The sequence below is a fragment of the Ovis canadensis genome, chromosome 2 (genome assembly GCF_042477335.2).
Source record: "Ovis canadensis isolate MfBH-ARS-UI-01 breed Bighorn chromosome 2, ARS-UI_OviCan_v2, whole genome shotgun sequence".
Taxonomy (NCBI): Eukaryota; Metazoa; Chordata; class Mammalia; order Artiodactyla; family Bovidae; genus Ovis; species Ovis canadensis.
This window is the reverse complement of record NC_091246.1, coordinates 28,675,244-29,251,959: the sequence shown is the minus strand read 5'-3', so window position 1 is coordinate 29,251,959 and position 576,716 is coordinate 28,675,244. Positions and strand designations below refer to the sequence as shown.

At 40.6% G+C, this 576,716-nt stretch overlaps 10 protein-coding genes, 1 long non-coding RNA gene, 2 other non-coding genes and 1 pseudogene across 31 annotated transcripts; 2 read left to right on the top strand and 12 right to left on the bottom strand.

Annotated features, from left to right (window-relative positions):
* Positions 1 to 4,352: 4,352 nt before the first annotated feature.
* Positions 4,353 to 33,666, bottom strand: ZNF484 (zinc finger protein 484). Of its 9 annotated transcripts, none has more exons than XM_069575691.1 (6): positions 33,243 to 33,592; positions 27,897 to 27,962; positions 26,162 to 26,206; positions 14,787 to 14,815; positions 14,526 to 14,621; positions 4,353 to 7,149 (listed from the first exon to the last, which is right to left on the bottom strand). In XM_069575691.1, the coding sequence occupies exons 5-6, from the start codon at positions 14,560 to 14,562 to the stop codon at positions 4,832 to 4,834; spliced, it is 2,355 nt and encodes a 784-aa protein (XP_069431792.1). In that variant the 5' UTR covers positions 14,563 to 14,621; positions 14,787 to 14,815; positions 26,162 to 26,206; positions 27,897 to 27,962; positions 33,243 to 33,592; the 3' UTR covers positions 4,353 to 4,831. The 9 variants fall into 9 exon arrangements, with proteins under 9 accessions (XP_069431792.1, XP_069431788.1, XP_069431791.1 ...); XM_069575687.1 differs by lacking the exon at positions 14,787 to 14,815 and adding an exon at positions 14,877 to 15,003 and having other exon boundaries at positions 33,243 to 33,586; XM_069575690.1 differs by lacking the exons at positions 14,787 to 14,815; positions 33,243 to 33,592 and adding exons at positions 14,877 to 15,003; positions 29,560 to 29,674.
* Positions 9,690 to 10,389, top strand: LOC138433318 (large ribosomal subunit protein eL13 pseudogene; annotated as a pseudogene).
* A 13,129-nt stretch (positions 33,667 to 46,795) lies between the features above and the next one.
* Positions 46,796 to 125,952, bottom strand: IARS1 (isoleucyl-tRNA synthetase 1). Of its 2 annotated transcripts, none has more exons than XR_011254247.1 (34): positions 125,842 to 125,952; positions 118,925 to 119,051; positions 118,119 to 118,275; positions 117,740 to 117,859; positions 115,347 to 115,429; positions 110,791 to 110,908; positions 104,345 to 104,492; positions 95,761 to 95,848; positions 95,443 to 95,503; positions 92,050 to 92,145; positions 89,122 to 89,244; positions 88,537 to 88,628; positions 87,839 to 87,937; positions 85,610 to 85,736; positions 84,286 to 84,359; positions 83,686 to 83,880; positions 81,073 to 81,159; positions 79,281 to 79,364; positions 78,025 to 78,169; positions 76,274 to 76,394; positions 71,438 to 71,529; positions 70,581 to 70,658; positions 69,705 to 69,826; positions 69,165 to 69,267; positions 68,833 to 68,916; positions 65,337 to 65,511; positions 62,685 to 62,797; positions 57,652 to 57,747; positions 56,680 to 56,856; positions 55,856 to 55,961; positions 53,776 to 53,927; positions 51,264 to 51,407; positions 50,410 to 50,562; positions 46,796 to 47,381 (listed from the first exon to the last, which is right to left on the bottom strand). XR_011254247.1 is itself a non-coding variant. In XM_069575686.1 (34 exons), the coding sequence occupies exons 2-34, from the start codon at positions 119,041 to 119,043 to the stop codon at positions 47,299 to 47,301; spliced, it is 3,789 nt and encodes a 1,262-aa protein (XP_069431787.1). In that variant the 5' UTR covers positions 119,044 to 119,051; positions 125,842 to 125,952; the 3' UTR covers positions 46,796 to 47,298. The 2 variants fall into 2 exon arrangements, 1 of the variants encoding a protein (XP_069431787.1); XM_069575686.1 differs by having other exon boundaries at positions 53,776 to 53,901.
* Positions 122,159 to 122,291, bottom strand: LOC138434939 (small nucleolar RNA SNORA84). The gene has a single exon (XR_011254995.1). It is a non-coding gene; the product is annotated as a small nucleolar RNA SNORA84 (small nucleolar RNA).
* An 8,451-nt stretch (positions 125,953 to 134,403) lies between the features above and the next one.
* On the bottom strand, positions 134,404 to 159,211 carry NOL8 (nucleolar protein 8). 4 transcript variants are annotated; one of them, XM_069575673.1, is made up of 17 exons: positions 159,003 to 159,211; positions 157,449 to 157,656; positions 156,737 to 156,799; positions 155,307 to 155,385; positions 153,358 to 153,493; positions 152,846 to 152,914; positions 149,840 to 151,696; positions 148,524 to 148,637; positions 147,931 to 148,053; positions 147,559 to 147,649; positions 144,689 to 144,827; positions 143,983 to 144,060; positions 138,502 to 138,773; positions 136,872 to 136,998; positions 136,245 to 136,315; positions 135,444 to 135,523; positions 134,404 to 134,794 (listed from the first exon to the last, which is right to left on the bottom strand). In XM_069575673.1, the coding sequence occupies exons 2-17, from the start codon at positions 157,585 to 157,587 to the stop codon at positions 134,744 to 134,746; spliced, it is 3,489 nt and encodes a 1,162-aa protein (XP_069431774.1). In that variant the 5' UTR covers positions 157,588 to 157,656; positions 159,003 to 159,211; the 3' UTR covers positions 134,404 to 134,743. The 4 variants fall into 4 exon arrangements, with proteins under 4 accessions (XP_069431774.1, XP_069431771.1, XP_069431773.1 ...); XM_069575670.1 differs by having other exon boundaries at positions 158,750 to 159,028; XM_069575672.1 differs by having other exon boundaries at positions 157,449 to 157,614; positions 158,750 to 159,018.
* On the top strand, positions 159,047 to 395,389 carry CENPP (centromere protein P). The gene is made up of 8 exons (XM_069575683.1): positions 159,047 to 159,499; positions 182,891 to 183,072; positions 185,562 to 185,650; positions 201,418 to 201,506; positions 229,060 to 229,156; positions 393,414 to 393,493; positions 394,629 to 394,720; positions 395,060 to 395,389. The coding sequence occupies exons 1-8, from the start codon at positions 159,306 to 159,308 to the stop codon at positions 395,188 to 395,190; spliced, it is 954 nt and encodes a 317-aa protein (XP_069431784.1). The 5' UTR covers positions 159,047 to 159,305; the 3' UTR covers positions 395,191 to 395,389.
* Positions 170,357 to 170,463, bottom strand: LOC138434808 (U6 spliceosomal RNA). The gene has a single exon (XR_011254888.1). It is a non-coding gene; the product is annotated as a U6 spliceosomal RNA (small nuclear RNA).
* Positions 232,421 to 247,383, bottom strand: OGN (osteoglycin). The gene is made up of 6 exons (XM_069575685.1): positions 246,929 to 247,383; positions 245,429 to 245,525; positions 238,597 to 238,755; positions 236,634 to 236,836; positions 234,308 to 234,403; positions 232,421 to 233,484 (listed from the first exon to the last, which is right to left on the bottom strand). The coding sequence occupies exons 1-6, from the start codon at positions 247,100 to 247,102 to the stop codon at positions 233,314 to 233,316; spliced, it is 900 nt and encodes a 299-aa protein (XP_069431786.1). The 5' UTR covers positions 247,103 to 247,383; the 3' UTR covers positions 232,421 to 233,313.
* On the bottom strand, positions 249,242 to 265,977 carry OMD (osteomodulin). Of its 2 annotated transcripts, XM_069575681.1 has the most exons (4): positions 265,649 to 265,900; positions 259,461 to 260,408; positions 258,139 to 258,467; positions 249,242 to 249,802 (listed from the first exon to the last, which is right to left on the bottom strand). In XM_069575681.1, the coding sequence occupies exons 2-3, from the start codon at positions 260,392 to 260,394 to the stop codon at positions 258,139 to 258,141; spliced, it is 1,263 nt and encodes a 420-aa protein (XP_069431782.1). In that variant the 5' UTR covers positions 260,395 to 260,408; positions 265,649 to 265,900; the 3' UTR covers positions 249,242 to 249,802. The 2 variants fall into 2 exon arrangements, with proteins under 2 accessions (XP_069431782.1, XP_069431781.1); XM_069575680.1 differs by lacking the exon at positions 249,242 to 249,802 and having other exon boundaries at positions 256,901 to 258,467; positions 265,649 to 265,977.
* On the bottom strand, positions 280,496 to 306,373 carry ASPN (asporin). Its single transcript, XM_069575682.1, has 8 exons — positions 305,782 to 306,373; positions 298,763 to 299,029; positions 296,080 to 296,192; positions 291,699 to 291,912; positions 290,480 to 290,590; positions 284,637 to 284,730; positions 284,118 to 284,256; positions 280,496 to 281,767 (listed from the first exon to the last, which is right to left on the bottom strand). Exons 2-8 carry the CDS (start codon positions 299,004 to 299,006, stop codon positions 281,570 to 281,572), a joined length of 1,113 nt encoding a protein of 370 aa, XP_069431783.1. The 5' UTR covers positions 299,007 to 299,029; positions 305,782 to 306,373; the 3' UTR covers positions 280,496 to 281,569.
* Positions 318,453 to 359,143, bottom strand: ECM2 (extracellular matrix protein 2). 3 transcript variants are annotated; one of them, XM_069575676.1, is made up of 10 exons: positions 358,896 to 359,143; positions 348,834 to 349,146; positions 345,915 to 346,103; positions 342,750 to 343,334; positions 340,396 to 340,511; positions 338,284 to 338,419; positions 332,727 to 332,884; positions 330,323 to 330,462; positions 326,483 to 326,809; positions 318,453 to 321,304 (listed from the first exon to the last, which is right to left on the bottom strand). In XM_069575676.1, the coding sequence occupies exons 2-10, from the start codon at positions 349,120 to 349,122 to the stop codon at positions 321,136 to 321,138; spliced, it is 2,109 nt and encodes a 702-aa protein (XP_069431777.1). In that variant the 5' UTR covers positions 349,123 to 349,146; positions 358,896 to 359,143; the 3' UTR covers positions 318,453 to 321,135. The 3 variants fall into 3 exon arrangements, with proteins under 3 accessions (XP_069431777.1, XP_069431778.1, XP_069431775.1); XM_069575677.1 differs by having other exon boundaries at positions 342,750 to 343,268; positions 358,896 to 359,126; XM_069575674.1 differs by having other exon boundaries at positions 342,750 to 343,337; positions 358,896 to 359,098.
* Positions 379,133 to 381,659, bottom strand: LOC138433312 (uncharacterized). Its single transcript, XR_011254246.1, has 2 exons — positions 381,505 to 381,659; positions 379,133 to 380,408 (listed from the first exon to the last, which is right to left on the bottom strand). It is a non-coding gene; the product is annotated as an uncharacterized lncRNA (long non-coding RNA).
* Positions 395,230 to 455,739, bottom strand: IPPK (inositol-pentakisphosphate 2-kinase). Of its 2 annotated transcripts, none has more exons than XM_069575678.1 (13): positions 455,360 to 455,739; positions 446,871 to 446,918; positions 444,705 to 444,800; positions 440,996 to 441,062; positions 437,780 to 437,901; positions 436,803 to 436,892; positions 431,600 to 431,658; positions 431,127 to 431,199; positions 427,520 to 427,799; positions 425,569 to 425,719; positions 424,731 to 424,833; positions 400,493 to 400,572; positions 395,230 to 397,883 (listed from the first exon to the last, which is right to left on the bottom strand). In XM_069575678.1, exons 1-13 carry the CDS (start codon positions 455,438 to 455,440, stop codon positions 397,658 to 397,660), a joined length of 1,476 nt encoding a protein of 491 aa, XP_069431779.1. In that variant the 5' UTR covers positions 455,441 to 455,739; the 3' UTR covers positions 395,230 to 397,657. The 2 variants fall into 2 exon arrangements, with proteins under 2 accessions (XP_069431779.1, XP_069431780.1); XM_069575679.1 differs by having other exon boundaries at positions 425,569 to 425,657; positions 427,653 to 427,799; positions 455,360 to 455,725.
* A 9,395-nt stretch (positions 455,740 to 465,134) lies between these two features.
* BICD2 (BICD cargo adaptor 2) lies at positions 465,135 to 520,633 on the bottom strand. 3 transcript variants are annotated; one of them, XM_069575667.1, is made up of 8 exons: positions 520,186 to 520,633; positions 488,582 to 488,794; positions 475,019 to 475,171; positions 472,904 to 473,338; positions 471,262 to 472,269; positions 470,863 to 471,014; positions 469,035 to 469,245; positions 465,135 to 467,236 (listed from the first exon to the last, which is right to left on the bottom strand). In XM_069575667.1, exons 1-8 carry the CDS (start codon positions 520,432 to 520,434, stop codon positions 467,231 to 467,233), a joined length of 2,427 nt encoding a protein of 808 aa, XP_069431768.1. In that variant the 5' UTR covers positions 520,435 to 520,633; the 3' UTR covers positions 465,135 to 467,230. The 3 variants fall into 3 exon arrangements, with proteins under 3 accessions (XP_069431768.1, XP_069431770.1, XP_069431767.1); XM_069575669.1 differs by lacking the exons at positions 488,582 to 488,794; positions 520,186 to 520,633 and adding exons at positions 475,260 to 476,544; positions 484,475 to 484,631; XM_069575666.1 differs by lacking the exon at positions 465,135 to 467,236 and having other exon boundaries at positions 468,855 to 469,245; positions 520,186 to 520,589.
* Between the last annotated feature and the right edge of the window lie 56,083 nt (positions 520,634 to 576,716).

Genomic DNA, 576,716 nt, shown 5'->3' with positions numbered 1-576,716 from the left:
CAACCTAGATAGCATATTCAAAAGCAGAGACATTACTTTGCCGACTAAGGGCCGTCTAATCAAGGCTATGGTTTTTCCAGTGGTCATGTATGGATGTGAGAGTTGGACTGTGAAGAAGGCTGAGTGCCAAAGAATTGGTACTTTTGAACTGTGGTGTTGGAGAAGACTCTTGAGAGTCCCTTGGACTGCAAGGAGATCCAACCAGTCCATTCTGAAGGAGATCAGCCCTGGGATTTCTTTGGAAGGAATGATGCTAAAGCTGAAGCTCCAGTACTTTGGCCACCTCATGCGAAGAGTTGACTCACTGGAAAAGACTCTGATGCTGAGAGGGATTGGGGGCAGGAGGAGAAGGGGACGACAGAGGATGAGATGGCTGGATGGCATCACTGACTCGATGGACGTGAGTCTGAGTGAACTCCGGGAGTTGGTGGACATGGAGGCCTGGCGTGCTGCAATTCATGGGGTCACAGAGTAGGACACGACTGAGCGACTGAACTGAACTGAACTGAACTGAACCTAATATATCCCCTTCATGGATCATAGCCTTATCGTGATGACGGGGCTTGCATAACTGAATGAAGCTATGAAACATGCCATGCAGCCACCCAAGATGGATGAGCCATAGTGAAAAGTTCTGACAAAACACGGTCCACTGGAGAAGAAAAGGGCAACTCATTCCAGTATTCTTGCCAGAGAACCCCATGGACAGTATGAAAAGGCAAAAAGGTATGACATGGGAAGATGAGTCCCCCAGGTTAAAAGGTGTTCAATATGCTATAGGGGGAAAGCAGAGGGCAATTACTAATAGCTCCAGAAAGAATAAAATGGCTGGGCCAAAGGACGAACCATGCTTAGCTGTGGATGAGCCTGGTGGTAAAATGAAGTCCAACGCTGTAAGAACAGTAAATATTGCATAGCAACCTGGAGTATTAGGTCCATGAATCAAGATAAATTGGCCATGGTCAGGTAGGTAATGGCAAGAGTGAACACCAACACCTTAGGAATCAGTGAACTAAAATGGACAGGAAGAAGAAATAGAGTGCCTTTCATAGTCAACAGAACAGTCTGAAACAGAACAGTCTGCATTTTGGGTGCAGCCTCAAAAATGACAGAATGATGTCCATTGTGTCCAAGGAAAACCATTCAACATCACAGTAACACAAGGCTATGCCCCAATCACTAATGCCAAAGAAGCTGAGGTTCACTGATTCTATGAAAACCAACAAGACCTTCTAAAACTAATATTAAAAAAGATGTCCTTTTTATCATAGGGCACTGGAATACAAAACTAGGAAGTCAACAGATAACCAGAATAACAGGCAAGTTTGGCCTTGGAGCACAAAAGGAGGCAGGGCAAAACTAACAGAGTTTTATCAAGAGAACATGCTGGTCATAGAAAAGACCCTTCCCCAGCAACCTAAGAGATAGCACTACACATGGACATCACCAGATGATTAATACTGAAATCTGATTGATTATGCAGCCAAAGATGGAGAAACTCTATACAGTCAGCAAAATCAAGACATGGAGCTGACTGTGACTCAGGTCATGAGCTTCTTATTACAAAATTCAGACTTGAAGAAAGTAGGGAAAAACCACTAGACCATTTAAGTAGTTAATCAAATCCCTAAATCAAATCCCTTATGATTATACAATGGAGGAGGCAAAAAAATCCAAGGGATTAGATCTGGTAGACAGAGTGCCTGAAGAACTAAGGATGGAGGTTTCTAACACTGGTCAGGAAGCTGTGATCACATCAATCCCAATGAAAAAGAATGCAAAAGAATGCAAAATGGTTGTCTGATGAGATATTACAAATAGCTGAGGAAAGAAGAGAAGTGAAAGGCAAGAAAGGCAAAGATATACCCAACTCAATGCAGAGAATATCAAAAAGAGATAAGAAGGCTTTCTTAAATGAACAATGCATAGAGGAAAACAATAGAATGGGAAAGACTAGAGACCTCTTCAAGAAAACTGGAGATATCAAGGGAACATTTCATGCAAAGATGGGCACTATAAAGGACAGAAAAGGTAAGGACCTAACAGAAGCAGAAGAGATTGAGAGGTGGCAAGAATGCACAGAATCATGCAAGAAAGGTCTTAATAACCTGGGAAATCACAATGGTGTGGTCACACACCTAGAGCAGGACATCCTGGAGTGTGAAGTCTAGGGGCCTCAGGGAGCATTATTATAAACAAAGCTAGTGGAAATGACAGAATTCCAGCTGAGCTATTTCAAATCCTAAAAGATGATGCTGTTAAAGTGCTGCATTCAATATGTCAGCAAATTCGGAATACTTAGCAGTGGCCATGGGACTGGAAAAGGTCAACTTTTATTCCAATCACAAAGAAAGTGTGTATGAAAGTGTCAGTTGCACAGCTGTGTCTCTTTCCAACGCCATGGCCTATAGTCCACTTCTGTCCATGGAATTCACCAGAGAAGAGTACTGGAGTGGATAGCCCTTCCCTTCTCCAGGGGATCTTCCTGACCCCGGGAAAAAACCCGGGTCTCCTGCATTGCAGGCAGATTCTTTACCGTCTAGCCTAATCACAAAGGGCAATGCCAAACAGTTAAAACTATGATACAATTGCACTCATTTCACATGTTAGTAAGGTTATGTTCAAAATCCTTCAAGCTAGGCTTCAGCAGTGCATGAATTGAGAATTTCCAGATGTCCAAGTTGGGTTTCGAAGAAGTAGAGGACCCAGAGATCAAATTGCCAGCAACCATAGGATCATGGAGAAAGCAAGGGAATTCCAGAAAAACATCTATTTCTCCTTTGTGGATTACACTAAAGCCTTTGTTTGTGTGGATCACAACACAACACACTGTAAACTTCTTAAAGAGACGGGATTTCCTGACCACCTTACCTGTCTCCTGAGAAACCTGTATGTGGGCCAGGAAGCAATAGTTAGAAACAGACATGGAACAACTGGTTCAAAATTCAGAAAAGAGTATGACAAGGTTGTATATTGTCACCCCGCTTATTTAACTCATATGCATGCAGGGTACATGATATGAAATGCCAGATGGGATGAATCACAAGCTGGAATCAAGACTGGCTGGAGAAATACCAACAATCTCAGATATGCAGATGATACCACTCTAATGACAGAAAATGAAGAGAAACTAAAGAGCCTCTTGATGAGGGTGAAAGAGGTTTCAAAGCCAGCCTGAACTCAACATTCAAAAAACTAACATCATGGTATCTTGTCCCATCATTTCATGGCAATTAGAAGGGGATAAAATGGAAGCAATAACAGACTCTATTTTCCTGGGCTCCTAAATAACTGCAGACAGTGACTGTAACCATGAAATTAAAAGACACTTGCTCCTGGAAAGAAAGCTATGACAAACCTAGACAGCATATTAAAAAGCAGAGACATCACTTTGCCAACAAAGGTCTGCTTAGCCAAAGCTATGGTTTTTCTAGCAGTCGTGTACAGATACGAGAGTTGAACCATAAAAAAGGCTGAGCGCCAAAGAATTGATGCTTTTGAACTGTGGTGCTGGAGAAGACTCAATCTTGAGAGTCCCTTGGACAGCAAGGAGATCAAACCAGTCAATCCTAAAGAAAACCAACCCTGAAGATTCATTGGAAGGACTGATGCTGAAGTTGAAGTTCTAGTACTTTGGTCACTTGATATGAAGAGCTGACTCACTGGAAAAGACCCTGATGCTGGAAAGATTGAAGGCAAAAGGAGAATGGGTTGACAGAGATGGTTAGCTAGCATTACCAACTCAATGGACATGAATTTTAGCTAATTCTGGGAGATAATGGGAGAGAGTGGAGCCTGGTGTGCTATAGTCCATAGAGTTGCAGAGAGTGGGACATGACTGAACAACAACCGCAACAAACTTAGTATGTAATAAATAAATAGAGGATGCATTAACAAAATTGGAAGGAAAGAATTCTAGGTTTTAAAACTCACTTTCTTAATTTGTCTCTTTAGAAAAAGAAATCATTCAAAAAGTAGAGGTTTCTGTAAAAGACAATGAGAATCCAGAGTGCCAAATCTGTAACCTGTGGCTAACTTTCATGATCTCAGAACCAGCTATAGTGTAACAGGTAATCTTTGGGGCTGCTGCTTACATCATTGATCACTTTTGAGATATAGTCTGGGAGCACTTTATACCTCTTAGGCATGAGTTACCTGCTGCCATGGTAGGGAATTAATAAACAGGAAACATGTTAGTTACCTAAAGATGCCTGTGAATATTCAAGTAAGCCTGTGGTTTTTGCCAATCTCAAAGTCAAATTATAAATTTTAAACTTATTAATCCAAATTTCCACACACTAATAAACATTGTAAGCTATAAATAATAGTGACATCCCAAAGGAAAAAAAAAGTAGAGTCCATCTTTGTATCTTTAATTTTCACAACAACTTCTAGATTCTTTTTATTATACATCTGAATTGTCTATACTGTTGCCTTGATTTCAGTGTCCATAGAGTGCTTGGACAATGAAAATTTTTCTTGGAAATCTACGCAAGAAATTCCTTTGGTCAACATTGAATATTTTTGCTATACAGGGCATGAACAACTCAACAGCCCTGATTTATAAAGCTGCTTATCCAAAACGTGAAATAAGAACTACTGGCAAGTCATCTCCTTGCACATGTACTATTATTTGCAGGTGCTTAAAAATCCCAGCATCTGTCAAGTAAACAAGCATGCCATTAATCACTGCTTAAACACTTTCTCCAAAGTGTCTGCCCATATGTATAAAACTGGACATAAGCTATGAGATCCAGATATTCATACGTCTGACTAGACAGAGGAAAATAGTCTTGGGTTACCCCTTGCTTCTTAGTCAAGCTATAGCTCCTCACAACTTTGTATCCCTACTCCATGATTGTGGCACTGGGCATTCTACTTCCTCAGTATTAGATTTCTGATGTACACTGAATTGTGCTTTCCAGTTAAAGTCTTTCCTAAAGTCACTAGATTTATAAGGTTTCTGTTTAGTATGAATTTTCTGGTGTTTAATAAGATTTGATCTGATGGAGAAGGCCTTTCCACATTCAGTACACATATAAGGTTTCTCTCCTGTGTGAATTCGGTGATGTTCAAGGAGTTGTGACTTCTTAATAAAAGCCTTCCCACAGTCACTGCATTTATAGGGTTTTTCTCCAGTATGAATTCTCCTATGTCGATTTAAATGTGACTTCTGGATGAACGACTTCCCACATTCAGTACAAATATAAGGTTTCTCTCCTGTATGGATTCTCTGATGCATAATGAGTGTTGATTTTCGTGCAAAGGCTTTCCCACATTCACTACACTCATAATGTCTTTCTCCAGTATGAGACTGTTGATGTATATGGAGGCCTGACTTTCGAGTGAAGGCTTTTCCACAGTCATCACATTTATAGGGTTTCTCGCCAGTATGAATTTTCTGGTGTGTAAAGAGATTTGATCTGTCCGTGAAAGCCTTTCCACATTCAGCACATCTGTAGGGTTTCTCTCCTGTGTGAATTTGCTGATGTACATGAAGTTGTGACTTCTTTGTGAAAGATTTCCCACAGTCACTGCATTCGTAAGGTTTCTCTCCAGTATGAATTCTCTCATGTGTAATAAAATGTGACTTGTGGAAGAAGGCCTTCCCACATTCAGTGCAAACATAGGGCTTTTCTCCTTTATGAATTCTCTGGTGCATACTCAGTGTTGACTTCTGAATAAATGCTTTCCCACATTCATTGCATTCATAATGTCTCTCTCCAGTGTGACATTTCTGATGTATCCTGAGCCGTGACTTCCAGGTGAATGATTTCCCACAGTCACTGCATTTATAGGGTTTCTCTCCAGTATGAATTTTTTGATGTTTAATGAGATTTGACCTGTCAGTAAAGGCCTTCCCACATTCAGTACATACATAGGGTCTCTCACCAGTATGAATTTTCTGGTGTATAATGAGATTTGTCCTGTGAGTGAAGATTTTCCCACATTCTGAACATATGAAGGGATTCTCCCCTGTGTGAATTCGCTGATGCACATGGAGTTGTGACTTCTTTATAAAGGACTTCCCACAGTCATTGCATTCATAAGGTTTCTCTCCAGTATGAATTCTCTCATGTGTAATAAAATGTGACTTTCGGATAAAGGCTTTCCCACATTCAGTACATACATATGGTTTTTCTCCCGTGTGAATTTTCTGATGCATACTTAGTGTTGACTTTCTTGTGAAAGATTTTCCACACTCAATACATTCAAAGTGTTTCTTGCCAGTATGAGCCTTTTTGTGTATACTGAGATTTGAATTGCGAGAGACATTTTTTCCACATTCACTGTAATCATAGGGGTTTTTTCCTCCAGTAGGAATTCTCTGCAGTCTGAACAGATCTAACTTCTTGAAAAAGGCTTTTCCACGTGCACTGCATTTATAGTCAGTCTCCTCAGTATGAGGAGTTTTCTCATGGTTTGAGTTGAGGGAAAATTTCTTCCCATATTCAGTGCTTACATAGGATTTTTCTCTTGTATAAACCTGAGGCACAGCAAATTGGGACTTCTGAGTGAAGATCATGTCACATTTGGTGCACTCATGATGTTTCTCTTCAGTATAAATCCTTTGATGTGCAAAAAGGTGTGTCTTATGGGTAGAGAGTTTTACACAATCAGAAAATAAATGGAAGTCCTCCCTACTATGATGTTTTTGATGCTGAATGAGAGCTTGCTTACTCAGAAGTTTCTTACATTGATTATATTCACAAGCATTCAGTTCTGTATGAGAATTCATACAAGTAAAAGTATTACCATATCCAATAACCTTATCAAAATTTTCTGTTGCATTGTTTCTATTACAATTACATAAGCTTACAACAGGCTTCAAACTCTTTTGAAATGAGTCATAGTTATGGAGTCTTTTTCTTGAAGGAACAAGGTTTGTGTTTACATGAAATTTTTTCCCAGTGTCTTTATTATAGTCACAGTTCCCCTTATTAGCTAGTGTATCCTTGTTGGTGAAGATGATAGGACTTAAATGTTTGTTCTGGTTTTCCTTATCTCTTCCTGTCTGTTTATCATCTTGCCAAAATTCTTCTAAAATGGAATATAGATCATCTCTTGGGAAGAGACAAATTCCCTCAAACCAGACTGAAACATCTTCAGATATTCCCTGTTTTGATGTTTCAAAACCAATATGCTGATCTAGAAAATAAAATACACAAAGAACAGTTAGCAAAACACAGAAGGGATGATAGAGTGGATACAAGGTGAACACAGAGAAATGGGAGAGGTTCTATATAAATGTAATAATAAATATAGATAAATATATAAAATAAGAATATATATAATAATCTCTTTATATGAAATAATATGCAGTAATAAGCCCTTACATTTACTGTCTGATAAACAATAAAATTTAGATGTCTCAGGCATTGTTCTAACTCATTTAAACATCAACATAACTTTTTGCTATTAATGTTATTATTGTCCCTACTTTACAGATGAGGAAACTGAGCCACAGAAGAGTTAAGAAATGTGCCCAAATCATGCTTAGTAATTGGGGAAGATGAGATTCAAACTGAAATATGCTGTTCTGAACATGCAGTAGAACTACATAATAGGTGTTAGAAGAACAAAGTGACAAACCATGTGGCTAAAAAATATTTCTGAGTCTAGATTCTTATTATCCTTCATCTATAAATCTTAATCTCTCTGCTTTCTCTATTCCCTATTAACCACTGTGCCCTAAATATAAATTTATTTATGTACAGAAATATATTGTAGCCTCAGTCATCCTGAATTAGCTTTACCATACAAACAGTAAATATATATCTATGATTCAATTCTTTATGCCTGGTTTTGGGGTGCAGATACACACACTTAATAAGGAAGAATATAACAGCAAAAAGGGCCAACTCTGAAGCAGAGACAGAGGTTGTTCATTAAAAGCTGTCCCCTTCCTTCAACAGTGTTAAGCTTAAGAAAAACACCAATACAGTATACTAATACATATATATCGAATTTAGAAAGATGGTAATGATAACCTTGTATGTGAGACAGCAAAACAGACACAGATGTATAGAACAGACTTTTGGACTCTGAGGGAGAGGGAGAGGGTGGGATGATTTGGGAGATTGGCACTGAAACATGTATACTATCATGCAAGAAATGAATCACCAGTCTATGTTTGATACAGGATACAGGATGCTTGGGGCTGGTGCACGGGGATGATCCAGAGAGATGATATGGGGTGGGATGTGGGAGGGAGGTTCAGGATTGGAAACTCATGTACACCCGTGGCAGATTCATGTCAATGTATGGCAAAACCAATACAGTATTGTAAAGTAAAATAAAGTAAAAAAAAAAGCTGTCCCCTTCCTTCAACAGTGTTAAGCTTGTAGCCAAGCATGTGTCTATCTCAAAACAACAGGCATATACAGCCTCATTTGTAGGTAAATACAGGTAACTCATCTATCACCATTCAAATAAGAGTATGAATTATATTTGTTGTAATCAGGTCAATGTTTTAAGGAAGTAAGTATGTCTCCCATAACTCTTCCCACTGGCTATATTACAGACTTGATAGCTCAGTTCTATGCTGCTGCTGATGCCTGAGACAAGAGATTAGAAAAACTACAGCCCTCAGGCTAAATCCAGGCCAGGTTAATGTTTATGTTCTCTAAGTCACTGTTTCTGGGGGTCTATCAATGACAGGAGGTGGGTTTGACTCCAATATACCATTCTTACCTACAATAAGAATCACTAATATCTCCAACTGTGGAATAGTGTATAAGACATAGCAGAGTCAGTTCTGATGAGGTGGATGAACCTAGAACCTATTATACAGAGTGAAGTGAGTTAGAGAAAGATAAATATCGTATTCTAATGCATATATACAGAATCTAGAAAAATGGTTCTGAAGAATTTATTTACAGGGCAACAATGGAGAAACAGACATAGAGAATAAACTTAATGGACCCAGGGAGAGGGGAGGAAAGGGTGAGATGTATGGAAAGAGTAACACGGAAACTTACATTACCATGTGTAAAATAGATAGCCAATGGGAATTTGCTGTATGGCTCAGGAAACTCAAACAGGGGTTCTGTAACAGGGGTGGGATGGGGAGGGAGATGGGAGGGAGGCTCAAAAGGGAGGGGATATATGTATTCCTATGGCTGATTCATGTTGAGGCTTGACAGAAAACAACAAAATTCTGTAAAGCAATTATCCTTCAATAAAAAAAATTTTTTTAAAGACATAGTAGATTCTCAGTAAATACTTACATAAAAATCAGATTACTCTTTAAGACACAGTCTAACCTTGTATCCATTTCATTCTATCTCCAGGACCATATAATGTTTGTAATATCCCCAAACACATTCTTTTAACTTTTATATTTTTGGGCTAGTGGTAAAGAACCCACCTACCAATGCAGGAGACTTAAGAGACATGGGTTCAATCCTTGGATTGGGAAGAGCCCCTGGAGAAGGAAACAGCAACCCATTGCAGTATTCTTGCCTGGAGAATTCCATGGACAAAGGAGCCTGATGGGCTATACAGTCCATGGGGTTGCACAGAGTCGGACATGACTGAAGTGACTTAGCACATATTACAGTTTTACTCACACATATTAATGTTTTCATCAAGCCTGAGGACCTCTAATACTAGATTCCTAGACATGGCTTTCATCTTTTGCAACTTTTCACTTTCTTTAGCTTATAAACCCACTGCTATGACTTTCCCAGCCGTGAGCCCTCGGAGGAGGCCTTCCGGCCGCAGCCATGGCGCCTAGCCGGAATGGCATGATCCTGAAGCCCCACTTCCACAAGGACTGGCAGCGGCGCGTGGCCACGTGGTTTAACCAGCTGGCTCACAAGATCCGTAGACGCAAGGCCCGGCAGACCAAGGCTCGCCGCATTGCCCCGCGCCCCGCATCCGGTCCTCTCCGGCCGGTGGTGAGATGCCCGACGGTCAGGTACCACACGAAGGTTCGTGCCGGCAGGGGCTTCAGCCTGGAGGAGCTTAGGGTGGCCGGCATCCACAAGAAGGTGGCCCAGACCATTGGGATCTCGGTGGACCCGAGGCGGTGGAACAAGTGCACGGAGTCCCTGCAAGCCAACGTGCAGCGGCTCAAGGAGTACCTCTCCAAACTTATCCTGTTCCCCAGGAAGCCCTTGGCCCCCAAGAAGGGAGACAGCTCTGCTGAAGAGCTCAAACTGGCCACTCAGCTGACTGGACCTGTTATGCCCATACGGAACGTCTATAAGAAGGAGAAAGCCAGAGTCATCACAGAGGAGGAGAAGAACTTTAAGGCATTTGCCAGTCTCCGCATGGCCCGTGCCAACGCCCGGCTCTTCGGCATCCGGGCAAAAAGGGCCAAGGAAGCCGCAGAACAGGATGTTGAAAAGAAAAAATAAAGTGCTATTGGCAGCTTACGATAAACCTGCAGTGTCCATGTGACCTTCGTTGTGTAAGGAGCCAGGGCCTCGGCGGGGGGGCCCTCCTTGAGGGAGACCTGGGGTGTGTCTGACCTTTGTTGCAACAGAGCTGTGAGGGAAGCAGCTTTGGTACCTGGGAGGCTTGTGCTTAGTGTTCTTGTTTGGACCCTCCAGCCCAGGAGGTGCTGTGTGTTCCTATTACTATTAAAATATTATTTTCACATCTAAAAAAAAAAACAAAAAAACAAAACAAAACAAAACAAAATAAACCCACTGCTATGCCTGACAGTATTATCAATGATGTTCAATGTAAAGAATTTGCTCCTGTGGTAAAAAGTTTAATTATTCATAATTCCTCTGTCACAAACTGAATTACCAATTCAGTAAAATACAAAGTCATAATTCAGGCCAATAAAATGAATGTATGTAAGCTATCTTTCCACCAGTCACTAAAGTCTATTTTATTACTGAATCTAAACGTATATTCTTTTCCTTTTCCCCACTAAGCTTCCTTTTCCTGATCCTTTATTCCTTTTCAAAATTCATTTCCTTCATGGATCATTTAGGGTTCTATGCTCTGAAAATGAATCTCAAACCTCAGCAAAACTCTAGGAAGGCTCTCTTTTCTCTTAACTTAAAAATAAACACAGATACTCTGAGCCTTACAAAGTCATATTTAATTGGCATAGATGTACACAAAAATAAATGCTTAATGCTCAAAGGCTTAAATTTTAAACATTCCTTTCAGTTGTCTTCCCTTTCCAATTACAATTATTGGTCCTTTAAATTACTCTTAGCAGAAAAAATTTCAAATCCCTCTGAAATAGAGCAAAATATCACCTAAAGAATTTAATTTCACTAAATATTCTCTAGAGAAACATTTTTGAAATAGATAAAAGACTCAGTTGTCATTCAAATTAATGTCATTTTCTCTGAGTTTTTGTGGGTCAGAGAATCAAAAAAGGGAAAAAGCAATGCCATAACACATCCAATAAAAGAAGTAAGTGAAACATGAGAGCAAAGTGTAAGTATGTAGATTATCTGAATAGGGAGACAGATCAGAAAATAAAGGGTCAGACACAGGGGAATAATTAAAGAAAATGTTAAAATGAAGCAAACATGATTATGGAAACTGAACAAAGATAAATGTGAACTGCAAATATGAGGCATGTTCTTCCTTTAGTTTATTAATCCATTGAGAGAAATTCTCATATGTTAGGTAATATTTTGCATCATATAGCTATGACAAGATAAGTATAATATTTTAACCAGTAGCACCTAGGAAAAACATTTTTTTAAACATCAAAACAGGGTTAGAATAATTCAAGCATAAGTGAACGTAGACATGGTTTTAGGTTTTACTTTTCACTGGAAAGTAAAAGGAGGAGGGCATCTAAATGATACTTTCTAAAAGAGAAAAATTAGTAGAAAGAGCATAAAGAATTGTTTGAGAAGATGAGCCACAGGGAAAAGCAAAAATATGACAACATTGAAACAATAAACAATAAAATATGACAACATTTAGAAAGGTGTGCCACTTGCTTTAGCATGCTACATTGTAACTGCTCTTCCTTCACACAAGTAGCTGCCTGATGGGCCCTTATATGCATAAGGTATCAATTGTTCCCCTGAAAGCTTATACAATGAGAACCAACCTGATCTGTTTCCTTAATTCTGGTGTCATTCATGGCTTATGCCAGAATTGAGACAAATGATTCAATTTGAGACACATACATAGGTCTTAGGCCACTTTAAGGAGGGCCTACTCCTTATATCTGTCCCAGAATACCAACTATAACTTCCAACTTCAATTGGTTAAATATATGACAGTCTTGTGGGAATCAGCAAATGCAGCATAAAGTAGCACAGCTCAAAGTATGTACTCAGCAGCAGGCAGTAAATCCAGAGAACAAGAGAAGAAAGCCCCCTTGGTGGTGGTCATCATCCAAAGATCCTGCTTACTACATCAACTGTTAAGTCACCTGCAGAGAAGCAATGGACCCCCACACCAAATTTGGTTCAGATGTCAAGAGTGATGATTCAACACACAACCAATAAGATATGAAAAAGTTCATTACTCATTTAATGAGGCTTTTGAAGGGAAAGCTCCCAAACAAGTCTGAAAGTGGCTTAACAGTGAGAAGAGGAAACTGGCTTGGGTTTTTTATAGTAGTTGGGGGATGGTACTAAGCTGACTGGTACAGAGCAACTTGCCACTAGCACTAATGGAAAGAGCATCTGGGTTTTCTTGTAGTTTGTCCAGATGTGGGGCAGAAGCTAAAGAGAGAGTGGTGACATTTGGAAGGTGTCAGTATGAAATGAAATCAGAATCTATTACAAGATACATGATAAGATGTTCAAAACATTTTGTTATTAGAGAAACACAAATTAAAACAAATAGAAATTAAAATCCACTAGATTATGAGAAATTATTAGAAATATGGGCAGGGATGTGGAGAAACTGATGCCTTTGTATGTTTAGAGGATTGTAGACCAATACATCCAATCTGAAAAACAATATGGTTATACTTAGTGAAATAAAGCATTAGTATATTCATTAATAAAACACTCCCACTACTCTTCCTCAAGAAATTCTTGCTTCCTAAAAGAATAGTTCTTGAAGAAATTTATTATAGTACTAGCTATAGCAGCTAGAAAGCTGGACAAGTAAATCTGGCATATATATATACTATGGAATGTAAGCATCAATTAGAAGCAATGAGCTAGGAAAACAATGTAACGTGAACCAATTTAGTGCTGAGAGGAAAAAAAATAAACTAAGTAGGATACATAGCGCAGTGGGGCTTCCCTGGTGGTACAGAGGTCAAAGCGTCTGCCTGCAATGTGGGAGACCTGGGTTCAGTCCCTGGGTTGGGAAGATCCCCTGGAGAAGGAAATGGCAACCCACTTCAGTATTCTTGCCTGGAGAATCCCATGGACAGAGGAGCTTGGTGGGCTACAGTCCACGGGTCGCAAAGAGTCAGACACGATGGAGCGACTTCACTTTCACAGCACAGTACCATTTTTAGAAATTAAAATGACCAACAATTTAAATTTTACAAATACCTGACAAATTTAAGAATAAATTGCAAGCAAACATATAAAATACAGTAGAGCAACTGCCTCTGGGAAGAATAAAAATGAAGTAGGGAGTGAGGATTAAAAGGGATAAATAAAAAAATACAACAAAACTTTTTTAAAAATTGTAAAATAGGGGATTCCCTGGCTATCCACTGGTTAGGACTCTGAGTTTCCACTGCAGGGCGTGCAGGTTCAATACCTGGCCAGAGGAACTAAGATCCCACATGCTGTGGAGTGTGGTCCCCCAAAATTATAGACTTAAAATAAGAAGCTATCCCCAAATGTAAGTAATGGAAATCTCAAAGCCAACAGTTGGGGGAGAGGCATGGGAGATGATATAATATGGCCATCTCTAGATGACAATTCTGAAGCACCTTAAGGGAAAAGAAAGAAAATGAAGAGAAATAAGCAGGTGAGTGACCCAAAGTAATTTTTTTTAAAGGCAATTTTATGAGTACCTGAATGTGTAAGGAAAGGATTTAAGACATCGACAGAGATTTTTTTAAAAAAAAATTTTTAATGCTATAAAAAGGGAGAAAAAGCAAAACAGCAGGATCCTACAGCCAATGTACCAGTAACTGTAGCACATTCCTCTTAAAGAGTCAAGCAAAGAAGACACTGATATTGGAAGGGGCCTTAAGTGGGAATGGCTTCCCTGGTGGTTCAGAGGTTAAAGCGTCTGCCTGGAATGCGGGAGACCCGGGTTCAATCCCTGGGTCGGGAAGATCCCCTGGAGAAGGAAATGGCAACCCACTCCAGTACTCTTGCCTGGAAAATCCCACGGACAGAGAAGCTTGGTGGGCTACAGTCCATGGAGTCGCAAAGAGTCGGACACGACTGAGTGACATCACTAAGTGGGAATGGCATTTAGATGTGTAAGAGACCAATATCAGCTCTATCCATGCAGTTTCAAAAGTTCAGAATGTTAGAGAAATATCATATTAAAAGCACTTCAAAAAAAAAAAAGAAAAAGAATAAAAGCACTTCAAAGTTGCCAAACTCTGCCAGTAAAACTGTGATTTGGCTATGCTATCTCCTATGCTTTTGGTTCCTACTCACCTAGACAGCTCTGGCTTGAGATTTTGCCATTCCACATAAATGGTTCTTCTCCCCACTCCAAGTTGAAAATGACTTCTGCTTTGGGAACTTGACACCCTGATGATAGGAAACAACAAAGCCCTCCATTTACTTTTCAGAAAAGTTCATGGGGAACAGAAGTATATTCTTAATGTCCAAAAGAGATTGTTAAGAACATGGAACAAAATAAGGACAAAACTATCGCACTTCAGATGTCCTACAGTCTTTGGAAGTCCCACATACCTTAGAAACACCAAATTTCAGAAATTCCACTATGGAAAAAAAAAGATACACTCAGTTAGGTACAGCCTTACCCAGCAGAGCTGTGCTTACCCACTGAGATCAAGTTGAAATAGTTTTCCAGCATTACATCCCTGTATAGACTTTTCTGAGCAAGGTCCAATTGTTGCCACTCCTCCCTGCTGAAGTCTACAGATATATCTTTGAAAGACACTGATCCCTGGAAAAACACGTTTATTCAATGAAAAGCATCAGGATTGTAGGATAAGAGCAAGATATTTATGAACTTATTTTTAATAATTTTTAACATGATACAACATATAAGATTCTCACTAAATACCTAAATTTGACATTATTATTTCAAGGGAAAAATAAATATTAGGTCATTAGGTCATTCTTTAAATATTAGGTCGTATTAGGTCATTCTTTCTGTGGCTCTAATAACATTCTGAGGTTTTGTTTTTATCTGTGTGCTGGTTACAAAAGAATAAACTGAAAACTCATCAAGCTACAAACCTGATTTCTGCATTATTTTCCATGTATGCCATATTTCATTAACACTTCAGTTAGAAAAGCAATGATTTTTTCAGATATAAAATCAGAAGCACAAACAACCAAAGAAAAAATAGATAAACTGGACTTTATCAAATTAAAACTTTGTGCTAAAAAGGATACCATTAAGAAAGTGATAAGATAAGGGAATTTGCTGGCAGTCCAGTGTTAGGTCTCTGCACCACCACTTCAGGGGGCATGGGTTCAATGCCTGGGAGGGGAACTAAGATCCCCATGCTATACCCAATGGCCCAAAATGAAAAAAAAACAACAATAACAACAACAAACAGAACAAACAAAGTGTTTACTTAGAGTAAAAACAACTCAAAGATTATGGGGAAATGTCTGCAATTATATATTTGATAAAGGACTTGTGTAAAGAATATATAAATAATTCTTACAACTCAATAAAAAGATAAATGATCCAATTAAAAATGGACTAAGGGGACTTCCCTGGTGGTCCAGTGGCTAAAACTCCATGCTCCCAATGCAGGGGGCCTGGGTTTGATCCCTGGTCAGGGAGCTAGATTCCACATGCTATAACAAAAGATCCTGGATTCTGCTACAAAGCTCAAACATCCCTCATGCCACAGCTAACACCTGGCACAGTCAAATAAACAAATGGACCAAGAAGAATATACATATATCCAAGGAAGATATACAAATGGCCAAAAAGCATGAAAGGTTCTCAATACAGGTCAATATAGTCAAAAGGGATATCAAAATTCAAAGAGATACCCCTTCAAATTCACTAAGATGATTATAAAATAAAAAATGCTCTGCTTGTGTATATTTGTATTTTTATTATTTTTGTAGCAAAATAATAAATGCAATTAAATCTTGAATTCTGAAATTTAAAAAATGCTCCAATCATTAGTCATCAGGAAAGTGCACCTACTACGATGGCTATAATAATAAAAAACAAAAGGACACATAATATCAAGTGCCAGTGTGGAAGGGGAGAAATTGGAACCCTCATATAGTAAAGGTGGGAATCTAAAACAGTCTGGCACTTCCTCAAAAGGAGTAATATGAGCTAATGGTTCCACTTCTAGGTATATACCCAAGAGAAATCAAAACATTCATTTACATAAAACTTATATAGCCATGTTCATAGTAGCATTATTCTTAATAGTCAAAAACAGAAACAACCCAGGGTATCAGCCAATGATGAATTTCAAAATGTGGCATATTCATAAAAGAAATGATTCATCCATAGAGAGGAATGAAATACTGATTTATGCTACACTGTGAATGAATTTTGAAAATATTATGCTAAGTGAAATAAGCCAATCACAAAAGACCACATATTATATGATTCCATTTACATGAGATATCCAGGACAGGCAAACCTATTAGGACAGTAAGAAGATTGCTGGTTGCCCAGGAATGGGGTAATGGAAGGATGTGGTGGGGAGGGAGGTAGCAATAGCTAAAAGGTATGACTTTGGATAGGGGAGGGAAAGAAAGTGTCCTAAAATTGGATAAAGACTGCACAACTCCATGACTATACTAAAAATGATTGAATGTACACTTTAAATGGACAGTACATATAATATGTTTAGGTGAACCTTTTGAGGCACTGTCATATCCAGACGGCATACAAGGGTTTGTGACGGTCCAGGGTTTCTTCCAGGACTAAGTACATGCCAGATGAAATACTGAAACTACCTGTTTGAAAATACTGGAAGCAGTTGGGTGCTAAGACTCTACAGGCAACATTTAAGGTTTGAGTTGATGTACGTAACCACTTTTACACTAGGAGTATTTATCAATTCTGGGTGTGGTAAAAGGTGAAAACCCAGGCTTTGAACCAGTAGAAGGCTAAAGTTGGGTGATAGAGAAACCAGAATCCAAACACATGGGCAGTTTTTCCCCTAAGACATCTATCAAATTCTAGGGCTGTATGAGCACAAAACTAAATACTTAAGCAGAGAGCCTCTGAAAAGCAAGGCAAAATGTTAGCAGTCTGATAAGAAAACACTGTTGGCACCTATCAAGAGGAGGGTCCACAGAGGGCAAACTGGCCTCTCAGCTGAAAATCCTGGATGGTTGGAGTGAACCAGAGGTAGACTATTATCAGAGCTTCAACTTAGTCTTGATTCAACATAACACTGTCCCTGACTAGATAAAGGTGATCATCCTCCACTCTATCTGCTAAGGGAAACAAGGATCCTCTCTTGAGAAAGTTTGTTATTGTTCAGTCACTAAGTCATGTCTGACCCTTTGTGACCCCATGGACTGCAGCAAATTAGGCTTCCCTGTTCTTTGCTAACTCCTGGAGTATGCTCAAACTCATGTTCATTGAGTCAGTGATGCCATCCAACCATCTCATCCTCTGTCGTCCCCTTCTCCTCCTGCCCTTAATCTTTCCCAATGAATATTCAGGATTGATTTCCTTTAGGATTGACTGGTTTGATCTCCTTGCAGTGCAAGGGACTCTCGAGAGTCTTCTCTACCACCACCACTCAAAAGCAACATTCTTTGGTGCTCAGCCTTCTTTATGGTCCAACTCTTACATCCATATATGACTAATGGAAAAATCACAGCTTTGACTATTTGGACCTTTGCTGGCAAAATAATGTCTCTGCTTTTTAACACACTGTTTAGGTCTGTCATAGCTTTCCTCCCAAGGAGCAAGTGTCTTTTAATTTCAAGGCTTCAATCACCAGCTGCAGTGATTTTGGAGCCTAAGAAATAAAATCTGTCACTGTATCCATTATTTGCCATGAAGTGATGGAACCACATGCCATGATCTTAGTTTTTTGAATGTTGAGTTTTAAGCCAGCTTTTTCACTCTCCTCTTTCACTCTCCTCTTTTCAAGAGGCTCTTTAGCTCCTCTTTGCTTTCTGCCATTAGGGTGGTGTCATCTGCATAGCTGAGGTTATTGATATTTCTCCCAGTAATCTTGATTCCAGCTTGAGCTTCATCCAGCCCAGCATTTCATATGATGTACTCTGCATATAAGTTAAATAACTGAGAAAGATACCATAATCTAGATCCTTGACAATGCTTTATATGTGTTTTGATACAATAAAAGAAATGCCTATCAAAAAACAGAACAAAATATCTAAAACCACAGGGGAAAAAAATTCAATAGAAACAATCTTACAGGATTTTGGAGTTAGATGAAAAGGTGGAGAATTTCATCAGAGAAATGGAACTTATACTAAAAAAATTAAAATTGAAAAATTCAGTATCTAAAATTAAGAACTGAGAGGGGTTTAATAGCAGAATAACAGAATTACTGAAATGGAAGACAAGCAAACAGAAGATATCCAAACTGAACCACTCAGGTTTTTTAAAATAAAAATAAACACAAGAGCACGTGATGTATCACATGTACAACACTTTGAAAAGGAAAAACATATTGTTATCTGAGACAATAAAGAGGAAGAATATGAGGCAGAAGCAAAATTTGAAAAGGAAAGGTGAATGACATCAACTCAAAGACTCAAAAAGTTTCTCAAATCCCACTTTATAAAACTGTAAATACAGACTATGCAAAAACAATAATAATAATATCTTGTGAAGTTTAAAACATATGTAGAATTCAAATGCATAAAAATAATAATGTAAAAATGAGAAGCAGTCAATGGAATTAAGATGTTTTAGCATCTATTAAGAAGGGGGTAAGATAATAATGAGTTAAAGATGGATATTATAATATATAGGGAAACAAAAGAATGCATCACAAACAAGGTAACAAAATAAAAATTAAAACTTGACTAATCTAAAAGAAAGTCAAGAAAAGAGTGGAAAGATAGTATTAAACAGACAATTCAAATATGAAACTAATAAAACTGGATATAAATTCAAATATATCAGTAATTGCATTAAATGTAAATAAACTAAACAATCAAGTTAACACCAAAGACTGAGACGTCCAGCTAAAAAAATTTAGTAAGGTGCATTCTACCCTGTTCATCTTGCTAAACACCTAAAAACCTAGAAAAATATTCATATATAAAGCATCTATCTACACCCTTGACTTTCTCTCAAGAACATACTTTCCTACAGTGAAACTAATTATGGCATCTTTTGTAATCTTGATAGCCCCCAAATACCCCAAATCATCAAGTCTAGTTCCTTTTTGCTTAACAGTTCTTCCTCCAATCTATCGCTTAATATTCATATTTTATTGTAAGCAGGAAAAAGAAACCATGTCACATCTCCAATCCTTTACTTGAAATCACCTCAGAGAAAAACACAAGTCCATCACTGACAAATCTGCTTTCCATATAACTACAGGACAAAATCCAGCTAAGCTTTCTGCTACTATATACCAGAGATGCTCCCTCCCCTACTTTCTCAGTTCCTTCTTGAGTCTTCACCAGAAGCACCTTTAACACCCGTATTCCTGTCAACAGTCTGTTTAAAATAATGAGATATTCTCTAAAACAATATAGTTTTTTTCCTACTGTGCTCCTCACTTTCTTCTAAGTTCTCTAGCAGAGTTAACAACAATATTGCTATTACCAGTCTGTTCAAGAAAATCTAGGCTCTTGCTATTATATGCTTCAAATTTTTTACAGTTTTTATTCATTATCAAATTCCAAAGCCTTTTGACATTTTGGGGTATTTGTTACAGCATCATTCCATGTCCAGGTACCAAAATTTGTAGTGGTTTCCTATTGCTGCTGCAACAAATTACTGCAAACTTAAAGCAACACAAATTTATTATCTGGATCTTCCTATCACATGCAGTAAGAAAAGGTGGGATGATTAAAGTAGAAAGAATGTCTTACAATTTCTGAGTAAAAATGACTTACAATCTAGAAATAGCTATGAAATTACTGAGGGTCAAATAAAAATACTTTTAGACAGGCAAGGTCTTAAAAAACCTAATTGCCATACAATACTTTCTGGATAATATTTTCTAAAAATGAAAGCATGACTCAAGAAAGAGCCAAAAAACAAGAGATCCAATACTTGAGAGACACGAAAGGAATTCCTAGCAGCCTGCCAAAGGAAGACCCCCAAGTCAGTGCATGAGAATCACATAGAGAACAACTTTGGTAATGTCAAGAACTCCAAGGGAAGTTTCTTTCAACTGCTGAAATAAATAGCCTGTATTCTGGAGCCAGATTGCTTGGGTTTTACTCCTGGTTTCACCACTTACTAGCAGCGCAACCCAGAGCAATTTCCTTAACTTCTCTGTGGGCCTACTTCCTTCTCTGTAAAATGAGGATAATGATTATAGATACCTCAAAGGGGATGTGATTAAATCAGTTGAGAGAGAGAGTGTGTGTGTTTACAATGCCTAGCATACAGTAGGCACTATATTAATATTTATGATTGGTGTTAACTATCATTATGTAATAATTTTAACATATTGTAAAGATATTTATATACATGGGAAGACTGTGGAGTTGATTTAGTGATCCAGATATGGAAAATGAAACAAATGATTAAACCAAACAATAATTAATTCCAAGTAAAATAAAAAACAGTGCATAAAAGATAAAAGAAATGGTTCAACTGTGAATATAATTAAAAGAAACATATTAATAAATACAGTCTATTGATTTACCCCAAATTATGATATACCTGTATTAGAAGGAGGGGAAGAAGAAATGTGCATATAAGTGCTGAAGCCTTAAATGTCTGAGAGTTAAATCCTTATTTTCCATTGTGCTAAGTCAGTAGATACTACCTAAAACTGAAAATCAAGAGGTACCAATGTAAACATGTGATTTAGACATAGGAATGTAAATACCAAAAGAATTAGTTTGATTGAGTTTAGAGTGATTACCTTTGAGAAGCTGGAATCTGAGGGACAAAGCAAAGTAAAAGGCAAGAAACAAAGTGAGAACTATACCCAACTGAATGGAGAGTGCTAGAGAACAGGAAGGAGAGATAAGAAGGCCTTCTTAAATGAACAATGCAACAAAATAGAGGAAAACAATAGAATGGGAAAGACGAGACTTCTTCAAGAAAACTGGCGCTATCAAGGGAATATCTCATGTTAGGATGGGCACAATAAAGGACAGAAGGGAAAGGACCTAACAGAAGCAGAAGAGATAAAGAAGAGGTGGCAAGAAGACACAGAAGACCTATACAAGAAAGGTCTTAATGACCAGGATAACCACAAAGGTGTGGTCATTCTCCTAGAGCCAAACATCGGAGGTGTGAAGTCAAGTGGACCTTAGAAGCATTACTAAGAACAAACCTAGTGGAGGTGATGGAATCCCAACTAAGCTATTTCAAATCCTAAAGGATGATGCTGGTAAAGTGCTGCACTCAATATGTCAGCAAATCTGGAAAACACAGTGGTGACCACAAGACTGGAAAAGGTCAGTTTTCATTCCAATCACAAAGAAGGGCAATGCCAAACTATGTTCAAACTATCACACTATTGCACTCATTTCACGTGCTAGCAAGGTTATGTTCAAAATCCTTCAAGCTAGGTTTCAGCAGTTCATGAACCAAGAACTTCCAGACGTAAAAACTGGGTTTAGAAAAGGCAGGGGAACCAGAGTTCAAATTGCCAGCTTTCAATGGATCATGGAGAAAGCAAGAGAATTCCAAAAAATATCTACTTCTGGTCTACACTAAACCCTTTGATTGTGTAGATCACAACAAACTGTGAAAAATTCTTAAAGACATGGGAATACCAGATCACCTTATCTGTCTCCTGAGAAATCTGTATGTAGATCAGGAAGCAGTCATTAGAACCAGACATAGAACAACTGATTGGTTCACAATTAGGAAAGGAATATGACAAGGCTATGTTCACCCTGTGCGTATAACTTATATGCAGAGTACATTATGTGAAATGCTGGGCTGGATGAATCACAAGCTGGAATCAACACTGCTGGGAGAATTATCAACAACCCCAGATATGCAGATGATACCACTCTAATGGTGGAAAGTAAAGAGGACTAAAGAACCTCTTGATGAACGTGAAAGAGATTGAAAAAGCTGGCTTGAAACTCAATATCAAAAAGCTAAAATCATGGCATCTGGTCCCATCACTTCACAGCAAATAGAAGGGGAAAAAGTGGAAACAAGGACAGATTTTATTTTCTTGGGCTCCAAAATCACTGTGGACAATGACTGCAGCCATGAAATTACAAGATTCTTGCTCCTTGGAAGCAAAGTTATGACCAACCTAGACAGCATATTAAAAAGCAGAGACATCACTTTGCCAACAAAGGTCCTTTAGTCAAAGCTATGATTTTTCCAGTAGTCATGGACAGATGGGAGAGCTGAACCATAAAGAAGAGGGAGTGCCAAGAACCGATGCTTTCGAATTGTAGAGCTGGAGAAGACTCCTGAGAGTCCCTTTGACTGCAAGGTGATCAAACCAGTCAATCCTGCAGGAAATCAACCCTGAATATTCACTGGAAGGACTGATGCTGAAGTTTCAATACTTTGGCCACCTGATGCAAAGTGATGACTCACTGGAAAAGACCCTGATGCTGGAAAGACTGAGGGCAGGAGGAGAAGCAGTCAACAGAAGCTGAGATGATTAGCTAGCATCACCAACTCAATGGACATGAATTTGAGCCAGCTCCAGGAAATAGTGAAGGACAGAGGAGATTGGGTGCTGCAGTCCATGGGGTTACAAAGAGTCGGATATGACCTACTGACTGAAAAACAACAGCAACAAAACACCTAACCTTCTGAAAGTGTTCCACAAAATTACAGCTGTAGGAAAGCTTCCAAACTCATTCTCTGATGCCACCATCACCCTGTGATCAGTATCAGACAAAGATACCACAAAAAAAGAAAAGTACAGGCCAATATCAATGATGAATGTTAGAGGCATAAATCCTCAACACAATACTAACAATCCAAGTCCAACAATACATTAAAAAGATCATTCACTATGATCAAGTGGGACTCGTGTACGGATGCAAGGATTTTTCAATATCTGAAAACCAATCGATGTAACACACAAACTGAAGAATAAAAACCATATGATTATCTCAGGAGATGCAGAAAGACAAAATTCAGCACCCTTTCATGATAAAAACTCTCCAGAAAGTGGGCATGCGGGAATATTCCTCAACATAATAAAAGCCATATATGACAAATCTACTGCTTAACGTCATACTCAATGTTGAAATACTGAAAGCATTTTCTCTAAGATCAGGAATAAGACAAGGATGTTCACTCTCACCACTATTCAGCATAGTTCTGGATGTCCTAGTTACAGCAATCAGAGAAGAAAAAGAAACAAATGGAATCCAAATTGAAAATGAAGAAGTTAAACTGTCACTGTTTGCAAATGACATGATACTATTCATAGAAGACCCTAAAGATGCTACTACAAAACGATTAAATCTCATCAGTGAATCTAGTAAAGTTGCAGGTAACACAATGAATACACACAAAATAACTGTTGCATTTCTACACAATAACATCAAAAGATCAGAAAGAGAAACTCAAGAAACAATTTCATTTACAATCGTATCAAAAGGATAAACTACCTATGAATAAACCTACCTAAGGAGACTAAAGAAAGACCTATACTCTGAAAATTATAAGGTGTCGATGAAGGAAACTGAAGAAGACTCAAACAGATGAAAAGATATATCATGTTCATGGACTGGAAAAATTAATATTGTCAAAATGAATATACTACCCAAAGCAATCTACAGATCTAATGTAATCCTGATCAAATGACCAATGGCATTTTTCACAGAACTACGGCTTTCCTGGTGGCTCAGACAGTAAAGAATCTGCGTGTAATGCGGGAGACCTGGGTTTGATCCCTGGGTTGGGAAGATCCCCAGGTGCAAGGAATGCAACCCTCGCCAGTGTTCTTGCCTGGAGAATCCCTATGGACAGGCGAGCCTGGTGGGTACAGCCATGGTATCACAGAGTCAGACACGACTGAGCAACTAAGCACAGCACAGCACAGAACAAAAAAATCTTAAAATCTGGATGGAGACACAAAAGACCTTGAATAGCCAAAGCAATCTTAAGAAAGGAAAACAAAGCTGGAGGAATCAGACTTCCTGACAAAAGTAGAAATATAGATCAATGGAACTGAATAGAAAGCCCAGAAGTAAATTCATACACCTTTGTTCAGTTAATCTATGACAAAGGAGGCAAGAAAATACAATGTTGGACAGACAGTCTCGTCAACAAATGGTGCTGGGGGAACTAGACAGCTACCTGTAAAAAAAAAAAAAAAGGAAAAAAGATCATTCTTTAATACCATACACAAAAATAACCTCAAAATGGATTAAAGACCTAAATGTGAGACCAGACACTATAACACTCCTAGAAGAAAAAATAAGCACTACAATCTTCAACATAAATGTAGCAATATTTTTTTTATCAGTCTCCCCAAATAATGGAAATAAAAACCAAAATGCACAAATGGGGCCAGCTTAAACTTAAAAGATTTTGCACAACAAAGAAAACAAAAAACAGAATGAAAAGAAAACCCACGATTGGGATAAAATGTTTGCAGATGATGTGACTGACATGGGATTAGTCTCCAAACTTTACAAACAGCTCATGAGGTTTAACATAATCCAAACAAACAAGCCACTCAAAAAATGGGCAGAAGACCTAAATAGACATTACTTCAAAGAAGACATACAGATGACCAAGAGGCACATGAAAATATGCTCAACATCACTAATTAGTATACAAATGTAAATCAAAACTACAATGAGATATCATTCACACCAGTCAACATGGCTATCATCAAAAAAATCCACAAAGAATAAACGCTGGAGAGAGTGTGGAGATAAGGGAACCCTCCTACAGTGTCGGTGGGAATGCAAATTGGCATAGCCACTATGAAGAACAGTATGGTGGCTTCTCTAAAAACCTAAAAATACAGCCGCCATATGACTTTGCAGTCCCATCCCTGGGCATATTCCTGAAGAAAATCATGGTCCAAAAGGATATATGTACCCCAGAGTTTGTTTCAATGATGTTTACAATAGCTAGGATATGGAAGCAACCTAAATGTCCATCTACAGAGGAATGGAGAAAGAAAATATGATGTATATATATACAATGGAATATCACTCAGCCATTAAAAAGAAAGAAATAATGCCACTTGCAGCAGCATGGATGAATCTAGAGATTGTCATACTTAGTGAAGTAAGTTAGACAGAGAAGGATAAATAGTGTATGATACCCCTTCTAAGAATCTAAAAAGAATTGGTACACATGAACTTATTTACAAAACAGAAACAGACTCACAGACTTAGAGAACAAACCTAGATGCCAGGGCAGGGTGGGATGGGGGAAAGAATACGGGGAAGGAACAGTTAGGAAGTTTGTGATTAACATATACACACTGCTATATTTTAAATGGATAACCAACAAGGTCCTACTGTATAGCACAAGGAAGTCTGCTCAATGTTATGTTGCAGCCAGGATGGGAGCAGAGTTTGGGGGAGAATGCATACATGTATATGTACGACTGTGTCCCTTTGCTGTCCACCTGAAACTATCACATCATTGTTAACTGGCTATACTTCAATATAAAGTAAAAAAAATCTATCAAAAATTTTCTCAAACATCAAGAGCCAGGAAGTAGTTATTATAGATGAAATAAATTACTTTTTAACAATATAAAGCATGTATTTCATTTCCATTATTGCTATGTCTTTCATGAAGATCAGAGACAATTTTGTAGTTCAAAGTTCATAACTGTTAAGTCACACAACTCACATATACCTACAATCCAAGTTTGACTTGGAGTTGATAGTCTCTTTTTACTGTCTTTGATCTTAGTTTTTATTTATTTACGCTTGTCCATTCACTATATGGGTTAATAGATACCTTCTAAAACTCACTGAAAAGTAAGGAAAGCAGCAAATAAATAAATGAACAAATAAGAACTTACCAGGGACTTGGTCATTTCTGGCTCTTCTGGGAAAGGGGCAGAGATCTGAGAAAACAGATTGACAGAGGGACATAAGAGAAGGAACTGTGTCAATGTCATTTACTGTCCATGAACCTGACCCCAAAACTTACTTCTAGAACCATATCACAAAAAAAATCATCCTGTACTGTACAAAGATTTAAATGCAGGAGTTTTACCAAAGCATGGCTAATACCAAAAAAAGAAAAAGAAAGTTAGAAACATCTTGATACCCAATAATTATGAACCGCTTAAATACTTTACAGGGCACCCATAGGATACAATATTATGTAAAATTAAAGTACTATAGAAAAATAAAATGGTAAGTAAAAATAAAAAGACGTACCAAACAGTATGAGTCCATTTTCATTGAATAATGTGTGTATGTACACATGAACACATATATGAATGCGTTCATGCACACAGAGAAAATCATCTGGGAGAAATATATTAATATGTTAACAGATATAACATTTGGATGACAGGAAAATTATAGGTAATTTCTGGTATAGACCATCTGGTGATGTCCATGTGTAGTCTTCTCTTGTGTTGTTGGAAAGGGTGTTTGCTAAGACCAGTGTGTTCTCTTGGCAAAATACTATTAGCCTTTGCCCTGCTTCGTTCTGTGCTCCAAGGACAAATTCGCCTGTTACTCGAGGTATTTTTTGACTTCCTTCTTTTGCATTCCAGTCCCCTATAATGAAAAGGGCATCTTTTTTGGCTAGTAGTCCTAGAAGGTCTTGTAGGTCTCCATAGAACCATTCAACTTCAGCTTCTTTAGCATTACTGGTCCGGGCATAGACTTGGATTCCTGTGGTATCGAATGGTTTCCCTTGGAAATGAAGAGAGATCATTCTGTTGTTTTTGAGTTTGCATCCAAGTACTGCATTTCAGACTCTTCTGTTGACTATGATGGCTACTCCATTTCTAAGGGATTCCTGCCCACAGTAGTAGATATAATGGTCATCTGAGTTAAATTCACCCATTCCAGTCCATTTTAGTTTGCTGATTCCTAGAATGTCGACAGTCACTCTTGCCATCTCCTGTTTGACCATTTCCAATTTGCCTTGATTCATGTACCTAACATTCCAGGTGTCTATGCAATATTGCTCTTTACAGCATCAGACTTCACTTCCATCACCAGTCATATCCACAACTGGGTGTTGTTTTTGTTTTGGCTCTGTCTCTTCATTCTTTCTGGAGTTATTTCTCTACTGATCCAGTAGCATATTGGGCACCTACCGACCTGGGGAGTTCATCTTTCAGTTTCATCTTTTTGCCTTTTCATACTGTTCATGGGGTTCTCAAGGCAAGAATACTGAAGTGGTTTGCCATTCCCTTCTCTAGTGGACCACGTTTTGTCAGAACTCTCCTCCATGACTTGTCCATCTTGGGTGGCCCTATATGGCATGCCTCATAGTTTCATTGAGTTAGACAAAGCTGTGGTCCATGTGATCAGATCGGTTAGTTTTCATCCCCATCCCTGGCACTCAATTCCGCACTCCCACTCCTAAATTTTCTTTTCCAATTGCCAATCGTTGCACACTGACCTCACCCCAACAGCCATTACTCACAGATCAGAATCACTGGTTCCCATGTTCTACTGCTCACATGCCCCAACTGAGGCACGAGATAGATGGGCTCCAGGTTAGACATTTACAGCCAGCCTCCTATTTACACTTCCAGATAGAAATAACAATAGGAACAAGTTAAATACCTGCACTTTGCCTCCAGTGGATACTTTAGGATAGCAGTCCTGGCCGTGGCAGAGAGGAGCTGAGTCCTGCTCGGATAAAGAGACCACATATTTCTCATTCTTGAGGTCAAGGACACCTCCCTATCTATACACGCACAGAAAGTTTCCTCAGCAGTCAAAAAGGGAGGGAGCACCACCCCATAAGAGGTGGTGTCAACCTTCCCATAGGTTGCTGCACTGGAACCCACCTTGGCAAAAAAGATGTGCACACATATGAGGGAGGACCTAGGTCAGGTCAGTTATGAGGGAAAAAAAGTGAGATAACTGGCCAAAGACAGACAAAAACCTAGAAGAACTGCCCTATATAAAAGATTTAACTGTCTCTTTATCGTGCTCCTCCTCGCTAGTGGGGATGCCCACACTCTTTCCAGGTATGTATCTCTACCTTGCTATGTCTTAACTAAACAAACTCTACCACATGTTATCCTGTGTCTCTAATAATAAACTTTATACCTGTTTTTGTTTTGCTTTTTACAGTTTTTGCCTCCTTAAAACATTTTTGCTTTCAAATAGGGCAAAAGCCAGAGAAACTCTGCTTCTGCCTCTTGCTGGTGGAGTGGATAGGATTCCTGGTTTTCACCCAGGTTCAATTCTTGGCCAGGGAACAAAGATCTCGCTTCAAGCCACCACTGTTCTCTCTACAAGATCATAATCATTCATTCTATAGTCCCTGATCACAGAGCCTCCAATAACTATACCCCATGGCCCTGACTCTACATCAATCAATCCCATGTGCTGAAAAGGAAAAACTCCTGTGTGTTTTTCTTCTATTCTCACACCATCTACTTACAGTTTTAGCATTATTCACACAGGCTAGGGACTCAGTCCTATAAGACTGTCCCCACCCCAATTTCAGATGCCAACCATAAGTTCAGGCTCTTACTTGTATTTCTGACCAACTGGCTACAATCAGATGGTCCCACAAGGTTCCCTCATATTACACTAATTTTCTAGAGTAGTTCATAGAACTCAAGAAAATATTTTACTTATTAGATTACCAATTTATTATGAGAATATAATTCAGAAAAAGCCAGGTAGAAGAGATGAATATGCAAGATATGTTAGAAGGAGTGCATTGCTCTCCCAGAATCTCCACATGTTCAACCTAGAAACTCTCCAAACTCCATTCTTTCGAGTTTTTATGAAGCCTTCACTATGTACAGAGGACTGATTAAGTAACTAGCCATTGGTGATTCAACTTCCTACTCAACTTCAATCTCTAAAACTTTAAGAACTTGCTTGGTTCCCCTGGCAAACAGCCCCCATTGAGTGATTCACTAGGGGCTTTTCAAACATCATTTCATTAAAATAAACTCAGGGGTGTTTCAAAGGTACTTATTATTTATAACAACAACAAAAACCCCACTAATTTCATCTTTATCTTTCTGGTGCTATGTCAAGAGACAGAAACAAAAGAGGCCCCCTATAACTCTTATCACTTAGGAAATTAGAAAGGTGTTAGGAGCTTTGTGCTGGGAACTGTGGATGAAAATCAAAATACATATTTATTATATCACAATCCCGCCTGCATCAATAACTGGCATCCACACCTTTATTACTACTGTTGACTGAAAAAAAATTCTTACACTGAAAAGTGAGGATTATTTTTATTTAGTAGACTTACTGAGGACTTAAGTCCAGGATACTGCCCCTCAGACAGCTAAAAGGGACTGTTCTGAAGAGATAAGGGAGGAGCCAGAGTAAACGGGAGCTTTTGCAACAAAACAAACACCAAGTATCTGGAATATCAAAAGATTCAGTTCAGTTCAGTTCAGTTGCCCAGTCGTGTCCAAGTCTTTGCGACCCCATGAATCGCAGCACGCCAGGCCTCCCTGTCCATCACCAACTCCCGGAGGTCACTCAGACTCATGTCCATCGAGTCTGTGACGCCATCCAGCCATCTCATCCTCGGTCGTCCCCTTCTCCTCCTGCCCCCAATCCCTCCCAGCATCAGAGTCTTTTCCAATGAGTCAACTCTTCGCATGAGGTGGCCAAAGTACTGGAGTTTCAGCTCAGCATAATTCCTTCCAAAGAAATCCCAGGGCTGATCTCCTTCAGAATGGACTGGTTGGACCTCCTTGTAGTCCAAGGGACTCTCAAGAGTCTTCTCCAACACCACAGTTCAAAAGCATCAATTCTTCAGCACTCAGCTTTCTTCACAGTCCAACTCTCACATCCATACATGACCACTGGAAAAACCATAGCCTTGACTAGATGGACCTTCAGTGGGCCGTGAAAAATCACCCAAGGACTCCTCTCACTATCCACACACAGTAGATCTATACCATTAGTTTTCCTAACAAATTTACACACACACACAAACAATTGGGAACTCAGTGAACAAATCTATGAATATTCCTGAATTTTAAAGATAAATTTTAAAATCTAAAACACATCCAAATCTGAAGTGCAAGGGAATGAACAGATTATTTAAAGAGAAAGAATTTAAAAAATCAAGATGCCTCATCTGCAGTAATGAAAGCTAAGTGACATCAGAAATAGCATCTAAAGGACAACTTCTCTGTTAGGGCCAAAGACACTTCCAAAAATGAAAGCACTTAACAAAGTATCTCTTACCATTATCTGAGAAAAAAAAACCATAAAACTATTCCAAATAAATGTAAAATAAATCAGGTGAGAAGTAGCAAACAGAAATATATTTTTCAGCAATAACTTTTGCAAGATATAGAATTATTGAAAAGGACAATGATGATGATATAAGAATGTAATCAAAGGGAAAAGTAACAACACTATCATATGACAAAACATTTCAGGAAAAAAACAAGTTATCTTGGGGTGTAGAATGGAAACAATGAACAAAAATTTCATCAATCCAATGAAAAAGGAAAAGAAAAGCAGAAAACAGTGAATTAAAATAAATAGTAAACATTAAAATGGAAGGTATAAAATTGGGTAAAAAGGTATAAAATTGGTATTACACCAAACTGAAAAGGTAAAATTATCTATTGACAAAGACTAGATCATAGGCTAGATCTGAAAAAACCAAACTGTATTTATTGCAAGGAGTAGATCTAAACAATGAGAGCAATAGAAATACAAAATAAAGCCCTGGGCAAAGATAAGTCATCCAAATGAAAGTGAAAGCTGGGATAGCAATATAAATATCAAAATAAAATTCAAGGTTGAAACTGCTTTTCACTGAAAAGCGAGATCCTATAATAATAGCATCCAATAAATTTTAAAAAATACAAAATGCATTAACCATTATATTTATGCATGCCTTTCCCCCAAATACATGCAAACAAAACTAGTAAAAAAGCACATAGAACTACAAAGTGAATTACTAGTAAAAAATTATTACTGCAACTCTTTAGAAATATGATGAATCAAGTAGACCAAAAATAAGAAAAGAAAGACTTGAAAAATACCAACAAGCTATATTTAATATATATTAGGAGAGGTTTATACCACACAAACAGAAAATACGCTTTCTCTTATATCCATTGAACAAAGCTCACTGTAACTTGTGTAGCTTGCCTTCAAGTCACAAAGAAAGAGATATATCGTATTCTAACACACAGGGAGGCCTGGCATGCTGCAATTCATGGGGTCGCAAAGAGTTGGACACGACTGAGCAACTGAACTGAACTGAACTGACTGAACACACATATATAGAATCTAGAAAAATGGCTCTGAAGAATTTATTTACAAGGTAGCAATGGAGAAACAGACATAGAGAATAGACTTATGGGCATGGGGAGAGGGGAGGAGAAGGTGAAATGTATGGAAAGAGTAACATGGAAACTTACATTACCATGTTTAAAATAGATAGCCAATAGGAATAGGAATGGCTCAGGAAACTCAAACAGGGGTTCTGTATCAACCTAGAGTGGTGGGATGGGGAGGGAAGAGGGGAGGGAGTTTCAAAAGGGAGGGGATATATGTATACCTATAGCTGATTCATGTTGAGGTGTGGCAGAAAACAACACAATTCTGTAAAACAATTATCCTTCAATAAAAAATAAAATTAAAAAAAAGGAAAAGCTTGATAAATTGTTAAAAGTTGAGACTTTGCAGTCTACAGTCTATGAAAATACAATAAAAATAAAAATAAATGAAACATATCAATAATTCAGGAATAAAGAAACTCAACTCAGGATCAAAGTGGAACATCAAACTGAAATTATACATTTCAAAAATTAAGATGCATATAAAAGAAATATCATACCCCTAAATGTATCCAGTATAAAATTAGGAAAATAAGGAAAAAAATGACAGTTACATAAAATGGGGGGAAATGGGGGAGTGGGGAGAAAACATTTTTTAAAAAGATAAAATTAATATAAATATAGTAGAGAGTATAAACATACTGAATACTTCAAAATGACCAATAAAATAAATCTTGATATTCCTAATAATAAAAAAAAGGAAGAAAAATGATACATAAATAACTAGGAATGACAATGTAGCTCCTAACCGGGATACAAAGCACATGACGATATATTTTTAAATCTCTAGCAAAGTGTACCATGAAGAAAACTTTCACATATTGAGGCATGGAGAAGTTGTTTTAGCTTACACATGGTTCAGACTGAACTTTGTGTGAACATACACAGCACATCTGCTTTAACCATTAAGGTGTTTGGAAGATAAGAATAAGTAACTCCCTTCTTATAGCATCTCCTTAACAGGAATCATGGTCCTGCAGTCTCACTGTATATGTATTAAATCTAGCTGCTTTAAAACGTCGAAGGAATGTATCCCTGTCGTGTTTTATATATGATCTTTGTTCTGATAAATTTATAAGGCTAAGCTGAAAACCATACTCCAACCCAGCAATTCCTCAGAGCCTCCTAGCTGTTTCCTGGGCTACAGTCCTCAGTTTGGCTCAAACAATACTAACAAAACTCTTTTCTACTCCTATTATGATTATTTATTATGTCCATCAATAATTTTTTAAAAATCAGAAATAGAAACAACCTAGTAAGCAGAAAAAAGAAAGGATATTAATGACCATCTACCATCTCTCCCCTTCAGATCCTTCATTTCTCAGGCCCCACAGTTACCCTCCCCCCACAGAATCCAGGAACCTGCCCACCGATCCAACAACAAAGATCCCACAGATTCCATCACTCCGCCTGGAGTTCTACCATCCACTATCACTCCCACCCCATGTCTCCAGGGATTCACCATTCCGACCCCACCAATCCCGCCGGAAGCCACCATCAACACCACACCCCCTATTATTCCATCCACTGGCGGCCTCCATCTCTGACCCCATTGTTCATCACAGACAGCAGCGACACCTCTTAACTAAATCCCCACCGCAATGCTCCCTGCACTCACCAGCCCCTCACCCATGCTCTTTCCAGACAGTGGTCATTTAGATGTCGCAGTGGTAAAGAATCTGCCTGCCAATGCAGAAGGTGCAAGTGGCATTGGTTGGATCCCTGGGTGGCAAAGATCCCCTAGAGAAGGAAATGGCAACCCGCTCCAGAAAATTCCATGGACAGAGGATCCTGGAGGGCTACAATCCATGAGGTCGCAAAGAATCGGACACGACTGAGCGATTGAGCGCACACACACAAACGCACACGCGCGCGCGCGCGCGCACACACACACACACACACACACACACACACACACACACACAGTCACAGGAAATACAACTCCACCTACTTCCTTTTTCTGGATTCCCTCCTTGCCCCTGTGGAATTTCTTAGGCTCCGCCTCCATATGCCCATGCTCAACAGTGGCTTCTCTGCGGAAATTTGCCAGTATTCAACATGGCGCTCTGCTGAACTCTGCCTTTCTCTAAATGATTTAAATTCGATTCAATATGGCGGCGCCCATGTAGTCACTCAGGCCTGTGGGCCGCCATGTTGAAGTGAAGTAGACTTGCGTAGTAAAGAGCTGTCAGGAGGAAAGGGGGAATCGAGGGATGTATCCTGGAATTAAGCCAGGAACAACCAGAGCTGATCACCCAAAGCAGCCCCAGGCATCTTCCCTATTCCTGTGGATTTGAAGCACCTCGAACAATAATATTTAAGCAGCAATTATTAAGCACTCCATCCCCAAGTAACAGAATAAACATTCTATCCAAGCATCCAGGGAGCATTTACCAAGGGATACCATAATCTGTGGGCTTCCCTGGGGGCATCAGTGATAAAGAACCCGCCTGCCAATGCAGGAGACACAATGAGATGTAGGTTTGAAAAGAACATGAATGAGAGACCTGTAACCAAATTGGCTTTGGACTTGAACAGCAATAACAGAACCTAGAAGATAAAAGAGTAATACATTCAAAAATTTGTGGGAAAATTGTTTCCAACTTGGAACTTTTATACTATACAAAATTATTAATTACGTTTTGGTATAGAATACCAACATTTTCAGACATGCATGGTCTCAAAGTAATTGCTCTCCTATTCATACTTTTCTTAGGAAACTACTGGAGAAAGAAACATGAAATCAAAATAGCAGGATCCAGCAAAAAATCACAGCTGTGCAGGAGTTCTAGAGAGCTTTCATTGCAGATCTGAACAGCTCAGAATAAATATCTTCGAGAATATGAAACTGTCAAAATCAGTGTTACTGTGAACGCACTAGGAATTCATGAGGGGAAAAAAGGCCTTTGAAGGTAGTATGAAGAGGTTGGAAAAAAGTATTGTTTCAGAACATGTTACACTAGTTTCTCCCAGATACATATCCTCACACACATACATTTTCAATAAGTAGGCAAGAAGAAAAGCAAGCCAAGAAAAGCAATACAAACAGAGGGGCATGTATATATACACAAACTAGCAATAAACATGTCTTTGTACAGAATGATTAGCATTCTGATCCTACTGGATTTGATTTAGGTCATATCTGAATGGTCTAATGGTTTCCCCCACTTTCTTCAGTTTAAGTCTGATTTTGCAATAAGGATTTCATGATCTGAGCCACAGTGAGCTCCTGGTCTTGTTTTTGCTGACTGTATAGAGTTTCTCTGTCTTTAGCTGCAAACAATACAATCAATTTGATTTCAGTGTTGGCCATCTGGTGATGTCCATGTGTAGAGTCTTCTCTTGTGCTGTTGGAAGAGGATGTTTGCTAAGATCAGTGTGTTCTTTTTGTAAAACTCTATTAGCCTTTCCCCTGCTTCATTCTGTACTCCAAGGACAAATTTGCTTGTTACTTCAGGTACTTCTTGACTTCCTACTTTTGCATCTCAGTCCCCTATAATGAAAAGGACATCTTTTTTGGGTGTTAGGTCTAGAAGGTCTTGTAGGTCTTCATAGCACCATTCAACTTCAGCTTCTGGTCAGGGCATAGACTTGCATTGCTGTGATATTAAATGGTTTGCTTTGGAACTGAACAGAGATCATTCTGTCGTTTTTGAGATTGCATCCAAGTACTGCATTTCAGACTCTTTTGTTGACTATGTTGGCTACTCTATTTCTTCTAAGGGATTCCTGCCCACAGTAGTAGATATAATGGTCATCTGAGTTAAATTCACCCATTCCAGTCCATTTTTAGTTCGCTGAATCCTAGAATGTCGATGTTCCCTCTTGCCATCTCCTGTTTGACCACTTCCAATTTGCCTTGATTCATGGACCTAACATTCCAGGTTCCTACAGGATACTGCTCTTTACAGAATCTGAGCTTCCTTCTATCACATCCACAACTGGGTGTTGTTTTTGCTTTGGCTCCGTCCCTGCATTATTTCTGGAGTTATTTCTCCACTGATCTCCAGTAGCATATTGGGCAACTACCGACCTGGGGAGTTCACTGTGTCCTATTTTTTTGCCTTTTCATACTGTTCATGGGGTTCTAAAGGCAAGAATACTGAAGTGGTTTGCTACTCCCTTCTCCAGTGGGCCACATTTTATCACTGGAAAACCACTAGACCATACAGGTATGACCTAAATCAAATCTCTTATTATTATACAGTGGAAGTGACAAATAGATTTAAGGGACTAGATCTGATAGACAGAATGCCTGATGAACTATGGACAGAGGTTTGTGACATTGTACAGGAGACAAGGATTAAGATCATCCTCAAGAAAAAGAAATGCAAAAAAGCAAAATGGCTGTCTGAGGAGGACTTACAAATAGCTGTGAAAAGAAGAGAAGCCAAAAGTAAAGGATAAAAGATAAGATACAACCATTTGAATGCAGAGTTCCAAAGAATAGCAAAGAGAGATATGAAAGCCGTCGTCAGTGATCAGTGCAAAGAAATAGAAGAAAACAATAGAATGGGAAAGCCTAGAGATCTCTTCAAGAAAACTAGAGATACCAAGGGAACATTTCATGCAAGATGGGCTCAATAAAGGACAGAAGTGATATGGACCTAACAGAAGCAGAAGATATTAAGAAGAGGTGGCAACAATACACAGAAGAACTGTACAAAAAAAAAAAAAAACTTCACGACCCAGATAATCACAATGGTGCGATCACCAACCTAGAGCCAGACATCCTGGAATGTGAAGTCAAGTGGGCCTTAGAAAGCATCACTATGAACCAAGCTAGTGGAGGTGATGGAATTCCAGTTGAGCTATTTCAAATCCTAAAAGATGATGCTGTTCAAGTGCTTCACTCAATATATCAGCAAATTTGGAAAACTCAGCAGTGGCCACAGGACTGGAAAATGTCAGTTTTCATTCCAATCCCAAAGAAAGGCAATGCCAAAGAATTGAGTGCACAATTGCACTCACCTCACATGCTAGTAAAGTAATGCTCAAAATTTTCCAAGCCAGGTTTCAGCAATATGTGAGCTGTGAACTTCCAGATGTTCAAGCTGGTTTTAGAAAAGGCAGAGGAACCAGAGATCAAATTGCCAACATCCGCTGGATCATTGAAAAAGCAAGAGAGTTCCAGAAAAACATCTATTTCTGCTTTATTGACTATGCTAAAGTCTTTGGCTGTGGATCACAAAAAACTGTGGAAAATTCTTCAAGAGATGGGAATACCAGACCACCTGACCTGCCTCTTGAGAAATCTGTATGCAGGTCAGGAAGCAACAGTTAGAACTGGACATGGAACAACAGACTGGTTCCAAATTGGGAAAGGAGTACATCAAGGCTATATATTGTCACCCTGCTTAATTAATTTATATGCAGAGTACATTATGAGAAACGCTGGGCCGGATGAAGCATAAGCTGGAATCAATATTGCTGGGAGAAACATCAATAACTTCAGATATGCAGATGACACCACCCTTATGGCAGAAAGTGAAGAAGAACTAAAGAGCCTCTTGATGAAAGTGAAAGAGGAGAGTGAAAAAGTTGGCTTAAAGTTCAACATTCAGAAAACGAAGATCATGGCATCTGGTCCCATCACTTCATGGGAAATAGATGGGGAAACAGTGGAAACAGTGGCTGACTTTATTTTCCTGGGCTCCAAAATCACTGCAGATGGTGATTGCAGCCATGAAATTAAAAGACGCTCACTCCTTGGAAGGAAAGTTATGACCAAACTAGACAGCATATTAAATAGCAGAGACATTACTTTGCCAATAAAGGTCCATCTAGTCAAGGCTATGGTTTTTCCAGTGGCCATGTAGGGATGTGAGAGTTGGACTATAAAGAAAGCTGAGTGCCAAAGAATTGATGCTTTTAAACTGTGGTTTTGGAGAAGACTCTTGAGAGTCCCTTGGACTGCAACGAGATCCAACCAGTCCATCCTAAAGGAGATCAGTCCTGGGTGTTCATTGGAGGGTCTGATTGGAGGGTCTGATGTTGAAGCTGAAACTCCAATACTTTGGCCACCTGATGCGAAGAGCTGACTTATTTGAAAAGACCCTGATGCTGGGAAAGACTGAGGGCTGGAGTAGAAAGGGACGACAGAGGATGAGATGGTTGGATGGCATCACTGACAGAAAGGATATAGGTTTGGGTGGACTCTGGGAGTTGGTGATGGACAGGGAGGCCTGGTGTGCTGCAGTTCATGGGGTTACAAATAGTTGGACACGACTGAGCAACTGAACTGAACTGAACTGAAAGGGAAGTGTAGTTTCAGTGGCAAGTCAAGAAGTACCTAGGGATGAGTAAAATAGGGGAAGGAAATAATGACCAATACAGATTCAACTAATAGGTGCTTAATAGAATAAGACCCTGATGTTCTTCACAATTGCTTATTAAGCACCAACTATGTGCCAAGCTCTGGACAAGCAGTCAGAGTAGAACATCTCATTGCGGGCTATAGAGCTTGGTTTCTGTCTGATTTTATATGTCCTGTTGAATCAATTTAATCTCCTTTCTTCTTTCAGATGAAGAATTTAGACTTGAAACCACAAAAATGGGAATTTCTGAAGAATATTTCTTCCTTTTTGAGATGTTAGATCAGTGCGTACATGTCCATTTCAAACTCCCTAAATATCCTTCCTCCCATACTTCTCCCAGGCAACTATAAGTTTATTTTCTAAGTTTGTGGTTCTGATTCTGTTTTGTAAGTTCATGTGTATCATTTCTTTTTCCATTCCACATATAAGGGGTGTCACATATTTCTTTTTTATTTTTTATTAATTTATTTTAATTGGAGGAGTCATATGACATTTCTACTTTTCTGACTTACCTCACCTGACACCTGTATTTAGAATATAGGAAAATAAATGAGCATTCAAGATTGCACTCAGGACTATGGAAAAAAGAAGAGAAGGGAACAGAATGGACAGAGCAAGAGTGAGCTTTTGCTTTACAGAGAGTGGCCATGAAGGCCCAGATGGGTGGGTACCATCTGGGCAGAGGCTGGAGGATATCAGCAAAGCAGAGGTGCCAGAAATAGGAACAAAGGCTAAATATATGTTGATTATAAATCATAATATCACGAGACTCAAGTGACAAAATGGTGGTCGGTTCTTTGGGCTTTCTTTCTGTGTTGTACATCCTGCACTTAGAACTGAAGAGGCCAACAACTCAGGGATGCCAGAGAGGGCAGACAAACAAACAAACAAACAAAAAACACAAACGCTCTAGCCAAAGGACCAGAAAAGAGAAAGCCTAGCAAGACAGAGAACTTTTAGAGAAAAACCTCTCTATTCCAGAAAAATACTGTAAAATACCTTTACTAGGGGCTTCCTGGTGGTTCAGATGGTAAAGCGTCTGCCTGCAATGCAGGAGACCTAGGTTCGACCCCTGGGTCAGGAAGACATCCTGGAGAAGGAAATGGCAACTCACTCCAGGACTCTTTTCTGGAAAATCCCATGGATGGAGGAGCCTGGTAGGCTACAGTCCGTGGGGTCGCAAGAGTCGGACTTGGCTGAGCGACTTCACTTTCACTTTCACCGTTACTGTGGCTGCATCCCACCACACCAGCGAAGTCCAGACTTCTACCCTCAAATCATTTTGTTATAACAAAGTATTCCCAATCATCCCCTTTCCCGACTTACGAGGATGGTGTCAGAGAAGGCTGAGTAGGGTTAGGATTTATTTCTTTCAACTCCTTGGTAAAATTTATTCTTTTTTTTCATTCTTCATTTTTATTGGAATATAGTTGCTTGACAATGTTGTGTTAGTTTCTACTGTATAGTAAAGCAAATCAGCTATACATATACATATACTTCCTCGTTTTTGGATTTCCTTCCCTTCTAAGTTACCACAGGGCATTGTATAGATAGAGTTCCTTGTGCTATATAGGTTTTCACTAGTCATCTATTTTATACATAAATTTATTCTTAAATATTTTATTGGTTTTGATACTATTATAAATATGGTCATTTTATTTCTTTTTCATATAATTCACCATCAGCTTATAGAAATGCTAACAATTTGTGTATGTTAATTTTGTATCCTGTAACTTTGCTGAAGTCATTGATTGGATCTAGTAGTGTCTGGGTGGAATCCTTAGGATTTTCTTGTCAGAAATTCCAACATTTGTTTAAATTTGGTCTTGGTGTCAGTGATTCTTTTGTCACAAGTTGTGATTTTCTTAGTTCTTAGAATAAAGATTTTCTGTTGTTAGGAGGCTTAGGCTCCTATTTAAATCTTTTATTTTAGCAGGCAGGTATCCTGTTCTGTTTAGTGTGCAGGTCTTAACCTCCTTTTGTAGACAGTGGTTCCACTGACAGTTTAAATTTTAGCAGTTTTGTGGTTTCATTTTGGTCAGCTTTTGGAAAAGAAAATGGCAACCCACTCCAGTACCCTTGCCTAGAAAATTCCATGGATGGAGGAGGCTGGTGGGCTACAGTCCATGGGGTCGTAAAGAGTCGGACACGGCTGAGCAACTTCACTTTTGGTCTGCTTTAACCGGTGCCACTGGGGCTCTCTGCTAGTGCTGCCTGGGGGGATAAAAGGAGTCTTCCTAGGTTGGGATGCTAGGTCTCTCTCTGGGATGAGAGGTTTTTGGCCTCAAGGAACTAAGAAGCTTCTCTGTTCTAGAGCTGCCTTATCTTTGTGCTACAGGCCACATGCTTATTACCATGAGACATTCCTCTCCCCCCAAACCCTGGCCCTCTCTCCCCTCCCACACATACTAGTTACCCTAGTCACCCTGGTGTCTCTGGCAAGAGATGAGTTATTCAGGCCAATCAAAGCAAGAGGCTGCTTTGTCTGGGTGCTTATGGTAGGATGCCCTCTACTGGTTACCGCTTGTAATACCAGGTCTCTGGGAGTAAGTCGGGCTTGTTGTTTACTGCTTAATGTTCCAGAACTCCCTTGATGGGTTTGTCTCATACACAGTAAGTCCCCTACATACAAATGATTTTCATTCAGAGAACTTGTTCATATGTCCAATTTGTTTTTAAGTGCAACGAAGTTAGACTGGGTACCTAACTAACACAGTAGGCTATATAGTACTATACCATAATAAGTTTATAATACTTTTCACACAAATAATTTGGCTAGTATACACGATCTGTCAACTCATGAAGGGTTACTGACTGGAAGGAGAGGAGGTGGGAAATGGTAGAGCTGAAGGATTGTCAGCAACAGGAGATGGGGGGCAAGCTGCAGTTTCACTCACAGCTGATGTTGCTGGCACAGGTTCTGGTTCCTTGCAGGACTCAATTTTGTCTACTCTCCTGAAAAAATGATGCAGTAATGTCTGGGTGATAGCTCTCTTTTCCTCATCATAGATGGCAAGGTAGCATGGGTTGCATTCCAAATGGCTGCTGCAATTTTCATGTTCCATCCTATGTTCCTGTGTCTCAAAAAGTAACTGCCTCCTCAAGGAATTAGGAAGCTCCTCATGTTGCACAACAGAACTGTAAAGTACAGAAAAGCACAGCCACTCATAGAGCATGCGTGCAAGGGACAATGTACGCCAGACACATGAACTAGCATGGTTGGACATGCAAATACGTGTCATATCTCTGAAAGTTTACAACTCGAAGGTTTGTACATAGGGGACTTATTGTAGTTTGAGGGACTTCTGTTTGATCTGTGAGAGGAATGGACTACTTGACTCTCTTCTATGGCTAGGTTGGATCACCATCTTCTGTTCAATGGGGAAATTAAATCCTACCACTTAGGCTGTCTTTCCAGTCATGAGGTTCCAAATCAATTCACCTCCCTCTTATTTTTGAGAGTTTTCCTTTGGTTGCCTCCTTAGTTATTTCCATAGTTTACAGTTAGAGGAGCAAAAACAAACAGGTCTATGCACTCTTGTACGGACCTGAAGTCTATGTTTCACTTTTAAGAAACTGATATTTTCCAAATTAATGGTATCATTTTATATTCCCAATGACAGTGTATGAGGTCTAGTTTCTTTCACATCCTTGCCAACATAGGATATTGTCAGACTTTTTAGTCATTCTAGTGGGTTTGTAATGATTCCCATTATAGTTTTAATTTCCAATTATCTGATTATTAATGATGCTGAACAATATTCATGTGGTTATTTGCCATTTGTATCCCTTCTACAGTGAAATGCCTATTCATCTTTAGCCAAATTTTAAAAGAACTGAGCAGTTTGTCTTACCGTTGTTTAAGAGATCCTTATATATTCCAGGTTCAAGCCCTTTTCAGATATATTTTGCAAATATTCTCTTAGTCTGTGGTTTGCTTTTTATTATCTATAAAATATCTTTTGGAGAAGTCTTTAGTTTTCTAAGTCCTACTTACTCATATTTCCCTTTATAGTTTGTGCTTTTTGTAACCTATTTAAGAAAACTTTTGCCTTGCTCTAATAAATTATCACAAACTTAGGTCAAAACAACACAAACTTATTATTTCATAAGTTGGTAGGTCAGAAGTCTGGTGGACTTTGATAACTTCTTTGCCTTGAGCCTCACAAAGCCAAAGTGAAGGTGTTGACTGTCTAGGCTCTTATCAGGGCCTTCTGGGAAGAATCTATTTCTAAGGTTGGTCAGGCTACTGGCAGATTCTAGTTCCTTTCTGCTGCAGGACTGAGGTCTCTGATTCCTTGCTATCATCTGGGGCTGACCTTAGCTCTAGAGGCCCTTCTCCAGTTCTTGCACATGGACCCGACATCATTGAGCCAGCAACAGCATAACAAATTCTCATATTTGGATTTTTTTTAATTGGAGGATAATTGCACTGTACAACATGAATCAGCCATAAGCATACATATATTCCCTTCTTTTTGAGCTTCCCTCCCACCCACCTCCATCCCAGCTCAGCATCAGGCCGAGCTCCCTGTTATACAGCAGCTTCCCACTAGCTAGCTATTTTAAACATGGTAATGTGTATTTTTCAATGCTACTCTCTCAATTTGTCCCATCTTCCTGCTATGTCCACAAGTCAGTTCTTTACGTCTGTGTCTCTATTCCTGCCCTGGAAATAGGTTCATCAGTACCATTTTTATAGATTGCATATATATGCTTTGTTTGTTGCTCAGTTGGGTCTGACTCTTTGTGACTCCATAGACTGTAGCTCGCCAGGCTCCTCTGTCCATGGAATTCCCAAGCAATACTGGAGTGGGTAGCCATTCTTTTCTTCAGGCAATCTTCCCAACCCATCAATCAAACCTGGGTCTCCTGCATACCAGATTCTTTACCATCTGACCCACCAGGGAAGCCCCCAATATGCTTAAATATGTTTTTCTCTTTCTTCACTTGTCATGTTTGGAATTTATTACCTCCCCTTCTGTCAATTTCTCTTGCCTCCAGAAAGTTCTATGTTTTTAAAAGCTGTGATTAGACTGGGCCCACTCAGATAAACCAGGATAATCTCTTTAAAGTCTACAACCTTAATCACACCTGCAAAGATGTGACCCTGGGTATTTAATATACTTACAGGTTCCAGAGATTAAGCTGAGGATATCTTTGGGGGATCATTTTACTTACCACACAAAGTCACTAAGGTTTTCTTCTAGGTTTATAATTTTAGCTTTTACTTCTGTTATACATTGTGGTAAACATATATTTTGCCTATTTTATATTTGTTGTATTTATATTTTTTGACTTATGAGTCCTTTTGTAAACAGAGAGGTATAGAACAAGGTTCTGTGGATGTGTGTCTATTACAATCCACTTGTTACAGCACCATTTTGGAGAAAACATTATCCCTTTCCCATTGATGTCCTTGCCATCATTAAAAAAAATTAATTGAAAATATATAGATCTACTTCTGGATTCTGCCCTAATGCTCTATTTCTTATCTTTCTGCCAATTCCAGTCTTAATTATATAGTTTCATAAATCCTATAATTAGATTTAAATCCTCCAAGTTTGTACTTCTCTTTGAAAACTTACGTCTTAAATCCTCTGCATTTCCATATAAAATTTAAAACCAGCTAGTTAAGGTTATAAAAAAATTCTGCTGGGATTTTGATCAGTATTACATTGAATCTTTACATTAACTTGGGATAATTGTCAGCTTAATATTATCTTCAGATCTATGAAAATTATAAACTGAGTTGTTTTCTTGAAATTCAAATGTTGACGTTCTAATGCCCATGTGATTGCATTTATATTGTAAAGTTAATTAAGGTCACAGGTGCCAAGTAGTTTCAGTTGCGTCCGACTCTTTGCAACCCTATGGATTGTAGCCCGCCAGGTTCCTCTGTGTATGGAATTCTCCAGGCAAGAATACGGAGTAGGTTGCCATTTCCTACTCCAGCGGATCTGACTCAGGGGTAGAACTTCATCTCTTACTTTTGTCTCCTGAATTGGCAGTCTGGTTCTTTACCACTAGCAACAATTAGGAAGCCGAGGTCATGGGGGTGGGTCCCTAAATCCCACAGGACTAGTGTCCTAACAAGAGACACCGGGAGTTCACACACACAAAGAGGCCATGTGAGGATGCAGTGAAAACGTAAGAGCTTTCAGGACAGACTAAACCTGCAGCCTTGCTGATATTGGACTTCTAAACTCCAGTACGGTGAGAAAATAACCTCCTGCTGTTTAAGTCACTGGTTTGTGGTATTTTGTTATGGCAGTGCTACCTGACTAATATGAACATGACATATCTCTTTCAATCATACAGGCTTTATTATCTCTAAGCAATATAATTTTCAGGATACAGGTACTACACATCTTTGGTCAAATTTGTCCTTGAAGTATTTCACAGTGTTTGATGCTATCATAAATAATTTTAAATTTCATTTTCTTCCACTTCTTAACAGAGTTTCCATACACTCTACATCCAGTTTACCCTACTGTTAACTTACATCTTACATTTATCATGGTACATTTTCACAGTTATTGAACCAACAATGATACAATACTGTTAACTAAACTCCATACTTTATTTGGATCGCACGAGTCTTCCCCTTCAGATTTTTTTCTGTTCCTGGATCACATCCAGGATGTCACATCATATTTAGCCTTTGTCTGCATTGTCCCCTTTGATCTGTGAATATCTCAGATCTTCCTTGTTTTTGATGACCTTGACAGTTTTGAAGAGCCAGGTCCTGTCAGAATGTCTCTCAGTTTCTGTTTTTCTCATGGTTAGTCTGGGGCTCTAAGTGCTTGGGAAGACAACAGAAGTAAAGTAACAGTCTCATCAAGTCCTATTAGGAGTATATGCCATCAGACTGATGATGCTGACCTGTCTGAGGCTGTCTGTGCCAGTTTTCTAACTGCGAAGTTGCTTTTTGTCCCCTTTCCATACTTTATACTTTTTAGATGTAAATCATGAAGTACAGCCCACTCTCAGGGTATGGGGAGTTAAGGCATACCACCTTGAGAGGGAACATCTATATAAATTATGTGGAATTTTACCAAGATCTGTCTCACCTCTCTCATTTATTTATTTACTCAATCATTTATATCGGCATGTACTCATTGATGTTTATTTTATACTTTGGATTTCAATTCAATCCTAAATTATTTTTGTTCAAACTGTTCCAGCTTTGGCCACGGGAGGCTCTTTCAGGTTGGCTTCTGACACTCTGACATTCAATAAACAACTTAGCTATTTTTAAGGATCAAGCTTAGTATGTTAATTATATTCACATTGTGCAAAAGACCTCTAGAACTTTTCAAAACTTGCAAAACTATTCCCATTTCTCCCTCTCTGTAGCACCTGGTAACCATCACTGTGTTGCATTTCAATGAATTTGACTACTCTAGATATCTCATACAAGTGGAATCACACAGCATTTATCTTTTTCTGACTGGCTTATTTCACTTTGCTTAACGTCCTCAAGGTTCATCCTTCTTTTTCAAGACTGCATAATGTTCAATTGTATGTATACATTACATTTTCTTGCTTCATTCATCCCTTAGTGGACATTTGAGTTGCTCCACCTCTTGGCTACTGTGAATATGTTGCAATGAACCTGGGTATGCAAATCTTTCTTCAAGACCCTGCTTTTAATTCTTTTGGATATATACCCAGAAGTGGATTGCTATAGCATAGAAATCATACCTGTTCTACTTTTAATTTTCGAGGAACCTCTATACTCTTTTCCATAGTGACTGCAACATTTTACATTCCCACCAACAGTGCACAAGGGTGCTAGTTTCTCTGATCCTTGCCAACACTTGTTACCTTGTGTGGTTTCCTCCACCTCTGTGGGTTTGGATTTGAATGCATTTATTCTAGTGGCTAGAGCCACATGATTCAGAGTTCCTTTCAGGAGAATCTGATGTAGGGAGTATAGCTGGCTTATACTATCCAGTATAGCTGGATTTTCAATGGATACATTTGTGCTGAGGCCACAGCCCCCTTCAGCCACTGACTAAGTAAGACATGGTCCAAAGTCAGGTCATTTCTGCCTAACTCTGGACTCCTTCTGAAGGCTCTGCCTTTGTCTTAAACCCTCCCCTTTATCTTTTGTGTATGAGAAAGATACCCTTCCCCCAATAGATTCTTGCACATCTAATTTTGTCTTGGCATCTACTTCTCTGACACAGCCATTTTTGGGAAGAAGTGAAATTAGATATTTAGTTTACTACCATAATTTAACTATTAGGACAATTGCTTCAAATCAGCCTCTTTAGTTTGCTGACGTTAACATGGTCATAGCTCTGGAAATAATTTGGTGCCAAATGTGTTTCAAAAGTAATCTGAAGAGTTTTAGGGATGATTTGGGAGAATGGGAATTCTAACATGTATACTATCATGTAAGAACTGAATCGCCAGTCCATGTCTGACGTAGGGTGCAGCATGCTTGGGGCTGGTGCATGGGGATGACCCAGAGAGATGTTGTGGGGAGGGAGGTGGGAGGGGGGGTCATGTTTGGGAACGCATGTAAGAATTAAAGATTTTAAAATTTAAAAAAATAAATAAATAAATCAACAACAACAATGAAAAAAAAAAAGAAAAACAATGTGAGAAGTCCCGTGGATGTAAGCTTTTTTGTAAGAGCAAGAAGCACATCAACTGGCCATTATAGGGAGAATTCAGAAAGATTTCTTGCTAGATTTAGAAGCTATATTTTTAAAAAAAAAATAAATAAATAAATTTCTTTCAATGAAAAGAAACAAAGATATTTAGTCTAGAGTCTTAATATGGAAGTGACTATTAAGTTTTGAGTTCTTTAAAGATGGAAGAATGAATTACTTCTAACATATTTATCATCTGAGAGAAAGTTTATTGTTCTGATTTACTGAAACTTAAAATATTCCATTAAATTACCCAGGAAAATCCAGGTAGCAAGAAATATATAACACTGTCCATTCCTTTAAGAGATTTCAAACAAGTTTTAAAAGGCCACAGAACTATATATAAATATATGAGTGTGTGTGTGTGTGGACACACACACTATACCATTTAAACTACTTCTATATTCTATACTTAAAATTTCAAGTATAGTAGCCTACTTTTTAGAGCTGAGGTAACACCAACTTTCCCTCAACATAACTGCATAGGTGATTAAGGTTAAGTGTGAATACTACTGTGAAGTCTCAAGTCACCTGATCAATTCCATTTTGATTTTAGGTAAAAACCAGTATATTATACATGCATCTGAACGAAACATCTTCAATATGTCTGTGCCCATGTGTCTGTTTCAGTGGAGGGGGAAGAACAGGTATACGCCAGGGAAACGTTGACTGAACCACAGATAATTGAAATTTAGAAGTCTGCTGTAGTTGGTAACACGGAAACATACACAGTCTTCGTGTTCAAAGTCTTCATAGGGATTTCTTCTGTAATTTCTAGAATGGAAAGAAGAAGTTTTAAGGAAATAATTTTTCTATCTATTTTGGATGAACATTAAAAAAAAAGTTAACTGCCTGGATAGCAAGATATTCGGCCTTACCTTAAGGGAAACCTAAACTCTGTCTCTGCTGCTGGGGGGGTACTTTTTCCTGAATGACAGGAGTATCTTTTGTTATATATTCTGAACACACCTGGTAGTTTATGCTAATGAGATGACAATGATATGACTCAGAGTGGAGCTGGCCACACCAGAAAAAACAATCATATGAGCAATTATACCTATGTAATGAAGTCTTAATATAAACTCTGGACACCAAGGCTCAGGTGAGCTTCTCTGGTTGGTAATACACTGTACATACTACTGTCATGCTCTGGGGCTAGGAGGAGGTAACACTGTCCATGACTCCTTTGGGAGAGATGATCTGAAGTTACATACTTGGACTCCTTTCCAAGTGATGTCACTCAGTCGTGTCCAACTCTTTGCGACTCCATGGACTATAGCCCACCAAGCTCCTCTGTCCATGGAATTTTCCAGGCAAGAGTACTGGAGTGGGCTGCCATTTCCTTCTCCAGGGGATCTTCCCGACCCAGGGATCGAACCTGGGTCTCCCACATTTTAGGCAGACGCTTTTACCGTCTGAGCCACCAGGGAAGTCCCGGGGATCTTCAATAAGATTAAAAGATTAATTTCTAATCTGAAACCATGGGAACAACAAGGCAAAGGAGTAACATATTTAAAGTGCTAAAAGAAAAAGCTATCAAACAAAGAATTCTCCATTTAACAAAACAGAGTTTTTCTTCTTAATTTTTTCTTCAAAAATTAAGGAACAATTAAGACATTTCCAAGTAAACAAAAATTGAGGGAGGAAATCATTACTACCAGCTCTGACCACAAAGAAACTCTACATGGATCGTTCAGGTTGAAATGAAAGGGTGCCAGACAGTGAATCAAAGTCATATTGCTGCTGCTTTTAATTTTCAACCCCCCTTTTTGTTTCCTACATGGTTTAAAAGTAAATACATAAAACACAATTAAGAATTTATGTTTGGGGACACATAATTACAAAGATATAAATCCTGACAAGAATACAAATAGGGACAGAGCTGTATAGAAGCAGAGTTTTTGTATGTTATAAAAGTCAAACTGGCATCAATTCAAACTAGATTGTTACAAATTTAAGATGTTAGTTGTAACCCCCATGGTAAACACTAGCATCTTAACAGAAAAAAAACACAAAAGGAAGTGAGAAAATAGTACAATACAAAAAATAAACTAAACACAAAAGGTGACAACAATGGAGGAAATGAAGATAAAAAAGGTACAAGGCTCCGAGAAAAAATTTCCCAGTAAAATGTGAGAGCTTCTTCCTTATCAGTAACTATTATTTTTCTTTTTAACCAGAGCCTAACTGACCTGGAGAAAGAGAAATACCCATCTCTAGACCCCTTCAGCCTTCCTTTCTCACCTAAAGAGGAAAAACTAAAAAGCTGAGTAAACACTTGTGAAGGTCACAGCTCAGAGGCATAGACTCACTGAAGACTGAAAACTAACTTTAAAATTATAGAACACTTCTCCCCACATACTCTACTACAACATCATAAGGGTTCCTGTATAATAGCGTATTACAGCTGAAAGGATGCGCAAAGCTCTGACCATATTTAAAAAGGAATCTCTAGGGAAACCATAAAACAACAGAAGGAAATTGGAGCCTCTGGAGCCTACAGCAACAATAAACAATTATAGCCTAATTCCTAGAAGATAAACATAAAACTTTACAATGAAGGCCTACCTTACCTCAGCTCCTTCTCCCCAAAACATCATGTACTGCTGTCAACCAAATATCACATTATTCTAAGAGGGAACACAGTAGGAAGAGATGAAGCAAGCCATCACCACGAGACTCAGATGTGGCAGAGATTTTGAAAATATCAGATTGGGAATTGCAAATAACTAGGATTAATGTTAAAGATGCTAACAGAAAGGGTGGACAACGTTGAAGAACAGATGGGTATGTAAGCACAAAGATGGGAATTCTAAGAAAGAATTAAAAGGAAATGTTAGAAATCAAAACACTGTAACAGAAATGAAGAATGCATTATACCAAAAAACTTATACTCAAGAACAGCATATTCAAACTTCAGAAGAATCAAAGATATGACTATTGGGGGAAGACAATGTCTAGTAACTTTCCACCAGAGCTGGGAGATGCAAATCTTGATTTAGAAACTCCAATAAATCCCATGCTATAAGGCTGTAAAAATAAAAGGATGAAATGACAAAAGGTTTTTGGGATGACAAGAAGGATGGCTATTAATCAGAAAAAAACAGATCCCATTAAGGGAAGCTACTTGAGGAAATGATTCCAGTAGCATCAGCATTAAAATGAACACCCATGTGAAACGGGATTATAGAACAGAACACAACGGGAGGGCTAAAAAGTCAACAGAGAAATTGCCAGAACAGCCACAGAAGCTGAAATCACAGAAGCAGATGATCTAAGTGGGAGTAAGAGAAAACCTATCTTTAGAGACACTAGCCTGTGTCTTGTCCTGACTCTCTGTCTTCTCAATTATGGAATGGAGAATGTCAACTAATGGCCTAACTCTTCACATTTTTATGCAGCTCACTGAGAAAAGGCATGCTTTATAAGTTGTAAAGGAGGAGGCACATAAAGTCAGTTATGTTTCCTTCAAGCTGTTATTTTAAGATACAGTGAGCATTTCAATTCTCAGGGAAGAGGACAATTTTGGGATTAGCAAACAAGCTAACTTACCTAGAAGCGTATATTTTTAATAATATACCATTATATATTTTTAGATTATTTCCAAAGCAAAAAGTAATCATCCTTTAAATTATTACTAACATTTACAATATGGCAGATTTCTGGAGACAGCAAAAAAGTAAAAGAAAACAATAGCATCTCTTACACATATAATCTACAAATGATTGACGGCATCAAAATCTATTTTCAAGAAAATAAAAACAAAAATGAAAAAGATTAGCATGTTCTAAAATCTCCTCACCTTCTGTTTGAGTCTCATTCAGAAACAGCTTTAGCTTCCTGCTCCGGAGGCCAAACATCTTGGCCGCTTCATACAGAAGACCTTGGTGGGTGAGCCCATTCTGTCCAAGTGGATTTTCAAGCAGAAGAGTGCCTACTGTTCCCATTAAACACTCTACAGAAAAATAAAAAAAGATTTAAATCCTGAGAGTTCACCCTCTTGCTGGTGGATCCCTACTGGAGGTGGTGACCAGATAGGTCTACTGGGCAGAGCAACAGGCTTGAAAGCCAGAAGTGGGTACAAGAGTGGAATTAATTGTAGAAATAGAAACAATCTTAAATATTCCACTGGGGGAAAGGAGAAAGGGAAGAAAAAAAAATTAGTATAAGAGCCCAGGAGTTTAGGGAAGAGATATTCAGTAAACAGTCAAATGAAGCACGCAAAGACAGTAATAAATGTGCACAATGAGGATCTTAGAATATCAAGGAAAAACAAGTACCAATCTTGTCTGCTGATTATATGCGGATACTTAAAACAGTTCTCAGAACATATTTCAAGAGAAAAGGGGGGAAAATTAAAAATTACAATGGTTTTGCATTTAAACAATTCAGCTTCATTTAGCTGTAATTTTTACCTAACCAATTTATCTTATTTCCTAACCATGTTAGATGGATGGGTGTTCTACATAAACACACCAAAGAAACAAGCCATGAGTGTCCCCCAAAGAAAGGTGGGAGTCTACATTTTAAATTACTAAGTTGAAACTGACTTGAAAAAATCCATATAAATCAGAAAGATTGAACATTAAAGGAAGCTTAACACCTAGCATTCCATTACCTGCCTGGTGAGTGTTCACAACTGGAGGAGGTACGCACCTTGTGGATCTGCATTCAAGAGCTGTAGGTTGATATACTGACAGAGAAGAGTACTAGGACTGTCAGTCACAGACAGCGCTGATCCTGCAGTCACACACAGTGTTTTTCCACTAAGACTCAGTAAGTTGGTTTGGTTTTTTAATTCTAAAAATAACAGCAAAAGTAACAAAAAAAAACTTTTAGGGAGTTCAGAGCTGAAGTCATTCACTTTTTCTTAATTATTAAACTATTATGAACCTTTACAGTGATGCTTTCCACTTAATTTATATTTATTAAAGAACACTGCCTTTTCTATAAAATTAGACATTAATGACATGCACATAGTAGGAAATCTTAATGTTGCAAAATAGCATAATATTCATAACTTATAAATATAGCAAATTAATTTCCCCCTTTAGTATTTTTCCTCCATACTATGCATGGGCTCAGTCGCTCAGTTGGGTCTCTTTGTGACCCCATGGAGTGTAGCCCGCCAGGCTCCTCTGTCCATGGACTTTTCCAGGCAAGAATACGGGAGTGGCTGCTATTTCCTACTCCAGAGGATCTTTCCAATCCAGGGATTAAACCCGAGATTCTTTTGTCTCCTGCACTGGTAGGTGGATTTATCACTGTGCCACCTGGGAAGCCCCATAGTATAGGTTCCTTTTAAAATTTCTTCCTATATAAACTTACCATGAAAAAAAATCTTATGTCAAAAAGATTATGGTTAGAAGGTAAACTGACTAATGAATATAGTCAACTATAGCAAGATACACAGAACAGACATAGTATAATTTCATTTATATACAATTAAATATTGTTTCAATGGTAAAGAAGCTGCCTGCCAATGCAGGAGATGCAAGAGACGTGGGTTCAATCCCTGGGTTGGGAAGATCCCTGGAGAAGGAAAGGGGAATTGGACACAAGGAACTGGACACAACTGAGCACAGCCATGCTAAACACTGCTTAAGGTAGAAGATTAGTTATAGTTACTATGTTCCTAAAGGTCAATGCGGGGCCCAGGCACTCCTCGGCTTTCACAGGCTGTCACTTGCTGGGTCAGAGGGGACAGCAAGCAGCCCACACTAACCTTTCCTGTAACCTCCCAACTTTTGAGCCAGGTACAAGAGCAACTCTCTGGCAAAGCTCTTCTGCAAGTCCACTGACTGTCAGTGTTAGATGTGGCTAGACAGACGTGTTCCAGTCTTTTTCTTTCTTATTCTACAACGACTTGAGACAGAGATCCAAGCTGTCCACTGACTGATTTACCAGCTTCCCTTGGTGGATCTGGGTCAGAGATTTTTTTCCCAGATCCTCCAATGAAACATCTTTCAGACCTTAATTTTCCAAGTTTTTCCCATATCAAGTTTGTGTCCCTTACTCAGCCCTTAAATGATACAACAGCAAATGGTTTTCATGTTGCTTCCATCAATTTATAATCCAACAGTAAATGACAGTTCCTATTACATAATATCCCTGACAACATCTGATATTATGAAATTATTCTCTCTTTTTGCCAATCTAGTTGCATGTAACAGTACCTCATTGTGGTTTCTACTATTGAGGTAGAGCAGTGTTTTCTTTATTGGCCACTTGGATTTCTTCTTTTAAGCTATTTAGACATTTCACAAAATGAACATTCAAATTTGTTAATTGAATGTATTAGTTTCCTATGACTGCTGTAGAAATCACAAACCAAGGAGGGGAGTGGTGGAGGGTGAGGTAAGCAAGACAGCTTAAAACAACAAAAATGTATCGTCTCAGTTTCCTGAAGGTGACACGCTCAAAATCTGTCAGTAAGGCCATGCTCCCTCTGAAGCCTGTAAAGGAATTCTCTTTTCTCTCCCTAACTTCTAGAGGTTCCCAGAAATCTTTGGGGTTTCTTGGCTTGCAGCTTTGCCCAATTCCAGCTGCTGCCTCTGTCACCACACAGCCTTCTCTGTCTTCACATGGCCCTTTTCTTACAAGGACACATACTGGGGTAGTGCCCACCTTTATTCAGTATTATGTTAACTAATTCTAATACATATGCAATGAACCTATTTTTCAAAGGTCACATTTGAGTGCACTGAGGGTAAATAAGAGGACTTCAACATATCTTTTTTTGGGTAGAGATGGTGGGGTGTAGTATCACAGTTAAACGCATGACGGTAGGAAGAAATGTACTTATAATTCTTCACAAATTTATGTAGGCTTGTCTTCTTGAGAATTTGGACTTAAGATGCAGATACTATGTTTAATAAAGTTAAAACTCAAAAGGGAAGTCTCTGAAGCCTAGAATAAATCACATGGCTAACAGGAAAGACAGCAGGATTAGAATCTTCATTTCCTATTAAGTTCAGTGTTCTATCAGCCATATCACACAAAGGAGGCACAAAGAGATACGGCAGGCAGAACTACTGTAGAGGCTAGCCCTGACTCAGAGTTAGGAAAAAGGCAAAGGTTATGTACAATAACTGTTACCAAATTAAGATCTTCACTGATTCACCTCATGTCAAAGGACACAGGTGAATACCTTTGACTTCCCACATACCTGTTTCACCATGGAAGATAGCCAGCTCTGTATTTTTTATACCAAAAATGCTAGTAACAACATTCTTCAGTTTTACAAGGTCCAACCTATTATCTCCTTTTGGATTTTCCAGAAGTAATACTCCACCTAAAAAGCCACAAATATAAGTGAAACTGAAAAAAAAAAAAGTTAAATTTGAATGAAAAGTCAAGGGGAACATCATCTATATATTTTCTTTGGTCAATGTCTATTCATGTCTTCCCATTTTCTAATTAAAGTTTAAAAAACTGCTGAGTTTTGAGAGTTCTTTATATATTCTACATACCTACATCCTTTGTTGTATATGTGGTTTGCAAAGATCTTCTACTAGTCTGCAGCTTTTTTTAAAAAATCATTTTCACAGGATCTTTCACAAAACAGGATTTAAAATTCTGAAGAAGTTCGACTTCCCAGTTTTTCTTTTTATGAATTAGACTAAGTCTTAAAAACTCTTTGCCTAATCCTGAATCCTGAAAATTTTTATTTTCTCCTAAAGGTTTCATAGTATTATACTTATGTCTGTACTCCCTTTTAATTTACTCTCTGGATAAGGTCTAGGACAATTTTTGCATATGGATGTCTAACTGCCCGGTACCACATAATGAAAAGACTAGTCAATTAAATCACTTTTGCTGGCCTATTGAGTGCAGCATTATAATAGCATCATCTTTTTGGATTTCAAACAGCTCAGCTGGAATTCCATCATCTCACTAGCTTTGTTTGTAGTAATGTTTCCTAAGGCCCACTTGACTTCACACTCCAGGATGTCTGGCTCTAGGTGAGTGATCACACTGTTGTGGTTATCTGGGTCATTAAGACATGTTTTGTACAGTTCTTCTGTGTATTCTTGCCATCTCTTCTTAATATCTTCTGCATTGTTAGGTCCATACTGTTTCTGTCCTTTATCATGTCCACTTTTGCATGAAATATTCCATTGGTATCTGTTCACTTAAGAAGGCTTTCTTATTTCTCCTTGTTATTCTTTGGATTTTGGCATTCAGTTGGGTATATCTTTCCTTTTCTCCTTTGCCTTTCACTTCTCTTCTCAGCTATTTGTAAGGCCTCCTCAGAAAAGGATTTTGCCTCTTTGCATTTCTTTTTCTTGGGGATAGCTTTGATCAGCACCTACTGTACAACGTTATGATCCTCTGTCCACAGTTCTTCAGGCACTCTAACAGATCTAATCCCTTGAATCTACCTGTCACTTTCACTGTATAATCATAAGGGATTTAATTTAGGTCATACCCGAATGGTTTAGTGGTTTTCCTTCCTTCAATTTAAGTCTGAATTTTGCAATAAGGAGTGCGTGGTCCTGGAGCCTAGTGTATTCTATTTAATTGGTTGGAGCACAGCAGTTATGGCCTAGAAGTTTTCTTGTCTTGCGAGGTGGCACTCTCCTGGTCGCCCCTGAAGAGAGAGCACGATTTTCTGTGTGTGTGTGTGTGTGCTTAGTCGTTTCAGTCATGTCTGACTCTTTGTGACCTCATGGACTGTACCAGGGAGGCTCTTCTGTCCATGGGATTCTCTAGGCAAGAACTGGAATGGGTTGCCACGCCCTCCTCTAGGGGATCTTTCTGACTCAGGGATCGAACCTGCATCTCTTATGTTTTCTGCATTGTCCACAGGGTTCTTTACCACTAGTGTCACCTGTGAACATTTTGTTGTGTTTATATTCATGCCCGTTGGTCTTTCATGGTTGCCAGCTTCTTCAGCTTCGAGTCTGGGATGCATGAAGCAAAAAGAAAAACCAGGGAATTCTCCATCTTCTTACTTGATCCCAAGATCCTTAGTTGGTCTGCCTTCCTCCCTCCACCATTAAGTCTTCTTATGCTTGCTTTTATGTATCATGTCTAGGGTGTTTAGCTGTACTTTGTAGGAAGAACAGGGAAAAGTATGTCTACTTCATCTTCCTGGAAGTGGAAGTTCAATCATTTACTTTTGTGGATTCATTACATGACAATTTGAAAAAATTACTCAATTTTACCAATTATAATAGCCTTAAAAACATTCGTAGGTTTAACTAAAAAGTAAGATACAAACTATGGAATTCATTTACTCTTACCTTGCTCACTGCCATTTGTACAAATGTTAAGATTGACATATGCACAAGCAGGGCCAGGCGTGGAAGATCCTTTGGTGAGTGTGATTTCCAGGTCAGACCCTTTTAACTAAGCATATGAGAAAATGTGACTGGGTTAACTATAGCATCTGATCACAGTGTCACCAACTAAGATAGCAACTATTCAGCAAGAATAAGAGCTCTACACAATTCTGAGAGCATATTTAATCTAACTACTAAAACAGCCAAGAGCTACATTTTCCCCCACTTTTATCTTGTTCTTTCCCATTGAAAAGACAGTCACATTCAGGGCCTGCTTGTCTGTTCCATTTGTCCCATACAAAACAGGATCAATACCAGGAACCTATGACTGAATAAATGACTAACTGATATAGAAAAGATTTTTTTTCTTTCAGACATATTTCTGAATTACTGGCCAATCTCTTTCATATCTTGGTCAGATTTTCACAGTTATATCTAAAATGTATCAACAAGAAATGAATGTATAACTTACTACCATAAAAGTAAACTGCTTTTCAAGTCAATTGCTATTTATATAATACTAATTTTTATGGTTTTATATAAGACAGCATCATAAAGTCATCTAACAATTCTTATGTATGTCCTGGTTACCTTTTCCAAGAGAACAGCTCTAATTTTCTTTCTTCTCTTTTAGACCTCACCTTCCAATCCTATTCACTATTCTCCAGAGCAATACTTCAAGACTAAGTACTATACTAATTGCTACCAGGGGAGAGAACATCAATATATGACTACAAAAGCTTAACCCTAAATCACTTACTAGCTCAACAGAATTCAGAACGTACCTGCATTTTTTCTTGAATAAGTATTTCATCTGATATAGGAACTGGATATGGTTTCAAAGGAGACTTTATGGTGGCAAATATGAAGTCTGTGTGACTTTCGATAACATTATTCAGATACTTTCCCTCAGAAGTTGCTTTATAATAAACTGTTATTTCATCAGTTGGAACCAGATTGCACTGAAAGCACATGAAGAAAATTTAAAAGGGAAGCACACTTGTCAATTAAAACATAAAACACTGTTAAATAGAGCTGATGATCCCACACTGAATCATTATGGAAGGGTACGATATCCTGACAAATTCTCTGAAAAAAAAGCAAGAATTCACAAAGCTTTTACTTGAGACATAGTTCATAAGCATACCATTATCTGCTGGAGTGGCTTCCTCAGACCCTGAACTCAGTCTCAAAAACCTGACCAGATGAGGACAACATGTGGGGGGCCCTTCCTGAGATGGAAGCTCTCTGGCTCTCTCACCCAGTAAGGAAAGGCAATGGGTTCGTGCACTTGCTCTGGCTCTCAGCTTCTTGAATGAGGAAGAACCACCTCATTCCATCCAGATCCAACAATCTCTCTCTCCCCTGAGCTAAGAACCCTTCCACACTGAGTGCACCTCTACTCTTCTTCAGAGGTGTTTGCTGTCATCTCTGATAACCATATGTGCCAGTCAGGAGGACTATCTATCCAGAAGATGGTTTTGTGGACGCCCTAAGGAACTGAAAAAGGAAGACAAGGAGCACATGTCAACAGAAGCTTCCGCTCAGAGAAACAAGAGTCACAATTAGCTTGGGAGCGAACAAGGAGAGGGAAAAGAGGCCTAAGAAGTATAATCTGAATGGATCATAGATCAGTGACAATCAGTAATAAACTACTGTGGTTTATATTACCTGTGTCTCCTCTCTTTCCCAGAAAGCAAAACAAAAACCAAAACAAAACTCTAAACAGTAGCTTATCTTCAATCTCACAAACTGACCTTTTTGCGAAGTTTCTGGATACGATTGATGACTTCCCGAGCCATTCCTTCATCCACCATTGACTGGTCAGGGGTGACATCTAAAAGAACCAAAACCTGTAGGAATGAACAGTGTACACCATGACAATCAAATATAGAAAAAACAGTTCTTTCAAACTCAGCAAAATGGTGTTTAAATTCTTAGAAGTCTATAATGCAGCACCATTCAATCACAAAACTGAGCCAAAGACATAAAATTAGTCTCTTTATAATTTGAGTCCTCTATTGTAAGCAGTTATTTTCTCATCTGGAGGAAAATGTGCAACTTTTCATTTTTTTTCTGAAGGGTGTTGCTCATAGGAGATGTCCTGAGACCAACTTAAACCATTTCAGTATTCTTGCCTTGAGAACCCCATGGACAGTATGAAAAGGCAAAAAGATGTAACACCGGAAGATAAGCCCCCCAGGTCAGTAGGTGTCCAATATATTAATGGGGAAGAAGAGAGAAATAGCTCTACAAAGAATGAAGAAGCTGTGCCAAAGCAGAAACAATGCTTAGTTGTGAATGTGTCTGATGGTGAAAATAAAGTCTGATGCTGTAAAGAGGAATCTGGAAAATTTGGTCCATAGGTCAAGGTAAACTGGACGTGGTAAAACAGTAGATGGCAAAAGTGAACACTGACATATTAGGAATTGGGGAAGTAAAATGGATGGGAATGGGAGAATTTAATTCAGATGATCATTATATCTATACTGTGGGCAAGAATCCCTTGGAAGAAATGGAGTAGCCCTCATGGTCAATTAGAGTCCAAAATGTACTACTTGGGTGCAATCTCAAAAACAACAGTATGATCTTGGTTCCCTTCTAAGGTAAATCATTCAACATTACAGTAATCCAAGTCTATGCCCTACCACTACTGTCAAAGAAGCTGAAGTTGACCGCTTCTATGAAGACCTATAAAACCTCTAGAACAAACACCAAAAAAAGAGGTCCTTTTCATCACAGGGGGCCAGAAAGCAAAAGTAGGAAGTCAAGAGATACCTGGAGTAACAGGCAAGTTAGGCCTTAGAGTAAAAAATGAAGGAGGGCAAAGGCTAACAGAATTTTGTCAAGAGAACACACTGGTCATAGCAAATACCCTCTTCCAACAACACAAGAGACAACTCTACACATGGATATCAACAAATGGTCAACACTGAAATCAGATTAATCATATTCTTTGTTGCCAAGGATGGAGAAATTCTTTACAGTTAGCAAAAACAAGCCCTGAAGTAAACTGTGGCTCAGATCATGAGCTCCTTATTGCCAAATTCAGACTTAAATTGAAGAAAGTAGGAAAAACCACAAGACCATTCAGGTATGACTTAATCAAATCCCTTATGATTATACAGTGGCAGTGGCAAACAGATTGAAGGGACTAGATCTGGTAGACAGAGTGCCTCATGTACTATGGATGAAGGTTTGTAACACTGTACAGGAGGTGGTAACCAAAACCATCCCCAAGGAAAAGAAATGCAAGAAGGCAAGTGGTTGTCTGAGAAGGACTTACAAATAGCTGAGAAAAAGAGAAGCAAAAGGCAAAGTAGAAAGAGAAAGATATACCCAACTGAATGCAGAATTCCAAAGAATAGCATGGAGATAAGAAAGCCTTTAAAAATGAACAATACCATGAAACAGAAGAAAATAATAGAATGGGAAAGACTAGAGAACTCCAAAAAATTAAGTATCAAGGGAACATTTCATGCAAAGATGGGTACAACAAAGGACAGAAATGGTAAGGACCTAACTGAAACAGAAGAGATTAACAAGTGGCAAGAATGCACAGAAGAACTATAGAAAAAAGATATTAATGACCTGGATAATCAATCACCTCGTATGATCACTCACCTACAGCCAGAAATCCTGGAGTGTGAAGTCAAGTGGGTCTTAGGAAGCATCATTACGAACAAAGCTAGTGGAGGTGATGGAATTCCAGTTGAGCTATTTCAAATCCTAAAAGATGATGCTGTGAAAGTGCTGCACTTAATATGGCAGCAAATTTGGAAAACTCAGCAGTGGCCACAAGACTGGAAAAGGTTGGTTTTCATTCTAATACCAAAGAAGGGCAATGCCAAAGAATGTTCAAACTACTATACAATTGTGCTCATTTCACATGCTGCTGCTGCTGCTGCTGCTAAGTCGCTTCAGTCGTGTCCGACTCTGTGTGACCCCATAGACGGCAGCCCACCGGCTCCCCTGTCCCTGGGATTCTCCAGGTGAGAACACTGGAGTGGGTTGCCATTTCCTTCTCCAGTGCATGAAAGTGAAAAGTGAAGTCGCTCAGTCGTGTCCAACTCTTCTAGCAATGTAATACTCAAAATCCTGCAAGACAGGCTTCCACAGTATGTGAACCGAGAAATTTCAGATGTACAGCCTGGATTTAGAAAAGGCCGAGGAAGCAAGAGATCAAATTGTTGACATATGCTGGATCATAAGGAAAGCAAGGGAATTCCAGGAAACCATCTACTTATGTTTCATTAACTATGCTAAATCCTTTGACTGTGTTTAATCACAACAAACTGTGAGAAATCTTAAATAGATGGGACTACCAGACCATCTTAGCTGCCTCCTGAAAAACCTATATGCAGGTCAAAAAGTAGCAGTTAGAACAGGACATGGAACAGTGGATTGGTTCCAAATTGGGAAAGGAATATGTCAAGGCTATATATTGTCAAACTGTTTATTTAACTTATATGCAGAGTACATCATGTGAAATGCTGGGCCAGATGACTCACAAGCTGGAATCAAGATAGCCAGGAGAAATATCAACAACCTCAGATGACATCACTGTAAAGGCTGAAGAAGAGGAAGTAAAGAACCTCTTAATGATGGAGAAAGAGGGTGAAAAGCTGGCTTAAAACTCAACATTCAAAAAACAAAGATCATGGCATCTAGTCCCATCACTTCCTGGCAAACAGATGAGGAAAAAGTGGAAAGAGTGGCAGATTTTATTTTTTTGAGCTCCAAAATCACTGTGCACGGTGACAGCAGCCACAAAATTAAGAGACACTTGCTCTTTGGAAGAAAAGCTATGACAAACCAAGAGAGCATATTAAAAAGTAGAGACATTACTTGACTGACAAAGTTCTGTATACTCAAAACTATGGTTTTTCTAGCAGTCACATACGGATGTGAGAGCTGGACCATAAAGAAGGCTGAGTGCCAAAGAATTGATGCTTTTGAATTGTGGTGCTGGAGAAGACTCTTGAGAGTCCTTTGGACAGCAAGGAGATCAAACCAGTCAATCCAAAAGGAAATCAACCCTGAATATTCACTGAATGTACTGATGCTGAAGCTCCAGTAATTTGGCCACCTGATAAAGAGCCTACTCATTGGAAAAGATCCTGAATCTGGGAAAGGTTGAGGGCAGGAGGAGAAATCGGCAACAGAGGATGAGATGATTGGATGGCATCATTGACTCAATGGAGATGACTTTGGTCAAATTTCGGGAGACAGTGAAGGACAGGGAAAGCAGGTATGCTGCAGTTCATGGGTTGCAAACAATCAGACATGACTTAGCAACTGAGCAACAATAACAACAACATGTAACTCTGCTTTCTGTCTAATAAGTAATATCAACTCTGCTAATAAAATCACCAATCATGAAGCTATTACAGCAGCATAACTTTTCATAATAGATTCATTACAAACAAGTGAACTGAAGACCTCAAAGCAGCCATCTGTTGTTTTCTTTAACCATGACCTATTCTATCCACTGGTTTGTTTGTGCAATTCAAGATACAATTTCTATAATGGGCCACAATACTTTTAAAAATTGCCACCTTCCTGTCAACTTTATCCACTATTTCATCTTCTCTGTCATAAAGGTTGTCAATGATGATGTGGTAATAATGACAGTATCACTTCTACTATAGAGGGGAATATATGTATATGAATTAGGCACCATCCCCATTTACATTTTTGAGGACACTCAAAGATAACAAACTTGCTCCATTTTATGAAGACGCATAGGAGGTAAACTGAAAACGGATAAGTCACGGCAGGGTAACCATGGCCCACAATACACAAATTACATTAAGAAACTCAGAAGCATCACAAAACATTTCCTTAAGTACAGACAAGCTCTTCAGGCCTCTCATATTTGGCTGTGATCAGAAAAGATTACATCTTCTTGCTGGTTAAAAACCTTCTTCCCTGGCCCCAATTCCTTCTTTTGTAGTTTTCTCACCTTCAGCTCCTTACATTGTCTGCCCTCGTGGAGTTCTGTCTACATCATATTTAAGACTCTGTATGGCAATTCCCCAGCAGTTCAGTGGTTAGAGCTCAGTGCTTTCACTGCTGGGGGCCCAGGTTCAATCCTTCGTTGAGGAATTAAGATCCCATAAGCTGCACAGTGCGGCCAAAAAAAAAGACCTCATGTAAAGGCTGACTAAACTCACACAAGGTATTCTCCATCATCCACCATATGTGGAATATTAAGCACAGAGGAACTCCAGCAGGTCCCTTACTCTCACATTAGACATCTTAAAATCTATCTGTCTGGAGAAGTGAAGAGTGAGAAGTGAGAAGTGATCAAGAGTGAAGAGAGATGCTGTGATCCATCACAACAAAAAAACCCAGATCCCAGAATCCTTAACTGTCTGTGCATCCTCTTCAAGGGATGCTCTCTAACCACTCCCACTTCTACCCCAGACTTAGCCCTTCCCTGTACTTATTTCTACCAGATAACTTACCAAGTAGAATAATAAGAACAGACTTAACTTTTCTATCTCCATGACTGACCCATTCCTTGAAGGGTAGGATTACATCTTCCACATTTTTGTATGACCTGGCACTTATTGGCATGCATAAAGTCACAAAATATCTATTTATATATCCATTAAAGAAATGTATATGTCAAGAAGCTGTAATAGGGAAGTTTAATAAGGCCAATCTAAAATAAAAGCTATTTTACACTGAGACAAGCTGCCAATACTGTCAGGAGGAGCATAGGTGAGTATTTTTTTCCTCTAATTGTATTTTATGGTAAATGTTCTAGGGACTAGAAAAATACCTGGGCATCCGAGTGTGCTTCAAATTGTGTTGTTCCACCTGTTGCCTGATCAAAGGTGTATATGAGACGTATATCTTCTTCATGCAATTCATGGCCTTCCACAACAATGGTCCCTATTGGAAAAGCAACTGTCACTGTTACTCAATCAGTAACCCACTCCTCAGTACCAATATACTGTGCCACTCTAATAAAAACCTCAAACCATCAAGCTACAGTCTTTATGAGATTATGTCTTTCTGACTCATGTCACTGTTGTAGTCAAGGATGAGATAAACTTTCCTTAGATTACACCATGCCATCTTAAGGCCATTTAAATCACCAATATCTACTGCTGTATATAAGCTCCTAGATCCAAAAACATGTGCCAGAGGCAACAAATGAGTCCCGATCATAAACATAAGCAGCAAGCTATAATGAAGAAAGCAGTCTTTAGAGTCAAACTAGACTTAGGCCTTCCACTCAAAGGTGGTAAAACCCTGGTGTTCTTCTATCTGCCTATCCAGGTACAGTCAGGGTGAAGAGAGGCAGACAGTGTGAAGGTCTGAGCATCATACCTATTCATGGTAGGCAGAACCTCTAAACAGCTGAGGACAGCAATTCCCATTTCCCATACCATTTACTATAGAAATTCACAAAACAATCTTCTGGGTCTTTGAGCAATGGGCTGTCATTTTCACTTTATGTCACTGTATTCTAAAAACTGCTTTCCATCAATACGGAACAGTTCACTCAGAAATTACAGTTTAAAAACTACAGGCTTTCAGTTTCAAATAAAGCTTATTTCAGGAATTTTTTAATATTTTGGCTAATTGGTAAAACAACTTGAGATTTATGACCTGAAGGCTGATCAAAGATTTTGTTAATTTAACAAATCAAGCTGAATTAGTACTGATTCAACTTTTAGTTGCTAGTCTCTAATGTTTTGTATATCTAAAAATTTGGGGAATCTTATGGACACTTCCCCCAATTTCCATAACTACTCATCTGAGTTATGAATCCTTAAATCTTTCTTCATGACACTTCCATGCTTATGATTTTCAATTTCAGAGGGAACCCAAACAATCAAACACCTTGTAACCTAGGATTGCTGCAGGAAGTCAAATAGCTGTAATTAGACCATATATGATTCTAATCATGGCAGAGGTCAGAACTCCTGGGCACCTGGAACAGCTTCCTAAAGATTTCCTTCAGCACACTTATCAAAAATATGATTATATCCATACATCTTTAGCATCTACCAGCACCATGAGGGTAAGGACAAATGTCTGTCTTATTCAACTCTATGTTCTCAGTGTCAACAAAACAGAAGGGCTTTAAAAAATATTTGCTGAATGAATGACTCCACTCTTGCTCAACTGAGAACAAAATGTGTAAATATTTTAGAGAAACATTCTAAGTTCTGACACAGTTTTGGAAGAAGCTCCAAACCTCAATGCTAAACCCCTTTCATTAAAAATACTTAAGTATTTAAAAATTAAAATTTTGAATTAAAATTAAAACATAACTTTCTTCTTTGAATATCTTCTGGTCTTCATTCTGGCAACTCAAGTCATCTTTTTCTCTACAAGCAGAATCTGACAGGGGTTAACATTCTATACCACTGGCTGGTGAATCTGAAGGGTTTTGCTCTCTCATTAGGGTAGATTTTTCCAGGCCCATATTAGCACTTACAGAATTTAACGGTAACTTACGATTTACCCATCTGACTCAATGATTTCAAGTAGAAACCTAGCTGAAGGTGAGAGTGAAAGCCACTCACTTGTGTCCGACTCTTGCGACCCCGACTGTATAATCCATGGAATTCTCCAGGCCAGAATACTGGAGTGGGTAGCCTTTTCCTTCTCCAGGGGATTTTTCCAACCCAGGGATCGAACCCAGGTCTCCCGTACTGCAGGCCGATTCTTTACCAGCTGAGCCACAAGGGAAGCCCAAGAATGCTGGAGTGGGTAGCCTATCCCTTCTCCAGTGGATCTTCCCGAACCAGGAATGGAACTGGGGTCCCCTGCACTGCAGGCGGATTCTTTAACAACTGAGCCATGAGGGAAGCCCCTAAACCTAGCTAGAATGAATCAATTCCACAAAACATCTACATGTGAAAACATTCACTGAAATATTAGTTATGCTGTTAAAAGAATGGAAACACTGAAAGCACCAACAACAAAAAGACTGGTTAAAAAAAAGCCAGGTATCCACAGGAAGGAAAATTTCTGCAACACTTATTGAAATGGCATTTTATAGACTGACAAAACACAGAAATGTTTATAATGCAAAGTGAAAATGCAAAATAAAAAGGTAAATGAAAACCAAATAATGTAAATATAAAAAAATGAAAAATGTGAAATAAATTATAGGGTGATTTCCATTTTGTAAAGCTATAATTATATGACTACATATGTATGTAGGATGAACTAAATCAGAATTTTAACAGTGAACTAAATCAGAATTTCAATCTACATTAAAGGGATGGGTGATGGGTTATGGGTCATTTTTAATAAATTAGCAGAATTATTCATAAATATTTTTATGAACAGAAAAAGAAAAGTTCTAATTTAACGGAAGGCAGTAACAGTAGAAATCAAAGAGGAGGCTAAGTACGAGATATCCATCAAGTTGAGAACACAAATGGTGCCCCCCCATGAAACAGATGCCCACCATTTTCCTGGAACCGCTCCAGCTCCTCATTGCTCAGCTGTTTGATGGATGTCATTACCATCTTGAAAGCTCCTTTCAGACGCTTCCCCAGGACCATGTGATCTGGCTCTGCCCTTAGGCGAATGCCATACTTGTTTTTATCTGTAGATAATGTAACTTTTCGAACATTCAACTCCTGTATTTGACAGACATACAAAAACAAAAATGAAACAAATGAAAATATGTCCACAAAAATTTGAATACAAATATTTATAGCAATAACCAAAAACTGGAAACAACCCAAATGCGGACTGACTATGAAAGGATAAATAAAATGTGGTATATCCACCTAGTAGACTATCATTTAGCAATATAAAGGAAAGAAGCATTAATACGTGCTATAACATGAATGACCCTTGGTGCTAACTCACAGAAGCCAGACACAGAAGCCCACATATTGTATGATTTCATCTACAGAAAATGTCCAGAGTGAGCACACCCAGAGACAGAAAACAGTTTTGTATTTGCCAGGGGACTGTAGGATCCTGAGGGGAAATGATGCATGAATGATAATTTGGGGTCTCTATTTGGGGTGATGAAAATTCTACAAGATTGTGGTGATGACTGCACAACCCTAACTCAATTAACAAGGACTGTAGCATTAGAAATAGGGACTTCATGTCTCAGGGGTAACCTTTGCTCGAGAAAATTAACTATCAATTAACCAGAAGAATCAGTTAATCATGGTATTTCATGTCTCCATCATGCTAGCAAGTTAAGGATTACTAATGTAGTAGGAAATGGTGACTACACAGTAGGAAATAAGAAAATGAAGTATCATGGAATTGCCAACTGAAGCAAATTATATGGAAATGTTTTGCCATTATACATTACTATATTATTTGATCTCAGAGTGCTCAAGATATTTAAGTATATTCTATTTTTATTCATATCTTAAGCATTCTTTACATAATTTATATCTCCTTAGTTATAACCTCTTAAATTTCTAAAGAGTTTTATAAACACTATTTATCCAGAATTCTCAGCTAATTCAAAACCAAATATAGAAATTATTTTCTATCCTTAAATATTATCTGTGAAAGGAATAAAAATGAAATTTGAAATACATATTTCATTTAAAAACACCACAGGATAAAGCTTTCTGGGAGGACAACTGACAAGACAGGTTAAACTTCTGATCTCAAAACTCCACTTTTAAGGACCTATCCAACATCCACACTGTCAACTAGCAACTGGCACTTGCCATCTACTTATCTGGGCTTCACAGGTGGTACCAGTGGTAAAGAACCTGCCTGCCAACAAAGAAGATGACCTAAGAGACACAGGTTTGATCCCCTTGGGAAGGCCCTCTGGAGGAGGGCATGGCAACTTACTCCAGTATTCTTGCCTGGAGAACCCCATGGACAGGTGAGCCTGGTGGGCTACAGTCCATAGGGTAGCAAGGAGTGGGACATGACTAAAGTGACTTAGTGACACATGCATCTACCTATACCTGTACAAGGATTAAATCGTGTTGCTGCAGCTGCTGACCTTTAATAGCCTCCTGAAAGGAGTTCAGGGTGAACAGCAGAAATGAGACATTCTGTGCTTGGGGGAAACTGGCTGAATAGGTCTTCACATAGGTATTTTCAGGAGCTGATTTTATGAGCCCAATTCTTGAATCTCCCCATGGAAAGGCCCCAAAATCCTTCATGGTAGTAACTGTTCCTTCTGACTAGCAAAGCTTCACAAGACTAGCAGAAACCTTCTGGAAAAAAATGTACTTGACTGCATGTATTCCCCCTTCATTTTGCCCCAAATAAAACTTAACTCGCAACTCTTATGTTGTGCATTTTTTAAGTCTTCAGTTAATGACATATTTGTACAAGCGCACACACACACACACAAACTTTTATTTATAATCTGAAACATAAATTTCCAACAATACTAGAGTAACTAAATAAATAATGATACAGCCAGAAAGTGAACACTATGAAGCTGGCAAAAAGAATAAATTAGACCGCTAATGTTTTGTTTTTAAAGGAAGAGTTCTTTAAAAATATTTATTTAAAAATTTTATTTATTTATTTGGCTGTGCTGGGTCTTCGTGGCATGCAGGATCATTAATTGCAGCACATGGAATCTAATTCCCTGACTGAACCTGAGCCCCCTGTACTGGGAGTGTGGAGTCGTAGCCACTGGACCACCAGGCAAATTCTAGGTCTCTATGTTTTAACACGGAATGTTGTTTGAGACAGACTGCATTCTAGATACTGCACTCTCAGTTTTCTTGTTGATCAATTCCTCACTGGTTGGGAGAGGTAGGAACATAAAAGATATTAGATTTAAAAAAGAGAAAATCTCAAAGAAGAAACATGCTTAAGTGAGGAAGAAAGTCGGACGAGAGATGTGATGGTGTGGTTAGGCTTCCCAAGGGAGGTTCTTGGGAACACATCATGACTGTTTTGGGGGCTTATAGTGAGAGGCAAGCTTGAGCCTGATGCTCAGTGCATACCAGCTCCCCCAAACGATACCACAGGCCTACCCACACCCTACATGCCATAGCTCTACAGGGGATTCCACCCTCTTATACAATAAGTAAAAAACTACATATATGACCTTTACAATAAGTAAAAAACTACATATATGACCAGTGATGTGTGTATTTGATGTTTAGTTGCTGAGTCATATCTGACTCTTTGTAACCCCATGGACTGTAGCCTGCCAGGCTCCTCTGAACACGGGAGTATCCTGGCATAGGTTGGGAAAACACTGGAGTAGGTTGCCATTTCCTTATCAAGAGGAATCTTCCCGACCCAGGGATCAAACTCAAGTCTCCTACAGTGGCAGGTGGATTCTTTGCCACTGGGCCACCTAGGAAGCCTGCATGGGTGTAGATGTATGTACAAATGTGTCTACATGTATGTAAAATGCTAGGAACAACCCAGTAGGAGATACCATAGTGAACATCCCTGCAAGTGGAAAATGAGACACCACAGAGTGGCCAGGGTGAGAAGAGACTCTGTCTTGTACCCAATGCTAGTGTTTACTTACAACCAGTGTTTACTTGATACTTTGGTAATTTGAAGGAACTAAGCTTTTTCTTTTTATCAAAAATTACTTTGGGGAAGAAAAGTAGATGAAGGAATAAATAATCCAATGAAGGTGAAAAATTCATGGACCTTGAAATCACTGTTAAAGAATTATAATTACAGGGACTTTCTTGGTGGTCAACTGGTTAAGACTCTGTGCTTCCAATGCAGGGGGTGGGGGTTGATCCCTGGTAGGAAGCGCTAAGATGCCACATGCCCCCAGCATGGCCAAAAAATAAATACAAATTCTTAAAAAAAATTTATTTAAATTACATTGCAAAAAATTCATGAAGAATCTAAAAGCAAACCATAAAATTTCACAGATGGTTACATTTATGTATATACTGATGAAGAATACTAATCAAAATAATCTTCCCAAGGACAGAAGCCTGTTTGGTCCAAATCACACAAATCAACTGTCTTACCTCAATGATATACTTCTCCAAAGACTTAACTTCATTAAGAGCTTCCTGATCTTGATGGATAACAACAATTTCTTTCAAAGGATACTAGAAAGAAAAGGGAAGGGAAAGTTCACTAAGCATCCAGTCTTCTACACTGCAGAAATATAAATGTTACATGTTCTATCTGAATTTCAAGCTCTAGACTAAGCAGGCTTAACTAGTATTAAGTCATTCACAGCCTTACTGCAAAAAGAAATTTATGCCACTGCTGGAAGCCCTTTATATTAAGAAAATACTCCAAAGACATAATTCTCTAAGTCTGTGCAATGTAAAATAGAAATAAAATCTCAAACCTTTATTGGAATAGTTTTGCGGTCTCGAATCACTCGGCCAAGTTCAATCACAGACTGCATTCTAGATACTGCACTCTCAGTTTTCTTGTCAATCAATTCCTCACTGGTTGGGAGAGGTAGGAACATAAAAGATATTAGATTTAAAAAGAGAAAATCTCGAAGAAGAAACATGCTTAAGTGAGGAAGAAAGTCGGACAAGAGATGTGATGGTGTGGTTAGGCTTCCCAAGGGAGGCTCTTGGGAACACATCATGACTGTTTTGGGGGCTTATAATGAGAGGCAAGCTTGAGCCTGATGCTCAGTGCATACCAGCTCCCCCAAACGATACCACAGGCCTACCCACACCCTACATGCCATAGCTCTACAGGGGATTCCACCCTCTTATACTCTTATACTCATTCTGTAGCCTGAGGAACAGCTCAACTGGAAGGCATGGCATGGGTGAGCTGGAGCAGGGAGCTGGGGCCCCCACATGAGTGCATCTCTAACAACTCTCCTTCCCATGGCCCAGGTGACACTTAGGTGTAATTTGATTCTTACCGAACATGGGGCAGCATGAGGTAGTGAATACTTAATGTGTCCTTGTCCTGGACAGAAACAGGGTCAATCAGTGTCTTCAGATTCTGATACATCAATTCAGTAAGAAAAGGGGTATAGGGGGCCTGTATAAGGACAGAAAACATTATGTCATTCATACGTAGCCATCATTAACCGATCTCAGAGTTAGAAACTTCTAAAACATTTTAGATAAATGACACGGGAATATGCACAGAACTGGACATGAGGTTAATAAAACATGCCCTAAGAAAATGGCCTCATTTTGAACTTGGTGAGACACACTCACGAAGCAAAGAAGTAGGACTACAGACAGAAGTGTCCAAAACATCCTTGAAGATGTCCATAATAAAAACAGGAGCCAATGACCACATGCCAGTTAAGTCAATTGCAGAGGAATGAATATTCCTAAAATCTCAGAAACCTCATCTGTAAACTGGGGAAACACTACCTGCTTAACAGGAAGAGGAATGAGCTCATACATGAGACACCAGGTAGAGGACCTGGTATAAAGCAGATTATCATTCCATGTATGATTAGGAAATAAATAGAAGGCTTGTAACATTAAACTGAAAGAGCAGAAATAAGGCACAGGAAACTAAAAGCAGAATTTTTACTTATATATCATTTAATGAATATTTCAATTGGTAGGAACATGTCTCAAGTGAAATACTGTTTGCAATATACGTATTTGTTTGGTTAGCTATTAGCTCAAGACCTTCCCTGATACTCATAGATGATTACAGGACTTGAAAATACAGAAAAAAATAGAGAACAGATACAAAGAGAGGACAGTGCAGCAACTGGGCACCACAAGCAGCCCACAGGGCGAGAGTTTTAGAATGGGATCAAGCATCTTACCATAAGTCTGCATAAAGAAAGCAGAACACTAAACAAGGTCTCCAGGGCCATAACACAATCCTCTACCCCATTTTCACCCTAAGAATAAAAAACACACACATTAAACTGTTAAAACCAATAGCTCACTGTAGAGGAAAAAAAAAAAAAAAGAATAAAAAGGAGCAAACTCGGCCATAATTAAGTTATCCAGAGATAACATAACTACTTTAAACATTTTAACGTTCTTTTAAATATACGTGCACATACACACACATACATGCACGCGTAGGTAATATATTTTAACAAAACAAAATTACTGTTTTGTTACAGGATTTTATCATTAACACATTTGAAGGTAGTACTAATAGGCAGTGGTCTGGGTGCACCTCACTCCCTGTTTTGGAGCATTGCTGTTTATGCATAGCTTAAGTTCTGGGACAGGCTCCATGCTTCATTCATCCTATATCCCCAAAGGCTTAATGAAAAGTATCATCAATAAGTAACTGTCCCTGTAGTATCAGAAGCGATGAAGTGCCCATCTGAAGATCACAGCTGTACCGAACAACATTTGCAAAATACCTGCACGAATTATTTGATTTTAACAGGTCTGTTCGGTACAGTCCTAAATGGCCTGAGACTTTCCCTCTAATATGATGTCTATAATTGTGCTTTGAAAACATGTGAGATGACTTTTAAACTTAAGGATTCCCCTATCCAAAAAATGGCAGTACAGTTAATATGCAACGTAAAAGGAAAAAAATAGCTTCAAAAAGTGAGAGCATTTGAAAACGCCCTTTTTCCTTTTGGTTGTTCTCATTTTTCCTCAACTCTCATACTTCCTACACTTTCTGCTCTTCCCAATAGAAGCCTGCACTTACCTTTAATCTTCTACGGTTCATCCGAACATACCAATTGGTCAAAATATCCACAAACTTGACCAGGCGAGGTACCACAGTATAGAGCCTGTAAGCTAAAAGTAAGACAACCAATCAGACAGTGAGAACATACAAAAGTCTTGGGAGCTTAAGACAGGGCTGGATACAAGAAGAGCAAGTAGGCCCTGCCATTCAAGGGCTATCACATCTATTAGGGAGATAGGTGAGTTTTCATTCCAATCCCAAAGAAAGGCAATGCCAAAGAATGCTCAAACTACCACACAATTGCACTCATCTCACATGCTAGTAAAGTAATGCTCAAAATTCTCCAAGCCAGGCTTTAACAGTATGTGAACCGTGAACTTCCAGACATTCAAGCTGGACTTAGAAAAGGCAAAGAAACCCAAGATCAATGCCAACATCCGTTGGATCATCAGAAGAGCAAGACAGTTCCATAAAAACATCTGCTTTATTGACTATGTGGAAGTCTTTGACTGTGTGGACCACAACAAAATCTGGAAAATTCTTAAAGAGATGGGAATACCAGACCACCTGACCTGCCTCTTAAAAAACCTGTATGCCGGTTGGGAATCAAAAATCAGAACTGGACATGGAACAATAGACTGGTTCCAAATAGGGAAAGGAGTACATCAAGGCTGTATATTGTCACCCTGCTTATTTAATTTATCTGCAGAATACATCATGAGAAACACTGGGCTGGATGAAGCACAAGCTGGAATCAAAATTGCCAGGAGAAATATCAATAACCTCAGATATGCAGCAGAGAAGGCAATGGCACCCCACTCCAGTACTCTTGCCTGGAAAATCCATGGATGGAGGAGCCTCGTAGGCTGCAGTCCATGGCGTTGCTAAGAGTTGGACACGACTGAGCAACTTCACTTTCACTTTTCACTTTCATGCACTGGAGTAGGAAATGGCAACCCACTCCAGTGTTCTTGCCTGGAGAATCCCAGGGATGGGGAAGCCTGGTGGGCTGCCGTCTATGGGGTCGCACAGAGTCAGACACGACTGAAGTGACTTAGCAGCAGCAGCAGATATACAGATGACACCACCCTTATGGCAGAAATGGAAGAACTAAAGAGCCTCTTGATGAAAGTGAAAAAGGAAAGTGAAAAAGTTGGCTTAAAGCTCAACATTCAGAAAATGAAGGTCATGGCATCCGGTCCCATCACTTCATGGCAAATAGATGGAGAAACAGTGGAAAGAGTGACAGACTTTATTTTTTGGGGCTCCAAAATCACTGCAGATGGTGATTGCAGCCGTGAAATTAAGACGCTTGCTCCTTGGAAGAAAATCTATGACCAACCTAGACAGCATATTGAAAAGCAGAGACATTACTTTGTCAACAAAGGTCCATCTAGTCGAAGCTATGATTTTTCCAGTAGTCATGTATGGATGTGAGAGTTGGACTATAAAGAAAGCTGAGCGCCAAAGAATTGATGCTTTTGAACTATGGTGTTGGAGAAGACTCTTGAGAGTCCCTGGACTGCAAGGAGATCCAACCAGACCTTCCTAAAGATCAGTCCTGAATATTCATTGGAAGGACTGATGCCGAAGCTGAAATTCCCAATACTTTGGCCACCTGATGCGAAGAACTGACACATTTGAAAAGATCCTGATGCTGGGAAAGATTGAAGGCGGGAAAAGGGGACGACAGAGGATGAGATGGTTGGTTGGCATCACTGACTCAATGGACTTGAGTTTGAGTAAACTCTGGGAGTTGGTGATGGACAGGGAGGCCTGGTGTGCTGCAGTCCATGGGATCGCAAAGAGTTGGACACGACTGAGTAACTGAACTGAATTGAACTGAACTGAACTGCTGCCCAACTTCTAGTTTCCGGGCAGACCAGGACCCAGTCAGAGTATACATTCTCAGGTCATAGCTATTGCTGCCTAAAGATGGCAAGGGTTCCCTGGCAACAGTCCTACTCATTTATATCACTCAGGAGGGAAAAGTGGACATGGTTATTAATACATGTCTCAGGAGTGTGGTAAGTCTGATTCACATACTCATTTCCATTTTCACTTATGCAGGGTGACAATATACAGCCTTGACATACTCCTTTTCCTAGTTGAAATCAGTCTGTTGTTCCATATCCAGCTCTAATTGTTGCTTCCTGACCTGTATACAGATTTCTCAAGAGGCAGGTCAGGTGGTCTGGTATTCCCATCTCTTTAAGAATTTTCCACAGTTTATTGTGATCCACACAGTTAAAGGCTTTGGCATAGTCAATAAACAGAAACAGATGTTTTCTTGGAACTCTCTTGCTTATTATGCATGTTTAAAAGTGGGCATAGTCCTTCAGGATGACTGATAAAACATTCAAAACTTCCTGGACTAACCATCCAGTTATGCCAAGTACAGAGGCATCAACTGTTCCACAAAGAACTATGTACCAGCTGAGGAACTGAAGACCCCTACACGAACCACCTGATTGCTCTGGCCTCTTAAATCCACTGGAGTCCTATAACAGTAGCAGCACCTGCCAACCACAGGATGCTATGGGAGGGTGGTTTATGTTACCAGGGTGCACACAGGGATGCCATTTTTTTCTCCACTGGCCACCGACTTTATCAGACCCATATACACTCAGACCATCTCAGGTATCCTGGTTAATAGTTTCTTGAATTTCTCACCTTGACTTATGGTTGTCTATCTCTGACTTTAAGGAAACCAACATAACCTACCTTTTCAACCTCTGTCTAAAAACAAAATTCATTGTTGTTAGGTAACAGAAATGTGGGGAAATGTCAATTTCCTTACTGTGTTTCTGAATTTCCTAATTTTTTCTAGTCTACTTATTTAACAAAGTAGACTTAAAAATAAATTTAAAACACATTAGTAACAAGTACTACTTATTAAGAACCTGTTATCTGCTAGCTACTGTATGTACACAGTTTCTGTCTAAGTCTTACAAAAACTATTACTAGGCAGTTTTTGGATATAGAAATGGAGGCTCATAGACTAGACGATGCTTCACCCAGGGAACAAGTGGTGTGCAGGTTGGGATCTGAACCCATGGGCATCCACTACTGAAGCCTGTGATTCCGTGGGCCTGTGTGGTGTTGGTGGAGGGCTAAGGCCACTAGAGGGCTTCCCTGGTGGCTCAGAAGTTAAAGCATCTGCCTGGAATGCAGGAGACTCGGGTTCAATCCCTGGGTTGGGAAGATCCCCTGGAGAAGGAAATGGCAACCCACTCCAGTACTCTTGCCTGGAGAATCCCATGGAGGGAGGAGCCTGGTAGGCTACAGTCCATGGGGTTGCAAAGAGTTGGACACGACTGAGCAACTTCAGTAGTAGTAGGCAAGGCCACTAGATACCCCCTCAAGACAATCTCTCAGGCCTTGGAACAATATATTTCCACAACAAACAAGCCTTAAAATTATATTTGAGAGGTAAAAAGAAACATTTATTCATCTAGTATTCTGTCCCTCGAAATTTCTATAAAAGTTCCTCTATGTTTAGAAAACCACACACCTATGGTGAATTACTCTTCCACAAAGGAGGCAAGAATACACAATGGAGAAAAGACAGTCTCTTTAGCAAGCGGTATTGGAAAAGCTGGACAATCACATGTAAATCAATGATATGAGAACACTCATTTACACCATACACAAAAATAAACTCAAAATGGCATAAAGACTTAAATTAAGACATGACACCATAACAAACTCCTCCAAGAGAATACAGAAATGGGAACAAATACAAATGTGATGTAATCAACCATAAGCTTTACACAGCAAAGGAAACTATGAATAAAACAAGACAATCTGCGGACTAGGAGAAAATATTTGTGACAAACAAGGGCTTAATTTCCAAAATATACAAATAGCTCATACAAGAAAAAAAAAGAAAAAAACATGGGCAGAAGACCTAAATAGACATTTTTCCAAAGAAGACATACAGATGGCCAATAGGCACATCAGACGATGTTCAACACTGCCAATTACCATTTATACCAGTCAGAATGGCCATCATTTAAAAAGCCCTCAAATAAGAAATGCTGAAGAGGATGTGGAGAAAGGGAACCTTCCCCTACAATGTTGGTAGGACTGTAAACTGGTATAGCCACAATGGAAACAGTATGGAGGTTCCTTAAAAACCTGAAACTCTAACTTGAAAAGATGCATGCACCCCAGGGGTCACTGCAGCACTATTTACAATAGCCAAGATATGGAAGCAACCTAAAAGGCCATCAACAGAAGAACAGATAAAGAAGATGTGCGTGCGTACACACACACACAGAGGAATGCTACTCAGCAATACAAAGAATGAAATAATATGAAATAAAGCCATTTGCAGCAACATGTATGGACCTAGAGAATATCATACTAAATCAGAAAGAGAAAAACAAATACTGTAAGATATCACTTATACATGAGATCTAAATAAAATATGATACAAATGAACTTATTTACAAAATGAAAGAGACTCACAGACATTTAAAAAAACCAACAAATAAAAAAAACCTTACAGTTACCAAAGGGGAAACAGGATGGGGGAGGGATAAATTAGGAGTTTGGGATTAACAGATACAAACTACTATAAATTAAATGAACAACAAAGTCCTATTGCATAGCACAGGAAACTATATTCAATATCCTATACTAAACCATAATAGAAAAGAATATGAAAAAGAAAAAAAAAATATATATCTGAATCACTTTGCTATACGGCAAAAACTAATGCAACATTGTAAATTGACTATTCTTCAAAAAAAAAATTCTATGTTTATAAAGAAAAACAATTAAATACTAAAAGAGTAATTATAAAGAGAGAATCTTTATTCCTGGGAGGAAGGCCGAAAAGAGACATACCTGCCATTTCAGTCTCAAAGAACCCAACGAGCGACTGCATAAAGGACAGGACCCACCGGTCTGTGATGTTGGTACTTTCTTTAACCATGTTCTCGTTGTAAAGGAATTCCATTTCTTCTTCCTAGGAAGTGACAATTATTGAAACTTTTTGCATGCATGGGAGAAACCACTGTAAGGAAATGAACTCTTTAAATGATTTAAACTGAAAGAACTAGCCAAACCAAAAAAAAAAAAAATCACAAAATACACACTCTATTGGCAATCTAAATTTCTGATTCTTAACAATATTTTCCAAGTAAATGCTAAATTTGGAACATTAAGTCCTCAATTAATGAAATACATTTCTAAATGAACTAAAGAGAATTTAGGAAAACATGATTCCTATCATCAAAGAGTAACTATGAATTCAGAAATATTTCACAATCCTGTCATTAAGTATAGTTAAGTCACTTCAGTCGTGTCCGACTCTGTGCGACCCCATAGATGGCAGCCCACCAGGCTCCCCCGTCCCTGGGATTCTCTAGGCAAGAACACTGGAGTGGGTTGCCATTTTCTTCTCCAATGCAGGAAAGTGAAAAGTGCAAGTGAAGTCGCTCAGTTGTGTCCGACCCTTAGCGACACCATGGACTGCAGCCTACCAGGCTCCTCCGTCCATGGGATTTTCCAGGCAAGAGTACTGGAGTGGGGTGCCATTGCCTTCTCCAAGTACAGTGTTTAGTTACCTTAAATCTGAGGAAGGATGGACAGTAAAACTGGGTAGGAATGGACAACTATCTATAAGCTGAAAATGAATACTAGGAGTTAATGTCTTTGCTTAATTTATTTTACCCAGAATGCTCTATTTACCTGCTGCTTTTTCCTTTGCAAATCCTCCTGATCCTTAAGGCCCACTTCACCTGTCCCTTCTCAACAGCATCACCATCAGGATGGCAAGGGAGCAACCACACTGACTCTTGCCCTGATTTAAGCACCCAGTGCTGTAGTCTGCATCTTCCTGCCAGGCCCAGATGAGCCCCAGGGATGAGTGGTTTAATCCAGTCTGTCTTCTTGAGTTCTACACAGGCAGAGGTCTGCAAAGTAGACCCACTTCATGACTACTGGCCTGAGAGGTGGTGAGATCAAAAAGAAGAACACCACTAGGGCCTGGAAAAGACCCTGTTCTTCCTGGGAGGGGCAGCGGGGGGTGGTGTTCATTAGCAGACAAGATGAACCAGAGGCAGCAAAACATATGGGGGCTTCTCAGAGTATGCTTCTCAAGTCAGCAGGTAACTGCTCTGAGACACCTTGACGTATATCACAACCACTGTTTTTCATCCCAGCAACTCAATGAGGTTTTTCTTGGAGTCTCAGCCCAAATGCACTCATGAAGTGGCTTTCTTGACCACTCATAGGCAGCAGCCTTTACGAGGCACTCACTCTGACATTAGCTGACTCATACTTGCTCATCATGAATTTGGCTGGCTAAATGAATATCCCAATGCAACTCTTCTTAAACAGGTGAAGCATCTGTGTCTTGCAGAGGTGAGCATCTGCCCAAATGGCAAAGCTCCAGTCCTGTTCTCCTTGGCTCAGCAGACCCCAGACAACTATTGCACCTTCATTGATGGCCTCTCCAATGGCTCTGAGCCCCCACCCATGGGGCCTGCTCAGCTGAGTCTCTCATGGAACTCCACCTCACAACTCACCCTGACTATCTTTCGCAAACCCAGCTCAGCAGGGCAGAATCTACTCCACAGCACTGCCACCCATACCTTCTGTAGCCTTAGGACGTTCTGGATGAAGAAGCGATAGGCATTGTACCAAGGGAGCAGAACATCCTTCAGGACATCTCGGACACCCTCTTCCTTAAAGCGAAGGTTTTCTGCTCTCACCACAGGGGAGTTAATCAGATATAATCTGGAAGGAGAAAAAATTACATGGAAATGGAATGAAGACAGTAAACCAAATATTACTGACATGTTGACAGGGTAATACCGATATCAGCACTTTTTCTGCAAAATGGGGACATTATAAATACTTTTCAAACAGTCCACTTAAAACTGACACAGTTCTCACTTTGTGTAAGAGACCTAGAAAATTCTAAAGGGGAAAGCAAGAATGCCACACCAAAATATGGCACTGGACTAACCTAAAATCATGTCCTGGGCTGGTTTTGGCACAGGGCCCAGGAGACATGGCAGCACCAAGAGGACGTAACCAGGCCCTCCTCCCAGGACAGGGAGGATCCACAAGGAACAGCCACACAAGCATTTTGCCAACATAGAGGGACCCAGAGGGCAGAGGCCAGGGACAGTGTTAAACATCCTGCAGGGTAGCCTTCAATACGAAGAATAATTAGGCCAAATTGTCGCCTATGACAAGGTTGAGTCTAACAGATAACTAGGGTTGCAGGACACTGAATAAACTGCTCCCAGACAACATGGGAACCGTGAATATGCTTGCCCAAAGGCCCTGGGTGTGGGTCTCTGTGTCAGTAACAGGAGGATGCAGAACAAGATCTCCGTGGTTCCTTTTAACCTGAGCACTGAAAGTTTACAACTCTATTTCAAGCAGTATCTTTCTCTAGACAATTTTCAGTATTTTTATTTGCTCTAGCATAAATGTAGCTCATATGGCTGTCTGAGGAGTAAGTGCAAAATAGAAATAAATGATATAAGAGAATTTTAATACCAACAAGACAGGGAATCTATAGGAGTAAGGCAGAGGCACCAGCAACTAACTTGGAAGTACCTGTGCTACTCAATAAAATCTAACACAGAGTCTCATCTTCCAAAAGACCTCTAGATTTAGAAACATCTTTACAATTTAGAAAACGATCTTGGGGATTTAAAGTCAATAACATACCAATACAATTCCATGTAATAGACATGCATTTTTCTAAAAAGAGCTAATTATAAACCAAATTAATAGAATGATTAGTATCACTGAAACCATGATTATATCACTGAATGTAAGATGTTTACATAAGAGATGACAAATACACACAAGGCAGAGCACTGGTCTGTACCTGAGGGCATCAGCACCATATTTATGAATTATTGAAAGTGGATCTGGATAATTCTTTTTGCGTTTGCTCATTTTTTGACCATCACTAGAAAAACAAAAGGGAGACATCAATTAAATAAGTCAACATCACAGTTTATATACGGTTATAGATTATCTATAATTTGGAATACATAACTGCAAATGGGACACAAGCTACTATTAAGGCACAACAATAAGGTTGTTTTGTTAATATCTGTGTAAGCTTCTTTCAGACTACTGTAGTGAATAAATGGAGAAGTTTCAGGATAAATGGCAGCAGGAAGATATAAGAGTATAACAATTCAAAAACACAGCTTTTGCATTTATCCCAGAGAAATGAAAACTTCCATTTACACAAAATCTATGAGGAAAAGTTCACAGTTTTATTCATAGTTGGCAAACACTAGAAACAACCCCAATGTCTTTCAGCAGGTGAAAGATCAAACTGTGGGTGATCATGGAACACTGCTCAACAACGAGAAGGAACTATGGATACATACAACCACCTAAGGGATCTCCAGGAATTACACTGAACAGAAAAAGTCAAGCACAGAATTGGATACAAATCCATTTATGTATCATGCTTGAAATGACAAAATTACAGAGATGGGAAAGAGATTAATGGTTACCAGGTGTTGGAGATTAGGGCTGAAGCTGAACTTGGCATATGAAGGGGTAGAGAAGGTATGGTTATGAAAAGGCAATAGAGACATCCTGTGATGCTGAAACAGGCCCAGTATCTTGACTGTGCTGGTGGATAGAGGAACCTATACATGAAATATTGCATGCAATAGCAAATGAGTGTAACTGGGGAAATCTGATTAAGATTGGTGAACTGAATCAACAGCCTGATCTTGATGATGTACTAATGGTTTCAAGAAACATGACCACTGGGGAAACCAGGCAAAGCACATAAGCACTCTCTATTAATTTTAGAGACTACATATATATAAGAGACTATAGAGACAACTATAATTCAGTAAAATTTCTTTCTTTCCTTTTTTTTGAAGCACAGACTGTAGAGCCAGACTGCGTAGGTACAGAACTAGAATTTATCACTCTGTTGCAGTGTAACCTTACTTCTTCTGCACCTCAAATGCCTCAGATGTTAAACTGGACAATTAAAAGACCCATTTCAAATGCCTCTGGGAGTAAATGAGTAAAGATGTATAAATGCTCAAAACAGGGCCTGGAACAGTGCTAAGTGTCATCCCTCACTCTGAAGAGCACATGCAGATATCTATGTATAAATAATTTATTTTCTTCTTTTTGTTTTTACTTGTAATAACTAGAGGCAACAGAAGCAAAGGAAAAAATAGTTCTCTATTATAAGCCTCTAGAACTAATAGCTTCTTCATATATTAAAAAGAGGACAACTAAAAGTACATTAAAAGATCAGTTCATAGATTAAATAAGAGCTATAAGCAAAAATACTTTATAAAATTCTAAATGACAAATGCTACTTTATCATTAGTAGTATAATGGGACACATGTCCCCCCCTTGGTCCGCCTCCATTAGGCTTAGTTCTTAATGCAGTCCTTCTCATAAGATAGAGGGATATGTAGAGACAGAATGCTACAGGTGGAGAAGGACAGAAGTTGGATGAAAACAGAAAACAGAAAGAAGTATAAGAGTAGAAGGAAGGAAAGAACAGGAACAGAACTGGTGCATTCCTAAATTCCTCTATTCACAAAGAACGGTCAGATCCAACCAGAAAATGCTCTAAGAACAGAGAGGAACTGGAACTCATCATTCTACAAGGGAGTGCACCTGCCTTGCCAGGACAAGTCCATTCACTATCACATTTTTGAATGGTGGCCGTCCAAAGAGAGATGTGGCTAGCACCAGCAGGGTGTAAAACCTGGGGGCAAAAAAAAAAACACACAAAGAAACAGTTCAATAAAATAAGAAACAGAATTCAAGCATAGGAAAGAAAACTGTGTTTACTTATTGGACTGAATTTCTATTTTAGGTAAGTTGCATTTCTTGGTAAGCACTTAAAGCAATGGTTCTTAATCCTGGTGATATATCAGGATCATCTAGGGAGCAGTAAAAAATTAAGGACAGGACCCACTGTAGACCAATCATGTTAGAGCTTTTCACTAGGAATAAAATGTACTTTATTTAAAGCAAATAAAACTCTGGAGTGAGGTACTGACTCTCTGCTGGGGACAGTACTATCACCTTCCTTGGGGAGCTAGTTGGACAGCCACAAGGCAGAGGTGGGCAATACTGGGTGTTCTCTCAGGACCTCCCAGAAATGCCAGGCTGAAAATCCAGAGATGTATGTTGCCTTTAGCACAAGGTCATAGGGGACAGCCTGATGACAAAAGACGTAAAAAGCACTCTCATCCAAAAGTCAAAAGGTAGACTGTAGGAACAGAGAAAATGTTTTTATTATATCAGATGTTATGCATGCCATTTATTTGCTAGCTAGATGTTTCCTAAAAGATCCACATCACACCCATGTAAGCTGTCCCAGTGTCATCTAGGACTGGATTTTGCAATAGAAGAATATCACCAGACACAACTGATGAGGATGGGAGACCAGATCCCTTGAATAAATGATCAGATATCCCTTCCTCTGAGGGCAGGTCAGTAGGACCATAGTTCTTAGGAGAGGCAGAGACTATGCCTGACAGAAGAGGGAGGCAGTGTGCACATGTGGACCCATAAGACAGCTTTTAACAGTTGCCAGACCTGGAAATTCCTCAGAGAAACAACTTATTTGTCAATCATCTGGCTCTCTCTTTAAGAATAGGAGCTTGTGCTGGTAGCTGTTCCTACAGAAAAATGGATTGAAAGCTAAAATACATTCCAGAACATTACGGCTGGAATTCCAAAAGTTTGTGAAGACTTCTAGTAGTAAAGACTGAAAATGACACCAGCATTCCTCAAATACTCCTTCAGAAACATTACTAATGAACGTGTAATAAGAACGTGGGGCAGTCCAAAAACATTGTTTTTGTTTCTTTTTTTCTTTTTCTTTTTATAGAATCTGAGCTGGCTGAAGAGCGCCAGGCTTCAGCAACAGCTCGAGAAAGGATGGAATTATCTGCTGGTCCTCACCTCCCCAGGTTAGGGTGAAGGAGATTTCATGCCAACAGCTGTAACTCCTCTCAGCTTCCAATCAACGCCCATGGCTCAAGCAGGGAGATAAGCAGTGGGGAGGGGGAAGCTCCTGAGGCTCACACACTGCTTGCTTCTCCCTCCTCCCCTTTCCCTTTGCTCCCCAGCAGAGCACAGCTGACCTGAGCCAGCAGCTGGAGGGAGGTGGATGGGACAGAGCACCAAGAGGAAGGGGCCCTCAGCCCAAGGAGGAAGGGACCTAGTGCCCCCCAACCCTGCACCTACCCATGGGAGGAGATGATGGGATGACTGATATTACTGTTACTGGTCACAACATTCAGTTCCCACCTGATGTCATGGGGCAAACAGGACTGGTCCAGGTTATACCGAATCACAGCCAGTTTGCAGTCTTTAGATTATGGCTAAAGTCCAAAACGTGTAAGTCAAAATGATCTATGAGGTCAAATCCCAGGCTCTCCGCAGGAGACAGACTGATACCCCCAAAGAGGACAATCTTGTCACCAACAATACAGCACAGTGGGTGGACAGTCCAGCCAGGCCTCAGTCCTCGTGTCAAAGACTAGATAAATCTCACTGCTGGAATGGAATGGCTCCAAATGGTTGGCAGGACCCCTAAAGACATAACATGTAACTATCCAGCACTGTGGCCCAGTAATTCATCTTTTTCTAATAAAAAGGATGAGGGCACCACTTCCAGTAAGGCACCAGATAAAACCAGGGTCCTCCTGACCTGCCCTCAGAGGAAGGGGTATTTGTTTGGTCTTAGCTGTAGCACATGGGATCTTTGATCCTCCTTGCAGCATGTGGGTCCTTCAGTTGTGCAAGCAAACTCTTACTCCCATCATGGGCTTTGCTTTTTTTTTAGATTTTAAATCTGGATTTTTCAAAGTTATGAAGTTAGCCTTAACACCTGAGTACATTTTCAACTATTTCTCAATTTTGTAGGACCCTCCCCAATATCTTGTATTAAATGCCCACTAAATATTTGAGTAAATGATTTGAAGTAAACAAATTAAGAGGGACATATATTGTTTTGTATCACTTAAACTTCCAATATAATAAATCTCTGTATTCAAAAATGTCAAAGAAATAATTCAAACTCTAAAACTACCGCAGTAATGTAGTGAGAGATACCTTCTCAAAAGACACTTTTATGGTATGTGGTGGGAAGGCACAGCGGGCAGGAGCAGAGCCTATCTTGTCTGACACAATCGCCTCAGCACCCAGCTGATTAAAAGTAAAATACCTGCTAAGTCAAATCAAATCAATAAATCACTTTAAAGAACAAGGAACATACCATCCTCTGGTTTGGTCAATGCCTTCAGCAATGAAGTCTGCAGGAAATGCATCCTCAAACTCCCTCTTGTTTTCAAATGGATAATGAATTTGAGCATATGGCATGCTGCCACTCTCAAACCAACAGTCAAACACTTCAGAGACACGATGCAACAATCCCTTTCCACAGCGTGAAGGAATGGTCAGATGGTCAATGCTGGTAAACAAGGGAGTAAATGAAGAAACAGCCGCTTCAAGTAACTTTAAGCGAAACAGAACATACGGTTTAATTGCCAAAAGGAAACACAATGCTCTCACAGCTCTTTCACATGCATCTGTGAACAGAAATACTGGCAATTAACGCAGGCTTTCAGAAAGTGTCATCAGTGCTCATTCTGGAAGGCTATATATCAAAGTCTCCTGACATCTAACTCAAGGACAGAGGCCACCTTTCCTTAAGATGACATGAATCATCAACAGCAAAGTAATTCAGCAAACTAGTGTTTGATCTCTTCATGGAGCTCTATGACCTGCAACGGAGACCATGTCTTAATAGGCTGGGACCTAACCCCATACTCTCTGAATGACAGAACTGAAGTGAATCAAACGTGCAAAAACTGACCTCTCTCTGTGGAGATCTGAGATCTTTGTTCCTGATAGTTCTTCCAGTTCTGCTATTGACCCAATACATACTACCTGTCAAAGATAAAAGGCCTCAGAGTCAAAGATCACATGCAGTTAATTTATGTAACATTTATTTTTAGATTTACAAACCTTTCATCTTCACAACAGTTATCATCAATGTGGCTCCTCATGAAAGACTGTAGGAAACTGTCTGAATAGGTGAGCAGACTTCACTTCTTTGCTACCTATCCCTGTATCAGAGGAATTCCCGACAGAGAGAGAATTTCACAGCCTTCATCTCAACAAGTATTTCTTGAGGATTTACTATGTCCAAATCTCTGCCAAAAATAATAAGCATAACTGAAATGCCTAGACTATTGCTCTAAGGCATCTTAGTTTATTCCTGGCACCTGAATTTGGCTTTTTAATTTGAAATCTTCTCAAATCAAAGCTGGAACTAATTTATTTGTGTATGAACTGGACCAAATAATCAGATTAAAAGATATCAGGATTATGTTCATGCAAGGAGGCTGGGAAAGGACCTGGCAGGGGCTATTCATAATGGGGAGTCATTAACCAGGAGCCAAGTTCCTGACTTACACCAGCAGGAGCTGCTGTAGTTCACACCCAGAGGACATCTGCTATCTAATAAAAATACACAGCCTTCTCTTTCTCTGCCCTTCCTGCTCAGTTCTGAAAAGTCCTCTGATTCAGTTATTTCACTCTTGCCTTTGAGGTCCCTATCAGAGATTTACTGAGGTCCCTGGGCTGCTGCTCCTCATAATCATTCTAATGCTCTTAGCATTCAGCACAGAAAATACATCTATATGTCTGTTATGATTTATTTCACACACACACAAACATTTGACTATATAGATTAAAGGTCTGTAATCCTTTGGTAGTTTTTTTAAGTTGTCCTTTTTATCACTAAAAGGTTGTTTCAATATGCTGCCACTTAGTACAGGGCATGGAGTCTTTTCTGTTCATCACCAACTCAGAGGAAAAAAAGAATCTAAGTAACACAAGATAAACAATGTGAGGATTTCCCGGAGACAAATACAACTTGCATTCTTCACTTTTACACAAAGGGGAATTTAAAACTATATTTAATTAAAGTAAATATAACTGGAAATAAATTAAAAACATATTCTTATTTATGTCATGATTTTAGGAAGGAATAAAGAGAAAAAAAAATCTGATGAAATAAGAAAAGAACGAAGTAATAAAGAAACCATATTCTTTTACCCCATACTGAGATACATGAACGAGGTGCTTCTGCAAAAATCAACACGACGATACACTGCCCTCCTGCCCTGCCTCACCTCCTCGAAGTCACTGCTGACCCACAGTGGGACAGGAGTGCCCCAGTATCTGTTCCTGGAAATTGCCCAGTCACGTGCATCTTTCAGCCAATTTCCAAATCGCTTTTCTCGCACAAACTCTGGGACCCTGCAATAAACAGATCAGATAATCACATCAAAACATTAGTAAGTAAACTTATAAAATTACATCTGCATAAGCCTTTGTATAATCCTTTGTGAAACCAACACTCTGGAATCTGTGCACTCACTTCTAGGAGAATGTTTTCTACAAGGATAGTACCAAAAAACCTACAGTGGTTGTTTCTGCTGTGAATTCATCCCAGGGAAGATGCTCTGTAATATGAAACTCCACAGCACATAAGCTTCCCAGTCCTGCTCTCCAACTGCAGGAATGCTGCAATTCTTTAACTAATCACCCTGATCCTATTCAGACCTAGTCTTCTGGTCAACCACACAATAGTGCTTTTACTGAAAGTCACTAGGTAAGGGCTCTTAATCACCTATAAATAAGAGTGCGAATGAGTGGGGCTATTTGTAGTTGGCGGGTAGCTGCCTCTCTAGGCTCACCTGCAGGCACCCTGCCACTGTACTTCAGGGTCCAGCAATAAGGCAAGTTCCTTAGAACGCAGCTGCTTACCTCACTGCCTTTGCCTGTGCCATCCCTCCACTTTGATAACCTTCAACTTGCCACCCTCCTTTCTTCAGCCACCCCCGTCCCCAAGGTTCCTGCAGCTTCCAACTGGTAAATGACTCCTTATTCTTTAAGGTTCCGCTTTGCAGAAAATCTTGCCAAGCTTCCAGGCTGAGTTAGGGCACCCTTCAGCTCCAAAATACCCTGTACGCTCAGGCACTGCAATTAACATCCTAGGTCAGTTTATAGGCCTGTACCCTCTCCCCACAATTCCCAATGAGGGAGCCACACTGATTATCCATACTGAGCACTCCACTAGGAGACTAAAAGGTATAAAAATGAAAAAAACTACTTTCTCTTGAGAAATCAGGGTCAACTTACTAAGAAATATACAACTTCCTCTTACTGCCCAGAGATTCTCCCCATTCTTCCAAAGTCAAAAGCACTATTTCTTATTTTCCCCAAGAACTTCTTGGGAGAAGTAAAAACTAGTGATTACCCTCAAAACTCTCTGTGAAAAAATGTTCTTCTGGAATACAAAGATTTAGACTTAGACCACCTTTGCACCTACAGTGTACCTGCTCCGTCACCCAGTCATGTCCGACTCTTTGTGGCCCCATGGACTGTAGCCTAGCAGGCTCAGTTACCAAGTCAACTGTTGACTACTTCAGTGCCTGTGTTCAGATAACCCTTATTTTTACTTAATAATGGTCCCAAAGTACAAAAACAGTGATGGATACTCTTACTGTGCCTAATTTATAAATTAAACTTCATCACAGGTGTGTAAATATGTACAGGAAAAGCACCGTATATAAGGCATAGGGTTCAGCTGTTGTTTCGTCACTAAGTTGTGTCCAACTGATGACCTGTAGCCCACCAGGTTCCTCTGTGAATGGATTCTCTAGGCAAGAATACTGGACTGGGTTGCACTTCCTTCTCCAGGGGATCTTCCTGACCCAGGGATCAAACCTGTGTCTCTTGCACTGCAGGCAGATTCTTTACCACTGAGCTACCAGAGAAACACATTTAGGATTCAATACTATCTGTGTTTTCAGACAGCCACTGGAGGGGTCTTGGAACATACCCGCTATGGCAAAGGGGAAGAACTACTTTAACACCTCTCTGCAGTTTAGATATTAGCTGAGAAGAACAAGGAGTCTATCCTTGCAGTGTTTATCTATGAAGCCAGAGTACACAAGGCATCACCATATTTTAAGAACTCAACAAGTGTCAAAAATAAAGTATTAAATGGCTGCTGTAGTACCTCCAAAGATAAATTTTTATCCTGAAAATGACTATCACTTAAAGCTAGGGGACTTTGACAGTTTTCCAAAGCCATTCAGATCAAATGAATGGCAACTTCTCATTTTCACTGGGTTAAGAAAAATATTCCCCTATATGTCTTATCATGAGAGGGATTCTACTTCTGTTATACAAAATTATTTAAATTATTTTGTGTTCCTGAATAAACAAAATAACACATAGCTATTACTATACAATTAAAGATGGCTTTTAAAATGATTATAATTTGGAGGAAGTGTAAACCAATATTAACTACTGACAAAGCACATTATGAAGACACACATTTAACTGCTCACCAGTAACACAGGTCATTGTTCCTCAGCAGCTGATCCACCATGTGCTCCACCCTAACGAACCAGCTAGGCACTGCTTTGTAAATGAGTGGAGTGTCTGACCTGGGAAAGCAAAAGTGCAGAATGTGGCTGGTCAGACTGAGGTATGCAGGGACCGAGGGTAAGACCGATCTTTAGTTTCTTACTCATATTACCATCATGTATTAGGTCTTCTACTGCAAATACTAGTGTCTATGTCATCTCCCTCCACAAATGGTAGAAAATCAAAGTTAACAAGAGAAAAACTGTAGTTCTGCTTGTGTGACAGCTGTCTAAGAAATGATGTCAACCTCAGCAAAGAGGAAACAGGATTGAAACATGATGCCACTGAACATTCCAATTTAACCCACATCTTCAGAGTATGATGTCTTATACCACATGCTATTTCTCACTAAATTCCATCAGAAAATTGTAGAGATATATCTTGTCCTAGAGAAATGTGATCTCAACACAAAAGATACTGGTACAGATCTATTTTTCTAACATCTAAAGATAAAATAACTATATACGTGAATTCATAAAATCATCATTAAAACAAAAATGAAATCTCCACACACTAACTTGAAAGGATACAAATGAGATGGGAAACATGAAATGATGAAATGGGTTTACATATCGAAGTATATTCACAAATCTGAAGCTCTAGCTGTATTTCATCTCACCTCCAACAAAAAGGGTAGCTATGGGTGAAGGTGCTGGCAACAAGAAGTCGACCTTGTTCCTTTAGAGTCTTGATGATATTTTTGTCAGCATCCTATTTTTAAAAAATTAAAATCTAGCCATTAAAATATCCCACAATAATTACTAATACAATATAATTAAGTATATTACTAAAATCTGTTATTTTGTTTCCTTTACTGTGAATAAAACACAGGAATAACAAAAGTATTACAAAAATACTTGGTCCATATCTCAGCTATTGTATAACATTAAGTACTTTTAAAGTATGTTCCAGATCATTTAAGAAATGAAATTTTCAATTAGCAGTGATTACACAAGATCACAAAGCTGCTTCCTGAGTCACAAACCATAGTTCATTTTTTCGGATTCCTACCCTTAAAATTACAGCATGCATCCTCTGAAGATACTAGACCTTGGAAAGCAGCTGATCTGATTTTATATGCTGAAACAAAACAAAACCAACTTCCTGGGGAAAAAAAAATCCCAGATATGAAAGCTATTTAACAAAAACGAATTAATAAAAGTAGGATGAAACTGACACCTTTCTAAGTCACGTAGATACAAACCTTCACATACTGTCCTGCAAAATCTGTCACTTCAGCTGTAAAACAGCCTGAGGCATCCACAGGGCAAATAGGGAGAGAGTCTTTCTGAATGATGTTGAAATCCATACAGACCCGATAATCGTCCTAGGGCAAAGGAGAAAGGAGGAAGGGAAGTACAAAATAGTTAAGTGTGGATATGGCAGGAGAAAAGCATGTCAGGCAACAGATTTATAGAATTTTTCAGTATTCTGACCTATTGCTGTAACCAACTTTTGTTATTCTCTCAACTGAAGTTAACTCAAGGATCATTCAGAGAATTCAGAGCCCTACAGCAGTGTTTTAGATCTATCCGGTAGACAGAGTGCCTGAAGAACTATGGATGGAGGTTTGTGACACTGCACAGGAGACGGGGATCAAGACCACCCCCAGGAAAAAGAAATGCAAAAAGGCAAAATGGCTGTCTGAGGAGGGCTTACAAATAGCTGAGAAAAGAAGAGAAGCAAAAAGCAAAGGAGAAAAGGAAAGATATAAGCGTCTGAATGCAGATTCCAAAGAATAGCAAGGAGAGATAAGAAAGCCTTCCTCATGATCAATGCAAAGAAACAGAGGAAAACAATAGAATGGGAAAGTCTAGAGATCGCTTCAAGAAAATTAGAGATACTAAGGGAACATTTCATGCAAAGATGGGCTGAATAAAAGACAGAAATGTTATGGACCTAACAGAAGTAGAAGGTATTAAGAAGAAGTGGCAAGAATACACAGAAGAACTGTACAAACAAGATCTTCATGACCCAGATAATCACGATGGTGTGATCACTCACACTTATCTAGAGCCAGACATCCTGGAATGTGAAGTCAAGTGGGCCTTAGGAACTATGAATATGAACAAAGCTAGTGGAGGTGATGGAATTCCAGTTGAGCTATTTCAAATCCTGAAAGATGATGCTGTGAAAGTGCTGCACTCAATATGCCAGCAAATTTGGAAAACTCAGCAGTGGCCACAGGACTGGAAAAGGTCCATTTTCATTCCAATCCCAAAGAAAGGCAATGCCAAAGAATGCTCAAACTACCCTACAATTGCACTCATCTTACAAGCTAGTAAAGTAATGCTCAAAATTCTCCAAGCCAGGCTTCAATAGTATGTGAACCATGAACTTCCAGATACTCAAGCTGGTTTTAAAAAAGGGAGAGGAACCAGAGATCAAATTGCCAACATCCGCTGGATCATGGAGAAAGGAAGAGAGTTCCAGAAAAACTTCTATTTCTGCTTTATTGACTATGCCAAAGCCTTTGACTGTGTGGATCACAAACTGTGGAAAATTCTGAAACAGATGGGAATACCAGACCACCTGACCTGACTCTTGAGAAACTTGTATGCAGGTCAGGAAGCGAGAGTTAGAACTGGACATGGAACAACAGACTGGTTCCAAATAGGAAAAGGAATATGTCAAGGCTGTATATTGTCACCCTGCTTAGTTAACTTATATGCAGAGTACATCCTGAGAAACGCTGGGCTGGAAGAAGCACAAGCTGGAATCAAGACTGACGGGAGAAATATCAATAATCTCAGATATGCAGATGACATCACCCTATGGCAGAAAGTAAAGAAGAACTAAAGAGCCTCTTGATGAAAGTCAAAGAGGAGAGCGAAAAAGTTGGCTTAAAGCTCAACATTCAGAAAACGAAGATCGTGACATCTGGTCGTCCCATCACGTCATGGCAAACAGATGGAGAAATAGTGGCTGACTTTATTTTGGGGGGGTCCAAAATCACTGCAGATGGTGACTGCAGCCATGAAATTAAAAGATGCTTACTCCTTGGAAGGAAAGTTATGACCAACCTAGACAGCATATTAAAAAGCAAAGACATTACTTTGCCGACAAGGTTCATCTAGTCAAGGCTATGGTTTTTCCAGCAGTCACGTATGGATGTGAGAGTTGGACTATAAAGAAAGCTGAGTGTAGAAGAATTGATGCTTTTGAACTGTGGTGTTGGAGAAGACTCTTGCGAGTCCCTTGGACTGCAAGGAGATCCAATAAGTCCATCCTAAAGGAGATCAGTCCTGGGTGTTCACTGGAAGGACTGATGTTGAAGCTGAAACTCCAGTATTTTCGCCACATCATGCAGAGAGCTGACTCATTTGAAAAGACCCTGATGCTGGGAAAGGTTGAAGGCGGGAGAAGGGCACAACAGATGAGATGGTTGGATGGCATCACCGACACAATGGACATGGGTTTGGGTAGACTCTGGCAGTAGGTGATGGACAGGGAGGCCTGGCGTGCTGCCATTCATGGAGTCACAAAGAATCGGACATGACTGAGTGACTGAACTGAACTGATCCTGGGAAAAATTTTAAGTTAATCACACTGCATGGCTCTGAAGAAAGAAATCAAAGTCTCTCTTCTGACCATATAGTATTTAGTCAACAACACAGCAGAGGTGATGGAACTTTTCTTCATTTTGATGGCTGTGTTGACTGTATAACTCAATGTGCCCTTGTCGAAACTCCCAGCTGCGTATCATAAAACGCAAAGGATAGTCACTCAGTGGTGTCAGACTCTCTGTGATCCCATGGACTGTATGTAGCTCACCAAGCTCCTCTGTCCATGAAATGCTCCAGGCAAGAATACTGGAGTGGATTGTCATTTCCTTTTCCACATAAAGCACAAAGTGTATAGCAAATATTTAAATAATGAATGGATGAAAACATTGCATGCCTTTTAGAAAAACAAAATGCCTAGCAACGCTCAGGATTTAGCCCACCATTTTCAGAACCAGCTCAGGATGGAAAGGAATTTCAGACGCAAGTTTTTTTTCTTTGGGGGAGGTATCTCCACAGTCTGGACAACAGTGAGAAACATCTTTCTGTGATACACATACACACACACAACTTAGTGGCCAATGACATTTACTTCTCATAAGTACACTTGCAAGATTTATACTACTCACAGCACCGAAGTAAGGAGCTTGGTGTACAATCCCAGTGCCTTCTTCCTCTTTCACATAGTTGTCAACAAGCACAGTAAAAGCACCACTCTCTTTATACTGGAAAAGAAAGGTTATTGGGCTTAAAGAAAATAAAACCATATCATAATATTAATTTAATAATAGTTTTTGGTAAGACCCTGAAAAAATTTTAGCACTTAATTTTTGGAAATAGAATGGACAGAATAATTCAGATTGGGAAGAAATGTGCCAATTCAAATCATTTCCATGAATAACAGGTCACCATTTATAAATGAAATTGTTATCTAAAGACTTACAGATAAAAATTTCTTGCTTAGTCACAAAACTTTTCATCAGTTCTTCTAACCTCACCCCTGCCCCAGTAAGCAGTTTATCTTAAAATGTCTCAGAAGATGTGCTCCCTCAACAATTCCCTTCCTGCTGTATTTCTAATCACTGAAAACACTTTGCGCTGTTCCTTTTCCTTTCAGGTCAGCTCAGGTTTTTCAGTAATAAAAGGCAAACTTTGAAAGAATCAGGATGGGAGCCAAGTTACAAGTTCTAGATTCAGGTACTCCAAGTACTGTAACACCGAGGAGAATTGCTTTCAGTTTGATTTTTTTGCTAACAACTAAAGTCAGGTTTACACATATAAGACTACAGACCTACTTTTTCTACCTTCGTCTCTTAGTATTTCTTTTCACATACCCTTTGTTTCAGTCAAACTGACCCTGTGCTTTCTTATCCCTCTGTCTTTGTAAAATGTACTTTCAGAAATAATTTTCACATTTAATCCTATAATACAGTAAAAAAGGCATTGGCAGTCCCATGTTCAAAAAATATTCTGGTTGTATTTCAATTTCACAGATGAACAAACTCTGAACAAAGATGGAATTGTTTGTCCAGATTATACAACTAAGTAATGATGAAGCCAGGCCTTCAGCGATGAAGGCCTTTGGGTTCCAAACACAATTTTATATTCAACCACATCACAGCTCTTTAATTCTTTGGTATTCACTTAAAATTAAACTTGAAAAATAACTCTGAATTTTTAATTGCTATAACCCAAATCATCTGGAAACATTTTTGGTGTGGTGTGACAGGTGCTTTTCAATAGTTTAAACTCGGAGAAATAATATGTGTATCCTCAGAATCAGACGTAAGAAGAGGGAATACAAAAGATCCTACTGTTTCTAACTGTAGACAAAGAAATGCTGCATTGCGTTCCTATTTCTTGAAGTCCAGTTTAAGGTATTACCCCTGCTGAGTCTTAGGGGGCAGGGTCTGAACTGGGTTAGCATTCACACAGAGAGCTATAGTGTTGCACTTCACAGACAGCATCTATTCTCATAGCTCCCACTTAAAACTTCAGAACATGGGTATTTTACGTATACATCAGATGATTTTTGTTTTAAGTCAAAAGAATCTGCAGCATCGTTCTAAAACTTACCAAATGTTCTAGAAATTTTATGAAGATAACTGAACGCATATGTGTTATTCTTAAAAAACTTAAATCAGTATGAACTGAATGCATATTCCAGAGAGACTCGTGACTTGACCCAAAGTTCCTATCTATTGTGTCCACGTACATTTTCTGAAAGGGCTGAACTTTCCTTAGGGTCTCAATAGGGTCTTCCCAATAGGGTCTATAATTCAGTGCAAGAGTTTTAAGACAAATAAAAACAAGTATTAAAAAAATGTTTAGATACAGAAGAATGGAGTAATGATATTTTTCAGAGGGAGAAATCAAAGAAACGTTTCAGAAAATGCTTTTCCCAAAGGGCATCTGAGTTTACTCTTGAAGAGTGTCAAGTTGATATGACAATAAAGAAAGGTGAAGCTTTTTTAAAAACAGAAGGAAAACTTAATAAAAACAAAGGCAGGGAGAGAGGAAAAGAAAGGACAAGTTTGATGGAAGCAAAAGTGAAAGTGAAGTCGCTCAGTTGTGTCTGACTCTTTGTGACCCCATGGACTGTAGCCTACCAGGCTCCTCCCTCCATGGGATTCTCCAGGCAAGAGTACTGGAGTGGGTTGCCATTTTCTTCTCCAGGGGATCTTCCCGACCCAGGGATCAAACCCGGGTCTCCCGCATTGCAGGCAGACGCTTTACCATCTGAGCCACCACGGAAGCTCGATGGAAGCAAAGGATACGTTTAAATCAACATTAGGAGATATGGTTGGGAGCTGGACTGCCTTGTGTCAAGTGGAGAACGCCTAGTGAAAGACCAGGTAAAGCATTCGGCAATCCATTAGCAACAACATGCAATGAGAAGAATGCCTTTAGTTAGGAGATAAGAAATATACGAAAACACTCAAGTGCACAGAAGTATAGACACAGCTGTTGCTGTGGACAAAGCCCACCTGCATTAGTCAAACTCATTATTATCTCTACACTGAACCAGAACAGAGGTAAGTAAATATTTTATCCCAGGCTGTGATGTAAGGTTTTGCTGGCTAATGCCACGTCCAGCTGAATATGTGTAAATGTATATGTAAATATTTTCCAATGTGTAAAACCAGGTCTGAGGGTGTTGCTCATTATTTTGCTCCAAGACCTATAAATAAGAACCAATATAAGAGGTCTCCCCTGGTGGCTCATATCTGCCAATGCAGGAGACACGGTTTTGATCTCTGGTCCACGAAGATCCCACATGGCTCAGAGCAACTAAGCCACACTACTGAGGCTGTGCTCCAGAGACCAGGAGTGGCAACTACTGAGGCCTGCACACCTAGGGCCCGTGCTCCTCAACAAGAGAGGCCCGTGTGCTCCAACTAGAGAGTGGCCCCAGCTCACCGCAACTAGAGAAAGGCCTGTGCAGCAACGAAGACCCAGGAAAACCACAAATAAACAGATTAAGGAATCAACGGGAAATTCCTATTGTTTTCATTCTTTTGTTGTTGCTGGAGTTTACAACTACAGCCGTGGATTCTGTTGACAGAAAATGAAAAACCACATAAAATAGTTCTGTGATTCTGATGAAAATTAAGTTACTAAATGTCTGAGCTTAAAGAACTTACCTCATAAATTCCTTGAAATGAACTGTTACTTAGACACACAGTTTTATTCTGAGTACTATTTTAAATTCGTAAAAACAAATCCCAAACAACACCTGACCTCAATGACTTTCCTGGGTGATAATAAGCAATAAAAAATATATACATACAAACATAACTGATTTCATACATAATTTGAGAAAACTATTTAAAATTTTATATAGTATTTTAATTATTAAACCAAGAAGGCAATATGGACAGAATTCAATTTTTAAAATATCTAAACAAAATTTTTTTTGATTCAGGCACACTTAAATCAACAATAAGACAACATGAATGTCACTCCAGTTATCAAACACATAGGTTGTGGAGAGTGCCTGGGGTAGAGGTCTCTAAGCTTACCTTTACAAAATAGTCAAACAGGGGCCTGTATTTCTTGCCTTTGAGAGAGGCACCAGGAAATCTAGAAAAAAAGAGAAGCAAACTTACAATTAAAATCATCAAAGAAATGAGGCTGGCTGCAGCCACATCAAATTATCATTTCTTTCTGATTTCCTTGTTCCTAAGTCATTAGTGCTAGAACATGTGACTTGAATATATTTGATTAAACTTGAATAATATATATAGCTCTTGGGCAATAAAGTATCTCACTTTTTAAAGCTAAAGACACACACAGCACACAGATGCACACATGTATACATCAAAGATTCGTATATTCACCTTTCAAGGATCTCATAGTCACTTTCCGATTTATAGAGGGCTGATAATCTGGCTTCCATTAAAATATATAATTTTCCTCTGACAGCATCTATGAGAGCAAGGGAAAATGTGGACTTCAATGACATGCATTGATATTTTCTGAATAAAAAACAGAACACATGGTTCACCAACCAGAAAAGTTGTATACAGGCAGATGAATGACATGACTGAAATCTCAGGTAAAGGGCCTTCAAGGGTGTCACGTTCACTACACCATGGCCATGACCCAGAGGTGACACCAGGACACTTATACAGACAGAAATGCACTTGCCTACAGAAGTAGAAGTAGACACCACAGGTAGGTTCTATGGTGGAAACAGCTCCTTCCTACAGACAGCATTAGAAACCAACTGTTGATTCTTAGATTCTCCTAAGGCATAGCTAAATAAAGGTAAAAGTATCTGTTTTCTGACTACCAATCCTTTTCCATTCCTTTCTCAATATTATTCCCTGATAGTACAAGCTACTGTGAATCAAAGATAAAATTTGTAAGATAAAATTTCTTTCTGGCTATGAGCTTTTCTTTCTTTCCTTAGCTTCCCCCTACTCTCCATAAACTGCTGAAACCTGAAGATACCAATCTCTATGGGAAGGGCCTCATTAGACTATGATTAACATGGTAACAGAATATTCGAAAGGTACAAAGTTTTCAAGTTCTGGTACCAATTCTGTATTATGATATATTTATTGTTCAGTTGCTAAGTCATGTTCAACACTTTGCAACACCATGCTACAGTACACCAGGCTCCCCTGTTCTCCACTATCTTAGAGTTGGCTCAAATTCATGTCCACTGACAAATTTCCAAATTTGCTGGCATATTGAGTGCAGCACTTTAACAGCATCATCTTTTAGGATTTGAAATAGCTCAGCTGGAATTCATCACCTCCACTAGATTCTCCTAAGAATGTTCAAACTATCATACAGTTGCACTCATTTCATATGCTAGTAAGCTACTAGCTTTGTTTGTCGTGATGTGTCCTGAGGCCCATTTGACTTCACACTCCAGTATGTCTGGCTCTAGGTGAGACTATCTTGAGAGGCAGACATCTATAGTAGTAGTATCTGCATATCTAAGGTTGTTGATATTACTTCCAGCAATCTTGATTCCAGCCTGTAATTCATCCAGCCTTGCATCTTGCATGATGTACTCTGTGCTTATAAGTTAAATAAGCAGGGTGACAATTTACTGCCTTGTTCATACTCCTTCCCCAATTTTGAACCAGTCAGTTATTTTATGTTCAGTTCTAACTGTTGCTTCTCGACCCACATACAGGTTTCTCAGGAGAAAGGTATGGTCTGGTACTCCCATGTCTTTAAGAATTCTCCAAAGTTTGTTGTAATCCACATAGTCAAAGGTTTTAGTGCAATCAAGGAAGCAGATGTTTTTCTGGAATTCCCTTGCTTTTCCTATGATCTAGTGAATGTTGGCAATTCAATCTCTGGTTCCTCTGCTTTTTCTAAACTCAGGTTTTATATCTGGAAGCTCTCAGTTCATACATTTCTGAAGCCTAGCTTGAAGGATTTTAAGCATAACCTTACTAGCATATGAAATGAGTGCAACGGTATGGTAGTTTGAACATTGCTTGGCATTGCCCTTCCTTGGGATTGAAATGAAAACTGACTTTTTCCAGTTCTGTGGCCGTTGCTGAGTTTTCCAAATTTGTTGACATTCTGTGTAGCACTTTAACACCATCATCGTTTAAGATTTTAAATAGCTCAGTTGGAATTCCATCATGTCAACTAACTCTATTTGTAGTAATGCTTCCTTTTAAGGCCCACTTGACTTCACACTCCAGGATGAATGGCTCTAGGTGAGTGACCACGCCATTGTGGTTATCTGGGTCATTAAGATCTTTTTTGTATAGTTCTTCTATGTATTCCTGCCACCTCATCTTAGTCTCTTCTGCTTCCATTATGTCCTATGTTCCCTTGATCTTTCCAGTTTTCTTGAAGAGATCTCTAGTCTTTCCCATTCCATTGTTTTCCTCTATTTCTCTGCACTGTTCATTTAAGAAGGCCTTCTTATCTTTCTGTACTATTCTCTCAAATTCTGCATTCAGTTGGCTACATTTTTGTTTCCCTTTCTCCCCTGTCTTTCACTTCTCTACTTTCCTTAGCCATTTGTAAAGGCTTCTCAGACAACCATTTTGCCTTCTTGCATTTCTTTTTCTCTGGATGGTTTTGGTCAGTGCCTCCTGTACTGTGTTACAAACCTTCATCCATTAGTTCTTCAGGCATTGTGTCTACCAGATCTAACAGATCTAATCTCTCGAATCTACTCATCACCTCCAGTGTATAATCATATGAGATTTTATTTAGATCATCCATCAGTTGCTTATTGGTTTTCCCTACAATGTAAGGCTGAATTTTGCAATGAGGAGTTCATAATCTGAGCCACAGGCAGCTCTAGGTCTTGTTTTTGTTAACTGTAGAGAGCTTCTCTAATCTTCAGTTGGAAAGAATGAAATCAATCTGATTTTGGTGTAGACCATTTGTGATGTCCATGTGCAAAGTTGTCTCTTGGGCTGTTGGAATGGGGTGTTTGCTGTGACCAGCATGCTCTCCTGACAAAACTGCTAGCCTTTCCCCAGATTTGTTTTGTACGCCAAGAGCAAACTTGCCTGATACTCCAAGTATCTCCTGACTTTCTGCTTTTGTATTCCAATACCCAATAACGGAAAGGACACCTTTATTTTTTTTTTGGTGTTAGTTCTATAAGATGTTGTAGGTCTTCATACAACCAGTCAACTTCAACTTCTTTGGCATCAGTTGTTGGGGCACAGTTTTGGATTACTGTGATACTGAATGGCTTGTCTTGGAAAGGAAATGAGATCATTCTGTCATTTTTGACAGTGCATCCAAGTACTGCATTTTGGATTCTTTTGTTGACTATGAGAGCTACTCCATTTCTTTTAAGGGATTCTTGCCCACAGCAGTAGATATAATGGTCATCTGAATTAGTCTCCCATTCCTGTTCATTTCAGTTTACTGATAATAAGAAATACAAATATAAGAACTGTCTTAGTCTCTGTTCTGGCATGGATGCCTGCTCAGTCACTTCAGCTGTGTTGGACTCTTCGCGACCCTGAAGACAGTAGCCCACCAGGCCCTTCTGTTCATGAGCTTCTCCAGGCAAGAATACTGGAATGGGTTGCCATTTTCTCCTTGAGGGGATCTTCCGAACCCACAGATCAAACTCATGTCTGCCAGGATCTCTTCCATTGCAGGAGGATTCTTCACCTACCGAGCCACCTATTCTGGGAGAGCTCTTAAATCTCTTGGAATTTCTTAAGTGATGGGAGCCATAAATGTGTCTTTTGTTGATAAAAAAAACACACTATGAGGGTAGTATACCCTAGTTCTGGAGACAGAAACGTGAGACCCTTCCAGATCTCTCTATGCACTTCACTTGGCCATTTGAGTGTATCCTTTATAATCCTCTTTTATACTTAACTGGTAATCTCAAGAGTACAATGTTCTCTGAGTTCTGTGACTTACTCTTCGGACCCAAGGAGGAGGTCATGGGTTGGTTAGAAATCCAGGTGACAACCAGAACTCATGACTGACATCTGAAGTGTGGGTGCAGTAGCAGAGGGTTGTCTTGTAGGACTAAGCTCATAAACTGTGATATCTGACTCTTCTCCAGACAGCTAGTGCTTAAATTGATTTAACTGTTTGGCAGTGTTGAGAAAACACATATTGGAGATTCCTAATAGCAATGATATGCCACTTCATTGAATCTCAGGTTCCTGGGCTGCTGAGTAAAAGTATAATAATCTGAAAATTATAAGAAATTTTTATTTTTCATCTCTCTGTATAATGTTAATTTTTTTGTGTTAATTTCAACTTGTTAATTTTTTAATCAGAAAAATGCTCAAGGTTGTTTTTCCAATTATGTCTAATAGTTTTTCAAAAACGTTATTTTTATTCCAAAAACAAATGTAATTTTTTTTCTTTTTTAACCATTGGGTCAAAAAGAATAAAAAGCTAGGAATAAATCTACGTAAGGATGTAAAACACCTTTACTCCAAAGATTATTTAACTGATGAAAGAAAGGTAACACAAACAGATGGAAAAATATACATTCTGGGACTGGAAGGATCAGTGTGATCAAAATGATTATACAACCCAAAGTAATCTACAGATTCAATGCAATCCCTATCAAATTACTAACAGTATTTTATCAGATCAAAAAAAATTAAGATTTGTATGTAAACAGAAAAGATCTCAAATAACCAAGCAATCTCAAAAAACGGAGCTGGAGGAATCAGGCTCACTGACTTCAAACTCTACTATAAAGCTACAGCAATCAAAACAGTATGGTACTGTTATCCTCTATTTATTTTAGAGTAGGGAAATGATGTTAGACAAAAAGCAAATTTGAGAGATTTTCTCATTCGAGTTCAAAATGAGTTCAACAAGCAGCAGTTCAAATAGCAGCAGAGACAACTTACAACCTCAACAACAAATTTGGCCCAGGAACTGCTAATGAATGTACAGTGCAGTGGCTGTTCAAGAAGTTTTGCAAAGGAGACAAGAGCTTTGAAGATTAGGAGCACAGTGGCCAATCATCGGAAGTTGACAATGACCGACTGAGAGCAATCATCAAAGCTGACCCTCTTACAACTACATGAGAAGCTGTCCAAGAATTCAAAGTTGACCATTCTATGGTCATTCAGCATTTGAAGCAAATCAGAAAAGAGAAAAAGCTCAATCAGTGGGTGCCTCATGAGCTGACGGCAAATAAAATAAAATGTCATTCTGAAGGTCCCTCTGCCCAAGAAAGAGTCAAATTATTTCCAGTTTTAGAAACATACTGGAAGCTAACTGGCTTTGTTGTGCTGTTTGAAACTCATTATCAGATTCTCCTTTCAAAATATATCTTGGTATATAACAACATACCTATGTACGCACCACTAGACAATTATTTCTTACAGGCTTTCTCGGTTTCTAAGAAATTTTATTAATGGGCAAATTTCTCTGGGGTTATTAGCACATACAAGTGATTATGATATACCTAAGTACAGATTCCCAAACAATAAATTATAAGACATGTGACCAGAGAGTTCATGCTACCTCCCAGTCCCAACAACTTTACTGATTCTAGTAAATATTTATTTCTTATATAACATGCAGTATGTTAATTAAGTTATAATTTTAAATTAGCCCTGCTTACTAATATGGACTTCCCTGGTGGCTCAGACGGTAAAGCGTCTGTCTACAATGCGGGAGACCTGGGTTCCATCCCTGGGTAGGAAAGATCTGCTGGAGAAGGAAATGGCAATCCACTCCAGTACTATTGCCTGGAAATCCCATGGACAGAGGAGCCTGGTAGGCTACAGTCCATGGGGTTGCAAAGAGTCGGACAAGACTAAGCTACTTCACTTTCCTTTCACTTTGATTACTAACAGTGATGTCTGTTTAAAAATCAAAGTATATTTTTTAAACTGTAACATATTTAGGCATGACAAGTAAAAAAAATTTTAGACGTTATCTAACATTGTATTTAACTCAGTTTTCTTAATGAATTAACTGTGTGCTGTTTCTAGTGTGACCCATCTACTGTCTATTTATTTACTGAATACTTATCTTGTCCCAGATAATGGGGTATAAGGGCATAGCCGTAAACAATACCCATCCATTTGCTAATAACAACATCCTTGGGAATTCCAGGGCAGTACAGTGATTAGGACATGGTGCTTCCACTGCTAGGGCCCAGGTTTGATCCTTGGGTCTGGGATCATGTAAGCCATGTGGCAGGGCCAAAAAACAAACAAACAAAAAACCTCAACTGTATCTTGATAATCTCTCTCTGTAGCTAAATGAAGTTACTCTAATAAATGCCTTTTAGAGGGAATATACCTCAATATAACAAAGGCCATATATGATAAGTCCACAGCTAACATCATATTTATGGGGAAAAAGCTAGTGTTTCCTCTAATATCAACAAGATAAAGACACCCACTCTCGACATTTTTATTTTAGTACTGAAGTCCTAGCCAGAAGAGTTAAGTAGGAAAAACAAATAAAAGAAATCCACATTGGAAACGAAGAGGTAAAGTTCACTATTTTCAGATGACATGATAGTACATACATAAAACCCAAGATTCTGTCAAAAACTTAGAACTAAAAAATAAATGCAGTAAAGTTGTAGGATACAAAATCAACATACTGAAATTCACTGCATTTCTACACACCAATAATGAACTATCATAAAGAGAGAAAATAACTGCATTTACAATTGTATCACAAAGAATAAAATACCTAGGAATAAGCTAAAGAGTAAATGACAGACCAAGACACTGAAAAGTTTAAAAGTTTAAGACACTGAGGAAAGAAATTGAAGACACAAATAAATGGAAAAGAACTCCGTGTTCAGGGACTCAAAGAATTAACAGTGTTAAAATGTCCATACTACTCAAATAGTTCTAGATTCAGTGCAATTCCTGTCAATATTTCAATGGCGTTTTTCACAGAAATAGAGCCAACATTCTTAAAATCTTGTATCGACCCACAAAAGATCCTGAAAAGTCCATTCACTCTTAAGAAGAACAAAGCTGAAGGCAGAACACTTCTTTATTTCAAACTATAAGACAAAACTCCAGTAATCACAACAGTATGGGACAAAACAGAGAGTCCAGAAATAAACTCACACATATATACACACAATTTATTTACAACAAAGGAGCCAAGAATACACAATAGGGAAAGGAGAGTCTCTTCAATAAATAGTGTTGGGAGAACTAGGTCACTCTCTCATACCATATACAGAAATTAACACAAATGAATTAAAGACTTGGCCATAAGACCTGAAACCCTAAAATTCCTAGATGAAAACATAGCTGACTGGACTTCCCTGGTGGTCCAATGGTAAAGACTCTGCACTTTCACTGCAGGGGGCATGGGTCTGATCACTGTTCCTAATTGGGGAAGTTTCACATGCTGCTCAATGTGGGGGAAAAAAACCAAATCCCCACAAAACATATTTGATAAACTCCCTGACGTTGGTCTTGACAATGTTTTTGTTTGTTTTTGACCTGACAACAAAAGAAATCAAAAGCAAAAAAAAAGGGGGGGACTACATCATACTATAGCTTCTGCATAGCAAAAGTAATCAACAAAATGAAAAGGCAACCATGCGAGAAAATATCTGTATATCAAATATCTGATAAGGGGCTAACATCAAAAATATATACAGAACTCACACAATGCAACAGCAAATGAATAAATAAATGGGTAGAAGATCTGAATAGATATTTTTCCAAAGAAGACATACAGATATCCAACAGGTACATGAAAAGATGCTCAATATCACTAGTCATCGTGGATACGCAAATCAAAACCCTAATAAGTATCACCTCATACCTGATGGAATGCTGTATTCACAAGAGACAAGTGTCGGCAAGGATATGGAGAAGACAGAACCTTTGTACACTGCTGATGGGAATGTAAATTGATGTAGCCACTATGGAAAATAGTATGGCAGTTACTCAACTAAGTTAAAAATACATGTAATCCAGTCATTTTACTTTCGGGTATTTATACAAAGAAAATGAAAACACTAACTTGCAAAGATATCTGCAACCCATGTTCAGTCATGTTCACTGTAGCATTATTTACAACAACCGAGTTTTAGAAACAACCTGTGTCCATCAGTGGATGGATGAAGAAAATCTGGTATGTATATATACAATGAAAAGCTATTTGGCTATAAGAAAGATTTAAATTTTGCTGTTTAAAACATCATGGATAGATCTTAAGGCCATGAGGCTAAGTGAAAGAAGTCAAAAGAAGACACTTATCATCTCACTTTTATGTAGAATAAAAACAAAATCAAAACAACAAAAATAAACCTCATGGATACAGATAACAGACTGGTGGTTACCAGAGGCAGGATATGAGGAAGAGGGGGTGACAAAACGAGTAAAGGCAGTCAAAAGGTATAAACTTCCAATTATAAAATAAGGCATGGGGATAAAATTTATAGCATGGCAACCATAGTTAATAATACTATATTGCATACTTGAAAGTTACTGAGAGAGCAGATTTTAAAAGGTCTCACCACAAGAAAACAAGTCTGTAAGCATGTATGGTGACGGACGTTAACTAGACTTACTATGATGTTTGTTACCCAATGTATACAAACATCTAATTACTTTGCTGTAAACTTGAAACTAATATGTGCTAAGTTGTTTCAGTTGTGTCCGAGTCTTTGCAACCCTATGACAGTAGCCTGCCAGGCTCCTCTGTCCATAGCATTCTCCACGCAAGAATACTGGAGTGGGTTGTCATTTCCTCCTCCAGGGAATCTTCCTGACCTAAGGATCAAACCCAAGTCTCTTGCCTCTCCTGCACTGGTAGGCAGGTTCTTCACCTGGCAGGGGTGTTCCTTACCACTAGTGCAACCTGGGAAGCCTGAAAACTAACATAATGTGTATCAACTATACTTCAATTTTTAAAAATAAAAAAGGAGGGAAATGTCAGCTTTCACTCATTAAAATTATTTTATTCATATCAATCATAAAGAACAAGGTTCACACTTACCTTTAATCTTCACATATTTCAAGTCGGGATTAACACACAGGGCAAGGTTACTAGGAAGAGTCCAGGGAGTAGTTGTCCAGGCAACCAAAGAAATATTTTCATCTTCCTCCAAAGGGAAAGTTACAAATATTGAAGGATCTTGAACATCCTGAAATCAAATGAGATAAAATATTCTTTTATAAAATTCATAATAGTAGACTTGCAAGAAAAAGGAACTGATCCTAAAGAATACAATAATTTGATTTCCAGAAAAAAATCTGCCATATTTGTAAGAAGAAAATACAAAGCAAGAAATTCCAAATACATTTTTATATAAAGAAATGCTTTAATAATTACCTTAGTAGACACAACTAAAATATTTAAAGTTTATCAAGAGGGATACATAATGGAGATTTCACTATTACAATGATCTATTTTATAAAGTCCATAAAGAGTTAGGTCAATAAAACAACTATTTTGGAAAACAGTTATTATTTATTCAAAAATATATTAATAAAAATTTCACTGAAGGGTATATGAGAATTGTGTTTTCAACTTTTCAGGAAATCTGAAATTATGTCAAAAATAATCTTTAGTACACAATTAGAGCACGACCAAAGCAAAAGAAAATACTAAATGTTGGCAAGGATACAGTGTAATCTTACAGTCTACTGGAGGTATAAATCAGTATAACCCCTTTGGAAAAGTCTTTAAGAGTGGGAGACAATGAACCATGGTCCTTGAGTCAAATCTGGCCATTACCAGTTTTTGTATAGCCCAAGAGCTAAGGATGGTTTTGACAGGATGACAGACCATGTGGCTTACAAAGTCTAAAATAATTACTATCGGCCCTTTACATAGTTTGCCAACTCTAGTACTAGAGCTAAATGTAAGTATATCTTATGACACAATAATTCCACTCCTGGGAATGTAAGCAACAGAAATGTCTATACATACTCCCCAAAACTCAAATTCTAGAATATTCATTAACAGCCAATAACTAGATATTACCCAAATGGCAATCAACATTAGAAGGGATAGGGACTTCTCTGGTGGTCCAGTGGCTAAGACTCTGTCATGCAAAGCCAGAGAAGAACGTTCAATCCCTGGTCAGAAACTAAGATCCGACATGTCATGGAACAGCTAAGCCCACTTGGCAACTACTGCAGCCCATGTGCCACAACTAGGTAGTCTGCGAGCCTCAAAAAAAGATCTCACGTGCCATAACTAAGACCTGACACAGCCAAATAAATGAATAAATTTAACCATTAGAGCAGATAAGTTAAATACTTGGCAGTAACTAAAATGATCTACAATTACACACAACATGATGACTTCAGAAACACAATCTTGAGCAAGAGAAGTCAGACAAAAAAGAACAAACTGTACTACTGTATTTATATTTCGTAGAGAATCAGTGACAATGAGGCTGGAATGAGGACAGCAGTAACTATAAAGGAGTAGGGTGATACACACTAAACTGAAAGGCCCATGAGAAGGGAGAGCTCTTGATGGATTAATTGATAAGGTTGCTTTTGTTCTTTATCAGGGTGTTGGCTTCAAATATACATTCATTCTGTACGAGTAGATGAAATAGAGCAAGGAAATGGAAGAGCAAAAAAAAATGCTGTCTTATTAAGTCAGGAAATAGGTACAAAGGTGTAAAAATATTAATTATATATATATATTATATATATAGTAATGAACATAAAAAACTTAAAAAATAAAAAAAGCCACTGAAGGGAAACCTAAAATAAAACATTAATAGTGATTTCCTTTGGGTACTGGGATTATAATTTTCTCCTTCTTCTTAATATCTTCTATGGTTTCTAAATTTTCCACAATGAGCATAAGCTTCATAAATAATCACATCAACTAGACTTCTAGAAACTAACAATTAAGACAATATAAAAAAAAAGTATTTTTCTATACCATCATTTAGTCTGCATGTGTATGCTCAATTATCTTTTGGAAAAGTTTGGAAGGATTTTCTTCGTTAACTCAATTTACTTCCCTACAGCTTGCTCTTTCCCAATAAGAAAATGTTTCTATTTATTTACAGATGAGTATAAACTTTGAAAACTCTAGGACCAAACTACTATAGGAAACAAACATGTAAAAATTTGGTTACCAAAGAAAACTCCAGCACAGTACACAAGGATTTGTATTACAAAATGTTTGAAACAACACTGTTACCATTTGAAGAAAAACACCCCTAGCCCACTGAACAATTCAAATATCTATCAAAAGAATGAATAGATAAATTGTAACCTATTTGTTATAAGAAAGGATTCAGGAGATGTAAGAGATGGGAGTTTGATCCCTGAGTCCGATTTCTGGGTTCATAAGATTCCCTGGAGGAGGAAATGGCAAACTACTCCAGTATTCTCGCCTGAAAAATTCCAGACGGAGGAGCCTGCTGGGCTACATTCCATGGGGTCACAGAGTTGGAAATGAATGAACACACACACATGCAGCAGGGGTCCCCAACCTCTGGGATCTAATCCTTGATGGTCTGAGGTGGAGGTGATGTAATCAGTTCAGTTCAGTTCAGTCGCTCAGTCAGATCCAACTCTCTGCAACCCCATGGACTGAAGCATACCAGGCTTCCCTGTCCATCACCAACTCCTGGAGCCTACTCAAACTCATGTCTATCGCATCAGTGATGCCATCCAACCATATCATCCTCTGTTATCCCTTTCTCCTCCTGCCTTCAGTCTTTCCCAGCACCAGGGTCTTTTCAAATGAGTCAGTTCTTCGTACCAGGTGGCCAAAGTATTGTAGCTTGAGCTTCAGCATCAGTCCTTCCAATGAATATTCAGGACTGATTTCCTTTAGGATGGACTGGTTTGATCTCCTTGCAGCCCAAGAGACTCTCAAGAATCTTCAACATCACAGTTTAAAAGCATCAATTCTTCAGTGCTCAGCTTTCTTTATAGTCCAACTGTCACATCCATACATGACCACTGGAAAAACCATAGCCTTGACTCGACGGACCTTTACTGGAAAGTAATGTCTCTGCATTTTAATATGCTGTCTAGGTTGGTCATAGCTTTTCTTCCAAGGAGCAAGCATCGTTTAATTTCATGGCTGCAGTCACCATTTGCAGTGATTTTGGAGCCCCCAAAACATAAAGTTAGCCACTGTTTCCATTGTTTCTCCAATTATTTGCCATAAAGTGATGGGACCGGATGCCATGATCTTAGTTTTTTGAATGCTGAGTTTTAAGCCAACTTTTTCACTCTTCTCTTTCACTTTCATCAAAATGCTCTTTAGCTCTTCTTCACTTTCTGCCCTAAGGGTGGTGTCATCTGCGTATCTGAGGTTATCGATATTTCCCCTGGCAATCTTGATTCCAGTTTGTTGGTCATCCAGCCTGGCATTTTGCATGATGTACTCTGCATATAAGTTAAATAAGCTAAAAACTAAAGGTGATGTAATAATAACAGAAATAATGTGTACAATAAATGTAATGTGCTTGAATCATCCCCAAACCATTCCCTTACTTGGTCTGTGGAAAAACCATCTTCCAAAAAACCAGTCCCTGGCTCCCAAAAGGCTGGGGATCACTGCTATGTTGTTGCTCATTCGATAACCTGTTTCTGACTCTTTGTGACCCCATGGACTACAGCACGTCAGGCCTCCGTGCCCACTCTATCTATTACAGTTTGCCCAAGCTCACGGCCATTGAGTCAGTGATACTATCCAACCATCTCATCCACTGCTAAACAGCAGTTAAAATTAAACTTAAAGCTACATGTATAAATGAGAAGAAATTTTAAAACATAATGTTTATTTTAAAATGCAAGGTTCAGAAGAATAATGGATGATACTCAGAAATATATATAAAAACAGTATATACTTTTAATGAATTCTTATGTATACAGTAAAAGTATAAAAATAAGCATAATTAAGAAATACCAAATTCAGCATAGTGGTTACCTATCAGGATGTAAAGAAAGAAATGGAAAAGAGAAAGGTGGTGTAAATAAATAAACTGTGGTATATTTACCTACACGGTAATTAGAACAAAAGATCCATAACTCTATAAAACATGGATGACTATCACAAGCAATACTGAGTAAGAAAAGCCAGAAAGAAGACATAGTATTATCTTCCCATTTCTTCAAAGTACAGAACCAGACAAAACTAACCGTTATCTGTGATATCATGTATTTGAAAAAAATAGATGCATTTAGTGAAACCAATTTTATTAATCCTTTTGGCCATGGCACAGGGTTTGCAGGATCTTCGTTGCAAAAACAGGGACAACACCTGTGCCCTCGGCCGTGAAAGCTCAGAGTCCTAACCACTGGATCACCAGGGAATTCCCAATGCAACCCATTACTTGGTATGCTTAAGATCTGTGCATATCCAAATTGAAAAAAAAAATACTGACCTCTATTATATATGGTCAAAGAAAAAACAAACACAGAAACAAAGTACTTATATCTATAAAATGCAGAGGACAGAGAAAATGTTAAATCAGATTATGAAGCTGTAATCATTAAAATTCAGATCATGGGAAACTCTACAAAGCAAAACCTGTTACCTAAACAATGATTTCCAAAGGTGGGGGGTGGGCGGGGGCGAGGGAAGCAAAAGAAGAACACACACACACACAAAATGGAGACCTACACGTTAAAACAGATCTAAGAGACAACTATTACTGAGTATGAACTTTCCTTAGGTCTGGATTAAAAAACAAACAACTAGAAATAACCTTAGGGGAAAAAGATGCTATTTATGAGATAAACAGAAATGTGAACACTGATGATATCCAGCAGTTAAACAATTACAGAATATTTAACATTAAGAATATTAAAAATGATTCATGATGACTTTTTAAGGTGTGACAATAGTACTATGGTAATGTTAAAGAAAGATTAATTTATTAAAGGTACATAATGGATTACTTATCAATAAAATGACATGTCTATTATTTGCTTTTGAAAAGCATCTGGGAGAAATAAATGAAGTGTGTAGATGGGGCAGGACTGGCTATAGAGACTGTTAGGGATACATGAAAGGCACAGGCGAGTCAGTTAATTATTGTCTACTTCTGTGCATGCTTGAAATTCTTCACTTTAAAGTGTTTTTAAGAAGGAAGAAAACACAGCAATATAATCAGATCTGACAAAGTTTAAGCCTTTGGTACGCAACAGTTATTATACTAATCGCCACATTTTTATGTGCTTAATATACTTTATTAAAAAACTACAATCATAGGAGTCCCTATGAACAATCCAATGAGATGTTGAAAGCATTCTCTAAGATGGAAAATACATCTGAAGTGCAAGTTTTAATAATTTCCAAACCTAAGCCATGAAATAAGAATTCTAAACAGATCTAAGTCCTCTAAAAACAGAGGGTTAAATAATATCAGAAATAAAACCACCATTTGAATACAAACACATGAGAACAGATACTTCTTATTTCTAAAGACTTACAGTCTTTACTATCTCTCTGGATAAGGTAAAGCAGTACACTGAGTCCCTTGGACTGCAAGGAGATCAAACCAGTCAATCCTAAAGGAAATCAATCCTGAATATTCACTTGAAGGACTGATGCTGAAGCTGAAGCTCCAATACTTTGGCCACCTGATACAAAGAGCTGACTCAGCAGAAAAGACCCTGATGCTGGGAAAGATTGAAGGTAGGAGGAGCAGGGGACGACAGAGAACAAGATGGCTGGATGACATCATTGACTCAATGGACATGAGTTTGAGCAAGCTCTGGGAAATGGTGAAGGACCGGGAAACCTGGCGTGCTGTAGTCCTTGGTGTCACAAAGAGTTGGACACAACTGAATGACTGAACAAAGAACACTGTGTAAATATCAGACATGTTTAAATTCTTATACCAAACAAGTTATTTCATTCATCAAAGAAAAGATCATAACACAACTGCAAATCAGATTTTCTTCCAAATACTTTTAACAAGTAAATGATATTACAATGTCTGAGACGAGGCATAAAATAATGCTAAGCAATAAGCCTTATGAAACAGTGACTTCAGGAAAATAGAGCAGAGCTGGACTTATTAAATAAAGAGAGGCATAAAAATATGGTTAAAATAAGCAAAATCTATCAATCAAAATCTATCTATTAAGACCAGCCGAGGGCTTCCCCAGTGGCTCAGTTCGTAAAAAACTGCCTGCCAACGCAGGAGAAGCAAGAGATATGGGTTTGATCCCTAAGTGGGAAGATCCCCTGGAGAAGGAAATGGAAACCCACTCCAATATTTTTGCCTGGAAAATTCCATGAACAGAGGAGCCTGGCGGGCCACAGTCCATGAGGTCGCAAAGAGTAAGACAAAACTAAGAGCACACGTGCACACATCACATTAAAATACATTATTTACATCTCTCCCCAGGCTTAATGTTCCACACTGGGACTAGGTTACCATGATCATCACAACCATTTAACTTCTGATTACATAACTTAATGTCCAATGCCATCTCACATACCTTGTAATTCTGGTGAGATTCAAAGTTGGAGAGTGGAGTATTGCATGCAGTGGAAAAGGGCATGACTTTCACACCTCTATAAACAAGCCCTTTATCATAGAGTTGTTTGAAGATCCACCTGGCAAGTAAAGAGAAAGAATTTTTCAAAATCTACATCAAAAAAACCCTGTTTTCCCAAATACAAACATTTATGCCAGTCTAGTTTCCATTTGCAGAGTATCGGACAGGCAAAGACATACAAACACATGTCTCTCAACTGGTGAATAGCTGGTAAATTATAACAGATCAGTATAATGAGATTTTATGTAGACATTAAACCTGGAGAGGGAAATAATAATCCACTCCTGTATTCTTGCCTGGTGAATCCCATGGACATAGGAGCCTGGCAGGCTACAATCAATGGGGTTGCAAAGAGTCAGACACCACTTAGCGACTAAACAACAACAACGTAGACATTCAAAGTGCTAGTATCTGTTGACACAGAAAGATGCTCATGACTTGATGTTGACTGAGAAAAGCAACTGACATCATATTGTACAATGAGGTACCAATTATGTAAAACTATACATATCAGTATACATATTTATATTTTTAGAGATGTTAAAAAAATAGGTTTCCACCAATGTATTAACTTACAGTTGGGATTTTAGGTTTTTTTGTTTTTCTTCATACTTTTCTGGTGTATTGTTTAAATTTCACTATAATGGACAGTTTTACAAAGGCTTAAGTAGAAATAATTGGGATTAGAACCAGATATCTCTCCTATAGTCAGTCAAGAATATTTATTAAACACTTAAACATGTTGCATTATGCTAAGTGCACCAAGACACTGCATACCAGTCATCCCAGGTTCTCCTGTGGTGACCAGTCACCTTTCCCAGATGGATACAAGAATCCATTTGGTGGGAATCCTTACTTAATTCTGCCTTTATTAACCCACTTTTGTAGTTTGAGTCCTAAGTACTCAGAACAATAAATGAATTAAATTCTCTCCCATATGCTAAAATACATTTTTGTGAAAAAACTGTGCACAAATTTTCATGGTAATCCTTGACTTTGAATAAAGTCTGAAAGCCTGGTGTCTTGTAGCAAATTTCCCAAGTTTAAACTTTAAATTAAATTATATATCCTGATTCAAGTACATTCACAGGAGACCAGAGGAACTGTCAGATTTGATATCATTAAGATCCAGATTCAAACCTAAGAGCCATATAACTAACCCGCTGAGTGATCTCAGACAAATCACAATCACTTGCCTTTACCTCCAACAGGGTCTAACCCCAATTCACAAGACTTTCTGAATCACCTGGAAAAACTGATATGGAAGTACTTTATATATACTCAAAAGTACCAACTCAATCTAAATTATCATCATTAATGTTATCATTTTAAATGTATCACCTATTATTATTTTTATATTCACACTAGGTTTATGTGCCTTATTTATATGCCAACACATTCCTCAGGAATAACTAACATTCTAATACTAACAGGCTTTGAATGATTTTCCCCCTGACTGAAATGTTTTAATGTAAGTAAAGAATACGATGTGCCGGGGGCCAGCGTGAGGAATTCCGCCCATGGCAAAGGTCATGAGGAACGAGGCTTGGAATACGCAAAGGCGTGATCAAGCCTCAGGAAACCCCCTGTTCCCGAGCATCTAACCCCAAAGCCAGAGTCTGTTTTATGCTCTCACCTACACCTCTGACTTTATGGGGGACTCTCCCCCATAACCGTTTCTCTCAGAGAAGGAGTAAACGCGCAGCTCCAAGGCAATAAAAATTCCTGGGTATGACAAGAGTGTTTCAGCTTACGGACTCCTCTGAAGGTTATCTAGCCCACCTGTATAGGTTTGTCCGGCCACATGTGATTGCTTACAGCCTCCCAACCTGAGAGGCATGAGATGTTTTAGATTTACTAAAGGCAAATTATTTTGGGGAGTTAAAAATATTAGTATAGTGTGTTGGTTAGGAATTATTTGGTGAAGGGTTCTTCATTTGTTGTGTCAATAATTGTTGCCAATTCCCTGCGCTGGGTGGGACAAGGATGTCTCAGGTCAAACCTCTCTGCTGACAGACTAGCTTGTGTGACAGGATTATCCTTACTGCTGCCACTAGGCACATGATTGTTTACTACCTCTCAACCATAAACAGCACAGAGAGTTTTGGAGTATTTTGAGAGTCTTAATTAGCATAGGACTTTTTCTTCTTGTTGAGTCAATGATTGCCGCCAGGCCTCCATATCCTTAGGCACTTGGGAATATATTAATCAATGTATTTGGAATATAGCAAAGGGAAATATAGTAGTTTTTGATGTTAGCGATACTAGACTTTTTGAGTTAATGGATTTTCTCTTTTGTAATAGATCACTGTAATTATAAATCGCTGTGTCCTTGCTATGTAAAAATGTAACTTTATCATATCTTAAGACTAAATAGATCTTAAGGGGAGCATTGGTGAAAGGATTTTCATTTGTCGGGCTGATGTTTGCTGCTAAATCTCCATGTTCCCTACCCTTATAATGAATATAACTAACATATAGGAGAAATAAGTATTAACCTTTAAGCATATAGGAGAAATAAGTGTTAACCTTTAAGACTAATCATGTTAACCTTGGGTTAAATAAATTCCTTTCTTGCTTGTAACTCACTACACCCTCACCCTATAGGAATGTAACTTTATTTGGAGGGTGGTGCCTGGTTTAAGAAAAAGCACCCTTGGAAGAAATAAGTTTTTTGGTTATCAGAAAGAAAGGATCATAAAATGTCAGCAGGTCTCATTCATGGCCAGAAGATGATGTAATATCCCTAAGACCTTTTTTTTTAATACATTTATGTGAAGCACCTGATTTTGATAAAGGTCAGGACTGCTGACCCCTGCGTGACTCTGTATTCATCCCTATGTGTAACAAAAGGTATATAAGCAAACCCAAAAATAAAGAAATTGGATCAGTTTCCGGAAAGACTGATTCCCCCAGGTCGCTTCTCTCTTGCTCCCGGTTTTTCTGGCTGAATTCCCATCTGGAGCATGGATGCTATTCCACGTAATCCAAGTTATTCAGCCTCCTTTTCTCCACTAATCTTCCTACTACACTATCCATTTCTAATCTCTCTATATCTGTGATTAAATATGTATTTTTCCAAAGACGCCGACTCCGTCCCCCCACCTTCGAATCACCCTGGATCCACCGGGGCTGGACCCCGGCAACGATGTAAAGCTGCGGTAGCACTAGCAGTGTGGTAGCACTAGCCACATGTGCTCATTTAAATTTATTAAAATTAGAAACTCAGTTTCTCAGTCATACTAACCACATTTAAGTGCTAAATACTTAAATGCTGATCTAGAACATAAAGAATACCTTCTTTCTCAGATATTTAACAGAAACCCTGCTTTTTTACAATGCACTAGTCATGAGAACTCCAGCTAGTCAGTGAAATAGGAAGAAAGCTCCTGTCCAAAGTTCCTGCCTTGTCAAGAGTATTTAATCAACTTCTACACTTGGATATATGGGTCTCGAGATGCACTCACAGGGGTACATTAGAGTCAGAGGGTCTGAGAACTACCCTAGATATCTAGCTCCTCAAAGGACATGTGCCAAGCATTTGCAACAGATCTTGACTAATAGAAATGTTATCAGAAAAAAAAAAAAAAGGAAATGTAATCAGGAAGACAGGAAGACAGTAAGAAGCACAAGCACTTCAGTGCAGGGCCAAAAAAAAAAAAAAAAGTATCCTACAAAAGATCTCTGCAACTCACCTGTAATTATACATAACTTAACAAAAGTAGGACTTCCTCAAGGTCTGAGTTATGTACACAGGGCATTGTGTAGCCATAATAACTGTTTGCCAGCTAATGATATGTAATGATTCTCAGACTACTATAGGAAGCTCAAGTTAAATTATCTATCAAAACTGGCATTGCAACAATTCTTATTTACAGGTAAAGGAAACAAAATTAGTTTTGAATCTGTTAGGAAATAGTGACTGCATATATAATTTCTCTCAGTAAAAAATTCAAGTACACATCAAAAATTCAAGTATCATTAATACCTTCTTAGAATCTAAAATATACTGAATTCAAAAATAAATTTAGGGGTAAAAGGAATGAATAGTACTATAGAATTTCAGGGAATATAAATACTCTGCATGATACCAGAATTATGGAAGTATGTCATCACATTATCTGTCCAAATCCAAAGAATGTACAAGAAGAGGGAACCCTAATGGAAACTCTGGACTTCAGTTGATTGTGACCTGTCAATACAGGTTCATCAATTGTAACAAATGTACCACTCTGGTGGGGGATGTTGATAATAGAGGAGGCTCTGTATGTGTGGAGGCACAAAGTATGTAGGAAATGTCTATATCTTCCTCTTTTTATCTTTTTAGAGCATTTTTAGGTTCACAGCAAAATTAAGTCTTTAAAACACAAAGAAAAAACAAATCAATTCCCAAAGATTTCAGGTAACCATGAAACAAGCTGATTCATATTAGAGCATCTCTCTACTAACTAATACAATAAAACAGTTATTATATTTATACCATCAAATAAACTTACCAGACAGATTCCATGAATTGTGGATACAGAGTTTTGTAGTCATTGTCAAAGTCAATCCATCGGCCAAGTCTGGTAATAGTAGACTTAAAACATGTGAATATTAAAAAAATAGGAATATTAGAGTTTTTAGACGACATGTTACTACATAGCAATTATCATCATTATATATGATGATTTTGGAAGAACAATCAATGGTTCAAGTAAATCTATATTGTAAACAACACATTAAAGTCTACCAAAGCTACCAAATGTCAAACACTGCAGATCTAACTGTTGCTGGCATGAAATTAATGAGTCATAGTATGATAAGAAGAGTGGGCCATGGCAACCCACTCCAGTAACTCTTGCCTGGAAAATCCTATGGACGGAGGAGCCTGGTAGGCTGCAGTCCATGGGGTCGCTAAGAGTTGGGCACGACTGAGCGACTTCATTTTCACTTTTCACTTTCATGCATTGGAGAAGGAAATGGCAACCCACTCCAGTGTTCTTGCCTGGAGAATCCCAGGGACGGGGGAGCCTGGTGGGCTGCCGTCTATGGGGTCACACAGAGTCGGACATGACTGAAGCGACTTAGCAGTAGCAGTATGATAAGAAACAGGGTACTTACTAATTACAAAGGAAAACCTGAAACTTGACAATGGAGAAACTTCACAGAATCGCCTTAGTGAACATTAACAATGCCAATGGGACATATCAGCACTGCGTTCCTTCTGGTATGACAGACTAAGAGGGCTTGATGTTACTTCTTAGGCATTTTTGCCAAAACAGTATAACCTAAACTGAATCATGAGGAAATAACAGACATTGAGGGAATTTCTGTATTCTTTAAAAGTGACAAGGTCATGAAGACAAAAGATTGAAGGAATGTTCCAGATTGAAGGAGACTGCAGAAATACAACAACTAAATGAAATCTGTATTCCTAGACTGGATCTTGCATCAGAAATAAGAGTTAGCAGACAACTGGTTAAATCTGAATAGGTGTATAATATTATATCAATGTTAATTTCCTGATTTTGATAATTATACCATAGTCATTAAAGGTGTTAGCTTTTGGGAAGTGGGTGATTGGTATGCTGCTGCTGCTGCTAAGTCGCTTGTAGTGTCTGACTCTGTGCGACCCCATAGACGGCAGCCCACCAGGCTCCGCCATCCCTGGGATTCTCCAGGCAAGAACACTAGAGTGGGTTGCCATTTCCTTCTCCAATGCATGAAAGTGAAAAGTCAAAGTGAAGTCACTCAGTCGTGTCCGACTCTTTGCGACTCCGTGGACTGCAGCCTACCAGGCTCCTCTGTCCATGGGATTTTCCAGGTAAGAGTACTGGAGTGGGGTGCCATTGCCTTCTCTGGGGTGATTGGTATAGATGCTCTTTATACTATTTTTTGGGGGAAAAAGGAAGCCCACATGTATATTACAATCATCAGGACTTTTTCCTATTAGTGACCAGGCAATAAAGGTAGATTCAGGAAAGTTAGGTTAGGAGAAAATTAAGGAGCTTTGATTTTTAGGTTGGTGAAATCAAATTTCATTATAACAATAAAAATAAGTTTTGAGCAGAAAGAGCACAATAGTCTTGAGAGAAATAACTTGGCAAGGTAAGTGGAAAGAACATGAGCAAGAGACCAATTATTAGATTGTTATAGAAATGAAGATAATGGTGGCTGAAAGACGAGGCTGTAGGAATGAAAAGAAATGTCTAGATAAGAGATATTAAGAAAGGTTTGCTTGAATTTGACATTTGAACAGGTCATGATGACTAAAATTTGAAGTCTAGAAGACTGATACCACTGGCAGGAACAGCAAATTTGAAAAAGTGGTAAGATCATGAATATGGGAAAAAATAAAAGCCAGACATGTTTTTGAATTGTACAGGTATCTGTACAGTTGTACAACAATCTGAGAGGCAGGGAGGAAAGGGGAAGTTGAAGACCTTTGTTTCTAAGCCCATCAGAATTAAGAGAAGACAACACTCTGCCAGACTTGATAGTTATACTTAAATGTATCAGCTGTGGGAGGTCTATGACTAGAAAAGCAGTGAGCAAGATGGGCATCAAGCTAATATAAGGAGTCCAAATGTGAATCATTTTTAACATCTAAATTTTAAAATTGCAACATTCAAGTTAATCTGTTTGCTAGGACAGCATGATTCCTGTCATACACTGTGGGTAGGTAGGAGATTAAATTTGGAAGATCAGGAACATAGAAATCAGAAAAGAAAGGGCTCAGCTTAACAGTTTAGGTAATGAAGTTGAAGACGGAAGCTAAACAGTCCTTTAAAGAGGACAGTCAACTTTGGGTGCATGTCATAAAAAGCACAAACGATCATAAAGTATTTCAACTCCCCTTTAAAAACTAGTTTTTTAAAAAAATTCTACTTAAAACAACCAACTATACCTTCCATTCAGCAGAGTATCGCATCACAATTGCTCGGCACTGACTGTTATACTCTGCAATCCCCAATTTGGCTACATCCTCTGGTCCTCTGATTCCCAGGGTCTTATCAATTTCATATTCCTGAAAATTTGCAGTAAGATTGTTAACATCCCTGTCCCATGAAATAAATGCAATTCAACAAAGCAAGAAAATAAAAGGGATTTAAAAAAATTAGTTCTCAGAAAATCTATAGAGAAAATGAACTGTACATAGTATTACAGAAATAAAGTTGAAGAATATCTGATTATAGTAAAAATTCATATTTTAACATATTATATATAGAAATATAATGCTTATTTTAAAATATCAGAACATAACACGGCTGATGACTCAAACATACCACAGGTAAACCATGACAATCCCAACCAAATCTTCTGTCAACGTGAAACCCACTCTGGTGAGCATATCTTGTAACTATATCTTTAATTGTCCCTGCAAGTATATGTCCATAGTGAGGCAGTCCAGTTGCAAAAGGAGGCCCATCGTAGAAGGTAAATCTAAGAGGTAAGAAAAATTTGTTGTTACTTTAAAATAGACAGCAAAAATTAAGACAGAATTTTATTATAGACAGCTCCTGTAACAGTAGAGTCTTTGGGGAGAAGAAAAGCTGCAAGGCTAGGAAACTCAGAAACAACTCATTAGATATCTACTGGAGGCCTTGCATTCAAAAAGGCTAATTATGACCATTTGGAGAGACCTGCATTAGACCATCCATTCTTCATTTATTAGTTCTATGAGCTAAAGGAAATTATTCATCCTGATCATAATTTAGATCATCTGTAAAACTGGGCAAAAAACACCTATTAAAAGGTTTTTTGAGCAGAAGTGATACATGATAAAAACAGTAATTAAAGAAAAGACTAGTTTTTAGGTGAATGAAGAATAGAGGTAGGAAGAACCCCAATAGGAAGCTACTACACTACTTGTCTAAATGCTTAAATGAGAATGGTGATAATAAGAAAAGTGGAAAGGAAGAGACTTGATATATAAACTATCTGGAAGACCTCTTTAAGAAACTGAATCTACCTCTAGTAATTAAGAACTCATTCATTCAACATGTATCTACTACTGAGATATATAAAGAGGTAGGAGATTCTGAGAAATGATTATTTTTAGCCTATACCTTTACCAAAGAAATTCACATACTTTGGCCTATGTTTTGATTGCTTTAAGCATTCTTGGAAACAATTAAAGTCAGACCAAAACTGCAAGATTTTCTCTTCTTCAGCAGGAAAATTGATATTTTCTGGAACTTGTTGAACCATTTTTGTCACTGCAAGAGAAATAAAATTTTTTATTCTCAAAGGAGAAATCTAGGAATAACAGAATACCATACTTTAAAATGAATGTTCCTATCACTAGCCATGATACTACATGGTACTTTAAACTTTTTAAAGGTAAAGTTTATATACCATCAAGTTCACCCTTTTAAAGTGTACAATTCACTTTTACCTTTTTCTTTTTAAAGTATATACACAAGACTGTGTAACCACCACCACTCTCTAATTTCAAAACATTTCATCACTATTCCCTCTTCGGCCTTCAAAAAAAGGCTAATGTACACATTAGCAGTCATTCTCCATCCTTTTCTTCACTAGACTTCTGGTGACTGTTCTGCCTCCTTTCTAGATCTTCCTATTTTGGACATTTCACATAAATGAAATTACGTATACACAGACTACTGGATCTGGCTTCTTTTACTTAGAATTATGTTTTCAAGGTTCATCCATCTTGTAACATATACTCATACTTCATTTTTCATTTATGGCTGAATAATAATTCATTTTACAGATATGACACTTTTTCTTTATTAATTCCTCAGTCCATGGACATTAGCATTGTTTTCACTTTTGGACAGGGCAGTTTTTATGTGGACATAAGTTTTCAGCTCTTAGGTAAATACCTAGGAGTGAAACTGCTGGGTTATGGTAACCACATTCAACTTTTTGAGAAACTGCCAAAATGCGTTCCAAAGCTGCGGTGTCATTTTACATTGTCCTAGAAGAGAGTAAGATTCCAGTTTTTCTACATCTTCACTCCTTATTGTCCATCTTTGGATTATATGAAATCCTAGGTGGTATGAAGTAGTATCTCACTGTGCTTTTGATTTCCATTTCCCTAATGATTAGTGATGCTGAGTTTTTTGGTCATTTTATACCTTCTTTGGAGAAGTGTCTATTCATCTTTTGCCTAATGTTTAATTGGGCTGTCTTTCTACTGCTAAATTGTAAGAATTCTTTTTTTTTTTTAAGAGAAGAAATAGAAGTATTTTCTTTATATTATCGCCTACAAATTGCTCAGGCTTACATTTTATTTTTATATCTGTTATCCATTTGAGTTAATTTGTGAAGTATGTAAAGTATATGTCTAGATTAATTATTTTGTATATGGATGACCAGTTGTTTCAGCACCATTTATTTGTTGAAAACACTGTCCTTCCTTTACTGAATTGTCTTTACTGCTATGTTGTATAGCAGTGGTGAGAGAGAACTGTTTGTGTTCTTCCTGATCTTAGTGGGAAAGTACATAGTTTCTCACCCTAAGTATGATGTTATTTGTAGATTTTTGAGATGTCACTTGTCCAATTCAGGAAATTCCATTCTAGTCCTATTTTTCTGAGTGCTTAAAATCAGTAGGTCAAGTGCATTTCCTGCATCTCTCTGTAGGACTGCATGATTTTCTCGTCTGTTGGCTTGATGGACTATGTTAATTAATTTTTTAATATTGAACCAGCCTTGTATACTTGGAATAAACTCTACTTGATCATGATGTATAATTATTTTTATGGCTTGGTTTTATGATTTGGTTTTTATTCTATTTTATTTGACAGAACTAAAGGACTAACCATGAAATGGCAAATACACAAACTGATTAAAAATAAAATTAGGGAATCTAATTAAAATTATATGGAAATTCAAGACCAGGGAAAATTTAAATCATGCAGATCCTTGGTCTAAATTAGCAACACTGATTCAAAATATGACTATCAGCTTCCTGGCAGCCAGACGATGGATTAAAAAGTCAAAAGGATATTGATTTTGCACATAAGTGAAAATCTATAGAAAATGAGATTTATGCCACAGAGGTCTGAGTCACACACGGAAATCAGTGATCTGTTTAATTAATATTTTTAACATTAGAAAAAGTTGTTTGTAAAGTTTGTTACAAGCAGTATTTCTCCTTTTGTCCCTCCTTCATTCATTTTTGAGATGTGAGAGTGCCTTTGAGTTTTATATAGGAAAAAAAATAAGGAAAGAACATGTGTGCCATTTAACTCAACTATCCATTTTCTGATTAGAGTAAGCCATTCGCATGCGTGTGTGTGTGTGTGCTAAATCGCTTTAGTCACGTCCAACTCTGTGCAACCCTATGGACTGCAGCCTGCCAGGCTCCTCTGTTGATGGGATTCTCCAGGCAAGAATACTGGAGTGGGCTGTCATGCCCTCCTCCAGGGAATCTTCCCAACCCAGAGATTGAACCTGTATCTCTTATGTATCCTGCATTGGCAGGCAGGATACATACTTACTAGTAGTGCCACCTGGGAAGCCCAGAGTGTGCCATTAAATATTATTAAACAGAAGTTGAAAGGTATTTTGGATCTTCAGCTCTTGTCATAATTCACAGACTTTCAGGATGGCTGCTGCTGCTGCTAAGTCCCTTCAATCGTGTCCGACTCTGTGCAACCCCATAGACAGCAGCCCACCAGGTTCCCCTGTCCCTGGGATTCTCCAGGCAAGAACACTGGAGTGGGTTGCCATTCCCTTCTCCAATGCATGAAAGTGAAAAGTGAAAGTGAAGTCGCTCAGTCGTGTCCGACTCTTCGAGACCCCATGAACTGCAGCCCACCAGGCTCCTCCGTCCTTGGGATTTTCCAGGATGGAGAGAGGCATTAAAGTCTGTGCATTTACTGATGTAGGAGTCCTACTGGATCAGTGACAACCTTATTAGAGACAAGTTGAAACTTAAAGACGTTATATCTGAAGACTAACAGATCTTCAGATATCAACACATTTATGTCAGTCACTCTTCATGCTTGTAAGGCTGGTCCTATTATTCTAGCATCTATAAAAGCTGACCGGAGTAGACTCACCAGCCCTTCCTCAGATTAAGGAGTCCAAATCTACATTTTAACAAGATCTGAGTGAATTAGCATGCACATCAAAATTTAAGTCCTTCTCTTAAACTGTTCTGTTATTTTATCTAAACATTTTTCTTTCTTTTTTTTTTTAAAGAAAATGAGAGTTAAGCTTTCTGTGAAGATGGCTTTAAAGTTTTATAAAATTTCCAGTGAGCCTCTGCATCTCCAGAGATTAAGAACCACAGCATTATTAGGCCAAATATAAAGACCCCATGTAATGGCACTGACTATTCCAGGAAGTTTCATGTATCAGTGACCGGGCTATGGCGGCTGCTGAGGAGAAACAGCCCCCATGCATATATCACAGGATTGCTCTAGCCCCTCACATCCACTGGAGAGCTGTACCTGCACAACAGCATCCAGTAACCACAGGGCTTGTGGGTGAAAATGGGAGCAGAAAGAGGAGGGGGATTAACCTTACCAGGTCATGCTCGGGGAAACAATCTCTTCTTCCTTTCAACTATAATTCAAGATCTCCACTATCTTCCCTATTCCATGACTCCTGACCTCTTTAGCCTCAACATCCTGTTCAGTAATTTCTAGATACACTCCTTGACCTTTACTTGTGTTTATCTCAACATACCTTGGAAAAGCACACACAAAAAATTTAAAAATAAATCTCATGATCTTTACCACACTTGCTCCCATTTTTAATATCACTGTTCTAGTAGTTCCACTATTTCTTCCCATTACCTGAAATTTCGGAGTCACCTTTAATACAACCAGATGATCCCCATATCCAACACATCACCAAGTTACATGGGTCTGACTTCTAAGTCTAATTCTCTATTCCATCTTCCTCATTCCCAGATCTTCATAACTTGTTACATTAAGTCAAATTTAACCCCAGTGGCGGGTCCATCACCAGCCTTTTTAAAGACAACTTCTATCTTATTAACATATAAGCCAGAGAGGCAGGCACTGGAGAAGGAAATGGCAACCCACTCCAGTATTCTGGCCTGGAGAAGCCCAGGGACAGAGGAGCCTGATGCGCTGCCATCTATGGGGTCGCACAGAGTCGGACATGACTGAAGTGACTAAGCAGCAGCAGCAGCAGCAAGCCAGAGATATACTTACACAAATGTGTAAAATATGTACAAAGATATCAGCTGAAGCACTTCTATAGACAAATATCAGGAAATAATTTAAATACCCATGAATAGGTAATAGACTAAAATAAATTATGGTACATCAATGCCATGCAGGCAGTAAAAATAATAAACCAAAATATGTAAGCATACATATTACTTAAACATACTGACAAACAGTGAGTCACAGTTGCTGATAGTAATTTATACTATATGCAATATATTATTGTCAAGTGATTAGAAAATCTACATATATATACTAAGTCTATGTTTAAGCAATTCTGTACTTAATTTAGAAGGCTACCCACCCAACTTAACAATGGCTATCACCAGAGAATAGGATACAATGAGGAAAGTGTGAAGGAACATATTTTTATTTACTTCATATTACTCGGTTTTTATTATTTTTGAGTAGGTCATTAACTTTATCAGGTGTCCCTGGTGCCTCAGAAAGTAAAGAATCTGTCTGCAATATGGGAAACCCAGGTTTGATCCCTGGGTAGGGAAGATCCCCTGGAGGAGGAAACGGCTACCCACCCCAGTATTCTTGCCTGGAGAATTCCATGGACAGAGGAGCCTGGCGGGCTACAGTCCATGAGGTCACAAAGAGTCAGACACAACAAGAGAAAAATAAATACTATATATCCTGCACACCACCTTCCTAATGGAAAAGTTCTAGAAGTACCATTTCTGTATTAAATATATATATATATCCAGTGGTTCCTTACTCCCAGCGGTTTCTGTTCAGGCTTTTTTCTGGGGCACCATGATCTTACCTACAATTCCTGCTCCTGACCTTTTCTTTACTCTTAAAAAACTCAAGCTCCAAACTAAATCACATTCTTAGACACTGCTGAAAAACAAGACTTTTGGCTAACATAACTGCTTTCCAGTATCAGGCCCTTTCTCTTAAGTACTCTAGCACTAGTTAGCATAAATGTACTCTGCTCTATGGAATTTACCAATCCAACTTTTTCAAAATTAAATATCCCCCTCCCCAGCATCTGTTCCTCTCCTACACATCAAGGTTTATTTATATCGCATTTCTCTCCAATTCAACTGTAAATTTGTCGCTGGCAAAAGCATTTCACTAACCTCTTACTATTTTATGTCTTACTGTGTGCTTACACAGCATAGGTGCTCAAAAATATGTAAATGAATCCCTTTGTCAGCATCCTTAGTGATACTCCTTCCAACTGATTTTCCAATCTATCCCCACTCCATGGGCTCCTCTTGCCAAGAATGATTAAGAGGGTTGGCTTTGGAATGTGACGGTTTTGATGCCACAACTTAGTATGTGGCTTATAGGAAAAGTTATACAACCTTTAAATTTCAATTATATCATCTGTAAAATAAAGGTTGTAAATACTCGCAATGCTAATTTAAGATTAAGTGAAATCGCAGCAATCACTTGCCATCTATGTAAACTATTACTACTTCTTTGTCCACAAATGCTACTCTTACTGCCTTTGCCCAGTCACTAAATCATCTTCCCAAAAAGAATTAGAGTGCAGTCTACATTGAGCTGCCTCCTGTTCCCTATAATTCACTCTTTAATAATCACTTATGAAAAGGATATTTTATCCACTATTTTACCAATAATTTTTAAAAGCTCATTTTATTTACTAAAATCCCTAAATCAACTGCTTTGCCTCTAGTTTCATCCTGCCTTTCTTCTCTGCAACTCCTGAATGAATGCAAAAACTAATATTGTCCGACCTGAAAACAAAAACAAAAACAAAAACCTCATCTTCCTTCATGTATTCATTTCAAACACCACTTCACTAAAGAAGAAAATCATTCATAAGGCTGGAAGTTAAGCATCGTCTCCCACTTGTTCTTCACACAAAACTACACTGAATACAGCAACTCCTCATCTCCTCAATCACACACAACCTAAAATCCTGCTATACATTACACTACAGTCCTCTGCACCTACTCCTCCAGTTACTATTCATTTTCAGGGCCAAATCCACTGTAGTTCCTGAGAAGCCGCCTTTTCCCAACGAACAACTGATCCTCATCTGGGCCCTTGGATTACTGTATTAAAGACTGTTAGACTGGAGACGCCGCGCTTACTTACGTCCCTCTAATCCCAGACACCCAGCAATACATGCTCATTTATGGGAACCTAAGATGCTAAAGCTGAAACTACAGTACTTTGGCCACCTCACGCGAAGAGCTGACTCACTGGAAAAGACTCTGATGCTGGAGGGATTGCGGGCAGGAGGAGAAGGGGACGACAGAGGATGAGATGGCTGGATGGCATCACTGACTCTATGGACGTGACTCTGAGTGAACTCCGGGAGTTGGGAGTTGGTGATGGACAGGGAGGGCTGGCGTGCTGCGATTCATAGGGTCGCAAAGAGTCAGACACGACTGAGCGACTGAAGACTTGATTTGTTCTTATGAATACCTAGACTTTCAAGTAATTTCGTCCACCTTCTGAACTTCTCCAGTGAGCTCGATCACACCAAATTTTCTGAATCACTCAATGGCTCAAGTGTTAGTTACCAGGATCCCAGGCTGAAGCTGGGTAACCTGCAAGGTTTATAACGCTGGGTCGAACCGCTGAGCCAGGATTGGTACCTAGTTGGATTCTTCAGCCCCATTTAGACCGTCTCCCAGTCTTTTCCTTGGAAACGGATATGCACGTACTAACCCGTGGCCCCCAATAAACATTAAAAATAATTCTTGTAAACCAGAGGGGACCGTGGGTCTCCGTGGGCAGGAAGGGGCGTATCTGAGGGGCCCGTGGGCAGGACAAGGTGACCTGAGGAGCCCCGCGGACAGGACAGGGAGTAACTGAGGGGCCCCACGAGCAGGACCGAGCGTACCTTAGCGGCCTCCAGAACGGCGTAGCTCTGAAAGAAACGAGTCTACGTCTTGTCCGGGTGATGCAATGTCCAGACAGCGTGAGGCTAAGAGGAAGAGTCCCGGTTTGCCACGGCCAATCAGAGCCCGGCATTTGACACCCAGCAACAAGCCGGACGCCTATTGGCAAAGTGGGTCTCCAATCACTCCCACCCGTCTTTCCTAGGTGTGCACTGTGAAGCTTGCGGTCTAGTCCCGGGCGTGACGGCTATACCTTACGTTCTTAAAGCAGCTAGGGCAATGGTGGAGGACGCGACCATTTTATAGAACGGAGACTGATTGGGAGAGGCACACAGGAAACATGCTGTGCATCTTGACAAGGCGTTGTTCCACAAGATGTTTGCCTTCATCAGACAGACTGTACACGGAACAGATGTCTATTTCCCCACGGGTAAACCAAATGCAACGCCAGGGCCTCAGTTACGGTGTGGAGCCATGAGTGCGCAGTGGCAAGGCTGCTTTACTAGGTGATACTAAGGAAAGCAAGCCTAGACATTAAGGCAATATTTTTTTAGTGTAATGGAGACCTGCACCAAAGCACCTTGGAGTCTGCAAAAATGCAGAGTCCTGGAGCAAAGACTAGGCTTGTTAAGTCTCTGAGATGGGCCGTAAAAATCTTCCTGTGGAATGTGCTCAGGTCTGTGCAACTCTTTGCCACCCCATGGACTGTAGTCTGCCAGGCTCCTCTTTTCATGGGATTTTTCAGGCAGAGGAATACTGGAGTGGGTTACCATTTCCTCCTTACGGGGATCTTTCCTACCCTGGGATGGAACCTGTGTCTCTTGCATCTCCTGCATAGGCAGGCTGATTGTTCACCACTACACCACCTTGGAAGCCCATTTTAACACACATTCTCGATAATTACACTCCTCACTAAAATTCTTGACCTGCCTATCTGATGAGACCCTCCAATATCGCAGGGAAATACAGAGGCCACAGAACAGTCGGAGAGGAGCTGAAGCACTAGAGGTCAGTGCAGTTCACGGAAACCTTTCCTTTCTCCTTGAGTGCCACCTGCAGAATTCTCATGAATTGTACTGCAGAAATAATGGTAAACAAACATACAGAGAGATATAACAAGAAAGGAAGAAAATGCCTGACAACCAGCTTTATAAGTATTGCATCTTAATGTTTCCTGTATGGAAAACAAAATTATTTGCCTATTAATCTGCTTACTTATATATTTTGAATCTCCCCAGCACCCTATGGGTATGTTGATTAAAAACGAAAGGGAATCCAGAGCCATGCAAAGGACAGTTGATCTCAGCACTTGAGCCAGAATATGAAGAAAACTTCAGCCCTTGACAAATTGAGAGTTATTCAGTGTATAACTGCTTCAGTTCAGTTCACTCACTCAGTCGTGTCCGACTCTTTGCAACCCCATGAATCACAGCACGCCAGGCCTCCCTGTCCATCACCAACTCCCGGACTTCACTCACACTCACGTCCATCGAGTCAGTGTTGCCATCCAGCCATCTCATCCTCTGTCGTCCCCTTTTCCTCCTACCCCCAATCCCTCCCAGCATCAGAGTCTTTTCCAATGAGTCAACTCTTCGCATGAGGTGGCCAAAGTACTGGAGTTTCAGCTTTAGCATCATTCCTTCCAAAGAAATCCCAGGGCTGATATTCAGAATGGACTGGTTGGATCTCCTTGCAGTCCAAGGGATTCTCAAGAGTCTTCTCCAACACCACAGTTCAAAAGCATCAGTTCTTCGGTGCTCAACCTTCTTCACAATCCAACTCTCACATCCATACATGACCACAGGAAAAACCATAGCTTTGACTAGACGGACCTTAGTCGGCAAAGTAATGTCCCTGCTTTTGAATATGCTATCTAGGTTGGTCATAACTTTTCTTCCAAGGAGTAGGCATCTTTTAATTTCATGGCTGCAGTAAACATCTGCAGTGATTCTGGAGCCCAAAAAAATAAAGTCTGATACTGTTTCCACTGTTTCCCATCTATTTCCCATGAAGTGATGGGACCGGATGCCATGATCTTTGTTTTCTGAATGTTGAGCTTTAGCCAACTTTTTCGCTCTCCTCTTTCACTTTCATCAAGAGGCTTTCTAGCTCCTCTTCACTTTCTGCCATAAGGGTGGTGTCATCTGCATATCTGAGGTTATTGATATTTCTCCCGGCAATCTTAATTCCAGCCTGTGCTTCTTCCAGCCCAGCATTTCTCATGATGTACTCTGCATAGAAGTTAAATAAGCAGGGTGACAATATACAGCCTTGACATACTCCTTTTCCTATTTGGAACCAGTCTGTTGTTTCATGTCCAGTTCTAACTGTTGCATCCTGACCTGCATACAGATTTCTCAAGAGGCAGGTCAGGTGGTTTGGTATTCCCATCTCTTTCAGAGTTTTCCACAGTTTATTGTGATCCACACAGTCAAAGGCTTTGGCATAGTCAATAAAGCAGAAATGGATGTTTTTCTGGAACTCCTTTGCTTTTTCCATGATCCAGTGGATGTTGGCAATTTGATCTGTTTCCTCTGCCTTTTGTAAATCCACCTTGAACATCAGTAAGTTCACGGTTCACGTATTGCTGAAGCCTGGCTTGGAGAATTTTGAGCATTGCTTTGCTAGCATGTGAGATGAGTGCAATTGTGTGGTAGTTTGAGCATTCTTTGGCATTGCCTTTCTTCACGATTGGAATGAAAACTGACCTTTTCCAGTCCTGTGGCCACTGCTGAGTTTTCCAAATTTGCTGGCATATTGACTGCAGCACTTTCACAGCATCATCTTTCAGGATTTGAAATAGCTCAATTGGAATTCCATCACCTCCACTAGCTTTGTTCAAAGTGATGCTTTCTAAGGCCCACTTGACTTCACATTCCAGGATGTCTGGCTCTAGATGAGTGATCACACCATCGTGATTATCCGGGTCGTGAAGATCTTTTTTGTATGGTTTTCCTGTGTATTCTTGCCACCTCTTGTTAATATCTTCTGCTTCTGTAAGGTCCATACCATTTCTGTCCTTTATTAAGCCCATCTTTGCATGAAATGTTCTCTTGGTATCTCTAATTTACTTGAAGAGATCTCTAGTCTTTCCCATTCTGTTGTTTTCCTCTATTTCTTTGCATTGATCGCTGAAGAAGGCTTTCTTATCTCTTCTTGCTATTCTTTGGAACTCTGCATTCAGATGCTTATATCTTTCCTTTTCTCCTTTGCTTTTCACTTCTCTTCTTTTCACAGCTATTTGTAAGGCCTCCTCAGAAAGCCATTTTGCTTTTTTGCATTTCTTTTCCATGGGATGGTCTTGATCCCTGTCTCCTGTATAATGTCACGAACCTCTTTCCATAGTTCATCAGGCACTCTATCTATCAGATCTAGGCCCTTAAATCTATTTCACACTTCCGCTGTATAATCATAAGGAATTTGATTTAGGTCATACCTGAATGGTCTAGTGGTTTTCCCTACTATCTTCAATTTAAGTTTGAATTTGGTAATAAGGAGTTCATGATCTGAGCCACAGTCAGCTCCTGGTCTTGTTTTTGTTGACTGTATAGAGCTTCTCCATCTTTGGCTGCAAAGAATATAATCAATCTGATTTCAGTATTGACTATCTAGTGATGTCCATGTATAGAGTCTTCTCTTGTGTTGTTGGAAGAGGGTGTTTGCTATTACCAGTGCATTTTCTTGGCAAAACTCTATTAGTCTTTGCCCTGCTTCTTTCCACATTCTAAGGCCAAATTTGCCTGTTACTCCAGGTGTTTCATGACTTCCTACTTTTGCATTCCAGTCCCCTGTAATGAAAAGGACATCTTTTTTTGGTGTTAGTTCTAAAAGGTCTTTTAGGTCTTCATAGAACCATTCAACTTCAGCTTCTTCAGCATTACTGGTTGGTATAACTGCTTAGTATAGCCAATAATATATCCTGGACTTGCCTGTGGGTGTCCAGAAGTCTCCAGTGGAGGCATGGGTCGGTGGTGGCCTGCTGCAGGGTTAGGGGCACTGATTGTAGCAGTACACGCATGGGATCTTTTGAGGGAGGTCACCATTATCTGCATTACCACAACCATAGTTTGGCTCCAGGTAGATAGCAGGGAGGAAACACAGCTCCATCAGATAAAACCCAGCTCCTCCATCAACAGAAAATTGGATTAACGATTTACTGAGCATGGCCCCGCCAATCAGAACAAAACCCAGTTTCCCCTTCAGTCAGTCTCTCCCACCAGGAAGCTTCCATAAGCCTCTTATCATTTTACATCAGAGGGCAGACAGACTGAAATCCACAAGCACAGAAAACTAACCAATCTAATCACATGGACCACAGCCTTGTCTAACTCAGTGAAACTATGAGCCATGCCATGTAAGGCCACCCAAGATGGACAGGTCATGGTGGAGAGTTCTGACAAAATGTGGGCCACTGGAGAAGGGAATGGCAAACCACTTCAGTATTCTTGCCTTGAGAACCTCATGAAAAGTATGAAAAGGCAAAAAGATAGGACACTCAAAGGTGAACTCCCCAGGTCGCTAGGTGCCAAACATGCTACTGTAGAAGAGTGGAGAAATAACTCCAGAAAGAATGAAGGGATGGAGCCAGAGCAAAAACAACACCCAGTTGTGGGTGTGACTGGTGATGGAAGCAAGGTCAGATGCTGTAAAGAGCAATATTGCATAGGATTCTGAAATGTTAGTTCCATGAATCAGGGCAAACTGGAAGTGGTCAAACAGGAGATGACAAGCTTGAATGTCAACAGTCAGGAATCCGCGAATTAAAATGGACTGGAATGGGTGAATTTAACTCAGATGACCATTATATCTATTTCTGTGGGCAAGAGTCCACAGAAGAAATGAAGTAGCCATCATAGTCAACAACAGCCTGAAATGCAGTACTTGGATGCAGTTGCAAAAACAACAGAATGATCCCTGTTCATTTCCAAGGCAAACCATTCAACACCACAGTAATCCAAGTCTATACCCCGACCAGTAATGCTGAAAAAGCTGAACGGTTCTACAAAGACCTACAAGACCTTCTAGAACTAACACCCAAAAAAGATGTCCTTTTCATTATAGGGGACTGGAATGCAAAAGCAGGAAGTCAAGAAACACCTGGAGTAACAGGCAAATTTGGCCTTGGAGTACAGAATGAAGCAGGGCAAAGGCTAATAGAGTTCTGCCAAGAGAACGCACTGGTCATAGCAAACACCCTCCTCCAACAACACAAGACTACATATGGACATCACCAGATGGACGACACTGAAATCAGACTGATTATATTCTTTGCAGCCAAATATGGAGAAGCTCTATACAGTCAGCAAAAACAAGACCTGGAGCTGACTGTGGTTCAGATCATGAACTCTTTATTGCCAAATTCAGATTTAAGTTGAAGAAAGTAGGAAAAACCACTAGACCATTCAAGTATGACCTAAAGCAAATCCTTAATGATTATACACTGGAAGTGAGAAACAGATTTCAGGGATTAGATCTGGTAGACAAGAGTGCCTGATGAACAATGGATGGAGGTTCGTGACATTGTACAAGAGACAGGGACCAAGACCATCCCCCAAAAATAGAAATGCAAAAAAGCAAAATGGCTTTCTAAGGATGTCTTACAAATAGCTGCGAAGAGAAGCAAAAAGCAAAGGAGAAAAGGAAAGATATACCCATTTGAATGCAGAGTTCCAAAGAATAGCAAGGAGAGATAAGAAAGCCTTCCTCAGTGATCAGTACAAAGAAATAGAGGAAAATAATAGAATAGGAAAGACTAGAGATCTCTTCAAGACAATTAGAGATAGCAAGAAGACTTTTCATCCAAATATGGGCTGAATAAAGTACAGAAATGGTATGGACCTAATGGAAGCAGAAGATATTTCGAAGAGGTGGCAAGAATAAACAGAACTGTACAAAAAAGATCTTCACAGCCCAGATAATCACGATGGTGTGATCACTCACCTAGAGCCAGAAATCCTGAAATGTGAACTCAAGTGGGCCTTAGGAAGCATCACTATGAACAAAGCTAGTGGAGGTGATGGAATTCCAGTTGAGCTATTTCAAATCCTGAAAGATGATGCTGTGAAAGTGCTGCAGACAGTATGCCAGCAAATTTGGAAAACTCAGCAGTGGCCACAGGACTGGAAAAGGTCCATTTTCATTCCAATCCCAAAGAAAGGCAATGCCAAAGAATGTTCAAACTACCACACAATTGCACTCATCTCACATGCTAGTAAAGCAATGCTCAAAATTTTCCAAGCCAGGTTTCAACAATACATGAACTGTGAACTTCCAGATGTTCAAGCTGGTTTTAGAAAAGGCAGAGGAACCAGAGATCAAATTGCCAATATCTGCTGGATCATCAAAAAAGCAAGGGCGTTCCAGAAAAACATCTATTTCTGCTTTATTGACTATGCCAAAGCCGTTGACTGTGAAGATCACAAACTCTAGAAAATTCTTCAAGTGATGGGAATACCAGACCACCTGACCTGCCTGTTGAGGAATCTGCGTGCAGGTCAGGAAGCAACAGTTAGAACTGGACACGGAACAACAGACTGGTTCCAAATAGGAAAAGGAGTACGTCAAGGCTGTATATTGTCACCCTGCTTATTTAACTTACAAGCAGAATACACTGGCTGGAATAAGCACAAGTCGGAAACAAGACTGCTGAGAGAAATATCAATAACCTCAGATATGTAGATGATACCACTCTTATGGCGGAAAGAAAGAACTAAAGAGCCATGTGATGAAAGTGAAAGAAGAGAGTGAAAATGTCAGCTTAAAGCTCAACATTCAGAAAATAAAGATTGTGGCATCCGGTCCCATCACTTCATGGCAAATAGATGGAGAAACAGTAGAAACAGTGGCAGACTTATTTTGGGCTCCAAAATCACTGTAGATGGTGACTGCAGCCCTGAGATTAAAAAGACGCTTACTCCTGGGAGAAAAGTTATGACTAACCTAGACAGCATATTAAAAAGCAGAGACATTACTTTGCAAACAAAGGTCCGTCTAGTCAAGGCTATGGTTTTGCCAGTAGTCGTGTATGGATGTGAGAGTTGGACTATAAAGAAAGCTGAGCACTGAAGAATTGATGCTTTTGAACTATGGTGTTGGAAAAGACTCTTGAGAGTCCCTTGGGCTACAAGGAGATCCAACTAGTCAATCCTGAAGGAAATCAGTTCTGAATATTCATTGGAAGGAGTGATGCTGAAGCTGAAACTCCAGTACTTTGGACATCTGATGTGAAGGGCTGACTCATGTGAAAAGACCCTGATGCTGGGAAAGGTTGAAGGTAGGAGGAGAAGGGGATGACAGAGGATGAGATGGTTGGATGGCATCACTGACTCAATGCACATGAGTTTGAGTAAACTCTGAGAGTTGGTGATAGACAGGGAGGCCTGGCATGTTGCAGTCTGTGGGGTTGCAAATAGACACAACTGAGCGATTGAACTGAACTGATAGCCAATAAAAGGACAGAAAAAAACTCTTCTGAGAATATGTGTAGGACATTCCTGAGATAGTTTAATTAAGAACATTTAGCTTATTAACTAGAAGTTGGAATGTGTTTTAATTTTCACATTCCTCAAAATGCCACCTTGTTCATGTTATCATGTCTAGACAGCCCAGATTAGAGCAGTACAGAGGGTTTCCAAACAGACATGTCCATGGGGAAAAAAGGTGGGGATTATAGGTCTAATTATTTTAAAATGATGTCTAAATTTAATGTCTAAAACTGAAAAGCCAAGAAATCACAGCATAAACATGTTAGGTAGAAATTCAGAAATAACATCGAGGAAACAGAATTTCTGAAAGTGCATATATCTGGCGAGCACAAATTCGGGATGCAGGAAGCTACTTGATGTTACATTTGTCTGCTCTGGAGATGGAGGGTATAACAGATTTAAACATCGCCACAGATTCTGAACACTCTTTGTACTGAGACATGAGCATTTATGTCCCCTCACTTTGAGTCTCGGTTGGCTCAATGTCTGTTTTACCCTATAAAATATAGTGGAAATAACTCAGCCAGTTTCTGGGCTAGGACTGAAGATGTCTGCTTCCTGCTCCTAAAATAGGAACAGGAAGAAAATTAATTGCTATGAAACTGAAAGTTATGTTACTATGCTGTGAGAAAACTAATGGATAGGCACTGAGTGAACAGGCCATTTTAGAAGGGGATGCTTTAGTGCCAGCTGGGCCACTCCCATGACATACATGGAGTAGAGATGAGCGGTCCCCAGAGTCCTGAAAAAGTGGCTTATCTGTGAGGAAAGTGAACAAGTGTTAACAGGATGACTTGTTATGCAGCAATAGGTAAGATGGTACAAATATAATCAACAAGAAAAGGTGCAGTTATTTTTCCTGCTGAGAGGTGGCTGCCATTTTTCATGACGTCCGAAGCCTTGGAAACAGGAATTCTGAATGACTCTTCAGTTACTTAGCTCCTCAGACCCCGTTTACTGAGAACTCTCCCATGAAAGTTGGTCTGAAATGTCCTGCATTTCAGTTAGCTTATTCATTAGGACACAAATACAGAACTCAAAGTTGACTTGTATTCAACCTCTTAGAAAAAAACCACAAAATGGAGGTAAGGTATATTTAATACAATCAGAAATATTTCAAGTATAATTTACATGAAACATAACTTGGAAAATAAAAGTGCTCTGATACATATATATATACAAAATATTTTGAGGGACTATCTTCTGCTTCATTAAAACAAATGTTCAGGTTGTTTGAAGTAATTAGGTAAGAACAAATAGGAAATCTATAGAAAAAGAAAGCAATCAGAATGATATCCCCCAGATAAGATTTAGAATATTCCTTCATTCTGAATTCTTTGCCAGCTAAAATCATTTTCCAGATCATTCCAATTTCCATGGTAAGACTTCTTTACATTATCAAAACTAATGATGACATTTATTATTTTGGCTTCACTCTCCTTTTGGCATCTTTATGTTTCTTCCGACAGTTCTAGAAAAACATAAAATCAAAAGCCCTTGTTAGGTGTGGCATGGCAGGTTTATAAATAAGACAGAGTGTGCATATTGTTATTTTGAGAGTAGACTCTTCAGTCAAAGTCTCTAATAATTCCCTCATGTTGTTTATATTATTTCTTATACTTCCTCCATTTTTCAATAAATTATTGGAAATTTATGAAGCCATAAAATTTTAAAAAGTCTTTGTTAAAAATAAAATAACTTTCACAGTGTTCAGTAACTATATAAAGTAAAATTTAGATTATTCAGTGACTGGGTTGTGGAAATCATTTTGGAATTGCTCACTTGTATATGGAATGTTCAGACTTTTGGCTTTAAGTGCTTACAATGGAAACTGTAATTCAGTCTTTGAAATATTTCATCATTTCCTGTTACTTAATAAGCATGATGAGAACTCAGATCAGTCACTCAATGGGCCACTCTTTAGACTCCTTTCTGCACATGGGTGGATTGAATTCAACAATTAAAACTTCCCTTCCAGCACTATTAATTGTGAGCATTTAAATCATGTTTTCAGTTATCTCAAGTTTCATGCCTTCCTCTATTCCAACACCAGGCAAATATTAACACAAAGGTTACATTATATCAATTAACATGGAGACAATTAACATGGCGATACTCACCATACGCAAATTGTTTGTTCTGATCTCCCAAGAATTCCTGCTAATATTACTTCCCACTCCTCTCCAAAATAAGTCAGAACCTAGAAGGAATAAAGGGCAAGGCGGCACAGTAATATTAAAACAGACAATATTTTAGTGCTGGCATTATCAAGGTCTTCAATTCGAGTTAACACAATTCCCCACCCCCAGTTTATGCTAATTTTCAAAAATATTTTATTCTTTTAGAAAATGAAAATGTAGAATTGCTAGGATTTTTACTGTTTATAAACCGTTTACTATGATGTAACTTAGTTTCTGTTTTTGTTAGGCTTCAGAAATGAGTTCAACAGCCTCAGCATTTTCATGTGAACTTTTTTTTTTCTATTTTTGTTTTACTGAAGTATAGTTAATTCACAGTGTTGTGTTAGTTTCAAGTATACAGCAAAGTGATTCAGTTACACGCATACATTCTTTTCAGGTTCTCTCCCATTACAGTTTATTACAAGATATTGAGTATACTTCATGTGAACTTTTTAGGGTACTAAAAACTTGCGAATTTTGTATGTCTAGCATCTCAGCAAGCCCCTGGAACAAAACAAGCCCTTGCTGAGGATAGCGAGTAAGTTGAAGTGATGAATGGGAGCTTTCAGTTTTCCAGAGCTTCATAAATCAACAAGCCTCTGTCTAACAAGAGGGGGCTAAATCATATCACATTGCAAAGGATCAGAATTTTTCCCAATCAGTTCTTACTTGGATGCATGTTAGTATTATATGTAAGTAGAGATGTACTATATATACCATTTAATCAAAAAACTGACTTACCATGAAGTCTCTCATCATTCTTAGAGAAAAAGAAAAATCTAGTAGTCTCTTTCTCAGGTAATGATACTTCTCTGAAGTGAGAAAGACAAAATTGGCCACTTAATTCCAACATTTAAGAAATGTTCACACTGTAAATATGAATGAACTATGCCTTAAATATCTGTGCTTTCTGTCTTGCTCATTTTTACCCTGAGTCACAGTAATACCACCCTTTCTCTGTTCAACATTCTTTGCTTCTACCTGTAACTTTGGTAACAAAGATTTAAGTACAAGCTCTATCGTCCCTATGCTGATTGTTAATGCTCTCACCCAACCACTGCTACCCATTTTGCCAGTTTCCTGTGGAGTAGCAGCCAACTAGATGAAGCATCCTCTTCCAGACCAGGGACTTCAGCAGCAGACTTTCTTTCTTATGCACAGCATATCCCCCACCCAGTGCTATCCAAATGTCAAGGAAAAGAAACATGCTCCCAATGACAAAAAGACTACAGAACTCTGTAAAGGAGCCAAAAAATGAAAACTGTCTTGAAAAGCTAAACTTAAGATACTTCTATAATATCTCTAAAGCATGTCTAACTCAGATTTTATAAATTATGAAATATATCTGGACAGAAACACATTACTTACTCAGGGCTCTGCTTTTTGTCATCTGTTTCTTCAGTAACATCTTCCTCTTCTGAACTGCTGTCTTGGAAACGAGGGTCTCCCTGCCAGGCGATCTTCCCAGGTTTTACTGCTTCAACTCTGTAGGTCTCTATGTCATCAAAACAATGAAAGATGATACAACGTAACCTAAAGCCCAAGTATTTATGGACACATTCAGTTGTTTACTTTCAACATGCATACATATTTCTACATTTTGAATATCTTAATCATTAATTCAATATATATAGTATCTTTTTGATTTTCAAATATTGAGAGAAACTTTTATTTTTTGGCATTGCTACAGTGATCTCATAAGGAATACAGAAATACTATAAAAAGATATAAAAACTGAAGGTTTATAAATGAACAACACAATTTACAAGAAAGAGCAAAATAAGTGTGACACCTGTGCTAGCATTGAGCAGTCTAAGCTATAACATGATGCAGTGAAACCCATTTGCCTTCCTGCTCATTCATAAAGGAGAAGAGGAACATATGTTTACGTTTTCAATTTCCCAAATTTCCTTCCAAAACTGCTGAAAAAGCTGCTGCTAAAAGATGTGGATGATCACCTCACAAGTTCTCATAATTTCCAAAGCACATAAAACACATGTCCCAGGTTGCTCAGGTGTCTTAGCAATCATTTCAAGGCCAATTTCTCACACTTGGCTCTCAAAGTTAGAAAAATTAAAATATCTGTATCATACCAACTCTGTTCAACAGTTTAGGACTGACCTTGGTTCTCAAATGGACAGCATAGGCAAGAGAATGAAATAAGCAGACCAATGATATATTGTGTCTTATTTAGGACAATTCTGGAACAACTACTTAATTGTTGTACCTCCTTTTGTAGTACCACAAAGCTGGAATCTAATATCTATCTGCTAAACATGAGGATGCTATTTTAACTGCTGATCTTTCAAGTAGAACTTATTGTTAGGTGTATTCTGTATAGGTATACCTTGCTTTTACAGTGAACTTTCAGAAAAACTACACTTACATCTTAAACCTTAGGTGAGAAGCAACTTCCTAAGGAATAGGTGTTTCAAACTTTTAGACACGTAGGACTTCAGAGGTAAACCTCCTGAAGTGGAATGGAAAATTGTATATACCAGTGCTATACTTTTCTCTAGGTTCTGGCAAATCTCCAAGGATAAAGTTTGAAACAGCTGGTATACTGATAGCACAGCTATCTGTTTAGAGCCAGGGTTACATATCTCTTCTCCTAACAAATAGCACTGGCTTTCCGGAAGTTATGGCTTCTTCAACTGCATCAAAGATGTAAAGCTATTTAAATATATGATTTCTTAAACATTTAAATATATGACTATTTCTACTCAACAGAAGAAGGAATGTTGCATATTTCTCTGGCTTGCCTTCATATGGCAGCTACCTAGGAGTTTGCTTCCAAATTCAAGAACAATTTCTTACTATGTTGAACACAGCTCTAGGCACATTACATTTATGGTTATGTAATGCTGACTGAAGTACTGTTTATTTAGATAGAGAAGAGAATACTGCCTTCAGCTAATGTTAAATCATCATACTTACAGTAGACTCAATTAAATTCAAACTGCATGAAATGAAAAAGTAAAAACAAACAAAAATGTACCTTCCTTTTCATCCTTGGCATCAGACTCAAAAAAGGAAAATGTGAACCCGCCAGTTTGCTCATCACGAGTCATCAGAGCTGGAGCGTCCCGGAAAACCTCAGCTTTCTCTCCATCAGAGCCCTCATTCCAAGGTGTGTTATCTTCCTTTTTACTAGTATCTTTTACAGTTTGGAATATTTGTTTCAAATCCGTAGCAATGTTATAATACATTTCTTGAGACACCTCAGGTAGTTTCTCAGCTTCCTCCCTTTTCTTCTTTCGTTTTGCTTTACTGCATTGACATTATCAGAGATCACAAAAAAGTCAATGTTTGGAAAAATTCCAGAAATCAGGAAATAAAAATACCTTGGATAACATTAGTCCCATTGTTTCAATCACCAAGAGGATCCACATATACAACTCATAAGACAGAATCTTAATGAAAAAGCTTTTAATACACAAAATTATTTCAAACAGCTCCAAGTATTAAACATGAATCATATTGTCCTCTCTTTTATCCTCTGAACTACACTTCAGAAATTAAACCTAAGATATCAGCTATGAGTAAGAAAATTACTTAACTGCAATGGGCCTCAGTATCCTCATTTACAAAATGAACCAGGTTAAACCACATGACTTTTAATACTCTATCAAATTGTAAAACGGTGAGTTTTATGATACTGGCATTAAAGGATTTAGTCGTAATTCTGTTGTAGAAATGCATTATAAATATGTCTGGGATGAAATGTTTCCATTTCCATCAAACCTGCTCTATATTTAGGAATATGTTTTTGTTTTTGGTCTTAACCAGAGTTACACAGCAGTCTCCAATACTGAGTTTTTAGACAGGAAAAGATTCCTCTTCCAACAACATAAGAGAAGACTCTACACATGGACATCACCAGATGGTCAACACTGAAATCAGACTGATTATATTCTTTGCAGCCAAAGATGGAGAAGCTCTATACAGTCAGGAAAACAAGACCAGGAGCTGACTGTGGCTCAGATCATGAACTCCTTATTGCCAAATTCAGACTTAAATTGAAGAAAGTAGGGAAAACCACTAGACCATTCAGGTATGACCTAAATCAAATCCCTTATGATTATACAGCGGAAGTGAGAGATAGATTTAACGGACTAGATCTGATAGACAAGTGTGCCTGATGAACTATGGAATGAGGTTCGTGACATTGTACAGGAGACAGGGATCAAGACCATCCCCATGGAAAAGAAATGCAAAATGGCAAAATGGCTGTCTGGGGAGGCCTTACAAATAGCTGTGAAAAGAAGAGAAGCCAAAAGGAAAGGAGAAAGGGAAAGATATAAGCATCTGAATGCAGAGTTCCAAAGAATAGCAAGGAGAAATAAGAAAGCCTTCCTTAGCGATCAATGCAAAGAAACAGGAAAACAACAGAATGGGAAAGACAAGAGATCTTTTCAAGAAAATTAGAGATACCAAGAGAACATTTCATGCAAAGATGAGCTCGATAAAAGACAGAAATTGTACGGACCTAACAGAAGCAAAGGTATTAAGAAGAGGTGGCAAGAATACACAGAAGAACTGTACAAAAAAGATCTTCAAGACCAAGATAATCATGATGGCATGATCACTCACCTAGAGCCAGACATCCTGGAATGTGAAGTCAAGTATGCCTTAGGAAGCATCACTTTGAACAAAGCTAGTGGAGGTGATGGAATTCCAGTTGAGCTATTTCAAATCCTGAAAGATGGATGCTGTGAAAGTGCTGTACTCAATATGCCAACAAATTTGGAAAACTCAGCAGTGGTCACAGGACTGGAAAAGGTCAGTATTCATTCCAATCCCAAAGAAAGGCAATACTAAAGAATGTTCAAACTACTGCACAATTCCACTCATCTCACATGCTAGTAAAGTAATGCTAAAAATTCTCCAAGTCAGGCTTCAGCAATATGTGAACCGTGAATTTCCAGATGTTCAAGCTGGTTTCAGAAAAGGCAGAGGAACCAGAGATCAAACTGCCAACATCCATTGGATCATGGAAAAAGCAAAGGAGTTCCAGAAAAACATCTATTTCTGCTTTACTGACTATGCCAAAGCCTTTGACTGTGTGGGTCACAATAAACTGTGGAAAATTCTGAAAGAGATGGGAATACCAGACCACCTGACCTGCCTCTTGAGAAACCTATATGCAGCTCAGGAAGCAACAGTTAGAAATGGACATGGAACAACAGACTGGTTCCAAATAGGAAAAGGAGTACATCAAGGCTGTATATTGTCACCCTGCTTATTTAACTTATATGCAGAGTAGATCATGAGAAACGCTGGATGGGAAGAAGCACAAGCTGGAATTAAGATTGCCGGGAGAAATATCAATAACCTCAGGTATGAAGATGACACCATCCTTATGGCAGAAAGTGAAGAGGAGCTAAAAAGCCTCTTGATGAAAGTGAAAGAGGAGTGAAAAAGTTGGCTTAAAGCTCAACATTCAGAAACCTAAGATCGTGGCATCTGGTCCCATCACTTCATGGGAAATAGACGGGAAACAGTGGAAACAGTGTCAGACTTGATTTTTGGGGGCTCCAAAATCACTACAGATGGTGACTGCAGCCATGAAATTCAAAGACGCTTACTCCTTGGGAGGAAAGTTATGACCAACCTAGATAGCATATTCAAAAGCAGAGACATTACTTTGCCGACTAAGTTCCATCTAGTCAAGGCTATGGTTTTTCCAGTGGTCATGTATGGATGTGAGAGTTGGACTGTGAAGAAAGCTGAGTGCTGAAGAATTGATGCTTTTGAACTGTGGTGTTGGAGAAGACTCTTGAGAGTCCCTTGGACTGCAAGGAGATCCAACCAGTCCATCCTAAAGGAGATCAGTCCTGGGTGTTCTTTGGAAGGACTGATGCTAAAGCTGAAACTCCAATACTTTGGCCACCTGATGCGAAGAGTGGACTCTTTGGAAAAGACTCTGATGCTGGAAGGGATTGGGGGCAGGAGGAGTAGGGGATAACAGAGGATGAGATGGCTGGATGGCATCACCAACTCAATGGACATGAGTTTGGGTGAGCTCCAGGAGTTGGTGATGGACAGGGAGGCCTGGCATGCTGCAATTCATGGGGTCGCAGAGTCGGACATGACTGAGCGACTGAACTGAACATCCTTTTTTTCTATTAGAGTCTATTTTATTTATTAGGCCAAATATTCTGTTTTACCTAAAATAATAATGTCCTAAATGATCATCTTACTGGTGGAGACTATCTTATACAGAGAAACTTTTAATACTTCATTAAATAAACCATAGGCTATAAGCCAAATAAACCTCCTATGAAACTGAGCTCCATGATCAATGAAACACAAGGTAGTGGTTTTAAAAGTGGTCCAAAGGTCCTCTGATACTTCAAGAAGTGGAAGTTAATTCCTCCATCCCTTTCAGTGTGGGCTGTTCTTAATGACCTCTTCTAAGGAACAGAATAAGGCAGATGTGGATGTGTACAACTACTGAAACTAGGACTAGAGAGTGCACCGTGGCTTTCTCCTTGCTCTCTCCCCTTCCCTAATCACTGTCTTTGGGAAAAGTCAGACACCCTGTTCTGAGAGCACCCAAACACCCAAAAGGAGAGGTTAACAAAGCAAGGAACTGAGGCCCCCTGCCAGCAGTCAAGTGTGTGAACCTACTTGCAGGCAGGTTGCAAACTTTCAGAGACTATTGTCCCAGGTGACATCTTGACTACAACCTCTTGAGAGCCCAAAAAAGAACTACCTGGTGAAGTGCTCCCAAATTCCTGACCCACAGAAATTGATACTTAATAAATTTTTAGTTTCAAGCTCTTCGTTTTGGGGCAATTTTTTACATGGCAATACCTAACTGATACATATTTTGGTACCTAGAAGTGGGGTACTACTATAAAAGCCCAAATTGTAGGAATGACTTCATAGCCCACACAATAAGCAGAAGTTGAAAGGTCAGTGAGGAGGGTGTTAGCAAAAGCATGGAAACTCCCTGAAGAAACTGTTAGTAGAAACGACATGCCAATTGAGTCTTCAGGTAAGGCCTTGCAGAAAAGTGAAGTAAACACTACTGGAAAATGGGGGAAAGGAGATCATTGTTATATAGTGGCAGGAGGCTTAGCAACACTGTCACCTTTATTAACTGGTAAGTAGAAAAGGCACCTATTGAATGGGTGATCTAGCAATGGAGATGTCCAGGAAGGTGTTGAAGGTATTTTATGATTTCTTCTTGCTGCTTACAGTAACATGTAAGCAGAGATGGGAGAAGGCAATGGCACCTCACTTCAGTACTCTTGCGTGGGAAATCCCATGGATGGAGGAGCCTGATAGGCTACAGTCCATGGGGCCGCTAAGGGTCGGACACGACTGAGCGACTTCATTTTCATTTTTCACTTTCATGCACTGGAGAAGGAAATGGCAACCCACTCCAGTGTTCTTGCCTGGAGAATCCCAGGGACAGAGGAGCCTGGCAGGCTTCTGTCTATGGGGTCGCACAGAGTCGATGCGACTTAGCAGCAGCAGCAGCATAAGCAGAGATGGTGAAACTTAAGAAAGAAGTTTTTTTTAATAAGGAACTAGGACCTCATGGTTTTTAAGACTCCTATTCTCTAGAAGGCAAATAACATAAAATTTAAGAAATATCTTCTAAGCAAGAACAAATTTATTTTTTCAGGAAAATATAGTGTAAAGCAGGTTTTGGCAAAGTACACCCATGGATGAGATCCAAGCCGCTGCTTATTTATGTATGGAGTCCAAGGTAAGAATAATTTTTGAAGGTTGAAGTGACTAGACAAAACTATATAAAAAGATGGCTTCATAATATGTACAGATTACATGAAATGCAAATTTCAGTGTCCTGAATAGTTTCATTAGGACACAGCCTGCCTTATTCATTTTATGTATTATGTATGGCTCTGTTTCTGTTATAAGGACAGAGAAGAGTCACTGTAAGAGAGACCATCTGGACTGCAAAGGCTAATACATTTACATTTACTATTGTACTCTAAAGAGAAAAATTTGTACACAAGGCCAATTATTAATATGAAGCAAAATCCTTTGTTGGGAGCCTAGATATAGCTCAGAAACTCCAACTGTTCAAACAAGAGAGCTTCTTATGAGTTTAAAGGCATTATTCCTCAGCAGTCCTGGCTGAACACCATGGTGAAAAAAAAGTTTATCTTACACTGAATTTTGGCTTTTGTCTAATGAAGTGAACCCCAAAAAGATTCACAGGCGACCCAAATACTTTAAGACAATTAAAGGAACAGAAACACCACTAGATTTGACGGGTAGGTACAGAGACATTCCACAATGAGGAGGCTCGTACGGTATGGTCTGAATGTGATTCTTTTTAAAAGAAACTTTTAATTTTGGAATAATTTTAGATTTACAGAAAAACTAGAAATAACCTTCACCTAGTTTCCCCTCATAGTAGCATCTTACATAGATATGAAACAATTGCCAAATCTAAAAGATTAACACAGGTACCTTACTAGTAACTGTAGCAGTTTACCTTTCTTTTGGTTTATCATCCTGCTTTCTTTCGTAAGTGGCATGGTCATGCCTTGTTGGATCATAATGTATGATGTCCCTATTTAAAAAAGGAGAGTGATAAGTTGGAAGGGACAAATCCGAGTATAAATTCGAAAAACTAATAGCAAAACATAATGCAAAACCAGGACAATTCCACTTTTGAGCAAGACAAAGGAATAAATATCAAGTAAGTGTATTAGGAGCTCCTTATAAGCAATTATATTTAAAATTACCCAGTTCTGAGGGGATCTTTGAACAATTTTCAAATATTATTTTAAAACAGGAAAATATATATAGATAAAATGATATACTGTTGGGATTTGTATAAAATATTTCAGTGGGGAAAGTAGAGGGGAGTGAGTAAAAGTATAGAAGAGAAAACTGGTCACATGTTAGTGATTGGAGAAGTTGGGTGATGGTACATAGGGGGTTCATTACACTAGTTTTCCTAAATTACATATTTTCCATAATAAACTGTTATATTTATTAATATTTAAACAGTTGTCCATTTTTCAGTAATAATAAATACAGAAAAAATTTTAGATTAGTTTCTTGAAGTGAATCACTAGGTAAGTATAATATTAAGAGTCTGATACATATTGTTAACTGCGCTCCCCAAGAAGTTGAAAATGGCCTAATTTTGTGGCAAAGGAAGAGAGAAGTGTGAGATGAAACATAAGACATACTTAAATTTCTTAGCAGCTACTGATCCTTTGCTTGTAGAATTGCTTAAGCTGATCTGCAAAACACTCTGCACAACATTCAGGGCTTTCAATTTTTCTGCAGCAAGCTCCTCTTCCTCAGGAGTTTTCTTTTCATTCATTTCTTCGAGGGAAGAGGATAATTAGTAATCTTTTGGCAAACATAACTTGAGAAATCTCAATAATCAAATGTTTAGCAAGAACTTAAACATGTACAAAGCACATTAAGATAGGAGGAACAAAAGTTAAACCTTGTTTTGCTAACCTCTCTGTCCCTAAGCCCCCGACGTCACAGTGAATCCAGAAATTGCATGACCAGCAAACAAAATTCCCATTTCTACTTATAATTAAAAATAAAATATGAAACAATGGCTTTCAGTGGCAAGTCTAAGTTTTTAAGGTAAAGATTGACAAATGTAACAGAGCAAGATAGTAATTACAAAACTAAAGTGAAGAGATTCTTTGATTTTTCGTAACAATATAGAAATTAATCTAAATTACATGTAAATCTAAAAATGAAAGACAGTGAAAGGTGGTAGTTTTATTGACTATTAACATGATATGTTAGCAGACAGTCATTTAGCTTTTAAACTCAGTAATAAATATCACAGGAAGAGAGCCGACACACAGGGCATTGTGGAATCCTATAAGCTGGCTTTCTTACTTACTAAAAACAGACAAATATCAGTGAACAAAGTTAAACAGTTAACAGCCAGTTTGCATTATAAGCGAAAACATAAAAGAAGTCTGAGCCTTAGAGACCGTTTCAAGTTACTGTAGGATATACACAACTACATAACAGAAATTAACAGAATAAAACACTGATTTGCATAAGTTTTCTATAGAGATGGCCCCAAAGTGTCTAAGGGTTCAAAAGAGGTAGAGATTATGTTCAGTTGGAGTAAGAAATGTTTTACAAACCAGGTACAGTCTAAGGTAGGAAAGACAAAGTAGTCCCCTGAGGAAGGAAGAGAGCATGCTAGGAAACAAAATGAACACGTACTGAAATAAACTGAAAAGAGTTTACACTGCATTAGGCTAAACCATATGAAACTGCTCATATTCAATGATTTCTGACTTCAAAAAGTGGCAATTTTAATTTTATCCTAATATTGACAATTAGGAAGTAGAACAGAATGTTAGAAAGGGCTCAGTGTATTAGTAAGTTGCTTACCTGCAGGACAGTCTTTGAGCAACACACAAAAACTCAGTCTCAAAGGTTCCCAAGGAACCTCTGATACAGGCTCTTCCCAAGATTCTGTAACACCCTCTGGCTTTAGCCTTTTTTATACATGAATATTTTCCAAATGTGGGTCATCTTTGCTCCTGACTATTCTGCTGAGCTCCCAGTTATTCTTTCCTCAATGCCTGGTGGATATTTCTCACAAGGGTATCTAAAGCTGAAAAGCAGAAAGCCAGGAACAACGATGACCCAGATTTGGAATATATTCATGTAAAAATGAAGGCTAAAGCCACACAGACTACAGAATCTTGGGAAGAGCCTATATCTCAAAGCAAAGGGAAAATTTAGGAACCAAGAATTATGAAGAAAACAAGGAAGTTTAAGTGCAATAGAAGCAAAGGGAAGAGAACATTTCAAGAAGGGTGATCAACAATAACAAATGCTATAGGCAGGCTAAAGGGTGAAGCTTGAGAAGATGCCACTGCATTTGGTAAACCAGTTATTCACAGCTTTGAGGGAACCCACGCTAAAGAGTTGTAAATATGAGACAGACAAAAGTGGCAGGAGTTAGAAAGCAACATCTATAGCTTCTTGACTAATCCCAAGGTTCTATCCATTCCTATGTTATCAACATGGAATTTTGAGTGAAAAGTTCTGAAACAATAAGTTGGTATGGATCCTGGAGAATTTACTCTTGGAATACTTGTTTTCAGAAATGTATAATATACATAATAATCACCTCAAAGAATTGAAAGTATCATATCCAGAGACTGTACTTTCAATATAATCAACTGCTTCTAAATTAGATGCAATTTATTTTTTCATTTCAGGCTTAGAACTGAAAAAAAAAAAATGGGAATGGCAACTTAAAAACTGGCAGGGTTGAAGAATGGCTTTTTGAACCTATGAGACTGAACTAAGTCTGTAGAAAGAACGAAGACATAGAAGAAAGTTAAATGTGAAGATGCAAATGAGAAAGGAGGGAACAGGAAGTATAAATGGAGAAGATCAAGATGCAGATTAGATAAACTCAGGAAAGAAGGAAAAAGAAAGGACAGAGTAGTTCTGAGATTGGAAAGGAAAGCAGGGAGCTACTTCAAGTGACCATCCTCTTGGTCAAGTAAGAGGTGAGGTCTTTTGCAAAGGATAAGAGTAGAAGATCTTGTAAAGAAAGTTTGGAACCACTGCCGATGCTTCCGATAGCATCAGTGCTGTTAAATATATTCAAATAAGAATGAATTTAAGTATAGTGACATTCAATGGTACATTGCTTTGAAAAATCTGCACTGAACCGAGCATGAACATTTTCTTTAAGTAAACCAAGTGGGATATATCTGTCTTACACAATCTCACGAGGACCTGGTGACCTTCTGCCAGGTAAGGGTCCTTGACTTCTAACACCAGGAACGGGATGAGGGAAAATGGTACCTTTGGCAGATGCTACTTACTCCTGTCTTTTCTGGCAGCTTCAGGAAATTAAAATTTTATAAATAAATTAATACATACAAGTGTTACATGTACATATAACACACCATGTACACATAACACTGTATGTGTTATATATACATAAAACACTTCTCTATGTGTTAAGTCAAGATGCTAGACGAGCTGATTCCTTGAGGTATGCCAGCTCTAACATCAGGACTGTTTGTTTGGACAATGAGTCATTTACCTTCATGTTCGTCTTCACTATCACTTTCTAGAAATCGGGAGTCCATGCGAAATCTGTCATCAGTGCCAAAGTGAGACTGCAAATTCATGAGCTAAGACAAAACACAAAGACAACTGACAGTCACATTCCCAAGAAATTACTTATAAACAAGGCCCTCCAAGTATACTTCCCATGCTGTGAAATTTACTACATTAATGTTTGCATAACCTCACCTACCCATGAACCAAACAAAGAGGACCATGGAGGACTCAATCTCAAAAACCTTAATGTTAAGAGTTTGGGCAAGGTCTGCCTTCATTAACCTAGATTTAAGGACTATGTTGAAAAAATAAGAGCATGTTGCAAATTTTTTTATTCTCAGTCTTCACTAACCTTCTGTCCAGCTCTGCCCTCAAACTGAGGTTTAATTCTGAACCTGTTATTATCATCTTCGGAACAAGATTCCTCATCATCGCTGCTGTCAAAGAGCTTCCCAGAGGCTCTACCCATGGACTCCTGTTACATAAGGACAGAAATGTTTATTAATAACCAAGACAATCAGTATTCCCCTCATTATGCAATTTTCCTCCTTACACTTAAGAAATGACTCCAATGCATATCCCAGGAAACAGTGTAGTGGTTACAATGGAAACTCTTGATTCAGTGATATTTACGTGGCCCCTTGGGTCTCAGGAGGCTTCTAATGCAGCCTGAAAGAGGGGCAGTTATTATATATAAGAACATTTTCTGCATGGTTTCACTAATATTGATGTCACTTTGCAGAGGACAGATTTATGTGGGAGAAAATCTTTAAGGCCCCTGTAGCATCCATGCTTGGTGGTCTGGGGAATTTTGTGTTTCACTGTGGCTCCCAGAGGAAATTTTATGTTGAGCCCAGCAGTTGGGGGCAGGTTTTGGTATGCAATATGCAGAAATGGATCTGCACAAGTAGAGGCATGCCCATATGGACATCTTAAATTTCTTACTTTTACCAGTTCCTCTCCTGGATGGCTTTGCTCCCGTGTGGATGTCTCCTCTGTTTCACTTTCACTATTGGAATCAAAGATGATGTGCGTCGGCTTGTCCTCTGGATGACCATCCTAGAGTGGTCATCAAAAGCATTACCTTTAAGACAACCTCTCATCTCCTTCCCCAAGTCTATTTCCCATCCTATTTTTTCTCTAGTGAATACCGCCATCATCCCAAGATAGAAACTTCTCCCTTTCTATTTGCAGTTGATCACCAAGTCCCATCAGTTGGGCCTTCCTGCTATTTTAAAAATATATTCCCACAGTCACTGCCTTGGTTCTGGCTCAAAACCTCCCAAAGGCTGTCTATCCTTGTTCCCTTATTTGTCCCATTTGATTTGTTGTTCTCACCACGTCCTGAACCATTTGCCCCAAACATAAGTTGGCAAACTTCCTCTGTCAAGGGCCAGAGAATAAATATTTTAGGCTTTGCAAGCCACATATAGTTTTAGTTCTATATTCTTCTTTTTTAAACTCTTTAAAAATGTAAAAACCATTCTTAGCTAAGAGGCTCTTTTAAAATAGGACATGGGCTCGTTTGCCAATTCCTGTTCCAACACAACTAGTCTTTACTCCCTTGCTTTCAGTCCTTTAGACTTAAGAATAAACTCCAGCCCTGTAACCTACTTATCTCTCTTACTCCTCACCACCTTGTACTCTATTTAGTCAGTTATTACAAATATCCACTTTTGTACAAACTGCTACCTTATCTTATAATGCCTTTCCTCTCTCTTCCTACCCTTTTGCCTCTGCCAGACCAATTTCTACTGAGCCTTTCCCACTAGACTCAGGTCAGCTAGGGAAGTACCCACTCCCCGGCAATGCCAACAAACTGGTCTGCTTCCTGTCAGGGCACATGGGCATACTTGTTTCCCACTGCATGGAACTGAACTGTGACCCTCTGTTCACCACACTGTGAACCAATACTGCCTGACAGTGATCATTTCTATAAATCGAACACTTGCTGTGAAGGCCTGGAACTTTGTAGGAACTTAATAATTCTTGAAAAAATGAATAAGGTCCCATTATAGTAAATCTTCGTAAGACATGACTCATTTGACAGGTGATATATATGGCAATTGAGATGTATTAGTACACATCACTTAACTATATCAGTAATATCTTCTAAAGCAATATCCAGATATACTATACAGACACAAGGACATAAAACACAAACATTCAGCTTTAAAGGGGCCTGCCTACATTTGTGGGAAAGAAAGAGACTAGACCTGGAGAGAGTTCTTGGTAAATTCCTAGACTGAAAATATACTCACCAAATTTGCCAGAGCATTGTGAACCAACTTCTTTTGGACTTCTTTGGCTTTCTGCCTTGCCTCTAAGGCTGCCAAACGTTTCTGATTATCTTCAGCATGCTTATCCTTAACATTAACATCTGATGAACTATTAATAGAAAGTGGGAAGTCAGTTTTACTTTCCTGGGAGTCTCTCCTTGAGAAAACCTCTGGCGATTTCTCAGGGGCCTTGGAGCTGCACAGATCAGGCCTCCTTTCAGAGCCCTCTCCTGACCTTCCAGTCCTGTGGCAACAGTCTTCATCAAGGCCTCTGCTGGGAGTCTTAGCACCACAACTTGAAGATTTCTTATCTTTCAGTGGCAATGGACTAGAAATAGGATTTCTATTTCTCTTTTCTGAACTGTTAGGGGACACCACTTTGTGACCCTGGCTCGCAAAAGGCTGTCTCTTTTGAGGCTGAATTTGGTTTGAGTCATTTGCCGCCTTTGCATGTTGGAAAGGAGTCTCTTCACTTGATAGGCCATTAGCACACAGGGACCAATTTCCCATGGACACATTCCTCGGTTCCTCAAGTTTCAAGGAAATTTGATCTTTATTAATATTATTAGAGGCAACACTCTCTTGCAAGGATTTTTTCACTGATTCCTTTCCATAGAGACAGCCCACTCCTTTGAAAGCCTGAAATTTTGGCTTTAAGGTATTTTCTTTTGTTTTCTGTTTTCCACGTGGGTTCTCTCTTTCTTCTAAAAGAGAAGCCACAATCTCCTCAGGATGAATACACTGCTGGCCTCTGCGGAGGTCACCTGGGGTCCTTTGGCTCTTGGAGGCCCTGTCACACTTGGGAGTGGCTTCCTGGCCATTGCTTTCAGTCTTTTCTTTTGGAGCCTCCTGATTACCACCAGCCAACTGTTCCAAATCAGCCAAAGTCAGAGTCACACGGAGACAGTTTTCCATCAAGGTGTTATACTCCTTATCTCCTTCACACTCAGTTGATTCTGATATAGAATCAGCATCTTCACTGCTACTGGACTCAATCAGAGATTTACAACTAAGAGGCTTAACTCTGTGACTGAGGGCTACCTCTACTTTGTTTTTTCTTTTTTGTTCTTTAATATAGTCATCAGAAAGATCATACTTTTTTCTGCTTTTCAAATAAGTCTTCTTGTACACAGACTTTTCTCTTTGTGAAAAATCTACACCATTTTCGATCTTAACAGAACTTTTTTTCATTGCAATGATTTCATCTGTATCTCCTGAATCAGAGTCACAACCATTTTCCGTAACATTACTTTCACCGTTGAGGCAAGAGACTCTGTTTTTGAGGCCTAAACCTGTCAAAGTATGAAATTTGTGAAAATCAGATTTAAAATCATCCCTTACAACTTCAAAGGGATCATTTTCAAATTCATTTGAGGACCATGTAGTTTTCTCTAAGTTTTCCTCTCTTGCAATCATTAGTCTTAATTCATCTTCAGAATCAATATCATCATCAGATATGCTATTTCTCTTTTTGGTAGTTTCTAAACCAGAAGTCTGAAAAAATACATTTTTTAATTTCTGATGATCAAATTCAGTTATATATGGTGATTTAGGAGTAATGGAATTATGAGGTGCTTTTTGTGTAACCTGTTGTATTAAATGTGGACTCTCCATTATGCTATTAGGTTTTGATCTCATAGAATCCTCATTCTTCTGTATTTTTATTATCTTCTTGGCAGGACTGTGAAAGTCAGAGAATTCTCCTCGCCGTTTCTTACTCATGGGATCATTCCCTCCTTCCAGTTCCCAGGTGAGGTTGGATATAGGAACAGCATTTGTGAAATCCTCCCCTATCTTCTTTAAGTTGTGGCAGTATTTTGAGGGATCATACTTTATGATGTCACCAACAGTCAAGGAACAAAAAAAGGCACTAGGTTTTAGAAAAACCTATCAATCTGATAAGGAAAAGAATACTGTTTATCTTAGCAAATCATTGACTCATTTTACCCTCAGTTTCCAATCAAACAGAAAAGGACTTCATTAGGTAACTGAGGGTCTTTGGAACTGACATGTCCATGGCATGTCCAGAGTGAAAACCAACGATCATCACTATTAACTGGAAGAAATTACTTGGGTTGTATATGTATATTACAACAAACTGATTTAAGATTATATTCTAGGTACTTTTCTATATGTCTGAGAAACCTATTCACTGCTAACATCATAAAGCAGAGTATAGAGGGGAAGTCAGAGGGGGAACAATTAGACACTGCGTTGGTTATCTCAAACCTGAGAATCAAAGATTCTCCAACATTTTGACCACGCCTGTCTTTTCAATGCTGGTTCATCCTAGACCTGATTCTCTTAGCTCAAACATCCACTTCACATTTCACTCACTCTCTGAATTTTTGCAGGTCTTTCTTAGAAGGCTAATACTTATCAGATCTGTTTTGTTGCTAACCCTGTCCAGAAAGATTCCAGTCAACGTCAATGGCATTGGCTGATTTCCTAAAACATACAAATAGACAAGTATAAGTTGCTTGAACGGCTCACTCCTGAAAAGTTCCTTTGTTCACTTAGTAACTACTGAATACCTGGCTAATTATATGTGAAGCGTGTCAAATACTGTCTATTACCTCTTGGCTTTACACTGTCCTTCCAAATCCTCCTCTCTGCTATCAAAAGGCTACTTTTATGACTGCACTGTGTTCCCTTGTCCTTCCTTAGTTCCTCTGGAAATGGCTTTGAATCCATGTCAAACGAGAGGAATGATATATAAATTAGTAAGTAAAAGTGCTTGCTTAACAAGCATCATTTGTATCACTTACTTGTATAAAATGTCACTACATTTTCTTGTCCTCTAATTGTTTCATACATGTAGGTAAGTGGATCTTATCTTATAGAGAAATTGGGAACATAAAAACTCTTAAACATCTAAAGATTTACTGACAGCAGCAGTGAAACTCCGAAGATACGAAGTTAACTTCTGCAAGTATCCATCACTGTAGTCAACAATAATTTCTCTGAAAGGCCAACTGCTAAGGATATTTTACGTTTATGTTCATTCTTTAGATGAAGGACAGGTAAGACTCTTCCAAATTTACTCACAACCCAATTCTAAAAGAAAAAAAAAAGGATATATTTATTATACTTGTCACAAACCGAAAAGATTAACCATTCTGCATAAATATAACTTAAGAAAAAAGAGTATAGAAAGAAGAAGGAAAATTGAGGCAGTTGTTGATCCCATATAAATCACATAGGATGGTACAGAAATAACAGCCATTAAAAAGGCAAACTTGGGACCTGATTGGACTCCTCACCACATCTATTTCCCTCAGGAGACTTGCCTCCATGTGGGTTTTTATTTCTCTTTCTAAAATGGGGGAAACCTGTGCTTTCCCAAGAGCTGTAAATGCACTTGGAAGATCATAAAGCACTATTCATGTTAACTGCTTCAAAGCAAGAGAGAAAAAGCAATTGCTTTAAACATGATGTTCATGGTCATTTGCTCTCAGGAATTGGTTCCTAGACTACTTAGGCTACCAGGGGTGACTTACTTTGTGCCCTGGTACTTCTGTTCCTGGCACAGCTTTCACATGGAAATCCACTGTTTTCATCTTGTCTAACAAGCTGGTGTTGCCTGTTGTTGATTTCCCTTTCTTTGCTCTTGCTTCTTCTCTCTCTTGGGCCAATCTAAATCAAAGAAAAAATACAAATAAGAGAGTTAAACTAACCAATCACACTATTAACCATGCTTCTGTCTTGTTTTTTCATACTATAAAGCTGTTTAACTTCATAGGTATCATTTGGTCTCTCAGCTTTTCCTTTCAACTTATGTACTTTTGGTATTTTAACTTATTCTTAATCCCTTCTCTTTGTTATGAGGAAAAGGTCTCTTCTTTCAGAGTCTAATCTGCTCAATCTTGAATATTACTACTCTTATAATGAAGAGAATGCAGAATAGAATGCCAACTAAATCTCCCAATTCAAACTCCCTATCTGATTCAGGCCTGGTCACCTGTGCTGACCAATTCTCATTGGCCTCTTTGCTTCTGGTGTGGCTCTTTTCTGAGCGCTGAAGAATTGATGCTTTCGAACTGCGGTGTTGGAGAAGACTCTTGAGAGTCCCTTGGACTGCAAGGAGATCCAACCAGTCCATTCTAAAGGAGATCAGCCCTGGGTGTTCTTTGGAAGGAATGATGCTAAAGCTGAAGCTCCAGTACTTTGGCCACCTCATGCGAAGAGTGAACTCACTGGAAAAGACTCTGATGCTGGGAGGGATTGGGGGCAGGAGGAGAAGGGGACGACAGAGGATGAGATGGCTGGATGGCATCACCGACTCGATGCACGTGAGTCTGAGTGAACTCCGGGAGATGGTGATGGACAGGGAGGCCTGGCGTGCTGCGATTCATGGGGTCACAAAGAGTCAGACACGACTGAGCTGAACTGAACTGTGGCTCTTTTACATTTCAGCTTCCAAGATTCATACTCCACAGGCAGATGTGCACAGGTACTCAAAGGCAGCAGCACTGTGTGCTCACCCTGCTCAGGATGAGAGCCCCGGTTCTTGCCTATCATAGGCACAAAAGTACTGCTGAATGAAAATCTCATCACTACCCTGTTCACAGAGGCCCACAGCTGAAGAACAAACTCCTCACCTTTGTCTCCAGACTATATCCACAAAATTTGATTTAGACCTTATTTTTCCTTGTGGCACTTCTTTGCCTGAGAACAATCTTAAAACTCTCTTGGTCACTTCATCTGTACATTCCGAAAATGTCTCCTATTTTGAAAGCACCCAAACGCATACAATCTTTTCTCCCTAAGGATACTTTTAGGATCTTAAAATGCTTTAATAGTTTGTACATTGCCTTGTTCTTAAATCTTAAGCATAATTAATCTTATGCATCTCTTACAGGGATCCCTATTATCTTTAAGTTTTTGTATGACACTTTCATTAACAGTTTAAAGTTAACATAAGCGATTTGGTATCATCTATTAAAATTTTAAGTGTGCTTAATTCCATGACATAGCAACTCCTTTTGTTGACATACAAACCAGAGGGACCCTTGCACATATATAGAAGTTATCTTCAAGGGTCATCTTTTAGCAAGAGGAAGTGGAAATGGTCTAAAGGTCCATGAGTGGGGGATGATTAACTAGACTGTGGCACATTTTCTAAAATAGTACTAAATAGGTATTACAAAGAAGGGGGAAGACCTACATCATCATAAAAGGTTGTGTCTAAAAAGCTGCAAATAAGTACATATTTTTATAGGTTAAAGTATACATATATAAGAGCATTACATTATCTTCTTTGGTGGGGTCTGGGGTCATAGGGAGTCTCAGTTAAGAAGGATTTTAGCTCTACTTATAATGCATAAATTTGTTAAAACTGTAATAATATGATAGTTTCAAATCAATTAAATGAACATATAAAATCACTTACAATATTAAGAAATTAGTGTGTTAATGTTTGGATTAAATCAAATACAGCAAACCTTACCTGTGCAAAAAACTTTCCTTTGCTAGCTGAATTTGCAGTGTCCCACCTTTCCATTTTGTTTTATTTAAAACAGACATACCTATAAAGCAAAGAATTAGTACCCAAGTACATAGCAATGCGAAAATATATTTCAGCATGTGCTTTTACTAATTAGTACCAAAAAAAGAAAACTTATTTATCACAAACACACAGAGGAAAGAGAATAAGGAAAGTGAGACTGGAAAGAGGAGGCTTAGGTCCCATTCTTATCTTGACCACTTATTAGATTCTTATATTCCCTATTGTCTCATGTAACTGGAAGATTTAAATGAGGTAAATGTGCAAAACTTTAAGCAAAACTTGTCATTTGTTTATAAAGTAATATCAGAAATCTCTGGCAAATGGTTGGTATTTATTTAACATATCACTGTTATTTACCATACTAAAATTATAGAATATTAATGTAATTTTCTTAGGGAGAATCAGAGGACACTGGAATCCTACAGCTACTCGTTCTTATTTATCACCTCATACTAATTATCACTGCATAACTTGCAAACATATCAGCACAAGCAACTAAACTGTGTTTGAACTACTGTACTCTAGTAGCTGATTTTTCTCAGTATCTGCTATCAGCTTCCTTAATAATTATCACTAAGAGAAATTTCTATGAGACAGGTATTATGCTAAGTACAGAAGTATTATTCAATTTCATACTCACAGTAATGTTATGAGATAACCTATATCTTGGTCATATATCAGGTAAAGAAACTGGGTCTTCTACTTTAAATAAAACTGCTAGGTCACACAGCAGAACTGTGTTCTTAACTGCAATGTACTTGTCATATGTTTCCCAACTGGACAGATGATATTACAAAAGGCCAATGGCCTTCCTTCTCTGTTAGCATGTTTCCTACTCAGTGTCTTTTGACTTTTCAGTCTCCAAATAATTAGAATGCATTTCTACATTAGTGGCAGTATGAATTACCTCTCACTCTTCACTGAAGGCCACAGCTGGTCCTCAGCTTTCTTAAACTTATTGATAGATATTTCATAATTTCAAGGATATGATCTTATAAGGGCATAATGCAAAGTCCTCTTCTAATAGCATTTATTAACAAGAATTATTTACCTGAGAAATGAACACCCTGAGGAGTGAGGTATGGCATAATATCCAGTGGGATATAGGTAACATGCAGTTTCTATTAAAGCATGGTCCTTTGTCCACAATATTTGAGAATGCCACTTTTGAGCAAACTTGTTGGTAATGTGCTACCATATGTCATGCATTATGGAATCAATCTAAATCTCAAACTGTAGAATATCAGAATTCTATTCATCACGGTTGTCCCTCTCAATGACATAAAAGTGGCTGTTTAGATTTAGAATCAAAGTTATTCCAAATTACATAGTGACATGAAATGGTAAATAGTATAGAAAACACTCATTACATTTCTTCAGGTCTCCTTCTGTTACTCTGATGTTGATATATGCAAAGACTTTCTGTGGGTTTCCTAAAAAAAAAAAAAATTTAAATTCTTACCCAGAGAATAATGTAAAAATGACTTCTAAATTTAAAAAAGACCTCTTAGAAACTTACTCTTTCAAAGAAAAACCTTGTTTATTTTTCATTGGATACAAAGATTGCAAATTTTTAAGCATGATTATCTAAATATTTTAAAAGAAAATATGTACGAGAAAAATGTCAAGCAGTCAGTTAAGGAAACATTTTGCATGTTTATATGTTAGTGGTATTCTAATAGGACACTTACTAATTATTAGAATTTTAGCTCTGAAAATTTAAAGCAACATGTTTCAGAAATTGGATGTTTGGGAATTCCCTGGAGGTCCAGTGTGAGACTTTGGGCTTTTACTGCAGAGGGCAGATTCAATCCCTGGTCAGGGAACTAAGATTCTGCAAGCCACATGTTCCCTTCCCTCTACAAGAAAGGTGAGAGGGGATGTTTGGGAATTTAGAATTTTTTGATTTCATACATAACACCTCCAGAGCATATGTGCTGGGATGGGGTTAGTACTATACTATCATAATGAAATAACATCACTTTCAGTGTTCAGTGCTAACATTCATCTTTGGGGGTTCCTTTGTGCTATTTGACTTGAGTTATATTTGCTTTAACTACCCATGAAGAACTCTAAATTTACCTTGATCATCTTTCCGAGTGATGATCTCCACATCAGAAACTTCTCCAAATCTGCTGAACTGATTCTGCAGGTCTGCCTCAGAAATATTCTGCCCAAGACCACCCACAAAAAGGCGTTTCATTTCTCTGTCGGCTTTCATCAAGGCTGGACAAACACTCAGGGTGTTCTAGTGGAAAAAAACGTCTACCTAGAGTTCTTTCCCTTAAATCTAAAACAAACAAACACAACAACAAAAATAAAACTAACCAACCAACAAACGAAAAAACCCTCAACTCCTTTCCCTGAACCTCCCATGCCAATTGGTTGCCTGGATTTGTGCTTCCCTTCCTATTGTACTGTTCCCAATTTTATTCCTGAAGACTCTGTTCACACACTACATGCTTGTTCTTCATGAATGCATTTTGGAACAGAACCGCTACAAACAGACACAGGTGCAGGTGGATATTTTTCCCTCTAAATGACCACAATATACACTCTACTCCCCCTGAGTTTACTAATCCATATTGTTAGGTGTTTCTCCTTTATTCACTCACTTTAATAAACTGACAGAAATGGGATGGGACATATTAACATCCACGGGATCTTCCCAACCCAAGGATGGAACCCAGGTCTCCCACACTGCAGGCAGATTCCTTAAGATCTCCAGCTTCTCACAGTCAAATGAGAAGTAAGCAAATGCTGCAACTGCAATACCACCTTACAACAGAAATACATACAAAGTGGTTTTCAGGCACAAAAAGAGCAATGGATATCAAAACTAATACAGATTTTTTTTTTTTTCAACACTATGCGCCAGCATTGTACGTAGTTTCCAGGCACCTTTTTTTTTTTTTTTTTTTTTCAGATTAGCAGGAGAGGTGAAGTCACTTTCCCAATGCCATTCAGAGAAATAGCGGTGAAGCTAAGATTATAACTCAAACCTAATTTCTGAAGCCGTAATTCTAACACTGTACTAGGGAGGGTGTTGGAATAGAAGGGACTCAGGAAAACTCTTCCAAAGATACTAGGATTTAAGGCCTATAATGCTCATCTCACTTAGTGCCCAGCCGGTGCTCAGCTTCCAACAAGCCCCTCCCCTCAAGGTGACAGACTCCGCACACACGGAACCCCAACACAACGCCAAAAGGCCGGAGCATGGGTCGAGATCTAGGCGTGAGACACGGCCTATATCTTCCTAGTAGCTTCCTCTGTCCCAAACCTACCCTCTCCATCCTTCTTTCTCTGAGAAGACTTGAACACAAGCACGGAGAAGGTAGACCAATTAGCCCCTTCCCATCCCAGGCCCCAAGCCCCGGGCTCACCGCTTCTTTTTCTACATGCAGCGCGGCGTACAGTCCTAAATTCTAGTCACGTGTCCCAACAAGTACCCTCTCTCTTTCTTCCTACTGGATTTCCAACCCAGCCTCCTCAGGTTCCATTACTACTCTCAGTTTCCCAGTGTACTTTATTTCGTTTCCAGTCTTAAGGCAATCGCGATGACCCCGTCCCCTGCCTCTAAGTCCGCAAAAAACCCCAAACAAAAATTCCCTAATTCATACAGAAGAGGGTTATAACCTTATCTCCCGGATACGGTCGGCGGAAATGAGGAAGGGGAAGAAATACAAAGAAGCTCCCTCTTCAAGTGCTCGTGGAACCGCCTCTTCCGTGACTGGGGCTCCAAGCTGCCACCCGGTCGGGGTGGATAGCTGTTCCCTTGGGCTTCGAGAGGGATTTCAGCTCTCTTGAAGCGTACGGACTGCTGGAGGACAGCTGTGGAAAAGTGCGCAGGGATGGCAACTAGCCGGAGACACTTGCGTGACCGAGTTATAGGCGCGGGAATTGCGCGTGTTTCCCTTGCCTCCCCCTCCGAGTTCCGGAATGGTTCGCTCCAGGAGCGCGCGAGGCTTGAAGAACCAGACCTGGCGCGCCCAAATCAGGCAGCTAGCTTCACGTCAGCACAGCTCCATGGATTCCCAGCGGGCGAAGGCCCGCGCCTTGGAAGCCGAGATCACTGCCTTGAGGCTGGCATGCATAGAGACACAGGCGCCCGGGGACGACGACTCTCAAATTCGGTACGTGGCATTCCTCAGACCTGGTGAGGTGGGTGAGGCCCCGGACCTCCCCGCAAGCTTTTCCCGAGCACTTGACGTGGGCTGGAACTATCTGTAACAACAGGGGTGAAAGTGATAAGCCCATGCATGGACCCCGTTGTGAACATATTACCATATATTAATGATTAAATCGCAGTCATTTCATTTCAAAGTATTCTCTTTCTCTTACTAGTAACACTTAGGGTGAAAGTCTTCCTTGTTTCCTTAGAAATCTTCCCTTTACTGGTGATGAGCAGTATCTAGTTGTTGTTCAGCCCCTCAGTCGTGTCCGACTCTTTACAGCACGCCAGGCTTTCCTGTCCTTCATCAACTCCTGGAGTTGGTTCATACTCATGTCCACTGAGTCAGGGATGCCATCCAACCATCTCGTCCTCTGTCGTCCCCTTCTTCTCCTGCCTTCAGTCTTTCCCAGCATCACGGTCTTTTCTAATGAGTCAGGTTTCTCATCAGGTGGCCAAAGTATTGGAGCTTCGGCCTCAGCATCAGTCCCTCCAATGAATATTCAGGGTTGATTTCCTTTAAGATTGACTGGTTTGATCTCCTTGCAGTCCAAGGGAGTCTCAAGAGTTTTCTCCAGCACCACAATTCAAAGACATCAGTTCTTCAGCGCTCAGCCTTTTTTATTGTCCAGCTCTCACACCCATACATCATTAGTGGAAAAACCATAGCTTTGACTATATGGATGTTTGTAAGCAAAGTGACGTCTCTGCCTTTTAATATGCTGTCTAGGTTTGTCATAGTTTTTCTTCCAAGGAGCAAGTGTCTTTTAATTCCATGGCTACAGAAACTGTGCACAGTGATTTTGGAGCCCAAGAAAATAAAGTCTGTCACAGTTTCCACTGTTTCCCCATCTATTTGCCATGAAGTGATGGGACCGGATGCCAGGATCTTCATTTTCTGAATATTGAGTGTTAAGCCAGCTTTTTCACTCTTCTCTTTCACCTTCATCAAGAGGCTCTTCAGTTCCTCTTCACTTTCTGCTTTAAGGGTGGTGCCCTCTACATATCTGAGGTTATTGGTATTTCTCCTGGCATTCTTGATCCCAGCTTGTGCTTCATCCCACCTGGCATTTCGCATGATATACTCTGCATATAAGTTAAATAAGCAGGGTGACAATATACAGCCTTGACATACTCCTTTCCCAATTTTGAAAATTGTTATTTTCAAACAATAATCTGTTGTTCGGTGTCTCGTTTTAACTATTGCTTCTTGACCTGTACAGGTTTCTCAGGAGGCAAGTAAGGTGGTCTAGTGTTCCCATCTCTTGTGAACCACACAGTCAAAGGCTTTAGTGTAGCCAATCAAGCAGAAATAGATAGTTTTCTAGAATAAATAGTTTTTCTTGAATTTTCTTGCTTTGTGTATGATCCAATAGATGTTGGCAGTTTGATCTCTGATTCCTCTGCCTTTTCTAAATCCAGCTTGAGCATTTGGAAGTTCTCAGTTCACTTAACTGTTGAAGCCTGGCTTGGAGAATTTTGAGCATTTCCTGGTCAGTGTGTGAAATGAGTGCAATTGTGTGGTAGTATGAACATTCTTTGAATTGCCCTTCTTTGGAATTGGAATGAAAACTGACCTTTTCCTGTCCTGTGGGCTCTGCTGATTTTTCCATATTTGCTGACACATTGAGTTCAGCACTTCCACAGCATCATCTTTTAGGATTTGAAATAGCTCAACTGGAATTCCATCACCTCCACTAGCTTTGTTCGTAGTGATGCTTCCTAAGGCTGACTTGACTTCACACTCCAAGATATATGGCTCTAGCTGACTGATCACACCTTTGTGGTTATCTGGGTCATGAAGATGTTTTTTGCATAGTTGAAGAATTTTTTTTTGCATAGTTCTGTGTATTCTTGTCACCTTTTCTTAATATCTTCTGCTTCTGTTAGGTCTGTGCCATTTCTGACCTTTATTGAGCCCATCTTTGTATGAAATGTTCCCTTGGTATCTCTAATTTTCTTGAAGAGATCTCTAGTCTTTCCCATTCTATTGTTTTCCTCTATTTCTTTGCATTGATCACTGAGGAAGGCTTTCTTATCTCTCCTTGCTATTCTTTGGAATTCTGCATTCAGATGGACATATCTTTGCTTTTCTCCTTTGCCTTTAGCTTCTCTTCTTTTCTCAGCTATTTATAAGGCCTCCTCAGAAAACCATTTTGCCTTTTTACATTTCTTTTTCTTGGGAATGATTTTGATCATCACCTCTTGTACAGTATTATAAACCTCCATCTATAGTTTTTTAGGCACTCTGTCTATTAGATCTAATCCCTTGAATCTATTTGTCCCTTCCACTGTGTAATCATAAGGGATTTGGTTTAGGTAATACTTGAATGGCCTAGGGGTTTTCTCTACTTTTCAATGTAAGTCTGGATTTTGCAATAAGGAGTTCCTGATCTGAGCCACAGTCAGCTCCCCGGTCTTGTTTTTGCTGACTGTGTAGAGCTTCTTCATCTTTGGCTGCAAAGAATATCATCAGTCTGATTTCAGTATTGACTATCTGGTGATGTCCATGTGTAGAGTCTTCTCTTGTGTCATTGAAAGAGGGTTTTTGCTATGACCAGTGTGTTCTCTTGGCAAAACTGTGTTAGCCTGTGCCCTGCTTCATTTTGTTCTCCAAGGCCAAACTTGCCTGTTATTCCAGGTATCTCGTGACTTGCCCCTTTTGCATTCCAGTTCCCTATGATGAAAAGGACATCTTTTTCTGGTGTTAGTTCTAGAAGGTCTTGCAGGTCTTCACAGAACTGTTAACTTCAGCTTCTTCAGCATTAGTGATTGGGGCATAGACTTGGATTACTGTGATACTGAATGCTTTGCCTTGGAAATGAACAGACATCATTCTGTCATTTTTGAGATTGCACCTGAGTACTGCATTTCACTCTTGTGTTGACTATGAGGGCTACTCTATTTCTTCCAAGGTATTCTTACCCCACAGTAGTAGATATAGTGGTCATCTGAATTGAGTTCAATCATTGCTGTCCATTCAGTTCACTCATTCCTAAATTGTTGATGTTTTCTCTTGCCACCTCCTCCTGTTTGACCACTTCCAATTTACCTTGATTCATGAACCTAACATTCCAGTTTCCTATGCGATATTGTTCTTTACAGCATTGAACCTTACTTCCACCACCAAACACATCCACAACTGACCATTGTTTCAGATTTGGCGTAGCCTTTTTATTTCTTCTGGAGCTATTTCTCTGTTCTTCTCTAGTAGTGTATTGGGCACCTCTTGACCTGGGGAGTTCATCTTTCAGTGTTATATCTTTTTGCCTTTTCATACTGTTTGTGGGATTTTCAAGGCAAGAATACTGAAGTGGTCTGCCATTCCCTTCTCCAGTGGACCATGTTTTGTCAGAACTCTCCACCATGACTTGTCCATCTTGGGTGGCTCTACATAGCGTGGCTCATAGTTTCATTGACTTAGACAAGGTTGTGATCTATGTGATCAGTTTGGTTAGTCTTCTGTGATTTTGGTTGTTTTTCTCTTTATGACTTACTTCACTCTGTATAACAGGTTCTAGGTTTATCCGCCTCACAAGAACTGACTCAAATTTTTCCCTTTATACTTGAGTAATGTTTCATTGTATATATGTATCATGTCTTCTTTATCCATTCATCTATTGATGGACATCTAGGTTGCTTCCATGTCCTAGCTATTGTAAACAGTGCTGCTCTGAAAGGGAGATTGCTGGGTCATGATGGTTTCATTCCTAGTTTTTAAGGAATCTCCGTGTGTCTAGTCAAGGCTGTGGTTTTTCCAGTGGTCATATATGGATGTGAGAGTTGGACTGTGAAGAAAGCTGAGCGCCGAAGAACTGATGCTTTTGAACTGTGGTGTTGGAGAAGACTGTTGAGAGTCCCTTGGACTGCAAGGAGATCCAACCAGTCCATTCTGAGGGAGATCAGCCCTGGGATTTCTTTGGAAGAAATGATGCTGAAGCTGAAACTTCAGTACTTTGGCTACCTCCTGCGAAGAGTTGACTCATTGGAAAAGACTCTGATGCTGGGAGGGATTGGGGGTAGGAGAAGAAGGGGACGACCGAGGATGAGATGGCTGGATGGCATCACTGATTCGATGGACGTGAGTCTGAGTGAACTCCGGGAGATGGTGATGGACAGGGAGGCCTGGCGTGCTGCGATTCATGGGGTCGCAGAGAATCGGACACGACTGAGCGACTGAACTGAACTGAACTGATACTGTTCTCCATAGTGGCTGTATCGGATTACATTCCTACCAACTGTGTAAGAGGGTTCCCTTTACTCCACACTCTCTCTTGCATTTATTACTTGTAGATTTTTTGATGATGGCCATTCTGACTGATGTGAGGTAATACCTCCCCGTAGTTTTGATTTGCAGTTCTCTAATAATTAGTGATGTTGAACATCTTTTCATGTGTTTATTGGCCATCTGTATGTCTTCTTTGCAAAAGTTTGTTTACGTCTTCTGCCCGTTTTTTGATTGGGTTGTTTGTTTTTCTGATATTGAACTATATGAGCTGCTTATATGCTTTTTGGAGATTAATCCTTTGTCAGTTGTTTCTTATTTGCAATTATTTTCTCATATTCTGAAGATTGTCTTATAATCTTATTTATTGTTTCCTTTGCTGTGCAAAACTTTTAATTAGATCCCATTTGTTTATTTTTGGTTTTATTTACATTATTCTAGGAGGTGAGTCAAAGAGGATCTTCCTGTGATTTATGTCAAAGAGTATATTACCTATGTTTTCCTCTAAAAGCTTATAATTTCTAGCCTTACATTTAATTCTTTAATCCATTTTGAGTTTGTCTTTGTGTATGGTCTTAAGAAGTGTTGTAGTTTCATTCTTCCACATGTAGCTGTCCAGTTTTCCTGGCACAAGTTATTGAAGAGGTTGTCTATTCTCCACTGTATATTCTTGCCTCCTTTGTCAGAGATAAGGTGCCCATAGGTGCTTGGGTTTATCTCTGGACTTTCTGTCTTGTTCCATTGGTCTCTCTTTCTATTTTTGTGCCAGTACTAGACTGTCTTGATGAATGTTGCTTTGTAGTATAATCTGAAGTCACCAGGATTGATTACTGCAGCTCCATTTTACTTTCTGAAGATTGCTTTGGCCATTTGAGGCTTTTTGTGTTTCCATACAAATTGTGGAATTTTTTGTTCTAGTTTTGTGAAAAATAATTTTGTATTCTAGTTCTGTTGGTAGTTTGATGGGGATTGCGTTGAATCTATAGATTGCATTGGGTAGTATAGTCATTTTCACAATATTCATTCTTCCAGTCCAAGAATATGGTGTATCTCTCCCTCTATTTGTGTTGTCTTTGATTTCTTTCATCAGTGTTTTATAATTTTCTGCATACTGATCTCTTGTCTGTTCAAGTAGACTGATTTCTAGGTATTTTATACTTTTTGTTGCAGTGGTGAATGGGATTGTTTCCTTAATTTGTCTTTCTAATTTTTCATTGTTAGTTTATAGGGATGCTAGGAATTTCTGTGTGTATTAATTTTATATTCTGTCCTTTTACTAGTAGCTCTAGTAATTCCAGTTGAGCTATTTAAAATTCTGAAAGATGATGCTGTGAAAGTGCTGCACTCAAGACAGAAGAAGGTCAGTTTCCATTCCAATCCCAAAGAAGGGCAATTCAAAGAATGTTCAGACTACTGCACAGTTGCATTCATTTCACATGCTAGCAAGATAATACTCAAAATCCTTCAAGCTAGGCTTCCATTGTACACAAACCGAGAATGTCCAGATGTTCAAGCTGGATTTAGAAAAGGCAGAGGAGCCAGAAATCAAATTGCCAACATTCACTGGATCATAGAGAAAGCAAGAGAATTCTAGAAAAACATCTATTTCTGCTTCATTGACTACACTAAATCCCTTTACTGTGCAGATCACAACAAACTAGAAAATTCTTAGAGGTGGGAATAACGGACCACCTTACCTGCCTCCTGAGAGAAGCCTATATGTAGGTCAGGAAGCAATAGTTAGAATGGGATATGGAACAACAGACTGGTTCAAACTTGGGAAAGGAATCTGTCAAGGCTCTGTATTGGCACCCTGCTTATTTAATTTCTATGCAGAGTACGTCATGCAAAATGTAGTCTGGATGAAGCAGAAGCTGGAATCAAGATTGCTGGGATAAATATCAATAAACTCAGATGTGCAGAGGATAGCACCCTTAAAAAAAAAGAGGAACTACAGAGTCTCTTTATGAAAGTGAAAGAGGAGAGTGAAAAAGCTGGCATAAAACTCAACATTAAAAAAACAAAGATCATGGCATGTGATCCCATCACTTCATTCCAATAGATGGGAGAAAAGTGGAAACAGTGACAGACTTTATTTCCTTGGGCTCCACAATCACTGTGGATGGTGCTTCAGTTCAGTTCAGTCGCTCAGTCATGTCCGATTCTTTGCAACCCCATGAATCGCAGCACGCCAGGCCTCCATGTCCATCACCATCTCCCAGAGTTCATTTAGACTCACGTCCATTGAGTCCGTGATGCCATCCAGCCATCTCATCCTCGGTCGTTCCCTTCTCCTCCTGCCCCCAATCCCTCCCAGCATCAGAGTCTTTCCCAATGAGTCAACTCTTCGCATGAGGTGGCCAAAGTACTGGAGCTTCAGCTTTAGCATCATTCCTTCCAAAGAAATCCCAGCGTTGATCTCCTTCAGAATGGACTGGTTGGATCTCCTTGCAGTCCAAGGGACTCTCAAGAGTCTTCTCCAACACCACAGTTCAAAACCATCGATTCTTTGGCGCTCAGCCTTCTTCACAGTCCCACTCTCACATCCATACATGACCACAGGAAAAACCATAGCTCTGACTAGACGGACCTTAGTCAGCAAAGTAATGTCTCTTCTTTTGAATATGCTATCTAGGTTGGTCATAACTTTTCTTCCAAGGAGTAAGCTTGCAGTAAACATCTGCAGTGATTTTGGAGCCCAAAAAAATCAAGTTTGACACTGTTTCCACTGTTTCCCCATCTATTTCCCATGAAGTGATGGGACCAGATGCCATGATCTTCGTTTTCTGAATATTGAGCTTTAAGCCAACATTTTTGCTCTCCTCTTTCACTTTCATCAAGAGGCTTTTTAGCTCCTCTTCACTTTCTGCCATAAGGGTTGTGTCATCTGCATATCTGAGGTTATTGATATTTCTCCCGGCAATCTTGATTCCAGCTTGTGTTTCTTCCAGTCCAGCGTTTCTCATGATGTACTCTGCATATAAGTTAACTAAGCAGGGTGACAATATACAGCCTTGACGTACTCCTTTTCCTATTTGGAACCAGTCTGTTGTTCCATGTCCAGTTCTAACTGTTGCTTCCTGACCTGCATACATATTTCTCAAGAGGCAGGTCAGGTGGTCTGGTATTCCCGTCTCTTTCAGAATTTTCCACAGTTTATTGTGATCCACACAGTCAAAGGCTTTGGCATAGTCAATAAAGCAGAAATAGATGTTTTTCTGGAACTCTCTTGCTCTTTCCATGATCCAGCAGATGTTGGCAATTTGATCTCTGGTTCCTCTCCCTTTTCTAAAACCAGCTTGAATATCAGGAAGTTCACGGTTCACGTATTGCTGAAGCCTGGCTTGGAGAATTTTGAGCATGACTTTACTAGCATGTGAGGTGAGTGTAGCTGTGCGCTAGTTTGAGCATTCTTTGGCATTGCCTTTCTTTGGGATTGGAATGAAAACTGACCTTTTCCAGTCCTGTGGCCACTGCTGAGTTTTCCAAATTTGCTGGCATATTGAGTGCAGCACTTTCACTGCATCATCTTTTAGGATTTGAAATAGCTCAACTGGAATTCCATCACCTCCACTAGCTTTGTTCGTAGTGATGCTTTCTAAGGCCCACTTGACTTCACATTCCAAGATGTCTGGCTCTAGATTAGTGATCACATCATCATTATTATCTGGGTCGTGAAGATCTTTTTTGTATGGTTTTCCTGTGTATTCTTGCCACCTCTTCTTAATATCTTCTGCTTCTGTTAGGTCCATACCATTTCTGTCCTTTATTGAGCCCATCTTTGCATGAAGTGTTCCCTTGGTATCTCTGATTTTCTTGAAGAGATCTCTAGTCTCTCCCATTCTGTTGTTTTCCTCTCTTTCTTTGCATTGATCGCTGAAGAAGGCTTTCTTATCTCTTCCTGCTATTCTTTGGAACTCTGCATTCAGATGCTTATATCTTTCTTTTTCCCCTTTCCTTTTCACCTCTCTTCTTTTCATAGCTATTTGTAAGGCTTCCCCAGACAGCCATTTTGCTTTTTTGCACTTCTTTTCCATGGGATGGTCTTGATCCCTGTCTCCTGTACAATGTCACGAACCTCTTTCCATAGTTCATTAGGCACTCTATCAGATCTAGGCCCTTAAATCTATTTTTCACTTCCACTGTAAAATCATAAGGGATTTGATTTAGGTCATACCTGAATGGTCTAGCGGTTTTCCCTACTTTCTTCAATTTGAGTCTGAATTTGGCAATAAGGAGTTCATGATCTGAGCCACAGTCAGCTCCTGGTCTTGTTTTTGTTGACTGTATAGAGCTTCTCCATCTTTGGCTGCAAAGAATATAATCAATCTGATTTTGGTAGTGACCATCTGATGATGTCCATGTGTAGATGCTTAGCTATGATATTAAAAGACACTTGCAAAAAAAAGAAAAGATAGAAAAGATACTTGCTCCTTGGAAGAAAAGATATGAGAGACCTAGACAGCATATTAAAAAGCAGAGACAGCCGTTTGCCTACAAAGGTTTGCACAGTCAAGGCTGTGATTTTTCCAGTAGTCATATATGGATGTGAGCATTGATCGTAAAGAAGACTGAGCACTGAAGAATCGATGTCTTCAAACTGTAGTGCTAGAGAAGGAAGACTCTTGAGAGTCCCTAGGACTGCAAGATCAAACCAGTCAATCCTAAAGGAAATGAACTCTGAATATTCATTGGAAGGACTGATGCTGAAGCTTTAATACTTTGGCCATCTGTTGTAAAGAACCAACTCATTGGAAAAGACCCTGATGCTGGGAAAGATTGAGGGCAGGAGGAGAAGGGGGTGACAGGATGAGCTGGTTAGAAGGCATCATCAACTCAATGAACATGAGTTTGAGCAAACTCCAGGAGATGGTGAAGGACAGGGAAACCTGGTGTGCTGCAGTTCGTGGGGTCTCAGAGTTGGACATGACTGAGCAACTGAGCAGCAACTAGTAATTTTCTGGTGGCATCCTTAGAGTTCTCTATGTATAGTGTCATATCATCTGCAAACAGTGAAAGTTTTACTACTTCTTTTCCAATCTAGACTCCTTTAATTTCTTTTTCTTTCCTGATTGCTATGACTAGGACTTCCAAAACTATGTTGAATAATATTGGCAAGAGTGGGCATCTCTGTTCCTGATCTTAGAGGAAATACTTTCAGGTTTTCACCTTTCAGAAAAATGTTCACTGTGGGTTTGATGTGTATGGCCTTTATGATGTTGAGGTATGTCCTTCTGTGCCTATTATCTGTAGAATTTTTATCATAAATGGGTGTTTAATTTTTTCAAAACTGTCTCTGCATCTGTTGATGTAATCATGTGGTTTTTATCTTTCAGTTTCTTAATATGGTGTATCACATTGATTGATTTATTGTATATATTGATGAATTCTTACATGCTCAGGATAAGGCCCTCTTGATCATGATATATAATCTTTAAATGTCTTGTTGGATTCTGTTCACTAGACTTTTCTCGAGGATTTTTGCATTTGTGTTCATCAGTGATATTGGCCTATAATTTTCTTGTGGTCTTTGTCTGGTTTTGGTATTAGGGTGATGGTAATGGCACCCCACTCCAGCACTCTTGCCTCGAAAATCCCATGGACGGAGGAGCCTGGGGGCCGCAGTCCATGGGGTCGCTAAGAGTTGGATATGACGGAGTGACTTCACTTTCACTTTTCACTTTCATGCATTGGAGAAGGAAATGGCAACCCACTCCAGTATTCTTGTCTGGAGAATCCCAGGGACGGGGGAGCCTCGTGGGCTGCCGTCTCTGAGATCGCAGAGTCAGACACGACTGAAGCAACTTAGCAGCAGCAGCAGCAGCAGCAGCCTTGTAGAATGGTTTGGGAATTTTCCTTCCTCTGCAATTTTCTAGAGGGTTTAAACAGGATATATGTTAGCTGTTCACTTTTGGTAGAATTAGGTGAGCTTTTTGAATTCATGTCACTCATCAAATACCAACATTTTTCACCATTATTTCTTCAAGTGGTCTCTCTTCCCCTTTTCCTCTTGCTTTCCCTACTGGTACTTCCACGATGCATACATTGGTCCTTATGGTTGTGTCCCCGCTAGTCCCTTGGGCTGTGTTCGCTTTTCTTCATTAATTTACTTCCTGTTCCTCAATCTCTATATCCATTATCCACTCTTCAAGTTCACTGATTCATGCTTCTCTACTCTTAAATCTGCATTTGAATTCCTCTAGTGAATTTTTCATTTTGTTTATTATACTTTTCAGCCCCTGAAATTCTTTTGGTTTCTTTTTACACATCGTTTTCTTAACTTTCTCCAGATCTTCCTCTATTTCTTTGAGTACCTTTAAGAATTCTATTTTAAAGTCTTTGTCTGGTATATCTGCCAATAAGTCTTTTAGGGACAGGTTCATTTGAATATTTTTTTTCCTTTGAGTGTGCCATCCTTTTTTTTTTTTCTTGGTATGCTTTGTGATATTTATTGAACACTGGACATTTTAATTTAAACTGTAGTATCTCTGGAAATCAGATTCTCCCCCCCTTCCCCAATATTTGTACTTTTTTGTTATTGTTCTAACTTTTTTTTGTTATTTGTGCCTTATACTGTATTGAGCCATATCATTAAAAAACATAGAATGCCTCACAAATTTGTATGTCATCCTTGTGCAGGGGGATTACTAGTCTTCTCTGTTTTGTTCCAATTTTAGCATTTGTGCCACCGAAGTGAGCACTAATTACGTCTTTTCTGAGCTTTTCCTTCAGTATGTACATCATTTTCTTATTTTTCCCGTATATTTAGTTGGATTTTTGCATGTCCTAGTCTTTAATGTCTGAATCCTAAAAAGGTGAGATAATGAAGATAGGAAACAAGAAGTAGCAGCTCTTTTAATATCCTTAAAGTTATCTCAGTCAGAGGGTAGGGGCTTGAAACAATAACTCGCCACCTCTTTGTCTGCATCTCTGTGATCAGAAGCAGCAATCAGCAATTGGAGCACATGTACCCAATATTGGGGGGACAGTCCTTTCTGCCCACCATTGCTCCCCTAAGCTGTATGCAAACTGCTCCCAGAATATGTGCACAGCACCCTGCCATGTTTTTTGAGTAGGCATAGCTACTTACTGTACTAAGAGCTGAAATTGCCCCATATTTACTGTATTTAAATTTAAGCATTTTCTGTGACGTTGCAAGCATTCAGCAGTCTCCTGAGTTCTAAAAATGTTATATTAGACAGATTCTGCCGTGCAGTTGCTGCCTAACTGGGGAGTAGATTCCTGGTTCTTCCTACTTTGCCATCTTCATAGAATCCTAGGTCATTGACTTTTAAACTGAAGTCTTTGGGTAGATTTGCTTTGAAAGAAAAAAAGCTTCTTGTGAACACCTAGTTTTGGGCAAAAAATATATGCTACTAAGGCAAATATTGGAGAAGGCAGTGGCACCCCACTCCAGTACTCTTGCCTAGAAAATCCCATGGATGGAGAAGCCTGGTGGGCTGCAGTCCATGGGGTCGCTAAGAGTCGGACACAGCTGAGCAACTTCATTTTCACTTTTCACTTTCATGCATTGGAGAAGGAGATGGCAACGCACTCTAGTGTTCTTTCCTGGAGAATCCCAGGGATGGGGGAGCCTGGTGGGCTGCCCTCTCTGGGGTCGCATAGAGTAGAACACGACTGAAGCAACTTAGCAGCAGCAGCAGCAGCAGCAAGGCAAATATGCAAATAATAAATTACAAAACCATAAAGCCTATAACCCCAGTTCATTCAAAATAACATCATTAATTGCAATGGACCAATGATATTTTGTTCAAAACAGATTACTATTATGAATGAGTCTTTTTTCAGTTCAGTTGCTCACTTGTATCTGACGCTTTGCAACCCCATGGACTGCAGCACGCTAGGCTTCCCTGTACATCACGCTAGGCTTCCCTGTACATCACCAACTGCCAGAGCTTGCTCAGACTCAATGCTCTGGATGGTGATTGGATGGTGATGCCATCCAATCATCTCATCCTCTGTCGTCCCCTTCTCCTCCTGCCTTAAGTCTTTCCCAATATGAGGGTCTTTTCCAAGGAGTCAATTCTTCACATCAAGTGGCCAGAGTATTGGAGCTTCAGCTTTCTCCTTTCGCCACCTCTCCCACCTGCCTGCTCCTGTGTCCTTCTCACCAAACTGTCTCTGCCTCTCCCCAGAGATTCCAGTTGGGCTAGAGGCTGAGCCCCTTTGGGAACAATGTTTAAGGGAATGTGAGCACAATGCAAAGTGTCTTTAAAAGCGTATTGTGATGTACACATTTTGTAATTACCTTTTTTGTTGTTGATGTAACAACCATTTGTAAAAAAAACATTCCAGATAATTCTGTAGTTCTGAAGCAGCAGTCTTATCCCGTTCTCACTTTTGGAGGGTAACGTTTTGGCTTAATGCATATTGCTTTCTCCAGAGAGAAAGGGAAAAGGTTTGGGCCTGCCTTACTGAAAGCCTGGCAGCCCAGAGAAAGACTCCATTTGGGGAAACCTCATTGCTCTGTAAAAAGTACCTGCCAAACTAGAAAGATGATTCCAGGAGGAGTTAGCCCCCCCCCCAAAAAAAGAAAAAGTGCTGTTTAGGTTTTCAGCTTTATGGTATCTTTGGACAACTTTTTTTTTTTTTCCATCAGAAGTGACCAAACAATTAAGATGGTGAAACCTCTGAGACCAAATCTTTGTCCCAGCTCTACCCTGTTCCCAACTGCTCACAGAATGGATCATGTGCTCCTTATGTTGAAGTGACCACTTATTTGCTCTCCTGCCTCCTTGGAAGAAAGGAAAGAAAATTATGTTTTGCCACTGATTTAGCCATATGAAATTCATCTCATCACCCTTTTCTTGGTCTGAAGCTGCTGTCTCTAAAAGTGCCATCTCATTGTGCTTTGTATTGGTTAGTGCTGGAGAAATCTTGAAAAGCTTATGTACAAAACTTTTAAAATTTTATATTATTTTGGAACTTTGCTTCTTTGGAGTTGAGGCACACTGGTCACCCCTCTGACTATGAGAGCTCTGTACAGTCTGTGGGCTAGCAGTATGCTGATCTTTTATAGTTTCTTTCCCTACCCAATCCCCCTTTTTTGATGAGGTTTCAGTGAGGTCTCTTAGGTGTGCATCCTGCAGCTTAATTGGCTTAAAATGTTCTCTCCTTTGGTGTGGTCTCTTTGGGGACCAACTGGGAGAAAAAAAAAAAACAATAGTGTAACTGTTTTGATACTGAAAATTGATAAATGTCTTTTTGAAATAAAGAACCAGTCCATCCATCAGCTTCACCATCAGTCCTTCCACTGAATATTGAGCACTGATTTCCTTGGACTCACTGGTTGTATCTCCTTGCAGTCCAAGGGGCTTACAAGATTTTTCTCCCCACCACAGTGCAAGAGCATCAGTTCCTCAGAGCTCAGCTTTCTTATAGTCCAACTCTCACATCCATACATGACTACTGGAAAAACCATAGCTTTGACTGGACAGACCTTTGTTGGCAAAGTAATGTCTCTGCTTTTTAATATGCTGTCTAGGTTGGTCATAGTTTTTGTTCCAAGGAGTAAGCGTCTTTTATTTCATGGCTGTGGTTAACCATCTGCAGTGATTTTGGAGCCCCCCCAAAATTAAAATCTCTCACTGTTTCCATTGTTTCCCCATCAGTTTGCCATGGAATGATGAGACCGGATACCATGATCTTAGTTTTTTGAATGTTGAGTTTTAAGCCAGCTTTTTCACTCTTCTCTTTCACTTTCATCAAGACGCTCTTTAGTTGTTCTTCGCTTTCTGCCATAAGGGTGGTGTCATCTGTGTATCTGAGGTTATTGATATTTCTCCCAGCAATCTTGATTCCTGCTTGTGCTTCATCGAACCCGGCATTTTGCACGATGTACTCTGCATTAAGTTAAATAAGCAGGGTGACAATACACAGCCTTTACGTACACAATTCCCAATTTTGAAACAGTCTGTTGTTCCATGTCAGGTTCTAACTGTTGCTTCTTGACCTGCACCGATTTCTCAGGAGGCAGGTAAGGTGGTCTGGTATTCCCCATCTCTTAAAGGATTTTCCAAAGTTTGTTGTGATCTGCACAAAGGCTTTGGTGTAATCCATAAGGCCAAAGTAGATGTTTTTCTGTAACTCACTTGCTTTTTCAGTGATCCAGCAGATGTTGGCACTTTGATCTCTGGTTCCTCTGCCTTTTCTAAATCCAGCTTGAACATTTGGAAGTTCATGGTTCACATACTATTGAAACCTGGCTTGGAGAATTTTGAGCCATTACTTTGCTAGCACGTGAGATGAATGCAATTGTGAGGTAGTTTGAGCATTCTTTGGCATTGGAATTGGAATGAAAACTCACCTTTTGCAATCCTGTGGCCATTGCTGAGTTTCCAAATTTGCTGGCATATTCAGAGCAGCACTTTCACAGCATCACCTTTTAGGATTTGAAATAGCTCAACAAGAATTCCATCACCTCCTCTAGCTTTGTTGGTAGTGATACTTCCTGATGCCCACTTGACTTCTCATTCCAGGATGTCTGGCTCTAGGTGATCACACCATCGTGGTTATCTGGGTCATGAAGATCTTTTTTGTGTAGTTCTTCTGTGTATTCTTGCCACCTCTTCTAATATCTTCTGCTTCTGTTAGGTCAGTAAGATTTCTTCCATGAAGATCTTTTTTGTATAGTTCTTCTGTGTATTCTTGCCACCTCTTCTTAATATCTCCTGCTTCTGTTAGCTCCATACCATTTCTGTTAGGTCTTTTATTGTGCCCATCTTTGCATGAAATGTTTCCTTGGTATCTCTAATTTTCTTGAAGAGATCTCTAGTCTTTCCCATTCTATTATTTTCCTCTATTTCTTTCTATTGATCACTGAGGAAGACTTTCTTATCTCTCCTTGCTATTCTTTGGAATTCTGCATTTAGATGGATATATCTTTGCTTTTCTCCTTTGCTTTAGCTTCTCTTTTTTTCTCAGCTATTTATATGGCCTCATTAGACAACCATTTTGCCTTTTTGCATTTCTTTTTCTTGGGTATGGAATTGATCACTGCCTCCTGTACAATGTCATGAACCTCCATGCATAGCTCTTCAGGCCTTCCATCTTTCAGATCTAATCCCTTGAATCTATTTGTCACTTCCACTGTATAATTGTAAGGGATTTTATTTAGTCTAGTGGTTTTCCCTCCTTTCTTCAATTTAAGTCTGAGTTTTTCAATAAGGAATTCATGATCTGATCCATAGTCAACTCTTGGTCTTGTTTTGCTGACTGTATAGAGCTTCTCCATATTCGGCTGCAAAGAATATAATCAATAAGATATCAGTATTGACCATCTGATGATGTCCATGTGTAGTCTACTCTTGTGTCTTTGAAAGAGGGTGTTGAGAACCAGTGTGTTCTCTTGACAAAACTCTGTTAGCCTTTGCCGTGCTTCATTTTCTATTCCAAGGCCAAATTTGCTTGTTACTCCAGGTATCCCTTGACTTCCTCCTTTTGCATTCTAGTCCCCTATGATGAAAAGGACATCTCTTTTGGGTGTTCTACAAGGTCTAGAAGGTCTTGTAGATCTTAATAGATGCGTTCAACTTGAGGTTCTTCGGCAGTACTGGTTGGGGTGTAGACTTGGATTACTGTGATTTCCAATGTGATATCTTTTTTTTCCCTGGTATTATATATAATATAAAACTTGCCATTTTAACCCTTTTAAAGTATATAGTTTAGTTCATAGTATTATACAATCATCCATCTCTAAAATGATTTCACTGTCCTGAAGAGAAACTTTGTACCCTTTAACCAATAACTCCCTAGTTTTCCTTTTCTCAGCCACAGCTTGTTTCTGGAGTTCTGCATGTCTGTCCTTTAATGTGATTACTTAGTTCTTTTTATCAGTTCTCATTCATAGTTTGCTGTGATGTTGTTTAATATTCACTTGGAAGGAACTCATTTATATGCAGATTACCTCTCTTCTTTTTTCATTAGCTTTATCTATTTAATTTTTAGAAATCAAACAATGATAGTAAATACAAAAGAGAGTCATTTCAGTTCAGTTGCTCAGTCATGTCCGACTCTTTGCGACCCCATGGACTGCAGCACGCATAGCCCTCCTTGTCCATCACCAACTCCCGGAGCTTACTCAAACTCATGTCCATTGAGTCGGTGATACCATCCAACCATCTCACCCTCTGTCGTCCCCTTCTCCTCCCGCCTTCAATCTTTCCCAACATCAGGGTCTTTTCAAATGAGTCAGTTCTTTGCATCAGGTCGTCAAAGTATTGGAGTTTCAGCTTTAGCATCAGTCCTTCCAGTGAACACTTAGAACTGATTTTCTTCAGGATGGACTGGTTGGATCACCTTGCTGTCCAAGAGACTCTCAAGAGTCTTCTCCTGCACCACAGTTCAAAAGCATCAATTCTTCGGCACTTAGCTTTCTTTGTAGTCCAGTTCTCACATCCATACATGACTACTGGAAAAACCATAGCTTTTACTAGACAGACTTTTTTTGCGAAGTAATGTCTCTGCTTTTTAATATGCTATCTAGGTTGGTCATAGCTTCTCTTCCAAGGAGCAAGGGTCCTTTAATTTCATGACTGAGTCACCATCTGCGGTGATTTTTGAGCCCAAGAAAATAAAGTCTCTCACTGTTTCCATTATTCCCATTCTATTATCTTCCACTATTTCTTTGCACTGATCACTGAGGAAGGCTTTCTTATCTCTTCTTGCTTTTTCTTTGGATCTCTGCATTCGAATGGGTATATCTTTCCTTTTCTCCTTTGCCTTTCACTTCTGTTCTTTTTTCAGATATTTGTAAGGCCTCCTCAGACAATCATTTTGCCTTTTTGCATTTTTTCTTTCTTTTGGATGGTCTTGGTCACTGCCTCCTGTACAATGCCATAAACCTCCATCCATAGTTCTTCAGGGTCTCTGTCTATCAGATTAATCTCTTGAGTCTATTTGTCACTTCCACTGTATAATCATAAGGCATTTGATTTAGGGTATATCTGAATGATCTACTGGTTTTCCCTACTTTTTTCAATTTAAGTCTGAATTTTGCAATAGGAGTTCATGATCTGAGCCACAGTCAGCTCCCAGTCTTTTTTTTGATGACTGTATAGAGCTTCTCCATCTTTGACTGCAAAGAATATAATCAATCTGATTTTGGTATTGACCATCTGGTGATGTCCATGTATAGCTCTTATGTTGTTGGAAGAGGGTATTTGCTATGACAAGTGCGTTCTCTTGGCAAAACCTTGTTAGAAGCGAAAAAGAACTAAAGAGCCTCTTGATGAAAGTGAAAGAGGAGAGTCAAAAAGTTGGCTTAAAACTCAACGTTCAGAACAGTAAGATCATGGTGTCCCGTCCCATGACTTCATGGCAAATAGATAGGGAAACAATGAAAAAAAAAAGAGTATTCACTCTCAAATGACATAGTGCTGTTTTCCCTTAGAAAAGAAGAGAAGCCAAAGGCAAAGAATGGGAAAGATATACCCAACTGAATGCAGAGTTCTGGAGAATAGTAAGGAGAGATAAGAAAGCCTTCTTAGGTGAACAATACAAAGAAATAGAGGAAAACAATAGAATAGGAAAGCTAGAGCTCTCCAAGGAAATTGAACATTTCATGCAAAGGTGGGCCCCTTGAGCCAGACATCCTGGAATGTGAAGTCAAGGGGTCCTTAGGAAACATTACTATGAACAAAACTAATGGAGATGCTGGAATTCCAACTGAGCTATTTCAAATCCTAAAGTATGCTGTTAAAGTGCTGTATTCAACATGTCAGCAAATTTGGAAAACTCAGCAGTGGCACAGGACTGATAAAAATCAGTTTGCTTTCCAATCCCAAAGAAACACAATGCCAAAGAGTGTTCAAACTACCATACAATTATGCTCATTTCGTATCCTAGCAAAGTGAAAGTCACTCAGTTGTCCAACTCTTTGCATCCCCCATGGACTGTAGCCCACCAATATCCTCTGTCTGTGGGATTCTCCAGAAAAGAATACTGAAGTGGGTAGCCGTGCTCTTCTCTAGATTGGTTTCTTAAAAGGATCATTAACGTAAATTTCTGGTTAATTTCTCCAGGCCACATACTAGAGTAGTAACCATTCCCTTCTCCAGGAGATCTTCCCAACTCAAGGATCAAAACCAGGTCTCCTGTGTTGCTGGTGGATTCTTTTCCGTCTGAGTCACCACGGGAGCCCAAGAATACTAGAGAGGGTAGCCTATCCTTTCTCGAAGGGATCTTCCCAACCCAGGAATCAAATCAGAGTCTTCTGCATTACAGGCAGATTCTTTACAGCTGAGTTACCAAGGAAGGCCACATGCTAGTGAGGTAATGCTCAAAATCCTTCAAGCTAGGCTTCAGCAGTATGTGAACTGAGAACTTCCTGACATAATAGTAGCTGGATTTAGAAAAGGCAGAAGAACCAGCGATCAAATTGCCAACATTCATTGGATCATAGATAAAGCAAGAGAATTCCAGAAAAACAGCTACTTCTGCTTCCCAATACACATAGACGTTTCACAGGTTTGATCCCTGGGTCCGGAAGATCCTTGGAGAAGAGTATGACAACACACTCCAATATTCTTGCCTGGATAATTCCATGGGCAGAGGAGCCTGGTGGTCTATAGTCCATAGAGTTGCAAAGAGTCAGACAGGACTGAAGCAGCATAGGACTGGAACACTCTGCTTCATTAAGTACACTGCCTTTGACTGTGTGGATCGCAAGAAACTGGAAAATTTTTAATGAGTTGGGAATACCAGACCACCTTTACCTGCCTCCTGAGAAACCTGTATGTAGGTCAAGAAGCAACAATTAGAACCAGACATGGAACAACAGACTGGTTCAGAATTGGGAAAGGAGTCTGTCAAGGTTGTGTATTGTCGCCCTACTTATTTAACTTAGATGCAGGGTACCTCATGCAAAGTGCCAGTCTGGATGAAACACAAGCTGGACTCAAGATTGCTAGGAGAAATATCAGTAACCTCAGATATGCAGATGACACCACCCTTATGACAGAAAGCAAAGAGGAACCGAAGAGCCTCTTGATGAAAGTGAAAGAGGAGAGTGAAAAAGCTGATTTAAAAACTCAGCATTCTAAAAATGAAGATCCCAGCTTCTGGTCCCATCACTTCATGGCAAATAGATGGGGAAACAATGGAAACTGTGAGAGACTTTATTTTCCTGGACTCCAAAATCACTGTGAACATTGACTGCAACCATGAAATTAAAAGAGGCTTGTTCCTTGGAAGAAAAGGTATGACTAACCTAGACAGCATGTTTTAAAGCAGAGACATTACTTAAATCAGTCCTTAGTATTCATTGGAAGGACAGATTTTATTTTTTCTTGGACTCCAAAATGACTGTGAATGGTGATTGCAGCCATGAAATTAAAAGATGCTTGCTCTTACATAAATCATAGCAACATCCTTTATGACCCACATCCTAGAATAATGGAAATAAAAGCAAAAATATATAACTGGTAGCTAATTAAACTTAAAAGCTCCCGCACAACAAAGGAAACTATAAACAAAAAGGCAGCCCTCAGAATGGAAGAAAATAATCAATATGAAACAACTAACAAAGAATTAATTTCCAAAATATACAAGGAGCTCATACAACTCAGTAGCAGAAAAACAAACAACCCAATCAAAGAGTGGGCAAAAGACCTAAATAGGCATTTCTCGAAAAAAGACATACAGATGGCTAATAAACATATGAAGAGGTGCTCAACATCACTCATTATTATAGAAATGCAAATCAAAACTACAATGACATATTAGTTCAACCCAACATTGGAAAAGACCTTGATGCTGGGAAAGATTGAGGGCAGAAGGAGAAGAGTCTATTAGAGTATGAGATGGTTGGATGACATCACCAGCTCAATGGCCATTAGTTTGAGCAAACTCTGGGAGATAGTGAAGGACCAGGAAACCTATTGTGCTACAGCCCATTGGGTCACAGAGAATTGAACATGACTGAGCAACTGAACGATATCAAGTTCAGTCTACCTTGCAGAGAGAAGAGAGATGATTGAAAGTCTGATTTACAAGTACTGGCCTGAAAGAGCTGAGATTAATCATCAAACGTTCTTCTAGAATGAGAGGATGCATATTTCAAAGAGCAGAGGCAAGACTGTGAAGATTTTCTTCTGACATTGGAGACAAGATGCATTGATAATGAGAGACCCAAGATGTAAAATGAGAATCAGGATAATGCCCCAGAAGGCAAGGAAAGTGTGTTGTAAGACAGTGGACGTCAACAGTGTAGAAATGTGGCTGATAAAGGATTACAAAAAATAAAATACAATTTAATGCAATTATTTGCTGAAATTTTACTCTTTTTCAAGGAAAATAGAGCTACATCTGATTACAGTGTTGTTTAGAGATCATGCTGTTACTCCTCTGGAATTTTACCTCCATACTCTTCAATGTCCCAAGAATATCTTTCTTAGTATAAAATACCCTGTGATACTCCACTTGCTTAAGAAGCTAAAGATTTATTATTTCATCATATCTTTTTAAATAGTTTGAAATGTCCTGGGATAGCAGATACTTAGGTTAGAACACTTAAAATATTCCAACCTAAACAGACATTTTAATTCTGCAAAGTATTCCTATTATAATTTATTTTATCAGTTCAGTTCAGTTACTCAGTTGTGGCCGACTCTTTGTGATCCCATGGACTGCAGCACTCCAGGCTTCCCTGTCTATCACCAACTCCAGGAGGTTACTTAAACTCATGTCCATCGAGTCGGTGATGCCATCTAACCATCTCATCCTCTGTCATCCCTTTCTCCTCCTGCATTCAATCTTTCCCAGCATTAGGGTCTTTTCCAGTGAGTCAGGTCTAACCATCAAGTGGCCAAAGTTTGGCATTTCAGCTTCAGTATCAGTCCTTCCAATGAATATTTCCTTTAGGATGGACTGGATGGGTCTCCTTGCAGTCCAAGGGACTCTCAAGAGTCTTCTCCAGCACCACAATTCACCACCAATTCTTTGGCGCTCAGCCTTCTTTATGATCCAACTCTCACATCCATACATGACTGTTGTATAAACCATAGCCTTGACTAGATGGACCTTTGTTGGCAAGGTAATGACTCTGCTTTTTAATATGCTGTCTAGGTTGGTGATAGTTTTTCTTCCAGGGAGCAAGCATCTTTTAATTTCATGGCTGTAGTCACTGTGCACAGTGATTTTGGAGCCCAAGAAAATAAAGTCTTTCACCATTTTCAATGTTTCCCCATCTCTTTGTCATGAAGTGATGGGACTAGATGCCATGATCTTAGTTTATTTTATAGCTTTAAAAATTTTTTTTAGTTTATTTTATAGTTGTTTCTAATATGTAGAAATATGGCATTATAACTTGGATCAGTTCAGTTCAGTCACTCAGTTGTGTCCAACTCTTTGCGACCCCATTAACTGCAGCATGCCAGGCCTCCCTGTTCATCACCAGCTTCTAGAGTTTACCTAAACTAATGTCCATTGAGTCAGTGATACCATCCAACCATCTCATCCTCTGTCGTCCCCTTCTCCTCTTGCCCTCAATCTTTCCCAGCATCAGGGTCTTTTTCAGTGAATTAGCTCTTCGCATAAGTGGCCAAAGTATTGGAGTTTCAGCTTCAACATCAGTCCTTGCAGTGAATACCCAGGACTGATCTCCTTTAGGATGGACTGGTTGGATCGCTTTGCAGTCCAAGGGACTCTCAAGAGTCTTCTCCAGCACCACAGTTCAAAAGCATCAATTGTTCTGCATTCAGCTTTCTTTATACTCCAACTCTGACATCCATATATGACTACTGGAAAAACCATAGTCTTGACTAGATGGACTATAGTTGACAAAGTAATGTCTCTGCTTTTTAATATGCTGTCTAGATTGGTCATAACTTTCCTTCCAAGGAGTAAGCATCTTTTAATTTCATGGCTGCAATACCATCTGCAGTGATTTTGGAGCCCCCCGAAATAAAGTCAGCCACTGTTTCCACTGTTTCCCCATCTATTTGCCGTGAAGTGATGGGACCGGATGCCATGATCTTAGTTTTCTGAATGTTGAGCTTTAAGCCAACTTTTTCACTGTCCTCTTTAATTAAGAGGCTTTTTATTCTTCTTCACCTTCTGCCATAAAGGTGGTGTCATCTGCATATCTGAGGTTATTGATATTCTCCCAGCCATCTTGATTCCAGCTTGCACTTCATCCAGCCCAGTTTTTTCTCATTATGTATTCTGCATATAAGTTAAATAAGCAGGGTGACAGTATAGAGTCTTGACGTACTCCTTTTCCTGTTTGGAACCAGTCTGTTATTTCATGTCCAGTTCTAACTGTTGTTTCCTGACCTGCATACATATTTCTCAAGAGGCAGGTCAGGTGGTCTGGTATTCCCATCTCTTTCAGAATTTTCCACAGTTTATTATGATCCACACAGTCAAAGGCTTTGGCATAGTCAATAAATCAGAAATAGATGTTTTTCTGGAACTCTCTTGCTTTTTCCATGATCCAGCAGATGTTGGCAATTTGATATCTGGTTCCTCTGCCTTTTCTAAAACCAGCTTGAACATCTAGACATTCACGGTTCACAGATTGCTGAAGCTTTGTTTGGAGAATTTTGAACATTACTAGTGTGTGAGATGAGTGCAGTTGTGTGGTAGTTTGAGCATTCTTTGGCATTGCCTTTCTTAGGGATTGGAATGAAAACTGACCTTTTGCAGTCCTGTGACCACTGACGAGTTTTCCAAATTTGCTGGCATATTGAATGCAGCACTTTCACCGCATCATCTTTTAGGATTTGAAATAGCTCAACTGGAATTCCATCACCTCCACTAGCTTTGTTCGTAGTGATGCTTTCTAAGGCCCACTTGACTTCACATTCCAAGATGTGTGGCTCTAGGTGAGTGATCACACCATCGTGATTATCTGGGTCGTGAAGATCTTTTTTGTACAGTTCTTCTGTGTATTTTTGCCACCTCTAACTTTAGGATGTTTTATATTGAGATTAATGGCTGCAGTGTTAATAACCACACTGATTTTAAGAAAAATCCTACTAGTGTTTTAATGGGAAGAGAATAAGAAGGATAAAATGGGAATGATTTGAAGAAATTTATAGATGTTAGTTGAAACACTTGTTAGTAGTTTCTTTATTGGAGTAATTATCTGTGTTTTTTGCTTTTTAGGAAATCGTTTCAAGAAACACACCAATCAGATTCTGAAGAATGGGGATTGTCAAAAGATCTGAGAAGTCATCTTGGAAGTTTAGAATCTGAACTTCAATTTCTAAGTAAACTTAGTGGTATCAGTATAAGAAATTACTGCAAGAACACAGAAGACCTAACTAGCACTGAGATGGCGGAAAAGAGTAAGCAGTTTTTTCTTCTTTTGGCTTCACCAAATGACTTTCAGAATCTTTATGTTTTCCAGCTAGGGATTGATCCTGATCTCACACCAGTGAAAGTGTTGAGTCTTAACCATTAGACTCCCAGGGAATTTCCAGAGTAAGCATTAATTTCAATCAGGAAGTAGTATTGAGGTTTACCTCATTATGCATAGAAAATTAGTCTTCTTATCATTGAAATAAATTCTCCAAGGTAACGATTTGAATGTGTGGTTGTGGTTAACTTGTTTGTCAGGTGTCTATTGAACTTTACAGTGTGTGTAATATTCTTAAAAGCTGCCTGACATAGATATTAAAGAAGACATGGTCTCTCATTATGTACCTGAGTAGTAAAGTAACAGATTTAAGTGATTTTAAGGAAAACAACACTATTAGTTTGTAAATCTTAGCTACTGTTCACTACTGATATGAGAACTGTATCATCTCTCATACTCAGATATTTCAAGAACTGGATCATTTGGCAGAGGAGGGTTTCTGGTCCCAGTGACTAATGCTATATTACTAAGAATCTGTGATACGCTAACAAATAAAGAGAAGCTAATTCGGCTCTACAGTTGTATGTTGGGATCTTTGTTTAGAAGAAGGAATCAGTTTAGGAAATGCTTCCTGATTCCTACGAAAATAACTCTCCTGACTGGGGAGAGGGAGAGTGATACTTCAAAGGTCATGGACAGCTCACTTCAGTGGAATTACATGTAGAAATGAGTGATGAAATTTAGATACATCAGGTACTTGAATAGTTGGAATACAGAGAGTATGGAGAGTGAAGTTTTACTGTGCGCAAGTCTGTCTTTCTATTTTGAGTCCCATGTTTACCCTAGAAGATACCTAAGTGGTGATGCCCATTCAGAATGCCTTTAAAAATTTTTTTTAGCTTGTTTATTTCTTTATTTTTGACTACGCTGGGTCTTTGTTGCTGCACATGGGCATTCTCCAGTTGTGACCAGCAGGGACTACTCTCCAGTTGTTGTACATGGACTTCTTATTGCAGTGGTTTCTCCTGTTGCAGAGCACAGGCTGTAGAGGGCATCAGCTTCAGTAGTTGAGGTGCATGGGCTTAGTTGCCCTGTGGCATATGGAATCTTCCTGGACAGGGATCAAACCTGTGTCCCTTGCATTAGCAGGTGAATTCTTTACCACTGGATCACTGGAGAATTCCCAGAATGTATTTAGAATGGGCTTGTTTCACAGCTTTTCCCATTGCTGGCTTAGATTTCAATTTTCCTGGCTCTGCCAGGTTATTTTTCACATAATATCTGGCTGATCCATCTGATTTTCAGCTTATAAAATTACTTTACTCTCATCTTTTTTCTCTTTATCCTTGTAGAGTTGTGCTCTCCTGGCAGAAAGGCCAATACAGGGGTAGATTAAGAGGTACAAACTATTAGGTATAAAATAAGCTATAAGGGTATATTGTACAACATGGGGAATATGGCAAATATTTTATAATAACTGTAAAGGAATATAACCTTTAAATATTGTGAATCACTATATTATCTATCTGTGACATATATTGTATAGTACCTATACTCCAGTTTCAAAAATAGTGAATTGTGTCCTTCTAAAGTAACTTCATTAAAAAATATAATAAAGTCAAAATCATGATTATCTCCTTTCTGAGGGATATTGTATAACTTGGAAAAGGCATGAAGGAACTTTATGCAATATGTTAAAATTTCTGTGTCTTGATCTTGGTGGTGGTTACTGGGAAACACTTGTAAACATATATATATCTCTCTATATATATCTCATGCTGTATCAGAAAAGGCAATGGCAACCCACTCCAGTACTCTTGCCTGGAAAATCCCATGGACAGAAGAGCCTGGTAGGCTGCAGTCCATGGGGTCGCTAAGAGTCGGGCACGACTGAGCGACTTCACTTTCACTTTTCACTTTCATGCATTGGAGAAGGAAATCGCAACCCACTCCAGTATTCTTGCCTGGAGAATCCCAGGGACAGAGGAGCCTGGTGGGCTGCCGTCTATGGGGTCGCACAGAGTCGGACACGACTGAAGTGACTTAGCAGTAGCAGCATGCTGTATACTTAAGAATAGAGCATATTATGAGTGTATTCATGTTATACCTAAAAAGTACTTTTGCTATCATTTTAGTAATGTTTTGAGAGTTAACTGAGATAATTGCATGGATTTAATTTATTGTCTAGCTGGAACCAGCCAATATTGAAAATATGAAAAATTCAAATTTGTCTTGAATTATACGATCATATTTCTATTTCTTACCTTAATCTTTGGTATCATTGAGAACTAGAAAATACAAGTTATCTTTAATCATATTTCTCAAAGGTGCACATCCTTCCAGGTATTTTCAACACAAATGCTAACACTCTCACACATAAACCCACGTGTATTATAGATACCCACACAAAATTAAATGATTGATATTTTTAAAAAATTGTTATTTGTAAACAAAAATCTTTGTTTTTCTGATTTATAGGTATTAAAAAAGTTCTGCAGAAACACAGATTATCAGGAAATTGCCACATGATTACGTTTCAGCTTGAATTTCAGATTCTGGAAATCCAGGTAAATTAAGGAACATGTTGTGGTAGATAACACAGATTCTGCTGCTATGAAATAAAAATACCCCACACCCCTGTCTTCAGCAGTGGCTGAGTTGAGGAGACAGTCCTGAGCAGGACCCCTTGTAGCATGTTTGTACAAAGTGGTACCATAAAAATTTTTTTTTCTTTTAAATATGAATACCCTAGCAACTTCATATGGTAGTATTATTGATGAGAGTATAGTCTTTATTGGAATAGAGTTAATGAGATGTTTGTGGGATTCCAGCGTGAGCCCTGAGGTCATGTGAACCATCCTGGATGCCCTCAGTAGTCAACTAATATCTCAGTCATCAATCATCTGTTAGTTATTTATTGCTGCTTAACACTTTCTCCCAAATTGAACAGTTTAAAACAACAAAAACCATGTATTATCTCACCATTTTCTATGAGGCAGGAATTGTGAGTAGCACAGTTGGTGTTCTTCCTCTGGCCTCTCCTATAGTTGTGGTCATCTGGGATTACCACAATCTGAAGACTGTTCAGAGCTGAAGGATTAGACTTCAGGATGGTCATGGTTGTGCCAGCAAGTTATACAGGACTACTGAGGCACAACACTGGAGGAAGATATTCTTGGCTAGGATTTTCACATAAAATCAGAAAGCAGACAGACAAAATGTTAACATGCAACCCCTGGCCAGAATAGGGAGAACAAGACTCAGACATCTTCAAAGTCTGGCTCCAAGAAGAGTTGGATCCAGGCATAATTTTGAGAACTGACCAAGTCTGGACGTGTGCTGTGATAGCAAAAAAACAATTTCAGTCAGTTTATTTTATGAGTTTGGGCCTATAGGGAGAATGTATAGAGGAGAGAACAGATAAGGACAGGCAAGTTGCCTTGGGCTCAGTTCATCAGATAACTAAAGTGAATGTAGACCAGTTGTCACAGCCAAGTCACAGGGATAAGCTGCTTGCTTGCACTCACAGTACTGTGCCTGGATTCCTCATGCTTATCCTCAGCCACAGAAATAGCCTCAAGTTGTCCCTTTTTGTATGCGATAGGAATTGATGCCAGATATTAGAAGTTACCCCCAACTAGTCATGAGTGATTGGGTCTAGGTATCTGCACTAGAAGTTTTGCCTCTTGAGAACTCTTTGCAGTCTGTGTCCCTGGTTGTCGCCACTGACCCTGGCAGGCTGAGAACTGACTAGGTCTCTCATCTGATGACAGAGTTTCCAACTTGCTTCCACCTCAGGGTATCTCTCTTTAGTTTGTCAAAGTGACCAAGAACATCCACAGTGTGGCATTACCAAAACCAGTTGAGCAGGATGTCAGGTACATGGGTGATGAGTATCCTTGGAAATACACTGCTGGCGGGTTGGCACCAGACCTTGAAGCCATGCAAAATTCTCAGGATGATACTATAGTTCTGCATGACCTCAAAGATCATCTGCTGAAGACTAGAATAAAATATGGACCCAACTGAGTTGATCTCGTTTATGGTGAACAGCCCGTTCCAGGACTCCAGACTCCTCAGAATTCCTGGATGTTGTCCCATTGCAGAAAGATGCATAGTTGGACCAACTGCCTTTTCTTTCTGGCTAGTGTGATCCTAAACTCAGGAGTGGTGATATACCAAATGCTTACTTGCTTTCTTGCCTCCATTAATGGTCAGGCCTATAGATTGTGTCAGGTTGGCAGAATCAGAGCTCTGAGACCTAGTTCTGTGTCTTAAAACATTTGCACTATCAGTGTATACATGTCCAGGAAACTGCTCAGGGACATCCTATTAGGTTGGTGCAAAAGTAATTGCAGTTTTGCATTGTTGAACTTTGCTGCTTGATATTGGAATGCATTCTTAAATATGGTTATTTTATACATCATTTTAATGTGCATTTCTCACTTTATGTTTCTTTGATAATTACTTATTACTTGCTGTTTATTTTATATTTATTTTAGACTATAGAAATGATATTAGACAAAAAGCAAATTTGAGGAGTTTTTTTATTTACATTAAAAATGGTCGTAAAGCAGAAGAGGCAATTCATAACATCAGTAACACATTTGGCCCAGAACTGCTAACGAGCATACAGTGCAGTGGTGGTTCAAGAAGTTTTGCAAAGGAGATGAGAGCCCTGAAAATGAGGAGCCTACTAGCTGGCCATCGTAGGTTGACAATGACCAACTGAGAGCAATCATCGAAGTTGACCCTCTTACAACTACATGAGAAATTGACAAAGAACTCAATGTCAACCATTCGGTGGTCATTTCGCATTCAAAGCAAATTGTAAAGGTGGAAAAGCTCAGTAAGTGAATGCCTCATGAGCTGACCGAAAATTTAAAAACCATTGGTTTGAAATGTCATCTTAGCTTATTCTGTGCAACAACAGTGAACCATTTTTCAATTAGATTGTGATGTGTGATTAAAAAGTGGATTTTATACAACAACCGACAGTGACCAGCTCAGTGGTTGGACTGAGAAGAAGCGCCAAAGCACTTCCCAAGGCAAACTTGCACCAGAAAAAAGTCATGGTCACTGTTTGGTGGTCTGCTGCCCATCTGATCAACTCCTGCTTTCTAAATCTCAGCAAAACCATTGCATCAGAGAAATATGCTCAGCAAATGGATGAGATGCACCAAAAACTGCAACACATGAAGCCAATATTGATCAACAGAATGGGTCCAATTCTGCTCCACAACAATGCCTGAATCCATGTTGTACAACCAATGCTTCAGAAGTTGAACGAATCAGACTACGAACTTTTGCCTCATCTGCCATATTCACCTGACCTCTTGTCAACTGACTACTACCTTCTCAAAGCATCTCAGCAACTTTTGGCAGGGAAGATGTTACCATACCCAGCGGGAGGCAGAAGATGCTTTCCAAGAGTTTGTTGAATCCCAAAGAGTGAATTTTTATGCTACAGGAATAAACAAGCTTATTTCTCATTGGTAAAAATGTTTTGATTGTAGTGGTTCCTATTTTGATTAATAAAGATGTTGTTGAGCCTAGTTATAATGATTTAAAATTCGCGGTCTGGAACTTCAGTTACTTTTGTATCAACCTAATAGCAGCCTTGGGCTTCTACAGGCTTTTTCTTCCATTGTTATTCACTTTTTTATAGTCACTTCCTGGGTTATCTGGAGAGAAGCCAGATTGCTGGTAAAATTAGGCTCATCCTTGGGAAGTTGTTGTTGTTCAGTCACTCAGTCATGTCTGACTCTTTGCAACCTTGTGGACTGCAGCGCACCAGGCTTCCCTGTCCTTCGTCATCTCCTGGAGTTTGCTCAAACTCATGTCCATTGAGTTGGTAATGCCATCCAGCCATCTCATCCTCTGTCATCCCCTTCTCCTCCTGCCTTCAACCTTTACCAGCATAAGGGTCTTTTCTAATGAGTAGGCTCTTCGCCTCAAGTGGCCAACATATTGGAACTTCAGCTTCAGCATCAGTCCTTCCAGTGGATATTCAGGGTTGATTTCCTTTAGGATTGACTGGTTTGATCCCCTTGCAGTCCAAGGGACATGTATGGGAAGCTGTACATGAGTCCAGTTGGATAAAAGGCGATACTCTGAAGTTGAGATGAACAACCCACTTGGTGCAGCTGTACATTCCAGGATAGGCTGTGGCCAAAAGTTGATTGGTATACTCATTAGTGGGGCTTTAGTCTGAGAGAGAAAATAGAATAGAATGTTTTAATTTCATTTTGTTGAAGTTGCATACTTGTGGTGACTTTAATCCTTTGAAGGAAACCATCAAGTGGCAATTTGATCACATCAGAAGTCAGATCACACATAAGGTTTTAATTTAGGGACATTTTTAAAAATAATGTGATGTGCTTCTGAAGAATGGCTATTATTTGACCAGAGGCATTCCTAGCAAGAACTGGTACTGCAGTTCCCATAGTGGCTTGACTTGAATGGTCCTGGGTATCCACCATGAAGTCACATAGACAGGACCAGAGCCATGTGGGGCCTGCCATACAGGGCCTGCTACCCATACTATAGTGGCTATACTCCTACCTCCTACCAGACAGTAGTGACACCAGCCCAGACCTCACCCCCCTATCAACAGTACTTTAAGCTAATATTCTGATCCTCATACTACCAAAGAATGATTGAAAATTTTGTAATCATTTTGTAATGGCCTGCAGTTACACTCATATGCTCATATGCGTAACGAATTAAAATTAGTTGTGCTCCATATAATAGAAAATTTAATAAAAAGGAAGATTCAGAATACTAGAAGTTTATTTCTCTGTTGCTTAAACAAAATTGCAAGATCCGTTTTCAAGGGCTAATATGGTGGTTTTATGATCATCAGGCTCTGCCATCACCCACGTGGCTGCCACATTGTGGTGCAGTTATCACTTCAGCATTTCAGACATTGGGAAAGGGCTGGGCAAACAGGGGCTCACCTTTTCCATTGAACAGCATTTTTTAGAAATTGTAATACCCATCATTTTCACCTGCGTTCTAATGGCCAATAAATAAGTGCAGGGGAGGCTGGAAATTTAGTCTTCATTATGCATGGTCATGTGGCCAATGGAAAAATTGGAGCAAGAAAGAAGTCCACATATTGGGGACTACCAGCAGTTTCTGTCCCATATACTTCAGGAGATGCAGGGAAAAAAATCTAAAGAGAAGAACAATTTATACAATTTGAAAGACCTAGAACTCAGTAATCACTGAATCTCTAAAGGGACATAAGTTGTTATTATATACATTTCAAAGTAGGTAGACGGAGGAGCCTGGTAGGCTTCAGTCCATAGGGTCACTAAGAGTTGGACACGACTGAGCGACTTCCCTTTCACTTTTCACTTTCATGCATTGGAGAAGGAAATGGCAACCCACTCCAGTGTTCTTGCCTGCAGAATCCCAGGGACGGGGGAGCCTGGTGGGCTGCCGTCTATGGGGTTGCACAGAGTCAGACACGACTGAAGCGACTTAGCAGCAGCAGCAGCAGGTGCTTTTGAACTGCTTGGTTTTACCTAATTTGCTACAGAAAGAGCATGCTGTCCCAAGCTATGTTAAGAAAATTCTGTTTCTCTCTATACCTTAGAACTGTATCTCTAGTGGAATTGCCAGGTTAAAGGAGATGTACATGTAAATTTTGACTGATAGTGCCAAACTGCCTTCTAAAATACTTTTACCATTTTACATGTTGGGCAGATTTTTATGGTTGAGACTGATAGAAAAAAAGCAGTGGTAAAGAAATAGCTATATTTTATGTTCTAAGACATTTTTAAAAAACAAAATTTCCACTAGAGGGAGATGTTTAGCTATCAGAAAGTTTAAAAGTAATCTAACTAATAAATCTGTCTTACTTATAGAATATTGTTATTATGAAATCATGGTAGTACAGTGTTAGAAACCACAGGTGACCTAAAATCGTATAAATAGGATGCTGAGACCAAAAGTAAACTGATAGATTATCTGGCTCAACGCTCTTACTATATAGGGAAACACCCAGAATGTTTGAATGATTACCCATGTTGGCACAGTTCTTCTTGTCATATGCAATTGGAGCATACAACTCTTTTCTCCAGATTTACTGTCTGATGTTGTTAGTGTTGTTGTACTGTTTGTGAGGAGTTGTAAGAATATTAGAATTAACATGTATTAGCATTCATAGTCCATGTAGCACAATAAATCAAATGGGTGGCAGTTCATGGAGTAAGAGACAAATTGAATGTATTTTTGTAACTACTCTCCCTGGAACCCAACAAACTGGAAAAAATGATCCAAAAATAGGGAACTTTTTAAATTAAAAAGAATATTTGTATTGGTACAAGTTCAACTACTGGGAGCTATAAAAAATAAAATTGACAACTTGGGTAATCACAAAGTTATGTGAGACAACCAAGAACAATGGCAGGGTTGAACAATAAGGTTCACCTCCCACACAGAGCCAGCCCTTCAAACCTGAAGAGGTGGCTGTTTCATCTAATGCATAGAAACAAAGACAATCAGGTAAAATGAAGAACGAGAGTAATAGTTTGAAACAAAAAAGAACAAGCTACATCCTCAGGAAAAAAACCTTAATGAAGCAGAGATAAGTAATTTACCTGATGAAGAGTTCAAAGTAATGGTCACAAAGATGCTAACCAAACTCAGAAAAGAATGCATGAAGACATTAAGAATTTCAACAAAGATATGGAAAATAAGGTCCAAACAGAAGTCCCAGAGCTGAAGAATACAATAACTGAATTGAAAAATACGTTAGAAAATTTCAACAGCTGACAACATGAGAGAGAATAAAAGATCAGTGAACTCAAACACAGGGCACAGAAACTCACCAGATCAAAGCAACAAGAGGGAAAAAGAGTGAAAATGAAGGTAGCTTAAGGGATTTATGGGATAAAATGAAGTATGCTAACCTTCACATTATAGGTATCCCAGAAGGAGAAGAGAAAGGGTACAAAAACATACTTGAATGAATAATGGTGGCAATTTAACTTCCCTAAACTTCCCTAAAACAGTTCTTCAGATCTAGGAACCCCAGAGAGTTCCATGTTAGAGAAACCCCCTAAAACCCCACACAGAGACACATTAAAATCAAAATACCAAAATTTGAAACCAAGAAGAGACTCTTAAAAGCAACAAACAAGAGAAAAACAATTATTACATATAAGGGAACTCCCTAAAGACTTTCAGCAGGTTTTTTAGCAGAAACTTTGCAGGTCAGAGGAGAGTGGTGGGATGTATTCAACATGCTGAAAGAAAATAATTTCCAACCAAGATTAAACTTGGCAAAGTTATGATTCAGAATTGAAGGAAAGATAAGAGGTTTGCAGATAAGCAAAAGCTAAAGGAGTTTATCACCGCTAAACCAGCCTTAAGAGAAATGTTAAAGGGATTTATTTAAGTTGAAAAGAAAGGTCAGTAAATTGGTAACAGGAAAACATGAAAGTATAAATCTCACTGGTAAATGTAAATATATAATTGTTGTTCAGTTGCTAAGTTGTGTTTGACTCTTTGCGACCCCATGGACTGCCACAGGTCAGGATAGGTAGTGAATTAATCACTTATAAAGCTAGTATAAAGGTTAAAAGAAAAAAGTAGTAAAAACAACTAACTACAATAATTATTTATGGGAGTATGGCTGAGTCCCTTTGCTCTCCACCTGAAAATATCACAACATTGTTAATCGGCTGTATTCCAGTATCAAATTAAAGATATGAAACCCAAAGATAACAGAAGGAAGGGAATAAATAACACAGATCAACAGAATTGCCCGGTGATCTAGTGGTTAGGACTCTGCACTCTCACTGCAGAGGGCCTGAGTTTGATCCCTGGGAACTAATACCCCACAAGCCATGTGGTGTGGCCAAAACAAGGAAAACTCTGAACATAGATCAGAGCAGAAACAAATGAAATAGAAACTAAAAAGACATTAGAAAAGATCAATGAAACTAAGAGCCGGTAATTTGAAAAGATAGTCAAAACTGAATAAACATTGAGTTAGACTCACCAAGAAAAAAAAGAAAAAGAGTTAAAAATCAGAAATGAAAGAGGAGTCATTAAAGCTGCTACCGCAGGAATACATAGGATCATAAGAGACTACTATGAACAATTATGCACCAACAAATGGATAAACAGCTAAAAACAATCTTCCAAGGCTGAATCAGGAAGAAATAGAAAATCTGAACAGACTAATTACTAATAGATTGAATCAGTAATTTAAAACCTCCCAACTAACTGAAATGCAGGACCAGATGGTTTCACTGATGACTGTACCAAACAATTAAAGAATTAATACCAGTGCTTCTAAAACTATTCCAAAAAGCAGAGGAAGAGCACTTTGAACTCACTGTATAAGGCCAGCATTACCCTGATACCCCAAACAGACAAGGGCACAAGGAAGAAAATCATAACCCAATGTCCCTGGTGAACATAGATGCAAAAATCGTTAATAAAATATTAACAAATTAAATTCAACAATGCATTAAAAGGATCATACATGATGATCAAGTGAAATTTATTTCAGGGGTGCAGAAATTGTTAAAAATTTGCAAATGATGTGTACACCACATTAACAGAAAAAAAGAAGGATAAAAAATAATATGATTATCTTAATACATGCAAAAAGCATTTGATTAAAGTCAACAACCATTTAGCAAATTTAACCATTTAATCATTTCAACAAAGTGAGTATAGAAGGAATATACCTCAAGATAATAAAGGATATATATGGTAAGCTCAACAGTGAAAATAACTCTTCCTGTAAGATCTCACCGGAGTAAGAAATGACAACCCACTCCAGTATTCTTGCTTAGAGAATCCCATGGACAGAGAAGCCTGGCGGGGCTACAGTCTGTGGGACCACAAAGAGTCAGACATGACTGAAGTAACTTAGCAGTAAGATCTCAGATAAGACAAACGATGCCTACTCTTGCCATGTTTATCCAACACAGTATTGGAAGTCATAGCCAGATCAGTTATATTTTTTTAAACAAGGACTTTGCTAGTGGCACAGTGGCTAAGAATCCGCCTGTAGTGGGCACAGGTTCTATCCTTGGTTCAGGAAGATTCCATATGCCACGGAACAACTAAACCCATGAGCCAAAACTACTGAGCCCATGTGCCCTAGGGCCAGTGCTCTGCAGCAGGAGGAGTAACTTCAATGAGAAGACCACCCAACACAACTAGAGAATAGCCCCCACTTGCTGCAACCAGAGAAAGTCCACACGCAGCAATGAAGACCCAGTGCAGCCAAAAAATAAATAAATAAAATTTAAATAATAATGAAAGGCATCCAAATCAGAAAGAAGTAACAATGCCACTATTTCATAGGTGATATATGTTATTATTTATAGAAAACCCTAAAGGCTTCCTCCCCACCAGAAAACCATTAGAATAAATGAACAAATTCAGTTAAGTTGTGGGATACAAAATCAATTAATCTGTTGCATTTCTATACGCTAATAATGAGCTACCAGAGAAATTAAGGAAACAATTTCATTTACAATAGCTTCACAATGAATAAAATACCTACAATAAGTTTAACCAAGGAGATGAAAAGCCTATGCACAGAAAGCTATAAGACATTGATGAAAGAAAGTTTAGAACAGAAGTAAATAGAAGGATATTCCATGCTTGTAGATAGGAAGAATTAACATTGTTAAAATGTCCGCACAGCCGAAAGCTATATACAGATTCAGTGCAATGCCTACCAGAGTTCCAATATGTTTTTCACAGAACTAGAAGAAACTCCTACAATTTGTTTGGAAGCACAAAATATCTCAAATAGCCAAAGCAGTATTGGGAAAGAACAAACCTGGAACCATTACACATCTTGATTTCAAATTGTATTACAAAGCTATAGAGATCTAATCAATATTGTCTTGGCATAAAGCAGACGCATATGTCAATAGAACAGAATAAAGGATCCAAGAAATAAACTAATACATATGAGTTAATTTATGTCTGCTTCCCTGATAACTCAGTTGGTGAAGAAGCCGCCTGCAATGCAGGAGACCCCGGTTCAATTCCTGGGTCAGAAAGATCCACTGAAGAAGGGATAGGCTACCAACTCCAGTATTCTTGAGCTTTCTTGGTGGCTCAGCTGGTAAGGAATCCGCCTGCAATGAGGAAGACCTGGTTTCGATTCCTGAGTTGGGAAGATCCCCTGGAGAAGGAAAGGCTACCCACTCCAGTATTCTGGCCTGGAGAATTCCATGGACTATAGAGTCCATGGGTTCGCAAAGAGTCAGACACAACTGAGTGACTTTCATTTTCACTTTATGTCAAAAGAGCCAAGACTATAGAATGGGGAAAGAATAGTTTCTTCAATAAGTGGTGTTGGGAAAACTGGATAGCCACATGCCAAAGAATGAAACTGGACCACTCTTACATCATACACAAAACCTAACTCTAGTTAACAATTAACAATATTAACTCAAAATAGATTAAAGATTTGAATGCAAGACCTGAGACCATAAAAATGCTAGAAGAAAACATAGGTGGTAAGCCTCTTGACATCACTCTGGCAATGACTTTTTAGATTTGACACCAAACGCAAAAATAAACAAGTGGAACTATATGAAACTAAAAAGTTTCTGCACAGCAAAGGAAACCATCAACAAAATGACAAGGCTGAATGGGAGAAAATAGTTGCAAATCATATCTAATAAGGTATTAATATCCAAAACATGTAAATCGTAGGCTTTATAATGACAAGATAATTTGCCTTTTCTAGTGGGTAAAAGGCCAAAATCCAACACACACACACGCATAATCAAACAAAGACAAGATATTCCTCTGGGATTTTTTCCTTTCCTTTCTTTTTCTTTTGTCTGTGTGGGTTATCATAGCTTTATATGAGATGTAGTTCACATACCATATAATTCATCCGTTTAAGGTATACATTTAGCAGTTTTTAATCTATTCAGATTTGTGCAACCATCACCACATCCAGTTTAGAACTTTGTTACCTCAAAGAGAAACTTCATGTTCTTTATCACTCCTCATTTGTCCTTCTGCCCAAACCTAACTTATCCATATCTTCTGTCTCTATAGATGTGCCTATTCTGGGCATTTCATAAAAAAATGGAGTTACATAATTTTTGGTCTTTTTTTGGCCAGTTTCTTTTACTTAGCACCATTATTTTCAGGATTCATTCATTCATGTTACACATGTATTGTTACTTCATTCTTTTTTTCTAGCTGTGTTTTGAGGATATATCACATTTTGTTTCTTCATTCATCAGCTAAGAAACATTTGGCGGCTTGTTTTTTCCTTTTGGTTGTTATGAATCACACTTCTGAAACTATTCACGTACAGGTTTTTCGGTGGACATATGCTTCATTTTTCTTGTGTATATCTAGGTAGAGAATTACTATGGGGCTTCCTTGGTGGCTCAGTGGTAAAGAATACACCTGCTAAGCAGGAGACTGCCTGCAATGCAGAAGACTTGGGTTCAATCCGTGGGTTGAGAAAATTCCCTGGAGAAGGAAATAGCAACTCAGTTTAGTATTCTAGCCTTGAAACCACATGGACAGAGGAGACTGGTGGGCTACAGTCCTTAGAATCACAAGAGTTGGACACAACTTTGTGACTAAACCACCACCACCAGAAAATTACTGGGTCAGATGGAAGTACCAGATGTGACTAGTATGTTGAGCATTTTTTCATAAGTTTATTGGCCGTTTGTATTATCATCTTTGATAAAATGTATGTTGAGATCCATTGCCCAGTTTTTAATTGGGTTATTTGTCTTTTTATTTTTGAGTTGTAAGAGTATTCTGGAAATTTGTTTCTGATTGGATATGGTAGTAGATGCCCACAGTCTACTTTAACTACAGCTGCTCCTAATAATTCCCACTATATTCTTGAGCAGCTGAAAAACTAAACAAAGATTATAGGCCATTAATACCCATTTCTACAGCGGCTGAAAATACTGAAAAGTCAGGTACACCCAGACAAATGGGGAAGAGTCATTCATTTATCTGCTCATCCTGTATCCTTAGGAAATAGCAGAAATTGCTGGATCTACTCCTATAAACAAAAAAGATCCACAGAGTACACAGCACAAAGATGGTACAGAGTTTGTTCATCATCATTTAGGATTTTTGCCATGAAAGGAATTAGAAAATAGAGTTAAAGTCTCTTGGAAAGAATGAATCCAGGAAATGCAAGAACATGCTATATTGTAACTGTTTACATTCTCAAATGAAAACATTCAAAGAAAACTGAATAAAAGGGAAAGGCAGCTGAGAGAAAGGAAGGAAGGAAGAATAAAATGATTATAGTGCTGAAAGCTAAATTAGGAGTAGCTAGGAGCAGAATATAGGAGAAGGCAATGGCAACCCACTCCAGTACTCTTGCCTGGCGAATCCCATGGACAGAGGAGCCTGTTGGGCTGCAGTCCATGGGGTCGCTAGGAGTTGGACACGACTGAGCAACTTCACTTTCACTTTTCACTTTCATGCATTGGAGAAGGAAATGGCAAACCACTCCAGTATTGTTGCCTGGAGGATCCCAGGGACGGGGGAGCCTGGTGGGCTACCATCTATGGGGTTGCACAGAGTCGGACACAACTGAAGCAACTTAGCAGCAGCAGGAATAGAATATGGAGGATAGGCTTGAGAAAAATCACAAGTACAACTGAGAAGAAGAAAAATCTGAAAGACAAAATGAAGATTTGTGTGACTTTCCCAAAAAACAACCAAAAAAATGAAACAAATGATAGGTAAATATATAGTATGAGAAAATTTACTAAAGAAGAAAACCTTGATTTTGCACATCAAAATATTTAACAGTTTATTTAACAATCCTTATTATTGTATATAATAGTGTTGTTTTAGATTTTTGTAGTAAGGAGCTGTTAGGCTTTTTCTTCATTTCATATTTCTTTAAAATGCAAATTGGTGCAGATGGTAAAGAATCTGCCTGCAATGCAGGAGACCAGGGTTTGATTCCTGGGTTGAGACTATCCCCTGGAGGAAGAAATAGCAACCCACTTCGGTATTCTTGTCTGGAAAATCCCATGGACAGAGAAACCTGGTGGGCTACAGTCCATGGGGTTGCAAAGAGTCAATGATATATTAGAATTCAAATTGCTGAGGCAGAGAGTATAAACTTTTTAAGTTATGCATTATCAAAATGATGTTATAGATTAACATGTCATCTCATTGTTTTATATTTATATTTATCCTGTCAGAGGGAACATTTTTTTTCCACGTAACTTGTCATTTACCTCTAAGTTTTTAGTTCATGTTCTTTGCCTTTTTCTTTTAAGTTTTCGTATCTCCTTGTCATGTTTATAGAACAAATTTCCTTATTACTTTTCTTTTAGTTATATCATTTTATATCAATAGTTTATATTCTTATGTAATCGTATTTGCTATTTTGTTGTTGTTATTGAAAGTTCTTTCTCACTCAGTAATCAGTTAAATGTCTATATTTCTTCCTAATATTTTATGGCTTCAGTGTTTACATTGAAGTAAGTAATTCACTCAGCGTTCATTTTCATTTTGTTTAGGTTTGGAGTGAGGATCTGAGGCATTCTTTTAAGAAATACCCAGATCTTCCCTAGTGGCTCAGTGGCAAAGAATCTGCCTGCTAATGCAGGGGACACAGTGTTGATCTCTGGCCTGGGAAGATCCCACATGCTGTGGGACAGCTAAGGTTTATACCACAACTACTGAGTCTGTGCTCTAGAGCTGGGGAGCCACAACTGCTGAGCCCATGTGCCACAATTACTATAGCATGAATGCTTTAGAGCCTGTGCTCTGTAGTGAGAGAAGCCAACTCAGTGAGAAACCCGTGCCCCCACTTACTGCAACTAGAGAGAAAGCCCATGCAGCAATGAAGACCCAGCACAGCCAAGTAACTAAATAAATAATATTAAAAAAAAAAGTAACCCTTCTGCACAGTAAAGAAAATCATAAACGAAAAGATAACCCACAAAATGGGAGAAGATATTTGCCAATGAAGCAACTGGCAAGGGATCACTCTCTGAAATAAACATACAGCTCATACAACTCAATACCAAAACATGGAACAACCCAATCAAGAAGTAGGCAGAAGATCTAAATAGACATTTCTCCAAAGAAGACTTAGAGATAGCAAGAGGCATATGAAATGCTGTTCAACATCACTAATTATTAGAAAAATACAAATAAAAACTACAGTGAGGTATCACCTCACTGATGATTCTGGTGATGGTCAGAATACCCATCACCAAAAAATCTACAAAAAACATGCTAGAGTGGGTAGAGAAAGGCAACCCTTTCACACTGTTGGTGGGAATGTAAATCAGTACAACTGTTATAGAGAATAGTATAGAGGTTCCTTAAAAGACTAAAAATAGAGCTGTCAATCCCATTCTTGGGAATAAATCTGAATAAAAACATGGTTTGAAAGGATTTTTTATTGTTCAGTCACTAAATTGTGTCCAACTCTCTTTCCACTTTTTCCCGATCTGTTTACCATGAAGTGAGAGGATGGAATGCCATGATCTTAGTTTTTTGCATGCTGGATTTTAAGCCAGGTTTTTCACTCTCCTTATTAACCCTTTGAGAAGGCAATGGCAACCCAATCCAGTACTCTTGCCTGGAAAATCCCATGGGTGGAGGAGCCTGGTAGGCTGCAGTCCATGGGGTCGCTAAGAGTTAGACACAACTGAGTGACTTCACTTTCACTTTTCACTTTCCTGCATTGGAGAAGGAAATGGCAACCCACTCCAGTATTCTTGCCTGGAGAATCCCAGGGACTGGGGAGCCTGGTGGGCTGCTGTCTATGGGATCGCACAGAGTCGGACACGACTGAAGCAACGTAGCAGCAGCAGCAGCAGCAGCATTAACCCTCAGCAAGAATCTGTTTAGTTCCTCTTTGCTTTCTGCCATTAGAGTGGTATCCTTGAAAGGATAATGTACCCCAGTGTTCATTGCAGCACGGATTACAATAGCCAGGACGTGGAAGCAACTTCAGTGTCCATCGACGGAAGAATGGATCAAGCAGATGCAGTACAGTGGAACATTACTCAGCCATAAAAAGGGGGAATAATGTCATTTGCAGTTACATAGATGGACCTAGAGATTGTCATATTGAGTGAAATCAGATAGAGAAAGACAAATGTACATCACTTGTATGTGGAATCTTAAAAAAATGGTACAAATGAAATTATTTACAAAACATAAGTAGAGTCACAGATGTAAAAAACAAACATATGGTTAATAAGAGGAAGGGGGAAAGGGATAAATTAGAAGATTGGGATTGACATGTTGTTGTTTAGTCACTAAGTTGTGTCCGACTCTTTGCAGGCCCATGGACTGCACACTAGGCTTCTCTGTCCTTCACTATCTCCCAAAGTTTGCTTAAACACATGTCCATTGAGTCAGTGATACCATCTAACCATCTCATTCTCTGTCGCCTTCTTCTGCCCTCAATCTTTCCCAGCATCAGGGTCTTTTCCAATGAGTCGTTTCTTTGCATCAGGTGGCCAAAGGATTGGAACTCCTACTTCAGCATCAATCCTTCTAAAAAATATTCAGGATTGATTTCCTTAAAGATTGACTGGTTTAATCTCCTTGTTGTCTAAGGGACTCTTAGTCTTCTCCAGCACAACCTTTTGAAAGCATCAGTTCTTCAGCACTCAGCCTCCTTTTTGGTCCAGCTCTCACATCCATACATGACTACTGAAAAAAACATAGCTTTGGCTATATGGACCTTTGTTAGCAAAGGATATCTCTGCTTTTTAATACACTGTTTATGCTATCTAGATTTGTCATAAATTTTCTTCCAAGAAAAAGTGTCCTTTAATTTCATGGCTGCAGTCACTGTCCACAGTGAGTTTGGAGCCCAAGAAAATAAAGAGTTTCACTATTTCCATTTTTTCCCTGTCTATTTGCCATGAAGTGATGGGATCAGATGCCATGGTCTTAGTTTTTTGAATGTTGAATTTTAAGCCAGCTTTTTGGCATGTATAGACATTTTACATATAAAATGGATAACTAATAAGGACTGTAGCACTGGGAATTCTACTCAGTACTCGATAATGATCTATATTGGGAAAGAATCTTAAAAAAAAATGTGGATGTCTGTGTATGCGTAACTGATTCACTTTGCTGTGCATGTGAAATTAGCACAACATTATAAACCAACTGTACTCCAATAAAATTTTTTTTTTAAGTAACCCATATTTGCAGTACTTTTTATTGGTTACTTTTCCTATAACTTAGTGACATTTCATTTGGTGTATTTTGAAAGTAGTTTTTTCTCCTTATTTAAAAGTTGACTGTGCTTTGATACAAAAAAAAAAGCTTTATTTTTTTGTTCTTATTTTAGGATAAGGAGAGTTTATCTTCTGCTATTACTGACCTCAGCATAATAATGGAGCCCACTGAATATTCAGAATTAAGTGAATTTGTGTCGAGGTAAGATATTTACTTCTTTTTATAAAGATATTTCTTTCAGCTTACAATTTTAAGTTTACCTGTTCTTTTTCTTGATAAGTAAATATCAAACTATCTCTAAAAGCATAACACCACTTTTGGTCCTGATACGTAGGCACTGTGCTAAGGGGGAGCATAACATCTGTGAGCAACTGACAGGAGGGCAGAGTGACTGGGGGAGTGCGGGATAAGATGCAGGGATTTTGGAGCTTGACCATAGTCCTATGACAAATGTGAAGGTGTGGAAAGATTTTAAACAGAGCCTGAGTGAGGCAAAATTTTGACATCTGGGAAAGGATTGTTCTTGATGTTGCAGGGAGATGGGATTTAAGGGGTGCAAAATTGGATAAAGGAGGATCAGTGACTAGCCCATTAAAACAGTTCAGGGAAACAGAAATTTGTAGTTTGGACTAGACTAATGGTGATTGGGATAGAGGACTGGGTAGATGGGGTATATTTAGGAAGCACCATTGAATAGGCATGATATTGGTTGAAAAAGAGGGGTCAGGAATCACTGACAAATGATAATTCCTTGATGATGGTGATTGCATTTGTTGAAATAGGAAAAGTTGCAAGAAGAGCATGTCAAATGAGATTGTGGCTTCAGTTTGGACATGTTGAACATAAGTGCTTTTGAAACACTAAAGTAAAAATAAGAAGTAGGCAGCTAGGAAGAGATGTAAGTAGTAGATATAAACACTGGGGTTTTCTACCAGTGGGTAAAGTTAAAACTTTGAGCAAGAATGAGATTGCCTGTGGAGAGAATATAGAAAATAGGGAAAGCGCTGAAACTGAACCTTGAAGAATTCTAAAATGTATGTTGAATAGATTTGAAGGATCCTGCAAAGGATTTAGAAAACTGAAAGGTGGGAGGGCAAACCAGGAATTTATTGTTGACCTTTGACAATTGGATTGACAATTTTTCTTACACATCTTTAAGGAAATCCTTCCAGTGTCTACTGGAGTACATAGGTTCTGAAAAGAAGTCTGCTATATTGTTTTTGTGTATGCGTGCATTTTTTGGCCTGCTTTCATATCTATTAATTTTTTTTGACAGTTTGTGCTATTTCTAGGGAGTGTTTATGTGAACGTTTCTAGCCATATCTTTTCAGGTACTTTTTCTGTCCTGTTCTCTTTCTTCTTCTCCAACTCTGATTACTTATATGTTAAAACATTTGATATGTTATCTTCAAGTTCTGAAGTCCAGTCTGCAATGAGCTCACTGAAGGGATTTGTCATCTCTAAAGTAATGGTTTTTTTTATTTCTAGTGTTTTCATTTGATTCTTAATTTTTTCTCTCTGCTTAAATTCCCTATTTTTTCATGAATATTATCTAGCTTTCTTACTAGATCTTTTAATCTATTAATCATAGTTATTTTTTTCTTTAATGTCTTATTATGGAAATTTTCAAATATAGGTTCCTACTGCTTTCCAAAAATAAAGCATTCCTATGAAACTTTTTGTAAGCCAAATAGTGTAAAGCAAAGAAGCTGTTACCTCTGGACAGTTTTTGCTAATAGATGTGCAGAGTAAATCAAGATATAGCATAGATAGTCACAGACACAGTTCAGAGTTTGATGCTGAGATGCTGAGTGTGATTTCTGGGGAAGGAGCTTGATGGTACCAGTCTCGCTGCTCAGGGTGCATGTTGGCTTGCTGCAAAACAAACCCTGAATGCTGTTTTCACTCTTCACTGTTTTTCGTAAAAGTGAAGATTCTTTTCAGACTGTTTTTGATTAGCAAGAAGAGGTAGTAATGTAGGTCTTTGGTAGAAGTAAAGTGGTGTGAGTCTTCCTTGCTGGCTCAGTGGTAAAGAATCTGCCTACCAAAGCAGAGACATGGGTTCTGGTTTGGGAAAATCCCACATGCTGTATAGCAGCTGAGCTCGTGCACCACAACTGTTGAGCATGTGCTCCGGGGCCCAGGAATCACACCTAATGAAACCCATGTGCCCTAGAGCCAGTACTCCACAAGAGAAGCCATTGCAATGAGAAGGCTACACACTACAATGAAGAGTAGCTCTTGATCCCTGCAACTAGAGAAACGCCTTCAGAGCAAGGAAGACCCAGCACAGCCGTAAATAAATGACAAATGAAAGTGAAAGTCACTCTGTTGTGTCTGACTCTTTGCGACCACATGGACTATATAGTCCATGGAATTCTCTAGGCCAGAATACTGGAGTGGGTATCCATTCCCTTTTCCAGGGGATCTTCCTGACCCAGGAATTGAACCGGGGTCTCCCGCATTGCAGGCAGATTCTTTACCAGTTGAGCTACCAGGGAAGCCCCATAATTAAATAAATAATTTAAAAATAAAAAGTAAAGTGGATTGACTCAAACTTTTGAGAAGTGGAGGGATACATGGATCTATAAAAATAATAACATAATTAACCTGCAGCTACATTACTTTGCCAGCAAAGGTCCGTCTAGTCAAGGCTATGGTTTTTCCAGTGGTCATGTATGGATGTGAGAGTTGGACTGTGATGAAAGCTGAGTGCCGAAGAATTGATGCTTTTGAACTGTGGTGTTGGAGAAGACTCTTGAGAGTCCCTTGGACTTCAAGGAGATCCAGCCAGTTCATTCTGAAGGAGATCAGCCCTGGGTGTTCATTGGAAGGACTGATGCTAAAGCTGAAACTCCAATACTTTGACCACCTCATGCAAAGAGTTGACTCATTGGAAAAGACTCTGATGCTGGGAGGGATTGGGGGCAGGAGGAAAAGGGGACGACAGAGGATGAGATGGCTGGATGGCATCACTGACTCGATGAATGTGAGTTTGAGTGAACTCCGGGAGATGGTGATGGACAGGGAGGCCTGGCGTGCTGCAATTCATGGGGTCGCAGAGTCGGACATGACTGAGCAACTGAACTGAACTGAACCCATTAGGCACTTTCAGCAATTATAAATATTTTGTGACTCTTATTTTCATCTTTCTTACATGTTTTAAACTTTGAATTTAGAAATAATTATAGACTCACAAGAAGTTGCAGTGAGAGTAAGGAGACTGAAAGTCATAGCATCTTATATAATTGTATATTATCAAAACCAGAAAATTGATATTAGTAAAATTCAGAGAGCTTTCGCAGATTTAAATCAACAGTTCAGTGGTATTAAATACATTCATAATGTTATACAGTCATCATCACTATCCACCTCCATGACTCTTTTCATCTTGTTAAATTGAAACTCCATACCCATTAAACATAGCTCCCCATTTCCTACTTTGCCCAACCCCTAGCAGCCACTGTTCTTATTCTTTCTCTGTGATTTTAAGTCATAGTTATTTTAAAGCCTATATCTGATATTATCAACATTTGAGTCATCTTTGAGTTCAATTCTGATGACTACAGAACTATTACTATTAGTTACCATTAACTAATAATAATAATAATATTACTATCACTATGTTACTATTGTCACTATGAACTATTGCCTACAGTAGTTCATCTTTTCTTGAATTTGTCTCATAATTGTTTTATTGACTGATGGACATTTCAGTAGAGACTGAGACAAATAGTATTTATGTCCAGAAATGGGCACATTTCACTTATCAGGCTGTTTAGTATGGGGTTTAATTCAAGGTAGTCAGCAGTTGAGCTGGTTTGGGATTTTTCTTTCTTTTATTAACTTTAGTCACTAAAGAGTTCAAATTCTTCCAACAGTGAATTCAAACTAAACTTCAAATTTAGTTCTTCCTTATGTTTGGAATAGAGCTTAGGGAGCTGGAAGGTTTTCATCAGTGTTTTAGCTTCACTCTAAACTTTTAGTAATTCCTATACATCTGTATCTCAGAGGGGAATGTTTCTCCCTGCACTTGACACTCTCCAGCAGTAGGTGTTGATGCTTGTTACCTGGTGCTAGGCTCATGGTGGAAACAAAGGGAGATCTATATTAAATTGTTCATCCTTAGTATTGGGCAGATCCTATGGACCTGTACCTTCAGTTCAGTTCAGTTCAGTCGCTCAGTCATGTCTGACTCTTTGCGACCCCATGAATCGCATCACGCCAGGCCTCCCTGTCCATCACCAACTCCCAGAGTTCATTCAGACTCACGTCCATCGAGTCCATGAGATGCCATCCAGCCATCTCATCCTCAGTTGTCCCCTTCTCCTCCTGCCCCCAGTCCCTCCCAGCATCAGAGTCTTTTCCAATGAGTCAACTCTTCGCATGAGGTGGCCAAAGTACTGGAGCTTCAGCTTTAGCATCATTCCTTCCAAAGAAATCCCAGGGCTGATCTCCTTCAGAATGAACTGGTTGGATCTCCTTGAAGTCCAAGGGACTCTCAAGAGTCTTCTCCAACACCACAGTTCAAACACATCAATTCTTCAGCGCTCAGCCTTCTTCACAGTCCAACTCTCACATCCATACATGACCACAGGAAAAACCATAGCCTTGACTAGACGGACCTTAGTCTGCAAAGTAATGTCTCTGCTTTTGAATATACCATCTAGGTTGGTCATAACTTTCCTTCCAAGGAGTAAGCATCTTTGAATTTCATGGCTGCAGTCACCATCTGTAGTGATTTGATTGGGAAAACTGGTTTTCCTGCTCTTCCCAGTGCACCCAGGGTCTCTTCAGCCTGGGTCTGGGGTTGGTCTTGGGTGGGAGAGAGTTCCTTGTCCTCCCCACCCCCACTCCTGTGGTGACAGGATTATGCTTGGTTTTAGTGTAGGATCCTGTACCCCAAAGGTTTTGTACCCCTCCCATGGAACAGAGGTATTTAATTTCTGTCCTTCTTTACAAAGCAATGGATCTTTCTCTATGTAACCTGAGTGTTTTCTGCCCTTCCCCCAGGGTCAAATGGGTTTGACTTTAATTCCTCCCTTAGAAAAATGGGATTTTTTTTTTTTTTTGCATTGCTTTCCTGCTCCTTCTTTAGCAATTTAGAGTTTTGGCTTCCTACCAGAGAAAAGTTCTGGCTTCATTTTGAACCCCAGCAGCAGCTGATCACCTCTTTGTGCCTGTGCCACTGAGGGCAGCTCTTGTTGGACTCCTGCCATGATCTTTCTGGTGGAGTCCTTTTGTGCCTGGGGTTCCCATCTGTTCCAAAATGACATCCACCCCACAATTGTCCTTTGAGAATTCACTGAAATTTTAGCTAATTTCTTGTTACCCACTTGTATGGTGGCTCCTTCCCTCCCCTGTGTTTAACCAAGGGTGAATAGTTTATGTGTCCTGCTTCTCCTTTGAGGAAGAAAAGTGTTAATTTATTTGGTTGCCTTGTGATTCAGATCTTTGATGGGCTCAAGAAAGATTATGATTTTATAGATTATTCAGATTTTCCATGATTATGGACCTCTCTGCAACTTTTTACGTTTTTTGTAGAAGTGGTTTAGTTTTAATTTTCTCTGATTCTCAATCTGGAATTTGGGATATACTATGTTTTTATCTTCTGTATCCATCTTACTCTTTATATTTTCTGTCCCTTCATATCTTTCTGCTTATTTCTGATTGTTCCTCAGATATGTATTTTGGTGCAGTAATTATTTCTTCATTTTCTGACTAATCTTTTTTAAAAAACAATTATTGGAGTGTAGTTGATTTACAATACCAGGCTCTTCTGTCCATGGGAATCTCCAGGCAAGAATATTACAGTGAGTTACCATGCCCTCCTCCAGGGAATTTTCCTGACCCAAGGATCAAACCCACATCTCTTACGTTTTCTGCATTGGCACTAGTATCACCTGGGAAGCCCATTTTATATATAGTCGTGTGTATCTCCTGAGAAGGCAATGGCACCCTGCTCCAGTACTCTTGCCTGGAAAATCCCATGGATGGAGGAGCCTGGTAGGCTGCAGTCCATAGGGTCGTGAAGAGTCAGACACGACTGAGCAACTTCACTTTCACTTTTCACTTTCATGCATTGGAGAAGGAAATGGCAGCCCACTCCAGTGTTCTTGCTTGGAGAATTCCAGGGATGGGGGAGCCTGATGGGCTGCCATCTATGGGGTCGCACAGAGTCGGACATGACTGAAGCGACTTAGCAGCAGCAGCAGCAGCAGTGTGTATGTCAATCTCAGTTTCCCATAATCTGCTCTTAAACCCCTGTCCATTGAGTCTTTTTTAAAAATTGAAATATAGTTGATTTACAGTGTTAAGCCAATCTCTGCTGTACAGCAAAGTAACACATTATATACATATATGCATTCTTTTTTATATTCTTTTCCATTATGGTTTATCATGGGGTATTGAATATAGTTCTCTGTGCTATGCATTAGGATCTTGTCATTTGCATCTACTAACCAACTCCTAGTCCATTCCTTTCTGCCAGGGTCCTGCCCCGGTTGGATCCAGGGTATCCGAAGTGTGACAGCATTGGTGAATGAATGAGTGAATGAATGAGAGAGGAAAGAATAGAAGCCGATATTCCTTGGTTTACACAGAAAGCCAATAAAGTCCCAGACAAGGGACTTGCTCTGTTCACGCAGGCCGCAGGCGCCCTCCTGGTCTCCCGAGGGAGTGAAGATGAAGAGTGCCTTCCCGTTCAGATCTTAGAAGCCCAGGCAGGAAAGTGAACGCAGAGAGCCTCTGTGCTCTAAGGGATCAGCCTGAAAAAGAAAGTAAGAGAGAGAAAAAAAGAAAGACACGGGGGAGCCAGGCTTTCGTGGAAACTGGTCCTGGTCCGTCACTTTATTTTTCAGGGAAGCTTTTATACCTTGACTTGTACATAGAGGGAAATGAAAGATGCAAAGTCATACAGAGTCAGCCCAAACATTACATCTGTTTTGTCTTTATCGAAACCAGGATTTTTTCTGCATACCTTTCCCATAAACAATGCTGTGTACATTATCTTCTGGCCTTGGAGGCTTGTGGACATTTTATGACCCTCTTTTGATAAAGGCTGCTCAACCAGAAAACTTATTTTCCCTTGAAATGTTTTTTCTTTATATTTCTAATCTATGTCAGCCTCAGAAAGTATTAAACAGAGTTACATTTCTCACGGAGCAAAGATGCAGTGAGTTATAACAAAGAAAGAACCAATTATCTCAAAGGTCTGATGTGGTTAATTCCAAGGCTATTGCTTGTTTTTCTTAAATTCCAACTACATTAACTATTGCACTCCCAGGTGCACAGTGGATAAGAGATATGGGAACTTAGCAGCAAGCATTGGCTAAACAGTGAAATCCTACACCAACACTACTCTAATAGCTTTTGACTCTTTGAAAGGCTCTATATTTTTAGAATGTTTTAGGCTTCCTGTGCCTCTCACAGTTGGGAGGCTGTGAATAATCACATGTGTAGCTTTAAGAGTCTGGATAAACCTGCCAGGCAAGCTAGAATGTTAACAGGGGGGTTTGAATTGAAATACTCCTTTCATGCCCAAGAGACTTATTAGCTAGAGCCCTTAGTTGATTTTCTCCAGAGAAAGGTGGTCAGGGATAGCCCCCTGGAAATGTCAGAAGAGTTGGTGAAAGGCACAAAATAGTAAGACAGACAGATTCTGGTTTTGGGGTAGATGCTCGAGCAAGTCCACGGGGTCCCTCGAGTCCTGATTGGCCTTGCTCGTCAGGTCTCTTCCACATGACCTTGTCATGGGTGGGATCTCCTGTGCTGGCTGCTGGCACCTTTCCCTCCCGTCTCCCACTTGGCAACTGCAAGTCTGTTCTTTATGCTTGTGAGTCTGTTTCTGTTTTGTAGATAGGTCCACTTGTGCCATATTTTAGTTCCCACATATAAATGATATCGTGTGGTATTTGACTTTCTCATTCTGACTTACTACACTTAGTATTATGATAATCTCTAGTTGCATCCATATTGCTGCAAATGGCATTATTTCATAATTTTTTGTGGCTGAGTGAAGGAAATGGCAACCCACTCCAGTGTTCTTGCCTGGAGAATCTCAGGGACGGGGGAGCCTGGTGGGCTGCCATCTATGGGATCACACAGAGTCAGACACGACTGAAGCAACTTAGCAGCAGCAGCAGCAGCAGCAGCAGCAGCAGCAGTAGTACTCCCTTGTATATATACATCGCATCTTTATCCATTCATCTGTTGATTGATATTTACATTGTTTCCGTGTTTTGGCTATTGTGAGTAGTGCTGCTATGAACATAGTGGTGCCTGTATCTTTTTTTTTTTAGATGCATTCTCATTTATGTATTTTTGGCTCTGCTGTGTCCTCACTGCTGTGTGCGCTTTTCTAGTTGCGGCATGCCAGTCAACTCTCTAGTTGTGGTGTGCGGGCTTCTCATTATGGTGGCCTCTCTTGTTGTGGAGCACAGACTCTAGGGTGTGCCAACTTCGGCAGTTTTGGCTCTCCCATTCTAGTGCACAGGCTCGATAGTTGTGGCACACAGGCTTAGCTGCTCCACGGCATGTGGGGTCTTCCCAGGTAAGGGATCAAACCCATGTCTCCTGCATTGGCAAGCAGATTCTTGACCACTGAGCCACCAGGGAAACCCCCATGTATCTTTTTTGATTATAGTTTTGTCCAGGTATATGCCTAGGAATGGGATTGCTGGATCATATGGTAATTCTATTTTTTGTTTTCTGAGGAACCTCCATGCTGTTTTCCACAATGGCTGTACCAACTTATATTGTCACCAACAGTGTAAGAAGGTTCCCTTTTCTCCACACCCTCTCTAAGGTCTGTTATTTGTAGACTTTTTAATGATGGCCATTCTGTCTGTTGTGAGATGGTACCTCTTTTAATTTTGATTTGCATTTCTCTAATAATTAATGATGTTTGAGCATCCCTTCATATGTATTTATCCATGTTGTTGTTTAGTCACTAAGTCATACCTGACTCTTGCAACTCTGTAGCCCACCAGGCTCCTCTGTCCATATTCTTGCTGGATTTCCCAGCAAGAATACTGGAGTGGGTTGCCATTCCATTTTCCAGGGGATCTTGCTAGACCCAGGGATTGAACCCACATCTCCTGCAGTGACAGACAGATTCTTTATCACTGAGCCACCAGGAAAGGTCTTTGCTTATTCATTGAGTCTATAATTTCATTGACAGTACTTGTCATTTGTAAAAGTTCTATGTGTCTGATTTTCAAATTTTCTTATCTTTTTTAAAAATAATCTTTTTTTAATTATTGCTTTTCCATGTAATTATTCTTGGTGATCTCCTCACTTGTATATTCCAGTAAAGGAGATAATTATTGTTTCAAATTGTCTAATCAAGTATTAAAGCTGTGCGCTCACTGATCTTTTAACCTCACTGTCAGGACCAGTCATTCCTCAAAGTTCTCTGTGTGACTTCTTTCATAATTTTTCTCTTTTCTCTTCTTTTCTTACTTCCTTTTCTGTCTTTCCTTTCTTCCTCTCCTTTTTGCTTCCTTCCTTCTTCCTCCCCTCCCTCCCTCTCTCCTTCCTTCCCTCCTTTTTTCTCTTCTTTCGTAATTTTTTTAGTACATTTCAATTATCATGCAATAAAATTGACTTTCTGTCATAGAAGTCTTTTCAATTTAGCACAAATGTAAATTCATAAAACTGTCACTATAATCAGAATAAGGAACAATTCCATAATACTAAAACACTCCCATGCTGACCTTTTTAGATATGACCATTACTCCTCCTCCTAGGCATTGACTATCTTTGGTATGTTCTTCATCAGTAGAATTTAGCCTTTTCCAAGTGGAATCACATGGTATGTAAACTTTTGAGACTAGTTTATTTCACTAAAGCTAATTCCATTGAGATTAATTCATATTTTTGTATGTATCAATAGCTTTTTCTTTTATTACTGAGTCGTATTGTATTACATGTATACTCCGCAGTTTATCCATTTACTCACTGAAGGACATTTGAGTTGTTTCTAGATTTTGCTATTATGAATAGAGATGCTCTAAACGTTTGTGTGAAGGGTTTTGTGTGAGCATAAGTTTTCATTCCTCTTAGGCAAAGATGGGCAAACTTTGATTCACAGACCATTTGCTTATTCTTTTTTAATAGTCAGGTCAATTTTATTTTATTTGGCTGTGCACCATGCAGCTTGCAGGATCTTAGTTCCACAGCGAGGGGTCAGACCTGTCCCCCCTGCACGGGAAGTGTGGAATCTTAACCACTGGACCACCAGGGAAGTCCCCAGCTACCTATTTTTATAAGAGAAGTTTTATTGAAACTCAGCCATGTCCATATCTTAAGTATCGTCTGTAGTTGCTTTCATTGTAAAATATCAGAGTGAATTAATTTTACAGTGTTATAATACAGACCCCATTGTCTGCAAACTTGATGTATTTACTATCTGATGTTTTAAGGGAAGTTTACTGATTTCTGCTCTAGGATGAATACTTGAAAGTTGGACTCTTGGGTCACGTGATAAGCACATGTTTTGTTTGTTTTAAGAAATTGTCAAGCCGTTTTCCAGAGGCTTTTACCATTTTGCATTTCCACCAGCAATATTTGAGAGTTCCTAGTGCTGTGCATGGTCTCCAGGACTTCGTATGCATGTGTTTTTAAATTTATCCATTCTAGTAGAAGTGTAGTAGAATCTCATTTTCCTACACGTTTTTTTTTTTTCTTATACTGCTTCTTTAGGTTGTTTCTCACTATTGTTTTGAGAGTTCTTCATATTTTCTGCATACCTGCATACAAGTCCTTTATCATATATGAAATTTCTAAACATTTCTCCCATTTCCATAACTTGTCTTTTCATTTTCTTAACAGGATCTTTCAAAGAGCACAATATTTTGGTTTCAAGATCACAGTTTGCCTTTATTTATTTATTTTTTTGCTCATGTTTTGATATGATGTCAGAAAACTCTTTGCCTAACCTCAAGTCATGAAGGCTATCTTCAAAATCTTTAGAAATCTTTATATTTTTACCTTTTACATTTAAATCTTTGATTTATTTCCATTTAAGGTAATTGTTGATCTGTTTGGATTGGGCTCTACCCAGCAGTTTTTGTTCTCTTTGTTTTTTTCTTGTATTTTTCCCTTCTGTATCTTTTCTGGATTCTTTGAATACTTTTTAAAATTCCACTTTAATCTGACTTTTTTCTATATCTCTTACATATTATAATAATATATCTAAATGTGTATTATGTGTATAATATATATTATATATATATATAACTGGGTGATATAGGGATCACCATCTACTTAAAATTAATATTTTACTATTTCAAATAGAAATTTTGTACTAAATAGGTCCCTTTACATGCCTATCTCTTCATATTATAGACATCATTTACTTCTACATACATTTTAACCCCATCAGATAATATAAGTATTACTTTCTGGGTTTTAATATATTTTAGCAATCTGATATATCTAAGCAGATTTTTATGATTTGGGTTGTTTTTATTTATTTCTCATATTACCAGTTTCCCTCTAGCATCATTTCCTTTTGAGTAGGTTGAGTTGGACAAATTCTTTTCATTTTCTAAGAATATCATTATTATACCTTCATTTATTAAAGATATTTGCACTAGATATTGAAATCTGAATTGCCTTCCTTCTGGCCTCCATGGTTTCTGTTGAGAAATCTATTTTAATCTTTGCTACTCTATGTGGCATGTGTCTGTTTTCCTCTAACTGATTTATGAGGTTTTCTTTTTAATATTCAGTAGTTTGGTTATGATATATTTAAGTGTGGATTTCTTTGAGTTTATCCTCTCTGTGGTTTTTCTGAGCTTCTTGAATTTGTAAGTTTGTATCATTTTACCTAATTTGGCAAGTTTTCAGCCATTATTTTTCCAAATTTTTTTTCAATCAACGTTTTTTCTCCTTTTCTTCTGGGTCTCTGTCAACATGAATATAAAATCTTTTGGTGTTGTCCTACATGTCCCTGTGGCTCCATTAATTTTGTTTAATTTTTTCCTTCTGTATTATTATGATTAGATGGTTTCTGTGTACTCACTACAATCAGGATATTAAACACTTCTATTAATGCAAAAATTCCCTTATACTGTTAACCCATAGCAAAACTTGCTCTGATCTGCATTACTACAATTTTTCGTTTTATGAAATGTCAAATAAATGAAGTCATGTAACCTTTTGAGATCAGCTTCTTTCCTTAGCAATGCCTTTTAGATTCATCTCTTTTTTCATTTCTGAGTAGTATTTTGTTGTATGGATAATATTTTATTTATACATTCATCTACTGGAGGACATTAAGGTTATTTCCAGTTTTGGTGATTATGAATAATACTGCTCAGTAGAGGTTTTTATGTGAATTTAAACTTTCTTTTTTCTAGAGTAAAAACCAGAAGTGAGGTGGGTGGGTCATATGATAAAAATATGTTTAAATTTCTAATAAACTGCCAAATTGTTTACAAGAGTGACCATGCCAATTTGCATTCCCAACAGCAGTGAATGAGAGTAACTGATAGTATTTTAGTGAATTAATTTCTGATAATCATTTGATTTTAGACCTAGTATTGGGCACCCAAGATGGACGGGTCATGATGGAGAGTTCTGACAAAACGTGGTCCACTGGAGAAGGGAATGGCAAACCACTTCAGTATTTTTGCCTTGAGAACCCCATGAAAAGTATGAAAAGGCAAAAAGATAGGACCCTGAAAGATGAACTCCCCAGGTCAGTAGGTGCCCAATATGCTACTGGAGATCAGTGGAGAAATAACTCCAGAAAGAACGAATAGACGGAGTCAAAGCAAAAACAAACCCAGCTGTGTGAATGTGACTGGTGATGGAAGTACAGTCCGATGCTGTAAAGAACAGTATTGCATAGGAACCTGGAATGTTAGGTCCATAAATCAAGACAATATGGAAGAGGTCGAACAGGAGATAGCAAGAGCAAGCATCAACATTTTAGGAATCAGTGAACTAAAATGGACGGAAATGGGTGAATTTAATTCAGATGACCGTTATATATACTGCTGTGGGCAGGAATCCCTTGGAAGAAATGGAGAAGCCATCATAGTCAACAAAAGAGTCTGAAATGCAGTACTTGGATGCAATCTCAAAAACGACAGAATGATCTCTGTCCGTTTCCAACGCAAACCATTCATTATCACAGTAATCCAAGTCTGTGCCCCGACCAGTAATGCTAAAAAAGCTGAAGCTGAACACTTCTATGAAGACCTGCAACTCATTCTAGAACTAACACCCCAAAAAGATGTCCTTTTCATTATAGAGGACTGGAATGCAAAAGTAGGAAGTCAAGAAATACCTGGAGTAATGGGGAAATTTGGCCTTGGAGTAAAGAATGAAGCAGGGCAAAGGCCAACAGAGTTTTGCCAAGAGAACACACTGGTCATAGCAAACACCCTCTTCCAACAACACAAGAGAAGACTCTACGCATGAACATCACCAGATGGTCAGTGTTGAAATCAGATTGATTATATTCTTTGCAGCCAAAGATGCTCTATACAGTCAGCAGTAACAAGACATGGAGCTGACTGTGGCTCAGATCATGAACTCTTTACTGCCAAATTCAGACTTAAGTTGAAAAAACTAGGGAAAACCACTAGACCATTCAGTGATTTGACCTAAATCAAATCCCCTACGAGTATACAGTGGAAGTGACAAATAGATTCAAGGGATTAGATCTGATGGACAGAGTGCCTGAAAAACTATGGACAGAGTTTTGTGACATTGTACAGGAAGGAGTGATCAAGACCATCCCCAAGAAAAAGAAATGCAAAAAGGCAGAATGGTTGTCTGAGGAGGACTTACAAACAGCTATGAAAAGAAGTGAAGCGAAAGGCAAAAGAGAAAAGGAAAGATATAAGCATCTGAATGCAGAGTTCCAAAGAATAACAAGGAGAGATAAGAAAGCTTTCCTCAGTAATCAATGCAAAGAAATAGAGGAAGACAATAGAATGGGAAAGACTAGAGATCTCTTTAAGAAAATTAGAGATACCAAGCGAACACTTCATGCAAAAATGAGCACAATAAAGGACAGAAATGGTATGGACCTAACAGAAGCAGAAGATATTAATAAGAGGTGGCAAGAATACACAGGAAAACCATACAAAAAAGATCTTCATGACACAGATAACCATGATGGTGTGATCACTCACCTAGAGCCAGACATCCTAAAATGTGAAGTCAAGTGGGCCTTACGAAGCATCACTATGAACAAAGCTAGTGGAGGTGATGGAATTCCAGTTGAGTTATTTCAAATCCTAAAAGATGATGCTGTGAAAGTGCCACACTCAGTATGCCTGCAAATTTTGAAAACTCAGCAGTCGCCACAGGACTGGAAAAGGTCAGTTTTCATTCCAATCCCAAAGAAAGGCAATGCCAAAGAATGTTCAAACTACCACACAATTGCAGTTATCTCACACATTAGCAAAGTAATGCTCAAAATTCTCCAAGCCAGGCTTCAACAATATGGGAACCATGAACTTCCAGATGTTCAAGCTGGATTTGGAAAAGGCAAAGAAACCAGAAATCAAATTGCCAACATCCGTTGGATCATCGAAAAAGCAAGGGAGTTCCAGAAAAACATCTACTTCTGCTTTATTGACCTGCCAAAGCCTTTGACTTTGTGGATCACAACAAACTGAAAAATTCTTCAAGAGATGGGAATACCAGACCACCTTACCTGCCTCCTGAGAAATCTGGATGTGGGTCAAGAAGCTACAGTTAGAACTGGACATGGAACAATAGACTGATTCCTAATAGGAAAGGAAGTACATCAAGCCTGTATATTGTCACCCTGCTTATTTAACTTATATGCAGAGTACATCATGAGAAATGCTGGACTGGATGAAGCACAAGCTGAAATCAAGATTGCCAGGAGAAATATCAATAACCTCAGATATGCAGATGACACCACCCTTATGGCAGAAAGCAAAGAAGAACTAAAGAGCCTCTTGATGAAAATGAAAGAAGAGAGTGGAAAAGTTGGCTTAAAACACAACATTCAGAAAACTAAGATCATGGCATCTGGTCCCATTACTTCAGGTCAAATAGTGGGGACCAGTGGAAACAGTGACAGACTTTATTTTTTGGGCTCCAAAATCACTGCAGATGGTGACTGCAGCCATGAAATTAAAAGATGCTTGCTCCTTGGAAGATAAGTTATGACCAACCTAGACAGCTTATTAAAAAGCAGAGACATTACTTTGCCAACAAAGGTCCCTGTAGTCAAAGCTGTGTTTTTTCCAGTAGTCCTGTATGGATGTCAGAGTTAGACTAGAAAGAAAGCTGAGCACCAAAGAATTGATGCTTTTGAACTGTGGTGTTGGAAAAGACTCTTGAGAGTCCCTTGGACAGCAAGGAGATCCATCCAGCCCATCCTAAAGGAAATCGGTCCTGAATAGTCATTGGAAGGAATGATGCTGAAGCTGAAACTCCAGTACTTTGGCTAGCTGTTGTGACAAACTGACTCATTTGAAAAGACCCTGATGCTGGAAAAGATTGAAGGCGAGAGGAGAAGGGTATGACAGAGGATGAGATGATTGGATGGCATCACTGACTCAATGCACGTGAGTTTGAGTAAGCTCCAGGAGTTGGTGATGGACAGGGAGGCCTGGTGTGCTGCAGTTCATGGGGTCACAAAGAGTGTGACATGACTGAGTGACTAACTGATTTTTTTTTAAGTTTAAAATTTTTATTCCAAATTTCTCTTTGTGCTTACTTTATCCTTGCTTGAGAAAGACACATTTGGAGTTACTTTACTTTTTTGACTCTTGCAGTTGCAATTGAAATGCACCACTGCCAACATTTAGTGAAGGAAGTTCATAACATCTGTTTCACATTTAGTGAAGTTTTAACTGTGCTTGGGAAAAATAGATAAAACGCAATAATTCCTACAGCTATAAGAGCCAAAACATGCATGCTCTCTTTCTCTCTCTCTCTCTCTCTCTCACCCACACACACACACTTTCTAAAATAGTATACTATGGATATATAAAATGGGAGTGAGGGAATTGTGACTTAATCTACTTTAAATACAGGTCTTTTAGAAAGTTATGTAACAAAACTATCTTTTTCTTTTTCTCTCTTTCTCCAAGTATCGTGTGTGTGTGTGTTTAAACTTTAGGCATTGTAGTTTTTATATTTTATTTCTTGGCTCACTCCAGCATCACATGATTGAGTGCATATTTTTTGCTCCCTTGCTTGATGAAGATCAAAATGTATTACCAGTTTGGCCTTGTAAGCTCTAATGAAATAACTACTGCTTTTTATAGGTTTCCCTTGATGGTTCAATGGTAAAGAATCCGCCTGCCAATGCAGGAGATTCAAGAGACTCAAGTTTAATCCCTAGGTCAGGACGATCCCCTGGAGAAGGTAATGGCAACCCATTCCAGTATTCTTGCCTGAAAATTCCCATGGAGAGAGGAGCCTGATGGACTTCAGTCCATGGGGTCACGAAAGAGTCAGACATGACTCTGTGACTGAACAACAACAAGCGCTGTTTATAAGCCTTTGTTCTTTGGAGAGTAATTTCATCTCTCAGACATTAGAAAAGTATTAATAATATTATTATTTTTATTGTCTATCTGATATATTTTAACTACATAAGGTAACTTTTAACAGTCTACTTAGATTTAATACTTCACCGCTATAGGTACTGTCTGGAAATACTTATAGCCATATAGATCTCTTTCTCTCTCTTCATGTTATAGATTTTATATGAATTACATTCATATGTATGCACTGAAAACCCCATCAGACAACGTTATAGTTTTTTACTTTTCAACCATGATTATGACTTAAGGAACTAAAAAGTGGTAGATTGTTATATTTAACCAGGTTTTTACCATTTCTGTTGTTCTCTTAGGTACTTTGGTGTGCAACCTACGAATAGAGGTGTTCTCTTCTGTACTCATAGTGCAGTGATTGACTCTATAAATTGACGTTTTTAAAAGTAATTTCTGTTTTTTTGTGTTTATTTATTTGGCTGCGGCGAGTCTTAGTTGTGGCACACAGGATCTTTGTTTCTTCACGTGGGATCTTCCGTTGCAGCGCACAGACTCTCTAGTTGTGGCGTGCAGACTCAGTAGTTGCAGTGCAGGAGTACCAGAGTGTCTGCGGGGTTGGTTGCTCCATGGCATGTGGGATCTTAATTTCCCAACCAGCGATCGAACCCACATCCTCTGTATTGCAAGGTGAATTCTTAACCACTGGACCACCAGGGAAGTCCTCATAAACTGACATTGATATAATACTTTTATCTATTTTGCCATCCATATTTCAGTTTGGTTAGTTGATCTAATAATGTCCTCTCTTGTGTTTTCTTTTCCTCTGCAGTACATGACCTAGTCTAGGGTCAAATATTCCATTTAGTTGTCATGTCTTATAGATTTATTGTCAGCCAAACTGTTACTCGATTCTCCGCTATATCATCACTGCTTTTTTTTTACCTCACAACTAATAGGCAATCTATGGGGAGACACTTTATGACCATGCAGATGCTACTCTTCATTAAAATTTCTGCCTATATTTAGCACCACCTGGTGATTCTTACCTGATCTGCTCTTTACTATGATTGCAAACTGATGATTTTTCAACTCCAGCACTTCACTTTACATTTCTCAATAGACATTAGACCTTGCTTAAGAAATAAATCTCCCTTCACCCTGTGTATGTGTACATATGTGTACATATCTATTTATTATAGATATTTTATCATTCTTATTTTTTTAAAGATGTATAATTCCTTACTCCTATATTTTTGAACACTTCCTTACATTTTGGCATAAAAAGACTTTCCAGTCTTAAAATATACCTCTTCTGCCCCAGAATGAAAATTTAAAAATAAATAAATACATATGTGTTGAATGTGTATTATGTACTTTGTTCCATATTAGTCTCTCATAATAGAGCTGAACAATATTAGACAATGATAAGTGGTATCAGGGATAATAAAACCATGCCCTCCTCCAAGTAATCTTCCCAACCTAGGGATTGAACCCAAGTATCCTGCATTGCAGGTGGATTCTTTACTGTCTGAGCCACCAAGAAAGCCAATAATAATATAATTGAACAATATTAGATAGCGATAAATGGTATCGGGAAAAATAAAGTGGGATGGGAAAAGGGAGTATACATGATAAGTGAGAGCTATTCACTTTTAAATAACGTGGTCAGGGAAGGCCTTATTTAAAAGATATTGTTTTTGTTGTTCAGTCACTTAGTCATATCCAACTCTTTGCGACCCCACAGACTGCAGTACACCAGGCTTCCCTGTCCACCATCTGTCGGAGTTTACTCAAACTCATGTCCGGTGATCCCATCCAGCCATCTCATCCTTTGTCATCTCCTCCTTCTGCCTTCAATCTTCCCCAGCATCAGGGTCTTTTCTAATGAGTTGGCTGTTAGCATCAGGTGGCCAAATTATTGGAGTTTCAGCATCAGTCCTTCCAATGAATATTCAGGGCTGATTTCCTTTAGGATTGACTGGTTTGATCTCCTTACAGTCTAAGGACTCTCAAGAGTCTTCTCCAACACCATAGTTTGAAAGCATCAATTCTTTTACAAGGTGACATATGAGTAAATCAGGGAGCTAACCTTGCCTTATTGTACCTCACTGGTTATCAACTCTAGGTACTCTCTAAAAATGAATCATATGTTGCCTTGTATTATAATCACCTAGCATGTATATATGTGTGTGTGTATATATATATATATATATAGATGTTATCTTTAGTTTACAAATATGTGATAACAAGGACAGTGTACTGGTTTATAACACATTTCGTTGGTTTTAAACTAATGACTAACACCTCTGAATTAGGAAAAATATTTAAACTCTGTGGAGCTCTTTCTTTATCTGCAAAATGAAGGAACTGGATAAAATTATTTGCAAGCTTCTGCCCCATTCCAGACGTTTGTATGAAGGATAACAAATCAAAGAATAAAAATTTCTGAGAAATAATGAAACTTATTCAAGTTGGAATAATAGAACTATGAGAAGAACATCCTTAAGCTATTAATAGGTCTCTCGTTTACAGCATGGAATGAGCCAATATTTGGGGAATGCATCTCAGCAAAACTAAAGCTACAGTTTTGTATTCCTCTGGGCCACCCACTCTGCATGGAATTACTTCATCTTACAGATTGCCTATTGTTTAATATTACTTGTGGCATGAATTCCTAAACTCCTTCAGGAAGAATATGTGCCCACCACTATTTACAATACACTCAACTGATCTAGTTACAGGGACTCTTTGAGAATGAAATCTATGTGCCAGATGCCTTCTTCACTTTTTTGCTGTTATTTTTGAAAAAACAAAAACATAAAAAGTTCTAACTGGAAGAGATTTAGGATAAAACTACTCAGATTAATCATTTTACAGGTAAGCTGAATGGTTATTACATAAGCATGCTCTTTTTTCATATGCCTGAGACAATTTTAGGTCATTTTCCAAGAATCAATTCAGTTAATCCCCATGCTGATTTCCACAAGCTACTTGCTCTGTGGAGTTACTTACTATTCCAAATTTTAATAAGTTCACCAAGATTACTTTAAAAGTAGTTTCAGTGATCATTTTTTACTCAGTGATCAAGAGGTGTCCCAAATTCGTCACTTTCATAGACACATCACTAGCTTCCATGAAGACTAGTTTGGTGAGATCCCTCTGAGAAGAAGTTCCAGTGTGTTCTTTAACTCATGGTTGCAGAGTTATTTGCCTGAATGACCAAGTATGGAGAGAATAAACCTCTCTACTGCTTTTTATATAGTCTCAGTTCAGTTCAGTTCAGTCGCTCAGTCCTGTCCGACTGTACGACCCCATGAATCGCAGCACGCCAGGCCTCCCAGTCCATCACCAACTCCCAGAGCTCACTCAGACTTGTGTCCATCAAGTCAGTGATGCCATCCAGCCATCTCATCCTCGGTCGTCCCCTTTTCCTCCTGCCCCCATCCCTCCCAGCATCAAAGTCTTTTCCAGTGAGTCAACTCTTCGCATGAGGTGGCCAAAGTATTGGAGTTTCAGCTTTAGTATCATTCCTTCCAAAGAAATCCCAGGGCTGATCTCCTTCAGAATGGATTGGTTGGATCTCCTTGAAGTCCAAGGGACTCTCAAGAATCTTCTCCAACACCACAGTTCAAAAGCATCAATTCTTCAGCACTCAGCTTTCTTCACAGTCCAACTCTCACATCCATACATGACCACAGGAAAAACCATAGCCTTGACTAGACGGACCTTAGTCTGCAAAGTAATGTCTCTGCTTTTCAATATACTATCTAGGTTGGTCATAACTTTCCTTCCAAGGAATAAGCGTCTTTTAATTTCATGGCTGCAGTCACCATCTGCAGTGATTTTGGAGCCCCCAAAAATAGTCTGACACTGTTTCCACTGTTTCCCCATCTATTTTCCATGAAGTGGAATCAAAATGTCATAGTTTTTTTAGTTAGGCGAAAATTTAAGTTTTCTAAAATATATATTATACATTTATATGTATATATGTATACAAAAACTTTTCTGCTATGCTTGATAAAGGCTTGAGAAAGAAGATCTGAAAAAAAAGAGATGGAGAAATTGGAGAACATAAACTGAATGAAATGGGAGCACTGAATATGAAATAGAAAAAGTGAAATGAACTAGATGAAAGTAAAAGATCATCATATAGTCCAGTTGTTTTTAAACCTGACTGTTCATTAGAAACATATCTGGAGCTCTGGAGGAAAAAAGCAATACCTGAGCGTTTGTATTTTTCAAAAAATTTCAAGATAATTCTGATATGCGTCTGGATTTTAAAAAGTGATTCAGGGTTTTCTATTAGATCCTAGTTTTGGCAGTCAAGACATGACTAAATGACTAAGCACAGCATTGGTGGTATAGAGTTCTATTATTTTTCTGTTGACCAAACATGATATAATGGTATTGAGTAGTAGTCACATAGTCACAATAGTAGAAGATGCTTATTAGTTTTCACAATCAATAGCCAGACAAAAAATAAAAGATAATTACAATTGCAAGCCGTAATTGGAACATGATTAACTTAACAATATAAAATAATGAACATACAACTTGGGGTGAGGAGTCAAGCAGAGTGATGTGGGAGGTGGAAATACATACGTGCACATGTTTTTATCCGCTCAGCCAGTCTACCCCTTTGGGATTTGCATTTAATCCATTTACATTTAAGGTAATTATCGATGTGTATGATCCTATTACCATTTTCTTAATTGTTTGGGGTTTATTTTCTGTAAGTCTTTTCCTTCTCTTGTGTTCCCTGCCTAGAAAAGTTCCTTTAGCATTTGTTGTAAAGCTGGTTTGGTGGTGCTGAATTCTCTTAACTTTTGCTTGTCGGGAAAGATTTTGATTTCTGCATCATATCTGAAGGAGAGTCTTCCTGGGTAGAGTATTCTTGGTTGTAGGTTTTTCTCTTTCATCACTTTAAATATATCATGCCATTCCCTTCCAGCTTATAGAGTTTCTGTTGAGAAATCAGCTGATAGCCTAGGGAGAATTCCCTTGTGTGATATTTGTCATTTTTCCCTTGTTGCTTTTAATGTTTTATCTCTTCTTTAATTGTCAGTTTGATTCTGTGTGTCTCAGTATGTTCCTCCTTGGGTTTATCCTTTCTGGGAATCTCTGGACTTCTGGACTTGGTTGACTATTTCCTTTCCCTTGTTAGGAAAGTTTTCAGCTATTATCTTTTCAAATTTTTTTCTCAAGTCCTTCCTCTCTCTCTTTTTCTTCTGGGACCCCTATAATCAAATGTTGGTGCATTTAATGTTGTCCCAGAGTTCTGTTAGGCTATCTTCATCTCTTTTCATTCTTTTTTCTGTATTCTGTTCTGTGGCAGTGATCTCCACCATTCTGTCCTCCTGATTGTATAGCTGTTCTTCTGCCTCAGTTATTCTGCTGTTGATTCTTTCTAGTGTATTATTCATCCCTGTTTCTTTGTTCTTTAGTTCTTCTAGGTCTTTGGTAAACATTTCTTGCATCTTCTCAATCTTTGCCTCCATTCTTTTCCTGAGATCCTGAATCATCTTCACTATCATTATTCTGAATTATTTTTCTGGAAGGTTGCCTATCTCCACTTCATAATTGTTTTTCTGAGTTTTTATCTTGTCTTTTCATCTGGGACATTAACTTTCTGTTTTTTCACTGTGATTAACTTTCTGTAGTGGGGTTTTTGTTTTAACCTCTGTGAGACTGTGCTTCTTGTTTCTTCTGTCTGCCCTCTGATGAATGAGGCTAAGAGGCTTATGTCAGCTTCTTGATGAGAGGGACTGGTGATGGGAATAACTGGGTTTTGCTCTGGTGGGCAGGGCCTTACTCAGTAAAGCTTTAATCCAATTATCTGCTAATGGGTGGGGTTGCACTCCCTCCCTGGTAGTTGTCACTCTGTGATCCCAAGGACTACAGAGGGCCAGACCTCCTTGTCCCTCACCATCTCCTGGAGTTTGCCCAAGTTCATGTCCATTGAATCAGTAATGCCATTCAATCATCTTACCTCTGCCACCCTCTTCTCCTTTTCCTTCAATCTTTCCTGGCATTGGGGTCTTTTCTAATGAGTCAGTTCATCTGCATATCTGACATTGTTGATGTTTCTCCTAGCAGTTTTGATTTCGGCTTGTAATTCATCCAGCCCTGCATATCACATGATGTACTCTGCATAGACTCTTTTGTTGACCATGATGGCTACTCCATTTCTTCTAAGGGATTCCTGCCCACAGTAGTAGATATAATGGTCATCTGAGTTAAATTCACCCATTCCAGTCCATTTTAGTTCGCTGATTCCTAGAATATCAGTGTTCACTCTTGCCATCTCCTGTTTGACCACTTCCAATTTGCCTTGATTCATGGACCTGACATTCCAGGTTCCTATGCAATATTGCTCTTTACAGCATCAGACCTTGCTTCTATCACCAGTCACATCCACAGCTGGGTATTGTTTTTGCTTTGGTTCCTTCCCTTCATTCTTTCTGGAGTTATTTCTCTACTGATCTCCAGTAGTATATTGGGCACCTATCGACCCGAGGAGTTCCTCTTTCAGTATCCTATCATTTTGCCTTTTCATACTGTTCATGGGGTTCTCAAGGCAAGAATACTGAAGTGGTTTGCCATTCCCTTCTCCAGTGGACCACATTCTGTCAGACCTCTCCACCATGACCCGTCAGTCTGAGTGGCCCCACATGGCATAGCTTAGTTTCATTGAGTTAGACAAGGCTGTGGTCCTTGTGATCAGATTGGCTAGTTTTCTGTGATTATGGTTTCAGTGTGTCTGCCCTCTGATGCTCTCTCACAACACTTACTTGGGTTTCTCTTACCTTGGACATGGGGTATCTCTTCACGGCTGCTCCAGCGAAGCGCAGCCGCTGCTCCTTACCTTGGACAAGGGGTATGTCCTCACGGCTTGCGCTCCTGACCTTAAACGTGGAGTAGCTCCTCTCGGCCCTCCTGCTACCATGCAGCCGCAGCTCCTTGGACGTGGGGTTGTTCCTCTCGGCCCCCTCCCCTGACCTCGAGCCTGTGGTAGCTTCTCTCGGCCGCCGCCCCTTACCTCAGGAGTGCAGGAGCTCCTCTCGGCTGCCACCCCTGACTTCAGACGTGGGGTAGCTCTTCTCGGCCGTTGCCCCTGACTTCAGACCTGGGGTCGCTCCTCTTGGCCGCCGCCCCTGACTTCGGACTTCAATCTCAAAAACGACAGAATGATCTCTCTTCATTTCCAAGGCAAGCCATTCAATATCACGATAATCCAAGCCTATTCCCCAACCAGTAATGCTGAAGAAGCTGAAGTAGAATGGTTCTGTGAAGAACAAGAACTTTTAGAACTAACACCCAAAAAAGATGTCCTTTTCATTAGAGGGGACTGGAATGCAAAAGTAGGAAGTCAAGAAACACCTGGAGTAACAGGCAAATTTAGCCTTGGAGTACGAAATGAAGCAGGGCAAAGGCTAATAGCATTTCGCCAAGAGAATGCACTGGTCATAGCAAACACCCTCTTCCAACAACACAAGAGAAGACTCTACACATGAACATCACCAGATGGTCAACACCAAAATCAGGCTAATTATATTCTTTGCAGCCAAAGATGGAGAAGCTCTATACAGTCAGCAAAAACAAGACCGGGAGCTGACTGTGGCTCAGATCATGAACTCCTTATTGCCAAATTCAGACTTAAATTGAAGAAAGGAGGGAAAACCACTAGACCATTCAGGTATGACCTAAATCAAATCCCTTATGATTATACAGTGGAAGTGAAAAATAGATTTAAGGGATTGGATCTGATAGAGTGCTTGATGAACTATGGATGGAGGTTCATGACATTGTACAGGAGACAGGGATCAAGACCATCCCCATGGAAAAGAAATGCAAAAGAGCAAAATGGCTGTCTGGGGAGGCCTTACGGATAGCTGTGAAAAGAAGAGAAGTGAAAAAGCAAAGGAGAAAAGGAAAGATCTAAGCATCTGAATGCAGAGTTCCAAAGAACAGGAAGGAGAGATAAGAAAGCCTTCTTCAGCAAACAATGCAAAGAAACAGAGGCAAACAACAGAATGGGAGAGACTAGAGATCTCTTCAAGAAAATTGGAGATACCAAGGGAACATTTTATAGAAAGATGGGATCAATAAAGGACAGAAATGGTATGGACCTAACAGAAGTGGAAGATATTGAGAAGAGGTGGCAAGAATACACAGAAGAACTGTACAAAACTTCAAGACCAAGATAATCACGATGGTGTGATCACTCACCTAGAGTCAGACTTCCTGGAATGTGAAGTCAAATGTGCCTTAGGAAGCATCACTATGAACAAAGCTAGTGGAGGTGATGGAATTCCAGTTGAGCTACTTCAGATCCTGAAAGATGATGCTGTGAAAGTACTGCACTTGATATGCCAGCAAATTTGGAAAACTCAGCAGTGGCCACAGGACTGGAAAAGGTCAGTTTTCATTCCATTCGTGAAGAAAGGCAATGCCAAAGAATGCTCAAACTACCGCACAATTGCACTCATCTCACACTCTAGTAAAGTAATGCTAATTGCTAAAGTAAAGTAATTCTCCAAGCCAGGCTTCAGCAATGTGTGAAGTGTAAATTTCCAGATGTTCAAGCTGGAAAAGGCAGAGGAACCAGAGATCAAATTGTCAACATCCGCTGGATCATGGAAAAAGCAAGAGAGTTCCAGAAAAACATCTATTTCTGCTTTATTTACTATGTCAAAGCCTTTGACTGTGTGAATCACAATAAACTGTGGAAAATTCTGAAAGACATGGGAATACCAGACCACCTGACCTGCCTCTTGAGAAACCTATATGCAGGACAAGAAGCAACAGTTAGACCTGGACATGGAACAACAGACTGGTTCCAAATAGGAAAAGGAGTGCGTCAAGGTTGTATATTGTCACCCTGCTTATTTAACTTATATGCAGAGTACATCATGAGAAATGCTGGGCTGGAAGAAGCACAAGCTGAAATCAAGATTGCCGGGAGAAATATCAATAACCTCAGATATGCACATGATGCCACCCTTATGGCAGGAAGTAAAGAGAAACTAAAAAGCCTCTTGATGAAAGTGAAAGAGGAGAATGAAAAAGTTGGCTTAAAGCTCAACATTCAGAAAACTAAGATCATGGCATCCGGTCCCATCACTGCATGGGAAACAGATGGGGAAACAGTGGAAACAGTGTCAGACTTAATTTTTTGGGTTCCAAAATCACTGCACATGGTGATTGCAGCCATGAAATTAAAAGATGCTTACTCCTTGGAAGATAAGTTATGACCAACCTAGATAGCATATTGAAAGCAGAGACATTACTTTGCCAGCAAAGTCCGTCTAGTCAAGGCTATGGTTTTTCCAGTGGTCATGTATGGCTGTGAGAGTTGGACTGTGAAGAAAGCTGAGCACTGAAGAATTGATGCTTTTGAACTGTGGTGTTGGAGAAGACTCTTGAGAGTCCCTTGGATTGCAAGGAGATCCAGCCAGTCCATTCTAAAGGAGATCAGTCCTGGGTGTTCACTGGAGGGACTGATGTTGAAGCTGAAACTCCTATGCTTTGGCCACCTCATGCAAAGAGTTGACTTATTGGAAAAGACTCTGATGCTGGGAGGGATTGGGGGCAGGAGGAGGAGGGGATGACAGAGGATGAGATGGCTGGATGGCATCACCGACTCGATTCACATGAGTTTGGGTGAGCTCCGGGAGATGGTGATGGACAGGGAGGCCTGGCATGCTGGGATTCATGGGGTCACGGAGAGTCAGACACGGCTGAGCAACTGAACTGAACTTAATACAGTGGATGGTACATAGTATGACTTCAGCCTAAGGAATAAATGAACAAGTGAATTGGCACTGTCCTAATCTCATCTCTGATCTTTTCCTCTTCACTTTTCTCCTCCTACTCCTCACTCTAGCCATTCTGAATACCTTGCAATTCTTTGAACACAGTGTTCTCTTAACAAGGACCAGTCTTTGCCTGTACACATCTCCTGTGTGCTTCCCCAGTAATGGAAAGTAATGTCATGCCTACTGCGTAGGTATTGTACAACTGAGTTCATGGAGTCGCAAAGAGTCAGACTCAACTGAGTGACTGAATTGAACTGAACTGAACTCTGCATAGAGTTAAATAAACAGGGTGATAGTGTATAACCTTGTCATACTCCTTTCCCAGTTTGAACCAGTTCATTGTTCCATGTCTGGTTCTAACTGTTGCTTCTTGACTTGCATCATGTTTCTCAGGAAACAGGTAAGGTGGTCTTGTATTACTGTCTGTTTAAGAATTTTCTATAGTTTGTTGAGATCCGCACAGTCAAAGGCTTCAGCATAGTCAATGAAGCAGAAGTAGATGTTTTTCTAGAATTCCCTTGTTTTCTCTGTGATCCAGTGGATGTTGGCAATTTGATCTCTGTTCCTCTGCCTTTTCTAAATCCAGCTTATACATCTGCAAGTTCTCAGTTCATGTACTGTTGAAGCCTAACTTGAAGGATTTTGAGCATTACCTTGCTTAGCACATGGAATGAGCACAATTTGTGCTCATAAATGTCCTCACCATACAAGTACTATACAGTAGTTTGAATATTCTTTGACATTATGTCTCTTTGGGATTGGAGTGAAAACTGACCTGTTCCAGTCCTGTGGCCACTGCTGAGTTTTCCATATTTGCTGGCATATTGAGTGCATCACTTTTACAGCATCATCTTTTAGGATTTGAAATAGCTTAGCTGGAATTCCATCACCTTCACTAGTTTTGTTTACAGTAATGCTTCCTAAGGCCCACTTGACCTCACACCCCAGGATATCTGGCTCTAGGTGAGTGACCGCACCATAGAATTTTCCCAGTCGTTAAGACTTTTTTTGTATAGTTCTTCCGTGTATCCTTGCCACCTCTTCTTAATCTCTTCTTCTTCTGTTAGGTTCTTACCATTTCTGTCCTTTTTTATGCCCATCCTTGCATGAAATAATGACTAGGAACTAGTAACTAAGACCAGATATATTCTTTACTGTACCACAGATCATCAAATGAGGTATCAAGGAGGATGTGCCATTTGTGTGATAGCTTGAAAGATGGGTAGAATTTAAACATTTGAAAATGGAGAAAAGTGAATTCCAGTCTGAGAAATCACGCAGGGGGGACATACTCAGAAATGCAGAGTTTGGTGTATAGAAATATATCAAGCAAGTAGTGTCAGGTCTGTAAAAAGCAATAATAAGATAAAGCCAGATTGGGGGGGTTCATTTAATGATATTTATTAATCATAGAACCTTTTATTTCTACAGAGCAGAAGAAAAAAGAGATCTGCTTATGTTTTTCCAAAGCCTACGCTTCTTTGTGGAGTGGTGTGACTATCGTAAGCGGACATTTAAACATTTCAAGGTAGAGTCTAAAATCTTTCAATTTAAACATATATGGAAAGTGAAGCTGATGTCAATTTGGGGATTTAAGATAACATTGTTATAGTTTTCAAACAATAGAAAATATTTTTATTGGCTTCTGGAATTTGCATTTATTTGCAATAAATAGAGGAGGAATGCTTCTGTACAAGTCAGTGAACCATTTTCATTGAAAGAAAAATAATTATAGTCATATTTATTTTATAATATACATTTTTTAAAATTAATCTGTCAAGGATACTTGAGGTAAAATGCCAAATGCTAGTAAAGAATATAAGCATAGAAGCCTTATAATGTCATAAGGTAATCTTTACATCCTGAATCACTCTCTGAATTTAAGCTTCTTACTTATTGTTTATTTCACATTTAACTATTGAGGTCTGATTCTTATAAAGTAATGCTTTTTAGGTCTGATGCAGATACATTCAAAGACATTTTTAAAACTCCCTGTTTTTGTTTCTCATGGCTAGAATTATGTTTGGCTACGTTGTAATCCTCTGACTCATGCTTAGTTGGATAGGATCAAATTATTGACAGCAGGGATTCACACAGAAATCAGTTCTGAAAGAGTTCACATGAATAATATGGCAAGGTTCAGGCTTCCTCAAAAGCCTGAATCATGGCTTTTGTCGTGACTATTGTTTTTATGACTGGTGCTAACACTTGTTTATTTTGGGTTCCTTTTTTAAATCTTAGTCATCATCATTTGCATTTTATTTGGTTGAGCTAATCTGTCAGGCACAGGATTTTCTTTAGAATGAAGCATGCCGGTATCTGTAGTGTACTGTGGTCCCTTGAGGAGTTCTCAGGATTATGTTTACTTGCAGGTGTTCTTGAACAAGAACAGTTAAATAGCTCTTCTTCAGAACTGGTAAAATAGAGTAATGATTGAGGAGCATGCTGGCAGTTATAATAAATCATATCATATGGCCATTTACTTATACATTGGGATGAGTTGTGGGAAATGTGAGCACTAGTTCCATTTTTAAGCTGATTTTCCTCAATGTGTTTTTAAGGCAAGTGTAGAAGTATAATTGGTGTGCTTTTCCTGTAGCAGATAAAGTGCTTATTTGAGCTGGTCTTTGCTGGTGACAGGGTCGTTAGAATGGAAAGAAACAGTCACATAGTTGTGCAGTCATCACCAGTGTTTACAGAATGTTTTATTCATCCCAAACTGAAAACCTTGTCCCCATTAAACACTTAATTTGTCATTCTTCTATCCCCCAGCTTCTGGGAACCATCATTCTATATTCCATTTCTGTGAATTTGACTATGGATCTTGTTCAAGCAGAATCATAAAATTTGTTCTTTTTGCCAGATTATTTCACTTAACATACTGTCCTCAAGATTTATTTATATTGTACCATGTGTCAAAATTTCATTCCTTTTAACCCTGGATACTATTCTGTTATATGTACTTACCAAATTTTGTTTATTCATTCAGCTTTTAATAGACACTTAATTGTTTTTACCTTTTGGCTATTGTGAATAGTCCTTCTCAAGTCATTGGTGTACAAATATCTATGCAAGTCTCAATTTTAATTCTTTTAAGTATACATACCTGTAAGTGGAATTGCTGGATTGTATGGTAATTCTTTCTTTCAGCTTGTACCACTTTACATCCCCAACAGCAGGGCATGAGGCGTCCAGTTTCTTCACATTTGCCAACATTCCGTATTTTCTGGGTTTTTGTTTTGTTTTTTGTAGCCAAACTGTTGCATGTGACTTAATATCTCTTTCTGGCTTTGATTTGCATTTCTTTCCCTAATGATTAGTGACCTTGAGTATCTTTTCATGTGCTAATTGTCCATTTGTATTTCTTCTTTGGAGCAATGCCTATTCAAGTTCTTTGTCCCTTTTTGCATCAGGATTTTTGTTGTTGAGTTGTAGATATTTTTTATATATTTACCTCATCAAATATGATTGGCACATATTTTCTTCCATTCACTGAATTGTCTTTTCATTTTCTTGATAGTGTTCTTTGATGTATACAAATTTTTAATTTTTAATTTTTTAATTTTTAACTTATCTATGTTTTCTTTTTTATCCTGTGCTTTTGGTATCATATCTAGGAAATTGTTGCCAAATTCAGAATCATACAGAATTTTCTCCTTATTTTTAGCAGGAGTTTTATAGATTAGCTCTTAAGTTTAGGTATTTAATTCAGTTTGAGTTAATTTTTGTGTATGTTGTAAGCCTGCAGTCCAACTTCATTCTTATACACGTGAATATCCAGTTTTCCTAGCACCACTTGTTGAAGAGACTGTCTTTTCCTAATTGAGTGGTCTTGATGCCTTTTTCAAAAATCGTTTGATTGTACATGCAAAGTTTTGTTTCTGGTCTCACTATTCTATTCCATTGGTCTATATGTCTGTCCTTATGCCAGTATCACACTTTTAATTACTGTAGCTTTGTAGTTACATTTTGAAATGAGAAAGTGTAGAATCCTCCAGTCTTGTTCTTTCTTTCAAATTTCTTTTGACTATTTGGAATCCCTTGAGATTCCATATGAATTTTGGTGGGTTTTCCCAGTTCTTCAAAATATTACATTGATATTTTGATAAGGATTGTTTTGAATCTATAAATTGTTTTGGATAGTGTTGACATACTAACTTTTCCATCTTTCATTCATGAACACAAGCTGTCCTTCTATTTATGCATATCTTCTTTAGTTTCTTTCAGGAATGTTTGTAGGGTAAAATATTTTAAATTTTAATCCTCTGTTTCTTTCATTATCAGTGTCAAAAATAAAGCATTATCTATTTAAGATAATGGAAATGAGCATATTTTTTACTTTTATTACTTTATTATGAGATGAAAAAACACCAATAATATTTGTTCTGGAAATAGGATAGAGACCAACTTGATTCTAATTTATAATTGATGTTGGAAACAATGTTGGTAATTTTTATATACACACTTCAAACTTTTATTTCTAAAGCAGTGATAATTTTATATGCAACCACAAAGAAGTGTGGAAGCTAAGAATTTTGAATGGGGTTTGGGCAAGAGGAAAGTAATTTCAGGAATTTCAGTCTGGCAGCAGTGCCATTATAAATCATCACTATTAGATTAGAGATTAATTCTTATTAATTCTTATATGTTTAAAGAAACATATCAGTTAATCATGGATCTTTAGAAAATGTTGCTGAGATGCTTTCTTATGAATATATGGCCTATTTCATGAACATGAATGTGTATGGGTGGTTGGGAAGGTGGTGTGCAATAGTAATGCCACAGAATTTGCTTTGTTTTCATATCTTATATTTGGATAAATTTATTGATAAGATTCATTCCTATAGAATAAAAAATATTTTGCAGGTATATCATAACTGAAAGACTTTACAGTGGAGAACTTTATGGCTATATTCTGAGAAACAGAGTGGACTTTCAGTTTTTTTAATAAGCATACTGATTTTGATGTGCTTAGCTTCCTAAAATGTTTTGTGGTAGACTTAGAATCTTGATTATTTAGAGTAAATAAATTTTTATACTACTTAACTAAAGCTTTTAATTGTGTGACCACAAAACAGAATAATTGAATGTTACTATATTAGCTGTTTGTTAAGAGAGTAAAATTATGCTTTATTTGGAAAGTTTTGCTTAGGTATAAGACTATACCCTATTTCTCAGGCTAAGTAAAAATATAGTAGCTGCCTTAAAAGAAAGAAAACAGAGTTCCTACTTCATAATGAATAATGTATAAATCATAAAAGAAAGAAGAGTGAGAGATCCTTAGAAATATTCAGCTTTTCAGTCTTTGGAACATATGCCTTAAAAGCTTTAGGGATCAAGTGGGAGCCAGGAAAGACAGTTGAAAGTTTCTTGGACTTATCTTTTAGCTTTGTAACGCTTCTTAATTTGGGGTATTTATATAAAAACATACCCGTACTCTATTACGAACTACAGGGATTTTGTAATTCTGTTCAAATATTTTCACATTTCTGTTTTGAACTTAGAGATTCAATCTTACTTTTTATTTGTTGTTATATATAAGGCTATTTTTTAACATCCTGCTTAAAGCATAAGTTCCTTCAATAGTCAGATACAAAATTAATATTAAATATTTATGCTCCTTTAAACATTGTGGAGACAGATTATAAGTATGTGTGTACTTTAGCTATGCTGCATTGATGGTGGTTAAATGTATGACCCTACAGGCAATCTTTTTAAGCAGATAAAACTGTTGGGATGTTTTCCCAGGATGATGGGGTTGCCCTCCAAGCGTATCTCTTCAATGCGGTCCCGAATATAACTGGTGTCATTAGCCTTGCAGAATGTATCATCTGTAATTGAAGTTATGTTGTTAAACTGGAAAACAAAAGGGAAAAATTGTTTATAAACTCCAAATCATTCTTTTGTACTCTGTGTAATAAGGTCTGGCAGAATATTTTATCTGTCGATAAAAAGTGATTTTTTAAAATACTCTACATACTGTATATCCATCTTCATGGTAATAAAAAACCCTGTCTGAGCAATCTGAGCCTCCCTTTTTAAAGTCTACAGTATTACTTTGAAAGAACAGACTACTTGCTTTTTCTAAGAGTAAAACAAATGTAACAAATGTAACAAATTTCTGAGTACAAATAAGATTATACTAGCTGGAAAATGTATCCTGTTGTAGAGTGTCAACTCAAAGTGGGTACTGTGTCCTTGAATGTACTTTAAAAAAGTAAAAAGGACAAATAAGAATTCTTGTGATGGTGAAAGACCACTTTTAGTTTCTTTTTATTCCCTCTTCACTTTTCTATTACCTTTGATCTTGGACAATAAAGTCAGCTGGGAAGTCTCCAAAAGCAAGTGTTTACTGCTATTTGGAGAAAGAAACATAAACCACAGGTCTTAGTGTCCCCTAACTTCAAGTCCACATGTCAGATTAACTAGAAGATGCCAGGTACACACCTGGAGACAAGCCATTCTGTAAGAGCAGACCTCATATCTGGTGTTACTACTGATCCTTTGGTTTTGCTCTGAATAGAACTGTGGTTTCTGGGCAAGAGAGAGCATTTGACTAAATATTAATTATTTTGATGGGCAACATTTACATATAAGGAAGTGAATATCCTAATGAATTGTAAGATTGACCCATAGTAATTTGAATTAAAGTCTGATACTGTGAAAGGAGCAATCATACCTGAAGATGAATTACACGCAGACTTTCTGGTAAATTAAGAGGCACAGATTCCAAAGCATTGTGATCCAAGTAGAGGAAGGAGAGGTTATTCAGTTTCTGTAAGGGAAAGGTGCTTTTGCTTGAGTTGATACCTGAGATCAGTGCATTTCTTCACGATTCACGCTATATACACATATATATATACATATACATAGATATAGACATGTACCAATACTATTAATCATTGGTATGGTAGTTTTTGATTTGGTGGGATTTTTTGTTTGTTGTTTTGGTTTTACAAATAGTGTATTTTGGTCCTTTACAAATGGCAGTAGAACCCTAATGCATCCCCATGTCTGTCTACTCATCTCACATCTGAATACCCAGTCATAGCCAACCTCAGCCCTCATGTCAATTTCTGGGGCTCTTTAAATTTGTCTTTGGAATAGGTGATGATGTTAATGCTTATGCAGGGTTGTATTTGGATCTTGGTACTGCTATAACCCCTCTTGAACCTCCAGAATTTTCCATTTCAGCTCCACTAACTTGTAGTAGAATGAATATTCCTAAGAGATGTGTGTGCTTGTTAGTAAGATATCTTCCAAACCAATGTATTAAATACATGGCTGGGTATGGTGTTTTTTTACCCCCCTAAGGGGTCTACATTAGATTACCCTTCATAATCAATAACCCATTATTGTGTATAATTCTGTAGTTTCAAGGTACAGTTTCCCCTGACAGTAATGTTTTACCTTACTTCTTATATACATCCTATGACAGAATTTGGATTCTTTTCTTTTCTTTAGAATTAATTTGTTGTTACTTTAATCCTTTCTTAAGCATCCTATGTGTGTGCTTAGTCACTCAGTCATGTCCAGTTCTGTGTGACCCATGGAACCCACCAGGCTCCTCTGTCCATGGGGTTTTCCAGGCAAGAATACTGGAGTGAGTTGCCATTTCTTATACCAGGAGATCTTCCTGAACCAGGGATCCAACCCAAGTCTCCTGCTTTGGCGGGTAGATTCTTGACCACTGTACCACCTAGGAAGCCCTCTTAAGTATCCTACGATCCATTATATAAGAATCAAACTCCTGTCTTCCTCAGTGGACCTCTTTACATGGATTAGAGTGACTTGATTTTACCAGCGGCTTTTGCAGCCTTGGGCATTAAGCAAAACTAGAAAATAACTGACTTTATCATTCTGATGCCAGTTTGTCTTGAATCCCTTCTGTAATCCATGTGTAAAATATTCAAATACTTCTTTTGTAAATGTTGACCAGCTCCTGTAGGTCTTTAACAAATTGTGTATGTTCAAATTGCAAGCATTTTGTTTGTTTGTTTTTAAAGTACGTCCAGTTTCTGAAAGTCCCCTAAGAGTTCCTTAACTTCTGAGGAGCTGTTAGGAATTGTCAAAAGGAGCTACAATCCTGTATTTTGAGCAAGGTCTTCTCTTGCTAACCAGTAGCATGATTATCTCAGCCTTTTATTTGGGGCTTCTTCCAGGACTGGGAATGAGTACTTCAGATCTATGGAAGTCCTGGGCTGAGGAGATTACTTCTCTGTAGACTGCATTTTGAGACAACCTGGCTACTTAAATCAAAGTAAATCACCTTCCCTTTTTCCTGAGCATTTATTTTCTTGAATGACTAAATTAAGAAGTATATTTAATTTTTACTACATACAGAATTTTGTATTAGGTGCCATCATGGAATTCAAAAGAATATCTCCCTACAGAATTCTATGGTCTAATACTTTTAAGTATTAAAAATAAAATTCAGTCTTTAGAGCATGATTTTTCTGGTGTTTATGAATTACTAATACTGTAGGGAAGAAAAAACACAGGAAAACTCCCATTTTGAGGTTTTGGAAACTCTTGGTACCATGAGTCTTTGTCTATGAAAGAAAGTGAAAATGAAGTCACTCAGTCATGTCTGACTCTTTGCAACCCCGTGGACTGTAGCCCACCAGGCTCCTCTGTCCATGGGATTCTCCAGGCAAGAATACTGGAGTGGGTTGCCATTTCCTTCTCCAGGGGAATCTTCCCAACCCAGGGATCAAACCTCTGAGCTACCAGGGAAGCCCGTCTTTGTCTATATAAATAAATATTTGCTGTGTGAACAAAGGAAAGAGATGTGACACCAGGTAGTCCCATGAAACAAAGTAAAGTTATTTTAAGTGAGGTACAGGCATAAGCTAGACTTGAATAAGCCTAATAATATCACTATTTATTATGTAATAATTTTAAAACAAAATTCTAGGCTATAGTTTCTTCTTCTTTTATCATGTTATTATTGGCTGTATAACAATGATGCTATATTGTGCTCAGTCATAGTATAAAATACTTACTTTGAATGCATTTGCTTTGATTCCTCTACTCTTGATTTTGTTATATTTTGCATTAAATAAAGTAAGCTTGGGAGGGAGAACTGGAAGCTTCAGTAGTTGATTTTCAGCTAGTGTAAGTTCTTCTAACAGAGAGAGTTTTGAAAAAGTACCATCTTCTATGTCTTCAATCAAATTTCCCGTAAAATCGAGTCGTCTTAAGTTAGCTTGAAGGAAAAATATACAAACAATACATAAAAATTTTTTTTTACTACATGAAGTTAAATTCTTAATTGTGTGGACTGAGGAAAAGCATTTATTTAACAGGTAATTCAAATTTCTTTTATTTTTAGTGCTTTGCAGAACATGTACAATTAATAGCTCAGTAAGTTTTATTGAATGAATACTCAGCATATACTCAGTGCTTGACACTGATGGCGTTTCTCACTGGAGTTCTAGAATTTCAGGTTTGGAAGGGAACTCTTAGTTAATAGAGTCCTTCCATCCTTTTTTGTTTGAATTCTCAGTATGCTCAAGTAATTTGAAAGAAATTCTTTGTTGCAAATTATGGAAAGCAAGCATTATGTTTGATTGAATAGAATCATGTAAATATTTTTGAATTTCTTGCCATCCTGTTGCATTGCGATTATGGGTTTGTTTTGTTTGTATTGGTTGCTCAGTTGTGTCTGACTCTGCAACTCTATAAACTGTAGCCCACCAGGCTCCTCTCCTCTGTCCCTGGTATCCTGTCCAGGCAAGAATACTGGAATGGGTTGCCATTCCCTTCTCCAGGGGATCTTCCTGACCCAGGGATTGAACTCAGGTCCTCCTACGTTGCAGGCAGATACTTTACCATCTTAGCCACCAGGGAAGCCCCTGTGATTGTGGGTATGTTATCTTAATCTCTTCACGCCTTATTGCTTAAAAACAACAAAGGCAAAAATGTTCCCTAATTTGTTAACGTGGTACATATTGAGAGAGAAATTCAATAAGTGTGTGTATGTATGCATCACTTTTGTTCTGTCTAGGATGATTCGGAGATATGGTCACTTCTCACTATTTAAGGTAGTCATCTATAGTCGACACAAATGCTGAATTAGTGAATATGGAACCATTGCTCCTAGGCAATATACGGATTCGAGCCTTTCATCACACATTTTCATCAGCCAATCAGAAAATTTTATGTGTGTTTCTTTTTTAAAGGTATCTTATTTAGTATATATTGTTGCTACATTAATATTAAACTCACAGCCAACAGCACTGTAACTCACTTAAATGAAGGCTACTTAACATGTATTTTCTCTGGAAGGCACATCACAGCCTTCTTGCAGTTAGGAACAATATACAGCACTTCAGCACTATATTTAGGGAGTGTTTCAAACCGCAAAAAAGCCAAAAAATGAAAAGTGAAAAATATTGCACTAAGTAGACTGTAAACGAGGTACTTGTTTAAAGCTGAAATAAAGGACAAAGCATCTTGTTCTACCTCACCTGGATGACTCACATTTTTTGCCACTGTACGCATGCCTGTGAATAACCCTGAAAGTGCCAGAAGTATTTATTTTGGGGTTACAAATAAATTTTATAAAGTAGGTGAGTTTGAAAACATAAAATGCACAAATAATGAGAAACAGCTGTATTCAATCAGTTGGAAACTACCAGTGACAGCATGAATTCAGTATGGTTAATCTCGTAAATGTGTAGTGGAGCCAGTGTGCATTTCTTGGTATGATTTTCTTCAGAAGCCCTCGACAAGATTGGAATATATAAAATTTTTCTGGGATGAGTGATCCAGGACTTGGACTTGACTGCAGAAGTAGTTGCTGTGTGTGGCGCTCACAGCAACACCCTCCTGACAGGATACTTAAAATACCCCAACAGTGACTATCCTACATGTGATAGGCCACAGGTACCTAGAAACTTGTGTTTATATGAGTTAAATAACTAACATGAGTTAACACTAGTATTTTATTTAAAATTAGCTTACGTATGTCTGCAAAATCTTTGGCGGTCAGCTTTTTAATTTTGTTGAATCGTGCATAAAGATAGGCTGATTCCTTTGGCAAAGGTGGTACGGCATCAATGTCAACTTCTTCACAGTATACAGAGCCACTTAAACAAACACATAGCAGGCATGTGGGCATTTCTGAATTGGGAAACAAAATCATAAAAATCAATCATTTAAAAATATCTGACCTCTAGTATTAAAATTCTTGTTATCATGAATGTTATTACTAATTTGAAAAGATACTTTACACAATTATAGATGATAACAGGAAAGATGTTATGGCCATATTAGCTAGTGATCTATATTGTATCTGGTAACTCAGCATAATTTTATTTTAAATTCTGTAATATACAGTCTCTTTTATTCTCCTGTTTTGGCAGTGATCATTTAATTGCTGAATTGATTGACAGTTACATTTCTTCATTTGCATATCAAAAAATCATAAAGCTGGACTTAAGGTATTATCACTTGGGGTAGTGCAAACACATTTCTAATGTGTTTGTTGTTCAGTTGCTAAGTCATGTCCTCCTCTTTGCAACTCCATGCACTGCAGCATACCAGGCTCCCGTCTCCTTCACTGTCTCCCGTAGTTTGCTCAAATTCATGTCTGTTGAGTTGGTGATGCTATCTAATCATCTCATCCTCGGCCACCCCTTCTCATTTTGCCTTCAATTTTTCCCTGCATCAGAATCTTTTCCAGTGAGTCAACTCTTTGCATTAGGTGGCCAAAGTATTAGAGGTTCAGCCTCAGCATCAGTCCTTCCAATGAAACTAATTAGTAAAATAAACAAAGTATGAACTTGGAATCAGAGAGAATTTTGAGTTTTAGCTTCGTAATAATCTCCTCCAATCTCCCTTAAACTTAGATTTAAGTAAAAGTCATTTCCAGCAACAACAACAGCAACAAAAGTTTGGAGTCATTGTGGGCACTTTTAGAATCCCATTGCACCCTGTATCATTCGTTGCACTTACTTGTCAGGCCTTCAGCCTGGAAGAGTTCCTTAGTCTTTGTTTTTCATATCTTTTTACTGTTTTGGAAATTTTTGAATTTTTAAAAAATTTATTTTCAGGGCATTTATTTTGCAGAATGTCTTTCAACTGGGGTTTATAAAAAAGGTTCCTCATTTTTGGCAGGAATACTACAGAAATAAAGTTTCATTCTCTGTGTCATGTATCTGTCTCATTCCTCACAGGGCTGTCTTGGGTAACTTGGTTCAGTTGGTGTCTGCCATGGTTCTCACCCTGTAAAATTACTGTTTTTCGCTTTGTAATGAGTGTGTACCTTCTAGAGAAGTTCTTTGAGATTCTAAACATCAGGTTTGTTATCAAACTTCCATGTTTTAAAACTCTAGTTTTCATCTATTGAAGAGTCTTACCTGAATCATTTACCACTGGGATAGTTGCCAAATAATAGTTTTTCTGATTCCATCATTTCTTCTACATTTGTTAGTTCACGTTCTTATATGAGGTGGAATGTTCCCTCCTTATTTATTTTTGTCAGTATGAACTTATGAATTCCTTATCCCATGGGTCATATGTTACTGTCATATTTATTTTGATAATCAAATTGTCCCAGATTAGTCTGGGACAACTCCTAAACTCTGTTTTATCATCCCATAGCTTTTTTGTGGTTCAGTGTTATACAATAAGTTGCACATATTTAACTTGTATAATTTATAAGTTGGCTGTCCATCACCACAATCAAGATGATTAACATATCCATCACTTTCTTCATGCTCTTTGGTAATTATCTCTCCCTCACAGTAACCACTAATATCCTTTCTGTCATTACCTTAATGTTAATATTATGAGTATATTAAGGACCAGAAACAATATATTATTTCTGAAACTTTTATATCAAAAGAATGCAGTATATACTCTTTTGTCTGGCTTCTTTAACTCTGCATAATTATTTTGAGGCTCATCTATTTTTGCATTATCAGTAATTCATTTCTATTTATTATTGAGTTCATTCCAATTTATTCCATTCTGTCAATAGACACAGTTTATATAGTCATCTCTTACATATATTTGGGTTGTTTCCAGTTTGCAGCTATTTCAAAGAGAGCTGCTATGAACATTAATGTATGGACTTAATGCTTTCATTTATCTTCTATAAATACCTAAGCATAGAATGGCTATGTCTTATTATACATATATATTTTACTTTTTGGAAAAAGTCCTAAACTGTTTCCCAAAGTCATTGTGCCATTTTACATTCTCATTAGCAGTACATCTAAGTTCCAGTTGCTCCGCATTCTTTCCAGCATTTGGTATGTGTGGTTGGACTTTTTTATTTTAGCCTTTCAAATAAGATGTGTTGTGGTATTTCGTGTTTGAATTTACATTTCCCTAATGGCTAATGTGCTGAGCATCTTTTTATATACTTATTTGCCATCCACATTTTTTTGTGTGTGGTGAAGTGTCTGCTCATGTCTTTTGCCTGTTTTAAATGGATTTTGCATTAGTTTTGATTTATATATATTATATAGATATAAGTCATTTGTCAGTTTTATGTTTTGGAGAAAATGTTTTCTCCAGTTTCTGGCTTTTTTTTTTTTTTTTAATTTTCTAATCAATGTCTCTTAAAGAGCAAACATTTTTTATTTTAATGGATAATAATTGATTCCCTTATAGTTCATGCTTTTATGTTATATTTCTTCTAGGTTCTTTTCATTTTTATATAAATTTTAAACCCAGCTTGTTAATTACTTAAAGCCTGCTAGAATTTTAATTGGGACTGCGTTGAATCTACAGATGAATTTGGGGAAAATTGAAATTTTAATGATACTGAGTTTTCTGGTCCTTGAATACAGTGTATCTCTATCTATATATTTAGGTTTTTAAAAATATCTCTCAGCATTATTGTCTGGATTTCAATAAATCTTATATATCTGTCATACATTTATACATATATATTTTTTATATTTTGATTAAAAAATTAAATGTCTCTACTATTCTTTGAGAGCTTACTTATTTTCTGGCATGCTGAGATGTCCCATACCAATCCTTGCCCTTTCCCTGCCCCAGGTCTGAAATCAGCTATTACTTCAAGAAGTACTGGTCCATTTCAATGGAGAATGGTATTTAGAAACCAAGATTTGGGTGTGCATGTGCTCATTGCTACTGGGATCTCATTGTTTCTAGGATCTTTCAGCAAAGAGGATGGGGAAATGTATTTATTTTTATTTTGCTCTCTTTTCATATATAATACAGAGAAGGAAATGGCAACCCACTCCAGTATTCTTGCCTAGAGAATCCCGTGGACAGAGGAGCCTGGTGGGCTGCTGTCCATACGGTTGCACAGAGTAGGACATGACTGAAGTGACTTAGCATGCATGCATGCATGCATTGGGGAAGGAAATGGCGACCCACTCCAGTATTCTTGCCTGGAGAATCCCAGGGACAGAGGAGCCTGGTGGGCTGCCATCTATGGGGTCGCACAGAGTCAGACACGACTGAAGCAACTTAGCAGCAGCATATATAATACATACATACACACGTATATGTCTTTATACATGTACCATATGCTCATATAAAAACATAAACATACCATATGCATATATATACATATATACTCATACAGGGAAGCAAACATGTCTATGTCTTTTTCTGTATATCTGTATACAGACCAGAAGTTGATGCTGATACCTTTCATTCCAGTCCATTCCACTTCATCTCCATAGTGTTCCTTCTAGCCTTCCCCCTTACCATATCTTTTAATACCCTTCTCTGATTATGAGAAACCTGACTCTCCTGATCCACTTTATATTTACTTTACTTAATCCTAGAACACACATTAAGTAGTTTCATTATTGTTAACCTAAAGCACTATGGAAAACAAACCTACTCATTGGAATTTTAGTATTTGTCTACTGAAAGTATACATTGAAATACTGAGTTACTTCAGTTAGATTTCCCTTCCTGTAATGTGTTATGTTATTCATTTGAAATGCAATTAAGTTTGTATTTTTCTGTTTTTCAGTTTGGGTTCTTTTTATATTATCCTTGTTGATTTTATTTATGAATGTACTATATTTATTTGCTTATGTGAATATAGTGTTGTTCTAAAATCAAATATGCACAGAAGGTGTGCTCAGAGAAGTTCTGCCACCTTTTCGCTGTACCTGTAGTTCCTGTCCCCTCCTTCCACCCCTAGTCCATCTGTAACCCGTAGGTAACTAGTCTCAGCTTAATTGCCCTTCTTGAATTTCTTTCACACAAGTGTATCTTCTCTTATATCCCTTTCATTTTTAGAAGAGACAGCATACTGTAGATACTCTTTTGCACTTTGGTTTTCTTCACATAATCTCTTCTAGAAATCAATCCATATTCATTATAGAAATCTTCCTCATTCATTTTTGGCACTGCATAAGAGCCTGGTAGGCTGCAGTCCATGGGGTCGCTAAGAGTCAGGCATGACTGAGCGACTTCACTTTCACTTTTCACTTTCATGCATTGGAGAAGGAAATGGCAACCCACTCCAGTGTTCTTGCCTGGAGAATCCCAGGGACAGGGGAGCCTGGTGAGCCGCCGTCTATGGGGTCGCACAGAGTCGGACACGACTGAAGTGACTTAGCAGCAGCAGCAGTATTCCCTAGGTAGATGTACCATAATTTATTCAACCACTCTTCAATTTATGAATAATTAGATTGTTTCCAGTATTTTGCTGTTGCAAGCAATCCTTCAGAGATTTTGCATATGTATTTTCTTACTTTTGAAGATATATCTTTAGGATAAATTCCTAGAGGTCAATTGCTATGTCACAAAGTAAATGCATATTAGGTTTCATCAGATATTACCAAATTCCTCTCCGTTCTACCAATTTGCATTACTGTCAGCAACATATGTCAGTGTCTGATACCCCACAGGTTTTACCGGTAGAATATATTAATATATTGTCACACTTTTGTCAGATAGGTTAAAAATTTTTATCTCAATTTAAATTTACATGTGAGATTGAACACCTTTTATGTGTTTAAGGGTCATTTTAATGTCATTTTGTGAATTGTCTGTTCAAACCTTTTGCCCATTTTACCCATGGATTTTTTTTTTAATCAGTTTCTTTTTCCTGGATTTTCACTTGTTCTTTATAAATTAGAGATATTAACTCTTTACAGTGGTGTATATTGAAAATATTTTTCTCAATTTTAAGTTGTCTTCGGCTTCATTTATGATTTTTGCCATGCAGATGTATTTTGTTTATGGAGTTAAACTTATTGGTCTTTTCTATTATCATCTCTGGATTTTGAGACATCCCACAGTCAAGTTATCTTCTACTATTTAAATGGTTTCACTTTTTACATTTAGACCCTAATTTATTTGAAGTTTATTTTTCTATCTAAGAGGGATATAATTGTATCCCTTTTCAAGGTTGTCCCAGACTCAGTTTTTAAAAATATCATCTTTGGAATTTCCCTGGTGGTCCAGTGGTTAAGAATCCATCTGCCAATGCAGGGGACATGGGTTCGATCCCTGGTCTGGGATGATGCTGCATGGCACAGAGCAACCAAGCTCTTGAGCCACAGCCACTGAGCCCACATGCTACACCTGTTGAAGCCTGAGCACCTAGAGCCTGTGTACCACAGCAAAGGGTAGCCCCATCTGCAACTGGAGAAAACTCACAGACAGCAATGGAGACCCAGAGCAGCCATGCATAGATGGATAAATATTTTTAAAAATAAAAACATCATCTTTGCTTCAGTAATTAAAGATGCTCCCTTTGTTATTTACTAAATTTCTACATGTATTTCTTTCTGTCTGTGGACATTCATTCATGCACCAGTATTATACCTATTTTAAGTATGGAGGCTTTAAAGTATGTTCTGATAGGTGATTTCATGCAGATCTGATCTTCTATCTGAACTTGAGGATCAACCTTACCCAACTGTTTAAAAAAGTTTATTGTTACAGATTTAGGGAGAACTACCATCTTTGTAATGTTAAATCATCCTATCCAAGAGCAAGAAATGTCTTTTAATTTCTTCCAGTCTATTTTCACTATGATGCTTTTCAAATTTCTTGAGATATATTTTCTGTTTTGTTTCATTTTAATTTTATTGTAGCACTATAGAAATTAGTGTGTTTTTTTTTATATTGTCACGAAATGATGGTCTGTGAGAGAGCAATAATAAACCAAATAGAAACTAATAAGTAGTACTTTGTAATTTATTTTATGTTTGCTATTATTTTAATTGAAATGTACATTATAATTACTTATGTATATAACCACCTCTCCTGTGAATTTCTTAAAAGCAAAAATAATATTTTATTTACTTTATCCTCAGACTACATGTGAAAGTGAAAGTGAAAGTCATTCAGTTGTGTCCAGCTCTTTGCGACCCCATGGACTATACAATCCATGGAATCCTCCAGGCCAGAATACTGGACTGGGTAGCCATTCCCTTCTCCAGGGGATCTTCCCAACCCAGGGATTGAACCCAGGTCTCCTACATTGCAGGCAGATTCTTTACCAGCTGAGCCACCAGCGATTTGCAACTAATTGGAATTTAACAAGTATTTCTTGAATTTATTTTATATAGATAGAAGCACACACTTTATAGAGGTTAAACCTAAACTGAACTTTGGTTATTCTTGAATGTTCCTGTTCCATGTTTTTCACTCATAATGTGGAATGGCAAATGGTGAAAATTCACAATATATCTGTTTGACTTTATCGTTGGAGATAAAATTCTACTGTTTGGATTTACTGTATCCTGATGCAATTTTGAACAATAACAAATAAAGTTCCATTGTAAGCTACTTTTTAAAGCTCTTTTAAAAAATAGGATAATAGAGTATTCATACTTACCATCATTTTCTTTCTTGGGAGGTAATTGCGTTATACTCTCATCTTTTTGTAACTGAAAACTTTTCTCATCGGGTACTATTATCATAGTTTCTTTTTCCTATTGGAAAAATAAATGTTTATTTACAATTTGGTAATTTTGGTATTATTTACAATTTGGACTGTAAAACTGAGGGATTACAGACAGCATTCATCCATAAATGTTCTCGTTGAACAGTCCCTCCACTCCCCATTTGTCTATTAAGTGCTGTTGAATTCTGTTCCACTTCACAAATATTTTGGTCCCTGTGTTCATATTTAGAGAGACTCCTAAAGCAATGTAAAGAGAAGCAGAGAACTTTTTTATTTACTACTTTTTAGGGACCAGGAGATTTTGAAAGTATTCTATAAACAGATTGATAAGATTGAAATCAGCCATGTGAGCCGACAGCTTGTTATAATAGGCCTTTTTTTTTTTTCTAAGCACCTGGGAAGCATGACTATATATACATATGTTTTCAATATATACATATATGATAATAATAATACTAGCATGTTAGCCAACTTCATTGAAAGAAATTGTAGTATTAACATTTGCTCATCTGTACTGAAAGAAAAGAATCTATTATAACTGTTCACTCTTAAAATACTTATCATCTTATTTATAGTAAGAACTTTTGAAGGAATCAACATTGTTAAGTATTTGGCTGCATCTCTCATTTTCCATTTTGCGTGTGTGTGTGAGAGACGCATACAGACACACTGTAGGCAGGCAACAGATCCTTATGCGTTGTATTAACTTTTTCTTTGTCCAGTGTTCATTTCTGTGTTCCAGTAAAACCACAAGTAATTACTTAGTCCCTGTGCAAGCAGAATATGAAAAGTGTGGTAGGAAAGTCATCTCTGTAGACAATGACAGTGACAGTTACTTGGTAAAATGATAGACCCTAAATTGTTGAAATTGATTGAAAATCATGCTCCATATTAGTAGTTTTAATTTTTTGATACTGTGTAGTTGGCATAACGTGAATTATTATGAAATCCTGTAGATACAAAATAAGCAGTACTCTTCTATTTATGTACTTGAACTACTTCTTCCTAAAATAATAAACCTTAAGCTGGTAATCCATCTTTATTTCTCCTAATATACATTTCTCCTATTTTATTTTAATATACAAATAAATGGCACTATGTATCATGACTTAAATGTAAATCTCTGCTGATAAGAGATCATCTTTAAATTGAATTTTCCTTAAATTTTTTATTTCAAATTTTAGTTTTCTTTAAATTTTATGTTTTGGTTGTTACAGATACTATTTGGTTATCACAGAGTCTATTTATTAATTTGGGAAACATGCATACTTTAAATATATAATTTAGGGACAGTTATTTTGAATTGTTTTGAATCATCTCAAGTGCTTTTCCTTTCTTCTTACCTTATCAGACACATTCAGAAAAAAACAAAAACATGCATTTAAATGGGTGACTATTTTAGAAATTAAATTTAGAGTAGAAATAAAATACCTTAGTACTTTTTCCATCCAGGTATTTATCCTCATAATCTTGGCTAAAAAAGGTTTCTTCAAGATTATCTGTTCCATAATCATAGATAATGCGTGAATCCTGCTGAGATGGTGGTGCTGGCTTTATCAGAGGCACAAACAGGAACAGGAGAAGTGTAGATTGCAGAGTCTTCATTTTAATAGAACTTAAGGTGACTGAAAACTAATAAGCTAGTGGCCTGCTGACTGTGGGACAATACTCTCTTTTTCCCTGGAAATAAAAATGCAGACCATCGAAGCAATATTTAAAAGCTTAGAGGACTTTTTGGCAGGGTAAACGCAGCAGGGGCCAGCGAACAGTATTTAACCCTTTGTGATCTTTAATTAGATGCTAAAAGTTTTTATGTATCAGTGATATTCTGAAAAATAGTTTCAGAAATTGGTTTTAGTTCTTTTTCTATCAAAAATCCAAGCAATGTTGATAATTTCAGTTTTTTAATAATTAGGTACCTTGAACAAAGGTATGCAATTGAAGTCTTCTTAGAATACCTGTAATATAAACAGTTAAAATGAAGACCCATGATCCTGTCTCATGTGAGTTAAAAATATCATATTTCAGCTTTGCTACTTTATAAGAACTCCTGATTTGTATTGGTATGAGCAGAAACAAGTTCCAGGAACAGTTTTAAAACTTTAAATTTAACATTATGAAAAGTAGTCATTAACACTTACTTTTAGGTGATACAGAATATTGAAAAAGCCATAATTTCAAATTCCTCAGTTTTATAATTTCCATAGATATCATTTTTAGTTAATAGCATTTCTTTAAAATTTAAGGTATGAAAAATGCAAAAATAGTATTGCAGACTAGAAAAATAATAGAACTTTAATCAGATTTCAAAGGAATGAAATGGGAAAGATTCTTTAAGGCTCACCACTGGATTTTATCTGGTGGTACACATTTTCTACTTTTTCTTAAGTAACTTCAGACAGAATCACTCAGAATTGCTAGTGCTGCATTTTAGATACTAGTTTGTCAAAAAAGTCAGTGGTTGAAGTTAAGCGTAACATGGTTTTGTGACTTTTGCAGCACGCTGTTCTTGCCTGTATGGACATTCAAGTTATGCGGTGATATACTTAAGTGCTTGTTAAAAAATAATTGTCCGAGGTAACTGAGACTTAAAAAGATTAAAGATTGCCTTTATATTTACTAAGATTGTTAGATGTCACATTTTAACAAACAATATTTAAAATAATATGTGAGAAAAGAGCCTACCGTTGTAGCTGTTTTGAAGTTTTTTGTGGTTTTCCTCAATAGATGGTCATGGCTTGCATTAGCCCCAAGTGGGAGGGTGAATGAGAAAAGCTGTGGAGTGATTTCAAACTGTTGAATAGAATTTCAGGGCCCAACAGCTTTAAAAGCAGTTTCCATGTGGTAGAGATCTTTGCCAACATTCTTTCTGCAGGGTGAAATGTAGTGTGTTGTACTAGAGAACTGAAATATTTGTAACTGCTGTACTCAGATTGCTTCCACTGATTATCATAAACTTATGTTATCTTTTACCTTATGTAGTAAATACTCATAGCACAAATTATTTTTTAGTTTAGTCATTTGAGGCCCACTTCCCCCTTTATTTTGTTATATGTAACAAAAACTCAACTGTCAGAATCAGCTTTTTAAATATAAATGTTACAATTTGGGATTTGATTGTAAAATATGTTTTTGTTTGCTGAATGAAGAAAATAGTATTAATTACCTTAATATTATTTTTTTAGGTTGAAATGGTATTTAGATAACTATGTGAACATCTTTAAAGATTAATTTTATCACTGGTATTTTAGCAATCAAAGTAACCTTTCTCCTCTCAGCTGAAATTTCAGTAAGTGTGGATATGAATATTTTGTAAAAAAAAAAAAAGGAAAGTGAAAGAATACTGGTTAGTTTTCTTTTCTATTCAAAACTGGCTTTGGAGTTTTTTGAGTTAAAGCTTAAATAAACCAAGACATGAATACTTACATTTTTACTTGAATGTAAATGTTTAAATTTAGTTGTGATATTCTCTGATTTGGGTTGATTTTTTGACTTTAAATTCTTTGAAAATATCAATTTTATGACTTTAAAGTCTTTGGAAATATCTAATAATGAAATAACAGATATTGGTTTGTTTTCTGTTGTGTGGCAGGTTTAACGGGATGTTGAGAAGTGAACTGAATAGATGTTGAATAGATTTAGAGAATCTTAGAGGTTCATAGTTTACTATGGTATACACAGTTTTGTACTTTGTACTACAGAAAATTATTTTGTGGATTATAACTTTTTTTCCTTGAAAAGGTATGACCAGTGTGTATAGTTTTATTGGCATTCATTCATTTGTTGTTATCATTCAGTCCCCAGTCGTGTCCGACTCTCTGCAACCCCATGGACTGCAGCACACCAGGCCTCCCTATCCCTTACCATCTTCTGAAGTTTGCCCAAGTTCATGTCCATTGCATCGGTGATACCATCCAACCATCTCTTCCTCTGATGCCCTCTTCTCCTTCTGCCCTCAGTCTTTCCCCATATCAGGGATGTTTCTAGGGAGTCGGCTGTTTGCATCAGGTGACCAAAATACTGTAGCTTCAGCTTCAGCATTAGTCTTTCTGATGAGTATTCAGGGTTGATTTCCTGTAAGATTGACTGGTTTGATCTCGCTGTCCAAGGGACTCTCAGGAGTCTTCTCCAGTACCACAGTTTTGAAGGCATCAATTCTTCGTCTCTCTGCCTTCTTTACTATCCAGCTCTCACAACCATATGTAACAACTGGGAAGACCATAGCCTTGATTATACGGACCTTTGTCAGCAGAGTAAATTCATTCATTTAGTAGAAGTTTATTGAGTGCCACTTCTCTGCCAGTACTGTAGAAAAATAAACCCAGACAAGCAAAACTCGTTTTCTCCCTTCAAGGAGGAAGAGTTTGTAAGTAAGCAAGAATGGCAGCAAACAAGTAATAGAAGGCACAGTGAGCGACCTGCTACACAAAAATATTCTGCAGTAGTCTGGAACAGGGTAAAGCCACTGAGGCGGCAACAGACTTACTTTTGTAGAGAAAATGAGGGGGTAGTCATGGCAGGAGCAGACCAAGGTAGAATTGCTCTAGGAATAGGAACAGCACATAGGTGGGGAGGATAGATCATTAAGATAATTTATAATTAGTTGTATATGGCTGGAGCTTAGAGGGAGAAAGAGAAGAGGTTAGGGGGGTGGTACATATTAAGAAATCAGACAGGGTACTAGAGGTCAAATTAAGGAAAAGTCTTTTATACCTTGCTGTGATGTTTGACTTTTATTTGTATTCAGTGAGAGACCACTTTGAGAAATTTTTTTAAGCCAGCGAGTGACAGGATTCTATTTTCATTTTAGAGAGAGCGCTCTAATGTTACATTTCTGAAGAATACTACTAGTTACCTATTTTATTGGTTATTTATTACAGGTATAGTGATCTAAAATAACACACCTTTATTATCCCACAGTCTCTGTGGCTCAGGAGTCCAAGTATGGCTTTGCTTGTGCATGAGTGCCAAGTTGCTTCAGATGTATCTGACTCTTTGCAACCCTATGGACTGTAGCCGTCCAGGCTCCTCTGTCCATGGCTTTGTTTATATCTCATCTGCAATCAAGGTGTTGGCTAGGGCTGTATCCTCTTTTCAAGGGTCAAGAAAGGTAAAGGTGTATGAGCTCATGTGGTTGTTGGCCACAACTCCACTCAGAATGTGGGACTAAGCCTCGGTCTTGCTTGATGTTGATTGAAGGCCACCCTCAGTTATTTGCAACGTGGCCTCTACCATTGGGCAGCTCATATTATGGCAGATTTCTTCTTCACAGCCCGAAAGGAAGATTAGTGTTCCAACAAGACAAGCAGTATAGTTTTTGTAGCAATCATGTACCTGTAATCATATATGCCATCTTTGTAGTATTTTGAGGTCAGAGGTCATATCCACATTGAAGGGGAGATGACTGCACAGGAAAGATTCTAGAAATATTCAGAGTTACACCGAAAAATGTGTATGTTCCCTCCCAGAGTTAGCCAAACTAAAGTTTGAGAGCATAGTTCCAAAGACCATCCTCATTTCTTATACCAACTGCAAGTTTGAGAGTTTCCCAAAACCACCCTTACATTTGATAATTTGCTTACAGGACTCATGGAACTCACTGAAAGCCATTATTTCATGGTTATGGTTTATCACAGAGAAAACTAAAGTGAAATGAACTCACTCAGTTGTGTACGACCCTTTGGAACCCCATGGACTGTAGCCTACAAGGCTCCTCTGTCCATGGAATTTTCCAGGCAAGAGTACTAGAGTGGGTTGCCATTTATACACATAAATAATCACCCAAAGGAAGAGAGGCAGTAGTCAGAGTCTGGGAGGGTTCCACATACAGAACTTGTATTGTTCTCAGGATGTTCTCATCAGTGCCTTCCCAGCATTGATGCATGACAAGGAACATGGGTATTGCCAACCAGGAAAGTGCTACTGAACCTCATGGTTCAGCTTTTACTGGGGCTTCATTACATAGGCCTGATCAACTGAGTATTCCTCATGTTTGAACTCTGCCCCCAGTTTAACTGATTCCACATGACCCATCCTAAACCACATGGTTGTCTCTCTGGCATGGCCAACCTAAGACTGTTGGGTTTGGCCTGTCCCATCCTAAAATCTGTTGTTGTTGTTGTTCAGTTGCTAAGCCTTGTCCAGCTCTTTGCACCCCCATGGACTACAGCAGTCCAGGCTTCCCTGTTCTTCGCTATCTCCCAGAGTTTGCTCAAACTCATGTCCATTGAGTCAGTAATACTATCCATTCATCCCATCCTCTGTCGCTGCCTTCTCCTCCTGCCCTCAGTCTTTCCCAGCATCATGGTCTTTTTCCAGTGGCTGTTCACATCAGGTGGTCAAAGTATTGGAGCTTCAGCTTCAGCATCTGTCCTTCCAATGAATGTTCAGAGTTGATTTCCTTTAGGATTGACTGGTTTTATCTCCTTGCTATCCATGGGACTATCAAAAGAATTGTTATTGTTCAGTCACTAAGTCATTTTGTGACCTCATGAACTATAGTACACCAGGCTTCCCTGTACTTCACTGTCTCCCGGAGTTTTCTCAAATTCATGTCCATTAAGTATAACCCTCATTTTAAACCAAGATATAGATTAATTCCTAGAAGCTGAACAAAGCACAGACTGCTCTTTGGAGTCAAATTCTTTCAGTGTAAAATATGTTTCAAACTTAGATTGTTTTCTACTCCAGAAAGAACTATTTAACTTTCACTGCACAGTAATGAAAGATGAATGCCATCAAGGCTCACGGGCAGGTATTTATCCAAAATTGAGAGGGTTATCTCTGTGGAGTTCTTTTTGTTAACCCTACTACATTATCCTTGGTATCTTTGTAGGGTTTTATGTCTTTGAAGGCGTATCAGAATTTTACCTTGTGTAATCATTGCTCCTTCAGTATGGGAAAGACCTCTGACTTGTTTCTAACCAACATTCTGGGCTTTTTGTGGGACGTCTGTGATTTGAATCTCCATCTCAAATACCTGCTTATACCTAAAGCCTAATCATTTGGTCAAATGAAATAAAGATGGGAACCCAAGTACTTTCTGGACTAGAAGGCTAAAACTTAAAGGGAGGGGAATCATGACTCAATATAAATAAGGGTTAATGTTTAAAATGGACCATATTTGTGATTTTTTCTGAGTAGTATACATGAGTCCCCGTATAATAAGTTTGTAACCTAAACATGCAATGACAGACATATCCAGAAATGCTGTGATATTTACTTGCTGGGCATAGCAGGTTATATTTACTTAGGAAATTGGAACATAAAAGAAACTGGATTTTTAGCTGTTATGATTTAATTTTGTTTCCAGCTGCTGTTATTCTTCATTTCCAAGATTTAGAAAAGATGGATTTGGAATCAGGAAATTGGAGTTTTAGTTCTAGCTTTCCTTGGACTTCTTTGCTACAGTAAAAGTATACAGAAGAAACAGATTTATTTTTTTCAGCTTTCATACCATGGAATTGGTTATGTGTGTTATATGATATGCATATATCTGCGTTTTGGTTTAGTGGTTCCAACTTGAGGAATAAAGTAAAAAATGTATAGTTTTCAGGTTATACTTAAATACATGCTAAACATTCTAAACCAGTATATTGTAATAAATTTATTGAATATCCCTTATTTTTATTTCCTTTTTAATATATTTGTTAAGCTTGGGTTCATGGTGTCATTTGAATTTATTCATTAGTAGGCACAAAGACAGAAAGTTCAACCTCAGAACTAATATAGCTAATATTTTGAAGTGTAATGGGAAAATTGATGAATTTTCATCTTTTTCTTTCCTGATATATCAGCTAGTTTTTTCTGTAACTCTGGTAGGAGGTAGAACTTTATTCTTCTGTTCTACAGAAAGCAGTAGTGGTTATTTGTTTTGTTTTCTTTTTACTGAGAACTACTTGGGGTATGAATTCCTCTGCACATTTTTGATTAAGATGGTTGTTCATCTGCCTCCCTCTGGGCCCTGCAGCTGGAGGACATTTTGTGACGTGTTTATACGTACTTGCCTTTAAAGGGAGAGCAGAGTTGGCCTCTTTGACCTCTTCTACCTAATAGACAAGAAGAGTTTCACCTTACTCTGGCCAGAGGAGCCAGCCAGCCAAATGCCTCATGAAGGGTCTGGGAAACTCTGCTCCCCATCCTTCTAGGCTATCTAGAGGTGCGTTGGAAAGCTAAACCATCAAATAATGATTTGGAATATGTTTGTTGTGGATATATGATTTTAGATCTCTCTTCTCTCTCCCTAATGAAACCTTTAGTAAGTTCTCTCTTGTTTACTAATCTTTTGTACAATAGAAGCTTGGAAGGAACCTGAAAGATGCAAACTCCTTTCTAGAGGGTCCACTGTGGCATGTGAAGCACAGCTGACGGCTCGGGGCACATAGATCCAGTGGGAGGTTGGGCTGGACGTGCTGCAATAATAGTTACCGCTTGTAGGATACCTGCAACTGGCATGCCATGTGTGTGCGTGCTCAGTCGCTCTTTGTGACCCCCTAGGCTGTAGCCTGCCAGCCTCCTCTGTCCATAGGATTGTCTCGACAAGAATACTGGAGTAGGTTGCCATTTCCTCCTCCAGGAGATCTTCCCTACTAGGGATCGAACCTGCATCTCCTTCGTCTCCTGCATTGCAGGCATTCTTTACTGCTGAGCCACAGGAAACCCTTGTAACTGGCATGTGCTTTGTTAAATGCGATGGTATGTATACTATCTCTACTTGTCCTTATAACAGCCCTGTGAGAACCACCTTCCTTACAGAAATGCAGAAAGAGAGACTTCAAGAAGTAACTCAGAGTCATCTTGCTTAGTTACAAGAGTGAAGTCAGGCTTCTACCAAGGTATATCTGATTTCAAATTCCATGTTTCCATCAGGTTTTTTTCTTCGCTAAGCCTGTTCTTAAATATATTTTCTTTTGTCAGTTTAGGAGGAGATAAAAATAGGTGCTCCATAATTCTCAAAATTTGGAGTGTTTTAACTATACAAGAAGCGAAATAACTAATTACCTCATCTTTATGTTAATCTCACCTTGGGACCTTATTTTCTTCACTCCTGCCAGTCAGTCACTACTCACACAGCAAAGTACCACCTCTTCCTTGAAGCCTTCAGTTGCTTCACCACATCCTGGCCAGAAGTAAAGTTAATATATCTGTATTCATATCATTTTTCAGTTACTGCCGCATTTTCTTTCTTTCTTTCTTTTGTTAGAATGAGTTATTGCATCTTATTTTCTTTGTTAAATGTTTAAATAACAGCTTTATTGAAATAATTCACATCTCATACAACTCACTTTTTTAAAGGGTACAATTCAGTAGCTTTTGGTGTTTCAAACTTGTGCAGTCATCACTACAGTCAATTTTAGAATATTTTCATCACCCAAAAAGAAATTCTCTATCCATTATCAGTCACTGCCTAGTTCCCCTGTTTCTCCTGCTCCCCAACCCCAGGCAACCAATAATCTTTCTGTGTCTATAGTTTTGCCTGTTTTAGACATTTCATATACATGGAATCATGCGATACGTGTTCTGTGACTGACTTTTCATAATGTTTTCATGGTTCATCTCTGTTATAACATGTATCAACATCCTTCCTTCTTTTGACTGAATAATATTCCATTGTGTGGATATACCACATTTTGTTTATCCTTTCGTTAGCTGAAGGACATTTGGGTGGTTTCTGCTTTTTGGCTATAAATGGATAATGCTGCTATGAATATTTGTGCATATTTTTGTGTGACCACATGTGCTCAGTTTTCTTAGGTATATATCTAGGAAGGGAATTGTTGGTTCATAGGTGACTAATTGAAGGACTGCCAGACTGCTTTCCAAAGCAGCTGTACAATTTGACTTCGTCACCAGTGGATTCCACTTTCTGCATCTCCTCATTAATACTTATTAATACTTATTAACTTATTGTTAATACTTATTGTCTGCCTTTTTGATTTCAGCCATCCAGGGAATGTAAACTATCTGGTTGTAGTTTTTTATAGTTTGCATTTTCCTGACAGCGTTCATTAAATTTTAAATAGTCTTCTCTTTCTCGTCTCATAAAACATCCACAGTGTTTTCCATATGTTAGTTCATAATAAATGTTTACATTTGTAACCCTGTTTTTTAAAATGTCAGTAAAGGGGGAGATGGTCCTTAAAGGTTTTTACCTCTTTTGAAAATGTGCTTTACCCACATCGCTAACATTTACTCTTTACCATCATAGCTGTTGCCTTACAGTGTCACAGATGCACATACCTATTCTGTTTGACCTCTCATTGCTAAGCCCTACATGCCAAATGACTTGATGAATGTTTATTAAGTGAATGAATGGAGTATTGTTCATATTCACTCTGGATTGTTGAGCTAACCCCTAGGACACACAGGTAGTCTGTTTCTGCTAAATGTTAATAACCTGCTCAAAGATATAAATGAGCATTAGAGGCTTCATTTTAAACTGTCATCTCCAAAAAGGTAGACTCATTGCTGGAAAACTGCTTCTAAAATATTGTTCTAATTGTCTGGTCTTTTTGAATACTGTTTTAAAAAAAAATTTTTTTTAGGAGTTTCCTATATAGGCAGTCCCAGATTTGTGTTTATTCCTTACCTGAGGAATTCTATAAAATACTAACCTAGTGAATCAAGAAAGTTCATCATAGAAGTTATATTCCATTATAAGGCATACTTAAAATGCTTCAAAATGATATGTGATTATTAAGGTTTTAAAGAAGATATCAAAACCTGTTATTCAAATTTCAAAGGAACTCTATTCAACTTTAGCACTATGTACATAAACATTGGCTGATACACATATATGTTTCTAATATATTGTGCTAGGAAAATAGAAGTGTTAATAATGCTGATATACTTTCTTGTGCTAACATTAACTTAATCTTATAAATAGAGCAATTATTTATTAGCAAATTTTTATGTAACTGAAACCTTTCTCTAGTGAATTTATTATAAAAATATTTATCCCAATTAAAATGGAACATAGAAAAGATTGTGTTGTATAATAGCTGGAATTTGCTAAAATACAAATTATGCTGTTTTTCTGGCATCCAAATGGGCGTCCCAGGTGGTGCCAGTGGTAAAGAACCCGTCTGCCAATGTGGGAGACATAAGAGATGCCGGTTCTATCCCTAGGTCAGGAAGATCCCATAGAAGAGAGCATGGCAACCCACTCCAGTATTCTTGCCTGGAGAATCTCCATGGACAGAGGAGCCTCAGTTCAGTTCAGTTCAGTCGCTCAGTCTTGTCTGACTCTTTGCAACCCCACCTGGCCGGCTACAATCCATAAGGTTGCAAAGAATCAGACATGGCTGAAGCATCTTAGCATGCATGCATGCAGACATCCAAATACAAGGTTTAAGTTTTTGTTACTTTGGTGCTCTGAGAGAAAGGTAAGACGAGTCGATTTCAAAGGCACATGTATCCCATTTTTCACTGCAGCGCTGTTTACAATAGCTAGAACATAGAAGCAACCTAGATATCCACTGACAGATGAATGGATAAAGAAGTTGTGGTACATATACACAACGGAATGTTACTCTGCCATTAAAAGGAACACCTTTGAGTCAGTTCTAATAAGGCGAATGAACCTAGAATCTATTATACAGAGTGAAGTAAGTCAGAAAGAGAAAGATAAATATTGTATTCTAATGCATATATATAGAATCTAGAAAAATGGTACTGAAGAATTTATTCACAGAGCAGCAATGGAGAAACAGACATAGAGAATAGATTTATGGACATGGGGAGTGGGGAGGAGAGAGTGAGATGTATGGAAAGAGTAACATGGAAACTTACATTACCATGTGTAAAATAGATGGCCGGCGGGAATTTGCTATGTGATTCAGGAAACTCAGACAAGGGCTCTGTGTCAGGCTGGAGGGGTGGGATGGGGAGGGAGATGGAAAGGGGGTTCAGGAGGGAGAGGATATATGTATACCTATGGCTAATTCATGTTGAGGTTTGACAGAAAACTGTTAAATTCTGTAAAGCAATTATCCTTCAAAAATAAATAAATAAATTTAAAACAAACAACAAAAAAGTAAGACTAGTTGATTTCATAAATTTGTGTGCCTTGGATCCTTAGTTAAGATAACCTCTTTTGAAAATCAAAACTATCATTCTGTGCTCTAAGTGGTAGGACCAGGGTGGGTAGCTGTCATGGTGATGATAGCCAAATAAAAATATGAAAGCTTTTCTGGAGATTAAATCAAAGGAAATCGTCTATTCCTTAAATGAGTTGCTGCCTATTACATTAATATAACCTCTTGGCATTTAAACACTATACTCATAGTGATTTAAAGTGCGTGGTTTACAGTTTTTAGTTTCTAATGCTACTTCTTTCATCATTTTTAGAAAAATTATTGTTAATATAAATGAGCATACTTGTTTTTTTTCTCAACATGATAATTTTATGTTCAAAGTGTAGTTTTTGATCCTACTTGTCATTCTAATTTATAGTTCTACAAGATTTGTATCATTTTGAAGGAATTCTAATCCTATATAATGATGCAGATGTTATCAACAACCGAAATTCAATCTGATCTTAGTATGCTGAGTACTCAATTCTAACCATATTACTATGAGCTATGCATATTTAGCTAAATTTATATTGAATAATAAGATCTTATGAAGTTATAAATGTATACCTATTTAGTTTCTTGCCATTCTTGACTTCCATAATAGTGAGCATCAATGTTTTCTTCTGTTCCTTCTCCTCCTGGGCCTTCATGATGATCATCATGATCTTCACTGTCACCATCATCTTGAAATCTCCTGAAAACTTGGGTCTTCAGTTGTATCGTTTGACCGTTAGTACTTTGTTGTTCACCATAGTAAATAGTGTGTATATGAGGGAAGCAGGAGAAAATGTATGAGCTTATTGGTGCTTTCAGCTTATTTTGATCTACACGAATGTATGTTAAATGGTGGTAATGTAGTGGATCAACTGATGGACACATCACTGTGACATTGACATCTGAAAAATACAAATTAAAAATTAATCCTTCTGTATTATATCCATAATACTATAATGGATTTTATTAAAATATTTATTAGGTTTAATTATTTTTATAGTAATCAAATAATAAAAGGAAACTATAAGTGAATTTTATATTATCTAAATAAATGATGGCTTCATTGGCTATTAAGTAATTATTTAATTATTAAATAAATTATTTAAGTAATACATTCCTAGCAGAAATAATCTCAGAAAAAAAAAGTGAAAATCACGTATAGTTCTACTATTCAAGATCTCATATTTCTTTGTATACTCTATAGTATTTCATATTTTTTCATATACTCTGTAGTACATATTCTCAAAGTTCAAAGTGATAACATTTAATAGAAAAGACTATAAACCTTGAAGTACAAATTTCTCTGGGGCCCATTTCTGCCATTTCCCTAGCCAGCTTCAAAGCAACCATTTGTAATTTGTAGTGCGATTTAAAGCATGGGCTTTTAAAGATCTGTTCTTTAAAAGAACAAAATAAGATTTTTTTTTTGTATCTTTAACAGACAATAATGGACTTCCCTGGTGGTCCAGTGGTTAGGAATCTGCCTCCCAGTGCTGGGAACACAGGTTCGATCCTGGTCTGGGAAGGTTCCACGTGTAGTGGGGCAACTAAGCCCCTGCACCACAGCTACTGAACCCACACTCGAAAGCCTGTGTGCTACAGCTAGAGAGTAGTTCCCGTTTGCAGCAGCAGAGACCCAGGACAGCCATAAATAAATAGATGAACAGAATAGGTAACCAACAAGGACCTAGAACAGGGAACATTGCTCAATATTTGGTAGTAACCTAAATGAGAAAAGAATTGAAAAAAATAGATATTTGTATATATATAACTGAATTCCTTTGCTATACACCTGACCCTAACACAACAGTGTTATTCAACTATGCTCCAATATAAAATAAAAATTACAAATAAATAGTAAAACACAGACATACACAAAATAAAATTTTACATACTTTCAATTTCATTATTTTCTAGGTATAGGTGTTGTAAATTCCTTGGAATATAGAATGCTTGCTTCAGTTTGTTGTGTCCAACATTGAGCTCTATAAGGCTGGAAAGATTAAAAATATTATATGGAATGTCTTGTAGTTTGTTGTGTGATATTCTTAGCGCATGAAGTTTCGGAAGTTCGTTGAAGTAATTTTCTGGTATAGAAGATATTGAATTATTTTCTAAAGACAGATACATAAGTGAAGAAGGCAAACCAGGAGGCATTGATTCTAATCTGTTATTACATAGATTGAGCTGCATTAATTTTTCCATTTTGGCAAGTGCTTTTTCTTGTAACATAGAATCATCAATTTTATTAAAACAGAGATCAAGCATGGTCAAGTTTACAAGCCCACTCACAGCATTTGTCTGCAGTCTGGAGATTTCATTGTAACCTAGAAAAATCCTTTCCAAAGACTTAGGAAGAGGAAACGGAAAGTCTTCTAAATTGTTGTGCTGTAGGTGAAGCTGTAGTAGATTTGACAATTTAGCAAACACACCATGATCAATCTTTTGAGATTTAATTTTGTTGTGGCTGAGGTTGATTTCTTTAAGATGAGTGGCATTGATAAATGAATCTGCAGTCACAGCCTCAATTTCATTAAACTGAAGATAGACTTGCTGAATGTGTGCTGGAATATTTGGGATAGTCTTTAATTTGCGATTATCACAGTACATTGATGATGGAAAGTTAGGTGGACAGAAGCATTCACTGGCACAACCTAAAGTATGCTGATGAAATGGAGCTTCATAGTTTATATTTAATTGGAATTCCGTTTGGTAGACATCATCTGGTTCTTGGTCATAATCTTCATCCCATTGATAACTTTCATATTGGCAATATACTTTGACTCCAAGAAAGAAGAAAAGGATACATACTGAACTTGAAAAGCCCATGTTCCTTGTTTGTCCTATTACAAGGCAAAAGGAAATATATAGTGGAAAAAGTGAGTGAAACATGTAATAATTCTCATATAAATTGACAGTTATCTAAAATGTACAATATCTATGTCTGATTTGAAATATGTAAAAGAACGTCCAGAATTAATGGCTGCTGCTCAGAACAAAATTAATGTTTAAGGTGATATTTTTTAAAAAGCCTCGTACTGCATTGAACCAGACTAAGTAATCATCGTTTTAGAGAATCTCGATTTGTCTTGCTTACTAAACTGTGGATTCACAATGATAGCATGACATCTTTCTACCCCAAAGCTAAGTGCTTTTTCCACATGGATATTAGATGGTCTCACTATTTGGCCCCTTCCGTGATGTTCACTACCTGTGAGAAGAAAGACCCTATGTTTTAGTTACTTAGGAGATTATTAATCCTGACCAAAATTTGCCCACTGTAACTCCTGTTTGCTGATGTTCTTTTCTGTTCTTTGGAAAAACATAGAACACTCCATTTTATGTGAAAGCTTGAGATATTAAAAATAAATATCATGTTTCCTCTTAGTGTTTTCTGTCCAAGTCTGATTGTCACTTCAAATTTTCCCTGTGAAATCGTTTCCAGAATCCAATTATTTTGTCTCTGACTCTACTTGAATAACTGCATCAAATCCTAGATATACACAATATTTACATTCTACAAAGTTTTAGTCTCTAATTGGTTATTTTATACATTTTTCCTAATTACTCTCCTAGCTTTTTTCTTTCCACTATTTTTTTTTTGAGTTAATTTCTAGATACACAGGTATTAAAAACACACTCCGTATTTCCTAGGAGTTTAGGTCTAGTGGAGAATCAGACTTGCAATACAGTGAAAAGGAGGGTATGTGTGGGGTAGGATTGTAAAGGAGGGAGGCCCAGCTTGTGAAAGAGAGACAAATGACAACAGTCGTGTTGAAACTTAAAGTTGTAGTGAATGATGGGATATGTGAACTGGATGAGGAGCCTGAAAACCTTCATTTCAGTCCTATCACTTATGACAGTCGAGTCACTTATATCTGCTTCTTGCCTCATCAGTAAAATAAGAACTATAATCACTTGCCTGCTTATCTCACTTGGTAGTTGTTATTGTCGTAAATGCATATGAGGTATGCATGTTAAAAGTACTTTCCAAATTAGAAAGTGATCCAAATGGAATAAGTATGTTATTTAGGAAAAGTTTTTAAAAAATCATACCTCTTTTATTATAAGGCCTTTTTTCTCTACCCTTCTCATCTAGGATTTCATGAGAAGATTAATATTCTAACAGAATTAATATCCTACATCACTGTATGTAATGAAACAGCTTATCTCCTGTTCATCTAGAATGGTATTATTTTTCATCATTGGATAAATGAAAAAATAGTTACTTAAATCATTTTCTCTGACAGAACCCTCTTTGAGAAAGGGTGCCCTAGATCCTAACAACTTAGTTTCTTAGTCTTTTTTCTTTTCTTGTCAGAATCTGAATAGTACAGAATGTAAATATTCCTCTAGTTTCCCAGGTGCCACTAGCAATGAAGAACCCGCCTGCCAGGCTTGATCCCTGGGTTGGGGAGATCCCTGGGTTGGGGAGATCCACTGGAGGAGGGCATACCAACCCACTCCAGTATTCTTGAGTGGAGAATCTTGTGGACAGAGGAGCCTGGCAGGCTACAGTCCATAGTCACAAAGAGTCAGACACAATTGAAGCGGCTGAGCTTGCCCTTGTGCACCCACAGGAAGGGCCTTGTCAAAGGTACTGCAAGTCCTTTGCATGCTGACTGCTATCTCCTGTCTTTATAACTCACTTCATGTAGTAACTCCAACTGCAACAATTTTCACTTTCAGTGGGACCTAAAAATTATTGATCCAACTGTTTTTCACTGCTCCTCATTCATACCTCTCAGTATACTCAGGTCCTACCAACCTAGACCCATAGTGCATCATGGCCATCGCTGCACATGCCCTCAGTTTGCTGGCTCCTTGAATCTTCATAGTCCAACCCTGGTTGCTCCAGTTCTCCATCCTCCCATAGCCTGACTCATGCAGCTGACAGCAATAGGACAGTGCCAACTGGCTCACTTTAAAGTCATGACCGTTCAAGTGCTGCCTTTGTGACATCTCATTAGTCCATTCCTTTTCCCTTTGTCCTACACAAGCCTCTAAAACCTCACCATTGGTTTTGGATGATGACCCTGCTTCCTTGTTCACTCAGAAACTATAATAGATAATCATTTACTCCAATATATTGTCTTGTATTTAATCCTATCCCTTCCTACAGAAAATGCCAAACAGTAATGATTTGATCTTTTTAAACAGTTTTGCCTTTGAAATTTGTAGTTTCCTTTTGATAATCAGTTAGATTCCATCTGTTGTTCCTTCTTATCCATTTGATCCATGTAGGACATGACATTTAAATTAGATTTTGAAGGAATATGAAGGTTCTCACAGAGGGAAGTAGAGAAGAAAACTTGCAGATAAAAGAAATGAGCAAAAAACATGTAAAGCAACAAAGGATGAGATGTTTGGGAAGTTGTGGTTAACTGTTGAAATAGCAAAATAAGATTGTACAGCTAATCTGGCCCAGAACCTTGAGGCCTAAATTGTGATCTCAGGAATTTGCATGTTGGGAATGAACACCTAGTTCATTAATATAGTTGAGCCATGATCTTCACACTGCAGTGTTCATGCATCAAGTAAGAGTCCTGGGAGGGGAAGTGAAAGAGTATGGTCTCATCCCAAAGTAAAAAATATTACTAGTGATTTATTTAGTTTGATTTGGTTATTCAGTAATTGTCTTGAATTTTAGGGGTGAGGCATTGTGATCGGTGGGGAACACAGACTGAAAAAGGCATGAAGACATGGCTCCTTCTATAAAGAGCATTCAATTTAGTGGACAAGAGAGTCACAACACAGTGAACCGATTCTCAGACAAAGGGAAATACGGCTTGCAGCAGAGATAACAGTGCTGTGGGAGCCAGTGGCTTAACTCTGCAAGAGTGAGACAGGGAAATCTTTGTAGACATCATTTGGCCAAGATCTGGGGAGATTAGCAGGAATGGATAATAGAACATTCTATACATATTACTCTCTGGTTGATAATATTTTACATATTAAATTTATAGTATTTTATATACTCATTATATCAGTACTATAGCATATCAACTTTTTAAAAAGTACTTGTCATACTTCATTTAAAGTACTGCTCCATGAAGTTGAGATGAAAGTAGAAGCAAAGAGGCAGAAACATACAACTACGCAGGATCAGGCCATGTAGAGGGTCTCAGAGGTTGAGTGTTACACAGTTGAACTTCAAAAACAGCACTACTCATTAGAGCTCTGAATTTTACCCTTGTGTTAAGAACATCAGTAATTATCAATTAGTAACCTTATATTTGAAAATTAAAGTTGTGGCTATTCAATAGTTACGAGAAATTTGGGGGGGGGGAGAGACCTGGATGATACTTTTTAGTTCAGCCTTTACCTTTGACTCGGCATCCAGACCTGAAGATGGGGGCCTTTCTGAAAATAAGGAGATTCTTAGTATTATCTGCTTTTGATCTTTTTGGCCAACTAAGAAGAAAGGTCTTTCCTTGAAGACAGTTTGTCTTCTGAATCTGAGCTCATCCATTGAGCCCTCATTCATGGAAGACCTTGGCTCTATAGCTCAACTTTGTCCCACTCTCTTTTGACTTACTGCAGTTTTCTGTTCAGAAATCCATTCCGTCTTCATGGATATAGCCGTTATTTTCTATTCCTCTTACTCCTCAACTTCACCCCTGATCATTTTACTTGTTACAGTGATCTTATTTCCTTTCATCCAAATTTTTCATTCAGCTAATTGTTTACTAGTCATTTGTTAAGCATATTGTTATTACTTCTACCTTTGATGTTCAGCAATTTATGCCATGTTTCCTATAGGATAAGTCATAGTGAAACATTATAACTCATTGTCAATCATCCTATATCCCAGCTTCTAATTTTTGATAGGCTGTAGTACAATGAACATTGTGGAAGTGCTCAAAAATTTGCTGAATGAATGATTGATTGATTAATTATAGATTACATCTTGTTGGTGATGTTTATTACTACTAATGTTGACTGTTTCTAGGCATTTATTTCACCACAGTGATTTCTCTAAAAGAACCTAGTCACAGAGAACATGGCTGTTTTCTTTTCTATTAAATATTTCTGTCACAATATACTATATTCACTTTTCTATTACCTTGTTTAGTAGAAAAATAACAAATGTGAAACAAAAGTTTAAAGCAAAGTGAAACATGTTACCAGGCTTTTAAAATTATTTGTTAATGTGTATTTTTCATATTATAGCCTAAAAAAGTTTCTATGTCATAACATTTCTCCTACCTGGAAAAAAACACTCGTACTTTCATCAAGAAAGTTCTAACTTAAATTACTAATCAAATTGAGATGGAATTTTGTTCTGGAAAGTTTGAAATAATTTGAAAGCTTCATAGCATTTAATTATTTTAAATATTTGTCTCATTGGTATGCCATAGAAGCTAAAATGTAATAAGAGACCAACTATTAGTATATAATTCAGAATTTTTTCCAAAGCAGTTCTTAAGTCTGTAAAATTAAAGTTGTATACATCAGTATCACACCCAAGGCCTAAAGAAGTAAGATTCTTGCTATGAAAGTCTCAAGATTATATTTAGCCATAATACATTTATCTTAGTTAACTGAAACCCAAGAAACTAGATCTTTTAGAGCTACAGTATTTATATTTTCTCTTTGAGGAAGAGGCAAACACATTGTAATATTTGGTTAATAGAGAAATTTTGAGAAAATGTCCAGTGAAATTTATACAAATGCCCATTTCTTTACAACCAGAATCTCTAGCATTGCTCAGATGTATGACTCAAAGGTGTTTGCTGATTTTTTGTCAGCAACTTTTTTTGTCGAAGTTGAGAAAGAGAAAGAAAGACAAACAGAAAATTACTGTATTAACCTGAAAATCTTTCATTCAAAGTAAAAAATAAAAATCTAAACAAAGATTATTTTATTGGGTAAACCTTAAGTTAGAAAATTAAATTTCCTGCATTACTTCTTTCCATGAATGTTTGGCTAATCAAAATTTAATGTAACTTTTACCAGATATTGCTTACCAAAATTATGCATTTATGGTGGCTATAATCTATTTTAATGTTAAATCAAATATACTTTATTTTTAACAGCAGGAATATTTTTTAAAAAATTGAAAATTATTTTATCATCATACCTGTTGAATTTGCTTTAGTTTTCAGGGGCTGATGAATTTGCAAATCCTGTGAATGAATCAGAAATTCCTGAATTCTTAAACTGAGTCTCTTAAAAATCCACAGTAACTGTTGTGTTCAGGCAGGGCTGTCCCTTGAATTGCTATAGCAATTTAAGCAAATATAATCTGCTTGGAAAATACTTGGGTTGAATGAAAATTATGTATTTCTTTTCATTATCTGAAACTTTGTGGACTCTTAATTTAAATGCTTGTGTTCTTGGTCAGATTTATGTGGCTTACTTCTTTCTTTCCCCCTTAATTTTGGTTTGAGGAATGGCAAGAATTTCCTCTAATATGAAAGGCAAACAGAACTAAATGAAACAGCATGTACTGATTACTGTTTTTATTTTCATTTTCATGCCAAAGAATTCTTCAAATTAAGGTTCACAGTAACATGGAGTTCAGTGTCTTGACATTTTAAGGTGGAACTTAGAGTCATCTTGAGACTTCGGTTATCTGATAACCTTGTGTTCTCACCAGTGCTTTCCTTTATTAAGACAGGGAATCAGGATTAGAAATATACAGCATTTCACTTCTAGATTATTTTAAAAATGAAATAGACTGTCATTTGTGACACAGATTAGATATATTGCTTTTCCATAAAAATAATTATACCTTCTTTTCCATCAGCTTTCTCACTTTCCTCCCAAATATAGCCACTAGCATACCTTCTAATAAAATATTTGAAATAGAATTATTCTCTTTGTTATGGAATTTACTCAGAAGGTATATCTCGGATTTGTCTATTTTTACTAGTACAAAAAATAATTTTATAATATTAAATAAGATGGAGTTAGAAACTTCTGTTGACCAACCATTTTTGCCTTTATTTTGCAGATGTAGGAAATTTACAAATTTCACTGAACAGTCTCTCCTGAAGAGTATCAATTAACTACTTAAATGCTATATTTTTATACTAATGTTCTCGTATTTTAAACAGAGAGTTAGCTTGTGTCTCTTGGCAGTGAATTTTGAGTTCATTCTTTTGGGAGATTCTTTCAAGCTTGTACAAACTAAGAAGATAAAGTGATCTTGAAATTTGTTTTTGTTTCCTCAAAATAGTATTTTCCATTAAGTTTTTACAAATAACTCACAAGATTTATTTGGTTATACTTCATACTTTTAAAACGTGTACAGTGTTTCAGGAGATGTTTTGGCAATATTATAAAAATCTTATCTGTTATTTGAGACACTGGTCTGTAAAACGTGGCTAATCATATTTGGGCCAAGATTTTATCCCGTTACTGATCTTTTCCATATGTTTCCTATTAGTGTTTGTTCTTAAACCTCAGGCTTCCACACTAAGGAAGAGAGAGCAAATCTGTATACTTTATCCAAAATTATTCTATATGCCCTGATAGTGCTTTTGGAAGATTAATTTAAAATTAGTAGATTAATTTTTCTTTAATTCTTCATTTAACTCTGAGATTTGAACTTGTGATAGTGATTGTGTTATTCATGTTCTTAACAAATGTGAAAATATTTATCAATAAATAACTGGAACACTCAATTAAAAGCAATATCTAGGAAATTTAAATAAGGTTGATGTTTCATCAAGTTTTAGTTTGGTAGAGGATGGGAGAGTTGGTTTGAGTCAGACCTTAGAGGAAAAATAGAAGCTGCAAGTAATTGTGATAGTTCACTGTTTCAGTTGGAGTTTATTTTATTTTATTTTTTAATTAGTTAATTTATTTTGGCCTGCTCTGCAGCTTGCAGGATCGTAGTTCTTCTACCAAGGATTGAACCCTTACTCTCAGCAATGAAAGCACAGAGTCCTAACCACTGGACTGCCAGGGAATTCCCTCAGTTGATGGTTTAATTGTAGCAATTACGGAGAAAAGAGTTGAATTGATAAAAATCTAAATTACATTCTACGATTACAATTTGATTGAAGTAGATTCAATATCTCAGATCCAAATAATTAGTGCTGGCTAGGAAAAGTCTGACTGAGACTTAGTAATTATGGTAGTAAACCATATTTAATTAATTTTTAATTAATTTATTCATCCAGCTAATACTTGTTGAACACCTGCTTCATTCAAGGCAGTTTTAGCTGCTGAGGACCTAGCAGCTAAAATAGTCTCTTTTTAATCATAGAAGAGGAAGATAGAAAATAAACATATATCAAGTGGTATAGAGTGCAATGGAAAAATGAATGAGCACAGAGGTATAAGTCAATAGTTCTGACACTACTGTGATGTATGCTGGAAAGGTATGGTACTGCAGCTGTGGCAGAACTGCTGGAAGGAGCTTACAGACAGGCAAGTTGAGGTGGTGGGAATGAAAGGCAACAGTTTTAGATCTTATTAACACTTATCTGACTATTTCCCCAATTTATTTGGTATATGAAGGTATTACTTTTGATCTTAATTTCCATTTCCCTTATTACTAAACAGGTTGAAAATTTTTTTGAATGTTTTTCAGCCATTTGAGTTTTTTCTTCTGAGATATGCCTGTTAACTTTTTTTTTTTTTTTTGCTCATTCTTCTATTATGTTATTTGTCTTTCTGATTGACTTTAAGGGTTTCTTTTTTAATATATTATGGCTACCTATCTTTTGTTATATGCATGACTGTGTCATTTTTCAGTTGACTCTCCTGGGTTTTTCAGGTACATATGAATCATATGCAAATGATATTGTACCTTCTTTCTTAATATTTTTGAAGGGATAGCTTGTATTTCAGGAAGACATTTTGCTAATCTTTACTATTCAGACAACTGGACTGTTGGTTTGTATTTCTCTCAGTTAATGCCGAACTAAACCGTGTGAGATAAAAAATACAATTCAAATCAATAAACCACACAATAACAAAACTGGGAGACACCATAGAAACCTCATCATATAAGGAAGTATAAAGAGAAGAATTTTATTTTTCTTTTAAATTAATTTCTTTATTTTAATTGGAGGCTAATTATCATATTTTGATGGGTTTTGCCATACATTGACATGAATCAGCCATGGGTGTTCATGTGTCCCCCCATCCTGAACCCCCTGCCCCTGGCTCAGGGAATGTAAAATATGTATTTCCACAAAGCATGAGAAATCCAGAGACTAAACTGTTTAACTAGAAATTGAGGGTCAAAATAAACCAAATTCTCACCAAAAAAAAAATTTTATTTATTTATTTATTTATTTTATTTTTTTTTTTGAGATTTGTAAATTCTTTAATATATACAACTATGGATCTGCCCCCTCCTTCTTAGTTTATGCTCAGGTTAAAAACTGGATTTTCTCTCTCTTGTACTATTCTATCTTTCTTTTAGAGGATCTTTTCCATAAGAGACCACACCCTGTCACTACCTGAAAGGTTCTCTCATCTATTTCCAATGCTCACAGCACCTGGCAGCCTTTCACAGTAACTGGAGTTTCTTATGTAAACCTGAATAAAGGGGCTATGGTTCCCTTTTGAAATGGAGGAATCTGAGTTTCTTGAAGATCAGAAATCATATTATAGATTTGTTCTTGAAATATCTGTTGAATAGATTTAAACTATGCTCTGTAATTTCCCTTTTAATATATTTTGTTAGATAAGTCTACCATTGTCTATGCACTAAGAGTTTTAACTTAATGGCTTAATGCAGTAACTGACTCTTATTCATTACATTTTCACTTTTAGAGTGGTTACTGAATACTATTAAACACCCTGAACTTGGGCCTTGCTGAAGCCTCATGTGACTCCTTTATGATGATCAATCATATTTTTCAGAGACCCCAGAGTTAGCATATAACATTTTTTCTGTATCTTTTTTCCAGAATACATAGATGAATGCTTGTCTCATCTGCCCATTTAAGCTCTTTCCCATCCCTTGCTATTGATTGTGGGTTTTTTTTTTTTTTGGAATAGTTTACAATCTTTGCTAAAAATGTTCCTTGCGTATATGATTATGTGTATATTCTTTTCCAGTAAAAGGCTATTTAGACATAATCCTTACATGTTGATTTTAAATGTAGAAAATTTTTGTGTGATTGGATGTTTAGGGGCAAAGAGGTAGAGTTGTTATTCTTCTACCTTTCTGTCATTTTCTCTGAAACATCTGTTAGTTGACAGATTGAGGATTTTTTTTAGTGTAAGACCCAATAATTCCCAAAATTTTTTTTTTTTGGTTAAGTACACTATAGCTAGAGCTTTGCCAATTGATATTTTACGTTTGCAGATTAAAGGAAATGCACAGATGTTTTTAAAATGAATCTAAAAACCTTATTTATCTCTTCAGTGCAATCAACTTAATTTGTTACATTTATGAAACTTTATGAAGCAATGAAAATGTTGTTATAATCAGCATATATTAACCATAATTATTTTCTTAAAATTTGATTTAACATCTCAAATTATTTTACTTTTACTGATTGTTGCTTGGCATTTTGCTATATTTTAAACTTGTGGATATAGCTGTGTAGTACCTAGTGGTCTGTTCCTGTAACAAAAGTTTTTAGGGGCTCTAGGTTTTTTGTTTTTTTTTTTTTTAATCTTTAATTCTTACATGCGTTCCCAAACATGACCCCCCCTCCCACCTCCCTCCCCACAACATCTCTCTGGGTCAAGGCCAGTATACTATTAGGCACAAATGGCAGAGAGTGCAAAAGAGCACTCAGAGGCTCATGGAGCATCCAGTACTCTCCACTCTCACACAGATTTCCAAAATGGGGAGGTTCAAGGGGGAGGAGACATGTGTATACCTATGGCTAATTCATACTGATGTATAGCAGAAACAAAAGTAATATTCCAAAGCCATTATCCTTCAGTTAAAAATAAATTGTTTAAAAGTCGGCTTGCCAATTCAAGAGAAGCAGAAAAATAAAGTTGTTTATATAATCCATTCAGTGTTTTATTTTGTCTTTATTTTCACTGACTGCAAATAAAGTACAAAGCAATAGCATTTTCAGATTCAGGAAAAAGTGATAAGGTGTGTTTCCCTTTGCCAAATTAATGAGAATTTTGTTTTTGCATTTGTTGTTGTTGTTGTTGTTAAAGAGGAGGGGATATGTGGATCCAAGGAGCAGAATTCCTATTACTTATGTTTATTGAGTTCAGTTCGGTCACTCAGTCATGTCTGATTCTTTGCGACCCCATGGACAGCAAAACTGCAGGCTTCCCTGTCCTCACCAGTTCTTGGAGCCTACTCAAACTCGTGTCCATCAGGTTGGTGATGCTATCCAGCCATCTCTTCCTCTGTCAGCCCCTTCTCCCCCCACCTTCAATCTTTCCCAGCATCAGGGTCTTTTCCAGTGAGTCAGTTCTTCACATCAAGTGGCCAAAGTATTGGAGTTTCAGCTTCATCATCAGTCTTTCCAATGAATATTCAGGACTGATTTCCTTTAGGATTGACTAGTTTGATCTCCTTGCAGTCCAAGGGACTCTCAAGAGTCTTCTCCAACACCACAGTTCAAAAGCATCAGTTCTTCAGCACTCAGCTTTCCTTATAGTCCAACTCTCACATCCATACATGACTACTGGAAAAACCATAACTTTAACTACAGGGACCTTTGTTGGCAAAGTAATGTCTCTGCTTTTTAATATGCTGTCTAGGTTGATCGTAACTTTTCTTCCAAGGAGCAAGTGTCTTTTAATTTCATGGCTGTGGTCATCATTTGCAGTGATTTTGGAACTCCCAAAAATAAAGTGTCACTGTTTCCACTGTTTCCCCATCTTTTACCATGAAGTGATGGGACTGGATTCCATGATCTTAGTCTTCTGAATGTTAAATTTTAAGCCAACTTTTTCACTTTTCTCTTTCACTTTCATCAAGAGGCTCTTTAGTTCTTCTTCGCTTTTTGCCATAAGGGTGGTGTATCTGAGGTTATTGATATTTCTCCTGGCAATCTTGATTCTAGCTTCTGCTTCATCCAGCCTGACATTTCTCATGATGTACTCTGCACATATGTTAAATAAGCAGGGTGACAATATACAGCCTTGACGTACTCCTTTCCCGATTTGGACCCAGTCTGTTGTTCCATGTCCAGTTCTAACTGTTGCTTCTTGACCTGCATACAGATTTCTCAGGAGGCAGGTCAAGTGGTCTGGTATTCCCATCTCTTTAAGAATTTTTCACAGTTTGTTGTGATCCACACAGTCAAAGACTTTGGCATAGTCAATCAAGCAAAAGTAGATGTTTTTCTGGAACTCTCTTGCTTTTTTGATGATCCAGCGGGTGTTGGCAATTTGATCTCTGGTTCTCTGCCTTTTCTAAATCCAGCTTGAACATCTGAAAGTTCACAGTTCACATACTGTTGCAACCTGGCTTGGAGAATTTTGAGCATTACTATGCTAGCGTGTGAGATTAGTGCATTTGTGCAGTAGTTTGAACGTTCTTTGGTATTGCCTTTCTGTGGGATTGGAATGTTTACTCAGGTTAACAGTTATTAAGGAAATTTTTAGGAGATGGTTATATTGCCAGTGGCAAAGTTCTGGGATGGGTACGTCTGCTGGTGCAGTGAGTGGATGAATGGATGTTTGCTGGATGAAGTGGGAGTATGAACTAGGAGGGAGCATGGAAGAACCTTCTGGAGTGATAGAAATCTTTTATATTTTGATCTCCTTTGAACAAATGGTGCTGAGACAACGGGGTCACATGCAAAAATTTAGTTGAAATGGAATAAAGATCTAAGTTTTAGAGCTAATACTATTACATTTCAGAAGAAAAATTAGTCATTATCACCTTGGGTTAGTTAGGCATCAGTTTCTTAGATGTGACCCTGAAAGCATAAGAAACGGAAGAAAAATATATAAATTGGGTACCATTAAAATTTAGATTTTTTTTTTCTGTACCAAAAGATACCACAAGAGTGGGGAGAAAAAAACAACACACACACGTGGGGAAAAAAGTTTGCAAATCATATATATGATTAAGAACTTGTGTCTAGAATAGTTAATAAACTCATACAAGTCAATAATAATGATAATGATGAATTTACAATGACTGGAGAATCTAAATAAATGTTTCTTCAAAGATAATAAATGATCAATAAATACATGAAAAGATGCTTAACATCACTGATCATCAGGAAAATGTACATCAGAACCACAGTGAGGTACTACTTCATGCTTTCTAATAGCTGAAGTAAAATGTATGGACAACTGCGAGTATTGGTGGTGATGTGGAAAAATTAGAATCTATATATATTGCTGATGAAAATTTTAAATGGCACAGCCACTTTGGAAAACAATCTACAGTTCCTCAAATAATTGAACATAAAGTTTCCACTTGACCAATCAGTTTTACTCCTAAGTATATAGCCAGGAAAAGCGAAGATATATGTTCACACAAAAACTGTATGCATATATTTATAGCAGCATATTTATAATAGCCAAAAAGTAAAAACAACTTAAATGTCTATCAGCTGATGTATGAATGAATTAAAGTGGTCCATTCATACAATGGAGTATTGCTGCTGCTGCTGCTGCTGCTGCTGCTGCTGCTGCTGCTGCTGCTGCTGCTGCTAAGTCACTTCAGTCATGTCCAACTCTGTGCAACCCCATAGACGGCAGCCCACCAGGCTCCCCTGTTCCTGGGATTCTCCAGGCAAGAGCATTGGAGTGGGTTGCCATTTCCTTCTCCAGTGCATGAAAGTGAAAAGTGAAAGTGAAATCGCTCAGTCGTGTCCGACTCTTAGCGACCCCATGGACTGCAGCCTACCAGGCTCCTCCATCCATGGGACTTTCCAGGTAAGAGTACTAGAGTGGGGTGCCATTGCCTTCTCCATATGAAATGTCCAGAATAGGCAAATTGATAAAAACAGTGGATTTGTGGTTACCTAAGGCTGGGAGTAAGTGAAGAGTGATTTTAATCAGGACAGGATTTCCTTTTGAAGTGACAAAAATGTTTTGAAATTAATTGTGTGATGCCTGCTAACCTTGAATATATTAAAAATCTTTGAGCTATATGCTGTTTTTTGAACTGTATGCTTTAAATGGTGAATTGTATGATATGTGAATTATCCCTCAAATAATGCTGTTATTAAAAATAGTAATAATGATGAGAGTGTAAATGAATATAATTAGCTATAAGAATTCCCAGATTGCTTAGTGGTAAAGAATCCATCTGCCAGTGTAGGAGCTGCAGGAGACGTGGGTTTGATTCCTGGGTCAGGAAGAGCCCTGGAGAAGGAAATGGCAGCCCACTCCAGTATTCTTGCCTGGAAAATCCCCTGGACAGAGGAGCCTGGCAGTCTACCATGCATGGGGTCACAAAGAGTTAGACATAACTGAATATCCTTACACACACATAAGTTGGTCATTTTAAAAATTGAGTCAGAAGTACATGAAAGTTCATTTTAGTGTTTTTCAACTTTTGCTTCCATTATAAATTTTCCTTATTAAAAAAGAAATCTCCAAACCATAATTCAAAAAGTCACACATATCCCAATGTTCATTGCAGCACTGTTAGGTTGGTGAAAAAGTAATTGCTGTTTCATATATGGCACCCCACTCCAGTACTCTTGCCTGGAAAATCCCATGGATGGAGGAGCCTGGTAGGCTGCAGTCCATGGGGTCGCTAAGAGTCGGACACGATTGAGCAACTTCACTTTCACTTTTCACTTTCATGCACTGGAGAAGGAAATGGCAACCCACTCCATTGTTCTTGCCTAGAGAATCCCAGGGACAGGGGAGCCTGGTGGGCTGCCACCTCTGGGTTCGCACAGAGTTGGACATGACTGAAGCGACTTAGCAGCAGCAGCAGCAGCAGCAAGGCTCAGACACGTCTTTATTAATCAAAATAGGAACCATTACAATCTACACATTTTTGCCAATAAAAAATAGTTTTCATGTAGTGTAAAAATCTGTGCTTTAGGATTTGCTGAACTTTTGGGAAGCATTTTCTGTATGCTGCCGGTTGTGGAAGCATTTTCCCTGCTAAAATTTTTTGAGAGGCTTGAAGAAGTAGTAGTCGGTTGGTGAGAGGTCAGGTGAATATGGAGGACAAGGCAAAACTCCTTAGCCCAGTTCAATCAACCAAAGTATTGATTGCGTGATGTGTGGTCGAGCGTTGTCATGGAGCATTGAGCCCATTCTGTTGACCCATGCCGGCTGCAGGCATTGAAGTTTTTTGTATATCTCATTGATTTGCTGAGCATATTTCTCAAGTATAATGGTTTTCCCAGGATTTAGAAAGCTATAATAGACCACACTGACAGCAGATCACCAAACTTTGACCATGATCTTTTTCTAGCGCTGATTTGGCTTTGAGAAGTGCTTTGAAACTTCTCAGTTCAGCCACTGAACTAGTCATCACTGGTTGTCGTATAAAATCCACTTTTTGTCGAATGTCACAATCCAATCGAGAAATGGTTCATTGTTGCACAGAATAAGAGAAGCCAACACTTCAAAACAGCAATTTTTTTATTATTTTCAATCAGCTCATGAGGCACCACTTCCTGAGTTTTTTCACCTTTCCAATTTGCTTCAAGTGCAGCCCACATGTTGACATTGAGTTCTTCAACAACTTCTCATGTAGTTGTAAGAGGATAAGCTTTGGTGATTGCTCGCAACTGGTCATTGTCAACTTCTGATCCCAGTCACTGTGCTCCTCATCTTCAAGACTCTCGTCTCCTTTGCAAAACTTCTTGAACCACCACTGCACTGTATGTTCATTAGCAGTTCCTCAGCCAAATGTGTTGATATTGCAAGTTATCTCTGCTGCTTTATGACCCATTTTGAATGGAATAAGCAAATCACTTGAATTTGCTTTTTGTGTAATATCATTTCCCTAGTCTAAAATACATATAAAATACATTTAATTTATATTATGTGTAATATAAATATAAAGCAAGTAATAAGTAATTAGCAAAAAAACTTAAAGTAAGAAATGCACATTGAAATGATGCATAACATAACCACATTTACTTAAGAATGTATTCCAATATAAAACAGCAAAATTCAAAAATAAAATACCACAATTACTTTTGCACCAACCTAATACACTAGTCAGGACATGAAGGCAACCTAGATGTACATCCACAGATGAATGGATAAAGAAGTTGTGGTACATATATATACAATGGTATATTGCTCAGCCATAAAAAGGGATGAATTTGAGTTAGTTGAACTGAGGTGGATGAACCTGAAGCCTGTTATACAGAGTGAAGTAAGTCAGAAAGAGAAAGATAAATATCACATATTAATGCATATATATGGAATCTAGGAAAATGATACTGATGAAACTATTTGCAGAGCAGAAATAAAGACACAGGTGTAGAGAATGGACTTGCGGACAGAGCAAGGGAAGGAGAGGGTGGGACAAACTGAGAGTAGCATTGAAATATATGCATTGCCATATGTAAAATACATAGCTAGTGGGAAGTTGCTGCATAACACAGGGAGCTCAGCCTGGTGCTCTGTGATGACTTAGATGTGTGGGATTCCCCCCACTATGGAAGGGCTCATTTTCAAGCAATTGTCTTTATTATCTATTATTATTTCACCAAGGGAGAGATGTTACTGCTGGAAATGCTTACCTTGTTACAGCACTATTCAGAGCTACTTGGGTGGGAGGATCTGTTTCTTTTAGAGTTCTCTAGAGCCTGTGATAGACACTATAATAAATCCTTTTGAAAACACTGAATGCATTGATAGAAAATGCCATCTGCCCCTATTTCAGAGTAGTGTGGGACACACAATACATCTGCATCAGGTAAGTATACGTCTGTGAGAGAGCCGCAGGTGGCGGGGCAGGGCAGGGTGCATCTAGGATGAAAAGAATTTATGTAGGATAAAAAACATTGCTTTGTTAGAGTGAGGATAAAGGCTTTTTATTTCCTTTCAATAAACACCCTTTGTTGATTCCAGAAGTATGTTTTGAGGTAACGAAGTGTGCTGCCCTTTGGTGGGAGAGAGAAAAGGGATGCAAACCTAACTAAAACATAATACTGGGCCTTCCTTGGCAGTCCAGTGGTTAAGAGTTTGCCTTCCAACTTGGGTTGCTGGTTCGATCCCTGGTTGGGGAACTAAGATCCCATGTGCCTCTTGGCCAAAAAAACAGAACATAAAACAGAAGCAGTATTGTAACAGATTCAATAAAGACTTTAAAAATGGTCCATATTAAAAAAATCTTAAGAATACAGTGCTTACAATCAAGATATCTACAGTTCTCTAGAGGATATGAAGGGGAAAAACCCATATTTAAATAGCCACAATAAGTTAAGATTGTGATGAATGCAAAAGAGAAGCATATTAAAATACTGGGAAGGTTCTGGAGATGGGATGTGAGAAACCACATCTGTTTGTGGGAGAATCAGGAAGATGAACTGAGAAGGGTGAACTTTGACACAGACAATTGAAGTTGGGAAAGATTTTGACAGATGCACGTGATGTGGTGTTAATAAAGTCACAGAAGCCAGAAAATACAGAGCATATTTGAGAAACAGTAAATAATTTTCAACTGGAGTATAAAAAGATGTAAACATGAAATAAAAATCTCAAAAATCATAGATAATCTTGAAAGGTGAATTAAGCATTTTTTGTAGTTCTATGATCAATGGGAATGGTTATAGTCTTTTGATAAAGGACTGATAATCCAGATAGTATGTAAGTCTGTTTGGTTAGTCATGATAGAGTTGAATTGGCAAAATGAGGCCAGGAACTTATTTTGATACTACAAATAGAAAATAAAGTGATTTGTGGTGTGGTGAAGGAGAATAAAAAGGAAGGAATGGGTGCAAGTCACATGGGAGGTAGAGCAGGAATGGCACTTGCTGAAGTTTAAAACCAGACAGATTGAGGGAAAGAAGAGTTCAAGAGGGGCTGTGTAGGTTTGAAAGAAATTGTTTTTGATGTTGATTTTTATTGAATGTTATATCTCCAACTATTTGGGTTTTGAGAGTTCGTTAATCCCCAGTAAAATCCGCTTTTGAGAGGTGAATTTCAGAGGCCTCACCTAAAACATTATGGCTAATGTTTAGAAATGCATGAGTTTATCAGGAGCAAAGTGAAGAGGCCAAAACAGTATTGAGGAGGAGCACTAGCCATTAAAGAGCAACTTGAAAGGCGTGGTGTGTGGAAGCCAATAAGCATAGAATCTCCAGGAGGAAGCACTGTCCACTATTTTATAAGGTTGATCTCACTAACTAAAACATTAGTGTTTTATCATGGTTAAAAGCTTTGAGCTAGACTGCTGGGATCAAATCCTAGATAGGTAAAGGTACCTGCCTCATAGGGCTGTTGTGAGGATTAAATGAATAAATTCAAGTAAGGCGTTTAGAAGAATATCTGAAAATGTTCTTTACACACCTCCAAAATAAGACAGTTCTTTTACCAAAAACTGGAATTAGAAAGGAAAGAAAAATAATGCTGTAGTTTAAGGAGAAACAAAATTGATTTTTAAAAAAAGCTTTTAGCAACTTCAGGTGATTTTCTAAAAGTTTTATATTTGTTTTGTAAATTCTGTGATCTTTTTTACTGTAGTATTTGGAAGGAAATAAAGGTAGATAGTCTCAGAGATTTTTTTTTCTACCTGGAAGCCCTTAGTAAACTCAGTAAGTTGCAGTAATTCATTTGCTTCCAAACTTTAACAGATTTTTAGTGGGTAATATTTTGTATTTACCATAAAATATGATTAAGAAAACTTTAATACAGTTTTGGGTGGTTATGCTGTTATTACTGATTTGCTTTTTGCAAACTTACAACCAAAAATGGTTAACAGCTGTGGGATGAAAGACATAGACATTAACTACAGGAAATTAATTTTAGTGATTTCAGGAATCATTTCCAGTAGTTAGAAATTTTTGCTGCCTTTCCTTTTTAAAAAGAAAAGCTTCTTTCTTTTAAGCTTTTCTATTCAGATCATAGGGCTCCCCAGGTGGCTAAGTGGTAGAGAGTCCTCCATGCAGAAGCCACAGGAAACATGGGTTTGATCCCTGTGTTGGGAAGATCGCCTAGAGGAGGAAATGACAACCTGATCCAATATTCTTGCCAGAATAATAGCATGGTCAGAGGAGCCTGGTAAACTACAGTCTATGGGGTCCCAAAGAATCATATATGACTGAGTAACTGAACAAACATGTTCAGATCATAAACTAATTTATTTGTTTAGATGATTCTAACCTTAGCACTAACTTATAAATTTAATTATTAATTCCCAAAACCAGATTATTACAATTTCAGTGAATTTCTACTTATGTTCTCATAAGTGGCATGATGTCACATCTTATTTTTATGATATATTGTAGAAAATGAATTGTATTTGTTAAAACTATTAAAACTTTAGAACATTTTAATTTTAAGATGATTGTCATTGTTATATATCCTTTTTTAAAGATTTATTCATTTTTTGGCTCTGTTGGGTCTTTGTTGCATGCAGGCTTTCTCTAGTTGCAGTGAACACAGCCTACTCCTTGTTGCAGTGTGCGGGCTTCTCATTGCTGTGGATTCTCTTGTCGCAGAGCGCAGGCTCTAGGTGCGTGGACTCTAGAGCGTTGGCCCAGTAATTGTGGTGCATGGACTTAGTTGCTGCACAGCATGTGGGATCTTCCCCAGCCAGGGGTTGAACCGTTGTCCACTGCATTGCAAAGCGAATTCTTAACCATTGTATCACCAGGGAAGCCCTGTTATGAATTTTTTTTTGCTTTTAAACTTCATAATCTTTCATTTTTCTTGTCAGTAAATTATTGTCTGGTATAATAGTTAAGCATATTTCATGAATCTTTATGGTTTGCAGAGCATTTTTCATACACTTTTTTCATTCAGTTCTTACAGCAACCTATCAGATCAGTAGTGTGTGTCATCCCTACCCTTTTTAGATGAGAAGACAGGTTCAAAAAGATAGTGATTAGCTCAAGGCTATAAATGGAACTGGATTTATGGGTATATATTCTCAACTCAGACCTCTGCATCCCTGGGCTCTTTCTGTTATATCACTACTGGTGGTATTATTTTAATCACACTTTGATCTTGCCCTTGCAGTTTTCAGTTCAGTTCAGTTCAGTCACTCAGTCGTGTCTGACTCTGCAACCCCATGGACTGCAGCATGCCAGGCTTCCCTGTCCATCACCAACTCTCAGAGCTTGTTCAAACTCATGTTCATAGAGTCGGTGATGCCATCCAACCATCTGATCCTCTGTCATCCCCTTCTCCTCCTGCCTTCAATCTTTCCCAGCATCAGGGTCTTTTCCAATGAGTCAGGTCTTTGTATCCGGTGGCCAAAGTATTGGAGTTTCAGCTTTAGCATCAGTCCTTCCAATTAATATTCAGGATTGATTTCCTTTAGGATTGACTGTTTTACCAAACAAAAATAACTATTTTATTTCAGGTTTGCAAACTTGTGCCAGAATTTAGAAATTAAGTAAATTTTCTATAAATCAGTGGTTCTCAACCAGCTACAGTTTGGCTCCACATGGCACATTGGCATGTTTTGGGGAAATAGTTGATTGTCACACTGTGGTGCAAGTGCTACTGGCATCTAGTAAATACAGACCAGGGAGCTGCCAGACATTCTGGAAAGGACAGGATAGCATCCCTTCTCTGTCCCGTCCTGGCCCCATCCCGCCCAGAATGATCTAGCTTACAGTGTCAGCAGCTGGGAAACCTCACTGTGAAGAACAGATCTATTTACTCTTTCTTGATCTGGATATCCCAACCCTCCACCCTTTTTTATGTGTTTGAAATGTACGGCTCTCCCCAGAATTAATTGAAGTCTAGTTTTTGAGGTGGTTTACTATAAAGATGATTAGCTCCCATAGCACAGATATGATTTGGGTTGTTTCAATACTATTATTAAGAATAAGCATTAACACTGTACTAAAAGTATCATATATAAGAGTTTTATCAAAAATGGTTTATTTTTCTGGGTGGAGGAAGAAAAACCAAAGCACAAATATTTTATTTCAAGCCAATATTTTAATGTTTTCCTTATTTTTTTTTAGTTTTATTTATGTTGAACACCAAAAAAATACATATGTAAGTATTGTTAATATTTATACAGAGCTAGTTTCTATTTAATGATCTGCCTATTCAGGTATACAAGATGTGTTCTTCAGAGTTATCCAGTCTGTGCATATTTAAGGAGACAGTTTGGTATAGAGTTGATAGTATCCAGTCTCTTCCAACCAAGGTCTTAAAAAGGGACATCTTGAAAATATTCATTAGCATTGAAGTGACAGTGTTATATAACCTAACAATTGACACACTGTTAAAAGCTTATAATAACTGTAATAATAAAAAAGTGAGATTTTATATAAACACTCACTATGCATTTCTATAGAGAGTTTATAATCAGGTAATAATAATTAAAAAGAAAAGTATGTGCTACAGCTTGAAAAACAGCTGTATGAATAGCATCTGTTTGAGTTGGTAATAAACACTTACTGAAGACTTTATTATAAAGAAGTTTTAAACATAAAGACAGTAAGTCTTGAAGATGTGAAAATTTGAATAAGATTATATCAAACCATACTTCAACATTATTAGAAATATTACAGTAATACCGAAGTTTTTAAAGACAGAATAAGAATAGTATAATGTATTCTTTATATAACCGTACTTGTCGATTTTCTTTTTCTAATAGCAAATGAAAGAACAAAAATTTTGCTAAGTCAAGCATTCCATTTACAGTACAGTTGTTTTTTAAATGCACTTGATAACAAAGTGTTAAATACTGAATGTCTTATTTTTTGTTACTGAGAAAGAATGTTCAAGGATGAAATTTATGCAAAATCATTTACATATAAAAGGAAACTGCAGTATATGCCTATTTCCTTTAATCCTGATGTATCAATAGTTTTTGCAAAATTCTGTTGAAATTTATTGTCATACAATAAGTCAGTGGACTTAACCACATGGGGATAGATTTTTGCATTGATGCATAGTACCACCATTATTAATAGAGTTCAAGTATTCCAAATGTAACAATTTTTGAATTTTATATTAAATGTATATCACTAATTACTAATTATCACTTCCTGAAGTTCCCAAGCTGAACACTCATTCTGCTCAAAACACAACGAAATGTTGCAGGTTGTACCTCCCAATACTTTACCGGGTTGTTGGATAAACTTATTGCACTGTATAAAGATTTCTTCATCTTTGGCACTGTTGGGCAGAAATCATTCACTCCCACTTTTGTAATTGAATTAGAATGAAGAAAGATTATCTGTTGTAATAAGGGGAAAGAATGGATTAAAAATTCTTGATAAATGTAAACAAGAAGAAATTCTGTTTGTAGTCAGCACTTGTTCATGGCTTTGTCTCTGTTTTGAACTGATTTGGATATATTTTGCTTAAAATATATGTGCTCATTTATGCCTGTTAAATATTTATTATAAAGACTCAAGCTCCTGTATTATACAGAAATTGCTGTATATATGAAGTGTGGTGTGTACTCATGCCAAAGCCAAGGTCAGCCTGGTCAGCACATGCCACTCTCCTGTCCCTGTCTCTCTCTCTACATACACACACACTCACACACATACATAGATGAAAGTTTTTTGTCATACAGTAAAGTAGACTTACCACATGGGAATAGCTTTTTGCTTTTATGCATAGTAATATCCAACTTTTAGGATGTGTGTGTGTAGGGTTATTTCAGTACCATATGCAATAATGTGTTTTTAAAGTATTAGAAATGAGTGGAAGAATGAAATTTAATGCTCTAAGAATTAGTTTTACAATATGAATGTGAAGAATTTTTAGCTAGCATTTTCTGTGTTCAAAGGAGAGAAGTGTAGATAGAGCTACTTTTTTGTTTTATAGAGAAATATGTCTATCAATATTTTAAATACGTATCTGTAATATAGTATCAATAGTTGATTCTTTAGTTACACCAATGGACAAAATACAATTTTATAGGCTGTGTATATGTCTTGTTAAATTATTACTCAGAAAAAAAAAGGAAAATATAAGACCTTCCCTTCATTCCCTTTAATAGCCCTATAAATTCCTTCTTTGGACTCTTTTGGCAACTGAGATTTCTAGGAAGTAAAAGCAATCTACTTAACTAACAATGTTTTGGCATATTATAAAGAAGGAGCCTTTTGCTGGCAGGCTAGGATACCAGTTCTAGCTTTTGTTACCTCTTCATTTTGCTTTGGTAAGATTGATCTGAGCCAGTCCTGAGAACTGTAGGCATTGCTAAAACCTCTAAGTTTTGTGTTGGAGTCGCTGCTGCCCTCTATTAATCTTGGGGACTTCATGGCGGATGCATTATATGGTTTCCTAGGAGCCCAGCAGCAGTGCAAGATGTAGTTTACCACAACATTGACCTCACTGGGAATGGAAAACAGTGCTAGACATGGGTGTTTTTGCTTTGTGGACGTTCGTTGAATGTATCCTTATGACTGTGTTTGTGTTATAATTCTGTTTAATTTTTTTAATGCTAGCAATAGTATGGATAGATTTAAGATGCTCAGAATCTAGGATCAGTTGGACAGCTTAAAGGAGGGAAGACCCCACTTGTGCCCACTGTTTAAAAAAACAAGATTATACACAACATTTGAAGAAAAATCAAAGCAGAAGTTGTAATCTTAATTGGCAGATTAGCACCTGCCAATGTCACATGCATTTTGATGGCTTCTAGGCCAAAGGGTTCTTTTTGTGTAGTGAACAAAACTTATTTAAAGAAAAATTAGAAAGAAATGTACAAGCAAGTGGCTCAAGACCCAGTTTTGTTCTCAATATGTTTTTCCTTAGACGATGAGGACTTTGTATAGTATATCAAGGAAAGCACATAAGAAAAATGGACTAAAGATGATTGAGATTAAGTAGGGCTGCTTAATTTGAGGTCCATAGATGGAAATTGGGAAGATCTGTGAAATTCCTAAAATTATGTGGAAAGATTTTCTTCATATTTTTTCTTAGAGTATCTAAAGCTTTATCAGATTCTTCAGCAATTCTGTGGCCCCTTCTGGCTAGTCAAGAGTTGCCAGATTAGAAGGGAAAGTTTTTCTAATAATTAAGAACAAGAAATGTGAGCCCTTAATGCTCCAAACACTGACTTTTGAATATATATTCTGGCCTGAGGTTTTTGAAAAGCATGCACACTTTTAACTGGCACCACACTGATAGTGAAAACACCTCAGACTTTGTGTACATGTTCTTCCTTCATAAAATGTTTACAGAATGAAAGGTTATATAATCCTGCTTGATTTCCTCCTAACCAGTCCTGCCTTTACATAGTTATTGCCACCCCAGAAACCTGAAATTAGCTGTCAGCACCTTAACCACAATGACCTTGACAGTTTCAGCAGAAGAAACTGAGGCTTAGAAATGGGTTCCTGAGTGTTCTGGCTGATACCTTAATAGAAACTGGCCTTCTAACACTCTTGCTGCATAAAACATGTTGGATAATCTGGAGGGTCATTAGGGTGTGAATTAGGAGGGTCATTAGGGTGTTAGGAGGATGATTAAGGTGTGAAGCTACTTGCTTCTTTGCTTCAGATACTAATATATTTCATAAAAACAAGAGAAAGTATTAATGTCTATAAAACACAAGTAGAATGTTTTACCTGGAGGTATTTCAACTCTTGTAATCCTGAAGGCACTTTTTTTAGTTTGTTGTTTTCTAGGTGTATTTCTCTCACACGTGGTATGTTAGCAAGACTTCCATTTTCAATATCTGTGATCCTGTTGTTTCCTAGACCCAGCCTAAGAGTGATATAAAATGCATCAAGTCTTGAGCAGATGATATGATTCAGTTAGCTGAAAACACAACTAAGTTAGAAATACTTGTATATATGTTCAGAGAAAGGTATTCCATACTTTCTTTTAATAACCTATTTCAGGATGTAATAGCCCTCTCCTCTACTGTCAGAAAATTTTCTAACCTGTGTGCAACAAAAGGAACATTCGGAAAGTGTCCTTTTACTCATTCCTTCTTTCATTGCTGAGACAGAATGATAGCAATCCATTCTAGTTTTCCCTCGATTTTGATTGTGTCCCTCAACACATTCTCTAAGAAGTTTCATTAATATTGTCATCATATGGACTACCACCTACAAGTTGGATAGGATTTGAGAAATGTTTACCTTTGCAGATCTTTGTATCGTTTAAAATCCTCAAGTTCCACAACTGAAATTTTATTATAATCTAAATGTAGCTCCAGTAAAGTTGAAGGTAGTTCTAATGATAAGAAAAGAAATATGTATGTTAGATCAGGCTAAGACCAAGCCCTATCGATTATTTATTTACTCGTTAAGTTTCACATTATAGACGTAGGCAGTTTTAGGGGATTTGCTTTTTTAAATTATTATTATTATGGAAAATTTCAAACATAAAAAAATAGAAACTAGAAACCTTGCTGGTTGCTCGGCTTCAACAGTTATCTCCATTTCTCCAATTTTGTTTCATCTACCTTAGTAGTTATTTATTATCTATTTGCTTTTATTAATTTATTTTTTTGCTAGAGTACTTAAAATCCAATTTCATATATAATGTCATTTCACTTGTAAAGACTAGACATCTCTAACCCTATAAGGTCATCTTTTTTTTCCCCTTACATAATCATCATGTCTGTATCACATCTAACAAAATCAGCAATAATTCTTTTCTATCTTCTAATAATCATTTCCCTAATAACCTCAAGTATATTATTTTACAGTTGATTTGTTCAGGTCAGGATCCAAATAAAGTGTACAGAATATATTTGAGTCTTGTATCTCTTTAAATCTCTTCTTCTGTTACATGCTACCTCCTCTTTCCTCTTCTATTGATTTGTTTCAGATATTAAATTGTTTGAGATACTCATTTGTAGATTGGGCTAATGGCCTCCATCTAGGCCCTTTATTTCTTATTACCTAGTAGAAGAGCTGACTCATTTGAAAAGACCCTGATGCTGGGAAAGATTGAGGGCAGGAGAAGAGGATGACAGAGGATGAGATGGCTGGATGGCATCACTGACACAATGGACATGGGTTTGGGTGGACTCTGGGAGTTGGTGATGGACAGGGAGGCCTGGTGTGCTGCGGTTCATGGGGTCGCAAAGAGTTGGACACAACTGAGGGACTGAACTGAACTGAGTAGTTAGAACTAGAGACCAGATTAGATTCAGTAAATTATTCTTTCATCTGATAGTCTTCACACTCATTCATTGATTACTGCTACTTAGATTTATTATTTCATTAACAGTTGGAAAATGATGATATTCTGATTTCATCATTCATTACGCATTTATTAGGTGAGATTCTTCTCTAAAGAATTTTTCTTCATTAATTAGTTACTTTATAATACAGTTTTTATAGAAAAAACAGCATAAATGTTTGATTTCATTAAAGTAATGAATTACTACAATACCCAGAGGTGTCCAGTGAATTTTTTTTCTAATTTTTGGCCACATCCTTCAGCTAGTAACTGGGGACTTAGTTCCCCAACTAGGGATCAAACCAATGCATCCTGCATTGATTGGATGGTGGAGTCTTAACCACTGGACTGCTGGGGAAGTCCCGATGAATTTTTTTTTTCTGTCATTATTTTCCTGGGCTCCAAAATCATAGTGGGCAGTTACTGAAGCCACAAAATGAAAAGATGCTTGCTCCTTAGAAGAAAAGCTATGACAGACCTAGATAGCATATTAAAAAGCAGAGATGTCACTTTGCCAACAAAGGTCCGTATATTCAAAGCTATGGTTTTTCCAGTAGTCAGGTACAGATGTGAAAGTTGGACCATAAAGAAGGCTGAGCGCCAAAGGATTGATGCTATTTAATTGTGGTACTGGAGAACCTCTTGAGAGTGCCTTGGACAGCAAGGAGATCAAACCAGTCAATCCTAAAGGAAATCAACCCTGAATATTCATTGAAAGGACTGATGCTGAAGCTGAAGCTCTAATACTTTGGCCACCTGATTTGAAGAGAGGATTCATTGGAAAAGACCCTAATGCCGGGAAAGACAGGGCAGCAGGAGAAGGGGACAACAGAGGTTGAGATGGTTGGATGGCATCACCAACTCAGTGGACATGAGTTTGAGCAAACTCTGGGTGATAGTGAAGGCAAAGGAAGCCTGGTGTACTGCAGTCCAGGGGTTGCAAAGAGTCGGACAAGACTTAGAGACTGAACAGCATAAACACAAGAATTTTTTTCCTCTGTTTGATATGTTTGATTCACTGCAGTTCTGACCCTAGCTCTCTCCATATTAACTGAAGCTGGAATGAAAGAGACTAACCAGAACATTCAGTCAGACCTCATTTCATTAATCCTACACATAATGTATTAGTTTTCAATCAAAATTTCTTGTTGCCTAGCTAGGAAATGCATTCTTTTTTTCAATTCTTGCTAAAACATTTCCTTCCTTTATTAGTATTAAGACTGTTAAAGATAATGGACAAATCCTTATGAATAACAATATTCATCATAGCTGAATTTATATTGATTTTATAATGTACTATTATTTTTAAAAATAAATAAATTAGAGAGCAGGAAAATAATTCTAAACTGAGAGCATCCTAATTTCTTGAATTCTGATCAATTGAGCTTACTCATAATTAAAGAATGACTATACTCACATATAAAAAACATAAACCTGCTTTATGGTTTTTTGCTAATGACATACTTGTTTATTTTATATTTATTTTATAGTATGGAAATAATGTTAGACAAAAAGCAAATTCAAGCGATTCTCTTATTTGAGTTCAAAGTAGGTTCTAAAGTAGCATAGACAACTCGCAACATCAACAACTCATTTGGCTGAGGAACTGCTAATAAAGGTAAAGTGCAGTGGTGGTTCAATAAGTTTTGCAAAGAAGACAAGAGCCTTGAAAATGAAAAGTGTAGTGGCTGGCCATCAGAAGTTGACAGTGACCAATTGAGAGCAATCCTCGAAACTGATCCTCTTACAACTAAAAGAGAAGTTGTCAAACAACTCAGCATTGACCATTCTGTGATCATTCGGCATTTGAAGCAAATTGGAAATGTGAAAAAGCTTAATAAGCAGGTGCCTCATGAACTGACCGAAAATCAAAAAACTCATTGTTTTGAAATGTTGTCTTCTCTTATTCTGTGCAAAAATGATGAGTTGTTTCTCGATTAGATCGTGACATGTGATGAAAAATGGATTTTATATAACAACCAGCAACAACCAGCTCAGTGGTTGAACTGAGAAGAAGCTCCAAAGCTCTTCCCAAATCCAAACTTGCACCAGAAAAATGTCATGGTCACTATTGGGTGGTCTGCTGCCAGTCTGATTCACTGTAGTTTTCTGCAAAATCATTACATCTGAGAAGTATGCTCAGCAAATGGGTGAGATGTAGAGAAAACTGCCACACCTGCAGCTGGCCTGGGGCAATAGAATGGACCAGATTCTTCTCCATGACAATGCCCAACTGCGTGTTGCACAACCATCACTTCAAAATGGATCGAATTGGGCTCCAAAGTTTTGCCTCATCTTCCATATTTACCTGACCTCTTGTCAATCGACTACCAATTCTTCAAGCATCTCGACAGCTTTTTGCAGGGAAAATGCTTCCACAACCAGCAGGATACAGAAAATGCTTTCCAAGAGTTCGTCGAATCCTAAAGAACGGATTTTTATACTACAGCCGTAAACAAACTTATTTTTTGTTGGTAAAAAATGTGTAGATTGTAATGGTTCCTATTTTGATTAATAAAGATGTGTTGACCCTAGTTATAATGATTTAAGATTAGCAATATGAAAGCACGATTACTTTTGTACCAACGTAGGATATTTCTGTATCTACTCTATAGTCAAACAGGTCTCTATTCCGCTCCACACAATTCCATTATGTAACAAAATTTTCCAATTGAATATGAAGGAAAAACAGTTTTCAGTCTACTTCTTCTTTTTTTTTTTTTTGGTATAGCTATTTTTATTTTAAAGTCTTTATAGTTAACATTATTTCTGTTTTATGTTTTGGTTTTTTGGCTACAAGGCATGGGGCATCTTAGCTCCCCGACCAGGGATTGAACCTGCACCCCTTGCAGTGGAAGGTGAAATCTTAACCACTGTTGACAAGGAAAACCACTTTTCATTCATCTTACGTTGTACAGTCTAGTTAAGAATCTTCTGGACCTCTGCCTAATTCACCCTGTTGCAATGGGTAGTGATGATTGAATTATAACATTTAGGCAGTCAGCCTTAACATTTGAGCAAATCAGGCATAGAAAGAAAAAACTGTCTTTTGAATGTCATAAGGATTTTAGTGTCATAAGCTTCCCTTGTGGCTCAGCTGGTAAAGAATCTACCTGCAATGCAGGAGACCTGGGTTCGATCCCTGGGTTGGGAAGATCCCCTGGAGAAGGGAAAGGCTATCCACTCCAGGATTCTGGCCTGGAGAATTCCATGGACTGTATAGTCTCTGGGGTTGCAAAGAGTTGGACACGACTGAGAGACTCTCACTTATTAAGGATCTTAAAGAAGTAGTTATGTAAATTTAGAGATTTGAAATTTAAATTTCTAAATATATAAAATGTTCCTTTAGACTTTGGAAAAATCTTGAGAACTTCATAAGGAGTTAAAACTTCATTTAAAGATACACTTTGAAACGTGAAGAGAATTACTCTCAGCATGTTTTGTAGTAAAGAAAACTGCTAATATAAATATAAAGATTGATGATAACTGTAAGACCTGTGAGCCACAGCTCTGGGGTGGTGCCCCGCTCTTCTGCTCTAGTACATCCTCTTACCGTCTGCGTCAGCTTCCAGCTTATGAAAGTGATTTTATTTAACTTGTTAGGTAGAGTATGTATTTCTGTTGTTGTTATTCTAAAGATTAGATGGTAAATATAATATTTTAGCTTTCTTGTGGAAAAACAGCCATCTCCTTGAAAACTAAATTAAGGTTGTTTTTAATTGTGTAAGTTCTGAACTAAACTGGTTTTTCCTCTACTAAATGAAATTGTCTTTCCACTGTAGATGAAATGAAAGATCAGTAATAGTAGCTTTGCTTAATTTTTTAAATTATCAGCCTATGTTTGTTTTGTTAATCTGGATCTACTGAGTAATATAGAAAAGGAGTTAATGATAAAATAGAAGAAAAAAAATGTTGCTGATTTTACTGTGGATAATGAAAGATAGGGCTGTTTGAAAGGAAAATATGTTATTAATCATAGGGGTTATTTCTGATCCAGGTATTAGCATAGGAGAGAGACTTTGTCAAGGGGGAAGAAGGTGAGACTTTAAGCATGGGCTTGGAGAAAGGTAAATCCTATCTAGTTAGTCATCAGTCTGGGATCTTGTAAGTAATACTTTAGAAAATTGGTCCTGTGGCAAACTTAAGAAACATTTTACTTTGAGGCACCAGCTTCAGGTCACATAATAAAGAGCATGGTGCTCATTCTGGTACTGGTTATGTCTGTCTTGTAAGAGTTTTCGCATGTGCCCAACATTATCTTCAGATCTTTCTGTGCTTTAGCCTGTTAATGTACGCAGCTCGGCTGTAAAAAGAAAAAATGAGGTGTAGAGTTCCTTGCCCAGAGTATACACCCACCCCTGCCACTGCCAGCATCTGCCGGTCTCTCCTGACAATTCCCACCCTGAACTACTGCTAACAAGCCTGGAGAAAGGTCTCTGACCCTGTGCATTTCCCTCTGCTTTCTTCTCTACAGAATTGTCACCTCTCTGAGACACTTCACAGAATGACAGGTAAAGATGAGTAAATGTCCGGAAAGAGAAAATAAAAAATTTATTGCTTCTTAAGTTTTATTCTCCCTGGGAATAAAGATCCTGGTTTCAAACTGTCAAAAAAAAAAAAAAAACTCTCTACATATGGTTCTTTTTGTGTACATGAAAAAACACTAAATTTCATACTATACTGACCAGATATACTGGTAAAAAAGAATTCTGTGGTTTTGACAGTGTCTATAGCATTACATTTAATAGTCATTTTAAGATGACAGTTTAAAAAATACTATATAAATACAAACCTTTCGGAATTGAGGTCAGTTTTGCTTCTGCAATTCTGATATGGAACACTGTTACCCCTTCAAATGCCCCTGGTTCAATCCCATTGTTATCCAGAGGGTTTGCACTCATTTCTGTGGGGGGAGCGGAATTATATAAATTAGCACACACATGTTGTATATTGAAGGAAACTCAGAATACAGAGATGCATGTCCCTAGCAGTGTGAGCATTATTGTTTTTTGTTTGTTTGTTTTAATTTTTATTTTTACTTTATTTTGCTTTACAGTACTGTATTGGTTTTGCCATAGCATTATTGTTCCGACTCTTCTTTGCCCAGTGTATCTGTTTCTGTGTCTATCTACTCTCCTTTCTGTTAGTCTCAGATGACAGAATGCTTTGCATTACATAGGCTGGACTATATAACAGCTTTACTCTTTTGCTTTGAATTACTAAATCAATAACTTACTTATTCTTTTCCAACCATGAGCATGATCAACATTTTGTTACAGTAATACTACATTAGGAAGAAAGACTATCATTCATATCATTCAAAACCTTTATGTCTTGCAGTGTACATTTATTTGTCACCTAAACTTTTAAAATTGCAAATCAATTAAAAATTATTTGTTAACAGAAATATAACTGAGGAAGTACCAGATAGTGAAGCTATTTGGTAAGTGTCTGGCACTTGGTTGAATTAAATGAGTAAATGAATGAGAATATTGGTTAGGAATTTTGAATAGATATTGTGGGGGAAGATGGTATGGTTTTACCATGGGTGTTGGAAATAAAATAGTGTGTAAAATTTAAAATATATAGTAAAAATGCCGTAGTTCAATAATCTTAAAGAAATAATGAAAAGTTAGCTGTACATTCTAAATAATATGAGTTAATTTTGTAGGTTATATTTAAGTAGTTTTTACATTAAAAATGATATCTTTAAATTAAATGAGAATAACAAATATTCACCAGTTAAGGTACAATCAGGAAACAGAAACCACATTAGGGAATTCTTGAGAGTGCATGTGTATTTATGTACAAAAGGTGTATTTCTTCAAGTGCTATAAATTTTGTTTGATACTTTAATTGATTTTTGAATGGCTTAGCTAGGTAAAGCTTATTAGATTTAAAAAATTAATTTTAGAAATTGTCAGTCCTAAATTTATTAATGATGATAAAGATCTCTATATCTGCATATTGCATATAATTTCAAAATGTCCCATTTATTTGCAAAAACTTACCTAGAACATGTAAAGCATTCATTCCTTTGAATGTTTCCTTTTGTATTTTCTTAACTTTATTGTCATGAATTCTGAGTTCTGCTAATGATTTGGGAAGATTAAGCGGTATTTCACTTAGTTGATTGTGGGACAAATATAGCCTTCGCAACTTCTTTGTGGTTAGAAAGGCTTTTGGGTGAATCTTTGTTAGCTTATTGTTGTTCAGAATCAAAGCCTAGATAAAGCATAAAAAGTTGTACCAAATCAGGAATTTAATTTACCAATATTTGATTACCAATATGCAGTAGTGATTGGAAGTCATGAAAATCAATGCAAACTGTGTCATTTATGTACTTTATTAACCATGTAAATAATTCTCCAGTCCAGTCTAAGCTAATACACACATGTGTATGCATGCACACACACACACACACACACACACATACACACATTTGCCACTGAGTTGAAACAGTCCAAGCTTTAACAATTGGTTTCATGCCTTTGATTTATCTTGAGTAGGTGAAGTTTTCCTGTGTTTAAGGTTCCCCTCTCCTATTTCAATTCATGGAAGTGTGAATGGTATTATCTTTATCTTATCTTAAACCTGTTCACTCTACAAAGTTAAGTTCAGTACACACCAAATACATTTTTGCATGATTTTATCTACTCTTAAAACCTCGTTTCTGTCTTGTTTACTAATATATACTGTTTTCTCCAGTATAGAGACTTGTAAGAATAAATTCCTACAGTGTGCCCTCAGCATTCTGGCATACTGTAGACACTGGGGAGGTGGTAGTAGGTTCTGAGGAATGACTCAACCCCTTCTCAGTTCTGTGGCTATTTCTTGGTGCAACGTGACAACACTCTTCAGAAGAGACACAACCCCAGAAAGTAAAAGAACTTACACAGCCTGAATCTGCGTTCCCCACAGTCAAACCCTTTATGACACATTGAGGGTCTAACTGCAGCCAGCTAAGTCTACTGGGGTGCAGAACTTCAGAACCAAAACTGGGAAAGTCCTTGGTACCAGGGCTTGCCAGTCACCTAGTAACTATTTTCAAAACATGCCAGATTTTGTAGAAAGAATTTTCAGTGTTTCCCAAGGGCAATGGCAAGTGGTTTAGCATTCCTAGAATCTACTGGGGCACAGAACTTCAGAACCAAAACTGGGAAAGTCCTTGGTACTAGGGCTTGCCAGTCACCTAGTAACTATTTTCAAAACATGCCAGATTTTGCGGAAAGAATTTTCAATGTTTCCCAAGGGCAATGGCAGGTGGGTTTAGCTTTGCTAGAACTTTTTATTCCTCTCTGCTAATCTGGATCCTCTCATTCTTTTATGAAGCAGATCTAGATTCTTTCCTTTTGACTTCTGTCTCTGGTACCTTTCTACAATAATCTTCCTTGTTTATAGATTGACTTAATATGCCTTTATCCTGTTATTTACATTGTTGTTGTTTCACAGAAGAAATATAAATACTTTGGCAGGTATTATCATGTTCACTGGTTTCACTGTAGGCCTTTACTGTCTCCTTTTTCTTACCCTTCTTTCAGACATCACTATTTTTAATAATTTTAACTAAAAAAGGTTAAACTGAGAAGAATTTAAACTAAATTTTGTTACCAGCTGGTGAAATATACTCCTTTCTGTGTGCTGCCAAATTTAGAATGTATTCTCTTTTCCTTTGGTTATACTGAAAAAATGAGAGGACAGGGAAGATTGAACAATTTGGCCAAGTCACTCAACCCCCATGAGGTAAATTGAACAGAAATTATTTCTGTCCTCTTAGTGATGAGGACATGAGCACAGTGAAGAAAAGTGATTTGCCCCCCTGCCTGCCCCCACCCTTCTGCCCTCCATACTTTGCTCTTCCTCTTGTGTGCACTTCCTGTGGGCTGCCTCTGTCAGGAGCCCCAGTGGGAATATGGGCCTCAATTAGATCCAGCCATCACAAATGGGGTTTTGTTTTTTTTCCCTCTGGTTAAGACTTGCAGTTGTCATACTGCATAAAAGGAAGGATAAGCAATACAAAATGGGGTAAGAATTTTTAACCCTGAAACGCTGCCCCAGCAAGTTGAGTTAGCACAGTGTCTCCATTTAAGCAGTACTTTCAATGTTGGCTTTCACATGAAAATTCCAAACATAGCAGTCACAGAGCCCCAAACAGTGTGGTTATATGTAAGGACAGAAGATGAGAAAAGTATAGTCTTTCAGTGGTAGGACAGTAAGTCTTCATGATGAATGTATCTGTAATAACGGGCTGGAAGTGAACTTGGAATATGTGTGTGTGTCTGTGCGTGTGTGTGTGTGGTGATCTCACTTATTCTCTAATGCTTCATTGTTCTCTGTGCAAGAATCAGAATGCCAAACAAGCAGCTAAAACATATAGAGAATTTATAGGATATCTAAAAAATAATTTTAATTCTCTTTAAAGACCAGTGCCATGTAGATGATACTATAATTAAATAAGTGTTTTGAGATATACAACATGCTAACAATTTAAGTATAAAGTGTGCTTTTAAAAGTACTTTACATTCATGCATTAACCAGTCTAGAAACACTAAGCTGGTAGCAGTAATAGCTGACAGTTGGACTCTGGGCACCTTATATGCATTTACTCGTCTAACTAACCATTCTGAATTCCATACTGTTATCACACTTCTTTTAAAACTGAGAGAAGTCAGACTTAGAGAAGTAAGTCACTTTCCCAATGTTTCTGATTCTGTTAGACCAAGATTTCAGCCTGGGACTGCTGAACTCCAGAACACTCCAATACAATGCCATTTAAAAATTGACTAAAAGAAATTAAAGAGGCCTAAGACAGCTCCTGACACATTTTCGCTTCTCTTTTCTCAATGAATAACTGGAGTACTTTTAGGTTAAATCCCTGGAATACTCCTAAAATATAATAAAATAATGATGTGACAAAGACTTAATGATTCAGAGTTAAATATGGCATTAATGATTGTGGTCATATAGATAAATATAGGTTGAAGAAGTGGTAGAAGCATTCACTCTATTTCCAACATCTGAGGGTAAAATAATGGCCTTGCTAGTCTATAAAAGTCTTTGTAGACTGGAGTTAGTGGGGTAGACTGGACAGATCCTGTTATGCTATTTCTGACTGTTTAAGTGAGGCCTCAGTTATAAGATATATATATGTTCTTCCATTTGCTCTTTTCTTTTTAACATGGAAACTTTATTATGTATGGAACCCAGCAAATCTGCACTGTATATTTGAAAGGGAAAAGAGCAGTCAAGGCCCCACAAGCCCAGCCACCAGGCAGTGCAAGGGAGAATATGGCTTCACAGGGGGTTGACTGGGCTTTCTGGTGCCATCCGTGCCAGGCCTTCTCAAGGGGATTTAGCAAGAGAGTTGAGTAAAACACCCCACGTGGTGTCTAGAACACAATCTTCCAGCTGACATTTAATCACTGGTTTCGTAATGGGATTTGGTAGTCTCCTTTCCCTGCCTGCTAGGGTGGTTCAGCAGGGTTCGTGTGGGTAGAGTGGCCTCAAGCCTTTCAGACACAGGAAGAGAACAGGGCTACATGGATGGCTACATAGCAGGAGACTGCTATGGTCATAATATCTCTCCCATCGCCTCTTGGTGCCCTGCAGGTAACAGGTTTACTTTCTTCTCTCCAGCGTAGCATGAAAATGTGGAAAAACAGCCTAGAAGAGCAGTATTGCCTTACCACCATAGCCTGGTGCAAAAAAGAGGCTGTTCCACTCTAATATTACTCTGAGGGGAAGAGATGACACCCCATGTCTGTGACAGTGTGGAATCAGGTTCTTCCCCCAAACCGAATTTCAAATAGCATTCAAAATTTTACCTGCTAAAATCTGGAGGCCCAAAATGTTGCATAGAGAAATAAGAATCTTTTAAATTTTAGAATGCTAAAATATTAACCAATATAGTAAGAAAAGTTCTTTTTCATCTTCAGAAGTCTAGAAAAAAAGCCATATAGATATATTTAATCAATTATGTATGTTGCACAATGCTGCTCTTAGAGCTTTGTGGTTTCTTAAGTCAGTGGGTTTGCATACTGCTTTTCTTACATTGTACATTAATAAGTTGCTATAAATAACCATAGTTTCATTATTTTAGTGTGCAATGACTGTGATTACTGAAATAATCTCATCTAAGGACCATTTACTTGAATTCTTAGCCCACTGCCTTTCAGTGGCCTATTATTCAGTAAACGTCAGTTGAATCAAATGAATAATTAAATTAAATCTATCACTTTTCGTTGACTAGAACAATGCAAAATAACAGGATTTTGTCATTCATCACACAGAGTAAATAAATACTTGTTTATACAAACACAAATACAAGTAATCATTTTAGCAGTGATAGAGATTTTCACTTAAATATTTGAAAATAGGAACATGTATTCTTACATAAAGTGAGGTGAGTCCTTTAAAGTCATTTTCTTTGATTTCCTTAATTTTATTGTTTTGAAGGTCAACCATTCGAGTATCAAATGGAATGTTGCTTGGGACGGAGGACAGACCTGAGAAATAAACACATTGCATACATATTATATACTAAAGATAAGATTGCTGATATTAGTGTGCTTTTTAAGAAATTTGTGATTGCCATTAAATAGTAGATGACTTAATGTGAAGTAGATGACTTAATATGAAGCAGCTGACAAAAACATTGGTCTTTGGAATGGCCTAATGATCTTATCAAGTAACTTTATTTTTACAAGGTGTCTAGCTGGGTCTAGCCATCACTTCAGTCATAGTGACATTAAATGGAGCTAAGCTGAAGTGCTCTAATGTGACTACAAGGAGGAGACCTACAGTGGAGGCACAGATTCTGCTCATGCACTTTTGACTAAAGAATATTGACATTCTTTGCAGATTTTCAGGCAGTCATAGTGCTAAAGTGGAGCCTGGGATTTTGATCATTTTAAGAAGCATCAATATGTAGAAAGTTATGCTTAGAAAATAGATAAATAAGTTTATTTTCATGTATACTATTAAGAACCTTACCACCCATTTATTTTAATAATGAGCTTCTCTAATTAGTTGTAAATTATTTGATTTACAAAAATTTATTCAACTCTTTGTGACCCCATGGACTTTAGCCTGCCAGGCTCCTCTGTCCATGGACTTCTCCAGGCAAGAGTGGAGTGGGTAGCCATTCCCTTCTTCAGGGATCTTCCTGACAGAAATATCAAAACTGGGTGTCCTGCATTGCAAATGGATTCTTTACCATCTGAGCCACCAGGGAAGCCCTAATTAAATTATTTAAAGACATAAATGTGTTTTTTCTTTTTAAAGAAGCAAAAAATCAGCAGGAGTATATGATACATTTCTTCCTTACTTTCCTTGTTTTTCTTAAATGGCTGAAAATGTGCACCCCTGATTGTTATCAGACATTCCATATGATAGTTATGCTTGATGCGCATGGGGCCTTCTTCGTTTTCTTTTATATTTTATTATTGAAACAGTCAAATATACAAAAAAGTTTAAATAATTTTACAGTGAAAACTAATATTCCTTTTTCTCCCATCAACATTTTACTATACTATACTTACTGTCCATCCATATATCAGTTTATCTTTTTTATGTATTTTAAAGTGAGTTTCAGATATTACTACACTTTTACTGGAGCCATCCTTACTCCTGAAGAGTGTTGTTTGTATTGAGTCGCTAACTCACATCTGACTCCTTTGTGACCCCATGGTCTGTAACCCGCTAGGCTCCTGATAAGTAATATTAATACTATATTTAATAGCCCCAAATTGAAGAATTCAATATTTTAAAATACTATGAATGTCAACATTCCACTTGACAGCCCTCGATACTTTCCCCTTTATACTTTAAAACTGACAATTCTTTGAAAAAGTTTGACATAGTTGGAAAGAGGGAAAAGGGGGTAACTTGATGGGTTACCAAGGTAGCAGCAGTTTTGTTAGGAGATTACTTTGATTTTAGAAAATAAGTGGAAGGTCTTGTAGGAAGCTAGAAGTTCTACAGACAGGACCTGTAACATACATTTTGACAAACCTTCCCTTACCCTACCCCTGATGAATTTGGAACCTTCATTTTCCGTGGTCATGGGGTAGGTGACATTTATGCTGCTAACAGTGCCATGTCATTTTAAGATATGTGCCTGTATATTCCATTAAGACTTTCACAGTGATTCTAGCTGATAATAATACCCTCTTTTTCTGGATGGTTTTTGTTCACCTTTCTCATTGGATCCCATAATAACACATTTTTAAAGTCTCTGGAATTCACTGTAACAAGTTTTGAATATTGCCACAAATGCTGTGACCATGGGAAATAAATCTAAAGCTTGCAGAGGCATTGTCTGCTCATATATACCCTCCAAGTGGCCTTGATGAGCTCCGGGTCCAGTATGGGAAATGTGAACTATACCTTTGGCTTCCCACAGTGGGTCAGGTCTGAGTCATTCTGTGTTTTGGAAACAGCTGACTACAATTTCAGTGTGCATTCCTGTTACACCTCTCCCTGAGTATGCCCTTCTGTTTGACAGCACTCTTATTAGAAGTACTAAAATAGTAAAATACTCAGCAGAGAATTATACATTTTTAAGAGACTTTAGAAAGTGACTTGCATTTCACCCACTTCTTTTCTAGATAGTTTTAAACCCAAATCATTCAAAACACATAGAGTATTGTCTTTAAAATGTCTAGATTAGAGATTTCACAAACTTTATAACCTATTCATTGTTCTGGACAGACAACTTACTTTGTTATTGTAGAATTTTGCTAGAAAGCACAATTTAAACCAGTTGACACTCTATAAGATGAAACCGCAGTGACATCCATTCTCTCTGAAGGAAATTAAAGTGAAGTACTGGTTCAGATTTGGAGAGAGAAGGAAATAATTCTGTACATGAAATTTCCAATGTTTTCTTCGGATTTTCTGGATTTTTAAAATAAGTTTGGATGGACTTTGGGGTTTGTTATACTTTTCAAAAATTTAAATGAAAAAATTTCTTTACAATTAGCTGATTTTTAAAATTTCAGTGAGATCTTTCCCTATCCTTTAAATTTTATCAGAACAACATAATTCTTCAAAACAAATTGATGTATGTTCTTACCTAGATCGGAACAGTGTACAACTCTCGAATAGCATTGGCATCCAAATGGGCATGTTGAAAACAGATCAAATGGGAAGAAGGGGTTAATTGGCTCTCTTGTTGGAAAGAGAGAGTTGTCAGCATCACTATCACCTTCGTCTTCCATGTCCTTCAGCATCAAATTCTTCAGTGTCATGTACGAAGGGTGAAATAATGGTTTGGCAGAGCACAAAGTCAAGAACACTAGAAGCACATACTCCTTCATGTCTTCCTATGTAGAGGACCAATCTAGAAGTAAGTAGACATTGAGGATTAAGTTCAGGTTTAAATAGATAGAGTTCCTGCTGCTATATATTTCTCAGGGCTGGCAAGAATACAACGAAATGGCATTCTTATTTGTTACTAATGTGAGAGTAAGTTTATTAAAAGTTTTTGGAAAGCAGTGCAACAATATGCATTGGATGCTTTATGAATATCTTTTTTTTTCATCTAGTAATTCTACTTTTGGTATCTAGTCTCAAGAAACAATTCTAATTGCATAAAGGTGTTCATCACAGAATTATATAATAACAAAAGATAATTTAAGATTATACTAATAGTTAAAGGGAAATAGTAAAATAAAATAGGGTGTATTTATTCCTTGAAATACTTTGGAATTCACAAAATATTTGCAAATATATTTAAAAATAAGAAATGCTGTTTTTTGAAAGAAAATATTTTAAAAATCTATGTGTAGTATACTTACACACACACACAAATCCTGGCACAAATATACCTAATTGATGATATTATCTGGGTTGTAGAGTCATGTCTTTTTTTTCTTCAGTTTCTATACTGAACAATAAGAACTACATTTATATCTAGGAAACTAATGTTTTGTTTTGTTTTGTTTTGTTTAAAAAAAAAAACAGGTTATCACATTCCTTTATTCCTAAAATCTTTGCATTGCCTTAATGTCTATGTCACTTTTAAAGTAAAATCCTTCATGTCCCATTAGTACATCTGGAAGTTTTCTTGAACTTCTATCCCACCAGCCTCCCTAGCCTCATTCTCAGAGTTAGTTACTTTTTCTACAGTGCTACTGGATTTCTTCCTTCCAATTTGTTCCATTATCCAAAATATCTGATGTCTAGGCTATTCTTTCTCAACTCATCATTCCACTGAGTTTCCTTTTGTTTAGTTTTTCAGGGGTGGGGGTGCTATCATTTGCATTTTTCTAAAGCCACACAGAACTGGAATGTACAAGTGAGAAACTTCTGAGAATTTATTGTCATATGATGGCAGATCTTCCCACAGGTATGTTTATATATCGTGGTTTCTTAATTATTAACTGTGAAACATACAGTTTTTTTGGTTAATTTTCAAAAAGTAAAACCATTATGATATCATCTAAAACAGACTTATGCCTGTCTTCCCTTTGGGGCATTCAGCTGGCTGCACATAAATCCATTGGTGAGGCTGTAGCCTGGCAGGGGGTAGTCCACATGCAGCCGGGTCACCCAGCAGTGTGGCTGGACTGCTATGCCTGAACATCAGACAGCACCTTGGCCACAAAGGACTTCTAGAGTCACTTAGAATTGACCCAACCTCAGGAAGACCTGGCTCCCTCAATCCTTGAATTATGCCAGCTTCTTACAATTTTCCAGAATCAGGTTTAATGTCTCTCCACCACCTTGCTATTTCTAGACTTGAAAATCAGAAATGGATTAACTAATTTAATTAAAATATTCATATATATGTGTATATGTTTTAATCATCAGAGGAAGATTTTTTAAAAAGCCCTACTGTCATCAGTGATTAACCTGATGATTAATCCCTTACCTACCTGTGCTAGGTAAGGGAGAATATAGGACACAGAAAAATTAAAACTTTTTTATTTTTATAACCTTATTCTGAATCCCACTTCAGCAACAGTTCTGCCCTTCCATCTCTGCACTGCCTTGTGGAATTGTCAATTCAGTTTATTCTAGATACATCTCTCAGATTAATCAGGGGGAATAGGAAGTACAAAGAGCTTCAGTGGCTTCCGTAAGGCCATATGACCAAATTGAACTAGAACTTGAGTTAGAGCTCATGTGTTCTGACCCATCCTTGCAGCTTCTGCTACAACCCACACAGGAGCACTCTCTTTTATCTTCTTTTAGCTAGTGGCTTCTGTCACCTCTTCCTTTCCAGCCAGTCCACACGTTGCTATCCAGTTTACATCTCTGCATAAAGGAGTGCACTCACAGCTTTCAGAGGGTGGAAATGGGGGTGGTTGGGTAGTCAGATTTGTATAGTACAGAGAGAAATTGTGCTGGCATCTCAAGGCAGCAGCCTGTCAGCAGGTTACCATTCCAGTCACCCTGGAATCCTGGCACCGGCACCTGGTTATGGTCAACTGGGCCTCATTTCCAGCATCATTTTTTGGCACATCATTTCTGCTTCTTGGCTGCCTGCCTAACTTTGCTCCATTATGTTTCTTGACCACAGGTTTCTTTGTGGTTCCTGGCTCCTTAATGCTTGGTGCCCTGCCTTGTCTTGATTTCTAAAATTCTCATTCTTGAGCTCATTTAGCTTTTGGTCCTTATCAAAACCAAAGCTTGTCCCTAGTATCAGTTTATTCTTTAAGATTGCTCTGCATTGCAACTCTGTCTTCTAGGTCCATAGCTGCCCCAGCCTTGTTTGACCTTTGTGGAGAAGTTAGTGATGGTGAAGAATTAAATGTCATTTGATGTCCTGTCTCTAGCTTTCTAGAGGTTGCTGGAGGTTCTTGAGGTTGCTGGAGTTTTTCCGTGGGCATTTATCAGTACACACTATGTACTAGGCACAGATGCAGAATCTGAAACAGAACGTATTTGGTTGCTTTCAATAGACGTGTCTCTCCCTATGCACTTCTCCCACGCTTCCTTGCTCAAAAAGCAAAAACACACCTTCTAATCCCCTACTCTCAGGTAAGTGTGGAATTATTGTAAAAGTGAATGCTTAAATGGCAGGTGCACTAGAAAAAGTAAAAAATAAATGCTCAAGTTAGTAAATAGAACTAAACTGCAGGTGGTCAGTGCCAGCTGTGTACACTGTGACTCTAATGTTTTGGAAGAATCTCCAGATGTGTGGTTCACAGACTCTGAAAGTAAAATTCTTCACCATAAGTCTCTGTACTCCTCATAACCTTCAGTTTACTATCTAAGACCAATAGAAATAAAGACATCAATAAAATATATATATACAAAAAAATGGTTGAAATAGAATATACAAACCTAATAAAAGGGATAGTGGGATTATGAGTTAAAAGTTATTTTCTTGTCTCTGGTGCATATTTTGTAAATTATTATTGTGCTTTTTAAATATTTTAAATATCAGTCTGCAACAAAATTGTCTTTGCTCTGGTTCTCCATATACTTTTGCTTTTTCTTACCACTTCTATAGCATTAGTCAGTACAGTTAAAGGTTTCCCATATACTACCCCCTCAAAAGTCAACCAACAATGCTTCAGAATAGTTTGGAGCTACAATTTTTGGTAGGACTAGCACTATTTACTCTGGTCCATGGGAGGCAGAAGAATTTTAATAAGGTTATTTTTGAGTTAATTGGTTGTTTGAGTTTCATTGGTTTTTGGTTTTTGTGGGGTTTTGGGATAGAAACTTAGAGATAAATAGGTTGTAGTTTCCCTGTCTAAACCAGAAAAATCTAACATATAATAGCCTGGAAATATAGACCTAAGAAAACCAGAAATTTTTTTTTTTAAAAATACATGTAACAAGAGGAATATGTTGGAGATCCAAAGTGGGAAGCCATACCACATCTTGGCCTTTCCGTGTAACCTGGCAGCAGGCCAAGGACTTGCCTTCATTCCGGCAAACCCGATTTCCTGCTGCACTCATGTTGCCCTGTGACATAGAAGAGCCCTGGAGTGGGATGCAGGCTGGGATGAGGAAGAGAAAAGCAGTTGTGACAGACTTAGAGGGAAACTGATGTAAGGAGCAGAGCTGGATGGACACACAGAAGGGTGATGTGCAGGTGAAGGAGAGGAAAGAAGCCAGGCATGAAGGGGAGTGGGGGTGCTTGTTTCTCTTTTATGTCTCTCCCAATGGGCTTTTGATCAGCCTACTTGTGGAGTCAGAAGGGGCATCAATCAGTTTCCTTTCCTCTCTTCTTCTTATACTGACGTGCTACGTGAGCTCCTCCCTGCCTTGGGTGAGATGGCAACTCTGGCTTGCTAGATGAGGCAGTGGCTCCTCTGTGGTAGTTGGGAAGCTTTCCTTTGGCTGGCTGGTGGGGGCAGCCACCTGTTATGCCTTCCTGGACCCTTCCCATGTGAGTGAGAGAGGAGACATGTGGAAGCAGGAAATGTCATTTAGTTGAATGAGTCCCTCCCAGTGTTGAAGTTTCCTCCAGAACATTGTGGACCGGATGGCGTGTCCGCTCTCTGATTGCATGACTCCAGTGAGAGGACTCAGGGAGCACACCTCCTCAAGAGACATCCAGTTCCACTGTTGTCCATCTGTGGTTGATAGGAAATTCTTTATAGAGACCAAAAGTATCTTCTGTCACAGTCTTCTCTCTGTGCTATTTCTGTCTCCTATTAGTCATATGAAATTAATCTGATCTTTTTGCATTCTCTTATCCTGGTTACTTGAAAAGAGAAGTCAGGAGAACCTTGATTCCATGAGGAATTTACCAGTTATTCCCTTCATTTGAAATGACAAAGCCTTGATAAAAACAAGTGATTATAGACCCTAAACCTCTCCCTATTCTAGTTAAGCACTTTTTATCAGTAGGAAAATACTGGAATGTCCAAGAGGGAACACTAAACAGTAGTGTTTTTCTATTCATTGTGGAGTGTAGAGAATATTGTTTCTCATTTAAATGATGCGCCTTTTAGTTGTTTATCTTATTTTGAGATTTTGAGCTTATTAATATGGATCAAACTCTTACTTGTTTAGTTTTGACAGTATTTAGGTTGTTATTTTTAAGACCTTTTAAAGTGTTTATGTCTTGTTCTCTTAAAAAAAAAAACAAAAAAAAAAAAAATAAAGTGTTTATGTCTTGTTCTCAAGAAAACTCTGTATTTCCCTGATTTAAACCAGTTTTGCCAGAGTTTCCTACTCATAGAAAGCTTTGAATTTTGGTTTCAGGTTTCTCTGAGTAGTATTTGAAATATTATTTCAATGCTACTGCTGTTATTACTAAGCCATGACATATTAGAGCCAGAAGAGGCCTTTGAGACTTTGCTACCGTGCCCTCTTTTAAAGTGGAAGAACCTGAAGCTGGCCTCCTCATTCCTGCATTGTCCACCCTTCTGCTTAGCCTCCTCTGCATGGGTCTTACTCTCACAGTAACTTCCAGACAGTAACCAGACTCCCCTCAGAGAGAATGGGGCGAGACGTTTGGCCAAGTTCTTAGGATTGGAATTGTAGCTTAAAAGTGTCTTTCTGAATTTACATAAGCTCCTATTTTCTGCTTAAATGTTCCACAAACTTAGAATGGAAAATCTGTCTAAGTGAAATGGTATTTCCTCTCAGACACTATTATTAGGAAAATAAGTCACTGTGCTTTTAAATCCTATCCTTAAAGATCTGCTTGGCTGAAATGTTCCTATCAATAATAGTTTTCAGTATATAAATGTGATATACCATTCTTTGTGTATTCACAAAAGGAATCCAGACTAAATTCAGCTGTAATCAAGGTACTTGTAAGTGAACAAGTTAAGTCAAACATCCAAACATGCATTTGGAAACTTACACACAGTACCTTTTGGTCACGGAAACAGATACTTTTAAAGCCTATGATTTCCTTAAAGAAATAATTAACTTTACCTCAAAAGTATAAATAGCAGCTGATTGAAGAACTTGCTGGCTGCTTTTCCCTTTATATGTTTTGTCCTTCATCAGTTTTTCAATGCATCCAGCAACCTAGCTGCCTTTGAAAACAAAAAACTCCTACCTCTTCATTTTTCTAATTTTTTCCTATCCTTCCTTAAAACTTGTGCTTGTAAAGTTAATCTATTCTGTCTCAAACCTCAGGTCAGATATCTGAATATTCTTTTTTCATGTAGTAGTTGTAACAGAAAACTGCATATCCCCTCTTCTTTCCACCAGTATCCTATTTTTCTAAATACTAAAAACATCAAAATGCTTTTATGTATGTGTGGGCTTATTTTTTTTTTAACAACTCAATTCTAGTGGGATTTTTTAAGTCTTTAGTTTTAAAGACATATAGGCTCCCTCAGATTTCTTTGTAACTTAATCCTATACCATGTGGCTATTGTTTATGGTTGCCACACCTCCAAATAGATTGAACAAGAAAGAAAACTATGCTCTATTAGATTATGAGAGAGTAGGATATCAAATACATTGTTTAATCTTTTAAGAATTTACTTTGAGAGGGGATAAAGGAAATCTTTATTTTATATTCTGACTGGATTTTGTGAAGTCTCTAATCTTTCATATTGAATATAAAGCTTATTAAAGTTTGCTAATAAATATTCTTTCTTAGACTTATATGAATCTCCATTTTAACTGCCCAGTGCCATTTCATTACATAAGAATAAGGAAGACATTTATCAAGGAAAAACATGAATATTCAAATGTATAAGTAAAAACATTTGAATAACTCATATATTTTTTAAATGCCCTAGAAAATGACATAGTTTCACATTTTGGAAAAAAAAATTTTTACTATTTTCACTTAATGTATTTTTAATATCCCCAAGCTTTTTTATCATTAATGTTATTTTTTAAAAGAACATATTCATAAACTATCTGTTTAAATGATTTAAAAAATCAGCCATGTTAACTTTTATGATAAAGCATAATGACAGGTTATCATCTAGATGTTTTAAGCAGTCACAGTTATGTTGAAAGTAAATCCATTATATATAAAACATAAAAGCTAGAGTAATATTACATATGTATCTAAGTGCTGTTTTTTAAGAAATTATACAGATAAACTTTATATTATATAATTTACAGGCATTTGTGTTAATAACATTAATGTCCTCTTAGTATTGACTGAAATAATTGTACACTAGTGCATGAAAAAAAGACATGAAAACATACCTTGTAAGAAGAGAGTAAGTCCTCTTGAAAGTAGAATTTTCCACCATGTACTACAAATCTATAACGTGAATGTCTTCAGCTACTATTTAAGAAGAAAATATCAGAAGGTATTACATTTAAAAGAAAAACACCCTTCTACAGAGCCTGGTGTGGCTGCACCCTGGGTGACACTGGAATAAGCTGCTTCCACAGATTAGCCCATGTTAGTACTGAGAAGCGAGATTAAAACTTGTTACTGCTCATGTGTTTTCCATCACTGTTTGTATCATAGCCAAGACTTCTAGCTAAACTCTAGACGTCTACTGGAAGATTCTGAAGAAAAAAAAAAAAAGAGTCTAATAATTCATGGCAACTGGCCATCGAGAGTACAGTCAAAGTCATCCAAGAAATACCTGATTAAAAAAAAAACTTATGAAATTCTTAAATGAATGAATACTTATACATTACAGATTTAAAACTCACTCTATATAGACTGACAAAATATTTATCAGTTTTAGAAAGAGGTACTGAAAGAGTACATTATTGAAATATAAACCCAATCTCCAGATATACCTAAGAAAGGAGCCATGCTGTTAATTTTCTTCTGATGACTGAAGCTATTACATCAAGCATATGTCTCAAGATTTTCTTTAAAAGCTTTTACTCCTGCCATAGGCATGTCAGTGGAACTGCAGACCAGGCCCTATATAATCCTTCTAGCCTTTATACTATGATACAAACATAGACTCAAGGATACAGGTGATGCTTCCTTGGACTTTCACTTTTCAATAGAATATCACCTATGACCACATAGCGTTTAGGGAGGCTATGGGAGCAGGAAAGCAACATTCTCTGTTACCCTGAAAGAATGCCCAATTTACATCAGTTAAGAGACCATCCTTCAAGAGGACATTTTTTTAAGTCTGGTGAGAAAGACTTACCAGTACTAGGTAACACCAAACCAGCATCTTCATGATGTGCAGATTTGGGGACCAGCCTGTTGGCAAAGTGTGTTTCTAGTAGTTAGCAGAATTTCTTCTCTCCTCCCACAAAGAAAATCTGACTGTTGTTTGTTCCCAATTCCCAGAGAAATGGCACATGTTGAAGCAACCCATAGCAAGAGTACTGTGCCTCCATTGTACAGGGCAGCCAACCATCAGTTAAATAAAATATCCTTCTGTGGCCCTCACATCAAAGAGTTCCATATGCTGGACCTCCCTCTGCAGAATTTTAGGCCTGTCCTCGGTGCAGCACCTGAGGTTTGGCAGGCCTCCTGTTTGGTTATAATGCTCATGTCCATATTTATTCAATTATATGTAGTTTAAAACATTTGTCTGTTACCTTGATGAACTGGGACATTGTAAAGGTTGAACTGGATTTTATTAACCTGAGTTCCATCAAAGCAGCAACCATAAATGGGAAGCTCCTTGGGCAGAAATCTGTGTCCTTCACAATGTTTTGTTTTTTTAACTTTAACCGGAGGTAAAGTTTACATTCCAGAAAAATAAACATCATAATGGTACAGCTCAATTAGTTTTCACAAACACCTAATCAAGAAATTCCAGCACTCCCAGACCCCCTTTCTGAATCACTCTCTCTTCAGAGGAGGCCACTGCCTGACTTCAAACACTGTAGTTCCCTGAACTTTCCATGTATATGGGTCATACATTGCATTCTCTTTTGAGCCTGGATTTCTTCATCCAGCGTTATGTTTTAGAGATCCACCAAGGTCATTGTGGTTAGCAATAGTTTGCTTATTCTCATTATAAGCATACCTTCTTGTGCTTCACTTCATTGCATTTCATAGATCTAGTGCTTTGTTTGTGTTTTTTCATGAACTGAAGGTTTGAACCAACCCTGTGTCAAGAGAAACTATTGGCCAGTAGTTTCCAATAGCATTTGCTCACTTCATGTCTCTGTCACATTTTGGTAGTTTTATCAATATAGCAAACTTTTGCATTGTTATTATATTTCTAATGGTGACCTATGGTCAGTGGTCTTTGCTGTTACTACACTTTACTGATGGCTCAGATGATGGTTACCATTTTCAGCAATAAAATCTTTTTAATTAGGTATATTCTTTTAAAGACATAATGATATTGCATGGTAACACTTGGCTGGGGCTGAGTGGCAGCTTCTCGTTGCAATGAAACGTGTGTTTCCCACCCTCTACCTTTGCCTCTGTGCACACAGTGCCCCTTTCCCATGTTACTCTTCCACCCTTTCCTCACCTCACCTCTCCTCTCAGTCATGGCATCTGCCCTACCACCACCCTTCTAAGCTGGGTTCTGCCACCTTATCTAGAGAACTGGGCGGCACATCATGTGAGATTGTTTTTCTAAAGCTATGTTGTAGCCTCTTTTCTCTCCCCACTTGTGAGCCCTGAGTTTGTCTTCCTCCAGCATGATGTTGTGATCTTTAGTCAGAGGCTTAGGCAAAGAAATAGGCCTTGAAGTATAATGCCAAAATGTGAGTGGTCTTTTTGGCTTATTCACCCTATTCTGCTGACATTGTGACTACAGGTAGAGCCCAGGGCCCACAACCCCTCGCCATAGTCTTGAAGCTGCCAATGGGAAGATTTACCTCACAACTACATAGACAGCCCAGCATGCACAGACACACCGTTTGGATATAAACTGGAGTTTTTTCTCCACACCTTTGCACATTGTCATTCTAGACACATCAGTGTACTTCCTCTTCCCTAAAGAACTGTGAGGAGAATTTCTTCCATTCTTGGTTCCTATGAGGGTCCTCTGAAGGGGACCTATTTCTTTTCTACATGTCTGTTTTTTACTGTTTGGGTTTTGCCTTATCTAAATTTGTCTTGGTCTAAATATTGGAGAATTAGTGTTACTATTTATAGTCTTTAGGAATCGTGAATAATCTGCACATTATTATCTTGTAAACAAGATAAGTTTCAAAATTAGAAAAGCATTATTTGCTTTACTTACATTTTATGAAAAGAAGCATTGGTTGCATGTATGTGTATATTCAGTTGCTTCAGTTATGTCCGACTCTTTGCAACCCCATGAACCACAGCACGCCACGCCTCCCTGTGTCCATCACCAGCTCCTGGAGTTTACCCAAACTCATGTCCATTGAGTCGGTGATGCCATCAAATCACCTCATCCTCTGTCGTCCCCTTCTCCTCCTGCCTTCAATCTTACCCACCATCAGGATCTTTTCAAATGACTCAGCTCTTTGCATCAGGTGGCCAAAATACTGGAGTTTCAGCTTCAACATCAGTCCATTCAATGAACACCCAGGACTGATCTCCTTTAGGATGGATTGGTTGGATCTCCTTGCAGTCCAAGGGACTCTCAAGAGTCTTTTCCAACACCACAGTTCAAAAGCATCAATTCTTCAGCACTCAGCTTTCTTTATAGTCCAACTATCACGTCATACATGACTACTGGAAAAACCATAGCCTTAACTAGATGGACCTTTACATTAAGTATATTTTAATGGATTGTGTAACAGTCTCTTATAGGAAGGAAGAGGCTTCACAAGGAAGACTTTGGTCATCCATTTATTCAAAGAATGGTGTTAAACGCAGTGAAAAAAGGCAAAGTGGGGTGGAGTATTGTCAGGGAAGCCCTGAGGAATGTGAGAGGATGTGCCTTGTAAATACCTACTTTAAGAATGTTCTAGACCATCAAATACTAAGATGTAAATAATGTATGTTATTTATGCATAACCAAGTTTGTATATAGCTCTATTCAGTTCAGTCAGTCAGTCGTGTCCAGCTCTTTTCGACCCCATGGACTATAGCACACCAGGCTGCCCTGTCCATCACCAACTCCCAGAGCTTGCTGAGACATGAGTTTACCCAAACTCATGTCCATCGTGTTGGTGATGCCATCAAACCATCTCATCTTCTGTTGTCCCCTTCTCCTCCTGCCTTCAATCTTTCCCAGCATCAGGGTCTTCTCCAATGAGTCAGTTCTTCGCATCAGGGGGCCAAAACATTGGAGTTTCAGTTTCCGGATCGATCCTTCCAATGAATATTCAAGACTGATTTCCTTGGACTGGTTGGATCTCCTTTCAGTCCAAGGGACTCTCAAGAGTCTTCTCCAGCACCACAGTTCAAAAGCATCAATTCTTCAGTGTTCCACCTTCTTTATGGTCCATACATGACTACTGGAGAAACCATAGCTTTGACTAGATGGACCTTTGTTGGCAAAGTAATGTTTCTGCTTTTTAATATGCTATCTAGGTTGATCGTAACTTTTCTTCCAAGAAGCAAGCATCTTAATTTCATGGCTGCAGTCACCATCTGCAGTGATTTGGGAGCCCCCCAAAATAAAGTCTGTCACTCTTTTCATTGTTTCCCCATCTATTTGCCATGAAGTGATGGGACCAGATGCCATGATCTTGGTTTTCTGAATGTTGAGTTTTAAGCCAACTTTTTCACTCTCCTCTTTCACTTTCATCAAGAGGCTCTTTAGTTCTTCTTCGCTTTTTGCCATAAGGGTGGTGTAGCTGAGGTTATTGATATATCTCCTGGCAATCTTGATTCCAGCTTGTGTTTCATCCAGCCTGGCATGTCTCATGATGTACTCTGCATATAAGTTAAATAAGCAGGGTGACAATATACAGCCTTGACGTACCCCTTTCCCAATTTGGAACCAGTGTGTTGTTCCATGTCCTGTTCTAACTGTTGCTTCTTGACTTGCATACAGATTTCTCAGGAGGCAAGTAAGGTGGTCTGGTATTCCCGTCTCTTTCAGAATTTTCCACAGTTTGTTGTGATCTACACAGTCAAAGGCTTTGGCATAGTCAATAAAGCAGAAGTAGATGTTTTTTTGGAACTCTCTTGCTTTTCCAGTGATCCAGCGGATGTTGGCAATTTGATCTGGTTCCTCTGTCTTTTCCAAATCCAGCTTGAACATCTGGAAGTTCATGGTTCACATACTGTTGAAATCTGGCTTGGAGAGTTTTGAGCATTACTTTACTAGTGTGTGAGATCAGTGCAATTGTGCAGTAGTTTGAACATTCTTTGGCATTGCCTTTCTTTGGGATTGAAATGAAACCTGACCTTTTCCAGTCCTGTGGCCACTGCTGAGTTTTCCAAATTTGCTGGCGTATTGAGTATGGCACTTTCACAGCATCATCTTTCAGGATTTGAAATAGCTCAGCTGGAATTCCATCACCTCTACCTGCTTTGTTCATAGTGATACTTCCTAAGGCCCACTGACTTCGCATTCCAGGATGTCTGGCTCTAGCTGGATGATCACACCATGGTGGTTATCTGGGTCATGAAGATCTCTTTTGTATAGTTCTTCTGTGTATTCTTGCCACCTCTTCTTAATATCTTCTGCTTCTGTTACATCCATTCCATTTCTGTATATAGTAGGTATTCCCAAAGACTTCTGAAAGATGTGAATTCATGGATTTGATATGACTTTATGGGCTGTTTTGAATGTTCAAGCATCTCTCATGGTGGACTAGGCTCTGTAGGTTATAATGAATTAACTTTATACAGTAGGTCATGACCCATGGGCAGTTTCTAGCCCACAGCTGTGGTTGGTTTGGAGCACATGTTATTTTTAAAAAACAGGAAATTTACATCAAAGGCCAGATTTACCATATTTTAAAAGTTCAATTTGGAAAAGACTGCACTGAATTTCTGTGCCATTCCAGCAAATGGGTGAGCTCTCGGCGGTGGTCTTCTTCAGATGAGTTTCTGGTCCCTGGCTCTCACCTGCCGTTCTCCTATACCCAGTGCTGCTAAGGACTCACTTCTACAACCTGCAAGTTGAGCTACTGTTTAATGTTTTCCTCTAAAAAGGAATTGATGCCATAAGTAGTCATTTTAAATGAATTGAGTTGGATTTATAAAACTGTGGGTATCAAATATTTTCAGATAATGACTCATAGGTCAGTTTGCTTTCACGAATGAGTATAAGTAATGGTTTTCTTTTAAATAAATTTTCTGCCACTTTCCTCTGAGAAGACTGAGAAACAGTGAGTGCATCTAACTTCCAATCTGTGTTGCTAAGGTCCACTTTTCATTAGAACGAGCAAGGCTTATGAGAAAAATGTCAAGTAACAGATCAGGACCAGGGAATTTGTAAGATATGCTTGAAACATCATATCAGCAGGCACGAAAGCTAACACATCAAATGCAAAATCCTTTTTATTGTAACAAGGAAAGAGGGTCAAAAGGGTCACAGATCCTTCTGTAGAGGCATGCCAACTAATGAGTACAGAAGGAACCATAGAATTAGAAAGTCACCACTGTGAAACTTATAATGTAGTCACTGATTTAGGCAAAGAACTTCAATAGGAGCTAAAAGCCAGTACATGAAGAGTTATTGGATGGCATGATATTCACACAGACCTAAAGTCTTACTTTGTAGGATATTTCTTAATTACAAGGAGATGAAGATACCACCTTAACCAAATGTCTCAGCATCACCAACAACAGGCCAGCCCAACATTTTGTGCTTCCTGATGTGATACAAAAGGAAGTACATGATATCACCTATGTGGGATTCTTGCCAAAAATATTCTGCCTAAATCTAAGCAATGAGACAGATGTATATTAGGGGACATTCTACAGGGTAGCTGGCTTGGAACCCCTTCAAAAAGTAAAGGAGTGAAACACATAGACTGACAGTTGCTACTCTAGATTACTAGAGACTAAAGGCAAGAGAATTCTGATTGGATCTTGAGCCATGAGATCTACACCACACACAGCGATTTGGACATTGTTGGGACAGTTGGGGAACTCTGAATATGGACAGGATGTTGATACTGAATCAATATTAAATGTCTGGGGTCTGAGAATGTGAGAGAATGTGATCATTGTTTCATGGTTATGTAAGAAAATGTCCTTGTTCTTAGGAGACTCATACTGAAGCACTGGGGCAACATGTTATATCTGCAACTTACATTCAAATAGTCCAGCCCCTGTACCCCACAAATACATATATATGTATAGATATGAATGTGGAAAGAGTGAAAAAGAATGAAGATGACAAAATATTAATTGGTGAATATAGGTGAAAATATATAGATGTTCATTGTATTCTTTCAACTTTTCTGTAACCATTAAAAATATTGCTAAATAAATGGGGAATAAATGCTAAATATTTGTGGGAAATAAGGGAATAAGTTACCTTAAATTAATTTTAACTCTGATTTATCCTTAACTGCAGTGAAATATTTACATGAAAAATTTAAGCTGATTAAGGTCTTATTCTACATTTAGGGTGGGTTTTATGAGTCTGTTGATACATGCGAAGTGTTTGTGTATTTTTCTGCATAGAAGAGCCATCAGAATCAGAGCTTCAATCATACCTTCAAAGGGTAGGTCCATTCTTCAGATAGTTTAGAACTACTGACCTAGAATAGATTTACAATTTTCAGTGCATTCTTTATTCTGAGTATCACACAGTAGTTCATATCTCAGACAGTTCATATATAAATTTGGTAATTGTGAATGTAATTCTCAACTTATGTAAAGCAAATGAATTTTCAGCAGTTTCCAATTTATAAAAAGATTTTCTTGTATCTTACATTAAGTTGTTAGTTTAATGTAAGTTTATTTGATCACAGAGATTCTGTTACTTAGAAACACACCATGACATTCTAGTAACATGATGTATTCCTTTTCTTTTCCAAACTAATATGTGTTTAGTGCAATCACATGTTATTTTTAATACAGTCTACTTTCCCTTGTGTGGATTCACATTCTTCACATTTTGTGCAAAGGGAGAGACTCTAAGTTTTTTTTAATCCATTTTCTTGTAGAAAAGGAAACAATGTCAAAGAAGAAAGAATCATGCCATTTATTCTTTAGTTGTGTAATCACTAAGCTCTATTGACCTAATTAGAAATAGTCACCTCTTTGCCTATAACAGTGTGTGACAGACCAAATTTCAATGTGACTTATAGTTTCAGCTCTTCCTGTTCAGAATGTTGAAGCAAAGACATGTGAGTAATATGTTATAATATGCCAAAGTGTTGTTTAAGACATATAAGATGAAATGTACACTAACTCATAACTACACTATTTACGTAGATTGTAGTTCCTCTAAAAGTCTTTCACCAATGCTTCTGGGTCTGTTGCAGTAGGTTTAATCAGAGCTGATGTTCAGAAGAAAAGTAAATACTTAAACACCCCAGAACCATCTGCCCAGAGCACGCTGCACCTGGTCAAGGCTTACACGCAGACTCTTACTATATCCCTGTAGACCAACTTGTGGATTATCACTATGGTAGAAACCCATCTGCAGGACAGATTTTTTGATCAAGTAGTCTTCTCGTTTGGCTATTTTAAATACAGTTTCTCTCTCTCTCTCTTTTTTTTTTTTTTTTGGTTTTATGTCATTATAGTGAATCACACTTGTAAGTCAAAATTACTTTTCTTTCCTATAATCAGGATTTTTAAAAATCTGCTTCTAATCTACTCCCATATCTATGACAATAAATAGTTTAGATTCTTTGAGTTCTGGTTTTACACTGCATTTATAACATGTTCTAAGCTGGTTTCATTCTGTTCTGTGCAATGGATGTGAGCATGCACTGACACAGCACAAAGGCCACCAAGCTCAAGAGAGCTACTGACATGGCTGCAAGCGTCCCACATGAGCCCAGCCCTCGACAGAGAGCGTTATCTGACCCCTGCTCTACTGTAGCAGGCCCATTCCTTGCTCCAGTATATATCACAATCTAAGGAATCCTTTCCTTAAATTATTAATATCTACCATATTATGAGACTTGGCAGCCTTGAATAAGTCACTGAACTTTCCTACCTTCTGGTTTCCCAGCACCTATCCTTGAGGGAATGGAAAGTCATCTGACGTCCACCCTGTGCTCAGAACTGTTGTGGATGTCACCTTATTTAACCTTTGCAGACGTCTTGGTAGGCAGATATTCTCCTCAATTTCATGGGCAAGGAAACTGGAAATCAGAGTCTAAGTAACTTGACCATGTCCACAGCTAATAAGGATTCCAGTTTCAGACCCAAGATACCCATTCTTGTTTTTTCATTGCAAGAGATGAACTTCATTTTTCATAGACTTCTAGGGTTTAAGGCCCCCTGGAATCATCTGGTATAGGTTAGAATTGGCCAGAAACATCTATTTTCATACATGTGTGTGTGTGTTACTCGCTCAGTCGTGTGCAACTCTTTGCAACCCCAAAATGCTTTTAATGTTTTTGAATTTTAAGTTGAATTCATATTCAACTATGGACAAATGAATAATTCAGTCATTACCAATTTGTAAATACTTCTCCTATGAGGACACTTTCTGTTTTCTAAATAAGGGAAAGAGGTGAAATAGATATCATAGAGGGTTTACCCAGTCCTTTGAGGTTTCACTTAAACAGCAGAACTTGAGTATTTTATTCTTTTATGTCAGCATCTATGAACCTAGTAATTCATGTTGTTTAAATGATGGCTTTGGAAAACATTGTCAGTGTTGCTGTTATAGAGAACAATCAGTTGTCAAAGCATGACTTATTTTTTTATAAAATATACTCTGCCTTCTAATGTCCATGTCAGAAAATATTAATAAGAGAAATTATTCCTTACTAATTATATGACTGTATATAAATCTTTATCACTTTTCCTTTAAAAATCCTTAAATTTTACATATTTCTCTTTGTTTTGTTTAAGGATAGTATTAATGTCAACTTTGGACAACTCATGAGCTGATCGTTTAGACTGAGGGATCAACAATTATATTAGTACCTACTCTATACACAGAATATAGGGATTCAAGAAATGAATTGTCTCTTATTTTGTTTTACAATCTTTTAGGAAAACATGGTATACTTTCTACCAATCTACTGTACAACATCCTACCTTGCAAATAAATAATCAATGCAGACCTAACTCATAAAACCAGACCTATCTGTCAGGAGGTTGGTGGAACAGATGCCAAGTACTGAAGGGAGGAGGCACTTGCTGAGGAGCTGGGCTTCTAGGCACCGCTTGCCTTGTGCCTTGGAAGCTCCTTGCAGTCAGATCATATGGCTCAAGTCAGATGCAGCCATATAGTAAACTTATTCCCCTTGAAACTGAAAGTCGGTACCCATTAGGCTTCTGCTTCTGCCCTTCTTTTTATCCACCCCTCATTGTAACCTTTCCTTCGGATTCCCCTCCAGCTGAGTGCATTCCCCTCCTCCTTCCTAAATTCTATAGTGACACCTCCAAACTTCAGCATATTCTCACCCAAACTGTCTCTTTCTCTAAGTTTCTCAGCAGCATCGCTGAAACTCAGAGCAGTTTTCCTTTTTATCTGCTTTTCTCTTCTTTGTATCCCTTGCCTGGTAGATCACTATCCCTTTTCTTTTTTTCTTTGTATCCCTTGCATGGTAGATCACTACTTCCCTTTTCTGTTTTCTTTTCTTCTCTTCCTTTTTACAATCAATCAGTTCATTTTTAAAATTTTATTTATTTTTATTTGGAGGATAATTGTTTTATAATTTTGAATTGGTTTCTGCCATATATCAACATAATCAGCAATAGGTATGCACATGTCCCCTCCCTTCTATCAGTTCATTTTATTTTTAATATATTCTCTATTGGACTTCCCGGAGGCTCAGTGGTAAAGAGTCTGCCTATGATGCAGGAGACACAGGTTGAATCCCTGGGTCAGGAAGATCCCCTGGAGGAGTGCAAGGCAAGACATTCCTGTATTCTTGTCTGGAGAATCCCATGGACAGAGGAGCCAGGCGGCCTACAGTCCATAGGGTCACAAAGAGTTGGACATGACTGAAGCAACTTACCATACACACATGCATATTCTCAGTTATTCATGGTTCATAATGTCCTTCTGAGATTGAGCCCCTCAGAAGATGACAAATATGGCAAGCTTGCCTTCAGACTTAACTTCCAGCAATGAGAATGTAGGTTTGTTTTTTTTCTCTTTCTTTTCTTCAAAGTCTCTGTCATACGTATCCCTGTTTCTGCTTGTTCCTCCTGTCACCTATACTGAGTGGGTCCCTCTTATTCTGTTTCTAGATTATTAGAGTGGTGGCTCTTTTCCATTCATTACTTTCATATACCTCTCTTCAGAGTTTTTTGGTGGTGTCCTATATTTCTCACTGCAGTTAAGTATGGTGTCCTCTTATGGGCCTTCCAGGCCACCCCAAGCCTCTTATTTCCTGTATGGTCTCTCCTCCACTGGTGAACCTCAACTATGCTTGGCTCATGCCTCTTTGCTTCAGTCAGTTATTCCCTCCCCTTCAGCTGATTCAAATTTCAAGCCCCAGTTTAAGCCTAGGGATCTTTTCTCCCCCAAACTCAGTGCTAGTTATTTCCTTTACCATATATACCACAGACTTCTTTATTACTCCTGATCTAAATTTGTCAACTCAGGGAAACCATTTTTGCCTATAGCACACTGTGGCACCAGTAAAAATTTGGGATTTTATCCTAATTTAGCTATATACCCATCATCTGTGGCTAAATTTCCACATACCAAATCTAAAATTATCTTGAAACAAGCACTATAGTTTATTAACACTTTCCAGTGAACTTAAAGGTTTTGACTACACAGTTTGAGCAGTTGCTGGAATAATCACATTCTTCTGAGTGAATGAGGTGATCATCTTTACTGCTCTTAGTGGTGTCAGTGTGGACTAGAGGCACATTTCAACTCGCGTTGTGGGTGGTGTTTTCCATGTTAATAGAAGAAGTCATCCCTAGGAATAGTTAACTTTAACCTCAAGCCCAACTCCTAAAGGATGTACGTAGAGTCAGTCACTTGACAGTGAAAGCCGAAGGAGACAGTGTTGTATCTTCTCAATCCTGTTGGCAGCACCTGCCAGATTTATGGGTGTACCTACCCACTCTCAAGTGTCCAGACTTTGCACTTTCGGGACTGCATTCAGCAGATGCATGTTAAGTCCAGGCTCAGTCACATACTCCCTGTTGTCCCCAAATGCTGCATATTCACCCTCAGGGTGCTGCCTGCTCCATAGGGAGTCACACAGTCTGGCAGAGACAAAGATGTGATCCCAATCTCTGCGTGCAGCAGCACTGCCATATTGTCCCCATCCTATAGAACATGCACTCACGCTAACTGCCTTTCAGGGTGTTTTAGGTCAGAGGTCAGCAGTCTTTGGTTGTGACAGAGGTGCTCAGGGCTGATCCCCACTATGGTGCTGGAGCTCCAAAGGAACAGACATAGCTACTAAGCTTCCTTGTCCCGGCATACCCAGAGGTTGGCTCTGTTCAGGCAGCTGTAATCCTGGTAACTAAGAAATGTTTCTTCAGGCCAAAGGTCTCCAGTGAAGTTCTCTGAAAGTATAGGAGGAGCTGAGGAGAAGATAAGGACCCAGGACTTTGGCTGAGTGTTCTTTATGACTTTTAGAACTTGATGTGTGATTTATATAGTACCTTGTCTATTGGTTTCAAGAAATAAGGGGAGCTAGGGAGGCAGACAGGAACAGTGTCAACTAACCCTTTCTGATGGTAGCAGAGCTGTTTTATCTGAAGGGAGTACACAGACTCTGTGTACTTCCTCTCTCAAGGACGCTTCCTCCCCAGGGCACCATGAACTCCTGATGAGCCATGCTTGAAAACCATTGATGTGTTCCAAGAATGCTGTTTTGTAATTGAATCAAGTGATCTCAGAAAAGTAAAATGACTGCATAATTACTGGAGACCAAGATGGGTACCCAGATGTCCTGATTCTTGGTGTAATTATTTCCTTATAATTCTAGGCCATAGGTTTCTTTAACCACATCATATCTTTAATGCTTTTTATGAAATACCTTAATCTACAATAAGCCAAATCTTAAAATTGAAAATATAGTTAGTATTTCGTGTACATATGTGCAAAGACGACACACTATTAAATATTTTCAGACCATGACTGGGCCAGGATTTCCTTAGTGTACATCTATGTTAGTAATTACAGTATACTTCTGAAGCCAAACAGAACACCTCTTTGTTATACATTATATAAACATTATATATCATGAACAGTGTTTGCTATATGGACATTTATCACATTTTAAAAATGAAATTAAAGCTTCTATCCAGAGCATTATAAAATTTCAAAGCAAACAAGTTCAATGCTAGATATATTTTATATTTTAAATTATATAATCAGTAAAAATAAAAGCATCTTCCAACTTAAGAACAAAGCTTCCATCAGTCATTCTGATTTTTCACCTTTCTAGAGATTCTTCTCCCAACAGGGTATCTCTCAGTGCACAGTAGTGTCTCAGTGTGTGCCTGGGTCTAGTGTTACTCCAAGCCTTCTGGGGGGTTGCAGTGTCTTATTGCGACTTTTGCTATTTGCACACTCTAGAGACCCACAATCTGGGAATACCCCTAGGCCTAAGGCAGAGGGGCTTTGGGACCCCAACATACTTTATTACATCACCACCCTGTTGTACTGATTTCATCACACTTGACTTGTTAATTTGATTGTCTGTTTGATTTCCTGCTTATTGCCCCTAAAACACCACACATTCCCAGAGAACAGAGACCTCATCTGATCTCTTCATCCCTTTCTCTCTAAAACAGCATCTGGGACACAGCTGATTAAAATCAGAATGACAAATTAATGCAAGAATGCTTCAGTATTCATCTCTGTTGTCTAGGATGCTAATTCTTTTTACTCACTTTATTTGGTTTGAGTCCCTCTGACAGTAATTTTTTTACTGTTTAAATTGCTTTAAATCATTTACATGGATGCATATATATTCAGACAGCACAAGGGTTCTTGTTAAGTTAAACAAATACCCGTATCTTCTTGTTATTTGTCCCTTTCATTCAACTTGGCCAATTTAAATTAGTGATGCTTCTACATACCCAAACTGGTTCTAAATCTGAACTTTTTGTTCCATAGATTTTATTTCTCTTCTTAGACACCTGGCCTTTGATGCTTGATTCTAACAGTCTGTATCATATTGTTAGTCTTGTTCATTTTGTGATCTCGAAAGCCTATATGTTAAGAAGGGGGGCTTAGAAATAACATTATCTTAAATGGGATAAATCAGACTTCTACATCTTGAAAGCTCCCCAGGTAATAATCAACTTTGATTGAATATGCTGTTTACTGTCAATTTTATATGAAAGGTTGGCAATATTAAATGTACTCACTATGCATATCACACTTCCCAAATACTTTTTATTCTTCTCTGGTTCTCGTAAAAGCCCTGTGAAGTGGGGCTGAAAGGCTCTGAGAAATGTGGGAGAACTATTAAAAGATTAAATAACTAAAGTTTGAAAACTTAGAGTAATCTGCCCAATGGGGCCAAGACTTGAAATTAATCTGGTGTTTTAATTAATTAAAAACACCTAATCTGGTGTTTGTCCAAGGTACAAAACTGGGGGTAACAAGAAAAATCAACATGGTTTCTATATGTGTCTTTTAAAAATTATTTTAGAAATAAAGATAAGATATCATTATATAATGAAAATTTTAATACATGATATGATTTTGTTAGGATCTACTACATAATGAATACTAATAGCTTTATGTTGTATTGAGTAAAAAGATACATTTGAGCAAATTAGGACAAAGACAAGAGATGTTAACAATGACCAGAGGAGCAAAGGTTTTTAAATGTATGCATTAGGTTTCTATTTACAAGGTTTAGTCAAGGGTAGTTAACATATATTTTAAGCAAACTCCACTGCTTTCCATAAATCTTTTGATCTTGAGCAAATAATTATGAGGGTGATCTTAAAATACTGTTAAACTTTTTAGACTTTCAGAGAAATTGTAAAAATCATTACAGAATTCACATGTATCCTTCTCCCAGTGTTCCCTAATGTTAATAAGCACATACTTAACCATAGTATAATTCTCAAAACCAGGAAATTAACTTTATAGTAATTCTATTTTAATTCTATTCATGAAATTAATAGAAGGAACTAAAGCTAAGCCAATGATTAAGTTTATTTATATCAATAATTATATTATAGGGTCTTAATTACTTACAGAAAATTAATAAATTTTTGCTTTAACAGAATAATAAACAGAACATTAGTTCATAAATTCTACCTATTATTTTTTCCAGCCGTTCACTTCTTGGTCTTGAACATACATACTTTTTAAAAAGACTTAGGGAGTTCTTAGCTAATAGAAATTCTGTGGTCTGTTGTAAAGGGTGTATTTAGTTTCAGATTCTCTCAGTCTGCTTCAGCAGCACACAACATCCTATTCTTGTGAGAGAAGTTTGCAACAAGATCGCTTCTTTCTAGAATGTGAAACTGAAAGCTTCACTAAAACTGTTAAAAGACTAAACCCTGTAGATATGTGCTTGGTTGTCCTGTGCATTGGTGAATCAGGTTGACTAGCATGATATTTTAATATGACATTGTATCTCTTATTGAGGAAAATGCTACTAAAACAGATATATGAGTATAATTTATAAGTGACAAAGAAAAACTTGGAACTACTTGATATTTTGTGGTTTAAGAACAATACTTGAATATGACCTTATGCATGAAAATGCATAGGATGATATTTCTCTTGTTTTAATGTAGTTGTTTTCAAGATGAAGATGTTCCAGATTCGAATCATCATCTTCTTCAGCACTGCAAATTTGTTCTGGAAGAATATTCCTGAGGAAAAATAGACATGCAGGTCATAAAGGATTGAAGTAATATTCCACCTTCATAATTTAGGAGTTAAAATAAAATTAGATCCTTGTCTCATATACCAGAAAAAAATCCAAATATGTCAAGATCTACATATGAAAAAATGAAGTCATAGAATTGATAGAATAAAGCATGGTTATACCCCAGGAGGGAGGGAGAAATCTTCCTATGTGTGACTCAAAAACCAGAAGCACTAGAAGAAAAGATTAAAAAATTGGCTACAGTTTTTTTTTTTAAATATAAAGTTAAAAGACAAATCACAAACTGGGAGAAAGTGTTTGCAACTTAAATAAAGGGCTAATATACAAAGACCTAAAAAATCTAGGAGACGAGAGAAATCAGAAGGGGAAAAAAAAAAGATACCTGGTGACCAGTTTACAGAGGAGAAAATGAAATGACATGTGAACATAATAGGATGCTTAATTTCATTTATGATAAGAAAAATTAAATTGAAATGATACTGGCATGCCACTCTAACTTATCAGGTTTTTCCACCTTTCCACAGAACAAATCAAAGCTCATTCACATGTTCTGATGATAGAATTGTATAGGATCAAGCATCACTGAAGGGAATTCAAAACTGTTCAGCCCCATGGAAAGGAATCTGGCAGTATATAACAAAATTACATATTCATTTTAATCCTTTCACTCAGCAATTCCATTTCTAGGGATTTATCCCAAAGTTAGATTGGAAAATACAAAATTATATTTGAACAGAGTTACTTATACGCACAATTGCACTCCTCTCACACGCTAGTAAAGTAATGCTCAGAATTCTCCAAGCCAGGCTTCAGCAATACGTGAACAGTGAACTTCCAGATGTTCAAGCTGGTTTTAGGAAAGGCAGAGGAACCAGAGAGCAAACTGCCAACATCCGTTGGATCAGGGAAAAAAAGCAAGAGAGTTCCAGAAAAACATCTATTTCTGCTTTATTGACTATGCCTTTGACTGTAGATCACCACAAACTGTGGAAATTTTTGAAAGAGATGGGAATACCAGACCACTTGACCTGCCTCTTGAGAAACCTGGATGCAGGTCAGGAAGCAACAGTTAGAACTGGACATGGAACAACAGACTGGTTCCAAATAGGAAAAGGAATACGTCAAGGCTATATATTGTCACCGTGCTTATTTAACTTATATGCAGAGTGCATTATGAGAAACGCAGGGCTGGAGGAAGCACAAGCTGAAATTAAGATTGCTGGGAAAAATATCAATAACCTCAGATATGCAGATCACACCAGCCTTATGGCAGAAAGTGAAGAAGAATAAAGGGCCTCTTGATGAAAGTGAAAGAGGAGAGTGGAAAAAGTTGGCTTAAAGCTCAACATTCAGAAAACGAAGATCATGGCATCCGGTCCCATCACTTCTTGGCAAATAGATGGGGAAACAGTGGAAACAGTGGCTGACTTTATTTTTCTGGGCTCCAAAATCACTGTGGATGATGATTGCAGCAATGAAATTAAAAGACGCTTAGTCCTTGGAAGGAAAGTTATGACCAACATAGATAGCATATTGACTTTGCCAACAAAGGTCCGTCTAGTCAAGGCTGTGATTTTTCCAGTGGTCATGTATGGATGTGAGAGTTGGACTGTGAAGAAAGCTGAGGGCTGAAGAATTGATGCTTTTGAACTGTGGTGTTGGAGAAGACTGTTGAGAGTCCCTTGGACTGCAAGGAGATCCAACCAGTCCATCCTAAAGATGATCAGTCCTGGGTGTTCATTGGAGGGTCTGATGTTGAAGCTGAAACTCCAGTACTTTGGCCACCTCATGCTAAGAGTTGACTCATTGGAAAAGACTCTGATGCTTGGAGGGATTAGGGGTAGGAGGAGAAGGGGACAACAAAGGATGAGATGGTTGAATGGCATCACCAACTCAATGGACATGAGTTTGGGTGGGCTCCGGGAGATGATGTTGGAGAGGGAGGCCTGGTGTGCTGCGATTCATGGGGTCGCAAAGAGTTGGACACGACTGAGCAACTTAACTGAACTGAACTAAGCGCGTTGTGGCATTATTTATAGTATAGAGAAGTGGAAACAATCAAAAGTCTATCAGTAAGAAACTGATTGAATAAAGTCCCTACATAATAGTACTATTCAGTTATTAAAAGGAAAGAGGATATTTTCTACATACTGATATGGAGTGATATTCAGGATATACTGATAATTTTTCAAAGTAAAGACTAGAAAAAAGAGAAAAGAATAATATTTATTATTCTTATTCACAGATGAATAATACTTCTATGTGATAATGTATAATAATTATATACATTATGTACATATAATGATATATGTATAATAATTCTGAGGGGTTATAGAATATGAATGTGTATGCTTACAGTTTCAAAAATAACACTGGAATCATCAACACGAAATTAATTTAAAAAATTAATCAAAGGAGAAGGATGAAATACAGTATAAGGGACAGGCATAGAAAAATATTATGTAGAAAGTAGCAATTCCTAAAAAACTTTTGAACTGTAGCGTTGGAGAAGGCTCTTGAGAGTCCCTTGGACTGCAGGGAGATCAAACCAGTCAGTCTAAAGGAAATCAGTCCTGAATATGCATTGGAAGGACTGATGCTGAAGCTGAAGCTCCAGTACTTTGGCCACCTGATATGAAGAACTGACTCATTAGAAAAGACCCTGAAGCTGGGAAGGATTGAAGGGAGGAGAGGAAGGGGACGACAGAGTATGAGATGGTTGGATGGCATCACTGACTTGATGGACATCAGTTTGAGCAAGCTCCGGGAGTTGGTCATGAACAGGGAAGCCTGGTATGCTGCAATCCATGGGGTCACAAAGAGTTGGACACGACTGAGTGACTGAACTCTAAGCAAACTAAAGACCTATCTGAATATTATATTGTTGACATACTGTTACAGAGAAAACTACTGTGCTTAAGCTATACATCCTCCATGGAAAATATTCAAAGGACAAATTGAACTACTAAAAACATAATAAACTTAATTAAGTACTTTTGCTGTTAGTTGTAATAATGGTATGCATTTATTACCTTACAGAATAGGTTTATATATTGTAAGGTAGTGAATGTAAGTTATTGTTGGCTATGTAGATTTTCAGCTTAAGATAAGTCTACATCAGGATTTCTCTATAGTGGTAATTTTTTTTGCTTTTGCTTTTTTTGTTCAATTGGAGGATTATTGCTTTACAATATTGTATTGGCCTCCACCATATACATCAGCCTATAATGGTAAATTTGATTTGGGAATATCAGTGTGACCTGTTTTTGTTCTTGTGTGTGTGTGTTTAACAAAAATGCATATTTCTGGCAGTCCACTGAAAGGCCTTGAGACTAAAAATACTTTTGAAAGAAAGATGCCTGGTGCCCAGACTGGGGCCTCTGAACACTGTTCCCCAGTGAGAGGAGCTAGGGCTTTTTCAAAGGAGGCTGGCATTGGCCTGTAGTGGGGAATGTAAAAGTGAGCCATCCAAGATCTATGGAGGCCTGTCCAAGGACTCGGGATCCAGCTCAAAGGGCTCCATCAGCTGAAGATGAGACAGTTAAGAACAGTAATTGCAACTGATGGAAACATTCTTAACATAGAAAGCCATAAGTTCATATTGAGTCTCCAGAGAAAGAAGGCCAGAAACAAAATAATAAAGCAAAAATATTGAGGCACCAACGTCTTTTTTTTTCCTGAAACAGCCACTATTAAATTTTTAAAATCTTTTAGTCTTTTTCATCTGTGGTTAATGCATATGTATAATTTTTTATAATTTTATAAGGATAAGATTGGCATAACATTGTATTAGTTTCAAGTATATAACATAATGATTAGATGTGTGTGTGTGTGTGTGTGTGTGTATGGTTGAAATGATCACCACCATAAGTTAATATGCATCACCTCACATAGTTACAAATTTGTAACCAACTTCTTACCATGATGGCAATTTAAAGGAAAGAACAGAGCATTTATCTTACCTTTCAGAGTAAGGAACTTACCCTTGCTGATAAGAAAATATTATTTACAGAGGAATGTGCTTAGTCACTCAGTCATGTCTGACTCTTTGCAACCCCATGGATTGCAAAGAGCCTATCAAGCTCCTTTGTCCATGGGATTCTCCCAGCAAGAATACTGAAGTGGGTTGCCATTCCCTTCTCCAGGTTATAGAGGAATTCCATTTAACAAATGTGGAAAGAATGACAAAAATAGAAATTCATCATTTTGTTACCCCTAAGGAAATAACAGATGCAAGCAAGAGTCATCATGAGTAAAAAAAAAAAAGCCATTGGTTCAGTGGTGGAGGAGAAAGGATATGATGGAGATATCACACCATTGCCACCTATATCCCACCAAAAGTGGGATATTTTATGCCTCCTGATGAAACACAATAAGAACCATATGGCACAACCTAGAAATTATCTTAGCCAAAAAAAATTATACTCTGAATATTTTAAAGCCCTCCCTGTCCCCACCACTTCCCCTATAAACTTGACTCTTTGTTTTATTTTTGAGAAGTTTGTGTTTGGAATTTTAGAGATAGGTAAAAGAATAAAGAATATAATCTTCAAAGACAGGACCACAGAGCTCAAGGATCTCTTACCCTCATTGGCTGCACTAAGAAAGTGTCCCAGGTTAATCTTGAGACATTCATACTTTTTAGGCAGGGGGGGGTGACTCAGTCAGCAAACAGAACACACACAGAAAAATGTGTCCTCAGAAGTGAAGAAACTGAGTTTTAATAAATGTTTTCAGAATTTTGTTTTCAGAAAAATCTAGATAGAAGCAAGCAATTTTAATGTTTGCATACACTTAAGTTTTGTGCTCTACAGATCAGTGTGTTTGAAATCACATATGGAGGTAGGAACAGCACCATAACCTGTGGCCTTGAAGTCTCACTTGAAAGTGTCTCTAAGATTCTAGATATTATGTAATCATACTCTATATTTTTTTAAATTTACACAGAAGTTTTCAAACATAGAAAAGTAGGGAAAAAACTATAATGAATCCTTAGTACTTATTATCATCCAACTTCAACAATCATTAACAATTGCCAGTGTTGTTTGATGCAGCCTCTTGTCAGTTTTTCTTTAAATTCCAGACATTATGTCATGATCATTTAATCGTATTTTGTCACCCATGACAATTTAAATGGATACTTGAGAAAGTGAAAATTTACCGTATCTTGTTGTTGTTCAGTCTCAGGAAATGTAGTGCTTTCATTTCTTGTACCCCAGGTGGTATAGATTTTAATTCATTATGATCCAGAAACAGCTCTCGCAGAGAATGGTAAGCTCCATAGAAGGAGACTCGGTCTATGCCATCGTCCACAAGCTTATTAAATGACAGATACAGGTATTCCAAGCCTGGTTCCATGTGACCAAACACATAGCCAGGGATGCGTTCGATCTGGTTCCCGATGAGTACAAGGTGCAGCAGCGACTTGGGTAGATAGGAGGGGACATGGTAGAGCTTGTTGTACGAGAGGTCTATCGATTCTAGATTTCTAGAAGAGAGTAAACAGTGTGGGTGCGTCAGGGCAGTGACTGTTAGCTCCAAGTTTTGACAAGCCAGTCAGGATGCTTGTCTGCTTCCGTGCCAGTGTTTAGTAATGATTCCCAGTAGAAGTGTGGCTATATGGTAGCTACCTGCAAGGTTAGTGCTCTTACCTGGATAACAGCTGCTTGAGTTCTTGTCTTATGGAGAAGCACCAGAGTTGAGAGAGAAGAAGCTCATATCCCAGAGGTAATGCTGAGACCCAAAGAGGGCCCACAGATATCTCTGAGGCATAACTTATATTGGAAATAAAGTCCAAAGTTCTAGCTGACATCAAAACCCTATCCCTACAATCATCTTTGGTTCTAGCAAGGAAATAGCAATAAGAGGTTTGTGCATTCTTCTTCCACATTGATCTGATAACTTGGGATCTGGAACTAGGGATAAGAATGAGGGATCTAGAAAAAGTTAATAACCAATAAGAAGATCTGGGAAATGTGGTGAACTCCCTGGCCTTTTTCAGGAGCCTCACCTGCAGCTTCTGCCCACCGCATGAAGATTTTTCAGTTGCTGAAGACTCAGTTGCCCTGCCACTGCCACATCCTGCTAAACCTAAAGGGCCCTCAAGGTCTCTTTTCATCTCTGTCCTGCTTCTGAAACATGCCTATCCCCACGATGCTACTCAAATCCCTCATTCCCTCACGACATGACTTCAGATCTGCTCTGATGGCACCTGCTGCCGGGGCCTGACCCTGCTTCCCTGTGTAGCTGATCATCTCCCTCCTGACAGGCAAGGCCTCGACACTTTGCACTTCCCTGAGAGCTACAGCCTGAGACCATTGATTCCTCTCAAGGAAAGTGGGCTCTGTTTTTTGCTTCCTCTATCAGGTCATGCATTCTTCAGTCTCTTTTGTAAGACTTGAGATAGAGAAATAGTATCAAGGAATGAAGACAGTGTGGTATGGAATCTAATGGTGAGGGAGGAGAAAAAAGGAGAAGGGCAGCTTCCTTCCTTACTGTATTGTTATTGTTGTCTCTAAGTCATCTCTGACTCTTTGTGACTCCATGGACAGCAGCACACCAGGCTTCCCTGTCCTTCACAATCTCCCACAGTTGGCTCAAATTCATGTCCATTGAGTCAGTGTTGCCATCCAGTCATCTTATTCTCTGTTGTCCCCTTCTCCTCTTTCCTTCAGTCTTTCCAATGAGTGGGCTCTTCACATCAGGTAGCCAAAGTATTAGAGCTTCAGCTTCAGCATCAGTCCTTCCAATGAATGTTCAGGGTTGATTTTCTTTAGGATTGACTGGTTTGATCTCCCTGCTGTACAAGCGACTCACAAAAGTCTTCTCTAGTACCATAATTTAAAGCATAAGTTCTTTGGAGCTCAGCCTTCTTTATGGTCCAGCTCTCACATCCCTACATGACTACTGGAAAAACCATAGCTTTGCCTATACAAATGTTGGTTGACAAAGTACTGTCTCTGCTTTTTAGTATGCTGTCTAGGTTTGTCATAACTTTCCTTCCAAAAAGTGTCTTTTAATTTTCTGGCTTCAGTCACAGTCTGCAGTAATTTTGGAGCCCAAGAAAATAAAATCTGTCATTGTTTCCACTTTTTACCCTTCTATTTGCCTTGAAGTGATGGGACTAGATGCCATGATCTTAGTTTTTCAGTTAGAGCTTTAAGCCAGCTTTTTCACTCTGCTCTTTCACCTTCATCAAGAGGCTCTTTAGTTCCTCTTCACTTTCTGCAACTAGAGTTATATCATCTGAATATCTGAGGTTGTTATTTCTCCCAGCAATCTTGATTCCAGCTTGTGATCCATCCAGCCTGGCTTTTCACATGATGTACTCTGCATATAAGTTAAATAAGCAGGATGACAGTATACAGCCTTGACGTACTCTTTCCCGATTTGGAACCAGTGCATTTTTCCATGTCCAGTTCTAACTGTTGCTCCTTGATCTGCATCCAGGTTTCTCAGGAGGCAGGTAAGGTGGTCTGGTATTCCCATCTCTTTAAGAATTTTTCACAGTTTGGTGTGATCCACATAGCCAAAGGCTTTAGTGTAGTCAATGAAGCAGAAGTAGATGGGGTTTTTGGAATTCCCTTGAGTTTTCTAAGATCCAACAGATGTTGGCAATTTGATCTCTGGTTACTCTTCCTTTTCTAAATCTAGTTTGTACATCTGGAAGTTCTCAGGTCACATACCGTTGAAGCCTAGCTTGAAGGATTTTGAGCATTACCTTGCTAGCATGTGAAATGAGCAAATTGTATGATAGTTTGAACATTCTTTGGTATTGGAATGAAAAACTGACCTTTTGCAGTCTTGAGGCCACTGCTGAGTTTTCCAAATTTGCTGGCGTATTGAGTGCAGCACTTTAACAGCATTCTCTTTTAGAATTTGAAATAGCTCAGCTGGGATTCCATCACATCCACTAGCTTTGTTTGTAGTAATGCTTCCTAAGGCCCACTTGATATCACACTCCATGATATCTAGCTCCAGGTGAGTCACCACACCATCATGGTTATCTGAATTATTAAGACCTTTTTTGTACAGTTCTTTATATTCTTGGCATCTTCTAATCTCTTCTGCTTCTGTTAGGTCCTTGCCGTTTCTGTCATTTATTGTGCCCATCTTTGCTTCAAATGTTCCCTTGGTATCTCCAGTTTTCTTGAAGAGATAGCTAGTCTTTCCCATTCTGTTGTTTTCCTCAATTTTTTTGCTTTCCCATTCTGTTGTTTTCCTCTGTTTTTTTGCATTGTTCACTTCAGAAGGCTTTCCTATCTCTCCTTTCTATTCTCTGGAACTCTGCATTCAATTGGGTATATCTTTCCTTTTCTCCTTTGCCTTTTGCTTCTCTTCTCAGCCATTTGTAAGTCCTTTTCAGACAACCACTTTGCCTTCTTGCATTTCTTTTTGGGGGAATGGTTTTGGTCAACACCTCCTGTGCAGTGTTACAAACCTCTGTCCATAGTTCCTCAAGTACTCTGTCTATCAGATCTAATCCCTTGAATGTATTTGTCACCTCCACTGTATAATCATAAGGGATTTAATTTGCGTCATATAGTGGTTTTCCCTACTTTCTTCAATGTAAGCCTAAGTTTTGCAATAAGGAACTGATGATCTGAGCCATAGTCAGCTCCAGGTCTTGTTTTTGCTGACTATATAGAGCTTCTCCATCTTCAGCTACAAAGACTATAATCTTCTCTGCGGGTAGAGGATTATCAAACAGTTCATGACTGCCTGTGAGGTCAACAGACCAGCACAGTGATCAGACCTTGGGTCATGCTGCTTGGGCTTGGCACTTGTATATTGTAGGTTATTCATAGCAGCAGTGACCATAGCTATCCTAACATCAGTTATATCATGAACCATTTGAACTCTGCAAATAACCAAGTTTTTGGTAGGGGGAGGTTCACTAAGAATGCTGTCATCTTCCTCACTCACTCATTTTCATACCCTGTTTAGTAATGGCAAAGGAAAAGAATTCATCTATGAACATCAAATTGTAGCATGTACTTACTCTTGATTTATCCAGGCTAAAGGAGCAATTCTATTTTCTTCAATTTTATTATAACGTAATCCAATGACATTTATCTTTCTGGTATGATTAAAAGAAATTTCAGTTATTTCTTCAATTTGGTTATTTTCTAGGTATAATTCCTATAATTAAAAGAAAAGACTTATTTTTCTTCATATTACTTGATATGATAAATATATTCAATTTCACAGAATTAAAATATATTCAGTTTCACAGAATTAAAATCATATTATCAACTGTTGTCATTAGTGTTAGTTAATGAGAGAGTCTTGCAGCTCTTCCAAATGAGTTAATTTTTTACGTTATCAGATTTTCTAGCTAGCAAAATAAAGTGTACTGTCTGTCCTGGTTATGGAATTAAATGAATTTAATTATTTTTAACTATAAAATGATATGATATAGCATATCATGATAATTGCATAAAGCTTTTTAATTTACAAAACTTATTCACATAAATTATTTCATTTGGGCTTCAAAGACCTAGAAACTAGAAAATAGGTAGAAATTATCTTTATCTAGTAGTGAAAAAACTCAGGCCTGGAGAGATGGCAAGGTGTTTGCAAAGTTAAACAGCTGATACATGAGAGAAATTCATGCTGGCTGGCCCCAGCTTAGAGTCATCCTGTTTCCTGCCAGTCCATGCTGTCTGTAATCTTTTTAGGCTCACATTTTTTAGGTTTGTTTGTATTATAATTTCTTTAATTAAAAGTTCGTTAAGAGCCTTCATTTAACATCAAGGTGAAGTTAGAACTATTAGTAAGTTGTCAATAGCTAGCTGCCTTCAAGTTAAATTCATTTGACTTTGCAAGGAATTTGTCACTCAGAGATCTTGTTGGAATTCAGAAGTATGATTTGTGTATATATATTTGGAGTAATTCCTATTGTAGTAATTTCCTCTCTTTGTCATTTAATTTTGGTGTTGTTGGAACCAAAATTTAATTTTGGTGTTGTTGAAGTGTGTAAAGTAAATTTCCTCTCTTTGTCATTTAATTTTGGTGTTGTTGGAACCAAAATTTAATTTTGGTGTTGAAGTGTGTAAAGTAAATTTTAGTGTTCTGCTTCATACCTATTTAGGGGTGAACTATATTAGTGGCTCCTAAACTTGATTGTAGATTAGAATCACTCGTCAGCTTTTTAAAGTATAAATTCCAACTTAAATTAATAGCACGCTCATTTATACATTGAAACTGCAGGTGTGAAGTGGTGCGTTGAAAGTGTTCAGAAGAAGTGTTCCCAAGAAGCTAGTAAGAGGGTCTCTGGAAAGAGAAACCAGGGATGGGAGTGTCAGACATGGAATGGAGATACACTGCTCTTTTGTACTATTCAAGTGTTGTGTGTGTGCGTTTTACTGTGTGCATGCATTATCTATTTAAAATTTTATTTTAAAAAAACCCAATAAATTGTTGACCCCATTCTCCAAAGGACCTGATTTAGCATGTCTGGTATAGGCCCCAACATCTGTATTTGTTTAGAATCCAAATAATTCTGAGATAAAGCTAGGTTATGAGTGCAACCGCAATTTTTACAGTTTTGGTAACTTCTAAATGCCTGTCTTAATCTACAAATAGGAGGAAGAGGAAGCTTGGTGGCTGTGTAGCAGCCGTATCAGATTGAGATTGATGGTCCTCTTTTGGCTCACTGGGTTCACAGCCATATGAAGCTTCATCCTGCTGGCTGATTGTTTATGGGACAAATATAGAGCTCAGAGGAAGTAACCTAAGGGTCACCTGGATCTGCTAAACCTCAGTTCTTAATGTGGAAAGTCAGGGTGTACACTTAGCAGGGACGTCCCCACCAGAGTACCCCCATAGTTAAGTGTGTTCTGTGTTGTAGCAAGGGAGACCACACACTTGGGCCGCAGGAAATCCATCCAGAGGGGACGGACACAGGACAGTGTTAGTCAAAACTAGTAAGCTGTGAGAAGTGAGTGAGGAGTGGACTACTGGCACAGTTAGCAGCCTTCTTTGCAATTCTTATCCATCCTTACAGGGTCACTGCTAGCCCAGGTGGGCCTCTGAGTGGAACAGACTGGGATGAACATCACATTTCCAGTTTGAGATAGTTTAAACTACTTTGCAAATCAAGGTGCTTTTTGCAAGTTGTACTTTCTGTTTGAACTTTCAGTTCATCTTCCCTATTCTCTCCCCAAGAGCTGTCAGTAAGACCAATTTTCACTTTACCAAGATTCTCTACTAGTAGTAATAATTCTGACTCATAATTTTGTATTGTTTGAAAACAGTGCTCAAATTTTATTTATAAATTTTATTTATAGCACCAGAACTACTCAGTTTAATATGCACCACGATAATCTTTTAAAATATATTGTTTGTTTTGTCATTGTGTGCTATATTTAAAATATAAAACATTATAAGGAAAATATTGGTACCTCAATAGAAGCAGGAAGACCTTGTGGTATAATTCTAAATTTATTTCTTCCCAGACGCAGGTAGGATAGGCTCTTCAAAGGTTTGAAAGCTAAGGAATTGACATTGGTTTCACTGAGATTGTTTCCTTCCAATTCTAAAGTGACCAATTGATTTAAGTCTATAAAAAAAAATTATTGTGATATTATGATTTAAAAACATGCAGTTTCTATAGGGTTTCAAAATTTCATGTGAGATGTTCATTTTATTTGGATGACTAATGTTATAGCTTCTTTCTTTGAATCCCTCCCATAGAGCCTTTTCCCAAGTACTCTTCACATTTGCACAACAAATGTTCAGTTCAGCCAGGACTCAGTGCTGAATGCATGGTCCAGAAGAGACAGGCCTGTCGAGAAATCACTGTTGTGTTGTATGTATGATGAAAGTTTGTAATCCTCATACAAAAGCCAAAAAACACCACCAAAAAGAAAGAAAGAAAATTATAGGCAAATATCACTGAAAAACATATGCAAAATAACTTTAACAAAATACTGGGAAACCAAATTCAATAATACATTAAAAGGATCATATACTGTAATCAAGTGGGACTTGTTTCAGAGATGCTAGAATGGCTTAATAGCCACAAATAAATCAGTGTGATATACCACATTAATAAATTGACAAATAAAAGTCATATGATCACCTCAATAGAGGCAAAAAAACCTTTTGACAAAATTCAATATCCATTTATGATAGAGACTCAACAAAGTGGGTACAGAGGGAACATCCCTCAACATATATGACAAACCTACAGCCAATATCATACTCAACAGTGAAAAGCTCAAAGCATATCCTCTAAAATCAGGAATAAGACAAGGATGCTCAATCTTACTGCTTTTATTCAACATAATGCTGGAAGTCCCAGCCGTAGCAAGCAGACAAGGAAAAGAAAGGAATCCAAGTTGGGAAGGAAGAAGTAAAATTGTCACTGTAGACAACATGATACCATATATATAGAAAATTGTAAAGACTGCCTCCAAAAAACTATTACAACTAGTACGTGAATTCAGTAAAGATTCAGGATACAAAATTAATACATAGAAATCTGTCAAGCTTCTGTACACTGACAGTAAACTTTCAGAAAGAGAAATATTAAGAAGACAGCCCCATTTCCACATCAAAAAGAATAAAAACTTAGGAATAAATGTAAACAAGGAGGTAAAAGACCTGTACTCAGAAAACTATGAGGCACTGATGAAAAAAATGATTGAAGGCAACACAGACAAATGGAAAGATATGCCATGTGCATAAACTAGAAGAATTAATACTGTTAAAATTACTATACTGCCTAAAAAGACAGTCTACAGATTCAGTGCAATCCCTATCAAAATACCAATGGCATTTTTCACAAAACTAGAACAAATAAGTGTAATATTTGTATGGAAATGCAGAAGATCCCAAGTAGCCAAAACAATCTTAAGAAAGAAGAACAAAGCTGGATATATCACACTCCCTGGTTTCAGGCTATAGTACAAAGCTACAGTAATTGAAACAGTGTGGTACTACCACAAAAACAGACCCATAGACCAATGGAACAGAATAGAGAGCCCAGAGATAAACCCACACATTTATGGTCAATTAATCTTTGAGAAAGAGAGTTAAGAATGTACAGTGTGGAAAGGAATGTTTGTATAATGAACAGAAGTCAAAAGGAGGTGGGGGAACAGGACGCCACGCAGAGGGCCAATGAAATATTTGCAAAGACAGATAGGTATGAAATGGTGGCATAACCAGGGAGGTCCGGGGAGTGTAATGCAATGGGTGGTTCCTTTTTTCAGGACACAGAGGGAGCACTCTTGCCTGGTAAACCCTCAGTCTTTGAACAAGGGAGTTACAGCAGTGAATTCCCATTGCAGTGTTCACTTCCTGGCAGAGTGAAGCCAGATGGACATTTTGAAAGAATGACTAAAAATTCCACACTTTCAGATTGAGCTACCAAGAAAGGCCTTTATACAAACAAGTTTCTTTCTAAATTGTTTCTTCAGGTCTCTGGAATGGTATGACCAAATCAATTGGAAACTTAGAGGAGAATGGACAGCTCAGCAGTGATGATACCCAGAGGCATCTGAGTCAGACACTCAGGGTGTAACTTTGGAGTTTGTTCAGTGGCCAAAATTTTCAGAATAGCGGATGTTTTCATATTCAATTTGAGTCATGGATATTGTACTGATATGCTCTGTGCAACTTAGATCCTACTCTTAGGCATACAGAGAAATAAGACATAGTCTAAAGTGAAAACAAAAGACACTGCCATCACAAGTACCTCATAGGTTTTAGAACATGACAAGGAGAAGATGGCAGTGTAGACTTGAGGGGTACAGAGGTGTGAGTGGGGCTAGACTCTCAAGATAGCATAGGTAGAAATGGGAGGGTGAGGCACCCAGGTGAACACATGGAGGTATGAACCCACATGGTTGTGCTTAGGAGTAGGAAAGAGATCAGCTCTAGAGTGGCCCATCTGTAAGAGAGGATGAAGGTTGTGGAGAAGACAGAGGTAGGCTGGACAGGGCCTTCATGCACCAGAAAATAAGGTCTGACTTTCCTTCTGGGCCACGAGAAGCGTCTGAACAGGGAACAGCGTGACAAAATACTAATCTGCTGGTATTTAACATCAACTGAAGGGCAGAGAGGAAGTATGGAGGCCAATTATTAAATTATGATACGTGATTCTATTTCTTTACATAACCAATTCCACAACTAAAGATACTGAGAATCCAAGCATATTTATCTAGAACATAGCTGAGGTTTTGGAATGGAGAATTTTTTTCAGAGAAAAATAGGTAATAGGAGTAGACTAGTGGTTATTACATGACCTCACAAGAGAGAGAAACACAATAATGCAAATTCATGATCTTATGCATTAATTTACAGTTATTCTGAGTGGATAGCCACACACCATCATTGCTAGAAATGACACCATGATCATGGATTTTGGTTTGTTGTCATCATTGATACAGACGGGAACATTTTTTAGCATGTCTTGTTTTCTTTTGCTCTCCCCCCCTTCTATCTTCACCTTCCCTTTTGATGTTGTTTAGTCACTAAGTCATGTCCAACTCTCTTGCGATTCCACGAACTGTAGCCCACCAGGCTCCTCTGTCCATAGGATTTCCCAAGAAAGAATACTAGAGTAGATTGCCATTTCCTTCTCGAGGGGATCTTCCCAACCCAAGGGTCAAAGCCATGTCCCCTACATTGGCAGGCAGATTCTTTACCACTGGGCTGCCAGGGAAGCCCCACCTTCCCTTTTAAGACCTTCCTTTCCTCTAGAATGGGTATGCAGGTCTCCCGGTGGATCCTGGATGGCCTCCTAGCACCTTGGCATAGCGTGTATAGCTCTCCGTTGTGTGGTTCCTTCTCATCTTTTCACATCATCTTTTGTTCTTCACTCCTTATCATAGCCTTGCATCTAAGATTTATGAAACTGAATGTTTTTCCCATAGCATCCTGATTGTTTTGTTTTTTACACTTTAACGTGTATTACTTTCCATGAATTGCTGTCTTTCCCACTTCCCTGGAACTATACATTAATATATAAAACCTGGAAAGGTCATGAGGGAGGTAACAGAAGTGCTGCAGGCCACTGATAGTCAAGCCAGGGGCTTCCAGCCAGGAAAGCAGTGTTACAGCGCTGGCAGTGGCCTTTGTTTGGGGCTTGCCTTGCTCACTGCCAGCCAGCCTGACCATCCACAACAGTGGAACTCACAGGAGCTGAGAGCCGCAATGGCTCCAGCAGTTGAAAGAGAACTCAGTACCAAAGGCGCCAACACGAGCAGAACTAAGAAGCCAGTACCAAAGGACCAGCACTGCAGTGGGGCTAAGAATGCAGGCTAAACAGAAGAGGAGCCTTCAAGACACAAAGCCTGCAGAGGCTTCTCTGGGCAAGATGACAGTGCAGAGCCTCCTCACTGGCCACTGCAAAGAGGTGAGGCATATGAGGTACTCAGACTGTGGAGATGGGCAGGGGAGGCCAGGCCACCCTGGACCACAGTTAGCCCTCTGGGAATACGGAAACTTTTTCATGAGGGAGAGGTGCATGTGAGTGGAGAAGCAGTTACAGGAATGTGAGAGAGCACTTTCCAAACAAGGACTTACAGCATGCCGTTTTGATAGCTCTGCTAGAAATACCGTCTCACATGTCGTTCACATGTAGCCCATTAGTACACTTGTCCTAAATTGTGTTCCTTTGGTCTGTTTCACCTAGCAGCTAGAAGTTGAACTTTCTTATGTCTTTTCCATATGGCAAAAGCCGTTCAAATTTGGTTTGTTAATGATTTTCATGTGTACCCTGAAATCCATCTGGAAATAGAGTATTTCCATAACTCTGTCATCCTCAGATTTGGCAATTTTCGTTATTGTTTTTTTCCCATCACCAGAAGTGTTTTGTCCTTATGAATTTTTTTGAGGAGTAAATTCCCCATTTTAAAGGAATAAAGGTTGGGTGATCAACACTAACATCATAAGTATAGTTCAAATCAAATAAACAAAAAATGTTAAGCACTATACCTCTATACCTCAAGAGCTACACTAGACTGTTAGGAAGATAAAAAGAAAAATTAGACCATCTTTGTCTTAAAGAAGCATATAATCTAATCAGCAACATTAGCTAGAATTCTTGAAAAGGCAAATACTACCTTATTTATCTTGAGTTCATACTATATGACAACCTCAGTTATCCAGCTCAGTCCAGAAATAGTCTTAAGAGTAAATTCCAGTTGTATCAAATGTACAAAATGTGGGGCACCTTCACTTCAGCCCATCCATGGGAAATCCAGGCTGACATGGCAGCCACATACCCATGCACATCATTTGTCTTGCCTTGTGTGGCACATGTACCTCGATAACACACAAGTGCCAGAAGTGACAGAGCAACTCTCAGGGGAATAAGACTATTAAAGCCAAAGTGACTGCCATATATAGTGCATGTGCTAAAGTTTATGTTTACTTTGATTTTAGAATATCCCCTCAAAACCTCACATAGTATCCCCATTTACTTATATTTTATATATGATTCTCATGTGCCAAACCATGACATGTTAAAATAGCAAAATGTTTGGATGTAGTGGAATTGTGGATGGGATATATTGAGCATCTAAGGATGATAAAAGAGACCATTTAAACAAGCCATGGTATTATCACCATTAACACCATTGTGTTATCACCAATACCAAAAACTTTAGTACAAATACAGGATGAGAGCACATGGCTATTTGGGGAATGTTAGTATAACTCTTAGGATATTATAGATTTGTAGTTCAGTTATTGTATTATAAATGATGAAAACCTGAAATCATTGAAAGTTTATTTATAGAATACTTTTTAAAGGCAACAGGCGGTTTAAAATACATTTTTTAAAGTTTCACCAATCAATAGTTAAAATAAGTTTTATCAGCTTAAATGGTAACATGAACTAAAAAATTTTTATTAGCTATTCATTTAGCAATATTGCAAATAAAATTTCCATACAACTATAGAAGAAAGATTATAAGGACGCATGTCATAAAGTCAAATGTTAAGTACCTGATAAACTTTCTTCATCAATAACCTGCAGCTTGTTCTCATTGATTTTGAGTTCTTCTAATGTAGACGGTAGTTCTGAAGGAATCGTTACCAAATTGTTTCCATCCATATTTAAGCGCATTAAATTCTTTAGAAACTTAAATAAAGGCAAATCTCAAAATTACTTTTTTATTTTGTCACAGAAATGCAGTCATATATATTATTTTAATAGTCAGTTTGCAGTAGTTACTAAAGTGTCACAAACTTTCAGTTTATTCAGGCTTAGGCATGAATCCCCAATTTTCCCTTCCAGATAGATGTTGATCCTGTTAACAGCATTTATTCCCTGGTATTTTCAGCAAACCACATTTGGTGATTTTGTATCATACTCATCCATATTTTTACTGTGACTTTAGTAATCAAGAGAAAGTTCCTATTACCACTGGACCAGCCATATTTTCCTAGATCTTATGTTTTCACCTTCTCAGCAGTAGAGTCAAAATGTATTAAATCATGCAATAATCTGAATCTATCATCGATACTAAAAAGGTAGCAGTTTGAATCCTTTCAATGTGCTTGTAAACCTCAGTTTTCTATCTGTACTAAGCAGAAACAGTCATGAAATAGCACTAACTATTATGGAAATTTATCAAAATTAAATGCCACAAATATCACAAACTATTTCTATATGGTACCCAAACTGTTTCAACAGTCTGGGGAGTGTATTTCCACATTTGTAGTTACATGTTTGTTGGCCAAACTAGCCCCCACTACCAAAGTTGCAGAGTGATTTACTTCAAAGTTGCTCAAAGTCAGTTTCAGCAGTTTGGAAATGAGGTAGAGAATCCCAAAACAAACAAATAAAAAAAACAAGTTATTTCCTACAATGTCCTCTTTTTTGATCAAATAGAGAAAATGTACAAGTCCCAACTATTGTTCTATCAGAAGGACAACTAGCATGAAGCAGGACTCCAGGTCTTTCACATGAATGTGGACACCAAGTGTCTGGAACTCTCGTCTGCAGCCCAGAATGTAAATAAGAACCAGGACCTGAGCTTGTAAGAGGCCAGTGACTTATCCAAAGAGTGGAAGAAAACCATCCAAGGGGATAAAGTTTGACTTCCTGGCATGTAACATGTTTTACTTGGGCTTCTTTAACCACACACAATTTTGAGTATTTGTTTGCACATACAAATTCCTCCTTTCTTCTGCCTTTGTTTTTCGGAAAGTCCTTGATACTCTCTTTTCTCCCTTTTAGAAAAAAAATTTAGTTAAATCTGATTCTTTCCAAAGTTTACTCTACGCTTTTCTCTTTCCCTCTCTGCCCAACCTATCCCCAAGCTAATTTTCTTCTGAGCCTCTTTGTTCTTGCAGAACCCCACGTGCTGAAGTATTCTTTTCCAGATTTTGCAGATTGCACAAAATAAGGAAGCTTTGTTTTGCTGGCCTGAAAAAGTTAACAGTTTCTAAATAAGCTTTCCTTTTCCCCCAGAAATACCTCGTGTACTAAGAGACCATATTTCAACATGTTTTCAGGTACTTGGGAAGAAACTCTTCCATAAATTCTAAACATTATTTTTGTCATTGATGCTACTGTGGGTGCGTTAAGGACAAAGCATAGAAAAAAACAGAAATTTGTAAAACAGCCAAGTATATTCAAGATACAACTTGGATACAGTTTAGGGATATCAGAGAAGAAACGTTCTTTGACAAAAACTCCTTTAAAACATTTTACTGGGACTTCTTTGATGGTGCAGTGAATAAGAATCCACTTGCCAGTACAGGGGATATAGGTTCAATCCTGGTCCAGGGAGATCCCACATGCTGCATGGCAACTAAGCCCATGCAACCACTGAGCCTGTGTTCCAGAGCCCACAACTGCTGAGCCCATTGCTGCAGCTGCTGCAGTTGGCATGCCTACAGCCTGAGCTCTGCAACAAGAGAAGCCAGCACACCACACAGAGTAGCCCCTGCTCACTGCAACTAGAGAAAAGCCTACATGCAGCAACAAAGACCCAATGTAACAACAAAAAAGAACATACATTTCTTTCCTTCTCCATCTCCACCCATTATCAGTGCAATTAATGAGAAAGCCATCCAAGTGGACTTTTAGAAATCATAGAACATATTTACCTTGAATGCTTTTGGACCTATGCCTGAAGAGGTGATATTATTTTTGCTCAGATCAAGCCTTTCCAAATTCGGTAATCCATTAAATGCTTCATCCGGAATGGAGGTGATGGAATTGCCTAGGACACACAGCAATTATGTATTAGGCCTACGTGCCTGTAAATACATATATACATGTACATGCATAGATAGCAAAAGAGAAAGCTTTATCTGGAAGAAAACACAGTCCTTATAGCAAGGACAATGTTATATAATAAATGAGGATTTAGGAAAAAAAAAAAAGACTGAGACTAGACTATTACATACGGTCAAAATTTTCACTCTAAGGACCTGTCTTGCTCTAGTACATCATGTTTAGATGAAGCTGCTTAAAACAGCCAGAATGTGGTTTGCCAGACAATTCTGTTAGCAATATGCATTTTACAACAAAGATGTGTTATGGAAGGTACTATAGAAACTGAATTTTATAGTTCTTCATATTTTCCTATTGACACTTCTTAGACCCTGGACTAGAAATATTTTTTAATGAAATCTCGGGCAAGTAACTTACCTTCTCCAAGCATCAGTTTGCTCTAAATAAGAAGTTTGGGGAGATTATTTCTCAGATTGCTGCCAGATCTAATGTTAAAATTGTATGACTTCAATCTATAGAAGTAACTGCAATGCTTTAATTTATGGGGTTTTGTTTGACATTTAGTTAAGTATAGTAGTCAGTGACTTTAAACCCAGAGAATGAGCTTAACAGAAATGGTGGTGATTTAGTTGCTAAGTCATGTCCAACTCTTGTGACCCCATGGACTGTGACCTGCCAGGCCCTTCTGTCCATGGGATTCTCCAGGCAACAATACTAGAGTAGGTTGCCATTTTCCTTCTCCAGGGGATCTTCCCAACCCAGGAATCGAACCCATGTCTCCTGTGGCTCTTGCATTGCAGGTGAATTCTTTACCACTGAGCCAATAGGGAAACCCAAGAAATGGTGAGTACTATAAAAACCATGTGGTAGCTTTCTTATAAAACCAGGACAGTGTAACTGAGCACACATCATCTTTCATAAGATTTTCAAGCTTCACAGATTGTTTGTCTAATGGCAGAGCACACCTAGCAGGCAGGCTACAGAAGGAGGGGGCATTGCTGAAAAAGGAAGCTCTCGGCATAAGAGTAATTCCTTAAGAGATCATATAAGCCTGGCATCAGGAAGGCCATAATACCTGAGGTGTCCTATTGTAGACTGGCTGTCCTGACTAAGGAGTCAGGCTGTGTCAGTTGAGTATTTATATGATCATTTATTATTTCTGTGGTAGTTTATTTCTGTTACTTCTCCCAAGACACATCTGAAACCCCACTCAGATTCTCTCAGCCCTTCATCTTAAGAGCCATCCCCAGCATGGGCCTTATTGCCAAGACTCATTCACTGTCCCAGTCTCCACACCAGCCTGCCTCACACACATATCTGTCCTGCCGGTCCTCTACTCGGAGCTCTTCTTGACCCTTTAAGAACATGAGCAAATGGTCTGGATCACGTCCTGCCTACCAAGTAGCTAAAACCAGGGGGAAAGCAACAGGAACGTTGTGTTATTGCCGGAAGGAGTCTCACAGCCATTTTAAGGAAGTCTGGCCATTTCTTATAAAGGTAAACCTGCTTTTACTGTATCATTCAGCAGTCCACTCCTGGGTATATACCCTAGGAAAAAGAAAACTTAAGTCCACACAAGCATCCATATATGGATCTTTATAGCAACTGTTGCATAATTGCCCCAAACTGGAAATAATCCAAATGTCCTTCACTTGGTACATGTGGTCCATCCAGACAATGGAATACCATTCAGAAGTGAGGAGGAGCAAGTTGTTGCTGATAAATGCAACAACCTGAATATCCGTCAGGAGTTTTTAAGGTAAGTAAAAAAGTCCAACTGAAAAGGCTCCACACTGTATGCATTTCTGTGGCATCCTAGAAAAGCTACTCTAGAGACAGAAAACATCAGGGTTGGTGCAAGAAGGGACATGAGAGAATTTGGTGAGGTGATGAAAATGTTATACCTTGAATGTGTGACTGTATGACTGTATGCATTTGCCAAAACTTAGAGAATAACACACTAACAGTTTTTTTACTGAATATAACTTATACTTCATAAAGCTGATTTTAGAAAAAAAGTCAATGGGACATCATGATTTGGAGGAATTTGCATTATACCTGATGGTGCTTTTCTGTAGTAAACACTTATCTCTTCTGCAAAGTTTTTATATATGAAGATTGTGAAATTAATCTGTTGGGGTCCATTTATATTATGAAATTAAAATATCACATTCATAGGGCAATGAGAGGTAACCACAGAATCAAACAGACATCCACATCTTACCTATGAGCTCCAGACTTGTTATCTCTGGTGCTGTTAGCGGTGGTATTTGTGTGAGGTCAGCGCTGATACAGGAGATGGTTTTGTAGGACAGAGAGCAACTGCTTGGCAGAGACGGTATGCCTCTAGGGGTAGCTGGGATTGGGAGTCGAGGGGGCATCCTGAACGTGTCTCCTCTGATGGTCTCATCCTCATCCTCATCTTCATCATCTTCCTCATCTTCATCGTCTTCCTCATCTTCATTGTCTTCCTCATTCTCCCTTGCTGGGTTTCTGTGTTGATGGGCCTGCGTCCCCTCCTCTTCAGGCCTCTGCTCTTCCCCTTCTCTGCTCTGTCCCTCATTGGTAGGTCTCCCCCAGTCTCCAGGTCTAAAAGTCTTTTTCTTTTGCTCCCTATTTTCATCTTGTTTGACTTCTTCTTCATCCTCCTCAAACTGAAGTTCCTCTTTTCTCAGTGCTCGATTCATTTCCACCCAAGGAGGTGACTGTTGCTTATGAGGTAAATTGGTAGGTTCTCTTTGTTCTGAAGAATCACCAGAAAATTCAGTTCTATCATTTAATGCTGTACCACTGAGTAGCAAATAGGAGGCTACTGACCACAAGAGAACACAGCAAGGGCAAGTTGTGGTATTAATGAAGGGAAAAATCATAGTGAAAATTAGGTTAGTAAATATTATTCCCTCCAGGAATATGAGTGCAATTTAAACATGAAATGCATCTTGTAGTTTTTGCTTGAAAATTTTAGTAGAAATAAATAAACTTTCTTTGTGTTTCATAAGATGTTATAGGCAATTCTTGTTTGCTTTGTGAGCCTTATTTTACTAAGGTATCATGCTATCTGGTGAATAAAGAGGGAATAATATTACCATATGTTACAAAATGGTAAGCAGTCTTATTGTGATATTATAAAATAATCAGATGTAATACCTTTATAATAGATACTGTTCAGTTAATTGGGGTTAATAATGTAAGAATTTGTACACTGTCAGACATAAAAACATGAAGCAGGTGTATATTTTACTTGTTTATGATAATGAAACCAGCTTTTATTATATTTGTCTGGTTTTCTTTCAACTCCATGTGCCTAAAAGTATCCTCTGAAATTCAGAATTATAGAAAATCCTCTTCTCTTTTCCTCCCACTCTGTACTTAAATCATTTTTACTGCTTGAGATCTGTGGAAGATGTCCTGTACTTAAATGATATTTTCTTAACCTAGACATACGCACAGAGTATTTTTAGTGTTTCATGATGATAATATAGTAGAAAGTTTATCTACATTTGTATTTAACTGTTATTATCTTTGGCAGAGAGCAGGGAAGACTCGATACAGACCAGACCCTCTGAATGAAGAGTTTTTTAGGGAAAAATAAGCTCAGTACATAGATTTTCTTTCATTAAAATTTACTTAATCATTTCCATGATTTTATTTAATACCATACGTAAATCACCCCAAAAAAGAACTCAAAATATAATTATTTGAAATAATTACTTGAAGTTTCAATTCAGTATATATTATAAAGTCTGTGAGTTATTTTTTTCACATCTCTTGACAAACATGCAAAAGGAGAATAGGAAAAAATTAGCAAAAGGAAACTAAAGCTATCATATTGAAACATTTAAAATCTTTCCTGTGTATCCAAGTTTATTTTTCCAAAATAACCACAGTATTTCAAGAATAATAGTTCAAGTCCTTTGAAAAATATCTGAGAATTTCTGGATCTTGCTTTTATAAACCTTGTGTTTCATCTCCCAAGGTGCCAGTTTCATTAAACACTTTTATTTTCTAACACCTTTTTTAAAGTTATATTATCTTAGTAAAACAATTGGTGCTTAGTCACTCCACTGCATCCGACTCTTTGCAGCCCTTTGGACTGTAGCACACCAGGCTCCTCTGTCCATGGGATTTTTCAGGCGAGAGTACTGGAGTGGGTTGCCATTTCCTCCTCCAGGGGAATCTTCCCAACCCAGGGATCAAACCTGCATCTCCAATGTCTCCTGCATTGCAGGCGGATTCTTTACCCAATGAGCCATCAGAGACTCTCAAAGCAGTTGGTATTCTACACAAAATACAGTTCCTAAATGTCCTGAAGTTCTTCTTGGAAGGAGACTTCCGTGGATAGCTACCTTGTGATCATCCTGTGTGTGTGGAAACAGTCTACCTTAATCATAGGCAACAGAAAACATCCCTATTCCCTATCCCTTCCCATCAAATTATCTAACACACATTTATTTCATAAGCTACTGACCAGGCTTTTCTTGAAGGAATCCTGAGCCTCCCTCTTGAGAGTCCTCTATCCTATCAGTCTCATAGGATAAGGGACAGTGAGCTGCCAACAAAACCTCATAGCATAATCTTTCTCTACACAGCAGTACCACAAAAGAAATCCACTGCTCTTGGGCCATGGCCTTTATTTCCCAAGTATTACCTGAGCAGTCATAACTGCACATAGACTGAGAGAATTGGGCTTTATCCTCTCTAGATGATAAAGCCCTTTCTTTATCACCCCCCCTTTCTTCACCTTGAGTTCTCTGTTTGGGTTGATAACTGTAAGTGCATTGAGTTGAATTGAGACAACGCATATAAGGAACTAAACAGAGCTCTTCACACCTACTAAGAATGTGGGAGCTGTTTACTGTGTAAATTCTGTCACTCCATCTATAATGCTGAGAGTCAAATGTGGAATGTGATCTGGGCTAAGTTCAAATTGAGCTAAAACTCTAAAACCACTGTCTTTTATTTATCTCCTCTGATATAATCTCCCAAGTAATTTCCTTGTTTATCATCACTGTGCCAATATTTAAGTACCCTGCTGACTAGTTTATCATAATTTAAAATTTAAGATAAGACTTTTGTGGTGGTCCAGTGGCTAAGACTGCACTCCCAGTGCAAGGGGCCCAGGTTTGATCCCTGGTCAGGGAATTAGATCCCACACACTGCAACTAAGAGTTTGCATGCCATGACTAAAAAAGATCCCTCATTGCAGGAACAAAGACTAAAGAACCCACCTGCTGCACCTAAGACCTGGCACAGCCAAATAAACAAGTACTTTTTTTAAAAAAGAAATATCCTTTAAAAAAATAAAATTTAAGGTAGTAATGAAATAAAAGCAAATGAAAGTTAAAGACTAAGTCACATGTGATATTTTGTTTGGGCTAAATATTTGTACCAGTATCAGAGCAGACAGGGCAGCATTCTCCTTCAGGTATAATTGTTTGGGGGCACATCTGAGGGTGGCACTTGGTCTCATCACAAAGGACTTTTCCATTCAAGCAGAGACAGGTAGTACAGGGCTCCGGAGACCACACAGCTTTGTTATACATGATCATCCCATTTGCCAAACAGTGTCCTTTCTTTCCTAGAAGAGAACAGTAACATTTAAATTCCTTGTCTGATCACTAGCACCTTTGAATGGAAGTGAGCCCAATCTGAAGCCCAGAGTGATAGAGCCACACAAGAATAACATTATATGTTCATTCATACATAGGGTAAAAGTATCTTACACATGTAACCCCTTGAAGTGCTTTTCACATGTACTCTCAAGCCCTCTTACTTCTCTGAGTGAACCTGAGTGGACCTCCTCATGGTAACTTGACTCTAAATTGTACTTTCCATCCTGCATCTGTCAGGATGGCTGAGCTATATAATGGCGACAAATAACCCTCAAATCTCAGTTATTTCTTGTTCATGCTGGATATCCAATGTAGATATTGTTTGTCAAGACAAACGATAGGCTTCGTCTCCAAGCAGGCTACCCTGATGGCCACAGCAGTGGGAATGTGAGATTGCAAATAACACACAAGCTCTAAAAGTATCTAATTACATTGAACCAAGGCAAATTATATGGCTACATCTAACTTCAGAAGAGAAAAAGCAGTATAGTTCCATCACATGCCAGACAGCGGAGAACCAGAGCAGCACTAATGATGAGCCAGCCCACACTGTACCCTTCCCAGTGTGCAGATGGAGAGGTGAAGTTAGGCTATATGCTTGTGGTGCTTCTGGCATTGAAGTCTCAATGATACATTGCAGCTATCTCTGTTTTAAGAATTGTTGTGTTGTTGAAATACAGTTCTAATACCCTTTTAAAGTGCACAGTACGGTGGGTTTTAGTATCTTATTCTCTCTTCATACATGGATAAGTGTGTCAACTAAGCAGGCCATTAGACAGCCAATTTGAATATTAGAGGTGATGTTTTCCTTCGAATCCTAATGTTAGTCCTGATAACTCTTCTCCATTTGATGAGCCACTGTCCCCTCAAGTGAGAGCTCACATCTCTCTCCTTCTCTCCCACACCACTGTGTTAGCCCTATTCATCTCTAGGTTTATATCCAAGGGAACAGGGATTCAGATAGAAACTTGTACACAAATATTCATAGCTGTCCTATTCACAGTAGCCAAACGGTAGAAACAGCACAGTTATCCATCAGTGGATGACAGGATAAACAAAACATGGTGTTTCTCTGCAGTGAAATATTATTCGGCCATAAAAAAGAATGAAGTACATACTACATGAGTGAACCTTGAAAACACTAGGCCAAGTGAGAGCAGTCAGACATAAAAGGCCATGTATTATAGGATTCCTTTCATATTAAATATATAGAATAGACAAATTCATAGAGACAGAAAAATTAGTGATTGCCAGGGACTTGCTGGGGAGGGGTGGGTAGGGGAAAATGGGGAGTACGTGCTTTATATGTGTGCAGTTCTCTTTCAGGGTGAAGAAAATGTTCAGGAACTAGGTAGTGGTGATGGTTGTACAATATTGTGAATATACTAAATGTCACTGAATTGTACACTATATAATGGTTAAATGGTAAGTTTTATGTTATGTGTATTTTATCACAGTTTTTTAAAAGTCTGTTTTCTAGACTACTGAAAAACATTTTAGGACAATTTAGAAATGTTTAGTATACATTGTCTATACTTTATACACATCACCCTACATTGTATATTTTTAAAACAGATTTGAGATCACATTATCCATACTGCTTTTCAATCTTTTTCTTTTCTGTTGTTATAGCTTAGATATCTTCCACATAATTAAAGAAATTGACTTCATCATTCTTTAAGTGTTATGGGTACACTATAATTATCATTTTAGATTCCCTGCCTTGAGGCTCTTTCTTCTCTCCAATCATGTTGTAAATATGACCTAAATTGTCTATTTTCATCATAATTGTATGTTATTTCTCTTAGCTTCATGGAAATAACATCATTAAAAGTATTTGGTTCTCTTGAGACAAATATGAAGTATTGGTCACAGAACATTATGTGGTAATATTTTCTTTTGTCTTCTGAGACTTTTATGTAATGATAACATACGTATAATATAATTACTTTTTCCTTCCAAACTTGGGAAAATGCAGACCATTACATATTAGTGTTTAAAATGCCTAGTTGAAATCTTTGGAAGAATTTCCAATCTTTTCAAACTTTAAAAATTCAGGAAAAACATTCTGTAATTTGATCTATGTAAAATAAATTCAATGGCTTAACTTCATATTTGGTTGAAAATATTTAATAGCCATGAGTTCATAGACTCATCTGAATCATTTATTTCTATATCCTAGATAACCTATCGTGATAAATGACACATGTATTACTATAATAGGATTGAAGTGAAGTGAAGTCACTCAGTCGTGTCCGACTCTTTGCGACCCCATGGACTGTAGTCTACCACACTCCTCCGCCCATGGGATTTTCCAGGCAAGGGTATTGGAGTGGGTTGCCATTTCCTTCTCCAGAGGATTGTCCCGACCCAGGAATTGAACCCAGGTCTCCCACACTGTAGGCAGATGCTTTACCATCTGAGCCACCAGGGAAGTACAACTATTTAAAATACATGGCATAGTAAACAGACTGGAAATAATAAGCCAAATAGTAAGTATGATTTTATAAATATAGTTGTGGAATAAGTAATGTTTTTCTTTTTTCCGATAATTTTATAAGTATATTCTATAAATGATTTTTTAATTACTTCAAAATTTATCTTTATAGATTAAATTAAAAGATAATAACTTTAGTTTTTAAAAATTCTCTTCATGGAGTTTCTCTGTCTCTTCTTCTCTCCTACTATTTTCTTACCTGGTAACACATTATAGCTTGATTCTACTCCAGGAACACTTAAAAAAGATTCAAATTTTTCCTCAATACTGTAATCCAAGTTAATTATGGGAAGTTTTGCTGCAGGTGTAACTGTCTTCATCTGTTGAATTCCAAGCTGTCTAACAGATCTGTGGGTGGGCAAGGAACTTTTTCTCAGTCTTCTATAATACGTCTTCCTTCTTTGCCTCCTAGAAGTTTCTTCATTTTGTCCAAAGTCAGTTTGAAAAATGAGAAGCAGAAGAAAACAATACAAGCTTGAAAACTTCATGCTTTCTTTTTCACCATTTGATTCCTAGGATGAAAATGAAACAGGATTTTGGAGTTAGTGACTAAATTTTTTACCTCTGAAAGTTGGCTTATAATTGCCTATATCCCTCAGCAGCAAGTCTTTGAGAAATAAAACATAGATATATGGGCTCAATGCTATACTATTACTGCCAAGTCAGAATTTAGAATTTTTCTGTCAGAATCAAAGGTTTTTGTTTTTGTTTGGCTGCACTGGATCCTCGCTGCTGCGTGGAGGCTTTCTCTAGTTGCAGTTGCAGTCGTGTAATGAGTCACCCAGGCTTATCATTGTGTTGGCTTCTCTTGTTGCGAAGCACAGGCTCTAGGTGCTCAAGCTTCAGTAGTTCCAACACACGGGCTCAGTAGTTGTGGTGTGCAGGCTCTAGGGAAGTTGTGGCTCGTGGGCTCTAGAGTGCCAGCCCAGCAGTTGTGGGATGCCGGGTTAGTTGCTCCTTGGCATGTGGACTCTGGTCCAGGGATCTAACCCATGTCCCCTGTATTGGCAGGCAAATTCTTACCCACCGTACCACTGTGGAAGTCCAAAGAAATTTTAGTATTTTATCTTTATCTTTATAGACCAGGCATGAGCAAACTTCTGTCTATAAAGAACCAGATAGTAAATATTTTAGGTTTTACAGGCCATGGATTCTTTGTCATAACTACTCCACTCAACTCCTGTAATATGGGAGTAGACAATATGTACGCAAGTGGGTGTGGCTGTGTTCCTATAGAACTCTATTTACAAAAACAGGCCGTAGGTCAGACTTAGCCCCTAGGCAGTAATTTGGCAGCCCCTTTCTGGACCACTGTGTTGTAGGTTTCCAGAGGTTACTTGGGAGATTTCTCTCCACCTGTCTGCCAAGTCATTCTGTGACTAACATCATCCACAACTTATTTTCCCAGCTCTTCTGTTCTATTCTTCTATTCTCTAGTGTTATAATTTTCTTTGTTGGGAAGGAAGCAGCATAATTTCATCATATAAGAATAACAGCAAACTAATACCAGTTATAAAGAGGTAAGAGAGACAAAGTAACTTTTAATCAACTGGTCTTAAGAGCAGCACAGGCATGATAAAGCTGAAAAACATGTTTGAGAAATGCACACTTTTTCAGACCATAACCATGGAGTAGCACAAAACAGAAATCTCTTAGAGGGGGAAAATCCAAATTAATCTCCTGCACGCTGCCTAGAGGGAGTTCCTTCCCAAGCTGAAGCCAAAGGTGAAGACCCAAGCAGAGCCTCACAATCTCCCAGAGCTGAAGAAACAAAACCTGGGGCCCCAGAGAGGCAAGAATTTGCAGAGCAGAGTACAGAGAGGTGAGAGCAGCCCTGAGAAAGCCTTCCAAAGATGCCAATTCTTCAACTGAGTACTGATTAACACATTTGTTTGAGTAGACTACTCAACACTGAAGAAAGAACTACCACGAATGACAAAAAAAAAAATTCTTTGGGCTAGAAAAGACCAGGCAGACTCTGTGTGTCCACCAGTCATAGTGGAGAACCTGTACTGCAAAGGGCATCAGGCAGAATGCTCAGAAGGGCATTGGTACATCAAAGAAAACGGTTTACTCTGGGCTAATGGCTGATCTGATCACATTTAACAGAACTGAACAGCAAGCCTTCTGGAAAGGATCAAACTATATGCAACAACTTAACCATGTCCCAGAGCACCCAGCAAGGATTGGAAAAGTCAGCAAAAATTTACCAGGCACAAAACAGGAATTGTTGACCCATAATGATGAGGAAAATCAATCTATTGAAACACATCCATAGCACAGCTGACATAATTATTAAATAGGTCATTAAAAGATATAGAAACTTTAATTTCAAAGTTGTTAAAACTATAATTTGTATGTTCAGGAGGGTAGAGGAAAGATATTTAAAGAAATCCAAATGAACTTATAAAGATATAAAATACAATGTGAGAGAATAAACTATACTGCAAGAGATGAATAGGACATTAGACACCATAGGAAAAAATTAGTAAAGTGGAAAATATAGTCATAGAAATTACATAAAATGAAACAGACACACACACAAGACCAGTAAAAAACATGAACGGAATATCATCAAATTGTTGGGCAACTTTAAGCAGATCAGTTTACATCCAGTTCCAGCCCCCGAAGGACTGTGTTTGAAGAAATAAAGCCTGGTCTTTTCCCAAATGTGAAGAAAATTATAAAGCCACATATCCAATATCAATAAACCCCCAAAATAAGAAATATGAAGAAAATTATGTCAAATAATCTTCATAATCAAATTGCTTTTATACCAGTAATAAGAATATCTTAAAAGTAACCAGAGGAAAAAAAATAAGAATAGGATAAAAGACTTCTCATTCAAAACAGTACAGGCCAGAAGACAATGGAGCAATAGCTTTTAGGTATTGGGGGAAAAATAAATAGACTTAGAGTTCTTTTTTTTTTTTTTAAGATTTTTTTTTAATGTGGACCATTTTTAAAGTCATCATTGAATTTATTACAATATTGTTTCTCTTTTATGTTTTGATTTTTTAGTCAAGAGGCATGTAGGCTCTTAGCTCCCTGACCACTGAGCCAGCACCCCTTACATTGAAAGGCAAACTCTTAACCACTGGACTGCCAGGGAAGTCCCTACTTAGAGCTGTATACTCAGTGAAAATGTCTTTCAGAAGCACAGGCAAAATAAAGACTTTTTCAGACATAGAAAAGCTGAAGGAATTAGCATTTCACCAGCAGAAATGCACTATAAAAAATGCTAACATATAAGGAAAATTATATTAGATGGAATTATGGAGCTACACAAAGGAATGAAGCCACAGGAGATGACATACAAATGGATAAGTACTCTTTTACTTTTAAATCTCTTTTAAAAATTATTGTTTAATACAGTCATCTGTTTAACAGTTGTGTTAATATAATACCATTTTGGGGATTTCTATCTTAAGGAAAGTAAAATGTATGACAACAGAAGCAGAAAGGAGAAAGTGTAAATATACTGTTGTAATGTACTTATAAGTAAAGTGGAATGTCATTTGAAGGTAAACTGTAATAAGTTAAAGATACATATTATATGCCCTATAGCTTAGAGGGTAAAGCGTCTGCCTGCAATGCAGGAGACCCGGGTTCGACCCCTGAGTCAGGAAGATCCCCTGGAGAAGGAAATGGCAACCCACTCCAGTACTCTTGCCTGGAAAATCCCACGGATGGAGGAGCCTCGTAGGCTACAGTCCATGGGGTCACAGAGTCAGACATGACTGAGCAACCACACGTTTTTTTTTTTAACCACTGAACAAAAAGAGTTATAGCTAATAAGCCAATAAAGATGATAAAGTGGAATAATAAAAATAGTCCAGAACATTACATGTGCTATGTGTTGTGCTCAGTCACTCGGTCGTGTCTGACTTTTTGCAACCCTATGGATCGTAGCCCACCAGACTCCTCTATCCTTGGGATATTCCAGTTAAGAATACTAGAGTGAATTGCCATTCCCTTCTCCAGAGGATCTTCCCAACCCAGAGATCGAACCAGCGTCTCCTGCATTGACAAGCGGATTCTTTACCACTGAGCCACCTGTAAATCATATTGGATGTGGATTCAATTAACTGCTACAATTAAAAGGAAGAGGCTATCCAAGTAGAATTTTCTAAGACCCAACTCTATGCTGCCTATAAGAAACTCATGCTAAATAAAAATACAAATAGGTTAAAATTACAAAGATGGAAAATATACCTTGGTAACACTAATCAAAGAAAAAGTGGACAGAATATTTTAGCAATAAAGTATTTTGCCACCAGGGTTTCCCTGCTGGCTCAGTGGTTAAGAATTCGCCTGCTAATGCAGGAAACACAGGTTTGATCCCTGGGTCAGTAAGATCCCCTGGAGAAGAAAGTGGTAACCCACTCCAGTATTCTTTGCTGGGAAATCCCATGGACAGAGAAGCCTGGAGACAGTCCATGAGATCGCAAAGAGTCAGACATGATTCAGCAACTAAACAATAGCAATATTTTTTTTGACATAATGCTGTTTCACACTTAATAGACTACAGTGTACTCTGAATATAATTTTTATGCACTTGAAAACAAACAAAAGAAATGTGTGACTCCCCTTATTGGTGGTCTAATCAAATCCACAACATCTCTGTAATATGCTTGTATGCTCATTTAATCAGAATTGCATGTTCCTTTATTTATGATCCTACTTTCAGTTTCTGTTTTCATTGTGCTCAGGTGATGCTTCTGTTTCCTTGCAATCTGTATCATTTATAATGGTGCTTTACTCTATAGAACTTAGATTTTGAATGAATCTTTGAAGTCATCTGCTTTTCCATTAATGGGAAATTCTTTATCATCCATGTTCAAACTGCTCTGCCAGGAAAGTCTTCCTTAGACTGAGCTACAATTTGTTGTTGGTCACATCATGGCTCATAAGAGGTTTAAAGATAAAAGCTACGTTTACACAGTTATCTTTCCTCTGAGTTCTTAATCTTTTTTATCAGTGCTTTTAAAGATGTGTTTAAGTTTCTAAAAATAGTACATAGCTTTTAAAAACTCAAAATGATATGTAGGCATAAAAGACAAGTTGCCTTAACCATAATTCATAGTTTATTACAAGGGTAGGCATACTTTTTCTTCAGGGTCCAGAGAGTAAACATTTTCAGCTTTGCAAGACAACAATCTCCGTTGAAATTACTCAGCTCTGTTATTGTACCCCAAAATAGCAATGGACAAGAAGTAAATGGATGGCCACAACTATGTTCTGATGGCACTTTGAAAACCAGGATTTGGCCTGTGGGCCATAGTTTCCCAACCACTAGTTTAAGAGTATCTTTCAAGATGCCTCCTAAATATGTATGAACATATATATTTAAATATAAATGAACTATTCTATATGTGTTTTAATACAACCTGTTTTCTTTCCATTCAGTAATAAACTGTGGTCATATGGACATATATAGCAGTGTTTGTAAATGCTTATGGTCTGTGCACTCTATTTTCATTCCATAAGTTATGTAACAATTTGGTGATGGATGTTTAATTTTTTTTCATTTTTCTTTTATTATAAACACTCCTGTGAGAATTCCTTGGCAACCCAGTGGTTGTTACTCCACCCTTTCACTGCCAGTGGCCCATGTTCAATCCCTGGTTGGTTAATATATTTTTGCATTATTTTACTTTCAGCCTTTCATATTTTCAATATACTTTCTATTAGCATATCATTTTTAGTGTGATATGACAATGGTGATCTTTGATCTTTTAATTGAATATTTTGTCTATTTGTATTTGTTGTAACATTTGATATCTTTGGATTGAAATCTATTTTCCAACTATCTGTTTTCTAGTTGTCCTGCATGTTCTGTGTTTTAAATTTTTTTTCATTCTTGCTTACTTGTTTTTTGCTGCTTTGTTTTTATTATTCCATTAGTAATTATATACTTTTTCCTTTTATATTCTGAGATTACCACATACATCCTTGACTTATCAAGTCTATTATAAATTAGTACCTTTACCTATTCCTGGACAACTTTAACTTTACTTATCTCATTCTGGCACATCTACTACTTTTGTTACATATGTTAGTTCTTTATTCAAAAGATGAAGATGATGATTTTATGCTCACAGTTCATTTAGATCAGGCTCTCTCAATCTTAGCACTATTAACATTTGTTTCAGATAATTCTTTTTTGTAGTGGAGGGGGGAGCTGGCCCTTGTATAGTTAGTAGCATCCCTGGCTTCTACCCAGATACCACTACCACCTTCCTCTCAGTTATAGCAACCAAAAATATCTTCAAATATTACCATATGTGTCTTGGGAGATGGAAAGAATCAGTCTGCCTCCAGTTAAGAACCACTAGTTTAGATCTATGTAAATATTTATCCTTTTTCTTTCTCCTTATTTCTTCCTGCGTCTCCAGTCTTCTATCAGGATTATTTTCTTCCTAATTGAAGAATACTTTTTAGTAATTCCTATAGTGCAGGACAACTGGTGACCAGTTCCTTTGTATGTTTGTTTATATGAAAATATTCATATATTATGTTCATTCTGAAAGAATGTATTTACTATATACAGAATTCTAGGTTAACAAGTGTTTTAGCATTTTGAAGATTTCACTCCAGTGTCGTCTTTTTTCCATATTTTGTATTGAATAGTCATCTGTCAATCTAATTATTTTTCCTTTAAAGGTAACTTTTTTTTGGCTGCTTTTAAGATATTCTCTATTGGGATTCATAGCACTGTTTGAATCTGTGATCTTATATTCATCAACTTTGGAAACTTCCTAGCCCTTGCCTCTTCAAATAATACTCTCCTGCTTCTCCTTCCTTTTTATTTTTAGAACTACAATGACATGTATGATGCCATGTTAGTCACTCAGTCGTGTCCACCTCTTTGCGATCCCATGGACTGTAGCCCACCAGGCTCCTCAGTCCATGGAATTCTCTAGGCAAGAATACTGGAATGGATTGCCATTTCCTTCTCCAACATGTATGATGAAGTGAAGTGAAGTCACTCAGTCATGTCTAGCTCTTTACGACCCCATGGACTGTAGCCCACCAGGCTTCTCCATCCATGGAATTTTCCAGGCAAGAGTACTGGAGTGGGTTGCCATTTCCTTCTCCAGGGGATCTTCCTGACCCAGGGATCAACTTGGGTCTCTCACATTGCAGGTAGATGCTTTACTGTCTGAGCCACCAGGGAAGCCCACGTGTATGATAGTCTTCTCATTGTCTTTAATGTTACTTTCTCTCATATTTTTCTTCCTCTGTCACCCTGTGATTGATCCTGGTTATTCCACTAACCTCTTTTCCATTTACTATCTGTTCAGCTGTGGTTTATCCACTATTGAATCCATCCATTGACTTCCTTGTTTCTGTTTTTGTGGTTTCTTAGCTTTTTGGGTTTTTAATGGGTTTTTATTCTTTCTGATTCTCTACTGAAATTTTTAATCTTTCATGTTTTCCACATGGTACTCACATTTATTTAAGTCTGAGTCTGACAGCTCCATGTTGGGACCTTTTATATGTCTATTTCTATTGTCTATTATTTCTTTTTAGGTTTTTAGCCATTCTCTTCTGTTTCTTTTTATGCCAGATGGTATTTGACTGCCAGCCATTACATATGAAAAATTATGAAAATACTTTGAAGCCTATGATGATGTATTATTTATCCTAAAAGAATTTACATTCAAACATGAAATTAAGTGTACTATCAATCATAAATTACATGATTTGAAACTGAGTTTCACTATATCTAGTTAATGATTATATTTTAGATCCCAAACCAAAGCCTGGTGATTTCATCAGCCTCACTCTTCCCTACCACCTCTGCTATTTCCTGCTCCTTTCCTTGAGTTTTGTTTCTGTCATGACTTGAGCGGCTGCTTTAAAGCTATGCTAAGCTTCTCAGTCACCTCTTTTGGTTCCACAGATGCCTCCAGAAGAAAAGCTGTTTGGATTTTAGTTTTGTCCTAAATATTGGCCCTGTTGTTTTTCCTACTTTTTAAAAAAATAATTCTCAGCAGTCCCAATTGCCTAGACCACAATTATGAGAGTCAGAAGTCCCCTCAGATTAGTTTTATTTTGCTGAAAATATATCCTCTTTCTTTGAGCGAATGTTTTGGGTTGTAAATTTTAATTATTTTATGTCAGAAAATATCATTTTGTTTAGTTGGAAGTAGAATTATGATTTTAAAATCATTTTCCTTCAATGCTTTACATGTATTGTTCCATTTGTTTTTTATATCTGCTCTTATCGATGAAAAGTTTAACTTGAATCTGATTCTCATCTCTTTGTAATAAATCCTTTTTCCTCTCTCTGGAGAGGTTCTTTTCAGATCTTAAACTTACTTTTAATATTCAGCGGTTTTAACATTATGTACAGGGTTTTTTATTTGTTTGTTTTTTTCTTCTTTATGTATCCTTCTTGGGATCTTTTACTCCCAAATAGAAGATATCTTTCTTTTCCACATACATTCTTTTAACTCAGTTCTTTCCTGTACCTATTCAAGGCTGTGTTTTTCCTCTTTAAATTCATTCATATCTTTGTATTTGAAGGATTCCTCACGGTTTCTGTCTCACCACAAGTTTCCCTTCTTATTTCCTACATAGCTATATATCCATGTGTGTATTTATTTGTAATATATCTTCTCTTATTTCTAGGTATTTGGTGAGAGGAAAGGAGTGATATCTGCTTAGCTTGCCCTCTTGAATCTCGGTAGTTCTTTTTAGAACTTCATCCACCAGAATTATCCTCGTCTAGTCAGGTTGTACTTGGGTCACATGCTGACTTGTCACCACTTTATGTTAGCTCAACAAATGGCAGCCTCTAAGGTATTTTCATGTTAACGAACCTCAGCATGCAATCTTTTTTTCAGTATATATGTACATTAATTACTGCATTTCAAACCCTTTACTGTAGGTTATTGAGATGAAACTATATTAGAACAATGTTTTGTAATCTACATTAGTTTTTTAAAAAACTAACTTGCAAAATGTGAGGGAGGAGCAAATTCCCTAGCTGATTGGCAGCTGAAATTGTAAAAGTCAATTCAGAGAGCAAGCTAATATGTTGGGAAGGAATGATAACACCAGTAGGGGAAAGCAATATGAAAAGTTGGCACGTGAGACAGGGTAGAAATAGAATTTGCTAAGTAGCAAGGGAGATGAACTGTGATAGTGTAAATTCTGTGTTCTACATAAAATCTGTACATGGAGATTTTCTTGCTTTGACAGTTGACAGTTGGGTATGTAACTCTCCATTCTGTGGTAGATGAGAGTTATGAGGAGTCAGGCCCTGGACCTAAGGGCTATGGAGGTAAACTTAATGAGTATCTCAGGCATCATGTTGTCCCTGAGCCTGTTAACTTAACAAGAGTATTGCCCAAGCTCACCCTTCTCTCCATTATCCCTACCTATCTCTCTTTGCCTCCCCCGCTCCAAATTGGCTCATTTTTTGCTTATACAGAAGCCTAAATAGATATATACAGAAATAAATTTACAGAGCTATCTTAATTTTAACAACATCAGACTCTAAATAGTCTCATTGAAATGTTTAAATAATTTTTATGAAATGACCTCTCAATACTAATTTTATCATTGATGCCTAGGCCTTTGTTATTTTCAGTGATTTATAAAATTTCACATTGCATTTAATATTTACTTTATAATTGAGTGAATATGTTTCTAGAGGTAAACTTTTATGAGACAGTAGGTCTAACCACTGTAGGCATTATTTTGATCAAGTAAAACTGTCTTTTTAGTATTTTTTGTGTTTATCCCAACATTAAATATCATCTGTAAATCTTGATTAACTTTTTTTTTCATTAAAGTTGTTCATCAGCTGTCTTAAGTAAGCTTTAAAAGGGTTTAAATTCAATTTTAATCTTCTACACAAAGCCACAAGATACCTAATTATCCCTTTTAACTTCACTTAGTAGGCTTAAAATGAAAAACATTTTTAATTGATCCTTTGTGCTCTTTAGGACTGTAAAATAGAAAAGAATGAAATTTTCAAACCAACTTATACTTCTATTGAACAAGTAATTCTATTTAAACATATAAAAATATATTTAATCCTAATTTCATAAAGTTTTAAATACTTCAGAAGTAGTCATCCTGAAAAAAAAAACAAGTAAACAAAATAATGTACACTTTAAACTTTAAAAATCTTTTAGTAAGAGCTAATTTCCTCAAGTGCTAAACATATTTGCAACACAAAACACCCAAATATTAAAACCATTCCACACGCTTTAGTAGAAACTTAAAATTTAAAATATTTTACCTGGAAATCTAAACTAAGTAGGCTTTGCTTGGTGTCATTTAAGTCTCCAGATGAAAATGAAACAAAACCAGAGCTTTCTTTAAGACAAAGAAGGGAGTGTTGAAAAATGTTAACTGATTTCTTTGTGAAATCTAAAATAACTGCCTCCCTTGGGGTTACATGCCTTTCGGTTCTTTGTGAAGAAAATCAGCCAAGAGAGTAACTAGGGAAAATGGTTACCAAGGCAAATATTTGTTCTAAATCACGGGAAAATGGAAAGCAGCGGGCGGTGGGAGGAGGACGGGAAACATTAGTCTGTAGGCTGACAAAGTGGAGTTAGAAGCACAAAAGTGGGGCTTAAGAAATGTGTGATTTTCACAGACTAATTGCATTAAAAATGTTAACATGCATACTAGCCTGTCACTTGAGCTTTATCAGACTGCAGAGATGCTATTGTTGCCAAATTAGAGGACTATACATTCCTGGAATGCCTTAATTGGGTTAATGTTATTTAAATCTTTAATCAGCTCCCTACCAGCCATACCAATCTCACACACAATATTGTTAACAAAACAGGGCTTCCCTGGTGGCTCAGTGGTAAAGAATTTGCCTGCAGGCGGACACGGGTTTGATCCCTGATCCAGGAAGACCCCACATGCCGCCACACACAGTAACAAAGACCAAGAACAGCCAAAAATAAATAAAATTTTTAAAAGCTGTTATAAGTGTCACTGAAATTATATAACTTCCAACCTTAAACGATAATAAAATAGGCAAAAGAGCCATGAGGCTTCTGATTAGGGCAAATTGGTTATCTAGTTCAGCCTCAGTTTCTTCATCTGCAAATGAGCAGGTTACAGTCAGATCAAGGTTCCTGGCCCACAGTGCTGCTAATGGGGGACTTTGGATGAATTACTGCTGTTTGTAACTAATGTTTATTCTTTATACAGCTGGGATGGTAATACCTACCTTTCAAATTTTTGTGCAAGTAGAATGAATAGCATATATAAAATGTCTGCCATAGACTAGGTAATTTTAATTTTTTTTTTTTTTTAATTCTTACTTTACCTCAGGGGTCTAAGTTGCTTGACAGAGAAGAGCTACATTTTTGTCTTTCCAAAATCTTAATGTGACTTGGATAGATCAAATCAAGATGATAGATTGAGCACATGGGCCACCCAAATTCCTAAAACTAAAAACTACATTTTCTTTTAAAAATGTAGTACTGCACCACAAAATTATTAGTACTATTAGAAGACAAAAATTTTGATAAATTCCTTAAAGACTGAAAGCACATAGGCTCTGTCTGACAGATGACACTATAGCCCAAACAGTTGGTGTAAGACAGGATAATTTTATGGGTGTTCCAAGTTTAAAAAGTACAGATCTTAGGAATGGTGAGATTCATTGGGAAACCGCACTCAGCAGAAGCAGGGTATATGACCCCAATCCTCCTGATGTCTCCATCATTTGTTCCAAGTATTATGCATGTACCTCCATATTGAACCCATGTTCTCATCTACTTGGTCTTGCGTGCCTAATAGGAAAGGGATCCAAACTAGCTCAACCTAGTACAAACACTAAGTTGACTATCTCTACCCACACATTCTGAGCTTTTAGTCAGTGATTCTAAATAAGTAGATAGCCCAGGATTACCAAATATTTGAGAAGATACTAACATTAGAGATAGGAGTTCCCCTTGTCTCTTCCCCCAGAATACCTACACACAATCCGAAAAGAGCTTTGGAAATTAAATCAAGAATGAGATGCCACTAGACACCTATTAGAATTGCAAAAAACAAAACAGTGAGGATACAAAGTGCAAGTGAGAACGTGGGGCAGTAGGAATTCTCGTTCACTGCTGGTGGGAGTACTAAATGATACAGACTCTTTTGAAGGTAGTTTGGAGGTTTTCTAGAAAAATTCTGCAGTCAGGGTCCTTGATATTTACCCAAATAAGTTGAAACCACAAAAACGTGCACACAGATGTTGACAGCAGCTTTATTCATAATTGCCAAAACTTGGAAATAGCCTTCAATAGGTGAATGGATAAACTGTGGTACATCCTACAATGGAATATTATTTAGTGCTAAAAAGAAATAGGCTATTAAGCCATGAAAAGACATGGAGGAACTTTAAATGCATATTGATTAGTGATTCCAACTATGTGACATTCTGGAAAAGATAAATCTGTCAAGACAATGATAAGGTCAGTGGTTGCCAGGGGTTGTTGCGGGGGCAGGTGAGGGGAGTGGGTCAGAGAGAAATGAATAGGTGAAATCACAGAGGATTTTTAAGGCAGTGGAAATACTGTATATGATATCATAATGATGAATACATGTCTTTGTACAATTATCTAAACTCAGAATGTGCATACCAAGAGTGAACCCTAATGTAACTTATAAACTTGAGTGATTATGTTGTATATAGGTTCATCAGATGTAACAAATGCACCACTCTACTGGGAGATGTTGATAATCAGGGAGGCTGTGTGATGAGAGTACTAGGGATATATGGAAAACTTCTGTACCTTCCTCTCAGTTTTTCTGTGCATCTGAAACTGCTCTAAGAAAAAAAAAAAAAAAAAAAGAGTCTTTAGGCCTTCCCTAGGAACTTCCCTATAGCTCAGATGGTAAAGAATCTGTCTGTAATGCAAGAGACCCAGGTTCGATCCCTGGGTCAGGAAGATCCCCTGCAGAAGGAAATGGCAACCCACTCCAGTATTCTTGACTGGAGAATTCCATGGACACAGGAGCCTGCCACGCTACAGTCCATAGGGTCGCAAAGAGTCAGACATGCCTGAGCAACACACACACACACACACACCCAGGCCTTCCCTGGTGGTCCAGTGATTAAGAATCTCCCTGTCAGCGCAGGAGACACGGGTTCAGTCCCTGGCCTGGGAAGCTTCCACATGCCGTGGTACAAGTAAGTCCTTGTGACACAACTACCACAGCCTATGAGCCACAACTACCGAAGCCCACACACCTAGAACCCATGTTCTGCAGGGAAGAATAGCCCCTGCTTGCTGCAACTAGAGAGAGTCCATGCATCAAAAATAATAAAATAAAATTTTTAAATAGTCTTTAAAAGAGAATGTGGCCTGATTTGAAATATATGCATTGTTTTCGGAAGAAAAAAATGTGAATAACATGCAGTATTAGACACATTGCTTAGAGCAAACAGAAACTCATTCTTTTGAGAACAACTTACCAATAGCTATATTCTGTCCCAGCCTTCCACTTCTAGGAATCCATTGTAGAAACATGTCTTTCTCTGCACAAGTGTACCTCCAGGAAAGTACTTTGAAGCATTGTACCCAAGTGTGCTGCTACTGCTGCTAAGTCGCGTCAGTCGTGTCCGACACTGTGTGACCCCATAGACGGCAGCCCACCAGGCTCCCCCGTCCCTGGGATTCCCCAGGCAAGAACACTGGAGTGGGTTGCCATTTTCTTCTCCAGTGCATGAAAGTGAAGTGAAAGTGAAGTTGCTCAGTCATGTCCGACCCTCAGCGACCCCATGGACTGCAGCCTACCAGGCTCCTCCGTCCATGGGATTTTCCAGGCAGGAGTACTGGAGTGGGGTGCCATTGCCTTCTCCCATACCCAAGTGTAGAGGGTAGGAACAGTAGGCTGTTATAAAGTTACATCAAGAGACTGAAGTAACTATTTATTATACAGACATCATAGTTGTCCACAGTGTTACCAAGAAGAAGAAAGAAACTTTAAAGCAGCGCATATGCTATTATGTTACCTTCTTTTAACTTATACAATTTAGTATCTTCCTAGAGAAAAAATTAGAAGAAATAAATAACTGTTAGTTATCTTTGGGTGATGGAATTATGAGAGGATTTTTAGTATGTAATTCTGTATTCTTATGATGTTTTGAGCTTTTCATAACCAGGTCAGACAAAAGGAATCTTTAAAAAAATTTGTTTAAACAATCAGAAAAGAAATAATTTAAATAGCAGCAAAGAGGAATAGCCAAGACTGGCAAAGTTGCAGAGAACCAGATAATACAGTTTCTGAGGTCCCTGCTTTAAAATCTTGTGAGTTAATGGACAGTTACATGAGTCCTTCTGCAGAAACTGTTTTAACCACACTAGTATCAACACATGGAAAATGCTGGTATTAGTGTTCTCCTCCCTTTTATTATTGCAGCCATACCTATGTTGTAAAGCTTGGCTCTGATGGCTGCTCTGCAGTTTGGTGTTGGTCACCAAACAGGATGTTAACAGGTCCTTCAGCACAGCCAGTGCACGTTCCAACTCCAAAACATATTTTTGACTAAAGTCTCCTTTTCAGTATTTTTACCTCTGTGGTAGAAAGTACCAATGAGTTAGTTTTTCTTTTAAGGTTGTAGTTCCTTATGACAACTTTGTAGATAACACTCAGATAACGCTAAATTTTGAAAATTTTAAGTAAGGGTTCTCTCAGAAATGGGAGTCTTATCTTACCTCAAGCCTATTCTATATCCCTTCCTAGAGTCATAGTCAAATGCCTTTTCAGCTAACTCATACTGAAGTTGCTTCATCTTCCCATAAAGAATACTACACACATCTTTTGGCCACATCACATGTAGGAACACATGCCCCAGGCATTTGAAGTCCAGAATCTCAACCAGTGGACCACCAGGGAAGTCCCTTCAGTTCAGTTCAGTCGCTCAGTCGTGTCCAACTCTTTGCGACCCCATGAATCGCAGCACCCCAGGCCTCCCTGTCCATCACCAACCCCCGGAGTTCACTCAGACACACTCCATCGAGTCGGTGATGCCATCCAGCCGTCTCATCCTCTGTCGTCCCCTTCTCCTCCTGCCCCCAATCCCTCCCAGCATCAGAGTCTTTTCCAATGAGTCAAGTCTTCGCATGAGGTGGCCAAAGTACTGGAGTTTCAGTGTTAGCATCAGTCCTTCCAAAGAAATCCCAGGACTGATCTCCTTCAGAATGGATTGGTTGGATCTCCTTGCAGTCCAAGGGACTCTCAAGAGTCTTCTCCAACACCACAGTTCAAAAGCATTGATTCTTCGGCACTCAGCCTTCTTCACAGTCCAACTCTCACATCCATACATGACCACAGGAAAAACCATAGCCTTGACTAGACGGACCTTAGTCGGCAAAGTAATATCTCTGCTTTTGAATATGCTGTCTAGGTTGGTCATAATTTTTCTTCCAAGGAATAAGTGTCTTTTAATTTCATGGCTGCAATCACCATCTGCAGTGATTTTGGAGCCCCAAAAAATAAAGTCTGACACTGTTTCCACTGTTTCCCCATCTATTTCCCATGAAGTGATGGGACTGGATGCCATGATCTTCGTTTTCTGAATGGTGAGCTTTAAGCCAACTTTTTCACTCTCCACTTTCACTGTCATCAAGAGGCTTTTTAGCTTCTCTTCACTTTCTGCCATAAGGCTGGTGTCATCTGAAGTCCCTACTACAGGCTTATATTAATCAACACATTCTTCTAAACAGTTCTTTAAGATCAGCATAACCATACTGTAACCTGACAAGGAAATTATAAAAAAGGGTAATTATAAATCAGTCTCACTAATGAACATAGATCTTAGAAAACTAAAATATTAGCAAACCAAATCTACTAGTATATAAATAGGATAATATATCATGACTATACTAGGTTTATTCAACAAATACCTGGTTGATTTAAGGATAAAATCCAAACATTATATGATCATCTTAATGTTTAAAGAAGGAAGAAGGAGGAAAAAAGCTTTTACATACTAGAAATAGAAGAGAACTCATTAGTCTCTCAGTGTATCTATAGAAAATAACTTGCTTCCACTCCTAGCTATATACCCAAGAGAAGTGGAAACATAAATCCACATAAAAACTGTACACCAATTTTGAAGCTACACTTCTCATAACAGCCAAAATGTGGGAACAACTCAAATACCCAGCTGATGAATGGAGAAAGTAAGTATAGGCTGTTTCTACAGTGGAATATTATTCAGCAATGAAAAGGAATGGTATGATGCATGCTACAACATGGATGAACCTCAGACATATTATGTTCAGTGCAAGAAGCCAATCACAAGAGGCCACATATTGTATGCCTCTTTTATATGAAGTGTCCACAGTAGGCAGATCCACTAGGCAGAAAGCAGATGAGTGGTTGTTGGGGTGAGAAGACTTAGAGTGGGGTGACACAATGGGGAGTGACTGCTAATGAGTACAGTGTTTGTTCATAAAGTGACCCAAATGTCCCCAAAATAGATATTAGTGATATCACCCAAATATGAAAATACTAAAACCCACTAAATTGTTTAGTCTAAAAGGGTGAATTTAATGATAGGTAAATTATATCTCAGCAAAGGTATTATTAAAAAATATTCACTATTGTAATACTGAAGTTTTTCCCTTTCTAGGAACGAGACAAGCAGGCTCACTGAAAGTTCTGGCTAGTGCAGTAAAACAAGAAAAAGGAAAAAAAAATTATGTAGAAAAGTAGGAAATTGGGTATAAGTAGAAAATTGGGAATTTTCTGGTGGTTCAGTGGTTGGGACTTTTGCTGCCAGCCTCCCAGGTTCAGTCCTTGGTCAGGAAACTTGAGATCCAGCAGGACATGTAATGCAGTCCCCCCAAAATTGTAAGAAAATTAAAGAAGGAGAAAACTCTTATTAGGCAGGTGAAATGCTTTCTTTGCATAGGAAGTCTAAAATGAGGGGGTGGTGAAATGAGTAAAGGGAGTCAACTGTATGGTGAGATATGGAAAATAATTTTTTTCTGATGAGCATATTACAAGTGCTTAGGAAGCATCACTACAAACAAAGATAGTGGAGGTGATGGAATTCCAGATGAGCTGTTTCAAATCCTAAAAGATGATGCTATGAAAGTGCTGCACTCAATATGCCAGCAAATTTGGAAAACTCAGCAGTGGCCACAGGACTGGAAAAGGTCAGTTTTCATTCCAATCCCAAGGAAAGGCAATGCCAAAGAATGTTCAAACTACCACACAATTGTACTCATCTCACACACTAGAAAGGGAATGCTCAAAATTCTCCAAGTTAGGGTTCAGCAGTACATGAATCAAGAAATTCCAGATATTCAAGCTGTGTTTAGAAAAGGCAGAGGAACCAGAGATCAAATTGTCAACATCCGTTGGACTATAGAAAAAGCAAGAGAATTCCAGAAAAACATCTACTTCTGCTTCATTGACTCTGCTAAAGCCTTTTTGTGGGTCACAACAAACTGTGGAAAATTCTTAAAGAGAAGGGAACACCAGACCACCTTACATGCCTCCTGAGAAATCTGTATGCAGGTCAAGAAGCAACAGTTAGAACCAGACGTGGAACAATGGACTGGTTCCAAAGTGGGAAAGGAGTATAGCAAGGATGCATATTGTCACCCAGCTTATTTTACTTATATGCAGAGTACATCATACAAAATTCTGGGCTGGATGAAGCACAAGCTGGAATCAAGATTGCCAGGAGAAATATCAATAACCTCAGATATGCAGATAATGCCACCCTTATATCAGAAAGCAAAGCGGAACTAAAGAGCCTCTTGATGAAAGTGAAAGATATATCTAGTCAATCCTAAAGGAAATCAGTCTTGAATATTCATTGGAAGGACTGATGCTGAAACTGAAGCTCCAATACTTGGCCACCTGATGTGAAGAACTGACTCACTGGAAAAGACTCTGATGCTGGGAAAGATTGAGCAAAAGGAGAAGGCAACAGAGGATGAGATAGTTAGATAAATAGCATCACCAACTCAATGGACATGAATTTGAACAGACTCTGTGAGATAGTGAAGGACAGAGAAGCCTGACATGCCACAGTCCATGGGTTACAAAGAGTAGGAAACCACTTAGCAACTGAACAATATTCCATTGTATATATGTACCACATGTTCTTTATCCATTCCTCTGTCAATGAACATTTATGTTGCTTCCATGTCTTGGCTCTTGTAAACAGAACTGCAATGAATTCTGGGGTGCCTGTATCCTTTTGAACCATGGATTTCTCTGTATATATGCCCAGGGGTGGGATTGCTGGATCATATGATAACTATTTTTAGTTTCTTAAGGAACTTCCAGATTGTTCTCCACAGTGGCTGTACTATTTTATTTTACATTCCCACCCACAGTGTAGGAGGGCTCCCTTTTCTCCATACCCTCTCCAGCATTTATAGACTTTTTTATGATGGCCGTTCTGACTGGCATGAGGTGGTATTTCATTGTAGTTTTGATGTGCATTTTTCTAATAATTAGTGATGTTTAGCATCTTTTTATACGTCTCTTGGCCATCTGCGTGTCTTCTCTAGAGAAATGTCTATTTAGGTCTTCTGCCCATTTTTTGACAGGGTCGTTTGTTTTTTGGATGTTGAGGCACATGAGTTGTTTGTAAATTTTGCAGACTAATCCCCTATCAGTTGCAGTGTTTGCAAAAATTTTCTCCCATTCCATGGGTTGTCTTTTTGTTTTGTTTGTGATTTCCTTCGCTGTCCAAAAGCTTTCGAGTTTAATGAGGTCCCATTTGTTTATTTTGGTTTTATTCCCACAACTCTACTCAGAAAATGGCTCAGAAAAGATACTGCTATGTTTTATGTCAAAGAGTGTTCTGCCTATGTTTTCCTCTAAGAGTTTTATCCAGTTTTCCCAGCACCATTTATTGAAAACACTGTCTTTTTTCCATTGTACAGTCTAGCCTCCTTTGTCGTGTTAGTCACTTAGTCGTGTCTGACTCTTTATGATCCCATGGGTTATAGACCACCAGGCTCCTCTGTCCATGGGATTCTCCAAACAAGAATACTGGAGTGTGTTATCATTCCCTTCTCAAGGTAATCTTCCTGCCCCAGGGATTAAACCCAGGTCTCCCACATTGTAGGCAGATGCTTTACTGTCTGACCCACCTGAGAATGCCTTCTTTGATGTAGATTTATTGACCATAGGTATGTGAGTTTATTTCTTGGCTTTATATACTGTTCCATTGATCTATATTTCTGTGTTTGTGCCAGTACTATACTATTTTGATGACAGTTGCTATGTAGTATAAAGTTAGGGAATGTGATTCCTCCAGCCCCATTTTCCTTTCTTCAGATTGCTTTGCCTATTCAGGGTCTTTTGTATCTCCTTACAAATTTTAAGGGTTTTTTTTACCTTGTTCTAGTTCTGTGGGAAATGCCTTTGTTGATTTGATAGGGATTGCATTGAATCTATAGATTGCCTTGGTCAGTATAGTCATTTTGATAGTATTGATTCTTCCAATCGAAGAACATGGTAGGTCTTTCCAGCTGTTTGTGTCATCTTCAATTTCTTTCATCAGCATCTATAGCTTTCAGTGTACAGGTATTTTGTCTCCTCTGGTATGTTTATTCCAAGACCAGGCTAACATCACTCAACATGTGGACTTGAATGTCACACTCTGGAGATAGTTGAGTCATTCAGGCTTAGGTCATGAACACAAAAGAATGGATAGCTGGGCTTAATATTCACAGCTCCCAGCTATCCATTCTTTTGTGTTCATGACCTAAGCCTGAATGACTCAGTTATCTCCAGAGTGTGACATTCAAGTCCAAGTGTTAAGTGATGGCACTGACTGTGTCTCAGTGGAATTGTGGGGCCATTGAATCAGCAGCATGGCATTGTGCATAACTGTGATTTGTTCTTCTTTGTTTACTATTATATTCAGCTTCTGTCAGTCAGAAAGAATCTTCCTATATCCTGTCTGGACGTCCTCAAACTACCATCTATTCCATCTTCCTAGTCTCTCCTTGATTTCTTGAAATAATATCTACAGAAAATACCTCCATGTGTTCGGCCTCCCATTTGTTCCTTAATCTACTGTGATTCAGCTGTGGCATTTATGGTCGGTGTAAAAGTGCCCTCTCAAACATTCAGTGGCCCACAGAAGCCATATATCAGCCCTCTTTTTCCTTATTGTCTTATTGATCGCCCTATTCTTGGAAGTCTATCTACCCTTCCTTCTATCCATCTTTCTTTCTCTTCATCTTTTACTGACTTCATCCCACCCACTTCCACCTCATAAATATTCATGTTCTCCATCCTCCATAGCCCTCTTCTGTATCTGTCCTTGCTTGCCCTCATAATATTGTTCATCCAGTAAGCAAACATAAAGGAGCACTAACCACATTGCTTTAACATACGCCAATGAGCTACAGATCTATTCTAAGCTCTTAACTGTTTCCTAAGCTTTATATCCAAATTGCCAACTTTCATTTGTTCACCTTGGTTTGGATCTCTCCCACGCAATGTATCAGCACATACAGAAGAACAAGATGTACCGTCTACTCCAAAACTTGTTATTCCTCCTGTATTCCTTATTGTGATAACTCATGGAAATTCAGAAATGCAAGATTTACCTAATTACTGGTTTTACTGCTCAGAGGGGTTTTAAATTTTGGTTCCATCTCTCCCTTTTATAGCTATTTATTTAAGTTTAGGCTTGAAAGGAGATGTGAGTTTATATCATGTCTTCACAGCCAGGATATAGTTTTGCTTATCCAAACCAACTTTTATTAACACTTGCAATATTCGGACAAGTGTTTCAAGAGGTTTAGGTTAAATTTTTTTGGAGGAGAAATTTTGTGCAAAGAAAATCACATTTGGTATTTATGGTTTAATTTCCATTCTTAAAAACTATAGTGATTTTTTTTTTTTTTGCCATAAGAATGTACATTCAAGGGTAAAAATATATTGCATGTTATTTTAGCAGTTGGTTTTATAGAGTCTTAAAAATAACCTAAGAACAGACATTTTTTGTATGTCCTTTGGCAGAATCAGGTCCTCACTTTTTCCTACATACCCTATACATGAAGGGGATAGAAGAGAAAGAAACTGGCAGCATTAACTAGCTCCACTATGTGCCAAATGCTCTCTGGCTAGGGACAGTACTCAATAAATCCTTCAACCCAATAATGTAGCTTGTTATACTCCAGTTTTCAGAGGAAGAACACTGAAGTATTACAGTCTAAATGAGGAAACTAAAGCTTCACAGAGTTAAATAATTTGTCTGACTTGCTGAGAAATGGAAGAACTGAGTGTAACTTCATTAGTCTGATTTCTTTCTTTTCACAACAGTCAGGCTACACACTTTTCAGCTCACCCCTACAGTGTTCCTTCTCCCAGCAGAAATGGAAGGATGGGTAGAATATATTCTGCAGTCCACATCACCAGAAACTGACTCTCATCACCATTATGGCTCCACATGTCCATAAACCATAGGAGTCAGATGCCTTCAAGATGAAAACCAGATTGCCTGAGTGTTTGGGGAGCAGACATGATGAAAGTCACTGCAGTGGCATCAGGGCCAGAATTCATCTTGGCCTCTTGCCTGCCAGGGAGAACTGGATGAGTCCCACCCTCCCCTGGGACTAGGTTCTTATCTTTAAAAAAGATCACTGTTGACAACCCAGGTGTTTTTCTCTGGCATTCTGGATGTGTCATTCCCACTTGGGGATGAACCACCACAGCCACAGCCTCCAGAACTGCTCTTTCCCTGTAATTTTCCTCCTGCCAACTCTGAAACCTACACTTAGCGTGAGGTTTGTGAGATGATTACACATATGGTAGTTTTAACGTTTGCTGGAAATGGGATTCTTTTCTACTGATACACTGTCTGAAGGCAATGGCTATAAATCAGAGCAACCACAATATTTACAAAGGTATTTTGTGAAAAAGAAGACTTTGGCAACCGGTTAAGCCATCACTCATGGGGGATAAAGTGAAGCTCTCTTGCAGTTTAATAAATCAAAACATAGTGTGTTTGTCCATGGCCTCATTTTTTCCCCATTACTGGTGGGTGATATCATCTTTTTCATTTCCATTAGAATCTTTCAGCATCTGAAAGTAGGAAAAAATTAATGCTAACTTCATTTATTCCACTTTTTAAACAAATTTAATTTTAATTCTAGCAGATTTCTAAGTGCAATTTTCAAACTCTCCTAGGGTTTATGGAATTTTTATGAATAGTATTCTGGAAATAACTGACTTTTCTGTATGTGCAAGATATTGTTTTTGAATTAAGTTCTTTTCTCAATTTGCCCAGATGAAACTCTGATCTTAAAAAGAATAAAACTAAACTCCTCCCTCCAAATTACAGCAGAAGAGTAGATTTAGAAATTGCTAAAACAATGTGTAACAAAGACTAAAATATCCATGATCATACCCTGTTGACACAACTAATGCATAAATAATAGTATTTTTAAACACAGTGCTCATCTTTACTCTGCATTTCTCTGCCAGAGTGAAAAGTTTGAATGTGGCCACTCACATGCATATAGGTATTGAAAGCAAACAGGTGTTATTGCTTTAAAAACTCAAGACTCCACCTTCTGATAGCCTGATCTTTTCTTCAGTCCCTAACTTTAATATCATCTTTTCCAAGAAACTGTCTCTAGTTCCACAGTTCACCCATAGTAGCACACTAGCTTTACTGCTTTGCCAGGACAGATTAACTCTGTTTTATATTATAAATAGTGGTTTCCATACATTTTCCCCAAATGTATATAAATTCTTTCAGGACTTATACACATGTGTGCTGCTAATTAAGTCATTTAAGTTTGTTTTTTTTTTTCCTTTACTGTGTGCATCTTCAGCTCATTGCTAAAATCTGTAAAAAAAAAAAAATAAAATAAGGATGACAAAGGTCTTACTTACACTTGATTAGAATCAGTTCTTGTGACTGTGTGGATGACAATAAACTGTGGAAAATTCTGAAAGAGATGGGAATACCAGACCACCTGACCTGCCTCTTGAGAAACCTATATGCAGGTCAGGAAGCAACAGTTAGAACTGGACATGGAACAACACACTGGGTCCAAATGGGAAAAGGAGTATGTCAAGGCTATATGTTCTCACCCTGCTTATTTAACTTCTATGCAGAGTACATCATGGGAAACACTGGGCTGGATGAAGCACAAGCTGGAATCAAGATTGCCAGGAGAAATATCAATAACCTCAGATATGCAGATGACACCACCATTAAGGCAGAAAGTGAAGAACTAAAGAGCCTCTTGATGAAAGTGAAAGAGGAGAGTGAAAAAGTTGGCTTAAAGCTCACCATTCAGAAAACGAAGATCATGGCATCTGGTCCCATCACTGCATGGGAAATAGATGGGGAAACAGTGGAAACAGTGTCAGACTTTATTTGGGGGGGGGCTCCAGAATCACTGTAGATGGTGATTGCAGCCATGAAATTAAAAGATGCTTACTCCTTGGAAGGAAAGTTATGACCAACCTAGATAGTATATCCAAAAGCAGAGACATTACTTTGCCAGCAAAGGTCTGTCTAGTCAAGGCTATGGTTTTTCCAGTGGTCATGTATGGATGTGAAAGGTGGACTGTGAAGAAAGCTGAGCACCAAAGATTTGATGCTTTTGAACTGTGGTGTTGGAGAAGACTCTTGAGAGTCCCTTGGACTGCAAGGAGATCCAACCAGTCCATTCTAAAGGAGATCAGTCCAGGGTGTTCTTTGGAAGGACTGATACTAAACCTGAAACTCCAATACTTTGGCCACCTCATGGGAAGAGTTGACTCATTGGAAAAGACTCTGATGCTAGGAAGGATTGGGGGCAGGAGGAGAAGGGGATGACAGAGGATGAGACGGCTGGATGGCATCACTGACTCGATGGACATGAGTTTGGGTGAACTCTGAGAGTTGGTGATGTACAGGGAGGCCTGGCGTGCTGCAATTCATGGGGTCACAAAGCGTCGGACACAACTTAGCGACTGGACTGACTGAACTTAGTACTAAGTTCAGTTCAGTTCAGTCGCTCAGTCATATCCAAGTCTTTTCGACTCCATGGTCTGCAGTATGCCAGGCTTCCTTGTCCATCACCAACTCCCAGAGCTTAGCCAGACTCTTGTCCATTGAGTTGGTGATGCTGTCCAACCATCTCATCTTCTGTCACCCCCTTCTCCTCCCGCCTTCAATCATTCCCAGCATCAGGGTCTTTTCAAATGAGTCAGTTCTTAACATCAGGTGGCCACAGTATTGGAGTTTCAACTTCAGCATCAATCCTTCCAGTGAATATTCTGGACTGAATTTGCTTAAGATGGACTGGTTGGATCTCCTTGCAGCCGAAGGGACTCTCACGAGTCTTCTCCAACACCACAGTTCAAAACCATCAACTCTTCAGCTCTCAACTTGATTTATAGTCCAACTCGCACATCCATACACAACTACTGAAAAAACATCTATTGATTAGACAGACCTTTGTTGCCAAAGTAATGTCTCTGCTTTTTAATATGATGTCTAGGAGAAGGCAATGGCAACCCACTCCAGTACTCTTGCCTGGAAGATCCCATGGACAGGGGAGCCTGGTAGGCTGCAGTCCATGGGGTCGCTAGGAGTGGGGCACGACTGAGCGACTTCACTTTCACTTTTCACTTTCATTCATTGGAGAAGGAAATGGCAACCCACTCCAGTGTTCTTGCCTGGAGAATCCCAGGGACGGGGGAGCCTGGTGGGCTGCCATCTCTGGGGTCGCACAGATTTGGACACGACTGAAGCAACTTAGCAGCAGCACCAGCAGCTAGGTTGATCATAGCCTTCCTTCCAAGGATCAAGCCTCTTTTAATTTCATGGCTGCTGTCACCATCTGCAGTGATTTTGAAGCCCAAAAGAATAAAGTCTGTCACTGTTTCTGTTGTTTCCCCATGTATTTGCCATGAAGTGATTGGACTGGATGTCATGATCTTAGTTTTCTGAATGTTGAGTTTAAGCCAACTTTTTCACTCTCCTCTTTCACTTTCACCAAGAGGCTCTTTAGCTTCTTCGCTTTCTGCCACAAGGGTGGTATCATCTGCATATCTAAGGTTATTGATATTTCTCCCGACAATCTTGATTCCAGCTTGTGCTTCATGTAGTCTGGCATTTTGCATGATGTACTCTGCATATAAGTTAAATAAACAGGATGACAGTATGCAGCCTTGACATACTCCTTTCCCTATTTGAAACCAGTCTGTTGTTCCATGTCTGGTTCTAGCTGTTCCTAACCTGCATACAGGTTTCTCAGGAGACAGGTTAGGTGATCTGGTGTTCCTATCTCTTTCAGAATTTTCCAGTTTGTTGTGATCCACATAGTCAAAGGCTTTGGCATAGTCAATAAAGCAGGAATAGATGTCTTTCTGGAACTCTCTTGCTTTTTTGATGATCCAACAGATGTTGGCAACTTGATCTCTGGCTCCTCTGCCTTTTCTAAATCCAGCTTAAATATCTGGAAGTTCATGGTTCACATACTGTTGAAGCCTGGCTTGGAGAATTTTGAGCATTACTTTGCTAGTGTGTGAAATGAGAGCAGTTGTGTGGTAGTTTGGACATTCTTTGGCATTGCCTTTCTTTGGGATTGGAATGAATACTGACCCTTTCCAGTCCTGTGGCCATTGCTGAGTTTTCCAAATTTGCTGGCATATTGAGTGCAACACTTTCACAGCATCATCTTTTAGGATTTGAAATAGCCCAATTGGAATTCCATCACCTCTGTTAGCTTTGTTCGTAGTGATGTTTCCTAAGGCCCGCTTGACTTCTGCATTCAAATGGGTATATCTTTCCTTTTATCTCCTGTGCCTTTTGCTTCTTTTCTTTTCTCAGCTTTTTGCAAGACCTCCTCAGACAACTGTTTTGCCTTTTTGCATTTCTTTTTCTTGGGGATGATCTTGATCCCTGCCTCCTGTATAATGGCACGAACCTCCGTCCATAGTTCATCAGGCACTCTATCAGATCTAGTCCCTTAAATCTATTTCTCACTTCCACTGTATAATTGTAAGGGATTTGATTTAGGTCATACCTGAATGGTCTGGTGGTTTTCCCTACTCTCTTCAGTTTGAGTCTGAATTTAGCAATAAGGAGTTCATGATCTGAGCCACAGTCAGCTCCCAGTCTTGTTTTTGCTGACTGTATAGAGCTTCTTCATCTTTGGCTGCAAAGAATATAATCAGATTTTGGTTTTGACCATCTGGTGATGTCCATGTGTAGAGTCTTCTCTTGTGTTGTTAGAAGACGATGTTTGCTATGACCAGTGTGTTCTCTTGGAAAAACTCTGTTAGCCTTTGCCCTGCTTCATTTTGTACTCAAGGCCTAATTTGCCTGTTACTCCAGGTTATCTCTTGACTTCCTACTTTTGCATTCCTGTCGCCTGTAATGAAAAGGACATTTCTTTTAGGTGTTAGTCCTAGAAGGTCTCGTAGGTCTTCATAGAACCATTCAATTTCAGCTTCTTCAACATTACTGATCAGGCAATAGGCTTGGATTACCATGATATTGAATGGTTTGCCTTGGAAATGAACAGAGATCATTTTGTTGTTTTTGATATTGCATCCAAGTATGGCATTTCAGACTCTTTTGTTACCTATGATGGCTACTCCATTTCTTCTAAGGGATTCCTGCTCACAGTAGTCGATATAATGGTCATCTGAGTTAAATTCACCCATTCCAGTTCATTTTAGTTCAGATTCCTAAAATGTTGATGTTCACTCTTGCCATCTCTTGTTTGACCAATTCCAATTTACCTTGATTCATGAACCTAACATTCCAGGTTCCTATGCAGTCCATCACCAGTCACATCCACAACTGGGTGTTGTTTTTGCTTTGGCTCCATCTCTTCGTTCTTTCTGGAGTTATTTCTCCACCAATCTCCAGTAACATATCGGGTACCTACTGACCTGGGGAGTTCATCTTTCAGTGTCCTATCTTTTTGCCTTTTCATACTGTCCATGGGGTTCTCAAGGCTAGAATACTGAAGTAGATTGCCGTTCCCTTCTCCAGTGGACTATGTTTTGTCAGAGCTCTCCACCATGACCCGCCCATCTTGGGTGGCCCTACATAGCATGGCTCATAGTTTAATTGAGTTAGAAAAGACTGTGGTCCATGTGATCAGTTTGGTTAGTTTTCTGTGATTGTGGTTTTCATTCTGTCAGCCCTCTAATGGAAAAGGATAAGAGGCTTATGGAAACTTTCTGTTGGGAGAGACTGACTGAAGGGGAAACTGCATGGGACCTTTTGAAGGAGGTCCATTATCCTCATTACCTCCACCATAGTTTGGCCTCAGGTCAAACAACAGGGAGGGAACACAGCCCTGCCCATCAACAGAAAACTGGATTAAAGATTTTCTCAGCATGGCCCCGCCCATCAGAACAAGACCCAGTTTCCCCCACCTGTCAGAGCCTATTCAAACTCATGTCCGTTGAGTCGGTGATGCCATCAAACCATCTCATCCTCTGTCATCCCCTTCTCCTCCCACCTTCAATCTTTCCCAGCATCAGGGTCTTTTCAAATGTGTCAGCTCTTCACATCAGTTGGCCAAAGTAATGTTTCAGCTTCACCATCAGTCCTTCCAATGAATATTCAGGACTAATTTCCCTTAGGATGGACAGATTGGATCTCCTTGCAGTCCAAGGGACTCTCAAGAGCCTCCTCCAACACCACAGTTCAAAAGCATCAATTCTTTGGCGCTGAGCTTTCTTTATAGTCCAACTCTCACATCCATACATGACTACTGGAAAAACCATAGGCTTGACTAGATGGACCTTTGCTGGCAGAGTAATGTCTCTGCTTTTTAACAGGCTATCTAGGTTGGTCATAGCTTTTCTTCCAAGGAGTAAATGTCTTTTAATTTCATGGCTACAGTCACCATCTGCAGTGATTTTGGAGCCTAAAAAATAAAAGTCTGTCACTGTTTCCATTATTTCCCCATCTATTTACCATGAAGTGATGCAAAGGAATGCCATGATCTTAGTTTTCTGAATGTTGAGTTATAAGCCAACTTTTTCACTCTCCTCTTTCACTTTCATCAAGAGGCTGTTTAGTGCTTCTTCGCTTTCTGCCATAAGGGTGGTGTCATCTGCATATCTGATGTTTTTTGCTTTTAAAACTAATTTCAAGCAGGCTTTAGTGAAACAAACAATATTTTCACTATGAAATCACCAGTACGATAGCAGGAGGAGCCATGCCGTCATCTATTTATGGTGGCATGCCATTTGGTATCTGTGATTCAGAGTAGTGAAAGTAAATTTTAAGTGTTTTCATGCTGAAAATGGTTTATTTATGTCTTTTGAAGGGAGAATTAGCAATGATCAAGCACTTAGCAATGATCATGTTTTCTGTCTACAATTTGATGGCTCCCCTTAGTTCAGTTTATTTAATGCAATTTTTAAAGGTTACTTTCCATTTATAGTTATTACAAAATATTGGTTATATTCTCCATGTTGTCCAGTATGTCCTTGAGCCAATCTTACATCCAAAAGTTCATACTTCCCACCCCCTACCCCTGTATTACCCCCTTCCCCCACCCTCACTGGTGACCCCTCATTTGTTCTCTGCTTCAGTGAGTCTGCTTCTTTTTTGTTATATTCAATAGTCTGTTATTATTGTTTAGATTCTACATGTAAGTGATGTTATATAGTATTTGTCTTTCTCTGTCTGATTTCTTTCACTTAGTGTAATGCCTTCCAACTCCATCCATCTTACTGCAGTTTCTTGAACCATCACAAGACCTATGCAAGCATTATGCTCCGTGTCAAATAGGAATAAAAGACTAAATCAAACCATTGTAATTAATCTTGCTTCCTCATATTTTCTCAGAGACTCTTTCTCAGCACCCCATTGCCCCTCCCCAGTACCATCTTGGCCAATTTCATGACTGTAACACACAACTGGATGCTAGTTCCTTCTAAACAAGCTGCTAGCAGTGACTCCTAGCATGCATCTGCTTTGTTCCAGTTACTCTTTGCCTCTCAAAATCACATGAGGGTCTTGCCTAAGTATGTGTTTCACATGCTTTTGGCACAGAGTTAGGTGCTCAGCATTTTATTTTTCAGTTTCTGTTTGTTTTAATCAACTAGTCATATTGTTTACCAGGCACTTACGTGCCAGGAATTACAGTAGTTGCTTCTGTCTTGGACCAAGTGTCTTTCCTGAAGTCCTTCAGATTTTATACTAAAACATCTATCTAAGAACTTCTCTGTATTTACTTTCTTATTTAAAGCTTTGTTTTCCAATCATTCTCCTATAATTCTCAGTTTCACTAAATTACTTTTGTTTCCTTTAGCTTTTTTACTTGTAAGTCATGTGCCTTCAATGAATTCAACAAATGTTTGTTAAGCCTACTATATGCTTTGATACATACCCTCTTGCAATGAATGGAGCCATCAGTGTCAACATCTGACCCGAAGTTTTGTGGGGGTGTCCATCGTATTCTGTGGAATGGTCCTAACACCATACTTATAGTATGTAGCTATGAGTGACTGGTAGAACATGGTGGTAGAGGGTGGACATCAGTTGTTTGGTGCCCAATAACTTCCCTTCCTTCTGCTAAAAGCATTTCTCTCCTTTGAGGAAATTTTCCCTCATGGGCTGACACACCCTTGAAAATTATTCCCAATGGAATACTGCACAGCGATTAAATACTACCCAGCAATTAAATATACAATGGAATACTACACAGCGACCCCAGATAGAAACTCTATCTTCACTGAGAAAGCTCTTCAATACACATTGTTGAGTGAAGAAAAGAAATGAGAAAACAATATGGTGTAATATGATTTTATTCACTAAATTTTCTCTATTGAGGTATTTTTCACTGAGATGTAATTTCATATCTTCTGTGGGTCTATAGAGAACTGTAATATGGGAAGAGATCTGCAAGATACCTGGGGACAGAGGGGTGGAGACTAGAATTGGGGTTATGTCAAAGAAGACTTTAACTTAGCTTTTACCATTTTATATATATATATATATATATATATTTTTTTTTTTTTTTTTAATGGCTACACTGGGTCTTTGTTGCTGCAGACAGACTTTCTTTAGTTGTGGCAAATGGGTGCTACTCCTTGCTGGGGTGCGCCAGCTTCTCGGTGTGATGATTTCTCTTGTGGAACAGAGACTGTAGGTGAGCAGATTTCAGTAGTTGTAGCACATGGGCTTAGTTGCACCACAGCATGTGGGACTTTCCTGGATCAGGGATCACACCTATATCCCCTGCTACGGTGGGCAGATTCTTAACCACTGGACCACCAAGAAAGTTCCTTTAACCATTTAATTTTCATAGTGAGAATGCACGTGTTAATTATTTGTATAAAGAGAAATGAAAATGTGATATTTCTCACCAAAAAGAAAGCAAGTGGAGACTTAAATATGTCAGGAACTTCCCTGGTGGTTAAGATTACACAATTCCACTGCTGGCAGCACAGGTTCCATCTCTGGTCAGAGAACTAAGATCCTGCATGCCTCACAGCTCAGCCAAAAAGAAAAGGAAAGTAAATATGGCAGGCTAAGATGACCATGTATACCCTTTCCCACCATTTTAATTGTTCAGAAATTCTGGATTAAGTACAACATGTCTTAAGTATTATAGTCAAGCTCAAAAGAAAGAGGTAGAAATGTCCCAAGAGCCATAAATAAGGAGACAAATCAAAGCAAGAATAGGAGCTAGTGCTGGGTAGAACACAGATTTGGGCCCTGGGTCTGGAAGACAGCCTGGACTGTATCAGATACTAGGGTAAATCCTCCTCCCAGAGCTGGGGCCTCAAGGATTTCTGTTAGTTGACAGAGGAAGAGGAAAACTGCCAGCCAGGCCAAAGAAACTGCAGGGAACTTAGGTGGAGAAACTCACGTCTCCAGATCCCTGGCATAGATATATACTGGATCTCAGTTTACACTGCTTGTGTGGTTTAGGTAGAAGCTCAAGTCTGGAAAGGAATATAAATTGTACATACAGGGACTTCTCCGAGCTCTGGGAAAAGCCACCTTGAAACTGCCAGAGAGGGAAATTCTCACACAGTTTCACAGAACTGTCACAGAAGAATATAACCCCAGATGAAAGAGTGTTGGTCACTCAGTCACGTCCAACTCTTTGCAACCCCATGGACTTGTAGCCTGCCAAGCTCCTCTGTCCATGGAATTCTCCAGGCAAGAATACTGGAATGGGGAGCCATTCCATTCTCCAGGGTATCTTCCCAACCCAGGGATCAAATCCAGGTCTCCTGCTTTGCAGGCAGATTCTTTCCCATCAGAGCCCCCAGGGAAGCTTGTAGATGAAGCAAGTATACATTTAAAACATTATGCATTAATTGCATAAAGCAAACTTCTATAAGTGAGAATTATAAAACAATCTAGACAAAAACTAGTCAATCTAGACAAAAAAAGTACAAGGTTAAAGATACCAAAGAAGTACCTAAAATATAAACCTAATTTAGAAATAAGGGACAGTTTCTTAAAATTTATTATTTTTGGTCGCACTGGCTCTTTGTTGCTGCATGTGGGCTTTCTCTAGTTACGGTGAGCGGGAGCTACTCTCGGCTGTGGTGTGCAGGCTTCTACTGCAGTGGCTTTTCTTGTTGGGGAGCACAGGCTCTTGGAGCGCTATTGTCATACCCAGGTTCAGTAATTACGGTTCTCAGGCCCTAGAGTGCGGGCTTGGGCTCAGAAGTTACGGCACGTGGGCTTAGTTGCTCCACGTCATGTGGTATCTTCTTAGACCAGGTGATCCTTGCAATGGCAGGCAGATTCCTATCCACTGTGCCACCAGGCAAGCCCCTGAGCAATTTTTTTTTTTACAAAAACCTATTGGAAAAAGAAACAAATTTACATTTATACTTTTTTTTTCTTTTTTTTATACATTTTTTCAATGTCATTAGAATTTTTAAAATTTAGAAACCAGTGGATAAATGAACAACAGGTTAAATATTAGTAAAAAGAAAATTAGAAGATGTATTTGAAGAAGTCAGACAAAGAACTTCTAGAAAGATAATTAGATGGAACATAAAGGAGTTCAGTTAAGCATAGAATTAGGTGGTTTAATGTAATCCAATAAGAGTACCAGAAAGATAGAATGAAATAGATGCTGTATTTAAAATAAAAGAATGTTGTTTTGTCAGATATCCTCAGGTGTTTGTCCCAGTGCAGAAAAATTTGAATGACAGGATCCTATGTGAAAATATGGACTAGATTTAAAGGGACAATTAAAACTTCATACATGAATGTATCATCTCAGAATTTATAAAGGACATTAAAAAGTGGGGGGGGGGGAGGGAAACAGCCAAACTCTTAAGTGGCTATCCCATTTTATATCTCACCAACAATGTCTGAGGTCTGCATTTGTCACATTCTAACCAACATTTGTCTTTTTATTGTCTGTCTTTTTTACTATAGATATTCTAGTGGATCTGAAGTGGTTCTGTATTCTTTTAAAGTAGATTTCAAATTAAGCATCCTGCAAATCTATTCTTTACACTAAAGTATTACATTCAAGCTATTTATGATAGTTCAAATTGTTGTTGAATGCCTTTTTAAACTATCTTACAAAGTCTAGTTGTAATTTAAATAGAAAATAATATGTTCACATTTCCTCTTTTTTCAGTCTTTTATAGTCTTCATCCAGTCTTTGATTATAATATTTTAATGTGTTTTAAATAGTGTATTTTTCTGATAAACACAAACCAGACAGTATTACCATCACTACCCACCCTGCCACCCCACCCTCAGTAACCACCCAAAAGACTGATTATATTTTTGCCTCAAGAACTTAAAGATTGGTTACTTAGGGAAAGCATGAGGTAATAATCACCTTCCTCTTATAAATAGTTAAATGATTTCAGACATCCATAATCATGTTTGCATAAATCAGGGTCTGCAGGCCAGTCATTTAGGAGCATCTTACCTGAACCTCCCTGGTGGCTTAGAGGATAATGCATCCACCTGCAATGCGGGAGACCTGTTCAATCCCTGAGTTGGGAAGATCTTCTGGAGAAGGAAATGGCAACCCACTCCAGTACTCTTGACTGGAAAATCCCATAGACGGAGGAGCCTGGTAGGCTGCAAAGAGTGAGGTTGCAAAGAGTTGGACACTTCACTTCACTCCACTTACCTGAACATTATTATCACTTTCAGGTAGAAGGGTGTGGCAGAAAAGCCCAGCTATTTGCAAGTGCTCTTGGAAGAAACAGGAGGGCCCTGCTTAAGCAAGTTCACTAGTAGTATTTCAGTGGAGGCTTTCAGCTACTCAATTCTGTTAGTAGGACAAATTGTTTTAATTGTTTTAAGATTTTTTTTTTTTAACTCCAACTGTCATTTCTTCTCATTTCTTGCTTTGTAAGAGGCAGTAAACCACATCTGGTTAGTATTCACTGCTTTTGGCACTTATAAATAAAGAACCCTCTTTCTGTTGCAAATGTATAAATACTGTGCTTACAGTTTTTGATATTTAAAACAGGATGGAATTTACATTTATATGAGGCTGAAGTATGACCTTTAGGAAAATGGAATCTGTCCTTAGACTGTCTTGTCTTTAAAAAAAAAAAAGCTTGACTGTGTTGGCTCACATCCTCTGTTTCCATTTTCTCTTGTTGCTGGGCCATGTAATCTACCTTGGACTGTTGTTGGGCAAGCCTCTGGGGTCCTGGGGCCTGAGTTCCCCTCCAGACCTTCATCATGATGTCTTTCTGTTCTCAAATAAAGATAAGTTTGTACAGGCCTTTTCCATTTCTTTGGTCAGCCTCAGCCTCTGGAAATTAGTATGTTTCTTTGAGTATTATTTAAATGTGCAAATTGGCTGAACTTTAATATAAGGAGATTAGGAAAGATAAGTAGAAAGTTTACAAACATTCAGGACTTCCCTGGTGGTCCAGTAGTTGAGAATCTACCTGCCAGCACAGGGGACACGGGTTCTATCCCTGGTCCAGGAAGATTCCACATGCTGCGGGGCAACTAAGCCCATGCAGCACAACTACTGAGCCCACACTCTAGAGCCCACGCTCTAGAGCCCGTGCTCGGCAAGAGAAGGCACTGCCATGAGAAGCCTGGGCACCACAACTAGAGAGCAGCCTCGCTTGCCACAACTAGAGAAAGCCCACGCACAGCAACAGAGCCCCAGTGCAGCCAGAAAGAAAGTTTACAAACATTCAAAGAAATGTTTTTACGAGTACAATTTTCATGTAACAAAAAAATTTTAAGCTGCAGCTTTTGGCCCACTTATCTCAAATGTGGTTCAACTAATTCCAGTTTAACAAAGTCACGTGGACCATATTTTCAGAATAGAGAAGTGTTAAGCAACTGAACTGTTATATAAATGAGCCAAGAAGAAGTCAACAGTGAAATCTCCATATTTTCGGACAACTTTAAGCCTTTCCACATATTGAAATACCGAGAGAATGGGAATGCAGTGAAAACATTAGTTAGAGGACACAAAAAAATAATAAAAATTTATTGTGCATAAGATAAGACCTTCAAGGAAAAAAAAAATCCAGAAAATACCTATCAAAAGATGGGCCCTTGGGGACTTCCCTGGCAGTCCAGTGGTTAGGACTCCATGCTTCCACTGCAAAGGGTGTGGATTTTATCTCTGGTCAGAGAATAAGATCCCACATTGCAGTGCAGCATGGCCGGGGGGAAAAATGCACCTTTGGTTATCAGTAGTGACCCAAAAAAAGGCATATTCAGTTCAGTTCAGTAGCTCAGTCGTGTCCGACTCTTTGCGACCCCATGAATCGCAGCATGCCAGGCCTCCCTGTTCATTCTCAAAACAGTATTTCAGATACCTCAACATCAAGAAAGGCTTGCAGATTGTTAGCCTTAATTCAGGGTGATCAGGTAAAAGAAAATAGGTTTTATGTTCTTGGTCCCAAATCCTAGAATATCTGTACATATTTCATGTAGTTAGGGTTGGCTCTTCAGGACAGAAATGATAGAGCTGGAGAAGACCCAAAAAAAGATAGCAAAGTAATTGAGATGGCTCCTGGGCTTCTGGATGAGAAAAAGAACAAGCATTCTCCACCCTGGATGGCAGAGGCAGAGGGGAAGCTTTTCTGTGTTTACTTGCTTATTGTCTGTCTTCACTGGGTTGTATACTTCATGGGCTGAGGGGAGCTGTCTTTTGTATTTTAATTTTTTGTTGAAATAGATAGATACAGGAGAAATATATAGATACAGGAAAGGGCACACATGTCATAAATGCACAGTTGGATGATTTTTCACAAAATTACAGAACCATTCACTGGAAGAGGAACCAGAGCAGGAGCAGCCCCCAGGGCCCACCCACCTGCCACAGGTACTACAAGACGGGGTTGGTGCTTGTCACTGCATACACTATCCCTGAGGTCCATCCATGTGGAGTGTAACTGGTGATCATTCATTTCACAGCCCTTGAGCCTTCTGTCACATGGATGAGCCACAAAGCATTCACCCAGGGTTCTGTCCCTGGCCCTCTCCAGGTCCTGGCAGTTGTAAACAATGCTGCTGTGTGCATGCCTTTTGGTGATACAGGTACATGTTTATGTTGGGTAGAATTGGTGAATCTTAGGGTAGATGTATGTTCAGCTTTTGGAGGTGTTGTCAAAATAACTGTGCCCATTTACACTCTCACCCACAGGGTGTGAGGGTAACAGTTGCTCGTATCAGTTTCAACACTGGTTTTGTCAGTTGTTTGTAGCCATTTAGGTGTGTATGTTGTGGTATTCCATTTGTAGTTTTTATTTTTACTTTCCTGATGCTCAGCGTTATTTTGTTCCAGGACATACCCAGCATTTAACAAAGTACCCAGTGTTTTGATTGGAGCTCTTTCAACAGGGACAGAAATGTAAATTCACATTGGCTTAACAAAAAGGAAAGTTAGTCACTCCAGTTGTAGCAGAGAGCTGGAGTAGTTCAGACAATTAAAGAAAGGGTAGCCTGCATGTCAGGATCACATCAAGATAGAGGATTTTCCCTCCTGTTATGAGGCCCTCATTTCTGCACGATTCTCTGCTGGTTGTCTATCAGCGCAACACACAGGCCTCCCACAGCCTGGAAGAGGCTGCCCACTGAACAGCCCCTGCTGGAAAAGGTTTTGTCCTCCCAGCATCTGCCATTTGGCCCAGGGTACATTATATGCTGTTCGTGAGGAGCTAATAGTCTGTGATGACCTGAGCCAATCCTATGAAAGGGACAGGTCTGTTGCCAGAGTAAGGATAATAAGAAAGCTTGCCAGGCAAAGAAAAACAGGTCTGACAGTCCACAATAGTTCCACACAATAGCCACGCTGCAAATCATTTTGAGTGATGAATTAGTCAATCCAAGTTCATCACGTGTGTACGTCTCATTGTGTGTGAGAGGATGAATTTGAAATACTTTTACTTACGAATTTCTCTAGTAAAATAAAGCAGTTTCAGGACAAAGCAGCAAAGAAAATCCTCTGCCCTCAATCAATTCAAGAGCTAGTCCATGCTGAAAATTTGAATTATTATAAGATGCATTTTGCCAGTTCATGGATGGTCTGTAGACAGATGCATATGTGAAAGCGTTTTCATGTTTGCTTCTCTCTTATTACCTGGTTTGAATCTCAAGTCAAGCCCAGGATCAGCTGACCCCTTCTTCTGGCCTGGTCCTAAGGGCGCTGCCAAATGGCAAGATGTGTTACTCTAAGACCCAAAGAACAACTGTGCATTTTCTCTTAAGAGTCTTTAGGTAAAAAAAAATGGGAGCCCCTTATTAGAATAAGCCTAATAACTTAAACCCATGGCAGAACATAAGAAAGTGTATATAGAGTAAGGATCTAGGTGAATTTTCCTACCTCTCACAGAAATGTCATGTGGGATCCTGAGTGGGAATTCTGAAACAGAAAACAGACATTAAGTAAAAACTAAGATAGCTAAATAAAATATAGACTTCAGTTATAAAAGTGATATCTCAATATTGGTGCATTGATTGTAACAAATATACCACACCAATATTAGATGTTAATAATATAGGAACTCTGTACTATCCTTCCAATTTTTCTGTCAATCTAGAACTGTTCTAAAAAATTATTTGTTTTAAATTTAGTAGAGAGGCTTGAAAGGAGCCCATGTACAGGGAGGGAATTATTGGTCCCTGAAGCATAAGCCTTATTGGTTTCAAGGTGAGTCTACTCTCAGCTGGACCGTGGGTCACCTGAAATTTGCTTCAAGAAAGGCATTGGAGTTAGGAAGCCAGCTCAGCTTGGCTTCTTTACTTTGGGCTCAGGGTCATTGGAACAGCCTTGCAAATCTCTGAGCCTTTTTTTCCTTATTTTTAAAGTGTACATAATTTTATATCCCCAGTTCATAAAGGTATCCTGTGAATAAATATGTAAAGATCTGGCAAAGTTAGAACTATTGTGCAAATAGAATACATTATTATTGTCATTTGGATTATTTCACCAAGACTTGTTTCCTCTCTCACATTTTAATTCTCTTGCCTAATATTCATTTTGTTTTATGAAAATAAAGTTATCAGGACTTGATATAGTACATGATTTGAACCATTTAAAATTTTAGTTACAAACATTATTTATGCCCTCTTTTATTTTGTCCCAGGGTGGGGGATTTCCTCTATTTCTAAGGACATGGGTTGACTTAATTATTTATTTTCTTTCCATTTTAAAAAACTGAAAGCATTTTATTTTATTAATTTTTTTAGTTGGAGGCTGATTACTTTACAATATTGTAGTGGTTTTTGCCATACATTGATATGAATCAGTCATGGGTTTACATGTGTTCCCCATCCTGAAACCCCCTCCCATCTCCTTCCCCATTCCCATCCCTCTGGGTCATCCCAGTGCTCCAGCCTTGAAAGCATTTTAACACAGGACTCTAGAATACAAGTTTGGACATATATCACTACCTTTATATATAAAATAATTTAAATACTATTTAAAGCTTAAATTCTATACCCAAACTATTCATCAAGTACGAGGAAAAATTGAAAATATAAATGTAAAAGGCCTCAAAAGTAGACCATTGAAACATACTACCTTCATCAGCCACTCTGCTAAAATTCTTCACAAATGACAGTAGAGAGAGTTTTATTTATTTATTTTTTTTAGAGAGAGTTTTAAAAGACATAATACACAAAGATGAAGAATAGGCCAGAGGAAGGCAGCAGTACATTCAGGAAGCAGATAATTATAGTTTGATGAGGCCCAGACAAAGCTGAGACCTAACCCCTGAAGGGAACATGCCCGAACAGTCGTTTGGAGGTTGCTTTGACTTTCCCTGGGAGTATGGGAACCATCCCTGGGGGCAGGGCCTCAGGGGCCATTGCCACTGAAAAATGACCTCCAAGTCAAGGGTTTCCAGCCGAGTGTGACTCTCAGCACGCAGGAGACTGGGAAAGCTATCTTCCTTGGAGGAAGGAACAAATCAATCGATTTGTTCTCTGGAACCTCTGAAAAAGGGACTGTGGGTAGGAGGAGAATTAGTAGAAAGTCTGTATGAGAGGCAGTCCATCCTCACCCTGACAGAAGGCCTATGTTTTGAAAAAGCTTGGCACTACTAAAAGTGGCCTGGACTCAGCAATACAACCTCACTCCTCTGGAGAGAAAACTAAGAACCTCTAATAAAAAATAGGCACAGGGGAGTTCCTTGGTAGCCTAGTGGACAGGACTCTGGGCTTTCACTCCATGGCCTAGGTTCAATCCCTGGTCCAGGAATGAGACCTAGCAAGCCACACAGTGCAGCCAAAAAATATACGCACACCAAGTTGCTTGCACTAGATCACGAGCCCGTTACCGTTTTTCAGTTCAGTCGCTCAGTCGTGCCCAACTCTTTGCGACCCCATGAATTGCAGCACGCCAGGCCTCCCTGTCCATCACCAACTCCCAGAGTTCACTCAGACTCACGTCCATCGAGTCGGTGATGCCATCCAGCCATCTCATTCTCTGACGTCCCCTTTTCCTCCTGCCCCCAATCCCTCCCAGCATCAGAGTCTTTTCCAATGAGTCAACTCTTCGCATGAGGTGGCCAAAGTACTGGAGTTTCAGCTTTAGCATCATTCCTTCCAAAGAATACCCAGGGCTCATCTCCTTAGAATGGACTGGTTGGATCTCCTTGCAGTCCAAGGGACTCTCAAGAGTCTTCTCCAACGCCACAGTTCAAAAGCATCAATTCTTCGGCGCTCAGCTTTCTTCACAGTCCAACTCTCACATCCATACATGACCACTGGAAAAACCATAGCCTTGACTACTTTGTTGGCAAAGTAATGTCTCTGCTTTTCAATATGCTATCTAGGTTGGTCATAACTTTCCTTCCAAGGAGCTAGAGTCTTTTAATTTCAAGCCTGTAATCACCATCTGCAGTGATTTTGGAGCCCAAAAAAATAGTCTGACACTGTTTCCCCATCTGTTTCCCATGAAGTGATAGGACTAGATGCCATGATCTTAGTTTTCTGAATGTTGAGCTTTAAGCCAACTTTTTCACTCTCCTCTTTCCCTTTCATCAAGAGTCTTTTTAGTTCCTCTTCACTTTCTGCCAGAAGGGTGGTGTCATCTGCATATCTGAGGTTATTGATATTTCTCCCGGCAATCTTGATTCCAGCTTGTGCTTCCTCCAGTCCAGCGTTTCTCATGATGTACTCTGCATATGTTAAATAAGCAGTGTGACAATATACAGCCTTGATGTACTCCTTTTCCTGTTTGGAACCAGTCTGTTGTTCCATGTCCAGTTCTAGCTGTTGCTTCCTGACCTGCATACAGATTTCTCAGGTCAGGTGGTCTGGTATTCCCATCTCTTTCAGAATTTTCCACAGTTCATTGTGATCCACACAGTCAAAGGCTTTAGCTGTTAAATTGTATGTGGCAGTGTGGATGTGTAATTTGTCTTTTGAAAGAGAAAACATCTTAAAAGCCCAAAATGTCTGTGAATCTATGAAAAAATTCAAATTAGATCATAATAACTTCTCTTTTTTTAACTTTTAAAAAAGTATTTTTTATTTGGCGGTGCTGGCTCTTAGCTGTGGCGTGTGCAATCTTTAATTGTAGCATTTGGGATCTAGTTCCCTGACCAGGGATTGAACCCAAGCCCCCTTCATTGGGATCACAGAGTCTCAGCCACTGCACCATTAGGGAAGTGCCCAGACCATAGTAACTTTAAATTATAATCAGTTTCAATGGTTTGCACGTTACTTTGAGATATATAAAATAGTGAGAGTTTTATTAGTAACAATAAAATTGCCAGTGAATATCTGAATATTACTTTCATCATCTGCCTGCATTTCATTATTTTGCTGGCATAATTACATATTAAAAATTGTATGAAGAGAAAGTTGTGAAATTTAGAGTTTTTAGCACTGATTATTACATGTATGTGTATGTGTGTGTTCAGCTTCTTAATTATCATTTCTGACTATTGTAAAAGAAACCAGCTTGCCTTGCTTTTTAATTATTAGTCTACAAGGGAACAGACTACATATAAAAGTGTACAATTGCTACCCAATTAGTTAGAATGAAAATGACAATCTTAAAAATCTTAAGAACTACTTCTTGGACTTGTATCCCCACCTGAAGTGATGTTTATTGTCTAGTACTCTTAATGGAGTAGAGCTTTTTCGGGTACACTTGCCTTCAGATTTATTGCAGGGTGTATGTTTCTTGGCTATATATTTGACTGATTTTGCTTGCCTAAATTTCCCCTTTCCATTCTAAACAGGGAAGGTATAAAGGGATTATGTCTTCCTAGGAACAGAGTGATTTTATAGCTGCAGAAGGAAGAAGGCTAGAAAATTCTAGGAGGTGGATAGAGGTATTGAGGTCATCGCTTGTTGGTTAGTATGTGTGTGCAGGATTCCCAAGGGGCTATGTTATATGCATCCTCACACATGTGTCACGCCAACCTGTCTTACCAAGTTCTTCCCCCTGAGAGAGCCTGTAAGCCACCAAAGCCCCAGGAGCAATGAGCCTAGGTCTTGGTTTCTAAATACCATCAGCTTCCTAAAGAAACACTGATATACGCTGAATAAATCAGTGATTTGTGAGTCAGTGGCAATAGAAAATAAATAAGGGAGAAGTGAAGCTCGTTTTTCTGGTGAAAATCTACTTGCCAGTGTGGAAGGAATGATGGAGACAGTCACCCTTTGGCACCCCTCGTGTGGTTGACTCAGCTTTGAGGCACCAGCAGGCCCAGGCTGATGAGTGGATGTCTGACTGAGGAGCCAGACAGTAGCCTGGTCTCATGATGTCCCCTTGGAAAATTCCAATAACAGAGGGGAAAGGGTGGCTTTTGGGTCACCCCAGAAGCACAGCAGCATTTCTGGAGCCCTCCCAATGTGGCATCATGGGGAGACATCAGACCTGGACTGAGGCCCAAGAGGCCTCATTTTCCAAACTGCCAAAACTGCCTGGGGCAGTTGGGGCGGGGAGGGTGTGATGGTCACAAGAGGGAGCTGGGAACATCTGAAAATTTCTGGTTGGAATGTTATGTTTTTGTAAAGCAGGAAGATGGCCCTGTTTGGGGAAATGCCACTGAGTATCCAGGGATGAGGGGTATCATGACTACCACTCGCTCTAGATACCTGTGAACACTCAAGGATACATTTAAACTCAAGATTCAAGGTTTCCCATTCATTTAAGTGGCAGGGGGAGTGAACTGGGATAGAATGACTGATCCGTAATACATGGTTGGTTTTCTCTAAATTTCTGTTTAAAATTCTCTTCCCTTTAGACCAGCAGCCATTCCAAATGGGTCTCAGGTAGAAAACTGTGACGAATAACAAATTCCCAGCTTTCTCGAAGCTATCATTTTTTCTATCATAAACACCAGGAGAGTTCTTGACTGCAGACTCCAGGCACATGGCAAGCAGCTAAATACACACACAACCCCCACCCCTTTTTTTTTGGCTGCACTGTGTATCATGTGGCTTCCCTGGTGGTTCAGATGGTAAAGCATCTGCCTGCAATGCGAGAGGCCTGGGTTCGATCCCTAGGTCGGGAAGATCCCCTGGAGAAGGAAATGGCAACCCACTCCAGTAGTCTTGCCTGGAAAATTCCATGGACAGAGGAGCCTGGTATCATACAGGATCTTAATTTGACCAAGGGATCGAACTCATGCCCCCAGCACTGGGAACATGGAGTCTAATCACTGGACCACCAGGAAAGTTCTAAACATCCATTTTTGAGTCACCACTTAGGACAAACTTCCTGTGAAAGACTGACAGGCCCAGTGTACGCACAGGATCAGCACAACACAGCCTGTTCCCAGCCTTCCGAACAACAGCACAAGGCTCCCATTTGCTCCCTTTATGTTCCAGGCCTGGACCTTAGTTTTACTAGTGGCAGAATGTGAAGTGTCCAAGGCGATTTCCAAGTCAGGCTGATAACTTTCCTGTCAACCTTTTTTGTGTGTGTATAGCTATTTTTTCATGTTAAATATTCTACATTGGCCAGATGGCTGCCTTATCTGAGTACATCATCTTAATCCTTTCTTGGTGATTCTGTTGTCTTTTTTGAATGTCAAATACAGTAATATGTAGAACTTTTAATTGCTTTTGAAATGTACTGATATTTGGCTGTGACCTCAGACCCACTTTGCATTTAGTTGTATCACTTTTTCCAACTTTTCTGTCTTTTCCCTCCAGGCCACTTGTATGCGTACACTCTGTCAGTGAGACCCACGTTTTATATTTCTAACTATCAGCAATGGTATCTAGACTTTGCTGTTTATGTTGTGTCTCTGGGCTCCTCTTCAACCTTTAGTTGCTTTCTTCCTGTCAGCATTGAATATTTGAGGTCACCAGGCAAGTGAATGAAGCTGGATAAATGGGGCAATATTACTAACTTGTATAAAAGGAAACTTTCCACACAAGTCCCTAGGAGCTCTCCAGAAATGCCCCATCTCTTCCTAATGTCAGCATTTCTACTTTTGGTTTTTATTTTAAAAACTAAAAGGAGTACATTTTATTTTATTTTTTTTAGTGAAAGCTTCTAATCTAAACCCTCCTTTTGCTCTGAGAAGAAGGCCTAGAGAGGCTGAGGTCTGCTTGGAGGCAGACCAAGCCCTTGGGCCTCACGCTGGAACTGGCCCAGGCCACGTGCTTTCAGCTCAGCCTGGAAGTTACACTGCCAGTCACATGTTCTCCTTTACATTCCTCATACAGTTGTTATTAATTTAGAAGAGCCTGAGGTTTAAAAACCAGCCAGCACTTTCCATTTAAAAAATTTAGGTATACATTTTCTCATAAAAACTGCTTCCCTGAAATTAGAAATCATCTGTAAGTTTAAACCAGGCCCACCCCAGCCTTTGGTCAGAATGGCTTGGTGTTTGGATGTGTTCTTGCTCCATCAGCATCTTTCACACACGGGTCTGAGAGCACTGGCCTCACACGCTGGCAACAAGCTCACTGATATGTGGGCTGGTCCTTTAAAAGTTGTGACACAACTTTGTCCCCACAAGACCTCATTTGAGGGAGCTTATTTTGTTCAGCCCATCAAGTACCTGTGGCCTCAGGAAGGCCCCATCCTCTGAAGCTCATAGGTTCTGCCCACACAGCCCCAGCCCTGTCCCTTGTCTTGCAGGGGGACGGGGGCTGTCTGACTGGCTGCTAGACCAAGCATTTCTCAGATGAAGCTGCACCTCACTGTCCTTCCATGAGGCTTAGGGTGGCCCTCAGGGCAGGGTATAGGTTTGGATTTGGGACGTGGCAGGGCTTACATCTGATTTCAGCATCAGACCAGGTGTCCATTTCAATAGCAAGAGCTGTAAGAAGAGGGAAAGAAAATATGTCTTTCAAAAAGCTGTCCCTTGTGGAACTTGAAATCTCACTGTGGAGCCTACTTTAAGTCTCTGTCATATCACCCCAACCCCACAATCTATTCTTATAAGAACAAACAAAAGGTTTTCCAAGAACTGAAGACAGAGCCACTCATTACTCTGTTGTAAACATTCTGTTCGGATTCCTGCAAAGCTTTGTTGTTCTAATGACCTACAAGTCAAGTCTAATGCTGGAGGTTCCCAGGGCCCACTACAAATAACAGAAAGAAGCAGACAGTTCCAAAACTATTACACGGGGCCGGGGAAGGGGGAGTCAACCCCTAGAAATTTGTGAAATTCTACTTCATTTTCATTTAAGAGAGAATACTTTTGACTCTAAAACAGTACGTGATCTCATCATGAAGCTGACCTCTAGCAGAGCATGCTTTCTGAAAACCTATTACCCAGAATAGCCAGACACCATGCCTGGGGAGATCCGTAGGTCACTAGGAGAGCTCAGGTGGCCCCACGCTGGCTGTGCAGGAGCCGTCTGCATGCAGTTACCAGTGTGCAGGCCAGGGCCATTCAGCAGCAAGTGTGAAGACAGGGTGGAAGCACCCACTGGTGGAGCGGCAAGCCCACGAACCTCAGCTTGAAAGGCTTTGGGGCCAAATGCTAAAGCTCTGAAGAAAAACATTTGCTTTACAATGAGAAACCTGGCATACAGCAACTCACTTCAGTCATCAGGATCAGCATCACCTTCATGAGTCAGCTGGCCAGCATGTGTGACCAGCCTCCTCAAGCTGTCCAGGTCACGAGACAAGACAGAAAAAGTATGTTGGCCAAATGCTGCAGGGCCCTGGGTAGACAAGCCAGGAAAATCAGAATGGAGTCGTGTAACTTGTTAACATGGGTGGTTGTTAGTGTGGAATCCAGGAGGCTGTGTGGCAGCAGAGATCTAGAATAGGCAGGGCTGATGAGCACAGAAGCCAGGAGCGGGGGTGGTCACGGCTAGGATGCCATGGTGCCTAGATGAGAAAGTGGCACGCCTGATAATTAAGATTTTCAGAGAATGCAAGACACACCCCACAGATTTCTCTGTTTCTTCTCCCCATAGGAAAAGTACCCAGAAGCTGTGCAGCTCTCAGAGGGGGCCTCCTCCAGCTGCATGGGCATTAGGAACCCCAGTCAACCCGGGTGAGTACACAGGCCCCACCAAGTCCCTCCCCAACCCAGACGGTTCTTTCCTGTTAAAAACGATGACAAATAGTAGAAAACAAATGTAAACCACCTAACTGACATCTTGAGATGTGTCTTTAGAGTTATAACAGATAGCAGCGATGGCAGAAGAGCACCAGGGGATCTATAAGGAAAGCTATAAGGAAAACACAAATGGGATCTATAAGGAAAAGTCCAGCAGGTGCTGGTCTCACTGCTGGAGTCCTTAGGGAAGGGAAGCCACGCAGGGGAGGCCAGAGGGGTGGAGTTCTATTTTCAACTTATTTCAAGAAAGGTGGGGAGTCTGCAAGTACTGAGTGAGGGGAGAAGTCGTCCAGGTCTCCTTCCGCCCACTGTGGGTACCTTTATGTGCACATGGGCAGGATGTGCTTCTGTGACCTGCACCTAAAGATGTTTTGTTCCAAGCCTTAAAATGGTGTAGTTATGTAAGCCTCTGGAACATGACTTTTTATTCAACATTATTTCCGAAATCCACCTATGGTGGTGCCTATAGCTGTAGCTATTCATTTTCACTGCTTACACTCCATGAGGTGAATATATGTATCTCTGCATTCTTCAAGTCTTGGGCCTCTGGGTTATCATTATCTTCCACTATTTTTAACATTTCCTGTTTATGTCCTTGGGCACACAAGTACACAGGCTTCTCTTGAGCATATACTTAGAAATGAAATTCCTGGGTCATAGGGCAGATTCAGCTATCACGGCCAAATTCCTTTTAAAGTAGTTTAACAATTCGTATTTCCCACCAGTAATCTTTTAAGTTCTCGTTGCTGGATATCCTGTACTTCACTTGTATGGTCAACTAACATGCAGTGGGCACAAAACAGTATCTCACTATGGTCATTTTCCTGTATGTTAATGATGTTGAATATCTTCTCGTGTTTAACTGGCCATACTCCCTCTTCACTTGTGGGTCTTTAAGATCAAGGGAGTCTGAGCGCAGCCTTGGGGAAGGGCAGCAACTCCAAGGGTGATTAGGCAGACAGCAGCGTTCCTGCCCATGTAGGCATCCTCTCCTCTAGAGAGAGTCAAATGCTGCATACAGTTTAGTCTGATTTTAAAAGCACTCAGCAATGCATCTTACCTCTTTCAGGTTCGAACTAGTCATTGTTTGGAAGATACAAATAGATGAAGAAGGGAAGGTTTTGCCAAAGCTGGATCTTCTCACCGAAGTGCCGTTGCGAGGTAGGGATGTTCTGGTGATTTCTCACTGTGTTCAACACAGACACCTACTCATTTCATCTAGTTATATATGGCAAGAATCAAAAGTAAAAAATCTCACTGATGCACTTTTAAAATAGGTTTTCAAAATATTTTTTTGTCTATAATCACTCAAAAAGCACATGGAAGTAGGGTTGCCCCGTAAGGCCCTCCCAGACTATAGCCTGATGTCTCTGCCTCAGGAACGTGGGGAGGGGCTTGGGTCAAGGTGATTCGGTCGTCCTGGCTTCCCTTCAGTGCAGCCAGTTGAGAATGAGGGAAGTGTCTTGGTGAAGTGTCTTACCCGATTTGTTTTCTTTACAGCCCTGGAACTGGACAAGAACGGAGTCATAGAAACTGCTCCTCTCAGCTTCCGAACCCTACTGGGCGTGCTAGGCACTGAAGCCACTCTAGAAAGCCTGATTAAATCACTTTGTACAGAGGAAAGCAGCTAATTCCCAAACAGTGAACAACTACACATAGGAGAAAGATGCTGCACCTGGAGGTGTGTGATTTTATTGAATATAAACATTTGCTCTTTTCCACTTAGAAACCTTACCTTTAGAACATGTTTATGCAATTATGGCACATTATATATCAGTTGTCGGGACATGAAAAATAAATACAGTTATTTAAATTCAAAATACCAAACAAGTGACACATATAGTGTATTTTTAAAAGTAAACTCAACATCCAAGAAAGTACAGAAGTGGCTGTCCATCCTGGGATATGGGGAGCCACCGTGCCCCTACCTTGGTATGAATCTAAGGGCAGAGGCGGCACCAGCCCATCTCAAAGGTTGGCCCTCCTCCTACCATCCACCACTGAGGGACCCCTGGAGGGCTTACCAGTGCAGCCCCATTCTTTTACATTCCTCAGACACCCCAGGGGAGCCACACCACCTCCTGGCTCTAGAAGCAGCACTGGAGGCTTTCACAGCACCTCTCAGCAGCAAGTCCTCTGACGTTCACTCTTCATGGTCTTTCACAAAAAAGTAGAGTGGTTAACATTAACAGATGCAGTAAGACAGCAAACATGGCATTGTCCCTTCACACAGGGCCTTAGCCACCCGGCCCCTCTGCACAGAAGAAACAGTGTTTTCATTAAAGTCCCCCAGAGTCCTAAGTGCTGCACTGACCTGAGTCGCCAGTTTAAAGTAGAATGGGTGAAAACACTGTTTCCATCAAATGAAAGCCTCAGGGAAGGGGCTGAGGTGGAGTGTGAGAAGTGCAAAGGGTTGAGTCAAGACCCTCTAGCAGGAGATACTGATCTTTAATTTTTTTCCCCCAAATAGAGGGTGATTGTTTTCAGACCATTCACTCCAGTCAGAATAGGCAACAGGAGGCTGCCCAGCCTACCTCCTTGAGGGGCTGGGGCTTCAGAGCTCCACACACGAGATTCAGGGTCCCCTGCATACCCTGGTGCTGGGCAAGACCATCCTCACCCCAGACCAGCAACAAGGAACAACCTCAGGCCAAAACAACTCTGGCAGCTACCTACTTCCATGCACTCTGGAGCCTGCGGCTTGACCATGAGAACAGGGCTCCATGCACACCCCTATGTGTGGAATCTCCAAAGCCCTGTACCCCAGCATCCCACATGAATGAGAGGCCTGTGTTATTTGAGTATCTTTTTGAACCTCTGAGTGAAGAAGTAAGAAGTAAATGATAGGACAGGACTGAAGAATAAATTCTAGAAGAGCTGGCTTGATTCAAATAAGCATAATTCTCAATTTATCACAAAATTCCCCACAAAAATTATAATCAGCAAAATATTCTTATTTTTTGTGTAGTATTTTCATACAATCTCATGGTTTCACTATTATATTACAATAAGCCTTCATTAGTCCCTCAAAATGATGATATAAATAATCTATACAACCTACCATAGAATAAAAAACTGAAGCCAAGTTTCCCAACAGTTTTCATAGCAGCTGGGCACACTTTTGGTGACCCCAACAAGAACCCTCTTGGTGCCAGCCAGGAGTCGCTCATCATGCAGAAGCAGGGCCTTGGGCAGCCCCAATGGGGAGGCGGTCCAGAATTACTCAAGGCCACCAACACCACACATCTTAGTGAAACCCGAATCAGGATGCTGGCCCTGGCAGAAGTAGCTGAGGTTTCCCAAACATCCAAAAATGTCAGAACACAGAACCGGCAGATGCACAGGCACCCCATGACACCCACCCTGGGCATAGCAGCTCAGAGTTACAGCTCTGCTTTCAGCTTCCACAGCAGCAATTGCAGGTGGGAAAGAATACCTTGTTTCCCCTAAAGTTAAAGATAAAATCATTCAACACAAAATAGAAAGTCAGTGCTCACATGAGTGGTGTCTACCCCTGCCCTGAGTCCCACGCTCCCTGCTGACCCTGAGCAGAGCAGTGGGTACGGCACCTCCACATGGACTGTGAGTCCGCTGCTCAGAACTGACGCCCACATCAGCAACTTAGCGCTCTCCACAGCAGGGAACTACTAAAGCTGCGCTGACACACGGCTTGTGTTGGAAGAGTGACCAGGTAACTCAGCTGGGAACGTTCCAGTAGTATCTGTTTTCTTCAAAGTCCAAACTGTAAGGTGTATGTGACAATTCAAGTTTTCTATGTTAGGATTCTGGTGGTAGGAGATCCAAACCTTGAGTCTTATAAGGCTTTTTAGAGATTAGATGTGAACCGTGGGTGGGAAGGGAGAACTGCCCAGGGGCCTCCAGGGAGACAGCACACTGCTGGGCTCAACGTCCAACATTCCTTGTCCTGGAAGCTGTCTCTAAGGGTATTCCATGTCTCCCAGAGGCAGTCCCATCTGAACAGGGGTTGAAAAGCAAAAAACATTCACAGCCAGAAGTCACCCAACACAACAGAAAATAGCTCTATCATTCAACCTTCACATTCTGTGTTCAAGTTTCAAAGCCACTACAAGAAAAAGGTTAGACCTTATGGAGAACTAACGTGCAATCTTCGCTTTCCTTGAACCTTGTCGACATCACGGTGGCATCTTTGGCATGTACGGTCTTTAAATAGTAGTTGACTATCTTGCCATCCAGTTTATACTGATGAGGAATGCTCTCGTAGGGCTTGAGGTCAAGGTCCAGCACAGACACAGAGAAGGCAAACCTAGATCTTGATGAAGGGACAACAGGCCTTTGATCGGAGCTGGAAGCAAAAGAGCAATTTCAGAATACACAAACCTCCCAAATCCTCTCAATGCAACTCACAAAGAGCACCCATTCTGTGCATCTGTATGCATTCCATCTCTATCTGTGCCAGCTGTATGCCTCATGCATGAAGCTTCTGCAAGAGAAGCACCTACTGTGATATCTACCAGCACACCAGATAAGAAAGAGTTAAAGTGCAGAAAGATGGAAAAGCAATTAAGTAGACTATGCAGTTGATATTCCCCTATCCCAGTAGTATAAACAAATGCTAAAAATGTTACTTATCGTGAGCCAAGTATTACAAAACCTAAGAAAAAGAAAGTAGATCTAGCCATACAACAGCCAAATGCATAAAATGTTAAGAACAGACTTCTCTTTACGTATCTTTTCCCATGTCTGGTGAGAAACTCTTGCTCCTCTATGCTTTTTCACATTAGGAAAGAGAGATCTGGTTTCATGTTTTGTTCTCAAATGGTTTCATGTTTTCTTCTCACATTGTGTCTGTAGTGTTTTCTATTTTGTTTCTTAGGGTTTTGCTTTGTGGTTTTTCTAAATATTGGAATAGTTGTATGCTTATAACAAAACGTAAACAATTACTTGTACTTAAAAACACTTGATGCGAAGAGCTGACTCACTGGGAAAAAACCCTGATGCTGGAAAAGATTGAGGGCAGAAGGAGAAGGGGACGACAGGATGAGATGGCTGGATAGCATCACCGACTCAATGGACATGAATTTGAGCAAATTCCAGGAGATAGTGAAGGACCGGGAAGCCTGGCGTGCTGCAGTCCATAGGGTCACCAAGAGTCAGACGTGACTTAGAAAAACAGCAACAACCAAAACACTTTCAGGCTAGTTCTGAAGTTTGTACTAACATTTCTGTATATACCACTTAGCTCTCAAAGTGCTCTCAGTATGCATCCAAATGACTGGTTAAATACATTACATGAGCTCGGTTTAGCCCAAGAGAGAAGTATTAAGGAGTTCTGGTTTCTCTATGCATACTATTCTAGATTTAGACATTATTAAAAACAAATAAAATAGCAATTTCTAAAGGTCCTGTCTGGGAGAGGGAAGGCAGATAAAAACATTCCTATCTAATAACCTAATTAAGGCCTAGACTCTCATTCAATTCCTGCTCAGAAATAGTTTATAGGAAAAATGAATCCCTGGCTCAGTTGCTGGGGTCTTTGCTACTCCCTCTTGAACAGCAGAGAACATGTATACAAATTAAGGTCTTGCTTCTGAGTCTCACTCTCAGGGCCTGACACCCAAGCTTCATGCAGCTGGGCTAGGACAGTGAACATCTCTGGCCCTCACCAGGGCTGCACATTTCATAGGAAACCACACATCACATCAGAACCAACACCCAACAAGATGACATGGATCAAGAAAGGAATCCATCACACAGAGTCTGGTGAGAGCATGTTGCAGGCCACTCCTGAGGAACCTAATGGTCAGCCTCTGAGTCTTCTGATACTTAAAATGCTTCTCTACTCTGTGGATGATACAGGTGCCCACATGGTTCAGAAGTTTCTGGACACACGTCCTCACTCCTCTCCCAACATGTCAATTTCTGTTGAGCAGCTGTGGTCAAGGGTGTCAGGACTCCTGGCCCCCACCCCATCACACATCTGTATCCTGACTACATCCTTCCTTCAGGAAGGGTGATAGATAGTAACATTTGTGTGCTTTTCTCTCACCTAACAACACTAGCTTAATCCAAATGGATTCCTGTTGCTAAGCACTGGGAGCATTTTCTTAGGGGATAATGAGAGATTTCAACTAAACAACTCTTTTTAAAAATATTTCAGTTATGCCCTATAAATATCCTTCCGTGTTTCCTATCAGAAAGTGGACAATCCTATGCCTGCCAAGAAGCAGGACTCTTAGGAATGTTTAGTTCAAAAGCATCAGAAAACCGAGTGGCTGGCAGCCAGTTACAAGGTCATCTTGACCCAGGAACACACATCAGAAGATTATGAAACATTCCACGAAACCATGTGTGGGGTTTGGCACCCTGAAGATTAATCCTAAAGATGCCATCTAATCAATGAGAGAAGATTATCAGGTTCATCCTGAATTCCTAGGCAGAGATAGGATTGGATAATGATGTCCTGGGAGAGATGCTGCAAAGAGGAAACAGAACAATGAAATGTTGTTTTAAAGGTTCTGAAATGACTATAAAGGTTGGCACATCAGGACCCGGAAAAAAGAAGGAAAATAAGCCCTAGAGTAACCTACAGCTTCTTGGGCCTCTGAGCCATGATGGAAACTTGGGGTTTTCTTTGACAGAAAGGTATTTGCACCACAGCATCTAAACTGCTTCTAAAGTCCTTGAGATATTTTCTTAGAAAACAGTAGTAATCTTGAATTTAATAGAACAAGCTTTTAAAATTATTCTCGAAAATGTCTTTTTGACTTGTTACAAACTTGTAAAGAGCAAGAGTTAATAATCCCCATTGTATTAAGTAGGCCTCGGAAATTGGCCTTTGTTCATAGACATGATCCTTCAAGGGCCTCTCTAAATATAAGGACACCAACTCTCTTGCCACGCCACAAAACCTTACTAGACCAAGGACACGTGACACAGCAGAAGGTGCCTCACCTTGCATCCTGCAGACAGGGAGAGAGTGCAATCATGATGGAGCAGTCCTTCGCCGTCATGGCAACCCGGTACTGCTGAACCTGCAGGGAAGGAGAAGTCAGTTCCACAGCACCCCCACACATACCTTTCCCAACTGGAGAGGTCCGGGAACTGGTCCCAGATCAGGGGTGGGTTAGGAAGACCCAGGCCCAAAGAGCTCATTAGAGGCCAGTCCCGCCCTCTGACCTCTCACTGTAGGCAATGTATGGACCCTGATTCCGGAGACCTTTGGACTTCAGCAAGAAATCACAGTCCGCCTTGTAAGAAAAAGCAATAGCCACACGGACAGCACTGAGTATCACCCTGGGTCTTTGTTGCTGCACGAGGGCTTTCTCTAGGTGCAAACAGTGGAGGCTACTCTCTAGTTGTAATGCACAGACTTCAGTAGTTACAGCACAGGGGCTCATTAGTTGTGGCTTGTGAGTCCTAGGTGTGCAGGCTTTAGTAACTGGCACGTAGCCTCAGCAGTTGCAAGTCTCGGGCACTAGATCATGGGTTCAGTTGCTCCATGGCAGGTGGAACCTTCCTGGACCAAGGATCGAACCCATCCTCTCTGCACTGGCAGGAGGATTCTTACCCACTGCACCACCAGGGAAGTCTCATTTGAATTTTTTAGACTGAACAGCTGTCACTTTTACAGAAATAAACTAGTTACAAAAAAGTGGGCCCTACACATTATCACTAGCTTCAACATCTGTGTGATGGCAGATTGTAACTTCTTGTCTCCCTTTCAGTCATTTCCTTCAATGAAACACATCAAGAGGACTGCCCTGAGACAACACTCAAGCTTCATTCCACAAGGCAGGAATGTGTGGGAAAGAGGGGAGAACCCCAAGTGCGGGTTACAGAAGTGTGGCCCCAAGTGTGGCCTGCAAAAATCTTTACAGTAGGAGGAAAAAGAAGCTCTTCTCCTACTATTCATTTAGCTAAGAAATCAAGTATTTTACAATATATACACACATAAAACTCCAGTCTAAAATTACAGAGATATTAAAAACAAAATATAAAATACTATATCTTAATCTGCAAGACTTAAAACATAAAAGCCATGAAAGACAAAGACATCTGAATACCTAAAAATAAAAAGCTTTTATTTGATACAGTTATAATCCAAATATAAAAGACTTGTTGAAGAATAGGAGAAAATATCTGCAGCATATAATAATCAACATCAAGAATATATGCAAGATCTCCCTGGTGGTTCAGTAGTTAAGAATCCACTGTCCAATGCAGGAGGTTTGATCCCTGGTCGGGGAACTAAAAGCCCACTTGCTGAGGGTCAGCTACTGAGCCTGTGCCCTCTGGAGCCTGCGTATAAGTAGAGAGCCCATGAACCATGATGAAGACCTCTGTGCTGCAACTAAGACCCTACACAGCCAAGTAATTACATATAAAATATATAAAGTGCGACTAAGGTCCGTCTAGTCAAGGCTATGGTTTTTCCTGTGGTCATGTATGGATGTGAGAGTTGGACTGTGACGAAGGCTGAGTGCCAAAGAATTGATGCTTTTGAACTGTGGTGTTGGAGAAGACTCTTGAGAGTCCCTTGGACTGCAAGGAGATCCAACCAGTCCATTCTGAAGGAGATCAACCCTGGGATTTCTTTAGAAGGAATGATGCTAAAGCTGAAGCTCCAGTACTTTAGCCACCTCATGCGAAGAGTTGACTCATTGGAAAAGACTCTGATGCTGGGAGGGATTGGGGGCAGGAGGAGAGGGGGACGACTGAGGATGAGATGGCTGGATGGTATCACGGACTCAATGGATGTGAGTCTGAGTGAACTCCAGGAGATGGTGATGGACAGGGAGGTCTGGCGTGCTGCGATTGATGGGGTCGCAAAGAGTTGGACATGACTGAGCAGCTGAACTGAACTGAACTATTCACAATACCTAAGACATGGAAACAACCTGAAAGTCCATTGACAGATGAATGGATAAAGATGTGGTACATATATACAGTGGAACACTACTCGGTCATAAAAAAAGAATGAATGAAATAATTCTATTTGCAACAACATGGATGCAACTAGAGATTATCATACTAAGTCAAGTAAATCATAAAGAGACAAATACCATATGGTTTATTACTTAACACATGGAGTCTAAACTGTGACACAAATTTATCTATAAAACAGAAACAGATTCACAGATATACTGAATAGACTGCTGTTGCTAAAGGAGTGGGGGTTAGGGGAAGGATGGATTGACAGTTTGGGATTAGCAGATGCAAACTATTATTAAAGAATGGATAAACAACAATGTATATCACAGATATTCAATATCCTGAAAAAGCCATAATGGAAAAAAAATATGAAAAAGAACCTATGTACATTTATAACTGAATCACTTTGCTGTATAGCAGAAATTAACACTATATAAATCAACTAGACTTCAGTAAAATTTTTTTAATATATAAAATGCTAGATCAGTATGTAAAAAGAAAACTAATCAAAAAAGATATGGACCAAAGAAACTGACAAAATAAAAAATAGCCAATACATATATAAGATGTTCAAATGTACTAGTGATCAAGGAAATGCAAATTATAACTGAAAATCTTTGCTTTCATCACAAAACTGTGTTATATATATATATGAAAGGGCTAGACTTTCACTTCAAGCAATGCTGGAGTATAATCAGGGCCAACCCAACTGCTGAAGTAGAAAAAGCTAAACAAAATATCAAAAACACCTTCTTGAAGGCAGAGGTCACAAGACCGGGGAAAACTGCTTAACCAGGGGGAGGACAAAGACCTTTTCTGCCTAGGGAGTGGATGACAATTCTGGAAGGCCAGCCAAGAGACACTTTAACCTTCAGGGCTATGGGGACAGGAACCATGATGAATCCCTGCTCTGGGTTAGTATCCAAATGTTGCAGCTTTAGACAGGGTGAGCCAGAAGTCAACAGGCCTTATCAGGAACTGCAACTCTGCTTCAAAGAGAATAGTCACCAAAGCTGGATTAAGATGGCCCCAGCTTGCTAATGCTTCCCAAGTCCCTGACAGAAGCAAACCTAAAATTCTCTCTAGAAGATAACATCCTAGGCCTCAGATTATCTCTAAACTAATTATACAAATACAGTTTCTGACACACAAGCAAAACTACCCAGGCACAAAAAGATGATGCCATGAGAGAAAACCAGGAAAAAAAGAAAAACACAAATGAACCCCCCCCCCCTCCCCAAACCCACAATGGTAGAAAGAGGTATCAGGTATCATGGACTCCAGGTATCAGAGGTACCACACACACATGCTGCTCGGCTCAAAGAAAAACAAAATTAAGAACTTCAGAGACCTGGAAACTACGGGGTTTCCCTTGTATATTACTTGTCGCTTGTCCCTTGCTGCTTTTAATATTCTTTCTTTGTGTTTAGTCTTTGTTAGTTTGATTAGTATATGTCTTGGCATGTTTCTCCTTTGGTTTATCCTGAATGGGACTCTGGGCCTCTTGGACTTGACTGACTTTCCTTTTCCATGTTGGGGAAATTTTCAACTATAATCTCTTCAAAAATTTTCTCATAGCCTTTCTTTTTCTTTTCTTCTTCTGGGACCCCTATAATTTGAATGTTGGTGCATTTGATATTGTCCCAGAGGTCTCTGAGACTATCCTCAGTTCTTTTCATTCTTTTTCTACTTTATTCTGCTCTTCAGAAGTTATTTCCACCATTTTATCTTCCAGCTCACTGATTCGTTCTTCTGCTTCAGATACTCTGCTATTGATTCCTTCTAGAGTATTTTTAATTTCAGTATGTGTGTTGTTTGTATGTTTATTCTTTAATTCTTCTAGGTCTTTGTTAATTGATTCTTGCATTTTCTCCATTTTGTTTTCAAGGTTTTTGCTCATCTTTACTATCATTATTCTGAATTCTTTTTCAGGTAGTTTGTCTATTTCCTCTTCATTTATTCCTCTTCTGTGTTTCTAGTTTGTTTCTTCATTTGTGTAGTTTTTCTCTGCCTTTTTATTATTTTTTTTTAACTTACTGTGTTTGAGGTCTCCTTTTCTCAGGCTTCAAGGTTGAATTCTTTCTTCCTTTTGGTTTCTGCCCTTCTAAGGTTGGTCCAGTGGTTTGTTGTAAGCTTTGTATAGGGTGAGATTTGTGCTGAGTTTTTGTTTTTCCTCTGATGAAGGCTGAGTGAGGTGGTAATCCTGTCTGCTAATGACTGGGTTTGTATTTTTGTTTTGTTTGTTGTTTAGATGAGGCATCCTGCACAGGGTGCTACTGGTGGCAGGTGATGCTGGGTCTTGTATTCAAGTGCTTTCCTTTGTGATGCTCCCCAGGGTTAGTTCTCTGGTAGCCTAGGATCTTGGAGTCAGTGTTCCCACTTCAAAGGCTCAGGGCTTGATCTCCGCTGCTGGCACTGCACCAGAGCTGGAGCCAGAGGGAGCCAGGAAAGGGCCGGGAGGAGCTGGGAGCCAGTGAGCAAGCCTGAGGGGCAGGACACAGGGCACAGATGTGTTTTTTCACAAATTGGTTTGTGGCAACCCTGCATCAAGCAAGTCCATTGGCACCATTTTGCCAATAGCATTTGTTCACTCCATGTCTCTGTGTTACACGCTGGTAATTCTCACACTATTTCAAACTTCATTATATTATATTTGTTATAATGATCTGTAATTAGTGACCTTTGATGTTATCATTATAATTCTTTTGGAGCACCAGGAACTGGAACCACATAAAATGACAATCAACAAATGTGTGTTCTGAGTGCAAATACCAACTGGCCATCCCCCATCTCTCTTTCTTCCTCAGGCTCCCCATTCCCTTAGGCCAAATTAGGCCAATTAATAACCCTACAAATGGCTTCTAAGTGTTCAAGTGATAGGAAGAGTCACAGGTCTCTTACTTTTAAATCAAAGGCTGAAAATAATCAAGCTTAGTGAGGAAGGCATGTTGAAAGCTGTGATAGGCTAAAAGCTAGGCCTCTTGTAACAAACAGCCAAGTTGTGAAAGCACAGGAAATGTTCTTGAAGGAAATTAAATGTATTGCTCCAGTGAACACACAAATGCTAACAAAACAACTTATTGCTGATATAAAGTTTTAGTGGTCTAGATAGAAGATCAAACCAATCACAAAGCGTGAAATCATTAGTCGCTCAGTCATGTCCAACTCTGCCATGACTGTAGCCTGCTAGGCTCCTCCGTCCATGGAGTTCTCCAGACAAGAATACTGAAGCAGGTTGCCATCTCCTTCTCTGGGGGATCTTCCCAACCCAGAGATCGAACCTGCATCTCTTATGTCTCCTGCATTAGTAGGCAGGATCTTTACCACTAGTGCCACCTGGGAAGCCCAAACCAATTACAACATTTCCTTAAACCGAAGTCTAAGCCAGAGCAAGGTCATAACTCTCTTCAGTTCTATTAAGGATGAGAGAGGTAAGGAAGCTGCAAGAAAAATTTGAAGCTACCAGAGATTAGTTCATGAGGTTTTAGGAAAGAAGCCATCTCTATAACATAAAAGTGAAAGATGAAGCAGTAAGGGCTGATGTAGAAGCTGCAGCTAGTTATCCAAAAGATATTGCTAAGATAATCCATGAAAGTTAGGCAACACTAAACAACAGATTTTCATTGTGGATGAAACAGACATATCAGAAGAAAATACCATCTAGGAATTTAATAGCTAGAGAGAAGTCCACGTCTGGCTTCAAAGGACAGGTTGACTCTTGTTAGGCGCTAATGCCACTGGTGACTTTAAATTGAAGCCAGTGTTCATTTACTATTCCAAAATTCCTAGGGCCCTTGAGAATTATGCTCCATCTACTGTGCCTTTGCTCTATAAATGGAACAAAGCCTGGATAACAGCACATCTGTTTACAACATAGTTTACTAAATATTTTAAGCCCACTGTTCGGGACTATTTTTCTGCTTAGGAAAAAAATTCCTTTCAAAATTACTGCTCACTGACATCCAAGAGCTCTGATGGGAGATGTACAGTGAGATTACAATGTTTTCATGCCAGCTAACAAAACATCCACTGTTTCCCGATCTATTTCCCATGAAGTGATGGGCCCAGATGCCATGATCTTAGTTTTCTGAATGTTGAGCTTTAAACCAACTTTTTCACTCTCCTCTTTCACTCTAATCAAGAGGCTTTTTGTGGGCTCCAAAATCACTGCAGATGGTGATTGCAGCCATGAAATTAAAAGATGCTTACTCCTTGGAAGGAAAGTTATGACCAACCTAGATAGCATATTAAAAAGCAGAGATATTACTACGCTAACAAAGGTCCATCTAGTCAAGGTTATGGTTTTTCCAGTGGTCATGTATGGATGTGAGAGTTGGACTGTGAAGAAGGCTGAGCGCCGAAGAAGAATTGATGCTTTTGAACTGTGGTGTTGGAGAAGACTCTTGAGAGTCCCTTGGACTGCGAGGAGATCCAACCAGTCCATCCTCCAGTCCTGGTTGTTCACTGGAAGGACTGATGCTGAGGCTGAAACTCCAATACTTTGGCTACCTCATGCGAAGAGCTGACTCATTGGAAAAGACTCTGATGCTGGGAGGGATTGGGGGCAGGAGGAGAAGGGGACGACAGAGGATGAGATGCCTGGATGGCATCACCAACTCGATGCACTAGAGTTTGGGTGAACTCTGGGAGATGGTGATGGACAGGGAGGCCTGGCGTGGTGCGATTCATGGGGTCGCAAAGAGTCGGACACAACTGAGCAACTGAACTGAACTGAATACAACATCCATTCCATAGCCCATGAATCAAGGAGTGGTCTCAGCTTTTAAGTCTTACCAGTTACATTTTGTAAGGCTGTAGCTGCTACAGATAGTGAATTCTTCTGATGGATCTGGGCAGTCAACTGAAAACCTTCTGGAAAGGATTCCCCATTCTAGATACCATTAAGAACATTCATGATTAATGAGACAAAGTGAAAAGATCAACAATAACAGTTTAGAAGAAGCTGATTCCAGCCCTCATGGATGTCTTTGAGAGTTAAAGACTTCAGTGGAAGAAGTAACTGTCGATGTGGTAGAAGCAGCAAGAGATCTAGAATTAGAAATGAAGCCTCAAGATGTGACTGCACTGCACATCATAAAAATTTTATCTTTATGATAAAATTTTACTGGATAAGGATTTGTTTCTTATGGATGAGCAAAAAGAAACTCTTCTTGAGACAGAATCTACAAGTAAAGATGCAGTGAAGATTGCTGAAACAAGAGACTATTTAGACTATGACATAAATTTAGTTGGTAAAGCAGTGGCAGAGTTTGAGAGGACTGACTCCAAGTTTTGAAAGAAGTTCTACTGTGGTAAAGTGCTTTCAAAGAGCATTTCATGTTTCAGATAAATCATTCATGAAAGAAAGAACCAACCAATGCATCAAACTTCATTGTTATCTTATTTTAAGAAATTGCCACAGCTACCCCAACCTCCAGCACCCACTACCCTGATCAGTAATTAGCCATGAACACAGAGGCAAGGCCCTCCACCAACAAAAAGATTACGTGCTATCGGCTTAGGTAATGATCAACATTTTTTAGCAAAATGTATTTTTTAATTAATTATGTTCTTTAGACATAATGCTGTTGTGCACTTAATAGAGTATAATATAGTGTAAACATAACTTTAATATGCACTAGAAAGCCAAAAATTCATATAACTCACTTTATTAAGATATTTGCTTTATTGTAGTGGTCTGGAACCAAACCCACAATATCTCTGAGGTATACCTGTAACCACATTAACAGAAAATAGAAAAGTCACATGGTCTTCTCAATAGAAATAGAAAAGGCATTGAATAACTCAGCACCCACTCCTAAAAAATCTCCTAACAAATCAGGAATAGAAGGGAACTTCCTCAATTTGATAAAGGTTATTTATTTTAAAGTAAATCAGGGCTTCCCTGGTGTTTCAGTGATAAAGAATCTTCATGCCAATGCAGGAGACATAGGTATGATCCCTGATCCAGGCAGATCTGACATGGTGCAGGGCAGTTAAGCCCATGCACCACAACTCTTGTTGAGCCCGTGCTCCAGGGCCTGGCAACCAAAACTACTAAGCCCATGTGCTGCAACTACTGAAGCCCATGCACCCTGGAGCCCATGCTCAGCAACAAGCGAAGCTACCGCAATGAGAAACCCATGCATTTCAACAAAAAGTAACCCCTGCTCGCTGCAACTAGAGAAAGCCTGTGCAGCAACAAAGACACAACATAGCCAAAAGTAAAATAAATAAATAACATTATTTTTTTTTTAAATAAACCAAACAACATCAAAAAAGCCTACAGTAAACAATTTAATGGTAAATGCTTCCTCTTTAAGATTGGGAACAAAACTAGAATTTCCACTATCAGAAATTAACTACATGCAGTTAGGCAAAACAAAATAAATAAGTAAAATGTATACATATCAGAAAGGGGAAAAAAATCAAATTCACAAACAATATTTTACGTAGTTAGAATTAGTGGCTTCAACAAGTCTGAGCGATAAAGAACACCTCAAGGTAGAAAAATCAATTGTATATCTATATATCCACAATAAACACTTAAAGTGAAATAGTAAGATACAATCTATATCTAAAACCATCAAATATCTAGAAATATATCTAGTAAAATATATGATCTCTCTAAAAAAATATATAAAATGTTTTTATCAGATTTTAAATAATACCTATTAAAAAGAAAATGCCTATGTTGGAAATTCAATCTTGTATCAACTCTTTTCATCATTTTAGTGCCAAATCAATCAAAATCCCAACAGGTTTGTTGTTGCTTTCCCTTACAGAACTGAACAAGTTGACTTTTTTTTTTGAGGTACAGTTGATATACAATGTAAGCTGATGTAAATTTCAGGTATACAACCTAGTGAGTCACAAACAACTGACAAATAATTGATCTTCCAAGTATACAAGCAGCTCATGCAGCTCAATACCAGAAAAAGAAACAACCTAATGAAAAAGTGGGCAGAAGACCTAAACAGACATTTCTCCAAAGAAGACATACAAATGGCTAATAAACACATGAAAAGATGCTTAACATCACTCATTATTAGAGAAATGCGAATCAAAACTACATCTCACACTGGTCAGAATGGCCGCCATCAAAAAGTCTGCAAAGCATAAATGCTGGAGAGGGTGTGGAGAAAAGGAAACCCTATTGAACTGCAGGTGGGAATGTAAATTGATACAGTCATTAGGGAAGACCGTATGCCTATGGCCGACTCATGTTGATGTATGGCAAAAACCATCAAAATACTGTAATTATCCTTCGATTAAATTTAAAAAAATTATACCCAATTTATAGCTATTTTATAGCTATTATTAATTATCAGCTATATAACCTGTGTTGTATAATATATCCTTGTAGCTTATTTTATACATAGTAGTCTGTACCTCTTAATCCCCACCCCTACCTTGCCCATCCCTCATCTCTCTCCCCCTAGGTAACTACTCATTCGTTCTCTATATCTGTGGGAAGTGTTTCTTTTTTGAACAAGTTGATTCTAAAATTTATATAGATAAGCAAAAGGTCAAGAAGAGCCAGGCATTAATTAAAGCAAAGACATTATTGAAGAAAGTATAGAAGAATTTACCCTATTGGGTATCAAGATTTACTGTGACTCTACAGTGATCAGGACAATTCCTATGACTCCAGGACAATTTCGTATGAAAATAAAACCTTACTTCATGCCACACCAAAAATCAACTGCAAAAGGTATTACCAAATACCTGCACATGCTACATCAAAAATCAACTACAAAAGGTGTCTACCAAATACAATACGGTTTCTCAAATATCTGTAGGACCTTAAGGTAGATAAAACACAAAGACTACTAAAGAAAGAAAGATATAAATTAATCTTAAAATTATGACCTTCCCTTCTGAAAGGGACAAACTTCATTAAGAGAGTAAAATGGCTAGGGGAAGAAGATATTTGTAACACATATATCTGACAATGGACTTCTTGACTTCTTTCCAGAACACATAAAGAATTCCTTCAAACCAATAAGAAAAAGACAACCCTACCAAAAAAAAAAAAAAAAACAACTGGGGAAGAGACTTAAGTAGATGCCTCATGGAAAAAGAAATTAAAAGGCCAATAAGCATATGAAAAGGTGCTGAATCTCATTGCCCAATAAACCGCTATTACCAACCACTATTACCCACTCACCAGAATGACTAAAATTAAAAAGACCCACAAACAAGTGGCAGAGAGGGTATGGGGCCACAGGAACTACCCTAGCCTGTCAAACTACCTTAGCCAGTTGTAGGGAATATAAGCTGTTTCACAATATCTTCTAAAGCTGAATATGCTCACATCTCTGGCCCAGAAATTGTACTCCTAAGAATATACCCAAGAGAAATGTATGTACATATTCACTAAGAGATCTGTACAAGAATGTTTTGCAAAACCTTTATTTGTAACAGTCAAACTGGGAGCAACTCAAATATCTGTCTACCACAGAATGGGTGAACTGTAGCATATCCATTTAAATACATCACTATAAAACAATGAAAATATGGAAATGAATGCAATAATATTAGTAAATTTCATACATGTCATATAGAACTTCAAAAAAAAGAGATATACTTGATTCTGTAATTATGAAGTTCAAACACATAAACTAAAATATAGGTATGGAAGCCAATACAATAGTTAACTTGAGGGAAAAATGCAAGAGAAATAACTTACAGGAAACCAACAGGGATTCTGATTAGCTGCCAGTATTCCATATTCAAACCTAACTTATAGTTCTCCAAGAGTCTTCTTCATGACAAATAATTGAGCTGTACATCTTTTGCTGTGCAGTTTTATATGTTGCTGTATTCCACAATACAAGTGGTTAATGAATAAAAAGCTAAGAAAATTAAAATTTTAAATACTAAAAATATAAATTATTTTTGAGGGCATGTGGAAAACAGGGCCCTCTACTATTACAAGAAGGAACATAAATTGGCAAAGTCTTTTGATCTATCAAAAATAAACCCAGCATTTGAACTTCTAAAAATCTCACTGGCAGATACGATTAAGTGCACAAGGGTTAAAGTACAAAAATGTAAACATTATTTTTACTACTAACAAAGATAACACTCAAAAAAATTACAATTAGTCATATGACCATACTAACAAGAACAACACTTTGGGGAGTATAGAGAACTTCCAAGGCCCCTCTGACAAAACAATGGTATCCCTATTAACACTGTTAATGCACTGGTAGGCTTGCAGAAGGTAAGGGAAATCCCCAACCCAATCCCCTCTTCTCTCTGTCACTCCCAAGAGAGTTGAAACTAGAGGTTTGAGCAAAGAGCAATAGAGAAGGCTGAGCTGCCCTGTAGGCAACATCAGTGTAGGCATGGTTTCTAAGAATAAGCCATAGAGTACAGCATCTAAACCTGAGACTTCTCCCTTAAGCCAAAGATCCATATTTTCTCTGGAGAAAAGCATTCCCTACTTAGGTCCCCAGGATTCTCATAGATTAGTGTTAGTCACTCAGTCGTGCCCAACTCTTTGCGACCCCATGGACTGCACCTCTGTCCGTGAGATTTTCCAGGCAAGGATACTAGAGTGGGTCGCCATTTCCTTCTCCAGGGGATCTTCCCAACCCAGGAATCGAACCTGGGTCTCCTGCACTGCAGGCAGATTCTTTACCAACTGAGCTACAATTAAGGTCAAACAAACATGAGCTCATGATCATACAACTTTGAAAACCCAAGCAGCATGGATGAGCCGGCCAAAATAACAAGAGATTATTTGTTTTAACCTCCAATGTTTTATTGTATCTTTTAAGATACAGAATATAAAATATCTATTCATAAATTATTTAAAGAAATAAAAGATGGAGTTTAAAAATGGGCAAGCAACAAGGAACTATCAAAAATACCAAGCAGATGTGAAAATCAACCAAACAGAATTCTGAGAAATTAAAAGTATAATTACTGAAATGGAAAACTCAATGATCAAATAAATTAACAGATTAGACAAAAGTGAAGACAAAATCAGTGAACTGGAAGGCAGAACTAAAGAAAATGATAAAATGAGGTCTGCTATATAGAGAGTCTAGGAAGAAAAGAACAGGATAATGGAGAAGAGAGAATATCTGATGAGAAAATGGCTGAGAATTTCCCGGAACTAATAAAAGACATATCCACAAATAGAGAAAGCACAACACAAACTAAGCAAAATAAATTAAAAGTACACCACACTGAATCACACTGCACTAAAATGGCAAATTAAATACATAGACTTTAAAAGCAACTATAGAGGGAAAAAATCACCTCCTGAGAAAGGGCAGTTAGACAAACAGAAAACATCTTAGCAGCAATATCCACAGTCAGATAATGTTGCAAAAAATGATTAAATGCTAAGAGAAAACAATCAAGCCTTTCTTTACACCCAGAAGAAACTACCTTTTAAAACTATGACAAAATATAAATACTGTATATCCAGATAAACAGATACAAAGATAACTTACCAAAAGATATTCACTAATGTAACTTCTAAAGGATATACTTCAAGAGGAAAACTGTAAACTATATGCCAATAAATTAGACAACTTAGACAAAATGGAAAAATTCCTTAAAAGATATGAAATAACAAAACTGACTTAAGAAGAAATAGATAGCAAAATTATACCTATAAGAAGTAAAGAGACTCAACTGGGTATCAAAACATTAACGACAAACAAAAGCCCAGACCCAGATGGCTTCACTGGTGAATTCCATCAAATAAAGAATTACCATCAATCCTTCTCAAATCCCCCTGACCCCCAGAAAAAAACAGGCTGAAAAACTACTTCCCAATTCATTCGACAAGGCCAGTATTACAGATTCGTACCTCTTATGAGTATGAACACAAAAAGCCTCAACAAAATAATAGCAAATTGAATCCAGCAATACACAAGAAGACTTATATGCCATGACCAAGTGGGGTTTATCCCAGGAATGCAAGGTTGGTTTTAATATCCAAAAATGAATATGTCATATCTATAGAATAAAAAACAAAAACCACATGATAATATCATAATAAATAACAACTGATGCAGAAAAAACATTTGACAAAATACGATGTCCTTTCATGATAAAATCATTCAACAAATTAATAAGGGAACTTCTCCAACCTGATCAATATACATAAAGCCCAAAGTTAACATTATACGTAATGATGAAAGATTGAATACTATCCCCCAAACCAGGAACAAATCAGACAGGGATGTCTGTTCTTGCATTTAACACTGCACTAAAACTTCTAGCCAAGTGCTAGTATCCAGGAAAAAGACGTAAAAGGCCACCAAATTGGAAAGAACGTAGAAAAACTATCTCTAAATGATCTTACATAGAGAAAATCCTAAGGAATTCACTAAAAACAACTTATTTAAAACCTAATGAATTCAGCAAGGTTGTAAGCTACAAAATCAATACAAAAAAAAACAAACAACTTCATTTACAATAGCATCAAAAAGAAAACATTCAGGAATAATCTTAATAAACTACAAAATGCATCTCTGAAAAGATTGTTGAAATAAAAACAAAGATCTAAATAAATGGAACAGCATCCCGTGTTAACAAACTAGAAGACTTACTGTTGTGAAGATGGCCATACATACTATGCAAGCAAACTGCAGGCTCACCACAATCCCTATCACAATCACAGCTGGTTTCTTTGTAGAACTTGGCAAGCTGATTCTAAAATACATAATGGAATTATAAGGGACTCCAAATAGCCAAAACAATATTGGAAAAGAGCAATTTCAAAACTTACTAAAAAGCAACAGTAATCAAAGGACGTACAAGCGTAAGTATAGATATAGATAGATATAGATATAGATATCAATGGCACACAAATGAATATCCAGAAATAAACCCATACATTTCGGGGAAAAAAAAATTAGTCTCTCAACAAATGGTGCTGAGATAACCGAATTACCACATACCAAGAATGAAGGTAGATCCCTACCACAAATCATATATAAAATTAACTCAAAATGTATCTAAGAATGTATCTTAAATGATTCTTAAATCAAAATTTAAGAGCTAAACTCTTTGAAGAAACAGAAAATTGACCTTTGATTTAGCAGTGAATTCTGAAATATGACACGAAAAGCATGAACAACAAGAACAACCAACAGATAAACTGGACCTCATCAAAGTTAAAAACTTTCTCATTTCCTACTCCAGGAGATCTTCCAAACCCAGGGATCAAACTCGCATCTCCTACATCTCCTGCATTGGCAGGTGGATTCTTTACTGCTGAGCTACCTGGGAAGCTCACTATGCAGTATACTTAAAACTAACATAATATTGTATGTAAAATACAAATAAAAAATTTTAATTGCAAATATTTTGTAACAAGGAACATGATCAAAAAACTGAAAAGGACTCTGAAAGAAACTTCATGTATTTGCAAATCATATACTAAGGGCCTCCTATCCACAATGGACAGAATTCTTACAACTCAACAATGAGACAACACAATTAAAAAGTGAGCAAAGGATTTGAATAGACATTTCGCCAAAGAAAAATACAAATGGGCAATAAGCACAAGAAAAAAATGCTTAGTCTTCAAGGAAATGCAAATCTAAACCACAGTGAGATACCCTTTCATACCCATCAGGGTGGCTAAAAACAAAAGGGCAGATAATAGGTGCTGTCAGAGAGAGAAAGAAGCTGGAACCCTGTATACTGCTGGTGGGGATGTAAAATGGTACAGCCATTTTGAAAAAAAGTCTGGCAGTTCCTAAAAAGTTAAACGTAAGTTACCACTTGACGTAAGTATATACCCAGAAAAATAAAAATATGCCCCCACAAAAATTTATACACACATATTTATAGCAACATTATTCATAATAGCCAAAAAGTGGAAAAGTCCAAATGCTCATCAAACTGATGAATGCTCATCAAACAAAATGTAGTAGCTCTATAGAATTGAATACTGTTCAGTCTCAGAAAGAAATAAAGAATTGATACCTGCCACAACAACAGAAGCAGAAGATATTAAGAAGAGGTGGCAAGAATACACAGAAGAACTGTACAAAAAAGATCTTCACGACCCAGATAATCACGATGGTGTGATCACTCACCTAGATCCAGACATCCTGGAATGTGAAGTCAAGTGGGCCTTAGGAAGCTCACTACAAACAAAGCTAGTAGAGGTGATGGAATTCCAGTTGAGCTATTTCAAATCCTAAAAGATGATGCTGTGAAAGTGCTGCACTCAATATGCCAGCAAATTTGGAACACTCAGCAGTGGCCACAGGACTAGAAAAGGTCAGTTTTCATTCCAATCCCAGAGAAAGGCAATGCCAAAGAATGCTCAAACTACTGCACAATTGCACTCATCTCACATGCTAGTAAAGTAATGCTCAAAATTCTCCAAGCCAGACTTCAGCAATACCTGAACTGTGAACTTCCAGATGTTCAAGCTGGTTTTAGAAAAGGCAGGGGAACCAGAGATCAAATTGCCAACATCTGCTGGATCATGGAAAAAGCCAGAGAGTTCCAGAAAAACATCTATTTCTGCTTTACTGACTATGCCAAAGCCTTTGACTCTGTGGATCACAATACACTGTGGAAAATTCTGAAAGAGATGCTTCTTGAGAAACCTATATACAGGTCAGGAAGCAACAGCTAGAACAGGACATGAAACAACAGACTGGTTCCAAATAGGAAAAGGAGTACGTCAGGCTGTATATTGTCACCCTGCTTATTTAACTTATATGCAGAGGACATCATGAGAAACGCTGGGCTGGAAGAAACACAAGCTGGAATCAAGATTGCTGGGAGAAATATCAATAACCTCAGATATGCCGATGACACCACCCTTATGACAGAAAGTGAACAGGAACTAAAGAGCCTCTGATGAAAGTGAAAGAGGAGAGTGAAAAAGTTGGCTTAAAGCTCAACACTCAGAAAACGAAGATCATGGCACCTGGTCCCATCACTTCATTGCAGATAGATGGGGAAACAGTGTCAGACTTTATTTTGGGGGCTCCAAAATCACTGCAGATGGTGACTGCAGCCATGAAATTAAAAGACACTTACTCCTTGGAAGGAAAGTTATGACCAACCTAGAGAGCATATTGAAAAGCAGAGATATTACTTTGTCAACAAAGGTCCCTCTAGTCAAGGCTATGGTTTTTCCTGTGGTCATGTATGGATGTGAGAGCTGGACAGTGAAGAAAGCTGAGTACCGAAAAATTGATGCTTTTGAACTGTGGTGTTGGAGAAGACTCTTGAGAATCCCTTGGACTGCAAGGAGATCCAACCAGTCCATCCTAAAGGAGACCAGTCCTGGGTGTTCATTGGAAGGACTGATATTGAAGCTGAAACTCCAATACTTTGGCCACCTCATGCGAAGAGTTGAGTCACTGGAAAAGACCCCGATGCTGGGAGGGATTGGGGGAAGGAGGAGAAGTGGATGACAGAGGATGAGATGGTTGGATGGCATCACCGAATGATGGGCATGAGTTTGGGTAATCTCTGGGAGTTGGTGATGGACAGGGAGGCCTGGCATGCTGTGACTCATGGGGTCACAAAGAGTCGGACATGACTGAGCGACTGAACTGAACTCAACAATACACACGAACTCTGAAAATATTATTTTCAAGTGCAAGAAGCCAGTCATAAACGATCACCTATTAAATGATTCCATTCATATGCACTATCTAGAATAGCAAATCTATAGAGATAAAAAGTAGATTCAGTTCAGTCGCTCAGTCATGTCCGACTCTTTGCGACCCCATGAACTGCAGCACGCAAGGCCTCCCTATCCATCACCAACTGTTGGAGTCCATCCAAACCCATGTCCATTGAGTCAGTGATGCCATCCAACTATCTCATCCTCTGCCATCCCCTTCTCCTCCTGCCCTCAATCATTCCCAGCATCAGGGTCTTCTCAAATGAGTCAGCTCTTTGCATCAGGTGGCAAAAGTACTGGAGTTTCAGCTTCAACATCGTCCTTCCAGTGAACACCCAGGACTGATCTCCTTTATGATGGACTAGTTGGATCTCCTTGATGATGGACTAGTTGGATCTCCTTGAAGTCCAAGGGACTCATAAGAGTCTTCTCCAACACCACAGTTCAAAAGCATCAATTCTTTGGCGCTCAACTTTCTTTATAGTCCAACTCTCACATCCATACATGACTACTGGAAAAACCATAGCCTTGACTACACGGAACTTTGTTAGCAAATTAATGCCTCTGCTTTTTAATGTGTTGTCTAGGTTGGTCATAACTTTCCTTCCAAGGAGCTAGAGTCTTTTAATTTCATGGCTGCAGTCACCATCTGCAGTGATTTTGGAGCCCCAAAAAATAAACTCCAACACTGTTTCCCCATCTCTTTCCCATGAAGTGATGGGACCAGATACCATGATCTTCGTTTTCTGAATGTTAAGCTTTAAGCCAACTTTTTCACTCTCCTCTTTCACTTTCATCAAGAGGCTTTTTAGTTCCTCTTCACTTTCTGCCAGAAGGGTGGTGTCATCTGCATATCTGAGGTTATTGATATTTCTCCCAGCAATCTTGATTCCAGCTTGTGCTTCCTCCAGTCCAGCGTTTCTCATGATGTACTCTGCATATAAGTTAAATAAGCAGGGTGACAATATACAGCCTTGACGTACTCCTTTTCCTATTTGGAACCAGTCTGTTGTTCCATGTCCAGTTCTAATTGTTGCCTCCTGACCTGCATACAGATTTCTCAAGAGGCAGGTCAGGTGGTCTGGTATTCCCATCTCTTTCAGAATTTTTCAGTTTATTGTGATCCACATAGTGAAGAAAGTGAAAGAGGAGAGTGAAAAAGTTGGCTTAAAGCTCAACATTCAGAAAATGAAGATCATGGAATCTGGTCCCATCACTTCATGGCAGATAGATGGGGAAACAGTGGAAACAGTGTCAGACTTTATTTTTGGGGGCTCCAAAATCACTGCAGATGGTGATTGCAGCCATGAAATTAAAAGACACTTACTCCTTGGAAGGAAAGCTATGATCAACCTAGACAGCATATTAAAAAGCAGAGACATTACTTTGCCAACAAAGTTCCGTGTAGTCAAGGCTATGGTTTTTCCAGTAGTCATGTATGGATGTGAGAGTTGGACTATAAAGAAAGCTGAGTGCCAAAGATTTGATGCTTTTCAAATGTGGTGTTGGAGAAGACTCTTGAGAGTCCCTTGTACAGCAAGGAGATCCAACCAGTACATCCTAAAGGGAATCAGTCCTGAATATTCATTGGAAGGACTGATGTTGAAGCTGAAACTCCAATACTTTGGCCACCTGATGTGAAGAGCTGACTCATTGGAAAAGACCCTGATGCTGGGAAAGATTGAGGGCAGGAGGAGAAGGGGACGACAGAGGATGAGATGGTTGGATGGCATCATTGACTCAATGTCCATGGGTTTGGGTGGATTCCAAGTGTTGGTGATGGACAGGGAGGCCTGGCATGCTGCGGTCCATGGGGTCACAAAGAGTCGGACACAACTGAGCGACTGAACTGAACTGAACACAGTCAAAGGCTTTGGCATAGTTAATAAAGCAGAAATAGATGGTTTTCCGAAACTCTCCTATATTTATATGATCCAACAGGTGTTGGCAATTTGATCTCTAGTTCCTCTGCCTTTTCTAAAACCAGCTTGAATATCCGGAAGTTCACAGTTCACGTATTGCTGAAGCCTGGCTTGGAGAATTTTGAGCATTACTTTACTAGCATGTGAGATGAGGCAACTGTGCAGTGGTTTGAGCATTCTTTGGCATTGCCTTTCTTTGGGATTGGAATGAAAACTGACCTTTTCTAGTCCTGTGGCCACTGCTGAGTGTTCCAAATTTGCTGGCATATTGAGTGCAGCACTTTCACAGCATCATCTTTTAGGATTTGAAATAGCTCAACTGGAATTCCATCACCTCTACTAGCTTTGTTTGTAGTGAGCTTCCTAAGGCCCACTTGACTTCACATTCCAGGATGTCTGGATCTAGGTGAGTGATCACACCATCGTGATTATCTGGGTCGTGAAGATCTTTTTTGTACAGTTCTTCTGTGTATTCTTGTCACCTCTTCTTAATATCTTCTGCTTCTGTTAGGTCCCTACCATTTCTGTCCTTTATTGAGCCCATCTTTGCACGAAATGTTCCCTTGGTAGCTCTAATTTTCTTGAAGAGATCTCTAGTCTTTCCCATTCTATTGTTTTCCTATTTCTTTGCATTGCTCACTGAGGAAGGCTTTCTTAAAAGTAGATTAGTAGTTGCTTAGTGGGGTGAGGAGATAAGATACTGGCTAATGGGTACAGAATTCTAAAACTAACTATGATACTGCTTATGCATCTGTGAACATAGTAAAAACCATTAAATTGAATACTTTAAGTGGGTAAATTGTATGGTATGTAAATTATATCACAATAAAACTTTCAGAGAAAAAGGAAAGCCAGAGATGTCAGAATATTCAGCAAAGATATAGGAACATGTGACAGATCAAATATCTGTATAAAATAATACTATAAATTGTGATTTTTTTTAATTAAAAAAAAAGAACGTGGCAAACAGAATACCTGGCAAAAACGACATACAAGTTGGGAACATAAATGGAATTAAAGTAACCCAATTCCTTATATGTTTGTGTGGCAGGGAGTGAGGTGGGTATAGGAGTTAAAGTGTTAATTTTAGTCTTTAAATATGCATGATCAAATTGGACAAGTAACCAGAAAAATGTAGTAGCAGAATGTCTAACTTCTAAACCAACAGGAAAAAAGGAATATTAAAACTAGCAAACAAAAATGAACAGAAGTCAGCAAAATATGGGCCAAGGGCCCAATCTAGCCCACCACCTGTTTTTGTAAATAAAGCTTTACTGGAGCACAGCCATGCTCTTTTACATTTGTCTCTGGCTGCTTCTGAGTATAATGGCAGTGTTGAGCAGATACAACAGAGACCAGATGGCCTACAAAGCCTAAAGCACTTACTGTCTGGCTCTTTATAGAAAAAGTTGCTGACACCTACAATGGAATACTAAACAACAGTCAGAAAGCAAGAATTACTCTCAGCTGCAGCTCCCTGAGCTTTGAAATAAATACAATATTCTCTCCTCTCATTTCATCAGAGGTACAAAGCTCAATAAGATAAACAATATTTGTGAAAGAACTTTTTAATCATCTGTGGCCTAGGAATGTGTTCAACCTGTTCTCCAGCTTCAGCTTCACATACACCCTCTTCAGATTCCAACTAACAGAACCTAAATCTCTAAAACAACAACAAAAAGATAGACCCTTATATTCCAATACAGAGAGATGTCAAGACACATTAGTTTAAAGGCAAGCTAGTAACACATTAATGTGAGTAACTCCTCAAATAGGATGAGTTAGTGAGTGAGTGTTTGTATATGTGTTACTGTGAAGTTCTGAAAAGATAACAGTGGATATCTATTTCTCGGGCAGAAATAACACTCTATGAAGTATACTCACCTCTTGAATCCTTTTCATTAAATTATTCGTTTGGAGATAATCGTGGGTTCTGAATACACTTTACCCAGTCTCCCTCAATGGTGACATCTTACAAAACTATATAGTACAATATCACAGGCAGGATAGTGACATTAATACACTCCATGATTTTATTCCAGTCTGCCCTGGACCCCGTGATACAGCTGTCCTGGTCCTGACAATGTGTCTGTGGTTCTCTCTCGTTAAGAGTCCTCACTCCTGTCTCCAGCCAGGGCTGAGTGTACCCTCTTCTGTGGCTGTGTTGTGTATGTGTACTATTTCATCACACGTAGGTTCATGCATCATCTACCACCACAGTTAAAATACAGAGCAGCTGCATCAGCACATGATTCCACTTGTTGACCTTTTATAACCACAGCCCCTTCCTTCCATCTCCTCCTCATCCCACAGCAACCATTCATTCATCTTTGTCATTTCAAGAATGTCATATAAACAGAATCATGGTGTGTGATCTTTTGAGATTGACTTTTGTCATTCAGCACATTTCTCTGGAGATTCACTCAGGCTGTTGTGTGTATCCAGACTTTGCTCAACAGTTCCAGCTTGTGTAACCTATAGTAGGTCACCTGCTGACAGGCACTTGAGTTGTGCCCAGTTTCCAACAATTACAACAATTCCAAACCAGGCTGCTGCGAACACCTCTGTACAGGGTTTTGGGTGAGCCTGAGTCTTCCCTTCTCTGCAACAAACGCCCAGGAGCACAGGTGCTGGGTCACAGGGCATGGGCATGATTAGCTCTGCGAATCTAGTTTCTCGGCACCAGCATTCAGCGTTGTCTCAGTGTACTTAGTTTACTCATTCTGAGAGTTGTGTAATGATTGCTTGAACCTAAGATTCCATTTACATATGAAGTAAGAAATTGCAATAAAGTTAAAGAGTAATCCATCCTTATTACAATTTTGAAAAATACAGAAATGTGTACAAAAGGAAGTAAACGTCTATGCTTCTTCTCTCGATAAAAGGAATAATGATACTTATTTCAAATCAATGTACCCAATTTGCAGACAATGTAGGGCAGTCCATCACTTTATTCTGATAGAGGCTCCCTTTTGGATTTCTCCCCACCATGAGGACAACTCCACCCCAAGATACCTCAGTTAATTTCCTCTGGGCTCTTAGATTTGGAGGGGACCTCCTCAAAAACTGAATGGCCACAGAGGAGGGTACACACAGCCTTGGCCAGAGACAGGAATGAGGACTCTTAACAAGAGAGAACCACAGACACATTGTCAGGACCAGGACAGCTTAATCAAGGGCTCCAGGGCAGCTGCCCAGAGGAGGCAGAGGAGGTCATTCTGTTTTGTTCCTTTCCTTTCATCACTTCACTCCCACTAAAACAGTGTTTCTCAACCATTTCAGCATCTAGCAAAACCTCTGACAGCCTGGTGAAGCCTATGGATCCTTCCGAGAAAAACATTCTCAGGAGTGACAAATATAAAGATATCATGAGACATCTATAGCAACTACAGTGTGAAATCAAAAGGTCAGATTTCTCTTAATGGCCAAGTTGGGGGTCCTGTTGACCCTACAGTGGTTGCAGCCACATTCTTCATGGAAGGAAAACACTAAACTCAGTCAGAGATTATGAAAACATGTAAGTTTTTTTCCTATCCAAGCTCAAGGAGCCCCTGAATGCCCTGATTTCACAGAATCAGAAAGAACAGGATCAGGCCTCTTCCCTAAGAGATTCTCTCAGGGTGCCGCTTGGCCTGAAGTAGAGGAAGGAAGGAAGCCAGCCACATACAACCACAGGCGGGGGTCTGGGCCCAGAATCCCCCCCTGAGGGCTATAGGAGAGATGGTCAGCACAGGTCTGTTCTATGGCTGCTAAGAAGGAAGCACAGACCCAGCAAAGGGAGGGTGGAGAGAGGGCTGAGCTCAGGGTGGCCTGGAGCCAACTAAATAAAGGGAGCTCCTCCCTAGAAGCTACAGTAACATGCCATCACCTGGCCCAGTCTATCTGGGGGAAACTTTAGCCACTTTAAAAAAACATTTTTTAATTGGAGAAAAATTGCTTTACAGTGTCACACTGGTTTCTGCTGTACAACAATGCCAATCAGTCATAATTATGTATCTCCCCTCTCTGGGGAGCCTCCCTGCCCTCCCCACATCCCACCCCTCTGAGCTGTCATAGAGTGCCTGCTGGGCTCCGTGTATTATAAAGTAGCTTCCCACTAGCTATCTGTGTTACATATGGCAGTATATATATGTAAACTGGTTCCAGGCCACCCTGGGCCTCCCCTCCCTGCTACCTTCTCAATTTGTCCCACCTTCTCCACCCCCCGCCCTGTCCACAAGCCTGTTCTCTATATTTGCGTCTTCATTCTTTTCCTGCAAATAGGTTCATCAGTACCATTTTTCTAGATTTCATATACTGCATTAATACATAATATTTGTCTTTCTCTTTCTGACTTACTTCACTCTGTATAACAGGCTATAGGTTCATCCACCTCACTACAACTAACTCAAATCTGTTCCTTTTCATTCAGTTCAGTTCAGTCGCTCAGTCGTGTCCGACTCTTTGCGATCCCATGAATCACAGCACGCCAGGCCTCTCTGTCCATCACCAACTGCCAGAGTTCACCCAAACTCCTGTGCATCAAGTCGGTGATGCCATCCAGCCATCTCATCCTCTGTCATCCCCTTCTCCTCCTGCCCCCAATCCCTCCCAGCATCAAGGTCTTTTCCAATGAGTCAACTCTTCGCATGATGTGGCCAAAGTATTGGAGTTTCAGCTTCAGCATCAGTCCTTCCAGTGAACAACCAGGACTGATCTCCTTTAGGATGGACTGGTTGGATCTCTTTGCAGTCCAAGGGACTCTCAAGAGTCTTCTCCAACACCACAGTTCAAAAGCATTGATTCTTTGGCACTCAGCTTTCTTCACAGTCCAACTCTCACATCCATACATGACCACTGGAAAAACCACAGCCTTGACTAGACGGACCTTTGTTGGCAAAGGAGTGTCTCTGCTTTTTAACATGTTATCTAGGTTGGTCATAACCTTCCTTCCAGGGAATAAGCGTCTTTTAATTTCATGGCTGTAATCACCATCTGTAGTGATTTTGGAGACCAAAAATATAAAGTCTGACACTGTTTCCCCATCTATTTCCCATGAAGTGATGGGACCAGATGCCATGATCTTCGTTTTCTGAATGTTGAGCTTTAAGCCAACTTTTTCACTCTCTTCCTTCACTTTCATCAAGAGGCTCTTTAGTTCTTCTTCCCTTTCTGCCATAAGAGTGGTGTTATTTGCATATCTGAGGTTATTGGTATTTCTTCCAGCTTGTGCTTCCTCCAGCCCAGCGTTTCTCATGATGTACTCTGCATAGAAGTTAAATAAGCAGGGTGACAATATACAGCCTTGACCTACTCCTTTTCCTATTTGGAACCAGTCTGTTGTTCCATGTCCAGTTCTAACTGTTGCTTCCTGACCTGCATATAGGTTTCTCAAGAGGCAGGTCAGGTGGTCTGGTATTCCCATCTCTTTCAGAATTTTCCACAGTTTATTGTGATCCACACAGTCAAAGGCTTCAGCATAGTCAATAAAGCAGAAATAGATGTTTTTCTGGAACTCTCTTGCTTTTTCCATGATCCAGCAGATGTTGGCAATTCTCTGGTTCCTCTGCCTTTTCTAAAACCAGCTTGAACATCTGGGTTTAATCCATAATTCTTCTGCTTTAACCATCAGGAGTAGGTACTGGGAAACACTTCTTATGAAAATTCTGAGTTAGTGTTAAGACCCTAAGGAGCACATAGTATGTTTTTGGAAGAGTCTACCCACCTTTGTCAATGCAAAAGCCACTGTACCATCATCCTCAGTGGAAAGATCGAGCAGCCTCTGGTAAAATGCTTCATCATAAGGCCCATCTATTTGCAATGTTTTTCTGAAGAACAAAGCACAAAAAAACAGGATAGCAAAGCTGCCTGGAAATCATCTATTAAACTGTTTGCAGTTTAAGAATCATACATCTGTTTTTAAAGAACATTAGTGGATTTATCTCTTCCTAATGCTAAACTGTTATGAAGCATGAAAGTTTTAAACACAGCTTGCAAGACCAGACACCAGGAGAGCCTGAATGTCTCCTGTTTATGACAAATGGTGTCAAGGTCCGAGAGTCTAATGAAGGGGTGACAGGGAGGAAGCCAGGCCAGGCAACAGCTGCACCCCCCACCACATGCCACAGGTGTGGATCCTTGCAACCCACATCAAGACAGTCAGGAAATGGACAAGGAAGCGCCTGAAGGCCAAAGCCCAGCTGGGGCTGAGTGAAAGCGGCTCACTGGCTGTGGAGCAGCACTGCCCCCTGCAGGCTCAGCTCCAACTCAGAACATGGAACTGACTAACAGGGTTGTCAGGACATACTCTCCTTTCTAGAGATGGGAAAGCGGTCTCTGATCTGACAGGACCTTGGTCCTCCTTCACGTGGCACTGAATCCCCGGGCTGGCCCTGCATCTGGGTGCAGGGAGCGGGTAGCTGGGGTGAGTCATCCTCCTGGGAGGCCTATGCAGTCCTCCCACGGGGTCAACCTGCTACCCTCATCCCCATCTTGCCCTCAGGGCTGCTCAGGGCCCCACACAGGCTGAGAAAGGGCAGGGGAGCACTGGGTCTATGCCTCACCTCTCCTCAGGAAACTCCTCCAGGTACCGCTCAACCCGCCGGTACAGAGGATAGAGGCCTTCGATGTCCAGCAGGTCCAACATCTGCACCTGGAGGGTTTTGTACAGAAGACAGCCCTTCGGTAACCCTGAGCGCTCCGGGGTGTTTTTTCCTACCAAGAACATCAGGGGAAAACGAGAAGTTTACTGTCAAGGACTGAAGAAGGTGGCGGGCACAGGCCGCACCCTGCCTCACGGAGCTGCTGGGGCTGGACGAGTGCACGTTCTGGGTTAGGCACGAATGAGAGGCAGGCCCCACAGCTCACTGTGCTCATCTCCCTCCTCTCAACATCCTTCAGTCTCCATCACACCAGCGCAGTCTAGAGAGAGAACCCTCAGTCTACAGAAGACTAGGCACCAAATGTAAAATGACCACAGTAACATCCTCACATCGCAGTATGGCATCTGCAGAGCCCAGGGCCACAGCCTGTGTCGAGAGGGGTGACCACACTGAGCAGGGAGCCATCGGGGCAGGGACGGTGCAGAAATGAGGTCCATTCCACACTCAAGTGTTCTCAGGGGCCTGAAGGGCTGGGGAGACAGAGTCCTAGCTCATGTATCCCATCCTTTGAGGAAACAGCCATGTCCGATGAACGAACAAACATCACTGAGGCCGAGCCACAGGGAGCAGCGGTGGCCATGTCCAGTTCTGACACTCTGACCTCCCACTTCTGGCAAAACATGCTCAGTCATGCCAGACAGAGTGAAAATGCACAGGTCCAGCTAGAAGGGATTTGTACAATTACAGGTTATTCATACAGTAGAGTATCTACCTTATGGTCAAAAAATAAGTTTAAAAAATAGCATGTAGAATACATTGTACCTCCCATGGGTCAGACTTGTGTCTGTGTACATATGCAGGGAAGGTCTGGAAGAAAAGTCCACAGGGGTCTCAGTGACCAGTGTCCACCTATGTGTCCTTCCAAACAAGTTCTGTCTACTTACAAGCAGTTAAGTACCCAAACCCGGGCATGAGTTTACAAAAATCGTCTGAAATGAGTAGGCATCACTTTTGCAACAAGAAAAATACCCACAAAATTCATCTGTGGCATGAATAACATGGCATGGGGGACAAAAGAAGGGTGACTTGTGCCCAGGTAGCTGCATGGGGAAACCACCGCACCTAAAGTCCATGCAGGAGCAAAGCTGCTGTCTCCCGGTGTCACACCCCACGGCATCCTCAGAGGCTCCAAGAGACTACAGGAACCGTCAGTACAAAACGGAATAATCTGAATCCTAGTCAGCCCCTCAAAATAAGATCCTGGTTATGGCTCCACACGCTACGTGCTTGAGCATGCTGGCGAGCCTGCCAGCAGATGACAAAGGTGGCAAATGAGGAGCCCGTGAACATCCATGGCAAAACCCAAATCAGTCACAAAGCCACCTTGAAGTTTGGATGCCCACTGAGTCAAGCCAGCCCATGGCAAGTCTGTAAGGAATGGGGCCTAGAGTAGGAGACACCCAGAGTCACGGGTCTCACACATCTGTGTTCACAGCCTGTCTGCAAACTGCCACCCACTGAGGCCACCCGCCCGCCCTGAAGGGCCTTGCACTGTGGGAGTCCAATATTCCGGGCCTCAGTCCTCTCCATCTAAGAGAAAGGCCAAGGAAAACCTACCTCCAGGGTTGCAATGAGATGGAACCATGTAGAGAAACCACAGAGGATGTGCAGACATGTTGAACGACATTTAGAGAAAATCTTACAGCCCATATGTATGCTGCAGTTTATAAACCCAGACAGGAGATGAGAACGGTAATGTCCCCACCTGGGGCTGAGAGGATAGGCCCAGCTCTGGGGAGCCCTGATGGGACCAAGGCTGCTCCCACAGAAGCTCCGTGAGGCCAGGCAGGACCCTCGCAGGCCATGCCACAGGCTCTGCTTCCCCTGCGCCCAGCCCACCCACCAGGCCTACCTTGGCAGCGCAGGCTCCTGCTGAAAGGGCTGGCTTCACAGACGGGTGGGCCCCGCAGCCCAGGCCCCGACCTGAGGGCACCCGCCCGGCCCTTGTCCGAGCCACTCAGTAGCACCCGTGTGATGACACGCACCAGCTCCCGGATCACAGCCCTTGTGCAGTGGGGTCCACTGGCCAGGCCATTGGATGGGAAGAAGAACGGCTTCAGGTGGTGCGCGAGCTCACTCCAGTCAGCCATGGGGCTGCGGGCATCTTTGCAGCCATAAATCAGCTCACCATTCTTCAGGAAGGGAAAGAGACAGGGAAACATCAACTCCACAGGTTGATAGAAAAACACCTCCATCCCCACCCACTGGACAGGCAAAGGTACTTGACATTCACACGTGCCCCCATTTAGGATCTCTACCCACCCTCATGTACCACATTAACTGACCAAGTGGAAAAGCCCACTGGAACATGAAAAAGAAGAAAGGTTCTCAAAAACCAAAGACCAGAAAGGCCCCAGACCTGAGACTCAAACCCTCAGACAGGAACACATGGTATGCTGGCAACCTCAAACAAACTCAGCCCAAAGCATAAACTCCCAAAGATCCTAGCCTATTACTGAAGAGGCCAAGTGACACTGTGCTACTGAGGGACACTAGAGTGTCAGTCTGGCCCTAAGCAGACAAATTGCTCAACCACTGTGGGTGTACACTGGCAGCCAGCATCCCAGAGCCTTCTGTCCTCTGTGAAAGACTAAGCCAGGCTCCAGCCAGAGTGGTAAAGGCCATCAGCATCGCTAATACAGAAGTCTTCATTTTGGAGGCCAATCCTGCCTTTTAAAACAAAGTCCAGCAAAGAAACTCCTCATGGCACCAATGATCCCAGGACTACAGAAAGGGACGCTCAGTAGGTGCAACCCCATGACTTTTTACAGGGGTCTGCAATGTCCAGGAAAAAGCCCCTGATCAGCAGCCAATCCCAGGGGAGAGACATTTTCTAGTCTGTGAGAGTGTGGTCAGCACCCTCCAGTAGGTCCCCAATGGCCTTCATCCCTTGATACTCACACCCCGTAGTTCTCTCTCCAAACAGTGGAGGTTTAGTCTGTGTGACTGACAAAATACAAGTAAAGCCAACAGCATACCCCTGGCAAGATTAAGATGCTGTGGATTCTGTCCTGATAATTCTCTTCTCAGATCACAGCAGCCACATGGAACTGCCATGGAGCTGTGGAGCCTCCTGCCAATGGCTGTGGAGGCACCGTCCGAGCAGCAGAGCCTCTGCCCCCACAGCTGAGCCCTCAGATGAGATGCAGCCTTGAGGGGCCCGGAGCCAGAACCAGCTATGCTGCCCCTTCTGGCCACAGAAACTGAGAGGATAAGTGGCTGTTATGCAGTAGTAGATGATACCATGAGGACGATCCCAGCTCTGCCCCCAGGTTGCAGATGGGGGTCAGTTCAGTCCACTAAGAAGCGTGGACGGGGATTCAGTAGTGTGATGCCTCCCTAGGAGTCCCCTGTCAGCACTGTCAGAGGCCATAGATGCGGGTGCCTAGGGAGATGGGAACACAGCTGAGGCCGCTGCTGACCAAAGGACCAGGAGAAACCAACAAGAGATGCTGCCCCTTGAGATGGGCCTTCAGAGGTGGGGCGGGGAGGTGAAAGGAAAAGCAGGAGCTTCTGGGAGGAAAGCAGGCCAAGACGAAGTATGGAGCCAAAACCACTCAACGTGGGCTGTGGCCAGAAGGTAGGGCCAGGGCTCAGCCTGCTGTCCAGTGCGGGGGCAGCCTTGGCCCACCATGAAGCTCTCTCCTCCAGGCCCAGGAGCAGCTGAGTGACCCTGCACAGTAGAAGGCCTTCTCTCCCCAGTGCCTGGAATCCAGGCAGACAGGCATCTTACGTATACACATAGAGTTGTTCAAGAACCTCATGTGACATTTGCAGAGAGCTATCGTCCCAGTCTCTATGACAGTCCCACGTGGCCCCCATCACATCTCACAGGGGTCCAGTATTAGGGTGGACAGAGCCACAGGCTTGGAGTCTGTGAACAACATTCAGACAGACAAGGAGAAGGCGCCAACGGCAGAGAACACAGTGGCAGCATGGATCATGATCCAGGAGACCTCTCCACACTGGAACTTCACAGAGAGAGCTTGCCAGCACTTGCAAAACGTACTGCATTGCTCCTGGTGTTATTTTAAAAAGCCATTCCATGTCACTTCTTCTAATCCATCTCTTTTGAAACTATTATCTCAATCTCTGGATTTTCCCCCTAGCTGAGTTCAACAGAAGCAGCAGAGAGCCAGGGTTCTCAGTCCCAGGTCCCAGGTCAACTGATCCAGGGGCCAAGTCAGACCCACCACTCAGCTTATGTTGGCCTGACAGGCCAGCCTAAGTGAGGGCAGTCAGAAAAGGGTCCACTTGAGACAAAATGCCAGGCTTACTATATGTTCCAAATAAATCCCCAGAAGACAGGGAACTTATCTTTGGCATTTAAACATAAAATTCCTAAAGTCTTTGTAAGAGTTAAAAACAAAAACTGATTTTAAACTATGTCCTCTTTTTCTTGACTTGGAAAGGCAGAAGGAGACAAGGTAAAGCTGATTCAGCATGACCAGGTTTCTGAACCATATGGGGAGAAGCGAGCCAAGAACAGGCTTCACGCCCACACCCCCAGGCTCACTTCTGAGGGCCATCCAGTATGCAGAGCAGCACTATCCACACGGAGCAGGATGCAGAGGGCACCAGGCTGTCCAGACCCAGCAGCCCTGCTACGCCACACAGATCCACCGCCTGTAAACCTGGAGCCTGTCACGAGCTCTTGCTTATGTCACACCTAGTATGAACATAACCAGGACTGGGAGCAGTCAGTGGTAACCAGAAAAGAAGATGACAAGGGGGACCCCAGGGGACATATTTCTAACACAAACCCTTCCCCAGATCTGGGCCAGCCCTGCCCTGTCTTCCTGCACCCCCTCTCCCCACTCCTCTGCCCCTCAGCATCTCCCCCATGTAGGCCTGACAGCAGCAGGTCAGGGACCACAGGGCCTGAGCAAGTCCAGTCAGGGTGCCAGAAGCAGGTGGTCATGAGGAAGCAGAAGGTGCCAGTGCCAGATGGTGAATATGCTGCGTGCAGAACCCTTTCCCAACACAATCAGGAAGCAGGACAGTCACAGCTGCAGGACTCTGAGAACTCACTCACTGACAAGGATGTCCCCTAATTGTAAGTTCCCTAAGTTAACCGGGAGGAAAGGCACAGGTGTGGCCACCCTTTAGGTTGCCCCGCCCCAGGTCCTACTCCCATCTCAACCACAGAGGACACCTGAGACGCCGTCAGGGCCATCTTTACCCAAGAACCAGAGTCAGGGTCTGTGCCTCGAGCCCAAGGCCACCCAGTGGGCAAGGAGTTACCATTACACACCCCAGGAGTCCCAGGATGGCATGTGCTCATGAAATAAGGCTTGGAAAAAGGACCCAAAGGGTCATACTGAGGCAGCCCCAGTGCAGATGCCCTTGTCTGCAGGTCACAGAGCCCTGTTAGGGACCATAGCACCAGGGCTTCATCCAGCTCAGTTCAGACACCCACTGGACCCACCCAAAAGCCATAAAATAGAAGCAACTTTTACCTTAAAGATCTTTAAGTTGTTCTGTGCCTCCTGTAACAAGCTTTTCAAAGCAAAGTACATTCTCTGTTTATTTCTAAAAAGAGAAAGTATTATTGACAATTAGAGCAGATTTTGCATTTACCTGCCTGTGGCTCAGGGGACATGCCCAAGAGTTGCCACTTGAGATCTCCAAGCTTTGCAGATTAAGGAGCTGTATTCTCCCCAGCCCTCTTCAGAGAGGCACCCACATCACCGCCCCTAATCCCCACCCTTCTCTCTGCCCCTTCCTCTGCCAGCCACTGGTGATCTGCAGGAACCTATTAAGGCAATGCTGACCCCAGGCAAGAAACCTGAGCCTTGCCCTGCAGGCAAATAGCCCCTAACTGCAGAATGCACCCTCCACCCCCCACTGCAGAGAATGCCACACACCCCACCACCCCACCACCACCAAGAAGAAAGGCAGCACTAGGGACAAAGGAGAAGTATTCTCTTACCCTGAGTAGAGATCAAGAGGACAGTATTTACTTATCTGCTTCCACTTCCCAGTTGCTACCTGTTAAGAAATCACCACAGGGTGTCAATGATGGGATTGGGGAAGCACACTGGGCTAACTCTAACACACAAAAGAGCTCAAGGGACTGTGAGATAACCAAGGCAGCTGAAGGGCCCAGCAGATGACACCACCTCCAGGTGCATATCACTAGCTGGCACAGGGAGCTTGACTGTGACTCCAAGAAACCTCGACCCTCCCCTGAGAGCCTCACGAAGCTGCCAGCCCCTCCACATGAGCAGAGAAATGGCAGCCAGCACCTTTGCAAGATGCCATGGCTAAAGTAATCAGATGAACAAATCTTTACAATCATAATATCCAGGAAAGGTAGGTTGCACCCAACTAGCAATTTCATGTTGTCAGTGAAAAGACAAATTGGCACAACCTTTGAAAGGCAACTTGCTGGTTTCCATCAAAGTTTTAAAGACGGATGCCCCCTGATTTGGCAAATCTATGAGGAATCACTGGGTCAAGGATGTTCACTGCGACATGTGAAACAACCTGTGAAACACAGTAAGACCTAGAAACAATGAAATAAATCAAAGCACATCTGCTCTTATGGACTAGGACACAGCAAGACGCACGTTGAATGAAAGAATCAGTAAACAATATGCAGCCACTAACAGACAGAGGCAAAATCACAAATATTTATTCAAAGAGAAAAGCAACTGGCAGAACAATGCATATGAAGTAACTTGCTTTAAAAAGAAAAAAGGATATGTGCATCTATACATGCATTATCCAAATACGCAACAAAAAAGCCTTGACAGATACATGACAATCTTCAAGGATTATTTAAGTGAAAAAAATCATTTAGCAGAATAATTGCTTATGGCAAGAAAAAAAAAAAGAGAACTCAAGTGACTCAGAATGAAAGAAAATACAGTACTATCTATCTTGCAGGAATAAAAATAAGTTTAGAGGAATGCTGTGAACAATTATATGCCAGCAAATTATGTGAAATGAACAAATTCTTTAGAAACATACAGCTACCAAAACTGACTCAAGAAGAAATAGAGAATCTAAACAGACATAACGAAAGACTGAATCAGTAATCAAAAATCTTTCAACAAAGAAAATCCCAGGATCAGATGGCTTTGCTACTAAATTCCACTAAATGTTTAAAGAAAAACTCAAACTCTTCCAAAAACTGAACAGTAAAAGATGGAAAATCTTCTGAATTCATTCTATCAAGCCAATTATCATCCTGGTACCAAAACTAGACAAAAACATCACTAGAAAAGAGAACTACAAATATCCCTCAAGAAAAAAATCCTCAACAGAAACTAACAAACCAAAATAAGTAGCATACTAAAGAGATTACACACCTTCATCAAGTGGCATTTATCTATCAAACACAAGGGTGGTTCAACATATGAAAATCAATCAACATAATACACTATATTAATAGAAAGAAGAAAATACCTCATGATCATCTCAACAGATGCAAGACAAGCATGTGACAAAATCTAACACTCTTTCACGATTTAAAAAACAAAACTCTAAAAATAAAAAAAATTTGACAAACTTACAGTGAGAACATTACATTCTACAGTGAAAAACCAAAAGCTTTACCCCTCAAGACCAGGAACAAAATAAGGATAGCCACTCTTACTACTTCTATATAATATTGTACTTAAAATCAGAATTACCATATGACTCAGCACTACTACTTCTGGGTTTATACCCAAAAAAGCTGGAAGCAGAGCCTCAAAGAAATATCTGCACAACCATGTTCACAGAAGTATTATTCACAATAGGCAAGAAATGGGAGCAGCCCAGTGACCATCAGTGGATGAATGGGATGAACCAAATAGATTATACACGTTCAATGGATGTTACGCAGCCTTAAAAAAGGAAGAAACTTCTGATACAAGCTACAGTATGGATGAATCTTGAGGACATTATGGTATGTGAAATAAGTCAGTCACAAAAGGACAGATACTGTATGATTCCACATATATGAAGTACCTACAGTAGTCAAATTCACAGAGATAGAAACTACAATGGTGGGTGCCAGGGGCCTGAGAAAGGAAGAAATGTGTTATTTTATGGATGTAGAGTTTCAGTTTTACAAAACAAAAAACATTCTGGAAATGGATGGTAATGATAGAGTTGTACAACAATGTAAACGTACTTAATACCTCTTAATTGTACACTTAACGGTTAAGATGGTAAATTTCATGTCATGTATATCTCATCACAATTATATACATATATTTATTTCAAAAAATTAATTATATTTCTATGCAATAAACAACTTGAAAATGACATTTTTAAAAATTCTATTTACAATGCTTAGTCACTCAGTCATGTCCAACTCTTTGCGACCCCATGGACTATCACCCATCCGGCTCCTCTGCCCATGGGATTCTCCAGGTAAGAATACTGGAGTGGGTTGCCATTTCCTTCTCCAGGGGATCTTCCTGACCCAGGGATCAAACCCAGGTCTCCTGCATTGCAGGCTGCTTTCCTACCATCTGAGCCACCAGGAAAGCCCCTACTTACAATGGCATCTCCAAGAACAAAGCATTTAGGATAAGTTCAACAACGGAAATATAAAACCTATATGCTGAAAACTTTATAACATTTCTGAAAGAAATTAAAGATCTAAATAAATGAAAAACCCTGCATTCACAGAGTACTAATACTGGTGAGGGGGCAGCACTTCCCACACAAATGTGCAGCACATTGATTCCCTGTCAAAATCTCAGCTGGTTTCTTGGAAATCATGAAGCTTAAAGACACCTATATTGGAAAGGAAGAAGTAAAACTCTATTCACAGATGACAAAATTCTGTACATAGAAGATTCCAAAGAATATACAAAGAAAGCTACCAGAGCTAATAAATAAATGCAGCAAGGTTGTAGGTATAACACACATACGAGTTGTGTCTCTACACTCCAGCAATAAACAAACCAGAAAGGAAATTAAGGGAGCAGTTCCATTTATAACATTTACAACATTCCAAAAGAATAAAATACCTACATATAAATTTAACCAAAGTGGCAAAAGACTGGTACACTGAAAACTATAAAATGTTGCTGAAAGAAATGAAAGAAAACCTACATGAGTGGAAAGACAGCTGTGTTCATGGATTATAAGACTTAATATTATTAAGACGGCAAGGCGTCCCTGGTGGCTCAGATGGTAAGAATCTGCCTGCAATGCAGGAGGCACAGATTTGATCCCTGGGTTGGGAAGATCCCCTGGAGAAGGGAATGGCCACCCAGTCCAGTATTCTTGCCTAGAGAATTCCACGGACAGAGGTTCCTGGCAGGCTGTACAGTCCACGGGGTTGTAAAGAGTTGGACGCAACTGAGTGACTAACACTTATACACTATCCAAAGTGATCTACACCTTCCTGTAATTTCTGTCAAAATTCCAACAAAATTCCAACTGCAATTTTTTGCAGCTACAAAAAATCCAACTCTCAAAATCATATGGAATTGTAAGGAGCCTCAAATAGCCAAAACAATCTTGAAAAAGAAAAACAAAGCTAGAAGACTAATACTTCCTGATTTTAACAAGAGTGGTATAAGGACAGACCGATAGAAAGAAGGTCAGAATTAAGACCTCACATATAAGGCCAATAAATCCACCAACACCAATCAATGGAGAAATGACAGTCTTTTCACAAGTGGTGCTGGAAAAACTGGATATCACATGTAAAAGAATGAAGCTGGACCCTTATCTAACACCAAATATAAAAACTAACTCAAAACAGATCAAAGACCAAAACATAAGAGCTAAAACTATAAAACTCTTAGAAGAAAACATACAGGAAAAGCATATGACCTTAGTTTAGGTAACGATTTCTTGAATATGAAAGCAAAGGCATAGGCAACAAGAGTGAAAAAAAGACAAATCAGACTTTTTCAAAATTTAAAACTTTTGTGCAACACTGTCAACAGAGTAAAAAGGCAACTGACAGAATGGGAGAAAATATTTGCAAATCACATATCTGATAAAGAGATTAATATCTAAACTATACAAAGAACCCCTAAAACAACTAAAAAAATCACAACTCATTTCAAAAATGGGTGAGGAATTTGAATAGACAGTTCTCCAAGGAAGACATACAAATGGCCAATAAGCAAACCAACAGATGTTCAACATCTGTAACCTTTGCAATGAAATGCAAATGAAAATCACTTGAGATACTACTTTGTATCCATTAGGATGACTATGATCAGGAACAGGGATGATAATCAGTGCTGGGGGAGTGAGGATGCGGAGAAACTGGAGCCCTCTCGCATCTGCTGCTGCTGTTGTCCAGTTGCTATGTCACGTCCGGCTCTTTGAAACCCTCTGAGCTACACATGCCAAGTTTCCCTGTCCTGCGCTATCTCCCAAAATTTGCATTTATGGTCTTTCTTTATGATCCACCTCTCACGTCTGTTCACTGCTGGGGGGAATACAGAATTGTGCTATAGCTACGCAAAACAGTCTGCCATTTCCTCAAAACTTTAAACAGAATTTCCCCCAAGATCCAGCAATTCCACTCCTAGGAATATACCCAAGAAAACTGAAAAAAGCGACTCAAACATGTACATGTACACATACGTTTATAGCAACGGTATTCACAGTAGCCAAAACGAAAAAGCCATGTGTCCCTCAACAGATGAATGGGTAAACAAGATGTTCCTGTACAATGGAGGATTATTATTCAGTCATAAAAAGAATGCAGTGCTGATAAATGCCACAGCATGTATCAACCTCAAAAATATTATGTTAACTAGAAGAGGGCAGTCACGAAAAGCCATAATTTGTGTGATTCCATTTGTATGAAATGTCCAGAATAAGCAGATCCACAGATTTGGTAGTTGCCAAGGGTTGGCAGGACTACAGATGTCTGCTAATGGGCACAGGACTTCTTTTTGAGGTGATGAAATGTTCTGGAATTCGATAGTGGTGATGGTTGCACAATCTTACGACTAGACTAAAATCTGCTGGATTATACACTTTAAAAGGGTAAACCTTAGGATATGTATAACCATCTCAATTAAGAAGAAAAAGATGAACTAGTTTTGAAATAAAAAGTAAACAGTATCTCTGTTTTATTTTACTCCTCTGAAAACTCCAGATGACCCAGCCAGTCAGCCCAAGGCCCTGAGCAGTAAGAGCAGCTGGCCGGCTCTTCCTACCTTGAGGTGCTGGTGCATGCAGTAGCGACACACCCTGTGCTTCATGTCGTGGGTGACGTCACTGGAGAAGGGAATGAAGCCACATTTGGGCTGCAAAACAGACACGGAAGGAAACACGCTTAGGGAGAGGACAGACACCTTCAGGGAGACACACAACCACAGGGTAACGAAGTGCAACTCCCAGGAGAATCAGGAAGTGTTGGCTACAAACATTCCCCAAAGTTGCTTGTATCTTCAGTCCCCAGAGGGGATTGGTGCCGCCCTCACTGTATCGTATAAATATCTCTTTGCCACTGGAGAATCCACCCAGAACTCTCACTGGAGAAGAACAACGAGGCCTCAGTTGCTCACTTGACAAGGTGCAACACAGAGTAACCCTGTGTTTTAATTACAGAACAAGGCTGGAAAGCCTCCAGGAGTGCAGATCTGTCCCACACTCAGCTCCTAGAAGCAGAACCATCGGTCTCTCTGATAAGACTGCGTGAACAGAATGGTGCTCATCGGATGGTTCCCAGGATCCCAGAATGTCTGAAATTCTGGTTGTCTTTTAAAATCCAGAGTTTTCACATATAATATGTAAGACCACTGCCTAGTGTCAGGGCACCAAATCATTTGTGACGCCTGAGACACTAGCCTCTGTTTAGAGAAGCAGAACGCCGTCCACAGGGAACATCCGGAGTGTGAGTGCTCAGGGCCAAGAGCGTGACCCAGAAGTCACCAGCAGAGGTTTGGAGAAAGGAAACAACGAGATACCTGGGAGGCTTCCTGAGGGAGACTCAGGTGGCCACGCTGGACAGGGAGCCACAGAGCTGAAGCCGGGGAGTGACCCTGATCCAGTAATCACTGACCTCCTCTAGACAAGCAACACCCTTTGTAGGCCCCCCGCAAGGTGGGGAAAGTGCACTCCAGGCAGATGACCCATGGATTTACAATTTCTCCTTTTTCCCCAACACCATTCCCCTTTAACAAATACTTACCTTGATCTCCACACACAGAATCGGCCGGCGCTCTGCAAACTGGTAGGTCTGCAGTCTGGCTAGGTTGGGGAGGCACAGGGCACAGCCACTGAGCGTGTCCAGGTCCTTGTCGCAGCGAGATTCTGAGAAACAGAGCGAGGAAGATAACTGAGGGTCAGCGAGAGCGACAAGACAACTCCATGGCAGCCTGGGCTCCTGCTGGGAAAGGACCAACTCAGCCTCTGCTTTGGGGAGGCCACCTCTAACACTTGGGTTATCCTGCCTGAGGAGTCTCCGTAAGGGCCTAGAGTCACATGAGGATAACGCTGTGATTCCTGGTAGGAGCTTGGACCTTGTAGTACCAGCTCCACCTCCGGAGGGGCTGGAGGCTAAGGGCAGCCACACAGGTGGCCAGCTGTGTCTACATGCCCTGTTGCTGCTGCTGCTAAGTCGCTTCAGTCGTATCTGACTCTGTGCAACCCACAGATGGCAGCCCACCAGGCTCCCCCGTCCCTGGGACTCTCAAGAACACTGGAGTGGGTTGCCATTTCCTTCTCCAATGCATGAAGGTGAAAAGTGAAAGGGAAGTCACTCAGTCATGTCTGACTCTTCACGACCCCATGGACTGCGGCCCACCAGGCTCCTCCGTCCATGGGATTTTTCAGGAGTGGGGTGCCTTTGCCTTCTCCAGTCTATATCCCCAAGCCCTAGCAAAAATCTTGACCCCTCTTCTCTCAGCTGGTTTTAGTCTGTGTCCCTAAGCCATAACCATGAGAGTAACAGTGAGTTCTGTGGGTCTTCCTAGCAAATTATCAGACCTGAGGTTGGTTCTGGGGACCCTCAAATATGCAGCTGCCATCAAAAGTGAGAGTGATCTCGGAAACTGCCCCCCAATTCTGTTGACTCCCTTAACCCAGGAGTTCAGAGAGGAAGGCGGCAACAGCCACTACCTTCCTTTTAAAGCTTCCTGCAGAATATTCAAACACTAATATTTCCTCAGCACTGACTACTAGAAGTTATACTGTAGACAATCACATAAGATATGGCCTCTAGATCCCAAGAGAAGTCGCCTTTCCTCCTTCCACACAACGAGGCTGAGTATGAGTCACTGTTACAACAGGGGACAGTCTTATTACTGTTAAGTAGTATAACTGCTGATTATAAAACTAATGATGCCACGTGGCGCTAGTAACTAGAAGGCAGAATCACAGCAGGCCTCAGTCTGTCTACATGAGGAAAACAGAGCCAAGACAGAATCCAGGTTTTGAACAGGGCTGCTGCCTCCTCCCCCTTCGTCGGCCATTTCCACCCATGAAGCCCTGCTCCTCAGTGCTCCCCAAACCAGGGGCTCCAGGGCACAGCACCCTGTTCTCTTTCATTTTCGTAATCAAATACAGAAAAAACTTCATATTGGCTTACTACACACTCTGACCGCCTGGCTGTGATTTAGGGGGAGACATTTCACTCCTTAACAACATAAATTTTACATCTCTGTCTCTGACTGTGAAAGGAAAAGCTTTAACATGGTTAGTATCATTACTGTGACAAATAAGTATAGGGAAAGTACCTGAGGTATGGAGGGAAAATATCTGAGCTGATGGGAGAGAAGTTATGTGAAGTGATGGGCGGGGGGCGTTATGAGAGGTGACAGGGGTGATATATGAGGTGATGGGAGGGAGGGTATGTGAGGTAATGAGGGAAGATATGTGAGGTGATGGGGTAGGTGTATGAGGAGATGGGGGTATGTAAGGTGATAGGGAGAGGGTAGGGGAGATGGTCGGATGGTAGGAGAGGATGTGAGGTGATAGGGGAAAGGATGGAAGGTGATGGGGGGTTGTGGGGAGGTGGGGGGAGGATATTTGAGGTGATGAGGGAAGGTATGGGAGGTGATGGAGGAGAGTCTGTGAGGGGATGGGGGAAAATACATGAGGTGATAGGGGATGTATGTGAGGAGATGGGAAGCATGTGAGGTGATGGGGAGAGGGTATGGGAGATAATGGGCAGAGAACACGTAAGGTAATAGGGCAAGGTTTGGGAGGTGATGGGGGGTATGTGAGGTGATGGGGAGAGTATATGGGAGATGATGGTGGGAGGTATACCAGGTGATGGGTGAAGGAATGGGAGGTGATGGGGGTAGGTGAGGTGATGAGGGAAGGTATGGGAAGTGATAGGGGAGGCATGGGAGGTGATGCGGGGAAGTATGAGGAGATGGGGGGGCATGTGATATGATGGGGAGAGGGTATGGGAGATGATGAGGGGAGGGTATGGGAAGTGATGGGGTAAGGTATGAGAGATGAGATAAGAGTATGGGACATGATGAGGGAAGATATGTGAGGTGATGGGGGAAGATAGGTAATTGGGGGAAGGTATGGGAGGTCATGCAGGAGGTATGTGAGGTGATTGGCGAAGATGATCGGGGCGGTCTGTGAGATGATGGGGGGTATGTGAGGTGATGGAGGAAGGTACTGGAGGTGATGGGGGCTGCTATTTATGGTACTTGGTTTGGTGGAGGAACATATTAGTGGTGATGGGGAAGGTATGGCCAGCGGGGAAAGGTACAGAAGGTGAAGGGGGAAAGTCTGGGAGGTGAGGAGGAGCAAGTATATATTGAGGAGGGCGGGGTACATTTCTACTGCTGGGTAGAAGTCATGTGTGGTGATGGGGGAAGCTATGTATGGTAATCCAGTTCCAGTTCAGTAGCTCAGTTGTGTCTGACTCTTTATGACCCCATGAACTGCAGCACGCCAGGCCTCCCTGTCCGTCACCAACTCCCAGAGTTCAGGGAAGTAAGTGAGGTGTGGTGGGAAGTACAAAAACTCAAGTCTCCCAGCTTACCTCAAGAGGATAAGCAGGCTGGGTGGTGCTGGCTTCTGAAAGAAGGGCCTCAAGACTGCCCTCCTCTAGGGCCTGGCCCACCCTCCACAGCTTAGGTCTGCTCTGGTTTTCTTTTGGACTCCTCCAGACCACCCTAGAGCCCACCTTCCCTTCCCTTACTCTCCTCCAACCCCTTCAGCTACCTTTTGCCCCTCGAAAGCATTATTTTTATGAATTAGTTCTTGGTCATATAGTCCCTGCAGTGATCTACATATTTGACACCCAGAATTGTATTCACAAACTCCTAGGATTTCTTCCCCTGATAATGAAGTTCTTGGCAAAAAAGTTGCTAAAAACTGTATCTGCCTAACATCAAACACTTCAAATGGAATATTATAAATTTTGTAAGTTAGAAACCCTTACCTGGTCTTTCACATTGTATCTTTAAACAAAGCTGTTTCACAAAATCTAAAGGCAGCTGAACAACTTCCTGTAAGAACAAATAAGAAATACTCAGTGTGTATTACACAACAAGGCAAACGTACTTAATGCCACAGAACCGCAGACTCTAAAATGCTTAAAATGGTAAACTTTATGTTCTGTATATTTTACCACATTAAAAAACACTCAGCATGTGAGTTTTGGGAATAAAAGCTGCTCTGTTATTTTAAGGACATGTCCAGATTATGTCCAACTCTTTGGGATGCCATGGACTATAGCCCACCAGGCTCCTCTGTGCATGGAATTTTCCAGGCAAGAAATACTGGAGTGGGCTGCCATTTCCTTCTCCAGAGGATCCTCCTGACCCAAGGATCGAACCTGTATCTCCTGTGTCTCCTGCACTGACTGTCCTGTGAAGATCCACAGTGCACACGTCTCTGTGCACTAACAGGAACAGGCCCTCCTCAGGGTGGCTGGTGTCCACAATGGCCGTGGCTAGCAGCGTGCCCAATGTCACCCACAATCAGTCTCCAGAGAACACTCCTCAGGCAGCTCCTGTGTTCTCAAGGTGACCTCATCCTCCTTCTCCAGGGGTCTGTGGATGGCAGAGCAGGGGCCTGAGACAGCCCTCTGCCTGCAAAAACTTCCTCACCAACTGTCTCCTCAGGCAACATGAGGCTTCTCACATTCCCATCTGAGAAGCAGCTCAAGGAGCAGGGTCTGATCAAATATTAATCTCTGGGTAAGGGATTTCCCTCATGGACCAGTGGCTAAGCCTCCGCACTCCCACATGCAGCGGGCCAGGGTTTGAGCCCTGGTCAGGAAACTAGATCCCACATGCCACAACTGAGAAGATCCTGCAAGGTGCAGCTAAGGATCCCGCATGCCACAGCAAAGATCGAAGATCCCATGTGCTACAACTACATCCCAGCACAGCCTGATAAAATAAATAATCTTTAAAAAAATAAATCCCCAGGTGGACATCCTGTGCCCCCATCAGCTACAAGATAGCTAATATTTGGTGCATTTGGGTAAGAAATGAAGAAGCAACTCCTTTCTGCTTTGCTGTTTCTTTGCAATCTCCCAAACTAAGAGTTTCTATTTAATCCACATTGCTCACCATCTTCCCTGTATTTCCAGGGTGGGAGAATTCTGACTTAAAAAGAATCCTAAGGGGATGGAAGAGACTGGCCTAGAAAGAGGATGCTGGGATCCTGTCCATTTACATGCCACACCTTCTCCATCATACCCTTTGCGTGATGGAATTTTCCCCGTGTCTGGGACAGTCATTCCCAGACTGTCCTAACCTCCAGCTCACATGAAGACAGGCCCAGATCAGTCCCCAAACCAGCCAGGCAGGATTGGAGGCAGCATGGCACAAGGGGTGTGTCGGTCTCTCTGTCTGAGCCTTGCTCTCACTGGGCTAGTCATTTCTCATCTCAGGACACAGAAGAGGGAAATGCTCTTAACAGGGCTCCCCTCTAACCTAGCTCATATCATCAGGAGGAGAAAACCATATCGTTTTCAGGCAAAAATGCTGATTTTGCCCGAATATGGTCTTATTTGGACCAGAGATGTGCTCTGTATCCCACATTCAACAGTGCTGGGCCTGAGCGGCAGTCCTCTCACCACCTGGAGGAAAAGTAGATTGTGTTTCACTCAGGCAGTGTCTTCACGCAAAGGAGGTATGTCAACAGGGTGAATATCCCCACAATGTGACCTTGTGGATCCACCTCACAGGCCCAGAGCCTTGTCCACTGTGGACACACAGAATCAAACTTGGAGTTAGAGCGTGCCCTAGGCCCTGAAGGGACAGCCCAGTGTCATTCCCACCTGCCAGGCTGGAACCGCAAGCTCCTCACCACTCTTCTTCACCACTGGCCCCTCCTGGAAGAAAGGCCTAGAGCCCCTGAGACAGAGTAACACTCCCACTCGGCCAGATGAGCATGCTCTCGCTCCAAGAAGGACTGACAGTCGGCACAGCTGCGTTCTCTCAGACAGCGTCCAGGCCGAGGAGGAGGCGGCCAGCACACAGCTACTCAGGCTCTCACAGGAGGTGGGTCTCAGGCTTCCATAATTTAACAGGACAGCTGGGGAGGGGTGGTGCCGGCCCCCAGGATGGCCTCAGTGGCCTTTGCCTCTGTGTAGTCCCATACTGCCTAGAATTGATCTGTGAAGACCCCAGGATGCTGTGGAAATGACAGACACAACTTCTTGACAGGTCATCTCTCAGACTACGCATTGGAAGAGCCAGGCCCGAGTCACAAGGATGCTCAGAGCCCTGCAGAGAGTCCACACGGGGAGCTGCTGAGCCCCCGTCAGCAGGTCAAAAGCCAGCACCACACTGCAGGCTCCATGGTTCTGGGCCACCCTGGAAGAGGATCCTTAGCCCCAGTCCTCAGATAAGATCACAGCCCTAAGGAACCCAGAGAAGCGCCACCCACAGTACATCCTAAGCTGTCAAAGGAGGACATTTTGCTGTCAGAGCCACTTAAAATTCTACTTTGCCAGGCGATCCTTAAGCTTCACAAAAACTTTCACTGAACCTTCTTGGCAGCATTTTTCTCAAGATGCACACAAGGTACAGAACTTGCGAAACAGGCAGTACTGCTCGCTCTGTTCAAAACGGCAAATCTAATCATCTGTTCAGGGTTCTGGTCTAAGACAAGCAGTAAGGCCAGCAGAAGCAGAGGCGCAGCAGGGATCAAACCCAAGGCGTAGGAATGACTGTCCCAGACATGGACCACGGCCATCTGCTCTGAGGTTGCCAGGGGCACAGGGCCACTCCACTGAGGCTTGTTATGCTGCCCGCTCCATGAGCATCCAAACAGCAGACCTCCCTGTAACAAGTACTCCTCTCCGTAACTGAGACCAGAAGAAGCCAGCAACAGAGACCACCTGCAGGCAGGCGGAGCCACCAGCCCACGTGAGCTTCAGCTGAGCACACCACCCCTCGTGAGCCACCACCCCTCGTGAGCACACCACCCCTCGTGAGCCACCACCCCTCGTGAGCACACCACCCCTCGTGAGCACACCACCCCTCGTGAGCACACCACCCCTCGTGAGCCACCACCCCTCGTGAGCACACCACCCCTCGTGAGCACACCACCCCTCGTGAGCACACCACCCCTCGTGAGCACACCACCCCTCGTGAGCACACCACCCCTCGTGAGCCACCACCCCTCGTGAGCACACCACCCCTCGTGAGCCACCACCCCTCGTGAGCACACCACCCCTCGTGAGCACACCACCCCTCGTGAGCCACCACCCCTCGTGAGCCACCACCCCTCATGTGACCTCCCACGAGACCAGGTCACACTTCCCAGTACGGGGCCCACTCTCCTCCCTACCTTGCTCTAAGGTGCCCATCAAAGATCCAGGCTGCTGCCTGGACCTCACTCAAGAGCTCTCACCAACTTGAATGCCCCCCTGAGGGTGGAGTGGTGGAGTCCCAGGGGTCCCGGCAAGTTAAGGTCTGACAAAGTATCTCAGAATCCCATGCTTCTCAGCTTGCAAATGAGAATAACAGGATCTGCTCTGCTACCTCATGGGGCAAAAATGAGAAAAGCGCTTGGAAACTCTGTAACTAACATGAGGGGTTATACAAACTTTCAAACTATAATTGAGGAGTTGGTATTTTGATATAGAATGTGCCCATGAATTTAGACTACGTTGAAAAAAGATCACTTACCCCACAGTGAACATAGTTCTCACCCAAAAACTCTTTCATAACATTTTTGCCAAAGTCCACTATGTTCTGCAGGTGCTGAAATATCTCTTCCGAGGTCTGTAAAAGAGAAGGACGAGAAGGCCTCAATGCCTGGGAGCTCCTAGAAGGTGGACTCCGACACCACCACAAGCCTCTGTTACACACAAGGCCACCAGGTACGTGGCCACAAAAAACCACCAGTGGCCCTGGACCCAGAGGAAGGTAAGCCCCACCACGAAGACTGCCACTCTCGATGGAGTTTCTGTCCCCAAGTGCCCCTGGACCACCTCTGCATTCTACTCAGGGCCCCATGTGATTCCGAAGCTGTAAGTTTAAGAACCATATCTGTGGCCCTGCCTTCCTCACACCAGGAACACAGGTGGAATCCACCTGTGGCCCGTGCACACCTTCTGAGAGATTTGACTTTAAAAATCTTTCCCATCCCAAAATTTCTAGATATTTAGATTTTATTCTTCAGCCTCTAAATGTAGAAATAAAACACTTTTACCCCAGAGGTTCTTAAAGAGTCGATAAGCTGTGAGATTTAGGTGAGACAGAAAATCAATGTCGTATCCCTCACTCTGACCCAAGGCAAGAAGGACAAAGGGTTGATCACAGGTCTCACTCAGGAGCGAGAGGGCTGTCTTCTCCAACAGCAGGCTCAGAGGTGCCTGACACACGGCTCAGGCTCTGAGAAGGTCTTGGTCTGAGCTGCTAGGCATGCACCATAACACAGGCAGACCACAGCCTGCACCCCAAGGCACTACTGCGTTAGGATGAAGCCTGGCAAAAAACTCCAGAACACACCCAGTGCTTCTGTAGAGCTGTGCCACAGGCTTCTGACATAAAGGTCTTATTACTGACAGAATTAACAGACACAATTCCCCACAAATAATGCAGCTGGCATCACATAGAGCCATTTATATAACAAACAAACAAAGAACAGCAAACTGTTGCCTTGAAGGACATTACCTCAATAAACGTAAACAGAAAGAACTGAAAATAGAGGCATCCAGAGGACTCTGACCCTTCACCAAGGCTAGGCTCCACAGACCCCGAGTGGGGGACAGGGGGAGGGGAGAGGACTAGAGGCAGCCTCTGAAATGTTTCTGGATTCCACAGAAACAGAACCTCCCCACACGATTCTCTTCAGCAGCTGCACCTCCCCCTATCCTGAGCCATCTTTCTCTGCACCGACCACACCGGCCCCAGACCTCACTGCAGCCAGTCCCACTGTGACCACGGGCTCAGCTTTCTCCCCTGGGCCCCTCTTCTCATTCTATGAAACTAACCCCCAAGGGTGCCTTTCATTTGCACAATCAGCCACCGTTGGCACCCATAAGCCATCCACCTCACCATCTTTTCTGGCTGTTTCGCCATAATTCAAATGAGGTGAGATGGTGACTCATGTCTCCATCACCCTGATCTTGAGCCCAATTTCCACTCACCATCCAGCACCACGGCCCTGCCCCACTGTGTGGGTGTGACCTGCAACTCCGGCCTTTTCTCCCCTTTTCAGATGAGTCTATGCTCATATCATGCCCTCCCCACTGGCCATGAAAGACGAAAGGCTCCCACAGGGCTAGTGCATCTTGACCTCTGTGGCCACTTAAACACCACGGCAACATCACACCTCAAGGTGGACAGACACTGCAGCTCGGGGGTCAGCAGGCACGCAGCAGAACAACAGTGGTTTTCTAAGGGTGCCCACAGTACTTTGCTCGGGTGACTCAGAGAACAGAAACCCAGCGTTCCATCTGAACTGCCAGCTGTGACTTGTAACACTGTCTACCACAGCATTACAGACTTCATTTTCATAGCTAGCCTTCCACAGATAGGGAAACTGAGGCAGTGGGGTGTAAGGAAATCGCCATGGCAAAGCGAAGCCGTGGGTTTCCCAGTCATAAGCAGAGCTCTCTGAACTAGTCTGGGAGGCTCCTGACTCACTACCCAGGGACTAACTGTGATGACCCAGCAGGTCAAAGCCCTGGGTCCTGCAGGAATGATGGGGACAGTGCTTTCAGCACTGAATGCTTGTATCATATTCAAATTTCTAAAATTAGCATTAATACTTTTTTGCATCAGAAAAAATCAAAGTTTTCTTAAATAATTATTTCAACGATGGGGTGGCAAATCCACTGATCTTACCTTCTTCCTATTAGGAGGAAACTTCAGAAAACGAAGCACCACACAGCGCTATTGAAAAATAAAACAGAGTCTGATTAGTACCTACACAAAGCCTGGGGATAAGGGTAGACGGCTGTGGAGAAAAAGCTGTCCTCAGCAGTGCCTGGGACACCCAGTGCCACAGGGAGGAAGTGAGGGCCATTACTGGGCCACACGTCTGAGGACACAGAGCAACTAGGAAAACCTATGCTCTCTGACCTAGTCAGGCCACTCCCAGTGATTTAAGGAAAAAAGATGCACAGAAGATTTTAGCTACTGCATGTAAAAGGACTGTTTACAATTCCAAATAAAATGTAAACAACCTACATGTCCAGCAACAGTAGGATGGGTAAATACAGAGGACGTATTCCAGACCATGGACTACTATGTAGCCATTTAACAGAAAATATGGAAGATCCGTATTTACAGACACAGAGGTATAGCCATCATCACTGATAAGTGAAAAAGATTACAGGATGGGGCTGTCAGAGTGAAACTATTTTTATAAATATGTACATATATATGTGTGTGTGTGATCGAGAATGATGTATGGGTACAGTGCTATTTATATAAAGCTCAAAAACAGGTAAGACTAAGATCTCTGGCACCTGGGATGGTCCCTGAGAAAGGTTCTAGAAGGAGCTGGTCATGAGAATACAGGTCCATGTACTTTGTCATAATCAAGCTGTATACCCACATATGATGTTATCCCTTGTTTAAAATAAAGTATGTGCATGCTGAGTTTGTATGAACTGTCTGAAAAAACTTCAGAACAGATAACCATGTGTCCAGGTAGCAACAACTGGGGAACTTAATTTTTTCAAGTCCTGTTTATTTGGGTTTTCCAATTTTTTACAATGGTAATATAAGACACATTTCAAAAAATACATACAAAAAATATAACATACGTTTCAAAAATTTTTTACAATGCTAACATACATGTCAAAAATGTGAAAAAAAAATAAGTTTTTAAACAAGCACAGCCTTTGAAAACAGCCATTCGTCAAGGAAATAACCTGGATGTGTTACAGAGTCTTGGTAATGGAGATTAATTCCATTTGGACAACTTCAGAAACCATTCCCATGGAGACAGAGAGTTCCAGGCAGAAGGGCTTGGGTGGGAACCCAGCCTGTGAAGCAGTGGCCAGGAGGAGGAGGGGGAGGCACAGCAGTCTGGGTACTGTCTAGAGCACTGGGGTCCAGGTGGGGCAGGAGGGGCCGGTGACTGAAGAGACTCAGGAAGTACAGGTTTAGCTCTCAAAACATGGCGGAGAGCAAGCAAGGCCCATAGAGACCAGATCCATTTCCCCAGCCCACAGCCCCCAACATTTCCTATCCCACTCTGACGACACATACTCCTCTCAAGACCCCAGACAACCATCACCTCCCTGAGCCCCAAGCCCAGACTTGGGGAAGCTAAGGTCAAGGGCATGTGCCCGCCCCTCAGTTCACTTCAGTCACTCAGTTGTGTCCCACTCTTTGCGACCCCATGGACTGAAGCACACCAGGCTTCCCTGTCCATCACCAACTCCTGGAGCTTGCTCAAACTCATGTCCATTGAGTTCAGTGATGCCATCCAGCCATCTCTAACCCCTCCCAAATCCAGGCAGACATTAGTATTCAATCATGGGAATCAACTGGCCAAGGATTCCATCAAAATTTAAGGGAAAACAAAAGTTGATAATGCAGAAACCCTAATTCTAGGCAACTTCCCAGAAACTCGGGCCCCTAAAAGTCACTCACTTTTTACCTGGACTCCACTATTTCTCAAGACCTACTAAGAAATTCCAAGTGTTGTGTTGTGTCTGCTTCAAGGAAAACTGCTCTCTCTTCTAACCTGTTCATCATTTAAAACTGTCACCAGAAACTGCCCCATAGGAGCTGCAGTGTCAGCCTTGAAGGCCAGTCTCCACAAACACAAGCACTCAGTGGGCACACCTGTTTTGGACAGCAAGCACTAACTGCCCCCTGTGAGGGTCTGACTGGGCTGAGTTGGTGGCCCTGTGACATGCCCCAAGGCCAGCCATGGGACCAGGCGACACCCATTCAAGTGGACAGAAGTGAAAAGATGAGGAATCAACCTTACCAGCCCTGGTTGGAATAAAGACATAGTTAGTTCAAGGGCCACCCATGGTGTGTAGCAAGACTGATGCAACCGCCCACAGGGAGATTCCCATGAAGGAGCCCAAATTAACACCTAATCTGGTAAGCACCAGGGCCCTGCCAGCTCACAAAGTTCTAACCAGTTGTGAAGCAAACAACTCCTTTCCTTTTAAACATCTGAAACTAGATGTTTAAAATATATCTCGTTCACAGTGTCTAGGATAAATGTTAGGAACATGAAGAGAAAGGAATGAGACCAAGAAGAGGGGCTTAAGGAGAGTTTCTGCATGGTCCGGGGCAGAGGCAGCTCTTCCCTGTTCCAAAGAAGGACAGGGAACCTTAGGTGGGGCCCACACCTCTTCTGTCCTTTAGGATAGAAAAGTGTGGTGTGCTCTCTTGTGCCTTGAAACACTAGATGAAAACCAAAGATTTCAACAAGACTGAAAAAGTCAGTGAATGGAGAAATGACACATATAAATACACACACACACAAGAAACAATCTCAAAATGTATATAACACTCTACTTATAAAAGAAGGAGATGGACTTGCCAGGTGGTCCTGCCAATGCAGGGGAAACAGGTTTGATCCCTGCTCGGGGAAGATCCCACATGCAAAGGGGCAAATAAGCCCATGCGCCACAACTATGGAGCCTGTGCTCTAGAACTTGCTAAGGAACCCAGGAGCCGCCACTACTGAGCCTGCGTGCTGCCAACAACTGAAGCCTGCAGGCCCCAGGGCCTGCATTCTGCAAGGAAGAGTAGGCCCCACTCCTTACTACTAGAGAAAGCCCACACGCAGCAACAAAGACCCAGTGCAACCAAATATAAATAAATTTCAAAAGAGTAGAAAGCATTCAGTGAAGGTCCCAGGCCGTGGTGGGGAAGGCCTGGCATGTTACGTGCCAGGACCTAGGACATGCTCTTTGATCCCCACTGCAAACCCATCCAAGTCATCCGAATATCAAGACATCAGCAAAGCCTGGCTCCTAACAGCTCTAAAAGCACAACCATGTGAATGTCTGACAGCACAGGAACTCTGGCTGCCCGGTGCTCTGCAGCCTTGTGTGTGTGTGTGAAAAAGTATCTACATATTTATAGAGAGAAAAGGCAGAAAACAAAAACAGACCATTCTTAAGTATTCAATACAAACGTGTTATAGAAGGAAGTGCATCAAATGTTAACAAAAATTATTTTTACTAGTAGGGAAATGCTGGATGCTTTTTGCTTTCTTCCTTCTAATATTCTGTATTTTCTAGGGTGGTGAGAGGAACTAATGATTGGCATTAAATAGAAATAAAAGAATACAAAAACAAAATAGTAAGAGGGTCACCTACCCATGTGAAGCCCAAAGGAGGAAATTCGTGGGTGGAATTAAGACTCCAGGACCTCTCAGCAAAGGTAAGGTATGATGTGATGAACTGCTGAAGCCTTGCTGCTGGAGGACAAGCTTCAGACAAGTCTTCCTCCAGAGTGAGGATATTACCCAGGACAGGACCCCAAGAAAACCCCAGGGAAGCAGAGATCAGGCAACTTTCAAGGGAAAAGGAGACAGATAAACATAGCAACAGAAGAACAGAGCCTCAGGGTGCTGTCCCAGGCACCCCAAAATGGCTCAGCTCTGCTTCTTGGTGAGGCCACCACTCACAGACACCCCACCCAGCCACTGTCCAGATCTTCCAGCAGAATACCTGGGACAGAATATCAGGCCAGGTCACTTGCGCCCACTGAAACAACCAGACGCACACCGCAGTTCCAGAAGAGGGATAAGAGGGACAAGGGGTCAGACAGTGTGGGGCTGACAGCTTCAGACAGAACAGATGGAGGGTGAGGTGAGACATTTCACAGGCAGGAGCCCAAGACTCTGAAGGGAGGCCAGACAGGAAGTGGGGACAGCAGGTGCCTGGACTAGGAAGGGCACTTTCCTTCCCAAGTTTCATCTGTCTGTACGGACCCACAGCTGCCACAGGCCTGAAGCAGACACAGACCCGAGTTATGAGGTGGGAGACAGGCCAGTGGAGGTGTAAGCCCAGTGGCATTTACAGGCAGGACACGCAGGGACTGTGGCAGAAGAGGTGCTCTGAAGGTTTCTAAAGGATGGAAAATCCAACAGCAAGAAGAGAAGCAGAATGTTTTGTAAAGACAAACCGTAAGTGCATGCGGAGTACAGTGAGGGTGAGAGAGAAGTGTGCAAGTCCCAGGGGAGGCTTTAAAGTCCCAGGCCCTCCAAGGCCACACGATGGCCACAGAGCAGGTGTCCAAACAAACCAAGGGGTGGGTGACCCAGTGCTGGGGTCTCGTCCTCCTGCAGCACAGAGAAACCTTGCTTGCCTTCCTGGTAAAAGGGGCAGCTGCTGTCCTGACTGAGTTCTGACTGAGGAGGAAGAAGGTTATCATCAGGGTGGGGGAAGTGACCACGCCACCTTAGGATACCAGGCCTAGACTGGCACACCTCCAAATGCCAGGAAGGCAGAGCTCAGCACTCACCAAGGCCAGGAAGAACCAAATCCTAACCATTCAACTGCAGGTGATCCCAGGAATAAAGACAGCTACGTGCAGAGTTCTTCAATGAGACGTCACCAAGAAAGAAGTCTCATCAGCTTTATCAACCTGTATGAATACCGTTAAAAACCTCAAATACAGAATAAGTTACTTGTTAAAAAAAAATACTATAGGCAACAGAGCATTAAAATATCTAACTTTCTACTAGATTCAGGAGAAAATTAAGCCCAGGATTTGGGAACATGTCTTTAAAAAAAAAAAAAAAGAACAACTCTTATTTGCTTCCAATATCTCCATTAAGAAATATGATCTACAAATCAGAACTCCTAAAACACAAAAGAGAAACACACAGCCCCTGACTGCTTGAACCCCACATCTTTGGGGCCCACACAAATATCCCAGGGCATCAAAACAATTGCAGAAACAATCTGAAGCCCAATCAGAATCTTAGAAAGGACATGAACCCTGACAGATCAGGAACAAACTTTTGATAAAAGATCTCAGATGCCAAGTCTTTCATGTTACCTCTCGCAATAAGGAGAAAAACATCACAACAGCTAGTGTGATAAAGGGAGTGGGCCCCTACTTCCTCTGCATCCCAGAGGTGAGGGGAGCTGGGGGGCAGCTCAGCGCCTGGGGAGGAACCTCTGCCTGGCCTGCCATGGGTGACTTGCCCCACTGAAGGCACTTAAGAGATCAAGTGACAAACAGTCTTACAATGACCTTCACAGGACAGGCCACCAAGCCAAAGCCAACAAGACTAAGCTGAAGAAGGGTCACTGCAGATGTAAAAGCAACACCAGCCGGACAGAAATCCAACGTGGCAGCAGCACACTTGAGGGCTGCCCTGGGCTTCACGACCACAGCTCAGCATGAGCAGAGGTACGGTGCATTCTCCAGAACAAGTAACAGCACCCTCAGGCTGCAGTGAGGAAAGTATGTGCCCACAGTGGAAATGCTCTTGCCCGAGGCCCCCCACAGGGTCAGTGCCGGGGACTCCAGGCACCAGCATACAGAGCCAAGTTGGCCATAGCCTTTGAGCACTGCGGAGGGCTGGTGCCAGGGCCAAGGGCCAGTGCCTGGGAAAAGGTTACATTGCATAGCCGGTCCCAAGGATGCTGAGCACTGGGCCATTGGAAAGTTGACAGCAACCTGTCAAGAACTGGCCTACTGTTCAGTCATCTCTTACTGCCCAACCCTGAACACATCCGCACACTACAGCCCTCCTTGGGCCTGCACTTAACTCCTCCATATCCAGGTCCCATTTTCTTCAAGTCCTGTGCTCCCAGAAGCCTCCCAACCCACCAAGGAAGACACTATCTCATCCTATGTTCCTCCAGTACAGATGCCAGACCTTAGGACTGGCTGGCTGAAGGTATGTCAGGCTTTGACACTGGAAGGGACAGGGGATGGACTAATCACTTTTTAGTTCAGTTCAGTCACTCAGTTGTGTCTGACTCTTTGCGACCCCATGGACCGCAGAACGCCAGGCTTCCCTGTCCATCACCAAGTCACGGAGCTTGCTCAAACTCATGTCCATTGAGTCTGTGATGCCATCCAACTATCTCATCCTCTGTCACCCCCTTCTCCTCTTGCCTTCAGTCTTGCCCAGCTTCAGGGTCTTTTCCAAGGAGCCAGTTCTTCGCATCAGGTGGCCAAAGTATTGGAGCTTCAGCTTCAGCATCAGTCCTTCCAATGAACACCCAGGACTGCCTCAACACTTTTTAAGGACCTTTCAATCCTGAAAGTAGATGATGCCCTCTCTGAGGAAGTGACCATCTCCCAGTCTGAATGAAGCCTGGTAAGGGTCACACTCTACTTCAGAATGAATGAGGTGGGTCTGGAGAGTCCACCCATGGGAGCAGGAATACATGTTCTCACTCATCCACCTTCTTCTATCCCACTCACACACACACACCCTCTCCTTGGGCACAGTGGACCCTGAAAGCTGCCTTCCAGGGCTCCCTCTTCCTTCCTGGTCCTCAAGGCCCAAGCAAAGCCTAAAGGTTTCTCAATACACAAGGGGCATAATTCTCCCTTTATTCAGTGCGTTCACTTGGTGGGAACATTTTCTTACTAGACCGTTTGCGATTATAATCTTCAAATGATAACCACCACCAAGCAGGAATGAGCAGAGTAACAAAGATTTAGATTTAAAATAAAGAATGAAGAGAACAGGTAACAGAGTAGCCTGATGACTCAGTCTAAAGGAATAAGAAACAAGACTTTAACAACTGAAGCTGGGCAACAAGGGAAGGGGCAGCTGCCCTACAGAGTGGACACATGCTTGTCAGGGACAATGGAGAAGGCATCTGAGTGCCCAAAGCCTGGTGTCCTTTTACTCTGAGTCTGGAAATTGCTCCTTCTGATGCTATTTTTGAAACTCAGTTCATCAGCTAAAAGAAGTCTTAATTAGCTTTACATAAAATGAAGATACTGGAATATGAGTATTTGAATTGTGAAAGGATGCAGGGGGTCACACAATATTCAAACAACAAAAGGGACTCATGCTGGACTATCTGGGGCTTTGACCAACCCTGAAACACAATGAGGCCCAGCAGACTGACAGAGAAGAGCGGCTTCAGATTAAGCCTTGTCAATTATTAATTATCCTAAAGATCTTGAGCAAAGCCTGCAGTCTCACTTCTTCAGTTTCCCAATAGTGCTAATGGGTAACAAAACGCAGAACACAGGGGCCACCTCGGTGACTGCAGCTTGCCCTACAGCTGCCCCAGAGCACCCAGGAACAACAGAGCCGGACATCACTCAGCTCCTGCGCCAATCACCCTGCAGGAGCTGTTGGGCTGGGTCAGAGCTCCTAACCACTGAGCCAAGTGGGGATGATAGTTATCACTTGCATAACTTGTCCAGCTCATCTTTCTAGTAATTCCGCAAAGGGGATTCTGTTAACCAGTTCCACTCGGCAAATGCAAAAACTGAACCTAAGCCAGGCAGTGGCAGAACCGGGATTCCGCCCAGCTCTGTGTAAATGCAACTCCCATCCTCTTAAGCCCTCAGTGACACCTATTGGTTCCTCCCCCAGCCCATCACATTCCTGCCTGGCTGAATCAGACAGCAAGATGTCAGAGAGATCCGGGCCTTTACACAAACCCACAAGCTTCTCTTCCTGGGATTCAACTCACTGAGAGTCCTTACTGCATTCTCTGAAACTCTCATCCTTACTGAATAAAGAAACGGAAATTCTTTAAATTCTAGAAGATTCTGGAGAAGAACCTGTAGACAATGCTCCACTAATATTAACAACAGCAGTAGGAGAAGAGCAATTCCCTGCATTTCAGAGGCGGAACTCGCTCGGTGCTTGGGGAGTTCACGCACCCCAAGCACTTTGCTTCTTCCTCCGGAGTTTGCCCGTAACCTCTATCTTGCCTAAGATTACACCCGGCGTCCTCACCGCGGCTGGGCAGTCGGAGGCGGTCCCGTGTGAGACTAGGATGGGGGTCGTTGGGAGGACACGAAACAGACCCAGGGGGAGGAAATAACACTAGAGGAACAGGGAACCGATCTGGATGGAGGGGTATGCTGGGGAGACACGGCACCAACCTAGGGGGAGGAGGAGAGCGCTGGGGAGACGCGGAACTGATCTGGGGGAAGGCGGTGACACAAAGCGGAGGCAGAACCGACCCGACAGGGTAGTGATGCTGCGGGGAGGCGAAACTTATCTATCCGAGAGGCAGTGACACTCGGGGAACGCGCAACCGATCGGGAGAAGGGCTGCTGGGGAACCGATCCGGGGTAGTAGGTGCTGAGGGGATGCAGAACCGACCTGAGCTGAAGGAGCTCTTGGGGGACGCGTAACCCCCCGGGAGTAGGGTGAGGACCCTGAACCTCGCCGACAGGCCACCGCTCACCTGCGCATGGGCCACCACTAGGCTCTTGTTTCCTTCACCGTGGTACCGCCATTCATTCTCGTCCATCTTCCCCTCGTCCATCCCACGGTGCGGCCGTGGAGCCTTGCGGGGCCGCGAGCTGGAGGCCGCTGGTTTGCCCGGGCACCAGCCGCCGCCGACCGGGCAGCAGAGCCTGTCACCCGCCACCTCCACTAGATTCAGCGCGGGGACTCGCAGGCGCGGGCCACCGGAAGCTACGCCCCCGAAGCTACCACTGCCTAGCGGGGCAACTTCTGGGTACACGCCGGCTTCTCATCTATCGTCCACTGAAACAGATGGGCTGGCGGCCATCTTAGGTACTGGCACAGTGACTCACTTCCGGAGCGCGATCTTAAGAATCTGAAGGTTTCCGGACTGGGCGCCGGAAGTGAGGCGAGCGGGAGGAGCCGGCGGCTCACGGGCGTCCAGAAGTGGCCGGCTGGTGAACGGTAGTCCAGGCGGGTTGTGGGTGGAGTTGTACTGGCGGGCTAGCAGCCAAGGGGGTCCCAGCAGGGGTAGGAGCTGGGGAGGGGGCGGTCCAGGTGGGCCTGGGGTGGGTGGTCTCTAAAGCTGGAGACCACTGGATCATGAGCCTCAGCCTTCTTTTCTGTAGAATGGGATAAATTTCTCACTCATCGGGTTGTTAATATCATCTGATGCAGAACCACACCAGTAATCCCAGGAAGCAGAAACATTGTGGTCCACACCTTACAAATAAGGATACATGGTTTAAAGAGGCAAATGGACTCCTAAATGGCGCTCTTACCAGAGTTACCTGAAAACCTGGGTTTGCCTTTTGGTGGGTGTCAACACAAAAAGTGGGAGAAGGAAGGATTCATTGCTTGCAACAAGTTAAGGAGATCCACGGGGATCTTTCCCAAACCAGTGTCTCCCCAAATCGGACAACTGAGGAAGTTTCAAGCGTAAAGGAGCTTTGGGCAGTAAGAGTGCAAACTTCCGCTGGATGAACTCATGAGAGGCAGAAAAGGGCTACATCATCTCGTTATCCAGTCACTAAGTCGTGTCCTACTCTTTGTGACCCCGTGAACAGCAGCATGCCAGGCTTCCCTCTCCTTCATTATCTCCCACGGTTCGTTCAAACTCATGTCCATTGAGTCAGTGATGCCATCCAACCATCTCATCCTCTGTTGCCCCCTTCTCTTCTTGCCCTCAATCTTTCCCAGCATCAAGTTCTTTTCCAATGAGCCTTTGCATGAGGTGACAAAAATATTGGAGCTCCAGCATCAGTCCTTCTGGTGAATATTCAGGACTGACTTCCTTTAGGATTGACTGGTTTGATATCCTTGCTGTCCAAAGGACTCTCGGGAGGCTTCTCCAGCACCACCGTTCGAAACCATCAGTCCTTCAGCATCCAGTCTTCTTTATGGTCCAACTCTCATGTCAGTACATGACTACTGGAAAAACCATAGCTTTCACTATATGGACCTCTGTCAGGAAAGTGATGTCAAGGCTGTATATTATCACCCTGCTTTTTTAACTTATATGCAGAGTACATCGTGTGAAATGCAGGGCTGGATGACTCATATCATCCCTTTGGTCCCAACTTAATGGCACTTCAGACTAATCTTTACCACTGAAACAGAAGTGAGAGTCTTTACTACTCATAAAGTATCTTTCCTATTGTTACTTTTCATGCCTGATGACATTATTACCTTAAGATCATTATTACTGAGACCTGTTCAAGGGCAAGAGTTGTGGTCAGGCTTAGATAAAGAAATGGCTTATGCCAAAAATAGCTTCTATGTCAAGAAAGCCATGCTTGGTTTTCTTTCTTTGCCCATCTGCCCACAGGAGGAGTAGGTTTCACTGAACCTTGAGGTATACACTTTAAGGAGGAGGTTTGAATTCTGCCCTTGCCACTTAATGGCAGTGAAACAAAAGGCAGATCTCTTTCCTCTCCAGGCCTCAGTTTATTCCCTGTTGACGTGGGACTGATGATCTCATAGAGGTGCTGCTGCTGCTGCTGCTAAGTCGCTTCAGTCGTGTTCGACTCTGTGCAACTCCATAGGTGGCAGCCCACTAGGCTCCCCCGTCCCTGGGATTCTCCAGGCAAGAACACTGGAATAGGTTGCCATTTCCTTCTCCAGGGCATGAAAGTGAAAAGTGAAAGTGAAGTCGCTCAGTCGTGCTATGAGGATTAAATTAGATAAGTGAGTCTCAAACTATTACTCTCAAGACCATTTTAAATTCTAAAAAAATGACAAGAATTCCCTGGTATGGTGCAGTAGTTAGGATTCTACACTCTCACTGCCAAGGGCTGAAGTATAATTCCTGGCCAGGGAACTAAGTCCCACAAGTCATGTTTTGTTGTTCAGTTGCCCAATTGTGTCCAACTCTTTGGGACCCCATGGACTGCAGCACATCAGGTCTCCCAGTCCATCACCATCTCCTGAAGTTTGCCCAAGTTCATGTCCATTGCATCAGTGATGCCATCCAGCCATCTCATCCTCTGATGCCCTCTTCTCCTTCTGCCCTCAATCTTTCTCAGCATCAGTGACTTTTCCAATGAGTCAGCTGTTCGCATCAGGTGACCAAAATACTGGAGCTTCAGCTTCAGCATCAGTCCTTCCAGTGAATATTCAGGGTCAATTTCCCTTAACATTGACTGGTTTGATCTCTATGCTGTCCAAGGGGCTCTCAGGAGTCTTCTCCAGCACCACAGTTTACCATATTACAAATTTATATTATAATATGTGTATCATAAATTAAAACAAAGCTCTAAAAATCATTTTCATTTTAAAGCAATAAACTACCTTTTTATTTTTTATGGAGGAGAAAGTGTGGCTTTATTACTTTGCCAGGGAAAGGGGGAACACAGTAGGCTAGCACCTCCAGAACTGTGCCCGCTCCCCTGGTTAGCAGGGAGAGGTTGCATAGTCAGGTAAGGCTATGCCATAGGGATCAAGGAACATTAGCTTTTTAAAAAGTGATAGTTCCCCAAAATACAGAGAAGAGTGGCAACTGTTTTACAATTTTGTTGCAAATCTCTTTCAAGTATGGCTCCCTGGAGGATAGCCATAGTCTCACATCTGCTTCTGCACTGAATCTGTTGCTAGAGTAGAAGTGAAGTGAGGGGAAGATCCCCTGGAGGAGGGCATATCAACCCACTCCAGTATCCTTGCCTGGAGAATCCTGTAGACAGAGGAGCCTGGCGGGCTATAGTCCATGGGTCACAAAGAGCTGGACATGACTGAAGCAACCTAGCACTAGCAAGCATGAGGTGAAGTGAAAGTCGCTCAGTCGTGTCCAACTTTTTTCGACCCCATGCACAACTTTTGAAAGAATGACATAGCCCAAGGACACAACATAAACCAATTAGAATCAAATGGGTCCAAGATGGCAGACAAGCCAACTAGACCTTGATCCTCAATCAGCAAGCTAAATGACACACACAGAGGGGCCATGACAGTTCCAAGACACTGTCAAAAGACCAAGGAGTGGGCAGTGGCTCAATTCCTGGAAATCTCCAACCCTTCCTCAAAGTGGATGGAATAAACCAAACCTCCCACTCATCAGCATATGAAATTCAATTCATTCGCTCAGTTATGTCCAACTCTTTGTGACCCAATGGACTGCAGCACGCCAGGCTTCCCTGTCCATCACCAACTTCCGGAGTTGCTCAAACTGAAGTCCATCGAGTCCATCGAGTCCATCGGTGATGCCATCCAACCATCTCATCCTCTGTCACCCTCTTCTCAACCTGCCTTCAATGTTTCCCAGCATCAGGTTCTTTTCTAATAAGTTGGCTCTTCACATCAGGTGGCCAAAGTATTGGAGCTTCAGCATCAGACCTTCCAACGAATATTCAGGACTAATTTCCTTTACAATTGACTGGTTTGATCTCCTTGCAGTCCAAGGGACTCTCAAGAGTCTTCTCCAACACCACATTTTGAAAGCATCAATTCTTTCGAAAGTATCAATCCACTGCTGAGTTTTCCGAATTTGCTAGCATACTGAGTGTAACACTTCAACAGCATCATCTTTTAGGACTTTAAATAGCTCAGCTGGAATTCCATCACCTCCACTAGCTTTATTTGTAGTGATGTTTCCTGAGGCCCACTTGACTTCAGATTCCAGGATGTCTGGTCTAGGTGAGTGATCACACCATGTGTTTATCTGGGTCATTAAGATCTTTTTTGTATAGTTCTTCTGTGTTCTTGCCACCTTAATATCTTCTGCTTCTGTTAGGTCCATGCCATTTCTGTCCTTTATTGTGCCCATCTTTCCATGAAATGTTCCCTTGGTATCTCTGACTTTCTTGAAGAGATCTCTAGTCTTTCCCATTCTGTTGTTTCCCTCTATTTCTTTGCATTGATCACTGAGGAACTTAGGAAGGCTTTTGTATCTCTCCTTGCTGTTCTTTGGAACTCTGTATTCAGATGGATATATTCTTCCTTTTCTCCTTTGCCTTTTGATTCTCTTATTTGCTCATCTATTTCTAAGGCCTCCTCAGACAACCATTTTCTATTTTGCATTTCTTTTTCTTGGAGATGGCTTTGACCACATCCTGTACAATGTTACAAACCTCCATCCATAGTTCTTCAGGCATTCTATCAAATTTAATCCCTTGAATGTATTTATAACTTCCACTGTATAGTCATAAGGGATTTTATTTAGGTCATACCTGAATGGTTTAGAGGTTTTCCCTACTTTCTTCACTTTAAGTCTGAATTTGACAATAAGGAGTTCATGATCTGAGCCACAGTCAGCTCCTGGTCTTGTTTTTGCTGACTGTATAGAGCTTCTCCATCTTTGGCTGCAAAGAATATAATCAATCTGATTTCGGTGTTGACCATCTGGTGATGTCCGTGTCCTTAGAAGAGGGTGTTTGCTATGACTGGTGCATTCTCTTGACAAAACTGTTAGCCTTTGCCCTGCTTCATTTCATACTCCAAGGCCAAACTTGCCTGTTACTCCAGGTGTTTCTTGACTTCCTCCTTTTGCATTACAGTCCCCTATGATAAAAAGGACACCTTTTCTTGGTGTTAGTTCTAAGTCTTGTAGGTCCTCACAGAACCGTTCAACTTCAGCTTATTCTACATTAGTGGTTGGGCATAGTGGTTGGATGACTGTGATACTGAATGATTTGCCTTGGAAAGAGAGATCAATCTGTCATTTTTGAGACTGCACCCAAGTACTGCATTTCAGACTCTTCTGTTGACTGTGAGGGCTATTCCATTTCTTCTAAGGGATTCTTGCCTACAGTAGTAGATATAATGGTCATCTGAATTAAATTCACCCATTCCAGTCCATTTTAGTTCACTGATTCCTAAAATGTTGATGTTCACTGTGGCCATCTCCTGTGTAACCACTTCCAATTTACCTTGATTCATGGACCTAACATTCCAGGTTCCTATGCAATTCTGTTATTTACAGCATCGGACTTTACTTCCATCACCAGTCACATCCACAACTGGGCATTTTTTTTCACTTTTGCTCAGCCTCTTCATTCTTTCTGGAGCTATTTGTCCACTCTTCTTCAGGATCATATCGGGCACTTACCAAGCTAGGGAATTCATCTTTCAGTGCCATATCTTTTTGGCACTGTGGATTTTCTAATGAAACAGAGTTCCATTGATCAGTGTGTTTTTATGACAGCAGCATATTGATTTTTTGTTTCTTCTCTTGCCATGCTGCACAGCATGTGGCATCTTAGTTCTCCAACCAGGGATCAAACCCGCATCCCTCACAGTGGAAGTGTGCAGTCTTAACCACTGGATCACCAGAGAAGTCCTAGTATCATGTCATTTTATCTTTGTGACGTAGTTTGAAATCAGGAAGTGTTAGTCCTCCAGCTTTTTCTTTCTCAAAAATTCTTTGGGTACACAGGGTTTATTGTGGTTCAATACAAATTTCAGATTTTGTGTGTGCACGTGTGTATGTGTGTGAAAAATGGACGAACTTTAATAAGAGATTTCACTGAACCTATGGTCTGCTGTGAGTAGTATGGATACTTTAAGAATAATTATTGCAATCATAAAACAGGATTTTCTTTCCAGTTATTTGTGACTTCTTCAATTTCTTTCATCGGTGATTTATAGTTTTTAGTGTGCAGGTCTTTTGCCTCCTTGGTTAAGTTTACTTGTGGGCATTTATTTTTGTAATTTTGCTGTTTTGCGGGGTGTGCTGGGGCTTCATGGCTGCATGTTGGTCTTCTCTAGTTGTGGCAAGTGAGGTATATGCTCTAGATGTGGTGTGTGGGCTTCTCATTGTGGTGGTTTCTTATTGCAGAGCACGGGCTCAGTAATTGTGGCTCACAGGCTTAGTTGCCCCCATGGCATGTGGAATCTCCCCAGAGACCAGGGATCGAACCTGTGTCTCCTGCATTACCAGGCAGATTCTTAACCACTGGACCACCAGGGAAGTCCAATATTTATTATTTTTGATGCTACTGTAAATGGGATTTCTTTCTCAATTTCCTTTTCATACTATTCATTGTTAGTGTATGGAAACAAAACTGATTTTTGTGTATTGACTTTGTATCCTTCTATTTTGCTGAATTTATTAACTATAACAGTATTTTCTGTGAAAAATTTCAGAGTTTTACATATGAGATCTGCAGAGAAAACTTTACTTTATCCTTTCCAATTTGGATGACTTTTCTTCTGCTGGAACTTCCAATTCTGTTGCATAAAAGTGGTGAAAGCAGGCTTCCTTGCCTTGTTCCTGCTCTTAGAGGGAAAGCTTTCAAGTCTTACACCACTGCGTATGATATTTGCTGTGGATTTCACGTCTTTTTATTATGATGAGGTAGTTCCCTTGTGTTCCAGATTGGCTGTTTTTATTGTGAAAGGATGTTGAATTTTGTCAAAAAGCTTTTTCTGCCTCAACTGAGATGATCGTGTGTTCTTTACCTTCATCCTGTTAATGTGGTATACCACATTTACTGATTATGTAAGTTGAACGGTTCTTACTTTCCAGGGATAAATCCCAATTGAACTTGATGAACTTTTAATGCACCCTTGAATTTGGTTTGCTAGCATTCTGTTGAGAATTTTTGCATCTATCTTTATCACGGGTATTGGCTTTTAATTTTCTTTTATAGTGTCCTTGTTCGGCTTTACTATCAGGGTAATGCTGGCCCTTAAGATTGTGTGCCACAAAGGAAGTCTTAAGTTGACTCTTTGATCATTACATGTTCTTCTTTGTCTCCTGTAATAATTTGTCTTAATTAGTCTATTTGGTCTGATATTGGTAGAGTCACTCCTCTTCTTTTACAGCTAGTTTGTATTTTCCCATTATTTTAAATAAACAAATATTTATCTAATTTGGCTGTGTTGGGTCTTAATTGTGACATGCAGGATCTTCACAGTGGCACACAAGCTTCTCTCTAGTTGATGCATGTGCTCAGTAGTTGCAGCACACACACTTAATTGCACCTCAGCATGTGGGATCTTAGTTCTCCAATCAGGGGTTGAACCCATGTCCCCTGGGTTGGAAGGCAAATTCTTAGCCACTGGACAACCAGGGAAGACCCTTTTCCCATTATTTTACATTCAACTGATTTTATATCTTTGATGATGATGGGAGAAATCAATGCAGTTTGGTAAGCAAGTATATTATAGGTCTGGGTCTCTATCGTATGCTTCCATTTATATAAAGTGGGCTTCCCTGGTGGCTCAGATGGTAAAGAATCTCCCTGCAATGCAGGAGACCCAGGCTCAATCCCTGGGTCAGGAAGATCCCCTGGAGAAGAGAATTGCTACCCACTCCAGTATTCTCACATGGAGAGTTCCATGGACTGAGGAGCCTGGTGGGCTACAGTCCACGGGGTAGCAAAGAGTCAAACACAACTGAGTGACTAATGCTTTCAATTTCATTTATGTAAAGTACAGAAAAAGGCACAAGTGACCTGCACTGACATACTCAGGAAGTTATCCCTGGGAGTGGGAGCAGAAAGCAGGAGGGCTTTGGGAGACTGCCTGCCTGCATTTGTTTCTCATCTGGACAGTGGCTGCACAGTGTGTCCATTTTGGAAATACGCAGCCAATGGACACTTGCTTCACTCTTCTGTATGTATACTGTACTTCACAAACACTTTAGGGTAAATAAAACAAACTTGATTCCTTAAGAGTGAGATGAACAAACGGAACCCTGGTGTGTGTGTGTGTGAGATCAGTGATTCCTACTGTTCTCACGGAGGCCCATGAGGTGGTGTGCTCACAGAGTCCATGCAGGGAGCCTTTTCTGTGGATAAGGTCCCATGGCATTGCCTTTCACCTAGAAGGAGGAGCTCTGTATACGTTTCAGGGAAAGGGGGGGCTCCACTCCAGGGACCTGAGCTTATAAAGGATCCAGTTCATGGATGACTGAGGTGAATTCACAAGAGCCAGTTTACTTTCCCACAAAATGGTAACACACAGCTCTTCCAGCTCTGCTGTTTGAACACAACTGAAAGGTAAGCACAGAGGCAAACCTGATGGCACCTGGTCCCTGTCAAAACTTCACACCAAGAGATGTCAGAATGGAGGCATCTCTGTTTTCCCAGGAGGCTCCCAAACATAGGAGGCAAGGTCTCAAAGCTGGTGCTGTTGTTTACAGCTCTGGTAACATGCTGGGTTTGAGGGTGAAAACCATGGTAGGGAGCCGGAGGAGGTGGCGGCAACAGGGACATTCCCTCGTGGAAAACACAACCAAATGGGAAGCCTTTCAGCTCCAACTGACCTCTCCCACAGGCTCCGCGGGACCCACTCAGGAGGCTGCCACTCCACCTGTGAAATGAAGAAGCACACGTGCAAGGACCCGAAGCACACTGAGGGGTAGGGAAGACCTCAGCATCTGCACTTGTGCAAATGAAACACCCCAACAAGCAAGACTGGACCAAGTGCCAAGTGGAAGGACTTGCTCTGCTTGGCCCAGGGTCAATACCCCCTCCTCCAGATCTGCGGCAGGCTTTCTTCCCAACCTCTTCCAGAGGCCTGTTGGGATGACAGGCCAGGAGGGAACGATTTCTTCTAGCTACTGAGTTAGAAAAACAAGTCTCTTTTGAAAGAAAGTTTCAAACTGAACATGGGTTCACACTACCCAAGTAGAATGGATGGGGACTGTCAAAGGGAGGGGCCTCTCAGTGACCATGAGGCCAAGGGAGACTTCAGGTGGAGGGTGGGGTCATGGGGAGATGCCAGGGCAGCAGGACCCTGACTTCAGACAGCTTCCCAGGGGGAAACCCTGAAGTTTGGGTGAAATCACTTAGGTCTGACTAAGACTGGAGAGGCGGCAAAGTGTCCTAAGACTTTCTGTGTCTTCAGACATGATTTGTACCCTGCTCACAGTCACAAGCAACCGCTGGGACGGGCTCAGTGTACCTTGAACACATTCCTGCAGATGAACGTGGTGACAAACGTTGTGTTGTGTCAACTTGTGTTGACAAACAAGTAACCTCTGCTGCCTGTACCCATTCATTCCTGGGGTACAAAGACCAAGAGTTTGGACGGCAGAGGACCCCGCTGTCATGTAAATCTCTTTGCTTCCTGATCAGGACAGTACAAAGGCAATGTGCTCTCACTGCCACACTGCTGGGTACTCACAGCACGTGAGGCCCATCACAAGAGGCAAGCCATGTCTTCCCTCCCTCCCACGCCTCCTGAGATGGGTCTCCGGGTGCCTCCAGTTCCCACCACCAGGGCTACTGCCGGCCCTAGTTTTCTTGTTTTAGGTGCTAGAATTACAGCGCACTGCTGCATGCACAGTCATCTGGAGCAGGGGTCAGAGCAGCCACAAAGAACAAGTCTTCTGCTTTGTCTTTTTATTATTTTTTATTTATTGGTCCTGCCAAAATGACCCTTTACCCAGGCCCACTGTTCCTATATGCACTGGCTTTACAGACACTTGTGCCATATGTCTGTGTCCCAACTGGTGACTGACTTCCCCTTCCTATTCCTTTTCCATGCAGTGCCTCATTTTCTCAAAATCTGAAGGCATTTTTGTTCGTTTGGGTCTGTGTAAAAGATCCTTGGCAGGAGAACATGCATATGATCTTAAAATAAAGACAACATTCTGACACTAAGGTAATGCACAGAAAAATACAGTACTCAGACATCATTGCAAATAAATACCCCATACAGATGAAGTTTTTGTAAATGTAACATTATTTCTTATGAATCAACACTGTAAGAGAAGGTAAAAATAGGGGTCCCTACAACTAGGAATAAAAATGCTTATTCCAGGAAACAGAATTCTTTCATTCTTGCTACTTATATTATTATAATTTGTCCTGTATTTTGGAGAAGACACTTTTTCTCATTCCTCCTCCTCTAGTACCAATTTGACCATTTGCACAACCTCACTTAGCAAATCAGGACAGGACAAAAATCTGGTTTGCTAAGGAGCTTCAGTGACTTCTGTTTCCTGAAATTAACAGTGATTAGTTACACCAAGCAAGAGAATATATGTCTCTTTCTCACATTTGCAAAGAATACTATGGCTAACCCTCACCCCAATGCATGGGGCCGACAGTGCCGGCTCCCCTGCCACCTACCCCACTCTTCACAAACGTGGCGTGTTGTTCACATAGCTTGCTTAGCTTGTCCCATAAAGTCCATTTGGTTCCCAAAGCACACTCAAGGTTTGTATTCACTTTCGTTTTTTCAGCCCCTGAATTTGCAAGGATCTGCACAGTAAAGAATCACTGACTAACAGAATTTTGCACAATTGCTGTTTTCTTTCCCTCAATGAAGATGCCCAGATTTAGGTTCAAAGGTGTGTGCCTATTCACACCAACTGGTCCATACCAGCCTTCAACATTTCCGAATAGCTCTTTACTGTCTGTTTTAGAGAATAGACTACGCTGGGCCACCTCCCTCAACTGATGAAGGCACTACTGGCAATGATTACTAACGAAAAGGCGCTGTAATAGAACACCCTAAAAATCGAAGACTGTAGGATTTTCTAAGTGTACCACAATTTGGCACAACAACCAGAGTAACAAAACAATTCCAATTTGGAATTTCACTGGTACAGTTGTATAAAATTCTGTTAATCAGTCATGCTTCACAATGTCCTAAAACCCAGAAAATTCTGGAATCTGTAGGTAATACTACTCATTCAATAATTTATCTTTTTGTTTTCAAGTGCCTTTTACTGTTTAACCAGAGCAAAGGTCAAGTTTTCTTCTTGTTACACTGAACTATTCCTAAGAATAATAATAATACAATATGAAAAACCCCAGAATCGGAATACCCTGGATTTCTTAATGAACATGGCATTTAAAATCTGTAATTTCAAACATGAACCACAATGCCGTATAATCTAAAAGGCTGCCGAACCACAGTGTGGATACATTTAGCCGGGCTCCTTCCCGGGTTGAAGCCTTCACCTAAACAGTCTAGAGCTACACGCTAGGACACATCTGTGCCATGTGCTGATATCAGACCAACACACTGTTGGGAGCTACAGGACCACAAGACAGACTACGGCACCTGAGACCATCTCTATGCCAGGGGTTAAGGAAGCAAATATAATATCAAAATATCAAAAGTGCACAGATTGATTGGGTAAAAAAGGAGTATCTGTAATAGGGAGACCCCAGTGGTGAGTGTTTCTAGAGGGTTCCTAAGCAAGCCTGGTGGTCGCTGTCCAAGCAGGTTCTTCAGCGCCTGTACAAAGGCCTTTCCAAGCAGCAGCTGGCGGTATTCTCAACATTAAAGCTTTTATTTCCTCTGCCATTAAAAACATGGGGAATGCTATTTTGAAAAGAATTGCAGTGGCATATCCAAAAACGTTTCTAAGTGGACTTTTAGGCTGCCCTTCCTTCCTCTGCGTGGGCCCATGGGAGAGGAAGGGAGGGGGCTGCAGTGTGACAGGGCCGGCGGCCGAGTCCTCCCAGCAGCTACTCTACAGCTGAAAATGGGAGAAAACAAGACAGCGTTAGAACTGGTCACCTGTCAGACAACTAAGCTCTCACTGAGCTGTGAGGGCATGGGTGTGTTAGTTGGCAGCAGAGAAGACCTGCATGTGTTAGGGGGGCTGCTGTCCCCGAGTGCCTCATGAAAACCGTTTACAAGTATGGAGAAGCTGTGTGCCAGATTCGGCGAGAAGGCAGAAGCAGTATGCGGGGCCAGCAGGCAGTCATGCCCCTGGGAGTCCAGCTTGCAGAGGGCAGAGGGCCTGACATCTTCTCAAGTGGGAGAAGCATCAAGACCTGACATCCCCTCTGCAAAGCAGCCTGGAGCTAAAGACAGGCACGCAGAAGGGACAGGTGTGGTCTATCCTGTGTATCTTCAATCCGGCAGTTTGGAAAACAAATACTGGCATCTGGTGGGAACTGAGACATGCCTGGGCCCTAAGGGAAAGAGCGGAATGGGGCAGACAGAAGTGTGCAGGGGAAATGCAAACTCCCCCTCCTGGCCACAGAGAGAAAAGCAAGGAGCTATTCATGGTCTGCAGCCTCATGGCTGGTGGCCCCATGGATGACAGGGAGAGAAACACTGAGAGAAATCCAGCTGCCAAAGCTCTGATGTGGATGCAGCTCCTGAGAACGGGGGAAGTCCTATGACTGCCTTTCTGGTCTGTTACCACCCCGGCAACTGCACTGACGATCAAGAACCATATTCCTCCTACTGTGAATCCTGAAACTTGCCCTGTCTCCACACAAAGCTCCTTTCCCACACCAGGCAGGGCTTCAGCTATAGCTGTTCAGCCTGGTCTGCTGGTGACTCAGACTCAGCTTAGGGGTTTCCATAGCCCTGTTTCTTGGAGTCTGAAGCCCTGTGGGAGGAAGGCCTGATAATGGGCAGAGGGTGAAAAAATCCACTTGAAAGCTGGGGACACCGTTAAGTTCAAAAAGATGGGCTTCCTGTGAGGACAGAAGTCTAGCCAGGCACTTGGGAAGTTTTTCTTATTGGAAAAAACCCAAGCCTTTGGCCCACCAATTTGTCACCTTGCAGGCCACCAGACAAGCATACAAATCTCAGAGAGAGAAGCTGAGACTGCTGAGCTCTGGTCTGGGATGTGGCTAGGCATGCCTGTGCCTCTTGGGCATGACTGGTCCCTTGGCTGGAGAATGTGGGGCTGCTCTTTCCTCTGTTTAGGGGAAGGAATTCTGTAACTCTGTCCCAAATATAAACTGCAACGAGATGCTGCACTAACTTCATAATCTGCCAAGTGCAGAGTGTCTTCTACGACTGCACCTGGGACTCAGGCTGGAACCTTTAACACTGGTTTCTGGATGCTGGGACAGTATAACTGCATTAGACACATGCAGGGAACATGCAAGTTTCAATGCAAGTTCTGCCCCTCCCAGTGGGAGCCAACAGCAACTGGGCCCTGAAGAGCCACATTCTTGCAAGGACGTGTGGCTCCAACCCCACCTTGACCACCCAACCAAGAGAGCAGCTGCTGTGAAGGGTGGTCCCGAGGGATGACACAAAGCTTGCAGCGTCCAGGTGGAGTGGCAGGCTGCCTCTGCTAAATTCTTCCCTCTGTGCATTAGTCACGGTTAAGACCAGCCTAGCACCACAGTCCCGCTGCTGCCAGGTTAGTTGAGGTGAAGCGACAGGTGACGTGCGGCAGGTTAGCTGCAGCGTGTGACCTTGCGGCCCTAATCGCAGTAAATGTTATACTTCTCGCCACAGAGCACCTGGGCAGCAAGCCCAGCACCCTCAGCCCTGTCACTAGCACAGGCGCAGGTATGACTTACACTCGGGGGGCCAGGCTTGGCCTTGGAGGTGGCCTTGGCGCGGCCCCTCCGGGTCTGCTCGTGGTCCAGCTCGAGCAGCTCCAGCCGCTGGGTCAGTGCCAGCTTCTGCTGGATGGCCATGCGCAGCAGTGAGTTGAGTGTCTTCTTCTCATCCTCGGCAGCTGCTAGCTGCCGCTGCATCTCATCCAACTGTGTGATGTATTCGTCACATCTGTGGGGAGGCAAGAGACAGAGCGTGGCTGAAGGACCTGGGAGAGCCAGCAGAGCACGTGACCATGGTCCCCATGCTGAGAGCTCCAGGTGCAGGCGTGCTAAGTAGTTTCAGTTGTGTCCAACTCTGTGCGGCCCTATGGACTATAGCCCATCAGGCTCCTCTGTCCAAGGGATTCTCCAGGTAAGAATGCAGGAGTGGGTTGCCATGCCCTCCTCCAGGGGGATCTTTCCCACCCAGGGATCGAACTAGCGTCTCTTAAGTCTCCTGCGTTGGCAGGAGGGTTCTTTACCACCAGTGCAACCTGGGAAGCCAAGCTCCAAGTGAGGAGACTATGATAATATTCATCAGCTTACTGAGCTACAAATGAAGAGGATGTGCCTTTCTGAGGTTTGGTTTTCTCCGAGAGGGATTCTCTAAAGCCAGTTTTCACTAAAGGAGGCAGTGGATGGTGCCCTTGAAGACCTCCAGCTGGCCCAGGGGAGCAAGTTAGGGGTGTGATGTCACTTGGCTCTCAGGATGTGGGGATAAACCCGAGGACAGGAATCTGTTTGTTCTTGGAATAGCCCAGGCACACAGCAGGTGCTTAGTAAGTCTGGGACAAACAGCCAACTAGGGCCTAGGAAAAGCACACGTGGGTGCCATAAACAGCCCCATTTGAGCATCTGCCAACTGACACGGGCCCTCTACCTGGGTAAGGATCTGGGCGAGAAATGCCCACTCTGGTCTGCCCCTGAGGGAGGGAGTGGCTGAGAGGTGGTGGTGGGCACACACACCCCACACCCCCATCCACCAAGGCCAAGGACCATCAGCAAGTTTCAACCTTTGCCCAGAGGTTTGCCATCTTGGCTCCATCTGAGAAGTCACAATTTTAAATAACGTAAGTTATGGGAGCAAAGGTCAACATACCATGTGCTACAGGACTAACTAAAATCTTTCCCAAACACTTTGCCCAGAAGGAGGGAGCTTTGTCCCCCTCCTCCCACATCGCTGCAATGCAGGGAGTGCCCAGCACCTTGACACAGGTGAAGCAGACCCTGAGCTCAGTTCCAACCTATTTAACCAGGAGTCTCAGCGCCCCAGCCCTGAGGACACACCAGGCCTCTCCAGAGAACGCCCCTGGTGCTTGACTGACTGTGGCCAGCAGATGGCACCAAGCCTCTCTGAATAGGGAGACACCCAGAACCAGGCCCCAAAGCAGCCTCCAGCTCCGCACTTGCCCAGGGTTGCTGGCCACAGGACTGGCCTAAACAAAGATGCTCCCCACCACCCCCAACAAACTCCAACTGGTAGGGTCAGAGTGGGAGCACTATGACCTCACCACTGCTCAGAGGGGAACCTTTCTTCTAAAATATACGAACTTTCCACCAAGTTCTGGAAAGCAAGCTCCTCATTTGTTATCAGTGGCTTGCCCACTTTCCTGCTTCTCCTTCAAAGCTCAAGCCTCCAGCCTGGCCACTAAGGACCCACCCTCATAGCCTTTTGCTTCCAACTTCCTCATTTTACACCAAGTGGAGACAAAACTTGGGCCCCTGGGTTCTCACAAATAGCAGAAATGGAAATTTCCCACAGGGCCAGGTTCCCGGGCTGCCGAGCAGCAACAACAGAGAGCCGTACCTGGTGGCAAACATAGCACGCAGCGAGGAGAAGGTGGCCGCGTCCTCCTTGAGGGCCTTGAGCTCGTTGCGCAGCTTCATCATGGTCTCAGTCACCATCGCCTTCTCGTTCTCGTACTTGCTCTTTAGGTTGGCAAGGGCCACCTCTGCCGTCTGGGGGGTCAGAGTTGTAAAAGACAGGCAGACGAGGTGTCAGGAGGGGTCCGCTGCCTTGGTGAGCACCACAGATCAAGGCCCCAACCAGCCCTGGGCCCGAGACCCAGCCCCTCCCACAGCACTGAGGTGAGGTTTTCTCCCATCTTTTCTTAGAGCTGGGACAGGACAAGATGGGAAGCCAGGGAGGCTGAGAAAGCCCCCACCCACCTACCCACCCACTGCTGGACCCGAGCACCATGCACACCTGCTTATTGGCCTTGAGCACCGTGCGCAGGGTGGTGATCTGCTCCCGCTTGGTGCTGAGCAGCGACTTCAGCTTCAGGATCTCCTCCATGAGTGCCTCCCGGTCCTTGTCAGCAGCTGGGCCCAGCTCCTGTGAGGCCAGGCGCTGCCGTGACAGCTCTGTGGTGCGGTCCACGGCCGCCTGCAGGTGCCTGATCTGATCACGGATGATGGCAATCAGGTTGTAGATGTTCATGGGCTCTCGGCGTGGGTCACTCAGGGGTGAGGGCAGAGAGGAGCCAGGCGAGGGGCTGCTGTCCCTGGCCCTACCCTCTGCGGGGGGTGGGCCCTTGGGCAGGACAGGTGAGCGGCGCTCACGGGTCTCAGGGCTGCAGCTGCCAGTGCCAGCCGGGCCCTCACGGTAGTAGTCTAGCACCACACGTGTGGGTGTCTCATTGTTGCACATGCATACATGGTGGTAGAGATTGGCCAGTTCCTCGCTGAAGGTCACCAGCTCATCCTGGGCCACGCTCAAGCTGCCTTGTGTCTCGCCGGCAACATCGCTCACCTTCTTCAGCTCTGCCTGCAGCCGTGCCAGGAGCTCACGGTCCTGGCAACTGGCTTTCTCCAACAGGGAGACCTTCTCAGTGAGCGCCTGGCTCTCGGCCTCATGCCGGCCCTTCTCCTCGGCGTGCTGGGCCTCACTGGCCTCGTGTGCACTGCGCAGGGCCTTCAGCTGCTCCCGGAGGTCGCCCGCCTCTGCCACGGCCACACGGTACTTGCAGGCCAAGATCTCAGGCCCGTTGATGTCCACCTCGTAGTAGTCACCGTCTTCGTGGCTGTCTCGCTCCTTCTCGCTGTCCAGCGCGGTCCGCCGCTCCTTGCTGGCCTGCAGGCGTCGCAGAGCACTCAGGTTCTCTGTGAGGCGGCTCACCTCTGCGTGCTGCTCGGACAGGGCTCCTCGCGCCTGCTCCAGCTGCTTCTGTGTGTCCTGCAGTGTTGCCAGCAAGCCCACCTTCTCCCGCTCCACCTGCAAAGGCAGAGAAAGGGACCGTCAACAGCCCTCTGCCCTCAGAGAACCCCTGGTCAGTCCCATGAAGACCCTATCCGTACCACATTCATCACCCTGCTGAGCTCTCTGTGATAAATCTGGGTCGAGGTGTCATGTGTGGGGCCATGATGGCTCCTCCCCCTGCCCAGCTGTTTGTGGGGCCAAGTGAGTCCCTCCTTAGAGACATGCAGCAAACCAAGAGGCTGTGATGCAGAGCCTGGGGTTCTGTTCTGTTGGGGCAGGAAACCCTGACGTGTCTAAAGGACACCGCATGGGAAACCATATGTGGAGACCTCAGAGAGGTGTTAAACCTCTGGTGGTGCCCAAACTCATAACCAGAAAACTATTTCTCTGGGCACCTTCCACCTATAATGCTGCAGTTCCACTTAGGTAACAATACAGAATTACCTATGTAAAAGAAATGTAAGTAAAAGACTGCATAGCATTTTAAAAATTCACAAAGTGTCAGGCAAGCACTGTCCTGCTGAACAGCAGGTCTGGCCAACACCATCGGGGACAGCAGTGGAGGTAGGGATGGCGCACGGGGGCCCAAGGCCCAGGGCTGTGGCACAAACCCAACAAGGTGGGGTCCCGGGACCATCCACCTGCTCACCTGCATTAGCTGCTGCTTAAGCTTCTGGATCTCAGAGATGTTGAGCTCACTGAGCAGGTCAGAAACGAGGCTGGGAGGGGGTGGGGTGAGGCCGTCCTTGGTGGGCGTGGAGGTCTTGTTGTCCAGCGGCACCTTGCCCAGGCCACCATGCTCGAAGCCATTGGCCAGGGCCTCGGCGTCATCACCAAGCTTGAGGCCATCCAAGGAGACGTGCAGGTGGCTGGTGTAGAGCGAGTCGTTGATGCTCATGTAGTGCGACAGCTCCTTGCGCAGGCTGTTCTTCTGCTCCCGCTCTGTCTTCAGAGTCTCCAGAGCCTCCTCCAGCTGCCGCTCTGAGATCTCCTTGAGCCGAATGGCGTCCTCCAGCTGGCTGTTGAGGTATTCGGTCTCCTCCTCCAAACGCTTGATCTCATGCTTGAGCCCCTCAAACTCCACCTGTAAAAGAGAGGTCGGCACTCTTCTATCCCCGCGGGATGGGGAAGAAGCACCATCGTGGTGACTGAACAACTGGGAGAACATGGATACTCAGAGGGTTGCAGGCATGAGGTGCACACGGGAAATGCTGAGCCCGCGCCTGGGACATGTGTGCACATATGAGCAGTGCAAAAGCACACGACAGGCTCAGCACCAGAGACGCCCTCTGCTGGAATTCAGAACACACCACACTGCCAACTTGTTAGGTGACTTAAAATGCTACCGAGGATAATTGGCTTTAAATTCTACAAAACTTCTTCATTATCGCTAAGAGTTGATTAAATACTTTTAAGATACAAAAAATATGTATCTAGATGTGCAATGTGACCATCACTTCTAATCACATTTCAAAATGAAGGAACTAAAGCTCCCACTGAAGTGGGATGGGCCTTCACTGTACACACCACCCTGACTGAGAGAGGCCCGGGTACAAGTAGGGGAGGCGGAGCCCAAAGCTGTACATGCTGAAACAGTATTTGCAGGCAGACACGGAAAGAACAGACAGAAACCAATGCTTGGTGTGGGCACTCAGGGTCTATGAGCAACTTTAAAAAAAATTGGTATTATTCTGCAATATTTGTGCAAGAAACGAGCAGTAAACCACTCAAAGGCAGGTCGATGAGGGTCTCTGTGGGCTGAGGACTAGAGTAGGGGAACCCCAGGGAGAGGCCAGACTCCACCGTGTGCCACTCATGGTCTGGTTTCCCACTCCTTGGGATGCTTGACCCACAGATTAGCACAGCGTCACAGAGGGTCTGCCGAGTTCCTGGGAGGAGATCCACTTCCTCCGGCTCCAAGGGTCAGAAGTTCTGCTACCAGCGTAAACATACGGGCCCACACTTCCTTATGCTGCAGTTAAATACCCGGGTCCCCAATTTGGGGATTTCTGGGATAAAGGTCCCCCTAGTCCCCAACTTGTGAAGCTGTGGTTCTTGAACAGTTAGGTGACAAGGGCAGGCCGTGAAGGGCCTGGGTGTCCTGTCCCAAGTAGAAGTGACCCTCTTGTCCTCTCACAGGTGGAGGCAACCCTTCTGTCCCCATCCTGTCACAGGTGGGGAGAGAAGACCTCCTGACCCTGACCTGTCCCAGGTGGAAGTGTTCCTTCTCGTCCCACCCATTTTTATGTTACTTGAGAACATCATATGACAGCCTGGACATTCTCCACACTGCTCAAGGGTCACCGGGCTTCACCCCAAGGTCCAGGACCACATGGGGTTCAAAGGAGTCTAGAAAACACAATACAATGGGAGGAGTGGGTACACTGATAGCTCTAGGGTTCCAGAAGGCATACGGACATCTCTGGTCTCCTGCTGGCATCTGAAATGAGATAGAGCCAGACACCCAGCCTCTGGGGTCTTTTGGTATCACATCTTCATCACCTCCATTCTTCCTCCCACTTTTGCTGGCTGGAACACCCTGGTTAGTCCAACTGCCAGCCAACAATACAGCTGGAGGCTTTGTTTTTCTGGTCTTGAAGGGGCTGGGCCCTGCTGCCAAACCCTCGAACATATAACCCCCAGCCTGAGTGTGGAAGGAGGGAGGGAATGTCTTCTGACCATGGAGACAGCAAAGTGAGGGTTAGGCCAGGGCTACGGCCCAGAGCTAACCTACCTGTCCCACCTGCACGGCCCAGATACTTGCCTGATTCTGCCTCAGCACAGACACCTGCTTCTGCAGGCTGATATTTTCCTCCTCCAACTCCGAGTAGTCCTGTAGCAGGCGTGCCTCCCGGAACTTGTACTCCTTGATGTCATCCCGCAGGCGGCCACGTTGTATCTCTACGTTCTGATTGATCTGCCAGGAAGAAGGTAGATGTGAGAAGCCTGCTCTAGTTGGTCTCACCACTCCTCAGGCAGAAGGAGCTCAGTGCAGCCAGGCTCACCATGGTAGCCACACAGCCAGAACTTGGAATCCTAGGCTTGCCGTGGTGTCCAATGTAGCCACCTGACAAGGAGCTGGGACCATGAGCTGTGTGGTATGGGGTGAGTGGCATAGAGTCTCAGCAGCTCTGACCTTGGTTTCTTCATATGTAAAATGGGGTTAAAAGTAGTTCCTCTGTCCCGTGCTGCTGGTAGCATGTACTGGTACAGTGCTGTGGAAACAGTCTGCAGATACTCAACAGTTCAGCACGGAGTTAAAGCTGACCCAGCAGTGGGCCTCAGCACACACTCCAAAGAAAGGAAACACGTGTCCACACAAAATCTTGTGAGTAAATGTTCAGACACCATTCATAACACCAAAGGCAGAAACAACCCAAATGTCCACCAACTGAAGAGATAAACAATATACGGTATATTTATACAACTGGATGTTACTACACATGCTAACACAAATGGACCCTGAAAACAACATGAGTAAAAGAGGTGTTAAGTGTTCACGTACCTTATGACTTCACTTAAATGAAATATTGAGAATAAGCAAACCCACAGAGACTGAAAAAGCAGATCGGTGGTTGCCGGGGCAGGGGCAAGGGGAAGATGGGAAAGAGAGTGACTGTTAATGGGGTTTCTTCTTGGACTGATGAAATATTCTAAAATTGATTTGGGATGGTGCATGAATGTGTAAATATACTAAAATCCACTGACTGCATATTTTCAAATGGGTGATTTGTAAGGGATATGAACTATCTCAATAATTCTACTTAAAAAGTCCCTGCCTCCAAGTTGTCTGGGGGATTCAAATATGCACGGAGAGGCAAGTGCAGACCTGGCATGAACTGTGCAATCAAGACCGTTGGGGATTCTCAACCGGCTACTACTCTGTGCCAAAGGCCAGGACCTGGGTCCCTTGGCCAACATTCTGGAGTCATTGTATACATTGTAGGATGTTTAGCTGCAGCCCCCACACCTGCTGTAACCACAGAAACTGCCTCGAGACAGGGTTGGTGTCCCCGGAGGTAGAATCGTCTCTGAGGCGAACTCTCCCTCTCTCCCCACATTCTTGGTCCCAACATTCTACGCAGCCTCCCCGACATACCTGCAAAGATCTAATGCCCACCCCCTTGGCTAGAAGCACCATCACCCACTGGGCCCCAGAGCTCACTCCGTCCTTCTCTCCCAACATAGCAGCCTCTCTGCTGGTGCTGCGGTTTCTCGTGATCACATTGATGCATACACTTTGTAGACAAGATTCCATGATTCCACACAGGTACACATGGAAAAGCAATGCTGGATTGATAAAATGAAATAGGACCAATAAGAAAAGAAGAACACAACAAAAAGGGGAACAAGTTATTACATATATCAAGTACTCCTCACAAATGCTTACTACCAAAATCTCCAGCAAATGGATCAATGCAGTCCCCTCATTAAGTGACCCAAGGAGGTACCCAACAGATGACATGGGGCGCAGGCGTAGCAGCGGCTGTGCAGCGCTGGCATCTGAGGAGGCCTTACAAATAGCAGTGAAAAGAGAAGCGAAAAGCAAAGGAGAAAAGGAAAGGTATACCCATTTGAATGCAGAGTTCCAAAGAATAGCATGGAGAGATAAGAAAACCTTCAGTGATCAGTGCAAAGAAACAGAGGAAAACAATAGAATGGGAAAGACTAGAGATTTCAAGAAAATTAGAGATACCAAGGGAATATTTCATGCAAAGATGGCTTCAAAAGGACAGAAATGGTATGGACCTAACAGAAGCAGAAAACATTAAGAGGTGGCAAGAGTACACAGAAGAACTACACAAAAAAGATCTTCATGACCAAATAATCACGATGGTATAATCACTCACTTAGAGCCAGTCATCCTGGAATGTGAAGTCAAGTGGGCCTTAGCAAGCATCACTACGAACAAAGCTAGTGGAAGTGATGGAATTCCAACTGAGCTGTTTCAAATCCTGAAAGATGATGCTGTGAAAGTGCTGCACTCAATATGCCAGCAAACTTGGAAAATTCAGCAGTGGCCACAGGACTGGAAAAGGTCAGTTTTCATTCCAATCTCAAAGAAAGGCAATGCCAAAGAATGCTCAAACTACCACACAATTGCACTCATCTCACATGCTAGTAAGATAATGCTCAAAATTCTCTAAGCCAGGCTTCAACAGTATGTGAACCGTGAACTTCCAGATGTTCAAGCTGGATTTAGAAAAGGCAGAAGAACCAGAGATCAAATTGCCAACATCTGCTGGATCATGGAAAAAGCAAAAGAATTCCAGAAAAACACCTATTTCTGCTTTATTGACTATGCCAAAGCTTTTGATTGTGTGGATCATCACAAACTGTGGAAAATTCTTAAAGAGATGGGAATACCAGACCACCTGATCTGCCTCTTGAGAAATCTATATGCAGGTCAGGAAGCAAGTTACAACTGGACATGGAACAACAGACTGGTTCCAAATAGGAAAAGGAGTACGTCAAGGCTGTATACTGTCACCCTGCTTATTTAACTTCTATGCAGAGTACATCACGAGAAATGCTGAGCAGGAGGAAGCACAAGCTGGAATCAAGATTGCCAGGAGAAAGATTAATAACTTCAGATATGTAGATGACACACCTTTATGGCAGAAAGCAAAGAACTAAAGAACTTCTTGATGAAAGTGAAAGAGGAGAGTGAAAAAGTTGGCTTAAAACTCAACATTGAGAAAACGAAGATCATGGCATCTGGTCCCATCACTTCATGGGAAATAGATGGGCAAACAGTGGAAACAGTGGCTGACTTTATTTTTAGGGGCTCCAAAATCACTGCAGATGGTGACTGCAGCCATGAAATTAAAAGACGCTTACTCCTTGGAAGAAAAGTTATGACCAACCTAGATAGCATATTGAAAAGCAGAGACATTACTTTGCCAACAGAGGTCCATCTAGTCAAGGCTATGGTTTTTCCAGTAGTCATGTATGTATGTGAGAGTTCGACTATAAAGAAAGCGGAGCTTTTGATGCTTTTGATGCTTTTGAACTGTGGTGTTGGAGAAGACTCTTGAGAGTCCCTTGGACTGCAAGGAGATCCAACCAGTCCATCCTAAAGGAAATTAGTCCTGAATATTCATTGGAAGGATTGATGTTGAAGCTGAAACTCCAATACTTTGGCCACCTGATGCAAAGAACTGACTCACTGGAAAAAACCCTGATGCTGGGAAAGATTGAAGGCAGGAGGAGAAGGGGTCAACAGAGGATGAGATGGTTGGATGGCATCACCAACTCAATGGACATGAGTTTGAGGAAACTCCGGGAAGTGGTGATGGACAGGGAAGGCTTGCGTGCTGCAGTCCATGGGGTCGCAAAGAGTCAGACATGACTGAGCGACTGAACTGAACTGAAATTACTGATTGGTGAAACGCAAGGCTCGTCAGCAAAGCAAAATTCCTGAGAGGCAAAAAATAAATAAATAAATAAAGTAACACAGTGTGAGTGGCCATCTGAGGAAACATATACTTACTTGCTTCCTAACGAAGTTCTACATACACCTTGACTCTGGCCATTTCCCTTGCTTACCACCCAACTGATTGTTATAGTTAATTTTAATGTCAGCTTATCTAGGCCCTGGCCTCCAGATATTTGGTCAAACACCAGTCTAGATGTCACCATTCAGGTATATTTTTAGATGAGATTAACATTTACATTCAAAGACCCACTGAGTAAAAATGTGGATCCAGTCAGTCGAAGGCCTTTAAAAAAATAAAAGACAGCCTTCAGACTTAAGCTGCGACATCAGCTCTTTACTGGGTCTCCAGCCAGATGGCATAACCTGCAGATTTTGGATCTGCCAGCCACCACAACTGAGTGAGCCAATTCCCTACAATAAATCTCTGCCCCTCAACCCCCGACCCAGCACCATGCAAAACACATACCCCTATCGATCTGTTTCTCTAAAGAGTCCTCGTTAACTCAATGATTGATACATAAGAACTGTGCTTTGCATATCAGAGAAGAAAAATAAATAAAAGGAATCCAGATTGGAAAAGAAGTAAAACTCTCCCTGTTTGCAGATGACAGGATCATGATACCATACACAGAAAATCCGAAAGATGCTACCAGAAAATTACTAGAGCTGATCAAAGAGACACAAGACCTGTATGCAGAAAACAATAAGACACTGATGAAAGAAATTAAAGACCACACAAACAGATGGAGAGATATACTATGTTCTTGGATTGGAAGAATCAATACTATGAAAACGACTATACTACCCAAAGCAATATACAGATTCAATACAGTCCCTGTCAAACTACCAACAGTATTTTTCACAGAACTAGGACAAAAAGTTTCACAATTTGTATGGAAACACAAAAGACCCCAAATAGCCAAAGCAATCTTGAGAAAGAAGAATGGAGCTGGATGAATCAATCTTCCTGCCCTCAGACTATACTGCTGCTGCTGCTAAGTCGCTTCAGTCGTGTCCGACTCTGTGCAACCCCACAGACGGCAGCCCACCAGGCTCCCCTGTCCCTGGGATTCTCCAGGCAAGAACTGGAGTGGGTTGCCATTTCCTTTTCCAATGCATGAAAGTGAAAAGTCAAAGTGAAGTGATGTCTGACTCTTAGCAACCCCATGAACTGCAGCCTACCAGGCTCCTCCATCCATGGGATTTCCCAAGCAAGAGTACTGGAGTGGGGTGCCATTGCCTTCTCTGCAGACTATACTATAAACCTACAATCATGAAGACAGAAATACAGAAATATATTTCCATATGTAGAAAACAGAAATATAGGCCAATGGAACAGGTTGAAAGCCCAGAGATTAACCCATGCACTTATGGGCAACTTATCTTCGACAGAGGCAAGACTATACAATGGAGAAAAGACAGCCTCTTCAGTAAGTGGTGCTGGGAAAACTGGACAGCTACGTGTAAAAGAATAAAATGAGAACACTTCCTAACACCATACACAAACATAAATTCAAAACGGATTAAAGAACTTAAATATAAAGCTCTCAGAGGAAAACACAGGCAGTATTATCTTTGACATAAATCACAGCAAGATCCTCTTTGACCCACCTCCTAGGGTAATGGAAACAAGAAAGAAAAGTAAACAGATAGGACCTAAATAAACTTAAAAGCAACTGACAAAACTCATACAGCTCAATATCAGAAAAACAAACAGCCCAATCAAAAAAATGGGCAGAAGACCTAAACAGACATTTCTCCAAAAAAGACATTCTCCAAGTTGTTCAGCTGCCAAGTTGTGTTCGACTTCTTGCAATCCCATGAACTGCAGCACACCAGGCTCCCCTGTCCTTCACAGCATCCCTGAGAGTGATGCTATCTGACCATCTCACCCTCTGCTGCCCCCTCTTCTTCTTTGTCCATCAGTTTTTCCCAGCATCAGGGTCTTTCCCATTAAGTTAGCTATTCACATCAGGTGGCCGAAGTATTGTAGCTTCAGCTTCAGCATCAGTCCTTCCAATGACTATTCAGGACTGATTTCCTTTAAGATTGACTGGTTTGATCTCCCTGCTGATGGCCAATAATGAAAAGATGTTGAACACCTCTCATCATTAGAGAAATGCAAATGACAACTATAATGATGTATATCACCTCATACCAATCAGAATAGCCATCAGCAGAAAAACTGCAAACAATAAATGCTGCAGAGGATGTGGAGAAAAAGGAACCCTACTGCACTGCTGGGAATGGAAACTGATACAGCCACTATGGAGAACAGCGCGGAGATTCCTTAACAAACTAGGAATAAAACTACCCTATGACCCAGCAATCCCACTACTGGGCATATACTCTGAGAAAAACACAATTCAAAAAGACACATGTACCCCAACGGTCACTGCAGCACTATTTATAACAGCCAGGTCACTGCAGCACTATTTATAACAGCCAGGACAACCTAGATGTCCATCAACAGATGAATGAACAGAGAAGAGGTGGTGCTTATATACATGCAATGGAATATTATTGGCCATAAAAAGGAACACATTTGGGTAAGTTGTAGAGAGGTAGCTGAGCCTAGAACCTGTTACACAGAGTGAAGTCAATCAGAAAGAGAAAAACAAATATTGTATATTAATACATATACACGGAATCTAGAAAAATAATAATGATGAACCTATTTACAGAGAAGAAATGGAGAGGCAGACGCCGAGAACAGACTCGTGGACACAGCAGGGGAAGTAGAGGGTAAGACAGACTGAGAAAGCAGCACTGGCATACATACAACAGCACGTGTGAAACAGGCCACTGCTGGGGAAGCGGCTGTACACCACAAGGAGCCCAGCCTGGCCTCTGTGACAACCTAGAGGAGTGGGATGGGGAGGCAGGCTCACCAGGAAGGGGATATATATATATATATATATATAAAATTATGACTGATTCAGGTTTTTGTACAGCAGAGACCAGCACAGCACTGTAAAGCAATTACGCTCCAATTTTTAAAAAACTGCCCACTCAGTATGGGAATTAACACAGGAGTTAAGATGGTGAAACAGGGGCAGCAAGTGGGAGCTGTTTGTAAATGAAAAAGGTAAACGGACTTTACTTAAAACTTTAACAGCTCTCCTCAATGAAACAAGTAGTCCTAAAGTGGACAGAAAAAGGACAGAGGGAGACAAGACCACGGGCCAGCTTGACTGCCTTAGTCAAAGCCCTCTGCACCCCAGAACTCGTGTGCCCAGGCTGTGCCAGAAGCCTCTGCTGAACTGCACCCTAGCACAGTCTGACTGCACAGGGGAAGCAGTTTTGCTTTTTACTGAGATATGATTCACGTCCCATGAAGTTCACCCACTGACAGTATACAATTCAGAGATTATAGTTTATTCATAGTTGTGCACATTACCTATTCTAGAACATTTTCATTACCCTAGAAAGAAGCCACACACCAATCAGCAACCACCAATATGCTTTCAGTCTGTGAAGCTACCTTTTCTTGACGTTCACAGAAATGAACCTGGACAACATGTGGTTTCTCTGCATGGCTCAAAAAACCTTTCACTGGCGCTGTCTCCATACTGGTACCGCTCTGGCAACCCTAGGGGCATGATCCATTCCTCCACTACTGAGTATTGACTGTGCTGGGTGCTGCTCTAGGCTCTGTTTTGCTCACTGAGGCTCCCTAACATTGCCCACGTACAGCACACACATTGCCAGCTGGTGTCAGCTGCTGCTGAGGGAGGCCCTGATGAGGCAAGGCGGGGTCCTATACTGGAGCCAGGTCTGGGAACCTGGACTGCAGAGAAGTCAGCACTCTACACTGCCGAAGCCCCATCAGAGTGCGGCTGGAGCTCAGCCACAGGGAGGGAGCACCACCCTGCACAGGAGTGCTCCAAAGCCGGTCTATACTGTTCCCCAGAGGAATGGGCAAGACATTTAGCCAGAAGGTCGCAGCCCAATCCCCAGGAAAGGCCTGCAGCCCCAAGGCAGGCCAGGGTGGACATGGGAGTCATGCCCCAGTCCTGTCACCTGCAGAGCCTGCACAGGAGGAGCTGATGGCAGAGGCAGAGCCTGGAGCAACGTGGACACAAAACAAGGGTCTGCGGGTTGCTGCCACCCAGAAGCTGGAGGAGGTTCCACGTGGAACACGGTCCTGACAGCACCTTTATTTCAGATACAGAAAATTTAAGAGAATAAAATCTTGTTGCTTGTGGCAATCTACTATGGTGGCCCCCAAAACCAAATATACAAATTTGGTGTAATACCGGGAAAAAGACACCGCTGCAACAAATGCCTGAAAATGTGGAAGTGGCCATGGAGTTGGGGATGGCCACAGGCTGGAAGAGCTTAGAGGAGCAGGACAGGAAAAGGCCAGACTGCCTTGAGGCTATTGGTTAAAAAAAAAAGTAAATGTTTCAGGTGACTCTGGCGAGGGTCAGAGAAGAGTTGGAGAGAAGTATTCCATTGTCTCAGGGAATGCATGGACTGTCATGAAATAACACTAGGAGAGATGTGAATGCTAGCGGTGCTCCCAGTAAGGCCTTAGGAGGGAATGAGGACTGGCAGAAAGGCTTGCTGTAATGTGGCAGAAAACCCGGCTGAGCTGTATTCCAGTGCTGGGTGGAAAGCAGAAATTAGTAAGCGAGGAAGGTGGATGAACAGCCTGGGAGATTTTGAAGCAGAATGTTAGAAGTACAGCCTGGTTTCTCCTTGTTGCTTATAGCAAAGTGGGAGAGGAGATAGAAACCGAAGAAATAATTGTAAGCAAAACAGAACTAAAACTTGAAGGTTTGGAAAATGCTCAGCTTGTCCTTATTGTAAAAAGATGAGAAAGCGTTTTTCTGGAGACAGCACCAAGGGTATGGCTTACACCTCAGCCACCCGGCTGGGAGGCCAGCAGGCCCACTGCTCCCTGGGTGCCAACAAAGACTGCTCTCAGGCCTTGAAATGCGGAGCTTCTTACTTTCTGGGACCTGCAGCCCCTTTATTCTTTCCTCTTCTCCCTTCTGGAATGAGAGGAACTCTCCTTTGCCTATCCTAACATTGTATTCTGAAAGCACATAATTTGCACAGGAAGGAATTTCACCCCAGGATGGACCATTGCAAACTGTCAGCCTTTCCTAATTTAGCGAATTTGAGATGTGATAAGGGATTTAAAGAGTTGATGCTGGAATGGGCTAAGACTTCTGGGAATGAGACGAATATATTTCACATGGAAAATATATGAATTCTGAAGGCCAGAGGGTAGAATGCTACGGGTTTTAACTGTGTTCCCTCAAAAGATATGCTGAAGTGACAAGCCCTGGAAGGGGTGAATGGGATCTGACTTGGAAATACGGTCTTTGCAGATATATCCAAGTCAAGACGAGGTAATAGGGGATTAGAGTGAGCACAAACCCAAGGGCTGGTGTCCTTCCAAGATGGAGAGTTGGAGACACCCAGGGAGAAGGCCACAGGAAGATGGAGGCAAAGACTGGAACACAAGGACTGCCAGAGGCTGCCAGGTGCTGGCAGAGGCACAGGAAGGACTCTCTTGCACAGCCTCCTGAAGAAGCCATCCCTGCTGACACCTTGATTTTCTGTTGTCTTCAGCCCTCAGTTTGTGGTAATCTGTCACAGCAGTCACAGGAAATGAACGCAGGTTTTGGTCTTATCCCACTGAAAGCGGGGGCCAGGCATGGGAGGATGAACCCAGAAGACACACGGAAAGCCCAGAGCACCAGGACAGAGCTAAGTGAAGTGGAAGAGGAGCCCCCAGCGCTGTCAATACCGTGCCAGGTGACCCACCTCTCACGGGAGGGTGCTGTGGCTGCCCCCACCGGAAAGCCGCCAAGGGGCAGGGGATGTGTCCAGACAGGTGACTTCACTCGCTTGGCGCGTACGCTCCTGGGGAGCCACCAACCAGCTGTATTGCAAGTGTGCTCTCACCCAGACAGAACCACACCTGGAGAAGCAGCAAGGAATCAGCAGTGAAGATGGCTCAGACTGGTTCAGGCAGGGGCAGGGCTGAGGGGCCCGGGTGGGAGGCTGCGCTGAGGAAGCAGTGACTCAGCCTTGCCTCCACATGGAGGCGCTGCGTGAGGTGCTCAGGAAAGCAAATGCCCTCGAGGGGGAGCCATACCTCGGCTCACCTCCCAGGGCCTCGTCTCCCCTCTGAGAATGGAAGGGATGGTGACTGGAGGAGAAGCTGCGGCCCCTGTGCATCCATCCGCAGCACCAACCCACCCTGCTGCAGGTCACACAGGCTGGCCACAACTAACCAGTCTACCTAACTGGTCTTCCTGCCTCCAGGAAGGAAGGCAGCCTGTTGTGGGATAGGATCCCACAACAATTACCTTTTGCTCTCTCATCTCGACTTTCCCCTGCTTAAACGCTGAACTGTATCCCCTCGCTGGCTCCCGCTGCTCTTGGTGTGCTGTGGCTATGAGCCCCCAGCCTTGCCCAAGCCCCTGTCCCAGTGCTTCCAGCTGCTGTGCGCAGCACCTTCTCACCCTCTGTGAATACACTAGTGGGCGCATGCTCACTCCTCTGCCAGAATGCTCTGCTACTCCTCCCTCTTTCCCTGCTAAGTCACGGTGCTTGGGGAGGTGCTCAAACATGTGTGGCTTGATTTCACGTGACCACCCAACAGACTGGAGCCAAGAGGAGGGTCTAAAACTCACCAGCTCCCCACAGGTTTGCACAGCAGGACTAACAAACCTAGAACGCCTCCAGGCTGCAGTGGAGAAACTCAGGTCAGCTTCTCCCACGGCCTGGGCAGATTCCACCTTCTCACCTCAGAACTGGAACACAGCCTCCTGTCATAGCAGTGGAGCTAACAAAGGAAGTATGGGCCCTTACAGGTCTGCAGGAGAGCTTCTGGACAGCAAGGCGAGGTGCACCCAGGTTACAAGCTGACCTGGCAGGTGAGGGCACTGCCGTTGCCCTCAGGGGAACCTTTGCCTGGCACACAACCAACTACCAAGGGCTCAGACAAGCTCCCACTGGCCACTGCAGGGTTTGATTTCCCCCAGGTAAGCACCTCCTTTCAGGTGAGCCTGACAAGAGCAGCCTTGATGATACACAGCAACCAGGGACACAGAAGGCCTTGGTCCAACAGGGTATAAGCCAGATAGCATGTGGGGTACCATCTTAGCACCCCCTGTAGGCCCTCCCTCACCAATCTGACCTCCTAGGGGGCTGCTGGATGCCACACCTGAACCAGCTGGATCCAGCTCTGCTCCCTGGGAGGAATTTCCACTTCCTTGTGGAGTCCATTCCCTCGGGACTCATCTGGGCATCCCCTCCAGCTCCTCCTCAGCTGTGAGGCTCACCCCTGAGTCTACCCCTTACCTTTGCTGCTTTCTCTACACACCCAGGGCCCTTTCTCTTGACTCTGGACTGCCAACGTGACCTTCTCCACTCAATCCCCTGGATCTGGAGCGCAGGGGTCCTTCTGAACAGGCCTGTCCACACTACAACAGACAGCCCCCCTGGTGCCTGGGGCTGCTGCTCCTGATCTAGCACCCACCACTTCAGCTTGTGTCCAAAAACCTGGCTTCCTTTCAGCCGTTCCTAGGGGCCCAGATGCCACCATAGCAAGAAACAAGTATTTCTGGCTCCTAGCCAGGACAGAGGAGATGACAACAGATACGATTTCTCCTGGCACATCTCTGTCACTCACTCTTAGGCCTGTGAAGGACCTGATACACACAGAGTCCACCAGGAGAGCAAGGCCAGGGTCCACTGGGACGGTAATTTTACCTAAGGGGGTCACCCCCGGGCAGATGATGCCCACCCCCTCAACTCACAGTTCTGCTTCTCAAGGCAGCCTTCACCACCCCTCTCAACCCCTTCCCAAGGCAAATCTGAGGAATGTGCAAAAGACGACTCTGTCATCAGTCAGCTGGGTCTGATCCTTGGGTCTCCCTCTGCTTCTCTATGTGCAAAACGGGCCCTCAGGGCATGTCCCAGGGCAGAAGCTGGCAGGGCCCATTCACACACAGTGCCGAGGTCAGGACCCAGTGACCCTGGGTATACAGTCAAACCTTCCTCACCTTGATCTCCCAACCTGTGAGATGAAGGAAATAACTGGATGCCCACAGGGTCACCCAAAAGACAAGTCACAGGGTAGCTGGAACTGTCCCACATGCTGAGCATGTTTGCCATACGTGTCACATGACGGAGGCCTCAAGTTCCTCTTGGAGAGCTGGGCATGGAATGAACCCCTAAGCCAGACATCACAGGGTGGAAGGACGGGGGTGGGTCAGAGGGCACAGCACAGCTGGCCCATCAGTCACTGAACTGGACAGCAGCAGGACCAGGCACCAGCAGGGAAAGGCCCACGTGCGGAAGAGGCATTTCCTGTGGAGACTGTGCAAAGCCTGCTTGCCCGGATCACACCAAGACAGGCACAGGCTGGTGCTCCTCAGGGGCACCGCTCAGTGCTGGGCTCTCAGACAGGCTGCTCAGCCTCAGCACAGGCCTCCTGGAGGAGCAGGCCTCCTGGAGGAGCGGGCCTCCAGGGCACAGCCACAGAGGAGCTCCGCACCGCAGCTCAGGCAGAAGCAGCAGGACCAGGACGAGCAGAAGAATAACTGAAGAGGGATGGCAGCAGAGCCAGCAATGGTGGGGACACTGACCAGGGCTCCAGTCCGAGTAGGCGGTGACGGAGAGCCTCCACTCCAACCAAGAACCCGGCATGGCTCCAAGTGCCTGCCGGACCATGATCAGGGGCACACAGGCAGGGCCTCAGGAGAAAATGTACTGAGGATGTGTGGGGGTGGGGAGGCGAAGGCTTCCTCCAGAAGCACTAACAGGAACGGCAGGAAACCTGCCCCCACCAGACCTGTTCTTCAACAGCAGCATGTGCGACTGGCTTAGCTCATTTCCTGGCGCCAAAGCCAGCAGTCAGCAGGTCCCCTGCCACTCCTCTGAGGAAGAGGGACGCTGCAGAAGGAGTCTGGGCTGGGGGAGCATCTGCACCGACTCTTTTGGAAAAGGGCTCTTAGCTGGCCGTGAGGCTAGCCTCCCCCTTAGGGGGTCAAATCTACAGCTCTGACAGTCCCTTCTCCCCACCGTAACCAGAGAGCTCTTGTGTGAAGATTTGAGATCACGCACTTCTCCTGGATCCAAGCCAAGTTCCTCCCCAGCCCACAAGTCTTGGTGATCTCTGATCCCAAACCAGGATGGATGACCACTTCCCACTGCTGCCAGTTCCTGGGCTCTGTCCCAAACCTTGCCAGTGTCCCTCCCACCCCTGTGGAACCCTTGCCATATACCATCCCATCTGAGATATCGACCTCAGAGCTGACCACCACTCAGAACCATCTGCTGTTCTGGTCAACCCCTCCCCATCCCTATGGAGAACAGAGGCTAACAATGCCCTTCCTGATGAGAACTTGGAAATTCTGACAATAAGGTCCCCTAAAGCCACGGCCAGGACTACAGCTCAGGTAGACCTCTGGCCATGCCTGCTCCCCTGCTGCCGCCCCACCCCATCTTGGGAACACTGGCCCTGCCTCCCACCTCTCTCAGAGGGTACTGGCTGCCCTCCCCCTCCACCTGCCCAGGCCTCTGATGGCCAGGCCCCTGTTAGGGGCCAAACTGATCCTCAAAGCTGTTTGTGGTGGCCTCTCTCTGACTTTATTGTCCCAAGCTGGCAGGTAGACACTATAATTACACTGCTCACATGAGGAACCCAGGATTCACATCACCCCAAGTGCAGAGATGGGATCCTGCCATCCCCAGACCTTTCTGGACCACCATGGACCACATGAAGTTGGGGTAAAACAATCTATGGGTGGCCCTGACCCCCACCCCCACCCCCCCACCTCCCCCCGCCAAAGGAAGCACTTATTTGTTTTCCCACCACCCACCTAGAGTCAAGCAAACTGCCCCAGTTTCACTGGTTACCTCCTTCAGCTCCTGAGCCACTGAGGCCAGACGCTCATTCTCTGACTGCGTGTTGGCAAGCACGTTGCGCAGTTGCTTCAGCTCTGTCTGTAGCTCTAGCACCTTGCGTACATAGTACTGCTCCTTGGAAGCTGACTCCTGGATCAGACTCTCCTCTCGGCTCTCGCCATCTGCAGCCACCTTCTTATGGTTCGTGTGGGCCTGTCCAAATGCCTGTAGAGGATGAGATTCTCTTGAGAGAGAGCCTGGAGGTAATCCTGTGGCCAGACATGCAGGGGAAAGTGGGGAGGGGACTTTTCCCACAGGAAAAGCAAGATACCTAAGTGCAACATGAGGGCTGTGAAGTTACAGAAATCTGGGGATGGAGCTAATGAGGAGCCCTGGTGGGGTAGGTTGATGGGAGTGGCTGGAAGAACTGGGGCAGGGCAAGGATAGGAGGTCCCAGCCATTGTCTCTGCCAGTGTGGCCCCCATCAGCAAACAGACCCCTGTCCTGGGTCCCGGCAGGGAAGCCCCCAGCACTAGGGTGGGTCTGAGGTTCTCTTCCAGATATGGAAACCAAGGTTCAGGGCAGTGCCCTTCCCTTGATTGATCCTGATTCACTCACCTGGAAGACACCTGTACCAAAAGAGGCCTAAGGTGAGAGCCCAAGCCTGGTACAAGTGAAGCTTGTGCCAACTGATCCCCACGTGTGTCCTAGCTGGGAGTCCCTGCCCACCTGCCCAGGACCTGGGCACAGAGCTGAAAATACCCGAGGGGAGAGGCCCTACCATCCCCAGACCCAGCAAGGGCTTTGGGCTCTAAGAGCAAAGGATCTTGCAGTGGCTCCAGGAGAAGCCTGCATGAGCAAGTGCAACTAGAACTGGTGCTGGCCTGCCCAAGTCCATGCCCCAGGTCCCGGCCAGCGTGGACACACCATCATGTCCTGTTCATCCAGGTGTCACAGCCCCAAGCGAGCACCTTTGCTTCTCTTTCCCTCCCACCCTGCATCATCATAGTAGCCAGGACTCGACCCACATAGGCCTTTAGTGTGCATCCTCCCCAGGGACCCCCTCCTCACCGGCCACCCCATGCAGACCTCTGAGGGGGAGACCCTGTCTCTTTACAGGGCTCCTGGCTCACAGAAGGAAAATAAAAGAGAGAGGGCTATTAAAGAGCAAGGAAAATGATGCCTTTATTTCTTGAGAGAAATACAAACATTTTCATTAATTTATTATTTAATATGAAGTATAGAAATCCAGTCTAAGAAAACAATTGGGGAAACATGCAAAGCTATGTATATGAGCAAAGCTCATACGTATATGAGCAGGACTGTTTGTAATATAAAAAATAAAAATGTAGAAAGCGACTTGATTCTCTATCTAAATAAAGTACGGTAGGGTCAGGTCAGGGTAACTGCTCTCCCTCCCAAGAGTGGGCCTTGTTCATCTGCTCCCAGCCACTGACAACTTGCCTTGTGAAGACACAGGTTCCTTTTTAAATCAAGTCAGCTCAGCTCTCTCTCTGATTTCTGTTGCTGTCCTCTACTTCCTCCATCCTTGTCCCAGGGAAAGACCAAAGCACAAATCTGTGTCTAGGCAGGACCTGCCGCATCCTGGGTGGCAGCCCCGACCACCAGTTCACATGCCACAATTAAAGATCCTGGATGCCACAGCAAAGACTGAAGATTCTGCATGCCTCAACTAAATCCCGGTGCAGCTAAGCAAATACATAAGTGATTAGGGGGGCAAAAACAGAAAAAAAGGAATAGGTTTTCAACAAATTGTGCTAGAACCGATAGAAACCCACATGCAAAAGAATGAAGTTGGATCCCTTTCTTACACCATATGTAACAATTAACTCAAAATGGATGAGAGATCTAAATGGAAGACTTAAAACTACAACTCTCAAAAGAAAATGTGGATAAATCCTCATGACCTTGCTGCCAATGGGATCTTCCTTGTGACACCAAAAGCACAAGTAACATAAGAAAAAAACAGATAAACTGTCCTTCATCAAAATTCTAAAATTTGTATATCAAAGAATACTATCACATGAAAAGACAACCTACACAACAGTAGAAAATATTTTTAAATTTTGTATTTGATAAGCATCTAGTATCCAGAACATATAAAGAACTCATAACTCAACGATAAAAAGATAAACAAATCAATTTAAAAAATGGACAATGGACCTGAATACACATCTCCAAAGATTTTAAAAAATGGCCAATCAGCTCATTAAAAGACACTCAGCATCAGTAGATATGGAAATGAAAGTCAAAATCACAGTAAGATAGCACCTCACACCCACTAGGATGGGTATAATTAAAAATTTTTTTTAAAGGAAAATAACAAGTGCTGGTGAAGGTATGGCAAAAACTGAAACCCACTGCTAGTGGGAATATAAAATGGTATTGTGGAAAACAGCCTGGTAGATCCTCAGAGAGTTAGACATAGAATCACCATGTGATTCTGTGATTTCACTCCTAGATACAGACTCAAGAAAAATGATAATATACATTCACAAAAAAACTTGTACACAAATCTTCATAATAGCCAGTAAGTAAAAAAAAAAACAAATGGCCACCAACTGATGAAGGGATGAATAAAACTGGTCTACACATACAATGGAGTATTATCTGGTAATAAAAAGAAATGAATTACTGACACATGGAGCAACATACATGAACCTTGAAAATACTCTGCTCTGTGAGAAGAGCAAGTCACAAAGGGCCACATATTGTATGAGTCCATGTATATGATATATCCAAACAGGGAAATCTACAGAAACAGAAAGCATACGAACGGTTGCCCACGGCAGCGGGTGGAGTTGGGAGGTTGGAGGGGGTGACACTTTAAGGGGCATCTTTTGGGGCTAACGAAAATATTCTAAAATTAGTTGTGGAGACAGATGCACAACTCTGAATATACTAAAAGCCAATGAACTGTACATTTTGAGTGAATTGTATGGTAAATCGAACTATACTAATAAATTGTTACAGTTGTTTTAAGTTAAAGAATGGAAGAAGATAAAGCACACTGCTGCTGCTGCTAAGTCACGTCAATCGTGTCTGACTCTCTGCGACCCCACAGACGGCAGCCCACCACGCTCCTCTGTCCCTGGGTTCTCCAGGCAAGAACACTGGAGTGGGTTGCCATTTCCTTCTCCAATGCATGAAAGTGAAAAGTGAAAGTGAAGTCACTCAGTCGTGCCCGACTCTTACCAACCCCATGGACTGCAGCCGACCAGGCTCCTCCATCCATGGGATTTTCCAGGCAAGAGTACTGGAGTGGGGTGCCATTGCCTTCTCCTAAAGCACACTAACACACCTCAAAAGAAAGCTAGAATGTCTCTATTAATATCAGATAAAGTAGGTATTTTATATATCTTTTATATATTTTTCAATGCAAAGAATATCACCAGAGACAAAGAGGATCATTTCATAATAATGAGTCTAAGTCACAAAGAGAACTTTACAGTTCTAAACATTTATGCACTTAATAATAGAGCTTCAAAATATATGAATAAAAAACTGATAGAACCACAAACAAAAATAAGACAAATCCAAAATTATAGTTGGGAGAGTTCAACACCCAACTCTCGTTATTCCTCTCAATATTTCATAGGACAAGTAGACAGGACATCAATAAGGACACAGTAGACAAGAACAGCACAATTAACTAACCTGACCTAACTGCATGTCTAGAATCTCCCGCCCAACAGCAGCAGCACATTCATTCTTTACAAGGACACATGGAACATTTACCCAGACAGACCAGATTCTGGGTAAATGAAACACACCCCGAAAGGATTCAGGCCATACACAGATTTGTTTTGACCACAAGAAATTAAATAAGAAACCAATAATGGAAAGATTTCTAGAAAATCTCCAAACGTTTGGCAACTAACCAACACATCAAAGAAGAAACCAAAGTGAAACGAAGTGTTTTGAACTCCATGAAAATGAAATGAGTATGAGAATTGGTGGGATGCCATTATGGCAAGGACTTAGGAGAATATTTATAGTACTAAATGACTATGTTTAAAAAAAAAAGCTACCAATCTAATCAAGAACCTCAGCTTCCATCTTAAAGATTACACCAGGTATTGGGCACAAAGCTCATGGAGCCGCTAAAAGCCCTGTGAGACTAAGCCCCTCCTTAGGCCCCATGTACACAGTTGGCAAGAAACCCATGTTCACCCCAGCTCGCCATGCCATGGTCTTCTCCAGACAACACTCCTCCAGGCCTCTGCCCCAATGGTCTCCGGGCATTCTACAGGCCAAGGGACGAAGGCCTTCAAGTCCTGCCTGAGGGCTACCGTGTTTCTCACCTCGCAGACACAAGTTCTGCACTGAACACAGACCCTATAAACCCCACTGCGGCATGGTTTTAAACCCTCCTTATAGGCTGTGTGTTACTTAAGGAAGGAGCTGTTTCTTGTCTTTGGCTAGTCTTGGGCCCACACCGTATCTGATTAGAGTTCCGTCAACCCCAGTGAGAACTGCCTCTCTTTTCAGCTGTGTGCTCGTGTATTCACTCACTCGGCTGCTCAACAAACATCGGACAGCACGATGGTGGTCTGGAACACATACCGTTTACACCCTGCCTGAAACCCTCAGGAACTCTGATCTTCTGGTAGCAAGAGCGTAACTGGTACAACCACTTAGGAAAACCATTACCCACTAACACTAAGCTCACATCTGTTCCACGACCCTGCACGTTTATAGGAACATCACTTACAAAAAGACTCAAGCCAGAAAGTTCTCCAGTTCTGTCAACAGAAGGAAAAATTATGATATAGTCACATTACAAATACTACACAGAAATGAAAATGAGTAAATTGCTGTTATTTAAACAACACAGACGAGTCTCATACAGTATTGGGTGAAAGAAGTCAGACACGAGATATACTGTATGGTTCCGTTTATATATACAACTCAGCTGGTAAAAAGGCAGTGGTGATCCCTTGGGTTGGGGGAGGGCCCTTGAAAGAGGCTTCTGGAGCTGAAGATGTTTCGATTCTTGATCTGGGTGCTCATTATGTGGGTGTGCTCAGCATGTGAAAGTTCACACTTATGATTTCTGCTCTATATGTTTCTCCTCAGTAAAAAGTAAAAGCAGAAACAAGAAACAAGGAGCATATGAAATTCAAAGGAAAAAACAGAAATAATAATGATCAGAGTAGAAATCAATGAAACAGAAAAAAAAATAGATAAATTAAATCAAAAGCAAGTTCTTTAAAAACATTAATCAAATGGATACACTTCCAGCCAGAATAACTGAGGTAGGGGTAGGTGGAGGGAGCACCATAGGTATTGAGAAGAATAAGGGATATCATGAATAGTTTCATGCCAATAAATATGACAGATGAAATGGACAAATTCCTTGAAAGATAAAAATTACCAAAGCCCACTCAAGAAGAAATGGATAACCTGAATAGTCCCAAATCTACTAAGGCAAGTGAATTTGCAGTTTAAAACCACAGAGAGAACATTCTGGGCTGCACTCATGAATTCTACCAAACGTTTAAGAAAGACATAAATCCAACTGTACACAGATTCATCCAGAAAACTGAAAAGCAAGGAAAACTTCCCACCTAATTTTATGAGACCACCATTAAACCAAAGACAGTACAAAAATCCACCAATATATAAAAAGGGTAAGGAATTATGATACAGAGGGGCTTATCCAAAGAATAATATTGATTGACAATCATTAAAAGAAAAAAAAAAATCAATGTACTTGAGTATACTAAGACAAAAAAAAAAAATCTATGGGATTATCTCAAAAGATGCAGGAAAATTTGACAAAATTCGACATTCATCCCTGTAAGCACTCTCAGCAAACAGAAGGGAGCATCCTCAACCTGATGACATCTTCTAAACATCTGTCAACTAACATCATTTAATGATGAAAAACAGTCACCTTGCTTCTGGTCAACACTGCACTTTTTAAGTTCTCAGCCTACAGTGCAATGAAACAAGAAAAATCAAAGGCATCTAGCCTGGAAAGGAAGAAGTAAAACTGTCTTTACTTATACATCACACAACAGTCTATATAGAAAATCCAAAGAAATCTACAAAGTCACTAGAACTAATAAGTGAATGCAGCTAGGCTGCAAGACACAAGATTACTATACAAAAATCAAACCTTATTTCTGTATTTGTTTAGGACTAAACAATTGGAAAATGAAAAAAATTTAAATACTACTTACAATAGCATCAACTATATTAAATGTTAATACTTAAGTCTGACAGAAGATATGCAAGACCTATACATTAAAAGCCACAGAATACTGCTGAGAGAAATTAAAAAGTAGAGATATATCTATTCATGGGCCAAAAGACTCTCTCATTCTCTAATGCCCTCTTCTCCTTCTGCCCTCAATCTTTCCCAGCATCAGGGACTTTTCCAGTGACTCGCGGTTCACATCAGATGACCAAAATACCGGGCATACTACCAGCATAAAGACAGACAAACAGAGGTACTGAACAGAATAGAGAATCCAGAAATAGACTCTTATGTATGGCCAACTGACTCGACAAAGGTACAAAGGCAATTTTGTGGAGAAGGGATAATCTTTTAATACATGGTGCTAAAATAAATGAATATCCTTATATTAAAAAAATAAACTACCACCCATACCTTACAGCATATAGGAAAATTAATTTAAAACGGATCATAGGTTTAAACATTAAAAGTATAAGATTTCCAGGGGAAAACAAAAGAAAATGTCTGTGACTTTGGACATGACCTACAGAAGGAGAAACTGGTAATCTGGACTCTAAAACTGCAAGCTTATGCTGTTAGACACGGTAAGTGAATGACATGATAGACTGGGGAAAAGTGTTTGCAAATTACACATCTTTTATAAAGGACTTATATCCAGAATATAAGCTCAGTAAGAAAAATAATCCAATTAAAACTGGGCAACAGAAAGTTTATGCGTCTTGTCTTAACATGACAGAATCATTCAGTTCAGTTCAGTTCAGTCGTTCAGTCGTGCCCGACTCTTTGCAACCCCATGAACTGCAGCACGCCAGGCCTCCCTGTCCATCACCATCTCCCAGAGTTCACTCAAACTCACGTGCATTGAGTTGGTGATGCCATCCAGCCGTCTCATCCTCTGTCGTCCCCTTCTCCTCCTGCCCCCAATCCCTCCCAGCATCAGGGTCTTTTCCAATGAGTTAACACTTCACATGAGGTGGCCAAAGTACTGGAGTTTCAGCTTCAGCATCAGTCCTTCCAATGAACACCCAGGACTGATCTCCTTTAGAATGGACTGGTTGGATCTCCTTGCAGTCCAAGGGACTCTCAAGAGTCTTCTCCAACACCACAGTTCAAAAGCATCAATTCTTTGGTGCTCAGCTTTCTTCACAGTCCAACTCTCACATCCATACATGACCAGTGGAAAAACCGTAGCCTTGACTAGACAGACCTTTGTTGGCAAAGTAATATCTCTGCTTTTCAATATACTATCTAGGTTGTCGTAACTTTCCTTCCAAGGAGTAAGTGTCTTTTAATTTCATGGCTGCAATCACCATCTGCAATGATTTTGGAGCCCAAAAAAATAAAGTCTGACAGTTTCCACATCTATTTCCCATGAAGTGATGGGACCAGATGCCATGATCCTTGTTTTCTGAATGGTGAGCTTTAAGCCAACTCTTTCACTCTCCTCTTTCACTTTCAACAAGAGGCTTTTTAGTTCCTCTTCACGTTCTGCCATAAGGACGGTGTCATTTGCATATCTGAGGGGTTGCTGATAAATGAGTGGGTCACAAATCTCATGACAGGGAGATTTGTCCTAATAGTCCTATATTCCTCTACTCATTAAAAAATGTTACATTCCAAATATTAACCACATTTATTTAAGCCACTTATGACAGAAGTACTTAATAAACTGTACAATAAACTCTGATGCTTAAAAATATAACTGATTTTCTTTCAAAAAAAATTGGCAAACAACTATACTCCAATGAAAATTAATTTTTTAAAATGGGCAGAAGAACTGAACAAATACATCACCTGAGAAGATACACTTATGAGAAAGAATCACATGAAAAGGTGCTGAACATATTAACTGACAGTTCAGTTCAGTTGCTCAGTCGTGTCGACTCTTTGCAGCCCCATGAACTGCAGCTCGCCAGGCCTCCCTGTTCCTCCTGGAGTTCACCCAAACTCATGTCCATTGAGTCGGTGATGCCATCCAACCATCTCATCCTGTTGGCCCCTTCTCCTCCTGCCTTCAATCTTTCCCAGCATCAGGGTCTTTTCAAATGAGTCAGCTCTTCACATCAGATGGCCAAAGTATTGGAGTTTCAGCTTCAACATCAGTCCCTCCAATGAACACCCAGGACTTATCTCAAGAGAAATGCAAATGATAATTAAATGAGTTAACCACTATGTATCTACTAGAATACTGAAGATTAAAATGTCTGATCCTACCTACCAAGGTTGGCATGAGTGGGAAGCAATTAGAATTCTCCTACACTGCTAATGGGGAATGTAAATGGTACAACCACTTTGGCAAAGAATCTGGCAGATTATTAAAAAGTTAAGCATATATCTGACATATGCACAGCCATCTACTCTTAGGTATTTACCCAAGAGAAATGCAAGTATGTATCTTTGTATAGATACATACAGGAATCTATATATCTATATATATATAACCAAAACAAAACAAACTCAAAACAGCCCAATGACCATCAATAGGAAAGTAGATTTTTTTTAAAATGTGGTGTAGCCACACAATGGAATACTACTCCACAACCAAAAGGGACAGCTATTGGTAACGCACATTAACACAGACACCTCTCAGGCCAAAAATACAGTATGTGTTGTATGATTCCATTTATGTAAAACTAGAAAATGCAAACAAATGTAAATATCATTGTTGCCTGCAGATGAGGAAAGAAATTACAAATAGGGATGAGGAAACGTACGGATGACGAATACCGTCATTATTTCAATTACACTGTCTACTTCATGAGTATGCACCCATATGAAAACTTGTCTAGAGCACAGATTCAAGAGTTGTGGCACACAGGCTTAGTTGCTCTGTGGTACGTCAGATCTTCCTGGACCAGGGGCTGAACCTCTGTCTCCTGCATTAGCAAGCAAATTTCTTTACCAGTGAGCCACCAGGGAAAACTTGAATACCTTAAATATATTCAACTTATTGTATTTCACTTATACTTCAATAAAGCTAAGAAAACAACTTGGATGATTCTGAAGCATTCAACCTGGAGACCTCACCCTTGCGCTCACTGCCCCAGCTCACAGGCCAGGAAGCTGACAGTTGGAGAAGTGGAGACAATCTATGCCCCTGGTCACTCAGCCCACCTGTCTTCCTTCTGACCAAAGCATCCTTACACACCTCGCAACATCCTGTGTGGCTTGAGTCTATCTCAAAACCTGGCCCCCCAACCCAGGAAGTCCTCAGAGCAGGTAAATGTACCACCTGACTGCAGTGTCCAGCTGTGGATATGCTTGTCTTTGCCTCCCTGCACACCTCCCAGGCTGGTGCTTTCTGGAGGGCCTCAGAAGTTCCCGGGCAGCTTGGGGACCCAGCTTTGATCTCCACCCCAGGCCTGCCCACAACATTCCCTGACCACTGACCTCCTGGGGTGCCTGTACGGGCCCTGAGGTGGCAGTGGCAGTGCCTTTGTGATGTCCCCACAGGGCTGCGCCAGCTGTAAGCAGGCTAACGCTGTTTTGACACAGGATTGCAGACCACACCCTGCCCACTGCTGTGTATCTTCCCAGGTCCAGTGAATACAGATGTGAGGTCATGCCTGGCCTTGCTTCAAGTACATCTGCACTCACGTGGACACTTGGAGCCAGAAGCAGACATAGTGGGGGAGGTTACATGTGCCAAATGGGGAGCGTGCCCAGGGCAAGCTTCAGGCCAGGAAGGGAAGCCGCAGGCCTCCAGAGGCAGATTTCAAAGCCAAACCTGGTAGGAAGAGAAGTCACAGCTCAGGAAGTAGTGTGAGCACATGCCAGGCAGGAGGTCCCAGGCTCTCCAGCAAGCATCAAGGGCCGCTTTCTGAGAAGGGGGCAGCTGGGAGACTCAGAGACCAGCGGCACAGCCTGGGCAGGAAGACCCAAGTGAGGAGCAGAGGAGCTGGGTGGGGATGGGAGTCAGGTCTGGGGGCTTCCCCAAATGACCTGGCAGACCACCTAGCTTCTGTGGAGTGGGAACAGCGGTGAGAGCTCAGAGATCAGGGCACCTGCACACTTGGGTAACTGCGACCTGGGTCACCCTGACCCTCACATCCTCAGGCCTGAAGTCTCACTGCAGGAGGCCTCAGAGACAAGACAGGATGAGTTCCTGTCACAAAGTTCTGGCTCTGGGTCGGCCCGTCTTGCTGCCCAGTGCAGCCACCCACCTCAGTGTGTTGAGGGCGGCATGGTTCAGAACACAGGCACCCAAAGAGTAGGACACAGAGGGGGCAGAACAGGTGCAGGGCCCCTGAGCTGCAGTTCCAACTAGGGGCGTGCCGGGAGCGAGACAACTAGAGGACCATTTATGAGGGTGGTATCCTGGCAGGGATGAGACTCCCATGAGGACATTCAAGCAACAAGCCAAATCCTTGCTTCCACTAAGGGCTGGGATGCACCAGTGGACAGGTAGCCCCCCGCTCCTGCCTCAAGAGGAACCAACGCCTCCAGAGCCAGCACTTCTGACTAGCGTCAACATCCTTAGATGCCCGACAACCACTGGCCCCATGCTATGCTATCCAGGACCAGGTCCAAGTCTCCACCAGATACTCAGGTCCCCACTACCCCGACAAGGCCAAGATTCAGAGACAAAAAAGCAGGACAAAGAAGCAGAAATAACAATTACAGATAACAGGCTTCCTCTGACCACCTGATGAGAAGAATGGAGGTCAGCACAATGTAGCCCCGTGGCCCATGTCTGGTCCAAGTCTCGTTCTGCTACTAAAGTTGTCTTGGAACAGAGCTAAATGGGAAAGCTGAAGCAGGCTAGCATGATGCTGGGGCCTCTGCCTCGAGTCCACGGGTCTGGGGTCCACAGAGCTAGCAGCCTTCATGGCCTACACTAGGGCCAGCAACTAACGCAGACTGAGAAGCTGGTGCCTATAGGGAGTTCACGGACTTTCCAGGCAAAAGGCTCCATCTGCCTCTCCCTAACCTGTCTGGCTGGAGGAGGCAATGGCACCCCACTCCAGTACTCTTGCCTGGAAAATCCCATGGACAGAGGAGCCTGGTAACCTGCAGTCCATGGGGTCGCGAAGAGTCGGACACCAATGAGCGACTTCACTTTCACGCATTGGAGAAGGAAATGGCAACCCACTCCAATGTTCTTGCCTGGAGAATCCCAGGGACGGGGGAGCCTGGTGGGCTGCCGTCTATGGGTCGCATAGAACTGGACACAACTGACGCGACTTAGCAGCAGCAGCCTGCCTGGCTAAGGGCACAGGTCCCAAAACACTGCTTTGGGAAAGATCTATGGTGTTCTCCTTAAGTTACCGGGAGGGATAAGCCCTTCCTTTCCCATTCTTTGGCTTGGCTGAGTCTTCTGGCCCAACATCCACCAAGAGCCACCAGCTTTTCAGGCGACAATCTGATGTAGCAGATGCAACACATGCCAAGCCAGGAGAACCAGACTGAGCACTTCCAGGATGGTAGGTGTGCTTCCAGGAAGCAGTTTTCACAATGAAGCTGGGGTTTGGGATTCTCAGCTTCCTTGTTATTGGAATTCCTGGGCTGATCCAGCCCCACCCTCCCACAGCAGTTCCCACAGTTTCCTGAAGGGCTACCCGCTGCAACAGGGTGGGGGCATCCCAGAAATTCCCAACTCCTATCAGCTGCCCATCCTGGCCCGTCCGCTGGGCTTCCTGCCTAATCCTATTCCTGGGATCAGGGGCTGGGGACCGTCACTATGTGCCCACCCCACCACGTCTCCCTGTGCCACCAGCAGTTTCACAAGGACCTTTCCAGAGCATGCTTCCTGAGTGTCTGGCCTCGGGAGGGTGCCGCTGGTACCAGGAGAGCCCACACTGTCAGGCCCTCAGGACCCAATTCTGTCCTGGCTAGGACTACAAACCCTGACATCCTTAGGAATCACATGGACAGAATCACCTCCTACCCTCAGCTCACCAATGGCCTTGGTTACTGTAACCAGTGATTGTCAGCACAACATCCTCTCTATTCCCCAACCAGAATCAGGGGCCCCTAAAACATCCCTCACTTCTTTTCTGGTTCAAAGTGGTGTCCCTACCAGAACCTCACCCTGGGAAGCAGCTCCTCAGAGCAAGTATGTGCTGAGTACCCCACGGGGCAGAATGCCAGCCTGGACCAAAGCTGGGCCACCAGCAGCTGGTGCTCAGGGAAGGAGGAGTCCCTCCAGTCATCACTCTACATGGTCACCATCTGCTGGCACACTTGGGCCTGCTGAACCTGTCAGCCCAGGCTCAGCCCCACCTCACCCACAGAGCACTTACTAACCAGCTGAAAGCTGTAATTGTCTGCTGATCTGAGGAAGGGAAGAGCAGCCTTGGGAACTGGCCTCTCCCCCAAACCTTATTCAGGGAGCTAGGTAGGGAAGAGGAACCAGTAACTCAAGTTCAATGCAGGCTGTCACAGACAATATTCAACAGATATCAACTGCTGATGTCTTCCTCTCTACCCCAAAACTAGTACATGCAAACCACAGGGCTTAAGCCCTTGCTTGAGTTAAAAGGGCATCTGGCAACCCTGAGACCTGGAAAGAAGACATGATGGGGAGACCTGCGAGACAGGGCCACACGTAGGCATTACCCTACGGCCAGCTCCCTCTGTGAGGCTATCAGCCCCAAGAAACCACATCGGCCTCACTCATCAACCTCAAGATGGGACTCAAGTCTGGGAATTGTATACAGATAACAAGCCCAATACTTTGGCCACCTCATGCAAAGAGCTGACTCATTGGAAAAGACCCTGATGCTGGGAGGAATTGAGGGCAGGAGAAGAAGGGGACGACTGAGGATGAGATGGCTGGATGGCATCACCAACTCGATGGACATGAGTTTGGGGAAACTCTGGGAGTTGGTGATGGACAGGGAGGCCTGGCATGCTGCGGTTCATGGGGTCACAAAGAGTCGACATGACTGAGCGACTGAACTGAACTGAACAAGCTCTATGATATCATGAGATAAAGATTTTACAGCACCAACCAAAAAACACAGACTGGCTGGACAGATGAAAACAGATGAAAAATGCTTGTGCTCCAGTTACCACATCACTCTGCTCGACCCCCCCCAAATCGTATGTAATCATGTCATATTGTTAGGTTAATCATGCTCCCACGATTGCTTGCAATTGTAATTATCTTTTATTTTTTATCTGGCGATTGATTGTGAAAACTGATAAACATCTTTTACTACTGTGATTATGCAACTATTACTTAACACCACTGAATCATGACTGGTCAACAGAAAAAAACAGAACTCTCTATTACCAAAACTATGACTTAACAGAAAAACCTGTAATCACTTTTTAAAATCCAGATGCACATTAGAGTTATCTTGAAAATTTTTGAAAAATACAAATGCCCAAGTATTGCTTTTTTTCTTCCAGAGCTCCAGATACGTCTCTAATGAGCAGCCATGTTTAAAAACAACTCAACTATATGAGGTTCTTTTACTTTTATCTAGTTTTTCACTTTTTCTATTTCATATTCAGTGCTCCTATTTCATTTAGCTTATGTTTTCCAATTTCTCCATCTCTTCTTTTTTTTAATGTTCTATCTCAAGCCTTTATCATATGTAGTAGAAAAACTCTTGTATACATATATATAAGTAATATGTATATGTATTTTAGAAAACTTATGAATTTTCACCCAACTAAAAAACATGACATTTTGATTCTACTTGTCTTAGTACGAATAGAATGCTAGATTCCTAATTTTAAAAAATAGGTATGCCAACAAGAAACAAAGGCTTACTGTATAGCACAGGAAAATAATAGTCAATATCTTTTAATAATCTATAATGGAAAATAATTTCAAAATAATATATATGTATATCTGAATCACCTTGCAGTGCATCTGAAACACTGTAAGTCAACTATATTTCAATAAAATACATGTATTAGTTCAGTTCAGTTGCTCAGTCATGTCCGACTCTTTGTGACCCCATGAATCGCAGCACGCCAGGCCTCCCTGTCCATCACCATCTCCCGAGTTCACTCAGACTCACGTCCATTGAGTCAGTGATGCCATCCAGCCATCTCATCCTCGGTCATCCCCTACTCCTCCTGTCCCCAATCCCTCCCAGCGTCAGAGTCTTTTCCAATGAGTCAACTCTTCGCATCAGGTGGCCAAAGTACTGGAGCTTCAGCTTTAGCATCATTCCTTCAATAAAATACATGTATTAAGAAAAATATATATCAGTATGCACCCAAACACATGGAATATGATCTATTAAAATAATGTCTGTATCAGAGAGGGTATACAAAACAACCAACAGGAAACCAAGTAAACAAAAAATAGAAACATTTCATATCAGAACTTGGGGATCACTGCCAAAGCATTACTGTGTTGGGGGAGGGATTATACTATAAATACATATTAATGATAAAAACAGAAACTGAACAAAGAGATGAGGCAAAAGTCTCACAAAGAGGAAGTGACATAACAAAAACCCCAAACAAAAGAAAAAAAGCCACTAAGTTAGTTTATTTTCTCAATCTGACGATGATTATATTCATATGCAAAAGCACAAGCCCCTAAACCCAGGAGCTGCAAGCCATCACCACCACCATCATCACTACAACTTCCCCCACCCCCATCGGCTCCCCCACCCCCCAGGACTTTGTATTGTGGCAGGGCTGGAAATCAGAACTTCTCTGTCCACTCACAGCACAAGACAGGATGTGCGGAGGGAAGGGTGGCTCAACAGACACCCTGTAACTCACAAATTCTTCCTTCAAAAGCCGGGGGTGAGGGAGTATCCCAGGTCACCTGGGCTGACTATGCATGCAGAAACCTGGGTGAGATCTCAGCAAACAGAAGTCAAGAGTTCACCTGGAGAAGCATTCACTTGCCCCAGGAACACAAAACCAAAGGCATTAACTTAACTCAACTTAAAAATATTCATTTTGCATCTACCTGCACAGTAAGTAAACAATACAGTATGTCAGAAAGTGAACTATCAACATTTCTGCTGCAAGCTAATGTTAAGAAAGAGCACCTACAGCTACAGTAAATCTACCTAAACAGATTTAAAATGAGAGCCAACTTAACAAAGAACAGAATGCATTAATAAAAAATGGACAAGCACTGGAGTCAGTCCACTTAAAAGGACAAGGCAAGATAACCTTAACTTCTTACCACACTTCAGAGACTGGAAGAAAGAGAAGAAAGGATTAATACCATATTGTCTGTAGGTGATGATTTTATCCAGGGGACTTACCTGGCGGTCCAGTGGTTAGGACATCGCCCTTCAATGCAGGAGGTGCAGGTTTGATCCTTGGGCAGGGAGCTAAGATCCTAACATGCCTTGTGGCCAAAAAACACAAAACAGAGCAATACTGCAACCACTTAAAGACTTTAACCTTGAATACTAATTTAACCAGAAACCCAAGACTTATTCAAAGAAAATGATAAATAAGCTAATGAAAAGGGCGGAACCCGAGCAGGAGGGTAAGGTGCCTGAGCTGCCACTTGCAGCTCACATGTTAGGGACTGCACAGCTGTCAAGCTAAAGGAACCTGCCCCACATCCTCTGGGATTACGCCAGAGCAATAGTGCAGTTTATCCAGATGATTCAGCAAGCAAAGAGATTCTCCCCTTTGCTTCCACTGAAAAAACCTTAAGATATAATTTACATGCCATAAAATTCACCCATTTAACGTACAATTCCATTCAGTAGTTTTTAATAGATTCATAAGATTGAGCAACCCTTATCATCATCTAATTTCACATTTTCGTAACCCCCACTTTCATTCCCCATCAGTACTCATTCCCCAGCTCCCTTTCTCCAGACCCTAAAAACCACCAGTGTACTTTCTATCTCTGTGGCTTTGTCTACTCAGGATATTTCATCTAAAGGGAACCACACAGTGTTACCCTCCGTGACTTGCTTCTCTCACTAATCATAATGCTTCCAGGGTCCATCCATGTTACAGTGTGTACCAGCACTTCACTTCTTTTTATTGCCAAATACTATCCCATTGTATGCACGGACCACATGTGTTTATCCATTCATCAGCTGATGGACATTTGGGTTGTTCCCCCTTTTGGGTTGTCATGAATAATACGACTATGAACTCGTATGCACAAATTGTGTGAACACATATTTTCAATTCCCTGGGTATGTATGTAGGAATGAACCAATGGTACATATATATGATAACTTTATGTTTGACACTGAGAAATTGCCAAATGATTTGCCAAAGCAGCATACCATTTTCCATTCAAGTGTGGGTTTTGATTTCTCCACATCCTTGTCAATACTTGTTATCGCTGGTCTTTCAATTTTAGCCATCATAGTAGCATAAGGTCTCCTAATATTTAAAATAATTTAGTATTAGCATCGATAGCTACCACTCCTAAAATTCTCCTTAAATCGATTATTTCACTTACTGCCTAGCTCAAAGTTCTCTGGAGAATTCTGGTTCCCAGTCGATGAAGGAAGAAACTGAGTCCAAGAGGCCAAAGCCATGTCAAGGCCTCCTCTATCCTAGGTAGAGGCACAGCTCTAACTCTGGGCCATCCCTCTCACACCAGCTCCTCCTATTACACCAGTGGTAGACCTACTGCTGAAGGGCAGGAGGATCCACATCCAAACTACATCACGAACCCTGACACATCAGGAGGAAAGAAGTAGGCACCCCAGAGAAAAACTGGCAAAGATCCTGAATGGGCTCCTCACAAAAGGAGGGTCAACACAGGAGAGGTCCACTGGTAAATGAAAGCTAGCACCAGGCTGGCAACTAGCACACATGGAGGAGAAAGGCTGGAATTTAAGGTGGACACCACCAGTGCCTACTCAGGGTGCACCTACATGCATGTGCGCAGGCTCAGAATCTATCCCCAAACCTGCGGAAGCCAGCATGGTGTGTCCACGTGCAACCCTACCAGCAATGAGTGCTATCAATCTGCAAATCCATGTCTCTAGATACAAAATTCAGAGTGAACACACAAAACCCAAAGTCTGTGGGACTGCCTACGGTAAGTTGAAAATGGGCATGATCAATTCATGGGGCAGAGTGTGAACAACTACCTCTGGACAAGCATCAGAGAACAGTCCCTGGGATGCTGACAACATGCTCTTTGCTCCATCTGCGGAGCTGCATGGGGACATCGAGCTGTATAAATATGATCTGCGTAGTTTCTTTACTTTAATAAAACTAGTTTTAATTTTAAAAGAATATTGTATGACCATTATCAAAACTATGATAAACAGAGTTTACTGGGTTGGCCAAAAGGTTCTGTCAGTTCCTTAACATTCTATGGAAAAACCCAAATGAATCTTTTGGCCAACCCAACAGAATCAAACCATTGAAAAGGAAGCAGTATCTGAAATGTTATCTAAATGTACAATGCTAGAGGTGAGATGCTCAGTACCTTAGCTACCACCACTCTTGGTGATGAGAAATTACCAGAAGCAGGGTACAAATGTGCCCAGGGATGGTGTGGACACACACTTAAAAGTCTGTGTTTTACTGATTAGAGTTATAAGATTAACAACTGGTGCTCAGTTGCTCAGTTGTGTCCGACTCTTTGTGACCCCTGGACTGTAGCCTGCCAGGCTCCTCTGTTCATGGATCTTCCAGGCAAGAATACTGCAGTGGGTTTCCATTTCCTCCTCCAGGGGATCTTCCTGACCCAGGGGTTGGACCCACGGTACCTGCATTGGTGGGTGGATTCCTTATCAACTGTGCCACCTGGGAAGCCCCATACAATACCCAAACCAAATATACCCCAGATCTGAATATAACCCAGGGAGATCAATTACTCTTTCCAAATGAAACAGAAGTTATCAGAGACACAATGAGAGATCAACTTTCCATAAGTGCACTTCAGCAAAAACCTGATATCAGAATGTAAGGTCCAGCCAGAAAATGGAACCAAAAAAAATGGACTGCAGGCTCACTCTGGGCCATATGCTTCCAATCATCCCATACAAGCACAGAGCCTTGTTGGTAACTGGAGAGAAACAAGTTACAACAGCTACAAAGTACAGATTGGACCAGGGATGGGGTAAGGAGAGAGGAGCATAAAAAGGGCTAGAGATGGCAATCAGTGAGGATACATCCAGGACAGATGTCCTAGAGAAAGATGCTGAGGCTCACATAGCACTGAGAAACAGAGTGGCTCCAAGGCCCATTTTCTCGGGCCCTGCTTTCCAGCTTTGATGGGGGCCCAGCGAAGAGACAAAACAGTTGAGAGAGGCCCGGAAGGTTAGCAATAACATGAGGCCTGTGCACTTCACAGTCTGCACCAACATGAGCCGATTAGCTTCTCTCACAGGAGGGATCTTCTTTCCCAGGTGAGAAACTGAACTCTGGGAAAAAGCAACTCCACCTGACTTCCCAGGTGGAACTGCCACAGAAGGCAGGAAAGAAGTGTAACAGGTTGGAAGGCAGAACCAGCATGGGACCCACAACCCTGTTGTTCCGTTGCCCACACCTAAGAATCACACCAAGAGCCAGAACTGTCCCTCCACAGGTGCAGGCCCACCTGCCTGCCAGTCATTCCTGTGGTCTCAGGCCTAGAATCTGAAATGTTTAGCTTACTGGGGCAGTGCTTATTAATTCCCAGGTCTGGCTGAGACTGGTTATGCTGGTTCCTGCTCCTACTTCATGGCCACCCTCAAGAATTAGGGTGAAGCGCAGAAGGGGCAGAGGCTGCACAGGAGCTGGCCTTTTAGCCAGGGGACCAGGGTGGCTATCTGTGCGTATCTGTCCCGGACAAAGGGAGATGAGTTCTGTTCATGGGTATCACCGAGGAACCCGAGAATACAGGTCCACACAGAGCCTGGAACAGGTGACTCTGGCATCCTCCAAGGGGAGGTGTTGGTGACTCAGGCACTACTGCTCAGAGAGAAAAGCAAGCACCAACACTCACAGCTCTGATGCCTCCTCTGGCTCACAGGAGCCAGACAAAAAGGCCACCTGGGTGTAGCCTATCAACATGTAAGTCTAAAACAGAACCTGCAGTAGCAGGCCAGCAGGGCTGTACTGGATGATGTGAGCTGGAAGGTATGTGAGGATGACCCTCAGGCAAGGCAGCCACAGGAGTACAAACAACTGTGTCTTGTAATAAGTAAATTATGCCTGAATTTTAAAATGAGAGCTAATTATAGATAGAATCATCTGCACAGCAGCCAAATTTGTTGCTCCAGAAGCATCTGTCAGAAGTGGACCTGAACAATACCTTCTGCCACTAGAAGAGAAGCTCAGCTTCAACTTACGGTGAATCAGCCAAATTCCAACAGGTGGGTAAGACCCAACTGGCCAGGAGGAGCAACTTTTAGGAAAAGAAACCATGGGTGGAGGGGACACACGCCCAAACTCCCACACAAGGACAGAACCCTCTGGAAGGCTGGACAGAGCCCTGTGACATCTCTGCTGGGTCCTCATCAAGCCACATCTCAGACCGAGGTATCACCAGCAGTCAAGGGAGGCTGGACTAAGGCAGGGCATGAACTCAGGGCAATCAGTCCCAGGGACAGTAAGGAACAGGTAGGAAAATAAAAGTGCTGGGGCTACCCTTGGACTTGCCACCCTCCCTACAGAAAGCCACCCTAGGGCTGGTGCTCTATCATTTCAGTTCACAGATGCAGAGCTGGGCTGCGGGAAGGCAGAGTTCAAACCCCTTGGATACATTAGTACAGGCCAGGGTGGTGGGGGTGAGGTGGCTTCTCATACAGGGAAAGTGGGTGAGGCAAGTGCAAATGCCAGCAGTGGTGCACACAGGGCACCCCATGCCTGGCAACTGAGTCTCTGCCTCCTCAATGGGGTAGAGGCCTAGAGCCGGCAAGCCCAAGCCTGGCAAATGACTGGTACTCAGTAAATATATGTGGACTGACTGGAGATCAGGGAGGATGTGGGGGCGCTGCAGAGGGGTGACAAGCCCACATCAGCAATGACTGGACAGGGACAGCAGGTCCAGTGAATGGACAGGTAGCAGGGATGCTGGGTGAGGCTTGGTGCTTGCGGGAGCTGGGAAATGGGCCTTGCAGGCATCTCCTCTCCATCTCCTCTCCCCAGCCAGCAGGAGATACAGCCCCAGTGACTTGGCAGCAGGAATCGCTCTGAAGCTCACCGCTCTCCCTGGGTCTGCCTGTGGCTTTTGCACACTTTCCAGGACCAGCCCAGGGTAGCTGGTGGCCCACCACCTGGCCATGGGAAGCAAAGAGGAAGGCTTTCCCACCAGCACAGGAACACAGCCAAGGGCATTCCTGGGCCCTGACTGTGTACCAAGGTAGAGAGATGCAATTAAATTCTGTAACCATAAAAGTGCTGAATGACAGTCCACCCATGTGACCAGGAAAAGTTCGGATCCCTAACATAAGCTGCAGTGACGTGACAGGTTTCTTAAACTCATCTTCCCACTGGGATCCTTCCAGAGTATGAAAACTTCTGATGCCATGTCCCACCCTGTTTTGATCCTTCAACTGTTTTGATCCTTCTGGGTGTGGCCAATGCTTTGGAATTTCTGAACATTCCCAGGTGACCCTGGCATGTAGGAAATTCAATACACCACACCAGCTCCACATGAGCCTCCACTGGAACCAAGTCAGCTGAGAAACCAGAAACAGACGCATTCCCTACACAGGCCCTCACAGATCTGCAAACCTGCACCAAAGGACCCCATGTGCACTCCATGAGAGACCTCAGCTCACCTCCCTCAGCCAGCTTATCCTACCCGCTCTTACCTTCCACTCCAAGAAGGACCTATCCCAGACCCACTCCCTCCTCCCTGGCTCACAGGTTTCCTGAACAGACAGGTGGTGGCAGGCATGGCCCCAGGCCCCTAAGCATTTTGGGAGGCAGCTTGGGAAGGCCTGGCTACCACCCAAGAGAGACAGAGATGGGTGTGAATCTCATTCGATCTTCACAAAGCCATGCAAAGTATAAACTTAACACTCCCATCTCACAGGTGAGCAAACCATGGTTATGCTAAGTCAGATGATTCCCCCAAGTGGCACCACAGGGTTTCTCACTCCAAAAACCAGTTTACTTCTTTGCAGCAAAGTAGTTCCTAGAGCTGGGGTGTCCAAGGAAAGGCAAGATATGTTGGAGAAGGGGTGGTGTGAGGGTGGAGGTGGGTTCCAAACTGGCCCAACAGCCTCATCTGGCAGGAAGGCAGGGAGGCACCTGGGAAGGCTGCACAAATCCCCCTGCCGGAAGAGGGTGGGGGCCTCCTGGAGATGGGGGCTCTACCTGGGAACTGCAGTGGAACAATGCTGCAAGCACACCTGTATACACCCTGTCTGGCAGACAATCCTCACCCATCAGATCAGCATGCCAAGGCCCACCCTTGTCCTAGTTCCCCTCCAAAGGGCTAGCAGGGGCACGTGGGTGACAGCTGCTCTCCACTGGCCTGCCCTTCCCACTGCGTGACTTCCCGTCTCAGTTTCTCATCAGAGCCTCTGCACACTGGCTGCAGGGTCAGAAGAACTGGACTCAAGGACTGGTGCCCACATAGGGACACCCCCACTCCCCACGTCTGTCCCACCGGCCCACATCCATCCCATCACCAACCACAAACCCCAGCTGCCCTGGGCAGTGTCCAAACGCTAAGCTGCTTTTAGAAAACTGAGAATCCACTCCTGGGCAGGAGGGATTTAGCCAGAATTGGGTGTCATTTAGAGAAGATTACACCCTAATTGCCCCAATGTCAGCAGACAGGCTTCTGGCCAGCTGAGCCCTGTAGTTGGTGGCAATCCCTATAGACCCTGGTTCATCTGCCAATCCTGGGTGCTGGGACAAGCTCTTGTGTTCCACGGCAGCTGGCTGCCAGATACAAACCTCTATTGAACGGCCTGCAGTTGGGGGGAGCTGTTCAGCTGCCATCTGTCCCAGGCCTCAGAAGACACCCAGTGGGCAGCATAGCCAGGACTATACTGGGCTGGAAACACCAGGAGAGTTAACTGGGGTTTCTTACCTCATCTCTAATCTCAACACGTCTTCATGTTATTAGCGCCATTTAGGAAGGGACATCCAACAAGGCTCAGTCAGCAAGTAGCCAGAGACCCTGTAACTCAAGTCGTGTTCCTGCCAAGAACCCAGAGGTCTGCAGCTCTGGGGACGAGAGTGGAGCCTATGGAACCGTGGGCATGGCTGTAACGACGATTCGATGCTCACATCTGCCCTGGAAGGTAGACGGGCCTGTTAGTAGCTGCAGCAAGGTAAGATGAAAGGTCTTGGCCAAGTGTCCCCCATGTCCAGCATTCCATCACAATCACCCTTGCAGGGTAAACCTCAGGTACTCTGACGGCCAATTCCACTAAGGACTGACACACCCTAAGGAACCGAGGATGCTGACTGCTCATGAAAGGAGGTGAGAACCTGAGGCTCAGAGTGGGCAGCTGAGACCCTATACTGAAGCCAGGTACCTTTTCCCTCAGCCTTGCCCCTCCACCCTCCACATATCAAGGTCATCCAAAGAGTGAGGCTGCCAAGATCCTTCCTGTGCTGTGACACACACACACACGTGAACACATGCACACACAGGCACACACAGTTCACTTCATCATAGTTCAGGCACGAGAGCCCACTGCCTAACACAAGTGACTCCTCCGGACACCATCCAGTAGATTTCCTGGGGCCATTTCTCAGACCAATCACAACAGCACCAACATTGTTTCAGGTTGCAGCAGCCACTGGGCAAACCACAGCCAAAGTGCCATGTCAGGCCCTGACCCTCTGCCTGGTGCCTTTGGCCCAGGCATGCTCCCTTCTCCAAAGCCTCACAGCCTTCTGTAGGTCCTGGAAACAAGAGATGTGATCCAGACTTCAACCAACACGGGCACAAAGGGGCATCCCACAGTGGAGGTGAGACTGATGCTGAGAGAACAGGAGGGAAAAGAGGTGTGCTTGGCAGTGAGGGTCTGCGGGAGATGTGGACTTGGCAGCCTAGCATGTGGAGCACCACCCATACCAACCATAAATCTATCATGGGTCCCAAAAACCTGTCCTAAAGATGGTGAAGAGGGCGAGCAGGCATGGGGAAAGGCTGGCATCTTGAGGGTGGAGTCTGGCCCTAGCACCACCAGAAGGGCCAGACCTCGAGGCCTGGCAGGCTGGAAAGGGGCTTACACAGGTGGTGAGCACCTGAGATAACAGAGAAGGCATCTGAAGCCCAGGAAGGAACACGTCTGTCACACTTTTGGAGGCCCTGGCAGCCAGCTTCTGCCTGTGGGGCAAGCAGCTAGTAGATGCCCAAGCAGGACTCAATCCCAGGTCTGAGCAGTGGCTGAGTCCACACCTCTCCCCTAACTCCTGAGCCAAACGCATAAGGCTAGTAGGTTAAGCAACTCTCCAGGTGGATTCTCAGGGGTAAAGACAACCCTAACTGAGCTGCTCAAACAGAAGTTCCCATGGACCATCTTAAAAAGACACAGAGAAGTCTCACTTCTCATCTTCTATCAAAAATCTAACCAACTGTACTAGTGATTTTTGTTTTTAACAATTTGCACTCTATTGCTTTTCCTCAAGATTAAAAAAAAAAAAAAATGACTATTGATTGATGATGACCAGGACCAACCCTGCCAACGCAGGGCTGAAGACCCAGGCCAGCAGACACCATTCAGTTGTGCTGAGTCACACAACAAAAACACAGGCCTTAAGGGGAAGATTCACCACTAGCACATAAAAAGGACACAAACCTAATAAAATCAGCAACATACAATCAAGAGAGTAGAGTATTGGAAAAAGGATAATTGCACAGATCAACAGAACCGAACTACACACATAATAGGCAGCTGATCTTTGACAAAGGAGCAAAAGCAACTTCATGAAGAAAGTACAGTCTCATCAACAAATGGTGTTGGAACTTGTACATCCATGTGCAAAAAAAAAAAAAAAAAAAAAGAATCCTGGACACAGACTATATACTTCTCACAAAAACCAACCTGAAATGAAGCAGAGATCTAAGATCTAAATATAAAAGGCAAAATTTATCAAACCTCTAGACAGAAACATAGGAAAAGATCTACATGACCTTAGGTTTGGTGATGACAATCTTAATATGAAAGCAAAATGGCACTGAAATTAAAAACCGCTCTGTGAAAGACACTGTTAAGGGAATGAAAAGCCAAATCACTAGGTGACAAATGTGAAAAGTAGGACTTGTATCCAAAATAGATAAAGAATTCTTAAAATCTATAATAAGAAAACAAATATTTCAATTTTAAAATCAGCAAAAGATCAGAACAGACACCTCAACAAAGAAGATATACAAACAGCAAGCAAACACATGAAAACATGTTCTACATCATATGTTAGCAGAGAAATGCAAATGAGAACTATGAGATGCCCCCATAACCTACTCTAGTAGATAAAAGCCAAAATACGGGCAATGCCGCATGCAGGTAAGGAGATAGAACAACAGGAGCTCTCATCCACTGCAGGCAGGAATACAGCCTCGTGCAGCATTTGCAAAGTGATTTCTTACAAAATTAAACATACTCTTAGCCTATGATCCAAAAAGTTGCATACTCTTTGGTGTTCACCTCAAAGAGTTGATAATTTATGTCCATACGAAACCTCCACATGGATGCTTTATAACAGCTTTGTCAGGAAACACCCCCAATTGGAAGTAACCAAGATGCCCAGTTTGGATGGATAAACAAACTATGGTACATCTAAACAATTCTGTGATTTTTTTTTTAAATAAAAATAGCTATCAGGCCATGAAAACACATGGATCAATCTTAAACACATGTCGCTAAGTGAAAGAAGCCAACATGAAAAGGCTACATACTGTATGATTTCAATTATATGACATTCTAGAAAAAGGAAAAAACTACAGAAAAAGTAAAGCATCAATGGTTGCCATGGGTTCTTTTGGGGGGTGGAGCAGTGTTGAATAGGTAGAGTACAGGGATTTTATAATGCAGTACAACAATTCTGTAAAGCAACTATGAACTGAACAGGGAAATCCAAATGCCAACCAGATAAAAGACAACATTAAGGAATCACTGTTAATCCTGCGAGGTGTAAAACTTAATCTGTGATTATGGTTTGTTTTTTTTTTAAAGTTACCTTCTCAGCACAACACATCAATGTACTTACAGAAGAAGTGAGGCACAGAATAGAGGCTGCCGAAGCTGGAGGAGCCAAAGTGGGTAGGAAAACATGCAGGCCAATGTCTCTGCTCTGGTTGTGCATAAAACATCCCCTAACGATGGAAACCCTTTAGGAGGGGAACTGCTTTCAAAAAGCAAACCCATAGAACTCAAACCACAACCATTATTTCACATGATACAATAGACTAGACGTGCACCGCAGCTTCCAAACCCATGAAAATCTTCATTATCTTCATCCAGTTGAATGAAACCTACTTTTCTGCAACTCAGAGAGTAACCCCAAACCCTGTGTCTCCTTAAAAACAACTGTTATAGATGCTCAAAGCACTTTCTGGTTTTTATAATACCATATGTATCTGACACACACATAAAGGAAGAAAAAGCTGGCAAGCAGAAATACCCAGTAGTCCTCCATACATATTCCGTAATTTCTACAGAGACATGCTCATTTCTTTTTGATCTTGATGAAAGTGAAAGAGGATGTATCATGTGAAACTGATGCTTTCGAGTGAAAAAGCTGACTTAAAACTCAACATTCAAAAAACTAAGACCATGGCATCTAGTCCCATCACTTCATGGCAAATAGACGGGGAGAAAATCTAAACAGTGACAGACTTTATTTTCTTGGGCTCCAAAATCACTGCAGACAGTGACTGCAGCCATGAAATTAGAAGACCCTTGCTCCTTAGAAGAAAAGCTATGACCAACCTAGACAGCATATTAAAAAGCAGAGACATCACTTTGCCAACAAAGGTCCATCTAGTCAAAGCTATGGTTTTTCCAGTAGTCATGTACGGATGTGAGAGTTGGACCATAAAGACGGCTGAGCATTGAAGAACTGATGCTTTCAAATTATGGTGCTGGAGAAGACTCTTTAGAGTCCCATAGACAACAAGGAGATCAAACCAGTCAATCTTAAAGGAAATCAACCCTGAATATTCATTGGAAGGAGGAATGCTGAAGTTGAAGCTCCATTTTGGCCACCTAATGGGAAGAGCCAACTCACTAGAAAAGACCTTGATGCTGGGAAAAATTGAAGGCAGGAGAAGGGGGCAACAGAGGATGAGATGATTGGATGGCATCACCAACTTAATAGACATGAGTTTGAGCAAACTCCAGAAGATAGCTAAGGACAGGGAAGACTGGCGTGCTAGAGTCCATGGTGTCGCAAAGAGTCAGTCACAACTGAGGGACTGAACAACAGCAAAAGTAAATGAATAACTTTCTGAGTGAACTCCAGGAGTTGGTGATGGACAGGGAGGCCTGGCATGCTGCGATTCATGGGGTCGCAAAGAGTCGGACATGACTGAGTGACTGAACTGAACTGACTCTCTAAAGAAGAAAGCCATCTTCTCCTCCTTAATGCCATCAACTACCTGACGCTGGACTGTCCATTCAGCCACAAGTCCCTGCACCCACCCTGCTCCTACAGCCCCATCTGTCAGCCCACCTCCCTGGGCAGAACAGAGCCAGAACCAAAAGGTTTGATGCCCAGGACAGCAGCTAGAAGGTCACACTGGGCACTTCTGGCTCTAGGGAATAGCTCAAGGGGCCACACTCCAAACATTAGACAATATGGGGCCTGAGGCCCAGGAGGGTCTCATCTAGCCTCTGCCCACTAGCCACTTTCACTTCACTAAGAAACCAAATCTTTCTTTACCTTCAATGTGTGTACCGGCCCTTTATCCAGTGCACAAATGTGGAGAAGCGGGTCTGACTGAGGAGCGGCTGCCCCAGGCTGACAAGGGTAAATTGAGCTCCCACTTCACGGGAAGGGGTTGGGCTCCCTGAGCAGGGAAGGCCCAGCGGGAGTCTTCGTCTGCCTTGCCACAGCCCTCTCTGAGGCAGCTGCTCAAACACGAGGAGCCTCAGCCACTACCTGCCTAAGTGCCCCAGGCACACTGGCCTGAGGGCAGAGCCATTCCTCTGGGGCCACATAGCTCCTGAGGGCCCAGGCAGGGTCCAGTCGGCCCCTTGGAGCCAGAGTGTGCAAACCACAGCCCTTGACAGCACATGTAGCACCTCCTCGCCTGCCCAGCCAGAGCCACTCTCAGGCCTGGCCTCCCTCCTGCACCAGTTATGGAAAAGCAGCTCCTTCTAAGTGTGTCCATCCACCTGTCCAGAGTCACGCCCCCAAAACACTGCGGTACACAGCTGCTCACCCACCATGGCCTGAAGGAAAACAGAATGCTAGGTGACATGAGAGTCTCTGGAGTTTTCAAAAGTGGAAGAGCCCTCAAGATTGCTTCACAATGCCACACCAGATACAAGCTCTACAGGCAGGAAAGTGGGGAGTGCCCAGCAACGTGGACACAATGGGCTACATGGTCACTGCCTTTGGATGCTGGAAGCTGCCTCTCCCAACTATCAGATCCCTGGGAGCAGGGCTGCCTCAGCACCTGCAGGGCTTCCTGGAACTTAACCTCTATCCCAAGTCAGGCTTCTTCACGCTAACAGCAGACTACCACACAGCTGGCCCTGAGAGGCCCAAAGGACTCCCAGAGCCTCCCAATCCCCATGGCTCTCTGCTCCAAGTTTGAGGGTGGATTCAGGTAAGTGGGATCCTCATAGGGTTTGGCCCAAATCAGGACTTTTCCTGTGCCAAGACAAACACTTGAGGAGGCTGAGCCTTGCACAGAGGATTCCCATTACCTTCCCTCCTCCGCAGGTATCCGCTCTCTTGGGGACAGGTTGCCTGGGCTCACAGTCTTGAGTCAAAGTCAACTTCTTGGTGCCTTAGTTTCCACAGCAGTACAACAGACATAACAGGGTAGTGACCCCAAAAGTCAGAATGAGGACTGCAGGAGTTGGTGGGGCACAGGGAGGCTAGAGCCACTCATCAATAGTGGTGAAGCCTGGGCAACAGCCCTCACATCACCCTCCTCTGGAGCCAGCTCATGGTTGGAACTTCTACAGACTTGGACAGGAACCTGGTGCCCAAGGACCACTTCCAACTTGGTCTGAGCTACTGGACCTTCCTCAGACACTCACACCCATCCCTACCTTGGTTTCCCCATCCTCTGAGAGAGGAAATTATGATACAAGAGAGATGGGAAGGAGGAAGCAAAGAGAACAGAGCAGCTGCTCTCACCAGCTTTGCCACAGTTCTTCATGCGGCTGCTGAGCCTACAGGATGAGAGGGTTACCCAGGTGGGCTCACCTGAGAGCTAGGCTCAGACAAGTCCAGAGGAGGCTCTGAAAAGCATCCAGGCCTTGAAGGGCAGGCAGGACTTCCAAGATCCAAGACTGGGAAGAGGCAGGGATGGTGAGGGCCATGAAGGCAATCAGGAAGCAGGGGAGCAGTGCAGGCTGAGCCAGGCCAGAGGCTCAGGCTGCACTCTAGGAGACGCAGTGGGGCCACTCCAGACCGCGCAAGGAGTAGAGATAAGGCGATGACAGGGACAGCAGGAAGGGTATCCAGGCTTGGGTGAGCTAGAGGGAAGGAAGAAACTGAAGATACCAGCCAGCACACACTTACTGTGTGTGCTTACTGAGTAAGCACTTACTGTGTGCCAGGCACCAGTCCCAGCCTGTGACAGGTTGCAGCTCACAAAATTCCACCCCTGGGTTCCCTGGGATGTAAGTATACTGCACAGCCAAGATCCTTAGGTAGCACAGAAGCCAGCAAGGACGTCCAGACCTTGTCTTCCTGCTCTCTGGAAGCCGAACGAGGATGGGGCTGCGTCTGCACTAGGACCCCCACCACTGGCCCTCACATTCCAAAGAGCTACCCACTCCCGGTACCTAACTGAGCCCTGCAGGCAGCAACTGTCAGCCCAGCACCCCTGCCCTCCTCAAACTGCAGCTGAGAACACAGAGCAAGATGTTCCATGGCCACTAAGGACAGGAAACACCACATGGCTGACCAAACTTTATCTGATTCTCTTCCTCACCATGGTGGGGAAGGGACACAGCAGAACTTGGGACAGATAGGGCCCTTACTAAGCCAGGCTCAATCACTAGCAAAATGGGCCATTAGTACCCCTCCTCCCTAATACCATGGTGTCAGCAGGACATAGACACACACACACTTACCAAATGAGAAAGGCTGCAGGGCCAGCACCACTGCCCTGCACAGGACACTCTTCAGGTCTGGTTGCAAACCAAGTCACCTGCGATAGGCCAGTCAGCTTTCCTCCCTCAAGACAATATTATCTACAAATGCTAAACAGGAATACAGGTACCTCTGTGGCACAACTTATTAATAACTGAACTCACTTTAGTTAAAGAAATAAAGCTTTAAAAAGAATGAAGATGGCTCATCTCTCTACAGGAGAAAAAATTTTTTAAAAGATCCAATAGATATTGTCTCCTTAAATCTTGATTTTTTTTTTCCAATTATTTTTATTTATTTAGCTGCACTAGCTCTTTTTGAAGCAGCATTTGGGATCTAGTTCCCTGATCAGGGATCAAACCTATGCCCCCTGCATTGAGGGAGAGGAGTCTTAGCCACTGGACCACCAAGGAAGTCCCTAAATCTTTATTTTTTAAAATAAGCGTTAATGCTTTGAAGTATAACAATACAAAGGTTTAGAGAGGCTGACTGACTTTGAGTAAACTGATGTGAGAGCTTTCTGGCAATACCTACTGAGGCTCTGATGCACCTTCCTCTAGCTTCTGCTGAGACTTCTATCTGAACAGATTGAGGGGAGGGGCTGGGGAAGGCCAGGCTCCCTTCTGAAGTGTAGAGAAGGTGAACCTAAGATGCTCCCACTTCATTTTCTCAAGGCCCCTAAGCCTCCCTCCATCATTCCCCTGCCCCATATAGTAAGATGAGGCTTTTGCCAGAGGGATCACATATCACCCCTCTAGTAGATTTAGTGCCAGATAAGGCTGGCTTGGAGAAGGTATCAATACCTGCTGACATATACAAGACCTCAAGTTGAAGGAGCTACACAACCATCCTCCTCGGGCACCCTTATCTGTCTTCTAAAGGCACTAACAGGGAACTTGTTCCACCAAGCACAGATTTAAGTACCTTCATGCATAAACTCCCTTCACTATCAGAAGGGGACCTGACTGGTCTCCCGAGTGAGGCATGGAGGCTCAAAACACTCTAGGGACCTGCCTGAGGCCACACGGAGCGGGCTGCTGGGAGGTGGGCAGCTGGAGAAGCACCAAATGTGGTGGATCCTAAGACCAAGGGCCAAGAGCCCACCTGGACAAGGGAAGAATCAAGTAGGGAAGGAGAAGACAGGCTGACAGACACTGACAGGCTAAATATCTGACACCTTCTCTAGCCTTTTAAAATATATCCCAGATGAACCCTTTCTGGGTGAGATGGTGCGGTGGGAGAAGGTTCATGCTCAGAGCCCCATCACCAGTAAGGGGAAAGACCTGGGTCCAAACCTGAGCGTCAACTTCTCCCTCCGCACCTCTACAACAAGGCTGGGGAGTCAAGGACTGAGATAGGAAATGGTGCTTAAAATCATCTAAGAGAACTACTTCAGGGAAGGACTGCCCAGTTTTACCACTGCAAGATTTCTTGGTAGCCAAGTGGTCCAACCTGTTCATCCCAGAGTAAAAACAGCACAGGAGAGATAAGGCTTCACCTGTGACAAAAATCCACAGACGTGTCCCTCAACTTTGGGAAAGGGCCTGGATGGGCAGCTAAGACAGGAAGTGGACAGAACACTGTATCCATGAGAAGTAACTATCAGGGTGGTCAGAGAGCCGAGCATGGGGAGGCCTGTGGGATACCCTGGCCAGCTGTGATGGCCACATGCAAGCCAAGCCCCCAACTTGACCCTTTCCTGGTGTCCCGGCGCTCACAAAAGACGCTGAAACCGCTGAAGGCAGCTGCGCCCAGAGACAGGAGATGCTGTACATAGAAATGATGGAGACACATGCCTGGTGTTTCCCAGCCGGCCACCTGCATGCATCCCACGTCCCCATCCCCCCTACGCGAAAAGTCAAACACCGCAGAGGACACCATCCCCACCGCGCCCGAGACCTGCCATCAAGAGCAGAAAGGCTGACCACCAGGCTCCACCGCAGCCCTTGACGCGGAGGCCAGGGTTTCTAGAACCCAAATCGCCCACAGCACCCAAGGCCCGGCATCCTCCGCAGGGCCGCCTCCGGGACGGCCAAGCAACACTGACTCCGGGTGCCCCGGTGCAGGTCTGGTCGGCGCGGGATTAGCAGTCGGCTGGTGGTCGACCTAACTCGGGGTAAGGGGTCAGTTTGGCCTGGGTCGGCGGCTGCCTCGGGGGTCGCCTTCTTGGCTCGGGTCAAGGGCCGATTCTGAGGTCGGCGCGGAGGTCAGTTCGATGGGATGAGGGATCCGGGTCCGGAGTCGGAAACGGCCGGGGGGCGCGGAGGGCGTGGCGCCAGCCGCCCTTTCTCCTTACCTCCTTGAGCTGCTCCATCTCGCCGCGGATGGCCTCGTAGTCCACCTCGAGTTCTTCGAACTGCAGTTTGAGTTGGTGCTTCTCCTCGAGGACTGCCAGCCCGTACTCGGCCGCCTGGATCTTCTCACGCGTGGTCTCGGCCAGCTCGTGCGACAGCCGCTTCACCTCCGCTCGCAGCCACTCCGGCTGCGCCTCCATCACGAGCCGCGCGTACTCTTCTTCCTCGGACGGCGCGGACATGGTGGCCATGGCCCGAGTCGCACCACTGGCTCCGTCGGAGGCTCAGACCAGACTCCTGTCCGCCGCCGCCGCCGCCGCCGCCCCGCCCGACGGCAACCCGGCCGCAGCCGCCGCCACCACCGCCGCCGCCGCCGCCGTCACCGCCGCGCAGCCGCAGTGAGCCCGCGGTCGCGCGGGGCACTCTGGGGGCCATAGTCCCGCCCGCGGCAACTACAAGGCCGGTCGTGCCCCGCGCCCGTCTTCCCCCGCCCGTGATTGGCCCGGGCCCCGTTCCGGGCGGCCCCTTCCAATCCCGTAGCCTTCGCAGCCGCCGCGCGGAGCATTGTGGGGGTAGTGGTCCAGTCGCCGCACCGACTACAAGGACCGTAGTTCCCCACGCCCTCCCGCCCCCTCCGGTGATTGGCCGGCGCGTCCGCCGTCGCGGAGCCGGAAACTGGTGTTTTCCGCTGCCAGCCCCCGGGCGTGGGAGGCGGGGGTCGGTGCTTAGGTGGGTCGCTGGGGAGGGTACACACTGCGCTGGGCAGGGGATGGGTGGAGCGGCCCACCGGTATATACCAGAGGTGGAGCGCCCGGAGCGTCGGGAGAACCGCGGGACGGGTGGCGGTGAGGATTGTAACCTGCTGGTTCGGGCCTTATCCAGTGGGAGAAGTAGTCAAACCACTAGCAGAAGAGGCGCCTTGCATCCAGCTAAATACGAAATGCCGCGTGCGTGTTTCCTAAGAATTAGGCATCTCCATTCGCTCTACAGTGTTCCAATTCAGGACCGTCGACACAGACGCGGCCTCGACTCCAGCATAGCGTCGCTGTGCTTGTAGCACGGTTCCAGCCCAGGACCTGGTCCTGGGTCACTCAAACGGCAGTCGGCTGTCTTTACTCTGCTCTTTGTCTTCATGACCTTGACCTTTCTGAGGCGTGCAAACCAGAGATTTACACACGGATGCATCCCCCAGGGTTAGAGTAGGTTATGCACTTTGGCTGGAATATCATGAGATGGTGCTAAATTTTCAAAGAATTCTGTCAGGAAGCTCGCAAACCCATCGCCCAGATGCTGCTGGGCACTCCTTTGTAATCACTATCCTCTGAGAAGACAATTTACACTTTACAGATAGTCCGTCACTCCTCAAGCTTTTTTAATATTTTGTTGCGGTGGATTTGATTTATAATGTTTCAGGTGTACAAAATAGTGATTAACAATTTTTAAAAATTATACTCCATTTTAGTTATACAATATTGGCTATATTCCTTGTGCTCTACAATATATTGTAGCTTTATTTTATACATAGTGGTTTATATCTCTTGATCCCTTACCCCTATCCTGCCCCTCCCCATTTCCTTTTCCGCACTAGTAACCACTGCTGCTGCTGCCAAGTCACATCAGTCGTATCCGACTCTGTGCGACCCCACAGACGGCAGCCCACCAGGCTCCTCTGTCCCTGGGATTCTCCAGGCAAGAACCACTAGTTTGTTCTCTTTATCTGTTAGTGTTTTCTTTGTTGTTGTTATATTCACTAGTTTGTTTTGTTTTTTAGTTTCTACAGAAAAGTTATACAGTATTTGTCTTTGTGTCATTTCACTTAGCATAATATCTTATAGGTCTATCCATGTTGTTGCAGGTGGCAAAATTTATTTTTTTTTAATGATAATACTGTTTCATACCACATAGTCTTTATCCATTTATCTGTTGTTAGATATTTACGCTGTTTCCATATCTTGGCTACTGTAAATAACGCTGCTATGAACATTGGGTGGAGAAGGAAATGGCAACCCACTCCAGTACTCTTGCCTAGAGAATTCCGTGGAGAGAGGAGCCTGGTCAGCTGCTGTCCATGGGGTTGTACAGAGTCAGACACGACTGAAGCGACTTAACATGTATGCATGCATGCATTGTAGAAGGAAATGGCAACCCACTCCAGTATCCTTCCCTGGAGAATCCCAGGGACAGAGGAGCCTAGTGGGCTGCCGTCTATGGGGTCGCACAGAGTTGGACACAACTGAAGCAACTTAGCGGCGGCGGCGTGAACATTGGGGTGAATTGTATCTTTTTGAGTTAGTGTTTTCACTTTCTTTGGATATAAAACCAGGAGTGGAATTAATGGATCATATACTAGTTCGTTTTATTTTTTGGTTTTTTGAAGAACCTCCATACTGTTTTTCCACAGGGGCTGCACCAATTTACACTCCCACCAACAATTTACAAGAGTTCCCTTTTCTCTATATACTGACCAACATTTGTTGTTTGTAGTCTTGATGATAGCGACTCTTTGCAACCCTATGGCCTGTAGCCTGCCAGGCTTCTCTGTCCATGGGATTCTCCAGGCAAGAATACTGGAGTGGGTTGCCTTCCGGGGATCTTCCTAACCCAGGGATCTAAATCCACATTTTTTATCTCTCTTATATTGGAAGGTGGGTTCTTTACTAGTAGTGCCACCTGGGAAGCCCATTCTTACAGGTGTGAAATGATAGCTTATTAAGGTTTTGATTTGCATTTCTCTAATAATTAACAGTGTTGAGCATCTTTTCATTTGCCTATTAGCCATCCACATGTCTTTCTTGAAAAAATATCTGTTCAGGTTTCCAGCCCATTTTTTAATCGTATTGTTTGGGTTTTTGATATTGACTTATATGAGCTCCTCAAACTTTTAGCTGACTAGTTATCATTGATATTTCTTGCCTAAAGAAATTAGATTATTAACCAAACTATTCTATTTCCCTCATTCCTGTTCGGCTTACTAACTTTGTACTTTAGAGAAGATATTTCATTCATTAGTGGTATGAATCTGTGGATTCTCATTTTACTTAATGAGTTATAATCCATTATCCTCCATATTCACTTAGATGCTCAGATGTGGCAGATCTGGCTAGTGGAAGCTGCTCAGTTGAGTCTGTATCCTTTCAACATGTCATGATTTTTGAGAATTTTCTTTGATTATAGCAAAGTTGTTTCAGGATCATCTTATACTCTGTGTCCCAGACCTGGAATCAGCCATTTCTCTAAGGAGCCCTTATTCCTTTTAGTGGTTTAGTGTTTTATTTGTCTGAGGAGAATACGTCATATTTTACTCACGAAATTAAAAAATTACTTTTATGGCATTCAACCACAGTAGCAGTATGATGCCCAAACAGCCAGTCTGTCCTGGTCTTAGGAGTCCCAAGTCCTGAAAAGCCCTAAAGGCCTGTGCTCACCAGTCAGTCTAAGTGGGAGAGATGATTGGGAAGAGAAGTGAGGAGGAACAAGCCTTGTTTGAGTGAGATTAACATAAGATGAAAGACTGATACCCTGGTGGCTCAGAGGTTACTCGGGTTCAATCCCTGGGTGGGGAAGATCCCCTGGAGAAGGAAATGGCAACCCACTCCAGTACTCTTGCCTGGAGAATCTCATGGAGGGAGGAGCCTGGTAGGCTACAGTCCAAGGGATCACAAAGAGTTGGACACGACTGAGTGACTTCACTTTCACTTCACTTTGACCCAAGCTGTCCAAACTCCAAACCCCTACCCAACTCCACACCTTCATATGAGGCTGGCCTGAGGGAGGGAGAGAATAAAAGGTGGGAATCTGGTGCAGGCATTGACAACAAAGCTTAGGATGGCAGTAGACGGGGACAGGCAAAGACTCTTACAGGTATTGGGGACAGAGTGCCTGTCCCTGGAAGAGTCATGATATGTAACAATATCGGGGGGGTAGGCATCAGAAGAAGATTCCCTGCAGAGGTGACACCCAGGTGGAGACCCAGAAAGTACACAGGAAGTGGCCTGTCAGGCTGGTGGAATAGGGGATTGGCAAAGATAAGAGGTGGGGCCACTGCTTGTTGGGCTCCAACTGGGTCTCCAGCATTGCCAGATACTTTATCTCCATTATCTCTTTGAATGCTCCCAACACCCCAGGGTGTGGGATTTTGCTCCCCTAGTAGCTCAGATGGTAAAGCGTCTGTCTGCAATGCAGGAGACCCGGGTTCGATCCCTCGGTTGGGAAGATCCCCTGGAGAAGGAAATGACAGCCCACTCCAGTATTCTTGCCTGGAAAATCCCATGGATCGTGGAGCCTGGTAGGCTACCGTCCATGAGGTCACAAAGACTAGGACATGACTGAGCTACTTCACTTACAAATGAGAAAGCTCAGGGTAAAAGCCTCAGTGTCACCTTTGACGATTTGTCAATCTCTAAGCAAATGACAGACCCAGAACTTGCCTTGCCCTCCTACCTTCCTGACAGTTCCCTCTCTGAGCCCTAGCATGAATCTCTTGATGAGCTTCTCTGCTTTCTTTAGCCTCAGGTGATCTCCTCTGGAATCCTAACATCTTCTACTTGTTGGAAGTTTTAGTTCTTCAAATAATTCAAATATATTGTCATGTGTATCTGCCTTGAGGTAGAACCAGGAACCTGCTCAAGGCAAAACTGTTGTTTCTTGGCTGCTCCTCTCTCATCTCTGTATCTCCTCCTTTCCCTGGTTAGCAGATGTTCAAACCTGAAGGAAGGTCTATTCCATACAAGAAGTGGAGGATTCAAAATGTTCTGTGCCCAGGAGCCCCATGGGGTCAGCAAATCGTGGAACTCAGATTGGGACTTGAACCCATAGTTTTTTAATTGAGATCACACACAAGACTTAATGAAGTTCAGGTTCCTGACATCTTATCATAGAAAAAATTCAGTGAGAGACAAAGTGATAGATAAGAAGTGATTTTATTTAGAGAGAAATACACTCCAGAGACAGAGTGTGGGCCATCTCAGAAGGCAAGAGTGGCACCAGGGTATGGGGGTTATCAGTTTTTGTAGGGGTGGGTAAATTCATAAGCTCATAAGTGAGAAGAGTGTTCCAGCTATTTTGGGGAAAGGGTGGGTATTTCCAGGTTGTGGCCCTTGACACTTATTTTTAACTTTCTGGTCAGCCTTGGAACTGTCATGGTGCCTTTGTGTGTGTTCTTTAGCTTGCTAATGTATAAACAGTTGAGAGATGGAGTCAGCTCAGTTGCTGAATCATGTCCAACTCTGCGACCCCATGGACTGCAGGATGCCAGGCCTCCCTGTCCATCACCAATTCCCAGAGTTTACTCAAACTTATGTCCATTGAGTCAGTGATGCCATCCAACCATTTCATCCTGTGTCGTCCTCTGCTGCCTTCAATTTTTCCCAGCATCAGGGTCTTTTCAAACAAGTCAGTTCTTCGCATCACGTGGCCAAAGTATTGGAGTTTCAGCTTTAATATCAGTCCTTCCAATGAATATTCAGGACTGATTTCCTTTAGGATGGACTGGTTGGATCTCCTTGCTGTCCAAGGGACTCTCAAGAGTCTCCTCCAACACCACAGTTCAAAAGCATCAATTCTTCGGTGCTCGGTTTTCTTTAGAGTCCAACTCTCACATCCATACGTGACCATCCATACAAGACCATAACCTTGACGAGACTGACCTTTGTTGACAAGGTAATGTCTCTGCTTTTTAATGTGCTGTCTAGGTTGGTCATAACTTTTCTTCCAAGGAGTAAGCGTCTTTTAATTCCATGGCTGCAATCACCATCTGCAGTGATTTTGGAGAGAAGGAGTATTTCCTGCCATATCTGTAAAGAAAGATGTCCAGCCTTCCAAATGTGGACTTCTGCGCCCTGAGGGCACTCAGGAAGGAAAACAATACTTGTGACCTGGCAGCCATTAGACTGCAGTACTCCCTACAGTAAGCACTGAGGAACTTAGACTGAAAAAATGGCTTAGATGCGCACGAAAGGAAAGGTTTCAGTGACCCTAGACTCTTGCATCTTCCCACACATAGAAAAGTGCTAAATTTCTCAACTTGAGATATCTGGTTTTCTTTAATTCACAAAAATACTTTCCACGTTCAGACTACCTGTCCTTTGTTGCAAACTTCTAAATAACCTGACTCCCCCTCTCCTCAACCCCACCCCACCCCTACCTCCTTAGAGCAGTTCTCTCAGGGTTACTTGAGATGCTGTCTCCCAGGCCTGAAGTCCTAAAAATTCCCACCAAACAAAACATGTCTCAGCTTTTAGGTTGTGATTATTTTTTAAGTGAACACAATGAGTATATAATGAGCCTCAAGGTCTAGTGGAATTCAACTTGTCCACCATCTTGGATCTTTTGGTTCTAATCAGTTTATGTTGTACGCTCAGGCTATAGCATTCTTTTATTTTTAAAAAATATTTATTAGGCTACATTGGGTCTTCGTGTTGTGGCATACAGGATTTTCATCACAGCATGCAGACTCTTCGTTGTGGTTTGTGGGCATCTCTAGTTATGGCACATAGGTTTCTCTAGTTGAGGCATGTGGCCTTCGTTGCCCCATGACATATGGGACCTTAGTTCCCTGACCACGGATCAAGCCCATGTCCCCTGCATTGGAAGGCAGATTCTTAACCACTGGACAAACAGGGAGGTCCCTGTGTCATTCTTTTAAAGGCCATACCCTGCTCTCTTCTCTATTGGTTCAGGTACTGCCTTGTTTCAAAAGTATTTGGTGATTTTCTTTTTAGATATCTTTCTAATATTTATTTCTAATGTAATTCTGTTGTAGTCTGAGAATATACTTTGTATTATGTAAATTATTTTAAATTTAAATTGTTTTATAGCCCAGATATGGTCTGTCTTGGTAATCATTCCATGTGCACTTGAAAAAAATACATATTCTGCTCTTCTTGGGTGGAGTATTTTCTCAATAGCAATTAGGTCATTGATAATATTGTTCAAGTCTTGTTCAAGTCTTCTCTGTCTTTCCTGATTTTTCTGCCTACTCATCCTTTCAGTTGTTCAGAGGAGTGTTGGAATCTCTTGTGATTTGTCTATTTCTCCTTGCAGATTTCAATCTGGTATAATTTATTCCTGAAGAACTTTAAAAAAATATGTCCTATACTACAAATCTACTGAAGGTGAATTCTTCACTATGTCTAAGAAAGTGTTTTGCCTTAGTTTTCTAAAGATTTTCTGACTAGATTTCTGTATATGTAGGTTTACAGCCCCACACTTAGACCCCAGTCCTTTTAAAATGTTATTGCACTACTTACATTGCTGGCTTACATTGCTCCTGAAGAGAAGTTCATTATCATTCTTATCATTGTTGTTGTGACATAACATGCCTCTTGAGAAACCTGTATGCAGGTCAGGAAGCAACAGTTAGAACTAGACACAAAACAACAGACTGGTTCCAAATAGGAAAAGGAGTACGTCAAGGCTGTATATTGTCACCCTGATTATTTAACTTCTATGCAGAGTACATCATGAGAAACGCTGGGCTGAAAGAAGCACAAGCTGGAATCAAGATTGCCGGGAGAAATATCAATAACCTCAGATATGCAGATGACACCACCCTTATGGCAGAAAGTAAAAAGGAACTAAAAAGCCTCTTGATGAAAGTGCAAGAGGAGAGTGAAAAAGTTGGCTTAAAGCTCACCATTTAGAAAATGAAGATCATGGCATCTGGTCCCATCACTTCATGGGAAATAGATGGAGAAACAGTAGAAACGGTGTCAGACTTTATTTTGGGGGGCTCCAAAATCACTGCAGATGGTGATTGCAGCCATGAAATTAAAAGACGCTTACTCCTTGGAAGAAAAGTTATGACCAACCTAGACAGCATAATGAAAAGCAGAGGCCTTACTTTGCCAGCAAAGGTCCATCTAGTCAAGGCTATGGTTTTTCCAGTAGTCATGTATGGCTGTGAGAGTTGGACTATGAAGAAGGCTGAGCGAAAAGAATTGATACTTTTGAACTGTGCTGTTGGAGGCAACTCTTGAGAGTCCCTTGGACTGCAAGGAGATCCAACCAGTCCATTCTAAAGGAGATCAGTCTTGGGTGTTCTTTGGAGGGACTGATGCTAAAGCTGAAATTCCAGTACTTTGGCCACCTCATGCGAAGAGTTGACTCATTGGAAAAGACTCTGATGCTGGGAGGGGTTGGGGACAGGAGGAGAAGGGGACGACAGAGGATGAGATGGCTGGATGGCGTCACTGACTCAATGGACGTGAGTTTCAGTGAACTCCAGGAGTTGGTGATGGACAGGGAGGCCTGGCGTGCTGCAATTCCTGGGGTCACAAAGAGTCGACAGGACTGAGCAACTGAACTGAACTAAACTGAACATGCTTTTTTGTTCTGGCTACTTTTAAGATTACTCTTTATCATAGATTGAGGCAATCCAATTATAACATGCCTTGGAGCTTTTTTTCCCTTCTCTCTCTCTTTCTCTCTGTCTTTGTGCTTGGGGCTGATTTGGTTTCTTGGGCTTGCATGTTTAGAGCTGAGTTTGAGGCTGGGTATGCATATAGGATGTTTAGCAGTATTCCTGGCTTCTACCCACTAGATTCCAGTATAACTCTACTCTTGTGACAAGCAAAGTGACTCCAGACATTGCCATATTTCCTCAAGGGCAGAATCATCCCCAGCTTAGATTTTTTTTATTAGGATTTGGGGAATTGGGGGATGTTATTTTTTCAATAACGTTCCCCTTCTCTCTTTCTCCCACAGGGATTCCCATTACATCTGTTTTAGTCTAACTGAATTTGTCCCACAGCTCACTGGTGATTCATTAGTTTTTTCAATCTTTGTTCTTTGTGTTTCACTTTGGATAGTTTCTGTTGCTGTTTCTTCAAGTTGACCCATCTTTTCTTCTTCATTGTCTAATCTGCTACTAATCTTATCCAGTATTTTTAATTTCAGAAATTGTATTTGCATTTTAGTAGCTTGATTTTGGTGTTTTTCATATTCTTCTTATCCTTAATAACCTGTGCAATCTTTCTTGAACAGTGAACATGAAATACAGCTGTGATAATTATTCCAATTTCCTTATCTGATAGTCCTAATGACTGTATTATTTCTGAGTTTATTTGTATTAGTTGATTTTTTTCTTCTCATTATGGGTCAGATTTTGCTAACATTTTGCCTGCCAGACACTCTGAGTTTTACCTTTTGGGTGCTGGCTAATTTGGATTCTTGTGGACATTAGTGAGTCCCTTGTACTGCAAGGAGATCCAACCAGTCCACCCTAAAGGAAATCAGTCCTGAATATTCATTGGAAGGACTGAAGTTAAAGCTGAAACTCCAATACTTTGGCCACCTGATGCGAAGAACTGACTCATGTGAAAAGATCCTGATGCTGCGAAAGATTGAAGGCAGGAGGAAAAGGGAACGACAGAGGATGAGATAGTTGGATGGCATCACCGACTCAATGGACATGAGTTTGAGTAAACTCCGGGAGTTAGTGATGGATAGGGAGGCCTGGTGTGCTGCAGTTCATGGGATCACAGAGTCGGACACAACTGAGTGACTGAACTGAACTGAACATGAGTGAACATTGTTTTGGCATACAGCTAAATTACTTGGAAACAGATCTTTCAAGACTTGCTTTTGAGAGGTGTTATGTAGGACCATGAAATGGAGCAAGACCGTGTGGGACTCTCCCTGGTACAAATACCTTATATGTCCCCCATTTGTTATTTGATTTAAAAAGGCTTCAGCCTTCTTTCCTCATTAATTCTAAAGAGCAGATTCAAATAGATTCAAAGCTAATCAGGCAAGGGAGATAATGCAGAAAGAAAGGTGGAGCAGTCAGGAATCAATAGTGTAGCCTTGGGGTAGGTTCTGGTTCCTCACAATGAATATACATAATAATATCTTTGAGTTCTTCAGAAGAACTAAGGCCCCCACCCAGGTGGAGCATGGTAGTTTAGTTCAGTTGCTCAGTCATGTCAGACTCTGTGACTGCAACATACCAGGCTTCCCTGTCCATCAAAAACTCCCGGAGCTTGCTCAAACTCATGTCCATAGAGTTGGTGATGCCATCCAACCATTCCATCCTATGTGATACCCTTCTCCTGCTGCCTTCCATCTTTCCCAGCATCAGGGTCTTTTCCAAGGAGTCAATTCTTCCTACCAGATGGCCAAAGTATTGCAGTTTCAGCTTCAGCATCAGACCTTCCAGTGAATATTTAGGACTGATTTCCTTTAGGACTGATTAGTTTGATCTCCTTAAGATGGGCTCGATAAAGGACAGAAATTGTCTGGACCTAACAGAAGCAGAAGATATTAAGAAGAGTTGGCAAGAATACATGGAAGAACTGTACAAAAAAGATCTTCACGACCCAGATAATCATGATGATGTGATCACTAATCTAGAGCCAGACATCTAGGAATGTTAAGTCAAGTGGGCCTTAGAAAGCATCACTACGAACAAAGCTAGTGGGTGTGATGGAATTCCGGTTGAGCTGTTTCAAATCCTGAGAGAGGATGCTGTGAAAGTGCTGCACTCAATATGCCAGCAAATTTGGAAAACTCAGCAGTGGCCACAGGACTGGAAAAGGTCAGTTTTCATTCCAATCCCAGAGAAAGGCAATGCCAAAGAATGCTCAAACTACTGCACAATTGCACTCATCTCACATGCTAGTAAAGTAATGCTCAAAATTCTCCAAGCCAGACTTCAGCAATACGTGAACCATGAACTCCCTGATGTTCAAGCTGGTTTTAGAAAAGGCAGAGGAACCAGAGATCAAATTGCCAACATCCACTGGATCATGGAAGAAGCAAGAGAGTTCCAGAAAAACATCTATTTCTGCTTTATTGACTATGCCAAAGCCTTTGACTGTGTGGATCACAATAAACTGTGGAAAATTCTGAAAGAGATGGGAATACCAGAGCACCTGACCTGCCTCTTGAGAAACCTATATGCAGGTCAGGAAGCAACAGTTAGAACTGGACATGGAACAACAGACTGGTTCCAAATAGGAAAAGGAGTACGTCAAGGCTATATATTGTCACCCTGCTTATTTAACTTCTATGCAGAGTACATCATGAGAAACGCTGGGCTGGAAGAAACACAAGCTGGAATCAAGATTGCCAGGAGAAATATCAATCACCTCAGATATGCAGATGACACCACCCTTATGGCAGAAAGTTAAGAGGAGCTAAAAAGCCTCTTGATGAAAGTGAAAGTGGAGAGTGAAAAAGTTGGCTTAAAGCTCAACATTCAGAAAACGAAGATCATGGCATCTGGTCCCATCAATTCATGGGAAATGGATGGGGAAACAGTGGAAACAGTGTCAGACTTTATTTTGGGGGGCTCCAAAATCACTGCAGATGGTAACTGCAGCCATGAAATTAAAAGACGCTTACTCTTTGGAAGAAAAGTGATGACCAACCTAGATAGTATATTCAAAAGCAGAGACATTACTTTGCCAACTAAGGTCCGTCTAGTCAAGGCTATGGTTTTTCCTGTGGTCATGTATGGATGTGAGAGTTGGACTGTGAAGAAGGCTGAGCACCGAAGAATTGATGCCTTTGAACTGTGGTGTTGGAGAAGACTCTTGAGAGTCCCTTGAACTGCAAGGAGATCAGCCCTGGGATTTCTTTGGAAGGAATGATGCTAAAGCTGAAATTCCAGTACTTTGGCCACCTCATGCGAAGAGTTGACTCATTGGAAAAGACTCTGATGCTGGGAGGGATTGGGGGCAGGAGGAGAAGTGGACAACTGCCGGTAGTCAGTGTGAGGAATCCCACCTGTGACAAGGTCATGAGGAAGGAAGCTGACATACGCAAGGTGTGCTCAGACTTCAGGGGCCCCTCTGGAAATTCCTAAGCATGTACCCCAACAAAAAATCTGCCGGCTTTTGTGCTCTGCTTTTGCACTTTTCTGATATTCTCTGGAAAAAAGTCAATTCAGGGCTTTAGTCTTCTGCATTTGAAAGGGATGTTTCAGTTAAACCCCTCTGATAGCTCTCTAGCTTGCCTAACAGGTTCCCCAGACCTCTTACAGCTTCTGAATTGCTTACAACCCCCCAACCGCAAGAGGCACAAAGCTTAAAAGCATCTTAAAGATACAGAGCCTTTTCTAAAGAGTTAAAAATTATATTGGTAGAGGGTTTTCACTGTTGATTCAATGACTGCTGCCAGGCCTCCATATTCTTTATCTTTTAGGCACCTGGGAGGATGTTAATCAATGTAAACGGAATATGGAAAAGGATATATAGTAGTTTTGATGTTAGCAACACTAAACTTTTGAGTTAATTACTTTTCTCTTTGTTATATATCACTGCACTCCTCCTGTATCCTTGCTATGTAAGAATGTAACTTTATTTAGTGCTTTCTGAGAGTGGCACCAGACCTTGGGAAGATCAACACAAGGAAGTCTTCTGGTTGACAAACCCTTATCAGAAAAAAGGCTGTAAAATGTTAATTGGCCCTTTTGGCTGGAAGATGATGTAAACTACCTAAGACTTGTGTATACAATTAGGTATGCAGAGAGAAAAGCCTGGTTTTGATAAGAGTCTGGACTCTAACGCTGCATAACTTTGTGTTACCCATTGATCTCCATGATTTATCAAAAGTATAAAAGGCCTTCTAAACAATAGAGGACAGAGCTAGTTACTGGACTGGTTTCCCCCGTGTCTCTCTTTCCTCTCCTCTTCACTCTAATTTCAGGCTGAATTCCCATCTGGGGAGTGGAGGCTCACCAAGTCTACTTACTTGCCCTGGATGTTAAGACCCGCGCGAAAGGGAGCCTAAGGTGAGGCACCCTTAAATATTCAAGCAAGCGCCGGTGGCCCAAGGTAGATGGTGCAAATTCCTTGTCTGGAATTTTATTGGTCTTCCGTGTAATCCAAGTTATTCAGCCCTCTTCCTCCACTTAATTTTCCTACTACACTATTGTGTCTTAATCTAATCTTATATCAATCAATAAATAAGTTTTTCTCATGCCAACGCCGTCCACCCTTTAAATTCTCTGGATCCACCAGGGCTGGACCCCAGCAGACGATAGATGATGAGATGGCTGGATGGCATCACGGACTTGATGGACATGAGTCTGAGTGAACTCCAGGAGATGGTGATGGACAGGGAGGCCTGGCGTGCTGCAAAGAGTCAGACACGACTGAGCGACTGAACTGAACTGCAGTCCAAGGAACTCTCAAGAGTTTTCTCCAACACCACAGTTCAAAAGCATCAATTCTTTGGTGCTCAGCTTTCTTTATAGTCCAACTCTCACATCCATACATGACTACTGGAAAAACCATAGCTTTGACTAGACGGATCTTTGTTGGCAAAGTAATGTCTCTGCTTTTTAATATGTTGTCTAGGTTTGTCATAACTTTTCTTCCAAGGAACAAGCATCTTTTAATTTCATGGCTGCAGTCACCATCTGCAGTGATTTTGGAGCCCCCAAAAATAAAGCCAGCTACTGTTTCCACTGTTGCCCCATCTATTTCCCATGAAGTGATGGGACCAGATGCCATGATCTTACTGTTTCGAATGTTGAGTTTTAAGCCAGCTTTTTCACTCTCCTCTTGCACTTTCATCAAGAGGTTCTCCAGTTCCTCTTTGCTTTCTGCCATAAGTGTGGTGTCATCTGCATATCTGAGGTTATTGATATTTCTCCTGGCAATCTTGATTCCAGTTTGTGCTTCATTCAACCCAGCGTTTCTCATGATGTACTCTGCATATAAGTTAAATAAGCAGGGTGACAATATACAACTTTGATATACTCCTTTCCAAATTTTGAACCAATCTGTTGTTCCATGTCTGTTTCTAACTGTTGCTTCTTGATCTGCATACAGATTTTTCAGGAGGCAGGTTAGGTGGTCTGGTATTCCCATCTCTTGAAGAATTTTCCACAGTTTGTTGTGATCCACATAGTCAAAGGCTTTGGCATAATCAGTAAAGCAGAAGTAGATGTTTTTCTGGAATTCTCTTGCTTTTTCAATGATCCAGAAGATGGCAATTTGATCTCTGGTTCCTCTGCCTTTTCTAAATCCAACTTAAACATGTGGAAGTTCACGGTTCACGTACTGTTGACGCCTGGCTTAGAGAATTTTGAGCATTACTTTGCTAGCATGTGAGATGAGTGCAATTGTGCAGTAGTTTGGACATTCTTTGGCATTGCCTTTCTTTGGGATTGGAATGAAAACTGAGCATGGTAACTTCAGGCTAAACGCAAGATTCCTGGAACAGTGTCTCGTTACCTCACCACCAACCAATCAGAAGAAAGTCCCACACCCTGCAACCCTCACCCCAGATTTTGCCTATAAAACTTCTTCCTGAAAACCATCAGAGAGTTCAGGGATTTTGGGCATTAGCCACACATTCTCCTTGCTTGGCCATGCAATAAAGTTTTCCCTGCTCTAAACACCAATGTTGTGGCTTGTTTGGCCTCACTGTAAGGCACAAGAACTTGCATTTGGTAACAATCAGAGCAACCTTTGTTCTACGGCTGATTCCACTATACCACTGAGGATATACCCCCCAAGTACTCCATCTGATGGCCTGAGTATTGCCGTGGTTTGTCTTGACTGGTAGAGCAGGAAATAGTGCCAGCCTTGCAAAGATCTGGTGATTGTTCTCTCACTTCTCACTCGTGGTTCTTTCCCTAGCCTTGAGTGCCACCTCCAGACTCACACACTGCTAGATACTCAGTACTCTAAGGGGACCTTCGGAAATGCTCTTTCTCCATGTAGTTCTCTCCTTTCCAGCACCCTGCTCTGTGAACTCTAGTGACCTGGCTCTCCTCAGACTCTCAGTTCCTTGTCCTCAACTTACCTGGCCCACCTGTTGCCCCTGCAGTCACCTCTTCCCACTGCACCCTGGATGATCGTTCCAGGTGGTGAGCTGGGGACAGTGATAGCTCTCTCCTAATTTGCCTCTCCTCCCAGGGGTCACTGTCCCTCACCTCTGAGAGCTAATATTAGAAAATAATTGTTTCATACACTTCATCTGTTTCTGTGTTACTCCATCTTAGAAGGAGAAATAATTCTTTAAACACTTAATTTTAGCTTTAATTTCTATATTGTTTTTCAAAAGTTTTCAATTTCTGCTTTTAAAAGTGTTTTCAGAGATTAGCTGCTAAGCACACTTTAAAAATAATTTTCTATTTAAAAAATCTGACAGCTTTAGTTCAGTTCAGTTCAGTCACTCAGTCGTGTCCAAATCTTCATGACCCCATGAATTGCAGCACGTCAGGCCCCCCTGTCCATCACCATCTCCCAGAGTTCACTCAAACTCACGTGCCTTGAGTCGGTGATGCCATCCAGCCGTCTAATCCTCTGTCGTCCCCTTCTCCTCCTGCCCCCAATCCCTCCCAGCATCAGGGTCTTTTCCAATGAGTTAACACTTCGCATGAGGTGGCCAAAGTACTGGAGTTTCAGCTTCAGCATCAGTCCTTCCAATGAACACCCAGGACTGAACTCCTTTAGGATGGACTGGTTGGATCTCCTTGCAGTTCAAGGGACTCTCAAGAGTCTTCTCCAACACCACAGCTCAAAAGCATCAATTCTTTGGTGCTCAGCTTTCTTCACAGTCCAACTCTCATGTTCATACATGACTACTGAAAAAACCATAGTCTTGACTAGATGAACCTTTGTTGGCAAAGTAATGTCTCTACTTTTCAATATGCTATCTAGATTGGTCATAACTTTCCTTCCAAGGAGTAAGCGTCTTTTAATTTCATGGCTGCAATCACCATCTGCAGTGATTTTGGAGCCCAAAAATATAAAGTCTGACACTGTTTCCACTGTTTCCCCATCTATTTCCTATGAAGTGATGGGACCAGATGCCATGATCTTCGTTTTCTGAATGGTGAGCTTTAAGCCAACTTTTTCACTCTCCACTTTCACTTTCATCAAGAGGCTCTTTAGTTCCTCTTCACTTTCTGCCATAAGGGTGGTGTCATCTGCATATCTGAGGTTATTGATATTTCTCCTGGCAATCTTGATTCCAGCTTGTGCTTCTTTCAGCCCAGCGTTTCTCATGATGTACTCTGCATATAAGTTAACTAAGCAGAGTGACAATATACAGCCTTGACGTACTCCATTTCCTAGCTGGAACCAGACAGCTTTAGTATTTTTGTATAAATGCCAAAACACAGGAGGCGAGTATCTAATTAGGATTTGATATTCCTTAGTGCAGCAGATCAAATTGCCAACATCCCACTGGATCATGGAAAAAGCAAGAGAGTTCCAGAAAAACATCTAGTTCTGCTTTATTGACTATGCCAAAGCCTTTGACTGTGTGGATCACAATAAACTGTGGAAAATTCTGAAAGAGATGGGAATACCAGAGCACCTGACCTGCCTCTTGAGAAACCTCTATGCAGGTCAGGAAGCAACAGTTAGAACTGGACATGGAAAAACAGACTGGTTCCAAATAGGAAAAGGAGTACGTCAAGGCTGTATATTGTCACCCTGCTTATTTAACTTCTATGCAGAGTACATCATGAGAAACGCTGGGCTGGAAGAAGCACAAGCTGGAATCAAGATTGCCGGGAGAAATATCAATAACCTCAGATATGCAGATAACACCACCCTTATGGCAGAAAGTGAAGAGGAACTAAAGAGCCTCTTGATGAAAGTGAAAGAGGAGAGTGAAAAAGTTGGCTTAAAGCTCACCATTCAGAAAACGAAGATCATGGCATCTGGTCCCATCACTTCATAGGAAATAGATGGAGAAACAGTGGAAACAGTGTCAGACTTTATATTTTTGGGCTTCAAAATCACTGCAGATGGTGATTGCAGCCATGAAATTAAAAGACGCTTACTCCTTGGAAGAAAAGTTATGACCAACCTAGACATAATAATGAAAAGCAGAGACATTACTTTTCCAACAAAGGTCCGTCTAGTCAAGGCTATGATTTTTCCAGTAGTCATGTATGGCTGTGAGAGTTGGACTGTGAAGAAAGCTGAGCGCTGAAGAATTGATGCTTTTGAGCTGTGGTGTTGGAGAAGACTCTTGAAAGTCCCTTAGACTTCAAGGAGATCCAACCAGTCCATTCTGAAGATCAGCCCTGGGATTTCTTTGGAAGGAATGATGCTAAAGCTGAAGCTCCAGTACTTTGGCCACCTCATGCAACGAGTTGACTCATTGGAAAAGACTCTGATGCTGGGAGGGATTGGGGGCAGGGGGAGAAGGGGACGACAGAGGATGAGATGGCTGGCTGGCATCACGGACTCGATGGATGTGAGTCTGAGTGAATTCTGGGAGTTGGTGATGGACAGGGAGGCCTGGCGTGCTGCGATTCATGGGGTCACAAAGAGTCGGACACGACTAAGCAACTGAACTGAACTGAGTGCAGGAGCAGCAGCAGTATAGGAGATAAGCTGCAAGTATTTATAGGTTAAATAATCTTTTTACATATTAATATATCCCAATTTCAATGTCTCACTTCCATAATAAATGAATTCTGTGGTAATGTGCACCTTCTTTCTGAGATGCACACATTTAACTTACTTCTGTTTCTCTAACATTCTGATAATTAAAATTGTTTTCCTATTACCTGACCTCACACAGAAGCTAATACATCATATTTGGCTTTGAAGTGGATCATGAAGGGAGAATATCTGACTTGGTTCTGTTTTAGTTTAAAACTCCAAACCACATGTTTACTTTCAAGCTAAAATGTAGTGTCTTTGTGTGGGTTTTAATATGTATGGCTGAAGTATGACTCACTTTTGAGGACCACAGAAATTATAAAGAAACAAAAATAAAGGAAAAGGCCTGGTCAGATCATTCTAGGATGGTTGGTAGTGTTCACTCTTTCTCTTCCTCCTCCCCTCTTCCCTTTCTCTCTCTTCCAGTTACTTAGTTCTTACATTTTACAAGTTATCTTTTCTGCCTAGATTTTAAGTAGTAGAGAAAAGAGTAAAGTTTCTAATTGGGAAGGAACTCTCAAGATGTTCCATTTGCTGAATATTGATAAAAATAATAATGTACAACATGGGCCAAAAACAAACTTTAATTCAGATGCTGGATATTTTGTTTAATAAGAGCTGTTGACAGACCTTAACAGAAAAATAGTCTTTGAGTTGGTAGTATGACTAGTCTTATGAGTGCCATCTGAATGGCCAGGTGTTGTAAGTAAAACCTGGAGGGCTGCCCCTCATGGGGGTGCTGTCTCCCAAAATTCAGATGTAAGAACTTTAGGAGTTTAGGCTTTTTCTGACACATAATGAAGCAGGATTTTTTGAATGCACCCCTAAGAGTTAAGTCATCAAGGTATTTAGATTTTATATTCTGCTTTTTCCCCCTGCTTAGTTCCAATTGGTAGATTTGTTATTATGGAGTCAACAAAAACCTCCATTGAATGTTTATAAAATAAATCAAGTTATTGGAGTTCTTTCTCAGATTCACTAAGAAAATAGGTTCTGTTTTATAAATACAGCATTTTAGTCAGTAAATCTTCTAAAGGGAGAGCAAGATCTCATTTACTTTGTACTTCGTACATTGTGCGTAGTTCACATTCAGTGAATGTGTGTTGAGAGCAAGTAAGCATTATGCAAATACTCTGCTTTCCACATGAGTGATCCCTCTCCACCTTTCTATATAGTATCAGTGTTCTCTGTCTTTGACCTCTGTCCTATCCCTCATCACTTATTAATTACTTTTCCAACTTTAACACTAAATTCTTTCACTTTGCTATTGTTGTTCAGTTGCTCAGTTGTGTCTCTTTGCAACCACAGGGACTGCAGCACACCAGGCTTCCCAGTCCTTCATTTTCTCCTGGAGTTTGCGCAAACTCATGTCCATTGAGTTGATTATGCCATCCAACCAGTTCATCCTCTGTCACCCCTTTCTCCTTCTGTCCTCAATCTTTCCCAGCATTAGTCTTTTCCAGTGAGTTGGCTCTTCACATCAGGTAGCCAAAGGATTTCAGCTTCAGCATCAATCCTTCCGCTGAATATTCAGGGTTGATTTCCTTTAGGATTGATTGGTTTGGTCTTGCTGTCCAAGGGGCTCTCAAGAGTCTTATCCAGCACGACAGTTCAAAAGCATCAATTCTTCAGTGTTCAACCTTCTTTATGGTCCAACTCTCATAACCATACCTGACTACTGGAAAAACCATAGCTTTGACTATATGGACCTTTGTCAGCAAAGTGATGTTTCTGCTTTTTAATATGCTGTCTAGGTTTGTCATAGCTTTCCTTCCAAGGAGTAAGCGTCTTTTAATTTCATGGCTGTAGTCACCGTCCACAGTGATTTTGGAGCCCAGGGAAATAAAATCTATCACTGTTTCCATTTTTTCTCCATCTATTTGCTATGAAGTGATGGAACAGCATGCCATGATTTAGTTTTTTGAACACTGGAGTTTTAAGCCAGCTTTTTCACTCTCCTCTTTCACCTTTATCAAGAGGCTCTTTAGTTCCTTTTCACTTTCTGCCATTAGGGTGGTGTCATTGCACATCGGAGAAGGCAATGGCACCCCACTTCAGTACTCTTGCCTGGAAAATCCATGGACGGAGGAGTCTGGTGGGCTGCGGTCCACGGGGTCACTACAGGTTGGGCACGACTGAGTGACTTCACTTTCACTTTTCACTTTCCCTCATTGGAGAACAAAATGGCAACCCACTCCAGTGCTCTTGCCTGGAAAATCCCAGAGACGGGGGAGCCTGGTGGGCTTCCGTTTATGAGGTCGCACAGAGTCGGACACGACTGAAGCGACTTAGCAGCAGCAGCATCATCTGTATATCTGAGGTTATTGATATTCTCCCGGCAATCTTGATTCCAGCTTGTGCTTCATCCAGCCCAGCATTTCACATTATGTACTCTGCATATAGGTGAATATAATTTAAGATTACCCTGTTTGATTTGAAAACTTTAGGGAAAAAAGTAATAAACCTGGTATATGTTTTATTTATTCATCTTAGGTCTAGTAAAATTGGATTCTTAATTAATGTTCAACTTTCATTTCTTTCAATTATTTTCTTATGAAAGTCTAAAATTTGTTATAGCATGACTTTAATCTTTTTCATAGTAACAAAGGCTCTAATCTCTTGTTTTTCTCCTCTGCTGTGAGATATTAGACTACAACTTTAACTCTTCACTTATTTACCTTTAACATTCTTTTCACACACATACATTCATGTTGGTGATTTCCCCCTTACTCTCCTCCATGCGCCTCATTCGTCATGACAATCTACCTCCATATTTTATGGTCTGCCTCCTCACACTTACTGCAAGGTGTTGACAGGAATTCTTCCCTGTGGGATGCCTTCTGCCCTGTACAGAGTCCGTCTAGCCCTTTCTTGAGAGTCTCTGCCTCTGTGGTGTGGTAATGTCCAGATTCTGCTCTCTGCTGCTTCTCTTTCCTCCCATGGTTTTTCCCTCTAACCCCCTAACAGAAGAAAGGGCTGGTTCTGTGGCTTTCCTTGCTTCGAGTTCTTGCCCTGGAGACTGCATTTGTTTCTGAATTGACGGCTGCCTAACATTTTATCTGGACTCTTTGTCTTGACTTATAGTTCATGTCTGCCTAAAGGACTTTTTAAATCATCTCACTGTTATCGCACATCTCCCCTGTGACCAAACCAGATTTATTTCTCCTCTCTGGTACATTCTTTTTGCCCAGTTCAAATTTTCGAAACTGGAGCCAGTTTTGTCTCAATGCTTTCTTTCCCTTTATCCAGTTAGTTACCAACTCTTATGGCTTCCACTTCACATCTTTCATCTGCCCCGTTAGGATCTCACAGCTTGCTGGAATGACACATAGCCCTCCTGAAAGTTTTTGTGGCTTGACTTCCACTTTAAGCCTGTAGTTCAGATTGCAAATGGTACCACAACATTGCCTTCTTTTGCCAATTCCTGACAAGACATGGCCCACTCACCCCTCTACTCTCGTTCCCTCCTCCATAGGAGCCTTTCTTACAGAGCGGGCTCTTGGCGTGTGTGGACGCTGACCTCATACCCATATGCTTGCCTTTGTGCATGTTGCCCTCTGCGCCACTGTGTTCTTTATGTTCCCCTGTGGTTGTTACTAAGTGAGAAGTAAAGTTTCGCCTTCTCTCAGGGTTTTAGACCAGTATGGACAAACTCCCTGTAAAGGACCAGGTAGTAAACAATTAGGATTTGTGGACCACAAATTACTCTACTTGTCCTTTTAGCACAAAGTGGCATAGACAACATGTCTGTGAATGGGTGTAGCTTTGTTCGAATAAAACTTCAGTTTTTTCAATCATTCTAAAATGTAAGAATCATTTTACATCACAGGTAGAACCAAAACAAGTGGCAGGCTGGCTCTGGTCCTGGACTGTGCTTTGTTAACCCCTATTTTGGAGGAAGAAGCATCTGAGAGAGTACTGAAAATAGAAATATATAACTACCGGCCCAGCTTAGAAATAAAGTCTACCCAGAGAGAAATACTTGACAGCTCTGGCCTACTGCAGTCCACGAGTACTTGTGGCACACACAGTGTGCTAACCACAGGATTCCTTCTTCTTCAGTCTCCAGCGCCACCTCTTCAGCCAGCTCACCATCAGGGTCTTCTGCCCTGGGCCTCCACCTTTCCCCACCAGGAGCTGCCATGATCCGCCACAAATACAGCGGGGGAGAGCCTGCAGCCTCACATCCCTCAGAGTCCTCACTGCTCTTAGAGGAGCTCCAGGGTCTCGCCCTCACACAGAGGTCCTGCCTGGCCCAGGCAGGGGCCCGCTCCTTCTGAACGCCCCACTTCACCAGTTGCCACTCACTTAGACTAGCAGGATGCTCATCCCAACCCTTCTGATGGCTTCTTCTCTCTGTCCTCTTGACCCAGCTTCATGGGACCCTTTGCTGCTGCCTTGTTCTCCCCTCCCCCTGCATGGTTTAGCAAGAGGGAGCACTGCATTTACTATGCTTTCTTGTTTATTGATTTTCTTTCCTCTCTTCTTCTCATTGACCTCCAGCTGGCCCCTAGAGAACACAGGCCCTGTGAGAGCAGGACCTTCATCATCTTGCTGACTGCTGCGTGCCCATACCTAGCACAGTGCCTGGCTCATGAAGGTAAGGACAGGGCCAGACCCACAGAGGAGCCCACTTAGGGGACACATCTCTTGCCAAACAGAACGAGTCTGGAGAGGGCTTGGGTGCACAGCCAAAGGAGCCAAGTGGAGGGTATGATGTAAGCAGGTGATGGCTACAGCTAGGTGAACTGAGCTTTGGGAACTGCCTGAGAGCCACTTCAGGCAGAACTTACTTTAAACACAAAACTTGCTTCAAATGCAGAAGACAGCGTCTTCAGGAAAACACCAATGACCTAGGAGTCCTATAATTATGCTTTCTTATCTGTGCTACTTCGCCCACATTGGCCAACCACTTAGCTAAAAATGATGGCATGGAAGGAAAGGGGAAGACAGGGCAACCCACAGATGCTTTTTTAAAAGTTTTCCCTCACTCACTAGAAAGATGAAGGTGTTGACAGAAAGTGAGTATATCAAGAAGTGAAATAAAAATAGTTGGCCTAGATTCATGCAGCATTTCCTCTGCCCAAGTAAGAATGGAATCTCTATACATGTATGAGCAATGAATTGTGCAATTTCAGTGTTTCTACATATAAGCTGAATGTTCTTATGTTTGCATTTAAAATTGGCATCATGGTCTTCCCAGATGGGGCTAGTGGTAAACAATTTGCCTGCCATTGCAGGAGATGCGAGAGATTCAGGTTCAATCCCTGGGTCAGGAAGATGCCCTGGAGGAGGGCATGGCAGCCCACTCCAGTATTTTTGCCTGGAGAATCCCATGGACAGAGGAGCCTGGCAGGCTACAGTCCATGGGGTCGCAAAGAGTTAGACATGATTGAAGCAACTGAGCACGCAATATAAAGGTAAATGGTAAAATTCATATGATAATTTAAAATTTTTTAAATAATTTTTTTTTGTCTGTGCCAGGTCTTAGTTGTGGGACATGAGATCTTCAATCTTTGTTGAGGCATGTGATATCTTTAGCTGTGGCATGTGGGAGCTAGTTCCCTGACCAGGGATTGAACCTGGCACCCTGCATTGGGAATGTGGATTCCTAGCCACTGGACTACCAGGAAAGTCCCTATAATTTTAAATTTTAATTTTTTCTTTCCTCAGAATTACTTTAAATAGCAAATAAAAGCAAGAGAGAGAAAACAGAAGAAAGAAAAACACTTTCTGCATTAGTACCTTTCACAGCACTTTTTTGCTGCTTGCTGAGTAAAACGTCTTGCATTTTCATTTGTATTGGGCCACAGTTATGTTGCAGATCATGTACGTGGGGGAGGAATAATACAGTTAGGAAAGCTACATTGTGGAGGTAACATTTGACCTGGGTCTTGAAAATGAATAGGGATTTCCAGGCAGAAGTAAGCAGAAGAAACAGCAAAAACTCCTCCCAGGGGATATAAACATATCCTGGTCAGTTTCGACTGTGCAGTATTGTGATTTATAAGAAAAGAAAAAAGCCAATGGCCAACAATTTAATCAATAATGCCTATATAAAGAAGATTTCATATAAACCCAAAAGGAGGGGGTTTGGAGAATTGAGTTTGGGGAACCAGAATGATTGTGTATGCCACCATGCTGGATCCCACACTCCATAGGGACAGAAGCTCCCTTATTCAAGATTTCACCTTATGTATCTCTTCATTTGGCTATTGATTTATATCCTTTAATATCCTTCATAATAGGCTGGTAATTCAGTGAGTAAGCAGGTTTGTTGAGTTCTGTGAACTACTCCAGCAAATTAATCAAACCTTACCAGGGAGTCATAGGAACCTCCAATCTGTACCCAGATGGTCAGGAGTATGGGTGACAACATGGGCTTGTGATTGACATCTTAACTAGAGGGCAGTCTTGTGGGGCTGAACTCCTCAATTGTGGAATCTGATGCTATCTCCAGGTACTATTTACCTGACAGTATTTGTCAGAATTGGGTTGAGTTGTAGGTTACCCAGTTGGTGTCCGAGATTTGCTTGTTGGTGGGGAAACCTCTCTTCCCTCCACACACATACTCATTGGAACTGTTTCAAAATTGTTAGGCTCTCATAACAAAATACCATATACCAGATGGCTTAAACAGCAGAAATTTATTTCTTTACAGTTCTGAAGGCTACAAGTCCAATATCAAAGTACAACATGGTTACTCTCTGGTGAGACCTCTGTTCCTGCTTTGTAAGTGGTTGCCTTTTCACTGGCAGAGAGAGAATGCTCTGGTGTCTCTTTTTGTAAAGGCGCTAATTCCATTATGAGGGTCCTACTTATGAGCTCATCTAAATTTACTTATTTCCCAAAGGCCCCATCTCCAAAACCATCATTTTGGAGGTTAGGGTGTCAATATATGAATATGGAAGAAGGCACAATCTAGTTATAGCAACATGCATGAAATGTTTGGGGAATATCAAATAGGTTTTTCCAGTAAGAGTAGGTACTGGATATAGGTAGAAGCTGGGACAAAGCTAGTATCAGGTTTCAAAATTCTTCTGTATTATGCCAAGAGTTAAACTTTACATAGGAAATAGGGAATCTGGAGCATAAACAGATGTGTGTTTTAGAATGATGCTCTGGCAATGCATGTCAGATACAACTTTGTTGTTGTTCAGTTGCTCAGTTGTGTCCAACTCTGTGACTCCATGGTCCGCAGCACACCAGGCTTCTCTGTCCTTCACCAACTCCCAGAGCTTGCTCAAATTCATGTCCATTGAGTTGGTGATGCCATCCAACCATCTCTCCATCTGTCATCCCCTTCTCCTGCCTTCAATCTTTCCCAGCATCAGGGTCTTTTCTAATGAGTCAGCTCTTCACATCAGGTGGCCAAAGAATTGTAGCTTCAGCTTCCGCATCAGTCCTTCCAATGAATGTTCAAGATCGATTTCCTTTAGGATTGACTCGTTTGATCTCCTTGCAGTCCAAAGTCTCTCAAGAGTTTTCCCCAGCACCACATTTCAAAAGCATCAATTTGAAGAAGAAAATGGCAACCCACTCAAATATTCTTGCCTGGAAAATCCATGGACAGGGGAACCTGATGGGCTTAGTCCATAGGGTTACATGACTGAGCACGCTTGCATGAGGGTGGAGGGAGATGGGTTGGAGCAGTAAAATGGTAGAACTTAAAAAAAAAAAAACAAATTATTCAGTGCTTAGCTTTCTTTATGGTCCAACTCTCATATCTATACATGACTATTGGAAAACCCATAGCTTTGGCTTGACGGACCTTTGCCGGCAAAGTAATATCTCTGATTTTTAATACACTGTCTATGTTGGTCATAGCTTTTCTTCCAAGGAGTAAGCGTCTTTTAATTTCATGGCCGCAGTCACCATCTGCAGTGATTTGGGAGCCCAAGAAAATAGTCTCTCACTGTTTCCATTGTTTCCCCATCTATTTGCCATGAAGTGATGGGACCAAATGCCATGATCTTTGTTTTTTGAATGCTGAGTTTTAAGCCAGCTTTTTCACCCTCCTATTTCACCTTTGTTAAGAAACTCTTTAGTTCCTCTTCACTTTCTGCTATAAGAGTGGTATCATCTGCATATCTGAAGTTATTGGTATTTTTCCCGGCAATCTTGCTTCCAGCTTGTGCTTCATTTAGTCTGGCATTGTGCATGATGTACTCTGCATATAAGTTAAATAAGCAGGGTAACAATATACAGCCTTGACATACTCCTTTCCTAATTTTCAACCAGTCTGTTGTTCCATGTCTGTTTCTAATTGTTGCTTTTTGACCTGTATACAGGTATTGCAGGAAGCAGGTAAAGTGGTCTGGTAGTCCCATCTTTTAAGAATTTTCCAGTTTTTTGTGATCCACACAGTCAAAGGCTTTGGTGTAGTCAGTGAAGCAGAAGTAAATGTTTTTCTGGAATTCTCTTGCTTTTTCTAGGATACAGCATAATGTGCATTCTTTAGATGTAAAGGCTCAGAGAAATAGAGGCAGCAAAGGCTACGATTTGGTTTCCTGGAAGAGGGTGAGCCAAAATATTGGAGAAGGACACAAGGATCCAGATGGCATGGTCAAATCTTCTGTGTATTTTAAATATTCTTCTGTAATTTAGATTTTATTATTTTCATGATAATCTAAAGGCTTGTTTTTATCCATCAAACATTCAATATTACTGACTCTGATTGAACTTGAAAGCAGCAAAAGGGTTGCTCACACACGAGCTAATGTTAGTAAACACCCATGAACTGTGTTGGTCTTGATGTTTTCCTGTGCTTTTGAAGAATGAAGATGATATCTGGCATTCTAGAAACTGATAAAATATCAATGATTAGAAAATAATCTTATGATAAAAATCTTTAACATAAATATCAGGAACTATACATGCTTGATTGTTTCCTTTAAGCTATGGCAACAATCAGAAAACTGGACCATAAGCATTTGGAAGTGACAGAATTGTATACCTGGAAAACCCATGAAAATCAGATTTAACAATCAGTAAGGGAATTCTGGAAGGTAGCATGTTATGTTAATATATATGCACCAATAGCTTTCATAATATAACTAGTAGAATTAGCAGATAAAAGGTATAACAACTAGTAGGAAGCTAAACAAAAGAATTCAAGACTGATATTAGAGGTTAACTCAGAAGTCTTGGGATGCTTAAACCTAGCTTGTTCCAAGAAAGGAGAGGTCTTTGACTGGATCTTGGCATGTAAGGCCTAAGCACTTGGATTATCCTGTCTGATAAGAATGTCTTTGTTTACCTGGTGTCTTGGGCCATGCTAGATAGTTTATGCTGCTGCTAAGTCACTTCAGTCGTGTCCAACTCTGTGCAACCCCATAGACAGCAGCCCACCAGGCTCCCCCGTCCCTGGGATTCTCCAGGCAAGAACACTGGAGTGGGTTGCCATTTCCTTCTCCAAGTTCATGCTAACAGTGTGGTTTATAGTGAAAGCCTATTTTTGTTTGCCTGGGGCTCTGGGTTATGCTAGGTCAGTCAGATCTCTGGAGGGGCTGATGACTAAAGTGCTCTGTGCTTACGTGACAGGCATTCAATAGAATTCCTGGACACGAGGCTCTGGTGAGCTTGCCTGATTGGCGACACTTCACACATGTTGTTACTCATTATTGCAGGGGTAATTAAGTGCTATCTGTGCACTTCCACTGAGAGAGGATGACTGGAAGCTTGCACCTGGTTTTTCCTGGTCTCTACCTATGAACCTATTTTCTTCTGCTGATTTTAGTCTGTACCTATCTGCTGTAATAACACATAACTGTGAGTATATCAACTTTTCTGGGTCTTATAAGCCCATCTAGAAAACCATCAAACCTGAAGGTGATCCTGGGGAATTCCAGAAATGGGACTTGGGCTATAGTGATCCTGACGTACTAAAACACTGTGAAAGCATTCTTTTGAGAAAAGGAGTAATGAAGGAGTGGGGTTGATGAAACTGATACCCATGGTATGAAACAGTAGCTATGCCGTGATCAGTTACTAGAGATAAAAGTTGCCAATGGAATTTAGAACTGATACGCCCAACGCCTCAGACACTGGTTTACTAAATACACAAGAAAATGAAAGATAATGAGAAAAACAAGTATATAATTCCTTGGTTATTGCTGAGTGAATAGCTAAAATGAAAATAAAGGAGAGTGTTGAATGGGAAACCTGAGGCCATTTGTCAAGCTTGTATTTCAGCTGATCTGAGCTATGGGTAGCTTTAGGAACATGACCAAAGGGAAAAATTATGTTGGAACAACAAATAAAATAACAAGCAACTCTAAGAGACTTCTAGTCACCAAGAAGTAGTTCAGGTGGCTGCTGCTGCTGCTGCTAAGTCGCTTCAGTCGTGTCCGACTCTGTGCGACCCCGTAGATGGCAGCCCACCAGGCTCCTTCGTCCCTGGGATTCTCCAGGCAAGAACACTGGAGTAGGTAGTTCAGGTGGCAGGGGGACAAAACTGAGAAACTATTGAAATAAGGGGAGTTGTCTCATTGTGTGTGATGGAGTTGTCCCATTATGTGGATAATGCCATCAGCTTCCCCTTATGTGTCTTAGAGAAACTAACAAATTAGAATAATTCACAAGGGAATGGGAAAGACAAAGAGGATAGTCAGGGGACTTTTCCAAGAAGCATATAAGTCTTTAAACAGTTAAGAAATAGGATGAATAAAATGGACATTGATGGAGTTGAAATAAAAGTCTTAATGTGGCACTAACGGAGATTGGTTGGGGGAACCCCAGCTACTCCCTCAACTTTGAAGAGATCTAAACAAATATGCTCTATTTATCTTAGTTTGGAGGAATTAAAACAGAAGGCAGAAATGACTGAGAAATTTAATCTTGACTCACTGATGATGATGGTCCAGAAAATTATTCTGAACCTGTATTGAGGAAGGAGTCAGTGTCTTTTGGCCCAATCCCCAGTCAGGGACTTAAGGTCATATGGATATATGGGAGTAAATTGGCCAGGCATTGAGAAGAAACTTTTCTGGGACATCCTGACATTGGGACCCCAATGCACTGTGGTACTTGGTGGTGAGGTCCTGATGAGGATTACAGTTAGACTGGGTCCTGATGAGGATTACAGTTAGATTGGGAAGATAGAGGAAGAAACGTTTGATAGTTTGATAGATGAAAATTTGGAGGACAATTGGAATGTTTGAATAGATTTTATATGAAGTGGATGCATCTCTTTTACCTAAACGCATTAATCAATGGATATTATGTCTGACTGGAAGTCATTTCTCCTACCTAGTATTGTAAAGCAGAAGGCATAAAATTGTGTTAATGGGAAATACAGAAGGCTCAATTCTATCTGAGCCCATACAGGTTGTTAATTTGAAACAGTATTGGATATCTGGTAGTCAAAGAGATGACCATTTTAATGACATATTAGGAGTTAGAATTCTGGCACCTACAAATTCTCTGTACAGTAGCTTTATGTGGCCCATGAAAAAGGAGGATGGCTTGCATGCCCATGAATTGTTGCACAGACTGGAGTTTATGGCAAAAGCCCATGAGTGCCACCCAGTGGTGACCGCTGGGATTTTGGACTGGAAAATTTCTAGCCATGGTAGTACCCTCTATCCTGTGTGAGACACAATTACTAGCTTTTTATTATTAATCGAAACTGACCCTATGAGTGAAGGTATAAAATGATTTTGAAACCTGAAATACCCATAATGCTTCTGCTGCTGCTGCTGCTAAGTCGCTTCAGTCGTGTCCGACTCTGTGCGACCACATGAACGGCAGCCCACCAGGCTCCCCCATCCCTGGGTTTCTCCAGGCAAGAACACTGGAGTGGGTTGCCATTTCCTTCTCCAATGCATGAAAATGAAAAGTGAAAGTGAAGTCGCTCAGTCGTGTCCGACTTGTAGCAACCCCGTGGACTGCAGCCTACCAGGCTCCTCCGTCCATGGGATTTTCTAGGCAAGAGTACTGGAGTGGCTTGCCATTGCCTTCTCCGAATACCCATTATATGTTGGGTTAAATCAGAGACACATTCTGATATAAGGAAGTCAGTGCCAAGAAGATTTCCACAGTAATATGGAAATAGTTTTTCCAGGAACATGCTATTGGGGAATGGAAGGAAGTACTCCTCATATTCATGTGTAGGTGGCCTTCTTTCCTGTAAGGCAGCTTTGAGGATCTGCTGAATCCACAGCTCTCTATTGACTAGGAAAGAGTCATTTAGTTTACAAAAGGCAGTGCCTAGGTAGACAGACAACATCTTGGCTGGAAGGTCAGTGTAATATGTATGATTGACTGATGGAAAAACTAGTTGAAGAACAAGTCAGCTCAGTGGGCTGGGTTGCATACTGTTCTCTTGCTGTAATGAAATAATTAAAAAACAAATGATACAAGCCCTTCTATGTCAGTTTTTAATGACTCATGGATTGTGGCCATAACTTACCATACGGTCAGGCAGAAGGGCCATGGAAAACCAGACTATTAAAGGGATGTTCATGTAGGGCATGCGTGTGTGTGCTCAGTCACTCAACCAGGTCCAACTCCTTGAGACCCCATGGACTGCAGCCCGCCAGGCTCCTCTGTCCATGGAATTTTCCAGGCAAGAATACTGGAATGGGTTGCCATTTCCTTCTCCAGGGGATCTTCCTGACCCAGGGATCAAACCCAGGTCTCCTGCCTTGCAGGCAGATTCTTTAACATCTGATCCACCAGGGAGAGCTGAAAGGAATGAATAAACAGATCATGCAATGAGAGAAAGTCAACTTTACACTGGTGTCTTGAGATAATCTCAGTGCAAGAGAATTATAGTATCTTTGAGCACAATTATACCAGATATCCAGAAGGGTCAACTCATATGTTTGCTCTAGGAACATGAAAAGATCACACGGCAGTCGGCAAACATAGTTGACGTCACTATGGGAGACATTGTAGTCATATGAATAGGACTGATTCTTGACAGCCCAGTGAAATTCTAGTGATGTGCCCGTATCTTAACTCCTATTTTTCAGATTGTATCTACTACAGAGGATATCACTGGGGAAGGAATTTTTGGAGACTACTACCTACCAGGCCTTCAGAATGTGTGACGTACAGCTCCCAGTAGACTGATTACTGTATAACTACAAACCTTAGTAGCTAAATCTTAGCAAGGCCCCCGGTTATCATGGACAAATTACAGCAGTGGCACACTGCTGCCTGTAATCCAGCCCTGCCAAATAGCAGCCAGCAGCCTCTGCACAAGGCAAGGCCTAGCAACCAACTAGACCAAGGGCCAATCCAGCCTACCAAAGTGCCCACAGTAGTCAGCCCACAACAAAAGGACACACACAGTCCACATAAAGGATACCTCTAGAGCATATGGCTCTGGTGATGAGAGGGGAGCCTACTGCTGGGATACATAGGATGTCCCCTACAAGAGGCTATTTCTCCAAGATTGGGAAACATAACTAAACTTCCACATATATAGAATTAAAAATGAGCTGACAAGGGTATATGTTCCAAACAAAGTAGCAAGATAAAAATCTCAGAAGAAGAACTAAGTGAAGTGGATATAGGCAGTCTACCCAAGAAAGAGTTCAGGGTAATGATCACAAAGATGGTCAAAGAACTCAAGAGAATGGATACACGGAGCAAGAAGTTAAAAGTTTTAGACAACTAGTCAGAAAATATGAAGAACAACCAAATGGAAATAAAGAATACAATAACAGAAATGAAAAATACAGTGGATAGAGTTAACAGTAGATTAAATGATACAGAAGAACAAAGCAGTGAGCTGGAAGACAGAGTAGGGAAAATCACTGATGCTGAACAGAAAAAAAAGAAAAGAAATGAGGACAGTTTATATGATCAAAAGTCTCCCCCAAAACAAAAGCCCAGAGCCAGATGGCTTCACAGGGGAATTCGATCAAACATTTAGAGAAGAGCTAATGCCTATCCTTCTGAAACTCTTCCCAAAGAGTGCAGATGAAGGAACACTTTCAGACTCATTCTATGAGGGCACAATCACCCTGATACCAAAACTAGACAAAGATATCACAAAAAAAGAAAATTACAGATCAATAGTACTGATGAACATATATACAAAAATCCTTAACAAAATTCTAGCAAACAGAATTCAACAACACACCATGATCAAGTTGTATTTATCCCAAGGATTCTTCAGTATACACAAACCAATCAATGTGATACACCAAATTAACAAACTGAAGATAAAAACCAAATGATAATCTCAATAGATGCAGAAAAAACTTTTAACAAAATTGAGAACCCATTTATGATAAAAAAAATTCTTCAAAAAATGGGCCTAAATCCCTATCAAGCTACCAACAGTATTTTTCAGAAAACTAGAACAAATAATTTCACAATTTATATGGAAATACAAAAAAACCTCGAATAGCCAAAGCAATCTTGAGAAAGAAGAATGGAACTGGAGGAATCAACCTGCCTGACTTCAGACAGTCATCAAGACAGTATGGTACTGGCACAAAGACAGAAATATAGATCAATAGAACAAAATAGAAACCCCAGAGATAGATCCATGTACCTATGGATACCTTATCTTTGACAAAGGAGGCAAGAATATACAATGGAGAAAAGACAATCTCTTCAACAAGTAGTCCTGGGAAAACTGATCAACCACTTGCCAAAGAATGAAACTCAAAAACTTTCTAACACCATACACAAAAATAAACTCAAAATGGAGTAAAGATCTAAACGTAAGACCAGAAACTATAAAACTCCTAGAGGGAAACATAGGCATAACACTCTCTGACATAAATCACAGCAGGATCCTCTAGACCCACCTTCCAAAGTAATGGAAATAAAAGCAAAAATAAACAAATGGGACCTAATTAAACTTAAAAGCTTTTGCACAATGAAGGAAACTATAAGCAAGGTGAAAAGACAGTCTTCAGAATGGGAGAAAATAGTAGCAAATGAAGCAACTGACAAAGAATTAATCTCAAAAATATACAAGCAGCTCCTGCAGCTCAATTCCAGAAAAATAAATGACCCAATCAAAAAATGGGGCCAAAAAACTAAACAGACGTTTCTCCAAAGAAGACATACAGATGACTAACAAACACATGAAAAGATGCTCAACACCATTTATTATCAGAGAAATGCAAATCAAAACCATAATAACCATCTCATGCTGGTCAGAATGCTGCTATCAAAAAGTCTACAAACAATAAATGCTGGAGAGGGTGTGGAGAAAAGGGAACCCTCCTACACTGTTGGTGGGAATGCAAACTAGTACAGCCACTATGGAGAACAGTGTGGAGATTCCTTAAAAAACTGGAAATAGAACTGCCATATGACCTAGCAATCCCACTGCTGAGCATACACACCGAGGAAACCGGAATTAAAAGAGACACGTGTACCCCAATATTCATCACAGCACTGTTTACAATAGCCAGGACATCCATCAGCAGATGAATGGATAAGAAAGCTATGGTACACATATACAATGGAATATTACTCAGCCATTAAAAATAATGTATTTGAATCAGTTCTAATGAGGTGGATGAAACTAGAGCCTATTATACAGAGTGAAGTAAGTCATAAGGAAAAACACCAATACAGTATACTAACACATATATATGGAATTTAGAAAGATGGTAACGATGACCTTATGTGTGAGACAGCAAAAGAGACACAGATGTAAAGAACAGTCTTTTGGACTCTGTGGGAAAAGGCAAGGGTGGGATGATTTGAGAGAATAGCATTGAAACACGTATATTATCTTATGTGAAACAGATCACCAGTCAAGGTTTGATGCATGAGACAGGATGCTCAGGGCTGGTGCACTAGGATGACCCTAAGGGATGGGGTGGGGAGGGAGGCGGGAGGGGGGTTCAGGATGGGGAACACGTGTACACCCATGGCCGATTCATGCCAATGTATGGCAAAAACTACTATAATATTGTAAAGCAATTAACCTCCAATTAAAATAAATTAATTAATTTAAAAGAAAAAAAATGTGCCAAGAAGGAAACTACCTTAACATAATAAAGGCCATATGCAACAAACCCACAGCAAACATTATTCTCAATGGTGAGAAACTGAAAGCATTCCCTCTAAGATCAGGAGCAAGACAAGGATGTCCACTCTTGCCATTTGTATTCAACATAGTTCTGGAAGTCCTAGCTATGGCAATCAGAGGAGAGAAAGAAATAAAAGGAATCCAGCTTGGAAAGGAAGAAGTAAAACTCTCACTATTTGTAGATGACATGATACTATACATAGAAAACCCTAAAGATACTATCAGAAAATCACTAGAACTAATCAGTGAATTTAGCAAAGGCACAGGATACAAAATCAATACACAAAAATCACTTGCATTCCTATATACTGACAATGAGAAATCAGAGAAATAAAGGAATCAATTCCATTTACCATTGCAACTAGAAGAATAAAATACCTAGGAATAAACCTGCCTAAGGAGACAAGCCCATTCTAAAGGAGATCAGCCCTGGGTGTTCTTTGGAAGGAATGGTGCTAAAGCTGAAACTCTAGTACTTTGGCCACCTCATGTGAAGAGTTGACTCATTGGAAAGATTCTGATGTTGGGAGGGATTCGGGGCAGGAGGAGAAGGGGATGACAGAGGATGAGATGGCTGGATGGCATCACTGACTCGATGGAAGTGAGTTTGAGTGAACTCCGGAAGTTGATGATGTACAGGGAGGCCTGGCGTGCTGCAATTCATGGGGTTGCAAAGAGTCAGACATGACTGAGCGACTGAACTGAACTGAACCGAGCTGAAGGAGACAAAAGAGCTATATGCAGAAAACTGTAAGACACTGATGAACGAAATCAAAGATGACATAAACAGATGGAGGGATATTCCATGCTCCTGGTTGGAAGAATCAATATTGTGAAAATGACTATACTACTAAAAGCAATATACAGATTCAATGTAATCCCTATCAAATTACCAATGGCATTTTTCACAGAACTGAAACAAAAAAAATTCACAATTCGTATTGAAACACAAAAGCAATCTTGAGAAAGAAGGATGGAGCTGGAGGAATCAACTCACCTGATTTCAATACTACAAAGCTACAGTCATCAAGACAGTATGGTACTGTCACAAAAATAGAAGTATAGACCAATAGAACAGGATAGAGATTCTGGAGATAAACCCACACACATATGGGCACCTTATCTTTGACAAAGGAGGCAAGAATATACAATGAGAAAAAAAAAATAGTCTCTTCAATAAGTCGTGTTTGAAGAACTGGACAACTAAGTGCAAAAGAATGAACTTAGAATACCTCCTAACACTATCCAGAAAGATAAAATCACGATGGATTAAAGACCTAAATGTCATTTATTTTGTTGCTCAAATTATTCCAGCTGTGGCAAGTAGGAGCTCCTCCACGTCAAGTCCTGATTTATATTGACAATCTATTTTGTTTGTTGGAGTATTTCCTTTCTTTCTGGTGCCACAACTTCAGGCACATTTTGTATTTTCAGGACAAGGAAGGTGTGCTCAGGGATCTGTGCTGGGTTGAGCTGCCCTGGGCTGCAGGGGTAAAAGGCTGGCAGCTGGAAATCAGGTGGAATTGGCAGCCCTCGGGTTCAAGTCCCCAGGCCGTCCCCAGGTACAGATGAAATCTGGAGCTTGGGTACATCAGGGCAGGGTCTAAGTTGGATTCTTTGTCCACAGGTGCTCTTCTTGGCTAAGTGAAGGAAGTGTCCAAAATTGAGATTTGGAATCTGTTTTTTCCAAGGAAGCATTGTTCCAGGTTTTAAACATCATATTCTCAGAGGATTGAATTTGAATAGCTGAAGCTGAAATTGCACTTGTCATCATTTAAGCTCATAATGAAAACATGTCACCAGAATTCCAAATTTTGCCAAACTGCTCACTAACGCTTTTTTCCTTTTGGGGACCCCACACTTCTTTTGTTATTTCTCGTGAATCTCCCCCAGATTGTCATGATGTCTGGGTCTTTCCTTGACTTTCTGATCTAGATTAAAGTATATCTCTCTGGATAAGATAAAGCAGTACACTGAGTCCCTTGGACTTCACGGAGAACAAATCAGTCAATCATAATATATATTCATTGGAAGGACTGGTGCTGAAGCTGAAGTTCCAATACCTTGGCCACCTAATACAAAGAGCCAACTCATTAGAAAAGACTCTGATGCTGGGAAAGATTGAAGGCAGGAGGAGAAGGGGATGACAGAGGACAAGACTGTTGGATGGCATCACCGACTCAATGGACAAGAGTTCGAGCAAGCTCCAGGAGATGGTGAAGGACAGGGAAACCTGGCATGCTGCAGTCCATGGGGTTGCAAAGAGTTGGATATGACTGAGCGACTGAACAATATCATATCAAATTACTCTAGTAAGTATACTCTATGAATTACCTTATTAAAGTGATGTAACATTTTAATTTTAAAATTCTAATATTTACAGCATGCTAAAAAATTATTCTTTGCCTCTCCTTGAACTTCCAATGAAGAACTATGTATCAACCAAAAAATTTTCATTATCAATAACTAAACATTTTTTTTTTCTGAGAATCATTCTATTGGTGATGACAATACACATAAAACATAACTGCTCCTGAGTAACTAATAATTATCAAAGATTATAATTGTACAATATTGAGAACTTTAGCACAAAATATAATTATTGGAGGACAATTCCTCTACAATATTCTGTGGCCTCTGCCACACATCATCACGAATCTGCCACAGGTATACATATGTCCCCTCCTTCCTGAACGCCCTAATGAACATATTAGCACATTCTGTTTGCAAGTTGTTTTAATGCTACCACAAGTGTACATGTATAAATAAATTCATAGAGTGAGAAGTGAAGACTTTGAGGTTTCAAACCCTCTGTGTCCTCCCAGGCCCCTCACCAAGGGGACTTCAGTGGGCATTTGTAGGCTTGCAGACATTGAATTATGAAGATGTTTAATGAGGTCCTGGGCAGGGGAATGAAAGACACTCAGGTCCGGTGGGAAGCTGAGACACCACTGCTCAAGGCGTTGGCATACTGGGCCAGGAAAGATGGCTGGCCTGGGCAGTTTTCTGCTTCACACCCGTGCCCTAGGTCTGTTCAGTGCTGGCCAGTTGTGGTTTTCAAAAGTATGTGGCACACCATTCAGTCCAGGCTTATCACTTACAGAGGAATTGACCCCAGCGGGGCACATATCTCCTTGGTGATCTTGGCAGAAAGCTCCATGATAACCATATTCACCTTACTCACCTTACAGGTGCACAGCGGGAAACAAATGAGTAAGTCTGTGTCAAGTCACAGACAGGGCTCGGGAGCTGACATACCCTGAGGATCCAGGCTTCAGTTAGCGTTCTCCAAATGAGGGGTGCAGGCAAGCATGAGCGTAAAATGTGAGTGTGCAGGCAAGCCTGAATGTGAGAGACACACACCCCCTCACTACACCCATAGTCTCCAAACAAAGGACTCTTTAAGCAGATGAGTATTCCTTGTAGGCATGTGTTAAGTGTCCACACACTACATCATTGTGGTGATGAAGCATTTTAAATGCCCTGTTGCCACAGAATCTTCTAAAAAAAGTCTGCAAGAGGTGGGTGGCAGAGGTGTTCAGAACAAGAAACAAGGCCCCTCACACCCTGCCAGGGCCTCCTCCTTGGCCCATGGTTGTAGAGACTCCCTGGCCCTACAGGTCCCACCAGCTCATCGCCCACCCTCCCGCACCCTTCCTGTTGCCATGGTGACAGTCGGCATCCCAGGCTGCGGGCTGCGGGCTGCACTCCCCTCACCCCTCCTGCTGGCTCTGGAGGAGCAGGCGGGCTTTGTCAGGGCTCAGCGTCTCCTTGCAGCTGTGAGATTAGACAGAAAAGAAAAGAGTCTGCCGTGGGTGCCACTGGGGCCCCTTGAGGCCTGGAACAGGGAGGCAGGGCCACTGCAGACCACCAGCCCCGAGCTCGTGGGGTTCCTGCCAGCCTCACCCTGGACTAACTGCCCACAGCACAGCGTGCCCAGAGAGAGGAGGCCTGCGGCGCCCCAGCTTGGGAGACTGGGGTGGCTTCCTGCTCCTCGGTGACCCGCCTGGGGTCTCAGGCAGCAAGCTGTCCCAGGCAGGAGTGGCCAGTGGGGCTGCCCAGGCCTGTGGGTGCCCCCTGTCTCTGCTTGTTTGTGAGTTTCATGGGTTTCCTCTCCAAGGGAAGGCGGTGAGTAGACCAATGCCTGAAAAGGGGAGAGTTTTTCTCGTTTCGAGCGGCGTTGAAATCCTGGGTGTCACTTCCCTGGGTTCCTTGGGTGCTGTTTATTCTCCGGGGTTGTCGTTCTGGGGTTGGAGTGCTCCTGCTGCATAACTTGAGGAGGGGGTCTATCTCCATTTGAGCACACCAGAGTCTAGGCTTGACAACCTGGGCTGACTTTGCTGAGCGGTCCCTGGCTCTTGAACAAAATTGTCCAGAATATTTTTTGAACAAATGTAGGATGTTGGGTTCTGTGATGGGGCCTGGTTTAATTCTGGATTTCCCTCACCCTCACCCCACTCTTTCTTTTTTTTCCCCCTTTTTAAATGGGTGGGGAAGGAGTAGACTGGGTGCTTTAGAAATACCCCTGCATGAGATTGCCAGGATAACAGGGATTTCATATGTCAGGATTGTCTTTTTTTTTAAAGTAGACTTTATTACTGTTATTTTAGTTTTAGGTTCACAGCAAAGCTGAGGGGCAGGTAGAGAGATTTCTCATATAACTCCCCAGCCGCTTCTCCCTGCCTCCCCCATTGTCAGCATCCCTCACCAGGGCAGTGTGTCTGTTACAACTGATGAACCTACTTCGACACATCATAATCACCCAGAGTCCACGTTTTACATTAGGGTTCACTCTAGGTGTGTACATTCTGTGGGCTTGGACAAATAGCAGGTATCCACCTTCATAGTATTGTACACTGTAGTTTCACTGCTCTAAAAATCCTTTGTACTCCACCTAGTCATCCCTCCTCCCTTAAACCCCGGCAAGTCCTAACTCAGTAATTTTTCCAGAATGTCACACTGTTGGAATCATACAGTCTGTAACCTTTTCAGATTGTCTTCTGTCACTTAGTAACCTGCATTTTAGGTTCCAGAGTTGTCTTATTATTTCTCTTTCTCACTTACTTTCTTTTATATTAAGAAAACCAGCCCTTCAGATAAATGTGGATAAGGGGATTTTTTTCTCTAAAGAGAGTGTAAAGTGCTTATTCCCAGGTTCTTGGTGACCCCAGGCTGTCCCTGGCTCTTTGGTGGTGGGTTCCCTATCTACATCTATGAATCAGGACAGTGAGAAGGTGTAGGCTATCGTTGTGGGTTTCTAGGGTGACTGGGGGATGCAGCGTCACTGCTTGAATTAGCTTGAAGTAAAAAGAATGAGTCGGTGTGGGGGGTCTGTGCACACATGTGCTCAGACTCAATTCAAACGACAGCAGCTCACCTCAACCCCAGATAGGCTGTTCACGAGAGGTGATATTGTGCAGGCTTATTTTGTGGCTTTTCCTTCCCTGTGTCTAGCCAGTTGGTCAGCTGAAGGCCAGCTGTCTTTGGATGCAGCGCCTGCTCTGTGTAGACAAGAGGGTGATAGGCAAGCCAGGTTGGGCTGGATCCCACTGGCACAGAGAACCCATCAAGCAGAGCTTGGGTTGGGCCTCAGTTTCCTCATCTGCACTTTGGGGGATCTTGACAGCTCGTCCTCCGGCCCTTAGTGGCTCACTCGGTGACCTCAGTTAGGACTGTGGGGGGGGGGGCCTGGCCCTGCCCTAGGCACCAGGAACAGACCAGCTCACATAGGTCTGGGGGGCTCAGGGCAGGACACCTCTGCCTGCCATGTGGGCTGGGGGAAGCACACGCCATCAGTGCTTCAGTTCTCCCAGGTGTCCAGTGGTGCTTAGTGTGTGTGAAAGGAGCTGAGGGGTGCACTCTGCAACAGATGCAACCTGTCTGAACTGAAGCATCTGCCAGGACTGAGGGGACACCCTACCCAAGCTCTTGGGTACCAGTTCTGCCTCAGTCCTATAGCTTCAGGCCAGCTTTGGGGGCATCCACCTTCTCCAGGACATCCAGACATCTGGGACAGCCACAGCTCAGCATGCCCAGCCCACCCGAGGCCACCAGGTGTCTACGTGGTCCAACTGTGTCCAGTGAGAGGCAAGGCGCCTGTGTTTGCAGCAGTCTGTCTGGGAAGAACCGAGAAGCCATCCCTTCTGGGCCAGAACCCACCCCCTGTGTACACTGCTGCACCCATGCCCTCCACCTGCTACCAAGGAATGTGGTCCTCCTGTCCTCGCTCCATGCTCACTGAGAGGCTGTCAGCCATCTGCTGCCCCGGGGCCACAGGCAAGATCCCTGTTAGAGTTCAACTAACCGACCAGCCAGTCACTGTGCGGACATGTGTATGCTCAGTCGCTCAGTCGTGTCTGACTCTTCGTGACCCTGTGGACTGTAGCCCACCAGGCTCCTCTGTCCATGGGATTCTCCAGGCAAGAATACTGGAGTGGGTTGCCATGCCCTCCTCCAGGGGATCTTCCCAACCCAGGGATCGAACCCACATCTCTTATGTCTCCTGCATTGGCTGGCAGGTTCTATACCACTAGCAGCACCTGGGAAGCCCCCAGTCAGTCACTACCCAACTACGAACCAACTAGTTGACTTCCCTCCTTCTCCGTTCTCTCCCTTTCCCTCCTTCCTCCTCTCCTTCTCTCCTTCTCTCCCACCTTTCATAAGAGCTGATTGTATTCTCAGACAGAACTTGTGAGTGTGTCAGAGGGTGGAGTGTGAAGCCGCATGATCGAGTTGTGTGGGAGTTCTGGACTTGGGCCCACCCTTCCAAGAACCTGGGTGTTGAAAGAAGGCATGGGAGAGCGGAGGGCTCAGCACCGGTGAGCTCAACTTGGCCAGTTTAGTCTGAGTCCTCTCCCCACTTCCAGGTCAGGTTCTTATGACTTATTAGAACCTGTGAGCCTTCTTTAGTCTAAAGAGTGGAACCCAGAAACACACCCAAGGAGCCCACTCAGAGGGGGTCTGAGGAGTGGGAGCCCTTAGATGACCATCCTCCTGGCTGCCCCTCCCAGCTTTCTGCCTCCTGCAGGAACAAGGAGAGGAGACAGCATGGGAGCGGATGGCTCACTCCGCCTTGGCCTGGCTCAGCGGTGAGAGCTCTGTCGAGTGTGTTTTGAGAGAATTCCAATGGACTTGCTAGAGATCCAATAGGGATTTCTAAAATGAAAAGTTACTAGTGATATATGCTTGAACAGATGAATAGGGAATGCCTTGTGTTCTCCTGGTACATAATTTTATATCTCAGAATATTCCAGGAAGACTGCTGGATGAGGCTAGAATTTTTTGTTGAATGCATCTTATGCTGAATTTAGAGTCTCCTAAAATAAACCATGCAGATGTGGGATTATGGTTGTCTACTCCCATGTTCTTAACATCACGTCTAAAGGATCCCTCATAGCTGCTGCTCTGGCTACAAATTGGATAAAACTGCGGGCCTCTAGATATAAGCTTGGGGCCTCCTGGTCAGCAGGCTGCGACTTTTCAGCAGCCTGTGCTGCTTCTCCAAAAATGGGTGCAGGAGAGCGTGGCTGTTACTGTTTTGTTCTAGATGATTGGTCAAGGAACCCTGGTGTGGGTGGGGGTCTGGCCGGTGTCCTCCTGTGGGTGTACATCATGTGCAGGGAGTATCCTCGGGAACTGCTAAAATGGTAGCCTTTCTTTCTAAAGTCAGGAGCTGCTGCAGAGAAGCTCCTCCCTCCCTTCCCAACTCCCTACATATATGAGGAGCCTAAGAGCTTCCATGGCAAAGTGGGCAACTATTCTCTATTCTCCCCATCATCCTCTGTTCTTCAGAAAACCAAGCTTCAAAAAATTTTGTCTGCAAAATAAACTATGCTGCCTAAAAAATAATTAATTGCAGGGGTGGGCCAATGCTCCCAACCCGATATTGCTTCTTGAGACTGTCCCTCAGCTTCATGCTGTGCTTAGTCGCTCAGTGGTGTCCAACCCCATGAACTGTAGCTCACCAGGCTCCTCTGTCCATGGGAATTCTCCAGGCAAGAATACTGGAGTGGGTTGCCATGTCCTCCTCCAGAGGATCTTCCCAACCCGGGAATTGAACCCAGGTCTCCTACATTGCAGGCAGAGTCTTCACCATCTGAGCCACCAGGGAAGGCCCGTCCCTCTGCTTTAGACCCCTGCTAAGGGACGCTTAGGTCCTCCTCCCTTTCCCTCCCCTCATTCTTCCCTCCCTTCACTCCTTTTTTTTTTTTTCACTAGGACAGTGGTGCTGTGAGTAGATTCCAGTTCTCTCTAGCTGTCTTCTCCCAGAGCTGCCAGCACATCAGTGCCCTGAAAGGAAGCCCTCTAAATAAGCAGAGCTGTTGAGTTCTGAACTGCCTTTGGTTGATCAGGGGCAAAGACAAAGGAACTGAATAAGAAAGGAAGAGTCCAAGTGACTGGGCAAATGCCACCAGGCCAACTCTAATGTGGGTGGAGCCTGAGCGTGCAGGGGAGACCCAAATCTCCCTGGGCTCAGCCATGTTCTGCTTGAGGCTGTGCAGTTGCCAGAACAATGTTGGAATCACTCTGTATCCAGACACCTGGACCTGAAGTGTGGGGCAAGTCCACTCATTGCCTTACTCCTTCATGTAGCTCTTTATTTACACAATGACATTTTTTTTCTTACAGGGTTAAAAAAATAAAAAAGCTTTCCAGACACAGCACTTTCCTTTCAGCATCGATCATCAGAGCTCTTTGTTAAAGATAAGAGGTTGCTCCACTTGAGGCTTGAATGTCACTGCAGCCTATGCCAGCGCCTCTCTGTAATTATCCTGTCCCGTCTGGATAGCTCTTAAATGGCACTTCATCTAAGTGCTTGAGGCCGAGATTGCTTCTCCAGTGCGATGCCAAAGGCTCCTCTTGGCTGAGATGACTAAACTGTCAAATATTTTTAGAGCAAGTCTTCTTTTAAAAAATAAGAAAGTAAAGTGAGTGATGATTAATCAGCTCCTCACCGCCTCCACCTTGGCATCTGACATACAATTTTCCCAGGGACTCCCTGTAGCCTCGTGTTGGGGTGAAGGGGCTCTCCCACTGTCACCTGGCCAGGATGTGGCCTCTCAGGACCTATGAACAGGTCCTGGCCTGTTCACCCTCCTAGCTGCCTGATTGATGGTGAAAATGGGTGAGGTTCAAGGCAGTACTCAAGTTTAGGAAAATTTTTCTGCCTTTGAACAAAACATACTTTCAGTTTAGAGCAATCGAGAAAGCTTTTTGCAAAAACATGTTCTCAGAAAGCAGAATTACATTCAGAGTCCCTTCTTTTGGGATTTCTTGACCACATTTTTCCTCAGAGAGATTTAGGACAGCTAAGTAGAAATTAAAATTTCCATATATAAACAGACATGGAGACAGCTGGCTCTGACTCTGTAATGACTGGAAGTTTTGAATCTTGAAAGAGCATGGAGAAGATTCTATTAGCTTATTTTTAAATAGGTTGGTTTTTTCTCTCAATTGCAAATATAATTAACATTCTTCATAGAAATTTAGATATTACTGAGAAGCACTGAAAAGAGGAAACTCCCAGAAGCTCACCACCCCAAAGTGGTGAGATTTATGTGGGCCTGGAAAGATTTCCCTCCTCCTTTCCTGGGTCTTGTCTACTGATAAGTGGAATATTCATCAGAATTTGTCATTGGGGCCTGAAAGCTGACAAAGTTGCCCCCCTATCCAAAGCCTCTTGAATTCTCATCCCAGCCTCCAGTCCAGCTGTTTTGGCAAAGTTGCGCAACTTGTTGAAAGAAGTACAGTGTTAGACACTTTGTCCCATCCTTGGGGCCTGGCAGGTGCCCCCAAAGCCTGCTGCCTGTGTGTCCCATGTGACCAGTGAGGGGAAGAGGTACAGGCACAGGGCTCACTTGTGCCAGTGTTTCTCTCCTTTCAAATGATTTTACTTAGCATAATACCTGGAAAGTCCAAACATGTTATTGGAAATGGCAAGATTTCATCTTTTTTGTGGCTGAGTAACATTCCATTCATGGTGACTGCAGCCATGAAATTAAAAGATGTTTGCTCCTTGGAGGAATAGCTATGACAAACCTAGACAGCATATTAAAAAGCAGAGACATCACTTTGCCAACAAAGGTCCGTATAGTCAAAGCTGTGGTTTTTCCAGTGGTCGTGTATGGATGTGAGAGTTGGACCATAAAGAAGGCTAAGCACTGAAGAACTGATGCTTTTGAATTGTGGTGCTGGAGAAGACGTTTGAGAGTACATTGGACAGCAAGGAGTTCACACCAGTCAATTCTAAAAGCAATCAACCCTGAATATTCATTGGAAAGACTGATGCTATAGCTGAAGCTCCAATGCTTTGGCCACCTGATGTAAAGAGCCAACTAATTGAAAAAGACCCTGATGCTGGTCAAGATTGAAGGCAAAAGGAGAATAGGGTGGCAAAGGATGAGATGGTTAGATAACATCACCAACTCAATGGACATGAATTTGAACTGATTCTAGGAGATAGTAAAGGACAGGGAAGCCTGGTGAGATGCAGTCCACGATGCAGACATGACTTAGTGATTGAAAAAAAAATTTCATTTTGTGTGTGTATGTATGTGTGTATATATATATATATATATATATATATATATATATATATATATGGAGAAGGCAATGGCAACCCACTCCGGTACTGTTGCCTGGAAAATCCCATGGACAGGGGAGCCTGGTAGGCTGCAGTCCATAGGGTCGCTCGGAGTCGAACACGACTGAGCGACTTCACTTTCACTTTTCACTTTCATGCATTGGAGAGGGAAATGGCAACCCACTCCAGTGTTCTTGCCTGGAGAATCCCAGAGATGGGGGAGTCTAGTGGGCTGCCATCTATGGGGTCACACAGAGTCAGACACAACTGAAGTGACTTAGCAGTATATATATATTTATATTCCATTGTGTATATAACTCTATCTGTGTATATATCTCTATCTATCTATATCATATCTTCTTTATCCATTCATCTATCATGGAATACTTAGTTTGCTTTCATATCTTGGCTATTATAAATAATGCTGCAGTTTATATGCAGCAATGCTCCTATGTTTATAGGAGTGTCCAAATTAGTGTTTTTGTTTTTCCCAGAAAAATGCCCAGGAGTAGAATTGCTGGATGATATGGAAGTTCTATATTTAATTTTTTGAGTTGTATATTTAATTTTTTTACTGTTTTCCATAGTGGCTGCACAAGTTTACTTTCTCACCAACAGAGCATGAGGGTTCCCCTTTCTCCACATCCTCCCCAAAACACTTGTTATTTGTTATCTTTTTGATAACAGCCATTATTACAGATGTGAGGTAATTAATATCTCTTTATGGTTTTTACTTGCATTTCCCTGATGATTAGTAATGTTGACCATCTTTTCATGTGTCTGTTGACCATCTATACATCTTCTTTGGAGAAAAAAAGTTTATTCAGGTCTTCTTCCCATTTTTTAAAATCAGGGTGATGTTGAGTTTTGAGTTTTTTGGGTATGTTTTGGATATTAACCCCTTATCAGATACATGGTTTACAAATATCTTCTCCCATTCAGTAGGCAAGATTTTCGTTTTGTGGATAGCTTCCTTCACTGTGCAAAAGCTTTTTAATTTGATGCAACTTCCTTTGCTTATTTTTGCTTTTGTTTCTCTTGCTTGAGGAGACATGTCCAATAAATATTTCTAAGACTGATGTCAAAGAGGATACTGTCTATGTTTTCTTCTAAGAATTTTATGGTTTCAGGTCTTACATTTAAACCTTTAGACTATTTTGCATTTATTTTACTATATGGTGTAACATGGTTCACTTTGGTTCTTTTGCACTTAGCTGTCCAGTTTTTGTAACATCATTTATTGGGCTATCTTTTACCCATTGTATATTCTTGCTTCCTTTGTCATAGATTAATTGATCATTTAAGGGTGGGTTCATTTCTGGGCTCTCTATTCTGTTCCATTGATCTATGTGTTTGTTTTTGTGCCTGTACTATACAGCTTTGATTACTGTAGCTTTGTAGTATAGTCTGAAGTCAGGGAACTTGATAATTTCAACTATGTTCTTTCTCAAGATTGTTTTTGCTATTCAAGGTCTTTTGTGTTTCCATACAAACTTTAGAATTATTTGTTCTTTTTCTGTGAAAAATACCATTGATATTTTGATAGAGATTGCAGTGAATGTGTAGATTGCCCTGGCAGAATGATTATTTTAACAATATTAATTCTTCTAGTCCATGAGCACAGTATATCTTTCCATTTGTGTTGCCTTCAAGTTCTTTCATCAATGTCTAGCATACTGGGTCTGGCATCAAGTGAACAGACAAGCAGAATTACTGGCTGGAGGAGGTAGAGGAGGTGGGAGATGGTAGGGCTGAAGGATCACCAGCAATAGGAGGCAGAGGGCAAGTTTCACTTTAATTCACCCCTGATGTCGAGGGAATGCACATTCATATCTTTGAAAGTTTGCAGCTTGACTATTTGTATGTAGGGGACTTACTATATATAGTATCATGTCATCTGTAAACACTGACAGCTTTACTTCTTTCTTTCCAGTTTGGATTCATTTTATTTATTTTTCTTGTCTAGTTGCTGTGGCTAGGACTTCCAATACTGTGATGCCCAAAAGTAGTGAGAATGGGCATCCTGGTCTTGTTCCTGATCTTAGAATAAATGCTTTCAGCTTTTCACCATTGAGTATGATGTAGCTTCTTGGAATTTTCTTTGTAGACAATCATGTCATCTGTAAATATGGACATTTTTATTTCTTCCATTCTGTTATGTATACATTGTAGTTTCTTTCCTTTATTGTGCTAGCTAAGGAATCTTCTGCCACTCTGATGAATAAGAATGGTAAAAGCAGATATCCTTGCCTCATTCTCATTCTTAAGGAGGATTATGGGCTATATTGTGTCCCACAAAATTTACATGTTAAAATCCTAATCTTCAGTACCTCGAATGTTACTGTACTTGGAGATTGAGCCTTTATAGAGGTATAATTAAATTGAAATGAGGTCTTACAAGTGGTAACCTTAATCCAATATGACTGGTGTCTTTATAAGAGGAAGAGATTAGGATATAGACACACACAAATAGATGAAACAACATGTAAGGATGCAGAGAGAAGACTGTCATCTCCTAGCTATGGAAAAGACCTCAGGAGAAACCAGTCCTGCTGACATATGAATCTCAGACTTTAACCTCCAAAACTATGAGATAATAAATTTTTTTTGTTGTTTCTATGATATTTTGTCATGACAGCTCAAGCAAACTAATACCCACCCTCTCAACCCAGAGCCCCAGAGATTATCACTACTTCAACTTCATAGACTAGTTCTGCCTGTTCGTGAACTTCATCAAAAGCAGCCTTTTCTGCTTGGCTTATTTTGAGATACATCCATATCATTGGTTATGTCAGTAATTCATTCCTTTTTGTTTCATTTTATGGCTATACCACTGGGGAAGGCAATGGCAGTCCACTCCAGTCCTCTTGCCTGGCAAATCCCGTGGACGGAGGAGCCTGGTAGCCTGGTAGTCCATGGGGCCACTGAGAGTCAGACATGACTGAGTGACTTCACTTTCACTTTTCACTTTGATGCATTGGAGAAGGAAATGGCAACCCACTCCAGTGTTCTTTCCTGGAGAATCCCAGGGACAGGAGAGCCTGGTGGGCTGCTGTCTCTGGGGTCGCACAGAGTCGGACACAACTGAAGCGACTTAGCAGCAGCAACAGGGCTATACCACACTTCATTGACTCATTCTCCTGTTGATGGCCACTTGGGTATTTTTCCAGTTTTGAAATATTATAAACAGGGCTTCTATAGACTTTTGTGACCAAGTCTTTGTGTGGACGAATGTTTTCTCTTGGGTAGACCCCCTAGGAGTGCCATTGTTGGGTCATAGGGCAAATGTGTGTTTAACTTCATAAGAAAATGCCAAGAAGTTTTCCAAAGCAGTAGTAAAATTTTATGCTTCCACCAACACTATATGAGATTTGTTTGCTCAGCATTCTTGTCAACAGTATTGTCAGTCTTTTACATTGTAGCCCTTCTGGTGGGGCATGGTGATATCTCACTGTGAAATTTATTTGCATTTCCCTGATGACAGGTGACGTTGAGCACTTTCCCGTGTGTTTTTTGTCTATTTAAAATAACTTAATTGAGTACTTAGTCTTTCCTCAAAAAATTGTTCTTATTAGATCACTTGCCCTTTTTTCTTATTTGATTTGTAGGAATTCTTTTAGGACTTCCCTGGTGGCTCAGATGGTAAAGCGTCTGTCTACAATGCTGGAGACCCGGGTTCAATCCCTGGGTTGGGAAGATCCCCTGGAGAAGGAAATGGCAATCCACTCCAGGACTATTGCCTGGAAAATCCCATGGATAGAGGAGCCTGGTAGGCTACAGCCCATGGGGTCGCAAAGAGTCAGACACAACTGAGAGACTTCGCTTTCACTTTTTTTCTTTTTAACTTATCTTTAACTGAAGGAAAATTGCTTCACAATATTGTGTTGACCTCTGCCATACACCAACATGAGTCAGTCATAGGTATACATGTGACCCCTCCCTCTTTAACCTCCTTCCCACCTCCCCTCCCCCTCTTCCCACTCCTCTAGGTTGTTACAGAGCTCCAGTCTGAGCTCCCTGAGTCATACAGTAAATTCCCATTGGTTATTTGTTTTACGCATGGTAGTATATATGCTTCCATGTTACTCTCTCCATTTGTCCCAACCTCCCCTTCCTCCCCCACTGCTGACCTGTGTCCGTAAGTCTGTTCTCTATGTCTGTGTCTCCATTGTTGCCCTGCAAATAGGTTCATCTGTACCATCTTTCTAGATTCCATATATATGTGTTACTATACAATATTTGTTTTTCTCTTTCTGACTTACTTCACTCTGTATAATAGGCTCTAGGTTCATCCTCCTCACTAGAACTGACTCAAATACATTCCTTTTTATGGCTGAGTAATATTTCATGGTATACATGTACCACAGCTTTCTTATCCATTCATCTGCTGATGGACATCTAGGTTGCTTCCATGTCCTAGCTATTGTAAATAGTGCTTCAGTGAACATTGGGGTATGTGTGCCTTTTTCAATTTTGGTTTTCTCAGGATATATGCTAAGTAGTGGGATTTCTGGGTCATATGGTAGTTCTACTCCCAGTTTTTTGAGGAATTTACATAATGTCTTTGTAGGAATTCTTTATATAGTCTGGATACGACATTTGTCAGATAGAGTATTACTAATATTTTCTTTCTTTTTATGACTTGCCTTTTCATTTTCTTAAGAGAGCCTTTTGAGCACAGGTTGTACATGTTGATGAAGTTCATTTGTGAAGTTTTTATTGTATGGCTAGTGTCTTTTATGGGCTTCCCTGGTGGCTCAGAGGTTAAAGCATCTGCCTCCAATGCGGGAAACCCGGGTTCAATCCCTGGTTCAGGAAGATCCCCTGGAGAAGGAAATGGCAACCCACTCCAGTATTCTTGCCTGGAGAATCCTATGGATGGAAGAGCTTGGTAGGCTACAGTCCACAGGGTTGCAAAGAGTCAGACACGACTTAATGACTTCACTTCACTAGCATCTTTTATAGCCTAAGATATTGTTGCTTATTTCGAATGCATGAATGTTTTCACCTATTTAGTTTTAGTTTTGGTGTTTGCAGTTAAGACTGTGATTCACTTCTAGTTATTTTCACCTGTGTGGTGTGAGTGGTGAATCAAGGTTCATTTTTCCATATAGATAACCAATTATTCCAGCTTGTTGAGAGGGTTTTCCTTTCTCATTGACAGCTGTTGGCACTTTTACTGAAAATCAACTGACTAAGTGAACGTAAGTCCATTTCTGGACTCTATTCTGTTTCGTTGATCTATTTCTCTATCTGTATGCCAATATGCTGGGAGATAGTGGAGGACGGAGAAACCCAGCATGCTGTAGCCCATGGGGTTGCGAAGAGTCAAACAGCTCTTTTGCTGTTGACTGAACAACAGCAATGCCTATATTATCGCAGTGTCTTGATTTTGTATTTAATATTATTATAGTAATCATTTTACTTAATAAATTAAATCATTTTATATTTTATAGTAAGACCTGTGTGTGGTAATCTATTAAACTAGCTCTCTGTTGGTGGACATCCACAACACCTCCAATTTTCACCTATTACCATTATGACTGTATTGCATGTCCTTTCTCATCTGTGTGAGCATGAAGGATTGACACCTGGAGTGGGCACAGCTGGGTGGGAGGAGGTATAAGCTGTGTGTTGCCATCCTTGTTTTGGTCGAGGCTCCAGACTGCTCTCCACAACATGGTGCAGAGCAGGGGGAATGGTGCACCCCAGGCACTATACTGCCCCTTTCCAAGTCAACCTCCAGTGTTTGGTGCCTCTGGAGTGCTATCTCATGTCTTGCTTCTGTGCTTTGTCATGGAGACGAACCATATGAGGAAGTAGAATTTTTTGCTTGCTTAAATTATCTTATTCTAAGAAAATGATTACATTAAAAATGGCTACAATGATTATATGGCTAGAAAAATAAAATGATACAAGAGAAATTTCACTCCTACCCCATCTTCATCCCTTTCCTCTTGTTCGGTATAGATAAACCATTTTAAACTGCTTTTAAACATTTTCAAACTTACAGAAAAATTATAAGAATTGATTCAGCAAGTGTCAACATTTTCCCATATTTACTCCCTCTTTCTCTCTGTAATATAGGCAGACTTTTTTGGTCAGAACCATCTTAAAAAAAAAAAAACCAACAACTCTCAGAGCTCACAGACGGAACATTTTGTGGCTAGATACTTCCTATTGTGTCACTCGGGCTCTGGTCATTCCATTTTAGTGACTAGCTGTGTCGTCCTTTAAGGCAGTTTTGCCAGGTGCCCCTCATTGTGCAAATTTCCCTCTGCAGTTAGCAGGTGGCCATGTGGTTTACCAGCAGGTCCCTCCTAGGTGGGCCTTGTTGTTTCCAGCCTTGCTCTTAGCAGCCTGATGCAGGCTGTTGTTGTATACTTGTGCAGGTGTGCCAGCAGAATGCCCGCATTCACCAGAGACGTGAATGCCGGGTCAAAGGGCAGATGTGCTGTTTCACTCTCCCACCAGCCATGCGGAAAGAGCCTCTTCCCATGCCTCACCTTCCTCCTCCCTCAGTCTTTCCCAGTCTGACTGGGAGGAAAATTATCTCAGTGTAGCTGTAATCTGTAGTTCCCTCATTACGTGCGAGGTGGAGCCACTTCTCCTTTTCTGTGATTATCTGTTCCTGACCTTTGCCCAGAGCTATTGGGTTCTGGATCATTTCACAGTTCCACTCAGCAGCATCCTCATCTGGCCCAAATGATAGTGGCTCATCTGATGGCAGATCAGATCAGCCATCAGAATCTTTCATCTTTAAGCCCTCTGAATCTTAAAAAAATTTAAAAACTGAACCATTTTGCAACAAAACCAAATTTAGGTTGAGTCAAATTAACAGTAAATAAATTGCTTTACATTTGGTAGCTGTTTTTTATCCTTTTGTCTTTCATGTGGCCTCACTGACACATGGACCAGACAGTTATTTAGAATGCGAAATGTCATAAGAGACAAGATTTTGAGAGAAAGCGAACTTGCTCATGGCCTTACAATAGGATTGTTCCATCTCATTAAAATATTCAGTACTGAATTTATAATCCCTAGATTATGGAGTAGTTTTAGATGTACAGACAAGCTGCAAAGATAATATAAATTCTTACACCCTTCCCTAGCTTGCCACAACATGGGCATCTACAAAACTAGGTTCCAATTGGCGTTGGGAGAATACCACAAACTACAGTTTGCAATCAGATTTCACCAGCATCCAATCTGGGGTATCATATTTTATTTACTATATTGGATTTTTAAATTTAAAAAAATGTAGAGTGGTTTTACTTTCACAGCAATGTTAAGAGGGAAAAGGGATATTCCAATATATTCCCCACCCCTGAACATATATAGCTTTCTCGTTAACAACGTCTCCCACCAGAGTGGTACATTTGTTACAACAGAGCAATTGTAACAGATTGAGCAATTGAAGAGAGAATTAGTTTCTCTTTGTATAAGTTTTTTTTTTTAACAATGTAAGTTTTTATATGAAGAAATAAAGCACCTTAATTCTAATGTTTTTAATGTCACAACATAATGAATGAATGCTGGTTTTACTATTTTTCGTCTGTCTATATTTATAGCAACAGAGAGATTTTCAATGTTCTGACAAAATTTCTAAAGGTGCTGGAACAGTGGTACTTCCCCCTGTTTTGGTCAGAATTACTTTGCAGGCCCTTTCCTTGGTTTTGCACTGCTGTGCAGTAGGGGCTGCCTGCTGCCTGGCTGTTTAGAAGGGATTTGCTGATGCCCGCTCTGGGTCACTGTGATGGCAGAGGATACCCCATCAGGGACACTGAAGTGGTATTGACTGTGTGGTTCTGATCCCCAAGGACACAGGGGGACTGTGGGGCGGAGGTCGGGGGGCACATGCAGGGGCCAGTAGCAATGCTGAGATTAGGGTCTCTGATGGGAGAACAGTGGAGCTGACAGTTCTTGGACCATCCAGAAGAGTGGCTGCCCCGGGTGTTTTCCAAGTTGCCCGGTACCAAAGCAGTGATTGCTCAATGCCCATGGTCCAGAATGGACATCTGATAGCTTACAAGAGTGTCCCAGGAGAGGTTGCTTACACCTACAGTACTGCAGGACAGCAAGAGCTAGTTCAGCTCTGATCAGTACAGGCGAGAGGATGGAGCTACTCCCAGCCCTGCCACTTCCTGGTGACAAGGAAACGAGCCTCTGTTCTCTACCCTGCTATGGTCAGAGGATTTGAGATCTTTGACTGCCCACTCAGAATGTATGTGGGTGGGCTAGGCCTCCCCTTTTCTAGCAGGCACTTTTCTATTGCTGGCAACTGTGAGTAAAATCTGAATTTGTTCCCACGGGAAAGTGTCTTAAACATCTTCAGAATCTCATATGGGTTTAGTTACGATCTCAAAGCTCAATGCCACATACAGTACAGATGAGAGGTGATTTTTGCCCAGAGCCAGTGCTTTTGTGGTCCCCTGTCTGCAGGAAAACCTCAGTGAAGCTTGACCACATGTTTGATTCTGCATGTTCTGGGGCCATCAGATGTCCACAGCCAGTGAAACGTCTGCATGATCAGAGGACCCTGGCAGTTGATCTGATTCTGAGTAGCATTTGGGGTGGGCCAATGGGTGTCAAGTTACCTCACAAATCCAGTCCAGGTGGAGTCTGGCCCAGGTACGTGCTTAGTAAATACCAGCTGGGAAAGAAGGGTCTGCTGGCAGGTGTACCAGCAGTCAAGAACCATGAAGGGGCACGTGTGATTGTTTGGGAGATGTAGGGCTGGACAGAGAGCAGAGAGGAATGGGATGAACTGGAATCTTCTAGGGCTCTTGTTTGGGTCTCTCTCATCTAAGCACTGTGACCTTCAGAAAGGGAGGCATTGCTTCACTTTCATCTCCCAGATATTGTGCAAATTTCCCCTGTGACCATCCCTAACTCACGTCCCCATAGAGAAGGAGTTATGGGAGACACAGTCCAGCTCAGCTCGTCGACAGTCTGGAGTCCAGTCCCCTTCATCTGATGGCTACTGGCCCGACTACTATGCATTTGCCTCGCAGATGGGGAAGAGCAAACTGGAAGATCTTGAGAACATTTTTTGAGAGGCCAAGCCTGAAGGGAGCATGTCATTCCCATTGCCCAGGGCTGGCAACACGGCCCACCATCCACAGGGGAGGTTGGGAGTAATAACATGTGGTCACTTCACTCTCAGTACTGGTCCATATTCCTCATGCTCAAATAAGTGCGGATAAGACACAACTATGTGTGGCCATTTTATGTTTAATATTTTATATGATAAAAATATCTGTTTTGGATGACCTCTGTGTCCCTTGAGCAGGTCACAACAGGTGTTGTATACACTCCTGAAGTAAACAGTGAATCAGGGAGTTCAGCTTTGAGCAGGAAAGTAATGTACAGAGAGACGAACACATATATAGAGAGACTCCATAAACCCTGGATTTTACCACCCAAGGTCTCTTTCTTCACTCTTTCCACTGTTCTTTGTGCAGACCTGTTTGTTGAGGGCACACAGTAAGACCAGGTAACAATCACAGGACTAGAGGCACACAAAATGCAACCAACACTTACCTCACAAGTCACTCAGCTTATTGCACACCATCAGGTCACAACACAGCCTAGTCAAAGTAGGGAGAAAATAGGAAAGGGGGTAACAAACCACTCCAGGAGAAAGTCCCGGAAGGAAGTATCTCGGCATGAGCATCAGTCTCTCGTCCAGCAGTGGATCCCTTGACCAAGCGTGAGTGGGAAGTGGCTTTGCTCCTGCAGAACCTCTGGCAGGGCCATCTGGAACAGCACTCAGCAGTGTGGAGTTGGGTCCTCCAGCAAAGAGGCATTAAGTCATTTGGCTCAGTGGTCTGAGCCTTTAAGAAGTCAGTCAGTAGGTGTAACAGTTACTCTGGGGGTCTTGTCTCTATCAGTAACCCCTTCTGTTCCCAGTCTTTCCTAGGATGCTGCCAAACAAGTGCCTTATCTCTGCTGACACTCTCAATGTATTACACTTAGACACTCAGAGTCCTATGTTGTACATTTCTGTACTAATACAGAAATTCACATTTGCCACTGTGACTGCATCTTGAGTTATTTAATGTAGCTTAAGTCCTATGAGTTTCACACAAGATGAGTAGGAATCATAACACAGAAGAAGTCAAATCATGAGATCTTCCTGGGTTCCTCTCTGACCAGTCCCTTATTCCAAGAGACTGTCATATCCTCCTCTATGTGGGCTTGGGTGCTATGCAGCACCCCCACGTCAGGATATGGGCTGGGCCCCATTCACCATCCCCCAGACCAGTTTCTCTTGGCTGGTTCTCTCCCTTTGGGTCACCCCTTGAGTGAAATGAATGGATATTCCCCTGGTAGGAAGGTCTCTGCTCAACTACTCTTCCCAGCCTTTGATTCCACAAGTTCCCTTTTAGCGACAGCTTGCAGGGTTCCTCTGCCTTCCTCAGATGGGCGGTCCCTCAGTCTTTGCCAGCTGTCATGCTAGGTGGGGCTGGGAGTTTCTGGGGCAAAGCAGGGACCATGTTGGAGAGCCCTCATGATCAGCGCTGCTTCCTGTGTGCCGAGCAGCTTGGGGGAGGAGTGGGCATCCCCTTTGGAGGATGGATGGGCAGAGGGATGCAGTTTGGGGAACCTGGCCTTCCGCTGAAGAGCCTCTGACTCATGAAGCTATTCAGGGTCATGAAGAGTGAATGGCAGAGCCTTCACCATTGTTACCAGAGAACCCTTCAGGGATGAGGACACAGTTTGAACCACTGGGTCATTAATGGAATAATTGGATAGAGAAATAGGACTGTGTGCTGTTAATACCCTGTAGTCATCTCTTCACTTTGGGCAGATGCCCCCTGACCATAAGTCACCCTTCATGCATTTCCTAATGACCATTTTATATCATTGCATAATGGATCTATCTATTGCATAATGATAGCAGCATTATGCAACTCAGCAGTGGCCACAGGACTGGAAAAGGTCAGTTTTCATTCCAATCCCAAAGAAAGGCAATGCCAAAGAATGTTCAAACTACCACACAATTGCACTCATCTCACATACTAGTAAAGTAATGCTCAAAATTCTCCAAGTCAGGCTTCAGCAATACGTGAACCGTGAACTTCCAGATGTTCAAGCTGGTTTTAGAAAAGGCAGAGGAACCAGAGATCAAATTACCAACATCCGCTGGATCATGGAAAAAGCAAGAGAGTTCCAGAAAAACATCTATTTCTGCTTTATTGACTATGCCAAAGCCTTTGACTGTGTGGATCACAAGAAACTGTGGAAAATTCTGAAAGAGATGGGAATACCAGACCACCTAACCTGCCTCTTGAGAAACCTATATGCAGGTCAAGAAGCAACAGTTAAAACTGGACATGGAACAACAGACTGGTTCCAAATAGGAGAAGGAGTACATCAAGGCTGTATACTGTCACCCTGCTTATTTAACTTCTGTGCAGAGTACATCATGAGAAACGCTGGACTAGAAGAAGCAGAAGCTGGAATCAAGATTACCGGGAGAAATTTCAATAACCTCAGATATACAGATGACACCACCCTTATGGCAGAAAGTGAAGAGGAACTAAAGAGCCTCTTGATGAAAGTGAAAGAGGAGAGTGAAAAAGTTGGCTTAAAGCTCACCATTCAGAAAACGAAGATCATGGCATCTGGTCCCATCACTTCATGGGAAATAGATGGAGAAACAGTGGAAACAGTGTCAGACTTTATTTTTGGGGGCTCCAAAATCACTGCAGATGGTGACTGCAGCCATGAAATTAAAAGACACTTACTCCTTGGAAGGAAAGTTATGACCAACCTAGAAAGCATATTGAAAAGCACAGACATTACTTTGCCAACTAAGGTCCGTCTAGTCAAGGCTATGGTTTTTCCAGTGGTCATGTATGAATGTGAGAGTTGGACTGTGAAGAAAGCTGAGCACTGAAGAATTGATGCTTTTGAACTGTGGTGTTGGAGAAGACTCTTGAGAGTCCCTTGGACTGCAAGGAGATCCAACCAGTCCATTCTAAAGATCAACACTGGATGTTCTTTGGAAGGAATGATGAAACTCCGGTACTTTGGCCACCTCATGTGAAGGGTCGACTCATTGGAAAAGACTCTGATGCTGGGAGGGATTGGGGTCAGGAGGAGAAGGGGACGACCAAGGATGAGATGGCTGGATGGCATCACTGACTCGATGGATGTGAGTTTGAGTGAACTCTGGGAGTTGGTGATGGACAGGGAGGCCTGGCGTGCTGCGATTCATGGGGTCACAAAGAGTCGGACACGACTGAGCAACTGAACTGAGCTGATTGCATAATGAAATGTCCAAAACTGAGTGACATAAGACAACACTTACCAACTCAGTTTTGGTGAGTCAGGAATTTTGGTATAGTTTGTCTCTGGCTTGGAGACTTTAGTGAGGTTGTAGTCTTACCCAGAGACTTGACTGGGGCCAGGGGTGCCCTTCCATGTCATTCACTACCTCGTGGCAAGTTGGTGCTGGCTGCTGGCTGAGGGCCCAGCTCCTCCCCACATGGGGCTCTCCTTAGAGAGCGACTTGAGCACCATCATGACATGGTGGCTGGCTCCCCCAGAGCAAGTGTCCCAAGAGAAAAA

What these genes read in the sequence shown, in the direction of transcription:
- ZNF484 (XM_069575687.1), bottom strand. An exon ending in CCACTGGAGGCAAAGTGCAG is followed by an intron (nt 26,207 to 27,896) that starts GTATTTAACTTG and finishes CTGTTTTCTCAG; the next exon opens with ATCTCTGCCCCTTTCCCAGA. An exon ending in CAGAAATGACCAAGTCCCTG is followed by an intron (nt 15,004 to 26,161) that starts GTAAGTTCTTAT and finishes GTGTTTTTCCAG; the next exon opens with GGATCAGTGTCTTTCAAAGA.
- IARS1 (XM_069575686.1), bottom strand. Translation starts at nt 119,043, where the DNA reads ATGGTTCAACAAGTTCCAGAAAATATCAATTTTCCTGCTGAAGAAGAG. An exon ending in TTGCAGGACAGTATGTGAAG is followed by an intron (nt 88,629 to 89,121) that starts GTTTGTATCTAC and finishes TTTTAAAAATAG; the next exon opens with GATGCTGACAAAAATATCAT. An exon ending in TACAAATGGCAGTGAGCAAG is followed by an intron (nt 53,902 to 55,855) that starts GTAAGAGTAAAT and finishes GTGGCTTTTTAG; the next exon opens with GTGGAGTATTACTTCTGGAA.
- NOL8 (XM_069575673.1), bottom strand. Translation starts at nt 157,587, where the DNA reads ATGAAAGCCGACAGAGAAATGAAACGCCTTTTTGTGGGTGGTCTTGGG. An exon ending in AGGGCAGAGCTGGACAGAAG is followed by an intron (nt 147,650 to 147,930) that starts GTTAGTGAAGAC and finishes GTTTTGTCTTAG; the next exon opens with CTCATGAATTTGCAGTCTCA. An exon ending in GTAGCTGCTAAGAAATTTAA is followed by an intron (nt 144,061 to 144,688) that starts GTATGTCTTATG and finishes TTTTTTAAATAG; the next exon opens with GGACATCATACATTATGATC.
- CENPP (XM_069575683.1), top strand. Translation starts at nt 159,306, where the DNA reads ATGGTTCGCTCCAGGAGCGCGCGAGGCTTGAAGAACCAGACCTGGCGC. An exon ending in GACGACGACTCTCAAATTCG is followed by an intron (nt 159,500 to 182,890) that starts GTACGTGGCATT and finishes TTTGCTTTTTAG; the next exon opens with GAAATCGTTTCAAGAAACAC. An exon ending in CACTGAGATGGCGGAAAAGA is followed by an intron (nt 183,073 to 185,561) that starts GTAAGCAGTTTT and finishes TCTGATTTATAG; the next exon opens with GTATTAAAAAAGTTCTGCAG.
- OGN (XM_069575685.1), bottom strand. Translation starts at nt 247,102, where the DNA reads ATGAAGACTCTGCAATCTACACTTCTCCTGTTCCTGTTTGTGCCTCTG. An exon ending in TGGATGGAAAAAGTACTAAG is followed by an intron (nt 245,526 to 246,928) that starts GTATTTTATTTC and finishes TTTTTCCAATAG; the next exon opens with GAAAAAGAAACTATGATAAT. An exon ending in TCCCAAGAAAGAAAATGATG is followed by an intron (nt 238,756 to 245,428) that starts GTAAGTATGAAT and finishes TTCCCAATTCAG; the next exon opens with AAATGCCCACATGCCTGCTA.
- OMD (XM_069575680.1), bottom strand. Translation starts at nt 260,394, where the DNA reads ATGGGCTTTTCAAGTTCAGTATGTATCCTTTTCTTCTTTCTTGGAGTC. An exon ending in AGAAAATAATGAAATTGAAA is followed by an intron (nt 258,468 to 259,460) that starts GTATGTAAAATT and finishes TGTATTTTTCAG; the next exon opens with ATGTCAATGTCACAGTGATG.
- ASPN (XM_069575682.1), bottom strand. Translation starts at nt 299,006, where the DNA reads ATGAAGGAGTATGTGCTTCTAGTGTTCTTGACTTTGTGCTCTGCCAAA. An exon ending in AAGGACTCACCTCACTTTAT is followed by an intron (nt 291,913 to 296,079) that starts GTAAGAATACAT and finishes TGCTTTATCTAG; the next exon opens with GCTTTGATTCTGAACAACAA. An exon ending in CGATACAAAGATCTGCAAAG is followed by an intron (nt 284,257 to 284,636) that starts GTAAACATTTCT and finishes TATCACTCTTAG; the next exon opens with GCTGGGTCTAGGAAACAACA.
- ECM2 (XM_069575674.1), bottom strand. Translation starts at nt 349,122, where the DNA reads ATGAAGTTTTCAAGCTTGTATTGTTTTCTTCTGCTTCTCATTTTTCAA. An exon ending in AACAAGTCTGGAGCTCATAG is followed by an intron (nt 340,512 to 342,749) that starts GTAAGATGTGGA and finishes TGTGTGTCCTAG; the next exon opens with GCAATTCCATCACCTCCATT. An exon ending in TTAGCCTGGATAAATCAAGA is followed by an intron (nt 326,810 to 330,322) that starts GTAAGTACATGC and finishes ACTCTCTTCTAG; the next exon opens with AAATCTAGAATCGATAGACC.
- IPPK (XM_069575678.1), bottom strand. Translation starts at nt 455,440, where the DNA reads ATGGACGAGGGGAAGATGGACGAGAATGAATGGCGGTACCACGGTGAA. An exon ending in GATACAATGTGAAAGACCAG is followed by an intron (nt 437,902 to 440,995) that starts GTAAGGGTTTCT and finishes TCTGTTTCTCAG; the next exon opens with AATCTCGCTGCGACAAGGAC. An exon ending in GCATGCACCAGCACCTCAAG is followed by an intron (nt 431,659 to 436,802) that starts GTAGGAAGAGCC and finishes ATTTCTTAACAG; the next exon opens with GTAGCAACTGGGAAGTGGAA.
- BICD2 (XM_069575666.1), bottom strand. Translation starts at nt 520,434, where the DNA reads ATGGCCACCATGTCCGCGCCGTCCGAGGAAGAAGAGTACGCGCGGCTC. An exon ending in TGGCTCAGGAGCTGAAGGAG is followed by an intron (nt 475,172 to 488,581) that starts GTAACCAGTGAA and finishes TCTTCCTGGCAG; the next exon opens with ATCAATCAGAACGTAGAGAT. An exon ending in TGCTCAAGGCCAATAAGCAG is followed by an intron (nt 471,015 to 471,261) that starts GTGTGCATGGTG and finishes CTGACCCCCCAG; the next exon opens with ACGGCAGAGGTGGCCCTTGC.